We start from the raw sequence: 576,716 nt of genomic DNA on the forward strand, positions 1-576,716 counted from the left end.
GTATGAGTAAAGCGACCCTGGCGATCATAAAAGTGATTTGTATTACAGCTACAAAAGCTGAGAACAACATCCCATTTCTCCCATCCTCTGACCACACTATAAGCACAGGTCAAAGGCAGATTATTATTGTGAAGGAAACAAAAGATGAGAACCCTTTCAAAAGTCAGATCTGCCCCATATTTGCTTACCAGGTCTGTAGCATTTTAATAAGGTGTGGAAGAAACTCCAGTTGGCACCTTGCGTTTCTGGTCCCTACATAATTGAGCCTTCTCTGCATAGAATCACAGACAAAACACCTAGGAAGTGCCTTAACAAGAGCAGGTTCCACCTTCTGTACGTTTTAGAGAACTCCAAAATATGGGTTTGTTACCCATCTTTAATTCTGAAGACCTGGGCCAAGGCGCCCAGGAAGACACATCAACAATGGCAGTATGTACCTTAATTTTCCTCTCAACTAAGCATGTGCATGCAAAAAAAAAAAAAAAAGGTAAGCAAGGCATCCCTGGACTGCATTTGCATCCATTCAAGTCTATAGGGCAAGCGGTTATAAATGGAACAGGGCAACAGCAGTAGAAGCCATCAAGTTTGTCACCTACAGCCCACAGCACCAGAAGAGGGGCAAAGGGCACAAACAGTGGCAGGAAGACTAGAGGCAACATTAAAACATGACAGCAGATAAAAGCCATATGACCCATCCAGTCTGCCCATCCTCTGTAACCCCTAACTCTTCCTTTTCCTAAAAGCGATCCCACATGCAAGCAACACAAGAGGGCCAAGGGAGTAAAAGAGGGCAAAGCAGCACCAACACTGGCAAGAAGTCTAGGGCATAGGCAGATGAATAAAGCGGGCATCAGCTGAATAGTGCCAGTGTCTGCATAAGCCCCTCCTCTCCCTACCGCCACCTACTGGCCTGCCCCTGATCAGTTCACCTTTTTGTTTCGGGTGCTCAGAGGTGATATTCAGCAGCAGTCCCTGCTTTAGTGCCCCTGAATATCGGTGGTTGAGTGGTGAAAAGCCTCTGTTTGTAGGATTATTCTAATACAATGTTTGTTTGTTTTTTTTTGTTACATTTGTACCCCGCCCTTTCCCACTCATGGCAGGCTCAATGCGGCTTACATATTGTATACAGGTACTTATTTGTACCTGGGGAAATGGAGGGTTAAGTGACTTGCCCAGAGTCACAAGGAGCTGCCTGTGCCTGAGGTGGGAATCAAACTCAGTTCCTCAGTTCCCCAGGACCAAAGTCCACCATCCTAACCACTAGGCCAATCTAAAATGTCTTGCAGCAGTATTAAAAAAAAAAAAAAAAAAAAGCTTATACACTGAATATTTTTTTTTATGTTATCTAGCAAAGACATTGTATTGGTGGGCTAAAAATGTTGTTTAAATAAAAGTTAAATCACATCCAACACTTGAAACAGAATTTGCAAATATTATAGTAAAAAAATAAATAAAATACATAAATATTTTGTCAAAAGTTTTTATTTTACAGTAAAGAATTTTATTTAACAATAAAAACAAGAACAAAACAAAAACATGACTCAGTGGTGTAACGTGACAACACAATAGAACAGTCGACTAATGTCATAAAAAGCAAGCAGTTTCTACACAACGATTAACAATGGAAATAAATTTTCAGCTGTGATATTACCTACAGAATCATTATTCTGAAATCCTACTGGATATAAAGGTCATATATCATTCCACAAAAAAATTATTTTAACGTCCAATTTTTTTGTGATACATGGTTTTGATTACCCAGAATATTGCTCTGCAATGGCAGAAGAAATTGACGAGTATATTAAATGTGTACAAACAGAGAAACCTGTAGACCAATCTATTTGGTTTTGCAATTATTCGCTTTGTCTCTATTTTTCTTTCAGGGAGTAAATTTTATAACAGAACAGCTCTGGGAAAGTTGGGGAAAAAGTGTCTCACCCAAAATCCGCCCAGGCAGCACACAAAATACTTGAAAGGTATTAATCCGCAAACAAATCTTTTCCAGAGATGGGTAGGCGGTAGAACGAGAGGACATGAAACGAGATTGAAGGGGAGCACACTCAAAAAAGATGTCAGGAAGTATTTTTTCACGGAGAGGGTGGTGGATGCTTGGAATGCCCTCCCGCGGGAGGTGGTGGAGATGAAAACGGTAACGGAATTCAAACATGCGTGGGATATGCATAAAGGAATCATGTTCAGAAGAAATGGATCCTCAGGAGCTTAGCCAAAATTGGATGGCGGAGCAGGTGGGGGGAAGAGGGGTTGGTGGTTGGGAGGTGTGGATAGTGGAGGGCAGACTTATACGGTCTGTGCCAGAGCCGGAGATGGGAGGCGGGACTGGTGGTTGGGAGGCGGGAAATACTGCTGGGCAGACTTGCACGGTCTGTGCCCTGAAAAAGGCAGGTACAAATCAAGGTAAGGTATACACATATGAGTTTATCTTGTTGGGCAGACTGGATGGACCATGCAGGTCTTTTTCTGCCATCATCTACTATGTTACTATGTTACCTGCTCCGAAAAGTTTGATTTTGTGCATTGCATTCAAAATTTTAAATAGAATACATGTATAGTAACAATTCCGTCCCAGCTCCACTCCCAGAAATGCCTACTCGTAGTCCACATAAAAGGTGGACACACATAAAAAACATGCTCTGCATGTGAAAAATGCTGCATAAAAACCTACCACGTCTGTTAATGTTTAGAACAGTAGTGTGTAACATACCTCGTGTATACTAAACACAATTTCAACATGAAACCGTTACATTAAAAGTCAAGTTATCTTGTGAAACATTGCATTCGTTCACTGCATGAAACTGTTCCGTTATAACACTTCCCATCACTAAAGTCATTAACGGGACCAATCATATTTATCCTATTTCTCATACATATTGGTATCAGGTATCACAAAAATCTTATGGCAATTTTAGTGACCCCTGCATTAACCTGGCCCACCTGATGGCTAAAATAAATACTCCAAAAAAACAAAAACAAAAAAAAGAAAAGGATCAACCCTATGCACGAAACCAAAGACAACAAAAAAGGAGGGTTGGGCATTGGCCCTCCAGTAAGATCCAAACCAAGGTCACAGGCAGTGGCGATCCTAGGTCGGCTGCCACCCGGGGCAGATCGCTGCTGCGCACCGCCCCCCCCCCCCCCCCGGGGTGCAGCACGACACCCCCCCCCCCCCCCGGCACAGTAACATAACACCCCCCTCCCCGGTGCATCAAGCCCCCCCTGGCGCAATGACACCCCCCTCCCCGGGTGCAGAGAGCAGCCGCGCGCCTGTCGGCTCCAATGGCTCCCTGCTCCCTCTGCCCCGGAACAGGAAGTAACCTGTTCTGGGGCAGAGGGAGCAGGGAACCAGCAGAACCGACAGACGCACGGCTGCTCTCTGCACCCTCCAGCAGCGTGCACCCTAACCGGACCGCCCCCACCGCCCTTGCTACGCCACTGGTCACAAGTGTATCAGTCAATGCATTTATTAGAGAACCAGCTTTTAAAAAGGACTCGGCATGGGCCTGTGTTTGGAGTCGTGCAATCTTATCTATCAGTAGATATTAAAAAGAGCCTGGAACATCAATTGTTACAACAACTGAATGTCATACCAAAACACACAGGAGCCCTTTTACTAAGCCGCGTAACGCTCTACGTGTGCCCAACGTGCACCAAAATGGAGTTAACCACCCGGCTACTGCGGTAATTTCATTTTTGGCACAGGGCTGAAAAATAATTTTTATTTTTGGACGCGCACCAAATGCCACTTGGCACTCGTCCAATACGTGCATCCAAAAATAAAAATTACCGCATGATACATTACCGCTAGGTCAATGGCTGGAGGTAAGGTCGCACGTCCGTTTTTGGCAAAAATTTTAAAAAGGCATTTTTTACAGGTGCACTGAAAAATGATTCTGCATGCGCCCAAAACACTCATCTACAGTACCACACGCCATTTTCCAGTGCACCTTTGTAAAAGGGACCCACAGTGGTTAAATGAATTGCTGAGACCTTTCGATGTGTATTTTAATAACGGCACCAGCTTCTGACCGGGATTTTTTTTTCCCCCCCGTGACGTTCAGTTGTTCCTTACGAGCAAATCAATAAGATTGCATGACTTCTGAGGCAGGAGTTTTCATGCCGAAAAACAACTCTGTCTCGAGTCTTTTACAGTTGGTGCTTTACTAAATACATTGATTTTTACGCCCGTGAACCTTGGTCTGGATCTTACCGGGAAGGCCAATTGTCCAGCCCTATTTAATTTTTTTGTTATCTTTAAAATAAATACTAACATTACAATTTGACAAATGAATTTGGACACTGTGCTCATATGTATAAATACATTCAGACATAAATATCTTTACATTACTATTGGTAACATTTCTCAACTAGGAGGAGGTAGCTCACCTGAAATATATACTGTACCACAAGAGCACTTCCAGTAACAAAGGCATTTCTAAAATTAATTGCTGTTTAGCATGTATACTGTCATTTGTGGACCAACAAAAATCAGCAACCGTCAAGAATTCCAGCAAGAGAAGCTTCGGGCACAAGTTTCTTGCACGTTCCTTCGCCTCCTATCACTTCCACTCATCCCCTAACCCCCCCCCCCCCCCCCCCCCCCCCCCCCCCCCGATTTAACAGATCCAGGATCAGCAGAGGCAGAACAAAGATTTCCCTGATAGTAAAATGCTGCAGTCAGTCCTGACTATAGAGCCAAGAGTCAGCACTGCAGCAACTGCAATGGGAGCTTTCTTTGCAAACAGATATCTAGAGAGGAAGAAGGGGCAGGGCTGCCATGGGGGATTAGGACTATTTAATGAACACATGAGTTAGTGTCACAGATTATTATCGTGCACATTTCTGCTAGAATAAGGCACAGAAAGGGGGCGTTGACATCATGTGTTGGGGGTGGGGGGTAGCCACACTAAGAATAACTTACAAATAGTGTTCTTGAGGGTTGATTATTTTCTTGAGAAATTCGTTTAAATTTACCATTACAGTCAGGGCCCTATTCTATAAAAGTTATGATCCTAAATTTGCACTCCTAAAATTTATGCTAATTTATAAGCATAATTTACACTCCTAAGAGCATAATCTATTTTGGAGCATAGAGTATGTTCATAATTTAGGAGCATAAATTTTTAGGAGTGTACATTTACCTTTATAAAATAAGGCCCTTTGAAGGCTCTGGGCATCACAGAGGCTTGAAAAGGACATGAATACAAGAACAATAGCTTCTACAGACAAGGACACTCTTCAGGAGAAATGAAGAAGCAGACAGGAGGAAAGGAATGTACAGAAATTACTTCAGATAACCTTGTTCTTGGGCGTTGGAGATTTTTTTTTTTTTTTAAATGGTAGAAGAAACAAACAAACTGATTTTTGTTGATCCTTTAGTGAATCAAAAAATTAGCTAGTCAAGTATTAACACAGCAAATATAACCACTGCTGTCCTCTGGAAAACCAGAGCTGTGGCAGCCATAATGTAGTCCATGAAAGGACTATATTTCATTGAGAAACACTACATGCTTTTCTGTAAAGAAAGGCCGCTAGAAATCCACACACAGTTCCCGGTTGAATGCACAATGTCAGGAGTCTGAAGAGGATCTTGCTTGGATTTCTTCATGCCGTTGGTACTTTCTTATACTGCTACATATTCCACTCAGCAGGAAAATCAGTGCTATGACTGCAAAGTAACCGGCGTAAATCTTGAACTGCCGATGAAGGAAAAAAAAAAAAAAAAAGATAGAAATGTGGTTATGCTAAAGATGAACAGTGCATAAAAAGAACCTCTTATTTATTTACTAGTAAAAAAAAGGCCTGTTTCTGGAGCCAATGAAACGGGCGCTAGCAAGGCTTTCCTGTGCCCTCCCCCCCCACACCCGTCGTCGATGTGGGTGAATTGCTCCACCTCCGCCCTCAATGTCAACGTTTGACGTGAGGGCGGGGCCCCAAGGCTGTGATTTTCTCGGCTTCAGAGCTTCGAATTTACGAACCTTGGCTTCAGTGACGTCATCCGACAATAGAACGTTGAGGGTGAGTTTTATATATATAGATTTGTTGCATTTGTACCCCACATTTTCCCACCTATTTGCAGGCTCAATGTGGCTTACATAGTACCGTCAAAGGCGTTTGCTCAGTCGGTGGATAACAAATACAAAGTTGTATAGTGATCGTATGAGGTATAAGTGGAGGGGCGGAATGGATGAAGATTGCGTGATGTCCTGTTCGATCATAGTCATGCTGTGTTGGTAGGTGAAGAGGGTTGCGTGGGGTCGTTCTTATGTGCCTCAAAACATCGACTTGTCTGTCACTTGCTTTTTTTTCCCCCCCTCTCTCTTTTCACTTAAAATATATTTTTACATTTCAGAAACCTAGACTAGGTGGCCAGCCGAGATGGGCTTTGCAGTTTGTCATCCCCTTCCTCCTCTTTACTGCTACAGCACAGACCTTACTTGATTTTAAAAAGCACAGAATATTTTTAAAAGTCACTGCCCAAATTTGTTCCCACCACTACCACCAAGGGGCTTCAATACACGTACAATAACAGTACGTAAATGCACGTAAATCTCCCTCAACTGCTACATTTCTATATCTATATATTCAGTTGGTGTAAATGGCCATGCCTTAAGTTGGGTATGATTCCCAGACGTAAGCGCTGTTCTATAATCCATTCCTAATTTTAATCGTGGTTTATAGAATAGGTTTTTTTCAGTGCCAATTTATTTGGCACCATGTACAGAATCTAGCCCATAGATCACAAGTTGCACGGCTATATTGACTGCAAAACAGGAGGGGGGGGGGGCTGTTCATGCCATTTTGTGCCAGTTCTTAATTGTAAAATAAATTAGCAAAACGACCAGAAGGATAAAAACCTGCATTATAGAAGGCCTGATGTAAAAAAAAAGTTGCCAGCACCGCTCACAGCCCATTGGGAAGAAAAGAACCAAGTCATTCAATCTCTCAAATATTTTGTCACCAAATATCCAATTTGGAAGGGAAGTTTTCCAAATACTTACTTTCTTTCTTTTCAGTATTTCTATACCACCTAGACCTAGGCAGTTTACAATTTTCTTTTTCAGGTACTGGTACTGTCGCTAATGGACTCGCAATCTAAGCAGTATATACTGTACCTGGGGAAATACAGGGCTAAGTGACCTGCAGAGGGAATTGAACCTGGTTTCCCAGGATCTCAACCCACCGCTGACCATCAGGCAGTAGCAGGAATCGAACCCAGCTCCCCAGGTCCACAACCAGCTGCACTAAAGAGCAGAGGACCTGAGGAAATTGAGACAGTTCTGAGTGGCCGCAAATGCTATTATGTGAGACCCTCGATTTTCTCTCCCAAAGGCCTTTGATCTGTATATATTTAGAGAGTGTGAGTGTCTTATTTCTCTTGACCTCTCTGGGGACAAGGATAAAAGAACCGGTAGTTCCCCGGTGGGGAAGGGCATAAGAAAGATCAGCTTGGCCCTAAATGCTTTCAGGGTGAATGTTGAAACTGAATGGCAGGCATTTCTCAGTTCGAGTGTGAGCATGTTCAAATTTAGACTCGACACAGGAGTGTGTGCATGCATCAGTGTCTTTTGCAGAAAGCAATGCATAAGCAGAGTTTTGTATTTCGTTAAGTTCTTAAAAATTATCTCCATGTTTGCATTTGAAAAATGTATACCAAATTCTTGTTTAGAATTCACTGAACTCAACTGTGTCCAGGTGAAACCACTGGCCAGGTCAGGGCTATTTGGAGAAATCTGTGATGCTTCAAGACTGGATCACGTAAGAAAAGACTGCAGAAGCAGGGAAGAGGACGAAGAGGGGAATGTAGTCTACCAAAGTTTGATGTTTTGGCCTAGACGGCTCTTAAGAAGAGTTAACCCCTATGGGTTAGAGGCTGTAAAAAAAGGTACTCTTGTATTTGGTTAGATGCTCTGGCATATAGAACAGGCAGCTCAAAGGCTTCTTTCATAAATGCCAAATTCAAAGTGCCCTAATGTTTTGATTGTTTTGAAAAAAATTCTAATTTACCAAATAATAATGAGCTGTAAATACAGCAAAACAAGCTTGCCCTTCCTTTCAAGCATGCATCAGACTCCCCACCCTAAGTATTCCACATCAAGTACACCAGATCTAAAATGTGATTCAACACATCCCTTGTTCTTACCTGTGTAAATATATCTAACCCGAGGCCACTTGAATCAACAACGATCAAAGTGATCAAGGTTTGCAACAAAAGCGCAATGAAAGTGTTGACGCCAAAGACAAGGGCGTAGCGCTCCATGCTCAGATTTGCAGCAATCTGGAATCTTGGGAACAAGAAGAGAGAAAAGAAACCCATGATATAAATCATAACTATTTGCTTCCTGATCAGAGGACAGGATTGAGAAATGAAAAACCAGCAGCATTCTGTGGCAAACTATCAGTTCAGCTAATGTCAATGCAGTACCTGCGAGCTGCTGTGAAAGGTTCATCGGACAGCTGAAGGTTAGCAGCGGTTTTAGGCTTTTCTTACTGTATAAATATACAGGCTTGAGGGGCCCTTTTACAAGGGCACACTGAAAAATGGCCTGCAGTAGTGTAGACGTGTGTTTTGGGCGCAAGCAAAATCATTTTTCAGCGCACCTGTAAAAAATACCTTTTTATGATTCAATATTTTTATTAAGGACAAATATATCACTATCACATACATCAATAGTTACATGTAGTTCAAACATTCCAAGTTTTATAACAATCAAAAATCCATAACCATCCTCAAATTTTATCCTAAGTGTCCCCCCCTCCCCACCTCGCTTTTGTTACGCCCTATGGGCTCCAAAGTAATCATAGCAGCTGCAGTCATATTTTGTTAAAGATTAGGCTTCTGTCGCGCTGTGTGAGCTTGGCCAAATAGGGACTCCAAATCTTAAGAAATCGAGCTTTACATTTGTAGGTGCCTCTGGCCTCCTGCACTTCCCATGTTAATACTTGATGTACTTGGTTGCACCAGTGCTAGAATTCAGGGGTATCCGGTGAGGTCCACATTTGCAAGATGCACTTCCGTGCTATCAAATAGAGCTTGCGACACAGTATTATTTCTTCCGCTTTAAGCCCCCTGAATGAACCAGGACAGTCCAGTACCACCTGCATGGGTATTCCCTGGACGCGACTCAGCATAAAAAGGGAGAGAAAAGCCACCACCCACCTCCAAAAATATCTTATAACTATACAACCCCATAACCCGTGATAAAAAGAATTATCAGAAGCTTTACATTTCAGGCAGGTAGGTGTATCAATTCCCCCCGCTCGAAATAGCTGAACCTGTGTAAAGTATGCCCTATTTATAACTCGATAGGCTCATTTCTCTGTATCCCGCCCCGCTGATTAATTGGGGAATACCTTTAAGGTGAGCTGCAATGTCCCAAAAAGCAAGATCACATCCTACATTTACTTCCCATCTTCGCCTAAGTTGGGCCAGGTCTTTCCCAGGTGCCATAGACCATATTCTCTTCTGAAGACTAGAAACAGAAGGAGCCTCAAATAAATGTCTGAATCTTCTTGCCTAGTTTAAAATTGAGTGCCTCCTTGTCTAAAGAACGAACATAGTGCTTCAGCTGGCAATAAGCAAAAGTATCACCCCAGCAAATAGATTAAAAATACCTTTTTTAAATTTTTGCCGAAAGTGGATGTGCGGCAAAATGAAAATTCCTGCGTGACCATTTTGGGTCTGAGACCTTACAGCCAGCCGTCAACCGGGCGGTAATGGTCTACGCGCATAGAATGACGATTACCGCCAGCACACGTCAAAAATGAAATTACAGCCGGGCGGTAACTCAGAATGGACACGTGTTGGGTGCGTGTAGGCGCCTATGTGGCTTAGTAAAAGGGCCCCTTAGTGTATTTACAATCCAAAAGAGAAACTCCAGTGCTAAGACATCTTGCAATAATAAGACTTTCATAATACTTACCTGAAACTACCCTTGCCATGCTGTTCAAATCTGCTCAGTATTTTTTTAAGACTTTATATTTATTGAAATTTCAAAAATACAATCCAAGCAATTTTCCACTTGAATCAAAACAAAGATCTTAGGAAATCAAATACAAAGGAAAAAATGTGCTACATATTTGCTAATAACAAATTAAAAATAAGCAAAAAAAGTAGGGAGAAGAAAAATCAGGAGGAACAAAGAATAAAATGAAGTTATACAACAAAAGTAAATGGAGCCAGACATGTTTATAAATCAGTGAGCATCAACTTTACAAGAACTATTTACGCTTTAAATGTCCCAATGCCATCACATTATAGGTATTAGCATAGGAGCCAACTTTTCAAAATGATTGGGGGTGCTGAAATTTTTTTTTTTTTACAGATGGTGCATTCCCCGCTCCCCTCTACCCCTCCCCCTGCGTTCCAGCCCCTCCCGCCCTCCCAGTTCCAGGGGCCCGCCCGCCCTCCCCTCCCTCCGAGTTCCAAGGCCCCCCTCCATCTGAATTTTAAAAGCCTTACCTTGTGTCAGTGAAAAGCGTGCACTGCAGGCTCGTCGGCGCTTCAGCCTTCCCTTCTGTGTCTCGGATCTGGTCTGGTCCCGCCCTCATTTCCTGTTTCCACAAGGGCGGGACCAGACCAGAGCCGAGAGACAGAAGGGGAAGGCTGAAGCGCCGACGAGTTCCAATGAGTTTACAACATTGATAATGCTGCTAATGGTCCTCAGAATTCTGAGCAAGTGAAATTTCTGAAAGCAACATAAAATGCTAGACACAGCTGAAATATGAGAGAGAGAGAGAGAGAGAGAGATAACTGGGAAAGGACAGGAATACATACGTTGCAATGGTAATGAGCAGCATGTAGACGCTCCTGAAGAGCACGTAAGATGCGTAGCACACCCATATGTTTCTCACTGTGTCCATAACATACACAGCCGCAGCAATAAGAATTGCGAACATTGACAGAGCCAGTTCACCCCAGGTAGACCAGGACAGTTTTACGTAGCCCACTGCAAATACTGCAACAGCTCCTACAAAGGACAGTAATACAAACACAGAATTAATAATTCAGCTGATAGCAGTCGCTGCTACAACAACAACAACAAAAAAATCTGATGCTGACTGCAAGTTAGCACACGCATGAATACAATGGGAACATATAACCTAAAAATGCAAGTGCATACCAACTCCATGCTTTAGTACTACACGACTAGATAAATGCAGGGCTGTACACATTATATGCAGGTACTTTCTCTGTCCCTAGAAGGCTCACAATCTAGGGTTTGGTTTTTTTTGTACCTGGGGCAATGGAGGGTTAAGTGACTTGCCCAAGGTCACAAGGAGCTGCAGTGGGAATCAAACCCAAGCTGCCAGGATCAAAGTCCGCTGCTCCACTCCACTAATTTCAATAACATAAGTAGTTTTTTTTTTCCTCCGTTTGTTTTTAATTACTGCAAGAGTTATTACACATTAAGACATTTTTAATAGGTTAAAAATAAACTTGTCATTTAGTTGTGCTGTTTTTTTCCAATAGGAGAGAACATCCTTGTGTGGTACTGCGACACAAGCGTTCCTTTAATCATTCACCAGCAGGTTATAACACAGATAATATATGTGGCTATTGGAATTGTTTGCCGCACAAAATTTTGCATCTATCAGCCACAGGCATTGTTTAGAACTCACTGGTGAATGATTAAATAAGCCCGTGTCCCAGTTCAGCTTCTCTGTACTGCATTAGGCTGTTCTATTTTAATGAACAAAAAACAGTGAAGATGACGGTGAAGGTGAAAAATAAAAGGCGACCACCTAATCAACTATAAAAAATGTTATTGATAATAAAAAAAAATTTTAAAATAAGTAATTGGGACTCGACACAGCTGTGTTTCGGCCTGACAGGCCTGCATCAGGGAGTCTTTTCACCATACAGACAATCTTGTTTTCATTCACAAATGATTATAACGAAAAACTTGAGCCGAAGCTTCTGCTCGGTTTGTTCTTCAAGATTCACTTGAAAAATGTTTCTCATTCAAGTTGCTACTGAAAGCTACTTGAACACGAGACTCTGTCCGGAGCTTAATTTAACAATATAGCTTTCAGTAGCAACTTGAACGAGAAACATTTTTCAAGTGAATCTTGAAGAACAAACCGAGCAGAAGCTTTGGCTCAAGTTTTTCGTTATAATCATTTGTGAATGAAAACAAGATTGTCTGTATGGTGAAAAGACTCCCTGATGCAGGCTTGTCAGGCCGAAACACAGCTGTGTCGAGTCCCAATCACCTACTTTTTAAAATTTTTATTATCAATAAAAATTTTTATAATTGATTATTGGAGGTCATCTTTTTTTCACCTACACCTTCAGTCATCTTCGCTGTTTTTTGTCGTTTGACTTGCTTTCTGCAAAGACTGGTTTCTTCTGGGGGGGGGGGGGGGGTTTCCCGCTATTTTAAAGAACAGCAGCACAATTTATTATTATTAGTTTTTAATCTGTGAAGCGTTTTGATGTACTCAAACTAATGACAAGCAGATTGAAGACAAATCGTAGAAAGTTTTCTTTGCTCCTTTATGCAGCACAGAATTTGAGATGTGAAACCCACTGCTGGAGGATGTAGTCAAGGCAAGTGACATAGCAGGATTCAAAAGAGAGAAAACTGGACAAGCTGCTGCAGGAAAAGTACAAAGGTGAAATTATGTCATACCTGTTAATTTCCTTTCCTTTAGTCAGGCTGTACCATCCTGAAGAAACAAGCGTCATTCCCTCCTACCAGTAGATGGAGGTAGAGAAAACTGATCTTTCTAGTGAACTCACCGATATAACCTTCTGGTATTCAGTGGAAAACTCCAGGATGCATCTGCCAACGCAGCAGAAGGTCCCTCTTGTAGAGCACACCCATGCTCCATCAGCCATTGCAGCTTTTTTTGGAATACGAGCCTCAACACTATATCCATGGCACTTATTTTTCATTACTTTAACTGTTTAGGTTCTCTTTTTTTGTTTGTTTTAATCCACTTTATGAGACAAAAGGCAGAGCAGCCCAAGAGCCCCAAGCCCAAATGTTCCGAGGACTAGTCTCAGAATAATGCAGCCTTGACTAAAGAAAAGGATATTAACAGGTATGATGTTTCACCTTCCTAGTTGTCTGGGCCAAACAAGCAGGACGTACCCAAGCAGACTCACTGGGTGGGGAAAGACAAGGCCCCCCCAAATGACAGATCTACCAAAGTCCAAACAGGCTTTGGCTTGCATGTCAATCCTGTAATGCTTCCCAAAAGAGAACAGTGATGACCATATTGCTACCTGATATCCTCCAGAGAAACTGCCCGGGCCTCTCTGCCCAGGTCGGCACCTGAGCTCAAGTGGAACAAGCTTGCAACTTAGAAGGAGCTACCTTTATTCCTCAACGGCCACCTTGTTCCACCTCGTACCACAATCTTTGAGGCTGCATGACCCAAGGACCAAGCAAAATAACAGAGGCGAGTCAAGAGACAAAACTTGTTCATTATCTGCAAGTAAATGGAGAAGAACCCTGCGGAGGTCCAGCTTGTAAAGCCTTTGGGCTGAAGCATCCAAGTTCCCCTTCACAAAGTTGGGAAACAAACCTAATTCACATGAAACAAAGAAGCCACCTTGGGCAGAAAGGAGTGGTGCACTTAATCATCTGAAAAGGAGAGGTGAGCGTCCTAGCAAGAAAGAACCTGGAGCTTCAACACTCTCCAAGCCAAACAGATTGTGACCAGAAAGACTTCAAGACTGTCTTCAAGATAAGGTCTTTAACCGAAGCTGCCCTCAGGGACTTCAAAAGGTGCCTCAGGAGTACGGAAGGCTGCACTAGAAGACATAAAATGAGCAACCTATTTCATGGATCGGGCAATGTCTCCCTTTGTAGTGAGGGAAACCCCCACGAATCTTGCCTCGATAGCAAGAGAGTGCTGCCAGCTGAACCTTGAAAGAGTTAAGCGCCAGACCCTGATCAAACACCTGCTGCAAAAACCTGAGAATCGGGAACCTGCGCTTTCCAGGGAGACGAGCACTCAGCACACCAAGATTCAACTATAACCCCTGCAAATGACAGCCTAAATACAAGCCATCCCTGAAGCAAAACTCAGCTTGAGCTGTTGCTCCACCCTCTTATTTATTAGAATTTATTTACCACCTTTTTGAAGGAATTCACTCGAGGCAGCATACATTAAGGAGTGTACATTAAGGCATTCTCCCTGAGAGTGAAACCTCCCTGGACAGGTACAGCAGTCTTCTTTGACTGCTGTAACTAGGGCATCACTGGAAAGTCTTCCCATCCCCTTTATCATTTTCGTTGCCCTTCTCTGTACCTTTTCAAATTTCACTATACCTTTCTGAGATGAGGTGACCAGAACTGCACACAGTATTCGAGGTGTGGTTGCAACATGGTGCAATACAAAGGCATTATAACATTCTAATTTTTGCTTTCCTTTCATAGAAACACGATGGCAGATTTGGGCCAAATGGGCCATTCTCTGTAACCACCTAGCCCTAAGATAAACCACGCTAGCGATTCCCACGTGGCAAATGAGCGGAAGCCCATTCAATTCCCATGGGCTTCCTCTCATTTGCAGCACCAGGAATCGCTAGTGCAGTTTAGTAAAAAAGTGGCCTAGGGGTTAGGGTGGTGGACTCTGGTCCTGGGGAACTGAGTTCGATTCGCACTTCAGGCACAGGCAGCTCCTTGTGACTGTGGGCAAGTCACTTAACCCTCCATTGCCCCATGTAAGCCGCACTGAGCCTGCCATGAGTGGGAAAGCGCAGGGTACAAATGTAACAAAAATAAAATAGATACTATTGGAGATTCTACATGGAATGCTGCTATTCCACTAGCAACATTCCATGTAGAAGGCTGCACAGGCTTCTGTTTCTGTGAGTCTGACGTCCTGCACGTACGTGCAGGACGTCAGACTCATAGAAGCAGAAGCCTGCGCGGCCACATTGGTGATCTGCAAGGGCCGACTTCTACATGGAATGTTGCTAGTGGAATAGCAACGTTCCAGAATCTTCAATAGTAGCAACAATGGAGGAGTGGCCTAGTGGTTAGGGTGGTGGACTTTGGTCCTGAGGAACTGAGTTCGATTCCCACTTCAGGCACAGGCAGCTCCTTGTGACTCTGGGCAAGTCACTTAACCCTCCATTGCTCCATGTAAGCCGCATTGAGCCTGCCATGAGTGGGGAAGCACAGGGTACAAATGTAACAAATAAAAAAAAAAAATAAAATAAAAAAAAAAAAAGAGGGCCTTAAGCTCTCTGCTATGGCCTTGTCTTCCCTGAGTGTCTCCTCTACCACCTCAGTCATCTAAAGGTCCAACTGATTCTTTTACCGGCTTCTTTCATTTAATATACCTAAAAAAGTTTTTACTATGTGTTCTGCCTCTAGTGCAATCTTCTTTTCAAAGTCTCTCTTTGCCTTCCTCATCAGCACTTCGATTTGACTTGCCATGCCTTATGCTGTTTCCAATTATTTTCAGATAGATCCTTCTTCCACTTTCTGAAGGATTTTCCTGTTCACGTTACTTGTTACATTCTGATCTTTATAGCTCTGTTTATGTAATGAAAAGCTTAATAAAATTTAGTTTGTATCCCCCTTTCTCCTCCTGGGTTTAATGCTCCTGACCACTCCTTTACTACTCTCCTATCCGGCAGGATTAATTTTGTTACAAATAGGAGGAATTGCTGCTTGAAGAAGAATAACACCAGTTTAATCTTGTGAAAATAACACGTGAATGATAACTCATGATATCTCAGCCTGACTCTTCCCAAACCAGCAGGAGGTCATAGAGTTCAGGTTCCAAATGGACTGGAAAGAACTAAAAAAAACAGAACAAAAGAATACACAGACAGAGCCACAACAATTTGTGCCGTCTTAAGAATCACATGCTAGAGAGAAATAAAGGTTAGATCATGTTAAATAATTCCAAAGTATATATTTTTATTACTCTAAGTTCTCTACAATCAACACTTATAAGGGAGGGAAAAAACCCAAGATTGTAGTAAACAGTATGCTTTTCAGCGAGTGACTATCCTGAACTGCTGACAAGTTATACTAAGGAACTACAAATGAGCCATCACTGCAGTCTTTTTGCTTGAAACCTGACCCCAGACTAATGAACCCTCCAACCAGGGCCTTACCAACACAGTAAGCGTGGTAAGCGCCGCAGGGGGGGCGCCTGCCTTCAAGGGCGCCGCGCCGTCGAGCTGTATTTAAAAAACAAAAACAAAACCTTAGTCCTCCGCTCCATCCCCGATTCCCCGGTGCTTTAAATTTACCTCGCTACGCCTCCGACGTCTGCGCTGCGTCAGTGAAAGCGCTGCCTGTCTGACGTCTCTCCACCAGCCTTCCCCCTTTGCTCGTTCGTTCCCTCTGTGTCCCGCCCTCAAGGAAATTACATCAGAAGAAGGCGGGACACAGAGGGAACGATCGAGCGAAGGGAAGGCTGGTGGAGAGACATCAGACAGGCAGCGCTTTCACGGATGCTGCGCAGACGTCGGAGCCAGAGGCAGGTAAATTTAAAGCGCCGGGGAATCGGGGATGGAGCGGGAGGCGGCTCAGGCCAAACCCAACCATTTCCTCCATCTAGCCCCAGACGGCAGCTTGGGGGAGCAGCGCTCGGCTCTTTGGCACCGCCTAGCTCATCATGCGCCTTGGAGCCAGGCAGGTCGGGGGGGGGGGGGGGGCGTGCACCAACATAATCTGCAGGGGGGCGCCAACTGATGGTCTGCAGGGGGGCGCCAGAGACCCTAGGCACGGCCCTGCCTCCAACAACAGACTGCTATCCCCCAAGACCGTATTACCATGCATCAGTACTTCAGCCTTCTCTTACCTAGCAATGTCGAAACCGCTTCCACGCTGCCGTTGTAGATCTCCGAGTTCTGAGAAGGCATCACCTTCTCCCATAATCCTTGGGAATAATTTATGACTTGGAAGTAGCCGCAGGTTGAAAGCGCCCACCATACTGACCAGCACAGCAATGGTCGAGAGGAGTAACACTGCAGGAAGTCCTGCCACAATACTTTCAGTACTTCCAAGAAATTAGCAGTCTGTTCTTGCACTGACTGAAAAAAAATATATATATATATAGATAAAAGGTATATATTGAAAATACCTACTTTGTATAGGGCAAAATTCGCCCTTTCCTCTCTGAGCACACCACCCGAACTCTCATCCACTCTCTCATTACCTCTCGCCTTGACTACTGCAACCTACTCCTCACTGGCCTCCCACTTTGCCATCTATCCCCCCTTCAGTCCGTTCAGAACTCTGCTGCACGTCTTATCTTCTGCCTGGACTGATATACTCATATCACCCCTCTCCTCAAGTCACTTCATTGGCTTCCGATCAGGTACCGCATACAGTTCAAGCTTCTCCTACTAACCTACAAATGCACTCAATCTGCAGCCTCTCGCTACCTCTCTACCCTCATCTCCCCTTACATTCCCGCCTGAAATCTCCGCTCACAGGACAAATCCCTCCTATCAGTACCCTTTCTCCACCACCGCCAACTCCAGACTCCGCCCTTTCTGCCTCGCCTCACCCTATGCTCGGAATAAACTCCCTGAGCCCAAAAGCCAAGCCCCCTCCCTACCCATCTTCAAATCCTTGCTCAAAGCCCACCTCTTCAATGTCGCTTTCGGCACCTAACCATTGTACCTCTATCCAGGAAATCTAGACTGCCTCAATCTTGATTGACTGCACTTTTTGTCCTTTGATTGTAAGCTCCTTTGAGCAGGGACTGTCCTTCTTTGTTAATTATACAGCGTTAGAAATGTGCTGCTGTAAACCATGTTCGCAGAAGGTCACTTCAATGGTTACAAGGGTCCGTCCCAAAGGGTTTGGGCACAGGGAGATTAAGCGACAACCATGCAGCAATGGGATGCATAGACAGAGGAGCCAAAACTGGTTCTCTAGGGTGTGAATTTAAACCAATCTAAAACTATGTGCATGAATCTGACAAGAGGTCTGGAAGATTTTCATGAGATGATCCAACAATAAGTCACCAACCAGGAAAATCTAAACTCCAGAGTGAGATGGAATCAGATTCTAAACTTCTTTATAGGGCTATGTATTATGAAAATATTTATTTTAGTTACATTTGTACCCCGCACTTTCCCACTCATGGCAGGCTCAATGCGGCTTACATATACAGGTACTTATTTGTACATGGAGCAATGGAGGGTTAAGTGACTTGCCCAGAGTCACAAGGAGCTGTGCCTGAAGTGGGAATTGAACTCAGTTCCCCAGGACCAGAGTCCACCACCCTAACCACTAGGCCACTCCTCCACTCCAAATCTGTACATTAACTACTGCAAATACAACTCATAAAAAAGGAAACACTTTGGAAAGGTTGGTTAACAAAACAGTTCTGTTAAACAAGATCTAATATTTAAAACGTTTTCTACAAAATCATAACCACCTATGGTTATTACAAGATTTATTTACAGTAATAGGTCATTGCATTTTAGCTTCTGCATTCAGCAGACACTCTTTGCTCCTGGCAATGCCAATGTCCTGCTCTGACTGTGGCACACAGCATTTTTTTAAATGAAAAATCACAGATCTCCCTCCCACCACCACCTTTGGTTTTGTGGAAGTCAGGATTTTTCAGACTTCAGAAATTCACCCAAGATGCTGTACTGCCGCAACAGAAGTTAATGCTGCCAGCGGCACCGTTTTCTTCTCTGCCTACCAGAAGTTAAATGCTAAAAAGCAGATACCCTACCTAGAAATGGAGTGCAGGAGTAGCCTAGTGGTTAGGGTGGTGGACTTTGGTCCTGGGGAACTGAGGAACTGAGTTTGATTCCCGGCACAGGCAGCTCCTTGTGACTCTGGGCAAGTCACTTAACCCTCCATTGCCCCATGTAAGCCGCATTGAGCCTGCCATGAGTGGGAAAGCGCAGGGTACAAATGTAACAAAAATAAAATAGATACTATTGGAGATTCTACATGGAATGTTGCTACTGTTGGAGATTCTACATGGAATGTTGCTATTCCACTAGCAACGTTCCATGTAGAAGGCTGCGCAGGCTTCTGTTTCTGTGAGTCTGACGTCCTGCACGTCAGACTCACAGAAGCAGAAGCCTGCGCGGCCACATTGGTAATCTGCAAGGGCCGACTTTTACATGTAGAATCTCAAATAGTAGCAACAGTGGAGGAGTGGCCTAGTGGTCAAGGTGATGGACTTTGGTCCTGAGGAACTGAGTTCGATTCCCACTTCAGGCACAGGCAGCTCCTTGTGACTCTGGGCAAGTCACTTAACCCTCCATTGCCCCATGTAAGCCGCATTGAGCCTGCCATGAGTGGGAAAGCGCAGGGTACAAATGTAACAAAAATAAAATAGATACTATTGAAGATTCTACATGGAATGTTGCTACTATTGGAGATTCTACATGGAATGTTGCTATTCCACTAGCAACATTCCATGTAGAAGGCTGCGCAGGCTTCTGTTTCTGTGAGTCTGACGTCCTGCAGGACGTCAGACTCAAAGAAGCCTGCGCGGCCACATGGTTAGGGTGGTAGACTTTGGTCCTGGGGAACTCAGGCACAGGCAGCTCCTTGTGACTCTGGGCAAGTCACTTAACCCTCCATTGCTCCATGTAAGCCGCATTAAGCCTGCCAAGAGTGGGAAAGCGCGGGGTACAAATGTAACAAAAATTAAATAAAATAAATAAATAAATATACAGCCAAGACTGCAATGATAAAGCATTAAGCACTAGCATTACTGCAACATATTCCCAAACACACATTTTTATAAACAATCACAGACTCACAGAAACAGAAGCCTGCACAGCCTTCTACATGGAATGTTGCTAGTGGAATAGCAACATTCCATGTAGAATCTCCAATAGTAGCAACATTCCATGTAGAATCTCCAATAGTATCTATTTTATTTTTGTTACATTTGTACCCTGCGCTTTCCCACTCATGGCAGGCTCAATGCGGCTTACATGGGGCAATGGAGGGTTAAGTGACTTGCCCAGAGTCACAAGGAGCTGCCTATGCCTGAAGTGGGAATCGAACTCAGTTCCTCAGGACCAAAGTCTACCACCCTAACCACTAGGCCACTCCTCCACTGTTGCTACTATTTGAGATTCTACATGGAATGTTGATATTCCACCAATGTGGCCGCACAGGCTTCTGCGAGTCTGACGTCCTGCACGTATGTGCAGGACGTCAGACTCACAGAAACAGAAGCCTGCGCAGCCTTCTACATGGAATGTTTGCTAGTGGAATAGCAACATTCCATGTAGAATCTCCAATAGTAGCAACATTCCATGTAGAATCTCCATTAGTATCTATTTTATTTTTGTTACATTTGTTCCCTGCGCTTTCCCACTCATGGCAGGCTCAATGCGGCTTACATGGGGCAATGGAGGGTTAAGTGACTTGCCCAGAGTCACAAGGAGCTGCCTGTGCCTGAAGTGGGAATCGAACTCAGTTCCCCAGGACCATGGGAGATATAGTCTAAATGGGTAACAGTCATCAGGATCAAATAGCTGGTTTGAAAATTTAATTACAATCATTCGGGTAAGCTTTTTTGAAGAGGTGGGTCTTCATTTCCTGAAGGATAGATGGTCGTTGATTTTCCGAATGGGTCTTGGCAGAGCGTTCCAGAGCTGGCTGCCCAAGAAGGAGAAACCAGACGCATAGGAGGTCTTATATTTAATACCCTTGCAATTTGGGAGGTGTAAATTAAGGTGGGTGCGAGACGACAATGGCCTATTTCTGGCTGGGAGGTCATTGAGACTGTTCATGTAGTTAGGGGATTCACCATATATGATCTTATGAATCATAGTGAGGACTTTAACATTTATTTTCTCTCTAACTGGAAGCCAGTGAAGCTTCTCTCGAAGAGGAGTTGCAGTGTCAAATCTTGACTTGCCAAATTTTGAGAACAAGAGGCCATAGGATAGTTACGACAGGGGATTCTGAATTGAAGACTCTGAACAAGAAATATTAAGTGAATCGACTGGAATGTTCCAGCCATCTCTGCAAGCAAACAGCACATGTTAGGTGCCGGGAGAAGGCACCTGATAAGTTGCATTCTGCACATCAATGTACCGGCCCTACACAACAACAGATGCTGGGATCATCTCTAAGGCAGGGGTTTCTCAGCTGAGTCCTCGGGACACACCTAGCCAATCAGGTTTTCAGGATACCCGCAATAAATATGCATGAGGTTGATCTGCATGCCCTTCCTCCACTGTATGCAAATTTATCTTGTGCATCTTCATTGAGGGTATCCTGAAAATCTGACCGGCTAGGTGTGTCCTTCGAGAACCCCTGCTAAGGTCTGGACTAGCAAGTTCCAGCCAGGTACTACATCTACTTTCACCTGCCCACAGCCAGCGACAGGCAAATATAGAATCACCTATGTACACAAACCCGATATGATAAGGGTTTCCTGGACAGCTGCCAATTAAAGGGACAGATCTCCACCCGAAACACCAGAAGAATGTGTCATGAAGGGAAAGAGCCCAACCAAGAGGCTGAGCAGAGAGTACATTGCTCTGGGCCACGAGGAAAGGCTTCTATTCAGAGAGCGATCTTAATTGGGAACAATTAAGTCTACACATTCCTCATAATTCTATAATCTTGGCACCTAAATGTAAGCGACGTTTGCACACTTGGATTACAGAATGCTAACAGCACGCACGCGCAAGTAACATTCTTACGTGAAAGAGTCGGTTAAGCGCAAAGCAGTATTCTACAGACTTTGCTAGGGCTGCTTTTATCTACATTCTTGGCAACAATGCTTGGAATTTTGATACTGGTCAAGCTGTAATCTTATTTAAATGTTAGCCTTCAGCGCTGCCAATGCTGCATAATTACTTGGGACATTAACAAGTGAGAAAGTATGAGGAATGTGGTTCATGGAAAGCGAATGCTACATACCTGTAGAAGGTATTCTCCGAGGACAGCAGGCTGATTGTTCTCACTGATGGGTGACGTCCACGGCAGCCCCTCCAATCGGAAACTTCACTAGCAAAGTCCTTTGCTAGCCCTCGCGCGCCCGCGCGCACCGCGCATGCGCGGCCGTCTTCCCGCCCGAAACCGGCTCGAGCCGGCCAGTCCAGTATGTAGCAAGACAATACACTTCAAGGGAAGACACAACTCCAAAGGGGAGGCGGGCGGGTTTGTGAGAACAATCAGCCTGCTGTCCTCGGAGAATACCTTCTACAGGTATGTAGCATTCGCTTTCTCCGAGGACAAGCAGGCTGCTTGTTCTCACTGATGGGGTATCCCTAGCCCCCAGGCTCACTCAAAACAACAACATTGGTCAATTGGGCCTCGCAACGGCGAGGACATAACTGAGATTGACCTAAAAAATTTACCAACTAACTGAGAGTGTAGCCTGGAACAGAACAAACAGGGCCCTCGGGGGGTGGAGTTGGATCCTAAAGCCCAAACAGGTTCTGAAGAACTGACTGCCCGAACCGACTGTCGCGTCGGGTATCCTGCTGCAGGCAGTAATGAGATGTGAATGTGTGGACAGATGACCACGTCGCAGCTTTGCAAATTTCCTCCATGGTGGCTGACTTCAAGTGGGCTACCGACGCTGCCATGGCTCTAACATTATGAGCCGTGACATGACCCTCAAGAGCCAGCCCAGCCTGGGCGTAAGTGAAGGAAATGCAATCTGCTAGCCAATTGGATATGGTGCGTTTCCCTACAGCCACTCCCCTCTTGTTGGGATCAAAAGAAACAAACAATTGGGCGGACTGTCTGTGGGGCTGTGTCCGCTCCAGATAGAAGGCCAATGCTCTCTTGCAGTCCAATGTGTGCAGCTGACGTTCAGCAGGGCAGGAATGAGGACGGGGAAAGAATGTTGGCAAGACAATTGACTGGTTCAGATGGAACTCCGACACAACCTTTGGCAGAAACTTAGGGTGAGTGCGGAGGACTACTCTGTTGTGATGAAATTTGGTGTAAGGGGCCTGGGCTACCAGGGCCTGAAGCTCACTGACTCTACGAGCCGAGGTAACTGCCACCAAGAAAATGACCTTCCAGGTCAAGTACTTCGGATGGCAGGAATTCAGTGGCTCGAAAGGAGGTTTCATCAGCTGGGTGAGAACGACATTGAGATCCCATGACACTGTAGGAGGCTTGACAGGGGGCTTTGACAAAAGCAAACCTCTCATGAAGCGAACAACTAAAGGCTGTCCTGAGATCGGCTTACCTTCCACTTGGTAATGGTATGCACTGATTGCACTAAGGTGAACCCTTACGGAGTTGGTCTTCAGACCAGACTCAGACAAGTGGAGAAGGTATTCAAGCAGGGTCTGTGTAGGACAAGAGCGAGGATCTAGGGCCTTGCTGTCACACCAGACGGCAAACCTCCTCCAATGAAAAAAGTAACTTCTCTTAGTGGAGTCTTTCCTGGAAGCAAGCAAGATGCGGGAGACACCCTCTGGCAGACCCAAAGAGGCAAAGTCTACGCCCTCAACATCCAGGCCGTGAGAGCCAGGGACTGGAGGTTGGGATGCAGAAGAGCCCCTTCGTCCTGCGTGATGAGGGTCGGAAAACACTCCAATCTCCACGGTTCTTCGGAGGATAACTCCAGAAGAAGAGGGAACCAGATCTGACGCGGCCAAAGGGAGCAATCAGAATCATGGTGCCTCGGTCTTGCTTGAGTTTCAACAAAGTCTTCCCCACCAGAGGAATGGGAGGATAAGCATACAGCAGACCTTCCCCCCAATCCAGGAGGAAGGCATCCGACGCCAGTCTGCCGTGGGCCTGAAGCCTGGAACAGAACTGAGGGACCTTGTGGTTCACTTGAGATGCGAAGAGATCTACCAGGGGGGTGCCCCACGCCTGGAAGATCTGTCGCACCACACGGGAATTGAGCGACCACTCGTGAGGTTGCATAATCCTGCTCAACCTGTCGGCCAGACTGTTGTTTACGCCTGCCAGATATGTGGCTTGGAGCACCATGCCTTGACGGCGAGCCCAGAGCCACATGCTGACGGCTTCCTGACACAGGGGGCGAGATCCGGTGCCCCCCTGCTTGTTGACATAGTACATGGCAACCTGATTGTCTGTCTGAATTTGGATAATTTGGTGGGACAGCCGATCTCTGAAAGCCTTCAGAGCGTTCCAGATCGCTCGCAACTCCAGAAGATTGATCTGTAGATCGCTTTCTTGGAGGGACCACCTTCCTTGGGTGTGAAGCCCATCGACATGAGCTCCCCATCCCAGGAGAGACGCATCCGTGGTCAGCACTTTTTGAGGCTGAGGAATTTGGAAGGGACGTCCCAGAGTCAAATTGGAGCAAATCGTCCACCAATACAGGGATTCGAGAAAACTCGTGGACAGGTGGATCACGTCCTCTAGACCCCCGGCGGCCTGATACCACTGGGAGGCTAGGGTCCATTGAGCAGATCTCATGTGAAGGCGGGCCATGGGAGTCACATGAACTGTGGAGGCCATGTGGCCCAGCAATCTCAACATCTGCCGAGCTGTGATCTGCTGGGACGCTCGTACCCGCGAGACGAGGGACAACAAGTTGTTGGCCCTCGCCTCTGGGAGATAGGCGCGAGCCGTCCGAGAATCCAGCAGGGCTCCGATGAATTCGAGTTTCTGCACTGGGAGAAGATGGGACTTTGGGTAATTTATCACAAACCCCAGTAGCTCCAGGAGGCGAATAGTCATCTGCATGGACTGCAGGGCTCCTGCCTCGGATGTGTTCTTCACCAGCCAATCGTCGAGATATGGGAACACGTGCACCCCCAGCCTGCGAAGCGCCGCTGCTACCACAGCTAGGCACTTTGTGAACACCCTGGGCGCAGAGGCGAGCCCAAAGGGTAGCACACAGTACTGGAAGTGGCGTGCGCCCAGCTGAAATCGCAGATACTGTCTGTGAGCTGGCAGTATCGGGATGTGTGTGTAGGCATCCTTCAAGTCCAGAGAGCATAGCCAATCGTTTTGCTGAATCATGGGGAGAAGGGTGCCCAGGGAAAGCATCCTGAACTTTTCTTTTACGAGATATTTGTTCAGGGCCCTTAGGTCTAGGATGGGACGCATCCCCCCTGTTTTCTTTTCCACAAGGAAGTACCTGGAATAGAACCCCAGCCCTTCTTGCCCGGATGGCACGGGCTCGACCGCATTGGCGCTGAGAAGGGCGGAGAGTTCCTCTGCAAGTACCTGCTTGTGCTGGAAGCTGTAGGACTGAGCTCCCGGTGGACAATTTGGAGGTTGAGAGGCCAAATTGAGGGAGTATCCTTGCCGGACTATTTGGAGAACCCACTGATCGGAGGTTATGAGAGGCCACCTTTGGTGAAAAGCTTTCAACCTCCCTCCGACAGGCAGGTCGCCCGGCACTGACACTTGGGTGTCGGCTATGCTCTGCTGGAGCCAGTCAAAAGCTCGCCCCTTGCTTTTGCTGGGGAGCCGCGGGGCCTTGCTGATTCGCACGCTGCTGACGAGAGCGAGCGCGCTGGGGCTTAGCCTGGGCCGCAGGCTGTCGGGAAGGAGGATTGTACCTACGCTTGCCAGAAGTATAGGGAACAGTCTTCCTTCCCCCGAAAAATCGTCTACCTGTAGAGGTAGAAGCTGAAGGCTGCCGGCGGGCGAACTTGTCGAATGCGGTGTCCCGCTGGTGGAGAGACTCTACCACCTGCTCGACTTTTTCGCCAAAAATGTTATCCGCACGGCAAGGCAAGTCCGTAATCCGCTGCTGGACTCTATTCTCCAGGTCGGCGGCACGCAGCCATGAGAGCCTGCGCATCACCACACCTTGAGCAGCGGCCCTGGACGCAACATCAAAAGTGTCATAAACTCCTCTGGCCAGGAATTTTCTGCACGCCTTCAGCTGCCTGACCACCTCCTGAAAAGGCTTGGCTTGCTCAGGGGGAAGAGCATCAACCAAGCCCGCCAACTGCCGCACATTATTCCGCATGTGTATGCTCGTGTAGAGCTGGTAAGACTGGATCTTGGACACGAGCATAGAGGAATGGTAGGCCTTCCTCCCAAAGGAGTCTAAGGTTCTAGCGTCCTTGCCCGGGGGCGCCGAAGCATGTTCCCTAGAACTCTTAGCCTTCTTTAGGGCCAAATCCACAACTCCAGAGTCATGAGGCAACTGAGTGCGCATCAGCTCTGGGTCCCCATGGATCCGGTACTGGGACTCGATCTTCTTGGGAATGTGGGGATTAGTTAATGGTTTGGTCCAGTTCGCAAGCAATGTCTTCTTCAGGACATGGTGCAAGGGAACAGTGGACGCTTCCTTAGGTGGAGAAGGATAGTCCAGGAGCTCAAACATTTCAGCCCTGGGCTCGTCCTCCACAACCACCGGGAAGGGGATGGCCGTAGACATCTCCCGGACAAAGGAGGCAAAAGACAGACTCTCGGGAGGAGAAAGCTGTCTCTCAGGAGAGGGAGTGGGATCAGACGGAAGACCCCCAGACTCCTCGTCAGAGAAATATCTGGGATCTTCCTCTTCCTCCCACGAGGCCTCACCCTCGGTGTCAGACACAAGTTCACGGACCTGTGTCTGCAACCTCGCCCTGCTCGACTCCGTGGAACCCTGTCCACGATGGGGGCGTCGAGAGGTAGACTCCCTCGCCCGCATCGGCGAAGCTCCCTCCGCCGACGTAGTCGGGGAGCCTTCCTGGGAGGTGGCCGCGGTCGGTACCGCACGCGGTACCGACGTCGGGGACCTCAACCTGGGCGATGGGCCAGCCGGCGCCACGCTCGACGGTACCGGTGGCGCAAGCACCGCCGGTACCGGAGGGGTAGGGCGCAACAGCTCTCCCAGAATCTCTGGGAGAACGGCCCGGAGGCTCTCGTTTAGAGCGGCTGCAGAGAAAGGCTGAGGGGTCGATGCAGGCGTCGACGTCAGTACCTGTTCCGGGCGTGGAGGCTGTTCCGGGCTGTCCAGAGCGGAGCGCATCGACACCTCCTGAACAGAGGGTGAGCGGTCCTCTCGGTGCCGATGCCTGCTGGGTGCCGAATCCCTCGGCGACCCAGAGCTCTCGGTGCCGACACGGGGAGGAGACCGGTGTCGATGCTTCTTCGATTTCTTCCGAAGCATGTCACCGGAGCTCCCCGGCACCGACGAGGAGGACGTCGAATCCACCCGTCGCTTCCTCGGGGCCGAGACTGAAGAAGGTCGATCTCGGGGGGGCTGTACCGCAGGAGCCCTCAGGGTAGGCGGAGACCCACCCGAGGGCTCACCGCCACCAGCAGGGGAATGGACAGCCCTCACCTGCACTCCACCCGATGCACCACCGTCCGACGACATCAGCAGACGAGGTCCTGGTACCACCGACGTCGATGCAGCTATCCGATGTCTCGGCGCCGATGCAGAGGCCCGATGCCTCGATGCACTCGATGCAGGGGCGGCCGAGGAAGATGGTCTGGACGCTGACGACGTCGATGCACTCGAAGATCCCGGTGCCGATGCCGACGAAGAGCCCGAGAACAACACGTTCCACTGGGCTAGTCTCGCTACCTGAGTCCGCCTTTGAAGCAGGGAACACAGACTGCAGTTCTGAGGGCGGTGCTCGGCCCCCAGACACTGAAGACACGACGAGTGTCGATCAGTGAGCGAGATAACCCGGGCGCACTGGGTGCACTTCTTGAAGCCGCTGGAAGGCTTCGATGTCATGGGCGGAAAAATCACGCCGGCGAAATCAAAAGCCGAAATGGCGAAATTCGAAGCACCAAATTTAGAGGGAGAAAAAATCTCGACCGAGGCCGAAAAAAGGCCTACCCCGACGACGAAAGAAAACTTACCGGGGCAAAAAAGCTGGAAGTACGGGGAGGATTTACACGAAACCCGGCGGGGGGTTTCCGGAGCACTTCCCGACTATGACAAAACTTTCCCGAAGGAAAAAAAACACGTTCAAACAATTGGACGCGCGAGGTCGACTTTCCGGGGCTCGACACGGCGAAAACACGACCGTACCGAGTGCGGACAAAAGAAGACTGGCCGGCTCGAGCCGGTTTCGGGCGGGAAGACGGCCGCGCATGCGCGGTGCGCGCGGGCGCGCGAGGGCTAGCAAAGGACTTTGCTAGTGAAGTTTCCGATTGGAGGGGCTGCCGTGGACGTCACCCATCAGTGAGAACAAGCAGCCTGCTTGTCCTCGGAGAATTCTTTTCAACCCCTCTGTTCCACAGGAACGGGTTTTCATTGGCAACACACAATGCAACCATAAAGAAAAATATACAGTTCATGCTTGAAAGAGCCAAATATATGAATTATGCATTTCTCACATGGAGAAACAAGTACAGAAATCCCTTTAATACAACATGCTCCGTCTGCGTCCTGGAATTAATCTGTCGATCTTAGAGTAAATACAAATCAAGAAATTCACAGCACCTGCAACCTAAGCTATCAAGTCTACTGTTCTTAACCCTCAAATGCACCAATGAAGGGTCCCTCAAACAAAGCCCTACTCACCGTATACTACTACTTATTCATGCAAAAACATTACAGTACACTTGATTTTTTAGTTAGCTGTATCAAAACATTGCAATCATGTTTATAAATCAGAAGCAGACGGAACAACACAGCCTGGGGCCAAATTCAACCTTTGGGAGCCTTTTGGCCCAGTCCATGAGTTCTATTTGTTCTAAAAGTTCATCAATTTTTGGTACATGGACAATATAATCAATTTAAGTCACGTAAGAGCCTCTGCAGCGACTCATTTCACACAAGGAAACACCCTGCAACTCGCCTGAATATTCACCGAATTCTTTATGCAAGCTCCTTATTTATTCATCCACGCTACTTATATATGACAAAATTCTTCAAAACTTAGAAAACTCATCTTAATTGCGCTGTTCAAACCGGACCTGCGCCCACTGACAGAGGTTATTTAAATATTGGCGGTAAGTTTTTATTGCTTTCTTTTAACTGTTTTAGTTCTCACTTTTTCCCTTTACTACTACTAATCATTTCTATAGCGCTACTAGATGTACACAGCACTGTACACATTATATGCAGGTACTTTCTCTCTGTTCCTAGAGGACTCGCAATCTACTTTTTTTTTTTGTACCGGGGCAATGGAGGATGCAGTGGGAATCAAACCCAGGTCACCAGGATCAAAGCCCACTATACTAACCATTAGGCCACTGCTCCACTCCAATAAAATTTACAGTCAGTCACAGTGGGGCTCGAACCTGGAACCTCTCAGCTGGCCGTTCTAACCACTACTGTTCTTTTTTTCATTCTCTTACCTACATCATGCTGACTATACAGTCCTGCTTTAAACACCTATTAACTAGCTTTCAGGAAGCATTTTATTTTTTTATATGGAATGCATTATTCTGGAAATGGAAGTACATAAGTACATAAGTAATGCCACACTGAGAATAGACCAAGGGTCCATCGAGCCCAGCATCCTTTCCACGACAGCGGCCAATCCAGGCCAAGGGCACCTGGCGAGCTTCCCAAACGTACAAACATTCTATACACGTTATTCCTGGAATTGTGGGTTTTTCCCAAGTCCATTTAGTAGTGGTTTATGGACTTGTTCTTTAGGAAACTGTCTAACCCCTTTTTAAACTCTGCTAAGCTAACCGCCTTCACCACGTTCTCCGGCAATGAATTCCAGAGTTTAATTATGCGTTGGGTGAAGAAAAATTTCTCCGATTTGTTTTAAATTTACTACACTGTAGTTTCATCGCATGCCCCCTAGTCCTAGTATTTTTGGAAAGCATGAACAGACGCTTCACATCCACGCCACTCATTATTTTATATACCTCTATCATGTCTCCCCTCAGTCGTCTCTTCTCCAAGCTGAAAAGCCCTAGCTTCCTTAGCAATATTCAGATATCACTCATGTCACAATTCACAGGATTTCACTTTGATCAGCGGCCTTACAAACGCAACTGTACCCAAACCAAATTCAATTAGTTAACAACAGTTACAAGAACAGAAAAATCCAGGGGGTTTAAAAAAGATGCAAAAGCACTCTGGCACAAACCACCACTTGCCATCAAAAGAAAAGATGTCACCAGTATAGGCTGGTGCAACCTCCACCACAGAGGTCCATGGGGGGTTGGGTGGAGGAAGGGGAGACGGAAACTGACAAACACATAGAACAAAACGAAAATCCCAAAAGCAAGTTCTTTCCACATCACAGCAAAAGAAACACAAAGGGGCCCTTTTACTAAGCCGCGTAAGCGTCTACGTGCGCGACAAAATGGAGTTACCGCCGGCTACCGCATGGCTCGCGGTAATTTCATTTTTGGGGCACGTCCAAAAAATAATTTTTATTTTTGGACACGCATATCAGATGGCTGGCGGTAAGGTCTCAGATCCAAAATGGACGGACGGCAATTTTCATTTTGCCACACATTCATTTTCGGTAAAATTTTTTAAAACGCGTTTTTGCAGGTGCGATGAAAAATGATTCTGCGCGCATCCAAAACACCCGCCTACACTTGCAGGCCATTTTTCAGTGCAGCTTAGTAAAAAGACCCAAAATAAGACATCTCTTAATTTTTTTTTTTTTTTTTTAAAGGTGCAGTACAATCAGAAAAAAAAAAATCTTGAAACATCTGGCTTGAATACCTATCTTCTAAATACTTTTTCTTTTTTCTTTTTTTTATTATTTTATTTATCACTTTTCACATTTTAGTTCAAGTACAATTCTTGAAATCAGCAAAGATGACTATTAGTCATTCATAACATAAAGGAAATTCTTAGAGCAATCTAGATTAAACAAAAATCATGATCTATTTCTCATCTTTAGTCCACAATATGGAGGCATTACTACACTATACATCAGGAAAATTATAATAATAACAACTAAGAAAAAGGTGGCTGAGCAGAAGGTCCGAGTATAAAACTTTACGGCGTAGAAGTTATTACAGGTCCCGGTAGCAAAATGGGCAAGCCAGCTAACTTAGAGTCCAAAAAAGAGCTCAATTGTTTAGAATCATAAAATATATATTTAACAGAATTTAACTTTATAACACATTTGCATGGAAAGTTTAACCAAAATAATGCTCCCAATTGCAATGCTTTTGGGCGAAGTTTGAGAAATTCCTGTCTTTTCTTCTGCGTTACCTTTGAGACATCTGGGTACATTCTTATATTATAACCTAGGAAATTCTGTTCTCTGTGCAAAAAATATTGCTTTAGTATCCAGTCTCTATCAGGTTGTAGAATAAATGTAACTTTGAGTGTTGCTGACGTAAGACCCACCATATCATCTTCTATCATTTGTGTCAAATTTACATCCCCAGTTTCTACTGGGGGAATTACTCCATCTGCTTGCTCGGAATCTCTCTTCAAAAAAGACGTTACATAAAATATCTTTGAAATAGGAGGATATGACTGTTCGGGTACTTTCAATACTTCTGTGAGATATTTTTTAAAAGTAATAAGAGGTGAAATAGACAGCTGCTTTGGAAAATTTAACAGTCTAAGAGTATTTGAGCGTTGGTAATTTTCAAGCATTTCAAGCTTATTTTGTAGGTATAAATTTTCCTTAATCAGGTTAACTTGCAGCTGTTGGCAACTTTGTATAGCTTCTAAATACTTTTTCAACCCTGTAGATCATAAACATAAGACATGAGCTGCTTGTCCTTTCGATAAACTCTTTACTCTCTCTGCTCTCCTGCGAAGAAGATGCCTTACTACCTCACTTGAATTGAAAATAAAACACTTCTCTGTTAATCGGAAATCATGCTCTTTGATTTATAATTTGTTTCACTTACCAGCTTATCCATCTTGCATTCCGTTTTGTTTAAAGGAATATTCACTTCCATGTCCTCCCAACCGGGTTCGTATTTTAAGTCAGAAACGTTTCCAGCATTTATACCCTTGATTTCTTTACTAATGGGATAATTTGATCGCTGATGAAAGAAGAGGCTTTTCTGTGGCATTGGCAGAAACCAGGAAGTAGCAAAGGCAACAGACATACATGTTAAAGAAATTACATTCAAACTGAAGAGAGACCAATTGGCGACAGACACCAGAATCTGTCCTGCCACAGAACCTATAGTGTATCCAGCTAGAGTGGCACTTCGACAGTAGCTGGTGACTTTCTGGTATCTAGAAACATCTACAACGCTGTAGATGTAGGAATAATAAGCGATGTCGGTTGCTGTCGCAACGCCATAGAAAAACTCAAGGAACTGAACCGCCAGCACACCTTCAGCATACAGCAACATGAACCATGTGACGATAAAGCTAATCCCTTGGAGGAGGATGAGGGGTTTATAGCGAAGGTAGTCCGTGGCCAGGAATACAGGAAACAGTAGTACTAGATAGGAGTAGGTCCATACTGGGTAGATTTCATTGAAGACCTGGAGAACAAGAGAATGACAGACAATTCAAAAGGTACTTTTGAAATGTTACTCCACATTTCTCTCAACAAGCAAGAGCCCTAAATTGCCGGTTTAAATGGTATTTTAGCCTTCCTAATGTGGCAGAAGATTTAGGTTTATTTTCAAATATGTCATGCAAGATTTCATTTTTTTTTTTTTTGGTTGTTTGTCCCTGAAGTGACATTTATTCCTAACAACTGACTTCATCTGTACACTATCTTCAATGAGAACTGGGTGATCAGGGGTCAAATCTGCAAGCCCAATCATAGGAGGCTAGCTGAGTGGAAGCCAGCGAGTGTTGAGCACCCCCTAATTTCGTACAAGTGCCTTCACTGTGTCCAGGAAGGGGTAATTTATACTTTCTGGCACCCCCAATCATTTTGGAAAGTTGACACCTATGATCCCAATATTCCCTTGTTAAGCCTTCCATTGTCCATAACTACTAGTACTCGGGGGGTGGGGGGGGGGAGAAAACCTCTACATTTAAAGCAGAATACCCACTATCAATGTTCACTGTAAGATGAGTGAGAGCCCTCTATTTATATCCCTGCCACTGGGGGTGCTGTTTCAATATCATATTTTCAATAGCAAGGGACAGGCAAGTTACTGCAGAACTCCAGAAGACCTGCCTGTCCATGATGACAGGAATGCACTTGGAGGACTCCCACACAGCTTTGAAGGAACATTGCCCACTATATAATTACAAGTTTGGCTCTGTAGAAGTATGGTACAGCCAAAGACCCCCACCAGAAGGGTGGGAGGCCAAACCTTAGGTTCAGGCTATTAGAAACTCTGGCCAAGTCTGAAATCTAATGGCTAGATCTCCTGGATGTGCCAGATTGAGATGCTGTCTGTCCGACCACCCCACCTGCTCGTATATCTGATCCTACTGTATTATTGTGGTGAGTAACAATAAAGCTGAATCTTCTTGCAACTTGTCTCCTCACTCTTTCTTATACAATATCTAAAGGTTTAATTAAACCCTTTAGCAGGGATGGTTATTAGAAAGTGCCTGGGGACACATACATTAATAGAGAGTCAGATAAGCGCAATTCAGATTATAGATCTTAGCCTTCCAGGAAACCTCTCTGGTATGTGGCCGCCTAAGCAACATACCAGAGGGGATCCATGGGGTGGTTTTCCCCAATAGAATACATTGGTGCTCTCAAGTCACTTTTTGACTCCTTTTAGCAGCTCTTCCCACTAGTTTCCTACAACCCTTAGAAGCAGCCATTATCGGAAGTCACAGTTTATCTCAACTTCACTAGATCCAATCGGTCCATACTGGCAAATACTACCAAGGACTGTATCAACGTAACAAAATCGGACAGGGACGGAGGCTTCTGCGAGCAACGAACAGCACTGAATGTGCACCTCTTCACCTCTCAGGCTACCAAGAGCTCCTGCCTGAGCAGGCTTACTGAGGTGGTGGTATGGAAATGAAAGAAACAGCAACACCCCCCTCCCAAAGGAACGTACGGAGGAACCATGCCTAAAACACTTGCTTTCACTGTTCCCTCTAAGCTGAGTGGGCATTGCTGCCGGGGGAGGGGGGGGAGGTGATGCTTCAATATTGTGTTTTCAGTCACTAGGGACAGGCAGGTTCCCTAGAGTCCTGCAGAGCTTGCCTGTCCCTCACTATTGGGGTTGATACTTCACTATCGTGTTTCCCACTGGCAACACTGCAGGAGCAAGACTCCTGCTCAGCTTAGAGGACCAGCGCTTGCTTTCCCTCTGCAAGGCTCACCTGAACACTTGCTCCTATATTAATGCATGCTATCAAGGCTCAGCATAAAATTAAAGGGCACTGGTTCAACTACCTACTGTTCTATGCTGGTGTAAATAGCTTAGATACATTTTATACATTTATTTTTTTGTAAGTGTGCATGTGTTCATGTAGTCTCCCCTCAAACTTGGAATGGTTATAACTAGCTGCACCAAATTTTGTGTACAGTTAGATGCCTGGAAGACAGAAAAACCTGATTTCCCCTACTTTATTTCTGAACACTGATAACTTCAGCACCTTAGGTGAATCTCTTCATAAAGGCAGTTAATAAATCCCAATAAACAAACAAACTTTGTTGTTTGAAGCCTAGAAAGGCATGGGTTTAACCAAAGATGTCTAGAATGTCACACCTTCTACTGACTTCCTTTCCATGTACTTTTCCCTTGCATTCTCTGTGGGGCTTCTGAGTCTACTCAAGACCGAGCTTATCGTCTTTCCACCAAAACCCACTTCTCCTCTTCCTCCACTTTCTATCTCAGTTGATAACACCTTCATCCTCCCCGTCTCATCTGCCCGCAACCTCGGAGTCATCTTTGACTCCTCTCTCTCCTTCTCTGCGCATATCCAGCAGATAGCCAAGACCTGTCGCTTATTCCTCTTTAACATCAGCAAAATTCGCCCTTTCCTCTCTGAACACACCACCCGAACTCTCATCCACGCTCTCATTACCTCTCGCCTTGACTACTGCAACTTACTCCTCACCGGCTTCTCACTTAGCCACCTATCCCCCCTTCAATCTGTTCAGAACTCTGCTGCACGTCTCATATTCCACCAGAACCGATATACTCATATCACCCCTCTCCTCAGGCCACTTCACTGGCTTCCGATCAGATAACGCATTCAATTCAAGCTTCTCCTTCTTACCTACAAATGCACTCAGTCTGCTGCCCCTCACTATCTTTCTACCCTCATCTCCCCTTACGTTCCCGCCCGTAACCTCCACTCACAGGATAAATCCCTCCTCTCAGTACCCTTCTCCACCACCGCCAACTCCAGGCTCCGCTCATTCTGCCTCGCCTCACCCTATGCTTGGAACAACCTTCCTGAACCCTTACACCAAGCTCCCTCCCTGCCCGTCTTCAAGTCTTTGCTTAAAGCCCACCTCTTCAATGCTGCGTTCGGAACCTAACCCTTACCGTTCAGTGAATCCAGACTGCCCCAATTTGACTGCCCCTATCGGACCGACCGTTCACTTGTCTATTAGATTGTAAGCTCTTTGAGCAGGGACTGTCTCTCTTTGTTAAATTGTACAGCGCTGCGTAACCCTGGTAGCGCTCTAGAAATGTTAAGTAGTAGTAGTAGTACTCACACGTAAGATTAAGGGCTGGATTCACCAACCTGTATTATTGTACTTTAAGGCAGACCCAATGACTGTCAATGGAGTCTACTTATAAATAACGAATGTATGTAAGTCTAGTTCTCTGTTTGCATATATCCTTCCCTACTTCAATATGCTTCCCAAATATTACATTTTATCAACTGTCCAACATATCTTAAATGTAAGCAAATGTCATTATGTACCGAGTGTTATTTGCCTGTATATTGAGTACTCTCAATATGCCCCTGAAATTGAGTTTTTTGGTGCACAATAAATATGCACCACCAAAGAGAGAGAGAGAAAACACAGCTAGGTGGGGCATGCTCATTTCAAGCTGTTCAACCATTGAGGCAATGAAAGCAAAATACCCCTTTGAAGCTGTCAATGGGCATTCAACAGCCAGGAAAACAAATGCACTTATATTCAGTTCTTATAACAAATGTTAACATTTGTGAAGACCTGAAACCTAGGTTTCAGACAGCCATATTTTTACTTGAGAAGTTGTGTACAGAAATGTATTTGACTACGGCATTTAAGTCCCAAACAACACTAATCTTTTTATCCAATGTAGGGAAATTGTTTTGTGATGGCATTACCTACCTATGAACTAACTTCCGTAAACTACTAAAGACTTATCTCTTTGAAAAGATATACCACAAAGAATAAAATATGTAATTTCTCCAAATACTCCTACAAATGTCTCTCTTACACCAGTATATTCTATTCTTAATGTCTGATAATGTCTTCTGTAATACTACTATCTCGTATTCCTAATGTCTGTCAATGTCTTCTGTAATGCCACTATTTTGTACTTCATGACCATGTAACCCAAAATTCTTCCGTAAAACCAAATGTATATCTCTTGCTATTTCCATTATCCATGATATATTGTAAGCCACATTGAGCCTGCAAAGAGGTGGGAAAACGTGGGATACAATAAATAAATAAATAAATACTGCACAGAGTCATGTGCACGGATATTAATGTAAAAGGAAATTTTAGAGTCAGTGCATGCCTAGGAATTAGGAAACATCAAAACACATTTTTGCTTTACAAGCATTTCTCTCGTCTCCCTCATCAGATCTTTGGGGATCAGAGGAACACAGTAGCTGCAATAATGATGTACAACTTCATAAAGTGCCATCCAGATTTAGTTCACGCTTTTTTCAGACTATTCTAAATGTTTTATATTTTGTATTAAACATGTGACTTTTAAAATAACTAAGGGGTCCTTTTACTTAGCTGTAAGTGGTCAGTGGTAATATGGGCACATGGAATTGTCGTGCGCCCAGGCTCCTTACTACTGCGGCCGTAAAAACATTTTTTTCTACGCAGGCGTAAATGACCGTGCACTACAACAAAAATCTGCACACGGTTATTTACTACCTGAGCTCTCACCGCCTCCTATTTAGGAGGAGGTAAGGGCTCAAGTGCTAACCCAATGGTAATCGGTTAGCACGCCCCGCTGCCTGATTGCTGCTGGGCAAACCTACACCATGGCCCTCATGCTAGAAAACAGAAAAATATATTCTGGCATGGGAAACGGCATGCACCAAAATCAGAACTACCGCTGGGCACACCTGGCAGTTGTGATTTCCCATGCAGTAGCTCTACCACCCTTTAGTAAAAGGGCCCCTAAATGTGCTCCGACTACAACTAGTATCCTGTTTCCAACAGTGACCAAATCCAGGTTACAAGTACCTGGCAGAAACTCAAATAATAGCAACATCCCGTACTACCAATCCCAGGGCTAAGGCACTATTCCAAACACCACTGAATTCAACATCTATATAATGAAGACTTTATTAGGTGACTTCCAGGACTAAAAACACAATTTGCTACTAACTATGGGGCAGAATCAGTCTCACTGAATACAGAATTGGGATTGTTTCCAGATCTTTTCAATGCAATTCTAAGGCATGCATTTGCACACGTGGTGTTCCTGTGTAATTTAAGGGTGCGCCTGCCACCTGGGGAAGAGAAAATAACCTTTAGGTGACATTGCTTGATTTTATAGTTGTTGTCCCCAAACGGGCCCTACTCTCACTAACCTAATACAGACCGATTCGACAGTCTTTACAGTATTAACATACCTACTTTTATAACATGTAAACACGTTCCCTCCAATTTCTGTGATGTAAGGTATCAGGTTCGCTTTGTACTGGCGGAATACACCATCCTCTGTATACTTACAGCTACTGATTTTTATTATTATTATTAGAAATCAAACAAAATAAAACATGGAAAAGAAAATAAGATGATACCTTTTTTATTGGACATAACACATTTCTTGATTAGCTTTTGAAGGTTGCCCTTCTTCGTCAGAAGAAGGGCAACCTTCCAAAGCTAATCAAGAAATGTATTTATTTTTGTTACATTTGTACCCTGCGCTTTCCCACTCATGGCAGGCTCAATGCGGCTTACATGGGGCAATGGAGGGTTAAGTGGGAGCTGCCTGTGCCTGAGGTGGGACTCAAACTCAGTTCCCCAGGACCAAAGTCTACCACCCTAACCATGTGGCCGCGCAGCCTTCTACATGGAATGTTGCTAGTGGAATAGCAACATTCCATGTAGAATGTCCACTAGTAGCAACATTCCATGTAGAATCTCCACTAGTAGCAACATTCCATGTAGAATCTCCAATAGTATCTATTTTATTTTTGTTACATTTGTACCCTGCGCTTTCCCACTCATAGCAAGCTCAATGCGGCTTACATGGGGCAATGGAGGGTTAAGCGGCTTGCCCAGAGTATTAAGTTATGTCCAATAAAAAAGGTATCTTATTTTCTTTTCCATGTTTTATTTCTACTGATATTATTATTAAATTACGAGTAGCAATATTGATCATGAAAGACACCACTCACCTGCCTCTCGGTGAGGTTTTTATCAGGCCCCAGCAGGTAAGGAGTCAGGAAGGGCTCCGACGGCCTCAGATTAGAAAAGAATCCGTACAAGCACAGCAGGACAGTGGGCAAAATCCAGCCCGATCCGGACCCCAGCATCGCCTTCCTCCGGGACATGGCGCCTTCCACAGATACCAAGACAGAAGCGTTAGCCGTGCGACACACACTTTCGGTTGCCCTCACACACTGCACTTCCCACGCACTCGGGACCGGTCTCCCCTCCTCGTGCTCTGCCATCTCTCCCCAGTCCGCCGCCCTTTCTCCTGCCTGTCCGCGACCCGGCACCTCTCCCTCAAGCCCCGCCCCCATCCTCCCGTCAAACTCACACAAGTCGCCCCACCGGCCCCCTCAGCTCACCTTCTCTGGCGCCCTGTCCCTTCTGACACACAACTGCTTCTCTCCTTCAGAGGCATGACATCCCGCCTGGCCGGAAACAGGAAGTTGCGTCAGAGGAGGGCGGGAGCCGAACGCCGAAAAAAAAAGAAAAGCGGGCACGAGGCCGGAGGGCGGGGCGGGGCTTAGTCTAGACAAGAGAGAGTCATCAGTCATCACCGAAATTAAAGGTAGATAGAAAGAAATAGAGAGAGCTGTTGTGTAGGAGAGCAGCGTTTGGGGGAATCCCGCGGGATTGGAAATAGTTCTTGCGGGGTTTCCCTCCCCCCCCCCGGCGTTAGTGGTGGGCAAACAGGAAAGTTGCCCTGGGGGTAGGGTTACCATATGGCTCCAGAAAAAGGAAGACGGATTGAGCCTACCGGGTTTTACTTCCATTGCTTTCCATTGAAAGCACTGGAAGTAAAACCCGGCTGGCTCAATCCGTCCTCGGGGGGGGGGGGGGTCCCCAAACCTGTCTAAAGTTGAAAGAGGGGCGCCCCACCACAGGGTTGCCAGGTGGAAAATTTTTTTCCCACCCAAACCAGCTTAAATCCAGCCCAAAACCCGCCCAAACTCAAACCCCGCCCCTGACACCCCCACCCCCACGTCATCACCCCCGCCCCCGCCTCCCCCCGTCATCAGCCCTGCCTCCCCAGTCATTGGCCCCGCTCAAAACGTCACTAACCCCGCCCAAAACATCACTAACCCCGCCCCCTGCGGCCGAAAAAACGCCCAAAAAACAGCCAGTATTGCCAGGTGGGCGGTTTTCCCGCCCAATTGGGCGGTTTTCCGCGACCCGCCGCAGGTAATTTTTGCCCGCGGCGGGTCGCGGTTTTTTGGGCTTCTTTTTCTTCTTTTCCGCGGTTTTTCGGGCGGTTTTTTGCGGTTTTTTTCGGCCGCGGGGGGCGGGGTTAGTGACGTTGTGGGTGGGGTTAGTGACGTTTTGGGCAGGGTTAGTGATGTTCTGGGCGGGGCCGGTGATGAGGGAGGCGGGGCCGATGACGGGGAGGCGGGGCCGGTGACAAGGGAGGCGGGGCCGATGACAGCGGGGGCGGGGTTGATGACGGCGGGGGTGATGACGCGGGGGTGGGGGTGTCAGGGGCGGGGTTTGAGTTTGGGCGGGTTTTGGGCTGGTTTTTGGCCTAGATTGGGTGGGAAAAAAATTTTCCACCTGGCAACCCTGAAAACAGCCCAAAAGACCAAAAAGCAGGCCAAAAATTTCCCGCGGCGGGTCGCGGAAAACCGCCCACCTGGCAACACTGCGTGTGGGGGACACATTGAACCAGTCCGGGTTTTGCTGCCATTGAAAGCAATGGAAGTAAAACCCAGACTGGCTCAATCTGTCCTCTTAGATACAAAAAAAAAAAAAAAACAGAAGAAACCAGTCTTCGCAAAAAAAAAAAAAAAAAACAACAAAACAGCGAAGATGACTCACAGGCACACAAATAAAAATAAAATATAAAAATAATAATCACAGAATATGTATTTTAAAATATAAATACATTAAATAGATGACACTTTGGTTATAAAAATTAAAAATGAACTGTATTAGCCAAAAGATAGCGGGGAGATGCATTTATTGACACAAGACGCTGCTTCGATCTTGCCTGCTTGACTTCATTTCGGGCAGGACTTAATGCTACATTATTTAAAAGAGATATATATATATATTTCTCTAATAATTGGATAGAATTTAGAACCAACATAGGGTGAGAAGACTCCTGGCGCAGGCCTGTATGGCCGAAACACAGCTGTGTCGAGTCCCTTTCTCCCCGCTATCTTTTGGCTAATAACGTTCATTTTTAATTTTTATAACCAAAGTGTCATCTATTTAATGTATTTATATTTTTCAATACATATTCTGTGATTATTATTTTTATATTTTATTTTTATTTGTGTTCCTGTGAGTCATCTTTGCTGTTCTCTTTTTTTTCTGGAGCCATATGGTAACTCTTGGGCCCCATCATGTCTAGCACTAGTCCCTGTAACTGGTTTTCAGCCACAGAAGTGTTTTTTTTCTCTCCATGTGACGGAGCCGACAGGAGAAACATTCCAAGCATGGAAGTCTCTGGAAGAAACTTTAAAGCATCCGTGCAATTTTCCCACCGCTGTACAGTATACAAATTCCTATACATGTTTAATACCGGTTCTCTTCCTTGCAATACTGGTCATATTCTCCTAACACCTGTCTTTAAGAAATCCTCTTTAAAGGCCAATGATGTAAGTAACTATAGGCCAGCGACGTCTAAGGTGATGAAAGAAATATTTAGAACATTATAGCATGGAAACAGTTCTGGGTGCCTTGCTATTGGAGATTAGAGGTGAGGTTAGTCACAGTAAAAGGGTTATTTTAATGCAATTTGGTATGCCAAGTGCATTTAATATGGTGGTTTAATAAGAGAGTGGTTCCAGGTTTTCTGACAAATTGTTCTTACCAGGTTAAAATGGATAAAGTTTGTTCTTTTTCCTGGGTCCTCACTTGTGGAGTTCACCAATATCGCAAATCCTGTTTAATATTCTTCTAGCCCCCTTAGGTTATAAACTCTCCAAACTGGGCTTTCACCCTTTTATTTATGCAGACAATATTACTATATGTATGGGAGATTTTCAGAGATCAATACCTGATATCGAACATGGTTTAGATTTTTCAGAGTCTTGGGCATCGATATTCAATTTAAAACTTGATAAAGACAAAACTACATTTATAGTTTTTAGTAGCACTTTTAATCCCATTCCAGAAAATAAAATTGTAGTTAATAGTACCAACTATATTTTGGATCCCCAACTCAAGATACTGGGGGAAAATTTTGTACTTTCAATCAGGTTCAGGCACTCACCACAAAAGTATTTAAATTGACTTTGATCTGGAACCTTTTCAGATAATCGCCCAATCAATGATCTTAGATCATATGGATTATTGCAGTATCATTTATATAGGTTGCAAACAAGCCACTTTAAAGAAGCTACAAACACTGCAAAATATGGCAGCCTGCCTTATATGCAGGGCATCAAAATTTGTCAGGGTAACCCCCTTGTTTTTAAAGCCCCATTGGTTACCGGTAGAAGCTCACATGATTTTCAAGCTGTGTTCTTTAATATTTTTAATCTTGCATTGTCAAGCTCCTGTTTACATGTCCGCTCTCGTTCATTCTTTAGTCAGAAATGTTGAAGTTTCACTGAGATGCCTGTGATAATAATGTGAGTAAAGGTTGAGGGTGGGCCTTCAGATTAGACAGTCAGACAAAGCTACAAAAGTAAAGCAAACTCTTTATTAACTCAAAAGTTGAGGTCTGTTACTTCACAGACACAGAAACTGAGGGGTAAAGTCTCTTGCAAGTCAGAAGAAAGTTTTATACAATAAAGGTTGATTATCCAACCTTTGGTGATCTGTCCACCCAGCATATACGACAGCCCCCCCCCCCCCCCCCCCCTCCCCGGGGATGTCATCACTATATTTGTACTCAAATTGCTTGCTGAATAATTTTTTTCTTTCTTTTTTCGTTGCTAATTAGTGTTTTCCATGCATTTTTAAAGGGGTTCCTATTTTTTAATCAATATTTTACTGTGTAGGACTGTGGTTGAGAGGCCTCAACGCATAGTTTATATAATCTCTCTCTCAGGTTGCACCAATACTGGTCTGGCTCCAGCCGGGCCTCACAAACAGGATTCTTACAATAATTCAAGCCAAGGTTTGGCCTGAGCCAGGTTACGACAGCTACACATAGGCAGTGAAGGCATATGCTGTGAGCCTGCTTCTGCCTTCCATGGATCTCCTTAACACACCTCTGGCCCTGTCTTCAGGGTTGCCGGGTTGAAAAAATTTTCCCCACACAAACCAGCCCAAAACCCACCCAAAACCCACCCAAAGTTAAACCCTGCCCCCGACATCATCAACCCCACCCCTGATATACCCCCGATGTCATCAACCCCGCCCCCAACGTAGCGCCCACATCATAACCCCGCCCCTGACGTAGCCAATGTCACTAACCCCGCCCCCGATGTCACTAACCCCGCCCCTGACATCGTTAACCCAGCCTCTGCGGGGCTTCTATTGGACCAAATTGGACCAATAGAAGCCCCAGAAAACCGCCCAATCACCGCAATGCGGCTTTTTAAAAGCCGCCCAATTTCCCGCAGCCAGCAAAAATTGCCCGCGGAAAGCCACCCAATTGGGCAGGAAAACCGCAAACCTGGCAGCCTTGCCTGTCTTTTGTACTTCCTGGCTGGCTGTTGTCCTCCTGGTTCCACCCCTCCTATGTCACTTCCTCTTTGGGCGGGACTATGGGGGTTTAAGATGATCCTGACTCTGTTATGGCGTGTTCTTAAAGGATAGGGGCAACGTCCTGTAGACACCCTCACAATTCCCTTTAACCATTAATTTTCCTAATGTGAGTAAAATAAGATGTAAAACCCTATATTCTCTACAGGTTTTTTTAAATAACAATGATTAAAATTTTAGTTATTGAAAAATATATCCTTAAAAAACTAATGGTGTGCACTGACAATTTTAGCACTTTGTTGTGAGATTAAAAAGGTTTCAAATCACTATTCTAGAGTAATAGTTTAGAGACCCCTGCCATAGAGGGCGTCTTGCATTTCCCTTCTCATTCCCTGTGGTCTGGTATCTCTCCCTCTCTCCTTCCCTATGGTCCATCTCTCCTTTCTTCCGCTTCCCTCTGGCCTTAGGTCCAACATTCCACTATGTCCTTCCTTCACACAAGTGTTTCCTTAGCTTCTGGGCTGCATTATCCTTAACACAGCCATTTCCTTTTTCATCTCACAGCACAGACAAGGTGCTAAAATTGTCAAGGCACACCATCAGTTTTTTAAGGATATATTTTATCATTTAAAAACAGAGTATGAAGATGTGTTTAAAGTTCAATAGGGTCATTCCATGCCAAGTGGTCTAAACCTTCCCACCATTATGTCTCCAATTTTGTTCAAATTTTATCTATTGCGCGAGTCAGGTGTTAAACGAAGTTTCCCAAAATTTGAGGTCTCTAACTGCAATAGTTGCAGATCTAGGCCCCCTTTTCTGAAAGGTTGTCTGTCCATGAGCGCGCGACATTTACCAAAATGCCATTTTGGGGGGTCTAATAAAATCCAAACACATTTATAAGAATGGCTAAAAAATTCAAATCCTGTACAGTTTTTGATGCTAATTCCGATGAAATACATTTTATGGATGCAAAATCTAGTCAAACAAGTTGACTCAAAGTGTGTATCAAAATTGGTCGCGACTCATCGGAACATATTTGGACCAATATTCAGACCTCAACAACTTCCATGCAAACAAAGATACGGACTTGAAATTTTGAGCAAGCATTATGCTCGTGCTGGACATAATACTGCCAGATTTGCAACTAACCAGCATCTATAACCGCCCTGCAGGATCTCTTCAAAGTTGGCACTGTCAGCGCAAATGGTAAAATGTACCAAACTTCAAAGTCAAGTGGTTAGGGTGGTGGACTTTGGTCCTGGGGAACTGAGGAACTGAATTCGATTCCCACTTCAGGCACAGGCAGCTCCTTGTGACTCTGGGCAAGTCACTTAACCCTCCATTGCCCCATGTAAGCCGCATTGAGCCTGCCATGAGTGGGAAAGCGCGGGGTACAAATGTAACAAAAATAAATAAATAAAATAAAAATTCTAAACCAGGCTGCAGCAGGTTGGGTGGAGGGGGAGGGAAGTTCTTTCAGGCTAAAGACTTAATTCTGAAATAAATTGTTAATTTCAACCTCGTGATATTGATCCAATACAAAAAAAAAATTTTTTTTTAAGTTTATATTTGCATCTATGTTTGCAGGCAGTAAATGATCATTTTACAAATAATTAAACTCTGTAAGGCTGTTATTTTAAAAATCACAGCCCTTTGATTTCAAAATGTGCATGTCTCACTAGTAGCAGGAACACTCTCCAGACTTTTCCTGACTCTTATCTTCATTGTTGCAGTTCTTTTGTCCCATGTTTCCATCATTAATTAAATCTCTTCGCCATCTTGCATTGCTTCTGTTATATGCCTGTATGCATTAGTCCTTCTGTCACAGCTGTAGCAAATCCCCTAAGAAGTGTCACAACCAAAGAGCTCCAGTCGAAGGACAATGCTCCGATTCCATGTTTTGGGAATAATACGGATGAATCTGGAAATGATGGGCGGGCTGAAGCGTGACTTGGCGTGTCCACTGCCGTCTGTATTCCCCGTGAAGATCTGAAAGTGCATTTCAAAGAAGGGAACTTTGTCAGTACTGTAAACCATCTCTGTATTTGTCTTCAAGTGATTTTTCTATATTTTTCTTATAGCTTCAAAAATTAACGTTTTGGGTATCGCATGATGACACCAATTTTCAGTGTCCCCACTGCTGCAAAGGTCCGCTGGTACATCTTACCCACAGTCTTTGCATTGATTTTCAAAGGAGAGACTACAAAAGTGCTTTTGCCTTGAAAATTGCCAAAGGAAGTATACACACAAACTTGCACCTACCTTTGCCAGCATACAAGTTGGGCCTTCTCTTCTCAATCTACACCTCTTCCCTGGGCTCGCTGATCTCGTCTCATGGTTTTCAGTATCATCTTTATGCTGATGACACCCAGCTATACCTCTCCACACCTGACATCACTGCGGAGACTCAGGCCAAGGTATCGGCCTGTTTATCCGACATTGCGGCATGGATGTCCAACCGCCACCTGAAGCTGAACATGTCCAAGACCGAGCTCCTTGTCTTTCCTCCTAAACCCACTTCTCCTCTTCCTCCACTCTCTATCTCTGTTGATAACACCCTCATCCTCCCCGTCCCATCTGCCCACAACCTCGGAGTCACCTTCGACTCCTCCCTCTCCTTCTCTGCGCATATCCAACAGACTGCCAAGACCTGTCGCTTCTTCCTCCTCAATATCAGCAAAATTCGCCCTTTCCTCTCTGAGCACACCAGCAGAACTCTCGTCCATGCTCTCATTACCTCTCGCCTCGATTACTGCAACTTACTCCTCACCGGCCTCCCACTCGGCCATCTATCCCCCCTTCAATCCATTCAGAACGCTGCCGCACGTCTTATATTCCGCCAAAACCGATATACTCATATCACCCCTCTCCTTAAATCACTTCATTGGCTTCTGATCAGATATCGCATACAATTCGAGCTCCTCCTCCTTACCTACAAATGCACTCAGTCTGCGGCTCCTCACTACCTCTCCACCCTCATCTCCCCCTATGTTCCCGCCCGCAACCTCCGCTCACAGGACAAAGCCCTTCTCTCAGTACCCTTCTCCACTACTGCCAACTCCAGGCTCCGCTCATTCTGCCTTGCCTCACCCTATGCCTGGAATAATCTTCCTTTACCCATACGCCATGCCCCCTCCCTACCCATCTTCAAATCTCTGCTTAAAACTCACCTCTTCAATGTTGCCTTCGGCACTTAACCTTTATACCTTTCAGGAAATCTAGACTGCCCCAATTTGACTGCCCCTACTTGACTGACTGTACATTTGTCCATTAGATTGTAAGCTCTTTGAGCAGGGACTGTCCTTCTATGTTTGAATTGTACAGCGCTGCGTAACCCTAGTAGCGCTTTAGAAATGGTTGTTGTTGTTGTTGTTATTTTCAACTGATCTTCAAAAAACTTTGCGCTGTCATACTGATGCAGGCATTTTCAAATGACCCATTTATTCATGTAAATAGTTATGTGCATGGATAAATGGCTTTTGAAAATTACTCTCTGTGTGTATCAGTTCAATAAGTCTTGAAACTTGGGCTCTTTCCCAGTCAGGAATTCACAAGATTTACCATGAAAGGCTAGGGGCACACTTCTCACTACTACCTGCTTTTGGTCCTAGCAGTATCGCTTCCTATTTTCTGTGGCTGATTATCACCTACCACCTTAGTGACTAGCTTAACCAAATCCTCCTCAGCTACGAAACTTTCCTCCTCTGCTTCTACCACCATTCCCATGCCTACCTCTAGGAATCATTTAACATGATTCAGTGAGAAAGTGACACCCCTCTAAGTGAAAGTACATTGGCTTTCTACTGAAGCACCTGCTATTTTCAAGCTGTGTTCTATGACTTTTCTTATTCTTCAGGGCCAATCCCCAGGCAATATGACTAATTTTGTTAATTTGTCTCCTATAAATTGGTCAAAAAAGCTATATATAAATCTACTTTATCAAAATTGGAGTGGAGGAGTGGCCTAGTGGTTAGCGTGGTGGACTTTGGTCCTGGGGAACTAGGTTCGATTCCCACTGCAGGCACAGGCAGCTCCTTGTGACTCTGGGCAAGTCACTTAACCCTCCATTGCCCCAGGTACAAATAAGTACCTGTATATAATATGTAAGCTGCATTGAACCTGCTATGAGTGGGAAAGTGCGGGGTACAAATGGAACAAAAAAAAATTATTTTGCCAAATGGTGGAATTCTGTTCCTGAGCAGATAAGTTTAGTGACTAATTATTCAGGGCTCCTCTTACACAGCCGCACTAGTGATTCCGGCGCAGCAAATGTAACAAAGCTCACAGGAATTGAATGGGCTTTGTCGCATTTGCCAATCACTAGCACGGCTTTGTAAAAGGAGCCCTCGATGTTTTAAAGATTACGCAAGACATTTTTATATTAATTGTTAGGCAGCTTGTGAACAATTTGTAATCATCCTGAATCTCATCGGCCTCTTTTGATCTTGTAAACTATGCTGAACTCATGAGACTAGTACAGTATATAAGCACCTAGTATAATGTAATGTAAAGAAACAGTTTTTATATATTACTAGGAGAAAAGGCCCGTTTCTGACACAAATGAAACGGGCGCTAGCAAGGTTTTCCTCGGAGTGTGTATGTTTTACAGAGTGTGTGTGAGAGTGAGTGTGTGATAGAGAGAGAGTGAATGTGTGAGTGTGTGTGTGTGACAGAGAGAGTGAGACTGGGTGCGAGTGTGTGTGTGTGAGAGAGAGTGTATGTGTGTGAGAATGTGTGCCAGGGGCCCCCCTCTCTCCCAGTTCCAGGGTTTTTTCCCCCCTTCCTCCCAGTTCCAGGGCGCCCCTCCCCCCTCCCAGTTGCAGGGTTGCCCCCCCTCCCTCCCAGTTCCAGGGTGGCTCTCCCCCCTCCCTCCCAGTTCCAGGGTGGCACCCCTCCCTCCCTCCCAGTTCCAGGGTCGCCCACCCTCCCTCCCTCCCTGTGTACACATCATACATGGTATTAGAGAGACAGTAGCTACTACAGAAAATCAGTTACTTTATAGTCTGTAGGAACTCACAGTGATGGTGACACTGGAACTTCCCTCTGCCGCAGTCCACGCTTGTGGAAGAAGGAAGTGATGTTAGAAGGGGGCAGGCTGCGGCAGAGGGAAGTTTAGCTGCTGGTGCCGCTGCTTGGTGATATAATAATTCTGCTGACCTCTGCTCGTGTGACAAATCAGATGCCCGGGACTATATAAGCCTAAAATTTCTCTCTGGCTTTCACTGTGGAAGTTTGGGGTGTTGAAGAATGTGCAGAAACAGACTGTGAGGAAAAGTATAGGGTAAGTATCTGAACGGTAATGTAATCTTCTATTAATCTGCTATAATTTACATCAGAATATAATAATTAGTAGCCTTCATATTTTCACCATATGGAGGGGGTCTTTTACTAAGGCGCGCTCACGTTTGTAGTGTGCGCTAAAAATAGGCACGCGCTAAATGTTAGAGACACTAATGCATTCTTATGGGCGTCTCAACATTTAGCGCATGCCCAAGATTAGCGTGCGCTAAAAACATGAGTGCATCTTAATAAAAGATCCCCGTAGTTTCTTTGAAGTCCTTTTACAAAGTACTACTACTACTACTACTTAACATTTCTAGAGCGCTACTAGGGTTATGCAGCGCTGTACAGTTTAACAAAGAAGGACAGTCCCTGAGGAAGAAAGTGGCCTTAGTGTGCCCTTATGCAGGTTTTTCCCATGTGCTAAGGCCATTTGCGCTGCAGCAGTAATATGGTCAATTTTCTATATTTGGTATTTATGGTTATGTCCTAATGTCTAACATTAAGGCCCTAGGAAGGCTGTCATGTAAGCTTTTTTTTTTTTCTTTCTCCCCTGCCCTCCCCTCCATGTCCAGCGATTCTCCTCTTCCCTGCCCTCCCATTCGTGTCCCGCGAGTCTCTCCTCTACTGTCCTCCCATCCCATCCATTCTCCTCTGCCCTGCCCTTCCTCCCTCCCTCCCCTCGATGTCCCGCGATTCTCTCCTCCCCTCGATTTGTACCTGAACGTTCTCTGGCTGGCTGGCGCTGGCTTTTGTTTGTAACATCCCTCCTGACGTCAACTCGCCTCCAGCGTTCCCTTCCCTCTCACTGTTCCGCCCTCTGTCATTATGTCTTGACGCAATGGCGGGACAGTGAGGGGGAATGGAACGCTGGAGGCTGGCTGATGTCAGGAGATGTTACGAACCCAGGCAGCCAGACATGGCAAATTATTATATAGGATATTAAAAAAAAAAAAAAGATGACCAGTGATGATTTGGAGAGTTGTTTTAGATGGGATAAGAAACAACACCCATCTTTTCTCCTGGCTGAGGTCTTCAAAAAACATTATTGAGTATTTATCTATGCATAAGCTAATGACTGGTGCATGTGCTAATGTCACCACTACAATTACCACGTGAGCACTTCCTGCCACGCATTTTGTAGGTGATAAGGGCTGACACGGTAATCCTGTGCTAATCAGCGTGTAGTAATGTAGATGCACAGACTCACCCACTCTCCACCCACCAGACATAAAGAATGAAAAATAGTTTTAGTGTGCAAATAGTACATGCACATTTGGGTCTTACTGCAGGATGCCTGAGTGTGTCCCACAGAAAGCCCTTTTAAACTGCGGTAGGCACACGCTAGCGCTTACCAGAGCTTCATAAAAGGACCCTTTTATCTTGCAATTCACAATAAGTTATGAGTCCAGGTTAAGAGTGAAAAAGGGGATAGACTAGCAGAAATCTTGTGATCACTAGTGACCACATGAAATCGGGTGAGATCTCTCCATAATAGATGCCGTAATCACCATCCGCGATAGCAGTGGTGCTCAGTGTCGGTCCTCAAGGTTCGCAGCCCAGACTGGTTTTCAGAATTTCCCTAATGAATATGCATGAGATTTATTTGCATGCACTACCACTATTGTTTGCAAACAGATTGCATGCATATTCATTGTGGAAATCCTGAAAAGCCGACTGGGTTGCAGACATCGAGCCAGGGGCGTAGCCAGACCTTGCCAGGAGGGGGGGCCAGTGCCCGAGATGGGGGGGCACTGTTAAGCCGCCTCCCCCCCCCTCCGGCAACCCCCCTTCCCCCGCTCGATCGCGCCGACACTCTTAAACTCCCCCCCCCTCCCGCTACCAACCCTCGGCCGCCGTCGCCGCCCGCCCCATGATTTACCTTGATTGCTGGCGGGGATGCCCAAACCCCGCCAGCCAAGAGTGTTCTTCAGCGCTGGAGTTAGTAAACTCCGGCGCCTTCATTCAAGGAAGTTCGTCTGAAGGATCAGCTGGTTTTGACGCATTTACGTCCTGCACGGGGCTACATGCACGGTGCAGGACGTAAGGCGTCAAAACCAGCTGATCCTTCAGACGAACTTTCTTGAATGAAGGCGCCAGAGTTTACTAACTCCAGCGCTGAAGAACACTCTTGGCTGGCGGGGTTTGGGCATCCCCGCCAGCAATCAAGGTAAATCATGCGGTAGCGGGGCTGGCGGCGATGGTGGGGGAGGGTTGGTGGCGGGAGGGGGGTCGTCGGCAGGGGGCCAGGGGTGAATCTGCGGGGGCCCGGGCCCCCTCAGGCCCCACGTACCTACGCCACTGCATCGAGCACCCCTGCGCTGTAACCTTTCTGCTTTAGTTTTAGAGCTGCTTTATCCCACCCTATCCATTTTCCACTCTAACAAGGGTCCTAATTGCTCTGCTAAATAATACCATGTAAAAATTGGGACTTCCTCCCCCCCCCCCCTACAGCTCTTGCCGTTGCCATAAAACTGTTCTCATCACTCTACGTTTAGTCTTCCCCCAAATTTATTGAACTATATCTCATTGCAGGCTGGTAGTGTCTGAAAAAAAGAACAATAGCCTAGTTAGCATATTCATTTTTATAACTGCCATTGTCCCCCAAACAAGAAATAGACCTCCCTTTGCAACTCTATATATATATCCCTCCATATTTCCTGAAACACCTTGCCATAATTCTGACCAAACTGTTGGTTCAAATCCTGAGTAATCTGCATCGCTAGATATCATATGGTCTCTCTTGCCTGTCAGAAAGGAAAGTTCACATTTGGCCCTCTTCATCTACCCGCCTCCCCCCCCCCCCCCCCCCTATAGAGATCATGAAATTTTTGCTAATCTGACCCCTTTTCACTCTTAACCTGAACTCATAACATTGTGAATTACAAGATAAAGGAACTAAATATGGTGAAAATTTGAAGGTTACTAATTATATTCAGATCTTAACTACAGCAGATCAATAGAACATCACGTTATCTTTCAGATACTTACCCTACACTTTTCCTCACAGTCTGTTTCTCGTCAGTAAGCGGTCAGGAACTCAAAGGATTTATGCCAGTCCGATGAGGGACCCCTTACACATGGGATCTATTGCCTGGGATAATGAAAATGCTTTCTGCCCATCCCAAGGTGGAGCCAGATTTAAAGATTCTGACACCAACAGGCAAGACCAGACAGAAGATCCCAATCGGTGGGGGAAAGGTGGTGGTGGTGGGGTGTCAGAAATCCCAAATCTTGGCGAGCCAGAAGAGGAGCAAAAGAAGGCAGTGCTGCAGTGGTGCCCCTCCGAAGCAGCACAAGCACCAGTGGCATATCTACAGGTGGGCACAGGCCCACCCATTCTTGGCTCAGACCCACCCTGTCTGATGGCCAATGAGGCCTGTAAAAAGATGTTCTACTTTACCTGTACTGTACTGCCTCCCATCCCCCCTCTGTCTTTTCTGTACCTGGCTGCTAGTCACTGCTGGTAGCCATAGACAGGAATGCAGACATCCCTGGCTTTTGTTACTATGGCAGCCCAGTATCTGGAATACACATCTTTTCTTCAGTTACAAGATGGCAAGGTCAAATGTACCAATAGGGTGTTGGCAGGACCAGGGGCGTATCTGGACTCGGGCGGTAGGGGGGGCTAGAGCCAGAGGGAGGGGGCACATTTTAGCCCCCCCCCCGGCGCCACCGATCCTCCCCCCGCCATTTCCGGACCCCCCCCCCTCGCCACCAATGACACCCTCCCCCGCTGCTGTCACTTACCTTTGCTGGCGGGGGACCCCAACCCCCCGCCAGCCGAGGTCCTCTCTTCCATGCAGGCTGCGCCGCTGCAAGTTTCAACGCTTCCTGTTCTTCTGGGTCTGACGTCCTGCACGTACAACGCGCTGGACGTCAGACTGAATTCCAAATTCTGAGTCTGACGTTCTGCACGTTGTACGTGCAGGACGTCAGACTCAGAAGAACAGGAAGCGTTGAAACTTGCATCCTGCACGGAAGAGAGGACTTCGGCTGGCGGGGGCTTGGGGTCCCCCGCCAGCAAAGATCGGCGACGGGTTGGTGGCGGGCGGGCGGGGGGGAGGGGGAGGTGGAGAGGGTCTGTGGTAGGGGGGTCCAGGGCGAAATCTGCGGGGGCCCAGGCCCCTGTGGCCCCACGCAGATACGCCTCTGGGCAGGACACCTATGCTACCTTCCATTGGTGTAGGAGGGGGGTGAGGTGACGACATCACTTTTTCTATAAGAATACCTGCACACAAAGAAATCTATCTTCAGAATTAGCCATATTTTGCAAGAGACTTTTCTCTGTCCTGATTCAGGGCATCCTTGCTAATTGGCTATTCTCCAGGAAATATATTTTCCCTCCTTTATTTCTGCATTGCTTCTGGTAAGAACTATTTCTTTATAACAGAGAACTATCCTCTCCTTTCTTTATATTTTATCTCACTTCAGAACCACTGATATATTTTCTGCTTGAACCCCTGATATATTTCTCTCTCTATTTCTCTCTCTCTCTCTCCATACTTTCAGATAACATATGCTGATCCCTACATGTTTTCAGATAACATGTGACCTATCTCTCTCTCTCTCTCTAAGAAAGCATGGTCTCAGGAAACACCTGTGATCTCCAGTGTTGCCAGGTGGGCGGTTTTACCGCCCAATTGGGCGGTTTTCCGCGACCCGCCGCGGGAAATTTTTGCCCGCGGCGGGTTGCGGTTTTTTGGGCTGTTTTTGGGCTTCAGGGCGGTTTTTTCGGCCGCGGGGGGGGGCGGGGTTAGTGACGTTTTTTGGGCGGGGTTAGTGACGTTTTGGGCGGGGTTAGTGACGTGGGAGGCGGGGCCGATGACGTGGGAGGCGGGGCCGATGACGTGGGAGGCGGGGCCGGTGACGGCGGGGGCGGGGTTGATGACGGCGGGGGCGTGGTTGATGACGGCGGGGGCGGGGGTGTCAGGGGCGGGGTTTGTGTTTGGGTGGGTTTTGGGCTGTTTTTTGGGCTGGATTGGGCTGGAAAAAAAATTTCCACCTGGCAACCCTGGTGATCTCTCTGTTTCTCTCTCTCTCTCTCTCTCCATACTTCCAGAAAACATGTGCTGATCTCTCTCTCTCTCTCATTTTCTTTGTCCTCCTTACAACTGTTCCTTATCAAATTAGTCTGATTGCTTATTATTATTACCTAAGCTATTGATATTAGATTCTGTACATGTGATGATATTTTTCTAACTGAGATTCTGTACATGTGATATTTTCCCAAGACTTTGAAACTGATATCTGAAGCTGTGCTGGTAAGAATAAAAACCACTTCTAACTCTCTGATTCCTTTAAACTTATTCTATGATATTTTTCTTTATTTTGGTACAAAGTGAATGGCATTAACGCAGCCAATACAGCCCCCCCCCCCCCCCCCAAATACTTCAGCAGCAGCCACCTTCTGTCTCTTTCTCTTCCACCCCCTGGATCCAGCATCTGCCCCTCCCCTGCCCACAACTTGGCAACTCCTCTTCCCTCTGCTACGTCCTGCCCTTGCCGACATCACTTCCTGTTTCCACTCTGGCGATAAGTGGCAGAGGGAAGCCTGTGAGGCTGATGCAGGAGGTGGATATGAATCACTGTTGTCGGTGACAGTTCTAAGGTAGAGAAGGGAAGGGGGTTCAGAGAGATGCAGAGTTGCTAGGCTGCAGGCAGAGGAGCGGCAGATGCTGGATTTGTGGGTGGAGGAGAGGGAAAGAGATGCAGGACAAAGGGAAGAGGGAGTTTTGGAAAGGTCCACCCATGTTAACTGTGGGCCCACCAAAAATGGCAAGTCTGGCTACACTACTGACGTGCACATGGCCCTAAAGTAAGTGGGAGCAGGCTCCTGCTTGGCCCAGGCCTTTGCCTGTGTTTCTTAAGCCTAAATCAGGGCCTGCACAGGCAACAGGTTAATCTAAGCACTTACTGGCCGATATTCAATGCTATTTAACTGGCCAGGAATGGCTCCTGGCCGGTTAAATAGCACTTCCAGTTATCTGTGAATATTCAGTGCTTTGCCGGTCAAGTTAAGTGGTCAAATTGGGCCACCAAAATAGCAGGCCTATCTTTGGCCGCTATAAACTTAACTGGCCAGTGCTGACCATTAACTTAAGACAGTTATGTTTATAGCGACCAAATAAACCCCAGATATTCAATGCCAGTCACTGGAGACGGCCCAGCATTGACTATCCGGGCTCAGCACCAACCGCGGGACTTTGATAGCCTGCCTCTCACAGGCTGAATACCAGCCCCTTAAAGTTCTCTAAAATGTTTTGTTCGGAGCACAGTATTCTGCAGTCTATCAGTACCTTCTCCAATGACGTTGATTCATCTAAATAAGGTTCCCAGACCTTGCCATCAGCACTGTAATGGATGGAATATGTTTTCACGAACATTTCGCTGTTGAGGTTCCAGGCACCCTGGCTGATGATTCCAGTTAACCTCTTGGACTGGAGAAGATCAATCTGTAACCATTGCTGGTTGTTGTTTGCCTGTAACCAACAGTAGAGGACACATAATGAAAAGAGAAATAAAAGTCAAACAGTGACTGACAAGTATTTAGGTTTGTGGAGTATTACAGGAGGGGGGTGGGTTAGGGGGGAGGGGAAGGGGAATGAGGGTGCCCCAAAGAACCAGGGGGTGCTCTCAAGTTGAGTAAGGGTTGGAGATGGTTGGAGGGAAGGGGAAGGGGATGTTGTATGTTAGGGGTACATGGTTTTGGTGTGTAGTTTAGGGGACGATTTTGATATCACGAGTTTGTGTTTTCTTTTTTTGAAGCAATAGACATAGAGGCAGATGCATCAAGCGAACGTTAAAAAATCTAAATCGATTTTTAAAAAACGAAGAATGCACCAAAACAAGTCACACATGCTCGGATCGGTATTGAAAAGTACAATGTATCAAAGAATCACAATACACATCGGTAATTGGCCCCTAAAGCATGCGCAGAGCAGCCAATCGTTATGTTAGCTGCTCTGCGCATGCCACAAACAGCCAAAACACAAGCACATGGCTCCCAAATCAAAACAAAAATAAAAAAAGGGTGGGGGGGGCAAAGGCGCTCGTGAAGAGCGTCCTGTATGGCTGTCCTTGCCCCCCCCCCACCCGAGGTCGCCATTTTCCACCCCACCCCCCCTCCCCCTGCACGAAAAAACTCAAATTTTAGCAGCCCCAGCCCCGGGCCGGCCCTCCTCCCTGTGTCTTCTCCCACACTAGCTCCGCCTCCCGCCATGCTCCGGTCCCGTGCCCCGCCCCCGCCGCCCCCCCCTTTGGTCATGGCTGCCGCTCCCCCCGTCCAACGACCCCCCCCCCCTTTGCCTTACCGGCCCGTGCAGCGCCTCTCACCTCTGCTGCACGGGCAAGAACAGCTGATTGGCAAGTCAGAAGGCCTCCTCAGACGTCCCTTCTTCCTTCCTGAGCCCGCCCTCCTCTGACGTCGGGGGGGGGGGGGGCAAGGACGGCCATACAGGACGCTCCTCACAAGCGCCTTTGCCCCCTCCCGATTTTTTTTTTCTTTTGGTGCTGAGGGAGAGGGGAGCAGCAGCGACCTGGGGCGTCAATAAAGGACGCCCCTGACGCGCGTTTTCGCCCCCCTAGTTATTTTTTTAAATACATTTCACTTTTAAACTTGTAGCTGACAGCCCTAACGAGAGGTACAGACCTCTCGTTAGATTTCCTGCCTTTTTCCTGCGTAAAGGCAATCGGAAAAGGTTAGTGCATCTCGTTTCAATGGGGCTTTTACACTAATTGCTCATCTCCATTCCGTTTTCGTTAGCTGCTAGCTTCCTCGGTAAAAGCCCTTTGATGCATGCAAGGGATCAAATTTTCCTAGTTGGAGGGTCATTAAAGGCTCATTAAGCTTTAGTGCATCTGCCTCATAGTGGACAAGTTGGTTCCAGATGTAGAAGTTCAGTATTTATGAGTCCCTGCGTGGGCAAATGTGAGCGGCATGTGCTCTCACGTTGAGTAAGGGTTGGAGATGGTTGGAGGGAAGGGGAAGGGGATGTTGTATGTTAGGGGCACATGGTTTTGGTGTGTAGTTTAGGGGACGATTTTCATATCACGAGTTTGTGTTTTCTTTTTTTTGAAGCAATAGGCATGGAGGGGCATAATTGAATGAAAACATCTATCTCCATGGGCGTTTATCTCCGAGAACGGGTCCGTGAAGGGGCGGAACGAACCGTATTTTCAAAAAAAATAGACGTCCATGTTTTATTCGACAATTTGTGAGCTGGGCGTTTTTGTTTTTTAGTGATAATGGAAAATGAAAGCGCCCAGCTCAAAAACGAATAAATCCAAGGCATTTGTTCGTGGGAGGGGCCAGGAGTCGTAGTGCACTGGTCCCCCTCACATGCCAGGACACCAACCGGGCACCCTAGGGGGCACTTTTACAAAAACAAAACAAAAGGTAAAAGAGCTCCCAGGTGCATAGCACCCTTCCCTTGTGTGTTGAGCCCCCCAAATCCCCCTCAAAACCCACTGCCCACAAGTCTACACCATTACTATAGCCCTAAGGGGTGAAGGGGGGCACCTACATGTGGGTACAGTGGGTTTGGGGGGGGGGGGGTTGGACGACTAAGCATTAAGCAGCACAATTGTAACAGGTAGGGGGGGGATGGGCCTGGGTCCACCTGCCTGAAGTCCACTGCACCCCCTAACAACTGCTCCAGGGACCTGCATACTGTTGCCAGGGAGGTGGGTATGACATTTGAGGGTGAAAATAAAAAGTTGTGAAACATCATTTTTTGTGGTGGGAGGGGGTTAGTGACCACTGGGGGAGTCAGGGGAGGTCATCCCCGATTCCCTCTGGTGGTAATCTGGTCATTTAGGGCACTTTTTGGGGCCTTATTCGTGAAAAAACAGGGTCCAGGAAAAGTGCCCTAAGTTCTAGCTACAAACGCATACTTTTTTTCCATTATCGGCGAAAGGCGCCCATCTCTCCTCGGCCGATAACCATGCCCCAGTTCCACCTTCGCCACGCCTCCGACACGCCCCCGTGAACTTTGTACGCTTCCGCGATGGAGTGCAGTTGAAAACGTCCAAAATCGCCTTTCCATTATACCGATTTATTCGTTTTTGTGAGATAAACGTCTATCTCCCGATTTGGGTCGAAATCTAGGCGTTTTTCTCTTTCAATTATAAGGTGGATAGTGGACAAGTTGGTTCCAGATGTAGTAGTTCAGTATTTATGAGCCCCTGCGTGGGCAAATGTGAGCGGCATGTGCTCTTTAGAGTTATCTTAATAAAAAAATCTAAAGTGAAAAAAAAAAAAAAGAAAAGAGAAATAAAAATATTAACAAAGTGCTAAATCTCAGCCCTTGTTATCTGATGAGATACTACTTTCACACTCTCCTGTCTCCCTTATCCCTGTCTGCCCTTCATGCCTCATTTCCATCTCTTTGTGTGCTTGCTTGCTTTCCCAGCATTCTTAACATTTCTTTTTCTGTGGAGCGGTCAATAAAGACAGGCTTTGTAAAGTGTTACTATTTCATCACCTACTACTACTATTTATCATTTCTATAGTGCTACAAGGCATATGCAGCGCTGCACAAACATAGAAGAAAGACAGTCCCTGCTCAAAGAGCTATGTAATAAAAGTGAGCCAAGTATAGGACAATCAAGCCATTGTGACATCACTGATGAGGTTGGCTCTTATTGGTGGCCTGAGGCATTATGACATCACAATATTAGCTCTGGTTACAAGAGACTACTACTATTACTATTTATCACTTCTATAGCGCTACAAGGCATACGCAGCGCTGCACAAACATAGAAGAAAGACAGTCCCTGCTCAAAGAGCTTACAATCTAATAGACAAAAAATAAATAAAGTAAGCAAATCAAATCAATTAATGTGAACGGGAAGGAAGAGAGGAGGGTAGGTGGAGGCGAGTGGTTACAAGTGGTTACAAGTGGTTACCTCTCTCTGTCTGTCCCCCAACCCCCTTTCACTGAGATGTACTAACACAACAGACAACCTAGAATTTAGCAGTATAGATGGCATGGTCCGGCAGAGACTGGATAGGCCAAGGATCTAGTCCGCATAAATTCTACCACAGGGATCTGAAAAGGAGGCATGGCCATGGAAGGGGCATGAGCGTGTCGTGGGCATTTCTAAAAACAATGAACAGTGTTACAGAATTCACCTCATCTTCGCCTCAGTTAGGCATAGGCATTTACACCAAGTTTTAGTTAGTGTAAAACAGTGGCGTAGCCACAGGTGGGCCTGGGTGGGCCGGGGCCCATCCACTTAGGGCTCAGGTCCACCCAACAGCAGTACATATTCAGTGCTAGCTAGTGGGGATCCCAAGCTTCGCCAGCTGAAGACCTCCTCCTGATGGTGCTGAAAACACTGCTTTTCACTTCAGCAGTCTAAGCTTCCTAAGCTGCTGATACTGGCCTCATTGCATTGGGGGGGGGGGGGGAGAACATTTGGTGCCCACCCACTTCTTGACTAGGCCCACCCAAAATCTGCTGTCTGGCTACGCCCCTGGAGTAAAATGGTTGCACCTACATTTTAGTTTCAAGGACGGGTGCAGGGCAAATTCTATAAATCGCGCCTAACTTTAGGTGATGTTTATAGAGTACGCCTAAGCGTATTTTTTTCGGCACCGATTTTTTTTTAGGCGTCATATATATAGAATTTGGTCCTATGTGCACAAATCACCCTCCACATGTCCATGCATTTTTGTGTGTTGCTCTCATCACATAAAGCTCCTAGATTCAGATATCTGCTCCGGATCCAAATCTGGTTTCCTAATGCCTTCTCCTATTTAAATGTGTACTGTATACACTTTTTTCACCTTTGCTTGCCAGGCATTAACTGAGCCTTGCAAATTAAGACGGGCATAGGAAGGCTTCCAGGAAGAGAACCATGAAGTCTGGGTGGAGGAAGCTGTAATCTGGTCATCTTTGATGTGTCCATTTTCCATGCCCAATGGCACGAAACAACCTGGTTGAAAAAGAGAGAGAGAGAGAAGGAGGCTGATTTTCTTCCTCTATTTTAACAACTACACAGAGCAGCAACTATGTCTGGTTCTGTAAAAGATGACTCTGGGGCTCATTTTCAAAGCACATAGACTTACAAAGATACTTTTTCAAAGCACTTAGACTTACAAAGTTACGTGGAGGGGCATTCTCGATATGATGTCTAAGTCCAACTTTGGACGTTTTGCAAAAAAAAACGTCTAAAATCTGAATAGTAAAGAAGGTCATTTTCAAGAAAGAAAAACGTCTATCTTTTGTTTTTGAAAATACAAGGTTTTGTGATTTAGACGTTTTGTTTTTTGGTCCATTTTCAAACAAAAAAACATCCAAATGCAAAACGCACAAAATCAAGCCATTGGGATGTAGGAGGAGCCAGCATGTTTAGTAGACCGGTCCCCCTGACATCCCAGGAAAGCAATAGGGCACCCTAGGGGGCAATGCAGTGGATGTCATAAAAAGCACCCAGGTACACATCTCACCATTGCTTCCTTATCTTGTCTGCTGAGCCCCCCTCCAAAAAAAACTCACCCAAAACCCACTACCCCCAACTGTACAGTACTACCATAGCCCTTACGAGTGAAGGGGGCACCTATATGTGGGTACAGTGGGTTTCTGGTGAGTTTTGGAGAACTCACAGTTTCCTCCACAAGTGTAACAGGTAGGGGTAGGTATGGGCCTGGGTCCACCTGTCTGTAGTGCACTGCACCCCCCTTGGAGGCCTGGGCCTGGGGAATTTTGTCCCCCCTGCCCCCCCTCTCGGCGGCCCTGCCCCTTGTTCACGCAGCTCCGAGCCTTCCTTCCGATGCAACATCCTGATTCTGCAAACAAGAAGTTGCATCAGAGGGAAGGATCAGGCCAGTGTGAGCAGGGGGAATGTGTTGCTGCTTGCTGCCAGCAAAGAAGTAAAGGATTTAAAAGTACCGGGAGGTTCAGGGGAGTGGAGTTCAGTGACCCCCCCCCAAGATCTCCTAGAAGGAGAGATGCCGGGAGTCTTCAACTGGCAAGGCTTTGGGATCCCCACCAGCCACAATGCTGCTACACCGCTGCTGGGTGGGCCTGAGTCCAAAGTGGATGGGCCCATAAAGGACAACACGCAAGTTGTAGGAGAGATTTTTAATATCGGACTATCAAGTTAGTCCAGTAAAAAGTTTCACCTATTACTTGTAAGAGTTGATGTTTATTTCCACACATTCTAGTGGACTTGAAAAGCAGCCACAATACTTAGCTCATTGTTTACTGCAGTATGTTGCACAATAGGGATATCTTTAATTTTTTTTTTTTAAACTAGAGTCATTTTTTTTTGTTACATTTGTACCCTGTGCTTTCCCACTCATGGCAGGCTCAATGCGGCTTACATGGGGCAATGGAAGGTTAAGTGACTTGCCCAGAGTCACAAGGAGCTGCCTGTGCCTGAAGTGGGAATCAAACTCAGTTCCTCAGGACCAAAGTCCACCACCCTAACCACTAGGCCACTCCTCCACTGTTGCTACTATTTGAGATTCTACATGGAATGTTGCTATTCCACTAGCAACATTCCATGTAGAAGTCAGCCCTTGCAGATCACCAATGTGGCCGCGCAGGCTTCTGCTTCTGTGAGTCTGATGTCCTGCACATACGTGCAGGACGTCAGACTCACAGAAACAGAAGCCTGCGCAGCCTTCTACATGGAATGTTGCTAGTGGAATAGCAACATTCCATGTAGAATCTCCAACAGTATCTATTTTATTTTTGTTACATTTGTACCCTGCACTTTCCCACTCATGGCAGGCTCAATGCAGCTTACATGGGGCAATGGAGGGTTAAGTGACTTGCCCAGAGTCACAAGGAGCTGCCTGTGCCTGAAGTGGGAATTGAACTCAGTTCCCCAGGACCAAAGTCCACCACCCTAACCACTAGGCCACTCCTCCACTCAGTTGGTTCATCACCCAATCACCTTGAGAAACGAGTTCTCATTCAAGCCAATGTGTTGTTTCTGGAGGCGAGAGGAAACTTGCACAAATGGCCCAAACCCGTTTTAAGGATAGTGGTTTTTAAGAGAAAGAAAAAAAAAACCACAACTAGTGGTTACCTTCTATTTCACATCCCAGGAGCTCCATGCGCAGGGTTGGTCTGTTCTTGTACTTCATTGGGTATACTCGGATGTACCTGGCAATGATGGGTGGGTCAAAGTTGTTCTCTTTTATTCCAGAGGAATCTGAATTGCCATCAAAGATCTGGGGAAAGCAGCATAAAAATTGTCATCCATATCGTAAGCAGACACCACCATGGCAAATGGAGTATCTGAGTCACGTCATGTCTTACAAGCCTGTTTATTACTCTGTGGCTTCTAGTGTCTCTGACCCTGTTGCCTGTGGATGCCATTTCATCAGCAAATCCTTTAGCCAGTTCTGTTGGGGCCCAGTTAATAACTGTGATAAAATCCAAGGCACTGAACAGAGAATTACACGGTGCTGAATCACAGCTTTGAACATGTATGGTTTCGTTTGGCTGGTTTGTTTCGATAAATGTTTAAAGGGAATGTGCAAACTCAGCAGTGCAGGGGTGAGTCAAGAATTAAAACAAAGTCATGTGGTTATTCTTCTAAAAATGGTTGCCTTGCTTTTGAGATTGAGGGTGAGCAAGTTTTGACCTTTTCGGATTTTTGGAAGCACTGTAAGATGACTGAAAATGGCTACTCGTTTGGTTTCCTTTACTAAAGAACAGAATAAAGCTATTGATTCTTAAGAACTATTTCAGAATAAAATATCTTTATTCTGATAAAAACAAAACTTCAAATTTTTCCAGTTGTAACCAGTGCCATAGCGAGGGCAGCTGACACCCGGGGCGGGTCGCTGCTGCGCACACCCCTCCGGGTGCAGCACGGCGCACCCTCCCCCCTCCGGAGCGCACCCTCCCTCCTCCGGAGCGCACCCCGGAGCGCATACTTACATGGGAAAGCGGCGAGGGACGGCCGGGCCCCCAGTGCATGTCGCTGGGAGCTGCGTCGGCTCCGCTGGTTCCCTGCTCTCTCTGCCCCGGAACAGGAAGTAACCTGTTCCAGGGCACAGGGAGCAGGGAACCAGCGGAGCCGACACTCCCCCAGCGGTGTGCACCCGGGGTGGACCGCCCCACCACCTTCCTACGCCACTGGTTGTAACAAATGCCATACAACTTTGTGGGAAAGGGAAAGGGAAGAGAATGGGACTCTATATACTGCCTTTCTGTGCTTGTTTTGCAACTACATTTAAAAATATATATATTTCTATTGACAAGAGAAAGCACAGTTCACAACATGGTAAATGCAACAGAAATATGAAAAGTGCCAATGAACAAAACATTACCATAAATATATTACCACAGCGTGCCACTGCCAGTCATATCCAATCCAGTAAAAATTATCAACATAAGTTATCAACATAAAGAACCAGGATTGGCCATGGCCGCTTGATTACTCATAGCATTTGCCCTCTCTTGATCCCCTTTTTCCCTTTTGTTTTGTTTCCCCCCAGAAGCCCCCCAATCCAAACCAACCCTACCCAAAAGGACCCCACCAAAGACCCCAAAAGCAATGATCCCCCCTCCCGCCCCCCACTAAGACTCCCTCGCTCCCATCCCCCCAGCCCTCTGAGGCTAGACTGCAGTTAAGATTATCGCAACCAAGTATTACCTAGAAGATAGTTGCGCCAAGTGCTCCTAGCACTTCTGCCAAAGTTGACTGCTAGGATGGGAAGGCCCCCTGGTAGGATTGAAGACACCACCCCTCTCTCACTCCGCCATCTGCGTCAAACTAGCATACCATTTAGTAATGGGCGGGGAAGACTTGTCCACCCAGTGCTGCAATATAACTTTTTTTAGCCAATACTATAGCCAGGAGAATAAACGTACATTGAAAGGGTGACAATCCCCGTGCTGCCAAGTCCGAGTCGGACCCTAGAAGCAAGATCCCATATGACCACTCCAAAGAAACCCCCACAACCCCCTCCAACACGGCGAGCACTCCTTGACAGAACACCTGCACTATGGTGCATTCCAAAAAATGATGTACAATGGTCCCCTTGCTGCCTGTGCACCTAGTGCACTCCTCAGAGTCCCACAGCCCCATTACTTTTCCTCTACACCTAGTAAGGTACGCATTGTGCAATGTGTTAAGTTGTATTTCGTGCATTCCCACATTAGGTGTAACCTTAAAGGCTAGCACAAAGCAGCGAGATAACTCCAGTGCTGTCACCTCCGTTCCCAACACAGAGCTCCAATATCCAGCTAACTGAGCGAAGGAAGAAGAGGGTTTCCATCTTATACCACATAGATTTATTTATTTATTTGTTACATGTGTACCCCACATTTTCCCACCTATTTGCAGGCTCAATGTGGCTTACATAGTACCATGAGGCGTTAGTCGCCTCCGGTGATGAAACAAATGCAAAGTGATGTAATTATCAAAGAGGTTCATGTGGAGAATCGTAGAGAAGAAGGGTTATAAAGTGTTCATTATGGCTTTGGTTTCGTTGTGTTGCTGGGTTCAGGCACTTAAGTTGGGTCAGTAGGGTATGCCTTTTCGAACAGGTTGGTCTTCAGTGATTTCCGGAAGCTAAGGTGGTTGTACTTTGTTTTTATGGCTTTCGGTAGTGCATTCCACAGTTGCGTGCTTATATAGGAGAAGCTGGATCCGTAAATTGATTTGTACTTGAGTCCTTTGCAGCTAGGTTAGTGAAGATTTAAGTATGTTCGTGATGGTCCGATTATGTCTCTGGTTGGCAGGTCTATAAGGTCGGTCATATATCCCGGGGCTTCTCCATAGATAATTTTGTGGACCAGGGTGCAGATTTTGAAAGTTATACGTTCCTTGATTGGGAGCCAATGCAGTTTTTCTCGGAGGGGTTTAGCGCTTTCGAATCGTGATTTTCTAAATATAAGCGTGGCTGCTGTGTTTTGAGCGGTCTGTAGTTTCTTTATGAGTTGCTCTTTGCATCCCACATAAATAGATAGCCTATTATGGTCCTGTGACATCTGCATGAACACCATGTCCAACGAAGTAAATGATGGAAGTTGCCTACTAGAGCCTCTTAAAGAGTGAAGGTAGTGCCTAAGCTGTAGGTAAGAGAATAAATAGCTCTGAGGGAGGCTCCACACTTCTTGGCAATGAATGAAAGATGGGCATTGTCCTTTACCCACAGTCGCTACTTGACCCGCATATCTGCAGCCCCTCTTAGCCCACTCTTTAAATAGCGAACTCTCCATTCCAGCAGGGAATCTCGGGTTTTTCTGAACCCCCCAACTGCCCCCTCCACCAGGTCCATGCCACTCTGAGCGGCCGCAAGAGAGGCGACAGCGGCAATTTTGACCCCCCTCCCTGCATGAAGAGCATTAAAAACAGAACAAGGGGTGGCTGCATTCTCCCACACATGGGGCGGAGCAAAAACAGAAATTTGATTTCAATGCAGGGGTCCGGCCCAGTGGTGGATGGAGGGGGGAATCGGCGACCTCGGGGGGGGGGGTGACCCCGAGGGCGGCCTCGCCCCGGGCCCAGTCTCTCGGCAGCCCTGCTGACCAGAGGTGAACGGTAACCGAAGGATTAGTACTATCCAGTAGATTAATATTGTCCACGCCCCCGCCTGATATATAAGAAAAAATAACGTCAGACCACAAACCCACCATGCTAGAAAATCGGATGTCCGTTATCTTACTTGCTCTCCATTATGTCCTGTCAGCAGCTCGCAAATCATAATTAGCAAGGTAATGTCCTCATACTCTTTTGTCCGGCTCATGACCATTCGCACCAGACCCTTGGTGCCAGTTCTGGCGCTACGCAGAAGGTAATTTTAGCCAAAAAGGTTTTCAGTTTATCCACTTTAGTGAAGCTGAAGGTGCGGTTTTCATGGGTGATCCTCACTCTGGCAGGGTATTGAAATGCAAACCTGATACCTCTCACATATAACTGAGAACAATAAGGGGCCAGAAGTTTCCTTTGCTCCGTGACTGTCAAGGAAAAGTCCTCAAACAGCAACACTCTATTACCTTTATACTCCAATGCCCGCTGTTTCTTGTACAGCTCCAGTATCTTCGTCTTAACAGCGTAGTTCAGAAAGCGGGCAATGGCCGGCTGTGGTTTTCCAGAGTCTTCCTTGTGTACCCCCACTCTGTGAATACGCTCTACAATTACTTGGCCCACCTCTGAGGGTAGGCCCAGAGAGCGAGGCAGCCACTGTTCAGCCAGCTCCTTTAATTCAGCCTCAGGTACTGCTTCAGTTATGCCAATAAGGCGTAGATTATTCCTGCGCCCTCAATTCTCCTGGTCTTCTACTTTATCTGCGATGGTTCGCATTCGCTCCTCCAGTTCACTGAGTCTGTCTTCTGCCGCGGCCACAAGGTCCTCTTGGGCGGAGATGCGTTCCTCTGCATGTTGGAGCCGCACCGCATGGCCAGCTATGCTGTCTTTGATTTCCTCCATACTTGCATGGAGCTCAGCAAGTTTATCATCCAGCATCTGTGACAGGTGCCTCATAGACACCTGCACTGTGTCGTCCTGTAGCGCCGCAGCTAGAGCTGCCGTTGGCGGCGAGGCGGGCGGCGACGCCATTTTTTTTTGGAGCAGTACTGAGTTTCTCTCGCCCGCCCCGCAGCGTCTTCACTGGCATCCCCACAAAGCCCTTGAAGAGCGCAGTCACCTTGCCAGAAATCTGCCCACGGGTTCAGCAAACTCGAATCAATCAAATAAGATAGTAAGTCAATTAGCATTCGTCATTTGTTCGGGGTTTAGGAGGCACGGAGAGAGGAGCCGAGCCAACGGGCGTCCGCTCAGACTCAGACCATCACATGACCCCTGCAACTACATTTAAAGCGGTTTACTTAGTATATACAGGTACTTATTTTTTTTGTACCTGGGGTAATGGAGAGACTTTTCTTTCCAGGAAACCCAAGTGCCTGCCATGGTAACTTCCATCTATCCCCATGTAATAATTCCCCTGTAAGTATCTGATTCACTTTCCAGGGAGTCGGTATGCATTTATAGACTCTGTGCAGCTTGAGAAAAAGAGGAATATTTGAGTTTGGTCTATTCTTTGAAAGGTGTGATGGGGAACATGTGAAAGGTGATTCTATAAATGTGTCCCTGCGTTTTTGTGCCCCTTGAATGTGTAAATGCAGGGGGAAATAGCAGCTACTTGCATAAGCATCCTAAGCGTTATTCTATAAGGGCATATGAATAGCTATCATGATGGCTAACTGCAAGAAGGGCATACACACGGGTGGAACATAGGCAGGGCATAGGTGTTTGTCGCTCTTGCTGCATTTACACACCCGTAGTTACATCAGATGAATACATTTTAAGCACGCCAATGCCAACTACTGCTAGTATCAGTGGTGTAAGCCACGGGTGGGCCAGGGCCAACCACTTTGAACTCAGGCTTACCCAAAATTTATTCTCCCTTAGTGTGACTGGCAGGGAACCCCCACGCCCCACCAGCCACAGTAACATAGTAGATGACGGCAGAAAAAGACCTGCATGGTCCATCCAGTCTGCCCAAGACAAACTCATATGTGTATACCTTACCTTGAATTTGTACCTGTCCTTTTCAGGGCACAGACCATATAAGTCAGCCCAGCAGTATTTCCCGCCTCCCAACCACCAGTCCTGCCTCCCATCACCGGCTCTGGTACAGACCGTATAAGTCTGCCCTCCCCTATCCTCGCCTCCCAACCACCACCCCCTCTTCCCCCCACCTGCTCCGCCACCCAATTTCAGCTAAGCTTCTGAGGATCCATTCCTTCTGCACAGGATTCCTCTATGCATATCCCACACATGTTTGAACTCCGTTACCGTTTTCATCTCCACCACTTCCCGCGGGAGGGCATTCCAAGCATCTACCACCCTCTCTGTGAAAAAATACTTCCTGACATCTTTCCTGAGTCTGCCCCCCTTCAATCTCATTTCATGTCCTCTCGTTCTACCGCCTTCCCATCTCCTGAAAAGATTCGTTTGCGGATTAATACCTTTCAAATATTTGAACGTCTGTATCATATCACCCCTGTTCCTCCTTTCCTCCAGGGTGTACATGTTCAGGTCAGCAAGCCTCTCTTCATACGTCTTGGAACGTAAATCCCATACCATCCTTGTAGCTTTTCTTTGCACCGCTTCCATTTTTTTAACATCCTTCGCAAGATACGGCCTCCAAAACTGAACACAATACTCCAGGTGGGGCCTCACCAACGTCTTATACAGGGGCATTAAAACCTCCTTTCTTCTGCTGGTCACTCCTCTCTCTATACAGCCTAGCAATCTTCTAGCTACTGCCACCGCCTTGTCGCACTGTTTCGTCGCCTTCAGGTCCTCAGATACTATCACCCCAAGATCCCTCTCCCCGTCCGTGCCTATCAGACTCTCCCCGCCTAACACATACGTCTCCCTTGGATTTCTACTCCCTAAGTGCATCACTTTGCATTTCTTCGCATTGAATTTTAATTGCCAAACGTTAGACCATTCTTCTAGCTTCTTCAGATCTTTTTTCATGTTTTCCACTCCCTCCGGGGTGACCTTCTCCCCGCCAAAGAAACTTACATCTTGGGTGGCCGGCGGCAATGTAGCCAAGCCGTTGCTGCTGGCTCCCCCTTGCGCATGCTCAGTTTTCACACATGCATGAACCTTAGCATACGCAGAGGACAGTGGCTGGCAGCAGAGGGTTAGGGGTACTGCTGGCTGCCCAAGATAAGTTTCTTTAGCAGGCAGTAAGATTTCGGCTGGCGGGGCTTGGGTGTCCCTGACAGCAAAAGTATTTGATTTACCTTGGAGGGGGTGGGGCGCTGAGAGGGGGAGGGGTGAAGATTACATTTTTGGCCCACCCACTTTGGTCTCGGGCCCCCCCTACATCAGCTGTTTGGCTACGCCACTGAATCTGGACAACCAGTTGCTGTTATAGAATTAATGCTTAACACGCTGCAGTGGTGCCTAGCTTTTGGCCCCCTTGACAGAATTGTCCCTGGTATGAACATATAATATTGTCTATAGCTCTATAATATTGTCTATAATATTAGTCTGCTGCACGACTAATATTTCACCAAAGTCGCTATGCCCATATCAGCCCTCTCCTGAAGTCACTTCACTGGCTCCCTATCCGTTTCCGTATACAATTCAAGCTCCTCTTATTGACCTATAAGTGCATTCACTCTGCAGCCCCTCACTACCTCTCCACCCTCATCTCTCCCTACACTCCTTCCCAGGAACTCCGTTCACTAGGCAAATCTCTCCTAATTGCACCCTTCTCCTCCACCTCTAACTCCAGACTCCGTTCCTTTTATCTTGCCGCACCTTATGCCTAGAATAGACTTCCTGAGCCATTACGTCAAGCTCCATCCCTGGCCGCCTTCAAACCCAGGCTAAAGGCCTACCTGTTTGATGCTGCTTTTGACTCCTAACTTGTCACTTGTTCGTAACCTTTATCTTGTCTTCCTCTCTTCAATAGTCCCTTTGCCCATATGTCCTATCTGTCTGTCCTACCCTTATCCTTATTTGTCCTGTCTGTCCTGATTTAGATTGTAAGCTCTTTTGAGCAGGGACTGTATTTTCTTCATGTTCAATTGTGAAGCGCTGCGTACGACTGGTAGCGCTATAGAAATGATTTTTAGTAGTAGTAATAGCTCATACAGACCTTTTGCACGTTAGAACTATTTCCTTTAAAGGTTATCCACTTTCTTTTGTCCATGCTGTAAGTCACAATGAAGTCGGTGACGTACAGTTGGGTGAAGACCTGCCTTGCTCCCTGGGTTTGAATGCCGGTGATTACTACCGGCTTTAGCAAATCGACCTGAAAGAGAAGTGCAGAAAATGTATTATCAAATTGGGTAAAAGCAAAAAGCAGCTTGTCACCTCGAGTTAAAATATCACAAAAAAAATCTTTCATGTGACCATAGCTTGGATGGAATTATTTTTCATTTCAAAATTTTTTTTAAGTATTTTATAGTTCACCGAGGAGAAAATATAGAGAATGACCTGCCACTGTTCATAAAAGGTTCTTGTACAACAGCAAATAGGAATGTACAGGCCACACATAGGCGCCCCCTATAAGAGGCTTGGGGAAGCTAAGCCTCCCCAGCCCAACCCTGACCATCTTGTGTTTCTTCTGCTGCCCACCGTCTCCGTCGTCATTTTTACTGCACTGAAGAGTTCTGCCTCGGTACCGGCGATTCAGAGTCAGCCTTCTGCCAGCGTTGGGGCTTTCTCTTCAGGTGCGTCTCACTCCTACCTCTGCGGAAAAGAGGAAGTTACGTTAGAGTCCAGGACGCCCCTGAGGAGAAGCCCCGACGCTGGCAGAAGGCTGACTCTGAATCACTGGTGCCGAGACAGAACTCTTCAGGGCAGTAAAAATGACGACAGGAGACAGCAGCTGCAGGCTGCAGAAGAAACGGGGAGAAAGATGCAAGACTCTGGGGGGGGGGGGGGGGGGGGGGGGGGGAGAGCTGCCCAAGACGAGTGGAAGTGAGCCTTTCTAGCCCAGTAAGGTTATCAATAGAAATCAAACAAAATAAAACATGGAAAAGAAAATAAGATGATACCTTTTTTATTGGACATAACTTAATACATTTCTTGATTAGCTTTCGAAGGTTGTCCTTCTTCCTCAGATCGGAAATAAGCAAATGCTTATTTCCGATCTGAGGAAGAAGGGCAACCTTCGAAAGCTAATCAAGAAATGTATTAAGTTATGTCCAATAAAAAAAGTATCATATTTTCTTTTCCATGTTTTATTTTGTTTGATTTCTATTGATAACCTTAAGAGTGGACTAACACGGCTACCACACTCCTCTAGCCCAGTAAGTAAACAAGGAAGCCAATTTGGTTAATGTGTTTCCCCAGCGTGACATCCTCACTGCCTTCAGCCCAAACAAAACAAACAAATTTTTGAGCTGCTGCATCCAGGTTGTTCTTGATTGTTGATCCGTAACAGGGCTAAAGCTGTTTCTGTTAATATACTGTCAAAATTCAAAGGCACTTCTCTACTAAATTATAAACTCAAAACAATTTGCACAGTAGAGGATATTGGAAAGTACAAATATGCTGAAACGGGTTGTACTGGGTAAGTCTCATAAGTGCACCACGGCTGGTATCACTTCACTCCCGCGGTGAACCTCTCACCGTGTGTATATTCTAATCATTGACTATACCCCCAACCTACCAATTCTTAAATTTCTTCTCTCTTTATTAATAACATTATGTAAAAATTGAGGCAATATGTTACTTATCTCATTTTCAAACAGGTGTGCTCACAAACCCCGACAGGTAGCCTGTTTCGCAATACTTGCTTTGTCAAGGGGGAGCCCTTCACCAAATATTTGATCGTAACGCCCTGACTGAACTGTGGCCCTCAAGGTCCATAGTTGCCCATCCCTACGTTAAAGCAACGGATAGAGCTCTGTGGGAGAAGGGTTCATAATCCCATTGCTGGTCCTTGTGACCTTGGGCAAGTCACTTAACTCTCCCTTGCCTCAGATACAAATTCAGATGTCAAATAATTTATTTATTTGGATTTTGCTCACATGTTTTTCAGTAGTAGCTCAAGGTGAGTTACATGTGGGTACCCTGGATATTTCTCTGTCCCAGGAGGGCTCACAATCTAAGTTTGTACCTGAGGCAATAGAGGGTTAAGTGGCTTGCCCAGGATCACAAGGAGCAGCAGTGGGGTTTGAACCAGTCACCTCTGGATTCTTCTGGATTGCAAGACCAGTGCTCTAACCACTAGGCCACTCCTCCACTATAGCAGCATTCCATGTAGAATCTCAGATAATATCAACATTCCATATAGAATCTCAAATAGTAGCAACATTCCATGTAAAATCTCAGATAGTAGCAACAGAATCTCAAATAATGTATTTATTTGGATTTTGCTCACATGTTTTTCAGTAGTAGCTCAAGGTGAGCTATATTCAAATATTCTGGATATTTCACTGTCCCAGGAGGGCTCACAATCTAAGTTTGTACCTGAGGCAATGGAGGGTTAAGTGACTTGCCCAAGATCACAAGGAGCAGCAGTGGGATTTGAACCAGCCACCTCTGGATTGCAAGACTGGTTCTCTAACCACTAGGTCACTCCTCCACTCCACTCTAAATATGTGTTCTTAATTTTTTTTCTGGATATTTATATTTAGATGCAAGTAACAGATGCCAATGTGTGCTTTGAAGTTTTGTTTTGTTTTTTTAACCATGGCCACTTTAAATTTAAATGCAGGACAGGAACACCAATGTGTGCTTCACATTCGTGTATGCTGTTTCTCACAACCAGTGCTCATGGGCTTGAAAGGGCTTCCTTCTGCTTCCAAAAGTAATCAAAACCTGTAGATTTTGCAGAAAGAATCATGATAGAAGAGAATCATGAGAAATCCTCTCTTCCAACACCTTAATGCCTGCTCGAATCTAGCGTTCTTTTCTGATCATTGGGGACGAATACAAAATTACTTCATTTAAATGAGCATGACTATATTTGCATGCTATTTACTACTACTACTACTACTTATCATTTCTATAGCGCTAGTAGACGTACGCAGCGCTGTACACTTGAACATGAAGAGACAGTCCCTGCTCGACAGAGCTTACAATCTAATTAGGGCAGACAAACAGGACAAACAAGAGATAAGGGAATATTAACGTGAGGATGATAAAATAAGGGTTTTGAACAAGTGAACAAGGGTTAGGAGTTAAAAGCAGTATCAAAAAGGTGGGCTTTTAGCTTAGATTTGAAGACTGGCCAGAGATGGAGCTTGATGTACCGGCTCAGGAAGTCTATTCCAGGCATATGGTGCAGCAAGATAAAAGGAACGGAGTCTGGAGTTAGCGGTGGAGGAGAAGGGTGCAGATAAGAGAGATTTACCCAGTGAACGGAGTCCCCAGGGAGGAATGTAGCACTAATTGCGCTAAGGCCCGGCACACTCATTGTTTGCTGCACTAGACCCCTCTGATCATTCTGCGCTGGTAAATGCGGGCACTAGTACGGTGCTAATGGCCTGTAGCGCCCACGTTTACTTTTGATCATCAGGGCCTTAGAAACACAGCCAGTTATTATTCTCATGCTGCCACAGTGATTGGTTTTTCTTGCCAGTTTGGCACTTAGGGTGGAGGGGAGAAACCCCCTCCCCAATCCCTCCAGTGGTGTGCTGCTCTATAGCAGCTGCTTACCAAATCCAAAATGTGCCTAGTAGCAGTTGTAACTCCCGATATTGATGTGACCCCCCTCCCCCTTGAAAATGTCCCTGCCCTGGGGCAGTGGGAGGAAGGATTTTCAGGAAGGTCACTACACCAAGGAAGGCTGGGATTGCCAGCCTGGTGGATGGATTTGGGAAGGACCAGGAAGTGATAAAAGGGACTGTGTCTGTAAAATGGCGGTCTTTGTTTGCCCCCCCCCCCCAGGACCCAAGCACCGAGGGGGAAGTCCTGGATACAAAAGGTAGGATTTCTGCAATATTCATAGGATGAAGCCCTTGCCACAGGGCAGAGGGTGCCTGCAGGGGATTCACAACTTGGGAGCCAAGAGGAGTATTGGGGGAGGGGAGAAGACACCCCAGGTAGGAGAGGGAAAGCCTCACTTCTGGCAGGACATTCAAAGGGTATTCAGATGGGCATCCTGATCTGGGATGGGACAGGAGTAAAAGAGAAACTGTACTGTTGATGTACAATGACTGTTTGTGTTAAGTTGACAATGAAAGGAAAATTGTTTTTTTGTTACATTTGTACCCTGCGCTTTCCCACTCATGGCAGGCTCAATGCAGCTTACATGGGGCAATGGAGGTTTAAGTGACTTGCCCAGAGTCACAAGGAGCTGCCTGTGCCTGAAGTGGGAATTGAACTCAGTTCCTCAGGACCAAGGTCCACCACCCTAACCACTGGGCCACTCCTCCACTGTTGCTACTATTGGAGATTCTACATGGAATGTTGCTATTCCACTAGCAACATTCCATGTAGAAGTCGGCCCTTGCAGATCACCAATGTGGCCGCGCAGGCTTCTCCATGGAATGTTGCTAGTGGAATAGCAACATTCCATGTAGAATCTCCAATAGTATCTATTTTATTTTTGTTACATTTGTACCCTGCGCTTTCCCACTCATGGCAGGCTTACATGGGGCAATGGAGGGTTAAGTGACTTGCCCAGAGTCACAAGGTGCTGCCTGTGCCTGCAGTGGGAATTGAACTCAGTTCCTCAGGACCAAAGTCCACCACCCTAACCATTAGGCCACTCCTCCACTCTGCTATATGAAACTGCTATATGCCCTGGCTGTACATATCAATTTGCAGTGTGAACTGTTTTAAAGTTACTGTTAAGTAAAAACCAGTTTGAAGTTTAATCCAATAATTGCTGGGGGGGGGGGGGGGGGGGGGTTGCACGAGAATGGACTTCAGAGCGCTCAGAAAAGAATATCCTTTGGCCTACTTGGATTTAGCCCGAGCCCGGCCTGTGCCCAGCTCGCTTGAAGTCCCCCATCTATTTTGTAATCCCTGGTCCTGGGTACCTGGCCTGGGGAGCTTAGCCAGCGGCCCTGAAGGAGGGGCGAGCCAGGAGTTACATTGACCTTTTAGGACACAGAAATAGGAACAAACACCTACGAACTTGCCACAACCTTATCTCGCCCAAAACATACCTAGACCACGCTTCCTTGCCATTTGTATGCACTTGGGTTTGATATGTGCATAGCCCAGTTTTCTAAAATATGAATGTGAAGAAACAATGGGGGTCTTAGGACCGCTGGTGTTTTTAGCATGCGTTAAAAATAGGCGCACACTAAATACGAAAGATGCCCATAGGAATACATTGGCGTATTTAGCGTTCAGTGCGCACCTATATTTAACATGCTCTAAAAATGCCAGCGTGCCTAAGTAAAAGACACCCAGTGTGTTTTTAAGCCTGTAAAATATATTAGATATTTTCCTGTTTTAATTATGTCCTGAAGTGTTGCTTCAGTCTTAGCCCGGGAGAGGAGAGAGGCAGATCTCTTTGCTAAGGATCTATGAACAGATCCCTACCCATCTTCAAATCATTGCTCAAAGCCCACCTCTTCAATGTCGCCTTCGGCACCTAATCACTACACCTCTTCTCAGGAAATCTCAACTACCCCAACTTGACATTTCGTCCTTTAGATTGTAAGCTCTTCTGAGCAGGGACCGTCCTTATTTGTTAATTTGTACAGCGCTGCAAAACCCTAGTAGCGCTCTAGAAATGTTAAGTAGTAGTAGTATATGTTCTGATTTCCCCAGGTACTGTTTAAACAGTATACAAATGTTTAGTTAACGTTATAATTGATCCATATTTCAGTTACCTGTTAAGGTTCTGCTGATTGCACATTTTTGTTCCTTGTTCTGTTTTTAAGACAATAAATAATTTAGTTTATTGCCTCTCTGGACTGATAAAGAATCCTGGTGGTTTGTGTGTTTGGTCTGTGAGTGCTTTCTGGAAACTGAGGGATCACTGGGAGTGTGGCCTCCAGTAACCTAGAAATAACTGGGGATAATCAGGGATGCCGAGAGACTGGGCCAGGCTTGGGGCAAGGCCGCCCCCGAGGTTGTTGTCGCTGCACCCGCCCCCCCAGGCCGCCGTGCCACAGTCCCCACCTGCCACCAGGCCGGGCCCCCTGTATTGAAATCATCACAGTGCATCACCTGTCACCTCGCTCCGTGACTGAAAGCGCAGCCAGCAGCAGCAGATTGGATTTGCCTCCCTTCGGGCCTTCCCTCCCTGTGTCCTGCCCTCACGGAAGTTACTTCAGACGAGGACGGGACACAGGGAGGGAAGGCCCGAAGTGAGGCGAATCCGATCTGCTGCTGCTGGCTGGGCTTTCAGTCACGGAGCGAGGTGACAGGTGAGATGCTGTAATGATTTCAATGCGGGGGGCCCGGCCCGGTGGCGGACAGTCGACGGAGCCGAGGGCGGGTGAGATCGGGGACTGCAGTGCTGGGCCCCCCTTGAAGGCCCGGGCCCGGGGAATTTTGTGACAGGGGACTTGTACGTTCATGCAAGACAAACGTTTAAGTACTGGATTATGCACATATCAAATGCAAATAGTAAAATGAAGGCCTAAAATAGTTTTTTTTTGTTGTTCATGTTGTTTCAACAAATGTGCAGCCCTTATAAAAACTTTCTTATTTATTACACTAATTAATAATCTGTTTTTTTGCCATCCAGCCAGGGAAGTTTGTAGTTGGTGTTGGTCCCTATAGCCCTGCTCCGCTCTGTACACCGTTTCTCCCCGGTTGCTACAAGGAATGACCTGAACAGCAAGGCGCTGTTATTTCTAAGGGTGTGAACATTTCTTTTGTGTCTGGGGAAGGTATTTACAGCCAGTATTTGCTTTGTTTCATGGCTGTTTCTTTCACTTTTCATGTTTGCTAAATGAAATGAGGAAAAAAAAAATCCAAAGTTTGTTCAGTTTGATCCATTTTCAAACAAAACAAAATGAAATCACGCTGCTTCACTTCATTTTCCATTTTAATTGAAAGCATATGCACATCCCTTGTCATTCTTTGTATTTAAGTCATTCTACATGAATTTGAATAAAACCTTTTGGAACAGCAGAATTGGTGTCTGGTTTGTAAACAAAACAGAAGGAGCTAGCCAAGCGTGAAAAGACAAGGGTCCAGTTCAGTGGCATTCCTAGGCTGCCTGACACACGGGGCGGATCGCCGATGCGCCCCCCCCCCCAGGTGCAGCTCGCCCCCCCCTACCGGCGAAATTACACCCTCCCCCCCCCCCCGAGTGCATTTTTACCTGCTGGGGGGGTGCCACGCGCCTGTTGGCCGAGTCCACTCGTTCCCTCCCTGCTGCTCCCTCTGCCCCGGAACAGGAAGTAACCTGTTCCGCGCAGAGGGAGCAGCAGGGAGGGAACGAGCGGACTCGGCCAACAGGTGCGCGGCACCCCCCCAGCGGCGTGCACCCGGGGCGGACCGCCCCCCCCCCTTGGTACCCCACTGGTCTAGTTGCAAGAGTCTGTTTGCAGATGCAGGGTGTGAACCTCTTCTAGCCAAGGGCAGCAGAATAAAATTGGTTGTGCTTGCAAAACAGGAGAATATTTCTCACAGTTAAAGGGCCAGTGTAAAAGTAATGGATGCTCTAGGACAGTGATGGCAAACCTATGGCATGCGTGCCAGAGAGGGCACGCAGGGCCCTCTCTGTTGGCATGTGTGCCCAGCCACTTTCCCTCCATCTTTCGTTCCAGAGCTGCCTGTAATGGCAGCGCTCGCAGCAGTGGCCGCTACAAAAAGAAAAAGCAAAAATGTTTTTTTTAAAAGCAAGCACGGCACCGCAGGCAGCCATCACGCATTGGCTGTTTGGCTCTGCAGCCACTCCTCCTCTCACCTCCCATGTCGCTGCGCTCCTCCGGGGTTCTACTCCAGGGGCGACGTGAGAGGCGAGAGGAGGAGCGGCTGCAGAGCCGAACAGCCAGTGCCTGATGGCTGCCTGTGGTGCCTGTTGGAGTGTCAGCTGAAGAAGTTGGGCCTCACCCCGACGAGGTAAGTCAAGAGATTTTAAAATTCGGACGGAGGGAGGGAGGCGGCCTGGAACTCGAAGGAAGGGAGGGAGAGACGACGACCCTGGAGGAGGGGAGAGGAGAGACCCTGGAACTGGGAGAGGGGATGGGGGACCCTGGAACTGGGAGGGAGAGGGGAGGGAGAGACTCTGGAACTGGGAGGGAGGGAGGGAGGACGGGGACCCTGGAACCCGGGGGGAGGACCCTGGAACTGGGAGGGGGGGGGAGGAGGGAGGAGGGGACCCTGGAACTCAGGGGGAGGGCCGACTCTGGAACTGGGAGGGGGCCTGGAACTCGGAGGGAGGTGGACGGGGGAGGGGGGAAGGGGAGGGGGAGGGGGAATGGCACTTTTCGATAAATAATTAGATTTTGGGTTGCTGTTTGGGCACTAGGTCTCTGAAAGGTTCGCCATCACTGCTCTAGGAAAACCTTCTGCATTATGCACCCCCTTTAATTAACTTCCAAGCCCCTAGTTCATCAGCTCAAGGTTTTCATGCTACTACTACTAATCATTTCTATAGTGTTACTAGACATACACAGTGCTGTATACATTATATGTAGGTACTTTCTCTATCCCTAGAGGGCTCACAGTCTAAGGACCCTGTTTACTAAGGCACATTAGTGTTTTTGACGCGTCTACAATTAGCACATATGTTAACCGTGTAGGTTCCTATAGGGATATTGTAGGCACGTACACAGTCAATGCGCCCATAACATGGCTTAGTAAGGGCCCTAAGTTTTTTGCACCTGGGGCAATAGAGTGTTAAAGTGATTTGCCCAAGGTCACAAGGAGCTACAGGAGGAATTGAACCCAGGTTACCAGGATCAAAGTCTGCTGCACTAACCATTAGGCTTCTCCTCTTGCCTAACAGTTAGTGATTCATGGTTAAACTCAAACACCATGATCATCCCAACATCACAACGCCCAAAACAATTGTAAAAATGCATAGCACTTCTTTGTATGTACATATACACGTATGTGTGTGTGTGTATATATATGTGTGTGTGTGTGTGTGTTTGCGTTTGTTTGTTTGTTTAATAAGGGCAATTTCTATAAGTCACTCAGGGGTCCTTTTACTAAGGTGTGATAATGGATTTAGCGCATGCTCATAATTAGAGTATGCTAAATGATAAGACGCCCATATTATTCCTATGGGTGTCTTATCATGTAGTGTGCTCTACTACTACTACTACTTATCATTTCTATAACGCTACTAGACGTACACAGCGCTGTACACTTGAACATGAAGAGACAGTCCCTGCTCGACAGAGCTTACAATCTATCGTGCTAAATCTGTTAGCACACCTTAGTAAGAGGATCCCTTATTTATTTATTACATTTGTACCCTGCGCTTTCCCGCTCGTCGCAGGCTCAATGCGGCTTGCATAGTAACAAAAGAATACAATCTGAAGTATCAAAATCAGCAAAGGAGGTATGTGATAGGACAAATGAACAAGGAGTAAATGGGATAAAAGAGGTATGAGAGAAAGGATAGGGATAGGTAAGGAGGTGGAGCGATAAAGGAGAAGTTGAGGAAGAGCATAGAGGGTAAGAAGGTTGGTAGGAGATATTATCTGAGTCATTGTTGTTAATGATTAGATGAACCGGTAAATAGATGGGTTGCTTATGTTTGCTTATGGTAGGTCAAGTCGTTGGGGTAAACCTGTTTGAATAGATGTGCTCCTATTTCCCTTAGGGATCCTTCTATTAAACTGCTGTAAAAACAGCCTTAGTACAACTTTATTCCTGGTCATTCCCGTGCGCTAAGGCAGTTTTACTGCAGCTGTAGAGAGATGCGGTAGCTGCAGTTGTAAAATGCCCATATTTTCCATTTATTTAATTCATGACCATACGCTAATGTTACCATTGACACATGCCCATCAAAAAAAAAATTTACTGCAACAGCACTCACATAGCTATTCAATAGGCAGTAAGGACTCCCACATTAACCATGGGCTAACCAGTTACTGCGAGGTAATATATGTGCTAACTGGTTAGTGCAGGAATGCCCACTCTCCTTCCCTGACACACCCCCTGAAAATAATTTCCAAAAAAATATTTATCGTGCCGTTAGCACACAAACATGCAAAAACTAACGCAGAACATTTTAGCACGTCCTGCATTAGTCAATTTTTGCTGCGTTAGGTGCAGTGGTGTAGCCATACCACGATGTGGGGGAGGGGGGGGTCCAGGGCCCAAAGTGGGAGGGCACATTTTGGCCCGCTTCCCCACTGATCCCCCGCGTCACCACCGCCACCTCACATACCTTGGCTGGCGAGGGTATCCAACCCTCACCAGCTGAAGCATTTATCCAGCGCTGGTCTCTCCACTGCATTGCCTGCCCTGCTCTTCCCCTCACGTCACGTGCATGCTTGTTTTAGCGAAACTGAGCATGAGCAACGAGCATGCACGCGATGTGAGGGGAAGAGCAGGGCAGGCAATGCAGTGGAGAGACGGAGACCAGCACTGGATAAACACTTCAGCTGGCAGGGGATGGGGACCCCTGCCAGCCAAACTAGGGGTCCCAGAGCCAATTTGGAGGGGGGGGGGGGCAGGCTCCTGTGGACCCCTGTAGCTACGCCACTGGTTAGGTGCTCATTAGTGCTTAGTGCAGCACAGTAAAAGGACTCCTTATTTGGTAAATGAGCTATTTGAAAATTGCCCAGTCTCCCTGTAGATAAAAGAATGTGTCTATCAGGATCTATTGCTTTGTTCTGACTGCAGTTTGCAGACCCTTGGAAGGTGCTACCATAGGCACTTGCCTGGTCTTGCCTAACAGCTAAGCCAGTTTGGATTAAAGTCCATTCCCTTACTCACCTGGCAGCTTTTTCCCCCTACACAGCATGACAGTAAAATAGAACAATACCAAAGAAATACCTGGATCCAGGGTGATTCTGTTCTGTTCACTTCTGTACTCCAAGCATTGTATGTTCCTCCATTATTTAATCTTGCCAGATGAGGCTTCCAAGGATCTAGCCAAACATGCAAGCGAGAATCAAGCAAAAACATTGGAGACGTTCCACACGAGATTTAAGAAATATCAATTATTTTTCTGTCACGTATTGCACTGGGTTGCCAATGTAGGCAAAATATAGAGAGGGGCATAATTGAAAGGCGCCGGCCAGATAGCTGGCCAGCCATCTCCGGGGCCGGTGCCACAAGCGGGCGGAGCCAACCGTATTTTCGAAAAAGATGGACGGCCATCTTTTTCTTCGCTAATACGGTTGGGCCCGGCCAAATGTCAGAGTTCGCCAGGGTTGAGATGGCCGGCATCGGTTTTCGGCCATAATGGAAACTAATGCCAGCGATCTCAAACCCGGCGAAATCCAAGGCATTTGGTCGTGGGAGGAGCCAGCATTTGTAGTGCACTGGCCCCCCCTCACATGCCAGGACACCAACCGGGCACCCTAGGGGGCACTTCTAAAAATTAAAAAATAAAAATAGCTCCCAGGTGCATAGTTCCCTTCCCTTGGTTGTTTAGCCCCCAAAAACCCACTCCCCACAACACTACACCATTACCATAGCCCTAAGGGGTGGTGGGGGGCACCTACATGTGGGTACAGTGGGTTTCGGGTGGGTTTTGGAGGGCTCCCATTTACCACCACAAGTGTAACAGGTAGAGGGGGGATGGGCCTGGGTCCACCTGTCTGAAGTGCACTGCACCCACTAAAACTGCTCCAGGGACTTGCATACTGCTGTCAGGGAGCTGGGTATGACTTTTGAGGCTGGCATAGAGGCTTGCAAAAAAGTCTTTTTTTGGGTGGGAGGGGGTTGCTGACCACTGGGGGAGTAAGGGGAGGTCATCCCCGATTCCCTCCGGTGGTCATTTGGTCAGTTGGGGCCCCCTTTTTGAAGCTTGGTCGTGAAAAAAAAGGGTCCAAGTAAAGCCGGCGAAATGCTCATCAAGCCTTGCTTTTTTTTTCCATTATCAGGCGAAGCCAGCCATCTCGTGAGCACGCCCCCGTCCCGCCTTCACTACCCTACCGACACGCCCCCTTGATGTTTCGCCGGCTCCGCGACGGAAAGCAGTTGAACCCAGCCAAAATCGGCTTTTGATTATACCGATTTCGCCGGGTTCAGATCGCCGGCCATCTCCCAATTTATGTCGGAAGGTGGCCGGCGATCACTTTCGAAAATGAACTGGAGAGTCTCTGAAACAAGGAAGCAAAGAAAAGAGAGGATATCCATCGGCAATCAAAAGTCCCAGAATTTACTAGGTGGTAGGCAGAAGGCCTGATATGATGGACAAATATCCTCCTTCACTGACGAAGTCTATGGTACCATGAAATAGGACCTTCTTTCTGCTGAGAAATAAAGGTCAATGCAAAAGTCATAGGCGATGCCTTATTACTGGTTTAATTTGGACAAACTAACATGGATTTAACCAAAGAAAGGATTGCCTTATGAAACAGATTATTTTGAAAGTGTTAACATTGGATAGTGGTAAGCAGGTCACTATAGTGTATCTGGGTTTTGAGAAAGTATTTATCCTAACAAAATCTCTCAGTAGAGATTCTCCAGAAAATTAAGTAGAGGAGTGTGGTAGCCGTGTTAGTCCACTGTTAAGGTTATCAATAGAAATCAAACAAAATAAAACATGGAAAAGAAAATAAGATGATACCTTTTTTATTGGACATAACTTAATACATTTCTTGATTAGCTTTCGAAGGTTGCCCTTCTTCCTCAGATCGGAAATAAGCAAATGTGCTAGCTGACAGTGTATATAAGTGAAAACATTCAAGCATTACTATGACAGTAAAATAGATACCATTGGAGATTCTACATGGAATGTTGCTACTATTGGAGATTCTACATGAAATGTTGCTATTCCACTAGCAACATTCCATGTAGAAGGCTGCACAGGCTTCTGTTTCTGTGAGTCTGACGTCCTGCACGTCAGACTCACAGAAGCAGAAGCCTGCGCGGCCACATTGGTGATCCGCAAGGGCCGACTTCTACATGGAATGTTGCTAGTGGAATAGCAACATTCCATGTAGAATCTATAGAAATCAAACAAAATAAAACATGGAAAAGAAAATAAGATGATACCTTTTTTATTGGACATAACTTAATACATTTCTTGATTAGCTTTCGAAGGTTGCCCTTCTTCGTCAGATCGTCAGATTCCAGAAAATTAAAATGTCACAGGATAAGAGGCAATGCCTTAGCTTGCATATTTGGTGGTCGTGCCGGACTCTACAACCATTTTGGAAGACAGTAACGACAAAAATTTCAGAAAGCACGAATAAGCCGTTCCAATGCACGCCGCACTGGTGTCTTTTGGGTCTCGGTAACAGAAGAGGAACTAAATGGCAAAGACGCCTTAAGAGGATTTGTTTAACAGCGGCTAAGAGTGTCATTGCAATGCACTGGAAGAAACAGAGGGCTCCCTCAGAGCTGGACTGGACTCTGAAACTTTCCCTGGTCGGGGAATTGGAGCAACTAACGGACAAAAGAATGGGAAGGTACAACCCATCTTCTGAACTGTGGTCTCGATTTCAGCGATTAACCCAATAAGGACAGTTGAAATAGAGCTGGGAGGGGGAGGAGGGCGGGGAGGGGGGGGGGAAACGTGGGGGGAAAATGAATACGTTTACATTATTGTATTGTAATGATGCTTAATAAAAATATTCAAACATTAAAAAAAAAGAGGCAATGCCTTAGTTTGGATTGAGAACTGGTTAAAAATATAGGAAATAGAGTAGGACTAAATGGTCAGTTTTCTCAACGGAGAAAGGAGAATAGTCTTATTGAGATTAATATGGGAGAAGCCACTGCTTGCCCTGGGATCAGTAACATGGAATGGTGCTACTATTGGATTTCTGCCAGGTACTTGTGACCTGGATTGGCCACTGCTGGAAGCAGGATATTGGACTAGATGGACCATTGGTCTGACCCAGTATGGCTATTCTTATGTTCTTATGGAGTGCCCCAGAGATCTGCACTGGGAGCAGTCCTTTTAACATATTCATAAATGATCTGGAAGCAATGAGTAAGGTAAATAAATTTGCAAATTATCCAAATGGGTAATCACAAGGAAATTGTGAGGAGTTGCAGAAATAATTTGAACCTTGCAAGCCTCCACAATGAAGCATCTAAATGGCAGATGAAATTTAATGTGAACAAATGCAATGCAATGCACATAGGGAAAAATAATTATACCTTTAGGCGTGCAATGATGGTGGCCTTATTAAGAGTCACTGTGGACATCATGTTAAAATCCTCATCTTTGGGGGCAGCAGAAGTCATAGAAACAGAGAAAAATTAAGGCAGATAAAGACCATATGGCCTATCCAATCTGCCAATCCATGACATCTACTATCCTTTCCTCTCCCTTAGAGATCCTGCATATTTGTACCAAGCTTTCTTGAGTTCCGATACAGTCTTCATCTCCACCACCACCATCGGGAGGCCATTCCACGCATTCGCCACCCTTTCCATGAAGAAGTCAAAAGAGCAAATAGAATTCTAGGAATTATGAATGGAGTGCAATACCAAGGAAATCTTAATACCTCTTTATCAATCCATGGTGCAACCACAACTTGAGTATTGTGTGCAGTTCCGGTCACCTCATCTCAAAAAGATATACAGGCTTATTTTCGAAAGAGAAGGGCGCCCATCTTTCGACACAAATCGGGAGATGGGCATCCTTCTCTCAGGGTCGCCCAAATTGGCATAATCGAAAACCGATTTTGGGCGTCCCCAACTACTTCCTGTCGCGGGGACGACCAAAGTTCCCGGGGGCGTGTCAGAGACGTAGCAAAGGTGGGACTGGGGCGTGCCTAACAGATGGGCGTCCTCGAGCGATAATGGAAAAAAGAAGGGCGTCCCTGACGACCACTTGGCCAACTTTACTTGCTCCATTTTTCTTACGACCAAGCCTCAAAAAGGTGCCCGAACTAACCAGATGACCACTGGAGGGCATCGGGGATGATCTCCCCTGACTCCCTCAGTGGTGACTAACCCCCTCCCACCCTGAAAAAAACAACTTTAAAAACTTTTTTTTGCCAGCCTCAAATATCATACTCAGGTCCATCGCAGCAGTATGCAAGTCCCTGGTGGGGGGGAGGGGGAGGTGTGTGTGTGTGTCAGCGGAGGCATAGCGAAGGCGTGGATGTCCTTCTTTCAAACATTTTGGACGTCCTGAACTGCCCCCACAGGAATCAGCCAAATTTCAAGGGAGTGGAGTGGAGGAGTGGCCTAGTGGTTAGTGCAGTGGAACATCGAACGTTGCTACTATTTGAGATTCTACATAGAATGTTGCTATTATTGGTGATTCTACATAGACTGTTGCTGAGTGGAGGAGTGGCCTAGTGGATAGAACACTGGTCTTGTAATCCAGAAGTGGCCAGTTCAAATCCCACTACTGCTACTTATGATCCAAAATCCAAATAAATAAAGGGGGTGTTGGAGGCATAGTAAAGGCATGGACATTCTTCTCACAGAAATAGCCACATTTTGGATATCCTCAACTGCCTGTCGCAGGGATGGAGGCATAACCAAAGCACCTAACACGTGGACGTCCTTCACCCATACTCAAAAAAATAAAAGACATCCCTGACGAGCACCTGGACTTGTGTTTTTTTAAGGTTGTAGTCTTATGTCCTAAAGCAGGATACTCAGGTTGCACTTTGTTGGGTGAATTTTTTTTTCTTTTTTATAACTTGTAATACCAATTGTTTGCAGTGTCAACAGAAGATATAAGTTTTACTTCTACAACATTCACAAAGTAACACTGCGGTAGAGAAGCGATTATCAAATACTGGAATCGTAATCTGATTTTCTATCGCAGTGGTTTCCAAATGTGTCTTCAGGTACCCTCCAGACTGATCTAGCTTTTAGGACACCCATATTCGCATATCCATGCATATTCATGACATACATCACAAAATCCCGAGGACAGATTTGGGAACCACTCATTCATTGCTCAGTTAAAGAAACAGGTTATCAATGCTGGTGCCAGAAAATCATATTCTGTCGTTTTTATGGACTTCTATTTTTACTTTTATTTATTTATTTATTTGTTGTATTTGTATCCTACATTTTTCCACCTATTTGCAGACTCAATGTGGCTTACAATATTTCATCATGTCAAGCGCCATTCAAGAGTAGATAGATAATTAGTTACAAAAAGAACAGGTATAACATAATGGATCTAATCAGTTCAATAAATCAGAAAATAAACAGATTGTCAGGTAAGTATTGATATGTTAGAGTTCCTATTGTTGATTAGTGTGGCACGTCTTATTAAAAAGGAAGGTCTTTAGTGAATTCCGAAAGTTGATAAGGTCATGAATATTTTTCGGATCAGTTGGCAATGCATTCCACAGCTGCGTGCCGATATAGGGAAAACAGGACGCATGTACTAGTTTGTATTTTAGACCTTTACAGCTAGGGAAGTGAAGTCCCAAGAATGTGCGTGCTGATCTTCTAGCCTTCCTGGGTGGCAAATCTATAAGGTCTGACATGGATGATTTTATGAATCAGTGTACAAACCTTGAACACTGAACGTTCCTTAACTGAAAGCCAATGGAGCTTTTCTCTTAGGGGTTTTGCACTTTCATATTTTGTCTTTCCGAATATGAGTCTAGCTGCAGTGTTCTGGGCTGTTTGAAGTTTCTTGATGACATGCTCTTCACATCCAGCATACAGCGCATTACAAGAGAATCATAAAGAATTGCTTCAGATTCATAGAGCCCCTAATTAGCAGTCACATAAAAGATGGAGGTGGAAGATAACCATCCTGTGCCAAGCACTAGAGGCTGGTGCAAGGAGGGTGCTGTATGCCAACTTTGGAAAGGAAGGGGAACAGCCGTGGCTAATGTGGCAGCCCTTCTTGACCATAAATGGCGAATGCCTTTACGGTACTATGCAAGCCACATTGAGCCTGCAAATAGGTGGGAAAATGTGGGATACAACAGGGGCCTATGCGTGGGGCCACAGGGGCCTGGGCCCCACCAGATTTCACCCTGGACCCCCCTACCACAGACCCTCTCCACCTCCCCCTCCCTCCCGCCCGCCCGCCCGCCACCAACCCGTCGCCGATCTTTGCTGGCGGGGGACCCCAAGCCCCCGCCAGCCGAAGTCCTCTCTTCCGTGCAGGATGCAAGTTTCAACGCTTCCTGTTCTTCTGAGTCTGACGTCCTGCACGTACAACGTGCAGAACGTCAGACTCAGAATTTGGAATTCAGTCTGACGTCCTGCGCGTTGTACGTGCAGGACGTCAGACTCAGAAGAACAGGAAGCGTTGAAACTTGCAGCGGCGCAGCCTGCATGGAAGAGAGGACCTCGGCTGGCGGGGGGTTGGGGTCCCCCGCCAGCAAAGGTAAGTGACAGCAGCGGGGGAGGGTGTCATTGGTGGCGAGGGGGGGTCCGGAAATGGCGGGGAGGGGGGATCGGTGGCGCCGGGGGGGGCTAAAATGTGCCCCCTCCCTCTGGCTCTGGCCCCCCCTACCGCCCGAGTCCAGATACGCCCCTGGGATACAAATGTAACAAACAAATAAATAAATAAAATAAATAAATAAATAATATGTTTTGACCTGTGAATGGTAAAGGTATTGCCTTTCTATATAAGTGCAACTGTGCATCAGATAGAGTAATTTATGATCTGGATAGATGCAGTGCCAGCATGGGAAAACACAGATCTACTTCAATCTGCAGAGTACAACAGAACTACAAGCTACTACTTTCTCAAGAAGAATACCACAGATTCACAGTTCCTTTCCTCTGTTATGATAAGCATTGTTGGGAAAACCAATCCTATCCCTTGAAACAGAGCAGATGAGGCCAGAGCTTAGCTTTTACCATCAAGCTTGCTGAAATTAGTAAAGAGAAGGCAGCTGGGCTAACTCAAAGGTATTTGATGCCGTAGGCGATCGATCCTTCAGCACTGGGCATTGACCTAGCTCCCAGAGGCACATCAAGGTCCTACCGCCACTCTCCAGTCCATGGTCTAGAACCCCCTCTCCCCAGGTGATCAGCATTTTCCCACCCTATCCCTCCCAAGGTCCAGCATCCTTCCTTTCCCACCCTATCTCTCTGTCCAGCATTTTATCTCTTTCCAACCCCACCCCCCTAGGTCCAACATCTCATTTATCTCCCCCACCCCCAGGTCCAGCACTTCATCTCTCCTTTCCCTTTATAACCCCCTCCCACCCCCAATCCAAGCTCAGCATCTCATCTCCTCTTCCTTATCCCTGTCCTTTGCCCACTCTAGGCTGGTGCAGGGACTTTGAATCAAGGCTTTCTGTCCTCCCTCTGATGAAAGACTTCCTGTCAGGAGAAGGCGGGAGCTGGCAGTATTTGAGCTCAGGCCACTGCTGCAAGGCTTGGCTCAGATAACTTTGAAGTGACCTTGGGCAGGGCATCCTCAGCAAGAAGGGGTATGCTAGACATGAGAGGAGAGTGAAAAAGGGGAGAGTAGATAATGCTGTTTTAAGCATTTTTTTTTTTTGTATTCCTGTCTTCTTAACCTTTGACCCATGTCAGTGTATTTCAAGTGCTCAGGCAGTCCCATATCAAATGCTTTTACTCTATGAGTTGCAAAAATCGTAGTATGAATCTGCCACCTTCTGGATTATGCTGGTAAGATTTTTTGAGCTGTTAGCTGTAACTTTATTATTTTTTTAGTTGCACCAAGGTGGTAAAGTGCTACGTACTTGAACACCACTTAGGTAGGTGTCCCCTTATACATTTTGTGTTATGAATGCTGTTTAATAATATATTTGTGGCTTTTTGATTTATATCGTAACATTTTAGTAAATATCTTGGTTAAATACATGTATATGTAACTTATGCTCTCTCTGATTGTTTTAATGCATACATCAGTTAATATTGTTTTCAAGTCACGTTTTCCTAATATTATCTTTATTGTAATTATTTATTGATATCTTACAGCCCTGACGCAGCCCTCGCGTGGGCGAAACATGGCCAGTGTTGGGCTTGCTAGTTTTTTTTTCTTAGTAATGAAGGTGGGTTTTGTAATCTACATTCTACTTTCTGATCTGCGTCACTTTAGAGAAAGAGGTAGGCAAGGGTCTGAAATGTTACATTAAATTTAAGTCTGATGTTACAAACAACATAGCCCTGTCTTACGACTCGGGGTCAACATCAAACATATAAACGGCGAGTGACCGACTCACTCGCAAATGTGCAGTAGAGACTTCCCTCTCTGTCCCGCCCCTGCGTCAATATGTGATGACGGGAGCGGGACAGAGAGGGAAACTGCGCTCCCCTCCCCCCCGAGGTCACCGCTGCCACCACCCCTCCACCCGGCCCGGGCCTTCTGATCGCAATTAATTCAACTTACATCGCCACAGCACGCAGATCAGCTGAGCTCCGGTCGGCCTTCCTTCCCTGCCTGTGTCCTGCCCTCGCCGACGGTACGTCATACGAGGGCGGGACACAGGCAGAGAGGGAAGGCCAGGCCGACGGGAGCTCAGCTGATCTGCGTGCTGCGGCGATGTAAGTTGAATTAATAGCGAACAGAGGGCCCGGGCCGGGTGGAGGGGTGGCGGTGGCAGCAGCGACTCTGGGGGGGGGGGGGCCTTGGAAAACCCCCATTCCAATAGTAGCCTGTTTTAACGGGCTCAACGGCTAGTTAAACAGAAAATACAGGAAGCATTTATTACATGAACAGTTAAATATGCCTTCTCTATTCACGCTTTCAGAAATTCAAGTACCAAAACTGACTACTGAGAGGCGCGTATGTTTCAGAAGTATTCAAACTGTAGTGTGCATAATAATCTAATCTATTTATTTATTTGGACTCAGCACAGCAATGACATTCAGATATATTAGGTATTTTTCTTCTCGTGCATTTCTGTCTGTATTGCTGCACGTGTTTATTTTGTTGTAAAAGATTAAAAAGTTCAACAGAAATTGACAACATAAAAAGAAAAGAATTGTGAAATGTAGACAATAACCTGTTATTCAAAGTCGTTAAATCGCGGGAGGATTGTGAAAAATTACAAGCAGACCTTACGAGACTGGGCGTCTAAATGGCAGATGCCGTTTAATGCGAGCAAGTGCAAAGTGACGCATATAAGAGGAACCCGAATTATAGCTACGTCATGCAAGGTTCCACAGTAGGAGTCACAGACCAAGAAAGGGATCTAGATGTCGTCGTTGATGATACGTTGAAACCTTCTGCTCAGTGTGCTGTTGCGGCTAAGAAAGCAAATAGAATGTTAGGTATTATTAGGAAAGGAATGAAAAACAAAAATGAGGACGTTATAATGCCCTTGTATCGCTCCATGGTGCGACCGCACCTCGAATATTGTGTTCAATTCTGGTCACTGCATCTCAAAAAAGATATAGAGGAATTAGAAAAGGTACAGAGAAGGGCGACGAAAATGATAACGGGGATGGGACAACTTCCCTATGAGGAAAGGCTAAAGCGGCTGGGGCTCTTCAGTTTGGAGAAAAGGCGGCTGAGAAGAGATATGATAGAGGTCTATAAAATAATGAGTGGAGTTGAACAGGTAGATGTGAAGCGTCTGTTTACGCTTTCCAAAAATACTAGGACTAGGGGGCACTCGATGAAGCTACAGTGTAGTAAATTTAAAACAAATCTGAGAAAATAATTCATAACTCAATGTGTAATTAAACTCTGGAATTCGTTGCCAGAGAATGTGGTAAAGGCGATTAGCTTAGCGGAGTTTAAAAAAGGTTTGGATGGCTTCCTAAAGGAAAAGTCCATAGACCATTATTAAATGGAATTGGGGAAAATCCACTATTTCAGGGATAAGCAGTATAGAATGGTTTGTACTTTTTTGGGATCTTGCCAGGTATTTGTGACCTGGATTGGCCACTGTTGGAAACAGGATGCTGGGCTTGATGGACCTTTGGTCTTTCCCAGTATGGCAATACTTATGTACTTAAGCACCTCTCTGCTGCTAGTGATAATAGTGACTGGAAAAATGAGACACTTGCATCCCCTGCATATCCCTGCTCTATAAACTCCAGGTTCTATCTGCTCAAGGAAATGAACCCTCTCATTCAATAACAGGATGCATAAATGTATAGAATACTGGCACGCATGTGAATGTATACCTATGTGTGTAAGTGACAGCAGAGTGCTAAGCACTATTTTATCATTTAAGCACCCAGATTGTTTAGCATCAGTGGCGTAGCTATGGGTGGGCACAGGACCACCCATTTTTGCTTCAGGCCCACCCCGTCTAGTGGCTCCCAAAACACCTCATTGGTAGTGCCTTACTCCGCTCTCTCTCTCTTGCCTGCAGCAATTCCTATAAGCAACCTGCGCCAGCCCTGCAGGCTTCCCTCTACCGCTTCCCGCCCTCGATGACGTCACTTCCTGTTTCTTCACCGGTGTGGCAGGGATGCGGTAGAGGGAAGATTGCAGGGCCAGTGCAGGTTGCTACAGGAATTGCTGCTGGTGATGGCTTGGAGGTAGACCGGAGAAGGGGGGGGGGGGGGGGGTAGAAAGTGACGTGCAGATGCCAGACAGGGGGGAGAGAGCAGCAGATACTGGGTGGAAGGGGAGAAAGATGATGATATGTGGGGCAGGGGTGGAGGGAAATGTTTAAAAAAATACTGTATTGTATGTATTGGGGGGGGGGAGGCCCTCTCAAAATGGCAGGTCTGGCTACAGTGCCGTAGCGAGGGTGCCTGACACCCGGGCGGGTCGCCGCTGTGCACCCCCCCCCCCCCAGGTGCAGGGCACGGCACCCCCCCCCCCCCTCCGGAGCGCAACCCCCCTCCCTGAAACGCACCCTATCTTTCAACCTTTCAGCGGGGGGCAGGCGGGAGGGCCAATCCGCCCCCAGTGCACATCACTGGGAGCTGCGTCGGCTCTGCTGCTTCCCTGCTTTCTCTGCCCCGGAACAGGAAGTAACCTGTTCTGAGGCAGAAAGAGCAGGTAACCAGCGAGCCGACACCCCCCCAGCGCATGCACCCGGGGCGGACTGCCCCCCCGCCCCCTTCCTACGCCACTGTCTGGCTACACTCCTGTTTACCACGTAAATACAATTACAGGGGAGGGGAATGGGTGGGTCTAACATTTATGCATATAACTTACAGAATACTGTGAGAGTCTCTGGATACAAAATTAGTAGCAGTGAAGTCCTGATTAACACATTGGAAGCATATCACCAAATATTCTTCAAAGGGAGGAATGGTTTTTTTTAAAAGGTCAAAAGTACTAGGCAATGCCCAAAATAGATACTTTAAAACATCACGTTAAAACACCCCAAATTCCAATATGCTTTGGAAAACCCAGGGCATCTCTTGAATTTAGCCACCTCTAGGTGAGTTGCTTTCATTATTTTAAATGAGAAAAAAACATGATGGATAATCTTCTGTAGATGATCTTCAACTTACCCAAATAATTAAGTGCAGTTATTTGCGAATCTGCTATAACTCCAGCCATTAGGCCCATTGGCAATTTACAAGCTGCAGAAAAGAAGATAAAAATAAATACAAACTGAAGTAATGACTATGAATTGACTTCCTCTCGTGTCCATCTGAGTCATACTCAGTGCTTTTTTTGTGCCGGTACGCGCACCTTTTTTTTCTGAGGGCCGGCTCACCAACTTTCCGTTCTGCCCCCTGCAAATCTAATATTTACCAAAGTCGCAGTGCGAACCGGCAGTAGTGAAGACAGCAAGCAGGCAGGCTCGCCTGAGTCCTCGTCGCTTCCCTGCCATCTCAACACAGCTCAGGCTCAGCGTCCTGCCTTCGTCGCTTCCCTGCCCTCTCAGCAGCACAGCTAAGGCTCAGCGTCCCGCCTTCGTCGCTTCCCTGCCCTCTCAGCGTCCCCCCTTCCTGTGATGTAATTTCCTTTCCGCGAGGGCGGGACGCTGAGAGGGCAGGGAAGCGACAAAGGTGGGATGCTGAGCCTGAGCTGTGCTGAGAGGGCAGGGAAACGACGAGGAGGCGAGCCTGCCTGCTTGCTGTCTTCACTACCACCGGTTTGCGCTGTGACTTCGGTAAATATTACATTTGCAGAGGGCAGAACAGAAAGTTGGTGAGCTGAGGGTCGGTAGGTGGGGATGGGGTTGGAACGATCTCGGGGGCAGGTGGAGGCTGGGGCGAGTCACGGGACATGGAAGGGAGGGGGAGGATAGGGGGGAAGGGATTATCGCTGGACATGGAGGGGAGGACAGAGAATCGGTGAACATGGATGGAAGGGAAGGATAGGGGCAAAGGAGAATCGCTGGACATGGATGGGAGGGAAGGATAGGGGCAAAGGAGAATCGCTGAACATGGATGGGAGGGGAGGGCAGAGGAGAATCCTGGACATGGATGGGATGGAGGGCAGGGGAGAGAAGAGAGTTGCTGGACATGGATGGATGGAGGGGAGGGCAGGAGAAATGTTGGACATGGATGGAGGAGAGGGAAGACAGGAAGGAGATGCACATGGATGGAGGGGAGAGAGGAGAATCACTGGACATGGATGGGAGGGAAGGGCAGGGGAGAGAGGAGAGTTGCAGGACATGGATGGATGGAGGGAGAGCAGGAGAAATGCTGGACATGGATGAAGGAGAGGGAAGACAGGAAGGAGATGCACATGGATGGAGGGGAGGGGAGAGAGGAGAAATGCTGGACATGGATGGAGTGGAGGGCAGGGAAGAGAAATGTTGGCGGGAAGGAAAGACAGAGGAAGGAGATGCACATGGATGGAGGGGGAGAGGAGAAATGCTGGACTTGGATGGAGGAGAGGGAAGACAGAGGATGGAGATGCACATGGATGGTGGGGAGGGGAGAGAGTTGAAATACTGGACATGGATGGAGAGGAGGAAAGAGAGAGGACGTGAGATGAACATGGATGGAGGGGAGGGGGAGAGGATAAATGCTGTACATGGATGGAGGGGAGGGAAGACAGAGGAGGAGATGCACATGGATTTAGGGGAGACGAGAAATTCTGGCCATGGATGGAGGGGAGAGAGTTGAAATGCTGGACAAGGATGGAGGGAAGAGAGAGGAAGTGAGATGAACATGGATGGAGGAGAGGGAAAGAGAGGAAGTGAAATGAACATGGATGGAGGGGAGGTGTAATCCGTTGGGTTGGTCGTGAGCCCTTGGGCCCTGGCCGAGGCCAGCAGGGCGCCGACCCAGGCCAAGGGGAGACCGACCCACCACCGCACACCCCAGCTACACAATACCCCTTAAGCTACCTCTCCCCACAGTCCCTCAGGAAGAAGGGAAATAGGCATACAGGCGGGCCTCGCGGCCGAACCGGAACCCACGCACACAGAGCCACTTGTGCGAGCCTCACGGCTGAACTGGAACCCAATCACACACAGGGAGGGGTGAAAGATCCCAGAGGGCCCCAAGATGCCAGACACGCGCTGAACACCAGCAATAGGGCAGAGGGGGAAACAAAGGACCAGAGCGGACCACGCCCACCCAGGGGACTAGCGCAGGACAGGGGAACTAACACAGCAACCCCCCCCCCCCACCAGGGTAGGAGCCCCAGGCAGAAGCCAGAGGAACCAGACACAAAAGGAAGGCAGAAAGCCTTTGCCTCAAACCCACTGTAGACAGAGGCACACAGAACACTAAGGGTTAAGCTTGTAGAGCCAGCAGAGAGAGTGCCATAAATCAACAAACAATCAGAGAGAACGCTTCCCCTCCCGAGAGGGAGTGGGCCCATCCAATAAACACACTGGCAGAGGCAGGAATACAATACACACAGTACACAAAGGGTTAAACTCACTGAGCCAGCAGGCCCGGACACTGGGAAGAGAAATCCTTAAAACAAACAAACAAAGGAGAACACTCTCACTCAGCCCAGAGCCCCGGAGGCTGAGCAATGCCCAGCCCCCACTAAACAAAGGAGCAGCTGACCCTGATTACAGAGCTACCCACACACACACAGCAGCAGCTAATCCAGAGGGAAGGAAAAGAATACTCTAATACAACACAGATCCCTGTCAGAACCTAGAGCACGTTCTGAGAGAAAACTATCAGGCTTTCCTGTCACCACCAAGTAAGTAACGCAAAAGCAGAGAAACTCTTCAGCTGCAGGCTAAAGTACTAACCCCTGACGTCAGCACAACCCCTGGCAGCCAATCAGAAGAGACATCCCCCCCTCCCCCTCAGCCAAACCGGCAGAATCATAACAGGAGGAGAAATGCTGGTCATGGATGGATGAGAGGGAAGAGAGAGGAAGGACAGGAGATACATATGGATGGAGGGAAGGGAAGAATAGGAAGGAGATGCATACTGACAGAGATGAGGGAAAGGGAAAAGAGGAGAAAAACTGCACCTGGATGGAGAAAATAGGCAAAAACTGGATCCACTCTATACCTCCTCCAGTCAAGTCTGCGGAGGACCCAGCTTTTACCTATGGATGTAGAGCAAGGAATGAAGAAGAAAGGAGGAAAGTAAAGAAATAAATGGAAAGGAATCCTTGGAAACGGAGTTAAGGGAACAGATAGAGAGCAGCAGAATCAGAGACTGGGACCAACATGATCAGAAAAACAAAGTCACCAGACAACAAAGGTAGAAAAAATCATTTTATTTTCATTTTAGTGTTTGGAATATGTCCACTTTGAGAATTTACATCTGCTATCTTAATTTGCACTGGGTATACTGGAGCTGTAACATCTTACAGAAATTATTTATAATTAAAAAATTCAAGTTATTTTTTTTCTCCTATACTGGTATAATATTTTCAATGATGCCTGTTTATATGCACCAAGGGGTGTGGCTAACATGGGTGTGGCTATCATAGGGGCAGAGTCATAGGTGGTGGCCCCCGCCCATAATGAGTACCGGTACCTTTTTTCCTACAAAAAAAAGCACTGGTCATACTACATAATGAGAAGAATCCAACCTATTGGATGCAGACATTCTACATGAAAAGAAAGAACACCTCTTACCCAGGATCAGTGGTGTGCTGGAGCAGGCTCTCACAGGCTCGCAAGAGCCGGTTGTTAAGTTTTTAAGAATTTTGGGAGCCGGTTGTTAAAGTAGGGCCCTCCATGGCTATTTTGACAGCTGGCTCCCAAAATGTGGGCTTCGGCCCCCTGCTGAGTTATCTTTTACTTTGCTGGTGGGGATGCTGAGCCCTGCCAGCCAAGTAAGTGGACTGCTGCTGCTCCCCGCTCCTTGTTTCCAGCTCTGGGCAGCAGGCTGGGACTTCTCGAGCATGTGAGAGGGGTTCCGGCATGCTGCTCAGAGCAAGATGTTGGGAGTGGTGGAGGTCCATTTATTGGCTGCCAGCAAAGGTATGCCTAGTGTGCCCGCACGAAGGGAGGGAGGAGAGAGAGGCAAGTGTTGCCTCCCCCCCCCCCCCCCCCCCCCCCCCCTGGCCACCCCTGGCCCTTCCAACTGCAGAGCTGGCTACGTCCAGAGAAAGATTCTGTTGTTAAAATTTACCAGCACACCCCTGCCCAGGATGCATATATTCACCTCTTACTCATTTTTGAAAACCTCCCAATCAATAAAGAAGTGAATAACAGAGGGAGAGAGACAGACAGACAGACAGACAGAGAACAGGTGTCACAGCGGAGAAAGAAATTCAATCTTTACCAAAGGTGATTAGTTTTTCATTCCTCTTTCTATTCACTATTTCCACCATTAACTACTACTACTACTACTTAACATTTCTAGCGCGCTACTAGGGTTACGCAGCGCTGTACAGATTAACAAAAAAGGACAGTCCCTGCTCCAAGGAGCTTACAATCTAATGGGCGAAATGTCAAGTAGGGGCAGTCTAGGTTTCCTGAATAGAGGTATGATGGTTAGGTGCCGAAGGCGACATTGAAGAGGTGGGCTTTGAGCAAGGCTATTCCACCATTAATATGTTATACAAGTGAAGTGGCTGGGAAGAAAGCATACTTTTTTACATCCCCTATTCTCTATAGATTGCAGTGAGGAACAATGTCATACTGAAAGGGGGGGGGGGGGGGGGGAATGGGGACCGATATTCAGAGGGAAATAACCAGAATGTGCCATTGCTATTAATGCTAACCCAATTCCCTTGTTTCAACACTCAACATTTTAGGTGTCATCCTAAATGAAGAACTTTCTTTTCAATCACATATCATGTCTGACCTTCAAGACCCTGAAAGGGAATGGTCCTGAAGAATAGGATGATCCTCCACACACCGCCAAGGACACTAAGGTCCTCCCAAAGACTATCACTAACCACACCCTCTCCAAAAGACAATACAGAATGTGACACCCGCGTGCGAGCCTTCTCCAGAGTAGCCCCCACACTCTGGAATGCACTCCCTGAAAGGCTCCGCTCAACACAAGACTACCTCTACTTCAGGAAGTAGGTGAAAGGTTGGCTCTTCAACCAAGCCTTTAATGGAAGATGTAACTAACTTGTTAGTCTCACTCACACACACAAGGATTGACTCGGGCTGCACATACTACAGTAGGACATGTTTATCCACTCCTACCCTAGCTGACATCATTTTTAACCATCTCTCTGACCTCATGTGCAACTTTCTTTAAATCTGTCACCTTACTTTCTAACTCTTCTTACTCTCTTACCTATCTATATGATACAACTTTGCTTTACCCCTCACTATCAATTAAAATGTTCTATTACGTATTGTGTTGACACTGTAAGCCAGGGCCGGTCTTAGCAAGTGCGGGGCCCTGTGCAGACCAATTTGGTGGGGCCCCATCCTAGCCCCGCCCCTACCCTAGCTCCACCCCATTGATAAGATTATTCCATTTTTAGAATTTTTTTTTATTTATGAAATTTCAAATAAAGACAAATGAAGCTAAACTTGTACAAAAAAACTGATTGAAATAATAAGCACAATGCTATCATCATGAAACCTCCCCTCCCCAGAAATTATTCAGTTCAAGCCCACTACAATTAGTAGTTCCAATTCTCATAACAAAGGAGAAAATAAGGAAAAATATTAAGAAAAGATCCAGCACAGTGCTACAGTGTACAAGGTATGCCAGGAATGCTTTATTTGCCTTTGGTTGGAGAGAGGTTGAGTGACTCGATGCGGTCCCGGTCCGGGTCGGAGCGGAGGCACGAGGCAGAGTTGAGGCACGCTGAGCGGGGCCCCCTTAGGCGCGGGGCCCTATGCGGCCGCCTTGGTTGCCTCTGCCTAAGACCGGCCCTGAGAATAGCCATACCTTGTATTGTTATTTGAATATTTTTACTGCTGTAATTACCTATTGCTCATGTTTGATCTATTCTTACTGTACACCACCTTGAATGAATTCCTTCAAAAAGGTGGTAAATAAATCCTAATAAATAAAAAATATCGGTCATATCATACAAAAATGCTTCTTCAAACTGAGGCTTTTCTGCTGTATGTGTAGCTTATTTCATCAAGATGCACTGAGAACCACGATTATAGCTTGTGTTCTCACACAACTAGATTATTGATGAAACAGTGTGACAAGGCGGTGGCCGTAGCTAGAAGATTACTAGGCTGTATAGAAAGAGGTGTGACCAGCAGAAGAAAAGAGGTGTTGATGCCCCTGTACAAGTCGTTGGTGAGGCCCCACCTGGAGTATTGTGTTCAGTTTTGGAGGCCGTATCTTGCGAAGGATGTAAAAAGAATTGAAGCGGTGCAAAGAAAAGCTACGAGGATGGTATGGGATTTGCGTTACAAGATGTATGAGGAGAGACTTCCGGACCTGAACATGTATACCCTGGAGAAAAGGAGGAACAGGGGTGATATGATACAGACGTTCAAATATTTGAAAGGTATTAATCCGCAAACGAACCTTTTCTGGAGATGGGAAGGCGGTAGAACGAGAGGATATGAAATGAGATTGAAGGGGGGCAGACTCAAGAAGAATGTCAGGAAGTATTTTTTCACGGAGAGGGTGGTGGATGCTTGGAATGCCCTCCTGCGGGAGGTGGTGGAGATGAAAACGGTAACGGAATTCAAACATGCGTGGGATAAACATAAAGGAATCCTGTGCAGAAGAAAGGGATCCTCAGGAGCTTAGCCTAGAATGGGTGGCAACAAAACAGCAACAAAAACCTCTAGGACAGTGATGGCGAACCTTTTAGAGACCGAGTGCCCAAACAGCAACCCAAAACCGAATTATTTATCGCAAAGTGCCGGTACTCATTATGGGCGGGGTCACCACATATGACTCCACCCCTATGATAGCCACACCCCTTACACCAGCCATGGCGCATATAAACAGACATCATTGAAAATATTATACTAGTGTAGGAGAAAAAAATAACATGACTTTCTTCCATTATAAATCATTTCTGTAAGCTGTTACAGCTCCAGTATGCCCAGTGCAAAATAAGACAGCAGATGTAAATTCTCCAATTCGACATATTCCAAACACTAAAATGAAATAAAATGATTTTCCTACCTTTGTTGTCTGGTGATTTTGTTTTTCTATCCATATTGGTTCTAGTCGCTGATTCTGCTGCTCTCTATCTGTTCTCTTAACTCCGTTTCCAGGGCTTCCTTTCCATTGATTTCTTTACTTTCCTCCTTTCTTCTTCATTTCTTGCCCTCCATCCATGTCCAGCAACCATCCTCTCCCCTCCAGCCACAAATGTCCAGCAGCCCTCCTCTCCCCCCTGCCCTACCTCCCAGCACCCGGCAGCACCCAGCACCAGGCATCCCACCCACCCAGCACCCACCATCAGGTCTCCCTCCCACCCAGCACGCAGCAGCAGCACCAGGCCTCCCACCCACCCAGCACCCACCATCAGGTCTCCCTCCCACCCAGCAGCACACAGACAGCACCAGGCTGGCCTCCCGCCCTCCCTCCAACCCAACGAGCATCAGGCCGCCCGCCCGTCCGTCCTCCCTCCCTCCCAGCACCAGGAACCTCCCTCCTCCTAAAATTTAAAAAGCGTACCGAGGAGGTGCGCTTTTTAAATTTTAGGAGGAGGGAGGTTCCTGGTGCTGGGAGGGAGGGAAGGAGGGAGGGAGGACGGGCGGGCGGGCTGTTGCTCGTTGCGTTGGAGGGTTCCTGGTGCTGGGAGGGAAGGAAGGAGGGAGGGAGGACGGGCGGGCGGGCTGTTGCTCGTTGCATTGGAGGGAGGGTGGGAGGAAGGCTGAACTGGGAGGGAGAGTGGGCGGACCAGTGATGGTGACGGCGCGCGTGCCAAGGGAGAGGGCTCTGCGTGCCCTCTCTGGCACGCGTGCCATAGGTTCGCCATCACTGCTCTAGGAGGTTACTTTTTTTTTTTTGCCTCATCCTGTATGGATTCTAAAATGAACTCGAGTAGAAAGGTGTGGTAGCCATGTTAGTCCACTTTTAAAGGTAATCAATAGAAATAAAACATGGAAAAGAAAATAAGATGATACCTTTTTTAATTGGACATAACTTAATACGTTTCTTGATTAGCTTTCAAAGGTTGCCCTTATTCGTTAGATCAGAAATAAGCAAATGTTGGTAGATGACAGTATATATAAGAGGTTCACCGTGGGAATCCTGAAAGGGAACTTTAAAACAATATAGGAACGTAAGACCTTTGAACTCAGAATGATTAAATATTTTGACACCCACCAGACAGGACTTAACAAAGATCTGGGTTTTCTAGCCCATTATAAACCATTAAATTGTATTGCTTTGTCACCCTCCTGTCTCCATGCATATCTCCCTGTCCCTTATCCACCCGACTCTTCCTGTCTCTCACCTATCCACCCCCATCCTATTAGAATGTCACTGGAATGCTTTGATGTTTCACTTATATATACTATCATCTACCAACATTTGCTCATTTCCGATCTGACGAAGAAGGGCAACCTTCGAAAGCTAATCAAGAAATGTATTAAGTTACGTCCAATAAAAAAGGTATCATCTTATTTTCTTTTCCATGTTTTATTTCTATTGATTACCTTTAACTCCATAGTAGTTTAGAACTGTAGTGTTTTCTATATGAATAATCCCAGCAACGTAGAGGCAGGCCTCTTCCAGCATTTGCAGACTACAATGGGTAATACAGCCGGTGATAAGAGCGTACTTACGTTGGTCTATGACAAGAAAGTTTGTCTGCATCCCTGCTTGCTGATATTCTCCCAGTTCACAGTCTAGGAGCCATAAGCCAGCTTTTGATGGTTTCATTTCAACTGTGGCAAATGATCCTTGAAAATTAAAAAAGAAAAGCAACACACAAAAAGTAAAGCAGCTCCCGAGTCCTAAATCTGCCATCCTGAGTAAATCCTTAATAATCTCAGCACGCAAGCAATGAAATACTGTTTTATCACTCATTTGATTTATTTTCAGATCTAGTATTCTCCATTATATACTTTGCAAGTACAATACAATTCTATTTGCATCACTTTGAGTTTCAAGCTCATTTGTAAATCAGCACTTATGAGGGATAGTTTTCAAACTCATCTACAGGAATATTAAAACACGACTGTACTGTACACTAATTACACTTCAACTGCCCTGAAAATTAGATAGATCTGGGAAGATTTTTTTTGTGTGCTTATTTTAAATTTATAAGAATGCCTAAGGACTGGGAGTCACAGCCACCACCTTCTTTTGAAAAACAAGAAAAGGAAAGGGTAATTTTGGGGAAGGAGGTTGAGGAGGAAAGGGGGGGGGGGTGATGCTGCCTCACAAGAGTGCTGCCTGAGGCCCCCGCCTCAGGTGGCCTAATGTTAGTGCCAGCACTACATGGACACTCAAAGCCCTGCACCAGCAGTAATGAGTCTTGAGTAGACAGACACACTGTCATATTCATGCTGCCACCCTAAGTGGTCAGATCAGCTTTGGCTCCTGTAGAGCTACTGTTCACAGCCCTGGGAGGCTGGAGTCTCAGTCATCACACAATGATGATATTTAGAAGCAAGTCTTGGGTTTCTTGAGTTTCAGAGGATGCTGCAGTTTGTGGACCTAGGCTAAGGACTGTCACTGCAATGGCTGGGTTGAGTTGAGAACGGGATATAAAAACAGAGGGAAGTACCCTGGATAGCTGCAAATGAAGGTTCATAAGACGCAGCCCAATAAAAGATCAGCTTCAATTGAGCTAGAAACCCATAGAAGCAGGAGCACACTGATGAGTTAAAAAATTGGGGAAAAAAACTGTAAAACAAAAAAAAGAGAGAGAGAGCGAGAGAACATATAAAATATTTGATGACTGAAAAACATGAGCAGATTTAGGGATAAATAAAAACAAAACCCACCAAAACCACTTAGGAGTTTGTTAACCCCAAATCTGTTTTGAACTCTGGAGGACAATTAATAGAAAATCTTGAAAAGCTAGTTCCATCAAAGCCAATATTCAGGAGGTATTCACCACCAAAAAAAACCCCCAAACAAACACAGTTTTCATCAAGACCCCCCAAATAGGCAGGAGGTGCTACTACTACTACTATTTAACATTTCTAAAGCGCTACTAGGGTTACGCAGCGCTGTACAAGTTAACATAGAAGGACAGTCCCTGCTCAAAGAGCTTACAATCTAATGGACAAATGTACAGTCAGTCAAGTAGGGGCAGTCAAATTGGGGCAGTCTAGATTTCCTGAAAGGTATAAAGGTTAAGTGCCGAAGGCAACATTGAAGAGGTGGTCTTTGAGCAAGGATTTGAAGATGGGTAGGGAGGGGGCTAGGCATAGGGGCTCAGGGAGTTGATTCCACGCATAGGGTGAGGCGAGGCAGAATGGGTGGAACCTCTGCTCTCAGGACAAATCCCTCCTCTCAGTACCCTTCTCCACCACCGCCAACTCCAGGTGCTGCCATCAGACACATTCTTTTACATCCTCTACCCTACTCAGAGACATACCAACAAAGATTTCTGCAAACAAGGATGTCACTTTGATTCCCTTCTTCTTACCATACTCAGAAGCTGTTAGATGATCCAAATGTAAAATTACCCTAATGGTTCTAACAATGGACTGAAAACCAGAAAAAAAAAACCCAAGAATTCAAATTCTGTTCCTCTTACCAATGCCCACTGTGCCTCTGGGCACATCATTTCACTCCCATCACTTAAAGTATAAACTTATGGATCAATATTCAAAAGCATTTATCCTGAAAACAGCACTTGCTAACCTGATGTGCTGCTGACCCAATTATCAGCGCTGATTGGCTCACTATCCAATTAAGATACGCTGTAAATTGGGCACGTTCCCAATTTAACGCACGTAACTCTAAGCACCATATACAGAATTTGGGTATATGTGGATAGTGCTAGGTGGAGCATGGGAAGCCCCAGCATCGTCCTGTAAGTTATCTGGATAAATTAGGGCAGATAAAAGGATGTCCTAAGTTATTTAGATAAGTTCTCTGGATAGTGCAATGAATATTCAGGCATCTGGGGAAAGCAGGAAGTGATACGGCTCGTCTTGGAGAGAGAGGGTGGAACCTCTGTTCACACGGGTGTCATCTACAGAGCTTCAACACAAAAAGAAAAACTGAACAAAGATCTAGTTATAGATATTCAAAGACTGAGAATGAAAGGTGGGATGGGAGATTTCAACTTGCCATATGAAGATTAGAGGGTTTCATCTTCAGAATCGGAAAGATAAAATAGTTGTTGATTGAATAAATACAGGGAAAAAACACCACTGCCCCTAGCAGTGAATCCCAATCTTTTTGTGACAGTGACCCCATGATTGCAATCAAATAAAAAGTTGTGACCCCCCCCCCCCCCCCCGGAGGTGCAGAATAATGATGAATCTATGGAGAGCTCACCTAGGTCATGAACCCCAAAGGCAGGTTTTCTAATCCCCATCTGGGGTCCCGCCTCACAGTTTGGGAAGCTCTGCCCTAGTACTTCCTTTGCCAATCTTGGATCCTCCATTTTGTTTTTGTGCCTTTTCCATGTCGACAATGCCTTATTTGTACAAACTTGTAGCAAGTTATGGGCACCTTCTCCTTCTTCTACCAGCTCCATGGCTTATAGCTTGTGGTAAGCACTGTCCCCTCTCAGCTGAGAGGAAGTCCTTCAACTGCATTGTTGCCTATAGGGGGTGATGCTTCAATATTGTGTTTTCAATCACTATGGAAGTCCTACAGAGCTTGTCTTCCCCTCATTATTGAAGATGTGATAATGAAATAACACCCCCTGCTGGTAGGACTGTGGGTGGAGGACTCCCGTTCAGCTTAGAGGGAACAGTGATGCTAATAGGACAGAATAAGCGAGAATGAGGAGCTCAAGAGCAGTAGAGGTGGGTGGGGTGGGGAGACAGTCAAAGACAGGCTGATGGGAAAGAGTAGTGGGGCTGGGAATGTGGGTGGAGGACTGCTGGAGCAGGTGGGGGGGGGGGGGGATATGAGTATAAGTGCTGGTTACTGGGGAGAATATCAGCAATAGCAATAAAATTATGTTATGGAAATGTGTGTATTTCATTAAACTAGAAAATGTACCTGACAAAAATACCTACATCATGAAAATACTAACAGAACCCCTAAGTAGCTGGAAAATAAAAACCTACATTTACAATTTATAAACATCTAAGAACAGAAGCCTTCCTCTACTTAAACATGGCATATTTCTTTCCTGTACAGCCAAATCCAGAAAACAAATTTCTGTTACCTGGAAGAAGAGGGTAGATACCAAGCTGGGTCTCACGGTTGTACTTCTCAGTGAAGGTCTGACCGTGGAAATGAACGACAGGAATGTCCTTGGGTCCGCCCATGTTCAGCAGGTGCCACCGGACCAACTCATTTTCATACATGTTCAAACCTTGCAAGTTATAGGTCCTGCCATTGATGGCTGCAATAAAAGATCATGCCAGGATGGACAGAAAACTGATTAAAAGAGGAATAAGCAACAGTGACGGACAAGGCATATAAAGCACGATAATTTCCTCAAGAAGTAACTGAGACCCCAGAGGGTTTTTCTGTGCAAAATAAAGAGATCCAAAATGGAACAGGTGCTCAAGGTTAACTTCAGTAACTACAGAAATATGTGCTGCATTTCTGTTACAGCTCTAGCCGTCAGTCTGCTGTGGAGAGTTCTAACCATCATCCTTGACCTGGAGAAAAAATGAAGTCTCTATAGCGTCGCTCATGAGATTTTTCCCAGTTTCCAGGGTGGACTTCTACAACATCCTGAACACAGAGCTCCCTGTGAAACCTACACAGAAGCTATAATTAGTGCAGTGGCGTACCAAGGGGGGGGGGGGCGGTGGGGGCGGTCCACCCCGGGTGCACGCCGCTGGGGGATGCCGCGGCGCACGCCTGCTCCTCCGAGTTCGCTAAACTTCATTCGTTCGCTGCAGCTCCCTCTGCAGGTTACTTCCTGTTCCGGGGCAGAGGGAGCTGCAGCGAACGAACTAAGTTTAGTGAACTCGGAGGAGCAGGCGCGTGCCGCGGCACCTCTCCCCCCCAGCGGCGTGCACCCTGGGGGGTGTCATTTCACCAGAGGGGGGAGGTGTCATCTAGCGGGGGGCATGCTGCACCCGGGGGGGGGGGGGGGGACGCCACTGAATTAGTGCACAATGGTGCAGCTTGTTTGCTGAGTTCAAATGATGCTCATCTTCAAACACTGACACCGGTGACCTATCACCTTCTAGACACAATGTAAGTTGCTAACTCTGATCGTCAAATCTATAAACATAGGAGCCAACCTTTCAAAATGATTGGGGGTGCTGAATTTTTTTTTTTTTACAGGTGGTGCATTCCCCTTCCCTCCCCCTCGACCCCTCCCCCATCCTCCCTCCCTCCCTCTGAGTTCCAGGGTCCCCCCCCCTCCCAGGTTCCAGGGTCCATCCTCCCTCCCTCTCTCCCAATTCCAAGGTCTCCCCTCCCTCCCTCCCAGTTCCAGGGTCGTTGTCCCTCCCTTCCTCCCTTCGAGTTCCAGGCCCCCTCCCTCCAAATTTTAAAAGTCATGTATCTTACCTCGTCGGGGTCAGGGTGGCAGCAGCTGTAAAAAGCATGCAGGCTCAGCTCGGTGCATAGTTCCGTTTTCCCTTCTCTTTCTCTCAGCTCTGGTCCCGTCCTCATTTCCTGTTTCCGCAAGGGTGGGGCCAGAGCTGAGAGAGAGAGAAGGGAAAACGGAACTAAGCACCGAGCCGAGCCTGCATGCTTCTTACCACTGCTGCCGCCCTGACCCCGACGAGGTAAAATAGATGACTTTTAAAATTTGGAGGGAGGGGGCCTGGAACTCGAAGGGAGGAGGGAACGAACTTCCGGTGGGTGAATGAACTTCTGGTGGGTGAAATATTGGGGGTGCTTGAGCACCCACAGCACCCATGGAGTCGGCGCCTATGTCTATAAGTGACCAAGGTCCCACCTACCTCAAAAACAAATTGCAGCCATAGATCACATTTACAGTATTCAAATCCACATGTGAAGTCCTGCTCAAGATCTCTTCCCTTAAGGATGTAAAATTGACACTCACAGGCAGTCACTCTGTTATGGCAAGTAGGCCCCTATTTAATAAACTGTGTTAAGGTTTTGCAGCTAACATGCATTAACTGCAAAAGTGAACCTGCAGTAGCTGCATAAACTTTGCGATATTGTAGGAAGCATTCTGGCACTTGGAGAAAAGCAGTTGTGACACAAGCACTGTTCCTTCCAAGATGAGCAGGAGTCCTCCAACTGCATTGCTGCCTGTAGGGGGCGACACTTCAATGTTGTGTTTTCAATCACTAGGGACAGGCAGTTCCCCTGGCGTTCTACAGAGCTTGCCCGTTCCTCACTATTGAAGATGTGATAGTGAAACAGCACCTCCCAATGGCAAGACTGTAGGTGGACTCCCGCTCAGCTAAGAGGGAACAAGGCCGGTGTAATAGCTGCTACTGTATGTCAAAAGGCCAGTGGCGTTCCTAGGGGGGGCAGAGGGTGCGGTCCGCCCCGGGTGCACGCCGCTGGGGGGGGGGGTGCCACGCGCCTGTCGGCGCCGCTCATTCCGTGCTCCCTCTGCCCCAGAACAGGTTACTTCCTGTTCCGGGGCAGAGGGAGCATGGAACGAGCGAAGCAGACAGGCGCGCGGCACCCCCCCCCCCCCCAGCAGGTAAACATGCACCCGGGGGGGGGTGTCGTTTCGCCGAAGGGGGGGCGCTGCACCCGGGGGAGGGGGCGCATCGGTGATCCTAGGAACACCACTGCAAAAGGCATAGCTGCTAACATGGCAGTTAAGCCTCAGAGCAGCGGTTACAGTCTCGGTAGCAATGGATATGATTCCCTCAGGTCTCCAAAAAGCCATTTTTATAAGAGTTGAGTAAAGGCTGGGACTAGCTCTTGATTGTTATTTTTGGCATGATGTGGATTTTGCTTTATTTTGTATTTTTCATTACATGTTAAGTATTTGTTTATTTTGATTATGTGTGTTATTATTGTGATCTGCTAGGAACTGCGGACTAAGCGAAATAAAAAAAATTGTAAATGAAGAAAGAAAGAAACTACTGGGATAAACCACATGGAGAGGCAGTTACAATTTTAAACATGGAAAAGAAAATAAGATGATACCTTTTTTATTGGACATAACTTAATACATTTCTTGATTAGCTTTCGAAGGTTGCCCTTCTTCCTCAGATCGGAAATAAGCAAATGTGCTAGCTGACAGTGTATACAGTGGGGGAAATAAGTATTTGATCCCTTGCTGATTTTGTAAGTTTGCCCACTGACAAAGACATGAGCAGCCCATAATTGAAGGGTAGGTTATTGGTAACAGTGAGAGATAGCACATCACAAATTAAATCCGGAAAATCACATTGTGGAAAGTATATGAATTTATTTGCATTCTGCAGAGGGAAATAAGTATTTAATCCCTCTGGCAAACAAGACCTAATACTTGGTGGCAAAACCCTTGTTGGCAAGCACAGCGGTCAGACGTCTTCTGTAGTTGATGATGAGGTTTGCACACATGTCAGGAGGAATTTTGGTCCACTCCTCTTGCAGATCATCTCTAAATCATTAAGAGTTCTGGGCTGTCGCTTGGCAACTCGCAGCTTCAGCTCCCTCCATAAGTTTTCAATGGGATTAAGGTCTGGTGACTGGCTAGGCCACTCCATGACCCTAATGTGCTTCTTCCTGAGCCACTCCTTTGTTGCCTTGGCTGTATGTTTTGGGTCATTGTCGTGCTGGAAGACCCAGCCACGACCCATTTTTAAGGCCCTGGCGGAGGGAAGGAGGTTGTCACTCAGAATTGTACGGTACATGGCCCCATCCATTCTCCCATTGATGCGGTGAAGTAGTCCTGTGCCCTTAGCAGAGAAACACCCCCAAAACATAACATTTCCACCTCCATGCTTGACAGTGGGGACGGTGTTCTTGGGTCATAGGCAGCATTTCTCTTCCTCCAAACACGGCGAGTTGAGTTCATGCCAAAGAGCTCAATTTTGTCTCATCTGACCACAGCACCTTCTCCCAATCACTCTCGGCATCATCCAGGTGTTCACTGGCAAACTTCAGACGGGCCGTCACATGTGCCTTCCGGAGCAGGGGGACCTTGCGGGCACTGCAGGATTGCAATCCGTTATGTCGTAATGTGTTACCAATGGTTTTCGTGGTGACAGTGGTCCCAGCTGCCTTGAGATCATTGACAAGTTCCCCCCTTGTAGTTGTAGGCTGATTTCTAACCTTCCTCATGATCAAGGATACCCCACGAGGTGAGATTTTGCGTGGAGCCCCAGATCTTTGTCGATTGACAGTCATTTGTACTTCTTCCATTTTCTTACTATGGCACCAACAGTTGTCTCCTTCTCGCCCAGCGTCTTACTGATGGTTTTGTAGCCCATTCCAGCCTTGTGCAGGTGTATGATCTTGTCCCTGACATCCTTAGACAGCTCCTTGCTCTTGGCCATTTTGTAGAGGTTAGAGTCTGACTGATTCACTGAGTCTGTGGACAGGTGTCTTTCATACAGGTGACCATTGCCGACAGCTGTCTGTCATGCAGGTAACGAGTTGATTTGGAGCATCTACCTGGTCTGTAGGGGCCAGATCTCTTACTGGTTGGTGGGGGATCAAATACTTATTTCCCTCTGCAGAATGCAAATAAATTCATATACTTTCCACAATGTGATTTTCCGGATTTAATTTGTGATGTGCTATCTCTCACTGTTACCAATAACCTACCCTTCAATTATGGGCTGCTCATGTCTTTGTCAGTGGGCAAACTTACAAAATCAGCAAGGGATCAAATACTTATTTCCCCCACTGTATAAGTGAAAACATTCAAGCATTACTATGACAGTAAAATAGATACCATTGGAGATTCTACATGGAATGTTGCTACTATTGGAGATTCTACATGGAATGTTGCTATTCCACTAGCAACATTCCATGTAGAAGGCTGCGCAGGCTTCTGTTTCTGTGAGTCTGACGTCCTGCACGTACGTGCAGGACGTCAGACTCACAGAAGCAGAAGCCTGCGCGGCCACATTGGTGATCTGCAAGGGCCAACTTCTACATGGAATGTTGCTAGTGGAATAGCAATATTCCATGTAGAATCTATAGAAATGAAACAAAATAAAACATGGAAAAGAAAATAAGATGATACCTTTTTTATTGGACATAACTTAATACATTTCTTGATTAGCTTTCGAAGGTTGCCCTTCTTCCTCAGATCGGAAATAAGCAAATGTGCTAGCTGACAGTGTATATAAGTGAAAACATTCAAGCATTACTATGACAGTCTGACAGGGTGGGAGGATGGGGGTGGGTAGGAGGTATGCATGGGGACATCGAAGCATATCATTGATATTCTAACAGGATGGGTGTGGGTAGGTGAGGGGAGGGTGATCAACAGAGACATACAGCTTTATGGTTTATAATGGGCTAGGAACCCCAGGTCCTTGTTAAGTCCTTTCTGTTGGGTGTTAAAATATTCAATCATTCTGACTTCAAAGGTCTTACGTTCTTGTATGGTTTTAAAGTTACCTTTCAGTATTCTCACTGTGAAATCACTGATACAGTGTCGCTGAAAAATTTTAAATAGCAATCATCCAATTCCATCAAGCTTGGGGAGACATGTACGAAGGGCCCATATTTAAAACCCAAACTTAAGTGAGCATGAGGAAGCTAGTTTTTAGCATGGAAGAGGCCTAGGTGTTGGCTTGAGTATTGATCTTGTCAAGAGTAATAAATAGAAATAAAATACATTTAAAAACAAACAAACAAGAAAATAATATGTTACTTTTTTTAAGTAGATTAACATAGTAACCACATTGCTAATCAAGGGATCCTTTTACTAAGGTGCACTAAATGAATTTAGCGTGCATTAAGGATTAATGTGTGCCATAGGCGTAGACTGGGGGGGGGTGAGGGGGGGCAATGCCCCCCCAAACGACGACGAGGCGCCGCGGCGCCATTAGTTTAAAAAAAAAAAAAAACACATGCAGGCACGCGCTCCTCTCCGTCCGCTTGGCTTACCTGCCCTCTCTGTCTGCTCCCGCCTTCCTCTGACGTCATTTCCTTTCGGGCGGGACGCAGACAGAGAGGGCAGGGAAGCCAAGCGGACGGAGAGGAGCGTGTCCGTCTACCCCTCTCTCTTCCTCCGTCCCTCCGGCACAGGCAGCAGTCTTTTTCAGCGTTCCTGGCAGCGGTAGCGATGTACACGCTGCCTTCGGCTCTGCCCCAAAGCCTTCTCTTCAAGTTCCTGTTCCCACATAGGTGGGAACAGGAACTTGAAGAGAAGGCTTCCGGGGCAGACCGAAGGCAGCGTGTACATCGCTACCGCTGCCAGGAATGCTGAAAAAGCTGAAGACTGTTGCCTGCGCCGGAGGGAGGGAGGAAGAGAGGGGGTAAACGGAGTCATGATCTTGGACCTCGCGGGGTGGGGGGCAGTAGAAGGAAGATGGATGGAACTGGGAGGGGTGGGGAGCAGAGGGAAGGAGCAAGAGATGGATGGGACTGGGAGGGGTGGGGAGCAGAGGGATGGACCAGGAGATGGATGGGATTGGGATTGGTCAGGCACAGCAGAGGGAAGGAGCAGAAGATGGATGGGACGGAGGGATGGTGAACAGAGGGAAGGAACAGAAGATGGATGGGACTGGGAGGGGTGGGGAGCAGAGGGAAGGAGCAAGAGATGGATGGGACTGGGAGGGTGGGGAGCAGAGGGAAGGAGCAAGAGATGGATGGGACTGGGAGGGTGGGGAGCAGAGGGAAGCCTACTGGAAACAAGACACTGCATAAAACAGAAGACACTGGGACCAAAGCGAATAGAAAAACTAAATGATCAGACAACAAAGGTAGATAAAAGTATTTTATTCATAATTTATTAATTGAAATGTGTCAGCTTTTTGAAATGTGCATCTGTGATATTTTGCCTGTAAATTTCAATTCCTTCCTCCATATTAGCATATTCATTTGCATATGTATATATGCAAATGATATGCTAATATGCTCTGCCCATTCTTTGCCCCCCCAAATGAAACAGTCAAACTACGCCTATGACGTGTGCTGATTCTGTCAGTGCACCTTAGCAAAATGACCCCCACAAGTAAATCTGAAGATGGGTAAGGCCTGTGAATATGGTGGAAGCCATCACTCTCACAGATTTTCAGTGTGCATGGAACAGGTATTTATTTATTTATTTATTTACTTATTTATCAAGATTTGTATTCTGCACGGTCTTCTAGGTGGAGAACAATGTTACATATATAAATACAGATACAGACAAATCATGATAAACAAAAAAAAACTCTTTGAAATAAAACAGTCTTTAGAGCAATCTTAAAATGGAGATCAGGTAAAACTAGTGGAGGAGTGGCCTAGTGGTTAGGGTGGTGGACTTTGATCCTGAGGAACTGAATTCGATTCCCACTTCAGGCACAGGCAGCTCCTTGTGACTCTGGGCAAGTCACTTAATCCTCCACTGCCCCATGTAAGCCGCATTGAGCCTGCCATAAGTGGGAAAGTGTGGGGTACAACTGTAACAAAAATAAAATAGATACTATTGGAGATTCTACATGGAATGTTGTTACTATTGGAGATTCTACATGGAATGTTGCTATTCCACTAGTAACATTCCATGTAGAAGGCTGCGTAGACTTCTGTTTCTGACTCACAGAAGCAGAAGCCTGTGCAGCCACATTGGTGATCATGGAATGTTGCTAGTGGAATAGCAACATTCCATGTAGAATTTCAAATAGTAGCAACAGTGGATGAGTGGCCTAGTGGTTAGGGTGGTGGACTTTGGTCCTGGGGAACTGAGTTCGATTCCCACATCAGGCACAGGCAGCTCCTTGTGACTCTGGGCAAGTCATTTAACCCTCCACTGCCCCATGTAAGTCGCATTGAGCCTGCCATGAGTGGGAAAGCGCGGGGTAAAATAATAAAAAAATCTACTGTCATTTACTATGTTATTATGTGAACATCAATAGTCTTCTGGTTACGTACTTCCTGTACAATAAGACATTCAGATAAAGTATCTTACCATGAAACTTATGGCAACTGAATGCATCTGATGGTGTCCTGGAGGTCTCCGTGCAACTCTTTCTGGAATTCTTCTCAAAGTACCAGCTTTTCGTTTCATCAAAGGTCATAAACAACAAGGTAAACTCGCGGGCATCTCGTGGCCTGTAGCTACCCTTGTCAAGTGTTTCACTTCTACAGATTACCAGTGGGCCTATCAAGCCCGAATGGATATCCTTCTCCTGGAAAAGCACAACAGAGCAACCCAAAATTACATAGACCCAAAGCTTTCAAAAAATTAAAAAGAAGATTTACATTTGTCTAATTCTGCTACCCTTCTGGTATTCCATCTCAGTCAACCCTGTCTTTGATGTGTTAGAGCAGGCGTTCTCCAACACAGTCCTTGGGCTCCTTCCAGTCAGTCTGGTTTTCAGGGTATTCTAAATGAACATACAGTGCATACAAACATCTCTCAAGATCCTGAAAACTAAACTGACTGGATGGGTCCTGAGAACTGGATGAAGAATGCCTGGTATGGATCACCATCCAGCTTATTTTCAAAGGAGATCGCCGGCCATCTTCCGACACAAATCGGGAGATGGCCGGCCATCTCCTGAACCAAATCGGTGTAATCGAAAGCCAATTTTGGCCGGCTTCAACTACATTCCGTTGCGGGGCTGGCGAAAGTACAAGAGAGCGTTTCAGTAGGGTAGTGAAGGCGGGACGGGGGCGTGGTTTGAGATGGTCGGCTTCGCCCAATAATGGAAAAAAAGAAAGCCGGCCTTGATGAGCACTTGGCCGACTTTACTTGGTCCCTTTTTATTCACGACCAAGCTTCAAAAAGGTGCCCCAACTGACCACCGGAAGGAATCGTGGATCACCTCCCCTGACTCCCCCAGTTGTCACCAACCCCCTCCAACCCCCAAAAAAAAAACTTAAAAATTTTTTTTTGCCAGCCTCTATGCCAGCCTCAAATGTCATACTCGGGTCCATCGCATCAGTTTACAGGTCCCTGGAGCAGTTTTAGTGGGTGCAGTGGACGTCAGGCAGGTGGACCCAGGCCTATCCCCCCCCCCCCCTTACCTGTTACACTTGTGGTGGAAAATGGGAGCCCTTAAAAAAAAACCTGAAACCCACTGTACCCACATGTAGGTGCTCCTCTTCACCCCTTAGAGCTATGGTAGTGGTGTATAGTTGTGGGGAGTGGGTTCTGGGGGGCTCAGCACCCTAGGTAGGGGAGCTATGCACCTGGGACCAATTTGCGAAGTCCACTGTAGTGCCCCCTAGGGCGGTTGGTGTCCTGGCATGTGAGGGGGACCAGTGCACTACAAATGCTGCCCCTCCCATGACCAAGTGCCTTGGATTTGGCCGGGTCTGAGATAGCCGGCTTCGGTTTCCATTATGGGCGAAAACCGAAGCCGGCCATCTCAAACCCAGCGATTTCAACAGTTATGTCAAGATTTGGCCGGCCCCAACCGTATTATCGAAAAAAAAGATGGCCCGCCATCTTTTTCGAAAATACGGTTGGCTCTGCCCATTTACGGAGCTGGCTCCACCCATTTACGGAGCCGGCCATGGAGATGGCCGGCGCCGGACGATTATGCCCCTCCATGTCTCTAATACCCTGCATTCCCATTACCTTAGCCAACTGAGGACCATGTGGATCTTTGAAAGCTACTGGGCCTGTTTGTATATCACCACAGCCTGTTTTAGAGAGAAGTGGCTTAGGGGTCCTTTTACTAAGCTGCGTAGGCGCCTACATGTGCCAAATGCATGCCAAATTGGAGTTACTGCCTGGTTATCGCGTGGCCCTTGCGGTAATTTCAATTTTGGCGCACGTCCACTACGTACGTCTGCAAAATATTTTTTATTTTCTGGCACGCGTAACGGACGTGCGCCAAGTGCCATCTGAGGCGCATAGGTCATTACCACCCAAATTCTTTACCGCTAGGTCTATGGCTGGCGGTAAGGTTTCAGACAAAAATGGACGTGTGGCAATTTTGATTTCCATTTTTGGCAAAAATTTTTAAAAGGCCTTTTGTTACAGGCACACTGAAAAATGGATCGACGCGCGCCCAAAACCCGCGCCTACACTACCGCAAGCCCTTTTTCAGCATGCCTTTGTAAAAGGACCCCTTAGTGATTACAACAATGGGATGAGAACCATTTCTCCCACTAACACTCCTTGTGACCTTGTTAAGAGTCACTATATAGGGCCTCATTTTCAAAGCACTTAGACTTACAAAGTTCCATAGGTTATTAGTAACTTTGTAAGTGCAAGTACTTTGAAAATATGCCTCACCTTGGGTATTCACTTAGACTGTAAGCCCTTTTAGACAGGGAGGCAATGGAGCATACTTTGGAACGACAGCCTAAATATTACTATTACAGAGGGGAATCTTCAGTGAAGCAGCAGGTTAAAAGGTGTCTAAACAGCTGCCAGCTCCCTCTTCCCATCTACAACAAAGTTCCCCCCTGAAATAAACCTACCAGCCACCAGGGGTGTACCGACCATTGGAACGATAGGGCAGTGCCCGAGGGCCCACAGCAGTACAGGGGCCTGATCTCCCCTAGCTTCCATCTAAGTTAATCACTTTTGATAGGTGGTTAGGAGCCCATGACCCTTATTACCTGGGGCCCTGATCATTGTCAGTCTGCCCCTGCCAGCCACCACTTTGAACAATGGAAATACAGGGAACAGAACACACTCGGAACACAGTTTTCTCATATTTCTTCAAAGAGATTACTTACTGGGTTAACAGCAGAGTAATAGGCCCATGTCTTACAGGCAGACCCATTCTTTCCTGGTCCTGACTGCCTGTTTGCGTACCATATGTAGGTGTACATGCCACCTGGCTCCACTGAGTCATCCTTCTTTAGCCAGTCTGGAGAGTCATCATCATAGCTGGCCCCCTCCGAGGACTTCTCGTACGAAACTCCATGGGCATGAAGAGAGTACGGTCTGGAGGCTAGATTTTTGAAATGAACCTTGAAAACCAAGAGAAAATCTCTCTCACCAAAGGTAGGGTGACTAGAATCCCACAGGTAAATAAATCTCACAAGTGCGAAGTGACCGTGTGCTACTTTTGAATGAAATTCATGAACAAGGCAAACGGGTCAGACTGGTGCCATTTTGAAATAAGAATCCAGAAGGGCACAAAGGAGTGGAATTGCTTCTGATCCACTGGAACTTTGGCAACCATGACAGATAGAATGAGGGAAGAGTCTCCCAGTGGAGGTGTGGGGTGGGAATGCAAATAGACCTTTGAAGGACTCACATTTTGGGGCTGCTGGGCTTTGTCAGCTGGCCAGCAACAGTTAACAAAGGGGGGGGGGGGAGGGAAGCAAAACACAACAACATTTTTATTTGCTTTTCTTTTACTTGTTCCCAAACAAAATTAAATGAAAGAGCATTTAATTGAAATTTTCAGTTTTGTTTCAAACAAAAACGCATGCTTAACAGGAACTCAAAGCAAATTGGTACCTGCACTTTTTATTTTACTTGATACCACATCTCAACAAAAAAGCCCAAAGCAGTGACGTAGCTACGTGGGGCCACAGGGGCCTGGGCCCCCCCAAATTTCCTCTGGGCCCCTGGTTTTGCTGTCGGGGGTCCCCAACTCCCGCCAGCTGAAGCCTTGTCCAGCGCTGCTGCGTTGCCTGCCCTGCTCTCTCTTCCCCCTCACATCCTGCACGCTCCTTTTAGTGAAACTGAGCATGCATCAACCACACTTTCCGTGAAAAATAATTTTCTGACATTACTCCTAAGTCTACCACCCCGCAACCTCAATTCATGTCCTCTAGTTCTACCATTTTCCCTTCTCTGTAAAATATTTGTTTCTACGTTAATACCTTCAGTGTCATGCCGAGGGTGGGGCGATGGGGGCGGTCCGCTTGGGTGCACACTGCTGGAGGGGTGCAGGGAGCAGCCACGTGGCTGTCGGCTCCGCTGGTTCCCTGCTTCCTCTGCTGTTACTTCCTTTTCCGAGGAAGAGGGAGCAGGGAACCAGCGGAACTGACAGCCATGCAGCTGCTCCCAGCAGGTAAGAATGCACCGGGGGGGGGGGGGGGGGGGGGTCATGCTGCACCCGAGGGGGGACGGACGCCGGTTGGGGGGGGTGCGTAGCAGCGATCCGCCCCGGGTGGCAGCTGACCAAGGATAGGCACAGAATACCTTTCAAATATTTAAACATCTGTATCCTATCTCCCCTGTCCCTCCTTTCCTCTAGTGGAAACTGTACAAAGCAGATCGTAGATAAACCAAAATATATTTTATTGATACGATAAAGATAAAATATGCATACAATAGTCCGTATACATAAAATAGCCCGACACAGGCCGTGTTTCGCCCAACTGGGCTGCTTCAGGGGCTATATAGTAGTTCTTCACTACCAAACCAGAGATATGCTGGTAAAAGCAAATGTATGGACAATATCCTGAAAAAACGTTTTTTCGGCACATTCGGAGATAAGAGGCTGCTCATACGACCTCAGGTCCATAATCATTTGTTTCTGCGTTTTTTATGTATACGGACTATTGTATGCATATTTTATCTTTATCGTATCAATAAAATATATTTTGGTTTATCTACGATCTGCTTTGTACAGTTTCCACTTTGGAGTTTGCAGATCGTCTGCCCCTTTGTTTTCTTGGACCCTCCTTTCCTCTAGGGCAGTGATGGGCAACCTTTTGAGCTTGGTGTGCCAAAATTCACCAAAAAACCGAGCATAACTCGGGTGGTGTGTCACTTTGTGAAAAAAAAAACATAATTTCACGATATTTATAGTTTAAATAACAAAAATGTATAACTGTAATATATAACTGTATTTAATAAACCAAAAACTAATTATTTAACTTACCTGCCGCTATTTCTAATGGCGGGAAACGGCACCCATGATTTATTCTCCCTTTTTGTTTTCCCTCTCTCATAACGAATTGCTACAAACAAGTAGTGAAAGGAGCATTATAAAAGCAATGAAAAGTGATTTCTTAGCTGGACCGGTATTTTTTAGGAACTTCCCAAACAAGTGTGGAGCAGGAGCAGCAGTCAGTGTCCAAGCACAGCTGAGCTAAGGCTGCAGCAGGATCACGGAGAGGAAGAAAGCGGCCGCTGACCCGACTTTATTTGTCTGAAGAAAGCAGTAGCTGCCTGGGTTACTGGCAACTCAGCACTCAGGTTCGACATTCAATCACAATTGCCTCCAGCCTCAGGCAGTTTATTCACCTGGCTGAGCTACAACTGCAGTGAGCTGTGATTGGCTGTAGGGAGCTTGTCTGGCGCCTAAAAGGGCACTCCTAATTGGATGATTCTGACGAAGAGGACTGATGGTTACCAAGGCTGCGAGGTGGGGAGGAGCAGGGGGATTCTGACTCGGAGGGGGGTTCTGAAGCTGCGATAAGACCACCAACGCCCCTGTCGCCCCTGCCTAAGACCGGCCCTGGCAGTAAGAACAGGTAGGCTGGGTTCTATTTGCTGCCGGCTTTCAACCCGCGTGTCATCCAAAATGGCTACGCGTGTCAGTGCTGACACGCGTGTAATAGGTTCGCCATCAGGGCTCTAGGGTATAGATATTCTGGTCTTCCAGTCTCTTCTCATTTGTCTTTTGTCGCAATCTACTACTACTATTACTACTATAAATCATTTCTATAGCACTACCAGTCGTACGCAGCGTTTCACAATTGAACATGAAGAAAAGACAGTCCCTGCTCAAAAGAGCTTACAATCTAAATCAAGACAGACAGGACAAATAAGGGATAAAGGTAGGACAGACAGATAGGACACATAGGGAAAGGGACTATTGAAGAGAGGAAGACAAGATAAAGGTTACGAGCAAGTGACAAGTTAGGAGTCAAAAGCAGCATCAAACAGGTAGGCCTTTAGCCCGGATTTGAAGGCAGCCAGGGATGGAACTTGACGTTAACGGCTCAGGAATCCTATTCCAGGCATAAGGTGTGGCGAGATAAAAGGAACGGAGTCTGGAGTTAGCAATGGAGGAGAAGGGTGCAATTAGGAGAGATTTGCCTAGTGAACGGAGGTCCTGGGAAGGAATGTAGGGAGAGATGAGGGTGGAGAGGTAGTGAGGGGCTGCAGAGTGAATGCACTTATAGGTCAATAAGAGGAGCTTGAATTTTATACAGAAACGGATCCGGAGCCAGTGAAGTGACTTCAGGAGAGGGCTGATATGGGCATAACGACTTTGGCGAAATATTAGTCGTGCAGCAGAATTTTGAACAGATTGAAGAGGAGAGAGGTGGCTGAGTGGAAGACCTGTGAGAAGCAAGTTGCAGTAATCTAAGTGAGAGGTGATGAGAGTGTGGAAGAGGGTTCTGATAGCGTGTTCAGAGAGGAAAGGGCGAATTTTGGTGATATTATAAAGGAAGAAACGACAGGTTTTAGCAATCTGTTGAATATGTGCAGAGAGGGAGGAGTCGAAGATGACCCCAAGGTTACGAGCAGATGAGACAGGAAGAATGAGCGTGTTGTCCTCTGGACTGCTTCAAGTCTTTTTACATCTTTAGCAAAATATGGCCTCCAAAACTGAACAGAATACTCTAGGTGAGGCGTCACCAACGACTTGTACAGGGGCATCAACACCTCCCTTCTTCTGCTGGTTACACCTCTCTCTATACAGCCTAGCATCCTTATAGCTTTGGCCACTGCCTTGTCACACTGTTTCATTGCCTTCAGATCCTCAGACACTATCACCCCCTCTCCCTATCCGTGCATATCAGCCTCTCAACACCTAACACATACATCTCCCTCAGATTTCTACTCCCTAAGTGCATCACTCTGCACTTCTTTGCATTGAATTTTAATTGCCAAACATTATTCTTCTAACTTTTGCAGATCCTTTTTCATGTTTTCCACTCCCTCCGGAGTGTCCACGCTGTTACAAATCTTGGTATCATCTGCAAAAAGGCAAACCTTACCTTCTAACCCTTCAGCAATGTCACTTACAAATATATTGAACAGAATCGGCCCCAGCACTGATCCTTGAGGCACTCCACTGCTCACCTTTCTTTCTTCCGAGTGAGTTCCATTAACCACCACCCTCTGTCTGTCAGCCAGTTCCTAATCCAGTTCACCACTTTGGGTCCTCCTAACTTCAGCCTGTCATTTATTTAAGAGCCTCCCATGAGGAACCGTGTCAAAGGCTTTGCTGAAATGTAAGTAGATTACATCTAGTGCACATCCTTGATCCAATTCTCTAGTCACCCAGTCAAAGAATTCCATCAGATTCATTTTGCACAATTTACCTTTGGTAAAACTAGGAATATTGAATATTTTAACACCCAACAGAAAGGACTTAACAAGGATCTGGGGTTCCTAGCCCATTATAAACCATAAAGCTGTATTTCTCTATTGACCCCTCACCTATCCACACCCATCCTGTTAGAATATCAATGATATGCTTTGATGTCCCCATGCATACCTCCGACCCACCCCCATCCTCCCACCCTGTCAGACTGTCATAGTAATGCTTGAATGTTTTCACTTATATACACTGTCAGCTAGCACATTTGCTTATTTCCGATCTGACGAAGAAGGGCAACCTTTGAAAGCTAATCAAGAAATGTATTAAGTTATGTCCAATAAAAAAGGTATCATCTTATTTTCTTTTCCATGTTTTATTTTGTTTGATTTCTATTGATAACCTTAAGAGTGGACTAACACGGCTACCACACTCCTCTACTTAAGATAGGTTACTATGGAACTTGGTAAGTATAAGTGCTTTGAAAATACACCTCCAGGTCCCAAGGAGCAAACATTAAAAAGAGATAAGGAAGATCCAGGAACACTGCAATCTACATTTCAAAAGTCAAACTTTAAGAAGTTCTTTAAAAAGCCTTTAATCCAGTTCAATACCCCCCTCCTCCCCAGGGGCGTAGCTACGGGTGGGCCTAGATGGGCCCAGGCCCACCCAATTCCAGCCCAGGCCCGCCCAGCGCCAGCGCCAGCTCCCATTGCCGGCCACTGCTGCTTTTCCTGATAAGCAGCAGGGCCGGCGCTACAAAAAGAAGAAGCGCTCAGCTGACTGAGCTGAGCGCCAACGCGTCGCTAAGGACAAGAAAAAATGTTTTTAAAAAAATGCGGCACCGCAGGCAGCCTCGAAGCATTGGCTGCTGGCTCTGTGCAGGCTCCTCCCGTCTCTTACATCACTGCCCCTGTAGCGAAGCAGGGGCAATGACGTAAGAGACGGAAGGAGCCTGCAGAGCGAGCAGCCAATGCTTCGAGGCTGCGTGCAGTGCCGCGTTTTAAAAAAAATTTTTCTTCGTCGGGTTAGCGACGCGTTGGCGCTCAGCTCAGTCAGCTGAGTGCTTCTCTTTTTGTAACGCCGGCCCTGCTGCTCATCAGGAAAAGCAGCAGTGGCCGGCAATGGGAGCTGGGGCTGGTGGGCCTGAATGGGAGAGGGAAAATGGATGGCAGGATGGGGAGAAAGAGGGAAAATGGAAGGATGGGGAAAGAAAGAGGGAAAACAGATAGGAGGATGGCAGAGAAAGAGGGAAAACAGTTGGGAGGATGGCAGAGAAAGAGGGAAAACAGAAGGATGGGGAGAGAAAGAGGGAAAACAGATGGAAGGATGGGGAGAGAAAGAGGGAAAACAGATGGGAGGATGGCAGAGAAAGAGGGAAAACGGAAGGATGGGGAGAGAAAGAGGGAAACAGATGGGAGGATGGCAGAGAAAGAGGGAAAACAGATGGCAGGATGGGGAGAAAGAGGGAAAATGGAAGGATGGGGAGAGAAAGAGGGAAAACAGATGGCAGGATGGGGAGAAAGAGGGAAAACGGAAGGATGGGGAAAGAAAGAGGGAAAACAGATGGGAGGATGGCAGAGAAAGAGGGAAAACAGAAGGATGGGGAGAGAAGAGGGAAAACAGATGGAAGGATGGGGAGAGAAAGAGGGAAAACGGAAGGATAGGGAGAGAAAGAGGGAAACAGATGGGAGGATGGCAGAGAAAGAGGGAAAACGGAAGGATGGGGAGAGAAAGAGGGAAAACAGATGGGAGGATGGCAGAGAAAGAGGAAAAATGGAAGGATGTGGAGAGAAAGAGGGAAAACAGATGGAGGATGGCAGAGAAAGAGGGAAAACGGAAGGATGGGGAGAGAAAGAGGGAAACAGATGGCAGGATGGGGAGAAAGAGGGAAAATGGAAGGATGGGGAGAGAAAGAGGGAAAACAGATGGCAGGATGGGGAGAAAGAGGGAAAATGGAAGGATGGGGAGAGAAAGAGGGAAAACAGATGGCAGGATGGCAGAGAAAGAGGGAAAATGGAAGGATGGCAGAGAAAGAGGGAAAACAGATGGCAGGATAGGGAGAAAGAGGGAAAACAGAAGGATGGGGAGAGAAAGAGGGAAAACAGATGGGAGGATGGCAGAGAAGAGGGAAAACGGAAGGATGGGGAGAGAAAGAGGGAAAACAGATGGCAGGATGGGGAGAGAAAGAGGGAAAACAGAAGGATGGGGAGAGAAAGAGGGAAAACAGATGGGAGGATGGCAGAGAAGAGGGAAAATGGAAGGATGGGGAGAGAAAGAGGGAAAACAGATGGCAGGATGGGGAGAAAGAGGGAAAATGGAAGGATGGGGAGAGAAAGAGGGAAAATGGAAGGATGGGGAGAGAAAGAGGGAAAACAGATGGGAGGATGGCAGAGAAAGAGGGGAGATGGATGAAAGGATACAGAGAAAAAGGGGAGAGTGGAAGGATGTGGAGAGAGAATGGACACTGAACAGAAAAGGGTAGAGAGATAGACACTGGTTAGAAGGAGGGAGAGAGACATTAGATGGAAGGATCAGGAGAGAGGGTAGATGGGTGGAAGGATGGGGAGAGAAAGAGGGAAGACGCTGGATGGAAGGGTAGGGAGAAAGAGGTGACACTGGATGGAAGGATGCAGAAAGAAAGAGGGGAGACTATTGGAAGGATGGGGAGAGAGAGGGGAGACACTGGAAGGATGGGGAGAGAAAGAGGAGAGCTGCTGCATGGAAAGGGGGAGTAATGAAAGATTGGAGAATAAGAGGAAGGGGCATGGGGAGAACAAGGGTGAGAAAAAGATGAAAAGCCATAAGTAGATGAAGGAAATTAAAGAATGGATAGTAAGAATGAATTAAATCTGGACACAGAGAGAGGCAGAAAAATATTGAAGAAAGCAAAGAAAAAGGAGAGAAAAATGACAAATGGCCAGGAAACCCTGGCAGAAGAGTCAAGCGAAAACGAAGGAAAGCAGAATCTAGAGACTGGGAGCAACACAATGAGAAAAAGTAAATGGCCATACAACAAAGGTAAAGAAAATAATTTTATTTTTAATTTAGGATAAAGTAATATGGTGTTAATAAAGTTTCAGAGACCAATACTTCCTTCCTTAGGTCAGGAGAGGATACCGTAACAGCATTATAGTGACCTGAGGTAGGAGGTTTTGGCCTCTGAAAGCTCACTGAAAAGGGTGTTACGGCTATTAAATAAATTGTCTGAAATCTGATGCACTGAAAAGCAGCACTTTACCCTGTGTGACAAATGCATCTGAGTGTGACTACATTTTGCTGGGGGGGGGGGGGGGGGGGTAGAGAGAAAATTTTGTGCCCACCCACTTTGGGTTCAGGCCCACCCAAAATTGGCAGTCTGGCTACGCCACTGCTCCTCCCACACCAAAGGAGCCAAAGACAGACAATAATATGTCATAATCTACTAAGTCAAAGGCACAGGACAAATCAAACCCTCGGCTCAGCAGGGTTCTGTCCCCAGAACAGTGCCAGTACTAAACCGTTGTCAAAGCCTGACTGCAAATAATGCAACAGCACAAACTTTTCTAAATATAATTGCAATTGAGTGGTTACATGTCCCTCCATAATTTTTGTGAACAGCAGAATAGATGCCACAGGCCTAAAATTCAAAACATTTTGTAGCCCTAACTTTGCATTTTTGGGATAGGGGTTAAAATTATCTGGCCCCCCCCCCCCCCCCAGCAAAGGAAAATTCCCTTGGGATAACATAGCAGAGATCCAGGCGATGACACTTTCAGAAAAGAATAAAGTGCTGCCTTCATCAAATAATTCGGACAGCAATCTAGAATACAGATGGCTGAATTATATTTATGAAAAAGTGTGCTGACGACCTCCTTTAAACTGGTTAAACTAAAAGTATCCTAAATTCTATCTGACGGTACACCCTCATTGCAAACCATTTCTGATTCAAAAATAAAAGGTTCCTTGACCAAATCTTGACAAAGTTTAACGCATCGCCTTCAAAATCTGTACTATGGTTCGCAAAATCATCTACAGCGAAGCACCGGGATACATGACAGACTTGATCATCCTAGTAGAATTGGAAAAGGTGCAGCGAAGGGCGACTAAAATGATAGTGGGGATGGGACGACTTCCCTATGAAGAAAGACTAAGGAGGCTAGAGCTATTCAGCTTGGAGAAGAGACGGCTGAGGGGAGACATGATAGAGGTATATAAAATAATGAGTGGAGTGGAACAGGTGGATGTGAAGCGTCTGTTCACGCTTTCCAAAAATACTAGGACTAGGGGGCATGCGATGAAACTACAGTGTAGTAAATTTAAAACAAATTGGAGAAAATATTTCTTCACCCAACGTGTAATTAAACTCTGGAATTCGTTGCCGGAGAAAGTGGTGAAGGCAGTTAGCTTAGCAGAGTTTATAAAGGGGTTGGACGGTTTCCTAAAGGACAAGTCCATAAACCGCTACTAAATGGACTTGGGAAAAATCCACAATTCCAGGAATAACATGTATAGAATGTTTGTACGTTTGGGAAGCTTGCCAGGTGCCCTTGGCCTGGATTGGCCGCTGTCGTGGACAGGATGCTGGGCTCGATGGACCCTTGGTCTTTTCCCAGTATGGCATTACTTATGTACTTATGTACCAACCAGAAACATATCCGCATCAACAGGAAAATACCTAAATCTTCACTACCCAAGCTGCAAAAGACTAAAATACAAATCAACTTACGCGTCCAGTTTTTCATACACCAGCACACAACTATGGAACGCGCTACCAAAAACCTTGAAAACCATGTACGATCACCTACAATTCAGGGAAAAAAAACTAAAAACTCACTTGTTTCAAAAGGCTTTCCCTCCCGACCCAACATAAATGCCTGAAGTCCGCGACACTACAACACTACAGTCTGTAATGATCACCCATCAATCTCATTTGTTCTTGCTTTCCTCTATGTGGTCCCCACCACACGAACCCTTTCCTACCACAACTTAACCTAGTATTTGTATTTGTTTACTCCGGAGACTACTAACACCTCTCCGGCACCATGTAAGCCACACTGAGCCTGCAAATAGGTGGGAAAATGTGGGGTACAAATTAGAGACTTGCACAGGAACGGGGATTCCCACAGGGACGGAAGCAGTTCTGCAGGGATCCCGTGGGGATGGAAGCAGTTCCTGCGGGGTTCCCGTGGGGATGGAAGCAGTTCCTGCGGGGTTCCCGTGGGGATGGAAGCAGTTCCTGTGGGGTTCCCGTGGGGACGGAAGCAGTTCCTGCGGGGTTCCCGTGGGGACGGAAGTAGTTCCTATGGGGTTCCCGTGGGGACGGAAGCAGTTCCTGTGGGGTTCCCATCGAAGTGTATGCTGTTGCGCCAGCCTCTCACCTAGCGAGTACCAACTTCTTTGAGTTTTGTCTCCTCCTCTTCCTTGCTTTTAACAGCACAGATTCGGAAAGTCTCCATTAAGGAGGTGGTAGAGATACAAATGGTGATGAAATTCAAAAAGGCATGGGATAAACATAGAGGATCTCTAATTAGAAAATGGAAGCTATACAAAAAACTAAAATGGCTGCGTGTGTGTGGATGTGCTGAGTGACACTTAGATGGCGACTCTGGCTGTGATGAAGTGAACTAGGGCTGATACTGGGAGACCTGTATGGTCTGTGTCTCATATATGGCAATCTGGTTTAAGATGGGCTGGAAAGGGTTTAGACAGCAACTTCAGTGGCTGGAACATGACGACAGTGCTGGACAGACTTTCACGGTCTGTTTCCAGCAAATGAGAAGATGAATAGGTTGGAGTGGGCTTCGAGGGCAACTCCAGCAGTTGGAACATAAGGATAGGGCCAGGCGGGCTTCTATGGTCTATGTCCCAGAAACACCATAGAAAGAACATAATCAAGTACGTAATATCACATTCATTGTTGATTTAATCATGAATTGATAATGATTATGTCTATTGGGCAGACTGGATGGACCGTTTCATTTTTTAATCTGCTGTCATTTCCTATGTTACTATTAATCCTCTCTGCTCCCGGGCTGATGCGCAGACCTCAGCGCTGACATAGGCACGAACATCAGATGTCACCTGACCTACTGGCCTGTGCATTTTGTGATCTCTTAGCACACAGTGCCAGTGAATCAGAGAAGACTTACATGTGCGCACCAGTGTTCCAACTTCCGTTCCTTCCTTGCCTGCAGTGCAGCGGCTCGAACCCAGAGAGCGGACAGGAATTCTTTTTAATGTACCATTAAATTCTTGTGGGGATGGGCGGAGACAAGTTAAGATTCCCCGTGGGGATGGGTTAGATTCCCCACGGGAATCCTTGGGACATAATGGAATATATGATTGTCGCAATCAATTCAGATGCCCTGAATAGCCAGGTTTTATATTACAAAGTGCACCACGTTACACCTTGGACGATGTAATTGCTTTTTAAAAGTTATTGGCCATATACTTTTTGGAACTTATTCCAGATGATGAATTCCCCCACCGCTCTTTTTCCCATTTTCATGGAACCGCTTAGAAGAGAAATATCACTAATTACAGTACACTTGAACAGAATGGAGGAGTGGCCTAGTGGTTAGGGTGGTGGCCTTTGGTCCTGGGGAACTGAGGAACTGAGTTTGATTCCCACTTCAGGCACAGGCAGCTCCTTGTGACTCTGGGCAAGTCACTTAACCCTCCATTGCCCCATGTAAGCTGCATTGAGCCAGCCTGCCATGAGTGGGGAAAAGTGCGGGGTACAAATGTAACAAAAATAAAATAGATACTATTGGAGATTCTACATGGAATATTGCTACTGTTGGAGATTCTACATGGAATGTTGCTATTCCACTAGCAACATTCCATGTAGAAGGCTACGCAGGCTTCTGTTTCTGTGAGTCTGACGTCTGCAGGACGTCAGACTCACAGAAGCAGAAGCCTGTGCGGCCACATTGGTGATCTGCAAGGGCCGACTTCTACATGTAATGTTGCTAGTGGAATAGCAACATTCCATGTAGAATCTCAAATAGTAGTGGAGGAGCGGCCTAGTGGTTAGGGTGGTGGACTTTGGTCCTGGGGAACTGAGTTCAATTCCCACTTCAGGCACAGGCAGCTCCTTGTGACTCTGGGCAAATCACTCAACCCTCCATTGCCCCATGTAAGCCGCATTGAGCCTGCCATGAGTGGGCAAGTCACTTAACCCTCCATTGCCCCATATAAGCCGCATTGAGCCTGCCATGAGTGGGAAATGGGTACAAATGTAACAAAAATAAAATAGATACTATTGGAGATTCTACATGGAATGTGGCTACTATTGGAGATTCTACATGGAATGTTGCAATTCCACTAGCAACATTCCATGTAGAAGGCTGCGCAGACTTCTGTTTCTGTGAGTCCGACGTGACTCACAGAAGCAGAAGCCTGCGCAGCCACATTGGTGATATGCAAGGGCCGACTTCTACATGGAATGTTGCTAGTGGAATAGCTGAAACCACTCAAAATCTCCAAAATCACAAAATCCTTGGAATAATCAAACACGCAAATCACAAAACCAAAGATAAGGCCTGAGTGTATGCAAACAAATCACAAGCCAACTATTTGGTTAAAGTTATAATAGGGAGCCCTCGGAAAATACTACTTTACGGCTATTTCATATTATTTGCCTAGTAGCATAGTCTCTCTTCATCGGGTCATCCCTTGATAAACTATTAATGAAGGCTGTGATATTTGCAAACACTACCAACAGTGCTCAAAAAATGTATATGTGCTCAAAATACAAAAATGAAAAAACTATAACTTAACTTGCATGCCACTGCATGTCTCACGTTGTTGGAGTCCACTTAGGCTTCCCCTAAATTGCGCCCGACACCGCGGGTTTCAATATTTTCATCAGGGACTCGGGTTAACATAGTCCGCCTTAGATCCACAACAAGCTGTGCACGCAGATTCTCACAGTGCACTGAATTGTCCTTCAACGGCGCTATTTGATGACTGCAAACTGCCGACGCAATGCGTCGACGTCACTAAGGGAACAAAAATCTAACGTTAAAAAATGTCCCCTAAAGTATGTTACAAAGATACTAAATCAATGTCTGTATGTATACACATCTATCCATATGCATAATTACAAGCATATATTTATAATGATGATTGAAACATTGAGTTGATCCATCCACAAAAAAATATATATATATATATGTGTAAACATAAATACATGCATCCCCATCTCTCTCTCTTAAAAATTTTTTTTTATATATATATATATAAGAGTCATTGATGAATAGTGCTTAACATTAAATCATTGAATTCCATTCCACAGTTTCATTCAGCCCATAAGGACTGACTGTGTGTAACCTGTGTATCCACCATTGTTCCCTCCTTGTTAATACTGTAATCCGATCTCGACCTCCGCTTGACTCAGGAACTTGTTCTATAATGAACCATCTAAGGTCCGTGAAAGAATGATGGTATTGTATGCAATGGGGTACAAGAGGAGCCGATACTGTTTTAGTTTTCAACTTACTCTTGTGTTCTATGAGTCTTACTCGCATGGATCTTATAGTGCGCCCCACATACTGTAAAGAACACGGACAATATATTATATATACCACAAAAGATGAAAGACAAGTGGTTTGTTGTTCCATATTATATGTGTGTTGGGTATTAACATGTGTCCACTGAGTCATCTTACTAGTTTGGGCACAAAATTGACACTGGCCGCATGGTTGGTGACATCCTGTAGTTAATGTTGGAAGCTCCGAAGAAAATTGTGTGTGAACCAATTGATCTTTAATGTTTCTACCCCTTGTATAGGCTATGCAAGGGTGTTCTTTAAACACTGGATGAAATGTAAGTACTTGCCAATGCTTAAAGATCAGATGAGCGACCGTAGGGGCCAAAGTGGAAAAACCCAATACACACACTGTTTTCTCTATTTGTTCTTTTTCTTTGTCCAATAATAATAATGAACGTTGAGCATACCAAGCTCTCTTGTATGCTTGTTGTATGCACTTCTGTGTATACCCTCTTGCTTGAAGTTTTAATGTAAGCATACGAGCTTGGTCCTTAAATGCCTCATCCGTAGAACAAATTCTGCGGAGGCGTAAAAACTGACCTATCGGAAGAGACCACTTCAATTTTTGTGGATGGTGGCTCTGCCATGACAGGAGAGTATTACGATCAGTGGGTTTGTGGTACACAGTAGTATGTAATTTACCCGACATCTTATAAATGCATGAATCCAAGAATGAAATTTTTGTGGTACTACTGTTAAGCGTGAATTTTAGATTGATATCTAAATTGTTAAGCCATTGTAAAAATTGCTCTAGTCTATCTTGAGTCCCAGTCCACAAGAAAAATATATCATCGATGAAACAGAGCCAATTGGTAATATTTTCCTTGTACCATGATGACTGGTACACGTTGTCTTCCTCAAATTGGCTGACGTACAAGTTGGCAACACTGGGAGCAGCTGCAGTACCCATTGCTACTCCCTTCTTTTGCAAATAAAATGTATGGTCAAATTCAAAATAGTTGTTCTTGAGTACCAATGCAGCAAAAGACATTAATAAATCAGTAGAAATTCGTTCATCTGTCCCACGGTTATTAAAGGTCTTGCGCACTATTCCCAAAGCAGCCTCCTGAGGGATGTTTGAATATAACGCCTCAATGTCCAGTGTCACCAAAAGAACTGCTGAAGATACCTGTTCTATAGTGTCCACTTGCCTCAAAAAATGGGCCGTGTCTTGAATATACGATTTTGCTAGTTTGACATAAAGTTGAAGAAAATAGTAGCAATGGGTACTGCAGCTGCTCCCAGTGTTGCCAACTTGTACGTCAGCCAATTTGAGGAAGACAACGTGTACCAGTCATCATGGTACAAGGAAAATATTACCAATTGGCTCCGTTTCATCGATGATATATTTTTCTTGTGGACTGGGACTCAAGATAGACTAGAGCAATTTTTACAATGGCTTAACAATTTAGATATCAATCTAAAATTCACGCTTAACAGTAGTACCACAAAAATTTCATTCTTGGATTCATGCATTTATAAGATGTCGGGTAAATTACATACTACTGTGTACCACAAACCCACCGATCGTAATACTCTCCTGTCATGGCAGAGCCACCATCCACAAAAATTGAAGTGGTCTCTTCCGATAGGTCAGTTTTTACGCCTCCGCAGAATTTGTTCTACGGATGAGGCATTTAAGGACCAAGCTCGTATGCTTACATTAAAACTTCAAGCAAGAGGGTATACACAGAAGTGCATACAACAAGCATACAAGAGAGCTTGGTATGCTCAACGTTCATTATTATTATTGGACAAAGAAAAAGAACAAATAGAGAAAACAGTGTGTGTATTGGGTTTTTCCACTTTGGCCCCTACGGTCGCTCATCTGATCTTTAAGCATTGGCAAGTACTTACATTTCATCCAGTGTTTAAAGAACACCCTTGCATAGCCTATACAAGGGGTAGAAACATTAAAGATCAATTGGTTCACACACAATTTTCTTCGGAGCTTCCAACATTAACTACAGGATGTCACCAACCATGCGGCCAGTGTCAATTTTGTGCCCAAACTAGTAAGATGACTCAGTGGACACATGTTAATACCCAACACACATATAATATGGAACAACAAACCACTTGTCTTTCATCTTTTGTGGTATATATAATATATTGTCCGTGTTCTTTACAGTATGTGGGGCGCACTATAAGATCCATGCGAGTAAGACTCATAGAACACAAGAGTAAGTTGAAAACTAAAACAGTATCGGCTCCTCTTGTACCCCATTGCATACAATACCATCATTCTTTCACGGACCTTAGATGGTTCATTATAGAACAAGTTCCTGAGTCAAGCGGAGGTCGAGATCGGATTACAGTATTAACAAGGAGGGAACAATGGTGGATACACAGGTTACACACAGTCAGTCCTTATGGGCTGAATGAAACTGTGGAATGGAATTCAATGATTTAATGTTAAGCACTATTCATCAATGACTCTTATATATATATATATATATATATATATATAAAAAAAATTTTAAGAGAGAGAGATGGGGATGCATGTATTTATGTTTACACATATATATATATATATTTTTTTGTGGATGGATCAACTCAATGTTTCAATCATCATTATAAATATATGCTTGTAATTATGCATATGGATAGATGTGTATACATACAGACATTGATTTAGTATCTTTGTAACATACTTTAGGGGACATTTTTTAACGTTAGATTTTTGTTCCCTTAGTGACGTCGACGCATTGCGTCGGCAGTTTGCAGTCATCAAATAGCGCCGTTGAAGGACAATTCAGTGCACTGTGAGAATCTGCGTGCACAGCTTGTTGTGGATCTAAGGCGGACTATGTTAACCCGAGTCCCTGATGAAAATATTGAAACCCGCGGTGTCGGGCGCAATTTAGGGGAAGCCTAAGTGGACTCCAACAACGTGAGACATGCAGTGGCATGCAAGTTAAGTTATAGTTTTTTCATTTTTTGTATTTTGAGCACATATACATTTTTTGAGCACTGTTGGTAGTGTTTGCAAATATCACAGCCTTCATTAATAGTTTATCAAGGGATGACCCGATGAAGAGAGACTATGCTACTAGGCAAATAATATGAAATAGCCGTAAAGTAGTATTTTCCGAGGGCTCCCTATTATAACTTTAACCAAATAGTTGGCTTGTGATTTGTTTGCATACACTCAGGCCTTATCTTTGGTTTTGTGATTTGCTAGTGGAATAGCAACATTCCATGTAGAATCTCAAATAGTAGTGGAGGAGTGGCCTAGTGGTTAGGGTGGTGGACTTTGGTCCTGGGGAACTGAGTTCAATTCCCACTTCAGGCACAGGCAGCTCCTTGTGACTCTGGGCAAGTCACTCAACCCTCCATTGCCCCATGTAAGCCGCATTGAGCCTGCCATGAGTGGGCAAGTCACTTAACCCTCCATTGCCCCATATAAGCCGCATTGAGCCTGCCATGAGTGGGAAATGGGTACAAATGTAACAAAAATAAAATAGATACTATTGGAGATTCTACATGGAATGTGGCTACTATTGGAGATTCTACATGGAATGTTGCAATTCCACTAGCAACATTCCATGTAGAAGGCTGCGCAGACTTCTGTTTCTGTGAGTCCGACGTGACTCACAGAAGCAGAAGCCTGCACAGCCACATTGGTGATCTGCAAGGGCCGACTTCTACATGGAATGTTGCTAGTGGAATAGCAACATTCCATGTAGAATCTCAAATAGTAGTGGAGGAGTGGCCTAGTGGTTAGGGTGGTGGACTTTGGTCCTGGGGAACTGAGTTCAATTCCCACTTCAGGCACAGGCAGCTCCTTGTGACTCTGGGCAAGTCACTCAACCCTCCATTGCCCCATGTAAGCCGCATTGAGCCTGCCATGAGTGGGCAAGTCACTTAACCCTCCATTGCCCCATATAAGCCGCATTGAGCCTGCCATGAGTGGGAAATGGGTACAAATGTAACAAAAATAAAATAGATACTATTGGAGATTCTACATGGAATGTGGCTACTATTGGAGATTCTACATGGAATGTTGCAATTCCACTAGCAACATTCCATGTAGAAGGCTGCGCAGACTTCTGTTTCTGTGAGTCCGACGTGACTCACAGAAGCAGAAGCCTGCGCAGCCACATTGGTGATCTGCAAGGGCCGACTTCTACATGGAATGTTGCTAGTGGAATAGCAACGTTCCATGTAGAATCTCAAATAGTAGCAACAGTGGAGGAGTGGCCTAGTGGTTAGGGTGGTGGACTTTGGTCCTGAGGAACTGAGTTCGATTCCCACTTCAGGCACAGGCAGCTCCTTGTGACTCTGGGCAAGTCACTTAACCCTCCATTGCCCCATGTAAGCCGCATTGAGCCTGCCATGAGTGGGAAAGCGCAGGGTACAAATGTAACAAACATAAAATAGATAAAATATGTCTTAACCTTTCTCACATTATCCCCTTTTCTTGTCTCTCTTCTCTTATCCCTCATTTCACACCCTCATTATCCAAACCCATCAATATATCCCCACATATCTAAAACTGCCAAGTATTCACTAGCCCCTCAAATTCCCACTCCTTCTCTCTGATCCATAATTCCTTGCTCTGTTCCTCTTCCTCTCCCCTCCATCCACACCTCCTAGCCCTATCCATCTTCTGCTCTGTACCCCTCTCCTCTATCCATACACCCCCAGTCCCATCCATCTCCTGATTCTTCCCCCCACACCCCCTAGCTTCATCCATCTCCTGCTTCATCCCCCCCTACTCAGTATGGTCCAGTGTTCCCCTCCCTCTCTCCTCCCCCCTCCCAGTGTGATCCAGTGTCGCTCTCCCGTCCTCTCCTCTTCTCCCCTACCCCTCCTCCGGTCTGCAGTCTTCAAGATGTCCGGGCCGGATCAGCGCCGCCGGAAGCCTTCTCTCTGCAGCAACTTCCTGTTCTCACATAGGCAGGATGCTGCAGAAAGAAGGCTTCCGGGGCAGGCTGAAGGCAACGTGCTTACATCGCTAATGCTGCCGGCAGCCCTGAGCCAGTCTGGACACATTGAAGACCGCAGACCGGAGGAGGGGTAGAGGAGAGGGGGAGAGGGAGTGCTATACCAGAACCTTCAGGGAAGGGGGTGGAAGAAGAGAGAGAGATGCCACAGCACTCGGGACAGGAGGTGGCAATTTGTTTGGGAGGAACTGCCCCCTCACCCCCCCCAAACTACGCCCATGATTGCTTGACTTAACGGCTCTGTGGTCTGCCTTTTAAGGTGGCTGTATAGCCGTGAGGGTGTGCTGTTAAGGTAGCGTGGTAACTTCCTATAGACTCCCTCAAAGTGCCCTTTATAGAACAGTATGCTAAGTTACTATGCCCTAATTAAACTGGGCAGCAGTCTGGACAGAGGCACTCTTCAATTACACAGCCAGAAAAAGCTTTTACTCACAGCCACAGCACAGTAACTTACCTGTATGACGTCATCAACCTCTGCTCTGATGACAGGTCCAAGAATGCCCAGATGTTCCTCATACTCCCCTTGGACACTGAGCTTTTGAAAGTCGCTATCCAGGTAACTAAGAAATATCACTTTCTTGTACACGTTACCACCTGTATCACTGTCAAATTTATCATGCCTGATGGTGCTACAGAGAAAAGGAACACACGAAGAATTAAAACACCTCCAAGGCTAAATACATTTAAAGAGCTGCTAACATGGTCAGGAATGCTAGAAAAAATATAGGGACAGATTTCAGAAGTCCATTAAAGAAGCTGGTATTCCTAGAAGTGAAAACATTATTAAACGTACGCGGAGGGGCATAATCGAAAGGGGCGTCCAAGTTGGGATTTGGTGTCCTTGCAAAACGGCGAACTCCAGGGACGGGGGAAACCCATATTTTCGAAACAAGATGGACGTCCATCTTTTGTTTCGAAAATACCGTCAGAGATGTCCAAATCCTTAAATTTGGACGTTCCTAGACATGGACATTTCTGACTTTCGGCGATTTTTGAAACAAAAGATGTCCATGTCAAAAACGTCCTAATGCAAGACATTTGGGCATGGGAGGAGCCAGTGCACTGGTCCCCCTGACATGCCAGGACACCAACCGGGCACCCTAGGGGGTATTGCAGTGGACTTCATAAATTGCTCCCAGGAACATAGCTCCCTTACCTTGTGTACTGAGCCCCTCAACCCCCCCACCCAAAACCCACTACCCACAACTGTACACCATTATCATAGCCCTTATGGTGAAGGGGGCACCTAGATGTGGGTACAGTGGGTTTGTGGTGGGTTTTGGAGGGCTCGCTGTTTCCTCCACAAATGTAACAGGTAGGGGGGTTATGGGCCTGGGTCCGCCTGTCTGAAGTGCACTGCAATACCCACTAAAACTACTCCTGGGACCTGAGTATGACATCTGAGGCTGGCAATCAATATTTTTAAAGATGTTTTTTGAGGGTGGGAGGGGTTTAGTGACCACTAGGGGAGTAACGGGAGGTCATCCCCGATTCTCTCCGGTGGTCATCTGGTCATTTCGGGCACCTTTTTGTGCCTTAGTCGTAAGAAAAACAGGTCCGGGTGAAATCGTCCAAGTGCTCATCAGGGACGTCCTTGTTTTTTTCGACTATGGGTCAAGGACGTCCAAGTGTTAGGCACACCCAAGTCCCGCCTTTGCTACGTCTCCAACACGCCCCCTTGAACGTTGGCCGTCCTTGCGACGGAGTGCAGTTGGAAACGTCCTAAATTGGGTTTCGATTACACCGATTTGGACCTCCCTGGGAGAAGGACGTCCATCTTCCGATTTATGTCGAAAGATGGACGTCCTTCTCTTTCGAAAATGAGCACAATAGTAACATAGTAAATGATGGCAGATAAAGACCTGTACGGTCCATCCAGTCTGCCCAACAAAATAAACTCATTTTACATGATATGTGATACTTTATATGTATACCCGAGTTTGATTTGTCCTTGCCATTCTCAGGGCACAGACCGTAGAAGTCTACCCAGTACTGTTCTTGTACTAAGTTCTGGAGCTAACGTCAAAGCCCCTTAAAATTTACACTCCAGCCCATCCATATCTATTCAGTCATGATCAGGGCGTAGACCATAGAAGTCTGCCAAGTTTTGCTTCCTAATTACTGGTGTTGCCACCCAATCTCCACTAAGATTTTGTGGATCCATTCTTTCTAAACAGGATTCCTTTGTGTTTATCCCACGCATGTTTGAATTTCATTATCGTTTTCATCTCCGCCACCTGCCACGAAAGGGCATTCCATGTATCCACCCTTTCCATGAAAAAATACTTCCTGACATTACTCCTGAGTCTGCCCCCCTTCAACCTCAATTCATGTCCTCTAGTTCTACCGCCTTCCCATCTCCGAAAAAGGTTTGTTTGTGGATTAATACCTTTAAACTATTTGAACGTCTGTATCATGTCACCCCTGCTTCTCCTTTCCTCCAAGGTATACAGGTTCAGATCAGCAAGTCTCTCCTCATACGGTTTGCAACGCAAATCTCATACCATTTTTGTAGTTTTTCTTTGCAACAGTTCCTGTCTTTTTACATCTTTAGCAAGATACGGCCTCCAAAACTGAACACAATACTCCAAGAGGGGCCTCACCAACTCAGTTTATATTCTACTGTTTTGATTTTTCCTTTATCCTGTGCCTCAGTCTACACCATGGGAGAAAACTGGCCATAAGGTTCATCTAGAAACAGAGACGTACCTGAGGGGGGGGGAAGGGGGTGCAAGCCTCGCACTGGCACCTATTTTACAAAAGGTCTGCTCCCCCTGATGACAAAACCTGGCTACATGTCTGCCCAGAAGGACAGACATGTAGGGTGACAGATTCTGGAAAGACAAAAGTGTGGCAACCAACCAGGGCCTTTCCTCACTTACAAGAGGAGAGAACAAAGCACAGCCACATGCCCTAAACACAGTAGCACAACTTCACAAGCAAAAGCAAAATGTTTGTCAAAATGGCGTCAAAATATAAAGCCAGAACACACAAGCAGCAACTCGAGGCTGGCAGTAAAAAGGGCATCATATTCCCTTTACTGCTAGTATTTTGCTCCTGATATCATTCTTTCACTGGTACCTTGTTACTAAGGATGCCTATAGACAGCAAAAAGACTAAGGGGTCACTATATTTGGGATACTGACTGGTGTATATATAAATATAGTAGAAATAAAAGGTCCAAAATTTCCACAAAAGTTCAACACAAAAGAGAAACAGGTGGAAACACAACTTCAAGAGATCAATCCAGGACAAGAGGTGAGATGCTCCAAAAAAAACTTTATTGAGGACCCAACACGGTCCGTGTTTCGGTTTTTTAAAAAAACCTTCATCAGGGGTCAATCAGTAGTTGCACAGGGGATATACTGACAGACAAAGGAGCTCGTAAAAATGTAGTCTTGCACAGGTGGACTCCAGAGAAGAGCGGGGTTCAGTGGTAGAGTCACAATCTGCGCTTCCATCTGGGGAGGAGATGCCAAAGTGGCACTAAAGGTGCGAAGCGAGAGGTAGGAGGAGAACCAGGAAAGAACAGAGCCCTGGAATCCAAGTGAAGACAACATATCAAGGAGTAAGCTGTGATCAACTGTGTCAAAAGCGGCGGATAGATCAAGAAGGATGAGGATAGAATAGAGACCTTTAGATTTGGCCAGTAACAGGTCATTGAAAACTTTTGTAAGTGCGGTTTCAGTAGAATGAAGAGGGCAAAAGCCAGATTGGACTGGGTCAAGAACAGATTGAGATGAAATAAAGTCAAGACAGCGGCGGTGAACGGCACGTTCAAGTATCTTGGAGAGGAAGAGGAGGAGGAGGGAGATGGGTCGATAGTTGAAAGGACAGGTAGGATCAAGTGAAGGCTTCTTAAGGAGTGGTGTGACCACAACATGTTTGAAGGCACCAGGAACAGTCGCAGTGGAAAGTGAAAGATTGAGGATATGACAGATAAAAGGGGTGAGAGTAGGAGAGATGGTGTTAAGAAGGTGGGTAGGAATGGGATCAGAGGAACAGGTAGTTCGTTTTGAGGAGGAGAGAAGATGTGTTGTCTCCTCATCAGTGATTTCAGGAAAGGAGGAAAAGGACGGAGGGGTAGGGAAGTTAGGGAAACGGACAAGGGGAGGAAGAGGTGGGAGTGGCTTGGTTGAGAATTTGAGGTTTATTTTCTGTAACTTGTCGTGGAAGAACTCAGCTAGGGTCTGGGGATATAGTGAGAATGAGGGGGGAGTTGGAGAAGGTGGCACTTTGAGGAGAGAGTTCAGTGTGGCAAAGAGAAGTCGAGGGTTTGAGCCGAGAGAATCAGTCAGCTGGATGTAATAGTCTTGTTTGGCAAGCAAAAGAGCAGATTGTAAGGAGGTTAGCATGAACTTGAAGTGTATGAAGTCAGTAAGGGCACAAGATTTTAGCCAGAGGCATTCGGCGGAGCGGGCACAGGAACGTAGGTAGCGGATTTTAGAGGTCAGCCAAGGCTGGGGTTTAGTACGCTGTATAGGACGGGGCATGAGAGGTGCAAGAGTGTCTAAAGCAGAGGATAGAATAGTATTGTATGAAGAGATGGCCATTGACAGATTTGGATGGTTCAGTGGTAGAGAAGAGGTTCGAGACACTGGAGGACAGGGTAGTAGGGTTAATAGCCTGAAGATTCCTAGATAAATTGGTTAAGGTTGGACAGGGTTGGGCAGGGTTGGGCAGGAGGAAGTTTGAGTGTGAAGGTTATTAGGTGATGATCAGAGAGGGGAAGATCAGAGGCAAAGAAACTGGAGGGAGAGCAGTTATAGGAGAAGACAAGATCAAGACAGTGACCATTTTGGTGAGTGGGGGAAGTGGAACAAAGTTGGAGATTGAAGAAGGATGTTAAGGCGAGGAACTGGGAACCGTAAAAGTTGGAGGGATCATTAGCATGAATGTTAAAGTCACCAAGGATGAGGGAGGGGGAAGAAGGATCATGAAAGAAGGAAAGCCAAGCATCAAAGTCGCTGAGAAAGGATGAAAGGGACTTATCAGGGGGACAATAAATAACTGCTAATCGAAGAGGCAAAGGAGTGATTAGGCGGATGGAGTGGACTTCAAAGGAAGAAAAACAGAGAGACTGCGGTGGCAGAAGAGATTGAAATTTGGAAGAGGGTGAGAGTAGTAGTCCGGTCCTCCTCTGCCTAATTTTGTTTTTAGTGCAGCCATTGTATTACACTGCGCCGCTATTCCGTCGCTCACTCCCTGAGTCCCCATCCAGTTTTAATCTAGTTTCTGGACTCTGCTGTTTTGCTATGCTCCTCCCACTCATTCGCAACGGCACCGCAGTGCTGCATGGGAAGGGAAACTGTGCCGGCTACCATCGCGGTCCCTCCACTCTTCCCTGCTTCTGAATGAAGACAGCCTTATTTTCTTGATTCCACCAAGGCCTCAGCACTTCCCCGTGGCCCCACAACAGCACACATGGAGCAGAGCACGATTGCACTCTGAGTCTGCCAGACTTGGGGACGAAAATCCTGGCAAACATAACGGGAGTCCGGTGAGAGGTGGCACAAGAGGAGAAAGAGAGCGGAGGACCCAATCCCCGACTCTCCCCCCCCCCCCCCCCCCCCCCACACACACTATACACACATGGATTACTGAGTCCCTGATAACTGAACCCCGATAACAAAGGACCAAGACCGGACCCGCGTCCCGTTCAGCTGGAAGCACCGGCGGCACCAATTCAAAGTGAAGGAGGAAGCTGCGGAAAGGGAGGATGATCTGCTTCTTCGGTACCGACGGGGAATCGTCTGTGCAAGTGTGAAGCAGAGGAAGCCTGGGGGACACTGTCCGCCCCCGCCACACACTGCTGGCAGCTGAGAAGCGCCTACGGGCAGTCTCCCGCTGTGCGGATATATCACAGCAAGGTCGTCCCCCCCCCAGATCCTCACTCTTAACCAGACCCTGCAAGGTTCTCCCCCCCCCCCAATCTCCACACTTAACCAGACCCTGCAAGGTCCCCCCCACCCCAGATCTTCACTCTTAACCAGACCCTGCAAGGTCCCCCCAACCCAGATCTGATCTTCACTCTTAGCCAGACCCTGCAAGGTTCTATCCCCCCTCCCCCAATCTCCACACTTAACTAGACCCTGCAAGGTTCTCCCCCCCATCACACTTAACTAGACTCTGAAAGGTCCCCCACCCCAGATCTTCACACTTAACTAGACCCTGTAAGGTCCCCCCCCCCCCCTGATCTTCACTCTTAACCAGACCCTGCAAGGTCCCCCCATCCCAGATCTTCACTCTTAACGGTCTGCACCACTATCTGCCACCACCACCGAAGCCCAGCTGCCCAGGCCAGGTAAAATAAATATTTTTTAAAAAATTTTAACATCGTGTGCAGTGTAATGGTGGGTGGGGGTGTGCTCTTCACTGCCTAGGTAAAAAAAAAAAAAAGAAGGTATATTTAGTAATTAAAAATACCTTTTTTCACTAGGCAGTGAAGAGCCCACCCCCACCCAGAAGCCCACCAACAATAAATTTTTATACTGCTCAGGTTACAATCTTTAAAAGGTTGCATATTTTTCATGTTGATGGGTTTTGGGGGGATGTTCTCTGCAGTGCCCGGGTTACAAATTAAAAAAAAAATGTTTTAAATTTAATTTAGGCAGGTTTCTGGGTGGAGGTGGGCTCTGCAGTGCCCAGGACATAAAAAAAAGTCCCAGACCGTGGGAGGATGGGTAGGGGGTAAGACAAGGCTGATGCTAAGCTAAAGGGGGGGTGGGGGGCTAGGGTAGGGCTTATCTATAGGATGAATGATTGGGAAGGGAAGGGCTGATGCAGTGCTACGGGGATAAATGGGGAAGAGGGTAAGGTAGAGAAAGGAAGGGCTGATGCTGGGCTATGGAGATGGATGGTGGGGTAGGGAAGGGAAAAGCCGATGCCAGGCTGAAGGGCAGGGATGGACTGATGCCAGGCTACAGGACAATTGCTAATGTATGGTCCTCTAATCTGTAATTGATGAGAGTTGGTATGTGCTCTGCATGTGACCAAGGTGAGAGATTCTGCTGGCATGTAGTTTGTGTCGGGTTGTACGAGTCTGACTTGTCCAATGGGAAGTGTATTGCACTGCTGCATTTATAAAAGTACTGTTATTGGTATTCGTGTTCAGAATTGGTGTTGAGATTTGCAACATAGGCTCTAAGAAGTTTCTTTGCAGGATTTAGTGTTACTTCACAAAGTACCTGACAGTTAAGGGATTTTGTATTGCTATTATTGAGGTGCTACCAGAATTTGAATACATCTTTCCTGTGTATTTATATTGCAAGATCCTGTCGTGTGTTGAGAGGTTTGCCACTGTAGTAGCCTTATGTCTGGTCAATTTTAAGATATGGGAAAATGTAATTATATTTAAAAATATTGGTTTTTCTGTTATGTATGGTGGTTTACGCTGATGCACCTGTTAGGCAGACTCAGGGGCGTATCTGCGTGGGGCCTCAGGGGCCTGGGCCCCCGCAGATTTCGCCCTGGACCCCCCTACCGCTGCCAACCCTCCCCCTCCGTTGCTCGCCTACCTTCGCTGGCGGGGGACCCCAACCCCCGCCAGCCGAGGTCCGCGTCCTCCTGCCGCTGCCGGCTGCCTTTGGTCCTTTAATTCTTCCATTGAAGCTGGCGCCGACGAAAGTTTCTTTTGAGTCTGACGTCGCTGCACGTTGTACGTGCAGGACGTCAGACTCAGAAATTGTTTCTGAGTCTGACGTCCTGCACGTACAACGTGCAACGTGCAGCGACGTCAGATTCAAAAGAAACTTTCGTCGGCGCCAGCTTCAATGGAAGAATTAAAGGACCAAAGGCAGCCGGCAGCGGCAGCGGCAGGAGGACGCGGACCTCGGCTGGCGGGGGTTGGGGTCCCCCGCCAGCGAAGGTAGGCGAGCAACGGAGGGGGAGGGTTAGCAATGGCAGCGGCTGGGGGGAGGGGGATCGGCAATGGCGGCGGCGGCGGCGGCGGGGGGGGGGGGCTATAATGTGCCCCCCCTCTCTGGCCCTGGCCCCCCCTACCGCCGCAGTTCAGATACGCCCCTGGGCAGACTACTTAGAAATCCATCATCAAGTGCACTCTAAGGCCTTATTTTGTAGTATCCCAAGAAACACTACTCATACCTATATACATAGTGCCCACCCATATTATCTGGGCCCACCCAAAATGTCAAGTCTGGCTACGCCACTGGGCTACGAGAGATAAAAAGGTCATGGACGAATAAAGGCATGACCCCCCCCCCCCCTTTACTCCCTCAGTGGTCACTAACCCCCCTCCCGCCCCTCAGGAGAAGCTCTTGGATATTTAAATCTCTTGTCTGGGGCTAAGTGACAATATTCAGCAGCACTTAACCAGGCAGTGCCTCTGAATATTGCCTTTTAACAGCCAATCCCTAACCGACAAAGTTAGGGGCAAGCTGGGAGCACAATTTGGGTGGAACAGCTACCTAGCTCGTTAGGTGCAGTATTCAGCTCTCTAACCAGCTAGGAACCCACACAAAGTCAGGAGAGAAAAAAAAGCAATCTTAACTTTATGCAGTGAAAGTAACCAGCACCAGTCTGAACATCAGCCGGTGTCTGGTTACCTTCTGGGTAGTGACACCAGCCGCCCTCCACATCCAGATCCCCCTCCCATCCCCCTGGAATTGAAGCAATCCGCCCCCAGCCTGATCTCCCCATTCTACCTGCCCACTGAAGATATAGGAATGTAGGCCCTGCCCCCCCCCCCCCCCCAACACCAGACCCTACCTTGCAGAATCCCTGGTGTCTAGTAGTAAATGCCCACTTGCTCCTGCTCACATCCAAGGCAGCAACCAAATGGCTGCCATGATCCCAAGTGGCATGCATATACTTCAGGTACCGCAGTAATTGAAGTACCACCAGACTGCCACTAGGGGTCACAGCAGTCATTTTGTTGCCAGTGGACATCACTCCTGCCCATTTACTACTACTACAGCAGGGTTGGGGGCCTGGGCCTACCTTTTTGTATCTTCAGGCGGTGGGTAGGAGGGGGATCAGGATGGTAGGATTGTTTCCATTCTGGGGCATGGGAGAGGGGCATTCAGGATCCGGGCAAGAATGTTTTATGTGGGTTCCAGCTGAATATCAGCCAGGACCTGCATAAGCTCGGGTGGCCAGAATTAGCCCCAGATATTCTGCATTGGTGCCCAGACATTACACGGCATATTTGGGGCTAATTTCACTGACTGCCGGAATAATACTTATATTTGTATGTGGTGAGAGGATTAAGGAGTCTGCAAGGTTCTGTTCGTTCCACCCCTCAGAAATTAGTCAAAGATACAGGGGGAAAAAAGCAGAAAGGAAGCCAAACCTTTTTTTGAGTCCTGAGTAGTCCCAGATGACCTCTTGTGCTGCAATGTAATACGTCCTCTTCTTTCCTTTGGAGCTGCGCAGAAAACGTGCAGCTATTTCATCTGGATTAAGTAAACTATTCTGGTCAGTTCTGGAGTCCAGATGATAAGGTTCAATAAATTCTACATAGTCATAATTATCATATTCATCTTCATCAATGTCAGTGGCTGGACTTGGGATATATTCTAAATAATCCCCTTCTGCAGCTCGGGGGATGCCCACAACAACTGGTGGCTTGAATCCTCTTGGTGAAAATATTGTGTTATTACTGAACTCATTTAGTGTTGACTGATTGAAGTCGATCTTTGAAAAGGTTTCATTGATTTCCTTCTCTGATACTGTCATATTGAGCTCACTTGTTAATCCTACATGATCCAGTTTGTTGTCTGGTGTTGCAATTTCTGGATTCCTTGTTTTCTTCTTCCTCCGTGATTTAATGCGACCTGCAGGGGAGGCCATGGTGCTATTTGTTTTTTTGACTTTGCTTCTTGTTCTTTTCCTAACCATTTGGCCTTCATTTCTCTGGACTCCCTGGCTCTCATTGAGAGGCAAGTGCTCTCCTTGATGAGTCACATTGCTCATTTGTAGATCAATGAGGCTATTGTTGCCTCCATCATCATCTTCTGTTTCGTAACTCTCTTCCTCTACAATCCACTTCTTATTCACAGTCTTATTCTGCTTCTCTGGGAGAGATGAATCTTTTATAATGATGTCGTCCATCACTGCCCCATATGACGAAACAAAGTTATCTGGAACATGTTCTAAACTAAAATTGTCTTGTCTGTTTTGAAGAATTTTAATTCAGAGGAATTATACTTTCTTGAAATGTTCCCTTCAACCTCACGTCCAAGAATAGAAAGCAAATTATTTGTACGTTCAAAGTCATTTTCTCTGTTAACTTGGATCTCTGCCTTTGGGGATTGATCCTTTATACAATCATTGCATCCTTCACTGCTGGCATTTACATTTGGTGTAAAATGTCTTGAAAGATTAACCTTAGTCCATTCTGTAAGGTTATGCCATTCTTTTTTTTGCAAAGGTTCTATATCACTGCTCAGCTCTGATCCAACGGTAGAGTTTCCTTCAGGGGTTTCACCAGAGGACAACTGAGGGATCTGCTCAGTTGCATTTTTGAGCACAAAGTCCAATCGTAAAGAATGGATTTCTGACTTCTCTCCTTCTCCATGGCCCACTTTCTCATAACTATCCCAGTTTTCATCTGAATTGTCAGTTATATTTGTAATGGCACCAATGGACTCTTCAAATCCCTCCTCCATGCTTTGCTCTCTCTTTTGTCTGACCACACCTGAACTAGAGGAATTTTCTGCTACATTTCCTTGTCTTCTTGTAAAGTTATACCATTCATTGTTGGCCTCAGATAATATGGGTGATCCTTCCTGTATTCCATCTTCACTGTCTTGTTCTGTTGCATTATCATCATGTACTTTGGCAGTGTTACCAGTTGAGTTGACGGCATTAAACCACGGTTTTGCCAGAGTGTAATTCTGACTGTGAAGTCCAACTTCATCACCTTGAATTGGGTTCCAAGCACCAGAAACTTTGGTGGCTTCCAATGTACCATTCAATACATCTTTGTTTGGTATAAGATTGGTGCCATCCAATATCACAGAGTCTTCATGTTTGCTATCAAAGTGATCATCAATGGCAAGAGCAGTCAAATTCAATTCCTCAATGTCAGATTCTGAGTTGTTTCTGAATGTGCGGATTCCCAGATCAAAAGCCATTTTGTCAGTATAGTCTTGATCATCAGAAGGCTTCTCCTCAGATGGTACAGTGGGAGTAGGATAGAGTTCTTCTACTTTCAATATGTCAATTGAGTCATAGTAATCATCTTCTTCAGTTAAACATTTTGCATCCCTAAACCTTATCCTCACGTTCTGATTATTCTTGGTGAAGCCCAAAGATCCCAACATCCATATGCCTAAAAAGAAAGAAATCATGAACTATAGAGAAAACATCTTGGCTACATTTTATTGCTGGCATTATGGGGGCCCTTTTACCAAACGGTGCTAAAAGTAGGCCCGCGGTGGTGTCAGTGCACGGGATCACCACATGCCGAGAGGCCACCTTCTACCACCAGAGATAAAAGAAGTGGGAAAAGTAAACCAGGCTTGTCCAAAGAACTGGGACCTAACAAATAATTGATACTAAAATCAACACAGTTTATTAATGTTTCCTCCAGCTGTTTGCTATCTGGTATTTGCTTTATTATTGCATCAGTGCTTACTTCAGTGCCTTACGGTTTGACACAACGGTCTTTTTTAAGACCAACTTTACGTTGCTATTTCAAGCCTTCTGTTTTTCAACCTAAACATAAAATTAGACCATCAGTCTTTCCTTGAGACATAAGACTCCTGATGCAGACCACCAGGCCGAAACACAACGTTGTGTCGAGTCATTTCTAAGGAAACATTAATAAACTGTGTTGATTTTATTATTTGTTTGGTCCCAGTTCTTTGGACAAGCCTGGTTTACTTTTCCCACTTCTTTGATCTCTGTTTGCTGCCCCGTGGGATCTATTGAGTTCTCCACGTACGTGGATCCTCTTCACCTTTTACCACCACCAGTAGAACTGGTGTTTTTTTAAAGGGGCAGTAAATGGCCAACGCGGTAATTAAAAAATTTCAGTGCGGCCATTTACTGCTGGAGCCCTGAGGCAGTGAGGACGTCGGCCCGGCATTCCCACTCCCCGCCCACCGTCGCTAGAAAATATTTATACAAGTGGGGAAAAAAGAATAAAACAAAATATAAATATCTAAAATTCTTTGTACTGTTTGAGGTACAACGACTGAGCAAACCCATTTTAAGTTTGAACCTTCTTTTAAACCTTATTTGTATTCAAAGGCCATTTAGCACAATTTAAGTATCAAACATATAAATGGCAAGTGACCGACTCACCTGCAAATGCGCAGTAGAGACTTCCCTCTCTGTCCCGCCTTCGTGTCAAGACGTGATGACGTCAGAGGGTGGAACAGAGAGGGAAACGGAGTCGGACTGTCAGACGCCGCCGCTGCTGCTGGAGCCTGGAAATGAACATCGCGCGCACCAACCTCCACCCTCCCCCCATCCCTGCCGCCGCTCCCCGCCCACCCCTCCGTATCGTGCCCCCTGCATTGACCTTACAGCTCCTCTCACCTCCGTGTGGAAGCGCTGCAGGCAGCAGCAGAGCGATCTGCTGCTGCCTGTAGCACTTTCACACAGAGGTGAGAGGCGCTGTCAGGTCAGTGCAGGGGGCCCGGCAAGGCGGGGGGAGGGAGCGATGGCGAGGAGGGTAGCTGGACATGGGGGGAGGGCAGGGGGGAGAGGGCATGGTTGCTGGACATGGGGGGAGGGCATGGTTGCTGGACGGAGGATGCCAAGAGAAAGAGGAGGGTTGCTGGATATGGAGGGGAGGATCGGTGGACGGGGTGAGGCCAGGGGAGAGAGGACGGCTGCTGGACATGGGGAGGGGGAGGGCAGGGGAGAGAGCAGGGTTGCTGGACATGGATCGGGGGAGGGAATGGCAGGGAAAAGAGGAGGTTTACTGCACATGGATGGATGGAGGTGAGAATTATTACATTGCAAAACACAAATCTCGCCCGTTTTAACGGGTTTAACGGCTAGTTACAACATAAATCAGAGGTATCATACACCTATGATGGATCCACTACAGATAACCAGACTCATTTTGCAATGCATAAATAAAAAGAAAATTTACAGCTTACTACAGCATGGCAGGTGCAAATCTCTGGAATGCTCTCCCCCTTTATTTGAGACTTAATGGCTTTTTTATTAGGGTTAAGTCTCAGCTTAAATCTTATTACTTTCACTCAGCCTTTCCCACTAGCTCTGGAATTTAACTAACCATATTTCTTCCTAAGACTCGCTAGCTGCTTTCTAAGTCAGGCCCAGATGCATCAACCATACGTAAAAAAATCTAAAACGTTAAAGTCCTTAACAAATTTGAAAAAACGAAGCATGCAGCAAAAAAACAAGTCACACATGTTTGGTGCGGTATTGAAAAGTTCAATGTGTCAAAGATTCGTAATCCCCGTCGGTAATCGGCCCCTAAAGCATGCGCAGAGCAGCCAAGCGTTATGGTGGCTGCTCTGCGCATGCCACAAACGTCCAAAACAGCAACAACAACAAAAACCCCAAACAGTGGCTCCCCGCTTCCCTCTGCATAAAATAAAAAATGAACACAAAATCGAAAAAGGATCGGGAGGGGGCAAAGGTGCTCATCAGAAGAGTCCAGTATGGACGGCTTTGCCCCCCCCCCCCCCCCGAGGTCGACGCTGCTCCCCACTTCCGCTCGTATAAAATAAAAAATTAAAACAAAACTAAAAAGTTTAGCAGCCCCGGTCCCCCTCCCTTCCTGTCTCTCTCTGTACTCCTTCTCCCATAGCTCCGCCTCCCGGCATCCTCTGCCCCCGTGCCCCGCCCTCCTGAGCTCATCGCCGCCGCTCCCCCCCTCTACCGGACCCCCCTCCGCTTTACCGACCCGCGCAGCGCCTCTTACTTCTGTGTGAAGGCGCTGCAAGGGATGGAACAGCTGATCGGCGATCACTGCTGCCTCCTCCGACGTTTCTCTCTGTTCTTCCTGGGCCCGCCCTCCTCTGACGGAGAGGGGCTGTCGACGGAGGAGCTGAGGGCGGGTGGGTGAGACTGGGGACTGTGGCAACGGCGGCCTGAGTAGCGATTGGGGGGGCGGGGGCGGCCTGGGGGGGGCGTTGGCCTCGGGGGCGGCAGCAGCCGGGGGGGCCATAACCCCAAAAATGCAAAGCACACTAGGACAAGTAATCTCCCTTCCTTTTCTCTTCCAGATCGTTTGGAGGGGGACAGTACCCCCTCACCCTCCCCCCACAACATTATCTTTTACACATCTCTTTTCCATTCCAAACATGCAGTTTGTGGGGGGAGGGAGGGCATTGCCCCAACACCCCCTCCCCCAAACTAGGTTTCAACCTAATTCATGTTTACTGTACATGGAAGGGCATAATCGAATGGGGACAACCATCTCTAAGGGTGTCCATCTCTAAAGACGTTCCGGCGAAGGGGCGGGAAAACTCATATTTTCAAAACAAGATGGACGTCCATCTTTCGTTTCGATAATACGGTTGGGGACGCTCAAATCTCAACATTTAGGTCGACCTTAGAGATGGTCGACCTAAATGTTGAGATCGTCGACATTAGAGATAGTCGTCGCCAGTTTTCAGCAATAATGGAAACCGAGGACGCCCATTTCAAAAATGACCAAATCCAAGACATTTGGTCTTGGGAGGAGCCAGCATTCGTAGTGCACTGGTCCCCTCACATGCCAGGACACCAACCGGGCACCCTAGGGGGCACTGCAGTGGAGTTCATAAATTGCTCCTAGATACATAGCACCCTTACCTTGGGTGCTGAGCCCCCCCCCCAAAACCCACTACTCACAACTGTACACCACTACCATAGCCCTTAGGGATGAAGGGGGGCACCTACATGTGGGTACAGTGCGTTTCTGGTGGGTTTTGAAGGGCTCACATTTACCACCACAAGTGTAACAGCGGGGGGGGGGGGGGGGGGGGCTGTGTCCACCTGCTTGAAGTGCGCTGCACCCACTAAAAACTGCTCCAGGGTCCTGCATACTGCTGTCATGGAGCTGGGTATGACATTTGAGGCTGGCATGGAGGCTGGAAAAAAATGTTTTTTAATATTTTTTTTTTGGGTGGGAGGGGGTTAGTGACCACTGGGGGAGTAAGGGGAGGTCATCCCTGATTCCCTCCGGTGGTCATCTGGTCAGTTTGGGCACCTTTTCAAGGCTTGGTTGTGAAAAAAAAGGGAGCAAGTAAAGTCAGCGAAATGCTCATGAGGGACGCCCTTCTTTTTTCCATTATCGGCCGAGGACGCCCATCTCTTAACTACGTCCCCGTCCCGCCTTCGGTACACTGCCGACACGCCCCCATGGTCGTCCCCGCGATGGAAAGCAGTTGAGGACGCCCAAAATCAGCTTTCGATTATGCCGATTTGGGCGACTCTGAGAGAAGGACGTCCATCTCCCGATTTGTGTCGAAAAATGGGCGTCCTTCTCTTTCGAAAATAAGCTAGATAGTAACATAATAAATGACGGCAGATAAAGACCTGAATGGTCCATCCAGTCTGCCCAACAAGATAAACTCATTTTACGTGGTATGTGATACTTTATATGTATACCCGAGTTTGATTTGTCCCTGCCTCTCTCAGGGCACAGACCATAAAAGTCTGTCCAGCACTATTCCTGTACTAAAAATTCTGAAGCTAACGTCGAAGCCCCTTAAAATTTACACTCCAGCCCATCCATATCTATTCAGCCACAATCAGGGGGCAGACCGTAGAAGTCCGCCCTGCACTGGTTTTACTCTCCAGTTACCGATTCCGTAGATCCATTCCTTCTAAACAGGATTCCTTTGCGTTTATCCCACGCGTGTTTGAATTCCATTTTCATCTCCACCACCTCCCGCGGGAGGGCATTCCACATATCTACCATCCTTTCCATGAAAAAATACTTCCTGACATTACTCCTGAGTCTGCCCCTGTTCAACCTCAATTCATGTCTTCTAGTTCTACCACCTTCTCGTCTCCGGAAAAGATTAATTGCGGATTCATTAGATCTGGGATCTAAATGTCATAAATAAGTAAATAAATAAATAAATAAATAAATACAAACTGCAGTTTATGTGGAGGGGGGGGCAATGCCTCCACACACCCCCAAATTAGGTTTCAACCTAATTCAGCCCCTCAAAATGACATACTGATTACGATTTATGACAAATTACCAAGACTTATGGGACTCAATACAAGAATGAAGCTAAGGTCGGTAAAAAAAAAAAAAAAAGGCTAGGGAGGGTAGGAAATGACCAGAAGGGGAAAGTCCTTGGTGGGAATTTTCCCGGGGGAATTGTCTTAGTGGGGGAGGGAATGATGGGTGGGAACTGTCTGATACCAGTACCCACATAACCAATGCACAGCCAACATAAACCAGGACAAAAGAGAAACATTTATTTTGAGCCTATTATTAATAAAAGCAAATTTAGTTTCAACTCTGCTTGTATTTGGCTAAAATAATATGCATTTAACTAAAAAGTCTTGGCACATAAGCTCTAACATTCATCATACACAAAGGAAGCGGTGTCGCTTACCAATCTTATCCATTTCTACAGAAACACTTTCCCCGTGCATTGGAAAGAGATTGAGTGTATCTTCATTCCTCCCTTTGTCCCAGAAGTAGTGACCAGTGAGGTGCACTGACACAATCTTTTCCACTGCACCTATGCTGGAGATGTGCCACTTCACAACTTCTTCATGGCAAAATCCTAACAATGGAGTGCATTCTGGAAGGTAGCCATTTATTGCTGAAAAAGAGAAAGGAATTTTTGTTACATTTGTACCCCGCGCTTTCCCACTCATGGCAGGCTCAACGCAGCTTACATGGGGCAATGGAGGGTTAAGTGACTTGCCAAGAGTCACAAGGAGCTGCCTGTGCCAGGAATTGAACTCAGTTCCTCAGGACCAAAGTCCACCACCCTAACCACTAGGCCACTCCTCCACTGTTGCTACTATTTGAGATTCTACATGGAATGTTGCTATTCCACTAGCATGTAGAAGTCGGCCCTTGCAGATCACCAATGTGGCCGCGCAGGCTTCTGCTTCTGTGAGTCTGTCGTCCTGCGTCAGACTCACAGAAACAGAAGCCTGCGCAGCCTTCTACATGGAATGTTGCTAGTGGAATAGCAACATTCAATAGCAACATTCCATGTAGAATCCCCATTAGTAGCAACATTCCATGTAGAACCTCCAATAGTATCTATTTTATTTTTGTTACATTTGTACCCTGCGCTTTCCCACTCATGGCAGGCTCAATGCGGCAATGGAGGGTTAAGTGACTTGCCCAGAGTCACAAGGAGCTGCCTGTACCGGGAATTGAACTCAGTTCCTCAGGACCAAAGTCCACCACCCTAACCACTATAACCACTAGGCCACTCCTCCACACATCAGGTTTGAGATTATTATTATTATTATTAATTACATTTGTACCCCGCGGTTTCCCCACACATTGCAGGTTCAATGCGGCTTACATAGTAAATAGAATTACAAAGTCTTGAAGGAGAATGTTACAAGTTGTAGTAAACATAGTAGTAGTGGGGTTTTGAGGATGGAGAGGTAAACAAAGATAGGATGAGCAAAAGGAGAAGAGATTGGGAGGGATAAGGAGTAGGAAGGATGGAGAGGAAGAGATTGAGGAATGAGCATAAGGAGATTGTGAGACATGGTCAAAGGTATAATAATTGTCGGGGCAGGAATCATGTGGGCGGGCTTAAAAGGTTAAATTGGGTCATTAGGGTAAGCTTTCTTGAAGATGTAACCACCGTCACTAAGATTTCTCACACTGAACTAATGCATCAGTGCGAAAATATTCTTTGGTTCTCCCACGCATCTATGGGTAGACCCAGTGGCATAGCTACGGGGTCAATGGGGCCAGGGTCCCCGGGTCCTCCCAAATTGACTCCAGGGCTCCCGGTTTGGTTGGCGTGGGTCCCCAACCCCCACCAGCTAAGGTGTTTGTCCCACACTGGTCTTACATTGCCTGGCGCCCTGCCTTGTTTTCATTAAAACGAGTGCGCACGGCGCTGAAAACAGGACAGGATGCCAGGCAATGTGAGACCAGCATGGGACAAATGCTTTAGTTGGCGGGGGTTGTGGACTCGCCAGCCAAGGTACCTTTCAGCAGCGGTTGGGGGGGGGAGCGGTAGCGGATTGGGCGGCAGTGGCGGGGGCAGAAGTGGCGGCGGGAGGGCAGCAGCGGGGAGGCAGGCCAAAATGTGCCCCCCCCAACTTGGGCTCTGCCCCCCTCCCATCGAGGTCTGCCTACGCCCATGGGTAGATCATTGAGAGAACCAGCTGATGAGAGACAGAGCTTGTCTTAAGTTTGGTTATCAGTTTTTATTACAATGAATTTTAATATATAATCAGCCTTTTTCTGTCCCACTGAGAAAAAAAGACCATAAATTCCAGAATAATTTGGGGGAGAAGCCATAGAAACAGAAGCAGGCAGCACTAAATAGTGGGTTGTGCCCTACAGAGGTGGAAGAACAGCCTAATGGTTACAGCAGCAAGGCTTCAAATCCCAATAATGCTCGATGTGACCTTGGGAAAGCCACATCACTTTTTTTTTAAATTTATAGAAGATTTTATTGAGCTTTAAGAATATAACATCAAACATACTCAAGTCGGCTCATTACATCATATTCCCAGTGAGCCAAACATAATATTGAATATTAAAACATAAAGTACCTTATGAAGTCATCGGTCCCACAGTAAACACATTGTATACTTCAATTTTTTAATCCAATTTTTTAATATCCTCCCCTCCTCCCTCCCTATGTACCTACTCCCCCTTCTACCCCCTATGATCCCCCACCCTACACTCCCCACTACCCCCTCCCTCCCTTAGCCACATCACTTTTTTAATTTTTTGCCTCAAATGTATTCAAAGAATTTATGCTCCGAGAATTATGCTCATAAACTGGCCTCTTTGAATATATACTACGGCCGTGCATAAATTTTTACACAAAATTTCACCAAACTTCTAAATTTAGGAACATAAAAAAAGTTGGTAGTTTTAGGGCAGGCAAAATAAGTTAGGGACTTAGCATTGATTTTCATCACTGGCTCATAACTCTAGGCAAATAAATGGCAGGCCTAAATGTATGATCATTACTTTTTAAGAGGTTGATAGTCAAAGTAATTTAACTGGCTAGAAATGGCTCCTTGGCCATTTAAATTGCTACTGCAGGGCTATGGCACCTGAATATCAGCACAGATCACTAAAACGAAAGCCGGCAATTTTGTGGGTGGTCCCAAGATGGAGTCGGCGCTTATGCCATTTAGTGCCAATATTCAGCACTTAATCACCAAAGTTAAGAGTCCAAATTGGACCACATAAGACTCAGTCCTATTTTTACGCGGTGTCACTTACAGTGGGGGAAATAAGTATTTGATCCCTTGCTGATTTTGTAAGTTTGCCCACTGACAAAGACATGAGCAGCCCATAATTGAAGGGTAGGTTATTGGTAACAGTGAGAGATAGCACATCACAAATTAAATCCGGAAAATCACATTGTGGAAAGTATATGAATTATTTGCATTCTGCAGAGGGAAATAAGTATTTGATCCCCCACCAACCAGTAAGAGATCTGGCCCCTACAGACCAGGTAGATGCTCCAAATCAACTCGTTACCTGCATGACAGACAGCTGTCAGCAATGGTCACCTGTATGAAAGACACCTGTCCACAGACTCAGTGAATCAGTCAGACTCTAACCTCTACAAAATGGCCAAGAGCAAGGAGCTGTCTAAGGATGTCAGGGACAAGATCATACACCTGCACAAGGCTGGAATGGGCTACAAAACCATCAGTAAGACGCTGGGCGAGAAGGAGACAACTGTTGGTGCCATAGTAAGAAAATGGAAGAAGTACAAAATGACTGTCAATCGACAAAGATCTGGGGCTCCACGCAAATCTCACCTCGTGGGGTATCCTTGATCATGAGGAAGGTTAGAAATCAGCCTACAACTACAAGGGGGGAACTTGTCAATGATCTCAAGGCAGCTGGGACCACTGTCACCACGAAAACCATTGGTAACACATTACGACATAACGGATTGCAATCCTGCAGTGCCCGCAAGGTCCCCCTGCTCCGGAAGGCACATGTGACAGCCCATCTGAAGTTTGCCAGTGAACACCTGGATGATGCCGAGAGTGATTGGGAGAAGGTGCTGTGGTCAGATGAGACAAAAATTGAGCTCTTTGGCATGAACTCAACTCGCCGTGTTTGGAGGAAGAGAAATGCTGCCTATGACCCAAAGAACACCGTCCCCACTGTCAAGCATGGAGGTGGAAATGTTATGTTTTGGGGGTGTTTCTCTGCTAAGGGCACAGGACTACTTCACCGCATCAATGGGAGAATGGATGGGGCCATGTACCGTACAATTCTGAGTGACAACCTCCTTCCCTCCGCCAGGGCCTTAAAAATGGGTCGTGGCTGGGTCTTCCAGCACGACAATGACCCAAAACATACAGCCAAGGCAACAAAGGAGTGGCTCAGGAAGAAGCACATTAGGGTCATGGAGTGGCCTAGCCAGTCACCAGACCTTAATCCCATTGAAAACTTATGGAGGGAGCTGAAGCTGCGAGTTGCCAAGCGACAGCCCAGAACTCTTAATGATTTAGAGATGATCTGCAAAGAGGAGTGGACCAAAATTCCTCCTGACATGTGTGCAAACCTCATCATCAACTACAGAAGACGTCTGACCGCTGTGCTTGCCAACAAGGGTTTTGCCACCAAGTATTAGGTCTTGTTTGCCAGAGGGATTAAATACTTATTTCCCTCTGCAGAATGCAAATAAATTCATATACTTTCCACAATGTGATTTTCCGGATTTAATTTGTGATGTGCTATCTCTCACTGTTACCAATAACCTACCCTTCAATTATGGGCTGCTCATGTCTTTGTCAGTGGGCAAACTTACAAAATCAGCAAGGGATCAAATACTTATTTCCCCCACTGTAGGTGCACTTAGGGTTATCATCACATGTAGGTGCCCCCCTTAATCCCTAAGGGCTATGGTAGTGGTGTACAGTTGTGAGTAGTGGGTTTTGGGAGGCTCAGCACTCAAGGTAAGGGAGCTATGCACCTGGGAGCAATTTGTGAAGTCCACTGCAGTGCCCCCTAGGGTGCCCGATTGGTGTCCTGGCATGTGAGGGGCACCAGTGCACTATGAATGCTGGCTCCTCCCACGACCAAATGCCTTGGATTTGGTCGTTTTTGAGATGGGCGTCCTCGGTTTCCATTATCGCTGAAAACCGGCGACGACCATCTCTAAGGTCGACCTAAATGTTGAGATTTCGGTGTCCCCGACCGTATTATCGAAACGAAAGATGGACTCCCATCTTGTTTCGCTAATACGGGATGCCCCGCCCATTCACGGGGATGTCCTCAGAGATGAGCGTCCTTAGAGATGGTCGTCCGCGTTCGATTATGCCCCTCCACACGTCCTCTTTCTGGACTTCTTCAGATATGTCCTCCAGGATTTTTAATTTTTAGGGAAATGTCCTCTTTTCCTTTTATGTGGCTATGACCAACATACACATAACGAGAGAAACCATCTCTAACTTATTAGTCAGTCTGGACACATGGGGGTGCTAAAGAGAGAGAAAGGCATTGCGGATCCCCTCTCTGTTCCCCTGCTGGTTGAATCTGTCAAAGGAATTTTGTTTGTGCAAAGACTTTCACAGGTGTCTCAGAAGCCAGCCAACATTGTTGAGGGCAAGGTTGCCAATTGGGCAGTTTTCCGCGACGGGAAATTTTTGCCCGCCACGGATCGCGGTTTTTTGGGCTGGTTTTTGGGTTTTTTCGGTGGTTTTTGTGCGGTTTTTCGGGCCGGGTTGGGCGTGGCTAGTGACGTTTTGGGCGGGGCTAGTGACGCTTTGGGTGGGGCCAGTGACAGAGGAGGCGGGGCCGGTGATGGAGGAGGCGGGGCCGGCGGGGTTGATGACGGTGGGGGCGGGGGTGTGAACTTTTTGGCCGGGTTTCGGGGCCGAGTACCTGGCAACACTGGTTGAGGGATATGCGCTCTTGTGATAGGTAAGCTTGGGCTCAGACTCGGCCAAACTCAAATCATGAAGTTTTTGAAAGTCGATTGTCTACTGCTATACTGTAAGCAAGTCACTGTTTGATGTGTGTTCATTAACTACAATTAAATATTTCTTTAGCAAAGGTAGCAACCATTTTTATTTTTTCTGCCTTATTTTTTATTTCTGCACTTAACTGCATAAGATATGTATTATAAGTGTAGGTATTATTGTTGATCATTTAAAAATAAATGCTAGAAAGAAAGTTACCCTGAGTCAGGTTCTTGTAGGTCACTTAAACTTGCTTGTCATGTAATTCCAGTGGGGATAAGTACATAAGTAATGCCACACTGGGAAAAGACCAAGGGTCCATCGAGCCCAGCATCCTGTCCACGACAGCGGCCAATCCAGGCCAAGGGCACCTGGCAAGCTTCCCAAACGTACAAACATTCTATACATGTTATTCCTGGAATTTTGGAGTTTTCCAAGTCCGTTTAGTAGCGGTTTATGGACTTGTCCTTTAGGAAACCGTCCAACCCCTTTTTAAACTCTGCTAAGCTAACCGCCTTCACCACTTTCTCCGGCAACGAATTCCAGAGTTTAATTACACGTTGGGTGAAGAAATATTTTCTCCAATTTGTTTTAAATTTACTACACTGTAGTTTCATCGCATGCCCCCTAGTCCTAGTATTTTTGGAAAGCGTGAACAGACGCTTCACATCCACCTGTTCCACTCCACTCATTATTTTATATACCTCTATCATGTGTATTTTCAAGGTGATTGGCTATGTTAATGTAGGATCTGTATAAGAAGCATCATTTTGTATTACTGACCTCGCAAGTGAAGGCTGATTAAGGGGTGTAGAAGTAATTTTTGAAGGATTTATGGGGAGTGTGTGTGGCAGGCAGCTGCAGTGTTGAATGCGGATTTGGAGTAGTGTACAGATACTGTGGAGTTAATTTTAGGCGTTTTTAGTGTGTGACATCGTAGCCTGCAAGTTGGAAAGAGAGAGGTGACATTTCTGGAGTTATTTCCAGTTTTAGGGGGCTAGTTACTAAAGGTGTGTTAAAAGTCATGCATTATTAGTGTCTTTGGCAAGTGTTGTCTTTGTAGGCAAAGCTACAGCAGTTTCATCATCCCATGATTTCATTCCTAGTTTAGAAGCTCTTGCAAGAGATTTTCCAGAATTAAGGGGTATAAGACTAAGTGGGAACTGCAACAACCTACATAACATGAAGTTTTGATGAAATTGCTCAAAGCTTTGCCTACCATATGTGACAAAATGAGGTGGCGTTATTTAAGACTACTTTTTCACTTGCCTTTTTTGGTGCACTTCGGTTGAGTGAGTATGTTTCAGAAGTTAGTTAATTTAAAGATTAGGTGGTTGGGAGGCGGGGATGGTGCTGGGCAGACTTATACGGTCTGTGCCCTGAAAAGGACAGGTACAAATCAAGGTAAGGTATACACAAAAAGTAGCACATATGAGTTTATCTTGTTTGGCAGACTGGATGGACCGTGCAGGTCTTTTTCTGCCGTCATCTACTATGTTACTATGTAACTACATAAGAGATAACCAGCCACATAATCCTGAATAATCAACACTGGTGTCCAGATGTACCTAGAGCGAATGGTGGGTCCAGAGCCCACCCCTTAACGGGGGACAAGCTAACCCCCGGTTGCTGTGGATGGCAAAGGAAAGGTGGGCCCTTGCTCATGCTGGGTCCTGATCAAGGGTGCAGGTTTGCCCTGATTGGGTTATTATTTTAAATTGCTGGCTGACTGGAATTGCCTTCCGATGGGGGGCGATTCTCAAGGGAGAGAAGGAGGGAACAGTGGTGTTGATTTAAGGCCACCCCACCCCCAGGACCAGGACCCTTCCTGCTCCTCAGAGGTGGCTTGCTTGCCTGTTCTGGCATGGTGGAAGGCGATTCGTGAGAGAATTCTTCAGTACTGGAGATTTTTCTGACGGCTCCTTCGACCGGGTAAGAATGATCCATGGAAGGGGCCAGCACTGTTCTCATAGCTGAGGCAACGTCCGTTAGGCCCAGTAAAATATCCCAAAGGCTACTCCTCCAGCATTCACTGCTCTAGACTCTGGTTTCTCAGCTTCTGCTGGGTCAGCCTAGAGGGAGAAGGTTTTTTTTTTTTTTTTAAGTCGGGTATCCCTTATACTGACCCCCCAGGTCCTTTGAGGTTTGGTACAGGGCAGTCTCAGGTCAACGGATTACAGCGGACAGATGTGAAGCATTTGTTTACACTTTCAAACAACAACAAAACCAGGGGACACAAGATGAAGCTAGAATATGGTAGATTTAAAACAAATAGGAGAAAGTTTTTCTTTACTCAGCGTGTAGTTGGACTCTGGAACTCGTTGCCGGAGAATGTAGTGTCCAATAAAAAAGGTATCATCTTATTTTCTTTTCCACGTTTTATTTTGTTTTATTTCTATTGATCGCATTAGACTGAGCACTAAACAGCTGCAAGCTATAAAACCTGAACTGAATCATAAATCAGCATAACTGAGCCTGTTACACTTCCCTTGTATTTGTTGTCATTCTTCCATTTTGGTTTTCTACAAGTCAGAATGGATAACTTCATTCGTGCAGCCTCATTTAATAAAATTCCTCAGGTTTTTAGAGTCTAGTGTGGTAAACCCCGTGGAGGTCAAACTACGCTTCTGAACATGATTGGGAAATCAGGATTACAGCTTTAGAAATAAAAAAAATGAATCTGATCCCAATAAATCTGACAGTCAAATAAGGGAGGAAACGTCACGCTGGCTAACGAGAACTTCATTGTCCAAGTGAGTAAAGGCTAAGTTGAAGAAATAAATTGTGATGTCAACTTTCAAAGCACAAAACAGATTAATACTCACTGCTCAGGACATTGGAGCTGTAAAAGTTTGGATCTTGTTTAACCGCCGAGGCATCTTTTCCTGCACTCTTAAGGTTTGCCTCAAAATACCAACTTTTGTTTTCATCGAAGACAGCAAACGCTGTCTGCTGCTCAAGATCTGCTTTTCTCTGTAAGACGAGCCATATTCACAGAATTAAAATCGGTAGCCCCGGCACCATCTCATACTGCTTCAAGAAGACTCCCCCACCCCCCACCCCCGCAGCAGTTGAAAAACATCTCTATATATAAAAGGCACCATCAACGTTCTAATGAAGCCTCCAGCCGGAAGTGTGATGCGCCAGAGATATCCGGTTTCCCCATGAGTGTCTGCCCCGCCCTCACTCTCTCTGTAACACAAACAGTGAAGGAAAACAGCACAGCACGAAATCGCTCTCTCTGTAACAGTGAAGGACTCAGAGGGGGGAGGGGAGACAGACGCCCTCACTCTCTCTGTAACACAAACACAACACAGCAGGAAACTTAACACTGAAGGACTCCACTCGGAGGGGGGAGGGGACAGACAGTACAGGGGAAGGGAGAGAGGGAAGAGGGCAGGGACACACACACTCCCACATGCACACTCTGAAGAAAACCTTGCTAGCCCCCGTTTCATTTGCATCAGAAACGGGGCTTTTTTACTAGTACTTTTATAAGACTGCTTTTAACTGTTTTAATTCTCTGTTCATAATAATTTGACCTGCACACAGACATTTCTATTGTATCAATTCAGTTTTCTTTTGGAAACTTATTTTTTTTTTTCATTTTTTCATGTTTATTTTTTATTTAACCAAAAAGATAAATATTGAACACGTGGATTAACTCTACAAAAGGGACCCATTTGACCTGCACACACCAAAAAAGTGGAGAACAAAAGACCTCAGAGTTATCACTCAAGGCACCAGAGGTTTAAAGCGTTGAGCACAGCACATCACCACAGATCAGAAAAAAAACCTCCACTTTCTATAGTGTACACCAATCTCTTCAATTCCCAAACAGCATAAAAAACACACGTGTATCCACAGGTAAGAAATTCACAGTCACTGAATTCCATAGCTAAAATACTTTTTTTTACCCCTGAAAACTGCTTTCAATTTGTCTTTCCTATTCTCTAGGTTTTCAGGCCTCACCCACTCCGTTAAGCTGCCGTACCTGATTACCTCGTGTGCCTAAAGACATGCTCTTGCAGATCAGAAGTGGCCCAACCAAGCCAGAGGCAATATCCCTGGTCATGTCTACAGCACTGTGATATAACCTTGTTAAACACTGAGGGTCGTTTGCTGTTGGCTCATCGGTGTCCAGTATGTTCCACTGGTAATTGAATGTTTCCCCGGGGTTCACCGCTTGGTACTGCGTTGTATTGCCTGAAAAAATTAACATCAAGGTCAGGTATACATAAAAGGTAGCACATATCAGTTTGTCTTGTTGGGCAGACTGGATGGACCGTGCAGGTCATTCTCTGCAGTCATCTACTATGTTACTATATAAAAAGGTTGGTGTGACAGATTAAATAATAAAGGGTTTGAATAAGTACATAAGTAATGCCACACTGGGAAAAGACCAAGAGGCATATTTTCAAAGCACTTTGGGAGGCTAAGTTCCATAGGTTTCTATGGAACTTTGGGAGGCTAAGTGCTTTGAAAATGAGCTTGCAAGGGTCCATCGAGCCCAGCATCCTGTCCACGACAGCGGCCAATCCAGGCCAAGGGCAACTGGCGAGCTTCTCAAACGTACAAACATTCTATACATGTTATTCCTGGAATTGTGGATTTTTCCCAAGTCCATTTAGTAGTGGTTTATGGACTTGTCCGTTAGGAAACCGTCCAACCCCTTTTTAAACTCTGCCAAGCTAACCGCCTTCATCACGTTCTCCGGCAATGAATTCCTGAGTTTAATTAATGGGTGAAGAAAAATTTTCTCCAATCTGTTTTAAATTTACTACACTGTAGTTTCATCGCATGCCCCCTACAGTAAAAAAAAAAAAAATTTCTAAAGACACAGACAAGGGTGGTTCAATCATCACAAATTTAGTCTCACTGCTCACTTAGGGCACCTTTTACTAAGTCGCGCAGGCACCAAAATGGACTTACCGCCCGACTACCGCATGGCTTTTGCGGTAATTTCATTTTTGGCGCGCGTCCGATACGCTCGTCTGAAAAATATTTTTCATTTTCGGACGCGCGCCAAGTGGCATCTGATGCGCGTAGGTCGCTACTACCCAAATTCTTTACCGCTAGGTCTATGGCTGGCGGTAAGGTCAGAGACTCAAAATGGACGTGCGGCAGTTTTGATTTTGCCACACGTCCATTTTCGGTGGGGGGAGGGAGGGAAGAAGCCTTTTTTACAGGTGCACTGAAAAATGATTCTGCGCGCACCCAAAACCTGCGCCTACACTAACAAAAGCCACTTTTCAGCGCACCTTAGTAAAAGGACCCATAGCTCAAACCTCTTCGCGTATAAATTTTTCAGTGTGAGTTGTTTGCCATCCTCCTCATTCTACATCAGTGTTTTCCAAGGTCAAGTCCTGGAGTACCCCTTGCCAGTCAGGCTATCCACAATGAATATGCATGAACCTGATTTGCATACACTGTCTGAGGCCTAGTGATATTTGTGTCTCCAAATCTGTCACATGAGCATCAGGGAAACCAGGTAGGGCCATGGATTCTTTTCCTTGATGTACTCACTGCATTTTAAGGGCACGTGGGTAATTCGATTCCCGGCACAGGCAGCTCCTTGTGACTCTGGGCAAGTCACTTAACCCTCCATTGCCCCATGTAAGCCGCATTGAGCCTGCCATGAGTGGGAAAGCGCGGGGTACAAATGTAACAAAAAAAAAAAAAAAAAATTATATGCAAATCTCTTTCATGCGTGTTCATTGTAGATACTTGGGAAACACTGTTCTTCATTTATTTATTTATTAGGATTTATTTACCGCCTTTTTGAAGGAATTCACTCAAGGTGGTGTACAGTAAGAATAGATCAAACATGAGCAATAGGCAATTACATAGTTTTCCATCAGTTTGGCATGTACATAAGTACATAAGAATTGCCATACTGGGAAAGACCAAAGGTCCATCGAGCCCAGCATCCTGTTTCCAACAGTGGCCAATCCAGGTCACAAATATCCGGCAAGATCCCAAAAAATGTGCAAAACATTTTATACTGCTTATCCAAGAAATAGTGGATTTTTCCATTTAATAACGGTCTATGGACTTTTCCTTCAGGAAGCCGTCCAAACCTTTTTTAAACTCCGCTAAGCTAACCGCCTTTACCACATTCTCTGGCAACGAATTCCAGAGTTTAATTACACGTTGAGTGAAGAAAACGTTTCTCCGATTCATTTTAAATTTACTACATTGTAACTTTATCGCATGCCCCCTAGTCCTAGTATTTTTGGAAAGTGTGAACAGACACTTCACATCTACCCGTTCAACTCCACTCATTATTTTATAGACCTCTATCATATCTCCTCTCAGCCGCCTTTTCTCCAAGCTGAAGAGCCCCAGCCGCTTTAGCTTTTCCTCATAGGGAAGTCGTCCCATCCCCTTATTTATTTGGATTTTGCTCACACCTTTTTTCAGTAGCAGCTCAAAGTGAGTTGCATTCAGGTACACTGGGTATTTCCCTGTCCCCGGAGGGCTCATAATCTAATTTTTGTACCCGAGGCAATATAGAGGGTTAAGGGGTCTTTTTACTAAGGTGTGCTGAAAAATGGACTGTGGTAATGTAGGCAGATCCATTTTTCAGCGCACCTGTCAGAAAGGCCTTTTAAAAAATTTTTACGAAATTGGACATGCGGCAAAATTAAAAATGGCGCACATCCATTTTGGGTCTGAAACCTTACCGCCAGCCATTGACTCAGCGGTAAGGTCTCTCACATTAACCGTGCGGTAATCGCCTACGCAAGTCAAGTCGGAGTTACTGCCCGATTTTCGCCACGTGCCAGAAAATAAAATATATTTTCTGGCATGCGCCAAAAATGAAATTGCCGCATGGTAGCTCCAAATTAATGCAGACGGGGGGGGGCGGGTGGAGGGGGGAGCGGCGGCGGTGGCGACGACCTTGGGGGGGGGAGGATGGCGAGGAAGCTGTCATTTCAAGGAAGGAAGGAAGGGAGGGGGCCGGGGCTGCGTAAAATTCTGATTTCAATGCAGGGGGAGGGGGGAACAGGGAGGGGGGAGCGGCAGCGACCTCGGGCGGGGGGGGGGGGGGGGCAAGGCCATCCATAAAGGACGTGGGTTTTTTTTACGTCCTTGGCATGCGCAGAGCAGCCAGCATAACGCTTGGCTGCTCTGCGCATGCTCTACCGGCCAATTATCCAACGGTTTTACGAAGGATTAGAGAATGCAAGTGAGCTGCAACGAGCAGCTCATTTGCATTCCCTTTCCTTCATGCATAGCCGTTCCCTACCGATTTGCTATGGAATTCGGTACGGAATGGCTCTAACGACGACTTTAGTGCATCCCCCCCTAAGTGTCCTTTTGTATAACTGCAAGAAGGTGTTTACATGGGAGGGGAAAGGGCAGGCCATGGGCATGTTGCCAAGCAATGTGTGCAACTTACAGAACAGGGGCGTAGCTAGACCTCGCCAGGAGGGGGGGCCAGAGCCCGAGGTGGGGTGCACTGTTTAGCCGCCCCCCCACCGCCGCCCCCCCCCCCCGAGCTGCAGCCGCCGCCGCCACCACATCGGACCCCCCCCTGCCAGACCTGCCGGCGTCGAAACAGGTGTAAGTAGGTGTGCCTAAATTTTGGCACATAACTGCTAATTTATGGCACACAAAATTTGTCGTTATAGAATAGTAACTTAATGCACAGATTTTTGGCGCCTAACGTTTAGAACCCTTTATAGAATTGACTCCCATATGTAAAAAGGAAATTTGCATCAAACTGAAGTTCTGTACTTTGTTGACAGGCAGCTTGGAATCGTACATTGAACTAGACCAGATAGGCTAAAAAACTAAACAGAATTAGCCAGGCTTAGATGTGAATACAGGAAAAGGATGGGGATCGAGCCAGCATCTGGGGCAATGTATGAATCTTCCTATATTTTTTTTGTGAATTTAGTTTCCCTCCCCAAGTCACTTTCCTAGCTACTTTATTCAAAATGTGCTTCTTTCCTAGAATCCATTCTCTCCAGCCCTTTCCAGATATGTAGGGGGGATTCTATATATGGCACCTAAAAAATCCATGTGGAAAACATTTCTGCCTAAGCATATTCTATGAGCAGCATATGCTTATTTCTTTATTTAGATTTTGCTCACACCTTTTTCAGTAGTAGCTCAAGATGAGTTACATGTAGGTACCCTGGATATTTCTCTGTCCCAGGAGGGCTCACAATCTAAGTTTGCACCTGACGCAACGGAGGGTTAAGTGACTTGCCTAAGATCAAAAGGAGCAGCAGTGGGATTTGAACCGGCCACCACTGGATTGCAAGACTGGTGCTCTAACCACTAGGCCACTCCTCCACTATAGCAACATTCCATGTAGAATGTCAAATAGCAACAGAATTTCAAATAGTAGCAACATTCCATGTAGACCAACATTCCATATAGAATCTCAAATAGTAGCAACATTCCATGTAAAATCTTAGATAGTAGCAACAGAATCTCAAATAATTTATTTGGATTTTGCTCACACCTTTTCAGTAGTAGCTCAAGATGAGTTACATGTAGGTACCCTGGATATTTCTCTGTCCCAGGAGGGCTCACAATCTAAGTTTGCACCTGACGCAACGGAGGGTTAAGTGACTTGCCTAAGATCAAAAGGAGCAGCAGTGGGATTTGAACCGGCCACCACTGGATTGCAAGACTGGTGCTCTAACCACTAGGCCACTCCTCCACTATAGCAACATTCCATGTAGAATGTCAAATAGCAACAGAATTTCAAATAGTAGCAACATTCCATGTAGACCAACATTCCATATAGAATCTCAAATAGTAGCAACATTCCATGTAAAATCTTAGATAGTAGCAACAGAATCTCAAATAATTTATTTGGATTTTGCTCACACCTTTTTCAGTAGTAGCTCAAGGTGAGTTACATTCAGGTACACTGGATATTTCTCTATCCCAGGAGGGCTCACAATCTAAGTTTGTTCCTGAGGCAATGGAGAGTTAAGTGACTTGCCCAAGATCACAAGGAGCAGCGGTGAGATTTGAACTGGCCACCTCTGGATTGCAAGACCAGTGCTCTAACCACTAGGCCACTCCTCCACTCAGCAACATTCCATGTAGAATCAGCAATAATAGCAACGTTCGATGTTCCACTGCACTAACCACTAGGCTACTCCTCCACTAGCAACATTCCATGTAGAAGCCTGCCCTTGCAGATCAGCCGCGCAGGCTTCTGTTTCTGTGAGTCTGACGTCCTGCACGTATGTGCTGGACGTCAGACTCACAGAAACAGAAGCCTGCGCGGCTGATCTGCAAGGGCAGGCTTCTACATGGAATGTTGCTAGAGGAATAGCAACATTAACGTTCCATGTAGAATCTCAAATAGTAGCAACAGAATCTCAACATTCCATGTAGAATCTCAAATAGTAGCAACATTCCATCTAGAATCTTCAATAGTAGCAGCATTTCATATATTTATTTAGATTTTCCTCACACCTTTTCCAGTAGTAGCTCAAGGTGAGTTACATTCAAGTACTCTGGAGGGCTCACAATCTAAGTTTGTACCTGAGGCAATGGAGGGTTAAGTGACTTGCCCAAGATCACAAGGAGCAGCAGTGGGATTTGAACCGGCCACCTCTGGATTGCAAGACCGGTGCTCTAACCACTAGGCCACTCCTCCACTTAGTCGATACCCTAGTGCCTAAATCTATGCGCCTCCATTTACACCAATGAAAACATGGTGTAAATCCCGGCATGTAGGTTTAGGCACAGAGGCCATATTATATAACAGTGGGTGTAAATTTTGGAATGCCCATGAAACGCCCATTTATCCCGCCCATAACCATGCTCCTTTTTAGCCAGCACGCATTAAAATTTAGGCGCTGTGCATTACAGAATACACTTAGCGATTTGCATACGTAAATTTTAATTATTGTCAATTAGTGCCTGTGAACAACACTGATTGGCTTGTTAAGCCAATTAAGTTACGCACGTTGTTATAGAATATGCTTAGAATCCGGGGGATAATGTATCAACAATTAACAATGATCAGAAACAAAGTAACAGCTTGATATTTACAAGCCACTGAGGGGCTGATTTACACATCCTAAGTTAGATGCCTAATTTAGAAGTTTGTGTTCAGCCAGTTTTAGGGACCTAAAAATCCAGATGAATATAGCTACTTAAATTAAATTTAAGATGCTTAAAACTGAGGCCCTGAAACTTAGGCCAGGTATTGGTACATCCGTTTGAGTCCAGTGTGGCAAATCTGAAACTGAGAGCTTACTTCCCCCCCTTCCTTGACCTGTCAAAAGGCACCTAAATTTAGGTGATGAACCCAGCATAATTTCTAAAATTAAAAAGCAGATCTAGGTACCTAACTCTTAAATTGGGTTTATATTGACAGTTACTGTAGTTAGGACTGGAAGGTTCCTCTAAGTAGGTACATGCATGCGCACAGCACAAACCTGTGAGATCTGGAGGGTAAGTAGCTCCTTCTGCAGACTTGGGTAAGGTCACACCATGAGGGTAGATGCTGTAGGGCCGACTGGCTTTATTTTGAATACAATCTATGTGCATGGAAAGACAACAATCCTCAGTTCAGGGAGCCACATCACCTGGTCTTTGCATTATATTCATGTAATTCATTACTATTTACTATAAAACCTCTTTTCATAAAATAGACTCAGACACCCTCAAGGACATCCTGATTATAGCCAATTCAAAAATCCATGTAAAAAAAAAAAATCTGATCCCCGCACAGTAAGGAGTAAGCACATTCAAGCTAGACTATGTCATTTCCAGAACCCAAGAACACTGGACAGTCTTTGTAAACTGATCATTTAGAACCCCCCCCCCCCCCCCCCAACACACAAAAATAAATACAAATTTATATGTCGTGCATAGATTTGTTTGCTTTGATTTATTTTTTATAGAAATCATTTCCTGTTTACAAAACATTTATTGTTGTTACTTTGGGTTGTGGCCTGAATAAGCTGTAAGGCAAAATATTTAAGGGGTCCTTTTACTAAGGTGTGCTGAAAAATGGGCTGGCTAGTGTAGGCACGCGTTTTCTGAATGTGCAGATCCATTTTCCAGTGCACCTGTAAAAAATTTTTACTCAAAAAATGGACGTGCGGCAATAAAAATTGGCGCGCGTCCATTTTGGGTCTGAGACCTTACCGCCACCCATTGACTTAGCGGTAAGGTCTCCTGTGGTTAACCGTCTATGCGCGTAGAATGACAATCACCGCCCAGTTTCCGCCACACGCCAGAAAATAAAAACTGAATTTACCGCCCAGGCCACGTGGTACCTGGGCGGTAACTCCAAACTGATGCGTGCTGGGTGAGCATAGGCGCCCACGCAGCTTAGTAAAAGGGCCCCTAGGATAGCTGCCGCATTTTTACCATGTAACGACTTTCTCCCGGAGAATACACTGATAGTTTAAAGACAGCCTGTGGCATGTGTGTTTGCCAAATGCATCGGTAATCTTCTCTTCTGTAAGTGAACCGTGCAGAATATTATATATAAGTATAAATATTGGACTCAATATTTTAAAAAAGCGGAGCTCCTACATTTAGGGCCCTGTTTACAAAGCCTCGCTGTAGGCGCGCTAACTTTTTAGTGCACTCTAACAATAGAGACACCCATTATTGTCCTATCGGTGTCCAGGAAGAAATAACATGTAGGAGCATAAGAGTGCCTACCTTTACGCTGTCTCTGACTTGGGCTCTGATAATAGGGCCTAGGATTCCTGCATCCACACTATTCTCCACGTGTTTGCTGAAGGTTTGGTCTGTGTATTGCCGAAAAACTGCCTTCTTATATTGCTTCTTTTGCTGGCAAAATGTCCTGGGAATGAAATACATAGGAACACAGAATATCATGGCGGCTGGAGATCATAAAAGGCCCAGTGCTGTGGATCGCCACGTGATGGGACTCAAGACCCATTCCTGATGCCCTTCAGGTCAACTAGGGTTGGGGAATCTCTAGAGGTAGTGTTCATAGCTCCTGGGGAGGGGAGGGGGAGGAGAGTCTCAGTCGCAATACAGAAGCAACACCTACTGGGTAGACTAAAGGTTCATGATTACAAGTTCTCAGGAGAAAACATCACTAGGTAGTTGAGACTGAAGGCTCCAGGTATCACGTTTCAACCTTCTCCTATATGAGCACGCAGTTCTGGAATACACCACCACGCAACCTGAAAATGATCTACAAATTAACCAACTTCCGCAAACAATTGAAGACTCATCTCTTTGAGAAAATTTATTGCAAGGATCAAAACACATGAAGTCCATACATACTAATAGAAATGCATCAATACACTCCCTTCTGAATTTCTCTTACCCCGTATTTCCACCACACTTCAAACTCCACCTACAGATAAAATGTTATACCCTATGTTCTCTTGAAATTGTTCTATCGCCTTATCTTTTCCCCATTGTAACATCACATTTTTGACGATTTTTGACTTGACTTTGTCTTCCCATAACTCCTCTCAATGTAACCCATAATTGTACTGTAACACACTGTATTTCCATCCTTCACAATGTATTGTAAGCCACACTGAGCCCGCAAATAGGTGGGAAAATGTGGGATACAAATGCAATAAAATAAATAAACAGAGGCAGGTTCCAATTAAGCTAGAAACCCAAAGTACTAGAGGAAAACTGGCAGGCTATAAGCAGAATATATACTGGCCCATCCAGTCTCTTCCCTTCCCCACAGCTAAAGGCCTTCTGTGTTTATCATATGTTTTTGCAACCTCCCCTGAGTAGGGGCGCAGCAAGACAGTCAAATTTGGGTGGGCCTGAGCCCAAAATGGGTGGGCACAGAATTCAGCCCCTCTTGGCCCCCTTCTGCTCTTCTTTCTGCATTCTGCCTCTCCCCCTACCCTCAAACACAAAATATTAAATACCTGAGCTAGTGGGGATCCCCAAACTGTACCAGCTGAAGATTTCCTCCTCCTCGGGCAGCCAGTGCTCTTCAAAACAGCAGCTGGCAGTACTTGACTTGAGCTGCCAGTAGTCCGTACATGCTCAGTGCTTCCGCATAGGTAAAAACTGAGCATGTGCAGAGGGGCTGGCGTGTGGTGCCAGCTGCCATTTTGGAAGAGCATTGGCTGCCTGAGGAGGAAATCTTGAGCTGGTGGGGATTCCCACCAGCCACAAGAGTGTCACAAACTTGGGTGAGCGTGAGTCCAAATTGGGTGGGCCACAGACCACCCAGGCCCACCACCTGTAGCTACGCCACTGCCCCTGAGAAATTATTCTATAGTTCCACAAATCTTTCTGTGAAAAAAAATATTTCTTTATGTTGTTCCTCAGTCTACCCCTGGGAGCCTCATATGATGAGCCCTTGTTCAACAGCTACCTTTCTGCAGAACATTACTTGCTTCTTCTGTATGACTTCCCTGGGTAGATTTGGGGAAAACCACTGCTTCATGGAATCCTCCTTCTTCTTGGGATTCTGACAGGTTCTTGTGATCTAAATTAGCCACTGTTGGAAGCAGGATACTGAGCTAGATCGACCTTTGGTTTGGTCCAATATGGCAATTCTTATGTCTTTTCAGCTTCCATCATATATTGTTTCTCCTTCCTTTCCTCTGTATTTTTTATTTTTTTTGTTACATTTGTACCCTGCGCTTTCCCACTCATGGCAGGCTCAATGCGGCTTACATGGGGCAATGGAGGATTAAGTGACTTGCCCAGAGTCACAAGGGGCTGCCTGTGCCTGAGGTGGGAATCGAACTCAGTTCCCCAGGACCGAAGTCCACCACCCTAACCACTAGGCCACTCCTCCACTTTCTACTCTTTCCTTTCTAAATCTGTATGAGCTCCTGGCTCCGCCCCCTCTGCCCATGAAAAGGACAGTATTCCATCTTGCTCCAGGACAAAGCAATGATCCTGTTGCAGCTCTGGAAAAGCACTAGTCTTTTCACCCTGAAAATACCCTCCTAAAAGAGGGTACTGCACTCCCAAACACCTAACTCCGAGCTGCCTCTATCTGTGGAACTACTTTTCTTATCTCTGCAATGAGCTGATCCTGGTTAAACTTCTACCTTCTCTCCACTGATACAGCTCACAAAACTACAGGGTTCCTTTGTGCTTAGATCTATGACTTGCATTTTAAGGGCCACTTTTACTATTACAATTCCTGGCGCGGCAATGCCGACAAAGCCCATTCACTTAAAATGGGCTTCACCGGCATTGCAAAATGGGAATTGCTAGCGCAGTTTGGTAAAAGATGCCGTATATGATTTACGGATTTGGTGACCTTAAAGCTCCATGTCATGGAAGGATAAGGTGAGTCAGTCTTTATTTTATCTATTGTATGTGAGGGGAATGTTTACAAAAAATTGTTTGGGAAACAGTGGGGGATCATGACTAGGGGATTTTTTTTTGTCTAGGGTGCTGGAAATGAAGGATGAAGGGGGAGGGGCATGCAGTTTATATTTTTTTCTTTCTTTCTTTTTAATTAATAAGAGAACTTAGCTGGTATGCAGTGATTTTCAGCATTAACCGCCAAAAGAGCTGATATAAGAAAATGCAGTATGACATTACCTCACAATTACACAATCTGCAACGAGTGTGTAATTATAACAAAGAAACTATCAAACACATCACTCCAGTATAGTGTCACACTGGGGATTCAGATCTGAAAGGTAAAATATTTTACATTTTAAAAAATAGCCTCAGTGTAACAGGGAGCCTGACTTTTATGCTCCACTGTAGATATCACCATCACAGGCTTCCACCACCTTCCGAGAAAAAAAAAAAACACAGAGAAAAACTCCCAGAATATTTCAAAAATTGTAAAGAAGTGGGAGAAAAGTCTGTGTTTAAAAAAACAGAAGGGAGGGTAACACAATTTAACACAATACAGATCCAAATACCCACGACACTAAATCTCACTATGAATATAAATCACCCAAATAGACACTAATTAGCAATCCCTCACTAGACTAAAATCCTCATGCAAGTAAAGAAAACTCAAAATAGAGCAAAATCTTATGAGGCTGTATTTCTGTCAGGACAATTTGGATGTTCTGAGCTAAGTAAATCCATTCATTAGTAAGGATGGAAGTTTAAGCAATTCTAGTAATGTTATAAGAGTTTTTGCTCTATTTTGAGTTTTCTTTACTTGCAGGAAGGCTTCTCTGTTTGAATGAGGATTTTAGTCTAGTGAGGGATTGCTAATTAGTGTCTATTTGGGTGATTTATATTCATAGTGAGATTTAGTGTCGTGGGTATTTGGATCTGTATTGTGTTAAATTGTGTTACCCTCCCTTCTGTTTTTTTAAACACAGACTTTTCTCCCACTTCTTTACAATTTTTGAAATATTCTGGGAGTTTTTCTCTGTGTTTTTTTTTTTTCTCGGAAGGTGGTGGAAGCCTGTGATGGTGATATCTACAGTGGAGCATAAAAGTCAGGCTCCCTGTTACACTGAGGCTATTTTTTAAAATTTAAAATATTTTACCTTTCAGATCTGAATCCCCAGTGTGACACTATATTGGAGTGATGTGTTTGATAGTTTCTTTGTTATTACCTCACAATGAAATGTGTCCTTGATACATTTTAGTAAGTAGGCCTCCATTTATTGTAACATAAAACTGTGTTAAGAGCAGACAATTTTTAGTTTAATAAATCATCCACCAGGTTTGGCTGGAGAGTTGCACAGAGCAATGCTAATTCTAGCTGGATAGATTTAGCTGAGTTTTCAGCTAAGTTCACCTCTAAATTCTCCTATTGGAAACCAGTTAAAAATAGCCTATCTTGCCTGCTGGACAATTGACCCCTTAGCTTATGCTGTTCAATCACAGCTAATCCTCCTATTTAAGACACTGTGAGATCACAGGTATTTCTCTGCATAGAGAAAACCTGTAAGAACAGTACAGTGTAAGACGGGTCTGAGTAAAGCCCTGTCATGGTCCCTGCCTTTACATAAGTGTTGCCTTAGTGGGACAAACCGAAGGTCCATCAAGCCCAGTATTCTGTTTCCAACAGTGGCCAAGCCAGGTCACAAGTACTTGGCAAGATTCTAGAACAGTAAAACAGATTTTATGTGGTTTATCCTAGAAATAAGCAGTGGATTTCCCCCCAAGTCCATTTTAATAATGGCTTATGGACTTTTTTTTTAGGAAGATATCCAAACTTTTTTTAAACCCCACTAAGCTAACTGTTTTTACCACATTCTCTGGCAACGAATTCCAGAGTTTAATTACAAGTTGAATGAAGAAATGTTTTCTATGATTTGTTTTAAATTTACTACTTTGTAGCTTCATTGCGTGCCCCCTAGTCCTAGTATTTTTGAAAAGAGTAAACAAGCAATTCACGTCTACCTGCTCCACTCCTCATTATTTTATAGACCTCTCCCCTCAGCCGACTTTTCTCCAAGCAGAAGAGCCCTAGCCATTTCAGCCTTTCCTCATAGGGAAGTCGTCCCATCCCCTTTATCATTTTCGTCGCCCTTCTCTGAACCTTTTCTCATTTCACTATATCTTTTTTGGGGATGCAGTGACCAGAATTGCACACTGTATTCAAGGTGCAGCCGCACCATGGAGCAATACAAAGGCATTATAACAGCCCTGTTTTTATTTTCCATTCCTTTCCTAATAATACCTAACATTCTATTTGCTTTCTTTGCCATCACAGCACACTGAGCATAGGGGTTTCAAAGTATCATCAACGATGACTCCTAGATCCATTTCCTGGGTAGTGGCTCCTAATGCGGAACCTTGCATCACGTAGCTGTAGTTCGAGTTCCTCTTTCCCACATGCATCACTTTGCACTTGCTCACGTTAAACATTTCTTTTACCTGTCAGCATTTTCAGGAAAGGAATAAGTATAGTCCCAGATAATTTTCTTCTGCAGCAATGAAGTACTCCCAGGTTTTCATGTGACGTCTTTGCTGCATGGTGAATTTCTTCCGTACCATTGCTTTGCCCGTGCATGTTGTTGTCTTGAGGTAACCATGCATTCCAGCTGTTTCAGAACAAAGAGGCAGTCAAAAGGTTGTTTGTTACTGTAAGCACTAGAAATTACTGTAAGCAACAAATTACCGTATTTTTTGGACAATAAGACGCACTTCCCCCTCCCCCCCAAATTTGGGAGGAAAATGGGGGGTGCGTCTTATAGTCCGAAGGTAGAGATTTAGCAGGCCGCCCACCCTCCGAGTTCGGGATCACCCTCCCTAGGGTTACCTCCCCTCCCCCCGGCCCCGTCACCACCTCTCCCCTTACTCACGCGATCTTCTCTGGTGGTCTAGTGACGTCGGGGCAGGAAAGAGCCCCCTCTTTCCTGCCCAGTGCGCTGCTTTGCATCCTCCTGTATGCTGCCTGTGACGGTCTCGGCAAGATTCAAAATGGCCGCCGAGAATTGAAGTCGTGCAAGGCCACTTCAATTCTCGGAGGCCATTTTGAATGTCGCCGAGACCGTCACAGGCAGCATACAGGAGGATGCAAAGCAGCGCACTGGGCAGGAAAGAGGGGGCTCTTTCCTGCCCCGACGTCACTAGACCACCAGGGAAGATCGCGTGAGTAAGGGGAGAGGTGGTGACATGGCCGGGGGGAGGGGAGGCAACCCTAGGGAGGGCGATCCCGAACTTGGAGGGAGGGATTCGGACAAGATGCACCGGAGCACCTAGGTTTTAGAGGAGGGAAAAAGTGCGTCTTATAGTCCAAAATTTTTTTTTTCCTATTTCCCTCCTCTAAAACCTAGGTGCATCTTATGGTCCGGTGCGTCTTATAGTCCGAAACATACGGTAATTTTTTTCTTCCTCTGCTGCTCTTTTCTATACTGAATGCTCAGGCATAGACTATCAGAAAAATTATTCCTGAATGACACTGTCCAGACAAGAAAAGCTCCAGCTTTGTTTCTTAAGATCTGGTGAGGGAACTTATGTAGTGAGAAAAGCACAACATCCTGTCTGGATAATTTTTATGAGGGTGCATTGAAGGTGATGGTAGCTAGTTGAATGTCTTTCCCCTTATCAAGATCAGTAGGGTTATCACTTTCTCTGTTACTCTTTTCAAAATAGTACTCTTTCACTAGTCATTTTTTAAATAATTATTATTACTAAGTGTCATGAATCACCTAGCCACCCGCCTGGGGTTACCCTGCGGCCACTTAGAGGGGTCTATCCCCATGAGGTCATAAGTACATAAGTAATGCCACACTGGGAAAAGACCAAAGGTCCTTTAAGCCCAGCATCCTGTCCATGACAGCGGCCAATCCTATCCTTCAACCAATTTTTAATCCACAATAGAACATTTCCTCCTATCCCATGACCCTCCAATTTCCTCTGTAGCCTTTCATGAGGTACCTTGTCAAACGCCTTTTGAAAATCCAGATACACAATATCAACCTGCTGCTTGTGCTCTACACTAACACGCTCCTCCCACCAACTGGATCACAACCGTCTCTGGGCAAGTCTCCTGCTCTCAAATTATCCCCAGTGATTTCTAGGTTACTGGAGCCACCCTCCCAGTAGTCCCACAGTTCCCAGAAAGCGCTCACAAACCCAACACACAAACCACCAGGATTCTTTATCAGTCCAGACAGGCAGAACGAACAAACAAATGTGTTTATTCTTACACTGAAACAATGAACACAAAATGTGCAATTAGCAAACAGTAACAGGTAACTGAAATATGGATCAATTATAACACAAACTAAATATTTATATACTGTCTAAACAGAACCTGGGAAGGTCAGGATATAGAACTGTTCACAGAGCCTCAGCAAACAGATATGTCTCTCTTTCCTCCTGGGCTAAGACTAAAGCAACAGCCAGAACTACTGGGTAATTTTTCAAACTCCAGGCCTATCAGAGCCCAGTCAACAAGATTTCAAATATATACTGCTTCTTGCTTCCTGGTTGTATCAGACTAAAGAAAAGAACACTCAGGGGATCTTTTACTAAAGCTTAGCTTGAGTTATCTGCAGTAGGGCCTGTTTTATTCCTATGGGCCCTGCTGCAGATAACTCGAGCTAAGCTTTAGTAAAAGACCCCCCTCAGTTCTCTGTAACAGCTTTACAGGAAAGAAACACCACCGGCTGTTATCAACGCTGATTAGCTTGTTAAGCCTATTAAGTTATGCACATTGTTATAGAATACGCTTGGATCTTGGCACAGAATGCTCGGTGCGATATATAGAATCTGGGGGTATGCCCCTTACACATGCCCTTACAGAATAGCGTATAGGCATGTTAAGTGGTAGCAAAGTGACTAATATAACAGCATAGTGTGGTGGCCCCACCCACTACGTTTACAGATGTTGTCTTGCCTTCAAGATGCTTGGGGACAAGAGAAGATATCAGCCACCTTCCTTCCTGGAGCACAGTCATATTCGCCGTCGTGGCTGCAGCTGCCACGAGGTTAATGACCGAGACCTTCTGTTTCTTCTCTTCCAGAACTTGGGCATTAAAATGGATGGAGAAGATCTCAGGACTGGATCTCATGCCTATGATATGCCAGCTAATGTTATGATTCACGCAGGCTTCTGCATCTGAAACACAAAGAGTAATATTTTTCAAGTTGAAGCCACCTATCCTGTACGTGTCGTTTTTATACTAATTTTGTTACAATGCAATTATTTATATATTTTTTTTTTATTTTGAAATTTCAAAAAGATATGTATCATGAACTGTCTGGAACAAGAAAAGTGAATACTGTAATGGCAGAGATTTAAAGAGGAACCTGAGCATTTTATGCATGCAGGAGAGAAATTATCAAGCTTAGTTAAGGCAATAACCTATATTATTTGCCCCTTAATACGTGTTAAAAGGCAAAAATGCGAATTGTATTACCATATCACAGTGTTAGTGAAGTCCCTTTGGATAAACAGTAATGAGATACAAAACATGCAAATGTATGCAAAACATTTCATTACTACGCAAATGCCTATCAGTCCATATCCTTGGTGGTCCAATGGTCCCAGTGCAAGAGTGATCCCCAGTCACTCCTGCCGTCCCCGCTGCCTTCCTCCAAAATGGTAGGCATTGCTCCTGCCTGAAGAGTCTCCCCAGACCACAGAAGAACCCCAGATCCCAGAGTGGTTGGCGCTGTGGACTATAGAGAAGGGGAACCCCATAACCCACTCTAACTGGTACACGTGGTGGAAATGTGACCATCCAAAACCCACAAAATACCTACTTTACCCACATTTAGGAGACACCTGCAGCATAAGGGCTATTGTAGTGATGTACAGTTAGTTACAGTACATTTTTTGCTATTCCTGGAGGGCTCACCATACAGTATAAGGGGGTTATGATGTGATGTGTGTCAGCTATCATTGTACCCAGAACCCTTTATGTGAAGTTCACTGCAGTGCCCCATGGGCTGCCTCACTGCTCTGCTGGAATGTCTGTGTGGCCCAGGGGTATAGCCAGACCTTACAGTGGGAGGGGGCCAGAGCCCGAGATTGGGGGCACATTTTGCCCACCACCACGCCTCGCCTCACCTCCCCTCCCTCACCACCGCCTCGCACCTTCTCGCACCCCCCCTCGCCTCTTCGCAACCCCCTCACCTCGCAAAAGCCTTCTTCAGCGCCGTCTCCGGCGCAGCCGCGTTCCTGCCCTGCTCTAATTGCTCCTCCTGTTCTGTGCACGCTGACGCTCCTTCTCAGTTTCACGTAAAGGAGCATCAGGCCGTCAGCGTGCACAGGACAGGCTTCAGCTGGCGGGGGTTGGGGACCACCGCCAGCCAAACCAGGGGCACGGACATAATTTGCGGGGGCCCAGGCCCCCTTGCCCCCCCCCCCCCCCCCCCGTAGCTACGCTCCTGGTGTGGCCAGTCAAGCAAGACTGCTGACTCCCAAATATCTCAATAGCTTGTTTTTGTGCGTTTTGGACATTTTTTGTTTGAAAATGGCCCTTAAAGAAAGATGCACTTAGTACAAACAAGTCTAAAATAGGGTGATTTTCGAACCAAAAAGAGAGATGCTTTTCTGGTTCGAAAATGCATTATAAAAATGTATTGAAACATTATTGTAAGCCACGGATTAAGGACTAGATTTCTATATATGACACCTTAACACTGGCACCAAAACGAAATGCACCTAGGCATATTCTATTAGGCATACTTTATAGAATAAGCCTAAATTTCTTTGCAGTGTAGTAACATAGTAACATAGTAAATGACCTGTACGGTCCATCCAGTCTGCCCAACAAGATAAACTCATTTTACATGGTATGTGATACTTTATATGTATACTAGAGTTTGATTTGTCCTTGCGTTTCTCAGGGCACAGACCGTAGAAGTCTGCTCAGCACTCTTCTTGTACTAAGTTCTGAAGCTTAAAATATGCCGAGCGCCTGTCCGTGCAACTAAATTTAATCGCGGGCAGTTATGCCAATTAAAATTTGGTGCAAATACTCACACCTAAATTACACTTAGACCAGGTGTATTCTACAACCATGCAAACAGATTTTAGAAACACCCATGACCTTCCCATTCCATGCCCATGGCCAAGCCCCCCCCCATTTCCAACTATGCGACTTAGAATTTACGCACATCACGTTATAGAACAAGGGCTACAGTTTCATTCCTTATGCAAAAACTTCTCTTCCATGAAAATTTACCAAATTTAGGGGTCCTTTTACTAAGGTGCGCTGAAAAATGGCCTGCGGTAGTGTAGGCGCGGGTTTTGGGCGCGCGCAGATCCATTTTTCAAATGCCTTTTTTAAAAACGTTGGCTGAAAATGGACGTGCGGCAAAATAAAAATTGGTTCGCGTCCATTTTGGGTCTGAGACCTTACCGCCAGCCATTCACTTAGCGGTAAGGTCTCTCGCGTTAACCATGTGGTAATCGCCTACATGCATCAAGTTGGAGTTACCGCCCGATTTTCACCGTGCGCCAGAAAATAAAATGTATTTTCTGGCGCGCGCAGTGGACACGCGTTAAAAATGAAATTACCGCACAGGTCACGCGGTAACCGGGCAGTAACTCCGAATTGGCATGCGCTGGGCGTGCGTAGGTGGCCTACGCGGTTTAGTAAAAGGGCCCTTTATATTGCAGAATTTGTTCCCTTTTATTACAAAGTTCACTGTAACAGATTTCAACAGCATACTTTACCGTATTCACCTATAACCCTGTGACATAGTTTGCACTGTTCTGTGTATACCAGCAGTGGCTGTACAAATAATTTCATACCTGGTAATGTCCCGTTGATGTAACCATTGATAGTGTACATTACGGATCCTCGTTCTAAAGAAGGGGGCTTGCGCCAGCTTTTGCTTTCATCAAAGACAGCAAACATTAACACGTATTCCCTATCGAACATTGTCTGGGATCCGTCTTCTTTCAGGCTTCCTGTGGAGGCAGGACACCAAAATTATGTCCAGTATCTGCAGGACTACCACAGACAGGGCCAGTGCTAAACATGCTGGGACCAGGGCAGAAACATGGGAGAGGGCCCCAAACCTAGGGTTACCATACGTCCGGATTTACCCGGACATGTCCGGGGGTCCGGACGGATTTGGCCAGCCTGCCCGTTTGTCCAGATTTCTGGACAAACGGGCTGCCTGGCGGGCGCGGGACTCCTCTCCCCTACTCTACTCTACTATCCTATCCCTGGTGGTCTAGAGATACCTCTTTGTCTTCGGGGCAGGAAAGAGCCCCCTCTTTCCTGCCCGGAGCGCTGCTGCTAGCTGCCCTGCATACTGTGAGTCCGGCTCTCGGCGTTTCAAAATAGCTGCCGAGAGTTGAAGCAGCCTCGCGAGACTTCAACTCTCGGCGACCATTTTGAAACGCCGAGAGCCGGACTCACAGGATGCAGGGCAGCTAGCAGCAGCGCTCCGGGCAGGAAAGAGGGGGCTCTTTCCTGCCCTGAAGAGGTACCTCTAGACCACCAGGGATAGTAGAGTAAGGGGAGGGGAGGTGACGGGGGGGGGGGGGGGGGGGAGTGGAGATGACGGGGGAGGGAAGGTGATGGGGGGAGGAGGGGGTGACCGGGGGAGGGGAATATGCATCAGGGGCGGGGCGAGTGCATGAAAGAGGCGGGGCGGGGGATGTGAAAGGGGCGGGGCAAGTGTCCTCTGCTTTAGATTTAAGCAGGTTTAGAAGATCCCTATAGCATGGGGATTCAAGGTAATTGCCCTGCTTGCACACATGCACCCACACCCCCCCCCCCTACCGCTGGCTCTGACCACAAAGACAGTCAGGTGTATCACCAGGGGTTATCTATCTGTTTAGCTGCATGTCAGTTGTTCTTTCTGGAGCAACGAATAGTCTATGGACTAATGAGATTGACTTCAAAAAGAAGCCACATCTTGTGCTTCACCCTCCAGTTTTCTATATAGTAGCCGAGTACATAAAAAGGAATTTTAACATGGCAAAGTAACAGAGCAATGAGAAATAGGGAACTAAAAAGTGTCACTCTCCATACAAGAACCTGTATCCAAACTATTGGGATACTTCGCAACAGTGGAGACTGAAGAAAAACTTAACATTCCTATCCTTTGTTGATCAGGAAGTTAGTACACTTCCCAAACATCAACCAAGGCCTTGCAAACATCAGACACACACTACAGCAGAGGGCACTTAGAAGCCAAACTATTCTCGGGAAGTGCAAACAAGGCAACAGTTCCTCCTTGCAAATGTAACACTCTTATTTCACACTTTACACACAGTTCAGTTTTTCTCACTAATCATCGTGCCGTGCACACTGTGGGGAGCAGGCAGTGCAGCGTGGTGCGTGCTGTACAGCTGAGCTTGCTTATTTTTAACAAACCAGAGCGGCACAGGCGCAGCGGCGAGACATTGGCGCAGGGTGGCAATTATGTAGCGCTTGCCAAGCGGACCAGAAGTCAGACTCAGAAGAGCTACCATTGCCGCCTGAGAGACTAAAAACTATTACTACTATTTAGCATTTCTATAGCGCTACAAGGCGTACGCAGCGCTGCACAAACATAGAAGAGAGACAGTCCCTGCTCAAAGAGCTTACAATCTAATAGACAAAAAATAAAGTAAGCAAATCAAATCAATTAATGTGTACAGGAAGGAGGAGAGGAGGGTAGGTGGAGGCGAGTGGTTACAAGTAGTTAAAAAGCAGGTGGGAGGTGGCTGAGCAGGCTGGCGCTGCTGCGAGGCAGAAAGGCAGTGGCTGCTCAGCTGTGCATTTTTCAGCGCTTAAACTGGGTGGGCTCACCCAGGCCCACCCGTAGCTACGCCCCACTGAACAATATCCAGCACGATGGTATTTTGGTCTCCTATCAGCCTAACCAGGGCTTAATTTTGGAGAGGAACTGCCTGGAATGCATCCCTACAGACATAGGAGCCAACATTTCAAAAATTTTGGGGGTGCTAAGCCCAATGGAAATAACCCCTCCCTGGACACATACAAGGGATTTTCTCAATATTGGGGTTGCTCAAGCACCCACAGAGTCGGCTCCAATGCCTACAGAGCAGTAGGAATGTTCTGCTCTAGTCCCTCCCTTCTAGGCAGCCTGGAGGGAAGAGGAAGGGAGGGGATGAGGCTGGAGCAGAGCAGAGAACAATGTGGAGTACTCCTAATCCAACACCCCTTCCCTTGTTGCTCCTGCTCCTGGTCTGCCCTTCCTCTTCCTCATAGTTCCTTTTTTAATACAAATTAAGCCCTAAGCCTAACCAACTATGGAGGAGTGGCCTAGTGGTTCGGGTGGTGGACTTTGGTCCTGGGGAACTGAGGAACTGAGTTCAGATTCCCACTTCAGGCACAGGCAGCTCCTTGTGACTCTGGGCAAGTCACTTAACCCTCCATTGCTCCATGTAAGCCCTGCCATGAGTGGGAAAGTGCAGGGTACAACTGTAACAAAAATAAAATAGATACTATTGGAGATTCTACATGGAATGTTGCTATTATTGGAGATTCTACATGGAATGTTGCTACTATTGGAGATTCTATATGGAATGTTGCTACTATTGGAGATTGGAGATTCTACATGGAATATTGCTACTATTGGAGATTCTACATGGAATGTTGCTATTCCACTAGCAACATTCCATGTAGAAGGCTGCGCAGGCTTCTGTTTCTGTGAGTCTGATGTCCTGCACGTACGTGCAGGACATCAGACTCACAGAAGCAGAAGCCTGTGCGGCCACATTGGTGGAATAGCAACATTCCATGTAGAATCTCAAATAGTAGCAACAGTGGAGGAGTGGTCTAGTGGTTAGGGTGGTGGACTCTGGTCCTGGGGAATTGAGGAACTGAGTTCAGATTCCCACTTCAGGCACAGGCAGCTCCTTGTGACTCTGGGCAAGTCACTTAACCCTCCATTGCCCCATATAAGCCGCATTGAGCCTGCCATGAGTGGGAAAGCGCAGGGTACAAATGTAACAAAAATAAATAAATAATATACATATACATATATAAAATGAATAGTTGGAACTTTGACCTTCTTTGCAGATGAGCAATGGTCCTATCAGCCCAGCATTAAAATCCTGCACCATGTTCTCATGCGAATAGTAGATGTAGGTGAGACAGGCAGGGTCCACGTCTTTGGGCCCGACGTCTTTGGTGATCTCCCAGATGTATGTGTACTCTTCTCCTGGGTGCACAGCATCATCCTTCTTTTCTGAAGGAAAGGTGTAGTCAGGATACAGTGATCCTAAAAACAGAAGGATATGAGGATTAATTAATCAGAAGGGAAGGTTTTTAATCTCCTGCCGGAGTTGCTCTACCCCCAGTATTAAAAGACTATGCTATTACTAGGTGTGTGCATTCATGAAAATCAATTTGTCAGAGCGGCAACAAAATTAAAGTGCATGCAAATCACTCGTATATGCAAATACCTAAGAATTAAGGCACGTACAATTGATTGTGCTCATTTTTAAGTGATTGTGCACTTACAATGAGTGCCTTAAAAAAGTTTCAAGTTTATTTAAAATTTGTTACCCCGATTATGTCCTAGGAATAAAATTTTATAAGAACTCCTTGGGATAATAGGGGAAACTATCCTATATAATAAAACGCACCTCCAACATTCTGAAGCCGAGAAAGTGAAGCCTTCAGGCCTTGAAGCATTCCTGCAACGTTCCGGAACTACGTGACGTCAATTGAGGAGATGGAGCCTTACAGAGCGCACGAATGCGTCAAGGCTTCACTTTCACACACACACACACTCACTGTCTCTCACATACACTCTCTCTCACACACAGACTCACACTCACACTCTCTCTCTCTGACACAAACACACACACACACACTCTGTCTGTCTGTCTCTCTCTCTCATTCTCTCTCATACACACTCCATCTCTCACCCACACACTCTCTCTCTCAAACATACACACTCCGAGGAAAGGGGTGAATGGAACACGCTGGGGAGGAGAGGGAGGGGGGCATGGAACTTGGAGGGGAGGAGAGAGAGGGAGCAGCGGAGAGGAGAGAGAGAGGGAGGAGAGGAGAGAGAGGGAGAGGAGAAAAGAGGAGAGGGAGGGAGGGAGAGAGGGAGGGGGCCTGCACCTCGGACGGAAGGGGGGCCTGGAACTCGGAGGGGAGGAGAGGGAGGGAAGGAGGGGGGTCATGGAACGCGGAGCCCCACACACACACACTCACTCACTGTCTCTCACATGCACTCTCTCTCACACACAGACTCACACACACACTCTGTCTCTCACACACTCTCTGTCTGTCTGTCTCTCTCTCTCATTCTCTCTCACATACACACTCCATCTCTCACCCACACACTCTCTCTCAAACATACACACTCCGAGGAAAGGGGGGCATGGAACACGCTAGGGAGGAGAGGGAGGGGGCATGGAACTCGGAGGGGAGAGAGAGAGGGAGGAGAGGAGGGAGGGGGCCTGCACCTCGGACAGAAGGGGGGCCTGGAACTCGGAGGGGAGGAGAGGGAGGGAGGGAAGGAGGAGGGTCAAGGAACGTGGAGCCCCACACACACACACACTCACTCTCTGTCTCTCACATACACTCTCTCTCACACACACTCTATCCCTCTCTCTCTCTCTCTCTCTCACACACACACACACACTCTCACACACACATACACTCTGTCTCTCACACACTCTCTCTCTCTCTCTGACACAAACACACACACACTCTGTCTCTCTCTCTCTCACTCACATACACACTCCATCTCTCACACACACTTTCTCTCTCACACACACACTCACTCTCTCTCAAACATACACACTCCGAGGAAAACCTTGCTAGCGCCCGTTTCATTTGTGTCAGAAACGGGCCTGTTTTACTAGTATGTTGATAATATTAAAGATGAAAGTCAGGGAAAAACTTTTCTCTCTGAGGTATCAGCAGTTAGTGTATCTGGTTAAAAAAAAAACAGGTTTGGACAAGTTCCTGGAGGAAACGTCTATAGACTGCTATTGAGATACACATGGGGAAAGCCACTGCTTGTCCCTGGGATTGGTAGAATGGAATCCTGTTGTTCATTAGGATTTCGGAATGCTGCTACTATTTAGGATTCTGTCAACTACTTGTGACCTGGATTGGCCATTGTTGGAAGCAGGATGCTGGATTAGATGGACCATTGGTCTGACCCAGTATGGCTATTCTTATGTTCTTACATTGGGAAAACCCTCTCAGTGGATTACAATATGCTAAAATGAAGAGAAATGAAGGGGGGAAAAAAGAAAAGAAAGAAGTCAGGAGCAGAAAACAGAATTAGAATTACTGTCAGGAAAGAGAAGGAAGAACTTCCAGACTGTATGCTCTACACGCAACACCAGGCGCAGAACCTTGCATACAAGAATTAAAATTCAGCCTCAGTTATCCAAAAGCATCTACACAGAGATGAGTCTTAAGACCCTTCTTCGACTGTCTAAGGAAGTCTCATATCTAAGGTCTTGGGGGAAGTGCATTCCAAAGACTGGAGCTGGCGGGGGAAGGCGGCTAAACAGTGCCCCCAACCTTGGGCTCTGGCCCCCCTCCCGCCGAGGTCTGGGTACGCCCCTGAAGGACCCCTAAACTGTTAAGATAATCCTTTATCAAGCAGCAGGCTAACTTGTGTTTTCTCTCCCAACAAAGTGCTGTCTGATAGATTTTCCAAACACAATGTTTCTTCAACATTGATATTTGTTTAAAGTTTTCCACAAAAGCCACAGGCAAGTGGAATTATCGCTTGCTTCAGTGTATAGTTCTGACAGAGGAGGCAATTTTCAAACAGGCCAAATTATGCATGTGGTTTTAATGTGCATATTCTACCTCGATTTCCTAAGGTAAGAGCAGTGGCGTTCCTAGGGGGGCTGACACCCGGCGCGGATCGCTGATGCGCCCCGCCCCCCGGGTGCAGCGCCCCCCCGGAACAGCGTGACGCCCCCCCCCCCCCCGCGAAAGAACCCCTGATCCCCCGGGTGCACGCCGCTGGGGGGGGGGGGGTGCCGCGCGCCTGCCAGCTCTTCGTTTTCATGCTCCCTCTGCCCCGGAACAGGAAGTAACCTGTTCCGGGGCAAAGGGAGCATGAAAATGAAGAGCCGAGAGGTGCGCGGCACCCCCCCAGCGGCGTGCACCCGGGGCGGACCACCCCCACCGCCCCTCCCTTGGTACGCCACTGGGTAAGAGGCCCTTGAACATTCTGAACCGTACACATTGAAACTACCTGAATGATTAGCACCTGCTCTTTGGTGTGGATGACTGAGAGAAGAGAATAGCATGTTTACAAGTAAAAATGTCCAGGTCAATATTCAAGAGCTCTTATAGGGATAACAGCACCTGCTGACTAGGATATTCAGAGGCACTGAGTATTCTTACAGACTGCCTATACACTATCCCCTAAATTCTATATATAGCGCTCACCTAGATCCAATTGAGACCGCATGAGATGCAATTATCAATTAAAGGTTTTTTTATGCCTACGGACCATCCTGGTTACTCTTTGCTTCTGCTCCTTCATTTGATTGTAGATCCTCTTCTACAAACTAACACCAGCTCCAAAGGTGTGACTGTGTGCATGTACTCTATGCGTGCACGTGAGTATTTTTAAAAGTAAATACATACATCATAACTCCACCATAGCTCCACCCAAACTATGTCGCTGGAACGCCTATGCACAGAGTTGTGTAAAAGTACATGTCAGAACATGCACTTGTAGCATGTGTGCATCCTTGGATGAATGCACATTCAGGTCTCTTATAAAATTACCGCCGTAAATGGTTTTTACAATTGTCCTCACCATATGATGTTTGGCTCAATTTTTAAACATGTTAGATTTCAACTTGAAAACATGATATTTCTGTTGTAAAAATAGCTACATATTTTTGCACTTAATGCTTTTATGCAGATAGTCAAGAGGGAAAGAATATTGCATGTACTTGTGAAAATGTCATGTTACTGCCACCATGCCACCATGGAGGTCAGACGGAGTCCACCATCAAAGCCCAGGACTCAGATCTACCTGAACCGACTATGTTCCAATCAGCTGTTGTCATTCCACCTTCCCATCTCCCCCAATGACATCTAAAATGGGCCTTTTAGGTGCCTAAATTAAACTGAAAATAGGGGACAAATTTAGGAATATTGGTTTCTGCTTTGTTAGTAATATTTTGAGAGTAGATTACTACAATTTTCCAAAGTTCCAAGCAGAAAACTTACCTTCAGACCGCTTGCCATAAGCAATTCCTTGTGGGTGAATGGTAAGAGGCTTATCAACCATGTTCTTAAAAGTAACCTCCAGCGTGTCTCCCACTTCAGCACGTAGTGTTGGTCCAAGAATACCTATTGAGAACCAAGAATACAGAGAAGAAAGCATGACCTCTATATATTATTCAAAGGAATATTTTTTTTTTCATGATGCTCTTTGCTGGACAGGAAAGCGTCCTACTAGCTTTATATTCCCTAGAGAAAACTGAAATCATTGTAGAATTTGTTACTGAAAGATGGGATCGTGACAGTGAGCATACTTGGCTTTAAAAAGAAGCCTGCACGGTTAATAATAAATCATTATTAATCACGTCGACTTAGAAAAACCACTGCCTATAGAGGTGAGCAACAAGCAGTGGATTTACTGTACTCTTTGAGCAGAGAGATATGGTAGCCGTGTTAGTCCACTTTTAAAGGTAATCAATAGAAATAAAACAAAATAAAACATGGAAAAGAAAGTAAGATGATACCTTTTTTATTGGACATAACTTAATACATTTTTTTGATTAGCTTTCGAAAGTAGCCCTTCTTCATCACATCGGAAATAAGCAAATGTTGGTAGATGACACTATATATAAGCGAAACATCAAAGCATTTCAGTGACAGTCTAACAGGATGAGGGTGGGTTAGATGAGAGACAGGGAGAGCTGGGTGGATGAGGGACAGGAAGATATGCATGGAGATAAGAGGGTGACAAAGCAGTACAATTTTCTGGTTTATAATGGGGCTAGAAAACCCAGATCTTTGTTAAGTCCTGTTTGCTAGGTGTCAAAATATTTAATCATTCTGACTTCAAAGGTCTTACGTTCCTGTATTGTTGTAAAGTTCCCTTTCAGGATTCTTACCATAAAATCACTGGTACAATGTTCTGTAATGTTCTGTGAAGTGCTGCCCCACAGAGGTGACATCCCTGTTGGTACTAGCATTTTTCAAAAGGTGTCTATGTAAATTAAATCTCTTCTTTAGCATCTGACTTTTTTCTCCAATGTAGCACCCTTCGTTGCATTTTTTACACTGAAGGGTGCTACACTGGAGAAACAAGTCAGCATCTGGATAAGGTGCTGAAAATTTGGGTATAAAAAAACCCATGGAACTGACTACCATAGGCTGAATACTGGGGGAGGGGCAGTTAGTTTTCAGGGCACTATTGTTATTAGTTCAAGTCACTGCTTTCTAGCAAAGGAAAATGTATCTTATGTTATTGTCTTTTCCCTATGAGGAAAGACTAAAGTGTCTAGGGCTCTTCACTTGGAGAAAAGACGTCTGAGGGGAGATTTGATAGATGTCTATAAAATAATAAATGGAGTGGAACGGGTAGACATGAATCACTTTACTATGTTACTTGTTTACTCCTACGAAAAATAATAAGCCTAAGGGGCACGCAATGAAGCTACAAAGTAGTAAATTTAAAACAAATCAGAGAAAATATTTCTTCACTCAATGTGTAATTAAACTCTGGAATTTGTTGCCAGAGAATGTGGTAAAAGCACTTAGCTTAGCAGGGGTTAAAAAAGGTTTGGATATCTTCCTAAAAGAAAAGTCCATAAGCCATTATTAAGATGGGCTTGGGGAAAATCCACTGCTTATTTCTAGGATAAGCAGCATAAAATGTATTGTACTGTTTTGGGATCTTGCCAGGTACTTGAAACCTGGATTAGCCACTGTTGGAAAGAGGATGCTGGACTTGATGGACCTTCGGTCTGTCCCAGTATGGCAACATTTATGTATTTATGTAAATCCAATAGACTAATTTATGCTTACCAGAGAACTCAGAGGTTGGCTTTTCTTTCTCAAAGCCAGCTTCATACTCTCTGTATACGAGTTTCTTGAACAAGGTGTCTGAACTGCAACAGGAAAATCAGAAATATGAAACTAAAGATGGCATGCACAAAGACAGCTCTTAGAGATGATTTAGAACAGATGAGCTTGGATGCTAGCCAATTAGCCATACATTTTTTTTTGTTACATTTGTACCCCGCGCTTTCCCACTCATGGCAGGCTCAATGCGGCTTACATGGGGCAATGGAGGGTTAAGTGACTTGCCCAGAATCACAAGGAGCTGCCTGTGCCTGAAGTGGGAATCGAACTCAGTTCCTCAGGACCAAAGTCCACCACCCTAACCACTAGGCCACTCCTCCACTCAACAGAGTCAACCTAGAGCCTCGCCTATGCAAAAGGGCTCCAGCAATATTCACACACTCTATTAAACCTGTCAAATTAAGGGTCAATATTCAGGTAGCGATGGTCAGCAGTTTTCTAGCCAGTGATGGCTTTAACCTGAGATCAATGCTGAGCCATGTTCTGGCATATGCAGTTAGTTAACTTAGGGGTCCTTTTACCAAGCTGCGGGAAATAGGGCCCTGCAATGGGGGCCGTTTTCCCATGCGCTAGGGCCCTATTTACTGCAGCAGGTAAAAAGCCCCCCCCCCCCCCCCCCCAGAAAATGCCACTTAGTAAGATAGCTCTTATCACATGGCAATTCCATCACACATTTAGGTGGCAATAAGGACTCCTGTGGTAACCCGGCAGTAACCAGGCAGCGCGCGGCAATGCCTGATTACCGTCACACTAACCATTTCCAGGGTTTTTATTTTTTTTCCCCAGACACGATGAGCGCTCAAGTCGGAACTACTGCCGGCAGCCACACTGGGCTGGCAGCTGTCCTGTAATGGCATGCGGTAAGCCCGCTTTGGGCTTACCACCGCTTCGTAAAAGGGCCTCTTAAGTTGTGAAGAGTGATATTCAACACTTGACTGCATAAGGTATACTGCATAAAGATGGGACTGCATTTTATGCAATTTCTATAAAAGCCACCAAAAATTCCGCATGCAAATTTGAGCGCACTTCCAATTTGCATGTAGAATTTAATTGAATAACAAACAATTATTGGCATTAATTAGATTTAATTCTTATGCACGTGCGTAAATTTAGGTGCAGGATCTGTGCCTAAATTTTACATGCAACCCCTCAAAAAATGGGACATGGAAATAGGAGGGTCATGGGCGTTTCAGAGCAGAGCGTAGCCATGGTTTTGAGTTACATGCGTAAATGGGCCAGCGCACGTTAATTTAGGCTCAGTCATTTGCACCACATTTTCGTTGGTGCAAATGGCGACACCTAAATTTACATGTCACCCCAGTGCCTAAGCGCTATTCTATAGACCATTTCTAACTTTAAGCGCAATTTATAGAATAAACACTTTTTTCAGTGCCGATTCTTTTGGAGCCACATAGAGAATTCACCCCCTTATGCAGTTAAGTAGTCAATATCGGCACTGAACCACATAAACGCCGACTCCACCCCGGACCGCCCACAAATTAGCTCTGCTGACTACAGCTGTTCAATGGCACCATCTGGTTAACTGCTTCTGAATATCCACAGTTAGCCCTGGACAAGTGATTTGAATGGCCAGCAGCCTCTCCTGCCTTTTAAATCACTTTCCACCCGATATTCATACCGCAGGGGATAGTCGGGCTGTCTTCCGCAGTCTGCGCTAAACCTGGATATTCAATGCTGGGCCATTTCTGGTGACCAGCATTGAATATCCGGTTTATTATTATTATTTGTAACGCTTATACCCCGCACTTTCCCACTCATTAGCAGGTTCAATGCGGCTTACATAGTAAAGTCACTGAAGAGCTGCTGCCCCCATCCTTAATGAGATTGACAGGAACCTGGTCGTACTCGATGCCCTTCAGAGCCAGAGCAATTCTCACCCTCCAGGTGCAGGAACTTCAGAAGTAAGTGTGGAGGACGGGCTTAACAGACTGCATGTTGTACATAGTACAACAGTTAACAAAGTAATATAGGATGGATACAGCTGTAATATAGTAAATAAAGAGGTGGTTGTTGGATGTGGATAGGTAAGATGGGTAAGGAGGAGGATAATTTTTTATTTTTGTTACATTTGTACCCCGCACTTTCCCACTCATGCCAGGCTCAATGCAGCTTACGTGGGACAATGGAGGGTTAAGTGACTTGCCCAGAGTCACAAGGAACTGCCTGTGCCTGAAGTGGGAATCAAACTCAGTTCCTCAGGACCAAAGTCCACTACCCTAACCACTAGGCCACTCCTCCACTGTTCCTACTATTGGAGATTCTACATGGAATGTTGCTATTCCACTAGCAACATTCCATGTAGAAGTCGGCCCTTGCAGATCACCAATGTGGCCGCGCAAGCTTCTGTGAGTCTGACATCCTGCACGTACATGCAGGACGTCAGACTCACAGAAACAGAAGCCTACGCAGCCTTCTACATGGAATGTTGCTAGTGGAATAGCAACATTCCATCTAGAATCTCCAATAGTAGCAACATTCCATGTGGAATCTCCAATAGTATCTATTTTATTTTTGTTACATTTGTACCCCACGCTTCCCACTCATGGCAGGCTCAATGCGGCTTACATGGGGCAATGGAGGGTTAAGTGACTTGCCCAGAGTCACAAGGAACTGCCTGTGCCTGAAGTGGGAATCGAACTCAGTTCCTCAGTTCCCCAGGACCAAAGTCCACCACCCTAACCACTAGGCCACTCCTCCACGTGTTGTTTAGTATGGGAGAATGTATAGGGAGGGGTAGGAAGAGGAATATGCTAGAAAGGATTAAATAGGGAATTTAAGTCAGGTCATTAGTGTAGGCTTGCTTGAAGAGGTAAGTTTTTAGCAGCTTCCTGAAAGTTAGATGGTCATTGACTATACGAATGGATTTTGGTAAGGCATTCCAAAGTTGGCTGCGTAATATGTTTTGTACTTAAATTCCTTTGCAATTGGGGAGATGTAAGTTGAGATAAGTTCGAGAAGAGTTTGAGCCGTTTCTAGCTGGAGGGTCAATCAGATTGTAGTTGTAACCTGGAGATTCTCCATAAACAATCTTGTGAATCAGCATAAGGCAACTGAAATATATTCGTTCAGTAATAGGGAGCCAACGGAGCTTTTCGCGGAGAGGTGTTGCACTCTCAAATCGCGACTTACCAAAGATAAGTCTGGCTGCCGTGTTCTGGGCGGTTTGAAGTTTTTTCAGGATTTAATTTTGGCCAGTCCAACTTTAACCGGCCAAGCTGATATTCAGCGCTGGCCAGTTAAAGTCAGACCAGACTAAGTTATTCTACCTATTGTGGCTGCCAAATATGGCCACAATATAACAAATACCGGGGAATATTGTTTTAAATCAGAGTACAATACTGTAATTTAAATACCACATGTACTCCAATTATCAAAATACAATTTTTTAAATATTATTATTATTATTATTTATTACATTTGTACCCCACATTATCCCACCTATTTGCAGGCTCAATATGGCTTACAGAGTGTAGTTATGACATAGTCATGACAGGATCTTGTATACAATTAGTATAAGCAGAAGATATATGAGGAATTAGAGAAGTAGGTGTTAGATAGGGTGGTGTAGGAATTGCATTTTGATACTTGAATGAGTTGGGTGGTGATTTGTGTCGTTAAGGGTTCATTTTGTAGGCTTTGTTGAAGAGATGTGTCTTCAAGGATTTGCGAAAGTTAGTTAGATTGTCTATGGTTTTCAGGGCTGTGGGTAGTGCGTTCCATAGCTGTGTACTTCTGTATGAGATAATCCTATATAATAAAACGCACCTCCAACATTCTGAAGCTGACTGCATGGCTGAGGCATTCCTGTTCTCTGTATCCATCTCCTGAATTGACATCACGTACTTCCGGGTTCGTCACAAGCAGAAGTGACCAACCACACGAGGTTTCTCGGCTTCAGAATGTTCGAGTTGCATTCTATTAAATAGGATTGGTCAGTTCCTTGAAGCACAGCCAGAGCTCAGGGTCCTGCACAGTAACGCTCACACACCAGAGAGAGTGAGGGGGGGGGGGGCTGACACCAGAGAGGGGGGGGGGAGGTATCTCTGTCACACACACACACTCTCTCACAGACACACTTGCACCCAGACTCACTCTCTCTCTCACACACGCACACTCGCACATTCATTCTCTCTCTCACACATAGTCACTCTCACATACACTCTCTCAAACATACACAATCCAAGGAAAACCTTGCTAGCGCCCGTTTCATTTGTGTCAGAAACGGGCCTTTTTTTACTAGTGTATGTATAATATAATATAATGTACGTATAATATAACACCACATAAACATCACATACATTTACAAATCACTCTCATATTTTGCAGGGATACCATGGAACCGTAATTCAACCCTTATTGTACCACTTCAATAGTGATGGCTCATAGTCATTCAATCCGACCTATTCAGTCGTTAATTATACTGAGCTGGTCTACTAATTATCCGCAAGTTCAATCTTCGGCGGGCCTTAACCCGCTACGTGATGATATCTCAACTTGCAAAGACACTTATGCTCGGTTTTTGTTGACTCCAATGTTATTTGTCCTTTTCCAACTTATGTATATCACTGGTCACTTTAACGGGTACTGGGACACCACACAAACCAACAATCCGTGCTGAAGTATTCACTTTGCTAAATGTATATGCCCCTAATGAAAATCAGGGAGATTTTAAAATATGCTGGAAAAAAAATCATTATCAGACACAGATTCATACCTATAGCAGCACAATGCCCTGAAAACGCATGAACTAGAGGTCACTAGTCAAACAGTAGCAGACTAGACACTCATTTATCAAAATGGACACAAAAATATCCATCTGACGAAAATGTCTAAATCATGATTTTCAAAAACGCAGAACTGGGATGTTTTTCACTGAGTTTGTCCATATAGCAAGGGGTTTATGTTGGAGGCATGACAAGGGCGGGACTAGGGCGGACTGAAAAGTTGGACATCTTTCAGTGATAAGAGAACAGGAAGAAACATCCAAGGCAAAAAAAGAAAGACGTTTTTGTTTAGACTTGTTTCAATCACATCCAGGTTCCGAAAAGATGCTTTGACTGACCAGGTACTGGAAGGATTAATCCCCCAGTAGTCACTGACCTCCTCCCACCCACCCCCTAAGAAGTGAAAGTGACAGTGGATACCAGGCTGTCTGACAGCTGCAAGTATTATGGACACAACCAACAGAACAGCAAGCAGGATTTGTCTAGTGGTCAGTGCAGGAATGTGCACAAGGGGACCCAGGTTCCAATCTCACTCTACCTAGTACATTTGTGGTGAAAATTGTGAGCCCTCCAGAATCAACCTAAATATAAGAGACACCTGCAGGTAGGAAGGTGATTGTAGTGGTGTATAGTTAGGTACAATACGTCCCTTTTTCTGCTCCTGGAGGGCTCACAATGCATCATACAGTTGTTATGGTAGACAGTGTACCTGGGTACCCTTGTTTAAAGTCCACTGCACTGCCCACTAGGCTGTCTCTCTGCTCCGCAGGGATGTCTGTGTGGTCATTTCTCTCAAAATGATGCCAGATAGACATTTTTGTGCCTGCTTTCTTGGCATCCAAACGTTGGACATTTCACTTTCAAAAATGGCTCTTCTTTTTAGACTTTTCAGGCTAAGACATCTATCTCATAGTCCATTTTCAAACAGGAAACAGGATGTTTTTCCTGTTCGGAAAATGGCTATCAGATGGACAGGGTTTTTTTTTTTAAATGTTAGTGGCAAAATGTTCCAATTCAGACTTAGATGACTTTTCAAAAATGCTCCTCTACGTGTCTTTATTTTCAATACTGGGATTTATTAAAATGTTATTTTTATCTTAGCAGAGCAAATATCCCAGTTACTCTCTCAGTTGCTTCTTCTTGACCCCATCAGCAAGAGATGAAATACTGGCTCTCCATTCCCCTCCCCCTCCAGTCACATACACCATGCACACTCTATATTTTGTTAAGTTCGATTTTTGACTCTGTAAACAAATTCCAGTGCCCTCTGCACAGGCCGGAACAGCAAAAAATCTCTTAAAGTGATATGTCATTAGTTTTCAAATTAATAGGAGTGAACAAAATCACAGAGAAAGCATTAAAACGAGGTAACTAACAAGAACAGAATATACATATACTAGCCGTTAAGCCCGTAAAAACGGGCAAGTATTGCAGCCCTCCTCTCTCCCCTGGCCTCACCCCGTCCACCAATCCTCCCCCCCCCCCCCCCCCATATCCAGCAACCCTCCTCTTTCCCTTGGCCTTCCCCCTCCCCCCATGTCCAGCAACCCTCCTCTGTGCCCTGCTCTCACCCCAAGTCCAGCAACCATGGCCTCTCCCCCCTGTCCTCCCCCCATGTCTGGCTACCCTCATGGCCACCGCTCCCTCCCCCCTCCATGCCGGGCCCCCTGCACTGACCTGACAGCGCCTCTCACTTCCGTGTGAAAGCGCTACAGGCAGCAGCATATCGCTCTGCTGCTGCCTGCAGCGCTTCCACACGGTGAGAGGTGCTGTCAGTGCAGGGGGCCCGATACGAGGGGGGCGGGAGCGGCGGCATGGATGGGGGGGAAGGTGGAGGTTGTTTCGCGCGATGTTCCTTTCCAGGCGGCAGCAGTGGCGTCCGACAATTCGACTCCGTTTCCCTCTCTGTTCCGCCCTCTGACATCATGACATCTTGACGCGAGGGCGGGTCAGAGAGGGAAGTCTGTACTGCGTATTTGCAAGTGAGTACGGTCACTTGCCATTTATATGTTTGATATATATATATATATATATATATTTTTTTTTTTTTTAATAGTGAATAACTCAAGGCAGACATGTAAACATCCTGTTTTCATGCATTTTCTTGCTAAAAAAAAAAACCAGGTTGTCCATCTGCTCAGTTGTACATTTCCTAAGTAGAAGACTGCAAATAATTTGACATTTAGTAGTACCCTTGCTTTCACTTTTTTAAATGTGCAGAAACTCTCATTTTCATTTGATATTTTTCTCAAAATGTCTTTCCAAAATGAGTTCAAAACAAGCTTTTAAGACAAATATTTAAAGCTGTTGTTGCTACAAAAGAAAAAAAAACACCATCCACATATTTGTCACTTTATTTATACAATTTTATACCACTTTCTTGGTCCCTGATTTCTACTACTTTTTACTAACAGATTCGCAGTAATTTATCATGACAAACTGTGCACTTAACTATATTTATTTATTTATTTATTTTATTTATTTATTGCATTTGTATCCCACATTTTCCCACCCATTTGCAGGCTCAATGTGGCTTACAGAGTTTTGTTATGACATAGTCATTCCAGGTTATCAGATACAGTTAATATTGTACAAAGACTGAATAAGAGAAGAGAGAAGGAAGATGTTAGGCAGGTTAGTATAGACTGTGAACTTCAAAATAACTGGATGGGTTGGTGAGGTAGTTTTGTAAGGCTATGGGTTCTCTTTGTAGGCCTTGTTGAAGAGATGTGTCTTCAGAGATTTGCGAAAAGTTAATTATTTTGTCAATAGTTTTCAGGGCTGTAGGTAATGCATTCCATAACTGCGTGCTCAAGTAAGAGAAGGTGGTGGCGTGTATCAGCTTGTATTTTAGTCCTTTACAGCTGGGGAAGTGTAGATTGAGAAATTTACAGTGCAGGAGAATATGTGCAAAAATCTTTTCTTATAAAAATGGTGATCAGTCTTAATCAGGTTCCAAGTTCATCCAGGGCTAGAAGTTACCACAAGCCTATGATGCCCAGGAGTTTGACTGAAAATCACTGGGCATCACAGAGGGCTGAACAAGATAGATGCTCTGCATCCCCCTTTGCTCCCATTTTTTATTACATTTGTACCCTGCGCTTTCCCACTCATGGCAGGCTCAATGCGGCTACATATACAGGTACTGATTTGTACCTGGGGCAATGGAGGGTTAAGTGACTTGCCCAGAGTCACAAGGAGCTGTGCCTGAAGCAGGAATTGAACGCAGTTCCTCAGTTCCCCAGGACCAAAGTCCACCACCCTAACCACTAGGCAACTCCTCCACTGTTGCTACTATTTGAGATTCTACATGGAATGTTGCTATTCCACTCGCAACATTCCATGTAGAAGTCGGCCCTTGCAGATCACCAATGTGGCCACGCAGGCTTCTGCTTCTGTGAGTCTGACGTCCTGCACGTCAGACTCACAGAAACAGAAGCCTGCGCAGCCTTCTACATGGAATGTTTGCTAGTGGAATAGCAACATTCCATGTAGAATCTCCACTAGTAGCAACATTCCATGTAGAATCTCCAATAGTATCTATTTTATTTTTGTTACATTTGTACCCCGTGCTTTCCCACTCATGGCAGGCTCAATGCGGCTTACATGGGGCAATGGAGGGTTAAGTGACTTGCTCAGAGTCACAAGGAGCTGCCTGTGCCTGCAGTGGGAATCGACCTCAGTTCCCCAGGACCAAAGTTCACCACCCTAACCACTAGGCCACTCCTCCATCTATCTACTTATCATGTCTATAGCACTACAAGGCATATGCAGCGCTGTACACCATTCCCTGGGCAGAAAGGTTTGGAGGGTCTGGCTTCAGGCCACAGTGCCTAATGAGATATGATCAGTGAGGTGGTGGAGGTGTGGGCTTTTCTTTGTGAACAGAAGGATCATTTTGATGGATGATCATTTCGTATGATTCCAACTTCTCCTTTAAAGGCAGTCAACTCTGGAACGCCCTACCCAGATCCATTCGTTCTATTAAAAACTACCTACCCTTCAGAAAAATCCCTGAAAACCCATCTATTCAAGGAAGCTTATCCAAACGCCACAACCTAACCCTACGAACCCACCTATTCATCACCTGTTCCTGTGACAACGGCTGGAACTCAGACCATGCCTCCTCCAATTTTTCCCTATGCTTATCCTCACCCTATCCCAACTTAACCTAAAACTAGCACCTCCTCCTACCTCCTCTACCCACTCTCCCTTATATTATTACCTATCCACACATCCCCATTACTCTGCTAAGCTTAGCTTGTTTTTCTCTGCATTATACTTTGTAATTCTACTACTATCCTGCTTATAATTGAACGAGAAAAACGTCCAAGTTCCGACCTAAATCGGGAGATGGACGTTTATCTCACAAAAACGAATAACGCGGTATAATCGAAAGCCGAACTTGGACGTTTTCAACTGCACTCCATCGGGGAAGCGTACAAAGTTGACGGGGGCGTGGTGAAGGCGGGACTGGGGCATGGTTATCACCCATACAGAGATGGGCGCCTTTCGCCGATAATGGAAAAAAAGTATGCGTTTGTAGCTAGAATTTAGGGCACTTTTCCTGGACCCCGTTTTTTCACGAATAAGGCCCCCAAAAGTGCCCTAAATGACCAGATTACCACCAGAGGGAATCGGGGATGACCTCCCCTGACTCCTCCAGTGGTCACTAACCCCCTCCCACCACAAAAAAATGATGTTTCACAACTTTTTATTTTCACCCTCAAAGGTCATACCCACCTCCCTGGCAGCAGTATGCAGGTCACTGGAGCAGTTATTAGGGGGTGCAGTGGACTTCAGGCAGGTGGACCCAGGCCCATCCCCCCCCCACATGTTACACTTGTGCTGGAGCCCTCCAAACCGCCCCCCAAACCCACTGTACCCACATGTAGGTGCCCCCCTTCACCCCTTAGGGCTATAGTAATGGTGTAGACTTGTGGGCAGTGGGATTTGAGGGGGATTTGGGGGGCTCAACACACAAGGGAAGGGTGCTATGCACCTGGGAGCTCTTTTACCTTTTTTTTTGTTTTTGTAAAAGTGCCCCCTAGGGTGCCCGGTTGGTGTCCTGGCATGTGAGGGGGACCAGTGCACTACGAATCCTGGCCCCTCCCACGAACAAATGCCTTGGATTTATTCGTTTTTGAGCTGGGCGCTTTCATTTTCCATTATCGCTGAAAAACAAAAACGCCCAGCTCACAAATTGTCGAATAAAACATGGATGTCTATTTTTTCCGAAAATACGGTTCAGTCCGCCCCTTCACTGACCCGTTCTCGGAGATAAATGCCCATGGAGATAGACGTTTTCGTTCAATTATGCCCCTCCACGTAAGCTGCATTGAACCTGCTATGAATGGGAAAGTGTGGGGTACAAATGTAATAAATAAATAAATAAAATGATGGGCCCTTTTACTAAGGCGCAATGAAAAATGGCCTGCGCGTATATTGGATGCACACAGGTCCATTTTTCAGCGTTTTTGCAGAAAATGGATGTGTGGCAAAATAAAAATCAGCGTGCATCCATTTTGAGCCTGAGACCTTACCACCACCCACTGACTTAGCAGTAAGGTCTCACGCGTTAACCGGGCGGTAATTGTCAGCAAGCGTACATTACCGATTACCTCCTGGTTAGTGCAACATGGTAGAAAAGAGTAATTATTTTCTGTTGTGTGTCAAAATTAGAATTACCCCCTGGGGCCGGGCTATAGGTCTAATTTAACGCACACGTAGGTGCCTACGTGTCTTACTAAAAAGGCCAGCCCCTCAATAAATAAACGGATTAAGCACATGGTTGGATGCGATCCCGTCAGTCTCGTCTAGCGGTTATACAAATTCTTCAACCACTCGGTTACCCAGCTGGATTCCTATGGTAAAATCTTTTGCTAATCTTTGCTAATGCAACACTCTCAATTGACAGGACAAGAATAAAAACTTCTCTTGCTGACCTATAAGTGCATTCATTCTGCTGCTCCCCAGTACCTCTCCACTCTTCTCTCTCCCTACGCCCCCCCCCCCCCTCGTGTACTTCGCTCTGTAGATAAATCTCTCCTGTCTGTCCCCTTCTCCTCTACTGGTAATTCCAGACTCCATTCCTTTTATCTCGCTGCACCCCATGCCTGGAATAGACTTCCTGAGCCTGTACGTCTTTGGCCGTTTTCAAGTCCAGACTAAAAGCCCACCTCTTTAACACTGCTTTTGACTCCTAACCACTACTTACTTGCCCTGTACCCCACCTCTTTATTCCCCTTACCTCTTAATTGTTCTGTCTGTTTACCTGTCTTACTTAGATTGAAAGCTCTTTCAGCAGAAACTGTCTGTTCATGTATGGTGTACAGCGCTGCGTATGCCTTGTAGCGCTACAGAAGTGATAAGTAGTAGTAGTAGTAATGAAGAAGCCTGCCCTTGCAGATTAGCAATGCGGCCGCGCAGGCTTCTGTTTCTGTGAGTCACATACGTGCAGGACGTCAGACTCATAAGTACATAAGTACATAAGTAGTGCCATACTGGGAAAGACCAAAGGTCCATCTAGCCCAGCATCCTGTCACCGACAGTGGCCAATCCAGGTCAAGGGCACCTGGCACGCTCCCCAAACGTAAAAACATTCCAGACAAGTTATACCTAAAAATGCGGAATTTTTCCAAGTCCATTTAATAGCGGTCTATGGACTTGTCCTTTAGTAATCTATCTAACCCCTTTTTAAACTCCGTCAAGCTAACCGCCCGTACCACGTTCTCCGGCAACGAATTCCAGAGTCTAATTACACGTTGGGTGAAGAAAAATTTTCTCCGATTCGTTTTAAATTTACCACACTGTAGCTTCAACTCATGCCCTCTAGTCCTAGTATTTTTGGATAGCGTGAACAGTCGCTTCACATCCACCCGATCCATTCCACTCATTATTTTATACACTTCTATCATATCTCCCCTCAGCCGTCTCTTCTCCAAGCTGAAAAGCCCTGGCCTTCTCAGCCTCTCTTCATAGGAAAGTCGTCCCATCCCCACTATCATTTTCGTCGCCCTTCGCTGTACCTTTTCCAATTCTACTATATCTTTTTTGAGATACGGAGACCAGTACTGAACACAATACTCCAGGTGCGGTCGCACCATGGAGCGATACAACGGCATTATAACATCCGCACACCTGGACTCCATACCCTTCCTAATAACACCCAACATTCTATTCGCTTTCCTAGCCGCAGCAGCACACTGAGCAGAAGGTTTCAGCGTATCATCGACGACGACACCCAGATCCCTTTCTTGATCCGTAACTCCTAACGCGGAACCTTGCAAGACGTAGCTATAATTCGGGTTCCTCTTACCCACATGCATCACTTTGCACTTGTCAACATTGAACTTCATCTGCCACTTGCACGCCCATTCTCCCAGTCTCGCAAGGTCCTCCTGTAATCGTTCACATTCCTCCTGCGACTTGACGACCCTGAATAATTTTGTGTCATCGGCGAATTTAATTACCTCACTAGTTATTCCCATCTCTAGGTCATTTATAAATACATTAAAAAGCAACGGACCCAGCACAGACCCCTGCGGGACCCCACTAACTACCCTCCTCCACTGAGAATACTGGCCACGCAATCCTACTCTCTGCTTCCTATCTTTCAACCAGTTCTTAATCCATAATAATACCCTACCTCCGATTCCATGTCTCTGCAATTTCTTCAGGAGTCTTTCGTGCGGCACTTTGTCAAACGCCTTCTGAAAATCCAGATATACAATATCAACCGGCTCCCCATTGTCCACATGTTTGCTTACCCCCTCAAAAAAATGCATTAGATTGGTGAGGCAAGACTTCCCTTCACTAAATCCGTGCTGACTTTGTCTCATCAGTCCATGTTTTTGTATATGCTCTGCAATTTTATTCTTAATAATAGCCTCCACCATCTTGCCCGGCACCGACGTCAGACTCACCGGTCTATAATTTCCCGGATCTCCTCTGGAACCCTTCTTAAAAATCGGAGTAACATTGGCTACCCTCCAGTCTTCCGGTACTACACTCGATTTTAGGGACAGATTGCATATTTCTCACAGAAACAGAAGCCTGCGCGGCCGCGTTGCTGATCTGCAAGGGCAGGCTTCTACATGGAATGTTGGTAGTGGAGGAGTAGCCTAGTGATTAGTGCAGTGGAACATGGAATGTTGTTTCTATTTGAGATTCTAGAATGTTGCTATTACTTGAGATTCTACATGGAATGTTGCTAGTATTGGAGATTCTGTTGCTACTATTGGAGATTCTACATGGAATGTTGCTATTCCACTAGCAACATTCCATATTTAGATTGTGAGCTCTTTAAGCAGGGACTGTCTGTTCATGTATGGTGTATAGCGCTGCGTATGCCCTGTAGCGCTATAGAAGTGATAAGTAGTAGTAGTAAAAGAAAAAGCAGTTTCCGAATCCCGAAAAGCCACAGTAAATCCCGTCTGTACTTCAAAACAAACTTCGGATTTCTCAAAATCGTGCTTTGCAATCACGCGTCAGCAGAAACACTAGTCCCTGGTCGTCAAAGGAGAAAAGACAGTCCGTCCTCCCAAACCCCTCTGAGTTACCTGTGCTCCTCCGGGATCCCGTAACGCCAGTCCACCGTCACGGCTGCGATGTGGTGCCGCCTGAGGAGGGCTGCCAGCCCGGGCAGGGACCCCAGTAGGAGGAAGCCGACGAGCAGACAGAGGCCCCGCGGATCCATGTGCAGAGGGGGACCGGGAGCGAAGACACGCGCTGGAGGAGGAGGAGGAATGGCGCGCGCCGGCAGGTGCTACCCAGAGAGCGTGCTGGATGCAGTCCTCACTCTCACAGGAGGCACGCGCCGCTAAACAGAGGCAGAGGAGAAAGAGGAATGGCACGCGCTGCTGGATGCAGTCCTCGAGGAGGCACGCGCCGCTCAGGTGCAGGTGGAGGGGGATGAGCAATGGCACGAGCCCCTGCTGCAGCAGAACCTTGGGGAGGCTCGAGATGGATTGAGGCTGCTGGAGTCCTGGCCAAGACTGTGTCCCCGACCCCAACCCCAGCTGTCAATGGTTTTTCCCCTCCGAGCACTGTGGAAGGGCGCCTTTGGTCCAAAGGATACACCTCAGGCCAGGTGAAGTCAAATGTCTCTAAAGATAGGAATGGACATGGACACAGGAGGCTCCTGCAGGACTCTCTGAAAACCAAAGCCCTGGATTGCAGGCAGCAGAATACAGTGTTATGCTTAGTCCCCTCCCCCTTCCAGGCAATAGGCAAGGAACAGGAAACAGGGAGCACAGCTGAATATTTCACTTCAGAAAAATCAGACCCTCACCAAATACAGAATAAGTGTCCACAGGCTAGAAAGAGAAAAATGCAAACAAAAATTGAAGTGGAAACACAAAGATACCAAACTCTTGCATGCAGTACAATATTGGAGAAATGGAAGCAGAGAAGCACCTAGCAGAGAGAGAGCAAAATCAAAGATTTCACACAGAGGAAGCTGCAGGAGAAACTATGGGGGTCAATATTGAAAGTGTTTTTTAACAGGTATTTTGCCTGGTTGAATCAGGGGCTGGCTGGTCACAGGAGCAGATATCCAGCAGTACTTAACCAAACAGTGCAGCTGAATGTCTTCTGTAACTGCCCTGACACTTTTAGGTTAGTGCCAGGGTGGAGCCCGCACAGGCCAGGAGTTATCCAGACTCCGCTAATATTCAGTAGCCGTGCGTGCTTGCATAACTAATTGAACATGTTGGACTGCATTTAAAAAAACAGTGCTAACTATACTTGGTTAACTATGCAACTAAGGTGCTGAATATCGACTTAACCTGCATAGCTTCTGGGCACCACCAAACACCTGAATATTCAGTGCTGGTGTCCAGATAGCACCTGGTACTGAATATCTGGGTCTAATTTAGCTGGTGCCAGCATGTAAAGGTTGACTTCTACTGGCATATACATACATATAAGAACATAAGCACTGTCATACTACTACTATTTAGCATTTCTATAGTGCTACAAGGCATACGTAGCGCTGCACAAACATAGAAGAAAGACAGTCCCTGCTCAAAGAGCTTACAATCTAATAGACAAAAAATAAAGTAAGCAAATCAAATCAATTAATGTGTACAGGAAGGAGGAGAGGAGGGTAGGTGGAGGCGAGTGGTTACGAGTCAAAAGCAATGTTAAAGAGGTGGCCTTTCAGTCTAGATTTAAAGGTGGCCAAGGATGGGGCAAGACGTAGGGGCTCAGGAAGTTTATTCCAGGCTTAGGGTGCAGCAAGACAGAAGGCGAGAAATCTGGAGTTGGCAGTAGTGGAGAAGGGAACAGATAAGAAGGATTTATCCATGGAGCGGAGTGCACGGGAAGGGGTGTAGGGAAGGACGAGTGTGGAGAGATACTGGGGAGCAGCAGAGTGAGTACATTTATAGGTTAGTAGAAGAAGTTTGAACAGGATGTGAAAACGGATAGGGAGCCAGTGAAGCGACTTGAGGAGAGGGGTAGTATGAGTAAAGCGACCCTGGCGGAAGACGAGACGGGCAGCAGAGTTTTGAACCGATTGGAGAGGGGAGAGGTGACTAAGTGGGAGGCCAGCAAGAAGCAGATTGCAGTAGTCTAAACGAGAGGTGACAAGGGTGTGGACGAGGGTTTTGGTAGAGTGCTCGGAAAGAAAGAGGCGGATTTTACGGATGTTGTAAAGAAAGAAATGACAGGTCTTGGCGATCTGCTGGATATGATCAGAGAAGGAGAGAGAAGAGTCAAAGATGACCCCAAGGTTTCGAGCTGAGGAGACAGGGAGAATGAGAGAGCCATCAACTGGGATAGACGGTTAGTTTAGCAGGGTTTTAAAAAGGTTTGGATAATTTCCTAAAAGAAAAGTCCATAAGTCACCACCACCCACTGGCCTAGCGGTAAGGGCTCACACGCAGCATGCACAATACTCATGTAGCGAACGCCTATCACGTGCCGCATTAGGGCCTGCTGTGATGGCATGGTACCCCCTGAGTGGACAGAAAATAGAAAGGTTTCGGGTGCCCACGTGATTGCGCATCCCATCCAGCTTTGCAACCTACCATGGACTGCTCTCCAGAACGCTCTGACTTTCACACAGTTCCACCACACATGCCCCATTGTGCCCCGTTTACCACATCCCCGCCAACATAGGCCTGAGGACCACAAGCCAATTTTTACCACAGCTTAGTAAAAGGATCCCCATGGTTATTGAATCGCCCTGTCAATTAAAACAACATTTTCTATGCGCACAAAATGGGAGTGGGAACAAAAATCCTGGCTCTATTTGTGTTGAACAACAGTTCTGCAGAAATTGAAAGTCATCATGTATGAATCTGCTTAGTGCAGAAGGATAAGGTTTTGCTAGGTGGGATGTGGCAGTAGTGAAAGAGAGAGAAATCTTTCTCTGGAATATGCTTTTATCATTAGGGTCAGTAGGAAGGGTCATTCATCGAAACTCCTCAAATTCCACAGTTTTCTGATAAAGTGCCAAGAGGAGATGCATTTCATAACTTTGCCGTCAGCTAAGTAATACACAGAATTATTTCCTACAGAATGTCTTGGTTACTGAGTTGACTGGCCAATGAAGGGAGGATGATCTGCACTAAGACTAATTACTTTGCTTGCTTTTTTTGAGTAATTGCCAAGGGTGTGCACAGACAAAAACCAAATGTGGTTAGTTTTCATTTTTTTCCTGATTTTTCCCCCAATTTTCTGATGGTTTCTTCAGTTTATTTCACACCTTCATTTAAAGAACATTGAGGTCCTTTTACTAAGGTGCGCCAAAAAAATGACCTGCGCCGGTGAAGATGCATGTATTGGATGCACGCAGGTCCATTTTTCAGCGCATCTGCAAAGAGGGCCTTTTTTTTTTGGGACGAAAATGGATGTGCAGCAAAATGAAAATTGGCGTGCGTCCATTTTGGACCGGAGACCTTACTGCCACCCATTGACTTCCCAGTAAGGTCTCACCCGTTAACCGGGCGGTAATCGTCAGTGCGTCTACAATGCCGATTACTGCCTGGTTAGCGCCTGGATGACATGAACCTGTAATTGGTAAGTAAGTAGACAGAGATCTATTATATCCTGGCTCAGGTCTTTCATTCCCCAGGTTTATTTAAGAACTCAAGAAAACTGGATACTTTTGTGAACTCCTAGACCTAGCCAACCTCGGTGCTGTTGTGTGGCTGCATCCTGTATCGTATCTGTATTGTATTGGGATGAGTTCTTAAATAAAGATCTGAGCCAGGGTTGTTTTAACATGTTTTATGGAAGTGGACTCACCAGACACCATTAAAAAAAATAAAGACTTGTCATCAGGGGTGGGGCTAGACAGGGGCAGGGCTAGGCAAGGGGCCAGGGGGGCCCACTGACCTTGTCTGCACAGGGCCCTGCAGTTGCTAAGACCTGCCCCGCACCTAAGTATATTTAATTTCTATTGCTTTTTTTTATATTGTCAGCTGGGAGGTCAGCTGCGACCAGTACTAACTGTTCGCACCAATGTGCATTTGACTATGAGACAAATTTAGAACAACATATTAATATGACCCTGCTTTATATGGGACTATTGTTTTTCATTTGTTGGCTTTTTTCGCAACACTGATGACTGCAGAGTTTTAATGCCTTCAATGGTCCCTTCCAGAAATTGATAGACTCATGTTTTTTTTTTAAATAATCTTTATTAACACCAAAGAGCAGAAACACACAATAACCAGCAAGACAATCAATAAACACTTTGTTTTTGTTATATCAACCAATAACATCCCTTCCCTTCCCCAAACACTAATGTTCCGTGGTTTATTAACATGGTGTAGTGCAGTGGGCTTTGACCCTGGCAACCTGGGTTCGATTCCCACAGCAGCTCCTTGTGACCCTGGGCAAGACACGTAGGGGTCCGCTTACTAAGGTGCGCTGAAAAATGGCCTGTGGTAGTGTAGGCGCATGTTTTGGGCATGGGCAGAATCATTTTTCAGCGTACCTGCAAGAAATGCCTTTTTAAAATTTTGCCAAAAATGGACATGTGGCAAAAAGAAAATTGCCGCGCGTCCATTTTGGGTCTGAGACCTTACCGCCAGCCATTGACCTAGCGGTAAAGTCTCACACGGTAACCGGGCGGTAATGACCTACGCACATCAAATGCCCCTTGGCGCGTCCAATATGCACATCCAAAAATATACATTTTTTGGGACACACTCCAAAACTGAAATTACTGCAACAGCCACGTGGCGGGTGGTAACTCCATTTTGGCGTGCATTGGGTACATGTAGATGCTTACGTGGCTTAGTAAAAAAGCCCCTTAACCCTCCATTGCCCTATTGTGAGCCCTCTAGGGACAGAAAAAAAGTACCTGCATATATGTGTACAGCGCTGCGTAGGTCTGGTAGCGCTTTAGAACTGATCAGTAGTAGTAGTATTAGTAGTATGACGAAAAATGGCAAACGAAGGCAGCTGGCTAAAGTCCAAGTCCCCCAAGTCTGAAAGTGTTTATTAATTTTTTTTTTTATTTTATTTATGATTTTCAAAAAATAAATGACAAGATTCAGTATACATTGTCAAGGCAATACAGCGATAGTAACAAACATACAATGGAAATATAAGGGCTACTTCCCATAACATCAGAAAAAAGAAAAATTATACGAATTACTGCCCTTAGCATCAAGAAAATATAGATTGCTTCCTCAGACCACTAACCAGCTCGTACATATTAGAGAAGATTTTTATTTATCATATAATCATACAAAACAAGGCTTAATGCTACCCCCCCCCCCCCCCCCCCACCACCACCACCACCACCACCAACAATCTTATTCTTTTGGCTTCACTTGCTTTGAATCTAGAAAGGATTTTAAATGGTCTGGGGAGAAGAAAACGTATTTTTAAATTTTTTTTTATATTTCAACATTTTTTATTGAAGACATTGCAAGCTCAAACTTACAATCATTGCTTACATAACAACCAAACACAAACTGTCCAATAACAATCTTTTATGACATACCGTCTTCAAGTTTTTATTATCCCCCCTCCCCCTATCCCCCCTCCCCACCCTCTCCCCTCCCGCTCATGTCATCTAGAAATGCGTGTGCTTATTCACTGTTATAGCACATTAAGGACCAAGCTTTTCCCCCTATGGGACAGAGAGTCTATGTAGGCCCCCCAAGTTTTCATAAATGTGTTCTTCCGTTTTAGTGATCGCTTAGCTTCTTTTGCTTCCCACATCATTAACTGGTGGACAAGGTTTCGCCAGTGCCGATATTCCGGCCCCACCTCAGTCGTCCAGTATTGCAATATACATTTCTTTGCCAGCAAAGTAAGTTTGCGAAAGAACATGGTGTGCTCTGGTGTCGCGCCCTTAAACGATCCTGGCAGATTCAGCAACTTAAATTGGTTTTTTTTTTAATGGAGCCAAAATCACATGAATTTGTTGGAGTGCAGTTCTCCCGTTCAGGATAGTTAAGTCCAGAGTTTAGAGACAGTTTTGCAAAGAGAAGGCTACATGATGTGCTGGGTAAACAAAGATGGTTATCATTAGTTGCAAACAAAAAAAGGAGTTAATATTTACCCATACATAAATACTGGCGCTGAGGGCTACACAGAGAGAAGACTCTTGCTTTGCCTTGTTTCGGTCTGTGAAATGTAAGAAAAACAGCAGCCTTAGATGCAGGCTGTGTAAGCTCGAGCTTTAAAGTTTTATTCACTTCTACGCAGCCGCAATTTGGGTCCATCTGTTTCAGCTAAATTTTTTGTAAAGTATCTCTCACTAAAGAATTCACTTTATCAGCCAAAGAGATTACAAATCAGGATTTGGGGAAGAAGTAAGAACAGACAAAGAAATTAACATATATTGTTTTTTTTATTCACAAATATAAATTTATCATATATTAACTACCAAAAAGGAGGATTTTAGAAATATGGAAACCTGACTACACTGTAAGTCAGCGGTGAACATCACTGAAGGTTACATTAAGTAAAGGTCGGCCTTATCACCTTTGGAATACCAGTGGGCCCATCTCCAGCCCGCTGATCCTTTGGTGTTTTCACTTGGCGTTCCCATCGTGTGGGCTAAATGAAAGGTTCAAAGGGGCTGGATGTGGCTTGCAGACCATAGTTTGCCCACGTCTGTTGTCGTAAATGATTAGAAAGATGGTTAAAAAAAACCCAAAAAAGATGGGCACTACGATGTAGAATAACAAAGGAAGACTTTCATCAGAAATTATATACAATTCAGTTTAGAGCAGTTGGTTCTCAAACCTGCCCTGGGGGACCCCAACTGGTAAGGTTTTTAGTATAGCCACAATCTTTGTGTTTATTTCACACTTGATATACTGCCTTTCTGTAGGTACAGTCAAAGTAGTTTACATATACTATTTTTTGCAGGTAGTTTTCTGTCTCCAATGGGCTCACAATCTAAGGTTATTTGTATTTGGGGCAATAAAGGGTTAAGGGACTTGCTCAGGAGTCACAAGGAGCTGGAGTGCGAATTGAACCTGTTCCTAGGATCTCAACCCACTATTCTAAACATTAGGCAGCAGTGGGAATTTAATCCAGTTCCCCAGATCTGAAAACCACTGTATTAACCATTAGGCCACTCCTCCACTCTGGTGGTGGACAAAAAACCACTGTCTGCCACCGACTGTATTTCTTTTTACCATGGAGGGAGCATGTCGGGGGGAGGAGAGTGGGTGTTTCTGTGGTAATCAGCACCAGTGGCGTACCAAGGGGGGGGCGGAGGGGGCGGTCTGCCCCGGGTGCACGCCGCTGGGGGGTGCAACGGTGCGCGTCTGTCGGCTCTGAGTTCGCCAACTTCACTCGTTCGCTGCAGCTCCCTCTGTCCCGGAACAGGTTACTTCCTGTTCTGGGGCAGAGGGAGCTGCAGCGAACAAGCGAAGTTAGCGAACTCGGAGCCGACAGGCGCGCGCCGCGGTACCCCACCCAGCGGTGTGCACCCGGGGGGTCATTTCGCCAGGGGGGAGGTGTCATTTCGCAGTGGGGGTGCGCTGCACCCGGGGGGGGGGGTCGCATCAGCGATCCGCCCCGTGTGTCTTCCAGGCTAGGAACGCCACTGATCAGCACAGCTAAATTGCCATGCCCTAACTGATATGCATGAGAGAAATCTGTGTGAAAATCTATTCATGAATATTCATTGTGGATAGCCTGAAACCCTGACTGGCTGGGTCTTCCCCAGGATAGGTTAGGAACCATTGGTTTAGAGTGTTGGTTCTAAACATATGGTACATGTACCCCAAGGCGTATGTAAGACATCAGCAGGAGATATGCACATAGGTGCCCCATACAGGACAGCTGAGAGGGGGGGCAGGGGGGACAAAATTCCACAGGCCCGGCGCCACAGTCTCTGGTCTCACCCGCCCGCGGCTCCGTCCACCACCAGGCCCCCTGCATTCAAATCGATTCGGCAGCGCCTCACCTCTGTGTGAAAGTGCAGTGGCAGATCGCCTCCCTTCGGGCCTTTCCTCCCTGTGTCCCGCCCTCGTCTGAGTTTTCGCGAGGGCAGGACACAGGGAGGGAAGGCCCAAAGGGAGGCGATCTGCCGCTGCGCTTTCACACAGAGGTGAGGTGCTGCCAAATCGATTTGAATGCAGGGAACCCGGGCTGTCGACGGAGCCGAGGGCGGGCGGGTGAGACCGGGGACTGCGGCGCCGGGTGGCCTGACTAGCAATTGGGGGGGGGGCTTGCCCTGGGCCCGGCTCAGTCTCTCTGCGGCCCTGGCCCCATATGAGTCTTGGGGAGGTTAAACTTCTCCAGCCTCAACTGCAACCTTCCCCTCAGTCCTGATGCCACCACGATTAGTCCGGCTGCCTTCCCAGGTCTGCTGCTGCACTGGCAGCAGTAAAAACAACAGGATGACATGCAGGGCCATTTCCCTGTGCATGCCACTCTTCCAGTCCCACCCCCTCTGTATCAGAGGGACAGGAGCAGCAGAGCTACTAGTAGTGAGGGCAGGGAAATGGCCCTGAGCATCTTTTTGTTGTTTTTACCACTGCCATCAATGATCCAGGATGGCAGCGAGGGGGGAGAGAGACGAAGACAAAAAGGGGTGATGCCAAGGGGTGGAAGAGAGACAAGGGAGTGAGAGGAGACTGGGCGGTGCTTGATTGGGACAGTCGGGGATGAGGCGAGGAAAGAGACATTGCAAACCTGGATGGGTGGAAGAGAGAGAGATGAGGTGATACTGGATGGACAGAGAGACAGGGAGAGAGAAATGTAGTGATGCCGGATGTGGGGGGGGGGGGGGGGGAGAGAAGAGAGAGAAAGATGGGACAATGCTGAAAAGGGAAAAGAGAGAAAGAGATGTGACAAAGCTGGATGGGGAAGAGAGAGAGAGAAAGAAAAAGAGAGACATGTTTCATGGTAGAGAGAGAGAGAGAGAGACAAATGCTACATGGTAGAGACAGAGAAATACAGATGCTGCATGGTAAGGGGAGAGAATGATGCATGGCAGGGGGAAGAGAACGAGACAGGTATTGCACAGTGGGGGGGAGGGAAGAAAGAGATATGCTTAACATAACACTTTATTCTTATAGCTGCAATACCTTGCAGTTCAATGTGGATTACATACAAAGAGACTGGATATTCCAGGAAATATAATAGCAAACACAAAATAATTAATTGAAAAGCCTAATATATTCACCTCCTTCCATAGGTCCTAAATAAATATCTTAAGCAATCGTCTAAAATTTACAGAACTCAATTCCTTGGCTTTATGATGAAGACCACTGACCATTTTAGTTGCCACCCTCTGGACCGACTCCATCCTGTTAATATCCTGTTGCGGGCTCCAGAATGCTACACAATATTCTACACGAGGTCTCACCAGAATGCTAATTGGCACTAACTGGCACCAATTTGAATTTACGGACCCAGCTTACTACATGCTAATCATTAGAAATGTGCGCCCAAATCCCATAGTGCACAACCCAAAAGGGGGGGCCTGGCCATTGGAGGTGAATGGACAGGTCAAGGGTGTTCCTAAAATTTGCACACAGTATAAGATACCAGGGATAGATGACCAAATTGGGCACCAGGATTTCCAAAGGTGCAACAGAAAACTATTTGACTATAAAATCATATTTCTATTTATTTATTTATTAAGATTTATTTACCGCCTTTTTGAAGGAATTCACTCAAGTCAGTGTACAGTAAGAATAAATCAAACAAACGTAAGTATTTGACAATTATAGCCCCTAACCTTTACTCATTTGCTCTCCTCCTCCACGGTTCCTGTTTACCCTGTAATTCCCTTGCCCGTAATGTCTTGTCTGTCTGTTTTACTTAAGATTGTAAGCTCTCTGAGCAGGGACTGTCTCTCTATGTCAAGTGTTCAGCGCTGCGGGCGGCTGGTAGCGCTATATAAATGCTATTAGTAGTAGTAGTAGTAGAAGCCTGTCCTTGCAGATCAGCAACGCGGCCGCGCAGGCTTCCGTTTCTGTGAGTCTGACGTCCTGCACGTATATGCAGGACGTCATACTCACAGAAACAGAAGCCTGTGCGGCCGTGTTGCTGATCTGCAAGAGCAGGCTTCTACATGGAATGTTGCTAGTGGAATGGCAACATTCCATGTAGAATCTCAAATAGTAGCAACATTCCAGAATCTCAAATACTAACAACATCCCATGTTCCACTGCACTAACCACTAGGCTACTCCTCCACTAGCAACATTCCATCTTTACCTGTTTTTAAAATCTATGCTGAAAGCTCACCTTTTCTCTACTGCCTTTGGCTCCTAACGGCTACTCATTTGCCCTCCTCCTCCTCTGTTCCTCTTTACCCTGTAATTCCCTTGCCCATAATGTCTTGTCTGTCTGTTTTACTTAAGATTGTAAGCTCTCTGAGCAGGGACTGTCTCTCTATGTCAAGTGTTCAGCGCTGCGGGCGGCTGGTAGTGCTATATAAATGTTATTAGTAGTAGTAAAAATATTCAAATGACAATACAAAGTAAGGCATAGTATACTACTTGCAATGTCAACATAACATGTGAAAACATTTTAATTGACAGTGAAGGGGGTATAAGCAAAGGTGGAACATATAGGGGGTCCTTTTACTAAGGTATGCCAAAAACAGGCCTGCGCTGGTGTAGACGCATGTATTGGATGCCTGCAGGTCCATATTCAGCGCACCTGCAAAAAAGGTCTCTTTTTTTGGCCAAAAATGGATGTGTGGCAAAATGAAAATTGGTGTGCATCCATTTGGGGCGTGAGACCTTACTGCCACCCATTCACATAGCGGGGTAAGGTCTCATGCATTAATTGGGCAGTAATCATCAGTGTGTATACAATGCCAATTACTGCCCGGTTAGTGCTGCGTGCCGGAAAATAAAATATATTTTCTGGCACATGTAGTGGACGCGCTTAAAAAAATGAAATTACCGCCCGGGACATGTGGTAGCAAGGCGGTAGTTCCGAATTGGCGCACGTTGGGCTCGCGTAGTCACCTACGCGGCTTAGTAAAAGGGCCCTATAGATAGGTGAGAGAGTAAGAGGAGTTAGAGAACAAGGTGACATTCAAAGAAAGGTGACCATAAGGTCAGAGAGATGGTTAAATATTATCTCAGCTAGGGTAGGAGTGGATAAACATATGGAAGCAAATTCTGAATACAGCATGTTTGTATACAGGAATACAGATAAACATGCTTTATTACTGTAAGACATTGGTTCCCAAATCTGTGCTGGGGGAACCCCCCTGCCAGTCAAGTTTTCAGGATATTCACAATGAATATTCACGACAGAGATTTGCATACACCTCCTTCACTGCATGCAAATCTCTCTCATGAATAATTATTGTGAATATCCTAAAAACCTGAATGGCCAGCGGTTCCCCCAGGACAGGTTCGGGAACCAACCACTGCTGTAAAACATAAATCTCGTGTTATTATTTACAGTGATATGATCACAGTTATAAAAAATCAGCTTCATTTCCACCCCTTAAAAGTCATTTATATTTGTAATGTGATGGAGAAAAAGACATGCCGGGTTTGATCTTATTCTGCAGGTGGAGAGATTCTTCGGGCAGCAAAACACCTAACAGTGGCCCCTCCCACACTGGAATAGATGCTGGCCAGAAGTCCAAACCCTCATTACTCAATTACAGGAATTGCTCTCTCTTGTGTTGTAAGTAAAGAATTGCAAAACAGGATGTGCAGCTGTCAAAATATTAAGAAATGCCTGAGTCTAAAATGGGTCAACAGGATGAAGGGGCAGCACAAAAATCTCCGACACATTAATATCATAGCAAGTCAGTTTTGGGGTGGAAATGAGATGGCTGCTGTAGCCTTGATTTGATTTATTTCGATTCATTATATAATATTAACACAGTTGCAGCTTTTCCTTTGCTTCTTCCCCCCCCCCCCCCCCCACCCCATTATGACAGGTTAGAACAGTGGTTCCCAAACTTTCTCGGATTAAGGCACCCTTAGTGCATCAGTAATTTTTTCCCGGCACCCCTAAGTCAAAAGAAATATCTAACAGTCGCCCCCAGCCCCCTCCCCCCCCCCCCCCCCCCCCCGCTGCCGGCGGCTTATAGCTACTACATCAGAGGCAAGCAATATGTACATAAGTAATGCCACACTGGGAAAAGACCAAAGGTCCATCGAGCCCAGCATCCTGTCCACGACAGCGGCCAATCCAGGCCAAGGGCACCTGGCAAGCTTCCCAAATGTACAAACATTTTATAAATGTTATTCCTGAAATTGTGGATTTTTCCCAAGTCCATTTAGTAATGGTTTATGGACTTGTCCTTTAGGAAACCGTCCAACCCCTTTTTAAACTCTGCCAAGCTAACCACCTTCACCACGTTCTCCGGCAATGAATTCCTGAGTTTAATTACGTGTTGGGTGAAGAAAAATTTTCTCCAATCTGTTTTAAATTTACTACACTGTAGTTTCATCGCAAGCCCCCTACAGTAAAAAAAAAAAAAAAAAAATTTCTAAAGATACAGACAAGGGTGGTTCAATCATCACAAATTTAGTCTCACTGCTCACTTAGGGCGCCTTTTACTAAGTCGTGCAGGCGCCTAAGCGCACCCAACGTGCACCAAAATGGACTTACCGCCCGACTACCGCATGGCTTTTGCGGTAATTTCATTTTTGGCGCGCGTCCGATACGCTCATCTGAAAATTATTTTTCATTATCGGACGCGCGCCAAGTGGCATCTGATGCGCGTAGGTCGTTACTGCCCAAATTCTTTACTGCTAGGTCTATGGCTGGCGGTAAGGTCAGAGACTCAAAATGGATGTGCGGCAGTTTTGATTTTGCCACACGTCCATTTTCGGTGGGGGGAGGGGGGGAAGAAGCCTTTTTTACAGGTGCGCTGAAATATGATTCTGCGCGGGCCCAAAACCTGCACCAACACTACCGAAAGCCACTTTTCAGCGCACCTTAGTAAAAGGACCCATAGTTCAAACCTCTTCACGTATAAATATTTCAGTGTGACTTGTTTGCCCCGCAGGCTTCCCTCTGCCGCCTCCCACCCTGACATCATTTCCTGTTTTCTCAATGGTGGGACGCGGCAGAGGGAAACCTGCAGGGACGGCGCAGGCAATGATTATGAATCACTGCTGCATTATTCCTCAGCTGCAGCTTTGGGTGAACTGTGTGTTGGGCGGCGGCAGGGGGGAGGGGAAAGCAAGGATTCGCTGCTCTCGCAGTCTTGTGCCTTCTCCCAAGCTACAGGCCAGCTGCATGGTGGCAGTGCGCACATGACGCATGCCCTTATCGCCCCACCTCCTTGCGCAGCCCCCCTGTGAGTGTGGGAAACGCTGTTTGTCAATAATATTGTGATCCATTGTGTGATGAGTGGAGTGAGATATGTTATTTTCTTTGTTTTATTTTATTTTTTCCCCTGTGACTTTACTTATGTCTGCATTTAAGCAAATCTTGTACAATAATTTAAAACCACACTTTATAACCTCTCCCTAAGTTCTCCCCAATTGTCTTTACCATACATGTACCTCATTCTGGAATGCCCTCCCGCGGGAGGTGGTGGAGATGAAAACGGTAACGGAATTCAAGCATGCATGGGATAAACATAAAGGAATCCTGTGCAGAAGGATTGGGAGGCGGGGCTGGTGTTTGGGTGGTGGGGCTAGTTCTGGGCAAGACTTCTACGGTCTGTGTCCTGAAAATGGCAGATACAAATCAAGGTAAGGTATACACAAGAAGTAACACATATGAGTTTATCTTGTTGGGCAGACTAGATGGACCGTGCAGGTCTTTTTCTGCCATCATCTACTATGTTACTATCCACCTTATAATTGAAAGAGAAAAACGCCTAGATTTCGACCCAAATCGGGAGATATATGTTTATCTCACAAAATTGAATAAATCGGTATAATGGAAAGCCGATTTTGGACGTTTTCAACTGCACTCCATCGCGGAAGCGTACAAAGTTGACGGGGGCATGTCGGAGGCGTGGCGAAGGTGGAACTGGGGCGTGGTTATCGGCCGAGGAGAGATGGGCACCTTTCGCTGATAATGGAACAAAAGTATGCGTTTGTAGCTAGAATTTAGGGCACTTTTCCTGGACCCTGTTTTTTCACGAATAAGGCCCCAAAAGTGCCCTAAATGACCAGATTACCACCAGAGGGAATCGGGGATGACCTCCCCTGACTCCCCCAGTGGTCACTAACCCCCTCCCACCACAAAAAATGATGTTTCACAACTTTTTATTTTCACCCTCAAATGTCATACCCACCTCCCTGGCAACAGTATGCAGGTCCCTGGAGCAATTGTTAGGGGGTGCAGTGGACTTCAGGCAGGTGGACCCAGGCCCATCCCCCCCTACCTGTTACAATTGTGCTGCTTAATGCTTAGTTGTCCAACCCTCCCAAACCCACTGTACCCACATGTAGGTGCCCCCCTTCACCCCTTAGGGCTATAGTAATGGTGTAGACTTGTGGGCAGTGGGTTTTGAGGGGGATTTGGGGGGCTCAACACACAAGGGAAGGGTGCTATGCACCTGGGAGCTCTTTTACCTTTTTTTTTGTTTTTGTAAAAGTGCCCCCTAGGGTGCCTGGTTGGTGTCCTGGCATGTGAGGGGGACCAGTGCACTACGACTCCTGGCCCCTCCCACGAACAATTGCCTTGGATTTATTCGTTTTTGAGCTGGGCGCTTTCATTTTCCATTATCGCTGAAAAGCAAAAACGCCCAGCTCACCAATTGTCGAATAAAACATGGACGTTTATTTTTTTCGAAAATACGGTTCAGTCCGCCCCTTCACGGACCCGTTCTCGGAGATAAACGCCCATGGAGATAGACGTTTTCCTTCAATTATGCCCCTCCATGTATGTATGTTGATATTGTTAACACCATTTACAGTACTACGTAAGCCACACTGAGCCTGCAAAGAGGTGGGGAAATGTGGGATACAAATGCAACAAATAAAATAAATAAATGTGTCTTGGACAAATCTTGATACAAACGCTAAAAGCAGAGCGTACCTTTATGATGACAGAAGCTTAGTATTTATTGCGGAATAAACTCTCCATGGAAAAGATAGAAGACACAAAAAAATCCAAAACAATCTTCAGGAAAGGGGAAAGTGATTTTGTATTCAGCTCATGCCTCTGCCAGGACCTCGCGGTGAATTATGTTCAGGTACACTGCAACCCTATGGTTGAAGCTGCAACAAACTCCCGACCCTACTGAGGTGTGCCAGAATGACATGCTTAAGTAGCCCCAATCTGAAAAGCCCTCACAGGCTTAAGGGCTCCTTTTCCAAAGCCACGCTAGCGATTCCAGTGTGGCAAACGCAATGAAGCCAATAGAAATTGGATGGGCTTCGTTGTATTTGTGGCGTTGGAATTGCTGGTGCAGCTTTCGAAAAGGAGCCCTAAGTTTGTGCTTGCTCAAAGCCCACCTCTTCAATGTCGCCTTCGGCACCTAACCGTTATGCCTCTATTCAGGAAATCTAGACTGCCCCAATTTGATTGACTGCACATTTTGTCCATTAGATTGTAAGCTCCTTTGAGCAGGGGCTGTCCTTCTTTGTTAAACTGTACAGCGCTGCGTAACCCTTGTAGCGCTTTAGAAGTGTTAAGTAGTAGTAGTAATGCTTGAGGCAATTGATGTTAATGGAATTGCACAAGATCGCAAGGAGCGGCAATAGGATTTGAACCTGACTGAGAACCAGGCTATTCCTCCTTGTGTGATTCAAATGTATGATCTCTCTATATAAAAAGCAACACCAACGTTCTATGAAGCCTCCAGCCGGAAGTGTGAAGGGGGCGAGATATCCGGTTTCCCTATGAGTGTCTGCCCCGCCCTCTCTGTAACACAGTCAGTGAAGGAAAACAGCAGGGCACGAAATCAAATCGCTGGCTCTGTAACAGTGAAGGACTCAGAGGGGGGAGGGGAGAGAGGCCAGAGGGCAGGGACACACACACTCCCACATGCACACAGAAGAAAACATTGCTAGCCCCCCCCCCCCCCCGTTTCATTTGCATCAGAAACGGGGCTTTTTTTACTAGTATCTCAATAAAATTAACAAAAAAAAAAGTATAGCATGCATGTATCTATACGTATACAGCATTTTCTAAGAAAATAAAATGTAGGATATTTATGGAAAGCCTCAAATGCTAAGTTCAGTGGTTTAGGAAAAAGGTCAGTAAAGCCACAATTTATTTATTTATTAGGCTGACCATGACCCCCAGCCAGCAAAGTTCACCATGCCAGGGCAGGGAGGGGAGAGAAAGGAAAGCAGCTGCTGGTACAGGTGTGCCCCCTGCTGGTGGAAGAGTGGCAGACCTTGTTCAGTGACCACTTCCAGAGCCTGGTGAGCAAGGAAAACTGATGCCACCCAGGAATATAACATCTGTAGGAGGGGATTTAAAACACTAATATATATATATTTTTTTTTTCAAAGTACTCAGACAGTTGCATTTATTTATTTGTTGCATTTGTATCCCACATTTTCCCACCTATTTTCAGGCTCAATGTGGCTTGCATTGTTCCGTAATGGCGATCGCCATTTCCGGAATAAGAAATACAGAGTTATATTGCAATAAGGTTCGTAGGTGACAGACTAGATTAGGCAATCAAGTATAAAGAATTCATTTTTGTGATGAGAAATAAAATGGTATTGCACTAAAGTTCAATCGTGACAGAGTAACTTAGGCAGTCAAGAATAGAGAGTTCCATTTTGTCCAGTTCTGATATGAGTTTTGTTGTCTGGTATTTAGGATGGATCATTGTGGTATGTCTTATTGAACAGGTTGGTTTTTAGTGATTTTCGGAAGTTTGTTAGGTCGTGCATTGTTTTTATGGCGTATGGTAGTGCATTCCATAGTTGCGTGCTTATGTAGGAGAAGCTGGATGCATAGGTTAGTTTATATTTTAGTCCTTTGCAGCTGGGGTAGTGGAGATTCAGGAATGTAGGTGATGATCTTTTAGTATTCCTGGTATTCATAGTAACCTGTGGAACTTTGTAAGTCTAAGTGCTTTGAAAATTAACCTATTTCTCATTTGAATTCAAATATGAATACAAATGCTACCCTGAGCTTTTAAACCTTGAATTTTAACTAGAAAGGAGGTTCCATGCTCCCTTTACAGAAAACAGGGAACTACACTAGTTCTTGGTAGCCTTACTTTTAGATTAAAAGTCACCAACAGCCTGTGTTTCGAATGCCTGCACTTTCACAGACGAGTGTGATCATTTTGGTATGGCATTTTTCAAGCTCATTTATCACACAAACACCTTATGTCAGTGGTACAAACTAGTTTTGTAACGAGCAGTTCTGAACATACGGTGGCCGAAAGAGGACTAAGTATAGTACAAAATAGCTTATGAGTTTTGGCAATTAAAATTCAATGCGAAGAAATGCAAAGTGATGCACTTAGGGAGTAGAAACCCACAAGAGACTTATGTGTTAGGTGGTAAGAGTCTGATAGGTACTGAGGGGGAGAGGGATCTTGGGGTGATAGTATCCGAGGATCTGAAGGCGACGAAACAGTGTGACAAGGCGGTGGCCGTAGCAAGAAGGTTGCTAGGCTGTATAGAGAGAGGTGTAATCAGCAGAAGAAAGGAAGTGTTGATGCCCCTGTACAAGTCGTTGGTGAGGCCCCACCTGGAGTATTGTGTTCAGTTTTGGAGGTCGTACCTTGCGAAGGATGTTAAAAAAATGGAAGCGGTGCAAAGAAAAGCTACGAGAATGGTATGGGATTTGCGTTCCAAGACGTATGAGCAAAGACTTGCTGACCTGAACATGTATGCCCTGGAGGAAAGGAGGAACAGGGGTGATATGATACAGACGTTCAAATATTTGAAAGGTATTAATCCGCAAACAAATCTTTTCCACAGATGGGAAGGCGGTAGAATGAGAGGACATGAAATGAGATTGAAGGGGGGCAGACTCAAAAAAGATGTCAGGAAGTATTTTTTCACAGAGAGAGTGGTGGATGCTTGGAATGCCCTCCTGCGGGAGGTGGTGGAGATGAAAACGGTAACGGAATTCAAACATGCGTGGGATATACATAAAGGAATCCTGTGCAGAAGGAATGGATCCTCAGGAGCTTAGCCGAAATTGTGTGGCGGAGTCGGTGGGGGGGGGGGGGGGGGAAGGGGTTGGTGGTTGGGAGGCGAGGATAGTGGTGGGCAGACTTATACGGTCTGTGCCAGAGCCAGTGGTGGGAGGCGGGGCTGGTGTTTGGGAGGAGGGGATAGTACTGGGCAGACTTATACGGTCTGTGCCCTGAAAAAGACAGGTACAAATCAAGGTAAGGTATACACATATAAGTTTATCTTGTTGGGCAGACTGGATGGACCGTGCAGGTCTTTTTCTGCCGTCATCTAATATGTTACTATGTTACTTAAGCCCAAATCAGAAGGAAACAAAAAAATCCCATTCCCAGGACCCACTCAGGTACTCCATGAAGTCCACAACTAATTCTCGTATTTCTTTCATACGGGTAGAAATTCTGTCATCTACTTTGCCCTTTTGAGAGTTGCTTTGGAACGACGGTGTTTTGCATTCTTGCAGGAATGGACATAGAGGGCAGTGAGTTTAAAGCAGTGGTTCTGAATCCAGTCCTTGGAACACATCCAGTCCCTTGAGGCTTCAGGATAGTGGCCTAGTGGTGGACCTTGGTCCTGGGGAACTGGGTTCGATACCCACTACAGGCACAGGCAGCTCCTTGGGACTCTGGGCAAGTCACTTAACCCTCCATTGCCCCTGGTACAAAATACGTACCTGAATGTATGTAAACCGCTTTGAATGTAGTTGCAAAAACCTCAGAAAGGCGGTATATCAAGTCCCGTTTCCCTTTCCCTATTTGAGATTCTACATGGAATGTTGCTACTATTGGAGATTCTAGATGGAATGTTGCTACCATTGAGATTCTGTTGCTACTATTGGAGATTCGTGCAGGACATCAGACTCACAGAAACAGAAGCCTGCACGGCCGCATTGCTGATCTGCAAGGGCAGGCTTCCACATGGAATGTTGCTAGTGGAGGAGTAGCCTAGTGGTTAATGCAGTGGACTTTGATCCTGGGGAACTGAGTTCAATTCCCACTGCAGCTCCTTGTGACTCTGGGCAAGTCCCTTAACCCTCCATTGCCCCAGGTACAAATAAGTACCTGTATATAAGCCGCATTGAACCTGCTATGAGTGGGAAAGCGCGGGGTACAAAATGTAAGAAAAAATAAAATAGTGAATATACATATGATTTGCCTGCAAAGAATGCAACGCATGCAAGTTTCATCTACATCAGACTGGCTGGGTATTTCCCAAGGACTGGGTTGCAAATCCCTGGTGCAAACGAAATCCAAAACAGTGGGGTCATAAGCGTTCATATGCAGGAGATACATTTGCCTGCACCATCTCCATTCTATGCTAATCTCTATCATGGACATTCTTTTGTGGAGATCTTGAAATCCTGACTGGCAAGATGTGTTCTGAGAACTGGGTTGAGAACCCCCTGGTCCTAGATGCCACTAGCAGATCAAAAAGGTTGAAAATATGGCATGGAACAGTAGGAGCTGGCAGCTAGAGTAATTGGCAGTCAGTAACATAGTAAATGATGGCAGATAAAGACCTGAACGGTCCCATTCAAGATAAACTCATTTTACATGGTATGTGATACTTTATATGTATACCAGAGTTTGATTTCTCCCTGCTTTTCTCAGGGCACAGACCATAAAGGACTGCCCAGCACTGTTACTGTACTAAAAGTTCTGAAACTAACGTCAAAGCCCCTTCAAATTTACACTCCAGCCCATCCATATCTATTCAGCCACGATCAGGGTGCAGACCGTAGAAGTCCGCCCAGCAGTGGTTTTACTCTCCAATTACCAGTGTCACCACCCAATCTCTGCTAAGATTCCGTAGATCCATTCCTTCTAAACAGGATTCCTTTGTGTCTATCCCACACGTTTGAATTCCATTACCGTTTTCATATCCACCACCTCCCGTGGGAGGGCATTTCATGTATCTACCACCCTTTCTGTGAAAAAAATAGTTCCTGACATTACTCCTGAGTCTGCCCCCCTTTCAACCTCATTTCATGTCCTCTAGTTCTACCACCTTCCCATCTCCAGAAAAGATTTGTTTGCGGATTAATCCCTTTCAAATATTTGAACACCTGTATCATGTCACCCCTATTTACATAGTAACATAGTAACACAAGGTATACATGTTCAGGTCAGCATCTATTTCAGGCAGTATGGTCATCAGGAAGAGTAGGACCATGCTAATGCAGACTGGCTTGGAAGTAGGATCAATGTAAGGACAGTGGGCACTGTAGGCAAAGTTTCAACCTTACACCCCCTTTCAATTAATTTTCAAGCTCCTCTCTCCCTCTTCACCCCAGATCCTGATAACAGAACTCAGCAATCATGTTAAGCTAATCAAGAAATGTATTAAGTTATGTCCAATAAAAAAGGTATCATCTTATTTTCTTTTCCATGTTTTATTTTGTTTGATTTCTATTGATAACCTTAAGAGTGGACTAACACGGCTACCACACTCCTCTACTTATGTTTTTATGGAAACTGCTAAGGGTATAAGCAGAGTAAAAGTGGTTAAAATAAATAAATAACCCAATACCACCCCTCCCAAAATTGAAGCACCCTTCCTGTGATTAGCAGGAATCCCCAAGTCCTGCCAGCGGATAGCTCCTCCAACAGCAGCCAAAATGTTTTCCAACCTTCACAGCTGGCAATCTTAGGGATCTCCAGCAGCTCTGGTATTTATATTTTGGGTTTGGGGGAGCAGTGATAATTTCATGCCCATCCACTGCTACTTCTGCAATCCTTTGAAAGCACATAACAGATCATCATACTTGACTTGCTTTGTATATATGCATAAGTGCAAATTTCTAAAAGCCATTAAGACTATTTGAAAATTACCCCCCACCCCCATAGTCAAAGCCTTGGACCACAGCTAGACTCAACACTTACGCTAATCCCCCAAATCCAAGCAACCTTCAACAACTACTTCTATCATGTGTGACAACTATGCTGCCTCTCTCCGAACATTGAGAAGGGAAGTCTTGTCACAGTGGTTCACACCATGATAACATTGAGGTTGGACTATTGTTTAGAATGCTGCAACAAGACATAGGTTGTAATCACACCATTTCTGCAAAAGCTTCTCTGGCTACCAGTACATACAGGGCTAAATTTAAAAATATGTCTGACCTGCAAGGTCCTTAAAGAAAATGGGCCATAGTACTTGAAGAACAGGATCTCCCTCTGCATACCTCCAAGGTCACTAAGGTCCTCCCAAGGAGTATCCCTAGCCACACCCTCTTCAAAGGATATCACCCGATATGATACCCGCAAACAAGCCTTCTCCAGAGTTGCCCCCACATTCTAGAATGCACTCCCTGAAAGGATTTGCTTAACACAAGACGATCTCTACTTCAGGAAGCTAGTGAAAGTTTGGGTCTTTACTCAGGGCTGGTCTTAGGCACTTCCAGGAGCCCCACACAACCCCAATACTCTGTTCCAACAGCTTCCTTACCCCTTCTCCTCCACGCTCTCTTCCAGAAAAAAAAAAGTGGGCTAAAGGTGTCATGCTGCTCAGCTAATGGCTCTATATGGCTTAATCAGTCTGTGCACCTTTAGCCCACTTTTTTTTCAGTGAGAAGTAGCTTGGTTGGCAGGGACTTACGGAAGCTGGACTAGGGGAGGGGGGGGGGGGCATTCACAAAAGTTTGCCCAGGGCCCTATCGGTAGTTAAAGCAGCCCTGGTACCATGATAAAATAAGGGATTTTACCATCCCTTAAATCACCACAGCTTAGTAAGTCCAGTGACTGATGCTATACACAAATGGATGCAAATCTCATTTATTAAGTCAGATACCCACCCCTGCCTTCACATGCAAACATCTCTTACTGCACTCCCTAAACTCCAAGCCCATGTTCAACCATGCATCTCACTCACTGATTCCCAAAGTGTTGACTGTATGAACTGAATCTCACAAGGGAATGTGATGGTCCATGCTGCACTGGGGAGGAAATTTCTCATTTGTTACTCTAAAATACTTTGTATAGTTAAAACTATGTTACAGCTGTTTAATGTATTTTGTGAAAAATACAAGCTTACTTTAGCACAATTAAAAAAAAAGTTATGTGCTATCAATTTTTGGCACATAATTTGCTGGTATTTTCTAGTGGTTATCAGATAAAACCTAAAATTAGAAGCCATAACTATACCTCAATCTAACTTATCCAATTATAGTGGTGTGTGGGTATGTTAGGGACCCAAGGCAGAAATATTGGACAACTCTAATTACTTGGAACTCCTCCTCCACCTTCCCCAATCCACAGAGGATGTGACAGTGCCTGTTCAGATGAACTGATGAGAGGAGAAGTCTGGGTCTCTGCCTGTTCTGACATCAGAATCAGGCCTTAGGTGTCTCTCATGCTTCCATAAAGCTACTTCCCTGCTACACTGGTCTTGAGCTGTTGGAGGCAGCTACACCCCTTCCAATACCAAGCTGGCCTCACACCGAGGGTACTTCAAGAACACAGGTGACCACTGATCTCAATGCTGCATTGCAATGAGGTGCACTGGCAATGTGGCTCATACTCAGTTATTCTGCATCATGAACCCTCACCATTGAATTTGGAGACAAAGCTTCTTCTTCAAGCAGACTCTGATTATTGATCGCTCCTTGATGTTGAGGTGAACAGTGCATCGATACCAATACATTTCCAGCATCTAATTCGGCCCTAGGACCCACAGAGACCGAAGCTGAAGTCAACAGCCCAGACTTCGCAGCACCAAAATACATTTGTGCTGCTTTGGTTGAACACAAAAACCTCTTTTGGACATCTGTTAACACAATTTTTAAGTCAGATTATAGAGTGTGCCCAGTTGTTGCAGCATGCACACTTCCTCAAGCTGCTAGGGAATGTTTTCTTGTCCCTTGCATCTAGAAAAATAGCTACTGCAATGGCCTATGTGGGGGGGGGGGGGGGGGGGGGAGAGAAGCTAGAAAAATGACTGAAAACCTTGCTGAGAGACAGTGTGTGGGGGTGGGGACGGGGCAGCAAGGGCACACAAGTAAACTTACAAAATTCAAGTTCAGTCAGTTTGTCTTGGAACTGAGGCATGCTCTGGCACACGTCTGACCAGTTGGTAGAAATACATAGATTGAGATTTTCCTGTGTAAAAACTGCAGGTGGGAAGTAGCAAACATATGGTGAAGCTATTCAAAAGCTTCTAGCACATACTAAGCAGGAGAAGCATGCCTGCACATGTTCTGTTGATGTCACTGATGCTGTGACCCCCACCATGGACTAATAGAGAGCTTATTAAAGTACAGTTAATGGGCAGTGGAAACTTTATTTTGAAATTACAATGCCAAGTCCATGCCCATTCCCCACCCCTGAACATGCTAAGCCGTTAGCACCTGAATTAGTGTGCACTAACAGCACTACTAAAATACACGAAACAAGCCCCTTGGTTACTAAAATCAAAGGTCAATGGGCACTCTTACCAACAAGCTTAGGGCCCTGTTTACTAAGGTAAGCTAGCATTTTTAGCGTCTACACAGTTAGCGCATGCTAATGGTTAGAACGTGCTAAAATCTAGCGTGGCTTAGTAAACAGGGCCCTAAGAATTTTACTGCTATTCAGCACCATGGACAGCTCCTAGTCCTATAACATTTACCTGTATACCCCTGCTAGCAATCACAAGTACCTTAAGACATAATTTATGAAGGAATATCAATCATTCAAGCAAATGAAAGACAGGGAATGTGACCAAGGCATGCTAGTGCTTAATGCTATCATAGCACCTTGTGTGGTTTATTGCTCAATATAAATGTCTTCAATAGAATTACTTTAAAAAAATGTAAGAATTACAAAATCATGTTTAAATATGCATAATCACTCTATATGACTAGACAGCAAATAACCTTACATCACACTCCTTATACAATTACTTGGAGAAATCCAAGGTGACCACACGTACATGATGATTCTAAAGTGCATCACTCACAGAAAATCTTGACCTGCATGAGATAATCCCACTAGGGACAGAGCAAGTACCTGTATATCATATGTAAACCACTTTGATTGTAGCACACAAAGTGGTATATTAAGAATCTATAACCATAACAGACAAGGAAGTATATCAAATCCAAACAAAACATAAGCGAATGCAGCAGCTTCATTCACTGTAAAGCTGTACAAGTCAGGCAGCCACCTTATGAAACGTGGAGCTCAGACAAAGATAAATCTGTAAGACTTTCTCCACCAAAATATTATACTTTACTCTCTCTTTAATAACATCAAACCTGTATATATATATATATACTAGCCTTTGAGCCCGTAAAAACGGGCTATTATAGGAATGGGGGGTTGAAAGGCCCACCCCCGCGTTCGCCGCTGCCCCCCCCCCCCCGAGCCGTCACCACCCACCATCCACCCGGCCGGGCCCTCGCTCCGCTATTGAAACAGCGAGGGTCTGTGAACGCAGCACTGAGCTCTGCTGAGCTGCCGACGTCGGCCTTCGTTCTTCTTCTCTGCCTGTCCCGCCCTCGTGTGACGTAACGTCGTCGAGGGCGGGACAGAGGCAGAGAAGAAGAAGGAAGGGTGACGTCGGCAGCTCAGCAGAGCTCAGTGCTGCGTTCCTGGACCTTCGCTGTTTCAATAGTGGAGCAAGGGCCCGACCGGGTAGAAAGTGGGTGGCGGCGGCGACTCGGGTGGGGGGAGCGTTAGACGGCGGTGTCCCTCCCTCAGAAATGCGCAGTACAGACCCTCTCTGTTCTGCCCCGTCATCACGTATTGATGCGGGGGCGGGGCAGAGGTCTCTACTGCGCATTTGCGAGTGAGTACGACACTCGCCTTTTATATATATTGATGATATACACAAACACACACACACATATATATATATATACACATATATATACACATACACACACACTGGGGAAAGGAGAGGAACAGTTTTATAAACTTTGATCTTAAAAAAAAAAATACAGACTGATGAAGCAAGTGCCATCTACATGTTGACCCACAAATGCTTCAATATGGCACCTTTTTAAAAAATAGGTAAGACAGAATAAAGATAAGCACATGGATATTACGTAACTTTAAAACATTTCTTCTCTTTATCTTGATCTACGTTACACCTATTGCTGTTCATGTTAATACTTATTTGTTAGAGTTTGTTGACTTGTTTTGAAATTAACATTCATTAAAATACCCAAAGGAGTTTGCATTAAAAAAAAAACAAAAAAACAACCTGTTCTGTATATTTAAGCACCTTTCTTTTGGAAAGCTGGATGAAAAGTTTAGAATTTTAAGCTACAGGCAATGGTAAAGATACTGATCAATGAAAACCAGGTTCCTCAGAATAGCAACCTGCCTCCCTAAAAAGCAGTGTTGCTTCTTTGGGTCATATTCCCAGGTCCTTCCCCTCCCCCTACTATATTTTAATTATGTGTTTTATTATAATTTTGTGCTCATGACCCACCCTCCTCAATGTTTTCCTCCTTGATTCAATTGTTCAATCACATTTATGCATTGCTAGTGTCAGTACCTGATAGGGGATTCTAGTGAGGAGTATTTGCACCTCTATCTCTACAACACATTAATAATAATGGACAGAAGCTAGACAGGAGGCTATTTCACACACATTAGCCTTTTCAGGAGCAAACTATATTAACCTGGGAGGAAAAAGGAGGGAATCAGCCTTAACGTACCACTTATTTCTACCTTTCCAGGTGCTGAAAGTGAACCAAACTCCTGCAAAGGAAAGGTTTAATTCTGACCTCTAAATCCCAAACTTCTCAACTATCTTGGCTTTTAGGTGAGATACCTGATAATCTCTTTAATTTTAATGCTTATTGCTTAATAAATTTAATTAGCAGTGTGAAACCTCTCTTTCTTTCTGTTCCTGCCAAACTCTGATAGAGAGGAGAGGCATTTAACATAACTGAAACTGCTATAATTATTGGGAATATTTAGATTTATTTAAAAGGAAAGTTAGTAATATCTAGGGCAGTTTTAAAAATTTAAATCAATTGAAAATTCTGTGCTCAGACTGTACCATTTGGGTCCATTCAGCTAGAGTATTCCCTTGATAACAGCACTTAGCTGACACTAGGTATAAGGGATTTCAAATGTATCACAATCTAAATTAACTGCAGAAGAAAGCACTTCAAGCAAACATACAAAAAAGAAACCCAAATCGTGCAAATTAAGGAAATAAATTGTGCGTTTGCTAAACATTCAGTTAGGAGAGGCAGAAAACCCTAAGCATGAAAAATAAGAAGCACCTTGGTTCAAATCCAGCACTTCACTAAGGGAGAGCATAAACACCCTCAATCCCCAAGTGACCATACCATATCGTAGGTTAATGAGAAGATCCAACTTCCTAGTTTCTAATAGAAAGTGCAATTGGTCAGGTTCAAAGCACACATACTTCACGATCTTATCTGAACTTACATTACCCAGACTGCAATGGCTTAAAGTATAAATCAATTTACGCCTCAAACTTCACTTACATTGGCACTCAACTGTGGAAGGCCTTACCCAAATTAACAAAAACTACCCAGACCTACCTAAACTTTAGGAAATCATTGAAAACAGTATTGTTCAAGAAGGCTTACTCCCCAGGTTCAACATAATCAGAATTATCCCTATTATAAGATCCAATAGACTCTAATTACATCTTAACTTTCATGTTTACTACTGATTAATTGTTATTTATATCCTACTTCAATACCCATCGTTGTTTAACTGTTTATTTTTTTTATTCTGCTAAATTTGAAAAATTGTACTTCTTGCATTGTAACTTACTACAATATTCTTGTAAGCCACTTTGAGCCTTGCTATCAGTGGGAAAAGGTGGGATACAAATGTGATAAATAAATAACCACACATCTAAAGCAAATTGCAAAATAAATTGCCCTCCAAGGGACAAAACCTCTTGAAGCATTGTAAGGAAATTCTCCTCTTTTCTTGTATAAGATAACCCAACTCAGGATAAATCCATTCTTCGTGCCGTATGAGCACATTTCTAGTTCAGAAAATAGGTGCAGTGCCTGGTCTTTATCCTGGAGAAACACAAGATGCTAACACAGCTCCTCTTTGAGGGTCCTTTACCAGGGAGGGCTCCAAATAAATTGAAAGCACAAACTTAGCAGAGAACTTACCATCTTTCTCATCATTAACTACCTTGGTCTTAAATGACATATCATAGTAAGTTTGCTATAGGGGGCAACAGACTCGGGGATAGACAGAACCTCAAGGTATTTCTTGGACAAGTCCCTGGGAGCTACAGCAGCTATTTGGGGGAAGTTCAGACCCAAATTTAAGAAACTGGCATTGTTGTCTAAATTTTCAACCTGTGATGAACAGCCATCTTCTCTGGGTCTCTTTTCCTCAACTTCTCTGATTTATTTTCATGTGATTTCCCCACCACCACTCCCAGACTGAGCCTGAATCTTCTGTGGAATATCACAAGACATGGTGGAAATTGATTAATGAAGATCAAAGCTCTCAAAGGCACCACTGCTTGTTTCTTCAATAAAGAAATAACCAAATCCAGTAGCACAGTCCCTAATGGGGGCCAGCAGAACTTCTCCTACATTAGTAGACAGCATATTATTTTGAGAGCTTGCCCCTTACCTGGTGCTGTAACAAGCTTATTTGTAGCACTCTAATAGCTGCCGATCTGACCCACTGACTTCCGCTATCACCCGGACTATCCGACAAAGCAGGGAAGCCATCTTCAGTGCTAGCGTATTCCCTTCCCGGTTCAGTGGCGTCACACACTATGCCCAGGAGGTCCTTTGTGGGAGTTGGTGGGGCAGTTTGCTCATCTGGACAATGATAGCTCTTCTGCCAACGAAGCCACTGCCATAGATGGCAGCAGCCGAGTCCATGAGCTGTTGAGGAGTTGTGGGGTTTGGTGTGTTTCAGAGGGAACATACGCACTTTCCTCTTATGCTTCCTCATAGAAGAAACTAGAGAGAGAGGCACAGGCCTGGAGCTCAAAGCAAACAGGTCCACCAGCTAGGATGCCATCCTGCTTCCCGTCTTTCCCCCACATGTAAGAAACAAAAAATGTGTAACCTTACAAATGCTTAGTAAAACATTGGATTCTTGTTCAAGTTGAAGAGGTCAAAGGATCAACACAGGTTTGTTTGTTTTTTAGTTTTTTTTTTTTTTTTTCCAAATTGTACACTTTGGTTAAAGTACATAAAGTTTAACAAAAAACACAAGGCTGGTAGTGAAACAGTTCATTGTAATGCACAAGTATAATTTTAGAGGATTTTGCATCACAGAAAATGTGGAAATTGGTGCGTATGAGGACAGGCAACGGTCACAGCAGGTAAAGGACTTCGATTTCTACAAAAATTAGAAAGGGTTATCACAGATTAATTTGTGAGGTCTCTTCCGGTTACATTGTGAAATGTCTTGTGTAGTCATACTCTATTGTTGGAATGACAGCTTGTACAAATTTCAAGAAAATTAGAAGATACCTGAAGATCTAAAGTTAAAGGAAAACTCTTTGAATGAGAATATATATCTTTTCTTGGGCAACTTCATGTTTTGCTCATTCTGTACTACCCAACATATGAAGGGCAATTCTCAAAAACTTGTCAAACCTGTTAAAGCCATTTAGGAATAGCCTAATGGTTAGAGCAGTGGAGTCGTCGCCCAATGGCTGAGAACAAGTGAACCTAGGTTTTAAATCCTACTGTAGTTTCTTGAGATTTTGAGCAAAGTCATTTAACCCTCCATTAAACAACAGGGCAAACGATCTGCAAAATCCAATATGGGAAAAGAAGCCAGCAGATCAATATAACATCAGGAAGATTTTATTGAAGATACCGCATGTAAACAAATTGCCCGACACAGGCCGTTTTTCCAGGTTTGACAGCAGTGCATCTGCTTGCGTTGTGTTAAGAGTCACATCATTTTAGGCTTCTGCTGTATGCGCTGGTTTTTTCCAATCTATTATACACCACAAGTTTTCCATTTTTAGAGTTGCTCCTTTCAGAAGGTTTCAAATTAGCCCCTGATGCAGCCCTTGGCTGGCGAAACACGGTCTGTGTCGGGCAATTTGTTTACATGCGGTATCTTCAATAAAATCTTCCTGATGTTATATTGATCTGCTGGCTTCTTTTTCCATTTAACCCTCCATTGCCTTGGGTACAAAATTTACCCCCCCCCTCCCCCGTTTACTAAGCCGTGATAGCGGCCGTCTTGTGCTAATGCCGACACAGCTCATTCACTTTGAATGGCTGTGTCAGCAAAGCGAATGCTACATACCTGTAGAAGGTATTCTCCGAGGACAGCAGGCTGATTGTTCTCACTGATAGGGGCTGCCGTGGACGTCAACCCATCAGTGAGAACAAGCAGCCTGCTTGTCCTCACTGATGGGTTGATGTCCACGGCAGCCCCTATCAGTGAGAACAAGCAGCCTGCTTGTCCTCGGAGAATGCCGTGTGGCTTAGTAAACAGGGGGAGGTTAGATTGTAAGCCCTCTAGGGACAGGAATATAAGGTTTGGGGGCAGGGTGTCATGGATTTCATATTCAGCCTACAGGTACAACCAAAGCGGTGTATATATATATATATATATTATATGCAGATACTTTCTCTGTCCCTAGTAGGCTCACTATAGCTGAATTTAGGTGAGCTAAATCCACGTCCCTCCCCTCCAACTTGTTTATTGACCCTTATTTCTATGTATCTACATAGACCAATACAGCAAACGTACAACTTTATGTTTTCTCTAATAAATGTTCATATTGCAAGTTGTAACGTGGACACACTATAGACTTAAACATACACACATAACATAGTAACATAGTAGATGACGGCAGAAAAAGACCTGCATGGTCCATCCAGTCTGCCCAAGACAAACTCATATGTGTATACCTTACCTTGAATTGAATTTGTACCTGTCCTTTTCAGGGCACAGACCGTATAAGTCTGCCCAGCAGTATTTCCCGCCTCCCAACCACCAGTCCCGCCTCCCATTACCGGCTCTGGTACAGACCGTATAAGTCTGCCCTCCCCTATCCTCGCCTCCCAACCACCACCCCCTCTTCCCCCCACCTGCTCTGCACCTGTCCGCACCTGCACCTGTCCACTAAAAGCAAAAAGTAATACTCAAAACATTCTAGTCTAATTTACTTCATGGCTGGTTATCAGTTATTCAAAATCAGAATAAAATACTGCAGTGGGGTTCTGATTTAAAAAATAGTGCAATGAAGTGGATGTGATTATTAGGAGAACAAATACTGATCTTTACTTTCCTAAGGCTGTAAAAAGATGAAGTGGTTCAGAGAAAAGCTACCAAAACAGCATGGGGTTTCCGTCGAAAGACGTATGAGGAGTGACAGGAAAGGAGAGACAGGGATAACACGATACAGACATTCAAATATTTGAAAAGTATTAACCTACAAACAAAGCTTTGCCAGAGAAGAGAATGTGGTAGAACTACAGGATGTGAATTGGCATTGTGGGGGGGGGAGACTGACTCAGGAATAATCTCAGGAAGTACTTTTTCCCACGGAGAGGGTAGTAGTTACATGGAATGCTCTCCTGCAGGAGGTGGTGGGGATGAAAACGGTAATGGAATTTAAAAAATGCGTGGGATAAACAAAAAGGAACGCTGTATAGAAGGCATGGAACCAAACAAGCTTAGTGGTAATTAGATGGCAACATCAGTTAACTGGGAAGGAAGGCCACTGCTGGACAGACTTCTACGGTCTGTGCCCTGATCGTGACTGGACAAATTAAGCTTCAGTAACTGGAGAACAAGGCCAGTGCCGGGCAGGCTTCTAAAGTCTGTACCCTGAAATAAAGATCAAGTATACGTATGCAGTATCACATCATAACTACCTTATACTATGAGTTATCTTGTTGGGCAGACTGGATGGACCGTACAGGTCTTTAACTGCCGTCATCTACTATGTTCCTATGCTTATCTTTACTGAGGTGTATATATGTTATTTTGTAAGTTGCCCAGAACATTCAATTGAGCTAAATCTGCCCAAAGTAACTCAAGGTAAGTTAAATTCAGGTTCAGCAGGCATTTCTCGGTCCCTGGAGAGCTGGCTGTTTGCACCCGAGCCAATGAGGTTAAGCAAGTTGCCCAGGATCACAACGAACAGCAGTAGGATTTGAACTGGGCTTCCCTCGTTGTCAGCCTAGTGCTCTAGCCACTAGGGGACTCCTTGTTGTGTTTTAGAAGTAAAAGATGAAAACAAAAAATTGCCCCAGAACACTTGGTTATAACTAAATTCACTCAAAGGATACATATGAACCCCAAGTTCTCCTCCACCTTCAGCAACGGTCTCAATGATTTTTTTCATGACCTCTGCATGCCTGGGAAAAACAAACAAAAACAAAATATAAAACCACAGATATGGACACAGCTAGAACTTTTACTGCCTATTTCTCTTTATTAAATTCCCTTTAAATTATCTCTTTGACTGTCACTACTTCAACATGATTATTACCCTACAAGGAAAAAACAGCCCAAGTTTCTACTATGGATTTAAAAAGGTAATTAGTTCATAAAGATTTTTTTAAGGTATGAGAGTAAGGGGGACCTATTATAATCTACTGCAGGATACAGATGCCAATAGCTCTATGTATCATAGCAAGCTCTCCAACTTCGTCATCTAGTGCCATGCTGTTGCCTTAACAGCAACATCAGAGGAACTAGATTTTAAAAATCCTAAATTACTATCATACCACAGTGGAATATAACCAGCCATTCCTATTATCTACACACAACAGGACTGAGTGTCTGTAAACCTGGTACATAGGACTGCACCATCAGAAGGAGAAATTAGGTCTTACCTGATCATTTTCTTTCCATTAGTCCTTACATTATTCCAGAACTTATGGATTAGTCATGTCCATCAACCTGAGCCCTTCAGTATGTGAGACTGATAGACAACAAGACTTAAGCAACCAGTTAACCAAGACACAAAAAATGTTCTTTATTTTTTCCTGTCAAATGACCTGAAAAAACTTGCAGCAACGATGCTATTCCTCTACTGCACAGTAAAGGGCAAAGTAGGCAGCACAGAGTAACGAACGGGTATGCTGCCAAAAGACTAATGTGATCTGCCCCGGAAACAAGCCAAAGCCACCTCCTGCACCTTCAGCGATCCCAGAGGCAAACCTCTCTCCAAAGCCGACTGAAGAAAGGCTAAGATGGGGACCCAGCGAGGCAGAAAAGGGAGAAAATCACTCTGTCTGCACACTAACTCTCAAATGTCCTTCAAAAACCTCTAGCGTAGACTGCCAAAGTAGTGCACTTCCTAGCCTGCTGCGTCGTAAGCACAGGGTCCACATAACCCTTGTGCCTCATATGTACCCTTTCAATAGACAAGCTGCAAGACCAAAGGGGAACAGATCCTCCATTAAAACTGAACCCCAACGCAGCAACCCTCGACCGCGAGAAAGGGGAAGAGGTCGCCTGTCCAGAAGCTGAATGAGATCCGCGTACCATGGGCGCCTTGACCACTCTGCAGCCACCAGGATGACTCAGCTTGGATGAGATGTGATTTCTCTGCACAACATGGCCTACCAACAGCCAAGGAGGGAAGACAAAGCAGGCTGTTGATCGGCCATGGCAAGAAGAGCATCGAATCCTTGCAAATTAGACTCCCTCCAGTGGCTGAAGAAGTTGGCCACCTTGGCACAGATCAAGAGACAGAAGACCCTGACAATGCACAAACCTCAGATCCAAAAAGATTTCCTGCTGAGAAAGTCCGCTTGCACAGTCAAAAACCCCGCAATGTGCACCAATCAATCATTGAGGTACAGATGAACTCATATCCCCTGAAGTTGCAGACAGGCCACAATCACCACCACCACCACCACAACCGTGGAAAATGTCCACCGAGCTGTGGCAAGACCAACAGGCATTGCCTTGAACTGAAAGTGTTGGCTCAGTACCGCAAACCTCAGAAACCAATGGTGAAGTGGCCAAATGGGGGATATAAAAATAAGGTCCAGCACCATCAGGAACTTCCCTGGTTGCACTGCAGCTATCACAGATTGCAAGGTCTCTATGCAAAAATGTGAAACTCTCATGCACCGGATTCAGACTCTTGAGGTCCAACCCTGGACGAAAGGTACCCTCCTGTCTGAGAGTTACAAAGTAAATTCTCCTCAACGATATATTGTAAGCCACATTGAGCCTCAAAATAGGCGGGAAAATGTAGGATACAAATGCAAAAAATAAATAAATAAAATAAGATCCGGGGAGGAAGTGACGTCACCACAAGAAATGGCAGCCTACCTTTCTCGTTCCTGTACTCAGCTCCTGGCAATCGGTGATATCCCTGGGCATCGGGGTTGTTGGGGCTCTTATTCTTAAGAGACAGATCGGCGATTATCTAGCCGACATGAGTAAATCCTCTACTGGGGGGAAAAAGGAATTGGACCGGCCATCGGGCAGATCAGCGAACAGATCCATGACGCGCCTCGTGGTACTGGTGCAAGTCTCCCCCTCGGACTCAGATTCAGCACTGTCATTGGCAGAAACGCGCCAGCCCCCTGCCAAGAAAGGTATTTCTGTGGAACTGATTATCAAGTATCCAAGAAGACATTAAATCCTCTAAGGAGGAAATATTGGACAAGATTGTCACACTCAGCGCGGACTTGCGGGAGCTGGGTGGGGGAGGGTCAAGGTCATTGAGATTAAAATGGACGAGCACTCTGAGACGCTCTCGACACAGACAACACGTATCCAAGACTTAAAGTCTAAATGCGAAGAGATGATTTACAAGATGGACGACCTGGAGAATAGAGGGAGAAGGAACAATTTTCGGTTTCAGGGAGTCCCGGAGGGGGGGAACGACTGAGGATGTTATGGCTATTGTGAGATCTCTTTTCTCCTCCCTGCTGGAATATGCACCAGGTGATGCACCTATGGAGCTGGTTAGAGCGCACCGTTCGCTGGGTCAGCGCACCGATGGTAGACCCCGGAACATAATTGTCTGCTTCCTCTGATTTACTGACAAAGAACTTGTGCTTACATGCGCTTGTCAGAAAAACATGTTGGACTACAATCGTTCCAGAGTCGCTATATATCAGGACATTTCTCAATTCACATTGCAGCAAAGAAGATTGATTAAGCAGATTACATAAGAAGCAGATTCAGTGCAGATGGGTTTTCCCGTTTTCGTTGTCTTTTGTGTTGCAGGGTAAATGGCACTGGGTCCAATCTTTGACTGGAGCGTGGAAGCCTCTGAAGGCTGCAGGTCTGTTCACTGCTTCAACACCTCAGACTATATTGGCTCCAGTGACGAAGGCCAGACTCCAGAGATGGCAGAGGGTACCTCAGTCCTCTCAGAAGCAGAAGACTAACGCCCCCAAAAATGGGCTGTGATCCAGACAATAAGTTGGCTCTGGGGGCCATTTTGCTTCTTATATGATTATGGAATGGATGAGGGATAGCTGGTTTTGGGGAAGGGGAGCTTATAAGTTGTGTTTGTGTATGCGAGATGAGGGTGTGTCGGAGTTGTGTGGGTTGAAGTGGGTGTTTTGAAAAATGGGACTTTAAAGCGGCATGTGGGGAGGAATTTGGACTAGACGGGGAGGAGGGGGGAATAGAATGACGGGATGGTAGGTTGAGTAATAGGAGGGGGGATTGGGGATAGGACAAATTGCTACCTTATTGATGTTATGTTGGGCGGTGACTGGGGGTGGGAGAGGTTTGGATCTCGGTGTATGACTTTATAAGGGGGTGTAACTGAAGGATGTGTGTATGTGGTATGAGATGTGGGGCCTCACTTCCTTGAATTCCCATTCATGAGGTTTATATCTTCTGTCTGGTGAAACAAGAGTGGGGGAGGGGAGGTGGGGAGAAGGGGTGGGGTTTGTTTGAGTTGTGGGGAGTGGGAGAGGTTTTTCCATTGCATATAAAAAATTTTAGGGGTTGTCTTGGCTTGGCGAATTATTGTTGTGCAGTGCTCCCAAGTAAGGATGTGATTACTTCCCAGAGTTCTCTTAATGATGGCGGATTTAAAAGTTTTGTCTTATAACGTTAAAGGCCTCAACATGCCTCAGAAACGTCAAAAACGTTTTAAAGAACTGTCTCAACAGAAACCACACGTTGTCTTTTTACAGGAGACTCGCCTTTGCCGGGTCCATGAGGGGCTTCTTTCTCACCCCAGTTATCCCATAGTCTGTTTTGCCTCGTCTATGGATGCATCTAGGAAAAGGGGAGTGGCTATTTTAATTCACTCCTCGCTCCCAGCTCAGGTGGTAAAAATCAAACGGGATCCAGGGGGGAGGTTTCTCTTCTTGCACATTATAATAGACTCACTGGATCTCACTTTGGCTTCTATTTACACCCCAAATGAATACCAGGAGGCGTTTTACGCTCGGGTACGTGACTCATTGCTGCCCTTTATACAGGGGCCTCTGATTATGGGTGGGTATTTCAACGCGGTGTTGGACCCTGAGATGGACCGCTCAAGGGGTTCTACAGCTGGAGACGCTAAAATGTCACGGGCCCTGAACTCATTTATGTATTCATTGGGTTCTCTAGATATCTGGCATCTTTCCCACCCGAAGATCAGGGACTACACATATTATTCACATATGCATGATTCCTATTCACATATCGATTATATTTTTTTGGACACTCAGCTTGTGGAACGAGGTTTGGAGGCAGGGATTGGAAGTATTACAGTGTCAGACTATGCCTCGATTTGGGGAACAAACTCCCTGAGCCCACACGACGGGCCCCCTTCCCTACCCATCTTCAAATCATTGCTCAAAGCCCACCTCTTCAATGTCGCCTTCGGCACCTAATCACTACACCTCTTCTCAGGAAATCTCAACTACCCCAACCTGACATTTCGTCCTTTAGATTGTAAGCTCTTCTGAGCAGGGACCATCCTTATTCGTTAATTTGTACAGCGCTGCGTAACCCTAGTAGCGCGCTAGAAATGTTAAGTAGTAGAAGTACTGTCCATGCCTTCCCTTCAGGAGGAGGTGGGAGATAAGCGATGGACATTAAACACCAACTTGCATCGGGACCCTGAGTTGGTTGGGGGCTATAAACAAATTTTGGCTGACTATCTGGATACCAACTTGGATTCAGGCCCATCACTAGATATAGTCTGGGACGCGTTGAAAGCGGTGTCACTTGGCTACTTTTTGCAAGTCACTAGTAGGCGGGTTCACCTCCAAAGGAAAGAGATAGCTAGCTGTTTAGAAAGAATCCAGCATTTGGAGGCTTGCCATAAGGGTAATGGTGCACCTGAGGTGTTGAGTTGCGTAATCTTAGGCTTTGTCTGGATGCTATTTACTCTGAGCAGCTTTCCTTGTTGCAAGCCTGGTCCAAGACTCACTTTTACCAATCTACTAACAAAGCGGGGCGTCATCTTGCCATATGCTTGTGAAGGAAGAGGGTGGATCGCACAATAGTGTGTATTCGGGATGGCAGAGAGGGCCTCCTAAAGACGTCTTCTCAAATTCGATTGAGATTCCAGCATTTTTATCAATCATTATATTCACAGGAGCTTCACCCAGCTTTGGAGGCCATCTCAGAGTACTTAGCTTCTTGTAACTTGCCATCGATTACCACGGATCAGGCAGAGATGTTGGATGAACTAATTACCCCACTGGAGATACAGGGTGTTATCAAAGAACTTCCTTCGCTAAAATCACCAGGGTTGGATGGGTTCCCTAATGAATTCTATAAAACGTTTGCTCCAGAGTTGTCCCCTCTTTTATCTGACTTATTAAATAAACAAGGTACTGGCGTGTCCTTGCCTCCTTCGATGACGGAGGCATGGATTGCAATAATCCCTAAACCAGACAAAGATCATACTGAATGTGCATAGTATTGCCTTATATCAATTCTTAATACAGATGTAAAAATTTTAGCAAAAGTCTTGGCGAATCGGCTCGCACGGGTATTGCCATCTATTATACATCTAGATCAGGTGGGGTTTGCGGCTCAGAGGCAGGCCATGGATAATGTACGTAGGGTTATTGATTTGTTGTACTTGTCTAAAAGAGATCAAATTCCAATGTGCCTCTTTAGCCTTAATGCAGAAAAGGCCTTTGATAGGGTCCATTGGCCGTTTATGTATCAGGCGATGAAAGGCTTTGGGATTGGGCCGTTTCTTGCATGGACTCAGACCCTTTACTGGTCTCCTAAGGCACGCGTTCGGGTTAATGGAGGTAACTCTCCCTTGTTTCAGCTTTTTCGGGGTACCCTTCAGGGTTGTCCCCAGTCGCCTATGCTTTTTGCGTTGGTTTCTGGTGTTAGCATTGCTGGTAGGGAACATAAGTTGGCGCTATTTCCTGATGATATTTTATTATCACTGACTAGACCCTTAACATCTTTTCCTAACCTTCTGAAGGCTATTGGGGACTACTCGGCTGAATCTGGGTTTAAGGTCAACATGTGTAAGTCGGAGGCTTACAAGCACTGCCATTTCCTCCCCTCACCCTCCCCACTGACAGTTTGAACTTCGTGGGTGTGGCTTGGATCTCTTTCAGGGAGAGAAAACTAACAACTTATAGCAGCAGCTTCAGAGAGCATTTTCCATCTCACAGATAGGCTGCAGAGAATACCTTCTCCTGCTTTAGACTTAGCCTGGCCTCAGAATGACATCCTATAGTATATCTCCTATCAAACTGAGCTCTCTTTTTCATCAAGCACTGCCATTTCCTCCCCTCACCCTCCCCACTGACAGTTTGAACTTCGTGGGTGTGGCTTGGATCTCTTTCAGGGAGAGAAAACTAACAACTTATAGCAGCAGCTTCAGAGAGCATTTTCCATCTCACAGATAGGCTGCAGAGAATACCTTCTCCTGCTTTAGACTTAGCCTGGCCTCAGAATGACATCCTATAGTATATCTCCTATCAAACTGAGCTCTCTTTTTCATCAAGCACTGCCATTTCCTCCCCTCACCCTCCCCACTGACAGTTTGAACTTCGTGGGTGTGGCTTGGATCTCTTTCAGGGAGAGAAAACTAACAACTTATAGCAGCAGCTTCAGAGAGCATTTTCCATCTCACAGATAGGCTGCAGAGAATACCTTCTCCTGCTTCCACCCACCCTACCCCTCTACCCACCCACCCCTAGAGTGACATGTCTTATATAACCTCCCTATCAACCCACTCATTACTTTACCTCACCCATTTCTATTCTTCTATCACCTTCTCCCACTACTCCAACCAGAGTTACACCTAATCACACTGACCACCCTTCAACATCTTCTGTCCTTCTGTGACTGTTCTCTTGTGCTTGACTGCTTAAATATTTTAAATTTAAATGCTTTACTTTTTGTCTATTAGATTGTAAGCTCTTTGAGCAGGGACTGTCTTTCTTCTGTGTTTGTACAGCGCTGCGTACACTTTGTAGCGCTCTAGAAATGTTAAATAGTAGTAGTAGTAGTAAATATCACTTTGCCTGGGGATTTGATGGAATCGCTGCAGACGTCCTTTTACTTTTGGTGGGCAGTGAAGGGAATCAGGTATTGAGGGGTGTTGTTGACCCCATGCTTCAAAGACTTATTTTCTGCTAATTATTCGAGCCTGCTTAAAGTAATCTCTGAAGATTTGGATAGATGGGTGGACTTGAACCTCTCTTGGTTTGGTAGGATAGCGACTATTAAAATGAACGTCTTACCGCGCCTGCTTTATCTATTTCAGGTGCTCCCCTTGAAACTCTCTTGGGGGTTTTTCTCTAATTTGCAAGCTCACCTCAAAGTTCATCTGGGTGGGTAAGCACCCTTGATTACCTCGTTCTTTCCTTTATCAAGATAGGAGGAAGGGGGGACTGGGGTTCCTAACATTTATTGGTATTATCGTGTTGCGGCTTCGACGTATTTACCTGACTTTGTCGGGTGAATGCTGGAGGGGATGTGGTGAATTGGGAACAATGGGATATGTGTGGTGGTCCTGTGTTAAAATTCGTGCTTTTTGGAAAACCATTTCTTGTAGATTACAGAAGTGGCTGGGGCTTTCTATTCCGTGGGCTCCAGTATATTTCCTTTTTCCCAAAAAGGTACCGGGTTTAACCCTTTCTCAGGCTACCTTGGTTCGCCATGCTATGGGTGCGGCCCGGGTAGTGATTGCAGCTCACTGGAAGCAACGAGATGGAACGTCTTTTGGCAGAGAGTAGACATCGGAGGCATGTTTGGGAATCTATTTGGGAGCCATTTACAACACACTGCTTTGCATAGAGTTATGTTCTGATGGGATTTGGCACCTTCTTTGGGGAGAATATTCTCAGTGGGCCTCATTGGGCTATTGGGGTGGGGGGAGGTGGGGAGGGAGTTGGGGTAGGGACAAGGGAAGTTATATTTCCATAATCTTGGGAAAATCTAAAAAGTTTTGAAGTTGAATTTGTAGACGTCAATATGTATGGGTCGGAGGGATTACTCATTTCCAGCTTTGTTTGTATTGGCAAGATGTATTGACTTTTTGGTGGCATTTTGTACTTTGTTATGTATCCCTTTGACTATGCATTTAATAAAGACTTCTTATAAATTAAAAAAAAAAAAAAGAGGGATCAGATCCACTGCATCCAGGGCGATTAAGGACTCCACAGTTGCCTGAAATGCCAGTACTTTGTTGCCTTTCGACAGGAACACTCTAAGAACGATGTGACCGGGAGGAAGAATTTGTTTGTAGCCTTCCCTGAGAATATTCAAAACCCACTGGTCCGACAAAATGGAGGCCCACTTCTCCACAAAGCCTTGAAAACGACCTCCCACTGGCAGTGGGGAGGCATGGGTTTGCCTTGCCTCACTGGGTATACCGGAGGCCCTCATTCGGACTTCCTATCAGAACTAAAGAAAGACTGTCTACCCTGAAACCGCCAACAGCTGCCCAAATTGTTTGCGTCCTGGTCTATAGTGCTTTCCCGAAATCTAGACTGGGAGGACCCCACAGTAGTGCTAGTGGAACTTCTTGCTTTGTCCTCAGGCAGGTGCTGCAGTTTAGACTCTCACAGCTCCTTGACCAGGTTAATCACGTCCTCCTCAAAGAGGCATTTATCCTTGAAAGGGAGTTTTACCAGCCAAGACTTCTTGGAGGACACATCTGCAGACCAATTCCGCAACCACAGTTGCCTCCAAGCACCACCTGCAAAGGACATACACCAATCCAAGGCCTGGAGTATATCGTAGATTGCGTCCATTAAGTAAGCCAGCCCGACCTCCAACTGTACAGTGGTGAATCTCCTGCAGCAACTATGCTGGCGCCACTTCAAGCATGCTCTTGCTACAAAAAGGAGCTGCAGATGGTAACCTGGAGTTCCAGGGAGGCCACCTCAAAGTATTGCTTTACAACGTGCTGTTTTCCTGCCCTGTAGATCCTTTAAAGTAATACCTCCTTCCACTGGAAGGGTGGTCTACTTTGTGACCGCTGTCACCACGAAATCCACACGTGGTAGCTGAGCTTTTCTTTTTCCTCAGGCAACAATGGGTGCAAGTAGCTCATGGTCCACCCCACTTTCAAATCATGTTCGGAATCATCCATTCCGCCTATATAAACCCGTATATATCTGGATGTGTGGGGAAGGTCTTAGAGGGGCTCCTAAGGCTCTTCATCATAGAAGGCCCCACCCTCCCAAGCAGAAGCCAAAGGATACTCGATAGAAAGCACTGCCAACGCGTCAGAGATCAACATGCTCAGTTATTCCTTGCAAAATAGCCTCAATACCTTGGATCCTCTCCCTCCTCCAAAGAATCTCTAACTGAAGGTTTCTCTGAAAGGACTGAAGCCTCATCCGAAATAGGTGAAGGAGGAGAATCCCTCTCAACCACAGCAGAGGGATCCAAATGGGACCTCTTGGGAGCTGGAGGAGAGGAGGGCAGAAAGCGAGGGAACCTGAGCCACTCCTACCTTATTCTGCCTCAGCAAGTGCGCCGGATGGAGAACCAACACAAATTCAAGGGAAAATATGCCCCCTGGCCCTCCAGCCAAATCAGGTTGCCCAGGAGAAGGAGAAACAGTGCCCTACAATTGCATGGGAAGCTATTCCAGTGCTCTCTCCATGTACCGGTAAAATGGCTACTGTCACCCCATCGTTCTCATCTTTCCTGACTTACAGGTGGAGGAGCAGCAGCCAGATGATTCATGGCAGGTTCCACAGCAGGCGCACCGCCTGACCAACTCAGCGGGAGTTGCTATCACCCTCCAGAAGACCACGTGTCTGACATGGGAATCCCCACTGCGCCCCCCCCCCCCCTTGAAACACTGCTAAAACTGCCCTGGGTACTGGTCCGGATAGGAAAATAGAAGGGAGACTTGCCGGCTCTGAACTGCATCAGCCCCCCTCCCTACAGTGCGCTGAACACATAGCTGCCTCTAGTAAATGGCAAAACGGCATTTTTTTTTGACCATTTCAGGAACTAGTTGTTGAGCCTTGCTTCCCAGACCAACAGGAGGCGAGGGAGGAGGACATGGGCTGAAGGAGAAAGGACTCTGGAACCTCCACAGATGACCTCCTGCAAGAAGACTGCCCGGTAAGCTCAACTGGAGGCTGTTGACCAACTGGACCAGGAGCGGCCTATCCAGAGCTCAGGGCTGAGCTATGCTCATCCACCTGCTGGAGATAGAAAATACTGAAGGACTCAGCTGGCAGGCTACGATTATATGCTTCAGTTCACTTCTGTGTTCTCTATCCCCACCTGCTGTTCAAGGGACATGACTTACGCACATGTTCTAGAATAACGTAAGGAAGATATGGAAGTGCTGAGAATTTAAACCTCAGTTCCTACTACACAGTAGCGTCTACTGTTTAAAAACCTGTACACAAAAACCAGAATTAATTTCTTACAGTACAGAAACATTTTTTGTCTCAGTGACTTTAGCAACCATATAACAGGACTAAAACCTAACATGAAAACACCTCAACCTGCTGGACAGGAAACCTTTTGGGTGATTGGCTGCTGAGCTGTGCCTGGTGTTTTTCCTCTGTAACACTATGCTCAAAAAAAGAAAGAACACATGAAATGCTAAAATGAGAAAAATTAATTTCTCTATTACTGTTATGCATCTCCTTGAAAGATTAAGTTATTCAGTCAATATTATTATTTGTCCAGCAATTGCATTCAAAGCACTAACCATTAGGGATGGGGTGTCATTTACAAAGACATAGGAAATGTCAATAATGTAGCCCATGTTATTGCAAGTTGTTAAACAAAAACAAGCAGAAAAAAAAACTCACGACAGAGGTTTTCTTTCATTTGCCGATAACGGTGCACATTGCATATGTACACATTATCAGGAACGAGTGTCCTCTTTGCAAGAAGGGTGTACTCTTAACAAGTGTCATTTTTTTGGTGGTGGGGGGGCCCCAAAACAAGACGAATGCTCCAAATGACACAGGAAATGAAACATAATACGTTTTTGGGCTGCTCATCCCTGCTAACCATAGTCTCTTTTAAGGTGAACTGCTGGTAAGAAAATTTCATCACATGGTCTTTCATATATCACATAACGGCTGCTCAGGACATTCACGATATGCTGCTCATACCTGCATGGATGGACAGAACACATGGGAGGCAGAGGAAGATGTGGATGGTTCTCTATTGTCACCGTTTTCTTGACATGATCTTGGCTTATGTCTTCATACATATAGTCTACTGTTAGCGGCTGCCGTTGCTGCAAGCAGAACCAAAGATAGTAAAACAGCCGTTTGCTCTTCCATTGCACTTAAGTGAGAAATGTTACATCTAATGTATTGCTGTCTACAAACCATCAAGAGGGAAGGGGGCAGCTATAAGTCAAAGGGAAGGAGATTTTGGAGCTAGATTGTGTCACTTGAAATTTTTTTAAATAACTTTACTTAGCAGCTATATTCTTTCCTGTGACAGTCATTAAGGGTACTTTTGTAATAGGGTAGGAAGATGCCTTTTTATGAAAGACACATATGGTCCAAAAATACTCATAGAAGGTTGCAAGCGACTTGACCACATCACACCAGTTTTGCAAAAACATTGTTGGCTACCAGTACAATACAAGGCTAAATTTAAAACTCTTATGTCTGATCTTCAAGGCCCTGAAAGGAAATGGCCCTGAGTACCTGAAGAATAGGATGATCCTCCACACACCGCCAAGGACACTAAGGTCCTCTCAAGGACTATCACTAACCACACTCTCTCGAAAAGACATTACACGATGTGATACCCGTAAGCGAGCCTTCTACGGAGTACCCCCCCCCCACTCTGGAATGCATTGCCTGAGAGGCTCCGCTTAACACAAGACTATCTCTACTTCAGGAAGCAGGTGAAAGCTTGGCTCTTCAACCAGGCCTTTAATGGAAGAAGTAACTAACTTGTTAGTCTCACTCACACACACATAGTCGGACTGCACATACTGCAGCGGGACATGTTTATCTACTCCTACCCTAGCTGAGATAATATTTAACCATCTCTCTGACCTCACGTGTAACTTTCTTCAAATCAGTCACCTTACTTTCTAATTCTTCCTACTTTCTTACACATCTATATGTTACAACTTTGCCTTACCCTTCACTACCAATTATAATGTTCTAGTACATATTGTGTTGACATTGCTAGTATACCATGCCATACTTTGTATTGTTTGTTTTCGAATATTTTTACTGCTGTAATTGCCTATTGCTCATGTTTGATCTATTCTTACTGTACACCGCCTTGAGTGAATACCTTCAGAAAGGGCAGTAAATAAATCCTAATAAATAAATAATGTAAATCCAGCAGCATTAGTGCCCTGCTTCCAGCACTGACCAATTCAGGTCACAAGTACCTAGCAGAATCAGCGTCAGTGATATGTGGAAAGAACACATCTACAAAGTGGGGGGTAACAAACAAGCCCAGGTAGGTACCAGCAGCTTGCACTACTGGAAGAGGAGAAACAGGTTTCCACTCAAAAAGCCGTGAAACCAAACGACAAAATGCAAGCAATTACCTCATCATATCCAAATAACCAGAGTCTTGGGGTTTGGTAGTACTTGTCGTATGTGATGTACAGGTCATAAGTTCTAGTTTGTAGGATTGCATCTTCACCTCCAACTTCAGTTTTCAGTTTGTTGGCTTCTACTAGTTGTCTGGTATCAAGTGTTGCCTGTTCATAATTTCAAAGATAGAGCTTCCATTAACTATTTGCAATAAAAGAAATTCAGCAAGAAGACAGACCAGACAAATGTCTTTCCTTTCCCACCCAAATGTTTTCTGAAACTTTCCAAAGTTACCCAATGGTTCTGCTCATGTCCACCAGAAACAAATATATAAACATGTCTCCACCTGTTATGGAACCAAGACCAATCAGGGGAGGGAGGCCATCTGACCTGACACTTGCATTTAGACACCACTTAATTTTAATTAGTGCATTGCAAAGAAAGACTGGAAAACAAATTATGGGAATCCTATATGGAAGACATGGACCCAAACAAGCTTAACGTTGATTAGATGGCAACATCAATAATTGAGAAGCAAAGCCAGTGATGGACAGCCTTCTACGGTCTATGCCCTGTTCATGGCTGGACAGATTCAGCTCCAGTAGTTGGAGAACAAGGCCAGTGCTGGGCAGACTTCTACGGTCTTTGCCCTGATCATGGCTGGGGAGATCTGGATGTGCAAGCGTGGGCTTCAATGACAGCTTCAGTAGTTGGAGAATAATGCTAGTGCTGGGTTGACTTCTATGGTCTGTACCCTGAAATTGGCAAGGACAAATCAAGATCCAGTATGCATATGTAGTATCACACCATAACTTATGATAGGAGTTTATCTTGTTGGGTATACTAGATGGACCGTACCGGTCTTTACCGTCATCTACTATGTTACTATGTAAATAAAAACATGCAAATTATGCTTTATACTTCTGGTGTCTTAATTTTGGTTTTGGAGTTTGTTTTCATGCGTTAACAATAATAATGCAAATATCTAGCGACTCAAAACTGCCCAGGTCTCTCTGGACGTCCAACAGGGCCTATCTGTGTTTAAAAGTACACAAAAGTTAAAATTTTGTTTTACGATGTCTTAAAAAGCACAACATTTGTTGTCAAGTTAATTTTTTTTGTCAGGTGCTGCAGAAGTATTTTAAGATACCATAAAAAATGTATGACATGCCTGAGGCAATTATTTTTGAAGGTATTAAAATTGTAATTTATTAATGTTAACACGTCTGTCAAACAAAGAGGTGGAAGATCCTAAAAGAGACCAAGTCACAAGATGACCAAGAACGTTTGAAGGTTTATCCTCCAACGTTAAAAACAGGATGCGTTGATACATATGACCCAACCCAGGCCGTGTTTCGGCTGTAAAGCCTTCCTCAGGGGTCCTGACTGTAAACAATGCAGCTGGCACAAGGCGAGTATCCCGATTAGAAGTAAGCAGGATGCATTTTGGCGAAATTGCAAACAGGGGTGGAGTCTTTTTAGCAAGTGCCTACTTTCCTTTTAGAACAGATTCTTCTTTGGCACCTCTTTATATTGCCCTCTATATGCTTTCCTTTTGGGGGGGAGGGGAAGGGGTTACCCCTAGAAAAGTAAGATCTCTGCAGCTATTTTATCCTTGGGCAGTTTTCTAAAAAGAAAGCAGGTTCTTATTTTCTCATCGACAACTGGTGCGAAGCCCTTACTCCCCCCCCACCAGATTCCATTAATGTGCCCCACTTTGAAAACTGTCCCCTAAAAGCACAACAAACATACCAAAACCTGTTTTGACCTAGTGTACAAGTCATTTATGGAACCTCCTTACTAAACTTAGCCTTAGGAGATTAGGTTTAAAAAAAAAATTTTTTTTCAGAAAGACAAGACTTACATCATCCGTCTCTAGAAGTCCACTCTCTTCATATTCTGTTAAAAAAATTCAGAAATTAGCAGTCATAGCATTCATTTCTGTGCGAAGGCAAACTGATTAAGGAACAAAAATTCTGCAGCCCAGGTCACTTTGGGAGGAAGGGAGAAGGTTATTTTTAGGACTGTATAAACTTGAGTGAGGGATTTAATAAGACTGTCCATTTTCCCAAACTGAAACCTACTGGTCAATAAATGTATTTATGGTGTGAATTCAGTTATGGTAGGAAACTTGCTTATATTCCCAAGCCATAGAGGGCATCTAAGGAGTTTTAAACATCTGTCTCTCGATGTCCCTTCTGTAAAAAACAAACAAACATGCAATTGTACAAACATTCTCAGTATCTATCCTTTCCCTTGGCACTTCTTCCTGGTCTTCCTTTCAACCTCAGACCTTAGTGTCTCTTTCTAAATGATGAGGTGGCTGTTTCCTGGCTGCTCTGTTTTATCAGTACAGATTGATTTTATTTGCTTCCCTTGTTTTACATGCATTTGTGCACCAGCATTTTATATAAGTTTCTTTGCTTTCAGAGAGTTTGTGACCCCTGAGGTAGGTGGTTTGTTCCGACGAAACACGGACCATGTCGGATCCCTGAACTGATGCTGTCAAAGTATGTTTAAGCAACATTTCCTGTGGTGGATTGTCCTTTGGCCAGCCTCTACTTTCTCCTGTCTATTCTACTAATCTGTCCAACGAGCCCCTCTGTCCCCCTCTATTGCCCCCCTTCAAGACTGCCTCAATTCAGTTCCGACTGGCTTGCAAATCATAAACTGATTCTAAATATACAGGAGAGTGTGATGTGTTAGTTTCTCAGGTGGTCTCACCACTCCTAATTTCCCTATGAATCTTTTTGGTAGATACTTACCCCGTGGATTTTTTGCTACTTGGGTGTGCTATTGGATTCCCAACTTTCTTTCTCCGCTCACATTTCCCAGCCATGCAAATCCGGTTTCTTTATTCTCAGACAGTTACGTTCTATTTAGTGGTTCCTGGATCATAACTCTCTACATGCCCTTATCGTCTCACTGTTTACTATCAAATTAGACTATTGTAATATTGTCTACCTTGGTTGAAACTGCTCTCAATTAAAGAAACTGCAAACCTTTCAAAGCACTGCTATGAGACTCCTCTGTAATGCCCACCGATCATGTCTCTCCTCTTCTCAAATCTCATCACTGGCTTCCTATCGAAGGACACATTATTTTCAAAATGCTCATGCTCACCTTTAAAGCTTTTAGGATTGGTCTCCCACTTTATCTGTTCTCCCTTACTCTTCCTTACTCTCCTGCCTGTACTCTTGCTCCCTGAATCACCATCGACTTGGCTCTCCCCAGCACTAAACAGGCCATTCTCGAGTCAACTAGGCACCATGCTTTCTTTTTTGTTGCCCCTGCTCTTTAGAACTCCCTCCCTCTCCTAATAGTGGAGGAGTGGCCTAGTGGTTAGGGTGGTGGACTTTGGAACTGAGTTCGATTCCCACTTCAGGCACAGGCAGCTCCTTGTGACTCTGGGCAAGTCACTTAACCCTCCATTGCCCCATGTAAGCCGCATTGAGCCTGCCATGAGTGGGAAAGTGCGGGGTACAAATGTAACAAAAATAAAATAGATACTATTGGAGATTCTACATGGAATGTTGCTACTATTGGAGATTCTACATGGAATGTTGCTACTATTCCACTAGCAACATTCCATGTAGAAGGCTGCGCAGGCTTCTGTTTCTGTGAGTCTGACGTCCTGCACGTACGTGCAGGACGTCAGACTCACAGAAGCAGAAGCCTGCTCGGCCACATTCCATGTAGAATCTCAAATAGTAGCAACAGTGGAGGAGTGGCCTAGTGGTTAGGGTGGTGGACTTTGGTCCTGGGGAACTGGGGAGCTGAGCTCGATTCTCATTTCAGGCACAGGTAGCTCCTTGTGACTCTGGGCAAGTCACTTAACCCTCCATTGCCTGCCGAATTGAGCCTGCCATGAGTGGGAAAGCGCAGGGTACAAATGTAACAAAAATAAAAAATATTTGAACTGTGCTATCCTTTAAAATATTCAAATCATTTGTCAAAACTTGGCTCTTTCAACAAGCGTTTCCCTCTCCCCCAATCTGAATGCATCTGGTTCCTCATTGTGATGAAAGTTCTGCTAATGTCTTGTTTTTAACTCCAGTTTCCCTTCACCAACTTTCAGTCTTTCCTGTCTTGCTTTCTTCTTCTGTTGAGTGCGAGGCTATTCTATCCTTTCCTATCACTTTTTGTAGCTCTACTTCTGACCTAATTTATGTTGTATTTTCACTATTGTACAATGCATTGAACTGCTGGTTAGCAAAAGCAGTATAGCAAGACCTAATAAAATAAATAAATGTTGCCTTCTAAGGCACAAAAATATGTTACAGTCTACCTATAACAGTTCGCTTAACTACTCCTTACAGTTCTTTTCAAAAGGTCTTAAATATTTGTTTCTTAATGTTATGTTTTATAAAAATTACTTAGATGGATACTTCTTTATTAATACTACTACTACTTAACATTTCTAGAGCGCTACTAGGGTTACGCAGCGCTGTACAATTTAACAAAGAGAGACAGTCCCTGCTCAAAGAGCTTACAATCTAATAGACAAGTGAATGGTCGGTCCGATAGGGGCAGTCAAATTGGGGCAGTCTGGATTCACTGAACGGTAAGGGTTAGGTGCCGAACGCAGCATTGGAAAGGTGGGCTTTAAGCAAAGACTTGAAGACGGGCAGGGAGGGGGCTTGGCATAAGGGCTCAGGAAGGTTGTTCCAAGCACAGGGTGAGGCGAGGCAGAATGAGCGGAGCCTGGAGTTGGCGGTGGTGGAGAAGGGTACCGAGAGGAGGGATTTATCCTGTGAACGGAGGTTACGGGCGGGAACGTAAGGTATTTTATTACCAACAGATTACCGATCGTAATGTAATTCTATCTGGTTGGGATAGCTCTTTGCTCTGTGATCCACTTTGAATCGCAAGTTAAAAGCGGAATAGAAATCGTAGAATAGAATAAAATATTTTATTTGTTGCATTTGTATCCCACATTTTCCCACCTATTTGCAGGCTCAATGTGGCTTACAATGTTCCGTCATGGCTAACGCCTTACTAGAGTAAAAGATACAATTAGTAATTACATAAGAATATGGGTAACATAATGGAATAAAGCATCAGGTATAAAGAGATCACAATCGAAATAACAGTTAAAGCAGTAACGTGCTAAAGTTCAAATGATGGATCGTTGTGGTATGCTCTGTTGAAGAGGTAAGGTCTTCAGTGATTTCCGAAAGTTGATTAGGTCACGCATATAATATTAGGAATGTAAGAAAAGCCGTGCTAGGTCAGATCAAGGTTTATCGAGCTCAGCATCGTCTGAGAATGGCCAGTCCAGGTTGCAAGTACCCAGCAGACCCTAAAAATTTGATTTTCATAGTTCATTTTCAGCCTTTATTCTGGGTACCAAATTCCACTAGTTTTATTACTTAGGATTCTTGGGAGTCATCCTTGACTTTACATTTTCTTTTTAATCCCAGATTTCCTCAGTGGTTAGGTCCTGTTTGAGTACTCCACTGCATTAGACCCATTACAAGTTAACTTTCTGTACTCTGTTTTTTTTTTTAATTTTATAATTCACTTTTCCTAATTGGTAGACTGGATTACTGTAATGCATTATATAATGCGCTGCAACAATCATTACATCGTCTCCAGTTAATGCAAAATACAGCAATGAAACTAGTTGCCAGTGCACTCTAGTATAATAATGTTTCTCCAAGAATACTGCTGGGTTGCCAAACTCCTTTTGGGTTACGTTTAAGATTTTAATACTGGCTTATCTAGCTTTTTATAGGGGAGTGCCTATCTTTCTAATTCTCTGATACCTTATACTTCCCACTAGGGCTCTTTGCTCCCAATCTCAACATCATATTCTGCTACCCTCCTTAAATAAGGCATTATTGGCCTGTATGCTCGAAATCTGCGATTTACTATTTAGCCCTAGCATTGTGGAACTCGATGCCCCAGTATCTCAGATCTGAGCTGAATTTTAAGAGGATTAAAGTCTGGCCTTTGGCATTTTCAGATGTGTAGATATATAGTTGGGTCCTAGCATATTTGCATTTATCAATGGCTTGCTTGCAGATTTGGAATATCAAATACCATAGATTATTTCCTCTGGGTGCGATTACGTTCTCCATTTCCCACTAGTTTACTTCTATTGTTAAATAGAGAGGTGTGGTAGCCGTGTTAGTCCACTCTTAAAGGTTATCAATAGAAATCAAACAAAATAAAACATGGAAAAGAAAATAAGATGATACCTTTTTTATTGGACATAACTTAATACATTTCTTGATTAGCTTTCGAAGGTTGCCCTTCTTCGCCAGATCGGAAATAAGCAAATGTGGTAGCAGGAACAATACAGGAACGTAAGACCTTTGAAGTAAGAATGATTGAATATTTTGACACCCAACAGACAGGACTTAATAAGGATCTGGGTTTTCTAGCCCATTATAAACCATAAAGTTGTATTTCTCTGTTTATCACCCTCCTCTCAACTACCCATCCTGTTAGAATATCAATGAAATGCTTTGATGTCCCCATGCATACCCCCACCCTCCCACTCTGTCAGACTGTCAAAGTAATGCTTTGATGTTTCTCTTATATATACTATTTGCTACCACATTTGCTTATTTCCGATCTGAGGAAGAAGGGCAACCTTCGAAAGCTAATCAAGAAATGTATTAAGTTATGTCCAATAAAAAAGGTATCATCTTATTTTCTTTTCCATGTTTTATTTTGTTTGATTTCTATTGATAACCTTCTATTGTTATAAACCGCTTTGACTTTCTTTTGAAGAGCAATATAGAAAATGCTTTAACTTAAACCCAATGCCGACCATAGAATCCGTGCATTTTTTAGCTCGCAGTCTAAATGATTATTGGTGTAGTGTTTACCTTCCATATCTGCTGCTTCACCTTCATCGTCATCATCCTCATCCCCTGTGCCACATATTCCTGAACCTGCTGCTAGAACTGCACAGTCCTGCGGAGTCAAATAGAAAACAGACATTTCAAAGACAACATTGCACAACAGATGTCATATCACAAGAAAGTTATTTGCACCTCCCTGAAAAATCATATCATTAGTCTTTAAATTTCAAAATAAGACTTCTATGATTAGGGTGATATCACCATAGAGCATGGTCATCTGAAACGGGAACTCGGTGACAGGACAGCTATTTCAAACCCTGCAGGGATTGAATAAATTTGACGAAGTAAAAACTCGAGTGAGACTGCAGCCCCAACTTCGCCTGTGGCTTGTGGATGGCGGCGTGGAGGTGAACAGAGGAGAAGAGACGGCTGAGGGGGAGTGGAACAGGTGAATGTGAAGCGTCTGTTCACGCTTTCCAAAAATACTAGGACTAGGGGGCATGCAATGAAACTACAGTGTAGTAAATTTAAAACAAACCGGAGAAAAGTTTTCTTCACCTAACGCATAATTCGTTGCCAGAGAACGTGGTGAAGGAGGTTAGCTTGGCAGAGTTTAAAAAGGGGTTAGACGGTATCCTAAAGGACAAGTCCATAAACCGCTACTAAATGGACTTGGGAAAAATCCGCAATTCCAGGAATAACATGTATAGAATGTTTGTACGTTTGGGAAGCTTGCCAGGTGCCCTTGGCCTGGATTGGCCGCTGTCGTGGACAGAATGCTGGGCTCAATGGACCCTTGGTCTTTTCCCAGTGTGGCATTACTTATGTACTTAAGAAAGGAAGTGCACAAGGATTGGAGAAGGCAGCCAGCAGGCCACCACGTGGTGCACCGGCTGAAGCTATGGAGGTGGAGTCCAAAGAGGTCACAGGATGTTGCTAAGAGAATGGATGGAAGACATCAAAACCAAGTTCAAGCTGGTAAAGAGCAAATTCAAGGAGGCGTGAAAGAGCTCAAGCTGGGGAAGGCAGATTTCAGGGCCTGGACGTTGGAGACAAAGATAGAAGACTATGGAGGTATGCAAAAAAAAAAAAAAAAAGTGAAGAATTTCAGGAGCTTGGAGAACAGGTCATACAAAAATTAAATGTGCACATTATAGGAGTCCCACAAACAGAAGAATATAAACATGGATATAAAAGTGGAGGAGTAGCCTAGTGATTAGAGTGGTGGACTTTGGTCCTGGGGAACTGAGTTCAATTCCCACCTCAGGCACAGGCAGCTCCTTGTGACACTGGGCAAGTCACTTAACCCTCCATTGCCCCATGTAAGCCGCATTGAGCCTGCCATGAGTGGGAAAGCGCGGGGTACAAATGTAACAAAAATAAAATAGATACTATTGGAGATTCTACATGGAATGTTGCTACTATTGGAGATTCTACATGGAATGTTTCTATTCCACTAGCAACATTCCATGTAGAAGCCTGCGCGGCCACATTGGTGATCTGCAAGGGCCGACTTCTACATGGAACGTTGCTAGTGGAATAGCAACATTCCATGTAGAATCTCAAATAGTAGTAACAGTGGAGGAGTGGCCTAGTGGTTAGAGTGGTGGACTTTGGTCCTGAGGAACTGAGTTTGATTCCCACTTCAGGCACAGGCAGCTCCTTGTGACTCTGGGCAAGTCACTTAACCCTCCATTGCCCCATGTAAGCCGCATTGAGCCTGCCATGAGTGGGAAAGCGCGGGGTGGAAATAATATATATATTATATATATATATATATTATATATATATATATATATATATATATATATATATATATATGTATGTAGAAGCAGTCATAAGAGAATAATACTACAGCCTAATTGGGGTAGTGGCTGAAGTGGAAGCGAAAGATACAATTTAACCTGAAAATAGTCTGTATCTATAGGGGGGTCAAGGCTCTGCAGGTAGGAACACTCATGTGATATTGTGACGTTTATTCATTATTTCTGGAAAGAGACTGTTGTAAAAAAGACAAGAGAAAAAAAACCACACAAGAGGTGGAGGTGCACTGATTCCCTACGTATCGCAATGGAAGTAAAAAAAAAAAAAAGGGGGGGGGTAGGGGAAGATGGCTCTTCTTAAACACTGAAGGAGACGTGTGGATGAATTAAAAGCTTTATTACAAACACATGAAATTCGACTCGACACAGCAGTCGTGTTTCGGCGCCTGAGCGCCTGCTTCAGGAGTCTTATGATGTCAATTATAATGTCAATGTAGATGTGAAATGTACACAAATGGGGTATGAAAACAAAACCCTGATTGAGAGAAAGAAACAGAGACCGCTACTGATAGCTCATGAAGATTTTTGTTGCTTTCTCTCAATCAGGGTTTTGTTTTCATACCCCATTTGTGTACATTTCACATCTACAATGACATCATAAGACTCCAGAAGCAGGCGCTCAGGCACCGAAACACGACTGCTGTCGAGTCGAATTTGATGTTTTTGTAATAAAGCTTTTAATTCATCTACACGTCTCATTTGGTGTTTGAGAACAGCCATCTTCCCCTACTCCCCTTTTTTTGGTTGCAAAAAAGACAAGACAAAGAGCAGAGAAACCATTATGCTAGAATAATCATCTGTTTTCTCCTCAGTAACTTTACAGAAGACAAGGGCCTTCCAGGAAGTAATCACGTTACTGAAAAAGTAGAACTTGTGGCATAAATGGCTCTTCCTCTTTAGGCTACTAGTAACAGTCAAAAGTTAATACAAAGGTGACGTCACTGGAGATTGCTAAAGAACTGCCGGAGAAAGAGGAAATCAAGTCAAGGGGTAGGGTGCTAAACAGAGACTGGTCAAGGAAAAGTACTCTGGAACCTTTTGATAAATGACGAGAGTGGCGTGACAACTGCAGGAGATGCAAAGAAAGGAAGGAATAGGATTTGTGGTTTATGAATAGTTGAAGGGATGGGGGAGGGGAGGCTGCAAGTCATTTGTACTGGAAATTGTGGTTGGATACATAAACGGGGGCTAGGAGTGTGGCAGGGATAAGGGAGGAGTTAAGGAAATGATTGATAGGCAGAAAGTGGAGGGTGAGCAAGGAAGAAGGGGTGAATTGAATGAAAGAGGAGATGTGAGGGAGAGGAAGGGTGGGGGTGCCGGGAAGGTGGAAGATAATGAAACGTCATTGATAGGTTGCAGAAAAAGGAGTCTGGGGCAGCTGAGAAAAATGGTCCAGCTACCTGTTTGGGAGCAGGGAACAGAAGGACCTGAAAAACAGTAACCTTTAATATTATGAGGCCTAAACTCTTCATACAAACGTCAACTACTATTTACGGATTTGGAAAGATTGGTGACAGAAATTGGGTTGATTCAGGAAATGCAATTGGTAAGAAACGATCAGAGACTGTTAGTCATTTCTTTGCTTCCAAACAGAGGGAATGGAAAGTGTATGTGTGTGTGTGTGTGGGAGGGGGGGGGGGGGGGTTATTGCATCTGTACAGTCAGATTTGGCTTGCTAGGTACATGTGAAGGACTTTGAGAGATGTTATATATTTTTGCAAGGAGAATTCAATAATCAATGGTATACAATTGTGAATGCGAGGCAAGACCCATCCCTTTCCAGACATTATGTAATCACCTTAGCTTCATTTAGTTCGATCTCCATCTCCTACCGCCCTATTCCAAATGGATATGTAAATGCTAGGTCAGTGGTCAATAAAACTGATATTATTAAGGACTGGTTGGTAGAGAAAATTTGGGTTGTTGCTGGTTTCTGAAACACAGTTCGTTCAACAGAAGATCCTTTACTCAATGCTTTATGACCCCAGGTTACAAGGTCCTTCATCAAACTAAAGGTAAACAGAGAGGAGGGTGGAATCGCAATCATTTATAAGGCCTTCTTCAAAGTAGAACTATTGTCCCAACTGAACTCTTCTGCTCTTGATATTTTTGTTTGCAAAATTAAGCGATCCTGCATTGCTGCAGTCCATATGCCATGTTCTCTTCTAATCGCCCTCCATGAGTTTATCTTCTTGGGCAGACTGGATGGACTGTACAGGTATTTATTTTATTTTTGTTACATTTGTACCCTGCGCTTTCCCACTCATGGCAGGCTCAATGCGGCTTACATGGGGCAATGGAGGGTTAAGTGACTTGCCCAGAGTCACAAGGAGCTGCCTGTGCCTGAGGTGGGAATTGAACTCAGTTCCTCAGTTCCCCAGGACCAAAGTCCACCACCCTAACCACTAGGCCACTCCTCCACTGTTGCTACTATTTGAGATTCTACATGGAATGTTGCTATTCCACTAGCAACATTCCATGTAGAAGTCGGTCCTTGCAGGTCACCAATGTGGCCGCGCAGGCTTCTGCTTCTGTGAGTCTGACGTCCTGCACGTCAGACTCACAGAAACAGAAGCCTGCGCAGCCTTCTACATGGAATGTTGCTAGTGGAATAGCAACATTCCATGTAGAATCTCCAATAGTAGCAACATTCCATGTAGAATCTCCAATAGTATCTATTTTATTTTTGCTACATTTGTACCCCGCGCTTTCCCGTTCATGGCAGGCTCAATGCGGCTTACATGGGGCAATGGAGGGTTAAGTGACTTGCCCAGAGTCACAAGGGGCTGCCTGTGCCTGAAGGAATCAAACTCAGTTCCTCAGGACCAAAGTCCACCACCCTAACCACTAGGCCACTCCTCCACTGTTGCTACTATTTGAGATTCTACATGGAATGTTGCTATTCCACTAGGAACATTCCATGTAGAAGTCGGCCCTTGCAGATCACCAATGTGGCCGCGCAGGCTTCTACATGGAATGTTGCTAGTGGAATAGCAACATTCCATGTAGAATCTCCAATAGTAGCAACATTCCATGTAGAATCTCCAATAGTATCTATTTTATTTTTGCTACATTTGTACCCCGCGCTTTCCCGTTCATGGCAGGCTCAATGCGGCTTACATGGGGCAATGGAGGGTTAAGTGACTTGCCCATAGTCACAAGGAGCTGCCTGTGCCAGGAATTGAACTCAGTTCCCCAGGACCGAAGTCCACCACCCTAACCACTAGGCCACTCCTCCACTCCATTTATCTGCTGCCATTTACTATGTTACTATCCAGTTTATTTTCGAAAGAGAAAGACACCCATATTTCGACCCAAATCGGGAGGTGGGCAACTTTCTCCCGTGGGCGTCCAAATCAGTATAATCGAAAGCCGATTTTGGGCGTCTTCACCTGCAATCTGTCACGGAAACGGCCAAAGTTGACGGGGGCATGTCAGAGGCATGGTGAAGGCGGGACTGGGGCATGTTTATCGGCCGAGGAGAGATGGGCGTCCTCGGCCGATAATTGAAAAAAGAAAGGCGTTTTTAGCGCGAATTTGGGTCACTTTTTTTGGACCCTTTTTTTTCATGAACAAGTCCCAAAAAAGTGCCCTAAATGACCACCAGAGGGAATCAGGGATGACCACCCCTGATTCCCCCAGTGGTCACTAACCCCCCCCCCCCCCCACCTGTCACACTTGTGGTAAATGGGAGCGCTCCAAACCGCCCCCAAAACCCACTGTATCCACATGTAGGTGGGTGCCCCCCTTCAGCCAAAAGAGCTATGGTAATGGTGTAGAGTTGTGGGCAATGGGTTTTGGGGGGGATTTGGGGGGCTCAGCACCCAAAGGAAGGGAGCTATGGACTTCAGAGGTAGTTAACTGTTTATTGTAAATTGTTACAAGTGCCCCCTAGGATGCCCGGTTGGTGTCCTGGCATGTGAGGGGGACCAGTGCACTACGAATCCTGGCCCCTCCCACGAACCAATGCCTTGGATGCATTTGCTGGCCACAAACCGTATTATCAGAAAAAAGATGGACGCCCATTTTTTTCGAAAATACAGTTTGTCCTGCCCCTTCACGTACCCGTTCTCGGAGACAGACACCCATGAAGATGGGCATTTGCGTTCGATTATGCCCCTCTATGTAAATTAAGCGATCCTGCATTGCTGTAGACCATATGACTTGCACTCTTCTATTGCCCTCCAGGAAGCTGGTTTGCCTCGGAAAGCTATTTTACTGAATCCCTCTCAAATATCTGTGTTAAATATGCTAGTATTTTATTAGTAGGTGATATTAACTTGCATCTTGATAACCCTAGGGATATCATGACAAAGAGCTTACTTGATTTTCTTGCCTCCTGGCGATTCCTTCTGCCACATTACCAATCCTCCTACATTAGGGGTCACCTGTTGGTTTATAGAGCTATGCATATGGAGAATATCTACTTGGGAAACCCAACCTGATGTCATGTCCCTTGGTCAGACCATAAGACTGGAGTTCTCTTTACTGGAGGGAAGTTACTAGATCTTTTCAGTCCATTGTCACCTCGCCTTCTTTTAAACCAAGAGGCAGAATTGATCCTGTAAAATTCTAGTCTGGAATCTGATAGTCCACAACTGCCAGATGCAGACAGCAAGGATTTCTTGTGTAAGTGGGATGAGTTATGTAGTTCTACCCTGGATAGTATAGCTCCCATCAAAGATTTGCCCAAACTCACCCATAGGGTGTCAACCCTGGTACAATCAGGATATTCTCCTACTGAAGAGGCAGTGTAGAAAATTAGAGAGGAAGTGGTCCAGACATAAATCTGACAAGAATAAAACGCTTTGGAGAAAAGCTATCAAGGATTATAAGAAAAAGAATGTAGAAGCTAAAACCCTCTACTATAAAGAGAAAATTGGTCACAACCACTTAAACACTCATAAGCTCTTTAACCTTATTAATAAGCTTGTATCAACTGAAATTACTTATCAGTAATTGTATCCACTCCCTCTGCTAATCAATTAGCTACGTATTTCAAACAAAAAGTAACTAAAATGAAGGGGCTGCGCTGCAACTTAAGGCCACTGACGTTCAATCTTGCTTCAAGCAGCCTAGTCCAAATGCTAATATTGCGGCTGACCAACTGTGGTCCTTTCTGTTACCCACTCATGAGACTGTCAAATCCTCTCTTACAAAATATTCTTCCTCACATCACCTTCTGGATGCTTGTCCGAGTTATTTATTAAAAACTGCACCGGCTGCCAGGATTCACTGACCTTCAAGCTCATATCTCATTTATGATGACTCAAGGGGCTTTTCAGTGGAAAGGTTCCATAATACTTACTACACTGGCTACCACTCAAGGAACGCATCACTTTTAAAGTATGCACATTAGTCCACAAAATCATTCACGGTGAAGCCCCTGCATACATGTCCGACCTAATTGACCTGCCACCCAGAAACGATAAAAGATCGTCCCGAACCTTCCTCAATCTCCATTTCCCTAAGTGCAAAGGCATAAAATACAAAGAACTGCACGGATCGACTTTCGCATACATGAGCACACAATTCTGGAATACACTACCACGCAGCCTGAAAACGATCTACGAACTGACCGACTTCCGCAAACTACTAAAGACTTATCTCTTTGAGAAAATCTACGGCAAGGATCAAAACACATGAAGCCCATACAATCTCACAGACACGCACCAATACACTCTCTGAAATCTCTTCTCCCGCGCTCTCACCACTCTTAAACCCTACCCACAGATAAAATTGTCAGACCTCCCTGTTCCCTCGATACTGTTTTGTCCCCCTCTCAACTCACCACTGTTATATTCCACTGTTCTATTCCCTAATAATATCCTGAATTTACTCTGTCTTATATAACTCTTCACAATGTAACCCATAATTGTACTGCAACCAATTGTACTTCCATCATTTACAATGTATTGTAAGCCACACTGAGCCCGCAAATAGGTGGGAAAATGTGGGATACAAATGCAAATAAATAAATAAATAAATACATACATACATACTTATGTCAATCCTAAAGAGCACCTCAGCTTCATTGGGAAACATCACTAATTTACAGGCCTGTTGCTTCTATCCCACTGTTGACTATGGTAATGGTACTGAGCTTACGAATCATTCCTCTTTCTCCCTCTTGAATAAATCCCAGCCAGGCTTTACGCCTTGTTCTAGTACCAAGATGGTTCTGATCACCTTACTATCTGATTTTAGGAAAGCAGTCAGGCTAGGATCTAGGTTTTAGTGATGCAATTTGCTATGTCAAGTGCCTTTGACCTTGTGGGTCATGAGCTGCTTTTAGGCCTGTTGGATCAGTTTGGATTGTGTGAAAAGGTCCACCAATGGTTCCGCGGCTTCCTAAAGTATCAGGTGAAGTTGTCAGGTTCTCTCACCCTCCTGGTCTCTTGACTGTGGGGTGCGCCACAGGGCTCGCCGCTTTCTCCAATCCTATTCAATGTTATGATGGCTCCATTAGGTGAAAGGCTAAAGGCAGCAGGATTCTGCACTTTTATTTATGCGGATGATATCACAATCTATATCCCTTTCAAGGCTGGTCTTCCAGAAACTGTCCCTGAGATTAGGCTTGGCCTAGATTTGTTGGAATCCTGGGCTTCCGAATTTAAGTTTAAGTTAAATAGAGATATAACTAAATTTCTTGTGGTAACCAACCCCTTTGACCATACCTCATATAATAATTTTACTATTGACAAAGTGTCAACCTTGGAGTCATCTTTGACTCCACTCTCTCCTTCTCTGCTCATATTCAGCAGATTGCCAAAACCTGTCGTTTCTTTCTCTATCATATTAACAAAATTCGCCCTGTCCTCTCCGAGGACGCTACCAAAACCCTTACCCACACCCTTATCACCTCTCGCCTAAACTACTGCAATTTGCTTCTCGCTGGTCTCCCGCTCAGCCATCTATCTCCTCTTCAATCTGTCCAAAACTCTGCTGCGCGTCTTATATTCCGCCAGAGTCGCTATACTCACGTTAGCCCTCTCCTCAAGTCGCTTCACTGGCTCCCTCTCCGCTTCGGCATACAATTCAAACTTCTCCTTTTGACCTACAAGTGCATCCACTCCGCAGATCCTCAGAACCTTTCTGCTCTCATCTCTCCCTACACTCCCCCCTGTGAACTCTGTTCGCTGGGTAAATGTCTCCTGTCGTCCCCCTTCTCCCCCACTAACTCCCGGCTCCGTTCCTTCTATCTCGCTGCTCCCTATGCCTGGAATAGACTCCCTGAGCCAGTACGTCAGGTTCAGTGTCTGGCTGTCTTCAAGTCTAGACTTAAAGCCCACCTCTTTGCTTACTGCTTTCGACTCCTAACCATGACTCTCTTACTCAACACCCTCACTTATCACCCCTACCATTGCAATTTCCCCACCCCTAGCTGTCTGTTCGTCTGTCCAATTTAGATTGTAAGCTCTGTTGAGCAGGGACTGTCATTTCATGTTAATTTGTACAGCGCTGCGTAAGTCTAGTAGCGCTGTAGAAGTGTTTAATAGTAGTAGTAGTCATACCCCCTATATTCTATGCTTATGGTATTGGGTGCATTAATTGACAGTCATCTCATGTTTGAGCCTCAGGTTTCTTCAGTCGTGAAAAAAATTCTTCAGGCCTCTTTGGAAGCTAAGAAGAATCAGATCATATTTCTCACCTGACACCTTTAGGCTGCTAGTTCAATCCTTGGTTTTAACTCAGTTCAATTACTGCAATTCCATCTATGCTGGATGTAAGGAGGGTGTCCTAAAAAGGTTGCAAATGACCCAAAATACTGCAGCTAGGCTTGTCCTCAAGGTATCGTATGTTGATAGAGCCACTCCATTATTATGCAAGCTGCATCGATTTCCCATTAAAGCCAGGATAATTTTTAAATTATGTGTTTTTGTCTTTCAAATATTATAAGGCAGCCCTTAATAACTATTCCCCTATGCAATATAAGTTCTGGTTCTAGGGACTACCTTAGACTTTATCTTGCAGATTGCAAGACAGCACATTATAAGTCAGTTCACTCTGCTGACTTTAGATACCAGGGTGCGAAGTGGTGGAATTCTGTGCCAGTGGCAATCAAGGGCCAGCCTGATTACTTGGTATTTCGCAAAAGACTTTCAAACTTTCCTCTTTGAGAGGTTTCTATCCATTAAAGGAGTATCTTAAATTGCAACTAGCGATCAATGGTCTATAATTTGATATTTTGTTTGTGGTTTTGTAAATCTTGCTGTTTATTTACGGATAGCCACATTGAACTCGAGTACATTCGGGATAACGTAAGGTATAAATGTCAAAATAAAATAAATATATGCACCTAACGTGAATCAGGATCCTTGTCTTTGAAAGGTCATGGAAAACTGTTGGGGTCTGTTGAAGGGAAGCAGATCCTACAAGAATTCAATCTAACAATGGATGCAAAAAAGAATACTTCATTTGGGGGGGGGGGGGGTCAGACGAGACATTGAGAGAAATTGAAATGGCTACCTTGGGCTTTCGACCTATTCAGTATATGGTGGGAGCCAACACCTGAGAGAGGGACTATTCTTTCTTTTCAAGGTTGCATGAAACAAACTCCCATATCAACCTGCTTAGTGTAGAAGGATATCTTCTCCAGAGTTTTACCATAAGACTGAAAATATTACATGGCCAGACCATACCCTGATATGGGTGGAGTTACAACTGGGAAAGAATTCTAGACTAAATGATGCCTTGTTGAACAGCAGGGAGGACCAGGAGCAAATTAAGAGAGACACAGAGGAGTACTCATGGTCTGATGATACAGGGGGGATTATAGCCCCAGGAACAATTTGGAAATGCCTGAAGGCAGTAATTAGGAGCAAGTGGGATAAGAAAGAGGGGATTAAGGGGCACGTACTAGATTGGAACATAGTTATAAAATGGGGATGGGACTATGGAAACCCCTCAGGAGCTAGAGAAGGTAAGGAAGGATCTTGAAGACCCTCCAGCAGGAAGAGATTAAGGGCCCCTTTTACTAAGCAGCGGTAAGCCTAACGCAGGCTTACTGCTCGTTAAACAGGAAGTACCACCGGGCTACTGCAGCATTCCAGAAGTACTTCCCCACCCCTAGCGCGCTGTCATATCCGGCACTACAAAAACATGTTTATTTTTGTAGTGCTGGAGTGTACCTGGCGGTAATTGGGCAGTGCCGCGTGCTGCCCGGTTACCGCTGGGTTAATGTGGGAGCCCTTATCGCCACCTCAACGGGTGGTGGTAAGGGATTTAGGATTTAGCATACAGCATTCTCAGATCTATGGAAGAACTTAAATACAAAACACAGCAGTCCTTACAATAAAGCTAGCAGAATGACCCTTGCATTTTTAGATTACAGCTCTTTATTACAACCAAGAGACGTTCTAAAACCCAAGGACTGAACTGGCTACTCAAAAGAACAGGGACAAACTGCAATAGCTTGGTGTCTGATCCAGTGGCGTTCTTAGCGTCGATGACACCCGGGGCGGATCGCCAATGCGCCCCCCCCCCCCAGATGCACGCCGCTAGGCGCTGGGGGGGGGGGGGGGTGCCGCGGCGCGCGCCTGTCGGCTGCGAGTTCAAATCGCTACGCTAAATTCTCTCGCTCGCTGCAGCTCCCTCCCTCTGCCCCGGAACAGAAAGTAACCTGTTCTGGGGCAGAGGAAGGGAGTTGCAGCGAACGAATTTAGCATAGCGATTCGAAGTTGCAGCCGACAGGCGCGCGCCGCGGCACCCCCCAGCGGTATGCACCCGGGGCGGACCGCCCCCACCCCCTTGGTACGCCACTGGTCTGACCCCTGTTATATATGGACCTTCTCTGGGCTCAGGCAATGCAGAATACTGAAAGACGAATCTTACCTTGCTTTCTAGCGTGATCTCCTTAACTGCCTCCGTCACTCCAGCAACACCTGGGAAATGGATGAGCAGCACAACAGATAAATAAAAACCTGAAGTGTTCTAAGAGCTCATTAAAAAAAAAAAACTGTTTAAAAGAAGAAATGACATCATTAAGCCAAATGGTGGCTTGAGAGCTGAACTCCCCTCTTAAAAAGGCCCCTCCCCGTCAGAACCAGTGTGGGCATCGAACCAGCGTGTGAGAGTCAGTGGCCTTTGGAGTGCTGAGCCCTCAAATAGGATCTAAGAAGAAACTTCTAGACCTCCGTGTGAGCTCCAACTTGGTGGGACACATGGCTGTGTGAGTGAAGCAGGAGATAGGAGCAACATGCAAGAGAAGGCGATGAACAGCCCAGAGAGTAAGCAAGTACTAGACTGAGCAAATGAAATGGTGGTTTGAGAAAGTAAGTATGAAGGAGATATCTTTCTGGGTCTTGAAAAACTCAGAGCTAACTGTAAAAGTACAAGGGGTGGAAGAAAGACTTGAGAAACAGGGAGAAGAACAGTGGGGTTACAACAGTGTTGCAATGAACTAGCGTACAAAATTAAGATTTATACAAAAACGCTCAGATGCAAACAACTTAAAAAAGTGCATGGTATTCCTAAATTAACACATAAAGGCAGTGGTGCAGAGTTAGTGAAGCAGGTATACCACAAATTTTTGCAAGCAGCTGGCACTATGGAAGAGCTGCCAAAGGCTGAATTTAAAATGGGCGCTTGGTCCCTGAGAAAGCAATAAACCTAGAGACCATATTGCAGGCTCTCTCCCACTTCCTATTACAGAGAAAATCTTGCAAGCAATTAAATAAGTGGGGCACATCCAATGAGAAGGAAGCCAGATTGAAATATCTGCAGATATTACTACTACTACTATTTGACATTTCTAAAGCGCTACTAGGGTTACGCAGCGCTGTACAATATAACATAGAAGGACAGTCCCTGCTCGAAGAGCTTACAATCTAATGGACAAATGTACAGACAATCAAGTAGTGGCAGTCAAATTGGGGCAGTCTAAGGTTGGGTGCCGAAGGCAACATTGAAGAGGTGGGCTTTGAGCAAGGATTTGAAGATGGGTAGGGAGGGGGCTTGGCGTAGGGCCACAGGAAGTTGATTCCACACATAGGGTGAGGCGAGGCAGAAAGGGCGGAGTCTGGAGTTGGCGGTGGTGGAGAAGGGTACTGAGAGGAGGGATTTGTCTTGTGAGCGGAGGTTTCGGGCGGGAACGTAAGGGGAGATGAGGGTGGAGAGGTAATGAGGGGCTGCACACTGAGTGCATTTGTAGGTGAGAAGGAGAAGCTTGAACTGAATGCGGTAACTGATCGGAAGCCAGTGAAGCGACCTGAGGAGGGGGGTAATATGAGTGTATCGGTTCAGGCGGAATATAAGATGAGCAGCAGAGTTCTGAATGGATTGAAGTGGGGATAGATGGCTAAGTGGGAGGCCAGTGAGGAGAAGGTTGCAGTAGTCAAGGCGAGAGGTAATGAGGGCGTGGATGAGAGTTCGGGTGGTGTGTTCAGAGAGGGAAGGGCGAATTTTGCTGATGTTAAAGAGGAAGAAGCGACAGGTCTTGGCTGTCTGCTGGATATGCGCAGAGAAGGAGAGGGAGGAGTCGAAGATGACTCCAAGGTTGCGGGCAGATGAGACGGGGAGGATGAAGGTGTTATCAACTGAGATCGAGAGAGGAGGAAGAGGAGAGGTGGGCTTTGGTGGAAAGACTATAAGCTCGGTCTTGGACATGTTCAGTTTCAGGTGGCGGTTGGACATCCATGCAGCAATGTCAGACAAGCAGGCCGATACCTTGGTCTGGGTCTCCACGGTGATGTCTGGTGTGGAGAGATACAACTGGGTGTCATCAGCATAAAGATGATAGTGGAAACCATGAGATATTCACCAATAACACTGAGCAAAAGGCGAGAACTCAGAGAGATAACTAAGTGTCTCAAGGAGGACAATGCTCATAAGTGGTTATACCCCTTCTGACATGCTTTCACCATTAAAGGGGAAATATATAAAATCCACATAGAGGCATATTTTCAAAGCACTTAGCCTTCCAAAGTTCTATAGAAACCTATGAAACTTTGGAAGGCTAAGTGCTTTGAAAATATGCCTCTAAGTGGAAGAAGCTCTGCAGGTACTCCCGTTGTCTGGGGTAAATGGTGTCCAAAATATTTTCAAATGCCCAAGAGATAGCAGAAAACAGCAGCCCAGAAATAGCAGAATATTGCATGGAGGAAGGCAACTGACGAGGCACTCTGGAGATACTGATGAATTAAGTGCCCCACCCCCACCCAGATAAAAAGTGGGGCAAAACCGGGAAGAGGGGGGGGGGGGGGGGGGTAGAGCAAAGTCCCAAGCGTCTTACTTTCTCACTCAACAGAAGTAGAAGCAGTTCTTGCTGAATTATCAAATGCATCATAAGCAGACATGCATTTTTCTGCATTGGAAACTTACTCCAGAAAATTTCTCTCTTGTCCACTGGATTAAGTGCTATAAAGTATTACATTTAAAATAGCTCCCCAGTAGGTGCCTACTTTTTATTATTATTATTATTGCATTTGTACCCCGCGCTTTCCCACTCAAAGCAGGTTCAATGCGGCTTACATAGTAATAGGGGTTGCAGGATATTGATAAAGAAAATAAAAGTTAAATATAACAGAATAACAAAAGTGATAGGTAGATAGAGAAGGACAGGGGTGAAGGAGTAGGAGAGGTGTGAGCAAGGGTAGAAGAGGCAGGAGGGGGATGGATTACAGGATAAGCATATGGAATTTTGGTGGGAAAGATAGTCAAGGTCATTGTCGTTATCTCCTGGACATGTGATGGGTAGTAGGATTCATAGAATTAGTTTGGGTCATTAGGATAGGCTTGCTTGAACAGATGGGTTTTTAGTAATTTCCGGAAGGATAGTCACTGACTGATCTGATAGGTCTTGGGAGGGCATTCCAGAGTTGGCTACCTAAGAAGGAGCCTCTTAAACTTGACACCCCCCCTTAAAAAAAAAGTTACTCTCCACGTCGGATTTATTTTCGATACTGGATAGCAAGGTGACCAGCTTCTGCCACATTCACCTCTGGATTTTTAATGGTAAACTGAACTGGTATTGTTACCGCATCAATGAACTAAAATCTTCCCTAGACTCTTCTAATGTAAAAGGGAAGTCTTTGCCACATTGGTATAAATTTAGGATGTGTCAGATACTCAGGCGGTGAGGTACTCCTCAGTGAAAGAGACAAAGGGTCCGAGAAGTACTGATGATACTTTCTAGTAAACATATGAGTCAGAAAGAGAACATTAATGTTGAGCTGTTCCACGAGAAGAATTTCTTGGTAGGTTCTTCATGTGCAGCCCTTGTTAGATCTATGGTTTCCTACCGATTCTGGTTAAGTCTGGGGCACAGGAGCTATTGACAATATAAAGTATGGTGGTTCCAGTTCTCCTGCTGCTAGCCCGTGGGGTCTCGAATTGCTGAAACCTCCCCACAAATGCCCTAAAGATGACATGGCTTTGAGAAGTCGAATTGCTGAAACCTCCCCACAAATGCCCTAAAGATGACATGGCTTTGAGAAGTCCAGCCCTGATCTCATTGGCAGATTTCCAAGGGGGCTTGGAGAGAGGAAAAAAATGAAAAAGAAAAAAAATTCATAGACAACTAAAGAGAGTCAGTCCAACTCACAGCTGGGACAAGACAGTGTGCTCTTGAGGTGGCAGCTGCCCTGTCCTGTGCATGGCTGCATAACTATAATGAGATATAAAGAGAGCGTAGGTCGATTTTCCTCAGGCTGACCTAATAATATAAGCTAGGATAAGCACAGACACTGTAGAATGCAGGATACCTTAACATGCATAAAGTGACACTGACAATAGACAGGGGTCTTTTCCTCTTTATTAGCCATAAAATTAATGGTGGAACATGGTGTGTAATGTGAAAGTAAAAGTGCACAACTGCAGGAAAATATATTCAATGGCCCTGATATTGAGACAGCTGGAGTTAGACCGGCGAACATGGAAATTCAATGCCTGGACCGTATCCAGCCACCAGCTTTGAATTCCCTAGGTTTGTTTGGCACTGCAAACCTAGCTGGTTAAGCCAATATTCACTGGTTGACCAGCTAGGTTCTAGTGGTCAAAGACAGACCCCCGCAAATAGCAGGTCTACCTGGCCACTAAACTTAACAGGTGAACCGCTGAAAATCAGCTGTAATCAGCTATGTCATGAGACATAGCCGATGACCAGGATAGTCAGCGATAGATAGCCAATTATCAACCGATTATCTCCCGCTGAATATCGGTAGATGGCCAACTTGAGGGTATTTAACCGACCGCGTGCCATTCCTGGATGGTTAAATACTTTTGAATATCGGGCGCAAATATGTTTCCAGAAAGCAAAGATGAGGAACTTTAGACAGATAATATGGAGGATGACTCCTTCTGTAAATCTAAGACATTGCAGTGTGTGATTTGTTACAGCGATGATTTCCATTTGTCTACAAATTCAATACAATTAACTAAATGACCTGTTTAAAAAAAAAAGAACAACTGGGAAGAGGATGTAGAGCACAGCTCACAGAATTCTTTCCAACCTCACTGTGTATGTCTGTCTGTGTGGTAGGTAGTTTAAGAGGGGCTTGAACAATTTGGGATGAGTAGGCAGGTGGGGGGCGGGGGGAGGAGAACAACAAAAGAAACTGTTCCTTTCAAACCAGCTGCTATGTTTCATTTTAAGTTTCTGTGCTGCAGAAGTTGAGATTGGTTCTCCCACAAATGCATTTGGCCTTTTTTTTTCAGGGGGTAGGGTTTATTTCTCTAAAAACGACCCCGCCCCTCCCTCACCCATCCAATCTGGCCCATTTTCAAACTTGCTGTATCTTGTCACTGTTATCAAGTTTCATCACATTCTGCATAATTTTTGTAGAGTTATTTTACACCTAGAGATTTCTCAACCTCCCTATGTAGGAGTGGAGGAGTGGTCTAGTGGTTAGAGCACCGGTCTTGAAATCCAGAGGTGGCCGGTTCAAATCCCACTGCTGCTCCTTGTGATCTTGGGCAAGTCACTTAACCCTCCATTGCCTCAGGTACAAACTTAGATTGTGAGTCCTCCTGGGACAGAGAAATATCCAGTGTACCTGAATGTAACTCACCTTGAGCTACTACTGAAAAAGGTGTGATCAAAATCCAAATAAATAAATACATTTTTTCCAACTTATGTAGGGTTGGAAGGAAAAAAAAAAAAAGATGTAATGGCGACCCGTTAACATGTCCTTACTTTCCTGTTTTAGCACTTTAAATTGTTAAGCAGCACTTGGGAAAGGTAAACTGGGGGTTGAATAGGTAATGTCATTTTCTGTTAAATTAAATTACTCTACTTATGTAGCAAAATCAGTTTAGACAACAGTGTAGCCTTAAGTCGATTAGGGTTTTATATAAATATCGATTTAGAGTCTAGTTTAGCATTTTAGGTTGCAGACGTCGTTTAGAAGCAGGGAGATCCTGGATTCTCTCCAGGGGGGAACTATTCCAGCAGTTGGCAATGGAACCCTTGCAGGATGGGGCCACACTGGACTTAGCGGTTACCAATGGGGAGAGGGTTTCTGACGTTATAGTAGGTGATCATCTGCCATCCAATAATCAACGGATGGTGTGGTTTAATATAAAGATACATGTGAAAGGGTTCATTCGAAAGTGAAGGTTCTAGACTTTAAAAAAAATATAACTTTATTCAGATGGGAAATTACCTCAAGGAATTGCAGTCTGGATGAGAACATCTGGAAGAAGTTGGAAAGTAGTGGGCAAAACTGAAAGGAGCTATTATAAAAGGCAACAAACCTATTTGTAAGAAAAGTTAATAAAAGTAGGAGGTCTCTTAGGTTCTTAAAAGTAATAGATGAAAAGGTAAGGAAAGAGGTTAACCACAACAGATCGCAGAAAGAGGAAAACAAGCAGCAATATCTGGAAAAGCAGGTAGTCAGGAAAGCAAAGATGCAAATGGAGAAAAAAAAAAGCAATATGGAAAAAAGGGGTGACAGACATTTTTTTTTTTTTAAGATATGTTGGTGATAGGAGGAAATGCAAAAGTGACATTGCGAGACTCAAAAGGTGAAGGAAAGCAATATGTAGAAGCTGATAAAGATAAGGCTGAACTGCTGAACAAATATTTCTATGCTGTATTTACAGCTGAAGGGTCAAGAGAAGGACCGCAGAAGACAACACAACTTTGTATTGTTATTTGAATATTTGTCTATTGCTTATGTTTGACTTACTCTTAACTGTACACTGTCCTGAGTGAATTCTTTCAAAAGGGCAGTAAATAAACAAATTAAATAAATAAATAAATAAATAAAATAAGAACGGAAGTGTGGCAGCCCTGAACGATTTTCAGAGGACTGCGTTCATGAGGAGCTGGCTAAAGGTGGACAAAGCGATGGGGCCAGATGGCATACATTCGAGGGTACTGAAAGGGGTCCTTTTACAAAGGCGCGCTAGCGTTTTTAGTGCATGCTAAAAATAAGCACTTGCTAAACATGAAGTGAAGATGTCCCTGTATAAGACTCTGGTGAGACCTCATTTATAATACTGAGCACCATTCTGGAGAAGGATGGAGTCGCTCCAGAGGGCGGCTATTAAAATGGTCAGTGGTCTTCGTCATAAAGCATATGGAGATAGACAAAGATCTCAATATGTGTACTTTGGAAGAAAGGCAGGCGAGGGAATATATGATAGAGACATTTAAATGCCTCCTGTGCATTTATGCTGCGTAGGTGATTCTCTTAATTGAAAGGAAGCTCTGGAAATGAGGGGGCATAGGATGAAGGTGAAAGGGAATAGACTCAGAAGTAGGAAATGCTTCTTTACAGAATGGCGGTCAACCTGTGGAACGGCCTCCTGGTGAAAGTAGTGGAGATAAAAAAAGTATCTGAATTGAAGGGAGCTTGGGACAAGTACATAGGATATCTAAGGGAGTGATAGGGAGAGTAGATGGGCAGACCAGATAGTCCACATCATCTTTATCTGCCCACATTTTTCTATGTTGTTCTTTCATGCACCGTTAATTCCTCCAAAATACTCCTGATTGACTTGTAAAGGCACAATTCTTTAGGTATTTTATCCTACATACCTGCATTGTGAAATGTGTCCACCCATCCCCCATCACCATCATCTTCTTCTATTATTGCTTCTTGTTCATCCGAATACTCCATCTGTTTGCACCGTTTGTAGCAGGGCACTGCAGAGATGAACAAAGACAGCTGCTGAAAGGAAGTCCACCTGCAACCATTTCTTTACATAACTAGCCATTGAGCCCATTAAAACGGGCTACTGGGTCGCCGCTGCCCCCTCCCCCCCCCCCCCCGAGTTCGCCGCCGGCCCGTCTCTTCGCTATTCAACTTACATCTCCGGAGCAGGAAGATCAGCTGAGCTCCCATCGGCCTTCCTTCTCTGCCTGTGTCCCGCCCTCGTGTGACGTAACGTCGGCAAGGGCGGGACACAGGCAGGGAAGGAAGGTCAACGGCAGCTCAGCTGATCTGCCTGCTCCGGAGATGTAAGTTGCATAGCGAAGAGACGGGCCGGGTGGAGGGGTGGCGGCGGCGGCGACTCCGGGGGGGGGGGGGGGAGCGGTGGCGACATCGGCGGTTCCCTCCCCTTCGCGCATTCTCTCTCTGTCCCGCCCCCCCCCCCCCCCCCGTCATCACGTATTGACGCGGGGGCGGGACAGAGAGGGGAGTCTACTGCGCATTTGCGAGTGAGTACGGTCACTCGCCATTTATGTGTTTGATGCTGGGCACTGGAATTATCAGTTGGGTGACCAAGAGACTAGCTGACTTGTTTCAGCCTTACCATTTTTAGTCATCAAAAACTGTTTTTCTTTCGGTAGGTAAGCTTTCACTTTGGACTCCTCTCCACCAGACCTTGAGAAAGAAAGAACAACCAGAGCAGAAAAGTCAAATCAAGACTGCCAATTGTCTCCAATGCAAAAATACACCCTCCTAGTTCAACTACTAAGCTTTTTTCCTCTTCAACAGAGAAAAAAAACAGGAAAAGCCTTAGCTTATCTGGCCCATACAGGTCTATTATGCCTAAGGCAACAAACTGGGGAGGAAGGGAGGGGTGTTGGTAAGGGGGAATTGATGGAAGCAAAGTTTTCTAACACCCCACTGCAGGACACAGACAAGACTGGCATGCTTTCAGACCTCCAAAACTTTTTTTTTTTCCCCCTACATCCCATTTGGGCTTCTATACAGTATGGGACACTAAGTTTGCTGCACTTTGACACTGGAGCAGAAACCTACAGTTTGGATGGGGTGTGTGTGTGTGTGGGGGGGGGGGGGTGGTGGTACAGGAGTTGAAAGCACAGTGTTTAAAAGGCTTAGCCAAATACATCACTGGGCCCATGCTGTGAGTGTGTGTGTATATATATATATATATATATATATATATAATAATGGCTCTTAAGGAAACTTGCTTAAAGAGTGGACAACGTTTAAACTATCAAATTTTATTTACTCTTTATGGATTTTGTTTAACACTAAATCGAGCAAAAACTGACTAAAAGTATGAAACATAACATTTGAATTAGGGGGCAGGAATCTTGTTTAAGAAAATGAGAACTGTGTGATATTCTTAAATGAGCTTGCTGAGCACCTTAACCTGTGCCTACCTTACTACAGGGCCCATTCACTAAAGCTCAGCATGCACTAAGTGCTAAGAAACCCATTTTGGGCTTATTAGAATTAGGGGCCCTTTTACTAAAGGGTTGGTGTGCGGCAACAAGCTTGCCACATGTCAATCCTGAACTACAGCTAGGCTACCGCAGGAGCCTGGCAGCAGTTCCCACCCCCAGCACGCGACATTTCTGGCAATACAAAAATATTTCTATTTTTGTAGCACTGGGTTAGCGTGGGAGCCCTTACCGCCACCTCGATGGATGGAGGTAAGTGCTCTATTCTTGCCTGCTGGAGAGGTAGCACTGCTACTGACTTGAATTAGGTGTTAAAGTGTGAGGAAGCAGAATATTTGCAAAGGTTACTAACAGCAAGCAACCTGATTTCTGGGCTAGCTTCAAAGGGTTTGTCTGAAACAGTCTCCTCAGAATCCAAATTATATAGAGAGAAAGGTCTCACAACTTTCTTTCTGAGACGTTCTGAAAGAAGAGGACATTTCGGTGGGTAAGTAACATTATTTTATTTTGTACTTGGTAACTTAAAGATTGGGTTTAAAAGAGGAATTGTATGATATTGATAAAAGGAGAATTTTAAAAAAGCAGCAGCAAACTTTATTAAGTAGTCTCCATACTCTTTTCCCCGTAGTTTTAAAAATTAAATTTTCTGCCACAGCATTAACAGATAGTCTCTCTAAAAGGCACAGTACAGGTCGCTTTGAGGCGTATTTTCAAAGCACTTAGCCTTACAAAGTTCCATAGGTTACTATGGAACTTTGTAAGGGTAAGTGCTTTGAAAATGAGCCCCTTTATATGTTAAAGAGGTCTTTCAATCTAAAAGATTGAAAAATCAAGGACTGCTTTATTGAGCAGCTGGTACAGAAGCCAACAAGAGAAAGAAAAAATCTAGACCTAGTCCTTAGTGGAGCACATGATCTGGTGTGGGAGGTAATGGTGCTGGGGCCACTTGATAGCAGTGATCATAATATCAGATTTGATATCAGCTTTGAAGTACACACAGGAAAGCCAATACGTTAGTGTTTAACTTTCAAAAAGGAGACTAATAAAATGAGAAGAACGGTGAAGAAAAAACAAAAAAAAAACATTAAAAAAAAAAAGCCAAACAAAACTTAGGGAAGCAGCTGCGAAGGGGAAAAAAAAAAAACTTAGGGGAGCAGCTGTGAAGGTTAAAAATTTACATCAGGTGTGGATGCTGTTCAAAACTACTATCCTGGAAGCCCAGGCCAAATATATTCTGCGTATTAAGGAGGATGGAAGACCAAACGACAGCTGGAATGGTTAAAAAGTGAGGTGAAGGAAGCTATTAGAGCTAAAAGAAAACCCTTCAGAAAATGGAAGAAGAAACTGACTGAAAATAATAAGGAATGGCAAGTCAAATGCAAAGTGCTGATAAGGATGGCAAAAAGGGACTTTGAAAAAAAGATTGCGTTGGGGGCAAAAATACATAGTAAAATTTTTTTTTTTTACGTATATTAAAAGAAGCTGGCAAAAGAATCGGTTGAATCGCTAGATGATTGAGGGGTAAAAGGGGTGCTCAGGGAAGACAAAGCCATAATGGAGAGATTAAGTGAATTCTTTGCTTTGGTCTTCACCGAGGAAGATTTGGGAGAGATACTGGTGCCAGAAATGGTATTCAAAGCTGAAGAGTCAGAGAAAATGAATGAAATCTCTATAAACTTGGAAGATATAATGGCGCAATTTGACAAATTGAAGAGTAGCAAATCTCCTGAACCAGATGGTATTCATCCCAGAGTATGGATAGAATTGAAAAATGAACTTGTGAAACTATTGTTAGTAATATGTAATTTATCTTTAAAATCAAGCGTGGTTTCGGATGATTGGAGGGTGGCCAACATAACACCAATTTTTTAAAAAGGTTCCACAGGAGATCTGGGTAATTATAGACCGACAAGCCTGACGTTGGTGCCAGGCAAAATGGTACAAACTATGATAAAGAACAAAATTACAGAACATATTCAAAGGCATGGATTAATGAGACAAAGCCAACATGGATTTAGTGAAGGGAAATCTTGCCTCACCAATCTATTACATTTCTTTGAAGGGGTGAACAAACATGCGGATAAAGGTGAGCCGGTCGATATTGTGTATCTGGATTTTCAAAAGGCATTTGACAAAGTACCTCATGAAAGACTCCAGAGGAAATTGGAGAGTCATAGGATAGGAGGTAGTGTCCTATTGTGGATTAAAAAACTGGTTAAAAGATAGAAAACAAAGAGTAGGGTTAAATAGTCAGTATTCTCAATGGAGAAGGGTAAATAGTGGGGTTCCCTAGGGGTCTATGCTGGGACTGCTGCTTTTTAACATATTTATAAACGATCTAGAGATGGGAGTAACTAGTGACGTATTTGTGATCACACAAAGTTATTCAAAGTTGTTAAATCACAAGAGGATTGTGAAAATTACAAGAGGACCTTACAAGACTGGGAATCTAAATGGCAGATGATGTTTAATGTGAGGAAATGCAAAGTGATGCATGTGAGAAAGAGGAAGGTACAGGTTCCACATTAGGAGTCACCAACCAGGAAAGGGATCTAGGCGTCATCGCTGATGATATGTTGAAACCCTCTTCTCAGTGTGTGGCAGCGGCTAAGAAAGCACCTCGAATATTGTGTTCCATTCTGGTCACCGTATCTCAAAAAAGATGTGGAGGGGCATAATCGAAAGGGACACCCATATTTTGCTGAGGACGTCCTCGCAAAACGTCCCAGTGGAAGGGCGGGGAAACCCGTATTAATCGAAACAAGATGGACGTCCATCTTTCGTTTCAATAATACGGTCGGGGACGCCCAAATCTTGACATTTAGGTCGTCCTTAGAGATGGTTGTCCCTAGACTTGGTCGTTTCTGATTTTCGCCGTTAATGGAAACTAAGGACGCCCATCTCAGAAACGACCAAATACAAGCCCTTTGGTCGTGGGAGGAGCCAGCATTCATAGTGCACTGATCCCCCTCACATGCCAGGGCACCAACTGGACACCCTAGGGGGCACTGTAGTGGACTTCAGAAATTGCTCCCAGGAACATAGCTTCCATACCTTGTGTGATGAGCCCCCCAAAACCCACTACCCACCACTGTACACCACTACCATAGCCCTTACGGGTGAAGGGGGGCACCTAGATGTGGGTAGTGGGTTTCTGGTGGGCTCACATTTACCACCACAAGTGTAACAGGTAGGGGGGGATGGGCCTGGGTCCGCCTGTCTGAAGTGCACTGCAACCACTAAAACTGCTCCATGGACCTGCATTCTGCTGTCATGAGTATGACATTTGAGGCTGGCATAAAAGATTTTTAGGAGTGGAGTGGCCTAGTGGTTAGTGGTGGACTTTGGTCCTGGGGAACTGGGTTTGATTCCCACTGCAGGCACAGGCAGCTCCTTGTGACTCTGGGCAAGTCACTTAACCCTCCATTGCCCCAGGTACAAATAAGTACCTGTATATAATATGTAAGCTGCATTGAGCCTGCTATGAGTGGGAAGGGTACAAATGTAATAAAAATATAAAAAAAATTTTAAAGATTTTTTTTGAGGGTGGGAGGGGGTTAGTGACCACTGGGGGAGGAAGGGGAGGTCATCCCCGATTTCTCTCCAGTGGTCATCTGGTCAGTTCGGGCTCCTTTTTGTGGCTTGGTCATAAAAAAAACAGGACCAGGTAAAGTCGTCCAAGTGCTCGTCAGGGAAGCCCTTTTTTTTCCATTATGGGTTGAGGACGCCCATGTGTTAGGCACGCCCAAGTCTCGCCTTCGTTACGCCTCCAACACGCCCCTGTGAACTTTGGTCATCCCCATGATGGAAAGCAATTGGGGACGCCCAAAATCGGCTTTTGATTATACTGATTTGGGCGACCCTGTGAGAAGGACGCCCATCTTCCGATTTGTGTGGAAAGATGAGCGTCCTTCTCTTTCGAAAATAAGCCTGATAGTAGAATTAGAAACATACAGAGAAGGGCGACGAAAATGATAAAGGGAATGGGATGACTTCCCTATGCGGAAAGGCTAAGTTGGCTAGGGCAGCTTGGAGAAAAGACGGCTGACGAGAGATATGATTGACATCTATAAAATGAGTGGCGTGGAACGGGTAGATGAGAATCGCTTGTTTACTCTTTCCAAAAATACTAGGACTAGGAGGCACGCAATAAAACTATAAAATAGTAAATTTAAAACAAACCAGAGAAAATATTACTTCAATCAACGTGTAATTAAACTCTATAATTCGCTGTCGAATGTAGTAAAAGCAGTTAGCTTAGCGGGGTTTGAAAAAGGTTTGGATGGCTTCCTAAAGGAAAAGTCCATAGACCATTATTAAAATGGACTTGGAGAAATCTACTGCTTATTCCTAGAATAAGCAGCATAAAATGTAGTATACTGTTTTGGGATCTTGCCAGGTACTGGTGACCTGGATTGGCCACTGTTAGAAACAGGATGCTGATCTTGATGAACCTTTGGTCTGTCCTAGAATGGCAATACTTGTGTACTAATGTACAGCCTAATGAGAGAAAAAAAAAGTGTGTGTGATTATGGTGTCAAAGTCCATACTAGGAACAAAACAAACAAAAAAACCTCAAGAATCATTATCCTTTGTCAAACTATTTCACTTAATTATGAAAGCACACACATTGTGTTCCAGAAAGGAACAATGAAACCTGAATATGGCTGGTGATTAATTTTAACACAGATAAAACTACACTTTAGTTGCTAACAAGACAAATTTGAAAAGAAATTATATTAGCTGGTGATCAACCATATCAAAATGCACTGTGCAAATACGTGCCATTATACAGGTAAGGTAAACATTTATTGTGTGCTAGAGATTATTGCTGATCAGTTTTAGAAAACCAGCTAACACTTCAGTAGATAGGGTTTTCACATGCTTTCAAGGGCAGAGGCCAGCCTGGTGGCCAGGATCCACAATAGGTTTTGATCGTCAGGCTAGGCTTCTGAACCCTGGACTAGCCAGGACTGTGAGGAAAATAGACAGACATCACACAGCAACAACAACTAACCACTACACCCTCTAGAGTCGATTAAGGAAGCTTCCGGAGTGGTTACTGGGGGTTTAGCTCAGTTTGACCACAGAATAGCAATGCAGAAAGGGTTTCAGCACTGGTGATAACTTGCATGGAAACCCTTACTGCAACTCCATTTACATCTATATAAATGCAGTGCATTTGCTATCCTATGGCATGCACAAAAACGCTTTAGTAGCGCGATTACTTTTTTTTTTTTTGGGGGGGGGGGGGTTACCCTTCCTGTCAGTGCCTGAGCTAATCATTGCTCTGGAACCAACATGAAAGGTGACAAATATCAATGAGCTCTGCAGGATTACACACTGACCCTCCCTCCCCTCCGAGAAAGCGCCAAGACTGCCCCTGCTGCCCCGGATAGAAAACAAAATAGGAAGGAGACTTACCAGCCTTGAGCTGCACCAGCCTCTCTCCCTACACAGCCTTGAACAACAGCTATCCTTCAAGAAGGGTGCAACCAGCTCTCCCCTTTGAGTTTTGCCTCCCCCCCCCATTTGGGTTTTTTCCCCCCTTGTAGGAATGAACCTTTAAGCCTTGCCTCACAGACCAATGGGAGGAGAGGGAAGGGAACACAGAGCCAGGCCTGGAACCTCCTGAACTGGGACTGCCCAGGAAGCTCAACTGGACAGGAAGTGGCCTATCCAGAGCTCAGGGCTGAAGCTAATACTGTTCACTTGCTGGAGATAGAAAATACTGAAGGGTTGAGCTATCAGACTAGGATTATATGCTTGACCTCACTTCTGCGCTCTCCACCTCCATCTGCTGGTAGATGGATATGACTATCTCACAAGTTTTGGAATACTTTAAGGACTATATGGAATGTCACTATTCAACTGCTGCAAGGATTATGTGATGCGCAGCTCTTAACTGCAGGAAACGCAAATTCCACCAACACATTTACATGATTTGACCCCCCCCCCCCCTCCAAAAAAAAATCGTTTCCTTCTCTTTTCTATTTACTTACCATTGCCAAGTGGGACAGTGGTGTACTAAATGGTCTCCAGCTGCTAAAAACTGTTAAGGGGGATAGAAGGTGGGGGGGAAAAGAAGCACAAATGGTTACATAAAATTGTTTAAAGCAAAACAAAAGATTAACAGAATAGATAAAGTAGTCTGGTTGTTATGTTAGCCCACTTGAATGCACAGAAATAAGGAGTAGCAAACAAACAAGGTGATAATCAAAACAATACATTTCTTGACTAGCTTTCAGTTGACGGACACAATTATCCCCACAGGCTCTGGAATAGTGGGAAGCTACGTAATGGGATATGTGCTCTCACTTTCGGATCTGCTCGGACTCGCACACATTTGTTTCTCAGTACCGGTGCCAGTGGCGTTCCTAAGGGGGCTGACACCCGGGGCGGATCGCCAATGCACCCCGCCCCCCGGGTGCAGCGCCCCCCCCCCACCCAGGAACAGCGCGCTGCCCCCCTCAGCAAAAGAACCCCCGATCCCCCGGCGAAAGAAACCCCCCTGGGTGCACGCCGCTGGGAGGGGGGGGGCCGCGCGCCTGCCGGCTCTTCGTTTTATTGCTCCCTCTGCCCCGGAACAGGAAGTAACCTGTTCCGGGGCAAAGGGAGCATGAAAACGAAGAGCCGACAAGCGCGCGGCACCCCCCCAGCGGCATGCACCCGGGGCGGACCGCCCCCCCCCCCCTTGGTACGCCACTGACCGGTGCTTAGAGACTTGAACAGGCTTCCCTCCACTTCCAAAATAAAGCAGAACTAGCAAAAATCATAAGAAATCCTTTCTTCAGACCCAATACCAGCTCCGAGATGGTGGTAGGTTTCCAGTTTTAAAAGCAGGATTTGTTTATGTGCTGTTCTCTAAGCATTGGGAAGAAAAAGCACATAACCTCATTAACATCCATTTTACTACATTTAAGTACAAGTTGCAGCCAGCTTTGGTGCACACATGGAGTGGAAGGCAGAGGGTAGTGGTAGATTTATTTATTTACTAGCCGTTAAGCCCGTAACAACGGGCTAGTTTTTTGTTTTCCTATGGCCTCCCCCCGTCCACCAACCCTGCTCTCGCCCTGCCCTCCCCCCAGCGTCTGTTTCCCTCAGTTCCGCCCCCTCCTTCCCTCCCTGCTCCCTCCTCCTCCGATTTCCACGCCCATGTCCAAGCCCTCCTCCCTATTGGGCTGTACTGCTGGTGAAGGCGGGGCTTGGACTTCTACACTCTCAGCGTTCCGACTCTACTGCGCATTTGCAGGTGAGTCGGTCACTCGCCGTTTATATGTTTGATTTATTGCATTTGTATCCCACATTTTCCCACCTATTTGCAGGCTCAATGTGGCTTACATAGTTTTGTTATGACATTGTCACACAGGATATCAGATACAATCAGTGATGTGCAAAGATTAAATGAAGGGGAGAAAGAAGGAGAGTGTTAGGCGGGTAAGTATAGAAGGTGAGTTTTCATAACTGGGTGTTTTTTTTTTGTTTTTGTTACATTTGTACCCCGCGCTTTCCCACTCATGGCAGGCTCAATGCGGCTTACATGGGGCAATGGAGGGTTAAGTGACTTACCCAGAGTCACAAGGAGCTGCTTGTGCCGGGAATCGAACTCAGTTCCTCAGTTCCCCAGGACCAAAGTCCACCACCCTAACCACTAGGCCACTCCTCCAGTGGTGTGCTTCAAGGTTCAGTTCTTGGTTTGGTTCTTTTTAGCACTTAGTAAGCAATATTGCTTAAGGGCTGTCTGGTTAAGGTCTCCCTCTTTGCAGATACCAAAATGTGCAATAAGGTACACACCCCATATTGGTGTGGATAACACGAGGAAGAACTTAGCAAAGCCAGAGGAATGGGCTGGAATTGGGCAGCTAAGATTTAATACTAAAAATGAAGGGTCATGCATTTGGGCTGCAAAAACACAAGGGAATGGTACAGTTTAGCGGATAAAAAACTTTTGTGCATCAAAGAGGAAAAGGACTGAGTGTGATCTTATGTGATAATCTTAAGGTGGCCAAACAGGTAGAAAAGGCAACTGTGAAGGCTAAAAAAAAAAAAAGATGCTTGGGTGCATAGGGAGTGGAATGGCCAGTAGGAGAAAAAAAGGAGGCAACGATGACCCTGTATAAGACTCTGGTGAGATCTCATTTAGAATATTGTGTATAATTCTGATGACCGCACCTTCAAAAAAAATATAAACAAGATGGAGTCATTCCAGAGGGCAGCTGCTAAAATGGTTAGTAGTTTACTTCAAAGCGTATGAGGACAGACAAAGATAGGGGACTTTAAATACCTCAGTGGCATAAACTCCTGAGGCAAGTCACTTTCAACTGAAAGGAAGCTCTGGAATGAGGGAGTACAGGATGAAGCTGAAAGGGGACAGACTCAGAAGTAATCTGAAGAAATATTTAGATCTCTAAGGGTGAGGAAGGGATAAGAATAGCCATACTGAGTCAGACCAATGGTTCATCTAGCCCAGCAGTGGTCAATCCAGGTCACAAGTACCTGGCAGAAACCCAAACAGTAGCAACATTCCGTGTTTCCATTCCCAGGGCAAACAGTAGCTTCCCCCCGTGTCCATCTCAACTATGGACTTTCCTTCCAGGGATTTGCTCAAACCTTTGTTAAACCCAGATACACTGTTACCACATCCTATGACAATGAGTTTTGTTTTGAAAATATTTCATGTAACTTCATTGAGTGTCCCCTAGTCTTTGTACTTTTTGAAAGAGTAAAAAAAAAAAAAAAAAACCCAAAAAAAACTCCATTTACTTTTACCCATTCTACACCACTCAGGATTTTGTAGACCTCGATCATATCTCCCCTCAGCCGTCTCTTTTCCCCAGCTGAAGAGCCCTAACCTCTTCAGCCTTTCCTCATACGAGAGGAGTTCCATCCCCTTTATCATTTTGGTTGCTTTGAATCTTGTTTTCTAATTCCGCTATATCTTTTTTTTGAGATACGGTGACCAGAATCAAACATAACACTCAAGGTGAGGTCGCACATAGTAACATAGTAGATGACGGCAGAGAAAGACCTGCACGGTCCATCCAGTCTGCCCAACAAGATAAACTCATATGTGTTACCTTTTGTGTATACCTGGACCTTGATTAGTATCTGCCATTTTCATGGCACAGACCGTAGAAGTCTGCCCAGCACTAGCCCCGCCACCCAATCTCGGCTAAACTTCTGAGGATCCATTCCTTCTGAACAGGATTCATTTATGTTTATCCCACGCATGTTTGAATTCCGTTACCGTTTTCATCTCCACCACCTCCCACGGGAGGGCATTCCAAGCATCCACCACTCTCCCTGTGAAAAAATACTACCTGACATTTTTCTTGAGTCTGCCCCCCTTCAATCTCATTTCATGTCCTCTAGTTCAACCGCCTTCCCATCTCCGGAAAAAGTTTGTTTGCGGATTAATACCGTCCAAATATTTGAACGTCTGTATCATATCACCCGTTTCTCCTTTCCTCCAGGGTATACATGTTCAGGTCAGCAAGTCTCTCCTCATACGTCTTGTAACGCAAATCCCATACCATTCTCATAGGTTTTCTTTACACCGCTTCAATTCTTTTTACATCCTTAGCAAGATACGGCCTCCAACACTGAACACAATACTCTAGGTGGGGCTCACCAACGACTTACACAGGGGCATCAACACTTCCTTTCTTCTGCTGGTCACACCTCTCTCTATACAACCTAACAACCTTCTAGCTACGGCCACCGCCTTGTCTCACTGTTTTGTCACCTTCAGATCCTCAGATACTATCACCCCAAGATCCCTCTCCCCGTCCGTACAAATCAGACTCTCACCGCCTAACACATACGTCTCCCGTGGATCTCTACTCCCTAAGTGCATCACTTTGCTTTGCTTCTCATTGAATTTTAATTGCCAAACCTTAGACCATGTATTCATCTTATTTACCATCCATTTCCTAATAATTGCTATGCTAAGCTACTGGAGTTTTATATCCTGCAAAACCCTTTCCACGTTTAGAGTGGGTTACAAAAACATAAATGAACAATCTTAATACACAACTTGTCTCAGAAACAGACATAAGTATACCATTTGCTTTTTTGGCTGCCGCCGCATACTGGATAAACATTTTAGCCTACTGTCTACAATGACACCTAGATCTTTTTCTTGGGTGCTGACTCCCAAGGTGGACCCTAGCATCAGGTAACTACGATTTGGATTATTCTTCCTAATACGTATCACTTTGCATTTGTAGATGGCATGGATGGGCAGACTGGATAGGTAATTGATTTTACCTGCCTTCATTTTTCTATAATTCTATGATTGGTAGTATGGAATCCATACTGCTTTTAGAGAGACTCCAACAGGGGTGGGAAACCATGGTCCTTGAGGGTCACAACCCAATCAAGGTTTTCAAGATTTCCACAATGAATCTGCATGAGACTTATTTGCATACCATGGAAGCAGTACTTGCAAATTCATTGTGGAAATCTTGAAAACCCCGACTGGGTTGTGACCTGTAGGTATTCAGAGGTACTTAGCTGTCAGAACACTACTAAATAGCAATTATTCTGGACTCGTGACCAGGGGAGCGTACCTCTTTAGCCCAATGACTAACTAGTTGTTGTAAAAAGGAACAATGCCACAGATGGAATATATATTATGATTTATTAAGTAAAGAAATATATATATAAATAGTTCTGAAGCAAAATGCCAAGCAAAATACAGTAACTTGCTATAAAAAAAAATAGATTATCACCCAAAATATAGACAATGGAATATGATTATCCTAATGGACTAACTAAATGAGTGAATACACAATCAATCACAATACTGATATCCTAATGATTAGCATTAGAAGTTACACCACAAGTTTTATTCAAAATACCGTTAACAGCTAAATTCATAGACTATCAGTCATGACATAACCCATCTGTCACTGACAAAGCAAAGAACTAATTAACCTCATGACCATAGGCAGTAAATCCTGGAATCTCACCCTGCAGTCTGTGACAGACTTCCAATGGTAAAGAAGCGGATTCCTCCTCGTAGACTCAAGCTGAAGTCTCTCAGTGAGTCTCTCCATCCAGGCATGAAGTCCGAGATTTAAATTCTGGATACAGAAGGCACAGTCTTAGATAAGGCCGTATATGGTAGCTGAGCTAACCTTGTGAATTTGTTACAAGGTATGCAGTTCATCGGTGTTTAGGAAAATCAGTCTCTAGCTCATTCAGAGCCTTCTATCCACCTGCAAGTCTACCGGTCGTCTCCTCTCTTTTTTCCTCTTCAGTCCAAACTTTTGGTATCCAAGGGTCACAGATGATACCTGTGGATCAATCACAGATGATGTAATCATGTCCAGCCAGCTTCATGGCCAAGAAGCGAGCCTTTGTTCTAGTATCGACGGCAAGCAAACTTCCCTGTCTGCTCACGTACTCCTGGAGCCACGTGTGTCTCTCTCCTCCAATCTTCCCAGGAGATAGCAGCCGGTTTGCAACACAGAATATGTCCTTGGATGAAATCATCTTGCTATGTTCAGCAGTAATGTTCCTTTGGCAAAGCTGGAACAGGCCACAAGCTGTAATCCATACTGTTATAATAATGCCTGTATAGGCCAAGACCAGCAAAGGTGAGATCTCAGGTAAATACTCCTACAGACCCTTGAGGACTGTGGTTGCCCACCCCTGCTCTACAACAAAGTAGTTATGGATCTGGATTGGGTTCTGTTGTAAGGATACTGGGCTAGATGAACCTTCCGCCTGATCCAGTATAGCAATTTGTGTGTTTTTATGTGACGTTCAAGGTGGATTACATACATATATTACAGCAAGCAATAAAAACATTTTTTTTAATTATACAATGTACACTAAAGCTCTTTACTTAACAAAAAAAAAAAGTAAACAGCCACAAGAAAAAGCACCTTTAAACACAAGTTAAACATTCAGCTTGAGGGACTAGCACAGATTTCAAAACTCACATCTAAGAGCCAAGGGAACATGGTTACGAGTACGAATCAATGTACTTGTATAAATAAACCCCAATATAAAAACTATCAAATTTAGAAAGCACCCAAAAGGTAGATCAATAACCAATTCAGCTAAATGAGCAAGTGTTGCTTTCTCCCACCCTTTACTTTCCAGGATAATCTCTGGATAAGTATTTTTTTTTTTGATGTATTAAATTTTCAAATTTCAAGACTTATCAATATCACTTGTACAGAAATATCTGGTACAAATAGCAAAAAAACAAGGAAATACAAAATTAGCAAAAGTTATCATCATGAGCTACCATTGACACGGGTTATTTTGTTGTGAGCCCGGGTCAATAGTAACTAGATCTCATTGAATAAAATGGGACCTGTACTACAAAAGCACGAGTTGTAGCAAAATAACATGGTTAACAGCAATCCACAGTGATAAACTTCCCTTCCTAAAGTGAGATAGAAGTAACAGAAAATTACTACTACTACTATTTATCATTTCTATAGTGCTACAAGGCATACGCAGCACTGTACACCATACACAAAAAAGACAGTCCCTGCTCAAAGAGCTCACAGTCTAAATATGGAATGTTGCTAGTGGAATAGCAACATTCCATCTAGAATCTCCAATAGTAGCAACAGAATCTCCAATAGTAGCAACATTCCATGTAGAATCTCAAGTAATAGAAACATTCCAGAATCTCCAATAGTAACAACATTCCGTGTTCCACTGCACTAACCACTAGGTTACTCCTCCACTAGCAACATCCCATCTAGAAGCCTGCCCTTGCAGATCAGCAACGCAGCTGCGCAGGCTTCACAGAAACAGAAGCCTGCGCAGCCGCGTTGCTGATCTTCAAGGGCAGGCTTCTACATTACTACTACTACTTATCATTTCTATAGCACTACAAGGCATACGCAGCGCTGTACACCATACACAAAAAAGACAGTCCCTGCTCAAAGAGCTTACAATCGAGATAAGACTTACCTCCAAGAAACGCCACAAAATCATCCCGCAAATTTCTCGACCTGCACGTCCCCAGCTGTAAAGGAATAAAGTACAAGCAGATGCATGCTACCACATTCTCGTACCTGGGCACGTAATTGTGGAAATGCACTGCCTACAGACCTGAGAACTATCGACGAAACAAATATCTTTCGCAAATCCCTGAAGACATCTCTCTTCAGCAAGGCATACAATGAGAACTAATAGCCACAACAATTCACCCGACAACCCACTCAGTCAACATAGCTCACCTAATATAACTACCTTAATCAATCCTTTCCTTCCTCTTTCTACCCTTATTTAACTTCTGCACAATATTAAATGTAACTGTCACCCTGCAATGACAATGTTAACAAAACTATGTAAGCCACATTGAGCCTGCAAATAGGTGGGATACAAATGCAATAAATAAATAAACAGAACAATTAAGGGTAAGGGAATAATAGGTGAGGTTGAAGGACAGGGCAAGTGAGTAGTGGTTAGGAGTCAAAAGCAGTGGCAAAGAGGTGGGCTTTAAGTTTGGACTTGAAAACGGCTAAAGACGGGGCTAGACGCACAGACTCTGTTCCTTTTATCTTGCTGCACCATATACCTAGAATAGATTTCCTGCGCTGGTACGTCAAGCTCCATCTCTGGCCGTCTTCAAATCTAAGCTAAAAGCCCACCTTTTTGATGCTGGTTTTAACTTCTAACCCTTATTCACTTGTTCAGAACCCTTATTTGATCATCCTCACTTTAATATTCCATTTTCTCTTGTTTGTCCTGTTTGTCTGTCCTAATTAGATTGTAAGCTCTGTCGAGCAGGGACTGTCTCTTCATGTTCAAGTGTACAGCGCTGCGTACGTCTAGTAGCGCTTTAGAAATGATAAGTAGCCCATTTGCAGTGAAACGCACAAAGAGGCAGTAATCAAGATGATAAAGCATCACTGCCTATGTCGCAGCTCAAAATCCGCTTCCAAAGAATTCTATAAGAATGAATCTAACATAAATACACTCAAACATTTGATTACTCACCTCTTCAGGTGTTATTACTCCTGTTTCTTTAAACTTGGACTCCTATTTGAAAAAAAAAAAACAAATCATACAACCACCTTCTAATAAGCTATTTCTTTAATGTCACTTGGTATGATTTAAGTTATCAAATTACAAATGTTTACTACAAATAAGGTCTACTGAATGTGAAGTCCCATTTTAGAAAAAGATATCCAGGTAAGATGAGAAATATCCAAGTACGGACATTCAACAGTTCCCTGGTAAGTTTTTGCACTTACTGTGCATTAGAGGCAAAAATGAACATGAAGTGCAAAGCCTGCACAGTAACTGTGTGGGGGCATGCCCAGCACTTGCCCTGCAGTAACCACAAAATAACATTATCATCACATAGCATAGTATATGAATGCTTTTAACAAGAAGTCCTCCTTAGCAGCACCCCCCCCCCCCAATCCCTGTACAACTCCCTCCCCTACTAGCATCATCAGGCACCCCCCCTTGGCACTGACTGAAGGTGATCCCTCGACACTCCTACCCCACTGCCAGCCTGGGTTCAAAATGGCAGCTCTAGTTTGATGGTACTATCACTAGGGGTCAAGCGGCCACCTTAGAGCACAGGCCACTAACCCACCATGTTAGAAAAGGGTGGTTTGCAATGCTATTCGGAGGAGGGGGTTGTAAACAGCAGACCATAGTAACTGCCTGCAGATAGCGTAAGTGCAGTTAATGCTCTTAGTGGTTATCAGAATACACTATAGCTTACTATGTGCTAACTGCAAATACTATCTATGTCCATAACCTACATATTCTTCACCTATTTCCCACACCCTGCCACAACAAGCAGTTACAGTGCAAATCTGCAGGTGGTAAATGTCATGGCCATGCACTGTTATCACACTTTAGTAAACAAGCCCCTTGGATTCCTAACTCAGCTAAAAATGTGTCAAATTTTAGGGATCCAAAACCAAGCACCTAGGTTAGACGTTAAGATTTCTTTCACTGTTTATTTATTTGTAGCATTTGTATCCCACATTTTCCCACCAATTTGCAGGCTCAATCTGGCTTACATTTGCCGTAATGGCGGTTGCCATTTCCGAGTAACAGAATTACAAATGGTGTTGCGTTAAGGTGCATATATACATGGTAACATACATGGAACATAGTATATATGGAGCAGGTCATGGTATAAATATATACCCTGTGCATACATACATAGTAAAAAAGGAATACATTATGGTATTAACCTTGGTTCTGCTCTCAGACTCCAGAAGAGAGGAGTAAGGCATATGGGAATGAATAAAGAGTACACAGAACAAGAAGCATCCAAGCAATAAAGAACGGGGGGGGGGGGGGGGGATACAGGAAGAATGGACAGATAAGAGTGCATAAAACAAAAACATGCAGTTCTATACTGCACAAAATGGGCAAAGGAATATGAGAAAGTATGGAGATATAAAAAGGAACACAGAAAGGAAGCAAAGTCAGTGAAAGGTAAGCAACAGAGGAGAGTGTGCACAAGTGGTAGCACAGAAGACCATTTAGGGCAGTGGTCTTCACTAATTTTTAAACTGGGGCTACTTCGAATCCAAATGAGCTGAAGCAGAACCACCAAACACCTTCCCATGCAGGGCTATAACACTGTTGACCAGTGTGTGTCAATGACATCCATCCCCACCAAACCACCTTCAAAGCTTTTCATTTGAGGTATTGTCAAGGAGGTACCCAACGGTAACCAAGCATAAGGAATCCCACAAGCGATCAATAGGAGACGTGGGAAAGGAATGACAGCTGAACATACCACTGGTTCAACTAATCAGATTTATTCTTCAATCAATTAATCAGGTTTAGGCTTCAATCAATATAAAGAGACTTGACAGGCAGCTGTGTCTCGGCATACAGGATGCTTGTCTCAGGAGTCTGTTGTAGAGCTCAGTAACCAATAAGGGGTGATGATAAGAGCTTAAAGCTCTGTGGGTCTTTAAAAAGACCATGTAGGTAACTACACTAATGAGCACTGTGCATATTTATAAGGTCTTTGTACAGACCCACAGAGCTTTAAGCTCTTACCACCACACCTTATTGGTTACTGAGCTCTACAACAGACTCACTGCACCCTACGCCTGGAATAGACTTCCTGAGCCCCTACGTCTTGCCCCATCCTTGACCATCTTTAAATCTAGATTGAAAGCCCACCTCTTTAACATTGCTTTTGACTTGTAACCAGTCGCCTCCACCTACCCTCCTCTCCTCTTTCATCTACACGTTAATTGATTTGCTTGCTTTATTTTTTGTCTATTAGATTGTAAGCTCTTTGAGCAGGGACTGTCTTTCTTCTTCTATGTTTGTGCCGCGCTGCGTACGCTTTGTAGCGCTATAAAAATGCTAAATAGTAGTAGTAGTAATTCCTGAGGCAGGCATCCTGTATGCCGAAACACAGCTGCCTCTCAAGTCCCTTTATATTGACTGAAGACTAAAGCTGATTAGTTGAACCAGTGGTTTGTTCAGCCATCCTTTCTTCCCCTATTGTCAAGGAGGTAAGCATTTTCAAATGCATTCTCTTCTTCTACTGAGAAATGCCTTGTCCATCAAACAAGCGGCTCTTCCTCCCCATCCACTTCCTTTCCTTCATGCGCTTGAGAAGGGCATACACCACTCCTCCACAAATACTCAGAACTGTCCTATAATATCTGCTTGTTATATTACTATCATGTTTTGCCTTTCTCATGTAACCCAAGATTCTTCTGTAACACGAAATGTCTATTTTCTAATTTACTTCCACCATTCATGATGTATTGTAAGCCACACTGAGCCTGCAAAGAGGTGGGGAAATGTGGGATAGAAATAACTAAGCCAGCAGTGAAGAAAAAACCAGAATGATGACAGGGGGGCCACCCCAGATGTCTCCAGGGGCCTCCATTGTCCCCCTCCCCCCCAGTCTTGCATTGAAAAACAATGGTTTAGAAGAATGAAGAACTAATAAGCTATGGAAATGCAGAAAGCCAGAGAATAACTCAGATCTACAGATACTAAAGAGATTCATTAGGAGTCAGGGAGAGCGAGGGGTGCAGAGGGGACCCAGAGAGCATGGCATACACCACGGGCCCAGAAAGAAAAGAGCGCTGGCTAAAGCCCACTTACTTTCAACACTGGGGTCAGGTACTCGGCCACCTCCAGTGCCTTTCCCTTCATAGTGTTGATGACGTTCTGCATTCTACCTCCGGGGCCCTGTCCAGCGCACAAACAAGCCGGCGAAACACCTCCCCCACCACTGCTACCCGGTGCCCGCGCACTTCCGCACACTCACGTGTCACGTCACGCTTCAACCCCGAGGAGGTTAGATTGAGAACAGGAGACGGTACGTGGCTATCTAGCCCATTGCGTGGGTTGAAGCCAGTAGGCGGAGCCACTAGTTTACTCAAAACAATAATAGGAAAAGATGGTCTGGCTATGTAAAAAATCAAAAGTTGTTATAGTTGGATAGGCAGTGCCTTAAAAGGTGGAGGACAAAATATATTTTTTTAACTTATTTGACAGCTTTTTAATTTGAAAAGTTCCCATATGTAGATATAAATATCATGAAATCAAAACTGAATATCACTAAAAACAGCTTCAAAAATTATTGTAGCAGGTGGGAACAGCACTAATAAAGGCTGTATTTTGTGATCATTTTTCTACACTGTTCTATACAATACAGTAATATATGGCCAAATTTCAGTGAGGATATCCTGTTCAGGGCCGCCGAGAGACTGAGCCGGGCCTGGGGCAAGGCCGTCACCCCTCCGAGGCCACCGCCACCCCCCCCAATCGCTACTCAGGCCGCCGGCGCTGCAGTCCCCAGTGTCAACCCGCCCACCCTCAGCCCTGTCGACAGCCCCCCTCCGTCCGCCACCGGGCCCCTTGCATTCAAATCGGCAGTGCCTCACCTCCGTGTGAAAGCGCAGCGGCAGATTGCCTCCCTTCGGGCCTTCCCTCCCTGTGTCCCGCCCTCGTAGAAACAGGAAGTTACATTAGTTGAGGGCGGGACACAGGGAGGGAAGGCCCGAAGGGAGGCGATCTGCTGCTGCGCTTTCACACGGAGGTGAGGCGCCGCCAATTTGAATACAGGGTGCCTGGTGGCGGACGGAGAGGGGCTGTCGACAGAGTCAAGGGCGGGCGGGTGAGACCGGGGACTGCGGCACCGGGCCTCCAAGGGGGAATTTTGTCCCCCCTGCCCCCCCTCTCGGCGGCCCTGATCCTGTTCATTGATGGGTTCATCTTAACTGTTGTTGTAATCTGCCTTGGGAAGCCTGGTGTTATAAAGATTGGAAGTAAAATTAAACTCTCCTTTCAATGAGGCACATGGAATCACACGTTCACCTCATCACTTTTGTACAAATGGATTATTCTGTTTTGAGCATAATAATAATAAAAATAAATATTTTCTTTCATGCAGATCTCTCATTTGTTTAAACATAACTAAATGGGCTTTAAGTCCCTAATGCAGTCCATTGGTTTTCTTACATGTGTTCCTTGTGATGACTTATACTGCCAAAACTGGAAACACAGTGAGACAGAATAATAGAATTCAGTAACATCCAAAACTTATTAACATTATCATTGTGTTTGCATTTGGGTAATAACAGAGAAAATGTTGTTGGGAGCAGTTGGGGGGAAGAGGGGGTGGTGGTTGGGAGGCGAGGATAGGGGAGGGCAGACTTATACGGTCTGTACCAGAGCCGGTGATGGGAGGCGGGACTGGTGGTTGGGAGGCGGGAAATACTGCTGGGCAGACTTATATGGTCTGTGCCCTGAAAAGGACAGGTACAAATTCAAGGTAAGGTATACACATATGAGTTTGTCTTGGGCAGACTGGATGGACCATGCAGGTCTTTTTCTGCCGTCATCTACTATGTTACTATGACTTGAAGAAGAAATAAATATATATCACAGAACTGGAAAATGTTGGCATATTTAGACTGACTCTGAACTTCTGCATGAAGATAGCTTTGCCCTCATTACTGAATCTCTCTCTCTTTTAAATAGTAGTAATAAACAATAATTAGTGCACTTTTATAACATACCACTGCATTCCATAAAACAAAAGAAGCAAGTTCCCACAAACCATTTTTCTCTTTTGATCTAGGCACAGGGAAAAAAAAAAACTAAATGCTCTCAGGTTTCAACCTAATTCATGTTTAATGTGGGATATAAATATCATAAATAAGTAAATAAATAGATAGAAACTCTGAATGTTGAGCACCTAATTCTCATAACATGATGTCTTTGCACGAAGGGTATCTTTATAGCCAGTCCTATCCAAATGACACACTGATTACAATTTATAACAAATTACTACCCTACCTATGAAAATTTATTCCCTTATTATACTTCCCTCTGTGTACATCCGTATGCTGCACAAGCTGGCATGTTTGAAAACATAAGTGAAATTAAATAAAAATGCTACCAACAAAGAACGACAACACGGATGCAGCAGCTCATAGGTTTGCTTTGTTTTAAGTGTACAAAGAACGACGGCTGCGCAGGTAAGGGGAAACCTAGACTAACCTAAGTGGTTTCAACCTTTTGACGTCATGCCGCCTCCTGTTCTCAATCAAACCTCCTTGGCTCTGGACTGGTCCTTACACTTCCGCTTCCTGTTACACGTGCAGTCAGTGCAGTGTGTTCTATGTTTGTTGTCTTTTCGTTTGCTTGAAGTTGGGAGTCTGTGAGTCAGTATGAGTTTTATTTTTTTTTGTTTGAAACTTATAGGGTTTAACTGCTTGTCGTTTCTACATAAAGTGTAGCCGTTTCTACTCTTTTCTCTTATTTTGGGATTGTTGAATGATACTCAAGCTTCGTTCTTGTACTTTTCCATATGTTTCAGCAGTGGAAGCATGACGAAAGAGCCCGAGAGTCCTCCTGGTAGAGCAGAGTCGGTTGCAATAAGGTGAGGGACTCGTGACAGGGATCACACTTAAGCTCGGGGTTGTGGACACGCTGATAAAAGTCAGTGTGACATATATATTTACCTGATGGCCCTAATAACTTGCTCCAATGTTTAGTAGTTAATATACATATCATTAAAACTAACATGTGGCTTTATGGTATTAATATATGATGCTATACACCTTCACCAGGAATAACTAAAGTGGCTGTTCAGAAAAAAGTAATTTTGCTGCTGACTATAGCCAGGTATATGAAACATTTTTCCCATAGATACAAAATGGGACAAATCCTTTACTACTACTACTTAACATTTCTAGAGCGCTACTAGGGTTACACAGCGCTGTACAATTTAACAAAGAAGGACAGTCCCTGCTCAAAGGCGCTTACAATCTAAAGGACGAAATGTCAAGTTGGGGCAGTCTAGATTTCCTGAATAGAGGTAAAGTAGTTAGGTGCCGAAGGCGACATTGAAGAGGTGGGCTTCCAGAGGAAGCACAAGCTCGCTGGTTTATCAGGGTATACATACTTTATATTTATCTCTTACTTATTGTAGATACTGTTGCTTTAGTACATCAGTTTTGTGACTAACAATTGTTTTTCATTTGTTGGGTAACTGCAGATGATTCTTTCAGGAGCTAACATTTTTGTGTTATGCCTTTGTTTATATTGCATTTTGTGGGCTTTCTTTGGCTTGCTTCCAGATATAAGTGCATAGGTATTGCCACACTGGGACAGACCAAAGGTCCATCAAGCCCAGCATCCTGTTTCCAACAGTGGCCAATCCAGGTCAGAAATACCTGGCAAGATCCCGAAAAAGTTCCATACATTTTATACTGCTTATCCCAGAAATAAGCAGTGGCTTTTTCCCCCCAAGTCAATTTAATAATGGTCTATGGAAATTTCCTTTAGGAAGCTGTCCAGACCTTTTTTAAACCCGCTAAGCTAACTGCCTTTACCACATTCTCTGGCAACGAATTCCAGAGTTTTAATTACACGCTGAGTGAAGAAACGTTTTCTGTGATTTGTATTAAATTTATTACTTTGTAGCTTCATCGTATGCCCCCTAGTCCTAATATTTTAGAAAGAGTAAACAAACGATTCACGTCTACCCGTTCCACGCCACTCATTTTATAGACCTCTATCATATCTGTGTAATTACTAGTTGGTGCAGCTACTGTAAGGATGTGCAGTTTTTGATCTCCATTTCTAGTACATTTCCTCTTGCTCTTTCTAGATTCCAGTTCAGCTACAACTAGCCTATATTGGGGCTACATAATAAGCCTTCTTTCATAGCTACCCAACCTGTTGGTTTCCTTTATTTTTATTCTCTTTCTTTTATAATTCAGTCATTCCAATGCCTTTTCTCAGTAGGAGCTATTTGTTCAGCACTACTCAACTCTACTTATCTTGTGAGACTTGTCTGTTGGGTTTGACTGACCACCTCTGTTTTTTTTTTTCTTTAAGGTGCCAAGAAATAAGAGCACCTGTGAAAATTCCTATAGATAAGGTGTGGGGAAATTTAGTTTGAGGGCCACAATCCAGTGAGGTTTCCATGTTTAATCCAATGAATATGTATTCGGTTAGAGACCAGTGTTCTTTTGACTGAACAGATCCCAGTGCCAGGTGCTATTCTGTAAATGGCACCCAACTCGTTTATAGTATAGTGCTTAGCGCTCTTTTTTTTTTTTTTTGTGGCGCCGTATATAGAATTTGGTCCTCTGTGCATAAATGTATTTTCTAAATGACATTATCATTTTTGTCTCTATAGGTAGGGGATCGACACCTAAGCTAGTAAGATGACGTGCAGATGCTGTCCTTTTAGTGTAACGTGTTCCAAGTCATCAGTTCATACTTTCCTTCTGGGAGCAGTGTTTGTTGGCCTGGCTTCAAGTCGTCTTCTCCTGGTAAAGTACTCTGCAAATGAAGGTGTGTATGGGAACAGCTGTTTGCTCCTCTTTCAAAAAAAAGCAAGCAAACAAAAAAAACAAAACCCAAAACAAAACTAGAAAAGGCACAGAGAAGGGCAAATAAAAGTGAGGAAGAGGATGAATAGCTGTTTTATGAAGAAAGGATAAACAGGTTAAGGTCTTCAGCTTAGAGACAAAACTGAGATGAGATGCAATAACTTATCATGAGTGGTATGCAACAATGCAATAAGGAATGATTCCTCCTGTTTTTAATTACCCCTCTCTAGACCTCCGGGGAACCCCTGCCCACGGGGATGAAGGGTGGGTTTCACAGGACCGCATTTTGACACGGAGGTGTAGAGGGGGTGTCAGAAGGCTCAATTTAAATCTAAGACTCAGGTCCTCGGCTTTCTGATTTCTGGTGTCTAGGTGGATCTTTGGCCAACTATTCTCCCACGTAATGTACTGAGGGGCAAAAGATACCTTACTTATGTGTACACTATTTGTGTAAGAATGTTCCAAGAAACAGATAGACAATCAAGAAATGGAGGCACAGACTAGAAAAGCAAATGATAGAGATAATCTTTATTCTCACCAATTGGAACTTCAATCTGGCACACTCATCAGTCAGATTCTCAGGTTGACCGACCGTAGTTCTGCCCTCTGGGTAGAGTTGGGGAAGATTCCAAATCCCACCCAGATTTGCAAATCTTAAATAGTATCTGCTGTCCATACAATTCAATGGGGACTCAAATTTTTTTTCCCATCTGTGAATCATACTTAACCGCAGATCAGGTGTTCATCTTCTCCCTCCTTCCCCCCCCCCCTTTATGATATGTCTTAATAACTGCCATTTCCTGAGTTGTAAATATCTTTCCTAATATAGAGAGAATAGTATTCATATCTCATGATCTTGGATGCCATTTTTACAACAGCAGACTCCATTTTATGAACCAAACTTCTTACAATTTTTGCCATTAATTCCTCCATCTTGGCCCTTACACTGCTTTTGAATGTCACACTAGATTCCAATAAGGCTTACCAAGCGGTCCTGCTTCCGCAGGCGCTCAGTACAAGGCCATCATCAGATTTTCAGGCCTAGTCAGTGCTTTTCAGCAGCTTAGGCTATAGAACTCGGCCCACCACCATTCCAGTGGGTGGGTTTCAAGTTGGGACACATATTAACACCCCCCCCCCCCAATTAGTAGTAATACTAAGGGTTACTCTTGAATAGGCTACTGGAGGACAGGTCTGTTAGCAGTTACAGTAAGGGAAATTTGGGAATCACCACCTTGTACACCTGGGAATGAGCAACTTCCAGTTCCATGTACTTCCAGGTTTCCTGAATTAGCTATTATTGATGGGAAAACAACCAAAGCAGATACGTGAATAAAAAACAGTATTTATTAAAAATAGGTAGAAATAAAATTAGAAAGCCCCGACACAGGTCGTGTTTCGCCCAACTGGGCTGCATCAGGGGCTAACAGTTATCCGTCTGATCATATCAATCCTGAAGAATAAAAATCCAATTTGTTGAACTCACAAATATGAGATGGAATGTGAAACTGATTCAACCAGATACTTCAAAATGGAAAATCACTTCAGTGCTGTGACACGACATCAATCCAAGAAGGAGCAGCAGTGGGATTTGAATCCTGGCTTTCTTGGTTCTCATCTTACTGCTCTAACCACTAGGCTACTCCTTTTTTACATGTTTATTTCATCAGTACAGGGCAGCACATCTTAGACTGTATTGTTTGTACATTAGCCTATCCAGAGAGCATAAATCTGCTTCTGTTTTGGGGCAGTAATTTATAAAGAAGTAACTGTAGTCTTGGCAATGGGCGATTGCAACCATGCAGTAAGAGGAACTGATCTGCAAAGCCTTCCCCTTCGAAAGTGAAGCTGTTTGTTTTAGAGGAGCTAATGCTGGAATTTTCTGGGCTATATAGGATATTGGAGTCAGTCATTGTCTGCAGGTGGAAGCGGTAGAGACGAAAACAGTATCTGAATTCAAGAGAGACTGGATAGGCCATATGGGACTATATCTGCCTACATTGTTCTACGTATTCTGCTACTAGGGAATTGGTGTGCAATGTTTTATCATCTCAATTAAACTTTTATGACCAAATGCTTTTCTGGAATTTGACTCCATGTTCTTTCTTCATGGAAGAAGAGTAGTTTAAACGAGTGGGATGTAAACCAGGAAAACCAGGGTTCAAATCCTGCTTTTCCTACTGCCACTTGTTGCAGCCTTGGGCAACTCGCATCATTCTTCTTTGTCTCAACTACAGCTTGGATTTTGAATCCATTTGGGCAGAGAAATAACCATCAGATTTAAGACATTCACCCTTCCACTTCTGTTTTAGGAAAGTTTTAAAGACTTATCTATTTGGTCAGTAATTTTGAATCTGTTAGCTTGTGAGGGGGGTTATAGAACACTGCCCCTCACCCTTAAGAGAAGTCCCTCCCATAGCCGGGGCCACCTTAAGAGCAATTGGTCCTGCCTTGGGAGGGGCGGAGCCCAGACCTGGGAGCATGAAAGACAGGACCAGGCTGAGGTTAAGGAGGCCCAGTGAAAGAAGAGTGGAATCCCCAGCATATGATGCTGACACTACAGTTTCATAATCGGGACCTGGCTGAGATAAGTCGTTTGTTATTGCTGGATTAACCCTTGTAAGTTTTGCTTTGAGGTTTGACTGGAGCCAGACCTGAACCTTGGCAAAGAACCGAGAACTGTTCAGCTGTGTTTGGAGTGTGGCAGCTCCGGCAGTCGCAGACTGTGTTTGGCCTTCCGCCAGAGGCTTGCTTACAACTGAATGTACTGGACTGTAGAAGTTTCCTATCCTGTATCTCAGGCCCTGTGAAAGGAACAGGCCCGAGGATTCCTGTGAATAAATACATTTTTTTTTTTGGGGGGGGGGGGGGGGGGGGGGTTCACCCCTTTGTCTGAGTGTGTTATTTGGCCCACTCCCCAGCCCTCGCTCGGGATCTCACATAGATGTTGATTGTTAGTTTTATATATTAAATTGCTTTATTATTTTTTCTCTATTGTAGAGTTTCCTTGATATGTTATTTCTCTGTATTGTAGAGTTCTCTTCTTATGTAGAGTGGAGGAGTGGCCTAGTGGTTAGGGGGGTGGACTTTGGTCCTGAGGAACTGAGTTCGATTCCCACTTCAGGCACAGGCAGCTCCTTGTGACTCTGGGCAAGTCACTTAACCCTCCATTGCCCCATGTAAGCCGCATTGAGCCTGCCATGAGTGGGAAAGCGCGGGGTACAAATGTAACAAAAATAAATGTAAACCGCCATAAATCCTTTTTGGAAAACAGGTGGTATATTAGACTCCAATAGAAATGTACCTGCAAAAGCAAGTAATAAATCCTTAAATAAAAATGTGTGTGTATATAGATATAGTTAGATATATAAATATATAGGGATATATATAAATTGTTGTATAGATGGAATTGGACTGATATCAGAGTATTTATGGCAGTCAGCTGTGGGCAGTTTGGATGGGTATCTGGCTGATCCAATAGGATCCTGTCTATACTCGTTTTCTCATTCATGGGATCATAGGTTAAATGCACACGCTAATGCCATTATCACACTTTATCTGCCGCATGATCTATTGCATAAAATGGACCCAGGAGTAGATAAAACATGATTATTTATTTATTAGGATTTATTTACCGCCTTTTTGAAGGAATTCACTGAAGGCAGTGTACAGTAAGAATAGATCAACCATGAGCAATAGACAATTAGCAGTAAAAATATTCAAAAACAATACAAAGTATGGCATGGTATACTACTCACAATGTCAACGCAATACGTAATAGAACATTATAATTGATAGTGAAGTGTAAAGCAAAGATGTAACATGTAGATAGGTAAGAAAGTAGGAAGAGTTAGAAAGTAAGGTGATTGATTTAAAGAAAGTTGCACACGAGGTCAGAGAAATGGTCAAATGTTATCTCAGCTAGAGTAGGAGTGGATAAACATGATTAGTGCAATACTAATCTTTAAAAAGTGACCTCCCCCCCCTCCCATTCAATGCTGATTAAAATATCTGGCTGCTTAAAGGAGGTTATTTTTTTATATTTTTAAGATTTTACCTTGACATACTTCTCATTGTTTGTCCCTCAGTGATTGTAAAATCATATTTAACATGCTGAGTAATAACCATAAAAATGAACCGTCTAACTCTAGTGCCCCAAACAGAAAAATAACTTGCAACATAGCTGGTGATGTTCAAATGTATGGAAAATGGTGCAAAATAAGTGAAAACAGCCTCTGTGGCTCATTTATTGCTTGCTTTGTATGCGAGTGGGACTTTGTTCAGGTGTACTAGTTTCTGTAATGGTTTCTACTCCCCTTCACAGATAATGAATACGATTATCTTCCTGCCACGGTGAATGTGTGCACAGAGGCAGTAAAGTTGATCGTTTGTATGGTAGCGGCTTTCTTGGTGGCAGTACGAGGTAAGTTGTTCCAAAGTTTTTCCGAGTTTGGTCTTCCTCCTATGCCTGTACAGTGCATTACAGGTCCATGGCCCTGTCATTTATTAACTGTCTTTAGCCACGACCATTAGAATGTTAGGTTTATAGTATAAAAACAGGAATCTTAGTCTGCTGGGTTACTAGGCACGTGATCACATTTTCTTTACCTGGGCTTCTCTCACCTGTGCAGCACTACAAGGATGTAGATTTTTACCATACTTCCCCTTAAGTGCAGCTAATAGTGGAGGAGTGGCCTAGTGGTTAGGGTGGTGGACTTTGGTCCTGAGGAACTGAGTTCGATTCCCGGCACAGGCAGCTCCTTGTGACTCTGGGCAAATCACTTAACCCTCCATTGCCCCATGTAAGCCGCATTGAGCCTGCCATGAGTGGGAAAGCGCGGGGTACAAATGTAACAAAAATAAAATAGATACTATTGGAGATTCTACATGGAATGTTGCTACTAATGGAGATTCTACATGGAATGTTGCTATTCCACTAGCAACATTCCATGTAGAAGCCTGCGCGGCCACATTGGTGATCTGCAAGGGCCGACTTCTACATGGAATGTTGCTAGTGGAATAGCAACATTCCATGTAGAATCTCAAATAGTAGCAACAGTGGAGGAGTGGCCTAGTGGTTAAGGTGGTGGACTTTGGTCCTGAGGAACTGAGTTCGATTCCCACTTCAGGCACAGGCAGCTCCTTGTGACTCTGGGCAAGTCACTTAACCCTCCATTGCCCCATGTAAGCCGCATTGAGCCAGCCATGAGTGGGAAAGCGCGGGGTACAAATGTAACAAAAATAAAATAGATACTATTGGAGATTCTACATGGAATGTTGCTACTAATGGAGATTCTACATGGAATGTTGCTATTCCACTAGCAACATTCCATGTAGAAGCCTGCGCGGCCACATTGGTGATCTGCAAGGGCCGACTTCTACATGGAATGTTGCTAGTGGAATAGCAACATTCCATGTAGAATCTCAAATAGTAGCAACAGTGGAGGAGTGGCCTAGTGGTTAAGGTGGTGGACTTTGGTCCTGAGGAACTGAGTTCGATTCCCACTTCAGGCACAGGCAGCTCCTTGTGACTCTGGGCAAGTCACTTAACCCTCCATTGCCCCATGTAAGCCGCATTGAGCCAGCCATGAGTGGGAAAGCGCGGGGTACAAATGTAACAAACAAACAAAAAAATAGTCACTACTACAGGTCTTCATACTGACTTTAGCAGACAGCAAATCTGTTAGACGGTGTTGCATCACCGTACAGTACAACCTTTTGGGGGATAATTCTCTAAAGGTGCAAATTTCTGGAAACTACGGGCCATCCGACATTTCTTTGAAATTCATGAGCTCATATTGTCTTTTTTCACATTCTGTCTGGATTCCTGCAACATCATTTATGCAGGCTTACCGCAATCATCCCTAAAGAAATTACAAACGCTTCAAAATACAGCGATTTGTTTACTTTGCAGTGCACACTGTTATGATCGTACTTCATTATTAAAACAATACCATTGGTTGCCGGTTCACCAAAGTATTATCTATAAGGTTACCACTCATAACATTTAAAAGTTTTCACGTAGTATCACCTGACTGTCTCTCTTCCCTTACTATCCCATACTCTCCAGCTAGAGTCCTCCGTTTGGTCAGTGATCGTTGTCTGATTCTCCCAAGTCTGAAATTCATCAGACACTGTGCTTTCTTTTTTCTCGTGCCCCACATCTGGAATAATCTCCCACTGTCCCTTTGTAGTACCACCTCCTTCAAGCAGTTCAAAGTTGAATTTAAGACATGGTTATTTTTGCAGTCTTTCAGAGTACCAGTTGCCTAAAGTGTGTGTCTGTTATATTTTTATAGTGTTTGCCCTGTCTTAACGTGCTATCTTGTGGTGGGGCCATATAGAGGATTGCAAGAACAGATGGGATTGTTTGGTGATCAATACGAATTATGGTGTTGTAGTTTCGCTAATTTCAGGCATTTAAGTTGGGTTGGGGGCGGGTTGGAACAGGTGGGTTTTTAGTTTTTTTCTGAATTGGAGGTGGTCATACGTGTTTTTCACGGTTTTTGGTAGTGTGTTCCATAGCTGTGTACTGATGTAGGAAAAAACTGGATGCGTAGATTGATATTTGTATTTTAGTCCTTTGCAGCTTGGGTAGTTGAGGTTTAGGTATTGTCGTGTTGATGCGGATGTGTTTCTGGTTGGTAGGTCGATTTAGGTTCATCATATATCCCGGTGCTTCACCATAGATGATTCCTTGATTGCGTTCCTTGATTGGGAGCCAATGTAGTTTTCCGCAAAGGGGTGTTGCGCTATCAAAACGTGCTTTTCCGAAGATGAGTCTTGCTGCCATATTTTGAGCGGTTTGAAGTTTCCTTAAGATTTGCTCTTTGCATTCCGCATAGATTCCATTGCAGTAGTCAGCATGGCTTAGCACCATTGATTGTTATCAGGTTGCGAAATATTTTCCTCGGGAAGAATTGTTTCACTCGTTTGAGTTTCAACATTGTGAAGAACATTCTCTTTGTTGTGGATTTTACTATATGAGAAATACCTGGGGAGAATTTGACATAGCCGCCGAGGTGGGGGGGGGGGGGGCAGAGGGGACAAAATTCCCCAGGCCTCCAAGGGCACCGTGGTCCCACCCGCCCTCCGTCGCTGACCATCTGCCCCCTGCAGAATCTCCAATAGTAGCAACATTCCATGTAGAATCTCCAATAGTATCTATTTTATTTTTCTTACATTTGTAACCCGCACTTTCCCACTCATGGCAGGCTCAATGCGGCTTACATGGGGCAATGGAGGGTTAAGTGACTTGGCCAGAGTCACAAGGAGCTGCCTGTGCCTGAAGTAGGAATCGAACTCAGTTTCTCAGTTCCCTAGGACAAAAGTCCACCACCCTAACCACTAGGGCACTCCTCCACTCCACATCGTGTAATGTCTTTTGGAGAGGGTGTGGTCAGTGAAAGTCCTTGGGAGGACCTTAGTGTCCTTGGCGGTGTGTGGAGGATCATCCTATTCTTCAGGTACTTAGGGCCTTAAAGATCAGATGTCGAGTTTTAAATGTAGCCCTGTATTGTACTGTCAATTACTCCTTAGATTTCTGCAGTAGTACGCTCATGTTTTTGTTCCTCTCCGCTCTCTTCGATGCCTTTGTTCATTCTTGGATGATGATGATGCCTGGGCCACTCTCCTCCATACGTTAGTATTGAGCAAACTTGATTGCTGCAGTATTGTTTATGCTGGGCTTCTCACTTCAGTCTGTGCAAAACACTGCCATTCGCATCCTACATAAGTATTGCCATACTGAGAAAGACCAAAGGTCCATTGAGCCCAGCATCCTGTTTCCAACAGTGGCCAATCCAGGTCACAAATACCTGGCAAGAGCCCCAAAATGTACAAAACATTTTATACTGCTTATCCCAGAAATAGTGGATTTTCCCCAGTCCATTTACTACTACTACTACTACTATTTAGCATTTCTATAGCGCTACAAGGCGTACGCAGCGCTGCACAAACATAGAAGAAAGACAGTCCCTGCTCAAAGAGCTATGTAATAAAAGTGAGCCAAGTATAGGACAATCAAGTCATTGTGACATCACTGATGAGGTTGGCTCTTATTGGTGGACTGAGGCATTATGACATCACAATATTAGCTCTGGTTACAAGAGACTACTACTACTACTTATCACTTCTATAGCGCTACAAGGCATACGCAGCGCTGCACAAACATAGAAGAAAGACAGTCCCTGCTCAAAGAGCTTACAATCTAATAGACAAAAATAAAGTAATCAAATCAATTAATGTGTACAGGAAGGAGGGTAGGTGGAGGCGAGTGGTTACGAGTCAAAAGCAATGTTAAAGAGGTGGGCTTTCAATCTAGATTTAAAGGTGGCCAAGGATGGGGCAAGACGTAGGGGCTCAGGAAGTTTATTCCAGACGTAGGGTGCAGCGAGACAAAAAGCGCGAAGTCTGGAGTTGGCAGTAGTGGAGAAGGGAATAGCGGTATATGGACTTTTCCTTTAGGAACCCGTCCAAACCTTTTTTAAACTGTGCTAAGCTAACCGCCTTTACCTCTCTGGTATCCATTGTTTTGATCATGTTACTCCTGTCTTCAAACACTACCACTGGCTCCCAATCACTTTCCGAATACAGTACAAAATGTTGATATTAACTTGCAAAGTTTAATGCTCCTGCTTATCCTTCTTCCTTGATCATTCCGTATAGACCCATTCTTGCTCTTCGCTCTTCTACAGTCTTTCAGCTTGCAAATCCCGCCATTATCACACACCAGACTTCAAACTACACGCTACTCTACATTTTTTTCTCCTTTACTCCTTCCCATAGGAGCCAACTTTTTAAAATTATTGGGGGTGCTAAGCCCAATGAAAATAACCCCTCCTTGGACACATACAAGGAATTTTCTCAATATTAGGGGTGCTCAAGCACCCACAGCACCCACAGAGTCGGCTCCAATGCTCTTTCCCATTGGAATTCTTTGCCCTTTACCCTACATAATGAACAGTCGTATTATTTTAAAATTGTCCTTAAAACTCACCTTTTCAATAGGCTTCTACTCTTATCGCTTAGCTGACTGGTCAGCTTGTTTTGTCCTCTCCATTTCTGCCTTTCTCTTCTAATTGCCTTTGCTGTTTTCTCTTTCTCTTTTTGAATTGGTTTTCCTTTTCTTTCCTTATTCTGTTTGTATTGATTTTAATTGTTAACCGCTTTGATTTTATGAAAGGTGGTATATCAAATGTGAACAAACTAAACTCAACTAAAATATGTCTGTTCTAGGACACCAGTGTGTACTTTTGCCATGTTGAAAGTAGATGGCTTTTCAGACTACCAATTTATGAGAGTAAAATACATTTAAAAAAAATTTTTGGAAACCACTTTGAAAATGTCCCTTTCCATGTTTAGTTCTTCTCTCCTGTTGGTGTTGAAAAGCTTGAAACCCAGAGGAAATGGGAAATGCATGCGACACTTTAAAATAGTAACATAGTAACACAGTAGATGACGGCAGAAAAAGACCTGCACGGTCCATCCAGTCTGCCCAACAAGATAAACTCACATGTGCTACTTTTTGTGTATACCTTACCTTGATTTGTACCTGTCCTTTTCAGGGCACAGACCGTAAAAGTCTGCCCAGCACTATCCCCGCCTCCAAACCACCAGCCCCGCCTCCCACCACCGGTTCTGGCACAGACCGTATAAGTCTGCCCAGCACTATCCCCGCCTCCAAACCACCAGCCCCGCCTCCCACCACCAGTTCTGGCACAGACCGTATAAGTCTGCCCAGCACTATCCCCGCCTCCAAACCACCAGCCCCGCCTCCCACCACCAGTTCTGGCACAGACCGTATAAGTCTGCCCAGCACTATCCCCGCCTCCAAACCACCAGTCCCGCCTCCCACCACCGGCTCTGGCACAGACCGTATAAGTCTGCCCAGCACCATCTCCGTCTCCCGTCACCGGCTTTGCCACCCAATCTCGTCTAAGCTCTTTAGGATCCATTCCTACTGAGCAGGATTCCCATACATGTTTGAATTCCGTTACCGTTTTCGTTTCCACCACCTCCCGCGGGAGGGCATTCCAAGCATCCACTACTCTCTCCGTGAAAAAATAGAGAAAGAAATGCAGAAATAATAAGAAAAAAAGTATATCTGTAGCCCTGACCAACTATGGCCTTGGGTTCTTTGTTTACACATTATTCAAAGTCATTTTCATAGCTGCTGTGTCAGAAGCGTTTTCTAAAGCCCAAGTATCTGTGTTGCTACTTTTCTACTGTCAGAGCACGTTATCTTATTTTTACACCAGCAGTATACATTCAAATTAGGAGCCACCAAGTAACAGTTTTGGAAAGGGCCTCAAAAGTGGAAGGATGTTTGTCACAGAAAATCTGGCAGTGACTGCAAGTAGGCTCTGTCCTTTCTACAAGGGCTGCTTGGGCAGATTTATGCCATTATAACGTGCACATATTTCAGTGTAGATACTTGTGATTTCACCATCCAGCCTCGGCACTAATTTCATCTTCCCTCTTGGCTCTGCAGAAGGACGTTCCTTGAGCAGCTGTGGATGCTACTCCAGACAGGACATTTTGAAGTACATGAAATGGTCAATCCCTGCTTTCCTTTACTTTCTGGATAACCTGATTGTCTTCTATGTGTTGTCGTATCTTCAGCCTGTAAGTGATATTTTGTTGGGACTATTTTCATTTTGCATCGAAATTCTCCCAGCATATTTCAGGTGTCAAGTATCAGTGTGAGGAGTCACATGAATCAATTTTAGTTAGAAAGATTTTGCTAAAACTACTGCTGACTGTTTGAGGAGTTTCTTTCCATCCTGTGTTTTTCCTTGTTTCACTGTTAGTCCTTTTTAATAATATGAATTATTCAAGTAGAAATGTGGTCTTAAGATGGATAAATGGCATTTTAAATTGTAGCACCATTATTAAGACAGAAAAGATCACATAACTTGGTAAATTCCACTTACTACACAGTGATCTGGGACCTTTCATCCGGCTGCTTACTAAACAGTGAATTGCAGAGTCCCCTCTTCCAGTGGTGTTCCTTGGACGGCTGCCACTAGGGGCGGTCACTGCTTCTCCCTCTCCCTCCCGGGTGCATTCTTCTTGCCTTCTGGGGTGCAGGGAGCAGCCGCGTGGCTGTCGGCTCCGCCGGTTCCCTGCTCCCTCTGCCCCGGAACAGGAAGTAACAGCAGAGGGAGCAGGGAACCGGCGGACCCAACAGCCGAGCAGCTGCTCCCTGCACCCCTCCTGCAGCGTGCACCTGGGGCAGACCGTGCCCACCGCCCCACCCTCGGTACACCACTGCCCTTTTCTGCCTCACATGAGCAGTGTACTCCACTTTTACTGCTAGAGATATATTTTAAGAATTTAAAAAATGGTGTCTTCTCCCACGTTACGTAGCCTTCCACTGTCCTGAACTATTCTTTCTTTCTGCTGTACATTGGGTTAGCGGATTCTTATTTTCCCTGAAACTTCATTATAACTGACGTTTACTGTAGATACCTGGGGAACATGCTGTACCATATATTGGGCCTGTATCACTGCATGGCACCAGTAGATTCAGTTTAAAAAAATGCCTATAAAGAAAATGCCTATAAAGCTTTAAGCAGATGGTATTATACACCGGATAGATTGAAGCGAATGTATTCAACTGTATCTGACCGATGTTGGAGGTGTGAAGAAGAATTAGGCAGTTTTTTGCATGTATAGTGGGCCTGTTCTCTTTTACAATCTTTTTGGGTGGAAGTAGGTATGCATATGACATCCATTCTGGGTACACAGTTCCCGACAGAGCCGAAGTGGTGTTAGGGTGGGGAAATAAAAGGGGCCAGAAGTGGCAGAAACAGCTAAAAAGACTGTTTGGCAGCCGCAAAGTTGGAGATTGCTGCCCATTGGAAACAACGAGTAGGGCCTACTATCCAGGACTGGAAAATGAGACTTCGTAACATAGTAGGCCTAGAGCAATTGACCGATCGGAGAATGGGCAGATACAAGCCCGATGCGACAGAGTGGACACACTTAGAACGTATATGGACTACTGCTATGGTTACACAGGGGAGTTAGCCATAAATAGGAAAGCAGTGGGGGGGGGAGGGGGATTATTATGTATATTGTACTATTATTGCTGTGTTGAATAAAAGATTTTCAAATTAAAAAAAAAAATCTTAGGTCTTTTAATTGAATTGTCACTTTCTCTTTTTCTTTTGTAGGCTATGGCTGTGTTGCTGTCAAATTTTGTCATTATAACAACAGCACTTCTGTTCAGGGTTGTTCTAAAGTAAGTGGCATATTAATCGAGTAGAAGATTTAAGGAAATAGTCCCGAGTACTTGAAGAGCAGGATCACCCTCTACACACCTCCAGGGACACTAAGGTCCTCCCAAGGAGTATCCCTAACCACACCCTCTCCAAAAGACATTACACAATGTGATACCTGCAATCGAGCCTTCTCTGGAGTAGCTCCCACACTCTCTGGGATGCATTCCTTGAAAGGCTTCGCTTAACACAAGACTATCTCTGCTTCAGGAAGCAGGTGAAAGCTTGGCTCTTCAACCAGGCCTTTAATGGAAGAAGTAACTAACCTGTTAAGTCTCGCACACACGAGGAGTGACACGGGCTGCACATGCTGCAGCAGGACATATTTATCCACTCCTACCCTAGCTGAGATAATATTTAATCATCTCTCTGACCTCATGTGCAACTATGTTTAAATTAGTCCCCTTATTTTCTAACTCCTCGTACTCTCTTACCTATCTATATGTTCCGTCTTTGCTTATACCCTCTCTGTCTATTAAAACGTTTTATTACATATTGAGGCGTATTTTCAAAGCACTTAGACTTACAAAGTTCCATAGTAGCCTATGGAACTTTGTAAGTCTAAGTGCTTTGAAAATGAGCCCCATTGTGTTTGACATTTTCAGTATTCCATACTTCGTATTTTTATTTGAATACTAGTAAAAGAGGCCCGTTTCAGAGGAAATGAAATGGGCGCTAGCAAGGTTTTCATCGCCAACACCCCCCCCCCCCCCCGGCCAACCCCTTCGTTGTTCTGCCATTGCTCCGCCCCCAACGTCATGAGGTTTGACGCGAGGGCGGGGCCCAGAGCGATTTTCCCTTCCTCCCTGCCAACCCCTTCGTTGTTCTGCCATTGCTCCACCCCCAACGTCATGAGGTTTGACGCGAAGGCGGGGCCCGGAGCGATTTCTCCCCCCCCCCCCCCCGCCTCCCTCCCTCCCTCCCTGCCAACTCCTTCGTTGGTCTGCCATTGCTCCGCCCTCGAGGGCGGGGCCCGGAGAGATTTTGGTGGCTTCACCACCACGAACCTTCAAACCTTTTTGAAGGAAGTCAGGGCTTGGCTTCACTGACGTCAGTGTCCTCAGAACGTTGAGGGTGAGTTTTAGTATAGTAGATATTTACTGCTGGTAATTGTCTACTGCTTATGTTTTATTCTTACTGTCCACTGCCTTCAGTGAATTCTTTCAAAAAGGGGGTAAATAAAACCTAATAAATAGTGTGCAGTTGTAGAACATTCCGTATTCGGTCCATAGATTTGAAATCCCCCTTTGCAGTTGCTGTTTGCAAGAGGCGAGTCTCTTGTTATTTTTTCCCCTCTCTTTGACATCAGGGTTGGATTACCTTTGTCCTGTTTACAGTATGTAAGCAACATTTGCTTTCCAGGTCAGTTAGGACTGGGATGCTGTGGAGACGCACAGTCCCCAGGGGATGAGGGAGTCGTCACGGTCATCACTCAGGGATGACTTCTAGTGGTAGGATTGTGGAAGGAGCCCTAATGCTTGGACCATTGCTACAATGTCCAGATTAACATAGTAAATGATGTCATATAAAGATCAGCATGATCTGTCTAGTCTAAGAAATTCATCCATCTATGCAATCCAGCATGAATCCTTACCTCCCCCGTCTCCTAGTATCCTGTTCCTGGTGCTCCTATTTTACATAAGAACATAAGAGTAGCCATACTGGGTCAGACCAATGGTACATCTAGCCCAGTATCCTGTTTCCAAACAGTGGCCAAGCCAGGTCACAAGTACCTGACAGAAACCCAATTAGTAGCAACATTCCATGCTACCAATCCCAGGATAAGTAGTTGCTTCCTCATGTCTGTTTCAGTAGCAAACTATGGACTTTTCCTCAAGGAACATGTCCAACCCTTTTTTTTAAACCCAGATATGCTAACCGCTGTTACCACATCCTCTGGCAAAGAATTCCAGAGCTTAACTATCTGTTGGGTGAAAAAATATTTTCTCCTATTTGTTTTAAAGTATTTCCATGTAACTTTCTTGAGTATCCCTAGTCTTTGTACTTTTGGAATGAGTGAAAAATCGATTTGCTTCTACTCGTTCTACACCACTCAGGTTTTTGTAGACCTCAATCATATCTCCCCTTATCCTTCTCCTTTCCAAGGAGAAGAGCCCTAACCTCTTTAGCCTTTCCTAATAAGAGAGGAGTTCCATCCCCTTTATCATTTTGGTTGCTCTTCTTTGAACCTTTTCTAATTCCACTTTTGAGATACAGCGACCAGAACTGAACGCAGTACTCAAGGTGTGGTCGCACCATGGAGCGATACAGAGGCATTATAGTATTGTGGTCCTCCACGTATTTCCTAAGCATGCGTGGGAGAGAGGGGAGTATAAAATTTGTAGAAAAATCCCCAAGTAGATGTGAATGAAGGCACATAGTACCAGGATCCCAGCTGTTCTTCTACTTGAGCTGAAGACCCAGAGGAGTAGGAGGAAACTGTCTGGTATTCTGGGTTTTCTTTTCTTGGAGTTTATTAATTGCCATTATGAAGAGAGTCACTGAAGGCAGAGTACAGCTTGACATAAATGTACATTCCATTGCATAGCTTCCCACTATTCCAGAATCTGTGAGACAGTTGTGTCCATCAATCAGCAGGTGGAGATAGAGAACTGAAAACTGAGCTGAAACATTTGGCATCTGGTCCAACTCCTCAAGCTGGATGGACACACTGGTTCTGACTGCTTTGTTCCTGGTTCAGTTGGTGAATTGGTCCCCAGTTGAGGTGGTTTGAGTTCAGAATCATATGTCTTAGCTCAGTTTTCAGTTCTCTGTCTCCACCTGCTGGTTGATGGACTCAACTATCCCTACAATTGAGAATAGTGGGAAGGACTAATGGAAAGAAAATTATCAGGTAAGACCTAATTTCTCCTTTCTGTATAGTAGAATGATTAAATATAAGCATAAATATAATTAATGAGATTAACTTTGAGACAGGCATCTTGACTGCTAATAATAGGAATAACATTGTATAGTGTTAGAAATATACACTTAAAACTGCACAATTATGTAACAGAAATATGATAAATGTCAGCAGGGTATAAATTATACATCATAATAGGCAGCATGGAGGAACATTATAACACAGATACTTAAAATATCAGTACAATACAAATTAAACCCCTTAATAGGCACACATTAGAGCGTGTGTATACATTTTTAAAATATGTCGCCTACCTTCTAGGCGGTTTCCAATTGCACATACATAATAATTTTTAAAAAGCATATAAAATAAATCAGTACTAGTTTTTCTTCCCAAATTAAAACAGTTATTCAACATTAAAGAAAACTGTTTCAAAAAGCTGTATTTTCAAAAGCTTCTTAAACCGAGGCACACAAACATAGCAAACCTGGGGGGGGGGGGGGTGGTCTTTTACTAAAGCTTAGCTTAAGTTATCTGCGGCATGTAAAACACCCCCCCCCCCCCCTTGCAAGTGCTTTTCACATCAAAACCCCTGCCACTGAGATATAATACTCATAATATCAGTGCAATACAATGAAGCCTCTTAATAGTAGTAATCCTTTTTTACTTTTTAGTTGTATTTTATTGATGTATTGGAGGGGAGGTTGTTTGATTTTTTGCTCGTTTATTCTATTTTCATGTTTAAATTTGGAAATGTTTGAACTTGTGTAGATCATAATGAATAGCACAATGGGAGTGATAGCATGATAATGAATCTCATTAGGGTGGGCCAATGTCTACTTTCTGTCTTGCCTCTGAGACAGAAGTAACCTTCTGGAGGTCTCCTGGAGGGTGCCTTGCCCCCCCCCCCCCCCCCCCCCCCCCAGGCAAGAAAAAACTCTGGCTACTAAATAAGTGTTAGACATCATAAATGTTTATTCAGATGTTCAAAGAAGCCAACCAGTAATTATTGAAATAGTAACACATAGTAGCATAGTAACATAGTAGATGACGGCAGAAAAAGACCCGTACCGTCCATCCAGTCTGCCCAACAAGATAAACTCATATGTGCTACTTTTTGTGTATACCTTACCTTGATTTGAATCTGCTATTTTCAGGGCACAGACCGTATAAGTCTGCCCAGCACTAGCCCCGCCTCCCACCACCGACTCTGCCTCCCAATCTCGGCTAAGCTACTGGGGATCCCTTTCTTCCGAGCAGGATTCCTTTATGTTTATCCCACGCATGTTTGAATTCCGTTACTGTTTTCATCTCCATCACCTCCCGTGGGAGGGCATTCCAAGTATCCACTACTCTCTCTGTGAAAAAATACTTCCTGACATTTTTCTTGAGTCTGCCCCCCTTCAATCTCATTTCATGTCCTCCCAATACAGTATAATATGTAGCAAATAAAAACAAGAATTTTCCCTGGGAGCTGTCAATTTGTCCACCTCCTAGTGGACACACTGAGGCTCACCATCCTCGGTTTTGTTTCCTCTGAAATACTTTTTCTTCCTTTCTTCATTATCTTAATTATAATTACCCTTCCTACCTAATGAGTATGCATCTTTCCAGAATATTCTGTTTCCTCTTATGATGAATCATGTTCCAACACGTTCCAGCAAATTCTATCATTTATTCCTTCATTATATTGACAGGGCCTGTCATGCACATAAGCATAAGTTTTCATTAGATAATGGGTAAAGTTACCCTGTTACTACCCCCACCCTCGTGCTATGGCTACAATTTTACCCACACCCACTTACTTCTCCTTTTGATTGTTTATCTGGATACAGCAGATGTCCTTAGTCGTAGGAGTCTCTGTCTTAGTTGCTGACCAGCAACTTATCACAAGTTAGCATAGGCCAAATGTCAAACCACAACCTTAGAAGAGTAGTTTTCGGAATAAGCACATTATAGCTCTCTTGCAGCTCTTAAGTCTGCTTCCAGCTCAAGAAAAGCAAAATAGCTATATTAAAATAAAAACTAGAAATATGTATGGTTTGCACCTTTTCATGGCCTCTATGATATACACCAATCCTGCTGCTTCAATTTGCATTTTATTACTGCTGCGTCACAGAACAAATTCTTACAAAAGTGATTAAATTACTGTTTGAGTTAACTGATTACATTTTTATTTCACCTATTGAGGGGGGAAAAAAATCCTCTGCTTCAGTCTCTTGCCTTGGAGCAGCAGCAGAGAAATGCAGATTGAAGCAATGGGATTCAACTCGTCTGCCGAGCCCATGCTAGACCTGCTGCATCTTCAGCAGCAAACAGATAATTTGGATTTGTAGCCAACTTTCCAGCTCATGCTCAAAGTGACTTAACGACATTATTACGTGTATGGCTTATGGTTTGCTTTATTTGATACACTGCCTTTCCTTTAGTAATAACAAGGCAGTGTAACGAGGTACAATGAGTCGCTGCCTTTAGTGGGAGACTGAGGCACTGAGAGATCGTGAATTGTTCAAGGTCACAAGAAGTTTCATTGGGAGAAGTATGATTTGAATCCTAGTTCAAAGTTAGGTACACAAATCAAGAGCCAGTTGCCAATAAATAAAATACGCAATTGGGAATTCCCCAATTCCTTAATAGATTTTATTGGACCGTCATAAGCAATATTATAAGGTAATCCGCAAACGAACCTTTTCCGGAGACAGGAAGGCGGTAGAACTAGAGGACATGAATTGAGGTTGAAGGGGGGCAGACTCAGGACTAATGTCAGGAAGTATTTTTTCACGGAGAGGGTGGTGGATGTGTGGAATGCCCTCCTGCGGGAGGTGGTGGAGATGAAAACGGTAATGGAATTCAAACATGCGAGGGATAAACACAAAGGAATCCTGTTTAGAAGGAATGGTTCCGCGGAATCTGAGCGGAGATTGGGTGATGACACCGGTAATTGGGAAACAAAATGGGAGCTGGTCAGACTTCTACGGTCTACGCCCTGATCTTGACTGAATAGATAGGGATGGGCTGGAGTGTAAATTTTAAGGGGCTTCGACGTTAGCTTCAGAACTTAGTACAAGAACAGTACTGAGCAGACTTCTACGGTCTGTGCCCTGAGAAAGGCAAGGACACATCAAACTCGGGTATACATCACATACCATGTAAATTAGTTTATCTTGTTGGGCAGATTGGCTGGACCGTACAGGTCTTTATCTGCTGTCATTTACTATGTTAAATGATAAGACCATTTAGAGGCATAATTAGCAATGTGGGCTACTGATAAACCTATTATTTTACCCCTAACTCGTGCACGAGACCTAGTTACTAATAACTTGGATTAACAGTAGAATATCACCATGAGCTTCCATTAAGATGTTTTAATTTCCTCCTTTACATTGGAAAAAGAAACTGAGGGGCCCTTTTACTAAGGGGCGCCGAAAAATGGCCTACGCTTGTACAGGTGCGTGTTTTGGACACATGCAGGTCCATTTTTCAGCGCGCCTACAAAGAAGGGCTTTTTTGTGGCCGAAAATGAGTGTGCGCCACAATTAAAAACTAACACGTGTCCATTTTTGATATGAGACCTTACTGCCACCCATTGACTTAGCGGTAAGGTCTCGCGCATTAACTGGGTGGTAATCGTCGGCGCACGTATACTGCCAGGTAAGCACCATGCGGTAGAAATTTTCTACCGCGTGTTTTGGACACGTGTCAAAAATGCAGTTACCACCTGGGGCACATGGTAGCTGGTTGTAAGATAATTTGATGCGCATTGTATACCTTACAAGACTGGGAGACTGGGCATCTAAATGGCAGATGACGTTTAAAGTAAGCAAGTGCAAAGTGAAGCATGTGGGAAAGAGAAACCCGAATTATAGCTTCATAGTTCAAGGTTTCACGTTAGGAGTCACTGACCAAGAAAGGGATCTAGGCGTCATCGTTGATGATGCATTGAAACCTTCTGCTCAGTGTGCTGCGGCGGCTAAGGAAGCAAATAGAATGTTAGGTACTATTAGGAAAGGAATGGAAAACAAAAGTGAGGATGTTATAATGCCCTTGTATCGCTCCATGGTGCAACCGCACCTCGAATATTGTGTTCAGTTCTGGTCACTGCATCTCAAAAAAGATATAGTGGAATTAGAAAATGTACAGAGAAGGGGGATGAAAATGGTAAAGGGGATGGGATGACTTCCCTATGAGGCAAGGCTGAAACGCCTAGGGCTCTTCAGCTTGGAGAAAAGACAGCTATGGGGAGATATGATAGAGGTCTATAAAATAATGAGGGGAGTGGAGTGGGTAGACGTGAATTGTTTGTTCGTTCCAAAAATACCAGGACTAGGGGTCATGGAATGAAGCTACAAAGTAGAAAATTTAATACAAATTGGAGAGAAAAAATTTTTCTTCTCTCAACGTGTAACTAAACTCTGGAATTCGTTGCCAGAGAATGTGGTAGTTAGCTTAGCGAGGTTTAAAAAAAGGTTTGGGCGGTTCTAAAGGAAATGTCAATAGACCATTATTAAATTGACTTGAGGAAAATCCACTACTTTATTTGTGGGATAAGCAGCATAAAATGTATTGAACTTTTTCGGGATCTTGCCAGGTATTTGTGACCTGGATTGGCCACTGTTGGAAACAGGATGCTGGGCTTGATGGACCTTTGGTGCGTCCCAGTATGGCAATACTTATGTACATGCTTACCACATCTTAAAAGAACTTTCTGCTGGACGCACTGACGTATCCTGCAGTAAAATCCTAATGTCCGGACACAAACCACACGCTAAAAAGAAATACCTGAATATTTTACAGAAGGGATGTGTCTGGGGCGAAGAGTGGGCATAACAGCTTGAATCAGTGCAGACATATTACCGCGCACGAACTGATTAATGGGGAATTAGCGTGCGAGTCCTTACTGCCTGCAAGATGAGTGGCAGTAAGGCTTATGCACTAACTCTTATTAATGGCAATATTAATGCATGACAATACTAAACTCAAACCAAGACTAATCGCTGCTACATATACATATTTTACAGCAATACAGACCCCGATGTTTGTATTATACGTTTGAAAATAGTGCTCAGCAATTTCTATTGACACTTTTTTTTCTTTTGTTACTTTTCTAATTTTTTATATATATGTAAGAGTGCCCTCAGCAGAATCCACTTATTATTGGGCAGACTGGATGGACCGTGCAGGTCTTTTTCTGCCGTCATCTACTATGTTACTATCCAGCTTATAATCGAACGAGAATAACGCCCAAGTTCCGACCTAAATCGGGAGATGGGCGTTCTTCTCACAAAAACAAATAAAGCGGTATAATCGAAAGCCGAACTTTGGACGCTTTCAACTGCACTCCGTCGCGGATGCGGACAAAGTTGACGGGGGCGTATCGAAGGCGTGTCGAAGGCGGAACTGGGGCGTGGTTATCGGGCGAACAGAGATGGGCGCCCTTCGCCGATAATGGAACAGTTTTGAGCTAGAATTTAGGACACTTTTCCTGGACCCTGTTTTTTGACGAATAAGGCCCCCAAAAGTGCCCTAAATGACCAGATGACCCCCAGAGGGAGTCGGGGATGACCTCCCCTGACTCCCCCAGTGGTCACTAACCCCCTCCCACCACAACAAATGATGTTTCACAACTTTTTACTTTCACCCTCAAATGTCATACCCTCCTCCCAAGCAGCAGTATGCAGGTCCCTGGAGCAGTTGTTAGGGGGTGCAGTGGACGTCAGGCAGGTGGACCCAGGCCCATCCCCCCCCTACCTGTTACAATTGTGCTGCTTAATGCTACTAGTCGTCCAACCCCCCCAAACCCACTGTACCCACATGTAGGTGCCCCCCTTCACCTCTTAGGGCTATAGTAATGATGTAGACTTGTGGGCAGTGGGTTTTGAGGGGGATTTGGGGGGCTCAACACCCAAGGGAAGGGTGCTATGCACCTGGGAGCTCTTTTACCTTTTATTTGGTTTTTGTAAAAGTGCCCCCTAGGGTGCCCGGTTGGTGTCCTGCCATGTGAGGGGGACCAGTGCACTATGAATCCTGGCCCCTCCCACGAACAAATGCCTTGGATTTATTCGTTTTTGAGCTGGGCGATTTCATTTTCCATTATCACTGAAAAGCAAAAACGCCCAGCTCACACCTTGACGAATAAAACATGGGCGTCTTTTTCTTTTAAAAAATACGATCCGCCCCGCCCCTTCACGGACCCGTTCTCGGAGATAAACGCCCATGGAGATAGGCGTTTCTGTTCCATTATGCCCCTCTATGTATTAGGCAATATATTTCTTTTGCCAAGTGGTATAGCACCTCTTTCATCGGGCTTCTCTTAATTTTCTGTATTTGCTATTATCTGTTTCAATAGTGCCCCTGCTCAAAAAATAAATCAAAATGTGAACTTATCTCTAAAAAGTTTGTTGACTTGTCGCTTCACTCTCCTCAAATCGCTATTATTCAACTGATTGACTGACTTCCCCTAGAAACGCCCGACACCGCGGGTTTCAAACAGTCTTTCCTCAGGGACTTGGGTTAAAGCCATCCATGAACTTGATGTGAAGCCGTCTTTTCACGTCAATACATTTTTTGAACGATACTCCTTCCTGGCACACCTGCAGCTTTTAAAGGCGCCCTTCACGTGGTAGAAACATAAAAATACGTATATGTAGCAGCGATTAGTCTTGGTTTGAGTTTAGTATTGTAGTATTGTTACCATAGACTTTGGGATTTGTTTTGTGAATATAAACGCATGGCCATTAATTGGGAAAATGAAAAATCGGCCATTTTCCAGCTGCAGTAAAAATAGCCTTAGTGCACGGGAAAGACCTGTGTAAGGGTGTGCAATGGCCACTTGTTACCACAGCATAGTAAAAAGAAGTCTTTTTACTATGCTGTGGTAACAAGTGGCCATTGCACACTTGTTCCTGAAACACAGAATGGATAATTGCTTATGTTGTTCCAATAAAAGGTAAAAATGGTGCAGTTTTTACTAGAATTCCTGAAATCAGAAAAGAGTGTAATTGGGGAAAGTAATATTTCTGGGACAACATTAATGTTGGTGAATCATTCCCCATCTTTTCTCTGTGCTTGGAACAGGCGACGCCTCTCCTCTGTCCAGTGGGCGTCTCTTCTGGTTTTGTTCCTGTCCATCATGGCTCTCACTGCAAGGAAGGAGAACGCACAGCATAACTTATCCGGACAAGGGTTTCATCACAACACTTTCTTCATCTCTTCCAACCACTGTCGCCAGCTAACCTCCAGTCTAGTGGAGAACTCCTCATCCTCCTCCTTCACCGAGCTCTTCTCTAGTCTGAAAATAAATGTGGAGGCTTTGAAAACCTTTAGCCTTGGCCTCGGACATTTCCTAATACTAATCCAGTGTTTTATCTCTGCGTTGGCCAACATCTACAATGAGAAAATCCTAAAGGAAGGCAGTCAGCTCGCAGAAAACATCTTTGTTCAGAATACCAAACTCTACACTTTTGGCATTTTATTCAACGGACTCACCTTGTGCCTTCATTCAGAATACCGAACTCAAATACAGGCCTGTGGATTTTTTTATGGTCATAACTGGTTTTCGGTGACCCTCATCTTTGTCACTGCATTTTTGGGGCTGTCTGTGGCCTTCATCTTAAAGTTTCGGGACAACATGTTTCACGTCCTCACAGCACAGTTAGGGACAGTCATTATCACTGCTGTATCTTTTTTTGTATTTGACTTCAAGCCTTCCTTGGAATTTTTCCTGGAAGCCCCGGTGGTGCTGCTTTCGATATTTATTTACAGTGCTAGTAAGGTTCAGGAGCAAGAAGGCATTTGCCAGAGAGATGTGAGCAAGATTATAAATGGAGAACTTTGGGAGCGCTCCAATGGGGTAAGTGTATAAAGTGTTTAATTCTGGGTTTTGTTTATTTATTTGCTTTATTACCTTTCAAGACTCGATAGGCGTCTAGAAATGTAATGCAGCAGTAAAACATATTGCTGGAAATTGAAATTAGTACATAAGTATTGCCATACTGGGATAGACTGAAGGGCCATCAAGCCAAGCATCCTATTTCCAACAGTGGCCAATCCAGGTCACAAGTACCTGGCAAGATCTGAAAAAAGTACAATACATTTTTTGCCGTTTATCCTAGAAATAAGCAGTGGATTTTTCCCCAAGTCCATTTTAATAATGGTCTGTGGATTTTTCCTTTAGGAAGCTATACAAACCTTTTTAAACCCCGCTAAGCTAACTGCTTTTACTACATTCTCGGACGACAAATTCCAGAGTTTAATTACACATTTAATTACACGTTGAGTGAAGAAAAATGTTCTCTGATTCGTTTTAAATTTACTACTTTGTAACTTCATTGCAAGCCCCCTAGTCCTAGTATTTTTGGAAAGAGTAAACAAGCGATTCACGTCTACCCGTTCCACTCCACTCATTATTTTATAGACCTTTTACTAAGATGTGGTACAAAGCGGCCTTAGTACGCCCTTAAGCAGGTTTAGCCCACGTGCTAAGGCCATTTTTTTTTTACTGCAGCCGTAAAATGGCAGATGATTTTTCAATTTTTTGTATTAATGGCCATGAGCTAATGTTCAATCTACAAAAATATATCCACGAGGGGTACTTGCTCCAGGGTCTTCCTCCTCTGCGAAGATACATGCAGAGGTTCCATGCTAATTTTCTGACTGACAGACCCTGAAGCGGGCTGACGAAACGCTGGCCACCGTAGGTCACGGTCTCTACTTGTGGAAAAGGAAGCTAAGTAAAAGCTGAAATTACTGTCTTTATGTATTTGGCAGTGAGCGCAAGCATTACAAACTTTCTGGCCTTACGTTAAGGGGTGTTATAGTGTTAATAGGAGGTTTTTTTGAGCCGATGATGAAGCAGTCCTGCTCCCGCTGTTTAATAAAGCTTCTTGAGGCTTTTTTCCTCCTATCGCTCCTTTAATAACTTTGCAAGTCAGACCCTGGAACGCGTATCCCTTGTGGATATATTTTTGTAGATTACATAAGTAATGCCATACTGGGAAAAGACCAAGGGTCCATCGAGCCCAGCATCTTGTCCACGACAGCGGCCAATCCAGGCCAAGGGCACCTGGCAAGCTTCCCAAACGTACAAACATTCTATACATGTTATTCCTGGGATTTTGGATTTTTCCAAGTCCGTTTAGTAGCGGTTTATGGACTTGTCCTTTAGGAAACCGTCCAACCCCTTTTAAACTCTGCTAAGCTAACCGCCTTCACCACATTTTCCGGCAATGAATTCCAGAGTTTAATTACACGTTGGGTGAAGAAAAATTTTCTCCGATTTGTTTTAAATTTACTACACTGTAATTTAATCGCATGCCCCCTAGTCCTAGTATTTTTGGAAAGCGTGAACAGACGCTTCACATCCACCTGTTCCACTCCAATCATTATTTTATATACCTCTATCATGTCTCCCCTCAGCCGTCTCTTCTCCAAGCTGAATAGCCCTAGCCTCCTTAGTCTTTCTTCATAGGGAAGTCGTCCTATCCCCGCTATCATTTTAGTCGCCCTTCGCTGCACCTTTTCCAATTGACTATTGTGTAGGGATCTCCCCCTTTTTGTTTTGCATGAGTTAATGTTGCCATTGGTACATGTGCACTTACCAACACCTGTTTTATAGGCGGTAAGGGCTTGTGCACTAATCCTGCGCTAAGCAGTTAACGTGTGGTAATGTGGACACGTGAGTTGCTTAGTACAGGAACACCCACTCTCTGCCCTCTGACACGCTCCCTCCAAAAAGAAATATTTTTTTAGCATGTGGATTAGAATAATAGACGAGCTGAAGAATTTTGTAGGGTTTGTAATTTGCGAAGTAAGAATTTACAGATACCACAGTAGATAGTTACAGTAAAGTCATGAGATGATAAAGGCATGAATCGGGGTATGTAGTGAATCTGTGTAGGTCAGAATAACTGAGCTATTGTATATTTTTGTTTGGGGTTGAAAAAACACAAGAAAACATGCTATACAGAAGTAATGGAGCCTGCTGTCCCAGATGAATGCATGCATCTTCTACACATCTATTCCCTATGCGTACCCCCCCCCCCCCCCAAAAAAAAAAAAAAAAAAAACCCCTTTTGACCCTCCAGTATGTCCCGAGATTTCGGTATGGATAGGTTAGCAGACCCAAGAGTAGTGGGGGTGGGGGAATACATACATTCACAGTATAGTCTCGTAGGCCCACTTTGCTTCCTGTAGAAAACAATAATTGCGTATCTAGTTTAACGAGTGTGACTGTATTTTAAGATGTCGCAATGCATTTCAGTGGTTCTTGTATTTCTGGATCGTCAAGAAAATTTCTGTGCAGAGTCCATTGGCTTGAAGGAGAGAAAACCTGTTACATATCCTATATAATAATTTGCACCTCCGTCTGGATGCCTGGGTTCGTAACACAATTCCCATTTGTCTGCCCTGTGGATGATGTCACAGGACGGACCAATGGGAAGTGAGAGGGAAGGGAACCCAGCAGCAGCCACCGGAGGTGAGTAAACAATCGCCCCCCCCCCTCCCTCCCCTGCTCTCCTCTTCTGAGTTGCAGGATGCCCCCCCTCGCCTTCAAGTTGCAGGATGCCCCCCTCCCTCCCTCCTTCGACTCCCCTTCGAGTTCCACTCCCCCCCCCCCCCCAAGTTTAACGCCCCCCCCCACCTCCCTCCCTCGAAGTGCAAGCAGGACCTGTCCTCCGGCAGCCCCTTGCCTTCCTGCGTGCTGGCTTTAATTTAAAAATTGTTACTTCGGGGTCCGGCGTCAGCATTTTAGGCGAGCGGCGCTTCACACTGCCTTCCCGCCCTTCCGGAAACAGGAAATGAGGGCGGGAGCAGAGGCAGAGCTCAGACAGATGGGAAGGCAGTGTGAAGCGCCGCTCGCCTTCAATGCTGACGCCGGACCCCGAGGTAACAATTTTTAAATTAAAGCCAGCACGCAGGAAGGCGAGGGGCTGCCGGAGGACAGGTCCTGCTTGCACTTCGAGGGAGGGAGGCGCGGGGGCGTTGAGCTCGGAGGAGGGGGGGTGTGGAACTTGGAGGGGAGGGGGGGTCCTGCAACTTGAAGGGGAGGGGGGCCGTGCTGCAGCTTGAAGGGGAGGGAGCCGTGGAACTCAAAGGGCAGGGGAGGGGGGGTCCTGCAACTCAAAGGGGAGAAGGGCCTGGAACTCGGAGGAGACGGAGGGAGGGGGGCTGCTGGAACTCGGACGACAGGGGGAGGGAGGGGGCCATGGAACTCGGAGGGGAGGGGGGCTGGAACTCGGGTGACAGACAGGGAGAGAGGGAGGTAGGGAGGGGGGCGTGGAACCTTGCTAGCGCCCGTTTCATTCCTCTATGAAACGGGCCTCTCTTACAAGTTTGAAATAGTTTTCATCCAGGCTGATTCTGTGACCTGGTGCATATTTATTTGATCTCTGGTATAGCTGCACAGACAGAAGAAATGTATTTCATTAATTCAATGAGATGTTGTTTTTTTAGGATCTGAGAAAGGGGCTCCCAGTGTAGACTGCAAGTCTGTAAGCTAGCATTACGCCCTGTGTTTATAAATCACCACTAGGAATCATTGATTGCTGTAGCGTTTTTATTTCTAACCCATAATTATCCCATTTAGAGGTTCATTTTGCTTCCTTGACATGTTGTACAGGTGAATATTTTAACAACAAATTTGTATTTGCGGTAAAAGCTATCGGAACGGAATACACTTGGTTATAGTAAGTCTTTTCCTGTCCTGAGAGGGCTCACAACCTTTTTTGTAGTTGAGGCAATGGAGGGTTAAATGAGGTGTCCAAGATTTCAAAGAGTAACAGGCTCCTCCACTCCACTCGAAGCATTTTTGACATTTTCTCTTAATGTAAAAGCGCTGTGTAGTTGGGGAATAAATGAAACGTCTTTCTTCTGTCAGGCTCAGTGCTGTGTATGTCTAGTAGAGCTTTGGGACTGACGAGGAGCACTGGTTAGTACAAGTAAGTGCTGGATGTGCTGCTAGGTAAGTAAGGGCATGTTTATAAGTCTCTGGAACCAGGCCCTGAGGAAGTAGGAAAGGAATTGGGTCCCAGTTCAATTTTTGTCTACATATTTTTATTTCTAATTTGTGATTCTTTGTTCTGTATCGGTATAGTAGTAATGGCAGGTGGGGAGACTGGGGAGGCCCTTTCCTTATTTCCTACCCTGAGTCCCGATGGAGGAGATTCTATATAAGACGCCTAAAAAATTGGCGCTGAAATCGGTGCAGACTAAGATTTAGGTGCCAATTATTAGAATACTAGTGGAACCCAGCCCGTTTCCTCAACAATGAAAAGGGCCCTAGAAAGGCTCTCTTGTAAGCGATTCTTCCCATCCCCCCTCCATGTCCAGCGATTCTCCTCTTCCCTGCCGTCCCGTCCGTGTCCCGTGATTATCCTCTTCCCTGCCGTCCCATCCGTGTCCAGCGATTCTCCTCTTCCCTGCCCTCTCCTCCCATCCCATGCATGTCCATCGATTCTGCTCTTCCCGCCCCTCGATGTGCTGCGATTCTCTCTTCCTTTGTACCTCATCGTTTTCTGGCCGGCCTGGCTGGCTTCCCTTCCGTTGGTAACATCTTGACATCAGCTCGCCTCCAGCGTTCCCTTCCCTCTCACTGCTGTGCCCTCTGACGTCATTACATTTTGATGCGAGGGTGGGGCAGTGAGGGGAAGGGAACGCTGGAGGATGGCTGACGTCATCAGATGTTACGAAGCCAGACAGCGATGGAACGTTGGAGGTGCAAATTATTATATAGGATGCTTTGTTGATATTTCAGTGCCTAAATCTGCGTGCATCCGTTTACACCGACTAAAACCTGGCAGAAATCCTGGCGCACTGGGCCATATTCTTTAACTAGGCACCAAAATTTCAGAATGCCCACAAAATGCCCACAAAATGCCCATTTCCCCACCCATAACCACCCCACTTTCTGTCTGCACATTAGAAGTTCAGCGTATGTCTTTACAGAATTCGCTTAGCGAGTTGTGCACCTAAATTCTAATCGGTGCTAATTAGTGCTCATTATTGCTTGTTAAGCGCTGATATCAGTTCTCATTAGCTTGTTAAACCAATTAAGTTACGCACGGTGTTATAGAATGCGTGCCGATTTCGGCACCTAAATCTAAGCGCGCTATATAGAATCTGGGGGAATATGTGTAGCACTGGCCCTGACCCTTGCTGTAGCTGGTGGGGATCCCCTGTCCCTGCCAGCTGAGGACCTCCTCCTCTTCTAAAGGCGGGCAGAATGCTTTCTGTGAAGCTCTGCAGTTGGCAGCATCTTTGAGCTATCAACAACTGGAGATGTGCAGGGGGTTAGTGTCGGTGACCTGGGCACTCTGATGCTTGGTAAAAGGGAGTTCTGGCCACCTTCAGAGGAGGTCTTCAGCAGACAGAGCTTTGGAATCTCACCAGCTAAATATTTACATTTTGAGTTGGGAGGCGTCATGGAGAGGGCGGAGAGTAGGGGAGGGCAAGGATTGAGAGAAAATTTTATTCCCATCCATCTTGGGCTCAGAGCTACCCAAAATTGACCATCTTGTTATTCCACTGCTGGAAACCAACTGAAGGGGGGGGGGGGGGAGAGGGAGAGGGTAGAGACTGGCTGAAGAAGGATAGAGGATGGGGACTGGGTGAAATGGGAGGGAGACGGGGATATATTGACTGGCTAAGGGGGCTGTGGACTGACTTGATGGGTGTAGAGGGGGAGGGAGACTGCTGATGAGGAATGGGGAAGGGGTTTGAGAGGGAGACAAACTAGTGTGGAGCAGTGTGAGGGGGAGTGTTGGGAATGAACTAGTGGCCCCCAAACCTTTTTGGAGGCTGACAGAGGATTCACACAGCCCGACTGGTTGGGAAGCCTTGGTCTGTCTGCAGAAGGGTTGTGAGCAGTCATGAAAGTGCCCTCATCCAGATTTAATTTTCTGAGATGTGGTTACTTACAATGTACAACACAGACTGATGTCGGTATCCCTTCAAATCAGCTGTCGGGATTGGTTTAGTAGACATCTGGAAATCTCTTGGGACTTCATTTATGTTGATGAGTGACTGCTTAGTGTTATATATATATGTCTGCTCACAGCCCTTCAGCAGACAGACCAAGGCTTCCCAACCAGAAATTTTAGTTACTTTAGTTATCATACATATTATTATTAAACAACATTTAATTATCTTAAGCTAAATTGATGCTATTGATATCTCAGCATTACTACCTAGCAATTTCAGCATGTTAATGTTCGAGCTAAAACACAGTAATGTCACTCGAACAATAAAATTAACAATGTGTCAGAATTTCACAGTTGCTGTGAATGCTCCGTGTCCACCCCCCAACTTTAATTGAAAGAGGGAGGGGGCTCAGTATGATGGAAAGGATTCAAGGGAAGGGAAGAGGAGAGATGTGTGTGAGGTCGATCAGTCCCTGTGGCAGGCTGTCCCAGATCATCTGCAGCGCTTCCTCGAGTTAGGCGATTGTTTTGGCTTTGGGTGGAGCTTGTGATAGGCCTTCAACACTGCTCCCCAGAGAAAAGTCTGTGTCACTGTGATGTCATTAACAGTAAGCTGGTACCCCCCCCTTTTTTTTCCCCAAATAATGGTAGTTGTACAGTGCAAACATTTTTAAGTGCATGATAATCTCATTCTACTCAGCACATAAACATATATAGTAACAAGAAATAAAGCTGTAAAATTTCATGTTGAAATTGCAAGCGGTTGCTGAGAGAACAGCAAAAAAAAACCTCTAGGAGGTTACTTTTTTTTGCCTCACCCTGTATGGATTCTAAAATGAACTTGAGTAGAGAGGTGTGGTAGCCGAGTTAGTCCACTTTTAAAGGTAATCAACAGCAATAAAACAAAATAAAGCATGGAAAAGAAAATAAGATGATACCTTTTTTATTGGACATAACTTAATACGTTTCTTGATTAGCTTTCAAAGGTTGCCCTTATTCGTTAGATCGGAAATAAGCAAATGTTGGTAGATGACACTATATATAAGAGGTTCATGGTGAGAATCCTGAAAGGGAACTTTAAAACAATACAAGAACGTAAGACCTTTGAAGTCAGAATGATTAAATATTTTGACACCCACCAGACAGGACTTAACAAAGATCTTGGTTTTCTAGCCCATTATAAACCATTAAATTGTACTGCTTTGTCACCCTCCTGTCTCCATGCATATCTCCCTGTCCCTCATCCACCCGACTCTTCCTGTCTCTCACCTATCCACCCCCATCCTATTAGAATGTCACTGGAATGCTTTGATGTTTCACTTATATATACTATCATCTACCAACATTTGCTTATTTCCGATCTGATGAAGAAGGGCAACCTTCGAAAGCTAATGAAGAAATGTATTAAGTTATGTCCAATAAAAAAGGTATCATCTTATTTTCTTTTCCATCTTTTATTTCTATTGATTACCTTTAAAATTAACTCCATAGTAGTTTAGAACTGTACTGTTTTCTATATGAATAATCCCAGCAACGTAGAGGCAGGCCTCTTCCAGCATTTGCAGACTACAGTGGGTAATACAGCCGGTGATAAGAGCGTACTTACGTTAGTCTATGACAAGAAAGTTTGTCTGCATCCCTGCTTGCTGATATTCCCCCAGTTCACAGTCTAGGAGCCATAAGCCAGCTTTTGATGGTTTCATGTCAACTGTGGCAAATGATCCTTGAAAATTTAAAAAAACGCAACACACAAAAAGTAAAGCAGTTCCTGTTCGTTTTTTTTTTTTTTCTTCAAATTAAGGTAGTTTTACAGTGCAAACATTTTTGAACACGCAAAAATCACTGGGTGGTCAAACTAAAAAAATCTATAACTTTTGCCATGTTTAAAGATAATCTCATTCCACTCAGCACATAAACGTAGACAGTAACAACATAGATGTAAAATTTGACATTGAAATTCCAAGCAAGTTGCTAAGAAAACAGCAAAAAAATAATAAAACAAAACTCTAGGCAGTTACTGGTTTTGTTTTGTTTGTGTGTGTTTGTTTTGGGGGGGAGGGGTCCCTCACGCTGTATGTATTTATTGGGATATATTATACTTGTGCCTTGTTTTCATTGGTAGCTGAAGGTGAGTTACATGCAGGTATAGTAGTTACTCACTGAACTTTGGACCTGCAGTTGTAGACAAAATTCAGTCAATTTACTCTTTAGGGTTTGTGTTTCCAGTTCTGTATTATCTGCTCTGATAGAGCCTTTTTTTTTTTTTTAAATGAACATATTGCTTAGGGTTTGGCCACAAGAAGGCAGTCCTGTAGTTTTTGAAGTCTACTTACTACTACTACTATTAGCATTTATATAGCGCTACCAGACGCATGCAGAGCTGAACAATTGACATAGAGAGACAGTCCCTGCTCAAAGAGCTTACAATCTAGGTAAAACAGACAGACAAGACGTTACGGGCAAGGGAATTACAGGGTAAAGAGGAACAGGGAGGAGGACAAATGGGTAGTGGCTAGGAGCCCAAGGCAGCAGTGAAAAGGTGAGCCTTCAGTATAGATTTAAAAACAGGTAGAGATGGAGCTAGACGTATGGGCTCGGGAAGGCGGTTCCAGGCACAAGGTGCAGCAAGATAAAAGGAGCGAAGTCTGGAGTTAGCGGTGGAGGAGAAGGGGGACGACAAGAGAGACTTGCTCAGAGAGAGGAGTTCACGGGGAGGAATGTAGGGAGAAATGAGAGAGCAGAGGTAATGAGGGGGGTCATAGAGCGGATGCATTTAAAGGTCAGTAAGAAAAATTTGAACTGTATACGGAAGCGGACAGGGAGCCAGTGAAGTGACTTGAGAAGTGGGCTAGTGTGGGCATAACGATTCTGACGGAAAATAAGTCGAGCTGCAGAATTCTGGACAGATTGGAGAGGAGAAAGATGATTGAGTGGAAGAGCAGTGAGAAGTAAATTGCAATAGTCCAAGCGAGAAGTAACAAGGGTGTGAATAAGGGTTTTAGAAGGCCATAAGGTAACCCATGTTATAATGCTTTATTCTGGTCACTAGAATCGAACAATATGTACCCAAGGAGGAAGTAATAAGGTGCGGGATTAAAATTAGAAAAGAGTAATGTGATCCCTACACCTAAAACATCACTATAAGGAGTAATGTAACAAAGTAAATGGTGGCGAATAAAGACCAGCTAGGTGGCTAAGGTTGTACCTGCCACTCCATGCAGGCTTCCCCTGTTTATGCTATTGTTTCGGGTTCTATAAAGGAAATAGCTGTGTTTTTGTTGATAGAACTTTGCATTAGCATAAATCGGGAATAAATTGCTAATAAGTAACTTTAAAAATATACAATAGGTAATTTTCCAGTTCTTTAAGAGTTTTTATTGGGCCGACTTTTATTGAAAGAACTTTTGTATCTGCTGATCAAGAAGTGGGAAATACCGTTTAACAACTGATCCTTTATTTGCTTGTATGGTCACTGCATTGGCCCTGGCAGACTATTGTAAAACCCCCTGACACAAATAGATGGTGTTGACGAAGCTAGTATAATGAAAAAATGTTGGCGATTTACCAAGCAGCGTTATCAGTTTGCCCTCAGTGAGTGACATTTGTATTTAGTTCTCACCCTTGTCACTTTATTCATTCTAAAGTTTTTTGTTTTTTTTTCAAAAGGAGATCAATATGTTCTTCATTCTCTTCAAATTTCCCAGTAGAGGTTTCAAATGTTGAATTTGGCTTGAAGGAGAGAAAACATGTTATATATTTGAAATAAAATAGTTTTCATCAAGGCTCATTCCCACTAGAGTTTTCAAATGCTTGGCAATAGAATATTGGTAGGTCCAGGACTGCACCACTCCTTATACTGGTGATGAATCACTGAATTGTCAGTGTTCTCTTCCTCCATCTGCTGGTCAGGGGAAATAACCCACTGAACTGGATTGGTCTAGCTAGCACAGCAATGGCGAACCTATGGCACGTGTGCCAGAGAGGGCACGCAGAGCCCTCTCTGTTGGCATGCGCGCCGTTGCCTCACCCACCGGAAGTTCGTTCCCTCCTCCCTTGGAGTTCCAGGGTGCCCCCTCCCTCCAAATTTTAAAAGTCATCTATTTTGCCTCATCGGGGTTAGGGCAGCAGCATGCAGGCTCGGCTCGGTGCTTAGTTCCGTTTTCCCTTCTCTCTCTCTCTCAGCTCTGGTCCCACCCTCATTTCCTGTTTCCGCAAGGGCGGGGCCAGAGCTGAGAGAGAGAGAAGGGAAAACGGAACTAAGCACCGAGCCGAGCCTGCATGCTTTTTACCGCTGCTGCCGCCCTAACCCTGACAAGGTAAGATAAATGACTTTTAAAATTTGGAGGGAGGGGGCACCCTGGAACTCGAAGGGAGGGAGGGGGGACGACCCTGGAACTGGGAGGGAGGGGGGCCTGGAACTCGGAGGCAGGTGGAGGGGACAGGAGAGGGAAGGGTAGGAGGGATGAGAGGATGGGGGAGGGGGGAATGCACCACCTGTTAAATTGCCCTGTTGGCACTTTGTGATACATAATTAGATTTTGGGTTGCTGTTCGGGCAATCGGTCTCTGAAAGGTTCGCCATCACTGGTCTAGCATATGGGTGGGCACACTCAGTCTTTTCAAGGGCTGCAACCCAGTCGAGTTTTCAAGATTTTTCCTATAAATATGCATGAGATCTATTTGCATGCCCTATGTACATCATATGCAGATATGTCTCATGCATATTCTTTGGGGGAAGTCCTGAAAACTTGACTGGGTTATGGCCCTTGGGGACCGAGGTTGCTCACACTTGGGCTAGCAGGATTTAAAGGAAAGGAAATTAGCAGGTAACAACAAGTTTCACCATTATCACTAATGCTTGAGGTGAGTAGAAAAATCACAATTCTTCCCTAGCTTAAAATACAGAATATTTGTGTAGGGGTGGAATTTGGCTGCTCTCAATACAGAATCTTGAAACTTCAATCTAGAAATGGCACAGGTAAAATAGCAAGTATCTAATAGCAGAATGAGTGGCAGGTATCCCAAACACTCCCTTCTTTCCCTCGCTTGATTTCATATCCTTTGTCTGTGTCCTTGATACCTTGTTTTTTGTATGCATTTGTATAGGATGGAGAGGAACTTCAGAGACTGACCAAGCCAAAAACAGATACGGACACAGAAACGGATGAAGATCCCTTCTAACTCCACAAATAGAGCTGCGATCCCACTCGTTGTCATCATCAAGGGACCAGAGTTCATTTTGAACCATGAATGCTTTTTTCTGTGAATTAGGAGAACATATGGGTATCTCTCTCTTTTTTTTTTTTAATAAAGCACTTTCCACATGTAAAACATGTTTTTATGCGGAAACGGGTTCTTTAAAAATTTCATGTGGATACACTTGTAGAAGTGGACGCATAATAAGATACCGCCTACGTTTATGAGATATGTCTAGATATTCCTGGGGGTGTAGTTGCGTTGAATGGGGGCAGAGTTGTGATGCACATGTGTATTTTATACAACACATATGTACATACACACATTTACACCTTCAGAGCAGGAATGAATTTGTGAGCATTTTTAAGCTACTGGGAATTATTGTACAAGAATATTTTATAAAAGCACATAGGTATCTATGTTGCCATTATAAAACAAGACATGAATACAGATAATTTAATTATACTTCCATCATGAATTTACGATAGAACTTCAACTTTAGAATGAATATGAACAGATACAACTCTGCATAGTCCTTTTCATCCATACCAGACCAGTCCAGTGTAATGGGTTATATCCATCCACCAGTGGAAGGAGACAGAAAATTAGTTCCAAGTAATTTTCCCCTTAAGGGCATCATGCAGCCTGAAATGTTCAATATTTTCCCTGTCCAGTGGATGGATCTTGCTGCTCCTTCTTGGTGCTTGTTCTTCAGCTCCTGTATGTTGAAATTTGGACCGTGTGCCTTCTGATTGAGTAACCTTTTGGGTGATTTTTGGCTCTTTTGAATTGTTGATGAAATAGGTGCCTTTTTGGACTTTTCACATAGGCATCCTGTTGTAAAATTAGTCCCATTAAGGGATTTGTTTTTTTAAGCAGCAGTATTTCAGGTGATCAACTTAATCCTTACATTTTATCTTCAATATAGAAGACATTTTTTAAACCACAAATACAACAATTGATCATGATTTTAACATTGTATATGGATGGGCCTCAGAATCCAATGACATGGAACTTTGGGTCATGGAGAAAGCACAGAATGGAATGAGATCTTGAGAATTGTGTTATAATGTTTTTGCTATGTATGAGCTTTCAATCTGTGTTAACCATTTTAAATATCTATTTTTGGTTAGAAAAGCTGCTTTTAATTTGCCATCATCCTCTCTCTACATATGAGGTACAAAGAACTTTAGCTTGATTTTGTTGCTTCTGTAAAATTCACCGGTCTTCCAAAAATTATTGTGCAGTGAAAAATCAGAAAATTTCTAAACCCAGGTGGTACTATTGACAGAGGGATTTCTCCAACCTGGAAAAACTTTTTCTCTTCTTATCAGCCCAATGTGTTGGAAATAATTATACACAGGGGTCAAGAATGTATGTCAGGGGACAAAATATGAGTAACTCTTAAAATTTAACAGAATAGCACCAAATTTGGGACAAAACCAGTGACAAGATATGCTGAGTTTGAAATTGTCAATTGGCCTGGGGGTTCCAGAGAAATAAGTTTCCCAAGAAAATGACCCAGTGCATTTTTGTGGGAAAAAATGGTTCAAGCTTATATGCAGTGTGGAAACTTGGGTACAGTGAAACAGTAGCAAGTTAGGAAATTGTTTCAAACTACCCCTCTCTTCCACTGTCCTGTTCACACTTTCAACCCTCCCCCATCCTTGTAGCAGCCCTTGGCATCTCTGGTTTGTACAAAAATAAAAAAAAGACAATGGAGAATGCAGATGATTTATCCATCTATCCTGGTTGTCTGACCACTAGGCCACTCTGTTCAAAACATGTCCTTGCACAGTTATGTTCCTTCAAAAACTGCTGCTTGCTTCTGCCACCATAACCTGAACTAAAGCTACATCTGGAGAGGTAAAGAGAACAAGGCCGTCCCATCCCTTCTCTCCTCTTAAGTCAAAGACGCACACACACCATGCTCTGCATGCTTTTTCCACTTGTTTGAGAATAGGGTCGGTATTGTTTGTGGAGCATTCTCAGGATACTAATGCCTTCAATAAGTGTTGTATGTCAGTTGTCAGTCTCTCTTTTTTTTATTTCAACCAATTTAGTAAGATAATGTCCAGCTTCTATTTTAGGGTAGCCATCCAAAGCCAAGTCAACTGAACAAGTTTACCTAGTTTTGCCTGCTGATGTCTGTGGGTGACTTTCCTAAGCAAATCAAAAGTACATGTCCATGCATGCCAAGTGAGCAAAATGAGTCTGCTCGACTGACCTGGTAATGCTGGTTCTATAGTTTTAAAACTGATAATGGCACCTTTGGAAGGTGAACCTGCCTGGCTCTTCATGGTCAACTCTCCGAACAGTTGAAGTATACTGGATGGCGTTCTCCCCAGTGGTTACCTGGCAACAGAACTCCAGATATGTGGTAATTCATGACTTCTACTCAGAAACATTGGCTGTGAATCTCTCAGATTGAAAGCTATTTATGTAATTTATAAATGTATAATGGAGAGCCTGGAAGTATTCATCAGAGTACTTGAATTTCTTCTTTTTTTTTTCCCCCCCCCAGTATGTGGCTGTTAAGCCCATATTTTTTTCTGTGTCTGTACTAAAATAAATTTTCTATGGTTTGTAAAACAGGATTGATTGTAACATTGAAACAATAACCATGAAAATGTGAACGCTGAATAAAATTCTGGAGTATTTTTTTTTTAATACAGAGTTACTAGAAGGATTTTTTTTTTGTTTGTTTATTGCTGGGGTGTGACAATCAAGACTGCAACAGGCTTCCTGACCCCCAAATTCCAGCAACAATATTATCAGCCAGCAGCATGTACTTGAGAATGAGAATGGTCAAGTTCCATACACAGCCCCAAACTGAAAGAAAAAATGGTAGTGAAAGGAACACAGTTCAGGAGCAGAAGCCAAGAAAGTGCTGGTCTCTGAATGTAAAAGCCAAAGAAAAGTCCTGAAAGCTAAAATAAGTTAGCCAGGGGCAAGTGCAGCTCCGGTCTATGCAGCCCTTTACTAAGCTGTGTTAAGTGCTAACGCCCACCTAACTCAGCTTATGTTTAAATGGTTTTTATTGATATTGCAGCAACAGAAACATTGTCATATAAGACACTGCATATAACATTCATCAAACCTCGATCAAACTATACAACCATTTGTTAATGAACATGTATCATTTTTGAATTTTTTATTACAGTATTTTTTATTTACTCCCATCAGGATGTAATTATCCTCCCCCAAACCCCTCCTCTACCCCCCAGATCTGGAGATCTATTCAGTAACAGCCCGTGGGGTTCACCCTGCATTTAAGAGTAAACTACGACCTCTATGGCTTAGGCTTCGCAGATAAGGACCCCAGACAGCCAAAAATGTGACTCTCTTGTTCTTTGAGAGCCGGGCACCTAATGCAGCTTAATGGTGTACCATGGTACACGCTCGTGCATCTTGTGGTAACTGCCAAATTAGCACATGCTAATCTGCACGATAAAAAAAAACAAAAACATTTTTTAATTTTGGTAGAGGGGTGTTTCAGGAGCAGAGAACAGCACATCAGCACACAATACTGCGTGAGCTTGTGCTGTCTACAAAATGGGTGTAAATGGCACTTAATAGAGCAAAGAAAAGCAAAAGATGACCTTCAGGATAGGACAATGGAAATCTCATTAGAAAGAAATTTCCATTGTCCTTTTCTTTGCTCTATTTGGTTGGTGTACTTTGGTCCCTCACCTGGTGTGTGTGTGTGTGTGTGTGTGTGGGGGGGGGGGGGGGGGGGGGGGGGGTTATAAATGGCACCTTAAAAAATACCACTTAATCCTGTTCTATAAACAGTGCTTAGCGCTGGAAACTGCAACTACATTTAAGTGTGACCATTTACACCAATAAAAACCTTGGTTGTTCTAGAACCATGTGCATGAATTGTGGGAATGCCCCATAGCTGCCCATGACCTTTCCATGGCTGCGCTTCTTTTTTGGACCTGTGCCTAAATTTCTGCATGCAAATTTTTAATTAAATCCAATTAGCACCAACAATTGCTTAAGCCACTTAGTTCTAATTGGCTCATTATTCAATTAAATTGCACAAGCAAATTGGGCATGCACAATTTTTGATGACTTTTATAGATTTTGGGGATTTATGGCTGTAGTAAAATATGGCCTTACCGCACAAGCAAAACCTCTGCAAGGGGGCACGCTAAGGCCAGTTTTTGCCACTGCTTAGTAAAAGGACCTCTGTTTGAAGTAAATTTTCTGAGGTGCAAGTTGAAGCGTATTCTACTCATTGGGGCAGGAAAAGAATACAGAAAGCTGTTACTCAGAGTCATACTAATTAAGGGTTGGCAAGCGGCAATCCTGAATTACCGCTGGACTACCACAGCAGCCCAGTGCATGCTCTTTCCGGCATTACAGAAATTTAGTTCTGTATTTTTACTGCCTGCTTAGTGCGGGAGCCCTATGCCACCTCCTTGGGTGGTGGTAAGTACTCCTCCCTAAAATGGCTGTGCAGCAAGTGCAAATTTACAGCATGGCCATTTTTTCCCATCCTTTTTTACTCTCTGGTAAAAACGGGCCTTACATAGTAGATGATGACGGCAGAAAAAGACCCGCATGGTCCATCCAGTCTGCCCAACAAGATAAACTCGTGTATACCTTACCTTGATTTGTACCTGTCTTTTTCAGGGCACAGACCGTATAAGTCTGGCCAGCACTATCCCCTCCTCCCAACCACCAGCCCCGCCTCCCACCACTGGCTCTGGCACAGACCGTATGTCTGCCCAGCACTATTCCCCGCCTCCTCCCAACCACCAGTCCCGCTTCCCACCACCGGATCTGGCACAGACCTTATAAGTCTGCCCACCACTATCTTCGCCTCCCCACCACCAACCCCTCTTCCCCCCCACCGGCTCCTTGGCGCATGGCAAAAATGCTGTAGCTTGGTTAAAGGCCCCCTAACTTGTACTAAGTAATTATAAAATCTTCATGCTGTGTGCGTTAAGTCTTTGAATGAATCAGCCTATAAGTTTGCAGTTTAATGGATTAGATGGTATATTATCTCTGGGGTTGTTATAATCCTAGCCATGTCTACTCTTAGTAAATGATGTGGCTTATATTCCAACAGGGATCCTTGGGCCTCTCTTAGGGGCCCTTTTACCAAGCTGCAGTCAAAGGGGCCTTGTGCTAGCAGCAGTGGCCATTTTTGCCGCACACCAGGGCCCCTTTTTACCACAGTAGGTGAAAATTGTCAAAAATGAAATTGCCATATGGCCATTTGGGGGGGGGGGGGGAAGCACTTCCACCCGTTGAGGTGGCAGTAAGGGCTCCCACGCTAACCTAGCAGCACACGACACTGCCCAATTACTGCCAGGTTAACCCCCTGCGGAAAGATTTCCCAATATTTCTGCTAGCACTGGAAATGGTGCATGCTGGAGGTGGATCTACTGCTGTCACCTGTGTTGGACCGTCGGTAGTTCTGGGTTGCCGTACAGCAACCCTGTGTAAATAAGCGCATCAAAATCAGTAACAGAGTCCATCAGTCCCTGGAGCTCTCCTGCCTTTCAGCTTCCCAATCCCAAGGATTCTACTTTTCCGTACTGGAACTTGAATTTAATAAAATAAACCCCCCCCCAGAGACCATTTCTTTCTTATGTGTAAATCTTAAGTATGTAGTGGCATCAGGCAGTCCAGTAGGTTTTAAGTAACTAGTTTTTGTTTGGGGATTTGCTGTTGTAGTTAAACTCTGGAATTTGCTGCCGGAAAAGGTAGTTAAGGCGGTTAACTTAGCGGACTTCAAAAAAAGGGTTGGACGGCTTCCTGGAGGAAGAAGCCATAGAATGTTGTTGAATGGACGAGGGAATAATACAGTATTTCCAGGATGGGCGGGACAAATTGCTTGTTCTTTTGGCCGCTGTCGGTGACAGGGTGCTAGGCTCAATGGACCCTTGGTCTGTCCCAGCATGGCGATGCTTATGTACTTATGATAGACCTTCAAGGAAACTATGTTTTGATACTGTCTGCCGGAGAATGTTATGACTTTTACCCATACCAAAAAAAAATCATATATAAACATTTTATAGCGATATCTCTGCTAGAATTGAAGAGAGGAAATCTGTCCAAAATGTATTTCATAACAGGGGAGATCTGAACCGTCCTTGGACTGGTATTCCCAACGTGACAGACAGATCTGATTAATAACCTTCTTTGCAGCAACGGAATGTAGGGCACTGTTACAGTTTTATGGGATAAACGAATCATTTTATGAAAGGTTTGAAAGAAAGTTGGCTTGCGTTAGTGTTCTTGGCTTGATTCTGTACAATAATAAGACCAGATTTTTGCTTTTGGAATTATTTTTTGACTAGATGGCAACATTACAACAATAAAAGGAAACCAAGCTGACTGCAGTTTGTTTTTAACAAAGTGTGTTTTTCTACAGTCAGCAGTAGAAAAGAAAAATGATTAATGCGACTTAAAAATTAATGCGTAAAGGTCAAGGGTCCATTGTTCCAGTGGTGAAAAGGGCTACTTAAACTTCCAAACCCAATTCAGCAAAAATCAGGGAGTGTTGGTTTATCCATTTTCATGTAGTGATGGAGAAGGAATGAAACCTCACGTCAGTGGCGTTCCTAGGGGGGCTGACACCCGGGGCGGATCGCCGATGTACCCCGCCCCCCCCAGAACAGCGCAACGCCCCCCCCCCCGGTGAAAGAACCCCCCCCCCCCAGGTGCATGCCGCTGAGGGGGGGGGGGGGGGTGCCGCGCGCCTGCCGGCTCTTCGTTTTCATGCTCCCTCTGCCCCGGAACAGGAAGTAACCTGTTCCGGGGCAAAGGGAGCATGAAAACGAAGAGACGACAGGCGCGCGGCACCCCCCCAGCGGCGTGCACCCGGGGCAGACCGCCCCCCCTCCTTGGTATGCCACTGCCTCACGTGATCTTCAAGGAAGAAAAAAACAGTGAAGAAGTAGAACCTGCAGCAGGAGGCAACAAAGAACCGTCTGTCTTTAAAAGTTTATTAATATCCACAAGGGCACAGTAACATCCTTCATCTCAACTACATGTGTTTGTGACAAAAATGGGCTCTGGACTCGACATGGCCATGTTTTGGCGACGATGCCTACGTCAGGAGTCGCTTACTTCAAAGTGTTGTCACCCAATAATATTGTAGTGAGTCTCAACCTGTGTCTAATTCTAAGAAACAACAGCAGCAGCAAATAGATGACTTCATCAGCACCGTCCTCACAAATGTAGGTATCAGGGGTGTAGCCAGACCTCACGGTGAGAGGGGGCCAGCCCGAGGTTGGGGGCACATTTTGAGTCCCACCCCCCCCACCGCCATGCCTCGCCTCCTCGCCCCCCCCCACCGCCTCGCCCCCCCAACCCCTGCCAGCCAAAGCCTTCTTCAGCGCGGTCTCTGGCGCAGCCGCGCTCGGTGCCTGCCCCTGCTCTTTTTCTTCTTGCTCCTGTGCACGCTGAGAATCAGCATGCACAGGAGGAGCAAGAAGAAAGAAGAGCAGGGGGCAGGCAGCGAACGTGGATGCGCTGGAGGCCGCTGAATGTCAGCGTGCACAGGAGGAGCAAGAAGAAGAGCAGGGGGCAGGCAGCGAACGCAGCTGTGCCAGAGACTGCTGAGCGTCAGCGTGCACAGGAGAAGCCATAAGAAAGAACAGTAGGGGGCAGGCAGCGAATGTGGCTGCGCCGGAGACCACTGAGCATCAGCGTGCACAAGAGGAGCAAGAAGAAAGAAGAGCAGGGGCAGGTAGAGAACACGACTGCGCCGGAGACCGTGCTGAAGAAGGCTTCGGCTGGTGGGGGTTGGGGACCCCCGCCAGCCAAACCAGGGGCCCAGACGAAATTTGCGGGGGCCCACGCCCCCGTAGCTACGCCCCAGGTAGGTATGCAACTTTCTCGAATCGGGGGTATATGTACATAGGTGCCAACATTTCAAAATGATTGTGGGTGCTAAACACAATACAAATTACCCCTCCCTGGACACAATGAAGGAGCTTGCTCAATAGTGGGGTGCTCTAGTCTACACCCATTGTCACCCACAGAGCTGGCTCCCATGTCTATGTGTAGAGCAATATCAATAGCATTCCGCATGGGACGAATCACCCCAATTCTAATTAATTGTACTTGTACAAACCAATCTGTATTGTTCACACCGGAGTCTGTAACCAGCTCTCAGGAACTATGTAAGCCATATTGAGGCTACAAACAGGTGGGAAAATGTGGGACACAAATGTAACAAATAAAATAAATAAAAACAGTGATATTCGGCCACCCTACATCTATGCTGGGGAGTTTGACAGCTTTGTTACTGGCTTAAATTCAGCCGCATAGTTAATATGCATTGCCACTATCCCTACTAAGTCTATAAAAGTCGCCAAAAATCACGTGCACACATTGGGCATATGGAATTTAATTGAACAAGCCAATTAGTGTCAATAATTGGTATTAACAATTAGTTGGCACTAACTAGATTTTAATTGGAACTTACGTGTGTAAATTTAGACACAGGATCCATGCCTAAATTTCACACGTGAGTAAAAAAAAAAGGGGGGGTCACAGAAGTGGGAGGGTCATGGGCAGAGTGGGCGTGTTCCTAGCATTTACGTGCATTGTTATAGAATAACAGGGATACACGTCTAATTTAGGCACGTACATTTGAAACGTGTTTCAGCTGGTGCAAATGGCCGCACCTAAAGTTAGGCACGAGTCCCGGGTGTAAGCGTTATTCTATAAACCGCGCCTAACTTTAAGCGCAGCTTTTTTCAGCATCGTATATAAAATTCAGTCCTATAGTTATAGGTAGGCGGAATGCCCTAACTCAACCCCTCACCCTCTCCCAACACTATCTGAATAAAGCCAGCTGGGCCAGCGTTCAGCCCATGATGGTCAGCAGTTCTTAAGCCACTGACGGCCATGGGCAGCTTTAACCCCAGATGTTTGATGCTGGGCCATGTTTAGGCTTCGATATTGAGTAGCTGGGATCAGACACTGACCTGATAATTCAAGGCCAGCACCTGCATAAAGCAGGCAAAGGGAGAGCTGACTAGTTGAGCGCCGCTGAATATCAGTGGCTGGGACACTGAACGTGGCTTAAGTGGGCAGCAGCCTCTCCATGCTGTTTCAACCATGCCGAATATTGACCCCATTTTGTTTAGAGGGAATTTTCGATGCCACTATCTGTATACTGCTGCTGAAAAGTCATAGATAGGGGACTTATACATACATTAGTGGCTACCTAAACGTGGAAGTCCCTTTGAATAGGAAAAGGATCATTTCAGCCACATTTTCAAAAGACCTTCCAGTCATTTCTTGTTAACTGATGTTGTTTAGAAACAGGCTTTTTGGTTTCCTTCTGGGATGTTACAGGAGAAAAACGATACTGTACAGCAAACCTATTTTTTCAGTAGACGTGGTAAAGAAAGCCCACAATATGAAAATAGTTTTCACTTCTTTCTTGTAGTACCAAGTAGAGAAGTCAAGTGGTGTCATTCTCTAGCTGTCTTCTTAAGAGTTAATACGTTTTACACATTCCAATAAATATGTACTGTAGCGTAATTTTGTCTATACGGTCTATATTCTATATATAACACAGTATTCAGCATGGGAAAAATGGAAAGTTTTGTCATAATACACAGCAATGCGTGGCTTCGTCCTTTCTTCAATTAAAAGAAGAACAAACAGAAAAATTAACCTTCAGTCTTTAGCATTTCACTTCAAGGTCTGTGTTATGCCGGGAACACCAGAGTCTGGTATTTCTTTAGCCCTGAATGCTTCACGAGAGGTCCATTGAAGCCTGTTTGTGCAGTTCCTTGAAGGATCTCACAGCATTGAGGGGTGGTGGAGCTTAAACTTGCTTTTCATTCATGGTATCCATGGTAGTAACCTTCCTGATATCCCTGGTGATGGTAATTGTGGTAACCGTACTCATCTTCTGGGCAGCGCATCCCCAGTGATTGCTGAATAGCCATTTCCTGTCTTCGAAGTTGCATAGAGTCAATTAAATCATAAACAATGGCCATGGACCACATAGGTGAAGGATACCAGGACTTAACATTCCCATCTTTCCCTACAAGAAGCATTGAGAAATATTCTGGGCTAATTTGAAAATAGTTTCGTATATCTTTAACCAAGTAGCTTGGGAGATCTTCTCTGTCGACACTGGAACTTCCTAGAAGGGTAAGAAACAATGGCGTTTATTTCAATTGCAAGAAGAGAAAGAAACTTTGCCTTTTTTTTTTGTTTGACTGTATGATGAACATGAATTTTAAGGACGTATAAGTCAAAGTGACCCAGGCCCAGAATCAGTGAGCGCTGTAAAAAAATCAGCGCTGAGCGCTATTCTATAAAGGTCATTCCGACTTGAGCGCTCTTTATAGAATAGCGCTAGAGCCCATTCCCACGCTCAAATTTGGGCACCGGTATTCACGCCAGCTAAAACCTGGCGTAAACGCTAACGACCAACTCTTGGCATTTGAGTGCGGGAATGGCAGTATTCTATAACTCCGCGTGCAAATTTTTGGAATGCCCCTACCAAACCCCTGGCCATGACCCCTTTTGAGCTGCACCCTAGGGGGCCCTTTTACTAAAGGGATGGCGCACGGCAACGGGCTTGCTGCGTGCCAATCTGGAACTACCACTGGGCTACTGAAGGAGCCCGGAGGTGATCCTCACGCCCAGCATGTGCTTGAACTGGTTTGATTATCCCAGTTAGGCTCATGAGAAAGCCGTATTCGACGAAACGGGACCCCGTCGGACTTAAAGGACTAAAAGATAAGGGCTTGCCGTTTCACAAATTACGCTATGTGAGTTAAAATTACAATAATTTGTGGATTCAAAAAGGAATTGTGAAGGAGGTTTTTTTTACGCCGATGAAGATCTTACCCCCACACAATCAGAATAAAATAAGTTCTGCATAGGGGACACAGAGGCCTTTTTCCTCCACAACTGTGTAAAATAGATTGCCACGTTATTGTCTAAACCACCCTTGGAGGATTTAACAATATCAGTTTTGAATAGGGTGATCAAGACCCATTTAATAGTAAAAGGCTTTCTTCCAAAGTACACATATTGAAATCTTCATGACGAAGACCACTGACCATTTTAGTAGCTGCCCTCTGGACCAACTCCATCCTGTTTATATCTTTTTGATGGTGCGGCCTCCAGAAGTCAACGCGTCCAAGTTGGTGGTTATGAAATCGCCCAGGGTATATGAGCATCAAAGTAGGTGATTAGAAAGCACAGGGACCCTTTTTACTAAGCCGTGTAAGCTTCTACACGTGCCAAAATGGAGCTACCACATGGCTACCGTGTGGCTCTTGCGGTAATTTCATTTTTGGTGCGCGGCCGAAAAATAATTCTTCTTTTCTGCCACACGCGCCAAGTGGCATTTGGCGCACATAGGTCATTACCACCCGGTTACCGCGTGAGACTTTGCCGCTAAGTCAACGGCTGGCGGTAAAGGTCTCAGACCCAAAATGGACGCGCGGCAATTTTCATTTTGCCACACGTCCATTTTCGGCAAAAATATTTTTAAAAGGCCTTTTTTACAAGTGCACAGAAAAATGATTCTGCGCGCACCCACAACCCGTGCCTACACTACCGCAGGCCATTTTTCAGCGCACCTTAGTATAAGGACCCCATGATGACTATTTTACTAGCATATATGCACCAGGGGCGTAGCCAGACTTTGGCGGGAGGGGGATCCAGAGCCTGAGGTGAGGGGACACATTTTAGCCCCCGCCGCCACCACCACCAACTTTGACCCCCCCCTGCCGACAACCCTCTCGACCCCCCTCCCGCCACCAACCCTCCCCCGCCATCGCCTACTTTTGCTGGCGGGGGACCCCAGCCCTCGCCAGCCGAGGTCCTCTTCTTCCCGCGCAAAGCTTTGTTCTGAGTCTGACGTCCTGCATGTTGTACTGAGAACAAAGCTTTGCGCGGGAAGAAGAGGACCTCGGCTGGCGGGAGTTGGGGTCCCCCGCCAGCAAAGGTAGGCGACGGCGGGTTGGCGGTGGGAGGGGGGGTCGAGAGGGTCGTTGGCAGGGAAGTCCAGGGCCAAATCTCCGGGGGCCCAGGCCCCCGTGGCCCCACGTAGCTACGCCACTGATATGCACACATACAAAGTTAGGTTCTTGCTATGATTTCTCTTAGGCTTACAGTTTAGATTTAAAAACATCAACCTGTTTCTCTACGAATGTTTTCTTCACTCACACCATGCCCAGGTGGCGGGGATGTGCTCTACCCCTAAGAACTGCAGCGACATCACAGATCAATCATACTGGACCTACCCTCCCAGTCTGTTGGTTTCCAGCTCAGAATCTTGTAAGATTTCCCCTACATTTCTAACTTAGAAACTCCGAGAATCAGGAGCCCTAATTATAAGCAGCGAACCTGTGGTTACTGGGAGACAGAGTAGTTTGCCCAGAGTTACAAAGATTTCCAGAAGTGGAAGAGATGTGAGCGTCCCAGGAGTCTTCTGGATTCCAGTTCAGTACATTCACCACCAGATCACACTAATCTCTTTCCATTGCACTAGAAAGTATTATATATACCGTGCTTATCCCGTTTACAATTCTTCTCTTAGGTGTGCATTAAAGAAGTGAAGGCAACGACTTACCATTGATAGGATATAATTCTAAAACTCCGCCTCCATCCACTCCAATCCCAAGTAGTTTCAGAATGGCTATGTGACGCAAGCCTATGGACACAAATGAAAGAAAAGGAGATAATTAGACAGGACACAAGAGCAGCTTTCATCGCTTTCCAGAAGGAAGTTACAAATGGGGAAAGGACACGCCTTGCTGAGTTCAGAACTCTGTGGATTGGCATCGTGTCAAAACAGACAGAAAGGCCGACGTAATGACATGCCCATCATTGCTCAGAGGCAACTTTGCATGCTGAAAGGGCAAATAAGGGGGTCCTTTTACTAAGCCGCAGTAAAAAAAATGGCCTGCGGTAGTGCGAGCGCATCTTTTGGGAGTGCGCTGGGCCATTTGTCTACCACGGCTGGGGAAAAGGCAATTTTTTAATGGTCCGGGAAATGGGTGTGCACTGGAATTAAAACCAGCACGTGTCTATTTACGGCCTGAGCCCTTACCGCCACCATTGGAGCTCGCAGTAAGGGCTGGCGCGCTACCTGTGTGGTAACCAGGCAGCGCGTGCTAACTGCCAATTAACGCTGGGAACCCCCCCCCCCCCCCCCCGTGGTAGAAAATAGAAAAATATTTTCTACTGCAGGTTTTGGTGCTCGCCAAACTCAGAATTACCACCACCCCCAAGCGCTAGCCCAGTGGTAGTGCTGATTTGGCGCACGCTACCCGTGCGTTAGTTCTCCCGTGTGCTAATGTGTGTTAGATTTTGTTCATTCCAATGAACCAAGGGTGTAGCTACGTGGGGCCACGGGGGCATGGGCCCCCATAGATTTGGCCATGCCCCCCCCCCCCGCCGCCAACCCCTTCGACCCCCACACCCTCCCCCGCTGCCGCCGTTGGGTACCTTTGCTGGTGGGGGTCCCCAACCCTCGCCAGCCGAAGTCCTATTCTCTGGCGTGGCCGTGTTGCTGATCTGTAAGGCTTCTGTTTCTATGAGTCTCACAGAAACAGAAGCCTGCCCTTGCAGATCCACAACGCGGCTGCACAGGCTTCTGTTTCTGTGTCATGTTCCCTGCCTGCGCAAGGTATGGGCATCTGAAGAGATGGCGGCCATCTTGGATTTGGGCATATCCAGGAGGGGGCGGCCATCTCAGAGGTGGGCGTCTTAGGAGGGGGCGGCCATCTTGGTGTTGGGCAGCCGCAGGAAGGAAGCCCATGTTTGGGCTTGAGGGCGTCTCCGTTTGGGGCAGCCATATTGGAGACAGCTGTGCATGTTTGGGCCTAATTCCTGCACTATTTAAAGCCAGGCCACCAGTCCTCCCATGCTTCGGCTTCTATTCAGTTCTCTGGGTAGTTGCAGTGCTTCTGGTTCTTCTTCTGTTTGCTGCCTGGTATTGACCTTTGCCTGATCCTGGACTTTCTACCGATTGCTGCCTGGTATTGACCTTTTGCCTGATCCTGGATTTTCTACTGTTTGCTGCCTGGTATTGACCTTCGCCTGATTCTGGATTTGCTTCTGTCTGCTGCCTGGTATTGACCTTTGCCTGATCCTAGATTTTCTACTGCTTGCTGCCTGGTATTGACCTTCGCCTGATTCTGGATTTGCTTCTGTCTGCTGCCTGATATTGACCACTGTTTGTGCCTGGACCTTCTTTGCCCGCTGCCTGGCTGTGCCCCGTGGACTCTGTTCTGGACTTAGTTCTTCCTGCTGTTGGCTTCCTGCACCTGGGGGCTCAACCCCTGGAGAATGGAGGGAGACACAGGGGGAACTTAGGGTTGGCCGACAGCTCGGTGGGAATTCTTCCTCCATCGGGCACAAGGGCTCACATCTACACTTGGCGTGCCTGACATTCTGTGAGTCTGATGCTGTACGTGCAGGACGTCAAACTCATAGAAACAGAAGCCTGCTCTTGCAGATCAGCAACACGGCCGCACCGGAGAAGAGGACTTCAGCTGGCGGGGGTTGGGGACCCCGCCAGCAAAGGCACCCGACCGGGGGGGGGGGGGGGGAGGGTTGGCGGGGTGTCGAAAGGGTTGGCACCGTGGGAGGGGGGTCAAAAATGGCAGCAGGGGGTTAAAAAATGGCGGGGGGGGGGGGCTAAAATGTGCCCCCTCACCTCGGGCTCTGGTCCCCCCTCCCGCCGAAGTCTGGCTACGCCCCTGCAATGAATCATCACCAGACAGTGGACTATCCCGGTTCTAAGAACAGCATATGTTTGAAAAAAAAAATGTTGAGCTTCAGAATCTATTTCTTTTGCAAAATTTAAACTGAGCATGTATAGCCCAGGAGTCATATAGCAGGGACCTAATATAACATACAAGCACGTTTTATAATACAGTCATGCTGAAAGCCACCTAAAGAACGGGGTCGGGGTACTGTGCATCAAAGGATCCAGTGACAAGAACTGAGAAGATTGAGCCTGTTATCAGTGTAATCATTTCAGCTGAGGACCGGCAAGCTATCAATGTAACATGCTGTTTGGAAGAGTACACCAAAATCTGCTTCGTTCGACATCATGTGCATGGGGAAAAGATATACACAAGACCAGAAGGGGAGGTTTGAGGAAACCAAAGCTTTACTGACGTCAGCCAAGCAAAAGAGGTTACGATTATCAGTTCCCTAGAGAATAGCTAACAGGATACACACAAAGAGGAAGGAAAAGGGAATGCGCCGAGTGAACATTACAGAACTAGATTTTTCAAAAACATATTTCATGGCGTTTTGAATCAGAGATGCTACAAAGTTGAAGACTGCACAGTAAAAAACCAAGTGGCCCGTTTACCAAATGGGGATAAAAGGTGGACCACGGTGGCGTCAACACATGGGTTGCTGCACACCGCGACCACCTTTTGCCGCCGCTGGCAAAAGTGGCTTTTTCCACAGGAGGCAGTAAATGGCCTTGTGGCAATTAAAAGATTGCTACATGGCCATTTACTGCTGGAGCGATTGCCACCTGGCACACGAGTATATTTTCTAGCATCAGGAATTCCGCGCAGGAAAGCCGGAACTATCACCAGGCTCCTGGGTGAGCCCGGCAGTAGGACCGAATCACTGCACACCAATGAGGTGACGAGGACACCCCCATACCCTCGATGTGGTGAAGAAGTCACTCCACACAACAATCTGGCCCTCACCAACTCACAAACCCCACCCCCTGCCCTACAAACCCTGCCTTCGTCTATTATCTCCCTACTCCCTATCCGCCTGGGACTCACCCGAGGGGGGTGGGGGGTGGGATCTGCATTGGTGTCAGGTGGGTCACAGGCAACAGTGATCCTCCTTTGCCACTTGAAGTCTTGGCAGCCATTTTCAAGAAGCAGCAGCAGAGAGGTCAGCAACAGCGGGCAGGGAAGAGTGCGGCTCTTTCCTGCCCCAAGAAGGCCACTAAACCACCAGGGTGCACTACAGTAGGTTCGGGGGGGTGGGGGGGGGGAGGGGGGTAAGAAGGCCAGCCCGCTAGTCCAGAAAAACCAGACAAATGGGCTGGCTGAAAAGAACCTCTTGGACCCCCGACAGTCCCTTGAAAAGGAGGATACGGCCAGTGAAATCCAGACATATAGTAACCCTAGGTTTCTGGATTTTTATCTGGCCCCAGCCTGCGCCCTGCTCAGTCTGTGTGATTAAGAAATTTGCAATGCTTTGGATTTTTCTTTGTGGCCCTCTAGGCTCAGGTGTCCTGACCCGCGAGGAGCTAGCTGGGGCCTGAACTGTGTTGTGCTGAGATCAGGGTTACACCCATGTCCGGATTTATCTTGTTGTACACCACCTTGGGTGAATTTCCTCAGAAGAATCCTAAAAAATAAATGCTGTTAAAAAATGACATTAGAAAGCATGAAGTCGACTTGGTTAACTTCTGCTGTATATCAACCAGAAGTAAATAGTAGTAATAAACAATATTAAGTGCATTTTTATAATATACCACTGCATACGGATCCAGCTTCTCCTATATAAGCACACAACTATGGAACGCATTACCGAAAGCCATAAAGACAACGCAAGACCACCTCAACTTCTGGAAATCACTAAAGACCGATCTGTTCGAAAAGGCATCACTACTGATCCAACTTAAGTGCCTGAACTCAGCAACACAACGAAACCAAAACTTGCAATGAACAATATATTACTCTTCTTCTCTTGATTCTCTAACGTTTGTTGTTGTTTGTTTGTTACATTTGTACCCCGCGCTCTCTCACTCATGGCAGGCTCAATGCGGCTTACATGGGGCAATGGAGGGTTAAGTGACTTGCCCAGAGTCACAAGGAGCTGCCTGTGCCTGAAGTGGGAATCAAACTCAGTTCCCCAGGACCAAAGTCCACCACCCTAACCACTAGGCCACTCCTCTTCTCTCCTGTAACAACATCAGTGGTGTAGCAAGGGGGGAGGAGGGGTGGTCCGTCCTGGGTGTCAGCTCAGGGCGGGGGGTGCTCCCTGCCAGCTCTCCCCCCTCGGCGAATCGACACCCCCCCCAACCAGCTCCCGCACCCTTCCTTTAAAAAGAATATCGGGAGGCGAGGCGCAGCGCCTCGCGCCTGCCCTGCACATAAAAGAAATGTGGACTGTCGGGCCTTCTCTCGCTCTGTCTGTCCCACCCTTGCGGAAATAGGAAGTTGCGTCAGCGGAGGGCGGGACAGACAGAGCGAGAGAAGGCCCGACAGTCCACATTTCTTTTATGTGCAGGGCAGGCGCGAGGCGCTGCGACTCGCCTCCCGCTATTCTTTTTAAAGGTAGGGTGTGGGAGCTGGTCGTCGGGGGGGGAGGGGGGTGTCATCGTGCTGCACCCGGGGCGGGGGTGCAACGGCGAACCGCCCCGCCCCGGGTGGCAGCCCCCCCTGCTACGCCACTGAACAACATCACTCTGTATTTGTTTCATCACCGGAGGTGGCTAACACCTCAAGGTACTATGTAAGCCACATTGAGCCTGCAAACAGGTGGGAAAATGTGGGGTACAAATGCAACAAATAAATAAATAAATTCCACAAAACAAAAGGAGCAAGTTCCCACAAACCATCCTTATATTTTGATCAAAGTACAGGAAAATATAGGTTTTAACTGCTCCCAGTTTCAGCCTAATTCATGTCCCTATAACCAGCCCCTCCAAATGACACACTGATTATGATTTATAACAACTTACTACTCTACCTATGAAACGTTATTCCGTTATTATACTTCCTACAAGCATTAAAGAACAACAACATGGATGCAGCAGCCCGTCTCTTGCTTTTATCCAACTTCGTTGGTTTCCTGCAGCCAGCAGTGATTCATAATCAGAGGCTGTCTCTGTGGCTTTTCTTCTGCTGCGTCCCGCCATCTCTACTGCAACTTCCTGTTTTGATGCTAAACAGGAAGTTGTAGTAGAGGGCAGGACATGGCAGGAGGAAGGCCACGGAGGCAGTCTCTTACTGTGAATCGCTGCCGGCTGCAGGGTCCTGTAAGTGAGACCTGCAGGGAGGAAAACGGGAAGGGAGGAAAGGATTTCTTTACTACGAGAACAAAACTTTTCACCGTTCCTGCGGGGTGGTAAAAAGGTTTGTTCTCACATCCCTCTAAAGTGAGAGCACATTGATCTTAAGCGAGCGACACTCCTGATTTGTATGAGCAATCGCTCACGTGCTCACCTCTGATGTAACTTCCTGTTCTGGGGCGGGGAACTGGCGGAGCCGACAGCTGTGTCACTGCTTCCTGCTCTCCCAGGAGGTAAGAGTGATGCGCCGGGGGGAGGTGTGATGCTCTGGTGGGGGGGGAAGCAGCAGCGATCTACCCCGGGTGGCAGCCGAGCTAGGAACACCACTGAGCATATAGCATAGCTTTCTCCAACATTAACTTTTATTAACTCTGAACTCCTCCCCTACTGTCATTCAATAGCAAGAAACATTTCCCTCAACACTTTCCCATAAACACTCCCCCTTGGGCTTCACACTCTTCCTTTCCAACCCACTTACTACTACTACTACTACTATTTAGCATTTCTATAGCGCTACAAGGCGTACACAGCGCTGCACAAACATAGAAGAAAGACAGTCCCTGCTCAAAGAGCTTACAATCTAATAGACAAAAAATAAATAAAGTAAGCAAATCAAATCAATTAATGTGAACGGGAAGGAGGAGAGGGGGGTAGGTGGAGGCTCAGTCCACCAATAAGAGCCAACCTCATCAGTGATGTCACAATGGCTTGATTGCCTGATACTTGGCTCACTTCTGATATTGTGATGTCATAAGGGAAAGGGGGAAAGGGAAATGGGACTTGATATACCACCTTTCTGAGGTTTTTGCAACTACATTCAAAGCGGTTTACATATATTCAGGTACTTATTTGTACCTGGGGCAATGGAGGGTTTAGTGACTTACCCAGAGTCACAAGGAGCTGCACTGCACTAACCAATAGGCTACTCCTCTACTACTACTACTATTTAGCATTTCTATAGCGCTACAAGGCGTACGCAGCGCTGCACAAACATAGAAGAAAGACAGTCCCTGCTCAGAGCTTACAATCTAATAGACAAAAAATAAATAAAGTTAGCAAATCAAATCAATTAATGTGGACGGGAAGGAAGAGAGGAGGGTAGGTGGAGGCAAGTGGTTACAAGTGGTTACGAGTCAAAAGCAATGTTAAAGAGGTGGGCTTTCAGTCTAGATTTAAAGGTGGCCAAGGATGGGGCAAGACGTAGGGGCTCAGGAAGTTTATTCCAGGCGTAGGGTGCAGTGAGACAGAAGGTGCGAAGTCTGGAGTTGGCACTAGTGGAGAAGGGAACAGATAAGAAGGATTTATCCATGGAACGGAGTGCACGGGAAGGGGTGTAGGGAAGGACGAGTGTGGAGAGATACTGGGGAGCAGCAGAGTGAGTACATTTATAGGTTAGTAGAAGAAGTTTGAACAGGATGCGAAAACGGATAGGGAGCCAGTGAAGGGTCTTGAGGAGAGGGGTAGTATGACTAAAGCGACCCTGGCGGAAGACGAGACGGGCAGCAGAGTTTTGAACCGACTGGAGAGGGGAAAGGTGACTAAGTGGGAGGCCAGCAAGAAGCAGATTGCAGTAGTCTTAACGAGAGGTGACAAGGGTGTGGATGAGGGTTTTGGTAGAGTGCTCGGAAAGAAAGGGGCGGATTTTACGGATGTTGTAAAGAAAGAAACGACAGGTCTTGGCGGTCTGCTGGATATGAGCAGAGAAGGAGAGAGAAGAGTCAAAGATGACCCCAAGGTTTCGAGCTGAGGAGACAGGGAGAATGAGAGAGCAATCAACAGAAATAAAAAATGGGGGGAGCGGGGAGGTGGGTTTGGGGGGGGGGAAATGAGAAGCTCGGTTTTGGTCCGCCCCCCCCCCACCCCCAGTGACTCTAGAGAGGGGCTCTCATCTCTTCAGTAATCCCCATTATAATGGGGGATTACAAAGACAATAGTAAATATTAACAGAAAAACATATTCAAATAGCAGAAGATATTATGGCATAGTATGCTACTGAGTTAAAAAACTATACATTTAAAAAAAGGAAAAAGCCTCAGACGTCTGTGGTACGTAATACTTCATACAGCACCCTACAGACAATCTTTATCATCAGCCAAAAAACCTCTCCACCAGAGGCGTAGCCAGACTCAGTATTTTGGATGGGCCCAGAGGTAAATTGGATGGGCCCTTCCACACGCACTTGCTGCCCCCTCCACCCCACCCCATACCACACCACAAATATCTTCCCAGAGATATTTTTTAAGAACATAGATATTTTTTCACCTGTCCCACATCTCCTCCCTCTCCCCTTGGCATTCTGGCATCTGCGCTCCTGTCTCTGAACCCCGTCCCTCCCTGGTGTACCGTAAAGGCATCCTTGGACCCTGCAATGATCCGTTCTCGCTGCTTGCGCTGCACCCACAGGCTTCCATCTGCCGTGTCCCGCCCTCGCTGACATCACTGCCTGTTTCCCGTCTGGAAGAATGCGACAAAAGGAAGCCTGCAGGGCTGGCACAGGCAGCAAGAACGAATGGCTGCAGGTGCCGAGGATGACTGTATTGACACTGCGGAGGGATGGGGTTCAGAGACAGCGCAGATGCCGGGATGCCGCGGAGGAGATGGGGGAAGACAGCAGCGTGGCGCTGCCGCTGGGTGGGCCTGAGCCAAGAATGGGTGGGCCTGTGCCCACCCAGGCCCACCAGTAGCTACGCCACTGCTCTCCACCATCCTTAAACATCAAAAATTCTTTAAAATTATTATTTTTAAAATTTTGCTTCTCTGTATCCATCCAGCTTATAATCAAAAGTAATCGCCGGCTATTTCCCGACACAAATCGGGATATGGCTGGCGATTTCGCAAAAGCGGCGAAAAGCGTATAATCGAAAGCTACATTTGTGATAGCTTCGCCGCTTTCCCTTCGCCGCGCCGGCGAAAGTTCAAAGGGGCATGTTGGCGGCGAAGCGAAGGCGGGACATGGGCAGGCTTGGGCGTGGCTACCAGATGGCCGGCTTTCGCGGATAATGGAAAAATAAATCCCGGCGATAAGCAGTATTTCACCGGGTTTACTTGGTCCTTTTATTTTCACGACCAAGCCTCAAAAAGGTGCCCCTACTGACCAGATGACCACCGGAGAGAATGGGGGATGACCTCCCCTTACTCCCCCAGTGGTCGCCAACCCCCTCCCACACTAAAATTATTAAAATACAAACCTTTTTTGCCAGCCTGTATGCCAGCCTCAAATGTCATACCCAGCACCCTGACAGCAGTATGCAGGTCCCTGGAACAGTTGTTGTTGGTTGCAGTGGACTGCAGAAAGGCAGAGCCAGGCCCATCCCCCCCCCCTACCTGTTCCACTTGTGGTGGGTACTGTTGAGCCCTCCCAAACCCCCCAAAACCCACTGTACCCACATGTAGGTGCCCCCCTTCAGCCCTTAAGGCTAGGGTACTGGTGCACACTTGTGAGCAGTGGGTTTTGGAGGGGATTTAGGGGACTCAGCACACAAGGGAAGGGTGCTATGCACCTGGAAGCTAATTTGGTTGTTTATAAAAGATGTTTGAAGTGCCCCCTAGGGTGCCCGGTTGGTGTCCTGGCATGTGAGGGGGACCATTGCACTACAAATGCTGACTCCTCCCATGGCCAAATGCCTTGGATTTCGCCGGGTTTGAGATCGGCGGCAGTTTTTTCCATTATCGCGGAAAAACAAGAGTGGCGATTCAAACCCGGCGAAATCCAAGGCATTTCGCCGGTCCACACCGTATTATCGAAAAAAAAGATGGCCGGCCATCTTTTTTGAAAATACGGTTCCGGCCAGCTGTTGCGCCGCCACCAAAATAGATCGCCGGCGACCTATTTCGCCTGCGACGTTCGATTATTCCCCTCCATATCACCTAAAAAGCACACTTATCTTTCTTTTTTGTATCAGCCAACGGGAACCCTTTTCACTCAACGGCTTCTTCAGGGGTTATATGTGCTATCATATTCGCCTGATAAACAGCTTGTTGGTTAGCTGCAAAAATACTTTACCTAGATTACAAATGCAGATGAAGCAAGAGAATTCCCAAGAATCCTAAATCTTCAGCTCAAGCCAATGCTGTGCTAAGTGTCAAGGAATCTTTGCCTTCGTTCACATGAAACTGGAATGGAGAAGCGGAGCTTTCACCAGACAGGTGGCCAGCTGGGTCGCCATGCGTGGGGTGGGGTGGGGGAATGAGAAGACGGAGGAAAGCGGGGCAACCACTGCTTGGCCCCTTTTCATAAACTCACTCCACCCCTGGACATCTGCACACACTTCCCAGGCCAATAGTGGCCTGGCCTGGCCCTCATGGGATGTGGCGCAGCCAGCTGGAGAAGAAAGCGCTGTGGGAGGCGGAAGGCAACATCACAAATTCATTCAGTGATGGCCCTGGTGGAGAAGGTTACAGACTGAATGCATTTGGCTTCTGCAAGGGAAATCCATTCAAATTAAGGTCAGAATGTGTGCTTAGAGCTAACCTCTGCGGTTCTTCTGACTTACCCAAATTACAGGCCTGTCCGCTGAAGGCGTAAAGCTGATGTTGATAGGCCCATTCTTCATCATTGGGGGCAGAGATAACAACCAGTCGTCTCCTCCATCGGAACCTGCAAGGAGAAGAAAAAGCCTTCTTAGCATGTCCCAGAAGTCTAACTAAATATATTTCAATCATACGATAGTTCCAGTCAGGGCCGTGCCTAGGGTCTCTGGCGCCCCCCTGCAGACTATCAATTGGCGCCCCCCCCCCCCCCCCCCCCGTGAAAATGATCACGCCCCCCCCCCCCATGAAAATGATCGCTCACCACTTGCCACACTGAAAGGAATTGTCAGCAATATTCTTAGAAACAAATTGGTATACATTGCAAAATAAGATAGCAGATGTAAATTCTCAAAGTGGACATATTCCAAATGCTAAAATGAAAATAAAATGATTTTTTTTCTACCTTTGTTGTCTGGTGACTTTCTTTTTTCAATCATGCTGGTCCAGTATCTGATTCTGCTGCTATCTGTCCTCTTAACTCCATTTCCAGGGCTTCCTTTCCATTTATTTCTTTACTTTTCTCCTTTCTTCTTCATTTCTTGCTCTATATCCATTTCCAGCAATTTCTCCTCTCTCCCTGGGTCCTGCCCTCCCATCCATGTCCATTCTTGTCCCTCTCTGCCCTTCCCTCCTCCATCCATAGCCAGCAATCCTCCTCTCTCCCCTCCCCTCCATTTCCAGCAATTTGTCCTCTCCCTGGGCCCCCATGTCCATCCTTGTCCCTCTCTGCCCTTCCCTCCTCCATCCATAGCCAGCAATCCTCTCTCCCCTCCCCTTCCAGCAATTTGTCCTCTCCCTGGGCCCTGCCCTCCCATCGATGCCTCTCTGCCCTCCCATCCATGCCTCTCTGCCCTTCCCTCCGCGCCCTGGGGCCTTTAAATCTTTTACTTCTGGTCGCAGCAGCGTCAGTGAAAGCGGAGCGCTGCCGACATCTCCCTTCCCTTTGCGCTCTTGGTTCCCTCAGTGTCCGCCTTCTTCTGACGTCAGAAGAAGGCGGGACACTGAGGGAACCAACGAGTGCAAGGGAAGGGAGACGTCGGCAGCAGTGGCGTAGCTAGGGTAGTTGACACCTGGGGCCGGTCATTTTTTTAACACCCCCCCCCCCCCCCAAATCCAGTACTAGGCATACCGAGAATACAAAACACGACCTATAGAGCAATTTTACCATACCATAAGCAGTCGTTTCTATGAGTCACACAAGGAAAAGGAAAGCATCTTAAGCACTACAGTGAGCACTAGAACATCAATTCACCTATTGTAAAACGAAACCAGACAGAATAGTACAGATCGTCGATCCTGCACAGTCAATGCCAACTGAAAGCCATGTCTTTTTCACAAACACAGATACACCCTAATCCACTATAGAATAAGTAATCATAAACTTTCTATTTAGACAAAAATTAAACTGAACCCCCAATGCCAGACTCTGCATACAATGCAACGCCACAGAAACAGAAAATGTCTCCTAGTACTGTGCAAAATATAAAGACAGCAGATGTAAATTTGAAAAAACTAACAAATACCAATCACCACTTTACAAATGAACAAATAGAAATAAAACAAATACAGAAAATAAAATAATACCATTTTATTGGACTAATACATTTAACTTCCAGAGGCCAAAATCTCCTTCCTCAGGTCAATACAGTATAGTGCTGTTACAGTATCCTATCCTGATCTGAGGAAGGGGGTTTTGTTCTCTGAAAGTTAAGTCAAAATGTATTAAAATTAGTCCAATAAAAAGATTACCTTATTTACATGTTCTATTTATAAACATTTATTAACACAGCTAAAATACTATATCCTAAAGCAAAATAATAAAAATATATATTTACAGTTTGTTGTCTTTGGTTTCTGCTTTCCTCATCTTCTTTTCACCGTCTTCCTTCCATCCAGCATCTGTCTTCGCTCTCTCTCTGCCATCCAGTGTCTGCCCTCTCTAATGTGCCTTCCATCCACCATCTGCCCCAGTCTGCCATCTCTCTCTCCCCCTTCCATCCACCATCTGCCCTCTCTCTCTCCTTTCCCTCCAGCATTTGCCCTCTATCTCTGCCCCTTCCATCCACTGTCTGCTCTTTCACTCCCTTTTATCCACTGTCTGCCCTTTCTCTCTGCTCCTTCGATTCACCATTTGCCCTCTCTCTTTCCCCCTCCCATCCATTCAGGGTCTGCCCTCCCTCTCACTCCCCATTCCATCCAGGATCTATCCCCCCTCTCTCAATGCCCCCTCTTTTCAGCTCCCAGTTCCCACCTGCGGCTGCCCCTAGTTCCAGATCCATTGATTCTCCCATCCACCTCTGCCCCAGGCATGACCCCATTCTCCCTCCTGCTCACTTTTCAGACCCCAGTTCCATGCCCCTTCTCCCATCTGTCTCCCACCCAGTCCCTTCTGCCCATCCGAGTCCCCCTCACCCCATCTGGCTCCCACCCAGTCCCTTCTGCTATCCAAGTGCCCCCCACCCTCACCCCATCTGTCTCCCACCCAGTCCCTTCTGCCCATCCGAGTCCCCCTCACCCCATCTGGCTCCCACCCAGTCCCTTCTGCTATCCAAGTGCCCCCCACCCTCACCCCATCTGTCTCCCACCCAGTCCCTTCTGCCCATCCGAGTCCCCCTCACCCCATCTGGCTCCCACCCAGTCCCTTCTGCTATCCAAGTGCCCCTCACTCTCACCCCATCTTTCTCCCACCCAGTCCCTTCTGCTATCCAAGTGCCCCCCACCCTCACCCCACCCTCACCCCATCTGTCTCCCACCCAGTCCCTTCTGCCCATCCGAGTCCCCCTCACCCCATCTGGCTCCCACCCAGTCCCTTCTGCCCATCCGAGTCCCCCTCACCCCATCTGGCTCCCACCCAGTCCCTTCTGCTATCCAAGTGCCCCCCACCCTCACCCCATCTGTCTCCCACCCAGTCCCTTCAGCCCATCCGAGTCCCCCTCACCCCATCTGGCTCCCACCCAGTCCCTTCTGCTATCCAAGTGCCCCCCACCCTCACCCCATCTGTCTCCCACCCAGTCCCTTCTGCCCATCCGAGTCCCCCTCACCCCATCTGTCTCCCACCCAGTCCCTTCTGCTATCCGAGTCCCCCCCACCTTCACCCCATCTGTCCCCCACCCTCACCCTGCCTCGTCTTCTCCCTGCCACCCGGTCTTTAAAAATAAATTGCCGACGCGATAGGGAGCGCAGCACCTCGTGTGCAAGTAAAAGAAGCGGATCCGATCATCTCATTGGGCCTTCCTTCACTGTCCCGCCCTAGAGGAAATAGGAAGTTGCGTCAGAGGAGGGCGGGACAGTGAGGGAAGGCCCAATGAGATGATCGGATCCGCTTCTTTTACTTGCACACGAGGTGCTGCGCTCCCTATCGCGTCGGCAATTTATTTTTAAAGGGCTAGTGCGGGGGAGGGGCTGCCAGGAAGAAGAGCAGCGGGAGCGGCGGCACCCCCCTTTTTGATGACACTCGGGGCGGACCGCCCCGCCCTTGCTGGTCGGCAGCGCTTTCACTGACGCTGCTGCGACCCAGGTAAAATATTTAAAGGCCTTTGGGGCGCGGGGCGAGGGTAAGCACCGCGGCGGCGGCGCCCTCCAGAGGTGGGCGCCCCCCTGCGGCGCTTACCTCGCTTACCGCATCGGCACGGCCCTGGTTCCAGTAATTTTTTTATTTTTTTTTAGTTCACATATATTTTAGTTTTAACATTGAATGCAAAAAGCAAACAGAAAACAAATCATACAACTGCTAACAAGTCTTTTGACAAGCATTACAAGGAGTAACCTTAACCAAACAGGCACTGTTAAGATCCTTGGGAAGCTCTCATACCTTATCAAATGAGACCACCGTCTCTCCATTCTGCAACGATCATCTCCGGGGGCGGATTGAAATTGGTCTGGGCCCCCGAGCCAGGGGCGTAGACAGATATCCAATTTTGGATGGGCCTGGGCCCAAGATGGGTGGGCAGAAGAACTCCACCTTGTCCCACAAGTGATTTGGTCTCTTCTCAGCTGCATGCCATATGGTCTCTCAAACATCCCCCTCCCCCGCATACCTTTTAAATAGATTTTCACCAGTAGCGAGCAGCAACTAATACACACTGCTCATGTTGGCCCCACAGCCTTCCCTCTGATGCAACTTCTTGCTTCTGCATAGGTGGGAATACATCAGAGGGAAGGCTGTGGGGCCGGTGTGAATAGTATGTATCAGTCGCTGCTCACTGCAGGCGAAGATCTGCTATTTACAAGGTACTGTATGCAGGAGGGACAGTTGTTGGGAGTTTTTGGCTGGTGGGGCTTGGGAATCCCTGCCAGCCACATCATAGGTGTGCTGCTACTGGGTGGGCTTCAGCCCAACGTGGGTGGGCCTAGGCCCACCTGGGCCCACCCTTGGCTACGCCACTGCCCCGGGCAATAAGGATCATAGGGCCCACTCTGGTCCTAGTGCCCCCCCCCCCTGGACCTACTGCCTCTCCCATTCCCAGGTCCTGCTGCCTCCCTCTTCCCCTGCCTTTAAACTACCTGTCAGTGCAACTGACCTTTCGTTTAGTCCAGCATGCTGAAGCCGGAAAGTCCCTCTGTTACGGCCCACTCTTGTGGAAGAAGGGAGTGAAGAAGTGGCATAATGGTTAGTGAGGGGTTGCAGACCTGGGGAAGTGGGTTCGATTTCTGCTGCTGCCTGATGGTCAGCAGTGGGTTGAGATCCTGCAGCTCTGTGTGACCCTGGGCAAGTCACTTAACCCTTCACCATTGCCCCAGGTAAAACGTAGTACAATGTACTACTTAAGATTGTGAGACCAACTAGGGACAGATCCAGTACCTGTAAAATGAAACTGTAAACTGCTTAGGCCTAAGCAGTATATAAATACTGAAATGAATGAATGTCTGAAGGGGGAAGGCCGTGGCAGAGAGAAGATCCAGCATCTGTGGCACACAGCCAGTCTTGCTGCTGGTGCCCCTGCCTGCATGGCGGAAAGAGGGAGTTTGGAGATGGGAAGGGGAGAAAGAGAGCAGGTGTCCTGGTCCCGGTCCTGGGGACAGAGGTCAGAGAGGGATGTCAGGCACGTGGGAGGGAAGTACTGGGCCCTCCCACTGCCCAGTTGCCTGTAGAAACCAGTGGCGTAGCTACGGGTGGGCCTGGGTGGGCACATGCCCACCCACTCTTTGCTCAGGCCCACCTTGTCTGGCCTCCAAAATAGTTCAGCAGTGGCTGCCTCACTCCCCTCTCTCCCTCTCCTCCACCCCCAGATCTGGCATTTGCTTCCCGCTTGCAACTCCACAGCACTTGCCTTCTCTGTTCTACCTCAGCACCTTCCTCAGCAGCAGCCACGATGTATGTCTTTCACATTTAGATGCTTTCTTTTGCCCTGCCCTCACTTCCTACCTGGCAGGACATGGCAGAGGGAAGCCTGCGGGGCTGGCCAGGCAGTGGATGTTGTCGAAAGTACTGAGGTATGAGGGTAGGTTCGGAGAGGGGGGAGATGCTGGGTCTCGGGGAGGGGGGAATGCAGGATCTGGGAGTGCAGGAGAGGGAGAAAGATGCAGGACAATGGAGGGGGGATTTTGGAAGGCCCACCCATCTAAAGTCTGGGCCCACCCAAAATGAAAGGTCTGGTTATGCCCCTGGTTTCAGACTTAACGTGTGAGACGGACCAGACTCTACCACCATTTAAATCCTAAAGTGAATTATCCTTTTAGAAATACAGAACAATTTAGGCAGATACAGACCATATGGCCTATCCTGTCTGCTCATCCATGCTATCTACTCTCCCTGTGATGCCTTTAGAGTAACGTGTAACATAGTAGATGACGACAGAGAAAGACCTGCACGGTCCATCCAGTCTGCCCAATAAGATAAACTCATATGTGCTACTTTTTGTGTATACCTGACCTTGATTTGCATCTGCCATTTTCAGGGCACAGACTGTAGAAGTCTTGCCCAGCACTAGCCCCGCCTCCCAACCACTATCCCCGCCTCCTGCCACCGACTCTGCTGCCCCAAGCTCTCTTGAATTCACATACTGTTTTCATCTCCACCACTTCCACTGGGATACCATTCCACAAATTCACCACCCTTTCCGTGAAGAAGTATTTTCTCAGGTTACTTATGAGTCTGACCCCTTTCACCTTCATCCTATGCCCCCTCATTCCAGAGTTTCCTTTCAATTGAAAGAGACTCACCTCCTGTGTATTTATGCTGCAGATATATTTAAATGTCTCTATTATATTTATTTATTTATTTATTGTGTACATTTGATATACCCCCCATGGAGGGGCGTCATCGAACGGGGCGGGCCATCTATAAGGGCGGCCACCCGACTATATTATCGAAACAAGATGGCCGGCCATCTTTTGTTTCGATAATACGGTCGGGGCCGGCCAAATCTCAACATTTAGGTCGACCTTACAGATGGTCGTCCCCAGTTTTCAGCGATAATGGAAACCGAGGACGCCCATCTCAAAAACGACCAAATCCAAGCCATTTGGTTGTGGGAGGAGCCAGCATTTGTAGTGCACTGGCCCCCCTCACATGCCAGGACACCAACCGGGCACCCTAGGGGGCACTGCAGTCAACATCACAAATTGCTCCCAGCTGCATAGCTCCCTTACCTTGGGTGGTGAGCCCCCCAAATCCCCCCCAAAACCCACTATTCACAACTGTACACCACTACAATAGCCCTAAGGGGTGAAGGGGGGGGCACCTACATGTGGGTACAGTGGGGGGTTTTTTGGGGGGGGGGGGTTGGAGGGCTCCAACTTACCACCACAAGTGTAACAGGTGGAGGGGGATGGGCCTGGGTCCGCCTGCCTGAAGTGCACTGCACCCACTAAAACTGCTCTAGGGACCTGCATACTGCTGTCATGGAGCTGGGTATGACATTTGAGGCTGGCAAAAAAATGTATTTAAATTTTTTTTTTAGGGTGGGAGAAGGTTGGTGACCACTGGGGGAGTAAGGGGAGGTGATCCCTGATTCCCTCCGGTGGTCATCTGGTCAGTTCGGGCACTTTTTCGAGGCTTTGTCATGAACAAAAAGGGACCAAGTAAAGTCGGCCAAATGCTCATCAGGGCAGGTCTTCTTTTTTCCATTATCTGCCGAGGCCGGCCATCTGTTAACCACGCTCCCGTCCCGCCTTCGGTACACTGCCAACACGCCCCCTTGAACTTTGGCCGGCCCTGCAACGGAAAGCAGTTGAAGCCGGCCAAAATCGGCTTTCGATTATACTGATTTGGCGGGCTTTAGGAGAAGGCCGGCCATCTCCCGATTTGTGTTGGAAGATGGCCGGCCTTCTCCTTCGAAAATAAGCAGGATAGGCAACTAGGCGGATTACAATAAAAACTGAAAGATTTTAAAGTAGACAAAGCCTATACAACAGGCAGCTAAGCGACTTACAATAAAAATCAACAGTTTAAAAGCAAGCGGCAATACAGAAGGACAGGTATGTGACAGGTAAATATCTCCCCTCTCCCGCCTTTCTTCCAAAATATACATATTGAGATCTTTAAGTCTGTCCCCATACACTTTATGACGAAGACCACTGACCATTTTACTAGCCATCCTCTGGTCAGACTCCATCCTGTTTATATCTTTTTGAAGTTGGGTCTCCAGAATTGTTCACAATATTCTAAATGAGGTCTCACCAGAGTCTTATACAGGGGCATCATTATCTCCTTTTTCCTACTGACTATTCCTTTCCCTATGCACCCAAGCATCCTTCTAGCTTTCAGCATTGCTTTTTCTACCTGTTTGGCCACCTTAAGATCATCACATATGATCACACCCAAGTCCCGTCCCTCTTTCATGCACAAAAGTTCTTTTCTCCCTAAACTGTACTGTTCCCTTGAGTTTTTGCAGTCCATGCAATTTTTAGCATGAAATCTGAGCTGCCAAAATCTAGACCATTCCTTTAGCTTTGCTAAGTCCTTCCTCATGTTATCATCAGCAAAGAGATAAATCTTATCAGACAGCCCTTCAGCAGTAGCAGATCAGTGTGTGTGTGTGTTGGAGGGGGGAAGGGGGGGGGAGAGAGAAGCAGCACATTAGGCCGCTTAAACAGTTGGTCTATCTGTAGCTGGTTTAAAGGTAACGATATATTTGAATATTGACTTAGCCGGTTAACTTTAATTCGGCTAAAAATAAACCTGCAAAACAACTCATAAAGGATGCAAGATCCTCCAAGATCCCAACTGTTATCAAAGACACAAAACATACAACCAGTGGTCTGCTGGAGCCAGCTCGCACCGGCTCGCAAGAGCCGGTTGTTAAACTTTTAAAGCTCTTGCCAGCCAGTTGTTCTGACAGGTGAGCCAGCTCCCAGGGGTGGTGCAGCCCGGCGGTAAGCGAGGTAAGCATGGCAGGAGGGCGCCACAAGCCATGCTGCTTACCTCACCTCCCGCTGTCCTGGGCGGTTTAACTCTTTGATTTACCTCCGTCGCAGCAGCCGCAGTGAAAGCCCTGCCCATCTCAAGTCTTCCCTTCATTTCCATCAGTGTCCTGCCTTCTTCTGACATCATTTCCTCTTTCCGCGAGGGCGGGACACTGACAGGAAACAAAAGGAAGGCTAGAGATGGGCAGGGCTTTCACTGATGCGGCCGCTGCGACAGAGGTAAATCAAAGATTTAAACCACGCAGGGTGGCAGGAGCAAACAAAGGGATGTTGAGGGGAGAAGAGGGCGGGCTGGTGGACATGGGAGCGGGAGGGCAGGGGAGAGAGGAGCATCAAAGCCATTAATGGACATGGATGGGAGGGTAGGGCCCAGGGAGAGAGGAGAAACTGCTGGACATGGAGGGGAGGGCAGGGCAGGGCAGGGGGGAGATGAGACTTGCTGGATAAGGATGGATAGATGGATAGAGGGCAGGGGAGAGGACAGTTGCTGGACATGGGTGGATGGAGGGGAGGGCAGGGGAGAGGAGAGTTGCTGGACATAGGTGGATGGAGGGGAGGGAAGAGGAGAGGAGAGTTGCTGGACATGGGTGGATGGAAGGGAGGGGAGAGGAGAGTTGCTGGACATGGGTGGATGGAGGGGAGGGCAGGGGAGAGAGGAGGGTTGCTGGACATGGATGGGTGGAGGGGAGGGCAGGGGAGAGAGGAGAGTTTCAGGACATGGATGGAGGGGAGGGCAAGAGAAATTCTGGACATGGATGGAGGGGAGGAAAAACAGGAAGGAGATGCACATGGATGGAGGGGGAGGGAGAGAGAGAAGAAATACTGGACATGGATGGAGGGGAGGGAAGAGAGAGGACATGAGATGAACATGAATGGAGGGGAGAAAGGAGAAATGCTGGACAACGATGGAGGAGAGGGAAGGGATAGAGAAGAAATGCTAGACATGGATGGAGGGGAGGTATGAGAGAGGAAGGAGATGAGATGAGGGAAAAGGAAGAGAGGAGAAAAACTGCACATAGATGGAGAAAATAGGCAGAAGTTGGATCCACTGGACAGTCAAGTCTGCGGAGGGCCCAGCTTTTACTTATGGAGGGCAAAAAATGAAGAAGAAAAAAGGAAAGAAAAGAAAAGAAATAAATGGAAAGGAAGCCCTGGAAATGGAGTTAAGGGAACAGATAGAGAGCAGCAGAATCAGATACGAGGCCAGCATGATCAGAAAAACAAAGTCACCAGACAACAAAGGTAGAAAAAATCATTTTATTTTCATTTTAGTGTTTGGAATATGTCCACTTTGAGAATATTTTGCAGTGTATAGCAACGTGTTTCTTTCTGTTTTTCTGGTATTGTGCTGCATGCAGAGTCTAACTTCTTAGGACTTCAGGTTAATTTTTGAAGAATTTGAATAGGGGCTATCACTGTTCTACATGTATGACTGCAAGGCCAAGTGTCTGAATAGGTTTGTTAGGTTCTGAGATTTTGATAATAAATTTTTTTCAGAGTTGGCAAGACTGTCTGTTCTCCTAATTCCTGGTCTGTATTCTAATTTGGTTTGTGTCATTTTGGGTATACTGCAGAGATTTTTTTTTTCCTGGTAAAGGGCTTCTAAAACAGACATCATGTTATGAGAATCAGGTTCTCAACGTTAAAAGTTTATATTTATTTATTTACTTATTTATGGCATTTTATCCCACATTAAACATGAATTAGATAGGAACCTGGGAGCATTTAATTTTTTTTTTTCCTGGAGAGAGTAATGCATTGTGCTCCCCCCCCCCCCCCCCCCCAGGCTCTCTCCCCGGCTATAGCCAGCTCTGCAATTTGGGGGGGGGGGCACAGAGGTGGACCGGGGAGTACCCTTCTCCACCACCGCCAACTCCAGGCTCCGCCCTTTCTGTCTCGCCTCACCCAACACGTGGAACAAACTCCCCGAGGCCATAAGCCAGGCCCCATCCCTGCCCATCTTCAAATCTCTGCTTAAAGCCCACCTCTTCAACGTCGCCTTCGGCACCTAACCTCTACACCTCTACCCAGGAAATCTAGACTGCCCAACTTGACATTTCGTTCTTTAGATTGTAAGCTCATTTGAGCAGGGACCGTCCTTCTTTGTTTATTTTGTACAGCACTGCGTAACCCTAGTAGCGCCCTAGAAATGTTAAGTAGTAGTAGTAGTAGTAGTATTACATATAGCAGTGATTTAACCAGAGCTGAGATTGTGATGTCATAATGCCTCATTCCACCAATGCCTAAGAGCCAACCTCATCAGTGATGTCACAATGGCTTGATTGTCCTATATTTGTCTCACTCTTATCTATTAGATTGTAAGCTCTTTGAGCAGGGACTGTCTCTCTTTGTTAAATTGTACAGCGCTGCGTAACCCTAGTAGCGCTCTAGAAATGTTAAGTAGTAGTAGTATTACATATAGCAGTGATTTAACCAGAGCTGAGATTGTGATGTCATAATGCCTCATTCCACCAATGCCTAAGAGCCAACCTCATCAGTGATGTCACAATGGCTTGATTGTCCTATATTTGTCTCACTCTTATCTATTAGATTGTAAGCTCTTTGAGCAGGGACTGTCTCTCTTTGTTAAATTGTACAGCACTGCGTAACCCTAGTAGCGCTCTAGAAATGTTAAGTAGTAGTAGTAGTAGTAGTATTACATATAGCAGTGATTTAACCAGAGCTGAGATTGTGATTTCATAATGCCTCATTCCACCAATGCCTAAGAGCCAACCTCATCAGTGATGTCACAATGGCTTGATTGTCCTATATTTGTCTCACTCTTATCTATTAGATTGTAAGCTCTTTGAGCAGGGACTGTCTCTCTTTGTTAAATTGTACAGCACTGCGTAACCCTAGTAGCGCTCTAGAAATGTTAAGTAGTAGTAGTATTACATATAGCAGTGATTTAACCAGAGCTGAGATTGTGATGTCATAATGCCTCATTCCACCAATGCCTAAGAGCCAACCTCATCAGTGATGTCACAATGGCTTGATTGTCCTAGATTTGTCTCACTCTTATCTATTAGATTGTAAGCTCTTTGAGCAGGGACTGTCTCTCTTTGTTAAATTGTACAGCGCTGCGTAACCCTAGTAGCGCTCTAGAAATGTTAAGTAGTAGTAGTAGTAGTAGTATTACATATAGCAGTGATTTAACCAGAGCTGAGATTGTGATTTCATAATGCCTCATTCCACCAATGCCTAAGAGCCAACCTCATCAGTGATGTCACAATGGCTTGATTGTCCTATATTTGTCTCACTCTTATCTATTAGATTGTAAGCTCTTTGAGCAGGGACTGTCTCTCTTTGTTAAATTGTACAGCACTGCGTAACCCTAGTAGCGCTCTAGAAATGTTAAGTAGTAGTAGTATTACATATAGCAGTGATTTAACCAGAGCTGAGATTGTGATGTCATAATGCCTCATTCCACCAATGCCTAAGAGCCAACCTCATCAGTGATGTCACAATGGCTTGATTGTCCTATATTTGTCTCACTCTTATCTATTAGATTGTAAGCTCTTTGAGCAGGGACTGTCTCTCTTTGTTAAATTGTACAGCGCTGCGTAACCCTAGTAGCGCTCTAGAAATGTTAAGTAGTAGTAGTAGTAGTAGTATTACATATAGCAGTGATTTAACCAGAGCTGAGATTGTGATGTCATAATGCCTCATTCCACCAATGCCTAAGAGCCAACCTCATCAGTGATGTCACAATGGCTTGATTGTCCTATATTTGTCTCACTCTTATCTATTAGATTGTAAGCTCTTTGAGCAGGGACTGTCTCTCTTTGTTAAATTGTACAGCGCTGCGTAACCCTAGTAGCGCTCTAGAAATGTTAAGTAGTAGTAGTAGTAGTAGTATTACATATAGCAGTGATTTAACCAGAGCTGAGATTGTGATGTCATAATGCCTCATTCCACCAATGCCTAAGAGCCAACCTCATCAGTGATGTCACAATGGCTTGATTGTCCTAGATTTGTCTCACTCTTATCTATTAGATTGTAAGCTCTTTGAGCAGGGACTGTCTCTCTTTGTTAAATTGTACAGCGCTGCGTAACCCTAGTAGCACTCTAGAAATGTTAAGTAGTAGTAGTAGTAGAGCCTGTTGTTAAACATTTACCAGCACACCACTGCATACAACTGCATTATTACCGATATTTCAGAGCCAATACTGACAGGTAGACAAGAATCACAAAACAATTTTTTGTGACTTTATCGGATGGAGGACCCAGGATCAGTGGCATAGCCACAGGTGGGCTTGGGTGGGCCAGGGCCCACCCAACAGTAGCACATGTTTAGTGGTAACTGGTGGGAATCCCAAGCTCCGCCTGCTGAAGATTTCCCCCTGATGGTAACGAAAACGCTACTCTCCACAATACCGGCACCTTGCGCATACTCAGTTTTCAGTGCATGCCTGCTGCCAAGGTGGAAAGAAGCGTTTTCCCACCAGCTGAGATCTTTTTTTGGGGGGGGGGGGGGGGCGGGGAGAACACACGGTGCCCACCCAATTCTTGCCTAGGCCCACCCAAAATCTGTTGTCTGGCTACGCCCCTGCTCAGGATTAGCCCAGTTTGCAAATAAAGCTAAAGTTAAAACCTTCTACACAATGTTGGACCAATACATTTGTTATATTTCACATGTGTGAAAGGCGAGTCCATGAGGCAAGAGGTACAGTGCCTGTGCTCAAGGTTGTAAACAGGTTCTCCATAACTATTCTTCCAATACCTATAAAATCTTGTTTGTAAATTGATTTTTTTTTTTACTACCAAATGAATAATTTCAAGGAAAGCAGTCAAGAAATGTCGTACCTCGATAAGAAGTTTTCCAGCGAACGAGTCTTATCTTCTTTTTTGCAAGAGATTCCCTCTCTCTTCTGTTTTTCCATTTCTTTGATTCGCGACTGGAAAGTATCGACTAAGTCAAAGACAGACTTCATCGCAATTGGCACCTCATAGTATTGCTGTTTGAAATTGAGAAAAAGAAAATGTAACAAGACCAAGATGTTAGCAAACACACAAAGAAACAGAGCAGCCACTTTACCAAACTCTAGATAAGAACACAAGAATAGCAGTATTGGATCAGACCAATGGTCTATCTAGCCCAGTAGAATCCCTACCTTGACTTTCATGTCTAAATCTGTCAGCACCATAAAAAAATCATTGTATGTCATCCCATACTCGTTCCTCAGTTCATTGATGAGGTCCTGGTCCAAGAGGTCTTCACTGCCGATGACCTTCATTGGCTTCTCATTGTCTGAAAGGAAATGTAAAGATAATTCATGCAATTAATTCTCATGGAGCAAGCAAGAAGTACAAAGCTATTTTGCATTTAAATAGTTAATGTCTTACAACACAAGTTACAAATATGGTGCCTCCTCTGACTATGGGTTGCTCAAAGAAATAGAGGGGGATAATCGAAAGGGGGCACCCATCTCTAAGGACAGCCCTGTAAAGGGGCGGGGCAACCCGTATTATCAAAACAAGATGGACGTTCATCTTTCGTTTCAATAATACAGTCGGGGACACCCAAATCATGAAATTTAGGTCGACCTTAGAGATGGTCATCCCCGGTTTTCGACGATAATGGAAAGTGAGGATGCCCATCTCAGAAACGACCAAATCCAAGCCATTTGGTCATGGGAGGAGCCAGCATTCGTACTGCACTGGTCCCACTAACTGAATGGAAAAAGCCCTTCCCCTACCGATCCGGAAAGGAACGGGCAAGCATGAAGGAAATTGCATGCAAATGAGCTGCTCGCTGTTAGCTCATTTGCACACGATTTCCTTCCTAAGGAGGGGAAGCGACGGCAGTTGAGGACGTCCTTCCCTGCTACGGCAGTTGAGGATGTCTTTCCCTGCTACGTCCCTTGAAATTTGGCCATCCCTGTGGGGGGCAGTTGAGGACGTCCAAAATATTTGAAAGAAGGACATCCACGACTTTGTTATGCCTCCGCTGACACACACATACCTCCCCCCCCCCAGGGACCTGCATACTGCCCCCCCCCCCCACAGGGATGGCCAAATTTCAAGGCAGTGGAGTGGAGGAGTGGCAGCCTAGTGGTTAAAGCACTGGTCTTGCAATCCAGAGGTGACTGATTCAAATCCCACTGCTGCTACTTGTGTTCCAAAATCCAAATAAACAAATAAAGAGGGTGTCAGAGGCATCGCAAAGGCATGGATGTCCTTCTCACAGAAACATCCACATTTTGGACATCCTCAACTGCTGTTGCTTCTCCTCCTTAGGAAGGAAATCGTGTGCAAATGAGCTAACAGCCCAATGCTCCAACCGTTAAGCTACTCCTCAAGTATGTGGGATCATGGGGGGGGGGGGGGTTGGAAGAGCAAAATTTTGTGCCTCCTCCTCCTTTAGGCTGAGGCTACCAGCGGATGGAAGATTGGAGGACTGCAGATAAGGCTGTGGAGGGGTGATGGATAGCGATACTGGGTGTTGTGGGGTGGAAGAAGAGACAGGAAAATAGAGCAGCACTGCGAAAAGCTGTTTCTTTGGGGGCTTCAATTTCAATTAAAGGCAGTTTGTTTAGGGGGCACTGCCCCCCCTCGACTCCCCCCAACTACGCCCATGCGCTCGGGGTTATAGAATAGAATGCAAGCACATGTGTGTGCAAATCCAATTAGAACCAATTAAGTGCAATTATTGATTGTTAAGGCCCATTAATTCACACTCAATAGATCGTTAACTAATATAGTTGCACACCACATGCATTTAGGATCGGTGCCGATATTTCAGCACCATAGATAGAATCTGGGTGTTATGACTGGAAAAGTGAGCCCTTGTGCCCCGACTGAGCACGGCTTAGATGGAGTGACTCCGCACTCGGTCAGGCAGCTGGACAACCCCTAGCTTCACCTGGGCATTGACCGCCGTTCCCCGGGAGTTGAGCCCCCAGGTGCAGGCGGCCACCAGGACTTCCGGAACCGGTGGGGTTGAGCAGCCACAGACCAGACAGGCGGGAGAGCAGGCACAGTTCAAGATCCAGGAAAGCAACACACAGCGGATAGTCCAGGATCAGTCCAAAGTCTAGGCAGGCAGCAACACAGCGGATAGTCAGGATTCGGTCCAAAGTCAGAACACAGGAAACAGAAGATAGCCGGCTAAAGGTACAGACGTGGACCGCGACCTCTAAGACACAAGAAGCCGAAGCAACGAGTGTGGGGAACTGCTGGCCTTAAGTAGTCCCCGCCTCAGTGGTAACCGCGGGCAGCTGTAGAACTTTCAGAATGGTCTATCCACACCGGAAACTGGCAAGCTTCCGGAACACTGACAGGCCGCGTGGCCGCCCAAATCATCAGCTGATCCGCGCCCGCAGCCAAAGCGGCATAGCCAGCCAACAGAGCCAGGCTACCCACGACTGCCGCCGACAGCCCGCATGGCCGGCAATCGCCGCCGGACCGATACTTGGCCCGGGATTCAGGTGAGGAATGTAACACTGGGGGATACTGTAATACATGCATAAAATTGCTTTACGAAGTTTCTTGTAAACACTTAACTTGAATTAGTATGTTAATGTGCATTAATGCAGCTTAGTTTAGTAAACAGAGTCCTTAGGGTCCCTTTTACTAAGCTGTAGTAAAAAGTGGCCTGCGGTAGTTTGGACATGTGAAATTGGCACGTGCTGGGCCATTTTTTACCACAGCGGGTAAAAAGGCCTTTTTAAAAATGGGACAGTAAATGGGCGAGCTCTAAAATTAAAAGTAGCACTATTTTCTGCATGAACCCTTACTGCCACCCACTGACCTGGCGGTAAAGGCTCACGCACTACTCGTACGGTCATCAGGCAGGCCATGCTGCCGATTACCGCCGGGAGCATCCCTCGTGGTAGAAAAATGTAATAAAAAGGATTTTAGAGATTGCTTTTCAACTCTATCTGTCTTGACCAGCAAGTGCGCTCAGGGTCTGTATTTGTGATTAGAAGTAATTCTGTTTTTAAATGATTGTTTAACTTTGATTGTGTGAAAATAAGTTGGAATGTAGAAGATAAGACACAGCTGTAATTAATTTGGTATGGGAAGGGAGAGGTGGAGCCTGTTTCAAGTTCAGACTGGCCACCTGGACTGAGAAACATTTGACCACATTCCCACAGTATGGCTTGTTTACCTAAACAGAAATTCTCAAGCAATCTGTAATTTTCCTTAGCTCTGAATATGGAGAAGAGACGGCTGAGGGGAGACATGATAGAGGTATATAAAGTAATGAGTGGAGTGGAACAGGTGGATGTGAAGCGTCTGTTCACGCTTTCCAAAAATACTAGGACTAGGGGGCATGCGATGAAACTACAGTGTAGTAAATTTAAAACAAATCGGAGAAAATTTTTCTTCACCCAACGTGTAATTAAACTCTGGAATTCGTTGCCGGAGAAAGTGGTGAAGGCGGTTAGCTTAGCAGAGTTTAAAAAGGGGTTGGACGGATTCCTAAAGGACAAGTCCATAAACCGCTACTAAACGGACTTGGAAAAATCCAAAATTCCAGGAATAACATGTATAGAATGTTTGTACGTTTGGGAAGCTTGCCAGGTGCCCTTGGCCTGGATTGGCCGCTGTCGTGGACAGGATGCTGGGCTCGATGGACCCTTGGTCTTTTCCCAGTATGGCATTACTTATGTACTTATGTACTTATGAGTTCTAAGCCTAATAAAAAAAAGGGAGTTTCTATCAGTGAAATTGGGAGCTCATCTGTGAGTAATGTACATACTGTGCAGAGAACCATGTTTCCTGGTCAAAGAAACTCCTGGCTTTTGCTGTGAACAGCCCCCCCCCCCCCCCCCAGCTAATAATAAGAGCCTGGATGGTGTAAGGACCAGTGATGATTGTTTTATTGCTTCTTTTCCTGGTCTAGGAACTCTTAGCATTGCTTAGATGTAGAGACCAGTAATGTAATGATTATGGAGGAGTAGCCTAGTGGTTAGTGCAGTAGACTTTGATCCTGGGGAACTGAGTTCAATTCCCACTGCAGCTCCCTGTGATTCTAGCCAAGTCACTTAACCCTCCATTGCCTCTGGTACAAAATAAGTACCTGAATATATGTAAACCGCTTAGAATGTAGTTGCAAAAAAAAAAAAAAAACACCTTAGAAAGGTGGTATATCAAATCCCCTTTCTTTTTAGTAGTTATATAGCTAATCATTGTGTGTACATAGCTTAATCATTGTATATATCTTAATCATTGTAGATTTTAGAACCTCTAATAAAAGGTCTCATTTACCTAATACAAATCCAAAAGAATCCACAGTAATTACTGAGTAGTCTATGTTAGTGAAGCAGGCTGTAAAGCCATAGCAGTACAAAAATTTTAAAATATTAAAAATATTTTAAAATATTTTCTACCGCGGGAAATAGCACACACCAACTTCAAATTTGCCCTACCGCTGCTTAGTAAAACGGTCCCATAGTTTGTAAGCAAAAAATAAAGAAAATCTGAGCTGAAATAAGTGCGGTCTACTTAAGCAACACCCAGGTCTCATGTCCAGATCATCACTTCTATCATGTCAAAAAACCCCAACAGGAATGCCGTTGTTGCTTTGAAAATAAAACCAAGGTAAAATCTAACAAAATAAATTCTCTATAGGAAAAAGCCTAGGTCACGGCAGAACTAACAGTTAGAATCAGCCTACCCAACTGGAAGTGGTCAATCTTCATGGTGCTGTTGGATATGCTGCCGAAGATGGTGATGATGGATATTTTCCTGACTGCCATTTCGCAGACCGTCTCCAGGTACTCATCCCGCTGTTGAACGTACATGTTGTTCTCATCCTTGGGGGTTGTAATCAGCTGAGTTAGAAAGAGAAGCACTGCTTTATTTTTTGAACGAGGTGGTAAGGAAGGTACATGCAGTTCGGTTTTCACATCTTTTTTTCTCACCTCAGCTGAGTATTGATGTTTTCAAAGAGCAAACGTGGCCTGGCTGATACATTCATTACTTTGTACTATGCTTTATATTTTCAAGTAGAAGAGAGGGAATGCCTGAATTTGGACTGCCCAGCCACTTAGAAGCCATTATCATTACATGGTCACTGAACCTGAGGATGGCCATTTTTCACCGATATTGGCTTCTAAATCTTAATACTACTACTAATTATCACTTCTAAAGCGCCACAAGGCGTACACTATACACGAAAAGACAGTCCCTGCTCAAAGAGCTCACAATAGGACAGACAAACAGACAGAACAACTAAGAGGTAAGGGAATTAAAGAGGTGGGGATAAAAGGGTACAGGGCAAGTGAGTAGGGGTTAGGAGTCAAAAGCAGCGTTAAAGAGGTGGGCTTTTAGCCTGGATTTGAAAACGGCCAAACACGGGGCTAGACGTACAAGCTCGGGAAGTCTATTCCAGGCATGAGGTGCAGCGAGATAAAAGGAATGGAGTCTGGAATTAGCAGTAGAGGAGAAGGGGACAGACAAGAGAGATTTATCCACAGAACCCGAGGGGGGGGGGGTGTAGGGAGAGACAAGAGTGGAGAGGTATTGGGGAGCGGTAGAGTGAATGCATTTATAGGTCAGTAAGAGAAGTTTGAATTGAATGCGGAAACGGATAGGGAGCCAGTGAAGCGACTTGAGGAGAGGGCTAATGTGAGCATAGCGACTCTGGCGGAAAATGAGTCGTGCAGCAGAGTTTTGGACTGCTTGAATAGTAACTAAGGGGCCTTTTCACAAAGGTGCGTATGGGCTTACGCGCATGCGTCAAATCAGTAGTACTGCCCAGCTAGCATGTGCACCTGGCGATAATTCTGAGCTTGGCGAGCGCCAAAATCCTGCAGTGGAAAATAATTTCCTATTTTCTACTGCGAGAGCGTTCTCAGCGGTAATAGGCAGTTAGTGCGTGCTGGACGGTTATCACACGGGTAACGCGTGAGCCCATACCACTAAGTCAATGGGAAGCGTTAACGGCTCCCATTGACGCATGCTGGTTTTAATTTTTGCCGCATGTCCATTTCCCATAGACGCATGCTGGTTTTAATTTTTGCCGCATGTCCATTTCCTGGCCCAACCCCCGCTCTTTTTTTCCAGACGCGGTGGAGAAATAGTCTAGCACACGTCCGGTACACATGCCCACAGTACCAAAGGCCACTTTTTGGCACACCTTTGTAAAAGGACCCTTGAGTTTTTAAAAACCATGTTACACAGGAGAAAAGTGATGGGTAAATCACTGAGTAGCTTCACACAAGGAACACGAAAAACCCAGGGGCCCTTTTACTAAGCTGCGGTAAAAAGTGGCCTGCGGTCAAGAAGTGCTGTTCTAAACAAGCTCTATACTTTATAGAGAAATGACCACAAGAAATAAGAGATGTGACCTTCTTCACTGGAGAGGATTGGGTGGAAGGAAAGGGAGGGAAGGGGTCCACCTGAAAAGGCGATGCTATTAGTCATCGAACTTAAGTTAAAATGGTAATTGTTAAAGTCTGATGAGTAGAAGATGGACGGAGAGGGATTCGGGTAAAGGGGATCCTTGAAGTATGGAGGAAGTTTGGGAGGGGTAGGGGGGGACAAAGGGGGGGGAGGGGATAGGTACAAATGTGGTAATATAGCAGACTGGTTCAAACGGTGTAAGATTAGACTATAGGCATGGAAGGGGGGGTGGACGAAAAGTATAAAACACAAACTCTTTGATGATTGAGTTGGAAGTTGTATGGTTGTAAACATGTTACGAGATTTAATGGCTATATTTGGAATCTTGTGGTTATGTCTTATATGCAGAATCATCAATAAAAATTATTAAACAAACAAAAATGTGGCCTGCGGTAATCTTCCCGAGGCAGCCTGCTTCCTTCACAGACGCTGCCGATTCAAAGATTTAAAAAATGCATTCAGGGCAGCAGAAACGAGAAGGGGGCTGTAGTGGGAGCTGAGGGCGGACAGGTGGAGACTGGGGGCTGTGGCTGGAGTTCAAACTAGCAGCTAAAATGTGGGCTAGGGCTGGAACGGGGGGGGGGGGGTGAAAAGGGGAGCTCAGATGAGAGAAGGGAGCTGGAACTGGGGGCTGGGGCTGAAAGGCAGAGCAAATGGGATAATGGAGCTGAAAGCTGAAAAGAGGGGAGAGAAAAGATGCTGAATGGGTAGGGGGCACCGACTAATAAGCTGCGGATGGGGGGGAGGGGGCGCCAGAAACCCTAGCACCGGCCCTGGCACGGAACACAGGTCAGCGTGAAACTAATGGGCTAATTAGGTGCTAACAATCAATTACTGGTGTTTACAAGCACTTGATTGGCAGTAATTAGAAATTACCCGCAGATCTTCCCGATGCCCTATTAAGCCGATTTTATAACATGCGTAACTAAATTTCATAGTGTGCAACTCCAAAGGGGGTGTGGCCAGAACTTATGTGCCTAACTGCATTTAGATGGCCATGAGCATTTACGTCAGCCTCCGGCAGACATAAACGCTCAACCCAGTTCAAGTGGTAAATTTAAAACGAATCGGAGAAAATTTTTCTTCACCCAACGTGTAATTAGACTCTGGAATTCGTTGCCGGAGAACGTGGTACGGGCGGTTAGCTTGACGGAGTTTAAAAAGGGGTTAGATAGATTCCTAAAGGACAAGTCCATAGACCGCTATTAAATGGACTTGGAAAAATTCCGCATTTTTAGGTATAACTTGTCTGGAATGTTTTTACGTTTGGGGAGCGTGCCAGGTGCCCTTGACCTGGATTGGCCACTGTCGGTGACAGGATGCTGGGCTAGATGGACCTTTGGTCTTTCCCAGTATGGCACTACTTATGTACTTATGTACTTATGTAAGTGTACAGTGCTGCGTACGTCTAGTAGCGCTATAGAAATAAGTAGTAGTAGTAGTAGGCATGAAATGCGAGCTAAGCTAGTATTCTTTAAAGGTCATTTCGCACAGAATACTAACTTAGCGCTGATCATCCCGGCGCCCACTGTGGTCACCGTTTATTGAATCTACCTCCAGACCTCAGCGGGAGGGGGGCCAGAGCCCGAGGTGGGGGGGGGGGGCACTGTTTGGCAGCCTCCCCCCGCCGCCTCCCCCCCCTCGCCACTTTGGACCCCCCCTGCCACCGCAACCCCCACGCCAGCCCGCCACTTTGGACCACAGCCGCCGCAACCCCCCCCCCCCCGCCCGCACACCACTTTGGACCACCGTCGCAACTACAACCCCCCCCCCCCCCGCCGCATCAGGTACCTTGTTTGCTGACCGGGGTCCCCAATCCCCGCCAGCCGAAGAGTCTTCTTCAGCGCCGGTCGACTCCTGCTCCTTCGTTGTGGGATCATGTGTTTCTGACGCCTTAGATCCTGCACGGGGCTACATGCATGGTGCAGGATGTAAGGCGTCAGAAACAGATGATCCCACAACGGAGGTGCCGGAGTCGACTGGCGCTGAAGAAAACTGTTCGGCTGGCGGGTTTGGGGACCCCCGCCAGCAAACAAGGTACCTGATGGGGCGGGGGTCAAATGTAGAGGGGGCCAGGGCGTAATCTGTGGGGGCCCATGCCCCCGGGCCCCACGTAGCTATGCCCCTGGTGCCTATAGAACGAAATTCTATCAATGGCGCCTAAAAATCGGGGCAAAATAAAATAGCGTTTAACGCTATTCTATAAATGGCATTTAACATTAGGCGCTTTTTATAAAATAGTACTGGGTGCTGGGAACCAAATTTCTATCTCAGTCACCTGTTCATATTAAACTTAGCTTTAACCAATGATGACCTTAAATCTCCCGATAGGGACGCATACACAAGGTATTGCAACCACCACTATCTTTCAAAGGAGTAAGGTATTATCATTGGTCCATTTTAAAACAAAAAGAAGAGGGAAAAAAGAATCAGCATTAAAAGCTCCCCAAAAAAACGGAGAAAATCTACTGATTCAAAAAACAACAACAAAAACTTCTCTTGACATTACATAAGTATTGCCACATAGGGAAAGACCAAAGGTCCATCGAGCCCAGCATCCTGTTTCCAACAGTGGCCAATCCAGGTCACAAATACCTGGCAAGATCCCAAAAAAGTACAAAACATTTGATACTGCTTATCCCAGAAATAGTGGATTTCCCCCAAGTCCATTACAATAGAACAAGGTGAATAAACATACAAAGATTTTGTTCAAAAATTCAACCAATCCTTGATTCACGGTTACATTTTAACCTATCAAGCTGAAAACTAGAAAGAAGCATACTGCATATAGGGGCCCTTTTACTGAGGCACGTAAGCGTCTACGTGCGCCCAAGGTGCGTCAATTTGGAACTACTGCCCAGCTACCGTGTACCCCGGGCGGTAATTCCATTTTTTACTTGCATCTAATACGCATATCCGAAAATATTTTTTATTTTCTACCATGTGGCGCTAACCGGGTAGTAATCGGCAGACGATTACCGCCCGGTTAATACGTGAGACCTTACCGCTAAGTCAATGGGTGGCAGTAAGGTCTCAGGCTCAAAATGGATGCGCACCAATTTTTATTTTGTCATATGTCCATTTTCGGCCCAAAAAACAAAAATGGCCTTTTTTTGCGGGCACGCTAACAAAATGGATCTTTGTGCGTCCAATACACATGCCTACAACAGCACAGGCCATATTACGTCGCACCTTAGTAAAAGGACCCCATAATGTCAATGGCACAAAATCAAAGGAACATATATAGAAAAAAAAAATAAGAGCATGGCCAGCACAACCATTTACGCCAATGAAACCTTGGTGTGAATTCTTACACCTAAATTACGCGTGGATCCCCTTTATTCTATAACAAAGTGCATAAATGAAAAGAACACCCTCAATTCACCCCTGACCCTCCCAAGGCTGCGCCCCCAGTTTGGACCCGCAAGTAAAAATTGGGCATGGATCCTGTGTCTAAATTTATGCACGTAAATTTTAATTAAGTCCAATTAGCACCAATACTTGGTTGTTAAAATCTCAATTATTGGCTTGTCATTCAATTAAATACTGTGTACAAATTCAGCACATGCCTACATTTATTTGGATTTTGCTCACACCTTTTTCAGTAGTAGCTCAAGGTGAGTTACATTCAGGTACTCTGGATATTTCTCTGTCCCAGGAGGGCTCACAATCTAAGTTTGCACCTGAGGCAATGGAGGGTTAAGTGACTTGCCCAAGATCACAAGGAGCAGCTGTGGGATTTGAACCGGCCATCTCTCAATTGCAAGACCGGTGCTCTAACCACTAGGCCACTCCTCCACTCAGCAACATTCCATGGAGAATCACCAATAATAGCAACAGAATCTCAATAGTAGCAACATTCCATCTAGAATCTCCACTAGTAGCAACATTCCATCTAGAATCTCAAATATTTCTTTATTTAGATTTTGCTCACACCTTTTTCAGTAGTAGCTCAAGGTGAGTTACATTCAGGTACACTGGATATTTCTCTGTCGCAGGAGGGCTCACAATCTAACTTTGCACCTGAGGCAATGGAGAGTTAAGTAAGTTGCCCAGGATCACAAGAAGCAGCAGTGGGATTTGAACCCACCACCTCTGGATTGCAAGACCAGTGCCCTAACCACTAGGCCACTCGGCAACATTCCATGTAGAATCACCAATAATAGCAACATTCTATGTAGAATCTCAAATAGTAGCAACGTTCAATGTTCCACTGCACTAACCACTAAGCCACTCCTCCACTGGTTTTTATTGAATTTGGGGGATAGTGGGTACCCTCTATATGTATATTTGGTGTCACTTACATGACAAGAAGCTATTTTTGAAAAGGACATGTCTAGAAAAAAAGAGCAGCATCTCTCATAGGCTTTGCACTTCACACATAAGGGATGATTTTGCTACTGACATCAGCAAACACTACTATGTACACGAGCAAGTGACCAATTTTGCAAATCTGCATGTCGTAGGAAAGCCAAGCTCCACAGTTCATTTTTTTTTTAATGTGGATTTTAACTTCAGAAAGGAATGCGAAATTCTCCTCTCAAGCTCTCCTCCAATCAAACAGGCAGCTGACACTTATGCATGACCTGGAGCAGGAGCTAATACTGAGGTGGAAATATTTTGAAGTACACGTGTACTGCCATTTTAAAGATAGAATCCACACTTAAACCTTGAAGAACTGCCTAAACCATCCAGAACATGCCTACTTTAAATCAGTACATGCTGCAAACACACACATACAAGCAAGCTTTTCTACAATCACTACTTATATACACGTGACTTTTACATGTGTAAATCTGCTCTCCACATGTGTACATGGCACCTAACCCCTTTAAAATCACCTCCCTAGTCAGGAGAAAAAGGAAGATAAATACCGTGACACGACAGTGACAGAGGGATGGCATACAAAGCATTTCATGGAGGATTAGTCCAGTGGTTAGGTTCAAATCCTATGTTTTCCTCTCATGCCCTTTGTGATCCTGGGTAAATCACTTCACCCTCCGTTGCCTCAGATATATAACTTAGATTGTAAGTCCTACAGGGCAGGGACCTACCCTACTGTATCTGAATTTTAACTTGTCTTCAGCTCAGATTTGGAAGGTTGAGTAATCAAATCCAGATCTTGAGATTTTAGCTGAATGCAGTGGTATATACAATCTGAATTACCAGGATGCATCATGAGGGCCAGGTCACAAAGCAAAAACTTAGCCCACTCTCTCTACCTGTCAGTCTGCTTAGCTCTGGGTAAAAGAATGTGTGGAAATTAAATTCCACTTCTGCGAGTTATTTCATGAGACTTTGGTACAACTTTAATCACAGGATTCAATGGGAATGATTTCTAAAAAGAGGTTAAAAAAAAGCTGCAAAATCTTGAGAAAGTAGCGGGCAAATCCATAGTAGAAGCTTGCTTATCTGGGCTTCTATTTAAGTGTGAGAAAGAAAAAGAAAAAAAAATGCCAGTGCCCAGATCATTTGCCAGCTCTACTTCATGTGTCTCACTCAAGAGGTAAACATGTCACACATTTTAGCTCTCTGTGCCCTAATGACCTCATTTCGTCACCGCTGAGGAATAGGAGTGAGGCAGGAGAGACTAGAAGCTTACTCAGGATCAGCCCAACCATCAGGTATGACTAGGCGGTCACCTAGGGCAGCAAAATTATTGGGGGGGGGGGGGGTGGCATAATGTTACTGCAGTCAAAGCAAAACAATAAGCCCTGGTAGCCACACAAACTCAGAGAACCATCAGCAAATATTTTACGTACATTTTATAGGATATTTATGTGATGACCCTGATTATCAAAATTGAGGAGGGGAGGGGGCTTGTGGCCTGACAGTTCATTGAGGGGGGAAGGTAGGCACGAGTTCTTAGGCTCTCCACAACGAATGAGAGAAACTCGCATAGGGTGGAGGCAGTGTACGCAAATCAGTCCCAAAGCATAGTCATTATGGGTATTCCAAGAACTGGTGGAGAACATCCAACCTAAACTCATCGGACACCTAGGTAGCCAGCATCTATAGTTCTGCTAAAAAGAAATAAATGTCCCTTTTTAAGAGATCTGGCAGAGTACTGAAAGAGAGTTTGAGGAGTGTTTTACTTACCAGAAGTCTTCTTTTGCTTTCAAAATAAGCCAGGAAAGTTGCCAGTGATTTTTGGGGGCTGTGGACAAAAGCTTTAGTCACTGGCTTGAGGAACTCATCCTTCTCACTCTTGTTCGCTTTTTTGTTTTTCTTGCTGCGATCCTTCTCTGCCTTGGGTTTTTTCTCTGCCTTGTCTTTTTTGGTCTGCTTTTCCTCTTTGGGCCCCTTGCCTGGTTTCTCATGCTTCTTCTTCTTTTTCTTCTCGGCTTTATCTAGCTTCTCCGGCCTTTTCTGCTCTTTCCCTTTCTTCTCTGGAATTCTTGCCCCATCCACCTCCTCAGGCCCTATCTGGGGAGGAGATGACCTTTCTGCATCATACACATTTTCATACTCATTGGTCAGATCTTTTTCTGGTGCTTTCTTTTTAGGTGGATTGGGCTTGAAGGGCTTATGTTGACCTGGAGTGGCATTTGAATCCCGGTGGCCATAGCCCTTCTTGTCTGTACGATTGTCCTGATGTCTACTGGTGCTTGCCCTAGTATAATGGTCTGAGATGGGTCCTTGAGTTGGGGGTTCTTGCATATGGGCATCATAATTGGAAGTTCTGCTAGGTTTTCGTGGAACAGCTAGGTGCCTTTCTGAATGTCCGTTCTTTTTGTCTTTGCGACGATCTGTCTTTGCAGGGGAGTGGGAATCCTCTGTGACTGTTACCTTTGTGGTCACCTCAGAAGCTACAGGTTTCTTGTGATGATCCTCCCTGTTAAAGACTTTCGTGGTCCAAATTCTTAGAGTAGTGGGAAGTACTGTAGTTGGTGGGGGTGGTGGAGGAGGAGGTCTAGTGGCTGCAGTTACTATTCGGTTTATCTTGGTAGTTGTTCTTGTTGTAGTGGGGACTGTAGTAGCTGCTGTAGTTGACTTAGTCGTTGTCGTCGGAGGAGCCACCGTGGTAGTATGCTTCCTGGGAAATTTTAGACGAACATCTCTTGTTGGTTGGTTGCCGATTCTCCTTTGGTCTGGTTTTCTAGGTGGCACTAAGGCATTTGTACTACTTTTTGTCGGTTTTACAGTGTTTCCGTCTTCGGTAACTTGTCCTTCCACCCCGGCTGCTTTGCATTTTTGCACAAACCCCTTCTGTCTGAGTTTCTCTATTCTCCTCATAGGGCTTTGGTCCACTGTCTCATATAGTGCTTCCAACCTGACTGGGTATGGATACCGTTCCTCTACCTGAAGAGTCTTCTTCAAAAGTACCATTCCAAATTTGCCTTTCTCCAACTTTAGGGAGGTCATCAGCTTTGGAATAAGGGCAGGATCCAGTGGCTGCTCTACGATCTTCCCCTCACTGGTAATCCGCCTGATTTTGCCCCCTTCCTCTCCTTCTTGGTGGAACAGCAGGATCTGCTGAATGTGCCTTTCAGCCAGTTCACAGTAGACATCATCCTTGAGGAGGCTCATCATGAGACGGTAGTAGCCGTCAGAGGCATGAGGAGCTGAGATGATCCAGACCCGGTTCTTGCCAGCGAAACTGGCCAGGATGTTGGGGGAACCTGAACCAGAAGGGAAACGCAACATCCTAGATTGTGAAGACGCCCCTTCGTCCTTCACCATTCTAGGTTGGGCTTGAGGACTTTCATGATAGCTACCTTCAACCCCACTCTTTTCTCCCATAGCATTACTGCCATGGCTTCCGGAAGGGGACTGGGCTCTCTGTGATTGTAGATCCCTTCCAGGGCTTAGGTAGTTGCGTTTTCTTGCAGGTAGTGTTAACCCTCTCTGGGGCAGCTCTGTTCTCCTGGCTCTGCCTGCTCTCCCAGCAGGAAACAAATTCCCACCTCTGCGGATCCCCCTTACACCTGGTCCCTGAGGCTCTTCTGACTCTGCTATTGCCCACATGGCTAGCAGCTGGGTCAAGCAGAAAACTGTTACCGAGTTCATGATGTGAAAGACTGCCAAAACTGAAAGGAAAGAGAGACAAAGGCAAGCATTTAAACAATATTTCTACACATGCCTCACTGCAAACATTAAAAAAAAAAACAAAAAAAAAACCGGTGTTGTATTTACACATTCGTGAAAACAGAAAGATTTTGTTACAGGTGCACGGGGAGTGGGGATGGGGAATGCCATGCCCCTCTTCCCTCAACTCATAACATTTTATCATGCTCTTAAGCTTGCTTGTTGGAAGCAGAGCCTCTAACGAGTAAAGTTAGAACAGGATGTTGCAAAAACCAGGGGCGTAGCTACGTGGGGCCACGGGGACGTGGGGCCACGGGGGCATGGGCCCACATGGATTACGCCCTGGCCCCCTCTACATTTGACCCCCCTGCCGCCCGCCCCGCATCAGGTACCTTGTTTGCTGGCGGGGTCCCCAACTCCCGCCAGCCGGAGTCTTCTTCAGCGCCGGTCGACTGCGGTGCCTTCGTTGTGTGATCATCTGTTTCTGACGCATTACGTCCTGCAGATGATCACACAACAAAGGCGCCGGAGTCGACCGGCGCTGAAGAAGACTCTTCAGCTGGTGGGGGTTGGGGACCCCTGCCAGCAAATAACGTACCTGATGCAGCGGTGGGGCAGGGGGCGGCGGTGTTTGCGGTTGTGGCGGTGGGGCCTGCGGTTGCAGCGGCGGGTGGGGGGGTGGGGGGGGGTTGTGGCTGTCCAGCATGGAAGAAGTTAATTGACTTTCCTGTTTTAAGGGAAGCTTTGTTTGAGCTAATTCCCATTTGTAGATGTGGCCAGAAATACTGTCAAAAACACTGGATGTGGCAGACGACTCAGAGAAATGTACTAAGAATCACTTTAACAGGGCTCCCGGATTAATTGGTTACCCTCGGTGAGCCGCTTTTTCTCAAAAGGGCCCAAAGTGGCAGGGGGAGGGGGTCAGCAGCCACCTGCCCCCTCACCTCCGGCTCTGGTCCCCCTTTTGGCCGAGGTCTGGCTATGCCCCTGGAAAGACAAACCCATCAAGTTCGTATAACTAGCTCTTTATGTTGCACACTTACATCCAGCTGTTGACAGAGGTAGAAAGCTGAGCTATTTTTGTCTTGCTCCGTTTAGCCTGGGGTCTTCCACCTCCCCGATGAGAAAAGAGCTTTGAGCCGGAGGAATAGACCATGAGCCTCCTGCTGTACAGTTTGACCAACCTTCACCTCCTGGGCAAGCGGGAGGATGCAGATGTCCGTCTAAATCTGTGCGTCTCCATTGAGCCCAGTCTCTTCACTTTTCCTCTCCGCCAGCTGTACGGTCATCCACCCCATTGCCCCCTCCTCTGCTGCTGTGGATCGTGTGGGGACTGAGGGCTGCAAAACGCTTCCTTTCTCCACTTCGGTCTCCTCCAGGCTCCTTTGTTCCCAATGCCACTGGCTCCAGGTTGAATGAACTCACACGGATCTGGGACAGTGGGAAAGCTTGGTTCACCCCCCTGGTTCCCTTTCGTTTTCTTTATTCTTTTTTGCTTGTTGAATGTAATCCTAGAAAACTTCGGATAACCTCATCTCCCTTCCAGGGTAAACTCAAAGGACCAGGGCAGAGCTGAAGCAGCCAAGAAGTAAAGGGGAAACTTTCAGGGAGGATTTAGCAACTCAGCAAAAAACCCCGCCCCTTCCCCCTTGAATACGCCGGGGGCGGGGCCAAGCATGACATTTCTTGGGGGCTGAGCAGCTGTACCCTTATCCTAAATTACAGGAGGAGGATGCGAACCACTTTAACTCTTTCAGCACCGTTCTCAACCACCCTCTTTGCCTCTCTGTGGTTTATGCTGGATGAGGCTATTTTTATCCCTCTGTAATACCAGAACTGCTGTTTCAGAACATGCATCCTATAAATCTCCTTTCAAACCCTTTTTATGATTATTACTGAAACTTATTCACTCAAAACAGTAGCATGAAAACGTAGTCTAGTGGTTAGAGTTGCTGGCTGACAACCAGGGAAATAAAAGTTTAAATTCTGTTTCTTTCACTGAGGCTCCTTATTGCTTTGGGTAATTCACTTTTCATTCTCTCAATTGCACTGTAGCCCCCATCTACACCAGTGGCACAGCCAGACCCAGTATTTTGGATGGGCCCAGATCTAACTTAGATGCAGTGGCGTTCCGTGGTTGCCTGACACCCAGGGCGGATCGCCACTGCTCACCCCCCCCCCCCCAGGTGCAGGGCAACATGGCACCCCCCCCCCCCCCCCACAGTCCCCACTTGCCTTCCAAGTTCCAGCTCTGGCACCTCGCATCTGCAGCGCTGCTGTAAAAAGAAGAAAATCGCCTTGTCGTCCCTTCCCTCACTGTGTCCCGCCCTCGAGGAAATAGGAAGTTAAATCAGAGGGCGGGACAGAGTGAGGGAAGGGACGACAAGGCGATTTTCTTCTTTTTACAGCAGCGCTGCAGATGCGAGGCACCACGCTGGGATGGATGGAGCTGGAACCTGGTTGGCAGGTGGGGACTGCGTGAGGGGGGAGGCGGCGCCATGCTGGGGGTGGACGGAGCTGGAACCTGGTTGGCAGGTGGGGACTGCATGGGGGGAAAGCGGTTCCATGCCAGGGGGGTGTGGATGGACGGAGTGGAGCACCCCCCACCTGTTGGCACCTGGGGCGGACTGCCCCCACCACCCCGCCCTTGCTACGTCACTGCTAAGAAGGGCCCTTCCACGGCATGGCACTCCACAGCTCCCCACCCGGAGATATTATATTTTTTCACCTACCCCACATCAACATCTCTTCTCCACGGTGTCCTGGCATCTGTCCGCCTGTCGCTGAACCCTGTCCCTGCCTGGTGTACCTTACAGGCATCCTCAGTGCCTGCAGTGATTCAATTTTTGCTGCCTGTGCTGGCCCTGCAGGTTTCCATTGGCTGGGTCTCACCAGACAGGAAATGATGAAAGCGAGGGCGGGACCTGGCCGATGGAAGCCTGAAGGGCTGGCGCAGGCAGCAATAACTGAATCACTGCAGGCTCCGAGGATGCCTGTAAGGTACACCAGGGAGGGATGGGGTTCCGCAATGGGCGGGCAGATGCCGTGACGCCAAGGAGGAGGAGAGATGTTGTGGGGTGCCGCCACTGGGTGGGCTTGAGCCAAGAATGGGTGGGCCTGTGCCCAACCAGGCCCACCAGTAGCTATGCCAGTGATCTACACTCATCTAATGCAGGATCACTTATATAACAGGTCCAGGCATAGACCCTACTGTTTCCTCATTCTATATAGTGCGCCAACTCAATGAGTAGCTTCCACGTTACAATGGCAGTTAGGCACCAAAACAGGATGAAACGGAAGGTACGCATGTAAGTGCACTGAGGGGATCTTTTACTAAGCCACAGTAGCGTTTTTAGTTCGTGGTGGAAATGTTGCTAGTGGAGGAGTAGCCTAGTGGTTAGTGCAGTGGACTCTGATTCTGGGGAACTGAGTTCAATTCCCACTGCAGTTCCTTGTGACTCTGGGCAAGTCACTTAACCCTCCATTGCCCCAGGTACAAATAAGTACCTGTATATAATATGTAAGCCGCATTGAGCCTGCTATGAGTGGGAAAGCGCAGGGTACAAATGTAAGAAAAATAAATAAAAAATATTCTATAACTTGACGTTTGTGGGCCTGATATTTGGTGCTGTTTAAGCAGCCGGAAACTGTTCCTGGCCTGGTTAAATAGCGTTTAGTTGGCTAAGCACTAATATCAAGCACGAGATAGCTGGTTATCTCCGCTGAATGCTAGCACTTAGTGGCTAGCCGCTAACTGGTTATGCCGTGCGACTTAGCCAGCTAAGCGCGAATATTTAGCAAAACAAATCTAAGCTGGGCGGTTAAGATAGGCCTATCTTTAATCGCTATTAACGTAACTGGCTAGCGCTGAATATTTGCTTAGCTGGTTAAGTTGCCACGGCCAAAACTAAAACTGGATATTTGATGCCGGTCACTGGATACGGCCTGGTATTGAATATCCAGGAAATAAAAGCACAAGGAGCCTTCAAAATTGAGAGCGTCTCAGCGGCACTTTATTGATAGGACCGACGTGGTTCGCATTTTGGCAACAAATGTCTACATCAGGAGTCTATTGATGGTATTTGATTCCAAAGAAACAAACATTTCAATGATGAAAAACAAACTTGTCTTGAAAAAGACGGGTCCAGTAGCGAACCAAGGGCGGGGCAGTGGGGGCGGTCCACCCTGGGTGCAGGCAGCAAGGGGGTGCATGGAGCAGTTGCGTGGCTGTCAGCTCCACCAATTCCATGCCCCCTCTGATGTTACTTCCTGTTCCGGGGCAGGGTAATGACGGAGCCAACAGACTCGCAACTGCTCTGTGCACCCCTAGGTGGTGAGGATGATGCGCTTCCAGGGGTGTATCTGAGGTTCGGCGGTAGGGGGGCAGGGGCTAGAGTGAGGGAGCACATTATAGCCCCCCCGGCCGCTGCTGCCACCCCCCCACCGCCATCAACCCTCCCCCACCTACCGCCAACAACCCTCCCCGCTGTCGCCGTCACCTACCCCCGCCGAGGTCCGCTTCCTCCTGCCGGTGCCTTTAAAAATATTATTTCAGCTGGCGGGGGACCCCAACCCCCGCCAGCCCAGCCGAGGTCTTGTTTTAAGTTCTTCTTCCTCGTGCTGTTGAAAGCTGCAGCCTGCATCCCTTCAAGTTTCAGCGGGGGAGGGTTGACGGTGGTAGGGGGGTCCAGGGCGAAATCTGCGGGGGCCCAGGCCCCTGTGGCCCCACGCAGATACGCCCCTGTGCGCTTTGTGGGGGGGAGATGAGTGATGCACTTCATGGGTGGGTGATGCGCCGGAGGGGGTGGGGGGGTGACACGCCAGGGGGCGTAGCAGCAACCCACCCTGGGTGGCAACCAACCTAGGTATGCCACTGGACGGGTCCGCTTCTAACGTCATAAAGAGATGCCAAAAAGTGTGGAAAAACATTGTGAACCTGGTGTGATGTTCCGCACTGTGAAAATTGCTAGGCAAGTAACAACACTTATTTAAGGAAATCAATTCTACGATAGATAATAATAAAAAGAAAATCCTGGAGAAAGACCATGATCGGCTGACAAAGGTACATATGCGAATGGAATAGATATCACACCATTCATGGAAGAAAGTGTTTGTGAACAACTTGAAAAACTGAAGGTGGACAAAACCATGGGACCAGACAATCTGTGCCAGGATACTGAGGGAGTTCATAGATGTTCTGATGGGTCCGCTTAAAGATTTGTTTAATAAATCTTTGGAGACAGGAGAGGTTCTGCGGGCAGTTGTGGCCCTACCATTAGGCCACCTGAGGTGAGGGCCTCAGGCGGCACTCTTTTAGAGCAGCATCCACCCCCATGCCCTCCACGCTCTGAGATCACCCCCGCTCTTCCTCCCCCGAATTTAACTTCTTTTCTGGCTTTCCCAAAAGTCAGGGTGGCAGCGGTTCCCATACACTGCCCTGCTGCCAACCCCTTCTGTCTTACTGCCTGCCTCTCTGATGTAACTTCCTGTTTCCTCGGAGGTGGGGCAGGCCGCAGTAGAGAGAAGTGGCCGAGGCCAGCAGCAGGGCAGCGTATGGGAACAACTGCCACCCCAACTTTTGGAAAGCCCCCCCAAGAAAGGTAAATTCATGGAAGGAAGGAAGCAGGGAGATGTCAGACCGTGGGGTGGGAGGGTGGGGGGCAGAGCGGAGCCTGGGCAACAACTCATCCCCTCACCTCAGGCGGCAGACTGTCTTGAGCCGGCCCTGTCTGTGGGATTGGAGAAGAGCAGATGTGGTCCCTCCACAAAAGTAGTGATAGAGAAGAAGCGGGAAACCACAGGCTGGTAAGCTTCACCTCGGCCATTGAAAAAGTAATGGAAGCGATGCAGAAGGAAAAGACTTTGAGTGGCTTCCCCCTGTCCTGAAGAGCATATCCAAGTCTAGAGGTTGTAACACTGAGTGGTACAATAGAAAATCACAAGTACTCTAAACAATCCTTAAAGCAGAACAAAGTAGGGGGGGGGGGGTATCCATATCTTCCTTTTGCACGATGATGATATTGTGTTTGGGACACATGATATTGTGAGGGGGACACGTCTTGACAGCCAGTGCTATTGTTCTGGGTAAGTTTGCCCACTGCTGCAAACTGAGCTCTGTTTTGATAAATTTTGACTCCCATGAGCACCTGTTCCTTCTTTAGTCTACGTCCCTAGTTTTATAACAGTTGAAACAACTGGCCTAGCTCATCAATCTACATCCATCAGAGGTCACGTCTTCTCCGTAAACCAGATGCCATTGCCCCTTTTCACCTTCTGGAGCCTAAGTGCTCAATAGTGAGACATCAGATACTACACAGATGATGGCTTATCATTTCTCCGCATGCCCTCTATGTAGGCTATGCAGCTTTCTTTTTTTCATGGGTTAAATTAATTCACACTTGGGGCTCTGCTTGCCTAGATACATCTGGTGGAACGATCCTAATTTGGAAATAATAGCCCACTAGTTTGACATGTGTGGAATCTAGAACAAATGTAGAAGAAATCATCAGAGGAGCAGGACTGTATGAAGAAAACTGAGGTGTAATTGGTGGGAGACTTACCAACAACCTTTGCTATACTAATGATGCCATGTTACTGGCTGAAAGTGAAGATTTTCAACATCTGATTAACACCTTAACGTGGAAAAGACAAAGATCCTGACAACTGGTAAAATTAATAATTTCATTCTTGATAGAGAAGTAATAGAAATATTATAAACAACTTCAACTCACTTGGATGAATAATCAGTAATATAACAATAAGCAGTCAAGAAATCCGATGACAGGTTGCTCTTGGCAGAATGACTATGAAGGACCTAGATATAGAGTGTAGAGATGCATCTCCGCATACAAAGATCCACCTTGTCAAAGCCATGGTATTTTCAATAATGTCTTATGAATGTGAAAGTTGGACAGTGAAGAAGCAAAATAGGAAGAACATAGTAACATAGTAGATGACGGCAGAAAAAAAACCTGTACGGTCCATCCAGCCTGCCCAACAAGATAAACTCGTATATGCTACTTTTTGTGTATACCTTACCTTGATTTGTATCTGTCTTTTACAGAGCACAGACCATATAAGTCTGCCCAGCACTATCCCCGCCTCCCAACCACCAGCCCCGCCTCCCACCACCGGCTCTGGCACAGACCGTATAAGTCTGCCCAGCACTATCCCCGCCTCCCAACCACCAGCCCCGCCTCCCACCACCGGCTCTGGCACAGACCGTATAAGTCTGCCCAGCACTATCCCCGCCTCCCAACCACCAGTCCCGCCTCCCACCACCGGCTCTGGCACAGACCGTATAAGTCTGCCCAGCACTATCCTCGCCTTCCAACCACCAGCCCCGCCTCCCACCACCAGCTCTGGCACAGACCGTATAAGTCTGCCCAGCACTATCCCCGCCTCCCAACCACCAGCCCCGCCTCCCACCACTGGCTCTGGCACAGACCGTATAAGTCTGCCCAGCACTATCCCCGCCTCCCAACCACCAGCCCCGCTACTACTACTACTACTACTATTTAGCATTTCTATAGCGCTACAAAGCTTACGCAGCGCTGCACAAACATAGAAGAAAGACAGTCCCTGCTCAAAGAGCTTACAATCTAATAGACAAAAAATAAATAAAGTAAGCAAATCAAATCAATTAATGTGAATGGGAAGGAAGAGAGGAGGGTAGGTGGAGGCGAGTGGTTACAAGTGGTTATGAGTCAAAAACAATGTTAAAGAGGTGGGCTTTCAGTCTAGATTTAAAGGTGGCCAAGGATGGGGCAAGACGTAGGGGCTCAGGAAGTTTATTCCAGGCGTAGGGTGCAGCGAGACAGAAGGCGCGAAGTCTGGAGTTGGCAGTAGTGGAGAAGGGAACAGATAAGAAGGATTTATCCATGGAGCGGAGTGCACGGGAAGGGGTGTAGGGAAGGACGAGTGTGGAGAGATACTGGGGAGCAGCAGAGTGAGTACATTTATAGGTTAGTAGAAGAAGTTTGAACAGGATGCGAAAACGGATAGGGAGCCAGTGAAGGGTCTTGAGGAGAGGGGTAGTATGAGTAAAGCGACCCTAGCGGAAGATGAGATGGGCAGCAGAGTTTTGAACCGACTGGAGAGGGGAGAGGTGACTAAGAGGGAGGCCAGCAAGAAGCAGATTGCAGTAGTCTAAACGAGAGGTGACAAGGGTGTGGATGAGGGTTTTGGTAGAGTGCTCGGAAAGAAAGGGGCGGATTTTATGGATGTTGTAAAGAAAGAAACGACAGGTCTTGGCAATCTGCTGGACATGAGCAGAGAAGGAGAGAGAAGAGTCAAAGATGACCCCAAGGTTTCGAGCTGAGGAGACAGGCAGAATGAGAGAGCCATCAACAGAAATAGAAAATGGGGGGAGCGGGGAGGTGGGTTTGGGGGGGAAAATGAGAAGCTCGGTTTTGGTCACCGGCTCTGGCACAGACCGTATAAGTCTGCCCAGCACTATCCCCGCCTCCCAACCACCAGCCCCGCCTCCCACCACCGGCTCTGGCACAGACCGTATAAGGCTGCCCAGCACTATCCCCGCCTCCCAACCACCAGCCCCGCCTCCCGCCACCGGCTCTGGCACAGACCGTATAAGTCTGATAGCACTTAATAACACCTATGCTCACAGAGTTAGTGGCAGAACTCAGACCTGGACCTGAGAGGATGTGAAAAAGTGACTCAGCCCAGGTTAAGGGTCTTTAGCTTGGAGAAAAGATGTCTAAAATGGAATATGACATAATTGATGGTTTGAGATGGGATATGACATAACATCTTGAGTGAGACAGATAGGAAATGTTTATTTATCCTTTCAAATGGTACTTGGACTAAAGAGCACGTCATAAAACCAAAAAGTAGCTGATTTAAAAGAAATTTTGCAAATTTTTTTTTTACTCAGTGCACTATTAAGCAGAAAAAAAATTGTTTCCAGATGTTGTCAAGGCATCTAGAAAAGCTAAGGAGCCCTTTTACTAAGCTGCGTAGGCACGCGCCAATTTAGAGTTACTGCCTAGCTACTGTGCGCCCGCTATGCGTGCCAGAAAATACATTTTATTTTCTGGCGTGTGGTGAAAATTGGGCGGTAACTCTAACTTGACGCGCATAGGCGACTACCGCACGGTTAACGCGAGAGACCTTACTGCTAAGTCAACGGCTGGTGGTAAGGTCTCAGACCCAAAATGGATGCACTGCAATTTTCATTTATTTATTTGTTGCATTTGTATTCCATATTTTCCCACCTATTTGCAGGCTCAATGTGGCTTACATTGTTCCGTAATGGCGATCGCCATTTCCGGAATGAGAAATACAGATATGGCATTAAGGTTTGTAGGTGACAGGGAGGGGGATAATCGAACGGGGGCGCCCATCTCTAAGGGCGCCTATCTCTAAGGACGGCCCTGTAAAGGGGCGGGGCAACCCGTATTATTGAAACAAGATGGACGTCCATCTTTCGTTTCGATAATACGGTCGGGGACGCCCCAATCTCAACATTTAGGTCGACCTTAGAGATGGTTGTCCCCAGTTTTCAGCGATAATGGAAACCAAGGACGCCCATCTCAGAAACGACCAAATCCAAGCCATTTGGTCGTGGGGGGAGCCAGCATTCGTAGGGCACTGGTCCCACTAACTGAATGGAAAAAGCCCTTATTTTATTTTGCCACATGTCCATTTTCGGCGAAAATTTTAAAAAAGGCATTATTTGCAGGCACACTGAAAAATGGATCTGAACACGCCCAAACCCATGCCTACACTACTGCAGGTCATTTTTCAGCACACCTTAGTAAAAAGACTCCTAAGTTTGGAAAAATCCCTGAAGAACTGTTAGTTGTGTAGGCTCGGAAGTAACATGAAATGGATCTACTCCTTGGAATACATTGTAGTGATCCAGATTAGCAAGCAGGGGCGTATCTGCGTGGGGCCACAGGGGCCTGGGCCCCCACAGATTTTGGCCTGGATCCCCCGTACCGCCGCCAACCCGTCGCCGATCTTTGCTGGCGGGGGACCCCAACCACCGCCAGCCGAGGTCCTCTCTTCCGTTGCAGCAGGCTGCCTGCAAGCTGCAAAGCTTCCTGTTCTTCTGAGTCTGACGTCCTGCGCGTACAACGTGCAGGACGTCAGACTCAGAATTTGAAACTGAGTCTGACGTCCTGCGCGTTGTACGTGCAGGATGTCAGACTCAGAAGAACAGGAAGCTTTGCAACTTGCAGCCTGCTACGGAAGCGAGGACCTCGGCTGGCGGGGGGTTGGGATCCCCCGCCAGCAAAGGTAAGCGACGGCAGCGGGGGAGGGTTGGCAGCAGGACGGGGGGGTGGGGGTGGAGAGAGTTGTTGGTGGCGGGGGGGTCTGGCAATGGTGGGGGGGTCTTTCAATGGCGGCGGGGGGGTTGGTGGCGCCGGGGGGGGGGGCTAAAATGTGCCCCCTCCCTCTGGCTCTGGCCCCCCCTACCACCGGAGTCCAAATACGCCTCTGTTAGCAAGTGTGGGATACGGGCTGCTGATCCTATGTTCTTTTGTAAGCTGACAAACTGTAAGATTTACATGTTTAGAAATGTAGGAGTGTAAGAGGTGGTGTCTGAATTCATGTTTATATAGTGTGAAATGAGGAGAAGTGGGAAAGCTGCAGACTGATGGATGGTACTCCTTATTAAAAGAAAGCTAGGAGGTAGGTTCTGGGGGGGGGGGGGGGGGGGGGGGATGGGGATGGCGTTTTTTTCTCCTGGAACAATATAGCAAGTTTATGGTTGATTTATGGTAAAAGAACTGGAAACACAGGAAACCAGTTATTGGAGAGGAAAGAAGGGGTTTTCAAGGCACAAATTTCTTCTGACCTAAAACCTCTGGGGTTTGAATTTGAAAACCTCTTCTGTATGAAATAATTTTTTGTATCTGCAAGCGTACTTGTTTCTTCAGCCAATATTGAACTGCTGTTTGCAAAGTCAGGCATCCAACCAAAGCAATTTGTTGAAAGATTAGCTGTTCTAGCTGAGACACAAGAGTACGTTATGTAATATCAGAGTGACTGGTAATGACCTTTCCTTTTACCCTTAGTATGATTTTAGACTTTTGGCTTCAGTTTTAGCTCAGCAGTTACCAACTCTCTTGTAAGGATTTAGAGGCACAGTTATAGCCTGAGGTCTTTATGTATTTATCTATTTTTCACACTTTGATCTTCTCCCATGGACTGCAGGGGAACATGGTGTGTGACTCGTGTGCACAAAATCCTAGCATTCGGGAAGGATCCTTGAAAAGTAATCCATAGAATCTATGGTATCTTATGTGACTTTTTTCATAGTATCAATTTTATTTCCCACCAAACTTCTACTTAAAAAAAAAAGTCACATAAATTTCAGGGAGATTTTCTGATAAAATGTATTGGTCTCAGGCTGTTTCAGAGGAAATCAGGGCAGCAGACATTGTTGCATGGGACTTCTCAAAGTTGGCCGCACAGTTAGGGTTGCTGAATATATATAAGATATCATTACATACACTGATGCTCAGTGTATAGAAATTTATGTTATACATATTAATCAAAATATGAGAGCGCATCACCTCTTTGTGTAAAACTTCATTGGCTCCCTATCAGAGAACGAATAAACTTCAAGGTCTACACATTGATTCACAGGATTATGCATGGAGAATCTCCAACCTACATGATCGATCTGATAGACCTTCCAACCAGAAACAGGTCTGAATCTTCTCGAACATACCTCAACTTGCACTAGCCTAGTTGCAAAGGTCTCAAGTACAAAACCTCTTATGCATCCAACTTCTCCTTCATAGGCAGTCAACTATGGAATGACTTACCCAGATCCATTTGCTCAATCAACAATTATCTACCCTTCCGGAAATTGCTGAAAACCCATCTGTTCAAGCAAGCATACCCAAATGATCTAACCTAATCTTATGAACCCTTTACCCAACACCTAATCACTCGACAAACCTTCCCCCGCCTGTCTATCTTACCCCCTTCTGACTTGACCATCCCATCTATCTGCATATCTTCATCATTATTCTGTTATACCATAGCTTGTACTCTCTCTGCAATACCTTGTAACCTCTATTACTATGTAAGCCGCACTGAACCTACCTCGAGTGGGAAAGCGCGGGGTATAAATGTAACAAATAAATAAATAATGTATATCCTGAAATCCTGATTGGCTGTAGGGTCACCATGAGAGGACTGGGGATCCTTTTTTTAAGACCTTTTGTAGAAAGCTCTGGTGCCAAAGAACCTTAAAAGCAAAGGAGGGAATTCTATAAACGGTGCTCCAAAACTGATGCTAAGCGCCCTTTATAGAATCTCACTGAGCGCCGATTTCTGTGCCTAACTTTAGGCGCCAGACTTACGCCTTCTGAAACCTGGTGCAAATGCTGGCGCCCAAGTGAGGTGCACTGAGACCACAACTTATAACTATGCATGGAACTTTTCGGAACGCTCCTGACATGCCCGTGGCCACGTCCCCTTTTGAGTTCCACGCTTGTAGAGTAAGGCGCCATGCCCTACAGAATAGCATGCAGCCAGATGGATGACATTTTGCGAAGAGAACGGAGGTTATGTGAAAATTCATGACACTGAAGCAACAGCACTTGCCCCTGAGGAAGCTTTAGGGTATTATTTTTTATTAGTTTTAAATAAAACATCCATCCAAATTCATTACAAAATATAATGTAACTTCCATTCCACAAGAAGAACTATATGATAACAAACATATAACTAATAAAAATTAACTAATTCAAATTAAGTATACAGCAGGTATACAAAAATAATAACTTGGAGGGAAAGACGAAGGACAGAAGGTAAAATTAAGAAAGGGAAGAAAGGGGAAAAGGGATCATAATAGTGTGCTCAGATGGCTAACTAGTGGGGTTTGATTCCAAATATTGCTGCAATGTTAACCGAACTTTGTGATTAGACATCTGGAAATGACCAGTATTGGCTGTACAATATTTATGAATTCGTAAAACATTATTCCACCAAAAATAAATGTTAAGTTGTGAATTATTCTTCCAGTTGGATAAAATATATTTGAGAGTTATTGCAATCAATGTGTCAAAACGTTTAGAATCATAACCCTCCAAAGAGTGATCCATTGTTATTGAACCAACTATTATCTTTGTAGGGGTTAGAATTTCATTGAAATTAAATATAGATGTGATAATTTGCCATACTTTGCTTTTACCAGAGTGAAACGTTGTCCCTGCTGAGCTAGGTGCTGCCTTGTCATGGCGTCTTTGAATTCCTGCATGGCAGTCACTAAGAGGCCCTTTTACAAAGGTGCAGTAGGCTCCACTTGCGTGCAGCATATGCCGAACCAAGACTACCACCAGGCTAGTGTGCCCCCTGGTGGTAATTTTGGATTTCGGGTATTTATTTATTTGCTGTATTTGTACCCCACATTTTCCCACCTATTTGCAGGCTCAATGTGGCTTACACTATGTTGCAAAAGGTATAATCATAAACAGAGTAAGAGGTTTGGTCTAATTTAACATATTACTGTGTAAGAAATTAGATAGATAGGTCAGTAGAATTATTTACATAACACAAAATAAAACAGGTAAGACATAATGACCAATAGTGATAATGTGATTAACAAATTAGAAGGGATCAGTATTAGTTGGTTTAGATGTAGAATGGAATCAAGTCATTAAGGAGGATTTTTATTTTATACCCACCGGCACAAATTATTTTTGATTTCTTTCCGTGCACGGCGTTTCCAGTGTTAATCGGCAGTTAGTGCCTGCCAACCGGTCACCACATGTGTAGCACGTGAGCCCTTACCGCTAGATCAATGGGTGGTGTTAAGGGCTCAGGCCGTAAATAGACGTGCGCTGGTTTCAATTTTACCCCAGGCCCTTTTCCCGGCCCGTTGAAAAAAAGCCCTTTTCCCCAGACGTGGTAAAAACTGGCCCGGCGTGTGCCCAAAACACGCGCCCACACTACCGCAGGCTACGTTTTGCCACGGCTTAGTAAAAGGACCCCTAAATGAACTGAAAGAATTAAAAGCATTAAAAGTAAATGTAAGATAAGAGGAGTTTTTGTGACCAGTGATTGAGAGAATGCCACTCACAAACTTGCAGCTTCAAACAGTTAAAAGGTCTCTGAGGTCTTTTCCCCTCTGAAAAAAACAAGTAATAAAAATATAAGAAAAAAGAAAGGGGAAAGCCTTTGTATACATTTAAAATTGATCTGGCAACACATATACGGTCTGTGCCCTGAAAAGGACAGGTACAAATCAAGGTAAGGTATACACAAAAAGTAGCACATATGAGTTGTCTTATTGGGCAGACTGGATGGACCGTGCAGGTCTTTTTCTGCCGTCATCTACTATGTTACTATGCTATTTATTTATTACATTTGTATCCCACATTTTCCCGCATAGCAGTAGGCTCAATGTGGTTTACAGGTTCCGGAGAGGAGAGTACCAACTCCGGGAATATATACAGAATGGAAAATAGAGAAACAGTAGGTGCAAGGAAGCTGATAAGGTTCCGGAAAAGAGAATACAACTCTGGGACGAATATATAGTAGCACATAGAGAGAAGTAATCCCAATGCGGCTGATAAGTCTCCAGGGATGGAACTACAGCTTCTAGTGAGCAATAAAGAGTAGGATAAGGGTAGAAGTACACTTAATTATAACTGGAGTGGTAAAATTCGTACAGTTTGAAGTAATAGGATTATGTGGAAGGGGTATTGTTCATTTCTTAGATCGAAAGATGTGATGTATTGTTCATGAATTAGTTCGGGTCTGCTGGGTAGGCTTTCCGGAAGAGGTGAGTCTTGAGGTCTTTTCGGAATTTTAGATGGGTGTTCACAGTTCTAATGTTTCTAAGTAATGCGTTCCAGAGCTGGGTGCAAATGTAGGATGCATATGTTGATTTGTATTTTATTCCTTTACAGCTTGGGTAATGCAGGTTTAGAAACGTTCTTGATGATTCGATGATGTTTCTGGTTGGTAAGTCGATAAGTTCAGTTGTGTAGGTTGGGGCCAGACCATGGATTGTTTTGTGGACCAGAGTGCAAATTTTGAAGGCTATTCGTTCCTTGATTGGTAGCCAGGGCAGTATTTCGCGCAGGGGTTTAACACTTTCGAATCTTGTCTTTCCGAAAATGAGTTTAGCTGCCGTGTTCTGCGCGGTCTGGAGTTTCCTTAAGATCTGTTCTTTGCATCCCGCATATACGGCGTTACAGTAGTCAACATGTGATAGTACCATTGTTTGAATTATGTTACGGAAAGTTTCCCTTGGGAAGAATTGTTTGATCCGTTTGAGTTTCCACATTGTATGGAACATTTTCTTCGTGGTGGCAGAGACTTGGCTCTCCAGGGTTAGGTTGGTATCGATAGTAATTCCAAGGATCTTCAGTTCGTCCGATATTGGGAGAGTATGTTCCGGGGTTTTTATGGATGAAGGGAGGTTTGTTTTGTGGTGAGAAGAGAGAATAAGGCAGTGATTTTTTTCCTTGTTGAGTTTGAGTTTGAATGCCGATGCCCAGGCATCCATTAAGCTTAAACTAGTCTTTATTGCAACAATGATTTCTGTTGGATTAGAGTTGAATGGTATGAAAATGGTGACATCATCTGCATACAGAAAAGGATTAAGATTATGCTTGTATAGGGCATGAGCAAGAGGGATCATCATCAGATTAAATAATATGGATAAGAGAGGTGAACCCTGGGGTACTCTGCAATTGGTGCTCCATGATGGTGATATGTTTGAGTTTGCTTTTACTTGATAAGATCTTGTGGTTAGGAAACCCTTGAACCATTTGAGTATATTGCCTCCTATTTTATTTTTGTTACATTTGTACCCCACGCTTTTCCCACTCATGGCAGGCTCAATGTGGCTTACATGGGGCAATGGAGGGTTAAGTGACTTGCCCAGAGTCACAAGGAGCTGCCTGTGCCTGAAGTGGGAATTGAACTCAGTTCCTCAGGACCAAAGTCCACCACCCTAACCACTAGGCCACTCCTCTACTCCCTCCTATGCCTATCTTGTTGAGTATTCTTAATAGTATATAATGGTCAACCATATCGAATGCGCTTGACAAGTCGAATTGCAAGAGGAGTATGTTTTTACCTAATGCGATTTCCTTTTTGAACTTGGCTAGGAGAGTTACCAGGACGGTTTCTGTACTGTGGAGAGATCTGAAGCCCGACTGTGATTCATGAAAGATTGAGAAATTGTTGATGTATTCAGTAAGTTGTTTAGCTACAATGCTTTCCATCAGTTTGGTTGTAAGTGGGATGTACGTCACAGGTCGGTAGTTGGTGATATCGTTAGTTTTCTTTTTGGTGTCTTTTGGTAATGGTGTGAGTAGTATATTACCTTTGTCTTTGGGGAATATGCCATGCTGGAACAAGAAGTTGAGGTGGGAGGTAAGTTCAGTGATGAATCGAGCGGGGAGGGGGGGGGGGGGTTCATTAGATAATTGGGCAGGGCTTTTTTTGAGGGGGTACTTGGGGGTACTGAGTACTGGCACCTTTTCCACTGTCTGCTAAACTTGACCCATGGTTCTCATATTTTAATGAAAGAGCTCAGGCTCTACATTCAAATTCTGCCTTGTCATAGATTCTATGACTGGTTGCAGGGGTCCTGTCTATTGTAGGATGGGTCCCTCAATGATCACTCCACCCCTGAAGGGTGGCCTGGCATTTGAGTACCGGCACCTTTTTTGCTATACAAAATGCACTGTAATTGGGGCAGGTGTCCAATTGACAGTAGGCTGTAAAGATCTTATTGGTTGCTAGTGCTAATGTTTCTTGTGTGATCTGGGTGAAATTTGTCCAGGTTCGGTTGGGTCGACTGAGTGTTTAAATTTTAATGAGTGCCAATTAACTTCAATAATTGGTTGTTAGCACCAAATTATTGATAGCTAAGGGCTCGTTACTCAATTAATTTATGTGTGCATCTTGAGTGTGCAAATCTGGGAACCATATATAGAACCCAGGGGAGAATGTATAACTCCTACTTACATCTACTGGAAATGGTTCTGTTAGACCCAGACTGAATGTCCCAGGCTCAAGCCATATAGTCCTACTCGTGCCCTTCTCAGTCTGCTCAGCTTGAAGTCTTTGGCAACTATAGGTGGACAGCACAGATGCGCATTGTTAGTGTGTATTCAGTTCATTTGTGCATCTCAAAAATGTTAAAGCAAGCAAAATCGATTTAAAGTACATTAACCTATGAACTAATGAACTTATTGTCCATTTGTGCACATTAAAACCAACGTGTGAAACAAACCAAAAAATAAACCCACCCCAAAATTGGGAAAAATTTAGAAAAACCTGACAAAACCCCCAACTTTTGCTTGCACATGATCCAAGTGGAGCCTGCTCTATACAGAAGCCTAATTATTATTATTTATTGCATTTGTATCCCACATTTTCCCACCTCTTTGCAGGCTCAATGTGGCTTACAATACATCATGAATATAGTAACATAGTAACATAGTAGATGACGGCAGAAAAAGAACTGCACGGTCCATCCAGTCTGCCCAACAAGACAACTCATGTGTGCTACTTTTGTGTATACCCTACTTTGATTTGTACCTGTGCTCTTCAGGGCACAGACCGTATAAGTCTGCCCAGCACTATCCCCACTTCCCAACCACCAGCCCCGCCTCCCAACCACCAGCCCCGCTTCCCACCACCGGCTCTGGCACAGACCGTATAAGTCTGCCTCTGCTCAGCACTATCCCCGCCTCCCACCACCGGCTCTGGCACAGACCGTATAAGTCTGCCCAGCACTATCCCTGCCTCCCACCACCGGCTCTGGCTCAGTGGAATAGTGGAAGCATATAAGAAAATATACATTTAGCATTATAGAAGGCTCTTGGGTAACATGATAATGATAAAACATAATAATAGTTTAACAAGCAAATATTGTAAAGCAGTTCTGGTTATTTGTATTGGAGTTCGTATTTGTTGGTCTTTGTGGTATGCCTTGTTAAAGAGATGGGTCTTCAGTAGTTTGCGGAAGTTAGTTAATTCATAGAGCGTTTTTAAGTTGCACGGCAGCGCATTCCAGAATTGTGTGCTCAGGTAGGAAAAGGTTGACGCATGCGTCAGTTTGTACTTTAGCCCTTTACAGTTGTGGAAGTGAAGATTAAGGAATGTGTGGGATGATTTTTTGACATTCCTGGGTGGTGGTAGGTCTATTAGGTCTGACATGTAGGCTGGGGCATCTCCGTGGATGATTTTGTGAACTAGGGTACATATTTTGAACGTGATGTGTTCCTTGAGTGGGAGCCAATGTAGTTTTTCTCGTAGGGGTTTTGCACTTTCATATTTTGATTTGCCGAATATGAGTCTAGCTGCAGTATTCTGAACTGTCTGAAGTTTTTTGATTATTTGCTCTTTGCAGCCAGCGTAGAGTGCATTGCAGTAATCTAGATGACGAAGTACCATTGATTGTACCAGGTTGCGGAAGACATAAGTACATAAGTAATGCCATACTGGGAAAAGACCAAGGGTCCATCGAGCCCAGCATCCTGTCCACGACAGCGGCCAATCCAGGCCAAGGGCACCTGGCAAGCTTCCCAAACGTACAAACATTCTATACATGTTATTCCTGGAATTTTGGATTTTTCCAAGTCCGTTTAGTAGCGGTTTATGGACTTGTCCTTTAGGAATCCGTCCAACCCCTTTTTAAACTCTGCTAAGTTTAAAAAGGGGTCCTTGGGAAGAAAGGTCTTACTCTCTTTAATTTCCACATTGAATGGAACATCTTCTTGGTGGTGTTTTTCGCGTGATTCTCAAATGTTAGGTGTCGATCAATAGTAACTCCAAGAATTTTTAGCCTAAGCACCTAGGTTCCATTATAGAACATAAGAATAGCCATACGGGGTCAGACCAATGGTCCATCTAGCCCAGTATCCTGTTTCCAACAGTGGCCAATCCAGCTCACAAGTACCTGGCAGAAACCCAAATAGCAGCAACATTCCATACTACCAATCCCAGGGTAAGCAGTGGCATCCTCATGTCTATCTCAACAGCAGACTATGGACTTTTCTTCCAGGAACTTGTCCAACCATTTTTTAAAACCCAGATACGTTATCCACTGTTACCACATCCTCCGGCAACAGACTCTTAACTATTCGCCGAGTGAAAAGATATTTCCTCCTATTTGTTTTAAAAGTAATTCCATGTAACTTCATTGAGTGTCCTCTAGTCTTTGTACTTTTTGAAAGAGTACAAATCAATTCACTTCTACTGGCTCTAAACCACTGAGGATTTTGTAGACCTCAATCATATCCCCCCTCAGCTGTCTCTTTTCCAAGCTGAAGAGTCCTAAACTCTTTAGCCTTTCCTCATATGACAGGAGTACCCTTCCCTTTCTCATTTTAGTCACTCTTCTTTGAACCTTTTCTAAATTCCTCTGCATCTTTTGTGAGATACGTTGACTAGATCTGAATGCAATACCTGAGGTGAGGTCGCACCATGGAGCGATATAGAGGCATTATAGAATTTTTGGTCTTATTTACCACCCCTTTCCTAATAATTCTTAGCATCCTGTTTGCTTTTTTTGGCTGCCACCACACACTGGGGAGATGAGTTCTGCGTATTGTCTACAACGACACCTAGATTAGCGTAACTGGGTATTGATATGCCTCAACATTTAGGGGCTTCCACTTACGTCAGCCATAGAGCTGGTGTTAGTGTGAGCATCTGAGTGTGGCAAAGAAGTGTGCAATTTACAATATTCTCTAAGCTATACGTATAAGTAGGAGTCCCACATATGTCCCGCCCTTGCGCCGCCCCTGTAGACAACCCTCTTGTACTTAAATGCTATGAAAATTACATTTGTTGGTACAGAATAGCACTTAGGTAGCATGAAAATATATGAGCATTAAGGTCTGGATTCAGTAAATGGTGCTCAACATTTGGCACTGAAAAACAAATTGGCACTGAACAGTATTCTATAATGGGTATTCTGAGATTGGTATCCTTTATAGAACAATGCATAGTGACAGCATCCGCACCCAACTTTGGGTGCAAGGAGTTACACCAACTGAAACCAATTGTAAATCTTTGTGTGTAAGTTGGACGAGGATCCACGCTATTGTATAACACTGTGAACATTTTACAGGAATGCCCCTGACCCGCCCATGCCCCTCCTATGCCCAGTGGCGATCCTAGGTCGGCTGCCACCCGCGGCAGATCGCCGCTGCGCACTCCCCCCGGGTGCAGTGGCATCCATCCCCCTAGGTGCAGTACGACACCCTCCCCCCCCGGCGCAATGACACCCCCCTCCCCAGTACATCAAGCCCCCCCCCCCCCCGGGTGCATTCTTGGCTGTTGGAGGGTGCAGAGAACAGTCGCACGCCTGTCAGCTCCACTGGCTCCCTGCTCCCTCTGCCCTGGAACAGGAAGTAGCCTGAACCTTGAGGGCTCACAATCTAATTTTGTACCTGAGGCAATGGAGGATTAAGTGACTTGCCCAAGATCGATCACAAGGAGCAGCTGTGGGATTTGAACTGGCATCTCTGGATGTCTAGACCTATGCTCTAACCACTAGGCCACTCCTCCACTTTCTCTTTTTAACTGCTAACCAGCTCAGCTCCAGTTCCAAGGCTAACATGACTGGCACAAGTCTTTCTTTGGCCTCTGGTCTCTGAACTTGCTGGCTGGGAGAGATTGCCAATTCTTGAGGATTTCTGCTAACATGCTGGCACTTTCCTGCAGAAACTCTTTTTCGATCTCACGGGTCCTTTTGAGTTTGATTTGCATATGGTTATTATTGTGTAAGTCATTTCTTTTCTGCTACGTAGGTGGCCAAAATTGCTTTGTCTGGTACGTAGTGTTTCTCCCTGTGAGCTGGAGGACTGTGGGTTTTATTCCCCACATTCAGGCTTCAGTTCATGCTTTCTACTTCTCTGCAGCTGTAGCACTGGGAAAGGCCGAACAGAAGGTTCTTCACGGTTGGCTGTTTAGTATTTTGGATGAGATGTTTAAATTCTGACACTTTTCATGATGTTAATCCTGAACAAATTCCAATCCGGTTAAGTCACTTGGACTGTACATTAACACTGAGCAATGGAAAACCATTGTAATTTGATATTCCCTATGGCCTTCCATACTGCTAGCTGTGAATCCCAAGATGGCCGCTGTGCTCAATCCAAGATCAACAGCCTTTGCTGCAACTTGGCTGGGCGTTTCCCAGGGAGATAGGTGAACTTACAGTATGTTATTGATTCGGTTTGAGGTAAAGATCTGCAGGGAGCAAAGTCTTTTCTGACAGTGCCTCCCTAATCCATGACATCCATTCCAAATCCCATGTTTTCAGTTCCTGTTCCCGTGGAGGAGGATTTTCAAACGGGGATGACCATCTCTAAGGGCGCCCGTCTCTAAGGACGTCCCGGTGAAGGGGCGGAGCAACCCGTATTATCGAAACAAGATGGGCATCCATCTTTATACAGTCAGGGACGCCCAAATCTAACATTTAGGTCAACCTTAGAGGTGGTTGACCTAAATGTTGAGATCGCCGACCTTAGAGATGTGTGACCTCGGTTTTCGCCGATAATGGAGCCAGCATTTGTAGTGCACTGGTCCCCCTCACATGCCAGGACACCAACCGGGCACCCTAGGGGGCACTGCAGTGGACTTCACAAATTGCTCCCGAGTCCATAGCTCCCTTCCCTTGTCTGCTGAGCCCCCCAAAACCCACTCCCCACAACTGTACACCACTGCCATAGCCCTTATGGGTGAAGGGGGCACCTACATGTGGGTACAGTGGGTTTTGGGGGGGTTTAGACGGCTCAACATGGAGATGGGCATTTGCGGTCGATTATGCCTCTCAATATGATATAGTTTTATTTCATTTGTATGTTAGATAATATTTTTATATATTTTTTAATCTTTTATATATATGTTATGTATTGTTTTAGGGACTCCTGAGCGGCCGCAACACAACTCGTGTCGAGTCCAGTTTCAATAAACTTTTGCTGTGAACTTTTTCGAGTTCAGTAGAAGTTTGTTTTGGGCATCCATCTTCTTTGTCTCCTTCGCTGTGACTTCGTACTTTGGTTCACCAAGAATTGCTACCAGCTCCAGCTTCATCTTCACTTTAAAGTGACCCAACTCATCAGGGTTCTATTTAGTTGGAGACTAGTAATCAGGTCAACAAACACGGGCAAGTCCACTGTTCTTATCAGCTATATTCATTGAACAGCAAAATTTAAGATGAGATGATCCACTGTTTGTGTGATGAGGTTTGCAATAGCAAAATCCTGTCCCGGTTTTGCTGTTTCATAGGAATCACCATTTCCTTTTTTACTTTTAACTGCAAACATCAGATGTAAAAATTGGTAAAATTATTACTTCAGTAAAAGTAACAAATGTTATCCTGTATTTCTTTCCAAGTAAAAGTGACAAATCTTTTACTTAAGTACAGTAACTAGTTACATTTACTTAGGGGTCCTTTTACTAGGCCATAGTAAAACGTGGCCTGTGGTAGTGTGGGCTCATGTTTTTGGTGCCCGCTGTGCTGTTTTTTTACCACAGGTGGGGAAAAAGGGCATGTTTCAATGGAGCCGTAAATGGGTGTGCACTAAAATTAAAAGTGGCGTGTGGTTATTTACTCCCTGAGCCCTCACCGCCACCCATTGACCTAGCAGTAAGGGCTCACATTCTACTCGCATGGTAATCATGCAGCATGTGCCAATGTAGCTGCGCTGCTTACTACTGGGAACACCCCGCACAGTAGAAAATAGAAAAATATTTTCTGCCACAGGAAACAGCACGCACCAAATTCAAAACTACCACAGAGCACTTGCACTACCCCTGTAGCAGTGCTGATTTGGCGCATGCTACCTGGATGTTAGCCCTACTGCTGTATAGTAAAAGGACTCCTTAGGGGTCCTTTTACAAAGCGGCAGTAAGCACAATGTGGGTTTACCGCTCACTAAAAGGAAAGTACCGCTGGGCTACCGCAGCAACGTCATATCCAGCACTACAAAAAATGTTTATTTTTGTAGCACCAGTGTGTACCTGGCGGTAACTGGGCAGTGCCGCATGCTGCACGGTTACTGCCGGGTTAGCGCGGGATCCCTTATCACCACCTAAATGGGTGGCAGTAAGTACTCCCCCAGAAACGGCCATGCGGCAAGTACTTCACTGAAAAAAAAAAAAGAGACCTGCCTTTTACCCGCTGTGGTGAAAGGGGGTCTCAGCACGCGTTAAAAGCACATGCCAGCACAGGCCCCCTTTTGCTGCAGCTTCGTAAAAGGGGCCCTTAGTTACTATACAACACGGATGATCTCTAACTTGTGCCGTAACAATAGCCTCATAGAAGCTCATGTAACTACAGCTTCAGTAAATTATTATTATTATTATTATTATTATATTACATTTGTATCCCACATTATCCCACCTTTTTGCAGGCTCAATGTGGCTTACAATTCACCGTGGATACAGGACGCTACTCCTATAAAGTATCATTTGGAGTTTTCATTTACAATTTTATTAACTTGCACATTTTTTAAAAATCTGTAATGGGATGTTTCTGTGCTGGGTGTAACTTGGACTACAGCACGACTGCTCTTTCCCTCTCCCTCACCCCCTGAAGATAATAAACTGCTTAAATGCTTTCAGAAATGCCAAGAATGTTACAGCAAACTATCATTATTTTAAATTCCCAACATGAAACCAAAGCAGAGATGTTTTCAATTTTAGCCTGGAAGGGTCAATTTGCTCTGATTGTACTAGACAGAGCGGAACTTAAAAAAAAAAAAAGGGTCCTTTTCTTGAAGGAAGTGGCATCATAGCGCTTAGCACTGCATTGGCTTCATAAAAAGGCAAAATGAAAAATTCCCAGATTGAGATCTGGGCAACACGGAAATGTGAGAACACGTTAGGAAAATGAAAGATGGATGCAGCATAAAAATATCTGAGGACCATGCTGTGGCATCTACTGGAAGAGGACCACTAACCATTTGACTGAAAAAGAATTTTTATTCCATGTTGTGGTTAACTTATGAAGCACGTAAATGGAGGGTTAAAGTGAGACTTTTGTGGTATATGGAGCGTTTAACGGTATATAGGAGGGAGGGTGAACTTAAACGCAAAAGGGGATGGAAAAGACTTCAGCAAATGAAGGAGAAACTTTAGAGGGGCTCGAGATACGTTCCAGGGAAGGGGAGTGGGGAGGGGGGAAGGGGAGGGAAGTATTAAGGGACTAAGGTTATATATTAAGTGGGGGGGGGGGAAGGGGAAGTAAAGAGATAATGTTGATTATGTTACATGGGCTAGGTAAGAGAATAATTAAGAGGGGGAACATAGGGGGGGGGGAAAGGGGTTGGAGGGTAATGTTTACGATATCTGAAAACAAATCTGAAAACAATTAACGGAATCACTAACTTTCGCAAAGCTCTGAAAACCTATCTCTTCAACAAAGCTTATCACGAGAATCCATAGCTTAACTATAACACTTCACCACTCCACCGTATTCTGAATGATGCCTTTCGATAACAGTCTGCTTAGTTCTTCTCTGTCATCCTTGATCTCTTTGTAATACCAACTGTATCTTCTACCCTGGAATGTCGATGCCATAACAGGTCTTTGTAAGCCACATTGAGCCTGCAAATAGGTGGGGAAATGTGGGATACAAGTGCAATAAATAAATAGTTTGGATGTAATGGGTTGTGTTGATGTTTATAATGCTAGGTAGCTGGACAGCCTGAATGTTGAGATACTGTAATGAGACAGACACAAAATTGTTGTATATTTAAATTAATTTAATGGTGTGATGGTTCAATTGTAAACATAAGAAAAAATGCAATAAAAATTAAAGTAAAAAAAAAATTATGAAGCAAGTAGATACCAACATTGATTTTTTTTTAGTTTCAGGGGTCCTTTTACAAAGGCGCTCGCGGTTTTAGTGCGCGCTAATGATTAGTATGCGCTAAATGCTAGAGAGCATCTCTAACGTTTAGCGCATGCTAAAAATGCTAACACACCTTTGTAAAAGGATCCCTCACTTGATATTTTCTAAACTGAATTTACAGTTTATTTTTTCCTTTGGGTGACCCAGGTGTCACTAAAGGGTCCTTTTACGAAGGCATGGTAGGGCTACTGCGTGGGTAGAGCACACCAAGAGGCACTATTGCCGCGCACTCCAAGGTTCCCGGCGGTAGTTCTGTTTTTGGTGTGTGCCCTTTCCCGTCGTAGAAAATAACGTTCTAAATTTCTACCGTGGGGTGTGTTCCTGGCAGTAATCAGCAGCGCAGCCACATTGCCGCACGCTGCCCGATTACTGCCGGGTTAGCGCATGAGCCCTTATTGCCTACTAAATAGGCGGCGGTAAGGGCTCAGGCAGAAAATGGCCGTGTGCTAATTTTAATATTAGCGCACAGCCATTTAATGCGCCATTGAGAAAAAGGCCTTTTCCCCACTGCGGTAAAAAGTGGCCTAGCGCATGGCACTTTCACGCAGCAACACTAGTATAGGCCACTTTTTACTGTGGCTTAGTAAAAGGACTCCTAACACTACGAGTTAATTTATTTACATAAGTACATAGGTATTGCCATACTGGGAAAGACCAAAGGTCCATTGAGCCCAGCATCCTGTTTCCAACAGTGGCCAATCCAGGTCACAAGTACCTGGCAGAAACCCAAACAATAGCAACATTCCATGTAGAACCCCAAATAGTACCAAGATTCTAGAATTCTAAAGAATAACAAGATTCCATGCAGAATTTCAAAGTGTATAGCAACATTCCATTTAGAATCCTAAAGAGTAGCAAGATTCCATTCAGAATCCCAAGTACATAAGTATTGCCATACTGGGGAAGACCAAAGGTCCATCGAGCCCAGCATCCTGTTTCCAACAGTGGCCAATCCAGGTCACAAATACCCGGCAAGATCCCCTGAGATGTCCTTTCGGGGGTAGGCATGCTCAAGAAGAGGTATAATTAATCATGCCCCTGGGAGTTTTTTTTTTCAGATGGGCTTTCTACAATGGTAAATCAGAAAAGGAACTAGGGCATCCCCAAAGATAACAAAAGTCCAGGTTTTTGAGGTACAGGAGTTTTTGCCTATGCCGGTTACTGGTCCTCGTTCAGACCTTGATCTTGGCTTCTGCTTTCTGCTGAGCTGACAATATGGATCACAGGGCTTTTTAGTCAGTGGATACCCAGGTACTGATCTAGCCCTTGGACAAATGAAATGAAATGAAGTGAAGGGGAGTGCTGTCCTAGCCTCACCCAAACTGGTAAACAGAAAGAGTCTGAAGGTTTCCCCCACAAATTGTGCCTCTGATGCCCAGACAGAATGGAGAATTCTCTAGCAGCAAGTGACTGGAACCTGTGAAAGGGACGACCTGCCCTGAGGAAAGAGGAATTCTCTGGGATTCAGTTCTTTTTTTTTTTTTTGTAAATATTTTTATTATTCCATGGATGCAGTTACAGACATCATGAACAGTAACAATACAAAACAAAACATGTCCTCATAACTTTTACCAACAGTCTACTGACCTCCATGTTTTATTCTTTTATTTTATTACTTCCCTCCCCCACCTGAAATCCCTCCCCCTCCCTCCACCCCCCTGTTCCCCTCTCCCTCTCCCCCCCCCCCTCTGTTTCTTGTTGCTTAGTCAGCACACAATCTAGATAGTCAGGTTCTTATTCAGGCACCGTGAGTAAGGCGCAAATTCTCCTCCATAAATCACGGTACTGGCGAGCAGGGGCGTATCTGAACTGCGGCGGTAGGGGGGGCCAGGGCCAGAGTGAGGGGGCACATTATAGCCCCCCCCCCGCCGCCGCCGCCGCCGCCATTGCCGATCCCCCTCCCCCCAGCCGCTACCATTGCCAACCCTCCCCCTCCGTTGCTCGCTTACCTTCGCTGGCGGGGGACCCCAACCCCCGCCAGCCGAGGTCCGCGTCCTCCTGCCGCTGCCGCTGCCGGCTGCCTTTGGTGCTTTCATTTGTCCATTGAAGCTGGCGCCAACTAAAGTTTCTTTTGACTCTGACGTCGCTGCACGTTGTACGTGCAGGACGTCAGACTCAGAAAATGTTTCTGAGTCTGACGTCCTGCACGTACAACGTGCAGCGACGTCAGACTCAAAAGAAACTTTCATCGGCGCCAGCTTCAATGGACAAATGAAAGCACCAAAGGCAGCCGGCAGCGGCAGGAGGACGCGGACCTCGGCTGGCGGGGGTTGGGGTCCCCCGCCAGCGAAGGTAGGCGAGCAACGGAGGGGGAGGGTTGGCAGCGGTAGGGGGGTCCAGGGCGAAATCTGCGGGGGCCCAGGCCCCTGAGGCCCCACGCAGATACGCCCCTGCTGGCGAGCACCCAGAGAAGTCACAGATTTGTATCTCATAGACACCCAGTTAGCCATCTCCATCATACTGTTCTTCCAGGCTGCCAGGACCGGGGGCTCTCTATGCACCCACTGCTTCAACACACATCTTTTAAGCAGGATCATGGCTAGCAATACAAATTTGCACTGTGAGGCTCTAAGAGCCTGTCCACAACCCATTAACGTAATTGAATAATGCCACTCCTCTGTAAGATCTCTTCCATGAAGTCTATCGCCCCAGACCACAGTTCCTGCAGGGTTGGGATTATAAATTCGCAGATCTGGGAGTCGAAGTCCTCCCTGCCTATTGTTCCTAATCAACTTCGCAAACGCTATCCTCGGGCATTTGGCGTGCCAAATAAAGGTACTTACAATACTTTTATACAAACGCTCCTCCGAGGCTCTCACCCACAGAGGGAGCATCTGTAGCGGATAGAGTAGCTTGGGCAACAGTATCATCTTAACCAGCGCTATCCTCCTTAGAAAGTTCACTGGCAGATCCTTCCACTTCTGACATATGTGTTTTACTTCCGCTATCCGGTCTAGCACATTTTTTTTGTATACCCACGCCGGATTCGCACTGATGTACATCCCCAGGTATTTAATACCCTCTATAGCCCAGCGTAGTGGAAAGGAATGTGAGGTCTTACTCACACAGGGGTCACTCACCGGCAATGCCTCGGACTTGTCAAAGTTTATGCTGAGACCCGAAAATACCCCAAATGCCCGAATAATTGTCATAGCCAATGGTAGTGTACGAGTTGCCTCATCCAGCAAAAGCAGCATATCATCTGCAAATAGATTGATTATGTATTCCTCTCCACCCACCTTCAATCCCTTCAGCGTGGCCGCCTGTCGCAACTTTACAGCCAGGGGTTCTAAAGTAAGAAGAAATAGCAGTGAGAGGGGGCAGCCCTGCCTAGTCCCCCCTCCCAAAATAAAAGTGTCCGTCAGGGAATCATTGACAAGGAGCTGCGCCGTCGGGTTACAGTATAACGCTTGTACCCAACCCAGAAAGTCTCCGTGGCTACCAAAGCGTCCCAGAATCCAAAACAAATATGACCAGACTACCTTGTCAAAAGCCTTTTCTGCATCAAGGCTTGCCACTACCCTCCAATAGTATTCGGCTCACTTTCACAATGTTGGTTGATGCAAACCTCCCCTTAACAAAGCCCACCTGATCCGGGTGGACCAGGTCAGGAACCACCTTTCCCAGTCTGTCTGCCAATGTCCTGGTTTAACAGCGATATGGGCCTATAAGAACCCACTAGTTCTTCACCTTTCCCTGGTTTAGGGATCAACACAATATGCGCATGGTTTAATACCGCCCCCATCGCACCCTTTTCCTTGGTCTCTTCACACATAGTTATAAAAGGTGCCACCATTACATCTTGCAAGATTTTATAATACTCCGCTCCTAGCCCGTCCGGGCCCGGTGCCTTGGCCAGCTTAAGACGCTTAACCACTTGTTGCACTTCCTTACCCTGGATGGGTGCGTTCAACCCCCTCGGCTGTTCCTCAGAAATCCGGGGCAGCCCTATCACTTCAAAGAATTCCAGACATTTTTCCTCTGAGAACTCTCCTGCCTGATATAACTGTGAGTAATACTGAACAAATTCTTTTTTAATGTCAGACAACTGGGTTTTAACTTCCCCTTCCCTGTTTCGTATTTTAGTTATAAACCTTTTTGTCGTTTTTTGCTTCACTAGGGACGCTAGCAATTTGCCCGTCTTATTACCCCAATGATGTAATTTGTATTTATATAATTTGATATTATAAAGTGCCCTTTCCTCCAATACTTCCTGCACCTCCTTTCTACATTCCATGTATGCCTTCCTAGTGAGATCAGAAGGGTACCCAATGAACGCTCGTCGGGCATCTCTCAATTTTATAGTGAGGGCCCTTATTTTCTCCCCTCGCTTTTTATTCAGGGAGGTCATGTACGAAATGATCTTCCCTCGCAATACTGCCTTTGAGGCCTCCCAGAACACTCGTGGGGGTCACATCTTGTACATCATTTTCTATCATGTAATCTATCCAGCTCTTTCTCAGATAAGTATGGAAGTCCCTGCTTTGGTATAATGCCGGGTTCATGCGCCACCGGTCGGCCCCCTCGTGCCCTCCCTCATGCCACACCATCCACACCGGCGAGTGGTCAGATACCTCTGGCTCTCCAATTCCCGACTGATGCACCCTCAAGGCCATCGAGTAAGGCACTAACAGGTAGTCTAGGCGAGAGTGCGTCCCATGTGGATGCGAGAAAAAAGTGAAATCCACCTCATTAAGATGTTGATGGCGCCATATGTCCACTAAGTCTAACTCTTTCATCAAGAAATTAACCCCTTTGTCTTCCTGGCCTTTGTCCACCCTTCTTGGGGGCTTGCAATCTATGGAAGGGTCGCTGGTGACATTAAAGTCCCCCCCTATTATTAGTTGGTATTGATCAAATGTTACCAGCTTAGCAATCAGCAACCGTAAAAAAGCTGTGCGAGTATACATTGGGTGCATATACACTACACAACCCCACCCTTCTGCCCTGCATTTCTCCTGCTATTATGACAAATCTCCCTTCAGGGTCTTGGTACATTCTGTGCAGGTCAAAGCCAATAGTTTTCTTAAGTAGTATGGCTACCCCTCTCTGCCTCCCATTGTAGGATGCAAAGAATACATCTCCTACCCAGTCCCTTTTTAACTTTAAATGTTCTAGCTTGCTTAAGTGGGTCTCTTGCAGCAGAGCTATGTCAGCCTTCTGCTTCCTGAGTGCCTGCAATATTTTCCTGCGTTTTATTGGGGAGTGCACTCCATCAACATTCATTGTCACAATCTTTAAACTAGCCATACAAATTCGGCTCAGCGTCTCCACTTGCGCATAACTCATTTACTGAGTCCAAGGACCTCCCAGCTGAGCCCTCGGGCCACTCATTCACTCCTGCATCTCCCCTTATTCTACAGTGCCCATGCATTATATCTCTGAGCTGCCAACCCTTGTCGACTGTTCCCGTGCTGTCCCATTGGTTGTTCACAGAACCCTGCGCTTCACTCTCTCCCTGTTCCCTCTGCTCCCGCCTCTTAGTCCTCCCCTCCCCCCTTCCCTTCCCCATTCCCACCCTTCCCCGTTTCTTATCCCATTTTACCCGCTTCCTAATAAAGCCCATTCTTTCCTCTCCACTCTCTTTCAGGTCACAACACACTCACCCCTCTTATACACCACCAACTCTCCCGGCCTCCCCTACCCCACGCCTTTCCCTTCCCCCCCCCCCCCCCCCCCCCCCGACTCCCAAACATATTCTAAGTTTCAACATGCAGCAACGAACACATGGCAATCTATAACAAAACCTGCCATTAACTCATAGTACCAGGAGGTGTCCAACAGTGAGCTCTTTCAAGTATGCAGTTTTGATAGCTGACATGATTCCAATTAAGAGCTCAGAGTAGCGGCTACCCAGACCACCAGGGGCTCCGCTTTCGCTGACTGCAACTTCCACTGGGGTAATTCTGCTTCCCCCTGATGGTCATCAGAGTCTCCATCCCACTCATATAGCTCTCAAGCTTCCATGCCAACCACCTCCTTGCTATCATGCAAAAAAAAACGTAAACACTTGTTATCAGTCTCAGTGTACTACGCCACTCACATTCATGGCGTGCTGCAGCTCCTACTTCACTTCAAGTTGGTCACAAACGTTTCAAGCGCCGCCGATTCAGTAAAAAACAGGGTCTTATTCTCGTGCAGCACTCTAACTTTCGCTGGGTATAGTAAGGAAAAGCGGACTCCCTTCTCGTACAGTCTTTTACATTGCCGGCCCATAATTCTCCATTGCTCAGAGACTATCGCTGAATAATCCTGGAAAAGCATTATTTTCGTGCCGTTGTACTCTAGTCCTGGTTTGCGTCAGTGTGCCTGCAAGATAGCCTCCTTGTCTGCATAGTTCAGCAACTTTGCCAGCACCTGTCGGGGCCTGCTCTCAGCCGCCTGCTCTGCCCCCACTCTGTGCACTCGCTCCACGTGCAGCGTATTCCCGCTCACATCCAGGCCCAATTGTGTAGGGAGCCATTTTTCCACAAAGTCCCAGAGCTCTGATGCTTTTACTGCTTCAGGGAGGCCCACAATCCTGAGATTATTTCTCCTGCTGCGATTCTCTAAGTCATCCGCCTTCTGTTCTAATTGCTCGCATTTGCGCTCCAGCGCTGCTATCCTGCCACTCACTCCCGCAGCTACGTCTTCACACTGGGAGACCCGATCCTCGACAGGCTGTAAGCGAGCACCCTGTCGTTCTAGCGTTTCCCGTATCTGATCTACTGACGATTGCAGTTTGGAGAGTTTCTCCTCCAGTACCACCGATATCTGTTGTGCCAGGTCTCTGACCAGTTCAGGTGGTAACGGGCTTGTCATCGGAGCTTCGGAGACCGCCGCCATTTTCTTTTGCTCAGCGCCAACACCTTTCTTCCCTCGCGGGGCCTTGGCGGGCATACCCTGCCAACTTTCGGGTTTCAAGAACTCTCAAGCCTTCCGGCGCTCTCCTCTCACTGGCGCGTTCTTGTCTGCCCTGTCTGGGAGTCGATACGGGGGGGAATTCTCGGGTTTTATCGCTGTTTTTTCTGCGAGCAGGTCGGAGCCGATGTTTCAGGCGTCCACTCAGCTACCCGCCATCACGTGACCCCCCCGGGATTCAGTTCAAGAAGTATAATAACACAGCACTTCTTTTGTGGCAGCTCAACCCTAGCAGTAGTACCACAAGACTACCACTAGGGGTCAGAGCCCAGGCTCTGATAGGTAGAAGCATTTAGAAACATACATCCCCACCACCCACCAGGGATACCTCCCTGGTAAGTGCTGGGGGCCCTGTGGATGTGGATGCTAATATTTCTTTAGTAGACAGGTGTTTGTCATTGCTCAAATCAAGGGTCTCCTTTCTGCAGGCTACCTCAGTGTCTGTGATAAAAGATTCTATTAATATTCATGTTAAAGTGGAGGCAATCAAGAATGCAGACAGAGCAAGAAACCTGCAATTCTTGAATTTTCCATGCATTTATCTTTTGAGTCCAGAAGTATTGCTGAGGAAGTACTTTAAAGAAGTCTTAGAAATTGCATTGTCAGATACTTTGGTAATCTCAAATTGTTGTTATGTTTCTACAAAGAAAAGGGGGCTATACAGAAGGTCAATAGGAAGTGCGTTCCTTAATACCTCCAGAGTTCAATCTTACAAGGTTTTTAGAAGATTTACAGGATAGTATTTCTTCAAGAGTCACTCCCCTGGTAACCTTTGCAAATGAAAAGGATAAACTCTTGATTTCAAAATATTACTTGAAGAAAAAGGATATTGTTTATTCTGGTGCAAAGAGCTTGGCATTTTGCGATGTGGCTAGAGTTACCCAACTTTCGAGGAAGGCATGTCTTGCTCTGAAGCCTATGAGTTTAGCTCTATGAGCCACCTTTTCTCTAAAATCCCCTTGTAAGTTCAGAATATCAGCACTTAACCAGCCAAGCGCTGACTCCGCCCCTGGAATTCCCCCCAAATATCCTGATTTTGAGTTTGGTGCTAACTGGTTATTTGCAATGGCGTTAACTTGTTAGCCTCAACAGGCGATTTAACTGGCCAGGAGCCATTTCTCACCAGTTAAATCACATTGACAATTGACCCCTTTGGTGTTTTTGGATTGTTTACATTTGGACAAGCGTCTTTAACAACACATAATTTCGGCATGTAGGAGAATTATTGTAATAGCTGCGTTGTTGTGTTCGGTCCTTTTTTTAAAGTTCCTAACTAGAGGGCCAATTTATTAAGCCAGGGGCGTAGCTGCATGGGGCCACGGGGGCATGGGCCCCCACAGATTATGCCCTGGCCCCCTCTACATTTGACTCCCGCCGTCGCCACCTGCCCCCGCCCCGCATCAGATACCTTGTTTGCTGGCAGGGGTCCCCAATCCCCACCAGCCGAAGAGTTTTCTTCAGCGCCGGTCGACTCTGGCGCCTTCGTTATGGGATCATCTGTTTGTTTCTGACGCCTTACGTCCTGCACCATGCACGTAACCCCGTGCAGGACGTAAAGCATCAGAAACAGATGATCTCACAACGAAGGCGCCAGAGTCGACCGGCGCTGAAGAAAACTCTTCGGCTGGCGGGGATTGGGGACCCCTGCCAGCAAACAAGGCGGGGGGGGGGGGGGGGGGGGAAGACATTATTGATCTAATAATCAAATATTCATTGTTAGTTCACTACCGACTAACTGTAAAGTATGGCGTTATGAGTTGTTACATATATTTATCAGTTTGAAGAATAAAATTGTAAGAGTTTGATATTAATAATTATAAATAAAGCTGAAACTGGTTGTTACCAATTGCTGTGTTGACTGGATTATTAGTAGTATAGGTAGGGCTTTTTTTTTAGGGGATACTGAGTACCGTCACCTTTTCCAGTGTCTGCTAAAATTGACCCATGGTCCCCAAGTTTTAATGAAAGAGCTCAGACTCTACACACCAATTCTGACATGTCATAAACTCAGTGGCTGGATGCAGGTGGCCTGGCTATTGTGGGGTGGGTCCCTCAGTGATCACCCCACCCTTGAAAAGCGGCCTGGTATTTGAGTACTGACACCTTTTTCGCTAGAAAAAACACACTGAGTACAGGTAACTGGAAGGTGCCATGTGCGGGAAAATCACCATTAACTGGGTAACTTCCAGCTTCACCCCTGGACCATCCGGAACTACCCAGATAGTGTTGAGGGAGTCTGAACAGATATTCAGCAGCAGCACCAGTTGGTCAAGTGTTGATGAACATCTGAGCTAGTCAGTCTGAGTTAAGAAGGTTGGAGTCGCTCTTATCCAGTTAACTCAGGCTGAATGTCAGTGCTAACATTTATAACAGGAATAGATGAGGAATGTGCAGTCACTTACAACAAAGAAAGCAAGAACAACATTGGTTATTTCATTCCAAATCATTTACAATCAGAAATAACACAAAAAGCAAGAAAGTTTTATTTTTTGCATTTCAGTGTATACTAAAACGCTGAAACAAAATGAAAATAAAAATAGTAAATACAAAATAAAAATTGTTCTTATGGACATCCTTAATAAAGTCAAAGTATTGATTCAATCTATATTAGAAGATGCAGTCATGAGATCAGATTCAGCCTCTTTCCAGCCCCCAGAAACATGGCATGTGGCTACATGTGACTAGACAAATAGTTTAATCTGAACTTAGTATAGAGGTGTGGTAGCCGTGTTAGTCCACTTTTAAAGGTAATCAATAGAAATAAAACATGGAAAAGAAAATAAGATGATACCTTTTTTATTGGACATAACTTAATACATTTCTTGATTAGCTTTCAAAGGTTGCCCTTCTTCGTCAGATCGGAAATAAGCAAATGTTGGTAGATGACAGTAGATATAAGTGAAACATCAAAGCATTCCAGTGACAGTCTAACAGGAGGTGGATAGGTGAGAGACAGGAAGAGTCGGGTGGATGAGGGACAGGGAGAGATGCATGGAGACAGGAGGGTGACAAAGCAGTACAATTTAATGGTTTATAATGGGCTAGAAAAGCTAAGTAATAAAATCAGATCTGAGTCCTCCCTCTGTCCCTATCTCAGTAGTTATTTACTTCAAGCAGTGGGAACGTGCAGGTCAGGAAACTGATCCTACATCTCAGGAAAAGTATTAAGGAAATAACAGCATTCCTTGACTCAGCAGTAAAAATCATTTGCTTTCCCTCAAGCAAAGCTAGTTGACTTACCCACCATCTGGACCTGCAGATGTCTAATTCCTTCTGCTGCTTGCATATTTTAAAACGTCCCATCAGGTGCACTTACTGAGGATCAAAGACCCAGATGTGAAAATAAATTCTGAAACTCTGAGAACAGGGGAACCTGTTTGTGCACGTCTTTATTTGTATATCACTGCAGCAAGAAGATCAAGACGTAATACAAAATCATAGTCATATAATCATCAAAAATAAAAACAACAACCACAAAAAAGTCCTCAAGTTACTATCGACCGCCACCTAACACTTGAAACCCACGCAAACAACACAACCAAAAAGATGTTCTACTGCATGTGGAAACTGAAAAGAATAAGACCATTCTTCCCAAGATCCGTCTTCCGCAGCCTAGTGCTATCACTTGTGCTCAGCCATCTGGACTACTGCAACTCACTATACGCAGGTTGTAAAGAGCAATTTCTGAGGAAACTTCAAACAGCCCAGAACACAGCAGCCAGACTCATCTTCGGGAAACCAAAATACGAAAGTGCGAAACCCTTACGAGAGAAGCTACACTGGCTCCCACTCAAGGAACACATCACTTTTAAAGTATGCACACTAGTCTACAAAATCATTCACGGTGAAGCCCCAGCCTACATGTCTGACTTAATAAACCTACCATCCAGAAACGCTAAAAGTTCATCCCGAACTTTCCTCAACCTCCACTTCCCTAACTGCAAAGGCATAAAATACAAAGCACTGCACGCATCAACCTTTTCTTATATGAGCACGCAATTCTGGAACAAACGACCACACAACCTGAAAACGATCTACGAACTAACCGACTTCCGCAAACTATTAAAGACCCATCTCTTTGAAAAAAATCTATTGAAAGGATCAAAACACATGAAGTCCACACACACTGTTAGCAATGCATCAATACATTCTCTTCTATACTCTCATCCCCCGCAATTTTAACACATTTCAACCTTAATTTACAGGTAAAAAATAGAAAATATTATACCCAAACGTTTTCTTGCTATTATTCTGTTGCCCTATCAGTATCCGTTGTTCTTCTATTGTTCAGTTGTTCTTTTGCATTGTTTTATTCCCCTTAACGATACTTAGACTTTGTTTTAACTTAAACTCCTCACAATGTAACCATAATCATGTTGTAACAGATTGTACTTCCATCTTTACAATGTATTGTAAGCCACACTGAGCCCGCAAATAGGTGGGAAAATGTGGGATACAAATGCAATAAAATAAAATAAAGTTACCTATAATCTTCAACTCTCAGAGGTTTTTTTTTTAAATTTCCTTCTAGGAATTAAGTTCAGTTTTCAAGCATGTTCCACAATGGATTTCAGAGCTCACTGCTCCCAGCACTAGCAAATGTTATTTATTCCTGAAATCAGCGATGTAAATTCCACTCAAGCAGCCCCTGCAATGGAGGAGGAGGAGGGGGGAGCAAGAAAAAAGGGAGCCCACTTGTAGTCACTCCTGGACCTTCTGAAGTGAACCCCAGATTGGACAGAATCTAGACATGCCAAGTTGCCCAGCTCTAGGAGGGAGACATGGCTAATCCTGGTTTTGAACTTACACCCAGCAGCATACCCAGGGCGGGGCGGTCCGCCCCGGGTGCACGCTGCAGGGGGGTGCAGGGAGCAGCTGCACGGCTGTTGGCTCCGCCGGTTCCCTGCTCCCTCTGATGTTACTTCCTGTTCCGGGGCAGAGGGAGCAGAGAACCGGTGGAGCCGATAGCCTCGTGGCTGCTCCCAGCAGCCCAGGAGGTAAGAGCAATGCGCCCGGGGTGGAGGGATGGTTGGAGGTAAGGAGTTGGGGGAGGGACACGATGCGCAAGGGGGGGTGCGCAAGGAACACCACTGCTTACACCCCAAAGCAGTGTGGGAGTTATAGTTGACTCATTCAAATCCATGCTGCAGGTCCCATAATGCATCAGAATAGGGTTGTCAAAAAGGCAGAAATGGCCTAAAATTTCCCTGTCGGAACTGGGCAACTTGGAAGCTTTGAGAACCTCAGTACAAACCCTGAACCTCCAGTTTAGTAACACATACCATAGTCCCCAACATTGGAGCTAGGACCTTTCCCCATACAACTTACCACGCACAAATATTATTCAAATTGTGGTATCATCTCAGTAAGAGCTGCACAATCTCCTTCCACTGCCAGACAATTTATTAAAAAAAAAAAAAAAAAAAGCAAGAATACACTCAGAACCTAGCAAATTTATCAAATCACAACATCCACAATTCCAGGACTCAAACTGCAACACGACATATGAAAAGAATGCACTGTAAATATTATACTGGGCCTTTAATTACCAATACACCTGCTGTTGGGAAACTAGAATAAGCTGGTTTGCTATTGATCCCTGCATATAATCTACACATTCGCATAATTTGTCACACAGCCAAATCCTCTACTACTACAAATCATTTCTATAGCGCTACCAGTCATACAAATCATTTCTAAAGTGCTACCAGGTGTACGCAGCGCTTTACAATTGAACATGAAGAAGAGACAGTCCCTGCTCGAGAGCTTACAATCTAAATCAGGACAGACAGGCAGGACAATTAAGGGTAAGGGCAGGACAGACAGATAGGACACATAGGGATAAGGGACTATTGAAGAGAGGAAGACAAGATAAAGGTTACGAACAAGTGAAAAGTTAGGAGTCAAAAGCAACATCAAACAGGTAGGCCTTTAGTCCAGATTTGAAGGCAGCTAGAGGTGGAGCTTGACGTAGCAGCTCAGGAAGTTTATTCCAGGCATAAGGTGCGGCAAGATAAAAGGAACGGAGTCTGGAGTTAGCGGTGGAGGAGAAGGGTTCTGATAAGAGAGATTTACCTAGTGAACGGAGTTCCTGGGAAGGAGTGTCGGGAGAAATGAGTGTAGAAACGTAGTGAGGGGCTGCAGAGTGAATGCACTTATAGGTCAATAAGAGGAGTTTGAATTGGATACGGAAACGGATAGGGAGCCAGTGAAGTGACTTTAGGAGAGGGCTGATATGAGCATAATGACACTGGCGGAATATTAGTCGTGCAGCAGAATTTTGAACAGATTGAAGAGGAGAGAGATGGCTAAGTGGAAGACCTGTGAGAAGCACAGGAACCACAAATCAGACATGGCAAAGTGTAGACACAAGCTAAAATAGAAACGTCAGGACTCCATAAACCGTGCACAGTTCCTTCTGTACTGTGAAAAACACAACAGAAAGAATGCACATTTCTCACAGAAATCCCCATGGTCCCCCGACTGCCTGCCCCTGCGGCTGCCTTTCCTCTTAGGACATGCTCGGGTTCAAAATCGAGCACGAACACCCGAGAGGAAAAGCAGCTGCTCAGCAATGGGCAGAAGGGCAGCGCTGGAGGAAGCTCCGGGTCATCCCCAGCCTCCATCACTCCAGTCCCATCAGGAGCAGGAGAGAGAGACCCCGGCGCCGGGCCCTCCTTGGAGGCCCGAGCCTGAGGAATTTTGCCCCCCCCCTCTCGGTGGCCCTGCTTGGAAGGATCTTTAATCCAGACATTTGAGTTTATAAAACATCTCTAACAGTTTTGTGCACTCCTGAGCAGCAGTTTCAATTTGGTTGAAAGACGCTCTCTCTTCCTCTCTGTCTCTTTCTTACACACACACACAATTTCGACATCGGTAGAATTCTCTCCCCTCCACCCAACTTGAAGATTTTCCACACTGCTTTGCTTCTCTCCCTTTTGCAGATAGAAGATTTCTTGGAAAATGATTTCTCTTTGCACAAACGATCTTAATGTTCTTGGAACTCCCTTCTCCTTCTTTAACTGCAATGGCCACTGGAAAGTGAACTAATGAGACAAAGAGAGAGAGAGAGAGGGAAAGAAAAAGCATTACTAGGGAAGCCACAGAAAACGTCTACTCAAAAATGCTCTGAATGAAGGGAAGAAAAGGAGCAGCCCCTGTGATATCCACAGCAGAATACTAAGAATGTTCGCCTTTCACAGCACATGCTTCATGTTTACGCATCTAAACTTTTAATTGATTCCAGACTGGCCTGTTCGGTTGGAAAGGGTTGGCACTGCAGCCTGAGTTTGAGCACAAAATTCTGCATGTGTCAGCATAGCTATAAACTAGAAAACAAACCATAATGCAGAAGAGAGAGAGAGAGAGTTATGTGATGCAACTTACCAAAAAGTGCCTAAGTATGAAACAGCAGGATATGCGTGATGTGCCAGCTGGACATTGAGGCCAATAATTGCTCCCTCCAACATTATTTGGAGGAACATCAATGATCAATCTGAATGATGCCCAGTTTGGCGGAGAGGTGCTTTCAAAACTTATTTCAGCCTCAATATGCAAGACCATCTCTAAACAGCTTCCATGGGAACTAGGCATGTTGGGATGGCAAATGGCTATTCATTTTGAACATTCTCAGCACAAAAGCATCCATCTCACAGCCATTTTCGACTTGTACAGGGGTATCGTAAGTACATAAGTAAATAAGTATTGCAATACTGGGACAGACCGAAGGTCCATCAAGCCCAGTATCCTGTTTCCAACAGTGGCCAATCCAGGTCACAAGTACCTGGCAAGATCCCAAAACAGTACAATACATTTTATGCTGCTTATCCTAGAAATAAGCAGTGGATTTTCCCCAAGTCCATTTTAATAATGGCTTATGGACTTTTCTTTTAGGAAGCCATCCAAACTTTTTTTAAACCCCGCTAAGCTACGAATTCCAGATTTTAATTACACGTTGAGTGAAGAAATCATTTCTCTGATTTGTTTTAAATTTACTACATTGTAGCTTCATCGCATGCCCCCTAGTCCTAGTATTTTTGGAAAGCGTGAACAAACGCTTCACATCTACCCATTCAACTCCACTCATTATTTTATAGACTTCTATCATATCTCCCCTCAGCCGCCTTTTCTCCAAGCTGAAGAGCTGTAGCCGCTTTAGCCTTTCCTCATAAGGAAGTCATCCCATCCCCTTTATCATTTTCGTCGCCCTTCTCTGCACCTTTTCTAATTCCACTATATCTTTTTTGAGATGCGGCGACCAGAATTGAACACAATATTTGAGGTTCGGTCGCACCATGGAGCGATACAAAGGCATTAATAACATCCTCATTTTTGTTTTCCATTCCTTTCCTAATAAGCCATTTTAATAATGGCTTATGGACTTTTCTTTTAGGAAGCCATCCAAACTTTATTTTAAACCCCGCTAAGCTACGACTTCCAGAGTTTAATTACACGTTGAGTAAAGAAATATTTTCTTTGATTCGTTTTAAATTTACTACTTTGTAGCTTCATTGAATGCCCCCTAGCCTAGTATTTTTGGAAAGAGTAAACAAGCGATTCACGTCTACCTGTTCCACTCCACTCGGTATTTTATAGACCTCTATCTTATCTCCCCTCAGCCGTCTTTTCTCCGAGCTGAAGAGCCCAAGCTGTTTCAGCCTTTCCTCATAGGGAAGTCGTCCCATCCCCTTTATCATTTTTGTCGCCCTTCTCTGTACTTTTTCTAATTCCGCTTTATCTTTTTTGAGATGCTGTGACCAGAACTGCACACAGTATTCAAGGTGTGGTCGCACCATGGAGCGATACAAAGGCATTATAGCGTCCTCGTTTTTATTTTCCATTCCTTTCCTAATAATACCTAACATTCTATTTAGCTTGCACTGGGTTTTTTTAAGTGCACGTGCCTAACACACACACACACATGCAGAGGGGTTAGAAAGAATTCCTTGAGCCATGCTCCACATACTTTCCCAACTTTTTGCTCCTAAGTTACCATATGCTTCCTAAATGTGTGCCCTACTTTCAGCCAAACTTAGGATAATAAGTTTTCAGTTTTTTGTCTCCTCTAACAACATCCCTGTTGCCACTCACTTTTTATGATCTTAAACTTAGGCGTTAGTGAAATTTTGGGTATAAATTTAGGAACAAAGCCTCAGTAAATTTTCAAAGATGCCAATTTATGGTCATACCTCCTAAAGGGGACCTTTTACTAGAGGGCATTAAGCCTTAACATGTGATTACTGCATGAAAAAAAGGCTGTCGCAAAACATGTTAAAGTGTTTTGCGGAATACTGCCTCTTAGCACCGGACCTGTAAATATTAGTCTGACACCTGCAAAAATCAAAACCAAAACAAAAAATCCCTAATAAATTGAAGTGGAGGAATAGCTTAGTGGTTAGTGCAGGGTTTCTCAAACCAGTCCTCGGGACACACCTAGCCAGTCAGATTTTCAGGATACCCACAATAAATAGTCATGAAATAGATTTGCATGCCCTACCTCCATGGTATGCAAATTTAGCTCATGCATATTCATTGAGGGTATCCTGAAAACCTGACTGGCTAGGTGTGTCCTGAGGAATGGGTTAGTGCAGTGGGCTGGAAACCAGGGAAACTGGGTTCAATTTCAACACCTTGTGATCCTGGGCAAATCATTTAACCCTCCATTGCCCCAGGTACAAAATAGATACCTATATATAACATGTAAACAGCTTTGATTGTAATCACAGAAAGGTAGTATATATATCAAATCCCATCCGCTCTCTCCATGTTAAATCTGGGTTTTGTGCCTGGAAAACTCCTGCATTGAACCAAGATTTTAACACATTTTAGTAAAAGGGCCCCACAGCGAGTGACATAAATCTCTGAATATCTGACCTATCATTTTTTGTTTTGTTTTCATACATGCTATATTTTTATAATATATCTTCCAAGTGTGGGGACTTAAATCAAATATAATCACAATCCTCCCAAACACTTCCAATTCAAAATGTCCATACAGTAATATCCCAGTAATATCCCAGTGCTTCAAGTGCTTCAAGTCAAAAGAGTTTTTTCATTATTTCTTTCAAAAAACGGGGATCTTCAGATTTATAGGTCGATAATTTTGTATTCTTTGGGGATCTTTTCCTGGTTTGGGAAGGACAATGGTAGTTGTTTCTGTGAAGGATCCTGAAACTTCTCCAGATGTGATTAAATAATTGAAAAAGGAACTTAATATTGGAGCAAGTATATCTTGAAAAGTGAGATAGAATTCCAAAGTGAAACCATCAGGGCCAGGCGCTTTTTTTTTTTCCATAGCCTTTATGGCTGATAATACTTCCTGATCTGTTATAGGAGTTGTAAATGATATATTATCTTCATGGTTGATGGTTTCGTGTTTTATATTGTCTAAAAAGGAATTATCTATATTATCAGAAGTAGTCTCAGATTTGTAAAGATCATCATAAAATTTTAGAAAAGATGTTAATATTTATCACAAAGCACATTAAAGAAATTTGCGATAGGTAATCGTTCTGCACACACAAAGCATGCATTATCTGTATTTTTGTATTTATTTTTTGGGACGGGTGGGTCAGGGGCAGAGGATGGGTGTGGATGTTATATTGCGGAACCCTCTGAAAGCCTGGGTCATTCCAGATGTGGATCCTGTCAATGGTGTGATTACACTATTGAAGGTACAACTTGGACTCCGCTGGACACCTCTCGGGCAATAGTGGCACGCTCATGTACGAACTGTAACTCACAAAATGTGGTATATGTCATTGTGTGCCCGTGCCAGAAGATGTATGTGGGACGCTCAAGTCGTTCAATTAAAATCCGACTGACTGAACACAAGTCCCGTATTAAAAACAAAGTGTTATCAGCCCCTATGGTACAACACTGGCTGGATAAAAATCACACCATAGAGGACATACAATGGCGTATCTTGGACCACATACAGATGGGTTGGGAGGTGGTAATATTGAATTGCTATTAAATTATAAGGAGCAAAGGTGGATTTTTCAGTTACATGTGTTGCAACCTCACGGATTGAACTCAGAAATGGACTGGTGGTCGCTGATCTGATTGGGAGACGTAAAACGTTGACGGCCCAATCAGAGTGAGAGATGTTTAATCAGCTGTGACCTATTTAAGTTAGAGTGGCTGCTTAGAACGCCGCAGCCATTTTTCTTTTCTATTGCGGTATGAAGGGCTACACTTTGGAATGGTAGGATCTCACTGCTTATGGATTACATATGATGATATGCTCTGGATTAATAAATAAGAAGAAGATCATAGTTTTAATATATGTATTCTTTTTCCAGCATGCCTCTTCCCTGAAGAAGGATATCGAAACCTGGCCATGTCGGCAGAGGTTTGCTCTGGAGGAAAAATGCTGCTGAACTGCAATTATAAAGCTAAGTTTTAAATTTTGATTATAATGAAATATTGAATATATAATCACTCAGAAGCATATATACATAAAAAAGGAATTAAATAATAAATGAAAAAACCTTAATACAGGTTGATCAATGAGGATGTAAGTAACGCCAATGTACGGAGACAAAAGTCCCGGATGGCGATAAGTTATAAATCTGAAGATCCCCGTTTTTTGAAAGAAATAATGAAAAAACTCTTTTGACTTGAAGCACTTGAAGCACTGGGATATTACTGTATGGATATTTTTATAATAGGCATAAAACAGTAGAGGAACAAAAAAGAACAGCCTCTCACAGATGGTGTCCAAAATTTCATGCATGGTTATAGAATACATCTTCTCCGTGCCTAACTTAGGTGCTAGTACTTACGCCAACTTTTACTTGGTGTAAATGGACGCGCCTAGAGTTAGGCACAGGCATGGCCACATGGCGTATTCTATAAACTGCGCCAGAATCTAGGAATGGTTTACAGAATACGTACTACGTGAACATATTCTCGGCGCCGACTTTTCAGGCGCTATATACCTAATCTAGTCCTAAGCCCATTATTAGCACGCCCAGGAAATAGAGCATTTTCAGGAATTTCTTTTTCAGCTCATGCGCTGATGTTCACATTGGTGAGCATGACCTGAAAAAAACTGATGCAGGAGCAGTGATCAGTTGGCGCATGTCAATGTCGACACCCAAGCTGAACAGCACATCCACACCCATCCTCTGCCCCTGACCCACCCGTCCCAAAAAATAAATACAAAAATACAGATAATGCATGCTTTGTGTGTGCAGAACGATTACCTATCGCAAATTTCTTTAATGTGCTTTGTGATAAGCATTTTCATGTGCGTTATGTGCGCTGTAGACATACCCCATAGAGTCATATTGCTTTGCAATTCTGTTTATAAAGATTGTTATCCACCCTGAATGTCATAGGACAAAAGGAATATACGTGAAATTAATGAATAAATGAATGTAAAGAAAAATGCTACAGGGCTCCCTCACTTCTCTTCTCTTATGTTGAAGAAGAAAGATTTCATTCTTTCCCCCTTACAGAGCCCTTTGCCAAACTGCTTTATCAGCTCCTGCATTCATGCCTCCTTTCTTCTTAAGTCGGGCTCCCGTGCCTGTTACTGTCTTTCACATGACTCCTTCTGAAAATGAGGCATGGTTGCCAACTATTCTACAGCATCAAGGATAGACTGTTCCTTCGGCCAACAGCCCTTATTTGTGTAAGAGCCAACTTGCCTTTTGCAGGATCTAGTAGAGGTTGCCATAAGAGAGTAGTTTAGCTGAGTCTTTGGCTTTACTCTGTTGATCACATAATAATAATTGGGTCGATATTCAAAGCGATTTAATGAGCCAGAGTTATTTCCTCCTTTGAATAAGATATTTTGTATAAATACTCCCTTAAGTAGATCCTCTCCTCAAGACCCTTCACTGGCTCCCTATCCGTTTTCACATCCTGTTCAAACTTCTTCTACTAAACTATAAATGTACTCACTCTGCTGCTCCCCAGTATCTCTCCACACTCGTCCTTCCCTACACCCCTTCCCGTGCACTCCGCTCCATGGATAAATCCTTCTTATCTGTTCCCTTCTCCACTACTGCCAACTCCAGACTTCGCGCCTTCTGTCTCGCTGCACCCTACGCCTGGAATAAACTTCCTGAGTCCCTACGTCTTGCCCCATCCTTGGCCACCTTTAAATCTAGACTGAAAGCCCACCTCTTTAACATTGCTTTTGACTCGTAACCACTTGTAACCAGTCGCCTCCACCTACCCTCCTCTCTTCCTTCCCGTTCACATTAATTGATTTGATTACTTTATTTATTTTTTGTCTATTAGATTGTAAGCTCTTTGAGCAGGGACTGTCTTTCTTCTATGTTTGTGCAGCGCTGCGTATGCCTTGTAGTGCTATAGAAGTGATAAGTAGTAGAAGTAGTCTCTTGTAACCAGAGCTAATATTGTGATGTCATAATGCCTCAGTCCACCAATAAGAGCCAACCTCATCAGTGATGTCACAATGGCTTGATTGTCCTATACTTGGCTCACTTTTATTACATAGCTCTTTGAGCAGGGACTGTCTTTCTTCTATGTTTGTGCAGCGCTGCGTATGCCTTGTAGCGCTATAGAAATGCTAAATAGTAGTAGTAAATAGTAGTAGTAGATGCCAACAGCTCAAGGCTCAAATGGACAAATGGATTTAAATAATATTTCAGCATTATTGGAACAATCTACAACTGTGACGACTCAGCGATGTACCTTGGTAATTTCCTTTGTTGCTGAGCAGGATTTGATTAATCTTATCAAAGGTCATTTTGGAGACAAAAGCAGTATCTGAATTCAAGAGAGCCTGTGACAAGTACATAGGATCTCTAAGGGAGTGTCAGGGAAAGTAGACGGCGTGGATGGGGCAGACGGGTTAGGCTACATGGTCTTTATCTGCCTATATTTTTTCTCTGCTTCTATGTAAACAAAGAGAACATACATGTTTAGCAGGCTTCTTGATGAGTTTCACATATGGCTAATGAGTTTCCCATCATGCAAAGGAGCCGAACTTACCGTGAAACTGTTCTCCAAAAGCACCAGCCTCCCATGCCAAAGCACAATCCTCCCACTGAACTCTCTAATGATCAGTGCTATGAGCGCGCCTACATTTGCATCTCATTAGCGTTCAGCATTAGGGTGTTGTTCTTCCACGCTGTTCTGGTGGTATTTTGGATGTAGCATTTTTTAGCCTGTGCTGTAGAAAAAAGCTGCCGAGTCTAGCAGAATTCTGGCAACCAGCGAAATGTCAGCAGTACTGACATAAAAATCTGAAGCCAGCAGCTGGATCAGTCCTGTCCAAACATGATCAGATGGCGTTAGATCTGTTTTCAGAACCACTGGTGAATAAATGACTTGTTCTCGTACCAGCACAAGCAGCTGTTTATTAATCATTTGAGCAGCAGTTCTAGAAATTGATGCCTCATTTTAAGATCCACAAAGCAGAGTGCCTAGGACTACTACTACTACTACTATTTAGCATTTCTATAGCGCTACAAGGCATACGCAGCGCTGCACAAACATAGAAGAAAGACAGTCCCTGCTCAAAGAGCTATGTAATAAAAGTGAGCCAAGTATAGGACAATCAAGCCATTGTGACATCACTGATGAGGTTGGCTCTTATTGGTGGCCTGAGGCATTATGACATCACAATATTAGCTCTGGTTACAAGAGACTACTACTACTACTATTTAGCATTTCTATAGCGCTACAAGGCATACGCAGCGCTGCACAAACATAGAAGAAAGACAGTCCCTGCTCAAAGAGCTTACAATCTAATAGACAAAAAATAAATAAAGTAAGCAAATCAATTAATGTGAACGGGAAGGAAGAGAGGAGAGTAGGTGGAGGCGAGTGGTTACAAGTGGTTACGAGTCAAAAGCAATGTTAAAGAGGTGGGCTTTCAGTCTAGATTTAAAGGTGGCCAAGGATGGGGCAAGACGTAGGGGCTCAGGAAGTTTATTCCAGGCGTAGGGTGCAGCGAGACAGAAGGCGCGAAGTCTGGAGTTGGCACTAGTGGAGAAGGGAACAGATAAGAAGGATTTATCCATGGAGTGGAGTGCACGGGAAGGGGTGTAGGGAAGGACGAGTGTGGAGAGATACTGGGGAGCAGCAGAGTGAATACATTTATAGATTGTATATATCACGCCTAGGGTTACCATATGTCTGGATTTACCTGGACATGTCCACTTTTTGAGGACATGTCCGGGCGTCCGGACGGGTTTTGCCAGTCTGCCCGTTTGTCCGGATTTCTGGACAAACGGGCGGGTGGGCCTATCCTAGCCTCCCCTTCCCTTTACTTACTATCTACAGCCCTGGTGGTCTAATGACCTCTTCGGGGCAGGAAAGAGCCCCCTCTTTCCTGGCCGGAGCGCTGCTCTTGCCCTGCATCCTGTTGCTGTGACGGTCTCGGGATTCAAAATGGCCGCCGAGAGTTGAAGCGGCCTCGCGAGACTTCAACTCTCAGCGGCCATTTTGAATCCCGAGACCGTCACAGCAACAGGATGCAGGGCAAGGGCAGGAAAGAGGGGGCTCTTTTCATTGTAGAGCGTGTTTAGAGGATGGAGCTGTGATGAGGGAAATACGATGCCACATTTGGAGAGATACTACGCCAAGCCCCCTCCCTACTCATCTTCAAATCCTTGCTCAAAGCCCACCTCTTCAATGTTGCTTTCGGCACCTAACCGTTGTACCTTTCAGGAAATCTAGACTGCCCCAATTTGACTGACTGTACATTTGTCCATTAGATTGTAAGCTCTTGGAGCAGGGACTGTCCTTCTATGTTAAATTGTATAGCGCTGCGTAACCCTAGTAGCGCTTTAGAAATGTTAAATAGTAGTAGTAGTAGTAGTGGCTCTTTCCTGCCCCAAAGAGGTCACTAGACCACCAGGGCAGTAGATAGTAAGTAAGGGGAGGGGAGGTGACCTGGGGAGGGGAGGTGACAGGGGGCAGGGGAGGGGGAGGGGAATATGTGACCCAGGGGGAGGGGAATATGTGACGAGGGCGGGGTGAGAATGCAAAAGGGGCAGGGCGTGGGCAGGGGGCGGGATATGTGTCCTCTTTTTGAGAGGATAAAATATGGTAACCCTAATCACGCCTGAAAAATCAACGCCGAAAAAAAATATGCGTAAGCGTATTCTATAAAGTACGCCTAAATTTAGGCGTACTTATAGATACACCCAAAATTGACTCCAAGATGGCTGTGGAACTTAAAAAGACGCCAACTTATGAATCTGCTAATCAGAACCTTAGACTCAATTAAAGGTATATCACCTCAAAAGAACGAGTTTCATTCTACATTTTTATTTAGCCAGTAAGGTTCTATGGTATTAAGCTGGAAGATACCCAAATGGACTTGATCAATCACTGTATAGAACAACTGTTCAAAATGATGGCCCATCTGTTGTCAATGATGTACCATTGGTGCGTCAAACCTATTGTTGGATATACAATGTCCACGTTCAATTACTCTAGCCCTGAACTTACGAGAAGTGTGCCCTACATACAATTTTTCACAAGGGCAGATGAACACATATATTAGACTCACAATCTGTTTGATGTTTCAAAAACAACTTTCGTTGCCTATTTTGCCAGACAAATTCTGATCCTTCCAATGTGTTTGAGCAAATTGAACATTTACCACATTTACAACGCTCTCCTTAAAAAGACTCATTAGTTGACCACACATCCGCTTTACTGATTTTATCCTGTAAATTGCTATTCTGAACATAGGAAATCATGAATCATTCGAAGGATCAGAATTTGTCTGGCAAAATAGGCAAGAAATGGGGATTGGAGGGGGGGAGGGGTTAGGGTAGGCTTGGTTTTTCCCCCCAGATTTATAATTGGGTGAAATGTGCTTGAATAATCACTGCTATGTTATTGCTCAAAAATAAAACTTAAAATCAGGCCCATGATCTTTATCTGCCTACGTTTTTCTCAGTTTCTATGTTTCTGTCACTCAGGATTTTGCAGATCTCTATCATATCCCCTCTCAGCTGCCTCTTTTCCAAGCTTCAAGAGTCTTAACCTCTTAAGCCTTTTCTCATATGTGAGGAGTTCCATCCCCTTAATCATTCTGGCCATCCTTCTACCCCTTAAGGTTTAAAGTTTGGCTCTATTCGATATACCACCGAATGGAAAAATCTGGCTGGTTTACAATAATAAAATAACAAATAACTATAATAAAATGAAAATAAAGTTACGATTCATAACTGGCATGATAGGGGAAAAGCTATCACCCAGTTTAACTGTTTGAGCCCCACACTATTCAGGGGACGTTTCTTTCAAGCAGGCAGCTATTACACTCTCCCTCAGGAAGAAGAAATAAGGACATCTATCATTTCTGGCTGCCCATCTAGATTTAAAAAAAAAAAAAAATTTGCTTTCTGCTCAAAAGCATTTTGTAAGCAGAGATTGGTCAGACCTGGAACAGCACAAAGGCACAGAACACATGAGTAGAACAGAAAGTACAACTATTATCAGACGTGCCAACTGCCAAGTTCCCCAGTTTCAAGCTGGAGATTTTGGAACAGACCTGGATTTCTGACCGCCCCACCCTGGTGAGATAAGGGACTTGCTGCACTGATTTCAATGGGCAGGTTCAGGCACTACAAATCCCACAATGCTTTGGGATGTAAGTTCAAAACCAGGATTGGCCAAAAAGTCTCTAGCCTAGAACTGGGGAACTTGGCATCTCCGTTAAGTGTCCAGGTTCCTAAATGTTCACAAGCAATCAAACAGAAAACTTGGGCAGCCTAAAACGAACTCTTTACTCAGGTAATATAACGGTATCTATTTCTAGCAGCTGGGTACTAGATGGTTTTATGTCACTCAAGAATGGGTCTCTAAGGGCAGCTCATGAGTCACTGGATTCCTGAGGTTAGCAGGCACCCGAACGGTGAGAGTTGAGATTTATTGTAATAGCTAATCTGTAGAAGCATTACTCCGCTGTGAAAACATTCAGTGAACTATGAATCATTTTTTCCAGAAATGCTCAGTAAGCTCTAACCCTGCCCCCTTCCCTGGCTGGTCACAGTCTGCATGAACTGAAGCCCTGGGTCTGCGTGCAGCTGCTGTTTGAGGACAGGTCTCCTGAGAAGGGGTTGCATCATCACCAGCTTTTGCAATTGAGATATCAGCAAGCTCATTTCAAACATTTTAATCACTGTTCCTCCTCCTGCATGTGGCTGTCACAAAATGATGGAAATGCACTCACAATTTCGTAAAGGGGGAAAAGAAACAAGATTATGAAGAAAAGGAAAGCGTGCTGTTGTTTTAGCAGTGGGGGTCCATGAAACTCAGTAACTAGGATGATGGGCCATAGGAGTATATGCAGAGATGCCAATGGTGAACCACCCCAAAGAGTGAGACCGAAGGCAGCATTAAATGATATTAGCTTTTCTATGGAGCTTCTGAAAGAATACAGACAAAATGGGGAGCAATTTGGGTACATTTTTTGAGCTGAAAATTGTCTTCCACCCAGTACCGTATTTTTCGGACTATAAGACGCACCGGACCATAAGACGCACCTAGGTTTTAGAGGAGGGAAATAGGAAAAAATTTTTTTCCTTTTTCCCTCCTCTAAAACCTAGGTGCTCCGGTGCATCTTGTGCGAGTTCGGGATCGCCCTCCCCCCGACCCTGTCACCATTTCTCCCTACTCACGTCACGCAATCTTCCCTGGTGGTCTAGTGACGTCGGAGCAGGAAAGAGCCCCCTCTTTCCTGCCCAGCGCGCTGCTCTCCGTCCTCCTGTATGCTGCCTGACGGTCTCGGCGAGATTCAAAATGGCCGCCGAGAATTGAAGTCTCGGTGGCCATTTTGAATCTCGCCGAGACCTTCAGGCAACATACAGGAGGACGGAGAGCAGCGCGCTGGGCAGGAAAGAGGGGGCTCTTTCCTGCCCCGACGTCACTAGACCACCAGAGAAGATCGCGTGACGTGAGTAGGGAGAAGTGGTGACAGGGCAGGAGGGAGGGAAATCGCTACCTTCGGACTATAAGATGCACCCCCCATTTTCCTCCCAAATTTGGGGGGAAAAAAGTGCGTCTTATAGTCCGAAAAATACGGTAGTTAAAAGTACGTACATCAGTTTCCGAGCATGTGAACATACAGAAAAGGGAAAAGGGTCAGGGTCAGGGCAAGGGTAAGCAATAGGCAGGAAGGTGTTCTCAGATTTCTTCCAACCGGTTGGGACCAAGTAGAGGTTAGGGCTCAGGCCCACCCAACAGTAGCACACATTTAGCTTGGCCAGACTTCCCCCTGATGGTAACAAAAACACTTCTCTCCACGACAGTTTTCAGCGCGTGCTTGCTGCAGACTGCCAAGGTGCAGAGAAACATTTTTCCACCAGCTGAGATATTTTTTTGGTGTTGGGGGGAGAACAATTGGTGCCCACCCACTTCTTGCCTAGGCCCACCCAGAATCTGCTGTCTGGTATGCCCCTGGTGATATGTTTGCCACATTGAATCCGAGTACTCCTTGGGTTAATGTGGGTTAAAAATGTCAGGTACAAATAAGTACCTGTATATGTAAGTCACATTGAGCCTGCCATGAGTGGGAAAGCGCGGGGTACAAATGTAACAAAACAAAAAAAAAATAAAAAAATCATGACTCTGCCTAGTGTTGCCTTATCTGCTCTCACATTGCATTTTTCCAGAGCAATAGTAAAACAGATAGCTAAACTAGTCCAACATTCATAGAGGAAACTCAAACTCATACACCCTCAGGGGGACACTATAACTCATAGCTTCCAAAAGTTTAATACAGATAAGTAAAGACAAGAGACATTCCGCATGTCAATGTTTTGTTTATGTTTATTCAGGCTTATTATACTGCCTTATCTAAGTTGCAGATCCAGGTGGTTCACAGACTAAAATACATCAAAAAGGAAAAGGAAAAGAACTACAATATTGAAAGGACAGAAACAAAACTAACATCCAAGCGCCAGAAGCATAACCAGGTTGAGGGCTCGGGGGTCAGTGGAGAGTGAACTGCCGATGGCACCGGTGCTTAATTTAAACATTATAGATTGTGCCAAAAATAGGCACCATCGCCGTTGGAAATCCACTTGGGGGAGCAGCCACTCCCCTGGCGACCCACCTAGCTACGCCTCTGCCAAACGCATATGAACACTAAGGGAGCAAAAGGATAGAGGAAGAGGAAAACCTACAAGGATTAGTACATGCAGTCAGCAAGGAATCAACTGGGTCAGTCAAGGCACATTGAAGGAAAACCGGTAACAGGAGGAAAAAAGCTAGAAGAATGGAATTATCCATTTACATTGAATGCAAGATGGAAGAGCCAAGTTTTTAGTTCACGTTTGAAATTCCTAAAAGACAATTCCAAGTGAATTCACAGAGGAAGCGAGTTCCACTAAAATGGGGGTGCAAAAAAGAAAGCCCAATGTCTAGTTGACTCGAATTGGGAAGAGCGAGGGGGGCCGAGAAGAACACGGTAGAAGTCATTTATAGATCGAAGCAGATGGGGTGGTGAATAAGGGATGGTAAGTGTAGCTAGGTAAGGGGGTAGGCCTAGGTGGAAAGCATGAAGATCATTGAAACCAAAGTGGGGCAGAGCCTGCCTGAATTAATTGTTTCAGTTCTGCAGCCGCCTAGAGGATGGACTACAAATTAGGCTGAATGGCCTCCATGAGGATGAATGGAGATAAACGCTGAAGTTGATGAATGTCGAACCAATGAAAAGTGATGAATTTGCAAGGATGAAAGGAGGGAAGAGGACTTGTGAAAACTTCTCTTGCACTGCTGGAGCCAAAATGGAGATTTTCTCCCTAGGAAGAGGGATGCAGAGGACTATCAAAAGTGCTAGGGACTCTGGAATTGACCAATAAGGTCAAAAGTTACACGTGGCTGACGTATGGGCAAAACAGTTCTCCCTACTGGTTGGTCTTCCTAATTCCCAAATACACATACACAGGCTTTGACTAATACAAAATACTGCCAATAAACTCCTAGTTTCAAGTTTCATTTAAATTTGCTACCCCACCCTACGGAAACCTTCAGGGAGGTTTACAATCTAAAAAATGGTGGGGGAGATGGCATCACTCAAAACTAGATACACCAGGGAAGAGGGGTAGAACTACAATTTTGATAGTAACGGTAGGGTAAAAAGGCAGGGAAGTTCTACAGTTCTGGCATGCAAGAGTTGCAGCCATTAAAGGAGGAGTGAGTTATTGATTAGAATCTGTAAAGAGATAGGTTCTACGGTCGGTTTATAACCATAGAATCAGCTCTGCTGCCTTCACTGCCAATACTGCTCCGCATAACTCCAGCCCTGGAATGGTGTGGCTAGGCTTGGTGCTAACTTAGCCTTGCCAAAGATGAATCCCACATGGAATGTGTCTTCTGCATCTGCTGTCTTCAGGTAGGGCTACTGCAGCTATTTCCCTTTCAGTTGCCTCTGAGAAAACACAAATCTCTCTGTAGCGGCAGCCTTAAGGGATATAGAGGCATATATAGGTGGAAATTGGAACTATTTATGTGCTTATAGGGAATCCTTCCATGTTTCCCATTCCTGTCTCTTCTCCACTTGTATTTGATGCAAAGTATGTCAATAGGGATCTTCCTTGTATGGTTACTCTAGCCAGAAACCCTAATAGGTCATTCAGGCTATTCCCTGTAGAAAAAAATGCCTCGACCAGTATATGGCTTTTCTTGGGTTAAGACCTGGAAGGTGAAAGTTTCTCTTTTTAGGTCTCAACTTAAATCAAGGCTGCATTGTAGTGGAGGTGTATCTACTCTCAAGTCTAATTTCTTTAAATAATTAGCATGGTCTTCTGAAGAGAACATTTTCATCACTTTGGTACTGTTGGAGACTATCCTGTTGAGACTCAAGATGGCTTCTGTTTGTGTCCTTTTTTTATCAGATCAATGGCTGAGACTTCAATCCATCATCCATCTTTCCCCAAAATGCCTGGTATCTGTGCCATAATTATTTTCTTCTTCTTGTGCTGTTCTTCTGAGTCCATAGGTAGCCACTGCAGATGAGGGACTGTTGCCACAGATGTGGACTTCCATTTTATATTTGATGATCTAGTTAATGTCATCATTACAGAACCACAAGAATCTCAAATAGTTTCTGCGGTTTTCATGGACAATGAAACCGTGAATTATTTTCTGAATGTTGGCTGTTATGGTGATAGGCTGTTTTCTAAAGCAGATTATAAACCCTACTAGGTGGCTGGTCAGGTCAGGCCCAGTGAGGATCATATTGTTCAGTGAGGTTTCTTAAAACTGAGTGCTGGTATCAAACATGACATGAATTTGAGCTGGTTTCTATTGGTGATATACATCAAAGGTAGGTAAATAAAGCATTCTTTGTTTTCCTTCAGAGGTGGGACTGGCTTTGCATAGCCATTGGTGAGTATATCTTTCATGAAGGTTACAAAGTGCTGTCTCATCTCTGGCTTCCTTTTCAAAAAGTCATTTTGCAGCGAGGCGAGCCATGAGAAAATGTGATTTTAATTGCTGAGGAGTTGAGGTCTAGGTGTGCAGAATGGAAGAGTTGTCACCCAGATATTAGATTCATCTCCAAAGAATTCTTTGCTCATGATTTTCAGTATTTCTTTGTCGTCCATTGAGAGAACAAGCTTATCGCCATCCTTTGTAACCTGGAATGCTGAGCGTCTCATAAGTCTTATGGTGAGGTAGTCTGATAAGTTGATAGGTCATGGCTTAGTTCTTTGTAGTAGAGAGCTTCCCTGATGTATAGATAGGATATGGTTAAAATGAGGATGTGCACCCATTTTCTAGGGCACTCATAGAATATGTGTCAGCACACGATCTTTGTGTTCTGTTGAAGCAAATATTGCTCACTATTAACCATTCCAATGTGAGTCAATGGATGCAGAGAATGCCTTGTAGGCCAATGTGCAGCAAGGAACTCTAACTCTAGTGCATCTCTGCCCAGTAGAAGTAGGATTTCAACATCTGAATCCAAAGTTGGGAGTTGGTTGGCTAGAGGCTTCAGTTGAGGATAGTGCTGAGTGACCTCTGGTATGGGTATTTCATCCTTGTTGTCTGGTATCCGGTTACATTCAATAAGAATGGGTAGATACAACTTAATGCTGCCATCCATTGCTTCTATCACATATCCACTCACTCTTCTCTCTGTTGGTTTTATAATCCCTGTGCAGATTTTGAGATTGTAAGGATACAAGTCTTCATGGATGCCATGCAAGTCATAGAACTTGTTGCTTTGCTCATCTGTGATGACTACCTTCTTGGGTTGTCCTTTGGAATGTATGTTGGCTAAACATATCTTGGTGCAGGACTTCCCATTGTAGTGTCTTCCAACATACCTTTTCATACTTCAGATTAACCTCAGGTACTAGTGCTCAACTCAGAGGCCAAGGCTTCTTGGTGGGGGGTTACGTTTCACACCATCTGGATGTTGAGTGTTGGCATGCTGGTTTCTGCCAGATTTTGTGCACTTGATGGCTGTCTTACAGTTTTTAGCAAGACGGTCTGAGGACGAATAGGATTTGCAGCTCGTTCTGAACCTCTTTAGCAATTCTTTGAACTCTTTCAAGAATTTCTCTCTAAACCCATGACATTTTCTCAGACGATGATTTTTCTTGGGCAAGGGGCACTGCCAGTTTGGAACCTCATCTTTGTCTGAGGTAGGTCAGAAGGTGTAGATGTTGCGGGCAACATTTCCGTCTTGTGCAACGATACGGGTTTCTTCATATTGCCTTGCTTCTTAGTTGATCCTTTGCTTTGGAAGTAGCTGTCCTTGATTACTTCTGGTACCTTGGGTGAGAAACTAGGATCTTTTGTTTTATTTGCTAGATTTTGAATAAACCACCTTTAAAGGAGAGAAGTTCCTTTGATTGCTTTATTTTGTACTCTGTGCCTTATGAGGCTCACTTTTCACTTAGTTTATATGGCAGCTTTTCTGTGATGGGTCTTATGCCGCAAGACATGTCCAAGCAGCAGAGCCCTAGCAGGTACAGATTGACTTTGGCTGCCTTCAGTCTCCTAGTTCTTGCAGCTTTCTTGATATCTTCTGAAAGGTCTTGATTCTATCTGGCACTGGCCTATCTGTCCAGCCCAGAAGCATAGTCAGGATATGACACCAGGGGGAGCAGTGCATGCACTGCGTAGGCACGCACGCACACTGCATAAGCGTAATGGACTGCCTGAAAAATAGGCGCTGGCACTGTTGGAAGTCCGTTTGGGGTAGAGGTCGCAGCCCACCTAGCTACACCTCTGGCCCAGCTATGATCAAGGCACAGACTGTAGAAGTTAGCCTGGCACTAGTCTATCTGACCAACCATGATCAGGTCATAGACTGTAGAAGTCTGCCCCAGGGCCGCCGAGAGACTAGGCCGGGCCTGGGGCACAGCCGCCCTGCATCCGCCCCCCCCCCCCGCCGCTGCCGCCCCCGTCGTTCCCCCTGCCACTCCCCCTCCCCGTTGCTTCTCCCGCCGCTGCAATCCGCAGTCTCACCTGCCTGCCTCCACGGCTCCAGGCCCCCTTCATTCAAAGCGGCAGTCGCAGATCGTGTCTCTTCTGGCCTTCCCTCCCTGTGTCCCGCCCTCGTCTGATGTAACTTCTGGTTTCCACCAGGGTGGGACACAGGGAGGGATGGCCAGAAGAGACGTGATCTGCGACTGCCGCTTTGAATGAAGGGGGCTCGGAGCCGTGGAGGCAGGCAGGTGAGACCGGGGACTGCAGTGCCGGCGGCCTGACCCAGGCACCAGGCCCCCCAGGGAATTTTCCCCCCCTGCCCCCTCCCTCAGCGGCCCTGGTCTGCCCAGCCCTTGCTTTGCTTCCCAATTACTGCTGCTGCCAACTAATCACTGCTAAGCTTGTTTGGATCCATGCTGTCTCTACAGGATTCCTTTCCCCCTGATGTTCAAAGCTATGTTCAAGCCGCTGCTTTGATTTTCTCTCCTCTCATGCCATTCTCGATCCGCTTCAATCTGGTTTTCGCCCTCTTCACTCGACAGAAACAGCACTCTCTAAAGTCTGTAATGACCTGTTCCTTGCCAAATCCAGAGGCCACTACTCCATCCTCATCCTCCTGGATCTATCCGCCGCTTTTGACACTGTCAATCATGACTTACTTCTTGCCACACTGTCCTCATTTGGGTTCCAGGGCTCTGACCTCTCCTTGTTCTCCTCCTATCTCTCCCACCGCACCTTCAAAGTTCACTCTCATGGATCTTCCTCCACCCCCATCCCCTTATCTGTTGATGCTCCCCAGGGATCGGTCCTTGGACCCCTTCTCTTCTCAATCTACACCTCTTCCCTGGGCTCCCTGATCTCATCTCATGGTTTCCAGTATCATCTCTATGCTGATGACACCCAACTGTATCTCTCCACACCAGACATCACCGCGGAGACCCAGGCAAAGGTATCGGCCTGCTTATCCGACATTGCTGCCTGGATGTCCAACCGCCACCTGAAACTGAACATGTCCAAGACCGAGCTTATCGTCTTTCCACCAAAACCCACTTCTCCTCTTCCTCCACTTTCTATCTCAGTTGATAACACCCTCAACCTCCCCGTCTCATCTGCCTGCAACCTCGGAGTCATCTTTGACTCCTCTCTCTCCTTCTCTGCGCATATCCAGCAGATAGCCAAGACCTGTCGCTTCTTCCTCTTTAACATCAGCAAAATTCGCCCTTTCCTCTCTGAACACACCACCCGAACTCTCGTCCACGCTCTCATTACCTCTCGCCTGGACTACTGCAACTTACTCCTCACCGGCCTCCCACTTAGCCATCTATCCCCCCTTCAATCTGTTCAGAACTCTGCTGCACGTCTCATATTCCGCCAGAACCGATATACTCATATCACCCCTCTCCTCAGGTCACTTCACTGGCTTCCGATCAGATACCGCATTCAATTCAAGCTTCTCCTTCTTACCTACAAATGCACTCAGTCTGCTGCCCCTCACTATCTTTCTACCCTCATCTCCCCTTACGTTCCCACCCGTAACCTCCGTTCACAGGATAAATCCCTCCTCTCATACCCTTCTCCACCACCGCCAACTCCAGGCTCCGCTCATTCTGCCTCGCCTCACCCTATGCTTGGAACAACCTTCCTGAACCCTTACGCCAAGCCCCTCCCTGCCCGTCTTCAAGTCTTTGCTTAAAGCCCACCTCTTCAATGCTGCATTCGGCACCTAACCCTTACCGTTCAGTGAATCCAGACTGCCCCAATTTGACTGCCCCTATCGGACCGACCGTTCACTTGTCTATTAGATTGTAAGCTCTTTGAGCAGGGACTGTCTCTCTTTGTTAAATTGTACAGCGCTGCGTAACCCTAGTAGCGCTCTAGAAATGTTAAGTAGTAGTAGTAGTATTTAACCAGCTAGACACGGCTACTGACCGGTTACATAGAATAAGCGCAGATATTCAATGGGAGATAACCGGTTATCTCCCGCTAAATATCTGCAGTTAGTAGCTAGTCACTAACTGGCTATATCGTGCAACAGCTAGTTAGGCATGGACATTCAACATAAATAGCAGGCATATCTTTAACCACTAAAAAGTTAACCAGTTAGCGCTTAATATCAGCTTAACCGGTTAACTTTTCAGCGGTTAAAAAAACCCGGATATTCGATGCCAGTCGCCAAATATGGCCCGGCATTGAATATCCTGGTTTAACATAAAAGCACTGCCTGCCGCTGGCTGAATATCAGGCCCCTTGTGATTATCCCACACATTTCTGAATTCCATTACATTTTTCATCTCCACCACCTCCTGCGGGAGGGCATTCCAGGTATCTACCACCCTCTCCACGAAAAAGTACTTCTCGACATTTCCTTGACAGAAGAATGAGTTTGTTCAGTACTGAGGGTGGTCAAGCACGTATACCCCAGAGCAAGTATTACATCTCCAGAGCAGGAATGCTGTCTGACCGTCCCTGTGCCATCCAATGTGGTACCAATTCCAGGCATTCTCCTCCACAAACCAGTGCCCATACGTGGTTTGGGCACAAAAGCAAATATGCAAACACCACATCCAGTTCTACAAACTGCCTTTTATATAGGGAGAAGATAGGTTTCATCTCACACTTCAGATGAAAGACATCTGCGGCATTTTTCAGTGCCTCTCATTATATCAAGGCTTAACCAACTTTCCAGAGTTGCCACATAGACTGGCAGATACTGTATCCTGTTTTCTGTGCTCACTACAGTTTACAGATAACATTAAATGAATATGACCCTTTCAGGTCTGCTTGCCTGGCAGCCTTCTGCATCACTCTGGAATGTATTTACCAAGATTATTAATAACCTGGCACCTTCGCGACACCGACAAAAAGTATTTTTATATGTATTCACAGTCTCACTTGGGACTTCAGACCTGCTTTATGCAAAGCAGCTGTTGAAAATGTAACTCTGATGCTCATTTCAGAAAGATCGATCCCAGAATATAGCTGTTTTGTCATAAACAGAATCTGATAGAAGATAGCCCTTGCCCAGATGGCAAGTGAGGGTGTTGGCTCTTAATACTGACCAGCACCAGCATAACGTCTGAGTTTCCAGTCTGATTCTCTCCCCTCCACTTTCTGATACCCCTTCATCCCTTGTTGACCTCCACACTTAGTTCTCCAACTCCCCTCATTCTGATCCCCCCCTCTTGCTCTGTGACCTGATACTCCCCTTTTCAATGCCCCTACTCTGTTTCCCAGTTCCCTGGTTCTGATCTCCTCCCAGTTCTGATTCCCCCAATTCTGTTACCCCCCATTTCTATTCCCCCTTTATGATCCCTCTAATCTCTCCCCACTCCCCACCCTGGAACCCTGACACCCCCAGTACTTATTAATAACTGGGCACCATCATGAGTCAGTCCAAGATACTGAAAACACTTGGGATCCCAGACCTGCTTTTTGCAAGGCAGATGTTGATAATGTAATCTTGATGCTCATTTCAGAAAGATCAGGTCCCAGAATATAGTTGTTTTATCATCAACAAAATCTGACAGGAGATGGACCGTTGGCTCTGATGGCAGCTGCCATGCACAAGATTTCGTCCTTGAGTTGGGTCCAGAAATCCGGACAAACGGGCAGATTGGCAAAATCCGCCCGGTTGCCCGGACATGTCCTCAAAAAGAGGACATGTCCAGGTAAATCCGGACATATGGTAACCCTATGTCCACCCCTACAAAATCCTAAAGGAGAGCAGCAGGAGGTCAGTTTTCTGTTTCTGCTATAACAACCAGGGGCCCTTTTCCATCTATATAGGGCTGAAGGGCATATTAGTGTAACCCTGGTCTCAGCACTCACACACTTCTGGGGAACAAGCTAGCTCTTTACGGGTCTGGGGCAGCCCTGAGACCAGGGTCACAAAAAAAATCATGTTTCTATTTTTTATCCACGTAGGCAGCACTTCATTTTCCACACCTTGCCAAATTCCTAGTCCTTCTAATTTACCGAGCTGGGCTTAGGCCAGGGCCGGATAAAATTCCGGAAGGCCGCCCGTAGGGTTTTGAGCTGGGGCTTTATTTCTTTTTCCTCTCGGCTCTCTTTTCTCCATCAGTCTGGGAGTAAATGAATTCCATTCCCACTCAAGAAAAGACTCTAGTCCAGAGAGTTCTGCAAAAAATAACCAAACTTTACTGAATATACTGCAACAGGCAGTTCAATTCTTCCTTGAAGCAAACAGTCCATTTATAATCCACTTAACGTAAAATGCAAATTATAATGCAAAGCAATTTAGGGAAATAGTGTACCTTCTTAAAGGCAATTTATAATCCTACAGTGCTCTTCCTGTCCATACCCATCCCTTCTGGGATTACTTCTCTCTATATGCTACTGTGCATTCGTCCCAGAGTTGTATTCTCTTTTCCGAAACCTTATCAGCTTCCTTACTATACTATTTAACATTTCTAGAGCGCTACAAAGTGTACGCAGCGCTGTACAAACACAGAAGAAAGACAGTCCCTGCTCAAAGAGCTTACAATCTAATAGACAAAAAGTAAAGCATTTAAATTTAAAATATTTAAGCAGACAAGCACAAGAGAACAGTCACAGAAGGACTGAAGATGTTGAAGGGTGGTCAGTGTGATTAGGTGTAACTCTGGTTGGAGTAGTGGGAGAAGGTGATAGAAGAATAGAAATGGGTGAGGTGAAAGTAATGAGCAGGGTTGCCAGGTGGAAAATTTTTTTCCCACCCAAACCAGCCTAAATCCAGCCCAAAACCCGCCCAAACTCAAACCCCACCCCTGACACCCCCACCCCCGCGTCATCACCCCCGCCCCCGCCGTCATCAACCCGCCCCCGCCGTCATCGGCCCCGCTTCCCCCGTCATCGGCCCTGCCCAAAACGTCACTAACCCCGCCCAAAACGTCATTAACCCCGCCCCCCGCGGCCGAAAAAACGCCAAAAAGACCGCCCAAAAGACCGCCCAAAAGACCAAAAAGCAGCCCAAAAAACCGCAACCCGCCGCGGGCAAAAATTTCCTGCGGCGGGTCGCGGAAAACCGCCCAATTGGGCGGTAAAACCACCCACCTGGCAACACTGGTAATGAGTGGGTTGATAGGGAGGTTATATAAGACATGTCACTCTAGGGGTGGGACTAAGTCTAAAGCAGGAGAAGGTATTCTCTGCAGCCTATCTGTGAGATGGAAAATGCTCTCTGAAGCTGCTGCTATAAGTTGTTAGTTTTCTTCCTTGCACCTACTTTTACTTATATTCCACTCTGTATATATTCCCGGAGTTGGTACTCTCCTCTCCGGAATCTGTAAGCCACATTGAGCCTACTGCTATGCGGGAAAATGTGGGATACAAATGTAATAAATAAATAATTTAAGGCTGTGCCTGCAGCCCTTGTGCAGCAAACAGATCTTCCTCTTAGGATCATCAGATCCCCCTGGTCTGTCCACTCCTCTCCTCCAAAGGAGCACCTCTCCGGGCTACCACCGTCGGCTCTGAACAGCTTTTCACAGCTCCTGCTCCAAGGCTGGAATCCCCTATTTCCCACCTTGAGCACTCCTCCTTCTCATAGTTAATGCTGGAATTAGCAGAAACCACCTCTTTGGTCAGCCTTAGTTTCTTGAACCCATCCGGGACCCCCCCCTCTCCTCCCGGCAGGGTATAGGCAACCAAAGACCTCATGCACTCCCCATCCATAACATTTATTACCTCCTAACTCCTCCCACACTGTCACTCAACAACCAGAAACATTTCTCTCTGCAACTTACCCAGGAACCCAGGGCCAGCGAGGAGGGGGGGAGGGAGGAATTCCCCGGGCCCGGCCACCAAGGGGGGGGGGGGGGCGGCGCCGGGGTCTTTCTCACTCGCTCTCCTGCTCCTGACGGGACCCGGGTGATTGCGTCCCAACAGGAGCAGGAGAGAGAAAAATCCGTCGCCATGCCCCCTTCCAGTGCTGTTCTTCGCTCTGCCTCTACCGTCGTGCCGAGCGGCTGCTTTTCCCCTCAGGCACACCGAGCATGCGCAACGAGAGATAAAAGCAGCCACAGGAGCAGGGCAGGCATGGAGAGAAGAGCAGCTCTGGATTCTTCCGCTGGCGGGGCCTCGGGATCCCCGCCAGCCCCAAGGTATTTCAGTTGTGGCAGTGATTCTGGGGGGGGGGGGCGGGGGTGGCGGGGGCAGCCCTGTCACGGTGGCGGCGGCCCTGCCCCAGGCCCGGCTCAGTCTCTCGACGGCCCTGCAGGAACCCACCCCTTTGGGCTGGATCCTTTACCACCCACAACTCCAGAACCCTCCCCTGAGAGTTCTATATTCTGACACGTAGCAATTCCCATTATAATGGATTACGCTAGTTTGCTATTTATTACTGTCTTATCTACTGGAGCCACCTGCCAACATCTGGAGGTTGTGGAAACTGTTAAGTAAGTGAATAATAACTGAGCACTGATATATGTTTAACATCTGTTAATATGAACAATAGATATCCTCAACAGTGTGCTTGAAAGACTCTCATCAACCAAGTGAGTAGGTTTAACCATCTAAGGGAATTAAAGTAACCATTAATTGTGTTTTCATCTACGTCTGGAGAGAGGAGAAAAGAACTGTAAATAGTTACTGTTTGATCGGTGAAGAAAGTGTACTGTGCCTAAATCGTTTAAAGGACAGAAAGTTTGATTCAGACAGAACAGATTGTGTGTGGAGTGGATTACTGACTCAGGGGTCCTTTTACTAAGGTAACATAGTAACATAGTAGATGATGGCAGAAAAAGACCTGCACGGTCCATCCAGTCTGCCCAACAAGACAACTCATGTGTGCTACTTTTGTGTATACCCTACTTTGATTTGTACCTGTCCTCTTCAGGGCACAGACCGTATAAGTCTGCCCAGCACTAGCCCCGCCTCCCAACCACCGGCTCTGGCATAGACCGTATAAGTCTGCCCAGCACTATCCCCGCCTCCCACCACCAGCTCTGGCACAGACCGTATAAGTCTGCCCAGCACTAGCCCCGCCTCCCAACCACCGGCTCTGGCATAGACCGTATAAGTCTGCCCAGCACTATCCCCGCCTCCCACCACCGGCTCTGGCACAGACCGTATAAGTCTGCCCAGCGCTATCCCTGCCTCCCAACCTCCAGTCCCGCCTCCCACCACTGGCTCTGGCACAGACCGTATAAGTCTGCCCCGCACTATCCCCGCCTCCCAACCTCCAGCCCCGCCTCCCACTACCGGCTCTGCTATCCAATCTCGGTTAAGCTCCTGAGGATCCTTTCCTTCTGAACAGGTGCGCTGAAAAGTGGGCTGCGCCAGTGTAGGGGCGTGTTTTGGGCGCGTGCAAATCCATTTTTTCAGCGCGCCTGTAAAAAAGGCCTTTTTAAAAAAATTTTCATGAAAATGGACATGCAGCAAAATAAAAATTAGCACGCCTCCATTTTGGGTCTGAGATCTTACCGTCACCCATCGACTTAGCGGTACGGTCTGACACGGTATCCATGCGGTAATCGTTTACGCGCGTAAAGTGTCGATTGCTGCCTGGTTTCTGCCGCGCGGAGGAAAATAAAATTTATTTTCTGGTGCGTGTAGTGGACACGCGTAAAAAATGAAATTACCGCCTGTAGATAAATCAGAGATACTTACCTGTAGCAGGTATCCTCTGAGGACAGCAGGCTGATTATTCTCACACTTGGGTCGACGTCCACATCAGCCGGTGCGGACGTTGACCCACGTGTGAGAATAAGCAGCCTGCATGTCCTTGAGGATATGCTGAAATCTTCTGCTCAGTGTGCGCCGGTGGCCAAAAATCAAACAGGATGCTAGAAATGATTAGGAAAGGGATGGTGAATAAGACCGAAAATACTATAATGCCTTTGTTTCACTCCATGGTGCTTCCACACCTTGAGCATCATGTTCAGTTCTGGTCGCCATATCTCAAAAAAGATACAGCGAAATTAGAAAAGGTTCAAATAAGAGAGAACAAAATGATAAAGGTGATGGATCTCCTCTCGTATGAGGAAAGGCTAAAGAGGTTAGGGCTCTTCAGCTTGGAAAAGAGACGGATGAGGGGAGATATGATTGAGGTCTACAAAATCCTGAGTGGTGTAGAATGAGTAGAAGTAAATCTATTTTTTACTCATTCCAAAAGTATAAAGACTATGGGACACTCGAGGAAGTTAGATAGAAATATGTTTAAAATAAATAGGAGGAAATATTTCTTCATTCAACGAATAGATAAGCTCTGGAACTCTTTGCTGGAGGATGTGGTAACAGTGGTTAGCGTATCTGGGTATAAAAAAGGTTTGGACAAATTTCTGGAGGAAAAGTCCATAGTCTGCTATTGAGACAGACATGGGAAGCAGCTGCTTGCCCTGGGATTTGTAGTATGGAGTGTTGCCATGATTTGGGTTTCTGCCAGGTACTATGTAAGCCACATTGAGCCTGCAAATAGGTGAGAAAATGTGGGATACAAATGCAATAAATAAATAAATAAAAGTACTTGTGACCTGGCTCGGCCACTGTTTGGAAAACAGGATACTGGGCTATATGGACAATCAGTCTGACCCAGTACGGCTACTGTTATGTTCTTCTGCAATACATTCTTTTTTCAAAGGTGATTGGTTTCCTTATGTGAATTAGTACAGACTAGGAATAGCATGATAATTTTGAAAATGATGCAAAAAAAGTTATTGACCATCTTTCTGCTAAATGACATTAAAAACCCTCACAAAATTAGTTTTTCTCCCATTATAGTACACACTAAAGCAAAACAAAAAAGAAACAAAACAAATTTAGCAAGAAAAGAAATGAGAAACACAATGAAAAACAAAATACCATAACATTCTTTCCATGCACACCATAAGTATGAATGTCCTTCACTTTTAACTGTACTCGCTTTTAATCCGTAAGGCCAGTATTTTAGGGAAGAAGCTTATTTTGGGTGCACGGATGAGTGAGGAACTGCCGGATTATTGGCACTGGAGGAACTGGTTGCACGAGCTATTGATGCTGGAACACAGGGGAGTGGGGTCCTCCCCCAAGAGAAGGAAAGCCTTCTTGGAAATTTGGGAAACATACATACAGTCTCTGTCACCTAAAGCTCGTAGCCTAATACTTAATAGGCTTTGAAACTTCGTTTGGTTTTTTTTTTTTCTTCTCTTTCCCTTTTACACTCGTCATTAATGGATATGTTGAAAGAAAGTGGGAGAGTTGGAGATGGGTGGGGAGGGTTGGGGTTTGATCATTTAAAATTTTGATGACTTTTCTCGAGTGTTCTTTGATGAGCTGTTTTGTACTGTTAATGGTCGTCAATAAAAATGATTTAAACTTAACTGTACTCGTTTTGAAGTCTTGATTGGTCATGCTCATGTTACCCCCTACTGGCTGCCAGTGGAATTGCACATGCAATGAAGATTTTTAGTCCAGTTTTCAAGTCCATCTTGATGGACTACAGTATCTGGTAAGAACTGCTGCAGCCACACTTTAGAAGGCTTAGATTGGTGCTTTCCAAACCTTGGTCCAATATGACCCCGTTTTAACATTTAAAAATTCTTATGACCCTGTATGATGATGAAAACAAAGTATAAGCGGTGAAGGAAAAAGCCTCCAGGAATGGAATACATCCAGATAGGAAAGAAGAAGTGGAGTCCATAATAAGAATAGGGACCAAGAGTTAAGAGCCAGCATCAGTAATATGACCCAGGGCCACCGAGAGACTGGGCCAGGCCGGGGACAAGGCCGCCCTGGGGCCCTCCACCCGAGGTCACCGGGCCCCCTGCCACCGGGCCCTCTCTCCAGCCCCGGGCCCTCTGCACTGACCTTAAGCGCCTCACCTTCGAAAGCGCAGCAACAAGCAGCGGCAGACCACTCCTTCCTTCCGTGTCCCGCCCTCACGGAAGTTACGGCAGGCGAGGGCGGGACACGGAAGGAAGGAGCGGTCTGCCACTGCTTGCTGCGCTTTCGAAGGTGAGGCGCTTAAGTTCAATGCCAGGGAGCGACGGAGGGTGGGCGGGCCGGACGGGCCCCCCCCCCCGGAGGCCCGGGCCCGGGGAATTTTGTATCCCCCCCTCTCGGCGGCCCTGATATGACCTGACACAGCTGTGTTTCGGCATAAGCATGTGCCTGTATTAGGGGTCTCTAAAAAGTCTTGACAGAAGGTGTCACAAAATGCTGGTTCACAATCCTAAGTGCTCCTATATAGAGTGACAATATGTAAAGGTATTCAAATGTGATCCAAAAATCTGATTCAAAAGCATAGATTAATGAGACATAGCCAACGTGGATTTAGTGAAGGGAAATCTTGCCTCACCAATCTACTACATTTCTTTGAAGGGGTGAACAAACATGTGGATAAAGGTGAGCCGGTTGATATTGTGTATCTGGATTTTCAGAAGGTGTTTGACAAAATACCTCATGAAAGACTCCAGAGAAAATTGGAGAGTCGTGGGATAGGAGGTAGTGTCCTATTGTGGATTAAAAACTAGTTAAAAGATAGAAAACAAAGTAGGGTTAAATGATCAGTATTCTCAATGGAGAAGGGTAGTTAGTGGGGTTCCCCAGGGGTCTGTGCTGGGACCGCTGCTTTTTAACATATTTATAAATGATCTAGAGATGGGAGTATCTAGTGAGGTAATTAAATTTGCTGATGACACAAAGTTATTCAAAGTTGTTAAATCAGAAGAGGATTGTGAAAAATTACAGGGTGAATGCACGTTGGACTTCATTTTTCTATTAAACACAGGTATTGCAGTACATGCTTTGAATCTATGAATGTATTGTGGAAACCTATGTGACCCCTGACAAAGGTTTTCCTGAAACTTGGCCAGGTTGGGTCCTGTTTCCATTACTGTTGACATTTGGATAAACTCTTAGAAACATAGAAACATGACAGCAGATAAAGGCCATATGACCCATCCAGTCTGCCCATCCTCTGTAACCCCCAATTCTTCCTGTTCCTAAGTGATCCCACATGCTTATCCCATACCTTTTTAGATTCTGGAACAGTCCTAGACTCCACCACCTCCACCGGGAGGCCATTCCATGCCTCCACCATGCTTTCTGTGAAATAATACTTCTTTAGGTTACTTCTAAGCCTATTCCCTCTTAACGTTGTCATATGCCCCCTCATTCCAGAGCTCTCCTTCATTTGAAAAAGGCTCTCTTTCTGTACATAAATGCCCTTGAGATATTTAAACGTTTCTATCATGTCTCCTCTCTCCCTCCTCTCTTCCAGCGTATACATGTTGAGGTTCATAAGCCTGTCCCTATAATTTTTGCATTCAAGACCGCTTACTAATTTCGTAGCCGCCCTCTGGACTGACTCCATCCTGTTTATATCTTTCCTTAGGTGTGGTCTCCAGAACTGCATGCAGTACTCCAAATGGGGCCTCACTAGAGACTTATACAACAGCACTATCACCCCCCCCCCCCCCTTTTTCCTGCTGGTCATGCCTCTCTTTATGCACCCAAGCATCCTTCTGGCTTTGACTGTCGCTTTTTCTACCTGTTTGGAAGCTTTAAGGTCATCAGACACAATCACCCCCAAGTCCCACTCTTCCTTCATACACTGAAGCACTACACCCCCTATACTGTACCGTTCCCTCGGATTTATGCAACCCAAGTGCATGACCCTGCATTTTTGGGGATTAAACCTTAGTTGCCAAATATCACTTGCTGTGTTTGTTCTTCCTTGGATCGCTGCTACTGTTTGGTTGTCTGTAGGATCCCAGAACGTAGCAAGATTTCAAGATGGGGAGAAGTCTATAAATGGCACTTCAGTCTAGGTGCCGGGGAGATCCGTGTTAAACTAGTGTTCTGCAAGAGGTGCTCTACCCCGAAAGGACTTTTATAGAATACTAGCTTAGCGCGGATCTTGCGCCTATCTTTGGGTGCTGTACTTACGCCTGCCGAAGCCTGGTAGAAATGCTGACACACAACTAATTGCATTTGGCTGCATAAATGATCCCATTCTATTACAGTACACCTAATTAATGGGAATGCCCCTGACCTGCCCACTCCCCTCCCATGGCCACGCCCCCTTTTGAGTTGTGCACTATAAAATTTAGGGACACTTTTTATAGCATAGGGTGCAGGGCAGATGCATGGGCAAACCCAAATGAGTGCTAATTAACACCAATTAGCGATTGTTAACGGCTCATTAGTTTGCACGTGGATTTGGCATCCGCACCCAACTGTGGGTGACCTATATAGAATCTAGGGGTCTGTATATTATTATTTAGGGGCCCTTTTACAAAGCGGCAGTAAACCTAACACGGGCTTACTGCTTGCTGTTCTGGGACGACTGCCGGCCCAACGTGGCCACTGGCGGTAGTTCTGAGAGGAGCGCGTGCCATTTCCGGGAGAAAAAAAACCCAGAAATGGTTAGCGTGGTGATAACCCGGCGGTAATCGGGCATTACCGCACTGCCCGGTTATCACTGGGTTACCGTGGGAGCCCTTATTGCCATCTCAATGGGTGGCGGTAAGGGCTCCCTGCCGCACGGCTACACGGTAAGCGTTATCTCACTGCGCGACCATTTTATTTTGGTGGGGCTTTTACTGGTTGTGGAAAAAAGGGCCCTGGTGCGCAGGAAATATGGCCCCTGCCACTACTGCAGGGCCATTTCCCCCGCAGCTTAGTAAAAGGACCCCTGAATTAGTTAAAACACCCCCACACACTGTAGCTTAATAAAAACAATTTCACACACGGAGTCCTAAGATGTGCATGTGGTAAAATCATGAGACCTGAAACACATCGCACATTAATTTCACACAAGACATATATTGTGAAAAACTGTGCAAGCCATAGTGAAAAAACACGGTGGGAAAGCAAGATGTGCCAGCAGAGGTAACCTTGGTCAGCACTCTGGGAATGTTTTTTTTTTTTTTTAAGTTATTTACTCTGTTTCTGGGAAGAGGGAGAGAAAAAAGGAGCTGGTGTCAGTTTCATAAACTTCTTCAGTCTGCTAGACATGTTTTTTGGAAGGGTTATAATGGGCAAGGCTTCTGGTTTCTGCAGGGCCGCCAAGGGGGGGGGGCAGGGGGGACAAAATTCCCCGGGCCTCCAAGGGGGGCCCAGCGCCGCAGTCCCCGATCTCACCCGCCCTCGGCTCCGTCGACCGTCCGCCACCGGGCCGCGCCCCCCGCATTGAAATCATCACAGCGCCTCAACTGTCACCTCGCTCCGTGACTGAAAGCGCAGCCAGCAGCGGCAGATCGGATTCGCCTCCCTTCGGGCCTTCCCTCCCTGTGTCCCGCCCTCGTCTGATGTAACTTCCATGAGGGCGGGACACAGGAAGGGAAGGCCCGAAGGGAGGCGAATCCGATCTGCTGCTGCTGGCTGCGCTTTCAGTCACGGAGCGAGGTGACAGGTGAGGCGCTGTGATGATTTCAATACGGGGGGCCCGGCCCGGTGGTAGACGGAGGGGGGCAGTTGGGGACTGTGGTGCGGCGGCCTGGGGGGGCAGCGGCGGGGGTGGCGACAACGACCTCGGGGGCGGCCTTGCCCCGGGCCAGCCCAGTCTCTCGGCGGCCCTGGGTTTCTGGAGGTGGCAACTTGAACACGCAAAACAACTTCTCTATAGAAAAATTAAAATTCAGCAGCTTGTGTACTAAGCTATGTTAGATGTTGTACATGGCTTTTATTGTGTGTTAACACTGCATCATTGCATTAAGGGACCCTTTTACTGAGCTGCACCCAATTTTGAGTTACCGCCTGGCTACCGCTTGGCCCCAGGGGCGTTGCCAGACTTCGACGGGACGGGGGTCCAGAGCCCGAGGTGAGGGGGCACATTTTAGACCCCCCCAGTGCCGCCGACCCCCCCCCATTGCCGACCCCCCCCCCGCTCGCCATTGCCAACTCCACCGCCACCGCCACCACCAACAACAACTTTGACCCCCCCCCCCCGCCGCCGACCCTCTCGATTCCCCCTCCCGCCGCCAACCTTCCCCCGCCGCCGTTGCCTACCTTTGCTGGCGGGGGACCCCAACCTCTGCCAGTTGAGGTCCTCTTCTTCCCGCTAAGGCTTCGTCAGAAACAGTAAGAATGAAGCCTTGCGCGGGAAGAAGAGGACCTCGGCTGGCGGGGGTTGGGGTCCCCCACCAGCAAAGGTAGGCGACGGCGGGTTGGCGGCGGGAGGGGAGGTCTAGAGGGTCATTGGCAGGGGGGTCCAGGGCCAAATCGACAGGGGCCCAGGCCCCCGTGGCCCCACATGGCTACGCCACTGCTTGGCCCATGTGGTAATTTCATTCTTGGCGCGCAAGGAAAATATTTGTATTTTCTGGCGTGCGGGCGGTAATCGGGTGGTAATGCGTAGACCATTACCGCTCGGTTACTGCGTGAGACCTTACCACACTAGGTCAATGGCTGGCGGTAAGGTCTCAGATTTAAAATGGACACGCAAAAATAAAAAAAGGCATTTTTTACAGGTGCGCTGAAAAATGATTCTTCTATGCGCGCCCAAAACACGCATCTACACTACCACAGGCCATTTTTCAGTGCGCCTTTGTAAAAGGACCCCTAATTGCTGCATTAAACACTTACCCCTTCATTCTATATACTTGCGTGACCAACATGCCGTATGTTATTTGACAATCAAGAATAGATGTCTTAGTCTTGGCCTTTGCAGGGAAATCCGTTCCCCTGAGAAAGAATCTCCCCCTGGCCTTCACCCTACTACTACTTATCATTTCTAAAGCGCTACTAGACGTACGCAGCGCTGTACACTTGAACATGAAGAGACAGTCCCTGCTCGACAGAGCTTACAATCTAATTAGGACAGACAAACAGGACAAACAAGAGATAGGGGAATATTAAAGTGAGGATGATAAAATAAGGGTTCTGAACAAAGTGAATAAGGGTTAGGAGTTAAAAGCAGCATCAAAAAGGTGGGCTTTTAGCTTAGATTTGAAGACGGCCAGAGATGGAGCTTGACGCCTTGACGTACTGGCTCAGGAAGTCTATTGTGGTCCATAAACAAAGGGTTACACATGATTTTTGGAGAGTGGACTGGGGAAAGTATTTTATGCATACCCCTTAGACACACCATGTGGTCCCTGAACTGAAGGTTGCACTTGACTTTCCTGCCAGTTTAGCTTTCCCATCTAGGCTGTAATTTCAAGGTTTTCTTTGGGCCCAGTGACTCATTCTTTAGGTGAGTAAAATGTCAACAACTGGTAATGAAACGTGCTATCAGCACATCCCATTAGTTTACTTTTCTAGGGCTTTGGTGCTAACAGTATACATAAAAGAAACCACAATTTGAGGGTCAGCAGGCCTGGAGAAATGACTCATGTCTCAGACGAGTGCAGCGACCATGAAGAGCTAAATTGTTCCAAAGAGTACCCTGGTGATCTCTCATCATCCGTATATCTAAATCCGGAGGGAAGGGGGGTTGTGTGGAAAGAAGGTGAAGTATATGTAATGTATTTATTCCTGTATATTGTAAACAATGCTCCTACTGGCTAAGTCCGTGAAGCCTCCTCACCACCAGCACCGAGCTCTCTGTTTTCCTCTTTATGTGTTTCTTCTTCTTTCTGGGGCCTGTTTTTGGGATTTGCAACCCAGCCCCCTTTTCTTCAACAGCTCCTCGGCTGTTTTAAACCCAGTCCAATTACAGCCAGGGTTCTCTCAGCATAGCTCAATAAAGTCAGGCTGTTTCTAACACAGTCCAATTACAGCCAGGCTTCTCTCAGCACAGTTCAATGGAGCTAGGCTGTTTCAAACACAGTCCAAGTACAGCCAGGCTTCTCTCAGCACAGCTCAATAAAGTCAGGCTGTTTCTAACACAGTCCAATTACAGCCAGGCTTCTCTCAGCACAGTTCAATGGAGCTAGGCTGTTTCAAACACAGTCCAAGTACAGCCAGGCTTCTCTCAGCACAGCTCAATAAAGTCAGGCTGTTTCTAACACAGTCCAATTACAGCCAGGCTTCTCTCAGCACAGTTCAATGGAGCTAGGCTTTGCGCGGGCTCAAAGCCTTGGGTCCCACCCTCTGGGTCAGTCTCTATTCTCCTGACCTCCTCCCGCTTTGACCCAGGCCTCTCCCCTATACCTCCAGTGCTGGCTGAGCCATAGCCAAGAGCTCCATGGGTTCGTCTAAGACCAGCTCAGCCTCCTCTTGCTCCATCGCCTCTGGTTCATTCTCCCCTTCTCCTTCAGTAGCCCAGTCCATTTTCTCCTCCCCCCACCCCTTTTCCAGCTGATTACACTTTTCTTCATTAACTCTGCTAGGCTGCTTTTCCTTCTCCTGCCACCGGTTCCACCACCTCCTCCACCAGGTGGGAGAATCAGCTTTTCCTTTTCCCTGGTGGCCCTCTTCTGGAGCTCCTTGGCTCTGCACCCTACTTCTCCTCCCCCGGAGCTCTCCTGTGGCCTTCTGGGAGTTGTAGTTTCCCATCTTTATGTCCCTTTTGGGCATAACCTGAGCATTCCTAGGGTCTTCCCTCCTACCCTCCGGCTCTCTTTTCTTCGGTGGGTAGCTGGGGTCCCTCTTCCTTTCGGCATATTCCTTACAATATTTTCCTGAGTTCATCCCATCAGGATTTTTAGAATCACATGAACAGACACCTCTGGATGTTTCTTTTGCTTAAGATAGTTATCTTAGTTGAATGGGTAAAGCAATCACTTTCCATTGCTTGTATTAGACCATGGCTTCCAAAACATGTCCTGGGAACTCCATAGCCCTTCAGATGTTCCGAATTCCAACAATGAATATGCATGGGATAAATCAGTAGAAATACTCAATGACAATGGCAATAGTCTTTCAGGAGGCCCTTATGCACCACATATATAAACTACCTCCCATACATACACAGTTTACCATAGACCTCAGCGGTGCCGTTTACTGAATTTAAACGTTTTAACCTAAGATTTCCACACCCGCCTCTTTATCGGTCTAACGGTAAAACCATTTTCAAGTTTTACATTAGATTTTTCAAAAAGAATTTTTTAATATATTTATTTGTTACATTTGTATCCCACATGTTCCCACCTATTTGTAGGCTCAATGTGGCTTACATTGTACCGGAGAGGCGATTGCACACTCCGGCGTAAACAAATACAGATTGATATTGTGGTAAGATAAAGTTCATGTGGCACAGCCACATTAGGGAGATGTACAACGGGAGAGTTGAGTTATGTCCATTACGTACTTTAGTTTTGTTGTGTTGCAGAGATCGGGCATTTATGTTGGATTGGTAGGGTATGCTTTTTTAAACAGGTTAGTTTTTAGTTTTTTCCGGAAGTTTAGGTGGTCGTTCGTAGTTTTCAAGGCTTTTGGTAATGCGTTCCACAGCTGTGTGCTTATGTAGGAGAAACTGGATATGTAAGTTGATTTGTATTTGTAATATACGTATGAATAAATATCTTTTCAATCTCCAATAGCTCTTTAACATAACAAACTTAGGAAAAATACTCATCTCAGGATGAAAACCATAATGGTCAGTCAGGGGATTACTTAATCCAACATAGAGGTCTATGGTAAACTGTATTTGTATAGGGGGCAGTTTATATATGTGAGGTAAATCTGTATGCACTGCCTCTATTGTGTTTCAATATATCTCATTCATATCATATTCCTGGGGATATCCTGAAAAACTGACTGACTGGATTCTATAATACCGTATGCAACTTAATTGGCTTAACAAGCTAATTAGTGCTGATATTTATTTATTTGTTGCATTTGTATCCCACATTTTCCCATCTATTTGCAGGCTCAATGTGGCTTACAATGTTCCGTCATGGCATTCACCAATCCAGAGTAAAAGATACAATTGATATTACACAAAGAACATGGATGACATAATAAAATTAAGCATCAGGTATACAGAGAAAACATTCAAAATATCAGGTAAGTAGTAATACGTTACAGTTCCTATTATGGATCATTGTGGTACGCCTTGTTGAAGAGATAAGTCTTCAGTGATTTACGAAAGTTGATTAGATCGTAAACTGTTTTCAGGTCAAATGGCAATGCATTCAACAACTGCGTGCTCATGTAGGAAAAGCTGGACGCATGTGTTAATCTGTATTTTAGTCCTTTACAGCTGGGGAAGTGAAGATTCAGGAATGTGCGTGCTGATCTTTTAGCATTCCTGGGTGGTAAGTCAATAAGGTCTAACACGTAGGCTGGGGCATCTCCGTAAATGATTTTATGAACCAGAGTACAGACCTTGAATGTAATACATTCTTCAAGTGGAAGCCAGTGTAACTTTTCTCTTAGGGGTTTGGCACTTTTGTATTTTGTTTTTCCAAATATGAGTCTGGCTGCAGTGTTTTGGGCTGTTTGAAGTTTCTTGATGATTTGTTCTTTACAGCCAGCAAAAAGTGCATTGCAGTAGTCTAGATGACTTAGCACCATTGATTGTACCAGGTTGCGAAAAATACCCCTTGAGAAGAAAGGTTTTACTCTTTTGAGTTTCCACATTGAATTGAACATCTTCCTTGTTGTATTCTTCACATGGCTTTCAAGTGTGAGATTTCGATCAATGGTAATTCCAAGAATTTTCAGGGTGTCTGAAACGGGAAGGGAAAAGTTTGGTGTGGTTATAGTGGTGAGTTTACTTGCGTTATGTTGTGATGAGAGTATAAGACATCGTGTTTTTTCTGCATCAGCACTTAACAAGCACTGATTAGAATTTAGGTGCCCAACTTGCTAAGCACATTCTGTAACGTTGTGTGCCAAACTATTAAAGTGTGAGGGCAAAAATGGGCGTGGTTATTGGCAGGGACATGGGTGTTTCATGGGCATTCTGAAATTTAGGCGCCTAGTTATAGAATATGGCCCAGTGCACCTAAACGCTGGGATATATGCCGTTTTAGTTGGTGTAAATGGCAGACTTATACGGTCTGTGCCAGAGCTGCTGGTGGGAGGCGGGGCTGGTGGTTGCGAGGAGGGGATAGTGCTGGCTAGACTTATACGGTCTGTGCCCTGAAAAAGACAGGTACAAATCAAAGTAAGGTATACACATGAGTTTATCTTGTTGGGCAGACTGGATGGACCGTGTGGGTCTTGTTCTGCCGTCATCTACTATGTTACTATGTGTGCAGATTTAGGCGCAGAAATATCAACTAAGCATATTCTATAATCAGCGCCTAAATCCAGGTACCAATTATAGAATACACTTAGTTGGCACTGATTTCAGCACCGATTTTTTAGGTGCTATATATAGAATCTCCTCTGATTTTTGTGCTAAACTCTCAAAAATTAGCTGCTGGCATTTACATCAGGTTTCAGCGGGTGTAAATGCTGGTGACTAAAGTTTGGTATGAGAATCCATTCTATGGGGGACTTTTACAAATGAGGAAAAAAAACAAAAAAGGAGTCTTTCAAATCGATAACTCCACAGAGTTGTATAGACATGTAGAACAACGTACTCCCATAGTGATGGTATCACTTTGAAGTGAGCACTCCTTCTGGCATGACAAGCCGTCAGTGACCCATGCTAGTGTTTTTAGATTCCAGTTTTTACTGTGAGCTAAAAACGCTAGTGTGGCTTGGTAAAAGTCCCCCCTAAGTGCTATTCTAGAAAGGACACTCTGCACAGAGCACCCTTTATACACAGAGGGGCATTTTCGAAAAGGGATGTCCAAGTTGCGATTTGGACGTCCTTGCAAAACGGCAAAATCTAGGGGTGGGGAAACCCGTATTTTCGAAACAAGATGGATGTCCATCTTTCTTTTCAAAAATACTGTCAGGGATGTCCCAATTCTTAAATTTCACCGTCCCTAGATTTGGATGTCCCTAGACATGTACGTTTCTGATTTTCAGCGATTTTCGAAACCAAAGACGTCCATGTCAAAAATGACCAAATGCAAGCCATTTGGTCACGGGAGGAGTCAGCATTTGTAGTGCACTGGTCCCCCTGACATGCCAGGACACCACTCGGGCACCCTAGGGGGCACTGCAGTGGACTTCATAAAATGCTCCCAGGAACATAGCTCCCTTACTTTGTGTGCTGAGCCCCCCAAAACCCACTACCCAAAACTGTACACCATTACCATTGCCCTTACGGGTGAAGTGGAGCATGTAGATGTGGGTACAGTGGGTTTATGTTGGGTTTTGGAGGGCTCGCTGTTTCCTCCACAAACGTAACAGATAGGGGGGTATGAGCCTGGGTCTGCCTGCCTGAAGTGCACTGCACCCACTAAAACTGCTCCAGGGACCTGCATACTGCTGTCACGGACCTGAGTATGACATCTGAGGCTGGAACGACATATTTTGAAAGATGCTTTTAGAGGGTGGGATGGGGTTAGTGACCACTGTGGGAGTAACAGGAGGTCATCCCCGATTCTCTCTGGTGGTCATCTGGTCATTTTGGGCACCTTTTTGTGCCTTAGTCATAAGAAAAACAGGTCCGGGTGAAAATGTCCAAGTGTTCATCAGGGACGTCCTTGTTTTTTTTGATTATGGGTCAAGGACGTCCAAGTGTTAGGCACGCCCAAGTCCTGCCTTCGCTAAGCCTCCGACACACCCCTTTGAACTTTAGCCATCTTTGCGATGGAGTGCAGTTGGGGACGTCCTAAATCGGGTTTTGATTATACTGATTTGGACGTCCCTGGGAGAAGGACGTCCACTACCTTCTCTTACATGAGCACGCAGTTATGGGACGCACTACCTACAGACCTGAAAACAATCAACGAAATAACTATCTTTCGCAAATCTCTGAAGACATACTTCTTCAACAAAGCCTACAATGAGAACCGATAACCGATAACCTCACTAATTCAACTCAACAACCCACTCAGTTATGAAAATCCACCTCTATAACTACCCGAATCACTCCCTTCCTTCTTCTCTCTTCCCTACTTAATCTCTGCACAATACTAACTGTATCTAATATCTTGGAATGACATTGTTAACAAAATTATGTAAGCCACATTGAGCCTGCAAATAGGTGGGGAAATGTGTGGGATACAAATGCAATAAATAAATAATAATAATAATAATCTTCCGGTTTATGTCGAAAGATGGGCGTCCTTCTCGTTCGAAAATAAGCCCAACAGTGTCCAGAAAAAACGGGACCCCTTAAATAGTTCCAAAATACTTTGAATTATTCAAACATTTAGTGTGACCTTTGAAAACACCTTAGACATTATTAGGAAACTCCCTTGGCAATTGCTTTGCACCATATGACTTACTTTGTCACAAAAATGTAATTGCAGCTTTATCTTCTTCACTAAAAGCACAAATTAATTTCTTGCATTAAGATGCAGTAACTGCAAAATGTAATGCACTTTAGTAAATGCACCCCTTAATATTTTTAATTGAATACAATATTTATATTGCACATTTAACTGGGTAGTTCAACGGGGATGACAAAAGATGAAGGAAATACACAAAATACAAATTCAGAAAAAAATATATATAACATCATCATAAATTAAGTTCACTAGTCCCAGGTTCCAAACCCCCGTCTCCCTTTTGGAAAAACTTGATGTGGAGTCTCCGAGTGGGTGGAAGAGATCTACTTCTTTAATTGCTCTGAACCCAAATAAACTTCTCAAAAACTCTCACAGACCGACCCGCCTGTGGTGTTGCAAAGAGCAAGGCAAATTCATTGTAAAAGCTGGTGACATTCAATCATGATGCATCCCTCTTCTTCAGAAACACAGTCCATACTGATAAACACAGCTCCGAATAGCTCTGTGCTTCTAAGCCCTCATTCACTTCCTGGCCCTTTAATCCACCTAATATTGTTTCTTTTTCCTGGTTAATTAAAGGGCAAAAGGTAACCTTTGTGGTTCAGATTCCAGTTTCACTCTCAGAGTTCCTGCAACCATTCCTCTTCCACTCTTCTCTCGGGTCCTTCTCCTTGCCCCCCTTCACTCACTTTGGGGTCGTTTTATTAAGCTGCGGTAAAAGGGGGCCTGCGCCAGCATCCGTGTGTGCTTTAATGCACGCTGAGGCCCCATTTTACTACAGCAGGTAAAAGGTAGGTCATTTCAGTGGGGAGCCCATACCGTCACCCATTGAGTTGGCAGTAAAAGCTCCCGTGCTAACCCAGTGGTAACTGGGTAGCGTGCAATGCTGCCCGATTACTGCTGGGTTAGCGCTACGCTAAAAAATACGGGCTGATTTTCCCTAGTGCGGGAAATAGCACGCACTGGGGCTGGAATTAACGCGGGCGTCCGCTTTGGCTTTAAAGCCGCTTTGTAAAAGAGCCCCTAAGATTCCCGCCAGTTAAGTTCCGGCACTACAAAATCTCAAGAATGACTGTAGCGCGGGAAATGGCGCGTACTGGGGGTGGGAACTACTGCTGTGGAACTGTGGTAGCCCGTTGCCATGCGCCAACCCTTTAGTAAAAGGGCCCCCTAGTTTCCAGCTAGGTGGGGGCTGCTACTTTGGGATCTGAAGTGAGGACTGCAAACTCCTCCAGTGACTCCTTTAATAATAATAATAAAATGCATTTGTAGCCCGCATTATCATGGCATCCTAAGCGGAGAACAAATTTACATACATAATAAAACAGCACAGTACAAACATCCTATATAATAAAATTCACCCTCAACGTTCTGAAGACACTGACGTCAGTGAAGCCAAGCAACTGACGTCACTTCCTTCAACACAGGTTCGAAGGGTTCGTGGTGGTGAAGCCACCAAAATCGCCAAGTCGCCGGGCCCCGCCCTCGCGTCAAACGTGATGACGTCGAGGGCGGAGCAATGGCGTCACACACCGAGAGCGGAGCAATGGCGTACTGTGCGTGGAGCAATGGCGTCTGAATGACCAAGGGGTCGGTAGGTACGGAGGGAGGGAAGGAGAAGGGGGGGGGGGTGTTGGGGAGGAAAACCTTGCTAGCGCCCATTTCATTTGGTCCAGAAACGGGCCTCTTTTACTAGTTACATCATAAAACATACAAAATAGGATGTGTAGGAGGCAAGTCTCAATATATAATAACAGTGTTCTCACTATTCCAGCAGCCAATACACTTGAAGAAAGAAGTGGGTTTTTAATTCCTTCTTAAACTGACCAATGTTCTGTATTGAATGAAGCTCAATAAGTAATGCATTCCAGAGCCTCGGACCAATAACATAAAAGATGGAAGATCTATACTCTTCCATATACACTTGCTGAAAAGATGGAACATTAAGCAAATTCTTTGAGAAGACCTCAGAGAGTGAATGGGTTGGTACAATTGTAGATGTTTCTGGCTCCTCTTTTCTAACACCTCAGCAGCCTAAGCAACCAGAATCTCCTTCTGTTGCTGTCTGGGACAGCAAGGTGTTGCCCTCATTCCTCCTTCATTCACTCCTATTCCTTTAACTCTAGCTTCAAGGTGAGGCATGGCAACTAGGAACTCAAGACAGGGTGTCTAGTTTCTTCCTTTCTGCTCCTTACTGAACTTCCTTATGCCCTCCTAAATCCAAGTGAACCCTCCTCTTTGCAGAAGGGAATGAACCAACCAGATTTCCACAGATAAGGACACCTAACACTTCCTTTCAGACTTCTTCCTTTCTACTCATACCCTACACATATGGGAAATCTTATTTCCTCGGATGGGAGAGGCAGATTACTGGTAAGGTGGATCAGTGAGGGGTTCGATATTCAAGAGAGAGGTCAATATTCAAAGTTAGTACCATGAGACTCCCAGTAGAGGTCATGGCAGCCATTTCTAGTATGAAGATGCTAGGGGCAGGAGCGAGTGAGCTTTGCTGCTACCCCCGTTGCCCCACTGTACCACCAGGAAGGAAGGTCAACCTGGGGGGGGGGGCTCCTCTAACTTGGGGGAGGGCCGGTCCTTGTGCTGGGGAGTTGGGAGGAGGATCAGAGCTGGTGCCGGATGCGAGGGACGGAGGGGAATGAAAGCTGGTGCCAGGGGCTGATGGCCTGACCACTACTAGACAGATGCCAGTATTCAATGCTGGTGACTGGACATGACTCAGCATGAAATATTAGTGCCTAATTCTGCCCATGTAGGTCAGCATTTTAAAAACTGGAGAAAGTGAATATTGCCCTGGGATGTATAAACCTATTGACTACCTGCTGCCCGTCTCGTCTTCCGCCAGGATCGCTTTACTCATACTACCCCTCTCCTCACTGGCTCCCTATCCGTTTTCGCATCCTGTTCAAACTTCTTCTACTAACCTATAAATGTACTCACTCTGCTGCTCCCCAGTATCTCTCCACACTCGTCCTTCCCTACACCCCTTCCCGTGCACTCCGCTCCATGGATAAATCCTTCTTATCTGTTCCCTTCTCCACTACTGCCAACTCCAGACTTCGCGCCTTCTGTCTCGCTGCGCCCTACGCCTGGAATAAACTTCCTGAGCCCCTACGTCTTGCCCCTTCCTTGGCCACCTTTAAATCTAGACTGAAAGCCCACCTCTTTAACATTGCTTTTGACTCGTAACCACTTGTAACCACTCGCCTCCACCTACCCTCCTCTCTTCCTTCCCGTTCACATTAATTGATTTGATTTGCTTACTTTATTTATTTTTTGTCTACTAAATTGTAAGCTCTTTGAGCAGGGACTGTCTTTCTTCTATGTTTGTGCAGCGCTGCGTACGCCTTGTAGCGCTATAGAAATGCTAAATAGTAGTAGTAGTAGTAGTAGATTTGGAGTGACTTGGACAATTGATAGCCTACAGTACACTAAAAAGTTGACAACAAGTTTTTGAACCTATTTCTATCCAATCACATGCGTGTTATCCTACTCGAAAGGCACGTAATTATATCAAACCGCTTTCATGCAGCCCCAATGGAAAGAGTCTTCTATGTATTTGCTCTTTAAGCGGAAACCTTCTTTTCTCCCTGTATTACATTAGTTCTTCCTAGAAATCTATCAGACAGAAGGACTTTATGTCTCCACTGTCATCGGGTTATATGAGGCTGTACCCCTCACACATAACGAGTTTCCTGTGATCAACCTACATGCACAAAGAAGGAATGGTGACAACATTTCAGAATGATTTAGGGTACCAAACGCAATACAAATTACTCCTTCCTGGACAGAGTGAAGGAGCTTGCTCAATATAAGGGGTGTTCATAGGGGTATGGGTCATGCATGTGATATACCACCTTTCTGTGGTACAACAAAAGCAGTTGATATATTATATATAGGCACTCATACCCACTCACACCGACAAAGTTGGTTCCTATGCCACAATGTACCCCAAGCGCTCTGAATTAAATATTCATAGCTCCTCCCACATCTTTAAAAATGGCACCAAATGGAAAAGCTCATAACTAAAACTGACCAAAATGAATGGCGCAAGTACGTAAGAACATAAGAATAGCCATACGGGGTCAGACCGACTGTCATCTAGCCCAGTAGCCTGCTTCCAACTGGTGGCCAATCCAGGCCACAAGAACCTGACAGAATCCCAAATAGTAGCAACATTCTTGAATCCCAAAGAGTAGCAACATCCCATGTAGAACCCCAAGGATTAGCAACAATCCATGCAGAACCTCAAAGAGTAGCAACATTCCATGCTACTAATCCCAGGGTAAGCAGTGGCTTCCCCCAAGTCTATCTCAATAGCAGACTATGGACCTTTCCTCCAGGAACTTGTCCAAACCTTTTTTAAACCCAGATACGCTAACCATTGTAACCACATCCTCTGGAACAAGTTCCAGAGCTTAACTATTTGTTGAGTGAAAAAATATTTTCTCCTATTCATACAACGGAAATCTTTTGATAAGAATAACTCTTTATTAGTGAACAAACTATTCATTGGTTAATCTACTTTGAGTCCTTCCAGGATGCAATAACTTGCGAGCTTTGGAAGACCGTGTAGTCCCTTGCTTTGGAATTGTCCATCGTGCTGGTCCAGTCAAAGACATCACAACCAGCAAAGAATCTTGTTATGGGATGAGGTGCTAACAGCGAGGATCTCACAACACGGGAGAGAGATTTAGTCACATCTGGACGTGATTTCACAGTTCTCTGTGGAGGTTGCCAAAGAAAACCTCTTTTAGCTAGAAGGCTGAAAAGTCACCAGTGTTGTCATAAGCTTAAGATTTCACATCCAGCTTCTTGCCCTGTTTCTTTTCTTTAAATATGTTGCCAGAATATCATACACAACCTTCCACTACTAAAACTGGTTAACTAGAGTCTGCAAAACATATCAAGTAGAGAGGGTGATTCTTCAACTGGGAGACTCTATTTATTTATGTATTGCATTTGTACCCCACCCACATTTTCATTCCTAGTGGTAGGTTCAATGTGGCTTACAGTTTACTGAAGGAAAGAGCAGTTCACATGTTCCGAACAATAGATTACATGTTCCAGGGAAGGAAAGAAAAGTTCACATGTTCTGAACAATAGATTACATGTTCCAGGGAAGGAAAGAAAAGTTCACATGTTCAGAACAATAGATTACATGTTCCAGGAAAGAAAAGCGCAGCTTACATGTTCAGAACAATAGATTACATGTTCCAGGGAAGGAAAGAGCAGCTTACATGTTCAGAAAATAGATTACATGTTCCAGGGAAGGAAAGAGCAACTTACATGATCAGAACAATAGATTACATGTTCCAAGGAAGGAAAGAGCAGCTTACATGTTCAGAACAATAGATTACATGTTCCAGGGAAGGAAAGAGCAGCTTACATGTTCAGAACAATAGATTACATGTTCCAGGGAAGGAAAGAGCAGCTTACATGTTCAGAAAATAGATTACATGTTCCAGGGAAGGAAAGAGCAACTTACATGTTCAGAACAATAGATTACATGTTCCAGGGAAGGAAAGAAAAGTTCACATGTTCAGTACAATAGATTACATGTTCCAGGGAAGAAAAGAGAAGTTTACATGTTCAGAACAATAGATTACATGCTCCAAGGAAGGAAAGAGCAACTTACAGGTTCAGAACAATAGATTACATGTTCCAAGGAAGGAAAGAGCAGTTTACATGTTCAGAACAATAGATTACATGTTCCAGGGAAGGAAAGAGCAGCTTACATGTTCAGAACAATAGATTACATGTTCCAGGGAAGGAAAGAGCAGCTTACATGTTCAGTACAATAGATTACATGTTCCAGGGAAGGAAAGAGCAGTTTACATGTTCAGAACAATAGATTACATGTTCCAGGGAAGAAAAGAGAAGTTCACATGTTCAGAACAATAGATTACATGTTCCAGGGAAGGAAAGAAAAGTTCACATGTTCAGTACAATAGATTACATGTTCCAGGGAAGAAAAGAAAAGTTCGCATGTTCAGAACAATAGATTACATGATCCAAGGAAGGAAAGAGCAGTTTACATGTTCAGAAAATAGATTCATGTTCCAAGGAAGGAAAGAGCAGTTTACATGTTCAGAACAATAGATTACATGTTCCAGGGAAGGAAAGAGCAACTTACATGTTCAGAACAATAGATTACATGTTCCAGGGAAGGAAAGAGCAGCTTACATGTTCAGAACAATAGATTACATGTTCCAGGGAAGGAAAGAAAAGTTCACATGTTCAGTACAATAGATTACATGTTCCAGGGAAGAAAAGAGAAGTTTACATGTTCAAAACAATAGATTACATGTTCCAGGGAAGGAAAGAGCAGTTTATATGTTCAGAATAATAGATTACATGTTCCAGGGGAAAATGTTTTCGGACTTGTGCAGTGTGAGTGTGCCAGGTCCAGTTTCATTTCGTGTTCAGGTCAGTTGAAGATTTGTAGTTGTAGGGGCATTGTCCTACTAGTAGCATGGTTAGTGAATTTACGCACCCCATGTTACAGAATACGGTTAGCAAGTAGTGCACACAAATTCTAATTGATGCCAATTAGTGTTGATAATTGCTTAACATCCCAATTATCAGCGCTGATTAGCTTGTTAACTAATTAAGTTATGCATGTTGCTATGGAATACCCATCAGTTTCCACGTGGAAATCTCGGCGCGATATACAGAATTATTTATTATTTATTTATTTATTATTATTTATTGCATTTCTATCCCACATTTTCCCACCTCTTTGCAGGCTCAATGTGGCCTACAATACATCATGGATAGTGGAAATAAGAAGAGAATAGGCACTTGGTGTTACAGAGGGATTTGGGGTTGCATGGTAATGGAATACATGACAGTAATAAAGCAGAAGGCATTAATTAGACATTTCTGGATATATGTGGGAGGGTACATACCTTGAACGTAGCTTCTCTCGTAGGGATTTTGCACTTTCATATTTTGATTTTCCGAATATGAGTCAGGCTGCCGTGTTCTGGGCTTTTTGGAGTTTTTTTGAATATTTGCTCTTTGCAGCCAGCGTAGAGTGAGTTGCAGTAGTCTAGATGACTGAGTACCAATGATTGTACCAGATTACGGAAGACAGTCCTTGGGAAGAATGGTCTTACTCTTTTTAATTTCCACATTGAGTGGAACATCATTTTGGTTGTGTTTTTCGCGTGGTTCTCAAGTGTTAGGTGCCAGTCTATGGTAACTCCAAGAATTTTTAGGGTTTCCGAAATTGGTAGGTTTAGTTTAGGTGTGTTGATGGTGGTAAATTTGTTCGTGTTGTGTTGAGAGGTGAGTATTAGGCATTGGGTTTTTTCTGCATTAAGTTTCAACTGAAATGCATCTGCCTAGGAGTGCATGATATGTGGGTGAATACCATCCGGTCCAGGAGATTTGCTACTCTGAATCTGGAGGTAAGCACTGACCACAAATATTCCGAGGGAGATCACTGGCTGTCTCCCACTGAATATCCACGGATAGCCAGTTAAGCGCTATTTAACCCACCAGAAGCCATTCCTAGTGCTGAATATCGGGTGAATTGTGCGTCACTGCACTTAGTCGCTATACCGTAATGTTAGAGCCTAAATGCTGTATTGCTTTACTGCAGTTTGACTGAAGTGTTCTAAATTAGCTGAAGCCTTCAGATGTGGGAGAGCTGCAAACCCTGAAGTAATGAGTTACAGTAATCTAAATGTGAGAGCACCAAGGAACGGAGGACAAGACGCAGGATTGCACTATCCAGGAGCAAACAGCCGTTATGCTATTGTTTTAGGATAAAAAAAAGGATTTCTTCATGAGGTTAGAAATGAGTAAATCAGGGGCGTAGCCAGATACCCAATTTTGGGTGGGCCTGAGCCCAAGATGGGTGGGCAGTAGAACTCCACCTTTTCCCGCAAGTGATTTGGTCTCTCCCTCTCTCGTTTGCATGCCATATGGTCTCTCAAACATCCCCCCCTCCCCTGCATCCCTTTTAAATAGCAGATTTTCACCGGCAGCGAGCAGCAACTAATACACACTGTTCATGTTGGCCCCACAGCCTTCCCTCTGATGCAACTTCCTGTTTCCACTTAGGCAGGCTGTGGGGCTGATGCGAGCAGTACGTATGAGTCACTGCTCACTGCATAGTAACATAGTAACATAGTAAATGACGGCAGAAAAAGACCTGCATGGTCCATCCAGTCTGCCCAACAAGACAAACTCATATGTGCTACTTTTTGTGTATACCCTACTTTGATTTGTACCTGTCCTCTTCAGGGCACAGACCGTATAAGTCTGTCCAGCACCAGCCCCGCCTCCCACCACTGGCTCTGGTACAGACCGTATAAGTCTGCCCAGCACTATCCTCGCCTCCCACCACCGACTGGCTCTGCCACCCAATCTCGGCTAAGCTCCTTAGGATCCATTCCTTCTGAATAGGATTCCTTTATGTTTATCCCACGCGTGTTTGAATTCTGTTACCATTTTCATTTCCACCACCTCCCGCGGGAGGGCATTCCAAGCATCCACTACTCTCTCCGTGAAAAAATACTTCCTGACTTTTTTCTTGAGTCTGCCCACCTTCAATCTCATTTCATGTCCTCTCGTTCTACCTCCTTCGCACCTCCGGAAAAGGTTCGTTTGCGGATTAATACTTTTCAAATATTTGACCGTCTGTATCATATCACCCCTGTTTCTCCTTTCTTCCAGAGTATACATGTTCAGGTCATCAAGTCTCTCGTCATACGTCTTGTAACGCAAATCCCTTACTGCAGGCGAAGATCTGCTATTTACAAGGTATGCAGGAAATTTTCGACTGGTGGGGCTTGGTGATCCCTGCCAGCCACATCATAGGTATGCTGCTACTGGGTGGACCTGAGCCCAAAGTAGATGGGCCTGGGCCCACCCAGGCCCACCCTTGGCTACACCACAGTAAAACAAAAGTTAGATGCCTATTTAAAGTGGAATGGAATCTGAACACCATGACTAAACAGTGAGGAGGAGTTAGAAGAGGAATCATGCCAAGGAAACATAACTCTAATTGACTGAGAGGGATTCAGTTTAAGATCATTATTCGAAAGCCAGCTGGAACACTCTCCCTCTCATAACTCCATATTTTATTAGATTTATTTTATATTAAAACTTCTAGTCCACTTATAACCTAGGTGGATTACAGTAAACGCACATAATAAATAACCTAAAGCAAATCAAAATTCCAACGAATCCAAGAAACGCAAATAAAAACAATTCCTCCCAAAAATTCAATAATAGCCTCTACACTGCATGAAATACTGGCACAAACAAATGTGTTTTTCAAACGTTTCTTAACATTTTCTTTGCTGCTACACGTTCGTAAGATACCCGGAAGTGCATTCCATATAAATGGTCCTGCAACAGAAAAAGCTGCAGCCTTGGTTTCCACATAACGAGCCTCACATAACCCCTGAATGGAGAGGCGCAGGGCCGGTTCAGATCGCAATCGCCAACTCGGCTGGAAAATCAATAACAATTTCATACGTCAAGGAGCAACAGAATGTAAAAGTCTGGTGAATGAGACAAAGCACTTTGAATAGTGCTCGAAATGGAACTTTCTTTTCCACTTCTCTCCCTTCTCTTTCTTGCTCCCAGCCCTGTCCTCTTACTCTTACCCCGCTCACATCTATCTCTGTTTCCCATGGTCCTATAACCCCAGAGCAAGCCCAGGCTCCGTTCTGCACCACTTAAAGCGGGAAGCACCGACACATGTTCCCCAGTCCTGCAGCCTAATAGTGGAGCGAATGTACACACAGCCCCCATAATCCGAAAGTAACCACACACAATTTGGGGTGAATTTTATATATGGCGCCAAAAAAAATCAGCCCTGAAAAAAAGCGCTATTCTATAAGTCGTCCTTAAATTTAGGCCGGGTTTATAGAATAGCTCTTAAGCCCGGGAATTGCACCCATCTACGCCAACTGAAACATGGTGCAAAAGTACATATCTAAAGTCAGGGGCGGACTGAGAGTACTCTGGGCCCCCAGGCATGGATACTACTCTGGACCCCACCCCCCCACCATGCTTCTGCCGCCACCAGTGCCCACACCCCTGCTGTGCTGCCTCCCTCCAACCGTGTTGCCACTGTCTCCCCCCCCCCACACACACTTTGAAGGGCCCTGGTGGTCTAGTGGCTGTGGCTTCTTCAGGGGCAGGAAATAAATACCCTCTTTTCTGCCCACCCGCTGCCCAACACTGCGCCATGTTTACAAAATGGCTGCCGAGACATCCCACGGTAGTCTCGGCAGCCATTTTGTAAATACAGCGGTGCAACCAGGGAAAATAGCAGCAGCGGCCACTAGACCACCATGGCCCCATGGGGGCTGTAATGTGTGGCGGCAGGCAACCGGGCAGAGCTTCTGGCCCTCTAGAGCCTCTGGACCCTCGGGCACTTCCCGTTTGCCCGAATGGTCGGTCCGCCCCTGTCTAAATTAGGCGCATATCCCCCCTCATTCTTTAACAGCGTGTGTAAGTGTAAAAACATATTCAGTGCCAATCATCGGATATGGCCCAGCATTGAATATCCAGCATTACCGCCAACTGCTGGAGTTAGCTGGGCTCCTCCCATTTCCACACCCCCTTGCAGTTACGCGCTATAGAATTTGCACATTAAAGGTTATAGAACACTAAGTGCAGTGATATGCACTAGTGTAAATTAGTGCTCATCAGGGGCGTAGCCAGACACCCATGTTTGGGTGGGCCTGGACCCAAGGTGGGTGGGCAGAACTCCGCCTTGTCCTACAAGTGATTTGGTTTCTCCCTCTCTTGCCTGCAAGCCATATGGTCTTTCAAACATCCCTTCTCTCCCATATACCTTTTAAATAGCAGATTTTCACCGGCAGCAAACAGTTGTTGGGAGTTTTTGGCTGGTGGGGCTTGGGGTCCCTGCCAACCACATTATAGGTGTGCTGCTACTTGGTGGGCCTAAACCTAAAGTGGGTGGGCCTGGGCCCACCCCAGCCCACCCTTGGCTACGCCACTGGTGCTCATTAGCACCAATTAGTTTGTTACTGCAAATTAGCAGCTAATTTGTCAATTAAGTTATGCTAATAAATGCAGGTAGTCTTTAATTTGCATGTACAATTTTACATGCTAACTCCCTAATTCTATAACAGCCGCAAGAATATTATGCACGCAAATTTGGGCATTTGCCCAATTTGCATGTGTAATTTAACTGAATAACAAGCTAATTACCGCCAATAATTGGCTTTTTAGCAAGCAATTATTGGCACTTATAATTAGATTTAATTGGAATTTACGTGCATAAATTTTACATGCAAGTAAAAAAAAGGAGCACGGAAATGGGAGGGTCATGGGCAGAACAGGGCCATTCCTAAAATGAATGTGCATTGTTATAGAATATGCATCTAAGGGAATCATTTACTAAGTCATGGCTGCACTTTTAGCTTGCGGTAGAAATCAGCTGGTGGTAAAGGCTGAGACACCTGAAACTTAGTAAAAGACCGGTACGTCAAGCTCCATCTCTGGCCGCCTTCAAATCTAAGCTAAAAGCCTACCTTTTTGAGGCTGCTTTTAACTCCTAACCCTTATTCACTTGTTCAGAACCCTTATTTTATCATCCTCACTTTAATATTCCCTTATCTCTTGTTTGTCCTGTTTGTCTGTCCTAATTAGATTGTAAGCTCTGTCGAGCAGGGACTGTCTCTTCATGTTCAAGTGTACAGCGCTGCGTACGTCTAGTAGCGCTTTAGAAATGATAAGTAGTAGTAGTAGTAGTAGTAAAAGACCCACTAATTTAGGTCTGTACATGTGCACCACATTTCAGTTGGTGCAAAAGGCCGCACTTTAAAGTTAGACGTGATTCCCTACTACTACTACTACTACTACTATTTAGTATTTCTATAGCGCTACAAGGCATACGCAGCGCTGCACAAACATAGAAGAAAGACAGTCCCTGCTCAAAGAGTTTACAATCTAATAGACAAAAAATAAATAAAGTAAGCAAATCAAATCAATTAATGTGAACGGGAAGGAAGAGAGGAGGGTAGGTGGAGGCGAGTGGTTACAAGTGGTTATGAGTCAAAAGCAATGTTAAAGAGGTGGGCTTTCAGTCTAGATTTAAAGGTGGCCAAGGATGGGGCAAGACGTAGGGGCTCAGGAAGTTTATTCCAGGCATAGGGTGCAGCGAGACAGAAGGCGCGAAGTCTGGAGTTGGCAGTAGTGGAGAAGGGAACAGATAAGAAGGATTTATCCATGGAGCGGAGTGCACGGGAAGGGGTGTAGGGAAGGACGAGTGTGGAGAGATACTGGGGAGCAGCAGAGTGAGTACATTTATTCCCAGGCATAAGCACTATTCTATAAATTGTGCCTACCTTCAGTGGGGGCTGCATTGCGGCCCTTTTTGGTCCTGTTGGCGGCTGCCGTTCCATGGGAGAGAGGTTGACGATTTTGGTGAGCCCCTTCGGTGAGGCTTCTGCTTGCCAGCTGTGCCTGCATTTGCTGTCCCGCCGATGTCTGTTTCTGTCGGCGGTGCATGGGCTGGTGGGCCTGTCGTCGGTGCTGGGCAAAATGGTAGAGACTGATGTGGGGAATAAGATTATTCAACATGTGGATGGGAGTGTGCGAGTTGCACTGCGGGGTCAGATCGGGGGTCTGTGTGGCCCACTGTCCTGTCTCCGGCAGAGGCGAGTCCAGATGCAGGTGTTTGATGGAGTCCCGAAGGGTGGCGGGATTGCATGCTGCTTGGCCTCGGGGATGGACTGGTGGTGAGACAGAGGCTGCTGAGGGGAGAAGGACTTCACTGATGAGTTTATCTTGTTGGGCAGACTGGATGGACCATGCACGTCTTTTTCTGCCATCATCTACTATGTTACTATGTATGAATAGTGCTTTTTCCGGCACTGATATTTTTTTGGTGCCATATATAGAATTCACCCCTAAGTGTAAAATTGGGCATGCAAGATTATAGAATGAAGGGGTAATATCAACCTCTGTTCCCTTTCTTCCCAACCTCAGGGAAAACCATTGCTATAGTGAATAAAATGACGCTATTTTGAAAGAACCTGAGTGTCTTTTTACTGATGTAAATCCACTGGTTGTCCTGACAGTCCATTCAAGGTACTTGGATACTGTGACATGATTCGTAGGGTATTGCAGAACTGGTTAAATGCCCCCAGGAAACTGAGGAATGATAACTTCTTTCAAAAGCAGGAATTGAAAATGACTGGTTTTGATTTTGTGCAGGGGAAGAATTGCTGATTGCAATGTATAATTTTGAATGCTGTGTAGTGTTTAGAAAACAAAGATTACTTTTAAAACCTGTTCTCTACTGTAGAATGAATACAGCTGTATGCACAAGGACTGAGAATGACTGCAGTTTCTGTATATCTAACATTCAGCTCAAATTGCACAGTAACATGCTGAATACAACAGAGACACATAGTGACTACATTTCACCATTCTCAGCACATTTATTTACCTGCGTGGATAGTTTGGAACAGTGCTTCCCAAGTCCAGTCCTGGAGTACCCCCTTGCCAGTCAGGTTTTCAGGATATCCACACAATGAATATGCTTGAACTTGATTTGAATATACTGCCTCCATTCTATGCTCTTTCATTGTGGATATCCTGAAAACCTCGCTGGCAAGGGGGTACTCCAGGACTGGACTTGGGAAACACTGGTTTAGAACAGTGGTTCTCCATCCAGTCCTTAGGACACCCAAGCCAGTCAGGTTTTCAGGATATCCTGCATGAGCTCAATTTGCATACACTGCCTCCATTGTATGCAAATCTATCTCATGCATATTCATTGTGCATATCTCGAAAGCCAGACTGGCTTGGTATGAGACCTGAGGACTGGGTTAAGAACCCCTGGTTTAGAGGAGTGGCCTAGTGGTTAGGGTGGTGGACTCTGGTCCTGCGGAACTGAGGAACTGAGTTTGATTCCCACTTCAGGCACAGGCAGTTCCTTGTGACTCTGGGCAAGTCACTTAACCCTCCATTGCCCCATGTAAGCCGCATTGAGCCTGCCATGAGTGGGAAAGCGCGGGGTACAAATGTAACAAAAATAAAATAGATACTATTGGAGATTCTACATGGAATGTTGCTACTATTGGAGATTCTACATGGAATGTTGCTATTCCACTAGCAACATTCCATGTAGAAGGCTGCGCAGGCTTCTGTTTCTGTGAGTCTGACGACCTGCACGTACCACTCACAGAAGCAGAAGCCTGCGCGGCCACATTAGTGATCTGCAAGGGCCGACTTCTACATGGAATAGCAACATTCCATGTAGAACCTGTATATAATATGTAAGCCGTATTGAGCCTGCCATGAGTGGGAAAGCTCGGGGTATAAATGTAACAAAAAAAAAAACCTTATAACCTTTGAATTTGTCTGCCCAGATTGTTAAGGGTCAATGCATCTAACTTTGAGAATTAGGCTCCCAAAACTGGCCTCTTTGAATGCTTGTAAAAGATGCGCTCAGTGGCGTACTAAGGGGGGGCGGTGGGTGCGGCCCGCCCCGGGTGCACGCTGCTGGGGGGTGCCGCGTGCCGGTCAGCTTGGTTGTTTCCATGCTCCCTCTGCCCCGAAACAGGTTACTTCCTGTTCCGGGGCAGAGGGAGCATGGAAACAACCAAGCTGACCGGCGCGCGGCACCCCCCCCAGCGGCGTGCACCCAGTGGGGGGTTCTTTCGCTGGGGGGGGGGGTGACGAGGGGGTTCGTGCTGCACCGGGGGGGCGGGGCGCTGCACCCAGGGGGCGGGGCGCATCGGCGACAGCCCCGGGTGTCAGCGCCCCTAGGAACGCCACTGGATGCGCTCTTAAGTCTCATCATTTCACTAAACACAAATCTAGGAGACTAAAGGCAGCGGGAAAAGAATTGGGAGCTTTAGCACTGATTTTCAACACTAGGCAAATAATTAGGCTCATAAATTTAGGCAACTGACTGGCAGGCTTCAGATATAGGAGAACTTTCAACTCCTAAATGTGGATGAATTTTCAGTAGCAATCATAGTCTCCAGTGTTTGACGGACAATAGGGGAGAAATTTGAAGCCTAACTTAGGAGCCTAAATTTAGGAGCTCATCCTTTTTGAATTTTGGGCCCTAGGAGGCAGCAAAAAAAAAAAAAAAAAATTAAAATAGCTCCCAGGTGCATAGCTCCCTTACCTTGGGTGCTGAACCCCCCCCCCAAACCCCACTCCCCACAACTATACACCACTACCATAGCCCTAAGGCGTGAAGGTGGGCACCTACATGTGGGTACAGTGGGTTTCAGGTGGGTTTTGAAGAGCTCCCATTTTCCACCACAAGTGTAACAGCTAAGGGGGGGATGGGCCTGGGTCCGCCTGCCTGAAGTCCACTGCACCCACTAAAACTGCTCCAGGGACCTGTATACTGCTGCGATGGACCTGAGTATTGTTGGAATAATGTATTGTATTTTACATGCATTGTCTGTCACCAATTTTTCTCTGTGATTACTCTGTGACCTCTGATGTGAATTTCCTAGAGAGGTCACACCCATGCAACTTCCTGTGGGGGTTAGGCACAGCACATGGAGCTCATGGTCTCTCCTAAGCTGAGGATCTATGGTGTGAGCATCCATTACCATCTAAGCACATGGAAAGAGCTGATAATCCAAATGTATAGTATTATGTTTATATAAGCCTGTCTGAATATAATCTAACTACAAACTGTGAGTAAACAGATGTTTTGTTACTTCAACTTTAAAGTGACTCAGCAGTGAATTATTCTGGGGTGTACAGTGGGGGAAATAAGTATTTGATCCCTTGCTGATTTTGTAAGTTTGCCCACTGACAAAGACATGAGCAGCCCATAATTGAAGGGTAGGTTATTGGTAACAGTGAGAGATAGCACATCACAAATTAAATCCGGAAAATCACATTGTGGAAAGTATATGAATTTATTTGCATTCTGCAGAGGGAAATAAGTATTTGATCCCCCACCAACCAGTAAGAGATCTGGCCCCTACAGACCAGGTAGATGCTCCAAATCAACTCGTTACCTGCATGACAGACAGCTGTCGGCAATGGTCACCTGTATGAAAGACACCTGTCCACAGACTCAGTGAATCAGTCAGACTCTAACCTCTACAAAATGGCCAAGAGCAAGGAGCTGTCTAAGGATGTCAGGGACAAGATCATACACCTGCACAAGGCTGGAATGGGCTACAAAACCATCAGTAAGACGCTGGGCGAGAAGGAGACAACTGTTGGTGCCATAGTAAGAAAATGGAAGAAGTACAAAATGACTGTCAATCGACAAAGATCTGGGGCTCCACGCAAAATCTCACCTCGTGGGGTATCCTTGATCATGAGGAAGGTTAGAAATCAGCCTACAACTACAAGGGGGGAACTTGTCAATGATCTCAAGGCAGCTGGGACCACTGTCACCACGAAAACCATTGGTAACACATTACGACATAACGGATTGCAATCCTGCAGTGCCCGCAAGGTCCCCCTGCTCCGGAAGGCACTTGTGACGGCCCGTCTGAAGTTTGCCAGTGAACACCTGGATGATGCCGAGAGTGATTGGGAGAAGGTGCTGTGGTCAGATGAGACAAAAATTGAGCTCTTTGGCATGAACTCAACTCGCCGTGTTTGGAGGAAGAGAAATGCTGCCTATGACCCAAAGAACACCGTCCCCACTGTCAAGCATGGAGGTGGAAATGTTATGTTTTGGGGGTGTTTCTCTGCTAAGGGCACAGGACTACTTCACCGCATCAATGGGAGAATGGATGGGGCCATGTACCGTACAATTCTGAGTGACAACCTCCTTCCCTCCGCCAGAGCCTTAAAAATGGGTCGTGGCTGGGTCTTCCAGCACGACAATGACCCAAAACATACAGCCAAGGCAACAAAGGAGTGGCTCAGGAAGAAGCACATTAGGGTCATGGAGTGGCCTAGCCAGTCACCAGACCTTAATCCCATTGAAAACTTATGGAGGGAGCTGAAGCTGCGAGTTGCCAAGCGACAGCCCAGAACTCTTAATGATTTAGAGATGATCTGCAAAGAGGAGTGGACCAAAATTCCTCCTGACATGTGTGCAAACCTCATCATCAACTACAGAAGACGTCTGACCGCTGTGCTTGCCAACAAGGGTTTTGCCACCAAGTATTAGGTCTTGTTTGCCAGAGGGATTAAATACTTATTTCTCTCTGCAGAATGCAAATAAATTCATATACTTTCCACAATGTGATTTTCCGGATTTAATTTGTGATGTGCTATCTCTCACTGTTACCAATAACCTACCCTTCAATTATGGGCTGCTCATGTCTTTGTCAGTGGGCAAACTTACAAAATCAGCAAGGGATCAAATACTTATTTCCCCCACTGTATGTGAGAGAGATGAAGAAAAGAAATTAACATTTCTAAAGCTGAAGCTGTGTGTATAAAATCTGCTAATTATTTACTACAAATAATCCAACAAAAGGTTTATGGGCCCAGCCCAGGAATTGAAAAATGGAGAAATATTACCAGGCAGTGAAAAAGCCACATTTTTTCTCTTAAGTTTTAAAAGAAAGATTCAGTCTGTCTCTCTCTCCCCCCACACACCAAACAGAAGGCAAGGCTAAGAAATGGCTGAGGGAGGAAATTCACCATTTTTCCACTCTCTCAAGGTGCCTAAATTAACTGCATTTAATTATCAGCAGTGGGAACTAAGATTCAGATGTCTCCTTCAAGCAAAGAAATTAAGTATATGTTTAGACCAAAACAGAACAGCTGAAAATATGGCTGAATGGGACAATGCAAACTATTATGTGAAGTGCATGTTTTTTGAAGCTCTCTCAGAGAAACAAGCCATATTGGTGGAGGCAAAGGATACAGCAAGTGAAATTTTATATAAACTAAGAACTATGTATGCAACTACATATGCAAAACAGCAACCAATTTGGTTGGCAAAGTTGAATGAGACCAAATTAAGGGATAAAAGTAAGTGTAATGATCACATTATGCATCTTATGTCTTCATTTCAAAAGTTAGAACTTTCTGGAATTCCCATGTGTGATGCATTGAAAAGAGCATTTCTTTTTACCTCACTATCAAAGAAGTTTGATGTTTTTAGGTCTGTAAATGAAGCCATTGAAGGGCAATCTTTTGAACAGGCAGCATCAAAACTGAGGCAGGAATGCATAATTAATGATTCTGAGGAGATGTGTTCTCAAAGCAAGTCAGAGAGAAATGAAACAAATTTCTTGGCAAAGAACAGAGGAAGGCGGAACTATGGGAAAACTCCACCCAAGGGCAAGCTGATTTGCTATTCATGTGGAAAGGAGGGACATGTATCTAAATGGTGTAAGGAAACACAAAACACCCCCTGTAGCTCACCTAAGCCAATGGAACAAAAGAATTTTCCAAGCAATGATAAACATAAGAGCTTTCTAATGGTAGAAAAATCTTTGACTATGGTAAATAATAATTCAAATGAAAGTACTTGGATTTTGGATTCGGGGAGCACATGCCATTTAACCAATTGTAAGGATTTCTTTCAGGAAATGTGTCCAGAAAAAGGTATTCTTCAAACTGCAAACGCAGGGACTACTCAGATCCAAGCAAAAGGCATTGGATTCTTAAAATGCAAAGTGTCTAATGAAGTTAAAGAAATTCCTGTAAGTGATGTCTTGTATATTCCCCAAGCAGTTTGCAATATGCTTAGTGTATCTACATTAGATAAGAAGGGATTTGCGATTCATTTTGAAAACAGTAAGTGCACAATCTCTAAAAATGATGAAGTGTATGCTGAAGCTTTTATGCATAATGATGTTTATAAACTGAGCATTTCAGGTGAAGCCTCACATCTGGCGCAAGTAAGGAAGAATGATGGTAAATGTAGTCTGGAAATCTGGCACCGCCGCCTGGGACATCGTGATTTTAAGGTGATCCAGGATCTTTACAGTAAGCAACTGGCCACCGGCATTCAGATAAGTGCAGATGCTGGTAAAATGGAGAAATGCATAGACTGTGTTACTCAAAAAGGTGTGAGACCCTCATTTCCTGCATACACAGGAAATAGGAGTAATAAAGTACTGGACTTAATACACAGTGACTTATGTGGACCGTTTAATATCCCATCATTGGGAAATAACAGATTTGTGCTAATATTCTTGGATGATTTCTCTAGATACTGCGTGGCCTATTTGCTGAAAGAAAAAAGTCAAGTCACAGACATGCTGAAGAAATACGTAGCCATGGTGAGCAATAAATTTGAAAGAAAACCAAAGGTTCTTCAGACCGACAATGGTGGTGAGTTCACTTCACAAAGCATGCGCACATTTCTAGAACAAGAAGGCATTCAGCATATCACAACAGTAGCTTATACACCAGAGCAAAATTCTGTTGCAGAGAGAAAATTTAGGTCACTTGTGGAAATGACCAGATGTATGCTGTCAGATAGCAATCTCCCTAAAAGACTATGGGGGGAAGCCATTCTCACAGCAGTGTACCTACAAAACAGAATGCCAACTAAAGGCGCTGAGCGCACACCACATGAGACATGGCATGGTAGGAAGCCAAACCTGTCACACATAAGAACATTTGGAAGTACAGCATATGCTCATGTACCAAAGCAAAGAAGGCATAAGCTGGATTCCACAACAGAAAGGGGCATTTTAGTTGGCTATGCTCCAGGACACAAAGGATATAGAATTTTGAATCTGAAAACTGGCATTGTTGGCATAAGACATGTTACATATTTTGATGAAAACAAAAGGGTTGATAAAGGCTGGATTATCCCAGATGAGCCTTATCATCCAGAATATGAAACTAGAACCATAATAGACATGCCAGTGTATATAAATGCCATACCAAGGCAGATGTCTGAAAGCAACTCATCTGTATCTAACGAGGAAGCAGACACAGAAAGGATCATTGCAGGAGACAGTACAGTTGGAGAAGGGGAATCAATTGGAGAAGAACTCTCAGATTTAGAGGATGCGGAAAGGTCAGACCAACCTGTTGTCAGACGCTCATCCAGGGAAAACAAAGGTGTTCCACCCCCAAGACTGTCTTATCTAACAAAGTCAGCAGAAGCTCAAGAGCCCTTAACATGGGATGAGATTGAGAAAATGCCAGCAGAAGAAGCTGCTGAATGGCGTAAAGCTGCACAAGAAGAAATTGATTCATTGCATAAAAATAAAACTTGGATTCTTACAAAATTACCTCCTGGCAAGAAAGCTATAGGATGCAAATGGGTATTCAAGTTAAAAAGGAATGCACAAGGAAAAGTGGAAAGGTATAAAGCCAGATTAGTCGCAAAGGGATATCTTCAAAAATATGGAGAAGATTTTGATGAAGTGTTTGCACCTGTAGTGAAACACACAACAATTAGAACACTTCTGAGCATTGCAGTCTCAAAAGGCATGCAAGTCAACCACATTGATGTGAAAACAGCATTTCTTCATGGAGATACAGTATAACTGAAGACTTGTACATGGAACAGCCAACAGGTTTCATAAATACAAAACAAAGACAGCTAGTGTGTAAATTAAACAAAGGTCTTTATGGATTAAAGCAAAGTGCAAAATGTTGGAATGACAAATTGCATGAAATATTGACAAATTTAGGATTTAAGCAAGGTGAAGCAGATACATGCTTGTACACTAGGTGCAGAAATGGACAATATGCATACATTTTAGCTTTTGTTGATGATCTGCTCATTGCAAGCGAAAGTGAGCAAGAGTACAAGGACATTGTAAAATATTTAAACCAGAATGTTGAGATAAAAGAACTTGGTAATGTGTCATACTATCTTGGTATAGAAATTGAGAAACAAAATGATGGTTCTTATCTTCTAAGCCAGAAGCAGAAAATAAATGAGCTTATTGAAAGTTTAGGTATGCAAGATGCCCAAGTTGTAAGCACTCCCATGATCACTGATTTTCTGAAGGATGAAACAGTAAGAGAACCTTTACCAGATAACATCCAATATAGATCAGCCATAGGTAAGCTTTTATATCTGACTACCACATACAGGGCTGATATAGCAAATGCAGTAGGAATTTTGAGCAGAAGGGTCAGCTCACCTACCAAATCAGATTGGACTGCAGTTAAAAGGATGGTAAGGTATTTAAAAGGTACCATTGATTGTAAATTAAAGATTTCAGCCAATAGTAATCCAAAACTAATATGTTACTGTGATTCAGATTGGGCAGGGGATCATTCTGATTATAAATCCACAAGTGGATATGTGTTTATGTATGGAAATGTACAAATTTCTTGGGCCAGTCATAAACAAAGTATTGTGAGTCTGTCTTCTACAGAAGCTGAATATGTGGCTGTATCAGAAGCATGCAGAGAACTGATGTGGATTGAAAAACTTTTGCTGGATTTTGGAATAGCTGAACAGAGACCAATCCAGATAATGGAAGATAATCAGAGCTGCATCAGACTGTCACAGAATGACAAGGTTCAGTCACGCACCAAGCACATCGCAACGAAATATCACAACGTGCGAGAGCTGGCGAAAGAAGGGGTCATCAGTCTAGACTATTGTCACACCAGTGAGATGACAGCTGACATCATGACCAAACCGTTACCCAGAGAACATTTTGTGAATCTGCGAATAAAGCTTGGACTTTGTATGAATTAATAATTGCATGACAGTTATGCATGAGAAGGGGTTTGTTGGAATAATGTATTGTATTTTACATGCATTGTCTGTCACCAATTTTTCTCTGTGATTACTCTGTGACCTCTGATGTGAATTTCCTAGAGAGGTCACACCCATGCAACTTCCTGTGGGGGTTAGGCACAGCACATGGAGCTCATGGTCTCTCCTAAGCTGAGGATCTATGGTGTGAGCATCCATTACCATCTAAGCACATGGAAAGAGCTGATAATCCAAATGTATAGTATTATGTTTATATAAGCCTGTCTGAATATAATCTAACTACAAACTGTGAGTAAACAGATGTTTTGTTACTTCAACTTTAAAGTGACTCAGCAGTGAATTATTCTGGGGTGTATGTGAGAGAGATGAAGAAAAGAAATTAACATTTCTAAAGCTGAAGCTGTGTGTATAAAATCTGCTAATTATTTACTACAAATAATCCAACAAGTATGACATTTGAGGCAGGCAAAAAAAGTTTTTAAAGTTGTTTTTTGAGGGTGGGAGGAGGTTGGTGACTACTGGGGGAGTCAGGGGAGGTGTTCCCCGATTCCCTCTGGTGGTCATCCAGTCAGTTCAGTCACTTTTTTGGGACTTGGACCTGAAAAAAAAGGGACCAAGTGAAGCCGGCGAAATGCTCGTCAAGGCTGGCTTTCTTTTTTTGATTTTCGTGCGAAGCCGGCCATCTCAACACATGCCCCCGTCCTGCCTTCGCTACTGTGCCGACACACCCCCTTGAAGTTTCGCCGGCCCCGCGACGGAACGCAGTTGAAGCCGGCTAAAATCGGCTTTCGACTATACCGATTTGGCCGGCTTCAGGAGATCGCCGGCCATCTCCCGATTTGTGTCGGAAGATGGTCAGCGATCTCCTTTGAAAATAAGCTGGATAGTAATATAGTAGATGACGGCAGAGAACGACCTGCACGGTCCATCCAGTCTGCCCAACAAGATAAATGCATATGTGTTCTTTTTTTTGGGTTACCTGACCTTGATTTGTATCTGCCATTTTCAGGGCACAGACCGTAGAAGTCTGCCCAGCACTAGCCCCGCCTCCCCCCACCCAATCTCCGCTAAGCTTTTACTCAGATATTGAGTACCAGTATCTGAGTACAGCTGGCACTGAATATCTGGGTATATAAAGCTCACAGCAGCCAGTGTTTCAGAAAACGCTGACTGCCGCAGACTGAATATCGCCCTATTAAATTTCAACCATATGTAGTAAACATGAGGCTACCCTAAGGTGGGATAACTATATGCCAGAAAAGTCCCATGACTGGTGGTCATTTGCAAAACACTTCAACCTTTGTTCCCACTCCACATTCCTACTTTACCCACAGTGAATATAAAAACCCTTACTTGTTTTGTTACATGATATCAATCTACAGGCTTACTGCAGAATACATTCGTGTTTATGAGGCATGATGTTTAATGGAACGGAGCAAAACTACGAAACCCATGATTGATTCATCATTTAAACATACAGATTCAATGCGCTGCTGATTAAAGTATATGTGATACCTTAAATAACATGATTTAGGGGCTCTGCTGTTAATTAGAAACACTATCCAAAGGGAGGACGTTCTGTTTCATTTTGAATTCACCTCTGTTTGGAGAACACTAATATGTCTCAGCTTGCCATCAATGCATAAAGCAAGCCGTTAAAAAAAAAAAATCCCTGTAAGTACTTTGGAAATACCAAAACTGTAGCAATTACGTGCCATTACTTTTCAGAACTGAAGCTCTTCCCTATCTCCCACCTCATCTGGGATCAGTTCTATTTGGAACAATGCTCCAGACTGTGGTACCTCACACAATGGATCTGATTGGTCACATTGGCTCTGAGGTAGATTGTGATGTCATGACATTGTTCTTTTATCCTATATAATAATTTCAAGCCCTTGCGGAAACAGGAAATGAGGGCGGGACCACAGCTGAGAGAGAGAAAAGGGCCGAGCCTGCACGCCTTTTACTGCTGCGGGCGGCCGCCGTAACCCCCAATGAGGTAAGTCAAGATGACTTTTAAACTTCGTAGGGAGGGGGCCTGGAACTGGAAGGGAGGGAGGGAGGGAGGAAGGGAGGGACGACGAAGCTGGAACTGGGAGGGAGGGAGGGCGGACCTGGAACTCGGAAGGAGGGAGGGAGGGGGGAACCTGGAACTTGGGGGGAGGGAGGGGATGACCCTGGAACTCGGAGGGAGGGAGGAGGGGACGACCCTGGAACTCAGAGGGACGGGAGGGAGGGACGACCCTGGAACTCGGAGAGAACTCAGAGGGAGGGGGACGACCCTGGAACTGGGAGGGAGGGAGGGGGGGCGCCCCTGGCACACAATCTCAATCTCACACACACACTCGCACCCAGTCTCACTCTCTCTCTGTCACACACACACACTCGCACATTCACTCTCTCTCTCTCTCTCACACAGTCACTCTCACACACACTCTCTCAAACATACACACTCCGAGGAAAACCTTGTTAGTGCCCATTTCATTTCTTTGAGAAACGGGCCTTTTTTACTAGTTTTTTAATAATTTTATTTTTTTAAGCAGGTTCCTCTTTCAAAATTCTCTTCTTCTACACTACAGTACTGAACTGAGTTCTGCCTTCTGTTAAATAAACCTTATAAATAAGGGGTGTAAATCGTTATAACTCAAAGAACTTGGCTTTATGAATAAAGTCTACATGCATAAGCCAGAATCTTTTGCTTTAAGCCCATTTGATGTGGTTAAGGCTCTGGAAACGAATGCCTGTGTTTTTACTTCTTGGAGCTGAACAGTTACCCTCATAGTTTTCCACACATATCAATTTCCTGCCTGCTGTCTCAGGTCAGCAGTACGGGCCACTGAAATGGGGTCAGCGAGGAAAGAGGGAGAGAGAAAACGCATATGTTGTCCATTAGGGATGAGTAGGCTGATGGAAAAACTGAAGGGGAAAAGCCAAGTAAAACTGGGCTTCCAGACACCAAGGTTCACAAGATTTCATAAAATTGAAATAACTTTATTCAAAAATAGGATACTGCCACTGTTATTCGAAACAAATGTTATTTCACCAACTAAAGTGGCCAAAAACATTATCTGTGTTATATAAATGGAGGAAAAAAGCCTCTGTATTCCCACCAGAACATAATCGCGGAATCCCGGTGTAACAGACGGGATTATGTTCTGAAGCAGGAATATAGAGGCTTTTTTTCCTTCATTTATATAACACAAATAGCAACTGTTGAATGTTTTTAGCCACTTTAGTTTTTTTTTTTGTTTGTTTGTTTCATTTGTACCCTGCGCTTTCCCACTCATGGCAGGCTCAATGCGGCAATGGAGGGTTAAGTGACTTGCCCAGAGTCACAAGGAGCTGCCTGTGCCTGAAGTGGGAATCGAACTCAGTTCCTCATGGCCGCGCAGGCTTCTGCTTCTGTGAGTCTGACGTCCTGCACGTACGTGCAGGATGTCAAACTCACAGAAACAGAAGCCTGCGCAGCCTTCTACATGGAATGTTGCTAGTGGAATAGCAACATTCCATGTAGAATCTCCAATAGTAGCAACATTCCATGTAGAATTCTCCAATAGTAGCAACATTCCATGTAGAATCTCCAATAGTATCTATTTTATTTTTGTTACATTTGTACCCTGCGCTTTCCCACTCATGGCAGGCTCAATGCGGCTTACATGGGGCAATGGAGGATTAAGTGACTTGCCCAGAGTCACAAGGAGCTGCCTGTGCCTGAAGTGGGAATCGAACTCAGTTCCTCAGTTCCCCAGGACCAAAGTCCACCACCCTAACCACTAGGCCACTCCGTGAAATAAAATTAAAATAAACTTTACAGAGTACAAGAGCAATTGAGGTCCACAAGAAAGTGGAACAGCCATAGCTAGCTTGTTGGAATAATGCAATTGCTTCAGATTTGTCCCTGACCTGTCACTATAGGAGGTGTTATTATCCCACTGCATTGTGCTCATGCTGAAGTCTTTCTTGGTTTTCTCATAGGTAGAAATGGATAAGGGAATATAAAGCCATTGGGCCTAGTGGTTAGTGCAGTGGACTTTGATCCTGGAGAACTGGGTTCAATTCTCGCTGCAGCTGGTTGTAACTCTGGGCAAGTTATTTAACCCTCCATTGCCCCAATTCAGGTACTCTGGATATTTCTCTGTCCCAGGAAGGCTCACAATCTAAATTTGTACCTGAGACAACGAAGGGTTAAGTGACTTGCTCAAGATCACAAGGAGCAGCAGTGGGATTTGAACCAGCCACTTCTGGATTGCAAGACCAGTGCGCTAACCACTAGGCCACTCCTCCACTCCATATACTACGTAAACCACCTTGAATGTAATTGCAAAAACCGCAGAAAAGTGTTATATCACGTGCCATTCCCTTTCAGGCTTTTCTGCTGCTGCAGAAGACAACGTCATTGGAAATCTGCAACCACTGAAAAAATGAAAACCAGAAGATCCAATGAAAAACATTTTTCTGCACTGCACTTTTCTGTTGACCTCAGAGCTGTATCCTTGCTTGAATCATCTGAGGCATTTCAAACCTCCCTTACCCTGAATTTACACGGGAGCTGTGTATAATCCAAACTGTCCTATTTGTTACTTAAGGGTCGATTCAATAAATGAGGGCACTGAAAAAAATCGACGTACGACGATATTTTATAAAGGGTGTGTTCCCTTCATAGAATAGTGCTTAAGCATAGATCTTGTGCCTAACTCGGAGCACCAGTTACGCCTACTGAAACCTGGTGTAAATGCTGGAGCCCAGTAACACTGTGCGCACCTTTAGGGAATGCCCCTGACCCGCCCTTCCCAGGTCCACGCCCCCTTCTGTTGTACACCATCCCCCAGATTCTATTTCAGTGGTGTAGATACGGGGGGGGGGGGGGGGGTCACAGGGGCCTGGGCCTCCCCAAAGTGGCTCTTGGGCCCCTGGTTTGGCTGGTGGGGGTCCCCAACCCCCGCCAGCTGAAGCGTTTGTCCAGCGCTGGTCTCCGCCGCATTGCCTGCCCTACTCTTCCCCTCATGTCGCATGCATGCTCGTTTTAGTGAAACCGAGCATGCACAACACTTCACAGATGCTCAATTTCATTAAAATGAGTGCGCATGTGTTGCGACATGAGGGGAAGAGTAGGGCAGGCAATGTGGCGGAGACCAGCGCTGGACAAACGCTTCAGCTGGTGAGGGTTGGGGACCCCCGCCAGCCAAGGTATGTGAGGAGGCGGCAGGGGGTGGCGGGGAGGTGAGCCAAAATGTGCCTCCCCCCTACTTTGGACTCTGGCCCCCCTCCACTTCGAGGTCTGACTACTCCACTGTTCTAGATAGCATGCCTGGAGATCTGCGCTGAAATCCAGGTGTCTTCTATAACAGCTTGCGCAACTTAACTGGCTTAACAAGCTAATCAGAGTTGATAACAGCACTTAAACAAGCAACAATGAACACTAATTGGGTAATAATTAAAATATATGCGCACAACTCCCTAAGTGTATTCTGTAATGAACTGTGCCAAAATTCTAATGCACACAGTTCAAAAGGGGCATGGCTATGTGCGGGGAAATGGACGTTTTGTGGGCGTTCCAAAAAGACGGGGCTGGTGGTTGGGAGGCAGGGATAGTGCTGGGCAGACTTATACGGTCTGTGCCAGAGCCGGTGGTGGGACGGGACTGGTGGTTGGGAGGCGGGGATAGTGCTGGGCAGACTTATTCGGTCTGTGCCAGAGCCGGTGGTGGGAGACGGGACTGGTGGTTGGGAGGCGGGGATAGTGCTGGGCAGACTTATACGGTCTGTGCCCTGAAGAGCACAGGTACAAATAAAAGTAGGGTATACACAAAAAGTAGCACATATGAGTTGTCTTGTTGGGCAGACTGGATGGACTGTGCAGGTCTTTTTTCTGCCGTCATCTACTATGTTACTATGTAGTTATGGAATATGGCCCAGTGCATGTAAATCTACCTGCAAGGATTTACGCCACATTTTCGTTGGTGTAAATGGAGGTATGTAGTTTTGGGTGCTGGGATATCAACTAAGTGTATTCTATATACTGCGCCTAAATCTAGGCACCACTTATAGAATACACTTAGGCGGAAATGTTTACCGTGTGGATTTTGTAAGCACTTTAATCTGGCCCCACAGGATTTGCAAGCGGATCTGTATAGAACAGCACTTAGCAAGATGCACGTGCCAACCAAAATGTTGCCAATTAATGGCAATAAATGATTGTTTTGCACTCAAATATTGGCGCTAATCAACTCATTAGTCAATTTACTTGCGTTTGCAACTTTGGGTGGCAAAATTTGGGCATCCTTTATAGAATCCAGGGTTACTTCCTATTAATATGCCTACCGGGACTCTCTTGGTTAAATCTATTAACCTTCCTCTGTTCAAACTGAAAGGACAATGAAATATTTAGCAAAATTTTGTTTTGTTTTTTTGATTTAGACCACATCTTTCAGTAGTCAAACTTATTTTCAATGCATGTTAAAAAAATGATAATAATATTTCAATAATTCTTCTACCTCATCTATATGTTACAACTTTGCCTTACCCTTCACTACCAATTATAATGCTCTATTACGTATTGTCATTGCAAGTAGTATACCATTAATAACCCCACAGAATCCCTGGAATCCTTTATATTAAGGTTCTGTTTCACCAGTTGGTGATAGACCAGGGGTGGAGGTGTTGAGGTCAGTTTGACAAACTGACAATAGCATTGGGGGTCCTGGTTAACACATACGACAATCCTTGGAAGTAAGATATTATAGATGATAGTAGACCAAGGAACCCAAATAAAGGAAAAATAGAGAGGTATAGCGCTAAAGTAGTATACCATGCCATATTTTGTATTGTTACTTGAATATTTTTACTGCTGTAATTGCCTATTGCTCATGTTTGATCCATTCTTACTGTACACCGCCTTGAGTGAATTCCTTCAAAAAGTAATTGAGTGAATTCCTTATCTTACCACAACATCACTTTGTATTTGTTCACACCGTAGTCTGCGAACGCCTCTCCGGTATTATGTAAGCCACATTGAGCCTGCAAATAGATAGGAAAATGTGGGATACAAATGTAACAAATTAATAAATAAATAAAAATGCGGAAAATAAATCCTAATAAATAAATAAATAAATAAATAAAATATTGGCAAGTCTTAAAGTCTAGGAGAACTCTGTTAAACGTAGTGGAAAAGCTATGGAGTGGGCACAGACCTACCCATTCGTGGCTGAGGCTCACCCAGCAGCATCACCACACAGCTCTCTCCCCTCTTTCCTCAGCGGCAACCCAGCATTTACGTTTCTGTCTCTGAACCCCACCCTTCCCCAGTGTACCATACAGGCATCTTCTTCGGCACCTGCAACAATTCATTCTCGCTGCTTGCTCCGGCCCTGCAGGTTTCCATCTGCTGCGTCCCATCAGACAGGAAACTGGCAATTGACGTCAGTGAGGGCGGGACATGGGCACGCGGCAGATGGAAGCCTGCAGGGCCGGAGCAAGCAGCGAGAATGAATTGCTGCAAGTGCCGAGGATGCCTGTATGGTACACCATGGAAAGGCGGGGTTCAGAGACAGAAACACAGATGCCGGGATGCCGCGGAGAAGAGGAGGGGAGATGCGGAATAGGTGAAAAAAAAATCTGTATTATAAAAAATAACTCCGGTCCCAGCTGCCCTCTGAGGTTCTGTTTTCTTTATGTAAATTTCCTCTCTGCAATTGCATTGTCCTTAACTGAGAGGAAGGGAACAACCGGCGGTCAGCCGCTGATGGCCAGCGTTTTGTCCCCTGAGCAGCAAGTGTGGGACCGCTGCGCATTGAATTGCCCACAGATGAAAGGGTTGGCGAGTCCTTTGATTAGCGCCAGCGAAGGAGCGGCGACGCTCTTGGACCTGGAAAAACAACTCCATCGCTCCCGAATTATTCAACCACCATGTCCAAAGGAGTGGAGGAGTGAGTTAGAGGCATTTGCTGAAACGGAGGATGTTTACAGCAGAACCCGAATCAGCGGAACCACTCCTAAATACCTAAGAGAAATAACTTGGAGTTTTTGGCTTCCGTGGAGGTTACATTGAATGCCATCTGGAAGGCGCTTCGGGACCTAACGGCGGTAGTAAATAACTTTGTTTCAGATATGATCTTATTGGCGAGTTGCATGGACAATTGGACTGAACCCCCTGAGAGTGAAAAAATTGATATGACAGATGAAGTTCTGTACAAGCAAGAAGTGGTTATGATCTTGAAAATGATAATGGACCAGAAACTTTGAATAATAAGGTGGATGTTTTTGTGGATGATTAATGTCGAGATTATTGTTTTTCCCAGAGTTCCAGGTATGACTCCTAAAGTTTTCCTCAGAAATATTTCCTTAATTATTACTTCGAAAGGAGTGAAGCCTTTGAAAACTGGGATTGCTTTAATCAGTGCGATTTGAATTAGAGATTTGAGTATATGCATCGTTAAATAATTTCTGGTTTTTAAAAGAGAGAGAATGTAATCAGATGTATTATTTCTAACTAAAACCTGGACAATAAGTATGTTCTCAATGAAATGAATTGACTATATGCCGTATTTGGTCTTGAGGAAGCCAACCAGATGATCAATGTGGAATAATGAATTAGATGAGTAATATCTGGGAATAATCAGGTTAATACCACGTTTTCTTTGTTTACTATTGTTTAATTGATCTCCTTGTCTTGTTTCACTCTCCCTATTTATTTTGTGGTCTAAGAAAGAGAAAGATTGTATATAATCCATTTATCTAGTTGAGATTGTTTTCCTCTAATATTGTATTAATGTACAGTCATCTCTGTATTACTGTTTGCAAGTGACCCTTGTAAAATGAAAAATTATAAATAAATGATTAAAAAAAATCTCTGGGAAGATATTGGAGATGGGGGGGGGGGGGGGGGGGAGTGTGGAAGGGTCCATCTAATTTACCTCTGGGTCCATCCAAAATACCGCGTCTGGCTATGCCTCCCCATAAATTATCTCACGTGAATTAGTCCCCACGCCAACTTTAATATTAAGATGAGTCTTGATCTTATGTTGGAAAGTCTATATATATGGATAAGTTGTTAACTTTCAAAAAGTATTTTGCATAAAACCTGAAGATAAAATTGAGCATAAGTATTGAACACAAGCCGGCCAATATTCAGCCCGCAGAAGGCAGGCCAGCTAAGTAACGTTATCGGTGCTGAGCCTGAATATTCAATTTCTGGTGACTGGCATTGAATATCCATTTTTTTGTGGCTTGCTTAAATTTAGCTGGCCAACTTCAAAGAACGCCTACACAGAGTGGAAAGAATAGTCCATGGAAACTCACTCTTCTACTCTGTGTAGGCGTTTTTTTGAAGTTGTTCATATCTTTGATGCTGCGTTGTTGGATAGTTGAATGTTTTTTTTTCAACTGTAACTCATCAACTCGGATTGAAATTATTTGACTCCTGAGGCAGGCGCATCTTGTGACAAAATGCAGAACTGCGTCGAATCAGAGTCATTGGTGTTGATTAACTGTCAATAAATATCTTGTGTTGGAACTGCATTGGTCTACCCCCTTCTTTCTTGTTTGTTTTGCTGCACACAGCTACTGAGAACATTGCAGCAGCCATGGCAGGGTAAATAAATCTATAACCAGAAAGACCCACAGTGGGAATCAAACCCAGGTCCCCTGCATTGAAAGCCCACCGCCCTTACCCCTACACCACACACATACCTGACAAGAGTGTGCAAGGAGGACAGTACATTGGCCACAGACGGCTGTGAGAGCACGTTGCCACCCAAATGGATGGCTTCGTATGGGCCAGACCCCACAATCAGTGGCGTACCAGGGGGGGGGGGCGGTGGGGGTGGTCCGCCCCGGGTGCACGCCGCTGGGGGGTGCCGCGGCGCGTGTCTGCTCCTCCGAGTTCGCTAAACTTCGTTCGTTCGCTGCAGCTCCCTCTGCCCCAGAACAGGTTACTTCCTGTTCTGAGGCAGAGGGAGCTGCAGCGAACGAACAAAGTTTAGCGAACTCGGAGGAGCAGGCGCGTGCCACGGCACCCCCCTCCCCAGCAGCGTGCACCTGGGGGGGTTGTCATTTCGCCGGAGGGGGGGGGGAGGTGTCATCTAGCGGTGGGGGGGGGGGGCGCATCGGCGCTCCGCCCCGGGTGCCATCCAGGCCAGGAACGCCACTGCCCACAATGATTGTATATAGCATTATTTAGTCTAAAAGGTATGCTGCCCTGTGAAGCATCTCTCAAGGCCCAAGTTGGGGGTCCTTCCAACCTCTACATGATAGTGGCACACAACACCTTCCTTAGGGAAACTACCACATAGGTGAATCCCTCCCCCCTCACTCAGCCCAACAGCATGCCCATGAGTCATGGGATAATGTGCAGCCACTGGCATCTTTGAGGGCCCCCAAGCCAGCTAGCCTGATTACATCACACATAGATGCCCCCAAACCTAGGTTTCCTACCCTGTAGTATGCAAAGTGCAGCTGCAAAAGAGACAGAAGTCAGTGAGATGCTAATGAGTGGGATGCAGTCCTTATCACAGAAGGTGGTGGCCATGGGGCAGGAGATGAGAGATCTGCACAGAGAACTGTGGAAAGAATACTCTCCCCACTCTATCAGTCTCTGAACACCACCACCAAGAAGATGCACCTGTGCTGCCTCTCCCCCACGGCACCCTATGAGAAACCCACCCTCAAAGAAAGGCACTTCCTCGGACATATTGATCCTCACACCAGCTGCCAACTCTGAGATGCCTCCACCAGCACATCAAGTGGCAGCTGGCTCCAGTGGGCCACAGGGCCCCATGGTCTTTCCTCACTTTCATGGGGCTGCATGAAATGCAGGGCTGCTGGATGAAGAGTCACAGAGTGGAGGAGTAGCCTAGTGGTTAGTGCAGTGGACTTTGATCCTGAGGAACTGAGCTCAATTCCCACTGCAGCTCCTTGTGACTCTGGGCAAGTCACTTAACCCTCCATTGCCCCTGGTATAAAATAAGTGCCTGAATATATGTAAACCGCTTTGAATGTAGTTGCAAAAACCTCAGAAAGGCGGCAGTATATCAAGTCCCATTTCCCTTCCCCTTTCCCTTTCTTAGACCAATAGCACCCCATCCAATACTCCAGTATGCAGAGGGTAGAAGGTAGGATTAGGAAGAAGGGACGGTAAAGGGGGAAAAATGATCACATTGAGTATGAAATTCAAAGCAATTTAAGCAGACAAAAGAAGCTCCTACCTGCTTAAATCATGCTCAGTGGGCCAGCCACCAATATTCAGCAGCACTTAACAGGGTATTGTCACTAAGAAGGTTTGATTAACAGGACATGGCAGGAGCGTGCTTGGTCCATTATCTGGCCTGAGCCAGTAGGCGGAGCTTGTCACCCTATCAATTATATTAGTTTGAGTGTACCAAGATGGCAGTGGCTGCATTGGGGAGAATGAAAACCTCCTTGGTGGTCAGGCTTCAGCTTTGTGACGTCACGCATTCTCCTATTAATCAAACCTCTTTGGCATTAACCGTCCATTTTGAAAATGGGCAGGAAAGGGACATTCTGAGGACGGAGTCAGGGAGGTGCCAGCAGTTATGTGGGTGCTGGCAAGTGGCCTGAAGCTGATCCCCCCCCTCCCCATCATCACACTGATCCCCCTCCCCCCTCAAGTCACAGCAGGCCTCCTGGGCCTACATGAAGAGACCTGGTGGTCTAGTGATCATCGGGGCAGCGATGAACCCCACTTGTGCCAAAGAAGAGAAGCATAGTGCCATTCTATGACAGCCATTGTTCAAAAGCTTTAATAAAACTCTTCCACAAATTAAAAAAAGTAAGTGCTTGAGCTGGACTTCACCGCGGCAATATTAAAAAAAAATTCATGGGCCAGTGATGCTGATCTCACGATTCACATTTGTACAGTGCTTTGTTTTTTTTTTTTCAATAATACTTTATCTCACAGAATGGAGGTTGGATTCATAGAACCCAACCATCCAGTGGATATAGTAGGAAACAAAACGGTAGAGTAATTCAGTACAGCGCAAGACAAGCACAGAGAACATAGTAACATAATAGATGACGGCAGAAAAAGACCTGCATGGTCCATCCAGTCTGCCCAACAAGATAAACTCATATGTGCTACTTTTTGTGTATACCCTACTTTGATTTGTACCTGTCCTTTTCAGGGCACAGACCGTATAAGTCTGCCCAGCACTATCCCCGCCTCCCAACCACCAGCCCCGCCTCCCAACCACCAGCTCTGGCACAGACCGTATAAGTCTGCCCAGCACTATCCCCACCTCCCAACCACCAGCCCCGCCTCCCACCACCGGCTCTGGCACAGACCGTATAAGTCTGCCCAGCACTATCCCCGCCTCCCAACCACCAGTCCCGCCTCCCACCACAGGCTCTGGCACAGACCGTATAAGTCTGCCCAGCACTATCCCCGCCTCCCAACCACCAGTCCCGCCTCCCACCACCGGCTCTGGCACAGACCGTATAAGTCTGCCCAGCACTATCCCCGCCTCCCAACCACCAGTCCCGCCTCCCACCACCGGCTCTGGCACAGACCGTATAAATCTGCCCAGCACTATCCCCGCCTCACAACCACCAGTCCCGCCTCCCACCACCGGCTCTGGCACAGACCGTATAAGTCTGCCCAGCAGTATCTCCGCCTCCCAACCACCAGCCCCATTTTTTTAGTGGAGAAGCAAGGGTAAATTCAAAGTCCACATTAAGCCTGTGCTAATGCAGATGTCAGTAAAATCACCTTATGGTCTTTATCTGCTTTTAGGGAAGGGAAGTCAGAAAATGTTTGTTTTGTATCAATTCCTATGTCATGTACAGGAATTTTTGTCTTGTTTGGGAGGTTTTGGCCATTTTATCATCATGGAAGCAATGTTGTTGAGTGTGCACTCTTTCGAAAAAGTATGCCCTATTTGCAAAGAGGGTGTACTCTGTCGGAAAAAGTGTGCGAACTTTTCCTGATAGTATATATATGCACGCACCATTCGTGTGAGCTTCATGTATGCGCAATGTTCAAGTATGAGTGAACTACTGGGAAAGAGTGCACCCTATTAACAGCAAATGAAAAAGCATGAATTGTCCTGTCTTTTTCTGCTTGTTTTCATTTGTTATTGACATGCAATGATATGGGATATGTCACTTCCCATGTCATTGCAAATGACAGCCCATCCCTGGTACTTTCCTGTTAAATAAACATACCTGAAAACCACTTAAAGCATGGAACATTGCTACTCTTTGGGATTCTGGATTCTTGTTAGTCTTTGGGATTCTGGAATTTATTTATTTGGATTTTGCTCACACCTTTTTCAGTAGTAGCTCAAGGTGAGTTACATTCAGGTACTCTGGATATTTCTCTGTCCCAGGAGGGCTCATAATCGAAATTTGTACCAGAGGAAATGGAGGGTTAAGTGACTTGCCCAAGATCACAAGGAGCAGCAGTGGGATTTGAACGGGCCATCTCTGGATTGCAACACCAGTGCTCTAGCCACTAGGCCACTCCTCCACTATAGCAACATTGCATGTAGAATTTCAAATAGTAGCAACATTCCATGTAGAATCTCAGATAATATCAACATTCCATATAGAATCTCAAATAGTAGCAACATTCCATGTAGACCAACATTCCATGTAGAATCTCAGATAATATCAACATTCCATATAGAATCTCAAATAGTAGCAACAGAATTTCAAATAGTAGCAACATTCCATGTAAAATCTCAGATAGTAGCAACAGAATCTCAAATAGTTTATTTGGATTTTGCTCACACCTTTTTCAGTAGTAGCTCAAGGTGAGTTACTTTCAGGTACTCTGGATATTTCTCTGTCCCAGGAGGGCTCACAATCTAGGTTTGTACCTGAGGCAACGGAGGGTTAAGTGACTTGCCCTAGACCACAAGGAGCAGCAGTGGGATTTGAAGTAGGCACCTTTGGATGTCAAGCCTGGAGCTCTAACCACTAGGCCACTCCACACCACGCTTGACATTTATTTATTTTCAGTATTTATATACTCTTTGGGATTTTGGAATCTTCCTACTATTTGTGATTCTGCCAAGTACTTGTTCTGTGAAATGGCCACTGTTGAAAGTAGGATACTGGGCTAGATGGACCATTGGTCTGACCCAGTATTGCTATTCTTATGTTCTTACGTAATGCACGTGGACATAGGCTGTGCAACCGAAGCTAGTCAAATTTCCAAGTTTATTTATTATTTGTTATATTACTCATTGGGTTCCACCTGAGCTGTTTACAACAGCTAAATCCAAAAGATATAATAAGAAAGAGGGGAACTCCATTTATATAGGAAAGTCATAGAAAGAATTTCAAGAGCTTTAAAGATACACAGTCCAGGTTTCCCATCCAGCAGTCTCTTCCAAGCCCTGAAGTGCCCTACTATGAAGAATCAAAGGAACACGTCTTGAAAAAGAAAGTTTTGAGACTAATTTTAAATTTACGTAGTGATTCTTGGAGCCTTATATGTATAGGAAGACTGTTCCATAAGCTAGAGCCTACAATGCAAAACATTTTGGGGTTGATAATTCAAAGTGATTTAACCAGCCAAATGCGGCTGCTGACCAGCTTGAATGGGGCTATCCACTGATATTCAGGAACTCAATCAGTTAATAGGCCTTCTGTAATTAAACTCTGGAATTTGTTGCCAGAGAATGTGGTAAAGGCGGTTAGCTTAGCGGAGTTTAAAAAAAGGTTTGGATGGCTTCCTAAAGGAAAAGTCCATAGACCATTATTAAATGGAATTGGGGAAAATCCACTATTTTAGGGATAAGCAGTATAGAATGTTTTGTACTTTTTTGGGATCTTGCCGGGTATTTGTGACCTGGATTGGCCACTGTTGGAAACAGGATGCTGGGCTCGATGGACCTTTGGTCTGTCCCAGTATGGCAATACTATTTTGTGAACGGTCCATGGGCAGAATCAGCTCTTATAAGGTTAGGTGACTAAGGGGCTCATTTTTCAAAGAGAAAAATGTTTTAAAAGTGGCACAAACAGGCACATGGATGTTTTTCTCATCATAATGGAACAAAACGAAAATGTCCAGGATTAAAACGAAGATGTTTTGAGCTAGAAAACAATGCACGATCTAGCAAACTTTCGGAAATCACTAAAAACCCACTTGTTCAAAAAGGCATACCATAACGATCCAACTTTAACACCTGAACACTGCAACACAACGAAACCTAAACCAGAACTGGACAAAACTTAACTCTTCCTCCTTGACTACCTAATTTACTCTGTCACTCTTGACCTTTAACGCAATATCACTCTGTATTTCTCATACCGGGATTGGCGATCGCCATCACGGTATCATGTAAGCCACATTGAGCCTGCAAATAGGTGGGGAAATGTGGGATACAAATGCAATAAATAAATAAACAGAACTGTTTTAATAATCACTAAGCCACACAAAAGCGCTAAATGACCAGATGACCACTGGAGGAATAAAGGAATGACCCCCTTCACTCCCCCAGTGGTCACTGATCCCCTCCCACTCCCCAAAGATGTGAAAGAAACAGTAGTACCAGCCTAAATGACAGCCTCAGATGTTATAGCCAGTCTTATTAAGAGCAGCAAACAGGTCCCTGGAGTAACCAATGCACTGGAGCAGGGGAACCAAGGCCGTAATCCACTCTGTTACATTTTTGTGGTAGAAAGTGTGAGGCCTCCAAAAAGCCATCAAAACCCTACTGTACCCACGTATAGGTGACACCTGCAGCCATAAGGGCTATTGTAGTTGTGATGCTGGTTTTTTGTGGGCTTACTATAGATATAAGGGATCAATGGTGAGATGTGTACCTGGGAGCATTTATTTGAAGTCCACTGCAGTACCCCCAAGGGTACCCCACTGCTCTGCTGGGATGTCTGTGTGGCCAGTCCACTAAGAATGCTGGCTCCTCCTACATCCCAATGGCTTGATTTTCTGCGTTTTTCACTTGGATGGGCTTTTTTTTTTTTTTCAAAAATTGGCCAGAAAGATAAATGCACAGAGCGCAAACACATTAGCAAGTGGCCATTTAAAAAAAAAAAAAAAAGATAGACGTTTTGCTGTTTCCAAAATCGCTATATTTGCTCTTCGGATTCTGGACATTTTGAGCAAAACATCCAAAGTCCGACTTTGAAGTCATATCGAAAATGCCCCTCCACATACAGCACCTAACTGCCTACGTTAAGCGCCATATCGGACCGCATAAAAGTCAGTCCTGTCTTTAGGTGGTGTCGTTTACGCGGTTAAGTGCTAAATAACCACATAAGAGATAGGTGACCACTTAAATCTGGAAATTCAATGCTGGTGCCTTGACGAGGCATATTAGGGACTAACGCTGACAACAGCTAAAAAGATGCTCACCGCTGTCAGCTGAATACTGACCCCTTAATGTCTGATAAGATTGTATTTTATTTGCCTGAACGTGGGGTCAATGAGAAGTTGTCCTGAGAGACTGACCTGAGATCATGACCAAGAAGTACTCAAGAACAGCACAGTCTAGATAAAGAACATAAGAATAGCCATACTGGGTCAGACCAATGGTCCATGAAGCCCAGTATCCTATTTCCAACAGTGGCCAATCCAGGTCACAAGTACCTGGCAGAAACCCAAATCCTGGCAGCACTCCATGCTACCACTCCCAGGGCAAGCAGTTGTTTCCCATGTCTGTCTTAATAGCAGACTATGGACTTTTCCTCCAGGAATTAGTTCAAACCTTTTTTTAAACTCACACTAACCGCTGTTACTACGTCCTTCGGCAAAGAGTTCCAGAGCTTAACTATTCGTTGAGTGAAAAAATATTTCCTCATATTTGTTTGAAAAGTATTTCTATGTAACTTTCTTGAGTGTCCCCTAGTCTTTGTACTTTTGGAATGAGTGAAAAATTGATCAACTCGTTCCACACCACTCAGGATTTTGTAGACCTCAATCATATCTACCGTCATCCGACTCTTTTCCAAGCTGAAGAGCCCTAACCTCTTTAGCTTTTCCTCATATGGGAAGAGTTCCATCCCCTTTATCATTTTGGTCGCTCTTCTTTGAACCTTTTCTAATTCCACTATATCTTTTTTGAGATACGGCGACCAGAACTGAACGCAATACTCAAAGTGCGGATGCACCATGGAGTGATACAAAGGCATTGTAGTATTTTCGGTCTTATTCACCATCCCTTTCCTAATAATTCCTAGCATCCTGTTTGCTTTTTTGGCTGCCTCTGCATACTGCACAGAAGATTTCAGTGTATTATCTACAATGACACCTAGAACTTTTTATAGGGTGCTGACCCCCAAGGTGGACCCTAGCATCGGGTAACGATGATTTAGATTATTCCCTGTTATTACTCTCCAAAGCATTTGCATTGCTTCTCAGTTCTTCCAGTGTTTCTATAGTAGCCTCTGGTCTCTTCTCTAGTTCTCTGCAATTGTCTTAAAGCTCTTAATCATACAGAGGACAATTTTCAAAAGCGAATTATCCAGGTGAAAGGCTTGTCTGAAATCTGCCCACTTTCCCAATGTACCTGCTTTAAGCCAGGTTCAGAGGAGGAGTTCTTGAGGACATGTTTTGGACAGGATTAAGAAACAGCAGAGGTACACTGCATTTTCAAAAGCTATTTTCCAATCAGACTGAGCCAGCACCAAAAGCAGGTGCAAAGCCAGTGGGACGTCCACGTCCACCTGCAAGCAGTTGTGAATGGGAAAGTACGCACTGACTTTCACTTTGAAAATCTGAGCAAAGTTTAATGTTTCAGCAACTGTGGACTTGGTAGCGGGGTGGCCTGTTCTCAGAAATGCCCTGCACTTTTGCCAGTTTCCAAGAGGAGAACCACCCACTGCGGTTCACGTACTGTTATCAGAAATTAGATTTCCCACCTGCCTCTTCAATGCTTTTTGTATTGCAGGTGAATTCTGCAGTCTCACAATAAAGTGGTTCTTTTAATGTTGTCAAATTTGAGTTCACCATCAGGCAGACTGTGCTAAAACTGTGCTACCCAAAAGAGTAGCAAGATTCCGGAATCCCAAAAGAGTAGCAAGATTCTAGAATCCCAAAGAGTAGCAAGATTCCGAATCCCCAAAAGAGTAGCAAGATTCCGGAATCCCATAGAGTAGCAAGATTCCGGAATCCCAAAGAGTAGCAAGATTCCGGAATCCCAAAGAGTAGCAAGATTCCGGAATCCCAAAAGAGTAGCAAGATTCTGGAATCCCAAAGAGTAGCAAGATTCCGAATCCCCAAAAGAGTAGCAAGATTCCAGAATCCCAAAAGAGTAGCAAGATTCCGGAATCCCAAAGAATAACAAGATTCCAGATTTTTACCTCGGGCTTTTTTTAAACTTCCACTCTAAATTTTTACTTTACTTCTGATGTAATAGGTAGTGCCATCTACCCTCCAGCGGCCCATTGCATCCCAGGCAGGAGCTACAGAACAGAGAAACTGGCTTGGGTTGTCATGTATGGAGGGAAGAAACTGCTTCATGGCCCTAATTTAGAGCCGATTTGTTCCAGTATCTTCCAGTCTTACACACAGTGTATGCTCTACTTTTTGAAGTGTAACTAGCAAAAACGCAAAACAAAACAAATTATGTAACAAGCACGTATCCAAGCATAATGATGTATAACATTGCTGCCCAGTACAAATTATAGTGACAACATATACTGAACTCCCAATGTGGGTCAAAATAAAAACCTACTGCAAAGTCTAATAAAATTAAACCACATAACTGTGGGGCCTGAGTTGCTTTGTTCTATTTCCAGCAGCTAGTTGACGATGAATTCATACCATGTCTTCATTTCACATCTTGAGAACGGATTGAACTAATTAAGAACTGTTGGGCTATGGACAGGGACAGTGCCAAGATAGCAGCTATTGGCTTGCATGAACCCTATTCTAGAGATAATTCTTTAAAACCTGAAATTTTCAAATACTATCTATTAGGTTTTCAGGATATCCACAAAGAACAGGCACAAGACTGGAAATCCCTCTTATCCATATTCATTGTGGATATCCTGAAAACCTGGCTGACTGGGTGTGCTCTGTGGACTTGGTTGAGACTCACTGAAATAACCATTTTTGGATATGAGGGCTGGGAACTATGGAAATCTTTGCTTTCTTCTTTACCCACCCTCTGAGGTAGCTAAAATTGCTCTAATCATTAGCAATTCCAAATTTCAAGTTTCCAAATTTATTTATCATTTGCTATAGGGAAAGGTTATCAATAGAAATCAAACAAAATAAAACATGGAAAAGAAAATAAGATGATACCTTTTTTATTGGACATAACTTAATACATTTCTTGATTAGCTTTCGAAGGTTGCCCTTCTTCGTCAGATCGGAAATAAGCAAATGTGCTAGCTGACAGTGTGTATAAGTGAAAACATTCAAGCATTACTATGACAGTCTGACGAAGAAGGGCAACCTTCGAAAGCTAATCAAGAAATGTATTAAGTTATGTCCAATAAAAAAGGTATCATCTTATTTTCTTTTCCATGTTTTATTTTGTTTGATTTCTATTGATAACCTTAAGAGTGGACTAACATGGCTACCACACTCCTCTACTATAGGGAAAGGGAAACGGGACTTGATATTCCGCCTTTCTGAGGTTTTTGCAACTACATTCAAAGCGGTTTACATATATTCAGGTATTTATTTTGTACCAGGGGCAGTGGAGGGTTAAGTGACTTGCCCAGAGTCACAAGGAGCTGCAGTGGGAATTGAACTCAGTTCCCCAGGATCAAAGTCTACTGCACTAACCACTAGGCTACTCCTCCACTAGCAACATTCCATGTAGAAGCCTGCCCTTGCAGATCAGCAATGCGGCCACGCAGGCTTCTGTTTCTGTGAGTCATACGTGCAGAACATCAGACTCACAGAAACAGAAGCCTGCGCGGCCGCGTTACTGATCTGCAAGGGCAGGCTTCTACATGGAATGTTGCTAGTGGAATAGCAACATTCCATGTAGAATCTCAAATAGTAGCAACAGAATCTCAATAGTAGCAACATTCCATGTAGAATTTCCAATAGTAGCAACATTCCATCTAGAATCTCCAATAGGGAAAGGGAACTGGGACTTGATATACTGCCTTTCCGAGGTTTTTGCAACTACATTCAAAGCGGTTTACATATATTCAGGTTCTTATTTTGTACCAGGGGCAATGGAGGGTTAAGTGACTTGCCCAGAGTCCCAAGGACCTGCAGTGGGAATTGAGTTCAGTTCCCCAGGATCAAAGTCCACTGCATTAACCACTAGGCTATTCCTCCACTAGCAACATTCCATGTAGAAGCCTGCCCTTGCAGATCAGCAATGCGGCCGCGCAGGCTTCTGTTTCTGTGAGTCTGACGTCCTGCACATACGTGCAGGACGTCAGACTCTCAGAAACAGAAGCCTGCGCGGCCGCATTGATGATCTGCAAGGGCAGGCTTCTAGGTAGAATGTTGCTAGTGGAATAGCAACATTCCATGTAGAATCTCAAATAGTAGCAACAATCTCAATAGTAGCAACATTCCATGTAGAATTTCCAATAGTAGCAACATTCCATCTAGAATCTCAAATAGGGAAAGGGAAAGGGGACTTGATATTCTGCCTTTCTGTGGTATTTTGCAACTACATTCAAAGCGGTTTACATATATTCAGGTACTTATTTTGTACCAGGGGCAATGGAGGGTTAAGTGACTTGCCCAGAGTCACAAGGCGCTGCAGTGGGAATTGAACCCAGTTTCCCAAGGATCAAAGTCCGCTGCACTAACCAGTGGGCTACTCCACCACTCATCGGAAGTACCATCTGAGCAGTTTATAATTTAAATAAGTTAAATACAGAAAGAAAGCGCAGCATTTACGGCTAGAATTGCAATCTAGATGGTTTTAAAAAGAACCTTAAAACTAAATATTTTATAACCTGAATGTTATATAACCTCCAACCTTGTGTAGACTTTTTCTGCTGCTACATTTGATCTGAAAAAAATACTATCCCATTTGAAATATTGATTGAAATTAAAGAAAGCTGTAATACAACACAGAGGGCATGGGATTAATCATTGGCTGGCTGTATTTCAACCTTCTGAAGGGCAGGAATAGAATTTCCCACCTGCCTCTTCTACGCTCGTTGTATTGCAGATGAATCCTGAGGTCTCACAATAAAGTGGTTTGTGGGGGTTTTTTTTAATGTTGCCAAATTTTAGCTCACTATCAGGCAGACTGTGTTAAAACTCTGCATTAAGCTCTTATTTCAGGTTTCTTTTTTTTTTTTTTTACTTCCACTTTGACTTTATACTTTACTTCTGATGTAATACCAACCAGGAACACAAAAAGATCATCACGTACATTCTTGAACCTCCATTACCCCGGTTGCAAAGGACTTAAATATAAATCAATATATGCATCTAGCTTCGCCTACACACAGCACGCAACTCCACTACTGCCAACTCCAGACTTCGCGCCTTCTGTCTCGCTGCACCCTACGCCTGGAATAAACTTCCTGAGCCCCTACGTCTTGCCCCGTCCTTGGCCACCTTTAAATCTAGACTGAAAGCCCACCTCTTTAACATTGCTTTTGACTCGTAACCACTTGTAACCACTCGCCTCCACCTACCCTCCTCTCTTCCTTCCCGTTCACATTAATTGATTTGATTTGCTTACTTTATTTTTTGTCTGTTAGATTGTAAGCTCTTTGAGCAGGGACTGTCTTTCTTCTATGTTTGTGCAGCGCTGCGTACGCCTTGTAGCGCTATAGAAATAAATAGTAGTAGTAGTAGTAGTAACTATGGAATGCACTTCCAAATGGCATAAAAACAATGCACGACTTCATTGCCTTCCGGAAATTACTAAAGACCAACCTGTTCAAAAAGACTTATCATGATCATCCTTCATAAATGATCTGACTTCAAATCTCTACAAGAACAAGATAATATTGAACTCTTTTTACTTGTTTACTTCAATTACTTTGTCACTAAGTGAACGTTATGCATTACCCCCTTATCTCTTACACCTGTTATGAACTGTTTATACAATTACTTTAATTTATTTTATTACTGTTTGTACCCTAAACCTTATAATACCTTGTATTTCTCATTCCGTAAATGGCGATACCCACTACGGCTTATGTAAGCCACATTGAGCCTGCAAAAAGGTGGGGAAATGTGGGATACAAATGCAACAAATAATAATAATATGAAGTGTCAGTGACCCTCCAGTGGCCCATTGGTTTACAGGCAGGAGCTATAGAAGAGAGAAACTGTTTGGTTTGGGTTCTCAGGTGTGGACGGAAGAAACTTCTTCACGGCAGTGGTGTAGCCACAGGTGGGCCCGCCCACTTAGGGCTCAGGCCCACCCAACAGTAGCACACGTTTAGCGGTAGCAGCTGGGGATCCCAAGCTCCGCCAGCTGAAGATTTTCCCCTGATGGTAATGCAAACGCTACTCTCCACGATACCGGCACCTGCGTATGCTCGGTCTTCAGCGCATGCCTGCTGCAGACTGCCAAGGTGGAAAGAAGAGTTTTCCCAGCAGTTGAGATTTTTTTTTGTGGTGGGGGAGGGGGAGAATACTTGGTGCCCACCCACTTCTTGCCTAGGCCCACCCAATATCTGTTGTCTGGCTATGCCCCTGCTTCACGGCCCTATTGTACAGCCGATTTCACCCAGCCACAGTATCTTCCAGTCCTACGTACAGATGTCCAAGTCAAAAAAGTCTCCGTTTTGGATTGCTTTTATGCCATGGCTCCATTTGTATCTGCCATTTTTTTGCAAAGAAGAGTTCAAAAGGTCTATACTCTGTTCCCTCTGATCCAGGGGCATAGCCAGACTTCGAAGGTCCAGAGCCCGAGGTGAGGGGGCACATTTTAGCCCCCCCCCCAGTGCCACTGACCCCCCCTCCCCGCCGCCGCAACCCTTTCGACCCCCCTTCCCACCGCCAACCCTCTCCCGCCGTGTACCTTTGCTGGCGGGGGACCCCAACCCCCGCCAGCCGGTCCTCTTCTTGGCCGTGCGGCGTTTCCGAATGATCTGATCAAGTTTGAATCTGTTTCTGTGCGTGCGTCTGACGTCCTGCACGTACAACATGCAGGACGTCAGACGCACGCACAGAAACTTGATCAGATCATTCAGCAAGCAACGCCGCGCGGCCGAGAAGAGGGCTTCGGCTGGCGGGGGTTGGGGTCCCCCGCCAGCAAAGGTACGCGATGACAGCGGGGGAGGGTTGGTGGTGGGAAGGGGGGTTGAGAGGGTCACAGCAGGGGGGTCCAGGGCCAAATTTATGGGGGCCCATGCCCCCGTGGTCCCATGATAGCTGCGCCCTGCTCTGATCCCTGTCACAGGCATTCGCCGAAACATGGGCTGGGTCGTTGAATAAATACTTCTTCCTCTGCTACTTGGCTCCGCTTTGTGATTCCATCTGCGGCCGATCACGCTTTCTTTTGCACTTTGTCACAAGTCAATAAGGCGCCAATTACACCAGAATCACTAATATAAATATACTGGTCAATATGCAGCCCTCAGTGGTAATTAGTTTTCATATGCTGGCTGCTGCCAAGGGCTGATTTGGACTCAGCTATTCAGAGCTGGGCCAGAACCATATACCGAGACTGAATATCTGGTTCATCATTGGCTGCTGAAGTATCCGGATACTGTCAATATTGAACGCTTGTATCTGGATAGATGGCCTGGCAAGTTAGAGTAGCCTTGTATCTGGCCCAGCTTGCTAAGAGAGTTATGCAGTGCTGAACATTGGCAGTGCCCAGAGGTTTATAGCTTCATCTTAGCTCTTTCCCTGGACTATCCCAGCACTACCTGGATAGGTGGTCAGACCTGCTATTCAGGCATTCTCCAGTTTAGTGCAACAGAATATCAGCCCAGGAACTTGTCAACGCAAGTTAACCAGGTAGGAGCAGCTAACTCACAGTGAATATCCATCCCGTAATTTACTGGGTGAATTACAGTAAAACAGTTCATCACAGATACATATCAAAGGTGTGGGGGCCAGGGCCGTGCAAGTTTGCTCTGATAGTTTGTATCCAGCATATTCTGTTTGGTGCTACGTGATCAGTGAGTTGACAACACATATACAAGTAGGACTGTTCGTTTTGCATTCATTACTTGGTGTATTTATTGACCCCTGATGCAGACGCTTTTTAGCGTCGAAACACGGCCTGTGTCGGGTCGTTATCTCTGATATAATAAAGACTGTTGGACTCACGTTTCCAGTGGTGAATCGTCTATTAGTCTCTACTTTTGCCTTCTGTGATTCGTCATCGTAGAGAACTTTTCCTGTTCTATATTTTGGATTTTGTTCCCCCTGTTGTTCTGCAGGAAATGCACATCCCTGCTATATTTGTCTTGAAGGTGAATCCTGTGATCTCACAGTAAAATGGTTCTCTTCACATACTGCAGCGGGACATGTTTATCCACTCCTACCCTAGGTGAGATAATATTTAACCGTCTCTCTGACCTCACGTGCAACTTTCTTCAAATCAATCACCTTACTTTCTAATTCTTCCTACTTTCTTACTCATCTATGTGTTACAACTTTGCCTTACTCCTCACTACCAATTATAATGTTCTAGTACATATTGTGTTGTCATTGCAAGTAGTTTACCATGCCATACTTTGTATTGTCCAAATAAATTACATGCCAAACTGATGGAAAACTATGTAATTGCCTATTGCTCATGTTTGATCTATTCCTACTGTACACTGCCTTGAGTGAATTCCTTGAAAAAGACGGTAAATAAATCCTAATAAATCTAATATAATAATTTGCTCCTCCAACGTTCCAATGTGTGTCACTGGGATCATAACCACCTGCTGACGTCACTCCTCCAACGTTCTCCGTCCCCCCTCCCTCCCAGTTCCATGAGACCATGGAACTGGGAGGGAGGGACAGAGGGAGGGGGGACCCTGGAAATGGGAGAGAGGGAGGGGGACACTGGAACTCGGCGGGGGGAGGGAGGGGGGCCTGGAACTCGGAGGGAGGTGGAGGGGGCAGGGGAGAGATGCTGCACATGGATGGATGGAGGGGGCAGGGCACAGAGGACGTTGCCTGCATATGGATGAATGCAGGGGAGAGAGCATAATGCAGGGGAGGGAGGGGACCCTGAAACTCGGAGGGAGGCGGGGAGGGGACAACCCTGAAACTCAGAGGCAGGGAGGGAGGGAGGGGACCACCCTGGAACTCAGAGGGAGGGAGGAGGACAACAACCCTGGAACTCGAAGGGAGGGGGGACGACCCTGGAACTCGGAGGGCGGGAGGGAGGGGGACCCTGGGAGGGGGGGCCCTGGCACACACTCTCATGCTCACACACACACACACACACACACACACACACACTCTCTCTCTCTCACAGACACACTCGCACCCAGTCTCACTCTCTCTCTGTCACACACACACACTCGCACATTCACTCTCTCTCTCACACAGTTACTCTCACACACACACTCTCTCTTAAACATACACACTCCGAGGAAAACCTTGCTAGCGCCCATTTCATTTGTGTCAGAAACGGACCTTTTTTTTCTAGTAAATAAATAAATAAACCAATGTCCCCTGTTTTCTTCAGGTCTAATTAGCACTGGCTCAGCAGGCTGCTGCAGAAAGCGGATTGCAGAAGAACCAGATTCCTTTGTATGTCTTGGTTACCTGGAAACCAGATCTGTTTGTAGCCTTCCAGGATCCAGATTGTTGGCCATACAGGAACTCGTGCTGGCATCACACATAGAATATTTAATTTTTTACAGATTTGAATTTGTCTTTTGGATCACATCAGATATCTTCATGCAAGTTTGGAAACTTTCTTTGGGTTGAAAATGTGTCTTGACTTGGCATGATAAATACACTTTTAAGTTGCTTCCACATGGGTTTCTCTTGCAGAATGGTTTATGCCAAATGATCTTCTGTTGCTTTAAGTTAATGACTAACGTTCTGACACCCCTGTGCACTATCTGTGCATGGCTGCCATCTAGTGGAGAGTTTGGATTTTGAATGTGCAAGAGAATCGTTGTTGCCAGCATGACTGTAAATATTATTTCTTAGGCAAAGGGAGTGAAGACGTGGAGGTCAACTCAATGACACTGACTTTATCGACAATAAAAAAAAGACCTGACAGCGGCCATGTTTCCGCATCGGTGCCTGCATCAGGGGTCATACACAAAAGGAAAATACAAAAAGTGGGAGGACGACCAAGGATCCCAAAGACTAAGAAGATATATAATAAAAGCGAATATTTGTTGTATTGTTCCTTATAATTTATGTCTTCAAATTTGGTTATAGACTCCTGATGCAGGCCTAACGGCCGAAACACGACGCTGTGTCGCGTCTCCATACCACAATAAACTTCATTTTTATTATACATCTTCTTAGTCTTTGGGATCCTTGGTCGTCCTCCGTGGGGAGCCTTGTGGCGGATTTTCTCTTATTCATACACAAAAGGACCAGATTCAGTAAATGGCACTGAAAAATAGTCCCTGGAAAAAGTCAGCGCTCAGCACTGTCCTATAAAAGGTGATCCGGGATGTGTGCCCTTTATAGAATTGCACCTAGCAGGGATTCGCACACCCAACCTTGAGTGCAAGGACTTAGCCAGCTGAAACTTGGTATAAATCCCGGCGCACAGCGCCTAAATTCTATAACACTACGTTTAATTCTTTAGAATGCCCATGTCCCTCCCATGGCCATGCCCTCTTTAGGGTTTACACGACAGGATTTGGTCACAGATCGTTATAGAATTACACACAGCCATATCTGTGTGCAAATCCAAATTAGTGCCAATTAACATCAATTGATTGCTAGCAGTCATGTAAATGCTCGTTAACTAATTTTTGGGGGGCTTGGCTCTCAGGATTGTGCACAAATTTGGGAACCATTCATAGTCCGAGGCATACCTTTTTATTTGTTAAAATTTATACCCGTTTAACCCTAAGCAGTTTACAGTTTAAAAACATACAAAATCGTTAACACATACATCAATTAATTAATTTGCTCCATATCATCAAAGGCACATAAGTACATAAATATTGCCACACTGGGACAGACCAAAGGTCCATGAAGCCCAGCATCCTGTTTCCAACAGTGGCCAATCCAGGTCACAAATACCTGGCAAGATCCCAAAAAAGTTCAATACATTTTATGCTGCTTATCCCAGAAATAAGCACGCCCCCTTGAACTTTGGCCGTCCCTGCGACGGAAAGCAGTTGAGGCCGGCCAAAATTGGCTTTCGATTATGCCGATTTGGCTGGCCCTGAGAGAAGGCCGCCCATCTCCCGATTTGTGTGGGAAGATGGGCGCCCTTCTCTTTCGAAAATGAGCTGGCAAGATAACAGATTTCATAGCATGTAGTTTCTGTGTAGACATATACAGATTCCGTTTTCCCAGGAACAAATGTGCTGATATTCTAGAGGCTAGTGTTACATTTGTAGTGCTATTTTTTCATAGATAGGGTTGATGTTATAGTATGGCTGGTTTGCTATAGACTCCGAATGGTCTTTTTGCAGGGTTTTGTATTACTTCAAAATGTCTTTTCCAAAATTTTCAATTGGGGGTGGTTGAGTTCGTAATGGTTTGAAGTGATCGTTGCTTGAAAATGTGCCTGACAGTTTGGAATTGGAAGTTGTGTTGCTGTTACTGAGGTGACAAAATTAAAATATTCAGTGGGCTGTTAAATCATCAAGTAGTGTTAGTTGAATGTTAGGTAACCTGTAAAGAATTACACCCATAGTCTGTCACTAGTTTTGTGTTTCTTTCTCAGTCATTCTGTTCTGTACGATGACACCAATATTGTCACTGCAAAATAGAGCAGCGAGAAAATTGCATAGGAGATAACACGTCAAAAACATTTCACACAACGGTGTCTAAACACTGGACTTGAGCATTCAAGTCCAAAGATGGAAAATCTGCAGGAAAGAGAAGGTACGGAGGACAGATCCAGACAATGAATATGCCAAGTCCAGCATGGGTTTGAGGGAAGTCTTGCCTCACCAATTTGCTTCATTTCTTTGAAAGCGCGATTACATAAGTACATAAGTAATGCCACACTGGGAAAAGACCAAGGGTCCACCGAGCCCAGCATCCTGTCCACCACAGCGGCCAATCCAGGCCAAGGGCACCTGGCGAGCTTCCCAAACGTACAAACATTCTATACATGTTATTCCTGGAATTGTGGATTTTTCCTAAGTCCATTTAGTAGCGGTTTATGGACTTGTCCTTTAGGAAACCGTCTAACCCCTTTTTAAACTCTGCCAAGCTAACCGCTTTGGAAAGCGTGAACAGACGCTTCACATCCACCTGTTCCACTCCACTCATTATTTTATACACCTCTATCATGTCTCCCCTTAACCGTCTCTTCTCCAAGCTGAAAAGCCCTAGCCTCCTTAGTCTTTCTTCATAGGGAAGTTGTCCCATCCCCGCTATCATTTTAGTCGCCCTTCGCTGCACCTTTTCCAATTCTACTATATCTTTCTTGAGATGCGGCGACTAGAATTGAACACAATACTCAAGGTGCGGTCGCACCATGGAGCGATATAACGGAAACATATGATAAAGGTGAGTCGGTTGATGTACTGTATCTAGATTTTCAGAAAGCTTTTGATGAAGTTCCTCATGAGAGACTCCTGAGAAAATTAGAGTCATGGGATAGCAGGCAAGGTTCTGGTGTGGATTAGGAATTGGTTATTGGACAGAAACAGAGGGTAGGGTTAAATGGTCATTTCTCTCAATGGAGGAGAGCGGTGGAGTGCCGCAGGGATCTGTACTGGGACCGGTACTATTTAACATATTTATAAATGATATGGAAATCAGAACGACGAATGAGATGATCAAATTTGCAGATAATACAAAACTATTTGAGGTTGTTAAAACACATGCGGACTGTGAAATATTGCAGGAAGACCTTAGGAAATTGGAAGACAGGGTGTCCAAATGGCAGATAAAATTTAATGTGGACAAATGCAAGGTGATGCACATTGGAAAGAATAATCCGAATCACAGTTACCTGATCCTAGGATCAGCACTCAAGAAAAAGATCTGAGTATTGTTGTAGATAATACGTTGAAATCTTCTGCTCAGTGTGCGGTGGCGGCCAAGAAAGCAAACAGGATGCTAGGAATTATTAGGAAAGGGTTGGTGAATAAGACCTAAAATACTACAATACCTTTGTATCGCTCCATGGTGCGTCCGCACCTTGAGTATTGCATTCAGTTCTGGTCACCGTATCTCAGAAAAGATATAACAGAATTAGAAAAGGTTCAAAGAAGAGTGACAAATAATGATAAAGGGGATGGAACTCCCCTCGTATGAGGAAAGGTTAAAGAGGTTAGGGCTCTTCAGCTTGGAAAAGAGACGGCTGAGGGGAGATATGATTGACGTCTACAAATCCTGAGTGGTGTAAAACGAGTAGAAGTAAATCGATTTTTTAAAATTATTTATTTATGGTAATTTTACAAACTTTTTACAAGCATACACTTGTCAAACAGAAAACACAGCATACAATAAGCAAATAAAGGAAACATCATATCACAAAATGAAGTCAACTTTCTTAGACCACCATTAAATGGGAGATATGGCTGAATCATAGAAGATTTATAGTAAGCAACTTCTAATATGAAAATAAAGGGCTACGTGTGATTATCTCACCTACATTACTATTTCCAACATTATTTTAACTTTTTTAAATCAAGAAAAGCTTTTAATTGCTCAGGGGAATAAAAAATATACTTCGTCTCTCCAAATCGAACCAAGCATTTACATGGGTAAGCAAGGAAAAAAAGTTCCCAAAGTACAAAGACTAGGGGACACTCGAGGAAGTTACATGGAAATACTTTTACAACAAATAGGAGGAAATATTTTTTCACTCAACGAATAGTTAAGTTCTGGAACTCTTTGCCGGAGGAGGTGGTAACAGTGGTTAGCGTACCTGGGTTTAAAAAAGGTTTGGGCAAATTCCTGGAGGAAAAGTCCAGAGTCAGCTATTGAGACAGACGTGGAAAGCAGCTTCTTGCCCTGGGATTTGTAGTATGGAATGTTGCTATTCTTTGAGATTCTGCATGGAATTTTGTCACTCTAGGATTCCAGAATCTTGCTGTTCATTGGGATTCTACATGGAATGTTGCCATGATTGGGGTTTCTGTCAGGTACTTGTGACCTGGCTTGGCCACTGTTTGGAAAACAGGATGCTGGGCTAGATGGACCATTGGTCTGACCCAGTATGGCTACTCTTATGTTTTCACAGGTAACTGATGACTAATAGGTAAAGAAAGAGTATAATACAGAACAAAGTGATCTAAAAACAGAGAGATCACCTAAGCAAAATGGGGTAGAATGTTGCATAATTAGTAGCTCTAAAGTATGACCAGCCTGATGGGTCAGGAAAGAAACAGGTTGAAGACCAAGGTCAGGTAAAGAACAATGAAAACAAAAAGTTTTAGAGAAATGAGATATATCCACAGGAATGATAAAATCTCCCTTAATGTCCCATCCCCCTTCCGCCTCTTCTACCCCTCCTCCAATGCTCACCTACCCTTGCTCATACCTCTTCTACTCCCTTCACTTTGGCCCATCTCTACCTACTTATTTCTTTACTATTCTGATACACTTAATTTATATTTCTTTTTCTCTCCATCAATACTCTGTAATCCCTGTTACTATGTAAGCCGCATTGAACCTGCTCTGAGTGGGAAAGCGCGGGGTACAAATCTCTCTATATAAAAAGCAACACCAACGTTCTATGAAGCCTCCAGCCGGAAGTGTGAAGGGGGCGAGATATCCGGTTTCCCTATGAGTGTCTGCCCCGCCCTCTCTGTAACACAGTCAGTGAAGGAAAACAGCAGAGCACGAAATCAAATCGCTGGCTCTGTAACAGTGAAGGACTCAGAGGGGGGAGGGGAGAGAGGCCAGAGGGCAGGGACACACACACTCCCACATGCACACAGAAGAAAACATTGCTAGCCCCCGTTTCATTTGCATCAAAAACGGGGCTTTTTTACTAGTGTAATAAGTAAATCAGAAAACTTTATGACAGTGTCTGATAATTCAGCTGCTGAAAAAGGGTGCAGGCAATAGAAAATTAAAATATGAAGTGGTGGATAGGATGCTATTTTTACTAGTAAAACCTCTGGAGAACAGAAAACGTCTGTGGGGAGTTCTGTAATCATTAATATGTTAGAGAAAATAATTGCAATTCCATCACCCCATTTCTTTCTTTCTTTATTGCATTTGTATCCCACATTTTCCCACCTCTTTGCAGGCTCAATGTGGCTTACAATACATCACGAATAGTGGAAATAAGAAGAGAAAAGACGTTTGGTATTACAGAAGGATTTGGGGTTACATGATAATGAAAAACATGACAGTAATATAACAAGAGGACATTTTCAGACAGTTTTGGATACATGTCGGGGAGTTCACATGTGTTAATCTTTGTGGTATGTCCTGTTAAAGAGGTGGGTCTTCAGTAGTTTGCGAAAGTTGGTTAGATCACAGATCGTTTTTAGGTTGCGCGGCAGCGCGTTCCAGATTTGTGTGCTCATATAGGAAAAGGTTGAGGCGTGCGTTAGTTTGCATTTTAGACCTTTACAGTTGGGGAAATGAAGATTAGAACATATAGAGTGAGAAATTACTGAGTAATTGGAGGGAAGACGGTTAAGGAAATAAAGATTCCACATCTGCTTTGAGCCAGGGGCGTATCTGGACTCTGGCGGTAGGGGGGGCCAGAGCCAGAGGGAGGGGGCACATTTTAGCCCCCCCCCCGGCGCCACCGATCCCCCCCCTGCCATTTCCGGACCCCCCCGCCACTGCCAGACCCCCCCTCACCACCAATGACACTCTCCACCCCCTCCCACCGCCGCCAACCCTCCCCCGCTGCTGTCACTTACCTTTGCTGGCGGGGGGACCCCAACCCCCCGCCAGCCGAAGTCCTCTCTTCCATGCAGGCTGCAAGTTGCAATGCTTCCTGTTCTTCTGAGTCTGACGTCCTGCACGTACAACGCGCAGGACGTCAGACTGAGTTCCAAATTCTGAGTCTGACGTCCTGCACGACGTCAGACTCAGAAGAACAGGAAGCGTTGCAACTTGCATCCTGCACGGAAGAGAGGACTTCGGCTGGCGGGGGCTTGGGGTCCCCCGCCAGCAAAGATCGGCGACGGGTTGGTGGCGGGTGGGAGGGGGAGGTGGAGAGGGTCGGTGGTAGGGGGGTCCAGGACGAAATCTGCGGGGGCCCAGGCCCCTGTGGCCCCACGCAGATACGCCCCTGCTTTGAGCCACTTTTGAGACAGAGAAGTTCAATTTGGGAGATAATTGATAAATCATGAATGAGATGAGATTTAGAATGAATTGACCTGCATTTTAGGAGGCTCCCTGATGTACGCAAAATTTGTATGTGAACGAGGTGCTGCATAGTAGGACACAAAATGAGATTACTTACTCCCTTATGGGGCTGACTGTGAAAAGGACATGTGACCCCGAAAGACTGGGATGGAACATAATGGAGGATCCATAGAATGAGGAGAAAACTCAACCAGCAGACAGAGAATACACAACCGGGTGAGAAAAGACCAGAAGGCATACGAACATGGGTGAAAACAGGTATTTGCTGTTGTGTGCACACAGCAGAAAATGTCCCTTGGAGTTTGGCCCAAGGAGCAGTGGCCCAACAGGAAATAATTTGGCACGTGCAGGATATTCAGATTGGGCGATAATGGGGCTCGTTTTCAAAGCACTTACACTTACAAAGCTCTATAGGTTACTATCAGGCTCATTTTCAAAAGAGAAAAATGTCCAAAAAGTGACATAAGTCTGCATTTGGATGTTTTTCTCACAAAAACGTCCAAATCAGTATTTTCAAAACCTCTTTTTTTAGACGTTTTTCTCTGAAGCCCGTCAGAAGTTTGTCTAAATCTCAAGGGGGTGTGCCAGGGGTGTGCTCAAGGCGGGATCTGGGTGTTCCTAAGACGTAGACATTTTTCAGCAATAATGGAACAAAACAAAAACGTCCAGGGCTAAAACTTAGGCGTTTTGAGCTAGACCTGTTTTCATAATGAGTAGGTGCAGTGGGAATTGAACCCACTACCCCAAGATCAAAGTCCACTGCATGAACCACTAGGCTACTCCTCCACTCGGAACATGAAGGTGCCCCAGATGACCACTGGAGGGAATCAGGGATAATCTCCCCTTACTCCCCCAGTGGTCACTAACCCCCTCCCCCCCCAAAAAAAATGTGATTAAAAATATTATTTGCCAGACTCTATGTCAGCCTCAGATGCTATACTCAAGTCCATTAGAATAGCATGCAGGTCCCTGGAGTAGTCTAGTGTTGGGTGCATTGCACTGCAGACAGGTGGACCCAGGCTCCTACCTCCCCCTACCTGTTAGACTTGTGGAGGAAACTGTGAGCCCTCCAAAACCCACTGTCCCCACATATTGGTGCTCCCTTCACCTGTAAGGGCTATGGTAGTGGTGTACAGGTGGGGGTAGTGGGTTTTGGGTAGGTTTTGGGGGGGCTCAGCAGACAAGGTAAGGGAGCAATGGTGAGATGTGTACCTGGGGGCATTTTATAAAGTCCACTGCAGTGCCCCCAAGGATGCCCTATTGCTTTCCTGGGATGTCACTTTTTCACTATTCTACCTGATGCCAAGCTTTCTAATTTTTTTTTTTATAACATCTGAGTCTTGTGTCTATTATTTATCAGTAGATTTGGACTTTGAATTCAGATCTATTCAGAGTGCTATTTTTCCATACTTCATAGCAAGAGTGTACTTTCCCTAATTACCTGTCCCAATGCAACTGAAGCTTTTACCTCCTCAGTGCATGTAAGTGGTTTCATCCCTGTGTGAATTCTCTGATGCCGCGTGAGGCTTTCTTTCCAACCAAAGCTTTTACTACACTCAGGACATGTAATTTGTTTCATTCCTGTAAGTATTCTCTGGTGCATTGTGAGGTTTACCTTCTGACCAAAGCTTTTACCAGACTCTATACATGCAAATGGTTTCTCTCCCGTGTGGACTTTCTGATGCGCTTTGAGATTTACATTACAACCAAAGCTTTTACCACACTTAGAACATGTGGATGGTTTCACTCTATTGTGGATTTTCTTGTGGATTTTTTTACGTTTTGCATTTGGGCATTTTTTTGTTTGAAAATGGACCAAAAAATAAAACGTCCAAATCACAAAACGTTTTTCCAAACAGTATTTTCAAAAGGGAAAGATAGACGGGTTTTTTTTTTTTGTTGAAAATGACCTTCTTTCCTGTTCTGATTTTGGACGTTTTACAAAAAAATGTCCAAATTCAGACTTAGATGCCATATCCAAAAATGCCCCTTGTGCATTTGACTTGCCCAAAGTCACAAGGAGCAGCAATGGGAATTGAACCCATGTTGCCAGGATCAAAGCCTGCTGCACTAACCATTAAGCCACTCCTCTTCCATGTTGGATGTCTTGCATTTGGACGTTTTTTGTTTGAAAATGGACCAAAAAATAAAACGTCCAAATCACAAAACGTTTTTCCAAACAGTATTTTCAAAAGGGAAAGATAGACGGGGGTTTTTTTTTTGGTGAAAATGACCTTTCTTCCTGTTCTGGATTTGGACGTTTTTTTGTAAAACGTCCAAATTCAGACTTAGACGTCATATTGAAAATGCCCCTCCACATAAGTCTATATGCTTTAAAAATGAGCCTCCACATCTCATTACTTTATATAGTCACAGCAACTTTACTTTTATTAAACAAGTGAATACTAAGTGTAATATGTTACTTTTACAAAGTAACTTGGGCAACACAGACACAGAAATTAGCACAAACCCTGCAGATAGAGTGGCTGGACTGAAACCATGAACAATTAGGCCTCCTTAGGAGCAGGTGTAACACTAGAGCATAAAGAATGGGCCGACACCTGTATTTCATCAAATATGCACAAGAACCGTGACTTGGTCCACACTCCACCCAAACTCCTTCCCTAAACATGCCTATAAAATCATGTGCACGAATGCACCTAATTAAACCACAGTGACACTGCCAGGAATTTTCAACAAGGGGTGCGTCTGCATTTTCCTCCCTTCCCCCTCCCCTTCCCTTCCTGGCCCCACAAAGATCTGGCAATTCCCTCCGCCCCTCCCTGTACCTTAAAATCACCTCCAGTCTTCGCCTGGGCAGGCCCGGGGCTTGCATTCCCTGCACAGTGACGTGCTACCTGGAGTCACTGGGGGGGGGGGGGTGTCCTTTTACTAAGCTGCGGTAAAAAGTGACCTGCGGTAGTGTAGGTACATGTTTTGGGCACGCGCCGGGCCAATTTTTACCACGTCTGCAAAAAAAGGGCTTTTTTTTAATGGGATGGGAAAAGGGCATGCTGTAAAACTGAAAACAGTGTGCGCCTAAAACCGGCCTGATCCCTCAACACCACCCACTGATCAAGCGGTAAGGGCTCATGAGCTACATACGCGACAACTGCCGATTACCTCTGGAAAAGCCGTGTGTGGGAGCAGGGCCGTAGCCAGACCTCACGGTGGGAGGGGGCCAGAGCCTGAGGTTAAGGGCACATTTTGAGTGCCGCCCCCCCCTCCCCCACCGCCTCGCCTCACAATTACCTTTGCTGGCAGGGGTCCCTAACCCCCGCCAGCCGAAGCCTTCTTCAGCGCGGTCTCTGGCGCTGCCGCATTTGCTGTCTGCCCCCTGCTCTTCTTTCTTCTTGCTCCACCTGTGCACGCTGACGCTCAGCACCAGCGTGCACAGGAGGAGCAAGAAGAAAGAAGAGCAGGGGGCAGGCAGCGAACGCGGCTGCGCCAGAGACTGCTGAGCGTCAGCGTGCACAAGAGGAGCAAGAAGAAAGAAGAGCAAAGGGCAGGCAGCGAACGCAGCTGCGCCGGAGACCACGCTGAAGAAGGCTTCGGCTGGCAAGGGTCGGGGACTCCCGCCAGCCAAACCAGGGGCCCGGACAAAATTTGCGGGGGCCCAGGCCCCTGTAGCTACACCCCTGCGTGGGAGGAAATAAATCATCCAGGCATTATGGGTGCACAGCAAATCTGAAATTACCACCAGGGGGCGCGGTAGCCTGGCAGTAGTCTCATTTGGGCATGCACTGTATGCGCATAGAGCCTAAAGCGCCTTTGTAAAAGGGCCTCTGGATACCATTTTAAGGCATGGGGGAGGAGAGGAGGGAGGGAACTGCAAGATCTTTGCAGGGCAGAGCAGGGAAGGCAGAGATGTGGTGAGATAAGTATTCACTATGCATTAGCAGTGAATACCTTTACATATGTGTTCCCCTGAGCAATTTTATGCACCTCTTACTGCCTGCAAAATGCAAAGGAGATTGATACAATGCCTTTTGGGAACTGCAGCTGCAAATTACAGGGCTGTTTTCAGTGTCTGTCTCCTTAAGCACATTTTCAAAGAGAAGTGACCAGCATTGTTTCTCTTTGACAATAAGCATGAAATACACACATTAAAAACACCCACATATTTTGCATGGGCTTTTTGTGCAGGCAGCTACAAGAGGGATGACATCCTCTCCTCAAGTCAATTGGATAGGGAGCCAATGAATTGACTACATACAGTTCATAACATAGGCAACCGAGACCCCTCGGGCCCACCATTCTTCTCTTTACCACTATAACCCCAATAAAGACTTCACACATGGTATTTCTTTATGTGGCACAACTAGGCCGCAGCTTTATTTCAAATACAGACATATCTTAACCCTGGGCCTACCCAAGCCGCTTCAGCCTCTGGCTCAATAACCCCCAAGCCGAGTCCGCCGCACTAGCAAGACTGGCTAAGCTTGTAGAGAGCCCCCCGCCGCACAGCAAGGGGGCCGTACCGTAATCGCAGCTGCCAGCTACCTATTTAACCCCATCCGGCTTGGGTACCCCGCAAAAGCTGCGACAATATATACATTTGTACATCATGTTTTTTTTGTTTGTGGAGGGCGGGCTGGGCGTCGTCCGCTGACCTGGCCACCGAAGAGGCCGTACCTGCTCTCTTACGGGGCTTTTAACCCCTTTTTGGGTAGCCCCTCCTATGGCCAGCGGGGAGCCATGAGCGTCGGGGTCCTGCCCCTTCCTCCCTCGCTCGCTCCCCGCTGGCCTCGGAGCGCATGCCCGTCGGGGCACGGCACCATGTTATTTTTGGCTCCGTGCACCCTACGGGGCACTGCGCCTTGCTTAACTCCTCTTATTGACTTACAAGTGCATTCGCTTTGCAGCTCCTCAGTACCTCTCCTCTCTCCCTACACTCCTCCCCGGGAACTCCGTTCACTGGGTAAATCTCTCTTATCTGCACCCTTCTCCTCCACTGCTAACTCCAGATTCCGTTCCTTTTATCTTGCTGCACCATATACTTAGAATAGACTTCCTGAGCTGGTACGTCAAGCTCCGTCTCTGGCCATCTTCAAATCTAGACCAAAACACTCAGTGAACCTCTACTGCACACTTACAACCACTGCGTATCTGCAGTTAGTGCTTTTTATGAGAGGAAAAACCTCATACTACCGTGGCCATACTTGGTCCCATTTAACCAAAAAGTATATACTGTTGGCTCACAGTGAAAAAGTAATCATGGGTAAAAAAAACCTCTCTTGGTTCTAATCGTGGTATAATCCAAAGCCACTTATCTTTTTGTCAATGCTCCGTTGCTCCGTGGATGCTCTGTAAGAGTGAGGTCCCGATGGACCCGTTTCGCTGCCGCTTCGTCAAGGGTCCTCACCATACGACTGTGGTAGTGTAGGAGCTGCAAATGCAAATTAGCATGGATGTTCAGGGGGAGGGAATTCCAAAAGAAGGGGGCCGTGATGAAAAAAGCATGATGTCTGGTAGATTCCTGCTGAGCAAGTTTGGGGCTAGAAATCACCAGATGATGATCATTGATAGAATGAAGAAGATTGGAAGGAGAATATGGAATAATAAGGGTTTTAGATAGTTGGGAAGACCAATCCTATGGGCCTTAAAAGTGAGAGTTAATATTTATTTAGATTTTTTGCTCACACCTTTTTCAGTAGTAGCTCAAGGTGAGTTACACTCAGGTACACTGGATATTTCTCTGTCCCAGAAGGGCTCACAATCTACGTTTCTACCCAGTGGCGTACCAAGGGGGGGCGGTGGGGGCGGTCCACCCCGGGTGCACGCCGCTGGGGGGTGCCGCGGCATGCGCCTGCTCCGAGTTTGCTAAACTTCTTTGCTCGTTCACTGCAGCTCCCTCTGCCCCGGAACAGGTTACTTCCTGTTCCGGGGTAGAGGGAGCTGCAGCGAACGAGCAAAGAAGTTTAGCAAACTCGGAGCAGGCGCGCGCCGTGGCACCCCACCCCAGCGGCGTGCACCCGGGGGGGGTGTCATTTCGCCAGAGGGGGGGGGAAGGTGTAATTTAGTGGGGGGGGGAGGCGCTGCACCCGGGGGGGGGGCACATCGGTGCTCCGCCCCGGGTGCCATCCAGGCAAGGAACGCCACTGTTTCTACCTGTTGTAATAAAATAACGACTGTAAAGATGCACCTGTTAATTCCAATTAGTGCCAATAATCGATGGTCAGCACCCAATTATCTGCGCTAATTGGCTCATCAAGCAATTAAATTGTGCATGCAGTTTTAAACACTATATATAGAATTAGGGAGTTGTTGATTAGCTTTCAAAAGTAGAACCTTCTTCTACAGGTTGGTTAAAAACAAAAGATGACAATATCAAAATATATATAAATGAAACACGAAAGTATTCCAATGACACTCAAGGGAGGGGTGGGGGTGGGGGTAAGTAGTGGAAGGAAGAAACAGGGAAAGGTGAATCAGAAGGTGACAAGGCAGTATAACTGTATGGTTTGTAATGGGACAGGAAAGCTTGTCAAAAATGTATCAATAAAAATGGTATCATCATCTTTTTTTTGTTCTGTTTTATTTCTGTTTAGGAGCTTTGAAGTAGACTTAACACATCAATCACACTACTTTATCTACGATGGAAGATACCAACAGGGTCGGCCGAAGGCAAGATGTCGCCTGAGGTGGAGCTAACATGCCGCCCCCTGGATGGCATTTACCTCATCATGTTCTAAACCCGGCAGCGATTCCCATATGCTGCCCTGCCACCGGCACCCGCCTCTTCCCTCTACTGCAGCTGCCTGAGCCTCCGACGAAACAGGAAGTTACATCAGAGAGGTGGCCGCAGTAAAGGGAAGAGGCGGGTGCCAGCGGCAGGGCAGCGTATGGGAATGACGAGGTAAAACATTGCAAAGGAGGAGATGCCGCTCCTGAAGAGTACCGCCTCAGGTGGCCTAATGGTCAGGCTGCCCCTGGATACCACATACTTCGCAAGATTCATGTGCATTCACTATTTCCTCCCCTGACCTGAATGACTTTCCAGAAACAGAAACACCACCTCACAGCCTGGCTACAACTACACATGTCGTTTCTTTCTCTATAACATCAGCAAAATCCGTCCCTTCATCTCTGAGCACTCTACCAGAACCCTTATCCACACTCTTATCACCTCTCGTCTTGATTTATTGTAACCTGCTTCTCACCGGCCTCTCTCTTAGCCATCTCTCTCCTCTTCAATCAGTCCAAAACTCTGCTGCGTGACTCATTTTCCGCCAGTCGCTATGCTCACATTAGCCCTCTCCTTAAGTCCTTCACTGGCTCCCTATCCGTTTCCGCATTCAATTCAAACTTCTCTTATTGACCTATAAGTGCATTCACTCTGCCGCTCCCCAGTACCTCTCCACTCTTGTCTCTCCCTATGCCCCCTCTCGGGTACTCCGTTCTGTAGATAAATCTCTCTTATCCGTCCCCTTCTCCTAATTCCAGGCTCTGTTCCTTTTATCTTGCTGCACCTCACGCCTGGAATAGACTTCTTGAGCCTGTACGTCTAGCCCGTCTTTGGCCATTTTCAAGTCCAAACTTAAAGCCCACCTCTTTACCAATGCTTTTGACTCCTAACCACCACTCACTTGCCCTGCCCTTTTATCCTCACCTCTTTATTCCCTTACCCTTATTGTTCTGTTTACCTGTCTTATCTAGATTGTAAGCTCTTTGAGCAGGGACTGTCATTTTGTGTTTGGTGTACAGCGCTGCGTATGCCTTGTAGCGCTATAGAAATGATAAGTAGTAGTAATAGTAGTAGGAAGCCCACCATGTACCCGCTACCTGGGCTGAATATGTCATTGCAGTTGGTCAAACTGCTGTTTGCTTGGCTACGTGACCTTGGAAGTTGACCTTCCTTTCTGTTTTGATTTCTGCAGTTCAAAGACATTGTGAGATGCTGACATATCCCAGTCTTACTCTGCATCTCCAAACAGACAATAAAAATAGTAAATTATTAAACAAAAACACGCAATATCTGTTCTCATTAGAGCTCATTCCTGCCCCACTCCTTGTGTTCCATCTCCCAGTAAATGTTTAATTGTCTTTTCAGAAGCCACATTGACGGACACTCCCTTTATTGCCCACATAAATTCCAATGATGTTACCTGATGTCTGCTTATCTTCTTGATACATTTAGTGCCGGAATTTTAGTACCTGACTACTACAAAGGCTCTTATGTTTTAAATACATTATTACAGCTCTACAGCCAAAATGTTGTCTCATAGATGTTTAGACATGACATTGCTTGCTGTTGAGCCCTTCCCTGGATTTCTGAAAGGATTCCTGAGATCATGGCCTGAGAAAGATGCAATGTGTTGCTGACGAGGGAGAAACACTTAGCACATCAAAGCCACTAATTTTCTGATGATAGAGAAAGTATTTTATACATCTCCAGTTTGATTTGTCCTTGCCATTCTCAGGGCACAGACCGTAGAAGTCTGCCCAGTACTGTTCTTGTACTAAACGTTCTGAATATTCTGGAATCCTAAACAGTTACAAGATTCCGGAATCCCAATTAGCAGCAACATTCCATGTAGAACCCCAAAGAGTAACATAGTAAATGACGACAGATAAAGACCTGTACGGTCCATCCAGCCTGCCCAACAAGATAAACTCATTTTACATGGTATGTGATACTTTATATGTATACCTGAGTTTGATTTGTCCTTGCTATTCTCAGGGCACAGACCACAGAAGTCTGCCCAGTACTGTTCTTGTACTAAGTTCTGGAGCTAACGTCGAAGCCCCTTAAAATTTACACTCCAGCCCATCCTTATCTATTCAGTCACGATCAGGGCGTAGACCGTAGAAGTCTGCCCAGCTCCCGTTTTGTTTCCAATTACCGGCGTCGCCACCCAATCTCTGCTAAGATTCCACGGAACCATTCCTTCTAAACAGGATTCCTTTGTGTTTATCCCAAGCACGTTTGACTTCCATTACTGTTTTCATCTCCACCACCTCCCACGGGAGGGCATTCCACATATCCACCACCCTCTCCGTGAAAAAAATACTTCCTGACATTAGTCCTGAGTCTGCCCCCCTTCAAAGGGAAGGGGCAGGTGCTGGCAGCAGGGCAGCATATGGGAATTGCTGACGCCGCTGACTTTTAAAAACTGTAAAAAGAAGGTAAACTTGGGGAACAGGATGGAGGAAGGAAGGGAGGGAGAGATTCCACTTCCAGAGGGGTGCCACCTGAAGCCCCCACCTGAGGTGGCCTACTGGTCGGGCCGCCCCTGGGTAGGAAATGGGGGCTGATGGGATGTCTACTGTGGTATGTGTTCTGGTCCTGAAGCTGAAGAGGTGTTAGGCTGTTAAGAGATTGAAGTCTTGGCCAGTTGTGAGACTAATCTTATATATGTAATTAAAAGAGTGGAGGAGTGGCATAGTGGTTAGGGTGGTGGCCTTTGTTCCTGGGGAACTGAGGAACTGAGTTCAATTCCCACTTCAGGCACAGGCAGCTCCTTGTGACTCTGGGCAAGTCACTTAACCCTCCATTGCCCCATGTAAGCTGCATTGAGCCTGCCATGAGTGGGAAAGTGCGGGGTACAAATGTAACAAAAATATAATAGATACTATTGGAGATTCTACATGGAATGTTGCTACTATTGGAAATTCTAGATGGAATGTTGCTACTATTGGAGATTCTACATGGAATGTTGCTATTCCGCTAGCAACATTCTGCGCGGCCACATTGGTGATCTGCAAGGGCCGACTTCTAGTGGAATAGCAACATTCCATGTAGAATCTCAAATAGTAGCAACAGTGGAGGAGTGGCCTAGTGGTTAGGGTGGTAGACTTTGGTCCTGAGGAACTGAGTTTGATTCCCACTTCAGGCACAGGCAGCTCCTTGTGACTCTGGGCAAGTCACTTAACCCTCCATTGCCCCATGTAAGCTGCATTGAGCCTGCCATGAGTGGGAAAGTGCGGGGTACAAATGTAACAAACCAAAAAAAAATGAATGACATGAAATCCCTTCATATAGCTTCAACATCATCACATCAGAACACTTTTTCTGAGCTAACTAAAGCATCTTAAATCAGTATCAATTTTCCGCCACCATTGACTTTTTTTTTTTACTGGGATTCAAATTCACAATTTGCATATTATCAAAAGTAATTTACAGAGTATTAAATTTTATAGACACGAAATTAACACAGAGAAAAACTACAGTCATACTTCAAGGACTACAATAGCATGTTACTGATAGACTAGGAGCTAAATCTGAGGCAGACAGAGAGGTTTACAGAGGGACACAGCAGAGAAGCCTCTGTGCTGCCTCAGAGTTATGTCTTAGTCTATCAATAACATTGAAAGGTCACCTGAAAGGATCACATCATCTTCGTGTGGTAAGAAGTGATGCAACATCTTCTCACATCAAAGTTGTGTCTCCAGAGGCAGGTGCCCAGGAAGGATGGGTCAGGATTGCTGCTGTAGTTGGTGATTCATTCACTAGGAATGTAGAACGCTAGATGGCTGGTGGGTGTGTAACTTGCCTGCCTGCTGCAAAGGTGACAGTGGAGCCACATATCTTGGTACATAACAGAGAAAAGGGCAGGAAGAAGATTTTGGAAACCAAATTTAGAGGCAGATGCATCAACCAAACGTTAAAAAATCTGACATAGAAGGAGGCGGGCCTAGGCCAGGGAAGAAGAGACGTCATGGAGACTCTGACCAACACAACAGATCTTCCTGCCCGTGCAGCGCTTCAGAAAGAGGTGAGAGGCGCTGCTCGGGTCGGTAATAGGGAGGGGGGTCTCGGTGGAGGGGGGGAGAGGCGGACAGTGGGGAGCAGCGGGGGGGGGGGGGGGCATGGCCGTCCATACAGGACGCTCCTGATGAGCACCCTTGCCCCCTCCCGATCCTTTTTTTATTTTTTTTATTTGATGTGTTTTCTGACACGTTTTCTTACAGCTCAAACACAGCTCTTTTGGACATATGTAATGCAACGTCCTTTTGACCAATCACAGCGCTTTTAGCTCTGCTACTGCGCTGGGATTGGCTCAAAGTTTGTTTATTTTTTCACTTTACGATTTTTCCTGGCACAGAGCTGTCCTAACGAGAGGTCCAGACTTCTCGTTAGATTTCCTGCTTTTTTCCTGCGTAAAGGCAATTGGAAAAGGTTAGTGCATCTCGTTTCAATGGGGTTTTTACACTAATTGCTCATCTGCACTCCGTTTTTGTTAGCTGCTAGCTTCCTCGGTAAAAGCCCTTTGATGCATGCAACAGCTCAAAATTTCCTAGTTGGAGGGTCGTTAAAGGCTCATTAAGCTTTGGTGCATCTGCCTCTTAGGGTTTTTAGGTAGAAAGTTGAAATCCAGAACCTGCAGAGTAACTTTCTCAGAAATGATCCCCATTCCACGTGCAGGACCCAAGAGGCAAACAGAACTCAGTCTCAATGCATGGATTGGATAATGAAGAAAGGAGGAGAGATTTAGACTTGTTAGGAATCGGGCAACATTCTGGCCAAGAGGGAGCCTATTCTGAAAAGATGGGCTCCACCTTAACCAGGGTAGAACCAGACAGACTTCTGGCACTAACCTTTGAAAAGGAGATACATAAGTATATAAGTATTGCCATACTGGGACAGACCCATCAAGCCCAGCATCCTGTTTCCAACAACGGCCAATCCAGGTCACAAGTCCCTGGCGAGATCCCCAAAACAGTACAACACATTTTATGCTGCATATTCTAGAAATAAGCAGTGGATTTTCCACAAGTCCATTTTAATGATGGTCTATGGACTTTTCCTTTAGGAAGCCAGCCAAACTTTTTTTAAACCCCGCTAAGCTAACTGCTTTTACTACATTCTCTGGCAACGAATTCCAGAGTTTAATTACATGTTGAGTGAAGAAATATTTTCTCTAACTCGTTTTAAATTTATTATCTCTTTGTGGCTTCATTGCGTGCTCCCTAGTCCTATTATTTTTGGAAAGCATAAACAAGCGATTCACGTCTACCTGTTCCACTCCACTCATTATTTTATAGACCTCTATCATATCTCCCCTCAGCCATCTTTTCTCCAAGCTGAAGAGCCCTAGCCGCTTTAGCCTTTCCTCATAGGGAAGCCGTCCCATCCCCTTTATCATTTTCGTCGCCCTTCTCTGCACCTTTTCTAATTCCACTATATCTGTTAATGTAGAACAATAAATACAGCCCTTGGGTCCCTATACACTAAGCATTGAAGAAAACCTTTAATAAATAGACTCATTAAATTGTAAACTCTGGGGTAGGGAAATAATCAAGTGAACCAGAATGTTAACTCCCTAGAGATTGGGTTTGAGAAGGTGGGTAATAAAATCCCCAGACTCAGACCTACAAGTTCGAGATTTGTCAAAACACTTTCTCCCATCACTACACAATCTGGAACATCAGGCACTGCACTGGAATCCAGTGAGAAATACGGTCACGTGTTTCTTTTTCTATGGGTATGTTGTCATCTCACTTTTTCAGTTTACTTCAGTTTCTCTGAATAAAAGTGACCACAAGGTGGCAGACTATGACTGTGTCTTCCTCTAAAGCGGTATAAGTTCATTTTGGAAAAGAACATCATTTTGAATGGGGAAAAATGAAATAGATCACAACGGTGAAAACCAGACCATTTTAAATTAAGTTCCCACTGCTGCTCCTTGTGATCTTGGGCAAGTCGGAGCAGTTGGGGGGAAGATGGGGTGGTGGTTGGGAGGCGAGGATAGTGGAGGGCAGACTTATACGGTCTGTAACAGAGCCGGTGATGGGAGGCGGGACTGGTGGTTGGGAGGCGGGAAATACTGCTGGGCTGACTTATATGGTCTGTGCCCTGAAAAGGACAGGTACAAATTCAAGGTAAGGTATACACATATGAGTTTGTCTTGGGCAGACTGGATGGACCATGCAGGTCTTTTTCTGCCGTCATCTACTATGTTACTATGTATAAGTCACTTAACCCTCCATTGCCCCAGGTACAAAATTAGATTGTGAGCCCTCCAGGGACAGGGAAATACCCAGTGTACCTGAATGTAACCCACCATGAGCTACTACTAAATAATAATAATAATAATAATAATAATAATAATAATAATAATAATAATTGTTCTAGCAAGAGTTCTCCAAACAAGGCAATAGATCTTCATGTCCCAAACAAGAGTAGAAATAATCATAATAATTTTGGTTTATACTATATCTTCCATCCAAATAAAAAAGCACAGTGGGATTTATGCTTATAACAGTTGAGATCACAGAGTATTAATTTTGTTGTCTAGTCAGAGACGGCTCCTAGACGAGAGACGGGCATAAATGCAAGATTTTTTAAATTATTCTTATTCGCCTTTTATTTGTTTTATTTTAAAACATTTATATGTTGCCTATAACCTAGGCAGTTCACAAATCAAATATCCTATATAATAATTCTCACCTCCAACAGGATGTGCTTGGGACCCTGCCTGCCGGAAGTGGTCTGCTAGGCAGGCACGCTCTGACCTCAGTGACATCAGTGACAGACAATTTGGCAAAGCAAAACAATCTGAGTGCTGGCCATTAGGACACAGGGTTGATAGGAGAGTTTTAGAAGACTGAAGGAACCGAAAGTGTTAAATGGGGGGAGGGGGGAGTTCTGAACGACTGAAAGACATGAACATTTGGGAAAGGAAAACAATCTGAATGCTGGCCATTAGGACACAGGATAGATAGGAGAGTTTTAAAAGACTGAAGGAACCGAAAGTGTTAAATGGGGGGAGGGGGGGAGTTCTGAACAACTGAAAGACATGAACATTTGGGAAAGGAAAACAATCTGAATGCTGGCCATTAGGACACAGGGTTGATAGGAGAGTTTAAAAAAACTGAAGGAACCGAAAGTGTTAAATGGGGGGGGGGGGGGGGGAGTTCTGAACGACTGAAAGACATGAACATTTGGGAAAGGAAAACAATCTGAATGCTGGCCATTAGGACACAGGGTAGATAGGAGAGTTTTAAAAGACTGAAGGAACCGAAAGTGTTAAATGGGGGGAGGGGGGGAGTTCTGAACAACTGAAAGACATGAACATTTGGGAAAGGAAAACAATCTGAATGCTGGCCATTAGGACACAGGGTTGATAGGAGAGTTTAAAAAAACTGAAGGAACCGAAAGTGTTAAATGGGGGGGGGGGGGGAGTTCTGAACGACTGAAAGACATGAACATTTGGGAAAGGAAAACAATCTGAATGCTGGCCATTAGGACACAGGGTAGATAGGAGAGTTTTAAAAGACTGAAGGAACCGAAAGTGTTAAATGGGGGGAGGGGGGGGAGTTCTGAATGACTGAAAGACATGAACATTTGGGAAAGGAAAACAATCTGAATGCTGGCCATTAGGACACAGGGTAGATAGGAGAGTTTTAAAAGACTGAAGGAAACGAAAGTGTTAAATGGGGGGGGGGGGGGGGGGGAGTTCTGAACAACTGAAAGACATGAACATTTGTGAAAGGAAAACAATCTGAATGCTGGCCATTAGGACACAGGGTAGATAGGAGCAGTGTTGCCAGGTGGGCGGTTTTACCGCCCAATTGGGCGGTTTTCCGCGACCCGCCGCGGGAAATTTTTGCCCGCGGCGGGTTGCGGTTTTTTGGGCTGGTTTTTGTGCTTCGGGCGGTTTTTTCGGCCGCGGGGGGGGCGGGGTTAGTGACGTTTTTGGGTGGGGTTAATGACGTTTTGGGCGGGGTTAGTGACGTGGGAGGCGGGGCCGATGACGTGGGAGGCGGGGCCGATGACGGGGAGGCGGGGCCGATGACGGGGAGGCGGGGCCGATGATGTAAGAGGCGGGGCCGATGACGGGGAGGCGGGGCCGGTGACGTGGGAGGCGGGGCCGGTGACGGCGGGGGCGGGGTTTATGACGGCGGGGGCGGGGGTGATGACGCGGGGGTGGGGGTGTCAGGGGCGGGGTTTGTGTTTGGGCGGTTTTTGGGCTGTTTTTTGGGCTCCAGTGGGCTGGAAAAAAAATTTCCACCTGGCAACCCTGGATAGGAGAGTTTTAAAAGACTGAAGGAAACGAAAGTGTTAAACTGGAGAAGGGAGGGGGGGGGGGAGTTGTAAAAGACTGAAGGAAACGAAAGTGTTAAACTGGAGAAGGGGGGGGGGAGTTGTGAATGACTGGAAGACATCAGATTTGGGACAGGAAAACAATCTCAATTCTGGCCATTAGCACACAGGGTACATAGGACAGTTTTAAAAGACTGAAGGAACCAAAAGTGTTCAGGGGGGGGGGGGGGGGGGCAAGTTCTGAATGAATGAAAGAAATGAAAATTTACGAGAGGAACACAATCTGAATGCCGGGCATTTGTATACAGGGTAGATAGGACACTTTTTTTTAAAAATGAAGGACGTGAAAGTATTACATCTTGGGGGGGAGGGGTGAGGAGGAAAGCGGTGGGATATCCGGATACTGGGCGTTAGGGCCACGGGGGTACATAGACTTTTGAAAGCCTTAAGGAACCCAAAGTGTGGGAAGGAGGAGGAAAAGGAGGGGAGGGAACGGAGTGAGGGGCATTAGGAACAGGGGAGGGGGCCCTGTCACACACTCTCATTCTCACACACACACTGTCACACAGACAGTCTCACTCTGTCACACACCCGCACATTCACTCTGGCTCTCTCTCTCAAACATACACACTCCCAGGAAAACCTCCGTTCCAGAAACGGGCCTTTTTTACTAGTACATAATAAAAGAAACAAAACATAAAAACAATAACATACCACATATCACAACTATAAACTACAAGTACTGCTCTTCATTAATAAAATAAGCACAGATTGCTCCTACATAAAAGCTGCATTTTTACCAATTTCTTGAACTAACCACATTGCTGTCAAGGGACAACTTTCCATAAATGAACCCCAGCAATGGGAAAAGCAGATAAGCTCATATCCACATAAACCCTTGCTACTGTGTCAAAGGATAAGCGCATTGAGCTTTCTGAGGCACAAGGAGACGTGGAGGGGCATTTTCGAAAGGGACGTCCTAGTTGCGATTTGGACGTCCTTGCAAAATGTCCAAATCCAGGGGCAGGGAAACCCGTATTTTAGAAAAAAGATGGATGTCCATCCTTTGTTTTGAAAATACCGTCAGGGACGCCCAAATCCTTAAATTTCGTCGTCCCTACATATGGACGTTTCTGATTTTTGAAACCAAAGACGTCCATGTGAAAAACGACCAAATGCAAGTCATTTGGTTGTGGGAGGAGCCAGCATTTGTAGTGCACTGGTCCGTCCCCCTGACATGCCAGGAAACCAACCAGGCACCCTAGGGGGCACTGCAATGGACTTCATAAATTGCTCCCAGGAACATAGCTCCCTTGTGTGCTGAGCCCCCCCAGAACCCCTCCCCCCCAAAACCCACTACCCACAACTGTACACCACTACCATAGCCTTTACAGGTAAAGGGGGGCGCTTAGATGTGGGTACAGTGGGTTTGTGGTGGGTTTTGAAGAGCTCGCTGTTTCCTCCACAAACGTAACAGGTGGTGGGGAGGGGGGGATGGGGCTGGGTCCACCTGCCTGAAGTGCACTGCACCCACTAAAACTGCTCCAGGGACTGGCATACTGCTGTGATTGACCTGAGTATGACATCTGAGGCTGGCATAAAATATTTTTAAAGATGTTTTTTGAGGGTGGGAGGGGGTTGGTGACCACTGGGGGAGTAAGGGGAGGTCATCCCCGATTCCCTCCAGTGGTCATCTGGTCATTTTGGGCATCTTTTTGTGCCTTAGTCGTAAGAAAAACTGGTCCAGGTGAAAACATCCAAGTGTTTGTCAGGGACGTCCTTGTTTTTTTTGGGGCCAAGGACGTCCAAGTGTTAGGCACGCCCAAGTCCCGCCTTCGCTATGCCTCCGACACTCCCCCTTGAACTTTGGCCGTCCTTGCAATGGAGTGCAGTTGGGAACGTACTAAATCGGGTTTTGATTATATCGATTTGGACGTCCCTGGGAGAAGGACGTCCTTCTTCCGATTTATGTCGAAAGATGGACGCCCTTCTCTTTCGAAAATGAGCCCAAAGGGGACCTGCCTTAGTTCACACAGAGCATCAGTGACAGAGCTGGGATTAGAACTGAAGGACAGAGTGACACTATGATTTTACTATAGTAAGGCAGTGAATGAGGTGAGGGCTTTAATTTATAAGATTTATTTAGACTCATAGTTTGCTACCAACCTCTAGATCACTCTTCCTTCAAATATATATTTTGAAAAAAGTATCTGAATTACAAAAGACAAGCTATTAAGGCTTGAGTTCAGACAATGGAAGAAAAGCCCCAGGGAGATATATACGTTTAGGGTGGCAATGAGTACTGAAATCTGAAAGAAACCATATTCCCCAAATCCATCCTGCATTCTCCTCTGTTTTCCAGCAGCATCCCCATTCCGGCCCCCTCCTGGTCCCCAGTTGGCAGGTAATTATAGCCTGAGATGCTTCCCACTTCTTTCAGCTCCCATCTACAGCATACAGAAGGGAAAGAATAAAATAATGTTACAAAATATCAGATTTTTAGGGATGCGGGTATTTTGGTTGCTTCTGGAACACAATCAAGTTTTCGGAGCAGAAAAAAAAAATCTTGTAAAGAGAGAAAAGGGAGAAAACAAATCATAAAACAATTCTAATCCAATGTCAGAGAGGCTCCCTATCCCTGAAAAATGAGTTGGGATGGGGGACAATCCTGTGCACAGTCTAATCTAGTGCTCACAATTAACCTCAACTCACGATCTCTGTTTAGTGTTTAATTCTTTGCCCCCAAACTCCCACTCACCACAAGGCTGATCTTTGATTTATAGACTACTCAGCCAATTAGGAGGAAGACATTGAGGGGCATTTTCGATCATGGACGCCCATCTCCGAAGACGCCACCGCGAAGGGGCGGGGCCGACCGTATTTTTGAAACGAGATGGCCGGCCATCTTTCATTTCGATAATACGGTTGGGGCCGCCCAAATGTCAGAGATGGCCGACCTCAGTTTTTGTCCATAAAGGAAACCGAGGCCGGCCATCTCATACCCGGCCAAATCCAAGGCATTTGGTTGTGAGAGGGGCCAGCATTTGTAGTGCACTGGTCCCCCTCACATGCCAGGACACCAACCGGGCACCCTAGGGGGCACTTCTAAAAATTAAAAAATAAAAATAGTTCCCAGGTGCTTAGCTCCCTTACCTTGGGTGCTCAGTCCCCCAAATCCCCCCAAAACCCACTCCCCACAACTCTACACCATTACCATAGCCCTTATGGGTGAAGGGGGGCACTTACATGTGGGTACAGTGGGTTTTGGGGGGGGGGGGGTTGGAGGGCTTAACATTTACCACCACAAGTGTAACAGGTGGGGGGGGGGGGGGGGAATGGACCTGGGTCTGCCTGCCTGAAGTGCACTGCACCCATTAAAAACTGCTCCAGGGACTTGCATACTGCTGTCAGGGAGCTGGGTATGACATTTGAGGCTGGCATACAGGCTGGTAAAAAAAAGGTTTTTATTTTTATTTTTTTAGTGTGGGAGGGGGTTGGTGACCACTGGGGGAGTACGGGGAGGTCATCCCCCATTCCCTCCAGTGGCCATCTTTTTGAGGCTTGGTAGTGAAAATAAAAGGACCAAGTAAACCCGGCGAAATACTGCTTAACGCCACTTTTTTTTCCATTATCCGCGAAAGCCGGCCATCTGGTAGCCACGCCCATGCCCGCCCATGTCCCGCCTTTGTTACGCCACCAACACGCCCCCTTGAACTTTCGCTGGCTAAGCGACGGGAAAGCGGCGATGGTGTCAAAAAAGCAGCTTTCGATTATACCGATTTCGCCGCTTTTGAGAGATCGCCGTCCATCTCCCAATTTATGTCGGGAACTGGCTGGCGATCACTTTCGAAAATAAGCCTGATTGTAACATAGTAGATGACGGCAGCGAAAGACCTACACGATCCATCCAGTCTGCCCAACAAGATAAACTCATATGTGCTATTTTATGTGTATACCTGAGACCTTGATTTGTATCTGCCATTTTCAGGGCACAGACCGTAGAAGTCTTGCCCAGCACTAGCCCCGCCTCCCAGTAACATACTAATGTAGCCTATCTCATGTAAATGAGGTCATTTTGTATTGCTCCCTATTGGCTCGTCAAAGAGTGCCCAAAACAAAGGCGTTAGGGTGTTGGAAGAGAGGATTTCTCATAGACAAATTCCAGGAGTGCAGGGACCAAACACCAAAAGGCAGAAGAATGGAAATAGCCTAAACGAAGCTTAATAAGCAAGGGCTTAGAAAGGAGATTTTTGTTTGAAGATCTAAGCAAGTGACTAGGATTATCAGAAGACAGAAAGAGTAGAAGGCCTGAAAAATATGCTTGACATGTGAACATCGGTATCGTAAACTGAACGCTACTAGAAATCAGTAGCCAATGAGGATAACACAAAGGCTAGCAACAGAGTTGACATCCCAAAGGGAGTGGAAAGCATGAGAAGTGATATAAATAAATTAGAACCTTGGGCTAAAGTATGATCATTAAACTTTAATGCGAAGAAATATAGGGTGCTGTATTTGGGGAGCAGAAATCCAAAGGAACTGTATGTGATAGGAGGTGAGAGGCTGATGTGCACAGACCAGGAAAGAGGCCTTGGGGTGATAGTTAACCCATTTATCTAAGCTGATGACGTTACATTATACATCCCATACAAACGTGATCTGGCAGAAATCACCAACGAAATCAAGCTAAGCTTAAACATCATGAACTCATGGGCAAATGCATTCCAACTAAAACTCAATACATAAAAAACACACTGTCTCATCATCTCATCCCAATACAATACATACAAACCCACAAACATAATCACCCCAGGATACACCCTTCCTGTCTCAGACAGCCTGAAAATTCTCGGAGTAACAATCGACCGTAACCTATCACTAGAGACCCAAGCGAAATCCACCATAAAGAAAATGTTTTTCTCAATGTGGAAACTCAAAAGCGTAAAACCATTCTTCCCGAGGGAAATATTTTGTAACCTGGTACAGTCCATGGTACTAAGCCACACAGATTACTTTAATGGAATCTATGCGGGATGCAAGGATCAAATCACAAAGAAACTTCAGATCGCCCAAAATACAGCAGCCAGGCTTATATTTGGGAAAACATGTTTTGACAGCGCCAAACCACTCAGAGAAAAATTGCACTGGCTACCAATCAAAGAACGCATCACTTTCAAAATCTGCACGACTGTTCACAAAATTATTTTCGGCGAGGCACCGGGATATATGACAGACCTCATCGACCTGCCAACCAGAAACACCACAAAATCTGCACGATCATATCTAAACCTCCACTACCCAAGCAGCAAAAGACTCAAATACAAATCCACCCATGCAACCAGTTTTTCCTACCTAAGCGCACAACTATGGAATGCATTGCCAAAAGCAGTGAAAACTACGCTCGACCACCTAATTGTTCGGAAAGTACTAAAGACAGTCCTATTCAGAAGAGCATACCCCACCGACCCAACATAAAAATACCTGGTCACATGCAACACAATGTAACCAAAGACCGTAACGGACATTATCTGACTCTTCTTCCCCCTTTCCCTCTCTAACTTCCGCCCAACTGCACCACCATATATGTAACTACCTTACATGTACCTCATTCTACTACAATATCACTTTGTGTTCATTCATACCATGTATTTGTTCAGACCGTAATCGGCTAACGTCGTTAACGGTTATATGTAAGCCACATTGAGCCTGCAAAAGGTGGGAAAATGTGGGATACAAATGTAACAAATAATAATAGTGTCTGAGGATCTCAAGGTGATGAAACAATGTGATAAGGCAGTGGCCAGGCCAGAAAGATGCTCAGGCTGCGTAGAGAGAGACATAAGCAGCAGAAAGGAGAAGGTGACTATTTCCCTGTGTACCTTGGCCATGTCTGGCCAAGGACATTGACTTGAAGCCACTCAAAAGAAAAGACCAAATGGTATGGGGTCTGTGGCAGAAGACAGAAGAGACCTGAAGACCTGAATATGTGTATCCTGGAAAAGAAGAGGATGGGATATAGTAACATAGTAACATAGTAGATGACGGCAGAAAAAGACCTGCACGGTCCATCCAGTCTGCCCAACAAGATAAACTCAAATGTGCTACTTTTTGTGTATACCCTACCTTGATTTGTACCTGTCCTCTTCAGGGCACAGACCGTATAAGTCTGTCCAGCACTATCCCCGCCTCCCAACCACCAACCCCGCCTCCCACCACCGGCTCTGGCACAAACCGTATAAGTCTGCCCAGCACTATCCCCGCCTCCCAACCTCCAGCCCCGCCTCCCACCACCGGCTCTGCCACCCAATCTCAGCTAAGCTTCTGAGGATCCATTCCCTCGGATCAGGATTCCTTTATGTTTATCCCATGCATGTTTGAATTCCGTTACCGTTTTCTTTTCCCCCACCTCCCGCGGGAGGGCATTCCAAGCATCCACTACTCTCGCCGTGAAAAAATACTTCCTGACATTTTTCTTGATACAACTACAAAAAAATAGGGACCACAAAAGAGGATTTCTCTTGTTTCAAAACCTAATATAATCAAAGATCCTCTGTCTGGCGAGTACTATACTGGTATGTAAACTTTAACATTCATTTTTTATATAATTTTGAATTTTATTATAAAAAGGAGGAAAAAGCCTCAACAGACTCCACCTGGGCAAAAATTGCCTGTATAGCGCAGGAGTTCTCGCTGTCATCACAGGCTATAAAACCTCCCCAAAATTTAATATGCACAGTTCAAGAGCACAAAATATCCATAGATAAGCTTTACACTTAACTTGGCAGTGCCAAAAACCTCTTCCGCAGGTGTTCCATGGTCGACAGTAGCCAAAGTTTCGATAGACTGCTTCAGGGTCCATGGAGCAAACGCTGAACTCCAGACATATGGCTGTTCAACTGACGGGTGAAACTGTTTGATGATGTACATGAACATTTGTTGGGTTTTTATACCTGCTCTACACAAATAGATCTGTAGAATTGCTCCCTATGGTACATTTAGGGGAGGGGCTCATATGTCCGCACAGTGGTAGTAGGAGAGCGGGTAATAACCCCTCAGACTCCCTCTGCTTGGAAAGAAGAGTTAAAAGACTTTTTGAAACATTGCCAGATATATCAAGAATTCAGCCCCAGGAGCTTATTCCCCTGAAGAACTAATTGGTACTATGGGGAAGGTGCTGGGAAAATGTCTGCAACCTCATTATTGGGCTCATTTTTGAAAGAGGACGCCCACCTTTCGACACAAATCGGAAGATGGGCGCCCTTCTCCCAGGTCGCCCAAATCAGTATAATCGAAAGCCGATTTTGGACGTCCCCAACTGCTTTCTGTCGCAGGGACGGCCAAAGTTCAAGGGGGCGTGTCGGAGGCGTAGTGAAGGTGGGACTTGGGCGTGCCTAACACATGGACGTCCTTGACCCATAATGGAAAAAAAAAGGGCGTCCCTTGGATGACTTTACCCGGTCCTGTTTTTCTTACGACCAAGGCACAAAAAGGTGGCCGAAATGACCACATGACCACTGGAGAGAATTGGGGATGACCTCCCCTTACTCCCCCAGTGGTCGCCTCTTAGGAACGTCCAAATCCTGCCCTTAACAGAATGCCCAAATTCCGCCCTTAACACGCCCCGACACGCTCCCTGGAGATTTGGACGCACTGCAGATGAACAGCATAGAAAAACGTCTGAAAAATAGGTTTCGAAAATAATGATTTGGACGTTTTTGTAAGAAAAACGTCCAAATGCTGCTTTATGTCAGACATTTTTTTCCCTCAGAAAATGAGCTCCAAAGTGTAATATTTAAAAGTATATGATGCCCATTAAAGAATTTTTGCAGGATCACTCTGGGAGGGGTAGTGTTGGAATGATCACAAATAGAAATATAGAAAAAGGCGGATAATGACCATATAACCTTCCCAGTTGGCCCATCCACACTAATTACTAAGCTCTACACTCCTTTCCTCTCTCTCAGATGAATGTTGTTTAATTATCCAAATCAAATGGGCCCTAGAAGCCAGAAAGTCAGTGGAAGAGGGGATGGGTGCAAGGCTGAAGGGTTTCATCTAATACCTACGGAATAACCCTAGTCTCAGTTGCTGGCTCTTAAGTACATAAGTACATAAGTAATGCCATACTGGGAAAAGACCAAGGGTCCATCGAGCCCAGCATCTTGTCCACGACAGCGGCCAATCCAGGCCAAGGGCACCTGGCAAGCTTCCCAAACGTACAAACATTCTATACATGTTATTCCTGGGATTTTGGATTTTTCCAAGTCCGTTTGGTAGCGGTTTATGGACTTGTCCTTTAGGAAACCACCCAACCCCTTTTTAAACTCTGCTAAGCTAACCGCCTTCACCACATTTTCCGGCAATGAATTCCAGAGTTTAATTACACGTTGGGTGAAGAAAAATTTTCTCCGATTTGTTTTAAATTTACTATACTGTAGTTTCATCGCATGCCCCCTAGTCCTAGTATTTTTGGAAAGCGTGAACAGACGCTTCACATCCACCTGTTCCACTCCACTCATTATTTTATATACCTCTATCATGTCTGCCCTCAGCCGTCTCTTCTCCAAGCTGAATAGCCCTAGCCTCCTTAGTCTTTCTTCATAGGGAAGTCATCCCATCCCCACTATCATTTTAGTCGCCCTTCGCTGCACCTTTTCCAATTCTACTATATCTTTCTTGAGATGCGGCGACCAGAATTGAACACAATACTCAAGGTGCGGTCGCACCATGGAGCGATACAACGGCATTATAACATCCTCACACCTGTTTTCCATACCTTTCCAACATTCTATTCGCTTTCCTAGCCGCAGCAGCACACTGAGCAGAAGGTTTCAGCGTGTTATCGACGACGACACCCAGATCCCTTTCTTGGTCCGTAACTCCTAACGTGGAACCTTGCATGACGTAGCTATAATTCGGGTTCTTTTTTCCCACATGCATCACCTTGCACTTGCTCACATTAAACGTCATCTGCCATTTAGCCGCCCAGTCTCGTAAGGTCCTCTTGTAATTTTTCACAATCCTGTCGCGAGTTAATGACTTTGAATAACTTTGTGTCATCAACAAATTTAATTACCTCGCTAGTTACTCCCATCTCTAAATCATTTATAACTATATTAAAAAGCAGCGGTCCTAGCACAGACCCCTGAGGAACCCCACTAACTACCCTTCTCCATTGTGAATACTGCCCATTTAACCCCACTCTCTGTTTCCTATCCTTTAACCAGTTTTTAATCCACAATAGGACATTTCCTCCTATCCCATGACCCTCCAATTTCCTCTGTAGCTTCTGGGCTGTTTCCTAAATTTAAAAAAAAAACCCCAATTGTCAAAGCCACATTTGCCACTACAAAAAGTAAAGCGTTGTAGTATCAAAGTCCATTTTGGCCTGGTCCACAGCAACACAAACACAAGTTAAGCGGAAGCCACAGACTTGCATACTGACGCCATCTGCAATTCACCTTCGTTAATCTTGGGAGGATCAAACAGCAGATGGATGCCTGTTTTCTGAGCTTCTAGCTCCGCATCTAGCAGGCTGAAACGAAACCTCTAGCAGAAAAAAAAAGAAACCAGAACACAGGAACTGCTTTGCTGAGTCTCAGAGAACTTGGCCAAGAAGACACTCATCGACAGGTGGTTAATGCTTACCATTCAGTGACATTAGTCTGCTTCAAACGTCACAGTAATTACTTGTTATGGGTTAATTTTAATTTATCAAGCTATTAAATGTCAAATGTTTCACTGGGAACGGCTGTTGCTCTCAACAGACTATTTTTGCCTTTCATTTTTCTCAAACGATTCCCCATCGCCAGTGTATTTCTTTTCACTTTTCCAACACCCTTTTCTCCGTTTCCCTCTTAAGATCTTGTAAATGCTGGTTTAGGCTGGGGGTACTACAGTCTCTATTCTGCAAACCCAAGGGGTTACACTGAGCCGAATATTTCCTCAACTAGTGATTTGCAAAGAAACAGAATATCTCCAGAGTTTTAGCTATAAGCACAGTTCAGGGGGTTTTGTGCATAATTAAATACATTTTCAGCGAGATGCTCAACTGCAAAGATGCACATTTACTTGAAGCCATGCACGGAAGAAGGTGATTTTCAAACACAAGTTAACTGTATATAATGAACTTGAAAACGAGGCCGTCAAACATCTCAATATCCTCAGGGACATGTGGAGGGGCATAATCGAACGGGGCGCCCAAGTTTTCCTGAGGGCGTCCTCGCAGGACGTCCCCGTGAAGGGGCGGGGAAACCCATATTATCAAAACAAGATGGGCGGCCACCTTTCGTTTCGATAATACGGTCTGGGACGCCGAAATCTCAACATTTAGGTCGACCTTAGAGAACCTGCAGCCTATTCATTTAATGGAGAAGGTATTGCTCCCCCTCCCCTGAGTGCCCCTGTGAACTGAATCGCTTCAAACTACACAGTAACCTCAGCAATGGTGGGTAGAGTCTGCATGCCAGGTTTGGTGGCATTAGCTCTTCGGGGGCTGGAGGAGTTTGGACACGAACAAACAGACAAACAACCAACCAACCAACCAAACACACACATACTATTATTGCAGAGAGTAGAATGTTACTTAGTAGAGGGCACAGAGAGGTTTTAATACCTCTCTTGTGCTTTCCATTATGAACAAATGTTGCTGACCTTTAGTGGATTAGGTATTTCAGGCTGTGTGCTGAAGTGGTTTAATGGGTTTTTGACCTGTCACTCATACAATGTGAAAGTAAATGGTTGTGAATCGGATTGTTGACGACCTATATATGGAGTTCCACAGGGATCACCTTTATCTCCTTTAATATTTAATGTGTTTTGCAGTTCTTTAGGTTATATTTTGAGCTAAGCAGGGTTTAAACTTTATATATATTTATATATATATACTCCTCCTCCAGTTCGACATGTCGAGCGCATTCGACATGGTAAACCTCAACATATTGCTAAGACTGCTAAGCCACTTTGGGATTGAAGGAAATGTAATCAACTGGAGCAAAGGTTTTCTAACCACCAGAACTTATCAAGTAAAAAAAGTCAAATATATCACCACCGTGGAAAGCAGTTTGCGGCGTACCTCAGGGATCACCACTATCACCAATACTCTTCAACATGATGATGATTCCACTAGCACAGTCCTTATCCAATCACGGCCTTAACCCATTCATCTACGCAGGTGATGTTACAATCTACATCCCCTTCAGACATGATCTGACAGAAATAGCCAATAAAATCAACGATGGCCTGAACATCATGGACTCCTGGGCAAACTCATTCCAACTAAAACTAAACACTGAAAAAACACACTGCCTCATCCTCTCCTCTCAACATAACAAGTACAAACCCACAACCATAAATACTCCAGGACATACCCTCCCTACCTCAGACAGTTTGAAAATACTCGGCATCACACTTGATCACAACCTTATTCTCGAGACCCAAGTAAACTCAGTAACAAAGAAAATGTTCTATTCAATGTGGAAGCTCAAATGATTAAAACCTTTCTTCCCTAGAGCAACCTTTCGATATCTAATACAATCAATGGACCTAAGCCATGCAGATTATTGCAACAGAATCTACGCAGGTTGCAAAGAACAACTCATAAAAAAACTCCAGACCGCCCAAAATACAGCAGCCAGGCTGATATTCAACAGAACACGCTTCGAAAGTGCCAAACCCCATTCAAGAAAAGTTGCACTGGCTCCCAATCAAGGAACGGATCATCTTCAAATTGTGCACCTTAGTCCACAAAATCATATACGGCGTAGTTCCAGGATACATGACAGACCTCATAGATCTGCCAGTAAGAAACAAAGTCAAATTGTCAAGATCCTACCTAAACCTACACTACCCAAATTGCAAAGGACTGAAATACAAAACAACTTACGCATCCGGCTTCTCCTACATAAGCGCAAAACTATGGAATGGCCTCCCAAAAGCTGTGAAAACAATCCACGAACACCTGAACTTCAGGAAATCACTAAAAACCAACCTCTTCAAAACGGCCTACCCCAACGACCCCACGTAAACCTCTTCACCCAGCAACACAGCATGACTATAATCGTACTGGACAACATGCAATCTCCATCCCTTCCGACCCTCCACTTTAACTCATTTGATCACTATACAACCTTTTATCTGTTATCAACCGACTAGGCAAATGCCTTTGACGGTACTATGTAAGCCACATTGAGCCTGCAAATAGGTGGGAAAATGTGGGGTACAAATGCAATAAATAAATAAACATATATATATATATGCGGATGATATTACAGTACTTATTCCTATTGGCTCACAAGACGTTGATATTCCAAACAGAATTGCAGATTGTATTCATTTATTAGAGGAGTGGGTTTCTTCCCATTTCTTGAGTAAGGTGATGTGGTAGCCGTGTTAGTCCACTTTTAAAGTTAATCAATAGAAATAAAATAAAAGAAAATAAAACATAGAAAAGAAAATAAGATGATACCTTTTTTATTGGACTAACAATACATTTTTCGATTAGCTTTCGAAGGTAACCCTTCTTCATCAGACCACTGACTTGACATGGGAAATGTCACTGATTTTCCCCAGGTTGTTTCGTTGCTATTGCAGAGAGAGAGGATCATTTCCAGGAAGGTTCATGTGTATCCATGTGCAGCAGAAGAAAGAAAAGAGCTTCCTTTCTGCCCTTTCACGGAGCACTCTGCAGCACGGACCTCTCAGCTCCCAACTCATTGGGGGTGCTCAGACACCTGAACACTAGACTATTCATGAGCAGTGTACACCCCACACATGATGCATGTGGGAAAAAAGAACCCGAATTATAGCTACGTCATGCAAGGTTCCACGTTAGGAGTTACGGACCAAGAAAGGGGACTGGGTGTCATCGTCGATAATACGCTGAAACCTTCTGCTCAGTGTGCTGCTGAGGCTAGGAAAGCGAATAGAATGTTGGGTATTATTAGGAAAGGCATGGAAAACAGGTGTGAGGATGTTATAATGCCGTTGTATCGCTCCATGGTGCGACCGCACCTTGAGTACTGTGTTCAATTTTTGGTTGCCGCATCTCAAGAAAGATACAGCGGAATTGGAAAAGGTGCAGCGAAGGGCGACTAAAATGATAGTGGGGATGGGACGACTTCCCTATGAAGAAAGACTAAGGAGGCTAGGGCTTTTCAGCTTGGAGAAGAGACGGCTGAGGGGAGACATGATTGAGGTATATAAAATAATGAGTGGAGTGGAACAGGTGGATGTGAAGCGTCTGTTCACGCTTTCCAAAAATACTAGGACTAGGGGGCATGCGATGAAACTACAGTGTAGTAAATTTAAAACAAATCGGAGAAAATGTTTCTTCACCCAATGTGTAATTAAACTCTGGAATTCGTTGCCGGAGAACGTGGTGAAGGCGGTTAGCTTAGCAGAGTTTAAAAAGGGGTTAGACGGTTTCCTAAAGGACAAGTCCATAAACCACTACTAAATGGACTTGGGAAAAATCCACAATTCCAGGAATAACATGTATAGAATGTTTGTACGTTTGGGAAGCTCGTCAGGTGCCCTTGGCCTGGATTGGCCGCTGTCGGGGACAGGATGCTGGGCTTGATGGACCCTTGGTCTTTTCCCAGTGTGGCATTACTTATGTGCATTGCCTGCTCTTCCTAGAAGTGGAAAATGAAATCATGGTAGCCGGGTGGTAACTCAAAATTGACGCGTGTTGGGCGCTCATAGGCGCCTATGCAGCTTAGAAAAGGGCCCCTTATTCCCTTCCCCACTACACCCTCATGTATGTTTTTTCAAGCAGCTGCATTTAGCTAGTAAGTGGGGAGTATTTTGACCCTGATGGAAAACTGAAAATTGCCCCCTCACATACTTTTACCGATTTTTATTTTAGTTCAAAAACCTGAAAATAAAAATGCCTCAGACTTCACGAAGGGATGAAAACACCAAGGATTAAACTGATTCTCAGTCAGCCTTTTATCAACAGCTTTTTTTTTTTCTCTCTCCTGCACAGCCACTTTGCTCAAAAATGTGTTATTCCAAAAAGCCATTTGCAGGATTGTACATTGAACTGAGAGAACAACACACAGATGGAAAGGAAATGATGAGAGAGCTACAGAACCCAGAATGTATGTGGGTGTCCACCTTCCTAGAATGCCATTAGATGTCTTATGCTGTGTTGCTGGAAAAGTTATTAAATTTCAATCCGTCTAATTAACAATTGAAGCAAGTACTGGAATATGTGCTAAGGGCAACTGCAACTTTAGTTGGTGTGGTTAAAGAGCTGATCAGGTGGGAGGGAGAGCAGCAGCTTTGTGATCTGGTAGCTAATTAGCCATGTGAAAGGCCTGGGTTCAATTCCTAGTCTGGTCTTCCCTCTTCAGGGTAGTTAGAGCTGTGGAGCCAGTGCTTTATAACACTGTGATTTGCGGTATATTAAATAAAAGTTTGAACCTTGAACGTTGAAGTAGTAACTGCTTTGACCTGTACAGTACAGTAAATTTTGAAATAAAACATACCCCTGGACAGTGGTGTACCTAGCGTGCTTGCCACTCGGGGCAGGTCGCCGCTGTGCCCCCTTCCCCCCAAGGCATATCACACCCCACAATGCATTACCCCCACCACCCTTCCTCCTATCAAGGGTGTACACAGAGCCATCGAGCGGCTGTCGACTCCGCCAGTTCTTTGCCCCGGAACAGGAAGTAACGTCAAGAAGGGGTAGGGGACCGTCGGAGCTGACAGCCGCACGACTGCTCCACCGCCTTTGGTAAGAAACTGCTCCCAGATTCTATATAGGGCGCACAAATTTGGATGCTGACTGCAGATCCCATGCGTATTAATTAATTAATGAGGTGTGAACAATCAATAACTGATGTTAATTGGCAACATTTTGGAGTTACATTCATCTGCCCTAAAAGCTGTTCTGTAAAATCTGCACTAAAATTTTATAGCAAGCAGTGCCCAAGGGGTGTGGCCATGGGAGGAGCAAGGGCGGATCAAGGGGCGTTCCCAGAAATTGGCACGATGTTATAGAATACTATCAATTGCGCACCCAACTGCAATAAATTGGGCGGCAGCATTTACACCAGGTTTTGGCAGGCATAAATGCTGGCAACCAGACTTAAGCATAAGCCCCCTGATTCTATATAGCGTGCCTAGAGATCCGCGTTGATAACAACGTGTGCAACTTAATTGGCTTAACAAGTTAATGAGCGTTGATAACAGCACTTAACAAGCAATAATGAGCACTAATCGGCACTGATTAGAATTTAGGCGCACAACTCGACAAAGCCTATTCTGTAATGATGTACGCTGAACTTCTATCGGGTGCAGGCAAAAAGGGGCGTGGTTATAGGTGGGGAAATGGGCATTCATGGGTGTTCTGAAGTCCATTGCAGTGCCCCCTAGGGTGCCCGGTTGGTGTCCTGGCATGTCAGGGGGACCAGTGCACTACGAATGCTGGCTCCTTCTACGACCAAAGGGCTTGCATTCGATCATTTTGGAGATGGGCGTCCTTAGTTTCCATTATCGCCGAAAATCAGAAACGACCAAGTCTAAGGACGACCATCTCTAGGGACGACCTAAATGTCAAGATTTGGGCGTCCCCGACCGTATTATCGAAACGGAAGATGGACGCCCATCTTGTTTTGATAATACGGGTTTCCCCGCCCCTTCGCCGGGACGTCTTGTGAGGACGTCCTCAGGAAAACTTGGGCGCCCCGTTCGATTATGCCCCTCCACGTATCAGAAAAACTCAAACACTGCGGAACACCAGATGAAATATCAAAACCAAAATCCCTATATGGTGAATTACTGAGACTATTCTAACCTCCAAAAAAAGAAAAAAAAAACATTTTTTAATGTAGGTGAGAGCCCTCAGTGAGAATTATAATGACCAACCTTGGTTATTAGCCCAGTGCTCTTAAATGTGTATATTTTTAATCCTGTTTCATAGTAGTCCCATTATTAGGTTCAATTTGCTGTTTTCAAGTTTACCTAATTTACTTCATTTATGTTTATACTTGTTATACTGTTAACAAAATTGTAAGTTTGATGTTAAACTGTACCTGCTGTACACCGCCTTGGGTGAATTTCTTCATAAAAGAAGTTTAATAAATCTCAATAAATAAATAAATAGGCGAGGAAGAGGCAATATCCTACCCTATATAATAAAAAGCACCTCCAACATTCTGGCACTGACTCCGTGGCACCGTAGGGTTCGTAAGTCTGTCATTCAGCGTTTCATTGGCTCTCACTGTCCCCGCCCTCACGTTGAGGAAACGGAACGCTGCATAGTTGCCAGGCAAACAAACGTGACATCATAGGAACAAAGAACCAATCAGACAGAACGGAACTTGGAGGAGGGAAGTGGAGTGGATTGAATCTCTAACAAACAATCATATACAGGGAGGTACAAACATCAGTGGAGGGAAGTGCACAGAACGGAAGGGAAGACAAACATTTAATCACTTTGTCACTCACACACATCACACACACATACACACACACACTCAATCACTCTGTGTATCTATCTCTTACACTGTCTGCAAAACACACTGTCACTCTCAGTCTCTCACATGGGCAACTGTATGTTGCATTCTCACGAGTAAGGAGCTCTTCTGATGCGATTGTTAAACTGATTGAAGGGCCTGAACAAGGAAACCTTTTACCACACTGTAACACAGTTTACACAAAAACTATTGTATATAAAGAAATCTTACACATGTAAACAACAATTCTATTCAGAATACAACCGTGGAAACATTAATGGCAGGAACTCATTACATTGCTAGCGCCCGTTTCATTGCGTTAAGAAACCGGCCTTTTTTACTAGTGATAAATATAGCGCCGATGAGGAGCAATCATCTAAGCTCTTATACCATCATTGGGCTTTCACACTGTATAAATAGATGTGCGTATTGTGATAAATAAGACCATGTCCTTGTATCCCCATTGCCTCTCACACTACAGGATTAACCCCAGGGGAGCCATAAAACAGGTTTGGAACTCCAGGGTCAGAGGAGGAACCTGGACTGGCTTCAGGAAGGGGTAGGATTCTAAATAGGTTCAGATGACAGTAGTGGGTAGTGGAAAGAGTAAATGGGGAGCACAATGTCTTATCATCAGAATTAGCAGGGCCGGTCTTAGCAATTGCGAGGTCCTGTGCAGAGCAGTTCAATGGGCCCCCGTGTGTGCACCCCTCACTCATGCCCATGCATCCATCATGTTTCAGTAGAGAGAGGCAGACAGCGGCAGCAATTATCATATTCCGTCAGCTGCCGAGCCCAGAGCCTTCTCGCTGCTGCATCCCGCCTTTGTGGAAGCAGGAAGTGACATCAAACGGGGGCGGGAAGCAGCAGCGAGGAGGCTCTCAGCTCAGCAGGTGACAGGATATGAAAATCGCTGCTGCTGCCTGATGCTCTCTCTACTGAAATGTGGATGCACATTAAGGTACGGAGGTGTTCCCAGACAGGAGGATACACGTGCCAGAGATACAGGGCTCCTAGGAGTGCGAGGCCCTGTGAGACCGCCACTGTCACCCCTGCCTAGGACCAGCCCTGAGAATTAGGATAGACAGTACAAAAGGGAAAATAAACTCTCTTACCTGTTAAAGTGGCAGCTGCCAGCAATCCCCTGCAGCAGAAAAGGCTGAGATTCTTGGGGGTGGGGCAGTAGTAGTACAACCAGGGTTGCCAGGTGGAAAATTTTTTTCCAGCCTAAAGGAGCCCAAAATCCAGCCCAAAACCCGCCCAAACTCAAACCCCGCCCCTGACACCCCCGCCCCCGCGTCATCACCCCCGCCCCCGCCGTCATCAACCCCGCCTCCCCCGTCATCGGCCCCGCCTCCCCGTCACTAACCCCGCCTCCCCCGTCACTAACCCCGCCTCCCCCGTCACTAACCCCGCCTCCCACGTCACTAACCCCGCCCAGAAACGTCATTAACCCCGCCCACCGCGGCCGAAAAAAGCCGGCGAAAAAACCGCAAAAGCCGGCGAAAAAACCGCCCCGAAGCCAAAAAGGAGCCCAAAAAACCGCCCAATTGGGCGGTAAAACCGCCCACCTGGCAACACTGAGTACAACCTCAGGAAGCAGATAGCTAGAACCTGGGAAGGAGCAGAGTGCCCAGGAATCCTGGGAATTGTAGTGCACAGCCTGTCCTCCAATCCAGGTGCAGAAAGGCTATGCCAATCAGTCAGGCTAGGGTGGAGCTCTGGAAGCCTAGGAGCCATGCCTGACTTATTAAAAATAAAAGTCCTTTTTAGAGAAGGAAAGCAGCAGGAGTGATGGACAGCTAACATCCAGGACTAGAGAATACTGTTGCAGTCCAGAAGCAGGTTTGGGGCTGTAATTCCCAGGGGGAAGGGCCCCAGTGGAAAATGAAGCCAGAAGAGAGGGAAGGTGTTAGGACTTAAGCCATGAAAGCTAAAAACCAGCACTAAAGGTAAGCATCTTTGAAACCTTGTCCTGACTAGAGTGCTGGGAACTTGCTGTGCTAAGGACTGCTGGACTAGGGTTACCATATGGCTCCAGAAAAAGGAGGACGGATTGAGCTAGCCGGGTTTTACTTCCATTGCTTTCAATGGAAGTAATTGAGCCAGCCGGGTTTTACTTCCATTGCTTTCAATGGAAAGCAATGGAAGTAAAACCCGGCTGGCTCAATCCGTCCTCCTTTTTCTGGAGCCATATGGTAACCCTATGCTGGACTAATGAGGATAAAGAAGTAACTTTTCTTAGGAGTTGAGCTAGAACCCTTGTTGGAGAAAAGAAAGATAGACTCTTGATTAGAAATGTATTTAATTGTACTGCTAAGAGAAGCTTCTACTTAAGCATTTGTTTGGCTTTGAGACTGGCTGTGTTATTTTTGCCTCCACACTGTGAGTTTCTGACACTGTGTGGAAATACAATTTCAAAAAGCATTTGTTTGGTTAATTGGAAAACCTGGAGTGGTTTGCTTTACTTCCATGGACTGAACTCTTGAACAGATTCCACTGGTGACGAACAGGTACGCCAGTGCAGTGTTCCTTACTATCCCCATCACAGGGTATGCTGTGTAAATTAAACATCAAACTAATATAACTTATTTCATAAAAGAACTACGTTGAGTTCAATAAATTCATGTTAAAGAGCTACACAATGAGGTATCATTGGCAATGTTAAAGCCCAGGTGCGCAGATGGTTTCAATGTTCCTATAAATGTAGTCTGACAACCCAAATAGTATGGTCCACATAAGTTTTCAAACGTAGACATATAATAAGATGGACCACATAAGTAGAATTGCATGTGGTCGCTGAACACAACTGATATTATTTAGATTTTGCTCACACCTTTTTCAGTAGTAGCTCAAGGTGAGTTACATTCAGGTACACTGGCTATTTCTCTGTCCCAGGAGGGCTCACAATTTAAGCTTGTACCTGAGGCAATGGAGGGTTAAGTGACTTGCCCAAGATCACAAGAAGCAGCTGTGGGATTTGAACCAACCACCTCTGGATTGCAAGACTGGTGCTCTAACTGCTAGGCCACTCCTCCACTATAGCAACATTCCATGTAGAATGTCAAATAGCAACAGAATTTCAAATAGTAGCAACATTCCATGTAAAATCTTAGATAGTAGCAACAGAATCTCAAATAATTTATTTGGATTTTGCTCACACCTTTTTCAGTAGGAGCTCAAGGTGAGTTACATTCAGGTACACTGGCTATTTCTCTGTCCCAGGAGGGCTCACAATTTAAGTTTGTACCTGAGGCAGTGGAGGGTTAAGTGACTTGCCCAAGATCACAAGGAACAGCAGTGGGATTTGAACCGGCCACCTCTGGATTGCAAGATCTGTGCTCTAACCACTAGGCCACTCCTCCACTAGAATCTCAGATAATATCAACATTCCATATAGAATCTCAAATAGTAGCAACATTCCATGTAAAATCTTAGATAGTAGCAACAGAATCTCAAATAATTTATTTGGATTTTGCTCACACCTTTTTCAGTAGGAGCTCAAGGTGAGTTACATTCAGGTACTCCGGCTATTTCTCTGTCCCAGGAGGGCTCACAATTAAAGTTTGTACCTGAGGCAGTGGAGGGTTAAGTGACTTGCCCAAGATCACAAGGAGCAGCAGTGGGATTTGAACCGGCCACCTCTGGATTGCAAGACCAGTGCTCGATATGTCTTGCCTGTCACAGGATTTGTCCATTGTCACATGCACTATGATGGTCCCATCTGTTCATGGTAGTAATATTGGGTGTAAGCTCAGAATGTATTCTGAAGTTAACCAAATTCTTGGGTTTAGTGTATGCAATACATGGTCCCTGTTGAAAAATGTAATGTAAGGCCAAAATAGGTCAATGCCTATGTATGCTCTTTGCTACATATGCAGCTTTATCTGACTTGGTGAGAACACGTACTTCTGTAGAGGTTCAGGTGAACGTTCCCTTAACAAAAAAGATGAGTCAGTATACAGGGTACGCTTTCTTTTTCCGTTGTTTGGGTCCTCAACTTTGGCTTGCAAGTTATTTCCCTCTGTCTTTATTCATCTCTACCTCCAATATTAGACTGGAACAAGTTTGCAGGCTTACTAAATGCCTTCAGGGGATCCCTTCTTAAGCAGTGCCCAACTGAAAAAAAAAAGACACCCAGAGGGACTCCTCCCTTGGAATATCTATTGACGTCACTGTTCTCGCTTACTCACAATTTACTTTCCCTTTATGCTACTATACGTATTACACAAGACGTCCTCGGCCTATCCTAAATTATATAACTGAATTCCATTTGACCATATAATTCGTGCCCCAATCCAAGGTGGTTTTTAAATGGAAAATCCAAAACCGTTTACGATCAGTGAGGTTCTGCTCTCTATTGCCTCCCAATGATAAATCTTGAATGTGTTCAATAACAAAACCATTCCACCTGAGTGAAACTGTGATTACATTCCAAAAAATGTTGAACCATGGAGGCAGTAGTTTTACGAGTGGCTAACCTGCTACGGTGTTCGTGGCTAACGTGCTACGGTGTTCGGACATGTCTTAATTGTTCTAATTTCATTTATCATTTATTACATTTACTATACTGCTTTTGTTGCAGATCAGTCAGTGATCTATGTTAAAAAAAAAAAACAAGAAAAAAAGAATGTCAATTCTACATAGGAGAGAACTATCTACCTAAAGCATTCAAACTCTACAACAGATACAAGAAAGATAGTCAACATAAAACTTCTGACAGTTATTTCAGTATCAATCTTGTTATACTTAATGTTTTTCCACTATGTTACTCATATTCTTGTGTTATTAATTGTATTTCTATTCAGCCATGGCAATAGCCAGGGCAAAGCAATGTAAACCACATTGAGCCTGCAAATAGGTGGGAAAATGTGGGATACAAATGCAATAAAAAAAAAATATATAAACCATATAAGTGGAATTGGATGTGGGCCTGGATTTTAACACATAAAACGTGTTAATAAAGGGTCTTTCTGTGTTTTCTTTGCAACTACATTCAAAGCGTTTACATAGTGTGTGTATGTTGTGATAAAGTCACCTCCAGGAGAGTTGGGTTAAGGCAGCTTCAGTCTGAACTACAAGTCCCAGAAGGCATTGCAGGCAAGGAGCCAGGGGGGTGAGATGGAAAACCCGGACTGGACTCCTAGCTGCAATAAGGGAAGACATGGGTGTAAGCTAACAGGAGGTGTAGATTGGCTGCCACTAGGGGGAAAGAGAGATAGGAAACCCTGTGTGCAAGAGCTCCTCATTAGGCTAATGCTCAACTCAGCTGGCATGGGGGAAAGAGAGCTAGGAAACCCTGTGTGCAGGAGCTCCTCATTAGGCTCATGCTCAACTCAGCTGGTATGGGTGTGTAGAGAAGCTAATGAGTGGAGAACGATTGGTTGTGAAGGCAAAAGCCAGGGACTGATTAGGCAGGTGGGAAGGAGTCTCAGGAGTTCAGTTCAGGGAGAGCAGCAAGGAAGATGGGAAGCAGTTGCAGGCTGAAAATCCTTGGGCAGGGAGGTCCCTAAAGTACTGAAGCAGGCTGAGATTCCTTGGGTGAGAGGAAGTCCCAAAAGTATTGAATTCACTGTGAAGCTGATGCAGGGGAAAACCCTTGGGTAGAAGGAGGCCCTAAAATATTGAACTCCCCTGAAGGTAAAGAGGATAGAAGGTAGAAACTGCTGCTTGGTGACTGAACTGTGATGATGAACTGAAAGAACTGTTTGGGAACTGAATTACTGTTTATTGTGCACTGGATAAAGAGCCCAGACTGAAGCCTGTAAGCCTGTATTGAATCCTGGTATGTGCTATGCTGCTGTTGGAACTGTGTACTAGAAACCTTCATGGAATAAAGTCCTTGAGTTTGAAGTTACTGGTGGATATCTGTTTCTTCATTGTACCGGGAGCCTGTGGTTAGAGGAGATTGTTCTATCCCTGGCTGCACAAGAGAGGTGCCTGGTTACAATGTATATACACATACAGGTTCTTATTTGTACCTGGTGCAATAGAGGATTAAGTGACCCTCCGATTCACAAGGAGCTGGGAATCAAACCCAGTTCCCTAGGATCAAAGTCTGCTGCGCTAACTACTAGGCTACTCCTCCACTAGCTGTAGAATCTCAAATTGTAGCAACATTCCCTGTAGAATCTCAACTAGGGGAAGAAAAATTATATACCACCTTCCTGTAGTTTTTGCAAGTACATTCAAAGTGGTTTACATATTATATCCAGGTACTTATTTGTACCTGGGGCGATGGAGGGTTAAGTGACTTGCCCAGAGTCACAAGGAGTTGTAGAGGGACTCAACCTCAGTTTCCCAGGATCAAAGTAACATAGTAACATAGTAGATGACGGCAGAAAAAGACCTGCACGGTCCATCCAGTCTGCCCAACAAGATAACTCATATTTGCTGCTTTTTGTGTATACCCTACTTTGATTTGTACCTGTGCTCTTCAGGGCGCAGACTGTATAAGTCTGCCCAGCACTATCCCCGCCTCCCAACCACCCGCCCCTCCTCCCAACCACCGGCTCCAGCACAGACTGTTGGAATGTAATTGTATTTTACATGCATTGCCTGTCACCTATTATTTCTCTGTGATTACTCTGTGACCTCTGATGTGAATTACTTAGAGAGGTCACACACCTATGCAACTTCCTGTGGGGGTTTAGACACAGCACATGCAGCACATGGAGCACATGGAGCTCATGATCTCTCCTAACCTGAGAGGATCTATGGTGGTGTGAGCATCCATTACCATCTAAGCACATGGAAGGAGCTGATAATACAAATGTATAGTAATATGTATATATAAGCCTGTCTGATTATAATCTAACTACAAACTGTGAGTAAACAGATGTTTTGTTACTTCAACTTTAAAGTGACTCAGCAGTGAATTATTCAGGGGTGAATGAGAGAGAGATGAAGAAAGAAATTAACATTTCTAAAGCTGAAGCTGTGTGTACTAAAATCTGCTAATTATTTACTACAAATAATCCAACAAAAGGGTTATGGGCCCAGGGCCAGGAATTGAAAAAGAAGAGAAATATTACCAGGCAGAAAAAAAGGCCACATTTTTCTCTTAAGTTTTAAAGGAAAGATTCAGTCTGTCTCTCTCTCCCCCCACACAGCAGACAGAAGGCTAAGAAAATGGCTGAGGGAAGAAATTCACCATTTTTCTATTCTCTCAAGGTGCCTAAATTAACTGAGTTTAATTATCGGCAGTGGGAACTAAGATTCATATGTCTCCTTCGAGCAAAAAGATTAGATATATGCTTAGACCAAGACAGAACAGCTGAAAATATGGCTGAATGGGACAATGCAAACTATTATGTGAAGTGCATGCTTTTGGAAGCTCTCTCAGAGAAACAAGCCATATTAGTGGAGGGAAAAGATACACCAAAGGACATTTTATGTAAACTGAGAACTATGTATGCAACTACATATGCAAAGCAGCAACCAATTTGGTTGGCAGAGTTGAATGAAACCAAATTAAGGGATAAAAGTAAATGTAATGATCACATTATGCATCTTATGTCTTCATTTCAAAAGCTAGAACTTTCTGGAATTCCCATGTGTGATGCATTGAAAAGAGCATTTCTTTTTACCTCACTATCAAAGAAGTTTGATGTTTTTAGGTCTGTAAATGAGGCCATTGAAGGGCAATCTTTTGAACAGACAACATCAAAACTAAGGCAGGAATGCATAATAAATGATTCTGAGGAGATGTGTTCTCAAAGCAAGTCAGAGAGAAATGAAACAAATTTCTTGGCAAAGAACAGAGGAAGGCGGAGCTATGGGAAAACTCCACCCAAGGGCAAGCTGATTTGCTACTCATGTGGAAAGGAGGGACATGTATCTAAATGGTGTAAGGAAACACAAAACACTCCCTCTAGCTCACCTAAGCCAATGGAACTAAAGAATTTTCAAACCAGGAAATGTATGAAGGACAAAGATAAACACAAGGGCTTTCTAATGGCAGAAAAATCTTTGACTATGGTAAATAATAATTCAAATGAAAGTACTTGGATTTTGGATTCGGGGAGCACATGCCATTTAACCAATTGTAAGGATTTCTTTCAGGAAATGTGTCCAGAAGAAGGTATTCTTAAAACTGCAAACGCAGGGACTGCTAAGATCCAAGCAAAAGGTATTGGATTCTTAAAATGCAAAGTGTCTAATGAAGTAAAAGAAATTCCTGTAAGTGATGTCTTGTATATTCCCCAAGCAGTTTGTAATATGCTTAGTGTATCTACATTAGATAAGAAGGGATTTGCGATTCATTTTGAAAACAGTAAGTGCACAATCTCTAAAAATGATGAAGTGTATGCTGAAGCTTTTATGCATAATGATGTTTATAAGCTGAACATTTCAGGTGAAGCCTCACATATGGCGCAAGTAAGGAAGAATGATGGTAAATGTAGTCTGGAAATCTGGCATCGCCGCCTGGGACATCGTGATTTTAAGGTGATCCAGGATCTTTACAGTAAGCAACTGGCCACCGGCATTCAGATAAGTGCAGATGCTGGTAAAATGGAGAAATGCATAGACTGTGTTACTCAAAAAGGTGTGAGACCCTCATTTCCTGCATACACAGGAAATAGGAGTAATAAAGTGCTGGACTTAATACACAGTGACTTATGTGGACCGTTTAATATCCCATCATTGGGAAATAACAGATTTGTGCTAATATTCTTGGATGATTTCTCTAGATATTGTGTGGCCTATTTGCTGAAAGAAAAAAGTCAAGTCACAGACATGCTGAAGAAATACGTAGCCATGGTGAGCAATAAATTTGAAAGAAAACCAAAGGTTCTTCAGACCGACAATGGTGGTGAGTTCACTTCACAAAGCATGCGCACATTTCTAGAACAAGAAGGCATTCAGCATATCACAACAGTAGCTTATACACCAGAGCAAAATTCTGTTGCAGAGAGAAAATTTAGGTCACTTGTGGAAATGACCAGATGTATGCTGTCAGATAGCAATCTCCCTAAAAGACTATGGGGGGAAGCCATTCTCACAGCAGTGTACCTACAAAACAGAATGCCAACTAAAGGCGCTGAGCGCACACCACATGAGACATGGCATGGTAGGAAGCCAAACCTGTCACACATAAGAACATTTGGAAGTGCAGCATATGCTCATATACCAAAGCAAAGAAGGCATAAGCTGGATTCCACAACAGAAAGGGGCATTTTAGTTGGCTATGCTCCAGGACACAAAGGATATAGAATTTTGAATCTGAAAACTGGCATTGTTGGCATAAGACATGTTACATATTTTGATGAAAACAAAAGGGTTGATAAAGGCTGGATTATCCCAGATGAGCCTTATCATCCAGAATATGAAACTAGAACCATAATAGACATGCCAGTGTATATAAATGCCATACCAAGGCAGATGTCTGAAAGCAACTCACCTGTATCTAACGAGGAACAGGCAGAGGAAGCAGACACAGAAAGGATCATTGAAGAAGACAGTACAGTTGGAGAAGGGGAATCAATTGGAGAAGAACTCTCAGATTTAGAGGATGCGGAAAGGTCAGACCAACCTGTTGTCAGACGCTCATCCAGGGAAAACAAAGGTGTTCCACCCCCAAGACTGTCTTACTTAACAAAGTCAGCAGAAGCTCAAGAGCCCTTAACATGGGATGAGATTGAGAAAATGCCAGCAGAAGAAGCTGCTGAATGGCATAAAGCTGCACAAGAAGAAATTGATGCATTGGATAAAAATAATACTTGGATTCTTACAAAATTACCTCCTGGCAAGAAAGCTATAGGATGCAAATGGGTATTCAAGTTAAAAAGGAATGCACAAGGAAAAGTGGAAAGGTATAAAGCCAGATTAGTGGCAAAGGGATATCTTCAAAAATATGGAGAAGATTTTGATGAAGTGTTTGCACCTGTAGTGAAACACACGACAATCAGAACACTTCTGAGCATTGCAGTCTCAAAAGGCATGCAAGTCAACCACATTGATGTGAAAACAGCATTTCTTCACGGAGATATAACTGAAGACTTGTACATGGAACAACCAACAGGTTTCATAAATACAAAACAAAGACAGCTAGTGTGTAAATTAAACAAAGGTCTTTATGGATTAAAGCAAAGTGCAAAATGTTGGAATGATAAATTGCATGAAATATTGACAAATTTAGGATTTAAGCAAGGTGAAGCAGATAAATGTTTGTACACTAGGTGCACAAATGGACAATATGCATACATTTTAGCTTTTGTTGATGATCTGCTCATTGCAAGCAAAAGTGAGCAAGAGTACAAGGACATTGTAAAATGTTTAAACCTCAATGTTGAGATAAAAGAACTGGGTAATGTGTCATACTATCTTGGTATAGAAATTGAGAAACAAAATGATGGTTCTTATCTTCTAAGCCAGAAGCAGAAAATAAATGAGCTTATTGAAAGTTTAGGTATGCAAGATGCCCAAGTTGTAAGCACTCCCATGATCACTGATTTTCTGAAGGATGAAACAGTAAGAGAACCTTTACCAGATAACATCCAATATAGATCAGCCATAGGTAAGCTTTTATATCTAGCTACCACATACAGGGCTGATATAGCAAATGCAGTAGGAATTTGAGCAGAAGGGTCAGCTCACCTACCAAATCAGATTGGACTGCAGTTAAAAGGATGGTAAGGTATTTAAAGGGTACCATTGATTGTAAATTAAAGATTTCAGCCAATAGTAATCCAAAACTAATATGTTACTGTGATTCAGATTGGGCAGGGGATCATTCTGATTATAAATCCACAAGTGGATATGTGTTTATGTATGGAAATGTACAAATTTCATGGGCCAGTCATAAACAAAGTATTGTGAGTTTGTCTTCTACAGAAGCTGAATACGTGGCCGTATCGGAAGCGTGCAGAGAACTGATGTGGATTGAAAAACTTATGCTGGATTTTGGTATAGCTGAACAGAGACCAATCCAGATAATGGAAGATAATCAGAGCTGCATCCGACTGTCACAGAATGACAAGGTTCAGTCACGCACCAAGCACATCGCAACGAAATACCACAACGTGCGAGAGTTGGCAAAAGAAGGGGTCATCAGTCTACACTATTGTCACACCAGTGAGATGACAGCTGACATCATGACCAAACCGTTACCCAGAGAACATTTTGTGAATCTGCGTATAAAGCTTGGACTTTGTATGAATAAATAATTGCATGACAGTTATGCATGAGAAGGGGTTTGTTGGAATGTAATTGTATTTTACATGCATTGCCTGTCACCTATTATTTCTCTGTGATTACTCTGTGACCTCTGATGTGAATTACTTAGAGAGGTCACACACCTATGCAACTTCCTGTGGGGGTTTAGACACAGCACATGCAGCACATGGAGCACATGGAGCTCATGATCTCTCCTAACCTGAGAGGATCTATGGTGGTGTGAGCATCCATTACCATCTAAGCACATGGAAGGAGCTGATAATACAAATGTATAGTAATATGTATATATAAGCCTGTCTGATTATAATCTAACTACAAACTGTGAGTAAACAGATGTTTTGTTACTTCAACTTTAAAGTGACTCAGCAGTGAATTATTCAGGGGTGAATGAGAGAGAGATGAAGAAAGAAATTAACATTTCTAAAGCTGAAGCTGTGTGTACTAAAATCTGCTAATTATTTACTACAAATAATCCAACACAGACCGCACAAGTCTGCCCAGCACCATCCCCACCTCCCAACCACCAGCCCCGCCTCCCAACCCCGGCTCCGGCACAGACCGTACAAGGCTGTCCAGCACTATCCCCGCCTCCCAACCACCAGTCCCACTGCCCACCACCGGCCCTGGCACAGACCGTACAAGTCTGTCCAGCACTATCCCCGCCTCCCAACCACCAGCCCCGCCTCCCGATCCTGACTAAGCTCCTGAGGATCCATTCCTTCGGCACAGGATTCCTTTATGCTTATCCCACGCATGTTTGAATTCCGTTACCGTTTTCATTTCCACCACTAATCACTGGGCTACTCCTCCACTCCATTCAGTCATTTATTTAGTAGTAGCACAGAAACTACATTTCCCATATGGAGAGTGCTCTCCTTCCATGGGCATCACATTAGACTGAATATGAGTTCTCATAACCTGATTGTTAATATTGAGTCCCCTGGAGTTTGCAATACAAGGACCTTCTTGAAACGCTGGATGAAGTTGGCGCCCATACCAATGGCGGTACAAAATCTTAGCAATTTGAGGTGCTAAGAATTAAAAATTTAATACACAGATCTGCTTTTCCATAGTCTCCTTCTAGGTGTGGGGCATCAATGGCATATAAAGTTTTTAAATATGCCTTTCTAATTACCGACTGGGAATACCCCTGTGCTTCAAAGTTGGTGCTTAATATCAAAGCCTGTTTTTTATATTGATCTTGAGTAGAACAGATGTGGCAGATAGTTGCGTAAAAACTGACTAATGAGTAATGAATCCTTTAATTTTTTTAGAATGACAAATTGAATAATGTAAATAACTGTTTCTATCTGTATTCTTAGAATGTACTGTGGTACATAACTGATTGTCCACCTTTATCACCATGACATCCAAAAAAGTGATACGATTATAGTCAACTTGCATATTAAACTGTAGATTGTGATCAACATTATTCAGCCACACTAAAAATGCTTCCAGTTGCTGAAGCGTCGATTTCCAGATCATGAATATGTCATCAATAAACCAGTACCAGACCTTGATATGAGTCCACCAGGGAGAAGAATATAAATGAACATCCTCACACTTGGATACATATAAATTGGATACACTTGGTGCCATTGCTGTCCCCAAAGCTACTCCGTGTTTTTGTAAATATTGATCTTCAAATTTAAAATAATTTTTAGTAAGGACTATTTCTGCCATAGAAATCAGCAATTCAGTAGGTATCCTGCATCAAAATTGCCGGTCTTGTAAAGTTTGCTGAATAGTTTGTAGAGCAGCCTCTTGAGGGATGTTAGTATACAACGCTCGTACATCCAACATCTCGAAGATCTCTGACTAGAATGAATGTTCACCAAAAAATCAGTGGTATCTTTAATGTAAGAATGAGATTGCTGCACACATGGTTTCAAAAAATGGTCCACAAACTTCGATAACAATTCAAGGACTGTGCCTCTTAATGATACTAAGGAATGTCCAGGAGTCTTCTTGCATTTTTATGTATCTTCGGAACCAAATAAAATGTAGAAATCCTTCGATGGTCCTGAGTCAAAACTTTTAATTCAGCCTTAGTTAATATACCTTGTTGGACAGCCTTCGATGCTAATATCCCAATTTGTGCAATTAAAGCAGCAGTGGAGTCCTGAGGCAAAGGTTTATAGAACCTGGTGTCACCCAATTGTAGGAGAACCCCTCCCTGTATTCCTTGGACCAGTGGCTCCTCCTTTATCAGCTGGGTGCACTACTGTATCCGGATCATTTTTTAACATATTCAAAGTTTGTACAATGTTCCTTGGTGAGATTAGATGGTGCATGATGACGACATGTTTTCAATTCCTCCAAGTTTCTCAAAACAATTTTGTTGAAATGTATGAATACTACTATTCATAGGGCCTGGAGGTATCCACCTAGATAGAACTCTAAATAGGGACCCATCTTCGTCATTGTATTTTGAGTACAAAACAACTTAACCTGTAGATTCATGATTATTCTTGCTATGTCTTTACGGATGGTAAATGAATTATAGTATACAGTTGGAACAAATGACAACCCTTTATTGAGAGCTACTTGTTGATGTCCCGTAAGTGGTTTACATGAAATATTTATCACTAAAGATACTTGGGGCTCCTCGCTGGTATAATCACGCTCTCTGCCTCTACACTTGTATTGTTTGAATGGGTGGCCTCAAACAGCACAGGCGGGATTTGCGGAAGAGACCTCTTCTGTTGGCGGGGAGCCCCCCCCCCATCAGCCATTAAAGCAGAGGGAGCCTGAGCTGAAGGTGAGGGAGCCCAGGCACCCTGTAGCTACACCACTGGTATTAAATGATGCCCATTAGAAAGAATAACACAGGTTATAGTTATACTAGTAAAACAGGCCCGTTTCTGACACGAAATGAAACGGGCGCTAGCAAGGTTTTCCTCGGAGTGTGTATGTTTGAGAGAGAGAGAGTTTGTGTGAGAAAGAAAGTGTGTGTGAGAGATGGAGTGTGTGTGTTTGTTTGTGTGTGAGAGAGAGAGAGAGAGAGTGTGTGAGAGAGAGTGTTTGTGAGAGACAGAGAGTGAGTGTGTGTGTGTGTGTGTGGGGCTCCGAGTTCCATGACCCCCTCCTTCCCTCCCTCCCTTTCCTCCCCTCCGAGTTCCAGGCCCCCCTTCCGTCCGAGGTGCAGGCCCCCCTCCCTCTCCTCTCCTCTCCTCCCTCCCTCTCTCTCCTCCCCTCCGAGTTCTTGGCCCCCCCTTCCCTCCGTGTTCCATGCCCCCCTTTCCTTGGAGTGTGTATGTTTGAGAGAGAGTGTGTGGGTGAGAGATGGAGTGTGTATGTGAGAGAGAATGAATGAGAGAGAGACAGACAGTGTGTGTGTGTGTGTGTGTGTGTGTGTGTGTGTGTTTGTCAGAGAGAGAGAGAGAGAGTGTGTGTGTATGAGAAAGTGAAGCCTTCAAGCATTCGTGCTCTCTGTAAGGCTCCATCTCCTCAATTGACGACACGTAGTTCTGTAACGTTGCAGGAATGCTTGAAGGCGTCACTTTCTCGGCTTCAGAATGTTGGAGGTGCGTTTTATTATATAGGATGATGCTGGGTTCCACATTAGGAGTCCCCCTACCTAGGAAAAGAATCTAGATGTCATTATGAAATACTCATTGAAATCTTCTGTTCAGTGTGTGGTGCTGCCAAAAAAAGGAAACGGAACGTTAGGAATTATTAGGAAAGGAAAAGAGAATCGATCAAAGAGTTTCATAATGCCTCTGTATTGCTCTATGGTAAGGCCACACCTTGAGTATTGTGTGCAATTCTGGTCACTACACATCTTATAAAAGGTATAGCGGAATTAGAAAATTACTGAGAAAGGTGACCAAAAGGACATATGAGGAAAGGCTAGAGAGGTTGGGGCTCCAACTTGGAGAAGAAATGACTGAGGGGTGTATGTAGAATAGTGTTTCAATCTAAACAGTTTCAATTTTTTGACCCCAAACAGAGGAATTTCTAATCAGTAGGGAAGAGGTTAATGTAGTGGTTTAATCCCATATGTACACTGTTTAACAGCCTTGGAGTAAATCACTCGGGACGTGACGTTTCATTATTATAATTTACAATGTATGTTTATTTCCTTTAGATTATATTATTAATCTTACATCTTGGATTGATTTCTTATTCTTGTGGTCGATAACTATTTGAAACTTAAAAAAATATTTGCTTGTCTATATAATTTATTTCTAAATTGTGTACTATCATTCATAAATGTGAAATTATGTTTGTTAAAAAGCTTAATAAAGATAAAGTAAAAAAAAAAAAAGAAATGACTGAGGGAAGATCTGATTGAGGTCTATGAAATCCTGAATGGACTGGAATGGGTAAATGCCCATATTTTTATATATATATATACTCTTTCAAAAAGAACAAAGATTAGGGGACACTCCATGAAGTTACAGAGTGGTACATTTAAAACACATAGGAGAAAATTATTTTTTCACTCGGCATATAGTTCAGCTCTGCAACTCTTTGTGGAGCAAGCGATAAAAGCAGTTAATGTAGCTGGGTTTAAAAAAAAAGGTTTGAACAAATTCCTAGAGGAAAAGTCCATAAACTGTTATTAAGGCAGCCGCTGCTTATCCTTGGGATTAAGTAACAAGGAATCTTGCTACTTTTTGGGACTCCACAAGGTACTTGTAACCTGAACTGGAGTGGAGGAGTGGCCTAGTGGTTAGTGTGGTGGACTTTGGTCCTGGGGAATTGGGTTCGATTCCCACTTCAGGCACAGGCAGCTCCTTGTGACTCTGGGCAAGTCACTTAACCCTCCATTGCCCCATGTAAGCCGCATTGAGCCTGCCATGAGTGGGAAAGCGCAGGGTACAAATGTAACAAAAATAAAATAGATACTATTGGAGATTCTACATGGAATGTTGCTACTATTGGAGATTCTACATGGAATGTTGCTATTCCACTAGCAACATTCCATGTAGAAGGCTGCGCAGGCTTCTGTTTCTGTGAGTCTGATGTCCTGCACATACATGCAGGACGTCAGACTCGCAGAAGCCTGCGCGGCCACATTGGTGATCTGCAAGGGCCGACTTTTACATGTAGAAATCTCAAATAGTAGCAACAGTGGAGGAGTGGCCTAGTGGTTAGGGTGGTGGACTTTGACTTTGGTTCTGAGGAACTGAGTTTGATTCCCACTTCAGACACAGGCAGCTCCTTGTGACTCTGGGCAAGTCACTTAACCCTCCATTGCCCCAGGTACAAATAAGTACCTGTAAATAATATGTAAGCTGCATTGAGCCTGCTATGAGTGGGAAAGCGCGGGGTACAAATGTAACAAAAAAAAGCCTGGCCACTGTTGGACCCTTGGGCTGACCCAATAAGGCACCTTTTATGTTCTTTAATCCCCTGATGTTATTTCACCCTCCAAACTAAAGATTATAATCTCTGTTGTTAGGAGCGTACACATGTATAGGTTTTCAAAATAGCTGACATACTTGTAAGAGTTCTGACATATCATGTTACACATGGTGTTTCCCATATTTCTAGTCGTAAAACGGAAGCTCCTGATGCGGAGGCTGGCACATGCATTCTTGCATGTATGTTTGAAAAGGTTCAAAATCATCAGATCCTTTTCTAAAATACTACGGAAACTGTACACGCCCTGAACTGGACATATCCCGACTGATATTCAAAGCTGGGAATGGCCACCGACCAGTTAACTCATTCAGGGCTATCTGGTCATTTTCAGTCGCATTTAATGGGGTAGTGCAGGTGAAAATGACCGGTTAGCACTGAACTTCAAGCTGGCTACGTCAGGGGCGGAGTCAGGTTACATCCTGATATTCAGCCGTAACCGGCCAGGTTTAGCGGATAAATAATAATGCATAAATAACTGTCCTATCTTTATCCGCTAACCCAGCGGTTCCCAGACTGTGTGCCGTGGCACCCTGGTGCGCCACAGTGAACTCTCAGGGGTGCAGCCGGCGCATCGTTCCCTACTTTCTCCGTCATCTTCCGTTTCCTGCTGCTTCTCCCGCCGCCGCTACTGCGGGGATTTCCTTGTGACACGTAGGGCCCTCACAACAGGAAGTTGCATCAGAGAGGGCCAGACATGGCAGACTAGGAAGGCACGAGAGTGCCTGTGTAAATTGCGGACGGCCAGAAAATGTAAGCTGCAAGCACTGCAGCAGCGGTGGGGGAAGAAGAAGGAAGCGGCAGTGATCCTGGACCTGAAGGAAGACAGGAGTGATTCTGGATTTGGGGAAGGTGTGCTGGTGTTAGAGTAGGGGGCTGCAGGGAAAGGGAGACCTATGTGGCGTGGGGGTGTGGAGACCCACGTGGCCGGGATGGGTGCGGACACCCATGTGGCCAGGGGGGGGGGGGGGTTCCGCGGGGACCCATGCTGCCGGTCTGGGTGCTGCGAACCAAAAAAGTTTGGGAACCCCTGCACTAACCCATGGCTGGTTAAGTCTGAACATTAACTTAACTGGTCATGCGCTAGCTGGCTTTGTAAAAACTGGAAATTCAGTGCCAAAGCCTGGACGTGGCCCAGCATTGAATATCGAATTTTAGAGCTGGCGGTGGATGAAAAAATGCTGCCAGCTGAATATCGGGGGAGGGGCAATCAATTCCAGTTTCTATGTTCTGTATAAGGCCCTCATACTTTAAAAAAAAAAAAAAAAAGAAGCACTTGTACATTTGGCATAACAGTAAGGGGTCCGTCTAGGGAGCCAGCGCTAGCATGGTAGTTCTGGACAGGCGTGCGGTAAGCCCCCAGTGGGCTTCCCACTGCTTTGTAAAAGGGCAAAATATAATAACTGCAGTATATGCTAGAGTTATAATAAAGTAAACTAATACAAAAAGCACGGACTCTAGCAAAACTTTTATGAAGAGTGCTGAAAAAGTACTTTGGAGGGAAAGCCCTCAGAAACCGACGGCAAACTGCCGAAGGTTTTGAACGCTGTTACGTGATGTACGTTAGTAACGTATAGAGCGTCCGGTTTCTATCATTGGGCTATGTTGTGACTCCAAAGAGGAATTTTTCTGTATATTTTTTCTTCTTTTAATTTTACTTCTTAAGGTAACATTTAGCAATAATCCTCTCGGCAACAGGAAAAGATCTGCACGTAGCTCAATCTGATGAGTCCAGCACTATCTTTTAAGTGTTCAACGGGGGCCACCGTTAGTGCATTTCACTTCATTATTTTGACCCTCAGCATTGCAAACAGCACTTTGTTCCTGAGGAAGCCTTGCTGGGGTGAAACAGTGGCCCTCCCGCGGGAGGTGGTGGAGATGAAAACGGTAACGGAATTCAAACATGCGTGGGATGTGCATAAAGGAATCCTGTGCAGAAGGAATGGATCCTCAGAGGCTTAGCCGAAATTGGGTGGCGGAGCAGGTGGGGGGAAGAGGGGTGGGTGGTTGGGAGGTGAGGATAGTGGAGGGCAGACTTATACGGTCCGTGCCAGAGCCGGTGATGGGAGGCGGGACTGGTGGTTGGGAGGCGGGGAATACTGCTGGGCAGACTTATACGGTCTGTGCCCTGAAAAATCAAGGTAAGGTATACACATATGAGTTTATCTTGTTGGGCAGACTGGATGGACTGTGCAGGTCTTTTTCTGCCGTCATCTACTATGTTACTATGTTAAAAGATAGTGCTGGACTCATCAGTGGAGGAGTAGCCTAGTGGTTAGGGTGGTGGACTTTGGTCCTGAGGAACTGAGTTCAATTCCCACTTCAGGCACAGGCAGCTCCTTGTGACTCTGGGCAAGTCATTTAACCCTCCATTGCCCCATGTAAGCCGCATTGAACCTGCCATGAGAGTGGGAAAGCGCGGGGTACAAATGTAACAACAACAAAAAAAAAAGTGCAGATCTTTTCCTGTTGCTGAGAGGATTATTGCTAAATGTTACCTTAAGAAGTAAAATTAAAAGAAGAAAAAATATACAGAAAAATTCCTCTTTGGAGTCACAACATAGCCCAATGATAGAAACCGGACGCTCTATACGTTACTAACGTACATCACGTAACAGCGTTCAAAACCTTCGGCAGTTTGCCGTCGGTTTCTGAGGGCTTTCCCTCCAAAGTACTTTTTCAGCACTCTTCATAAAAGTTTTGCTGGAGTCCGTGCTTTTTGTGTTAGTTTACTTTGTAAAAGGGCCCCTGAATGTGTATCTACATTTTGAATATTAACCTGATAGTCGGCAGCAGTCACTGTATTACAGGTCTATTCAGTACCACTGACTATACTCTGAATTAAATTAATAAAATATATGTAATGGTTGTATTTTTTTAAACACTGCAGTCAATATTAAAAATAGACTTGAAATTGACTGCAATAGATAAAACATTTTTAGCAACCTTACAGATATGATCCTACCTCCTTCCTGATAACAAGGATTTTGTATTTGTAAAGGGAGGGGGCTACCAGGGGTTCAGCCCCAAAGATACAACTCTGGCCACAAGAGGGCAGCAAGTGTCTTTCATAACTATGTCTAACTAGGAAGAGCCATTGGAAGCTCTGATAATTCGTTCCATCTTAGTCCGGTCTTTTTTTTTTTTCTGTAAGGGCCGGGGGGGGGGGGGGGGGGGGGGCAGGTTCAAATTGTTTGTACTTTTAAAGTGTTAAGAAAGACAGAGTGCAATTTTCAGATGATTGATTTTATGCATATAAATTGCCACTGACTGGCAGAAATGGCTTTGAAAATTGCTGTGTAAATGAATGACATTTATTTTACTAGGATTTATTCATCGCCTTTTTGAAGAAATTCACTCAAGGAGGTGTACAGCAAGAATTAGTCAAACATAAGCAATAGACAGTTACAGCAGTAAAAATATTCAAATAAGAAAGCAAGGTATGGCATGGAGGGGCATAATCGAACGGGGCTGCCCATCTATAAGGGCAGCCATCTCTAATGACGGCCCCGTAAAGCAGCGTACCCGACCGTATTATCGAAACAAGATGGCCTGCCATCTTTCATTTCAATAATACGGTCGGGGCCGGCCAAATCTCAACATTTGGGTCGCTCTTAGAGATCGCTGCCATTGGTTTTCGCCGATAATGGAAACTAATGGCAATCATCTCAAACCTGGTCAAATCCAAGCCATTTGGTCGTGGGAAGAGCCAGCATACGTTGTGCACTGGTCCCCCTCACATGCCAGGATACCAACCAGACACCCTAGGGGGCAATGCAGTGGACTTCACAAATTGATCCCAGGTGCATAGCTCCCTTACCTTGGGTGCTGAGCCCCCCCCCAACCCCCACTCCCCACAACTGTACACCACTACCATACCCCTTAGGGGTGAAGGGGGGCACCTAGATGTGGGTACAGTGGGTTTCGGGTGGGTTTTGGAGGGCTCACATTTACCACCACAAGTGTAACAGGTGGGGGGGGGGGATGGGCCTGGGTCCGACTGCCTGAAGTGCACGGCAGTACCCACTAAAACTGCTCCAGGGACCTGCACAGTGCTGTGATGGAGCTGGGTATGACATTTGAGGCTGGCATAGAGGCTGGCAAAAGATGTTTTAAATTTTTTATTTTTGGGTGGGAGAGGGTTGGTGACCACTGGGGGAGTAAGGGGAGGTGATCCCCGATTCCCTCCAGTGGTCATCTGGTCAGTTCAGGCACCTTTTCAAGGCTTAGTTGTGAACAAAAAAGGACCAAGTAAAGTCGGCCAAATGCTCGTCAGAGCCGGCCTTCTTTTTTTCCATTATCGGCCGAAGCCGGCCATCTCTTAACCACACCCCCGCCCCGCCTTCGGTACACTCCCGACACGCCCCCTTGAACTTTGGCCGGCCCTGCGATGGAAAGCAGTTGAAGCCGGCCAAAATTGGCTTTTGATTATACCAATTTGTCCAGGCTTAGGAGAAGGCCGGCCATCTCCCGATTTGTGTCGGAAGATGGCCGCCCTTCTCTTTGGAAAATAAGCAGGACGGTATACTCCTTACAATGTCAACACAATAAAACATTAGCAGAAATCCTCATGGCAGTTGTCTTCTTTTTCTCTTTCCTTCTTATTTTACTTTTCAGTGTCCCCTGCTCTTTTGTACTTCCAGCTCAGTCAGAGCCAAGGCTGGGATTTGGTGCCACATGCTTTTAGTTTTAGCAACCTGGGATGTTACCCTTAGGATATGATCATGACTTCCTCCTATATGCAGCATCCCCAGCTCAGCCGACCTGGGCATCAGAAGACCCAACTCAGGGATTAAAGCCAGGAGGTTCTGTGGCAGTGCACAGCAGTACCTGTGACCTTCCGGATTGACCCCTTGTCTTCATTTTTAGGCATATTATACCCAAGCAATGGTGCCTGTTAGCAACGTTCCATCCATCCATCTGTCTGTTTCTACGCATAAGCACAAAGACTGACAGACATATATCCACAATATGTACACACATGCAAAGGCATACAAAGTCACACACACACACAACTACACACAGCTATAAGCCATGGGAAAGATTTTTATTTATTTATTTGCTGCATTTGTATCCCACATTTTCCCACCTATTTGCAGGCGCAATGTGGCTTACATAGTACCTTCAAGGCATTTGCCCAGTCGGTTGAGAACAAATACAAGGTTGTATAGTGATTGAATGCGGTATATGTAGAGGGTCGGAAGGGATGAAGGTTGTGTGTTGTCCAGTACGATCATTAGGCATGCTGTGTTTCTGGATGAAGAGGTTTACGTAAGATTGTTGGGGTAGACCTTTTTGAAGAGGTTGGTTTTTATTGATTTCCTGAAGTTCAGTTGGTCGTGCATTGTTTTCACAGCTTTTGGGAGGCCGTTCTATAGTTGTACGCATATGTAGGAGAAGCTGGATGAGAAGCTGGATGCGTAGGTTGTTTTGTATTTCAGTCCTTTGCAATTTGGGTAGTGTAGGTTTAGGTATGATCTTGACGACCTGACTCTTGTTTCTTATTGGTAGATCTGTGAGGTCTATCATGTATCCTGGGACTACGCCATATATAATTTTGTGGACTAAAGTGCAGGTTTTGAAGATGATCCGTTCTGTGATTACATAGTAACATAGTAGATGACGGCAGAAAAAGACCTGCATGGTCCATCTAGTCTGCCCAAGATAAACTCATATCTTGAATTTGTACCTGTCTTTTTCAGGGCACAGACCATATAAGTCTGCCCAGCAGTATTTCCCGCCTCCCAACTACCAGTCCCGTCTCTCATCACCGGCTCTGGTACAGACCGTATAAGTCTGCCCTCCCCTATCCTAGCCTCCCAACCACCAACCCCTCTTCCCCCCACCTGCTCCGCCACCCAATTTCAGCTAAGCTTCTGAGGATCCATTCCTGCTGCACAGGATTCCTTTATGCATATCCCACGCATGTTTGAATTCCGTTACTGTTTTCATCTCCACCACCTTGGGAGCCAATGCAACTTTTCTCAAAGGGGTTTGGCACTTTCGAAGCGTGTTTAGCTGGTGGAGGTCAGCCTTTTTTTTTTTTTTGTCCACTACCAGCTATGTTCCTGGATATGCAATGCTGAGCCAAGTCTGGGCAGTGGCACTGTATATCCGGTTGTATGTTGGCTGCTAAAATTTATGCAGTTAAGTGCCATATTCAACTGAACCACTTAAAGGCCTGGCATTTCTGCGGCCCAATTTAAGCGGTTATCTTATGTGGTTAAAGGCTGAATATCAGTAAGTGCTAACTCTGCCCTGGAAGGCCCACAAGTGAGCTGGTTTTGGCTTGGGCGCTCATTCAAATATTCAGCGTCACTAACTGGTTAAATTTTATTCATTTATTTATTTGTTGCATTTGTATCCCACATTTTCCCACCTATTTGCAGGCTCAATGTGGCTTACATTATTCCGACGCTGAGTTTTTGCGGTTAGTCAAGGACAAGTAATTTAAATGGTCAGGAGTCTCTCAGGGACATTTAAATTGCTTTGAATATTGGTCAGCATATGAATTACTGTACTGGGTGAGACAAAATGCCCATCTAACCTAGTATCTCGCTTCTAACAGTGGCTACCCAGGTCGCAAGTATCTGGCAGAATCCCAAATAGTAGCAACATTCCACCGCTTTGAACTCTCTACTTGGGGTGTTCCTCACAATGGCTGGAAAAGGGGTTATGTGTCTATCCGCCTGATATTTAGCGCTATTTAACCGGTCAGAATGGATGCTGGGACTTCTCTTTGCCCATGCTCAGAACTCGTAAAAGCTGCTCCTATTGCATTCATTGAACTCCTCGAAGCAAATATATCCTTTTTGTTGACTTACGGTTTATTCTAGGAGAATAAAGGATCTATTATATTAACTCAAGCGATGTCACCAATTACAGACCAGTAGCATCCATTCCCTTATTGACCAAGGACATGGAAGGTATAGTCGCAGCCCAACTTATGGACAACCTCTCTTCCTTCTCCCTTCTGCTTGATCACTTTAGTTTAAGCAGAAAAGTACTCCAGTGGTTCCAAGATATGAAAGTTAAATCTTACCAGGTAAAAATGGCAGGTTCCATATCACCTCCATGGTCCCCTGACTGCAGTGTGAGAGAAAATCCGCCAGGAAAGCGGAGAACTCAAACGCCCCACGGTAAAAACAAAAGTGTAAAAAAAAGTGGGAGAGCGACCAAGGATACCAAAAACTGGAGGATGTTCGATAATATACAATTTTATTAATAATTTGAAGACTCGACACAACGTCGTGTTTCGGCCGTCAGGCCTGCATCAGGAGTCTATAAAAACATACATTTATATATAAAAAAGTGGAAAAAAACAAAGTATAATACACGTAAATAAATTAAAACGATAAGTTTGTAAATTAAATAAACATAAACTTTGAAAATTTATGTGTATCAATATAGTCGAACAATTTAAAAAAAAATACACACAAATACAAGCTAAAAACAAAAATATGCTATATGTAAAACGGCTGCAGTGTGCCACAGGGTTCTCCACTCGTTCCAGTATTGTTTAATGTTATGATGGCTCCGTTGGGTAATGACTTGAGTCCTCGGGGTTTTGTACGTTTATCTGTGCGGATGACCTCACCATCTATATTCCTTTTAAAAATGGCATTCATGAAATTTTAAACTCGATTAAATTGGGACGACCTGATAGAATTCTAAACCGTGGCCAGTGTTTTAAAAAGCACTTAGCACAGAATTTAAATTCTGACCCAATCTTTCATTATAGCAAGAGTCAGATTTATTTATTTTTTATTTTTTGTATAACTGTGAAGAAAATTTTGAGTTCTTGTTCTGTAAAGTTCAGAGTTCAGCCGTTTGCCACAGGATACCAAGCAGAAGGACTGCACTCCTTCAGGTTAACCTTTTTAATTTCAAAAAGCAATGACCCTCTAAGGCTCAAGATACATTTAATTAGTCAAAACCAACCTATTTACCCTTTTGCCACCAAAAGGGAGATTTTCCCAGCCTCCATGCTACCCTGGCAGTGTTGGGGGGAAAAACAGCTGGATAAGATCAGACAGGAAGGGAAATGGGTAGCAGCTGTCTGTGACCCACTTCAGTCGGGGCAGGTACAAGATTCCATAGATGTCCAGTCCTTGCTTGCTCTGGTCTGTTAAAATCGTTCCCATGGTTCCTTCTAGAGGTTAATTAAGTTTGCAGTGGGAAAGTGACAACCTCCTGATTGCAGGGTTTTTATAACAGTGCTGTGGCTGGCAAGGTTAGTCAGGTCACTGTGGAAAGCGGTCTGTGAGTTCTGGTTTTTGGCAGGGCATGAAATCAAAAATATGCCTTTCTTTCTCTGCTTGAGTTGGGCTGCTATATACCCTTCTGGACCACCTGCAGAGTGGGGCAGTAGGTGGCAGGAAGGGAGAGGAATACAAAGAACATTGCTCAGATCAAAGGATCACATTTATCTTGGGTCTGTGTCTAGCCTGCCTCTCTTGACCAGACCGTAGGCTCAACCAAGAAGGGACCTTCACTTCTGTATATCTGCATAGTGCTATGTACACTTCGTCAACTCTATAAACGTTTACTAGTGACTGCACTCCTCAGACATCTCCAAGATGCCACAAAACCTACACATGAACTCTGGCTTCCTTTCCAAAGGCAGGGAAGACCAAACAAAGGTAGGAACTAGGACTTCAGTGAAGAGGGGCCTGGTATTATGGGCTCCCCAGCTTGAAATGACCAATTTAAAGACCATGTTTTCTCAATAAAGAATTTTTTTATCCTCCTTGGACTTACCTCGCTGGTTTGTTTTGTTTCTCACGGTTTTGTGAGGTTCTTTTCCTCCTCTTTGTTTGTTTTTTTTTGTTTTCAATTTAAAGACCAGACAAGGGCTGCATCTGATTTACGAGAAGGCTAAATGTGAATAATTTTGGATAGTCTGGCACATTCAGAAGAGGGATCAGATACACAATGTTCATCCCCATGAATCAGGAAATAGTTCTTGCAGGGCAATGAATGATGTCAAAATATATACAGGGTGAGGTTAAAAAAAAAAAAAAAGTTACCTAGAGTTTTTTTTTTCCTGTTTGATCAGCAACCACTTGGAATTTCAACATGAAATTTTACAGCTTTATATGCTGTTTCCATCTACTTTTATGTGCCGAGTGAAATGAGATTATCTTTAAACACGGCAAAGTTGCAGACTTTATAGCATGACCACCCAGCGATTTTCGTCTGTTTCTACTGTAAATAGGGCCGGCCTTAGGCAGGGGCAACGAGGCAGTCGCACAGGGACCCGTGCTCTCAGGGACCCCACGGCGGCCTTGGCATCTCCCTCCCACTCCCTGTTATTGCCTTCTCCTCTCCTGTTTAGGGAGCTGCGGGGGGGGGGGGGGGGGGGGGGGGAGGGGGGATGCAGGACAATCTAAGCTTTGCCTCTCCTCCCCAGAACCACAGGGTGCCCTCCAGCACATACCGTCCTCAGGCTACCTTGGTGGTCTAGTGGATTCTTCAGGCCAGAAAAGATCCCAAGTGGGGAGACTTCTGCTGAAGTCTTCCAAGGCTGCTGTTGGAAGTCTTGGCAGACATTTTAAAGTTAATTATGTTCAGTGGAAAATAAATCTGTTGGCTTAGGTTGCTTGCAGAGTTTCATTATCGCTACCAAGTATTACATATTAAGGAGATTTGTTTTAATTCATTTATTTTTTCCTTACATGCACATTGTTTTGCTTTTTAAACCCAAAGGTTTCCTATGATAGCATTGTGCTTTTTTGAATTAGTTTTTTCTGTACATGTTTTGCTTGACTTGTCTTTATTTGAAATTTTTAAAAAATGTAGAACATCTTGTCAACAAGGGGTGGGGTAGGGCTAGGTGGGGGCTGGCGCAGGGGCCCCCCACCCTCCGAACTGGTCTGCACAGGGTCCCACAATTGCTAAGACTGACCCTGACTGTAAAACTCCCATTATTTGAAAAAAACAAAACAAAAAACAAACCTCTAGACACCCTCAAGTACAGTGGCAATATCTGAAAAAGATAAAGCCTGCGAGGAGCCAGCATCATGTCAAATAAACCAGTACGTCTCCGAAGAGAAACAGGGTAACCATGCCAAGCCTCCAGCAGATCCTGTAAGAGAGGAGGTAAATTACATTCCTAAAGCAAGGACAAATCAGATGGAATAATAACCCCCAAATAATAAATATGACCTTCAGCCCAGGAAGTGCCTACCTTAGGGTCTGTGGGGAGTCATTGATTTCTGCAAGTTCAGTCGAAACCCCACAAGCTGCCCATACAGCATAATCTAGCGCAGCATCTCTGGCAAGGCGCTCCAGGCGGTCCCACAAGACCAGCATATGTAAAACTTTAATAGGGAAATCATGCACGGTCAGCCCCACAATCTCTTCCAATGCCCACAAAGCAAAGGTTCAAGGGCTAAAGTAAAAAGCAAGAAAGAAAAGGAGTAGCCCTGATGACTACGACAGGCAATCGAAAAGGGAGATATTGTGTATCCCGTTGACTAACCAAGAGGCCTGAAGATAAAAATATAAGGCTGAAACTGCCCGCTAGAACCAGCCCTCTAGGCCTACATGTGTCAGCATCTGAAACAAAAAAGGCCAGTGGTTCCGATCAAAAACACACTCAGCATCCTGAAGGTGGCGCACCTCACCCATAGCCAGCAGTAGTTTCTGTACATTGACAACCGACGGGTCGGCCTTTAACAAACCCCCACGTGGTCCGCAGAAAGATAAGCCACCAGCCCTGTCGCCAAGATCTGAGAAAGTAACCTAATATCTACATTTGTCGTCCCCCTTCTCCTCCACTACTAATTCCAGGCTTCGTTCCTTTTCCCTCGAGGCACCTTATGCCTGGAATGGACTTCCTGAGCCAGTACGTCTAGCTCCATCTCTACCTGTTTTCAAATCTATGCTGAAAACCCACCTTTTCACCACTGCTTTTGGCTCCTAACCACTACTCAATTCCCCTCTCCTTGTTCCTTCTCACCCAGTACTTTCCTCGCCCTTAATTGTCTTGTCTGTCTGTATTTTTTTTAGATTGTAAGCTCTATCGAGCAGGGACTGTCTGTGTCAGGGGATCAGCGCTGCGTGCGTCTGGTAGCGCTATACAAATGTTAATAATAATAATAATTTATAAATGAGATTGGGTGACAAGCCCCAGGGAGTGTGGGCTGCTTACCTGGCTTAAGCAAAAGATAGACCAGAGCCAAATTTTCACAAAGGGGAAATTGCCCCGTGTCTACCATCCCCTCAAAATAATCTAAGAGAAGGCCTACTTAGAATTTGCCAGTGAACCATCAGGCCCGGGGGCGGAGTGGAGCTTAAGAGCTGTTCCAACAATGCAGGCTGAGTAGTCCTGGAATTAAAGTACTGAGCCACCCTCCTATTGCAACAACTCCTTGTGCCTGCAATACGGGTGCGTGCAAAAGTTTCATTTTGTGAGCATAATTAAAGACCCAAGGGTCGTCAAGTCGCAGGAGGAATGTGAACGATTACAGGAGGACCTTGCGAGACTGGGAGAATGGGCGTGCAAGTGGCAGATGAAGTTCAATGTTGACAAGTGCAAAGTGATGCATGTGGGTAAGAGGAACCCGAATTATAGCTACGTCTTGCAAGGTTCCGCGTTAGGAGTTACGGATCAAGAAAGGGATCTGGGTGTCGTCGTCGATGATACGCTGAAACCTTCTGCTCAGTGTGCTGCTGCGGCTAGGAAAGCGAATAGAATGTTGGGTATTATTAAGAAGGGTATGGAGTCCAGGTGTGCGGATGTTATAATGCCGTTGTATCGCTCCATGGTGCGACCGCACCTGGAGTATTGTGTTCAGTACTGGTCTCCGTATCTCAAAAAAGATATAGTAGAATTGGAAAAGGTACAGCGAAGGGCGACGAAAATGATAGTGGGGATGGGACGACTTTCCTATGAAGAGAGGCTGAGAAGGCTAGGGCTTTTCAGCTTGGAGAAGAGACGGCTGAGGGGAGATATGATAGAAGTGTATAAAATAATGAGTGGAATGGATCGGGTGGATGTGAAGCGACTGTTCACGCTATCCAAAAATACTAGGACTAGAGGGCATGAGTTGAAACTACAGTGTGGTAAATTTAAAACGAATCGGAGAAAAATTTTCTTCACCCAACGTGTAATTAGACTCTGGAATTCGTTGCCGGAGAACGTGGTACGGGCGGTTAGCTTGACGGAGTTTAAAAAGGGGTTAGATAGATTCCTAAAGGACAAGTCCATAGACCGCTATTAAATGGACTTGGAAAAATTCCGCATTTTTAGGTATAACTTGTCTGGAATGTTTTTACGTTTGGGGAGCGTGCCAGGTGCCCTTGACCTGGATTGGCCACTGTCGGTGACAGGATGCTGGGCTAGATGGACCTTTGGTCTTTCCCAGTATGGCACTACTTATGTACTTATGTACTTATGACAGGTCGCGCCTTCATGGCGCCAGCCTAGCCAATGTGCGTGCTCCAAAATGGAACAGACCCTGCAGACTGGGTAAGAGCAGCTGCCCCACCGAACATTGGTGCAAGCAACGAGGCAACTCATGCCCTGGAATGGATTCTGGCAGTCCCACACAACCGGACATTGTTCCATTCCTAGGGAAACAAATTGCTTTTAGTACATTGGCCTTTAGGTTAGCAGTGTTTTCCTAATAACAGTGTGAAAGAGAGCAAACAAATGAAATCAATCTTTTCAACAAAATTTTTTTTTTTAAATGCATTAAATATAGTTGCTTATTTTTGAACCATCCTTCAAACACGCCCGGCTTTTGCTGGGTAAATTGCATGAAATAAACTTCTGTGTCAAAATCTGAATTGTGTGTTTCTGCCAGTTTGATGGGCTTCTTTTCAAACTTTAGTCAGAGAGGATTGGGGCTGTTTTTTAATGAAATTACAGCTTCTGTTTTTCTTTCTGAACCCTGCCATTCTCTCTTTTCGTTTCTAGGCAGAAAACAGTATCGTAATATCGTAGAAACAGGGAAAATGAGGGCAGAGAAAGACCATACGCCCTATTCAGTTTTGCCCATCCATACCATTTATTTTATTTTATTTTTGTTACATTTGTACCCCGCACTTTCCCACTCATGGCAGGCTCTATGCGGCGGGCAATGGAGGGTTTAGAGGCAGATGCATCAACCAAACGTTAAAAAATCTAAATCGTTAAAGTCCCTAACGATTTTAAAAAAACGAAGAATGCACCAAAAAAAAAAGTCACACATGCTCAGATCGGTATTGAAACGTACAGTGTATCAAAGAATCACAATACACATCGTTAATCGGCCCCTAAATCATGCGCAGAGCAGCCAAGCGTTTTGCTGGCTGCTCTGCGCATGCTGCAAACGTCAAAACAAAAAAAAAAAAAGCCACAACACATACACGTGGCTACCCGGTCAGCAAAATACAAAAACAAAGGATCAGGAGGGGGCAAGGGCGCTGTATGGACGGCCTTGCTCCCCCCCCCCCCCCCCGCTGCTCCCCACTTTCCGCCGCTTCCCCCCCCCCCCCACGAAAAAGCAAAATTCTAGCAGCCCCGGTCCCCCTCCCTTCCTGTTCTTCTGAGAAGGAGGCGGGGCCTAGGCCAGGGAAGAAGAGACGTCATGGAGACTCTGCGACCAACACAACAGATCTTCCTGCCCGTGCAGCGCTTCAGAAAGAGGTGACAGGCGCTGCTTGGGTTGGTAATAGGGAGAGGGGTCTCGGTGGAGGGGGGGAGCGGCGTAGTCGACCTCTGGGGGGCAGCGGGGGTGGGGCACGGGGCGGAAGAATGACGGGAGGCGGAGTTAGCTTTGCAAAACACAAGAACAGGAAGGGAGGGGGACCGGGGCTGCTAGAATTTCGCTTTTTCGTGGTGGGTGGGAAAGCGGTGGAAAGTGGGGAGCAGCAGGGGGGAGGTGCACGGGGCGGAGGAATGATGGGAGGTGGAGTTAGCTTTTGCAAAACAGAAGAACAGGAAGGGAGGGGGACCGGGGGTGCTAGAATTTTGCTTTCTCGTGTGGGGGGGGGGGGGGAAGTGGCGGGCAGCAGGGGGGGGGGGCATGGCCGTCCATACAGGACGCTCCTGATGAGCGCCCTTGCCCCCTCCCGATCCTTTTTTTATTTTTTTAATTTGATGTGTTTTATGACACGTTTTCTTTAAGCTCAAACACAGCTCTTTTGGACATATGTAATGCAACGTCCTTTTGACCAATCACAGCGCTTTTAGCTCTGCTAATGCGCTGAGATTGGCTCAAAGTTTGTTTGTTTTTTCACTTTACGATTTTTCCTGGCACAGAGCTGTCCTAACGAGAGGTCCAGACCTCTCGTTAGATTTCCTGCCTTTTTTCTGCGTAAAGGCAATTGGAAAAGGTTAGTGCATCTCGTTTCAATGGGGTTTTTACACTAATTGCTCATCTGCACTCCGTTTTCCTTAGCTGCTAGCTTCCTCAGTAAAAGCCCTTTGATGCATGCAACGGCTCAAAATTTCCTCCTTGGAGGGTCGTTAAAGGCTCATTAAGCTTTGGTGCATCTGCCTCTAAGTGACTTGCCCAGAGTCACAAGGAGCTGCCTGTGCCGGGAATCAAACTCAATTCCTCAGGACCAAAGTCCACCACCCTAACCACTAGGCCACTCCTCCACTCCATAATAATAAGCTCTACAATCCTTTCTTCTGTCTTAGGGGGTCCTTGTACCAGGCTGTGGTAATAAAAAAAAAAAAGGTCCTGTACTAGCTGGGGGGAGGGGGGAGAACACTTAATGTCACCCATAGAGGTTGCGTTAAGGGCTCCTGCGCTAACCTAGCAATAACTGGGTAGCACGTGGCACTGCCTGATTACCGCCGGGTTAGCGCCGTGCTGAAAATCACCGCACTTTTCCCCAGAGTGGGAAATGGCTCACGCTGGGGCCTGGAACCACCACCAGCACCCATTTTGTGTCAACGGTAGCTCCAGAGTAGCGTACGGCTTTGTAAAAGGGCCCCTTAGAGATCTTCTATGATTGTAAACGTGGAGGGGGAGGGGTTTGATATTCAAAGCGTTTATCCAGCCAGAAACAGCTGGATACACGCATACAGTTCAAACTCCTCTTATTGACCTATAAGTGCATTCACTCTGCGGCTCCTCAGTACCTCTCCACTCTCATCTCCTCCCTACATTCCTCCCCGGGAACTCCGTTCACTGGGTAAATCTCTCTTATCTGCACCCTTCTCCTCCACCGCTAACGCCAGACACCGTTCCTTTTATCTTGCTGCACCATATGCCTGGAATAGACTTCCTGAGCCGGTCCGTCAAGCTCCATCTCTGGCCGTCTTCAAATCTAAGCTAAAAGCCCACCTTTTTTGATACTGCTTTTAACTCCTAACCTTTATTTTATCATCCTCACTTTAATATTCCCTTATCTCTTGTTTGTTCTGTCTGTCTGCCCTAATTAGATTGTAAGATCTGTCGAGCAGGGACTGTCTCTTCATGTTCAAGTGTACAGCGCTGCGTACCTCTAATAGCGCTTTAGAAATGACTAGTAAAAAAAGGCCCGTTTCTGTGAACAATGAAACGGGCACTAGCAAGGTTTACCTGCGGCAGCGTCGGGAGGGCGCAGGATGGCAGCGTGGGGAGGGTGCAGGCGGGTAGCTTTTTTTTTGGCGGGTGGCAGCTTCGCGGTCCCGGCGGATCAGGTGTTCAGACGGCACTCCTCCCCCTGCGCAGCTCGGTGTTTGTCACTGTGCGTCGGGGGTGGTGGAGGCCCTGCGTAGTCCGCTGTTTCTCGCAGTGCGTCGGGGGGGGTAGCGTCGGAAGGCGGTGGAACTGGCGATTGGCTGAGTGTCATAGCCCCGCCCTCCACGTCATCTCGTTGTGATGCGAGGGCGGGGCATACACTCTTGGGATCTTGCAACTACAAATTTGCATTTAGAATGTTGGGGTTGTGAATTGTGTGTGGATGGGGCGTGGCTGAGGGCGGGTCTATGAGTGAGAGTGAGTGGTGCTGACAGCCTAGACTACAGGGCTTCAGTATTTCCCTGCCACACAGTGAGGTTCTGAACGTTGGAGGTGAGAATTATTTATATAGATAAGTAGTAGTAAACAGCTCCTGGTGGTTAAATTGCTTTTTCAGGACTAACCAGTTATTTTCAGTTGCGTATACTAGTTAGTGCTGTTGAAATGACTGACTGGTTAGCACCCAGCACAAAATGGGGCTATTTTGGGGGTGTTCCAGGGGCAGACAGCACTTGACTGGTTAAGTGACACTAGTCAGCACTTAACCAGCCAAGATCTCCGCATAAATAAAGGGCCTCAGATGAGACAACGAGGCGGAGCCAAAATCAGAGGAAACTGAGTTTATTATAGGACAGACACAGCTCATGTTTCGGCGAATGTCTGTGTCAGGGGTCATTCGATGTAACTGCAGAAAAAAGTTTCCTATAGTACTCTCACAAACTGCAGTGGACAAAAAAGCAAAACACATACCCCCTAATATTCAGCCAGTGGCAGTCAGCGTTTTTTAAAATGCTGATCGTTGCCGGCTAAATTATCTCCTGATATTCAGTGCTGGGCCATATTATCCTGAATATCGGGATAATTTGGGGTGGGCAGGCTGCCGGAGCTTATGCGGACCTGGCTGATATTTAGCCGGGGGGGGGGACTGCATAACTTTATTTTTGTTTTTATTTTTTTTTTAAAAAGCCCCTGAGCCCCCTCCTGCCCCCCCCCCCCAACAATGACCCTCTTTCTTTCCTCTTTCCCCCGGCCCGTTGCATGAACTCCCACAGGGATTCCACCCCTCCAAGTCGTCCAGGTAGGCTCTTCCCCCGGTGGTCTGTGGTGGTCATTGGGGGCAAGAAAGCAAGCTCCTCGCTCTTGCTCCTTGTGGCCGCTGAATGAAAATGGCTGCCACAACCTCTCACAGCAGTTTGCGATACTATATAGTACTGCGATATAGTGAATGATACATACCTGTAGCAGGTGTTCTCCGAGGACAGCAGGCTGATTGTTCTCACGACTGGGTGACGTCCGCGGCAGCCCCCACCAACCGGAAAAAAGCTTCGCGGGACGGTCGGCACGCAGGGCACGCCCACCGCGCATGCGCGGCCGTCTTCCCGCCCGTGCGCGACCGCTCCCGCCAGTTGAATGACTAGCAAAAGATGAAACACACAACTCCAAAGGGGAGGAGGGAGGGTAGGTGAGAACAATCAGCCTGCTGTCCTCGGAGAACACCTGCTACAGGTATGTATCATTCACTTTCTCCGAGGACAAGCAGGCTGCTTGTTCTCACGACTGGGGTATCCCTAGCTCTCAGGCTCACTCAAAACAAGAACCCAGGTCAATTGAACCTCGCAACGGCGAGGGTACAACAGAAAATTGACCTACGAAGAACAACTAACTGAGAGTGCAGCCTGACCAGAATAAATTCGGGTCCTGGAGGGTGGAGTTGGATTTACACCCCAAACAGATTCTGCAGCACCGACTGCCCGAACCGACTGTCGCGTCGGGTATCCTGCTGGAGGCAGTAATGTGATGTGAATGTGTGGACAGATGACCACGTCGCAGCCTTGCAAATCTCTTCAATAGTGGCTGACTTCAAGTGGGCCACCGACGCTGCCATGGCTCTAACACTATGAGCCGTGACATGACCCTCAAGAGCCAGCCCAGCCTGGGCGTAAGTGAAGGAAATGCAATCTGCTAGCCAATTGGAGATGGTGCGTTTCCCGACAGCGACCCCTAGCCTGTTAGGGTCGAAAGAAACAAACAATTGGGCGGACTGTCTGTGGGGCTGTGTCCGCTCCAAGTAGAAGGCCAATGCTCTCTTGCAGTCCAATGTGTGCAACTGACGTTCAGCAGGGCGGGTATGCGGCCTGGGGAAGAATGTTGGCAAGACAATTGACTGGTTAAGATGGAACTCCGACACCACCTTCGGCAGGAACTTTGGGTGGGTGCGGAGCACTACTCTGTTGTGATGAAATTTGGTATACGGAGCATGAGCTACCAGGGCTTGAAGCTCACTGACCCTACGAGCTGAAGTAACTGCCACCAAGAAAATGACCTTCCAGGTCAAGTACTTCAGATGGCAGGAATTCAGTGGCTCAAAAGGAGGTTTCATCAGCTGGGAGAGGACGACGTTGAGATCCCATGACACTGTAGGAGGCTTGATAGGGGGCTTTGACAAAAGCAAACCTCTCATGAATTGAACGACTAAAGGCTCTCCAGAGATGGCTTTACCTTCCACACGATAATGGTAAGCACTAATAGCACTAAGATGATTCCTTACTGAGTTGGTCTTGAGGCCAGACTCTGATAAGTGCAGAAGGTATTCAAGCAGGTTCTGTGCAGGGCAAGAACGAGGTTCTAGGGCTTTGCTCTCACACCAAACGACAAACCTCCTCCACTTGAAAAAGTAACTCTTTTTAGTGGAATCCTTCCTAGAGGCAAGCAAGACCCGGGAGACACCCTCAGACAGACCCAACGCAGCGAAGTCTACGCCCTCAACATCCAGGCCGTGAGAGCCAGGGATTGAAGGTTGGGGTGCAGCAACGCTCCATCGTTCTGCGAAATGAGAGTCGGAAAACACTCCAATCTCCACGGTTCTTCTGAGGACAACTCCAGAAGAAGAGGGAACCAGATCTGACGGGGCCAAAAGGGCGCTATCAGAATCATGGTGCCGCGGTCTTGCTTGAGCTTCAGTAAGGTCTTCCCCACCAAAGGTATGGGAGGATAAGCATACAGGAGGCCGGTCCCCCAATGAAGGAGAAAGGCGTCCGACGCTAGCCTGCCGTGTGCCTGAAGTCTGGAACAGAACAGAGGCAGCTTGTGGTTGGTCTGAGAGGCGAAAAGGTCCACCGAGGGGGTGCCCCACGCTCGGAAGATCTTGCGTACCACTCTGGCATGGAGAGACCACTCGTGCGGTTGCAATACTCTGCTCAGTCTGTCGGCCAGACTGTTGTTTACGCCTGCCAGGTACGTGGCTTGGAGGAGCATGCCGAAGTGACACGCCCAACGCCACATCCCGACGGCCTCCTGACACAGGGGGCGAGATCCGGTGCCCCCCTGCTTGTTGACGTAATACATTGCAACCTGATTGTCTGTCCGAATTTGGATAATTTGGCAGGACAGCCGATCTCTGAAAGCCTTCAGTGCGTTCCAGATCGCTCGGAGCTCCAGGAGGTTGATCTGCAGATCCTTTTCCTGGAGGGACCACAGACCCTGGGTGTGAAGCCCATCGACATGGGCTCCCCACCCCAGGCGAGATGCATCCGTCGTCAGCACTTTCGTGGGCTGCGGAATTTGGAATGGACGTCCCAGGGTCAAATTGGTCCGGATGGTCCACCAGAGCAGTGAAGTGCGGCAACTGGTGGAGAGGCGGATGACATCTTCTAGATTCCCGGTGGCTTGAAACCACTGGGAAGCTAGGGTCCATTGAGCAGATCTCATGTGAAGACGAGCCATGGGAGTCACATGAACTGTGGAGGCCATATGACCCAGAAATCTCAACATCTGCCGAGCTGTGATCTGCTGAGACGCTCTGGTCTGCGAAGCCAGGGCCAAGAGATTGGTAGCCCTCGCTTCGGGAAGGTAGGCCTGAGCCGTCTGGGTATTCAGCAGCGCTCCTATGAATTCCAGAGACTGAGTAGGCTGGAGATGGGACTTTGGGTAATTTATCACAAACCCCAGCAGCTCCAGAAGTTGAATAGTGCACTGCATGGACCGGAGGGCTCCTGCCTCCGAGGTGCTCTTGACCAGCCAATCGTCGAGATATGGGAACACGTGCACTCCCAGCTTGCGTAGATACGCCGCCACCACCACGAGGCACTTTGTAAACACTCGTGGGGCAGAGGCGAGCCCAAAGGGCAGCACACAATACTGAAAGTGCCGTGCGCCCAGGCGGAATCTGAGATACTGTCTGTGAGCTGGCAGTATCGGGATGTGAGTGTATGCGTCCTTTAAATCCAGGGAACATAGCCAATCGTTTTTCTGAATCATTGGCAGAAGGGTGCCCAAGGAAAGCATCCTGAACTTTTCTTTGACCAGGAATTTGTTCAGGCCTCTCAGGTCTAGGATGGGACGCATCCCCCCTGTTTTCTTTTCCACAAGGAAGTACCTGGAATAGAATCCCTGCCCTTCCTGCCCGGGTGGTACGGGCTCGACCGCATTGGCGCTGAGAAGGGCGGAGAGTTCCTCTGCAAGTACCTGCTTGTGATGGGAGCTGAAAGACTGAGCTCCCGGAGGACAATTTGGAGGCAGGGAGGTAAAATTCAGGGCGTATCCGCACCGCACTATTTGGAGAACCCACTGGTCGGAGGTTATGAGAGGCCACCTTTGGTGAAAAAATTTTAACCTCCCTCCGACCGGCAGATCGTCCGGTACGGACACTTGTAGGGCGGCTATGTTCCCGTGGATCCAGTCAAAAGCCCGTCCCCGGCTTTTGCTGTGGAGGCGCAGGGGGCTGCTTAGGCGCACGCTGTTGACGAGAACGAGCGCGCTGGGGCTGTCCCTGTGCCTGACGAGGCCTTCGGGCCGGCTGGTTGTACCTACGCTTCGCAAAAGAATAGGGTGCAGCCTGCCGGGCCCGGGAAAAACGTCCACCTGTGGAGGTGGATGCTGAAGGCGCCCGGTGGGAGAGCTTGTCGAGAGCGGTTTCCCGCTGATGCAGTTGGTCCACCATCTGCTCGACCTTCTCGCCAAAAATGTTATCCCCCCGGCAAGGGACGTCGGCCAGTCTCTGCTGGGTGCGGTTGTCCAGGTCAGAGGCACGCAGCCATGAGAGCCTGCGCATCACTATACCTTGGGCCGCAGCACGAGAGGCCACGTCACAGGTGTCATAGATACCCCTGGACAGGAACTTTCTGCACACCTTCAGCTGCCTGACCACCTCCTGATAAGGCCTGGACTGCTCCGGCGGGAGCTTCTCGACCAGGTCCGCCAGTTGTTGCACATAGGTCCGCATGTGAATGCTCATATAGAGCAGGTATGATTGGATGCGGGTCACGAGCATGGAGGATTGGTAGGCCTTCCTCCCAAACGAGTCCAGAGTGCGAGACTCCCGCCCCGGGGGCGCCGAGGCGGTATCCCTCGAACTCCGTGCCCTCTTGAGAGCAGAATCCACGACCGCCGAGTCATGGGGCAATTGGGGCCGCATTAACTCTGGGTCAGAGTGGATCCTGTACTGGGACTCTGCTTTCTTGGGAATGGTGGGGTTAGTTAATGGTCGCACCCAGTTCCGAAGCAGTGTCTCCTTGAGGAAATTGTGCAGCGGTACCGTGGAGGACTCTCTAGGTGGTGATGGATAGTCGAGGACCTCGAGCATCTCGGCCCTCGGCTCTTCCACAGAGACCACGGGAAAGGGAATGCTGATAGACATATCCCGCACAAAGGAGGCAAAGGAGAGACTCTCAGGAGGCGAGAGCTTCCTCTCCGGTGAAGGCGTGGGGTCCGAGGGAAGGCCCGTAGACTCCTCTGAGGAGAAATATCTAGGGTCCTCCTCTTCCCCCCACGAGTCCTCATCCTCGGTATCGGACATAAGCTCATGTAGCTGAGTCCTGAACCGGGCCCGGCTCGACGTCGAGGCACCAAGGTCTCGGTGTCGTCGAGCGATGGGCTCCCGCGTCGGCGGGGACGGAGCTCCCTCCATCGACGTCGACGGGGACTCCACCTGCGTGGCGGTCGAGACCGGCACCGCAAGCGGCGGCGGTGTCGACTGCCCCGGCGCCGGGCTAGAGCTCGCCGGCGCCACAGTCATCGGCGCCGAGGGCGCAAGCACCCCCGGCGCCGGCACAGCCTGGCGCATCAGCCCTTCCAGGATCCCCGGAAGGATGGCTCTGAGGCACTCGTCCAGGCCCGCTGCCGGGAAAGGCGGTGGGGCCGGTAGGGGTGTCGGTGCCAGAATCTGATGGGAGCCAGGAGACGACACCGAGGTGCCGGGACCCTGTTGCGTCGGCACCTCTATCACCGACGGGGATCTCTCCTCTCGATGGAGACGCTTCGGCGTCGACTCCTCTCCGATATGCATCGAGGGCGACCGGTGACGGCGCTTCTTATCCTTCTTCCGATGC

General features: G+C 45.4%; 5 protein-coding genes, 1 long non-coding RNA gene and 1 other non-coding gene across 9 annotated transcripts; 2 read left to right on the forward strand and 5 right to left on the reverse strand.

Moving 5' to 3' along the window:
- Positions 1 to 5,105: 5,105 nt before the first annotated feature.
- On the reverse strand, positions 5,106 to 38,688 carry SLC19A2 (solute carrier family 19 member 2). Its single transcript, XM_030202232.1, has 7 exons — positions 38,617 to 38,688; positions 38,221 to 38,381; positions 31,641 to 32,231; positions 16,798 to 17,029; positions 10,793 to 10,985; positions 8,159 to 8,300; positions 5,106 to 5,711 (listed from the first exon to the last, which is right to left on the reverse strand). The coding sequence occupies exons 2-7, from the start codon at positions 38,374 to 38,376 to the stop codon at positions 5,586 to 5,588; spliced, it is 1,440 nt and encodes a 479-aa protein (XP_030058092.1). The 5' UTR covers positions 38,377 to 38,381; positions 38,617 to 38,688; the 3' UTR covers positions 5,106 to 5,585.
- A 5,621-nt stretch (positions 38,689 to 44,309) lies between these two features.
- Positions 44,310 to 198,811, reverse strand: F5 (coagulation factor V). Its single transcript, XM_030202234.1, is given in 27 exon segments — positions 44,310 to 44,839; positions 54,430 to 54,612; positions 58,923 to 59,071; positions 61,175 to 61,319; positions 68,727 to 68,882; positions 79,457 to 79,551; positions 90,923 to 90,994; positions 99,484 to 99,600; positions 103,005 to 103,184; positions 110,793 to 111,012; positions 113,522 to 113,758; positions 131,963 to 132,137; positions 140,819 to 141,662; positions 141,665 to 142,801; positions 148,017 to 148,229; positions 156,384 to 156,531; positions 157,553 to 157,764; positions 163,980 to 164,081; positions 165,216 to 165,364; positions 170,332 to 170,375; positions 170,377 to 170,498; positions 172,802 to 173,023; positions 175,670 to 175,828; positions 178,891 to 179,103; positions 183,060 to 183,182; positions 184,869 to 184,957; positions 198,232 to 198,811. Coding segments are annotated over 27 exon segments (5,790 nt in total). The 5' UTR covers positions 198,369 to 198,811; the 3' UTR covers positions 44,310 to 44,692.
- LOC115469508 lies at positions 195,461 to 266,757 on the forward strand. Its single transcript, XR_003942022.1, has 4 exons — positions 195,461 to 195,539; positions 209,645 to 209,763; positions 223,828 to 223,913; positions 266,555 to 266,757. It is a non-coding gene; the product is annotated as an uncharacterized LOC115469508 (long non-coding RNA).
- ATG3 (autophagy related 3) lies at positions 226,285 to 286,443 on the reverse strand. Its single transcript, XM_030202233.1, has 12 exons — positions 286,272 to 286,443; positions 283,158 to 283,199; positions 275,186 to 275,235; positions 268,343 to 268,413; positions 267,624 to 267,731; positions 260,477 to 260,526; positions 248,844 to 248,931; positions 243,869 to 243,903; positions 242,016 to 242,171; positions 240,601 to 240,728; positions 229,384 to 229,452; positions 226,285 to 226,593 (listed from the first exon to the last, which is right to left on the reverse strand). Exons 1-12 carry the CDS (start codon positions 286,341 to 286,343, stop codon positions 226,512 to 226,514), a joined length of 951 nt encoding a protein of 316 aa, XP_030058093.1. The 5' UTR covers positions 286,344 to 286,443; the 3' UTR covers positions 226,285 to 226,511.
- A 2,318-nt stretch (positions 286,444 to 288,761) lies between these two features.
- Positions 288,762 to 327,950, forward strand: SLC35A5 (solute carrier family 35 member A5). 3 transcript variants are annotated; one of them, XM_030202236.1, is made up of 8 exons: positions 288,762 to 288,837; positions 288,997 to 289,059; positions 290,827 to 290,984; positions 295,347 to 295,445; positions 301,515 to 301,648; positions 303,202 to 303,269; positions 313,244 to 314,018; positions 325,191 to 327,950. In XM_030202236.1, exons 3-8 carry the CDS (start codon positions 290,855 to 290,857, stop codon positions 325,263 to 325,265), a joined length of 1,281 nt encoding a protein of 426 aa, XP_030058096.1. In that variant the 5' UTR covers positions 288,762 to 288,837; positions 288,997 to 289,059; positions 290,827 to 290,854; the 3' UTR covers positions 325,266 to 327,950. The 3 variants fall into 3 exon arrangements, with proteins under 3 accessions (XP_030058096.1, XP_030058097.1, XP_030058098.1); XM_030202237.1 differs by having other exon boundaries at positions 288,775 to 288,837; positions 289,000 to 289,059; XM_030202238.1 differs by having other exon boundaries at positions 288,792 to 288,851.
- Positions 327,951 to 333,801: 5,851 nt separating this feature from the next.
- CCDC80 (coiled-coil domain containing 80) lies at positions 333,802 to 377,169 on the reverse strand. Its single transcript, XM_030202239.1, has 8 exons — positions 376,620 to 377,169; positions 373,648 to 375,578; positions 365,819 to 365,975; positions 361,308 to 361,444; positions 361,000 to 361,151; positions 347,790 to 347,893; positions 337,861 to 337,941; positions 333,802 to 335,412 (listed from the first exon to the last, which is right to left on the reverse strand). Exons 2-8 carry the CDS (start codon positions 375,556 to 375,558, stop codon positions 335,102 to 335,104), a joined length of 2,853 nt encoding a protein of 950 aa, XP_030058099.1. The 5' UTR covers positions 375,559 to 375,578; positions 376,620 to 377,169; the 3' UTR covers positions 333,802 to 335,101.
- Positions 371,614 to 371,686, reverse strand: TRNAA-UGC. The gene has a single exon. It is a non-coding gene; the product is annotated as a tRNA-Ala (tRNA).
- Positions 377,170 to 576,716: the final 199,547 nt, after the last annotated feature.

Source organism: Microcaecilia unicolor, chromosome 4 (assembly GCF_901765095.1).
Source record: "Microcaecilia unicolor chromosome 4, aMicUni1.1, whole genome shotgun sequence".
In the NCBI taxonomy this organism is placed as follows: Eukaryota; Metazoa; Chordata; class Amphibia; order Gymnophiona; family Siphonopidae; genus Microcaecilia; species Microcaecilia unicolor.

Excerpts from the sequence above, each read along its gene's own strand:
- SLC19A2 (XM_030202232.1), bottom strand. The coding sequence starts at position 38,376 with ATGTCCCGGAGGAAGGCGATGCTGGGGTCCGGATCGGGCTGGATTTTG. Across the intron at positions 32,232-38,220 it reads AAAACCTCACCGAGAGGCAG|GTCTTCAATGAAATCTACCC; the intron begins GTGAGTGGTGTC and ends CTTGTTCTCCAG. Across the intron at positions 10,986-16,797 it reads AGCGGTTTCGACATTGCTAG|GAGCTGTTGCAGTATTTGCA; the intron begins GTAAGAGAAGGC and ends TGTCCTTTGTAG.
- ATG3 (XM_030202233.1), bottom strand. The coding sequence starts at position 286,343 with ATGCAGAACGTCATCAACACTATGAAGGGAAAGGCACTGGAGGTGGCC. Across the intron at positions 268,414-275,185 it reads CACTGTCCCACTTGGCAATG|GTCTGGTGGAGAGGAGTCCA; the intron begins GTAAGTAAATAG and ends TTCTTTCTCAAG. Across the intron at positions 242,172-243,868 it reads GACTTCTAGAGACGGATGAT|GCAACACTTGATACCAGACA; the intron begins GTAAGTCTTGTC and ends AATTATGAACAG.
- SLC35A5 (XM_030202236.1), top strand. The coding sequence starts at position 290,855 with ATGACGTGCAGATGCTGTCCTTTTAGTGTAACGTGTTCCAAGTCATCA. Across the intron at positions 295,446-301,514 it reads TTTCTTGGTGGCAGTACGAG|AAGGACGTTCCTTGAGCAGC; the intron begins GTAAGTTGTTCC and ends TTGGCTCTGCAG. Across the intron at positions 301,649-303,201 it reads TGTTGTCGTATCTTCAGCCT|GCTATGGCTGTGTTGCTGTC; the intron begins GTAAGTGATATT and ends TTTCTTTTGTAG.
- CCDC80 (XM_030202239.1), bottom strand. The coding sequence starts at position 375,558 with ATGAACTCGGTAACAGTTTTCTGCTTGACCCAGCTGCTAGCCATGTGG. Across the intron at positions 337,942-347,789 it reads CGGACAGGCCTGTAATTTGG|GCTTGCGTCACATAGCCATT; the intron begins GTAAGTCAGAAG and ends TTGTGTCCATAG. Across the intron at positions 335,413-337,860 it reads AGAATTATATCCTATCAATG|GAAGTTCCAGTGTCGACAGA; the intron begins GTAAGTCGTTGC and ends TTACCCTTCTAG.